Raw genomic sequence first — 576,716 nt, forward strand, 5'->3', positions numbered from 1 at the left:
CTGCCAGTCAAAACCACTGTTTGCAGAAAGGGGAAGATATTTTAATAGTAAATGATTGGGTTAATGACAAGTCACAGGTGACTGATAAAACATGTCATATCAAACCTGGACAAAACCACAGAAACAAAGGGGCAACGGGTTTCACATCTCAGAAGCAGCACACCAGAAGGAAGCCTGGAGCTGCATGTAGCTCATGTGAATATATAGTGTGTTTTATTTGGCACAGCAATCTGGATATGCCCAAAACTCCAGAATACAGTCCTTAGATGTGAATGTCAGAAACTGACCCAAACTGACCATATGCGGAGGAAAATGTAATCCCTTGTACATGTCCACTTCTTTGCCAATTCAGTGAATTTAAGGTTTTAGCTATCACAGTAAGGCCAGCTAAAGGACAAAAGTAGGGCTCATTGGTTGAGAGCATTGGTTGGTCTCGAGGATCAGGTTCACATCCCACCACCCATGCGGTGGCTCACAACCATCTCCGATCCCTGAGGATTCTGATCCCCCTAAACATCTGCCACATTGGTGGTATGCACACACATTCACAAAACACGTGTAAATTTTTTTTAAAAAGTCAGGAATGGTCACACATACCTGCAATTCCAGCTATTAGGAAGTAGAGGCAGAGGAATTACAGAGTTCAAGGCCAGGTTTTGGCTTTGCAGAAAGCTTGAGGCCATCCTAGGCTGCATGGGGTCCTTCCTCAGAAAACAACAAAAGACCTTATTCTTGTAAACAAAGGCACATTCTATGTAGATCCCCAGAGTCTACAAAAGTCTTAGGCTAGGCAGCTTAAGCAGTTTAATGGGAAATGTCAATATTCAAGGTGTTTCTGAATGCTGACAAAAGTTCAATTTTTTAATATTCCAAATGTAAGAGCACCAGAATCCATGAGACAGGTACACATCTTACAAAGTATGTGAAAATATACATTGAACCCTATAGGACAACAAAAAATGACCTTGAGAAATGGAGATATACCATATTCATGGATTAGATATATAACTTTGGGGCTGGGGATATAGCTCAAAGCACGCTCAAGATTCTGAGTTTAATCTCCAGTACTAAACACCAGCGTATTCAGAAAAATAGTGTTAGGATTCCAAACATGTATAGATTCAAATCAGTTACATTCAAAATCTCAGTAAGACTTTTTTTTAAAGTGCCAATTCTAACGCTGAGGCAGAGAGAGACCTAAAGGACCCAGAAAGAAGAATGTTGCAGAAGAGCCCGAAAGAATCCTGGACAGACAGGCAGAGATCAAAATAACAAAAAGCAGGAAGAAAAGCTGGAGAGTTGTGTGCTCAGGTTAGAGAGCTCACCGCAGAAATCAGGAGCAAAGTAGACTCTTAGCTGCCTGCAAACGCACTCGGCTTTACTGCTCGGGTTTTCTTCAATGGTAAAAGGACAGTCTCCAAAACTCGGGTCCATAAGCTCTAAAAAATCTATAATTTACACACACATACATATGTGTATGACGCTGTGCAAATTTTAGCCCAATCGTGAACATATAAATTTTTAAAGATGTATTTATATGAGAGTCCTCTGTCTTCATGCACACCTGAAGAGGGCATCTGGTCCCATTACAGATGGTTGTGAGCCACCATGTGGTTGCTGGGAATTGAACTCAGGACCTCTGGTATCGCAGCCAGAGCTTTTAAGCACTAAGCCATCTCTCCAGCCCGTGAATGTGTATTTTAAACTTAGAAGAAAGCATGGGCTTGGGGATGTGGCTCAGTCGGCACAAGCGTGCCTAGCCTGCAGGAAGCCCTGGCTTTCATTCCCAGCATGGTGGCAACACCTATGTTCACAACACTCAGCAGGTAGAAGCAGGGGGATCAGAATTTCAAGGTCATCCTGGGCTACCTACTGAGTTAGAAGTCAGCCTGGGCTACATGAGACCCTGACTCCAAAGATTTTTTTAAGTGATCCTGTGTTGAATGTGGTTTCTTAGACATGACATCTGTGTATCTCAAGGGTGGCAAGGCAGGAGCTTGAGGAGAAACTACAGGGTCACATTCAGCTAGTTTTACACACACACACACACACACACACACACACACACACACACACACACACACACACCCTACTTACCTACCTCACTAGCTTGCTCCTAGACTCACACAAGGCTAGTCCGACAGCCCAGGCTCACCTGTGTAGGGATGTAACTGCCCACAGTGGGCTGGGCCTGGCTCCTTCTAGTAAGAACCAAGAAAATGCCCAACAGACATACATGCAGGCTAGTCTGATAGAGGCTATGCTTCAATTGAGGTTCCGTCTTCTCAGGTATGGCAGATTGACAAGGTTAGCCAACAACTTCCTTTGCAATATCCTTTATTAACCGGTAAATGGGCTTCCCACAAAGTGGGTCGTGTGAACCCAAGCATAAAACTAGTCAGTCAGAAGCTGAGACTAACAACTCTAAACATTGGGAAGATGGAGGCAGCTGTGAGGGCTGGCTGGGCTCTCACCCTGTGGAAGCTGATGCTATCCCTAGGCAGACAGTGCAGAACTAAATTGAAGGAGAAGCTTCCAGCTGTGCCCACTGCAGGCTACCACACACCTGATGTCAGCGTTGGCTTGTAGGGCGCATGCCTTCACCCCAACAGTTTGGAGGTTGGAGCCGGAGTTGTTACATGTTCAAAGTCAGTCTGGGCTACATGGCTAGTATCAGGCCAGCCAGGGTTAAGGCCCTGTCCTAAAAAGAAATAAAACAATGCCCACAAAAGGCAAATGACTATGCCAAAAGATGCTCTTCATCTTTTGATGAAGACCTACACAAGGCCTCTTAAAAAAAAAATAGCAGGGTGCTCACTGGTGATGGATGCTTCCAGAAAGCGCTTCCCCCTCCTCCACTGATCCCAATAGTCGGGGCCTGCCACCCACCAAGTTCTTCACAGCTTAAGGTTCAAGCCACACACAGGGCCAAGCCCAGATGTTTCTGTCTCAAAGACACCCTCGCATACTTCCTCTTGCTTCACATCGCAGGGCAAGGCATCAGAACCATTTTCTGAAGGGACTAGTGCAAGGGTCCAAGGCAAATGGACACCCTGAAGAAAGGGCTCAATTTGTTCTTAACCTGTTGTTGTTCATAAAGCAGACTTTATATAGCAGACTTTATAAAGCAGACTTTTTAAAGCAGACTTACACCGTGGAGCGGTGCAACGGGCTCCAACGGCTGCAGGTGGCGCCGGCCACAGTCACGGCCACTTGTGGAGTCCTGAAGTCCCTGGAGTCTGGGTGTACACGTAACGCTCTTACCTGCAGGGCTGGGACCCGCAGTCCAAGCCCCCGCATTCCAGACAGGTGGAGGCGGACTAGGACTGAGGAGGGGGCGGGGCCTCGTGGGGGCGGCAACCAGACACCAAGGCCCCGCCTCCCGGGAAGCCCTCTATTCTCGCCTTTCAGCGTCCCCTCCTCCCGGGACGCCCTTCCGGTGCCTTCCCTCCCCCTCCCTTCCCCTCCCCTCCCCATCACGAGAATTGCTTCAGGGACTGTAGTGGGGGACGGGGAGTGGGGTGGAGGATGGAGGATGGGGGAGAGGGCGAGGGAGGAGCCCAGAGCACTACGTCACGGTCAAGCCCAAACCTTAGTCCCAGAACCGCTCTGTGCTTTTCTCAGAGAAAGCTTGCAGCAAGACCAGAATTCCTACCAATTTCTTTTTTTTTCTTTTTCTTATTTTAAAGATTTATTTATTTATTTCATGTTTGTGAGTAAACTGTAGCTGTCTTCAGACACACCAGAAGAGGGCATCGGATCCCATTGCAGATGGCTGCGAGCCACCATGTGGTTGCTGGGAATTGAACTCAGGACCTCTGGAAGAGCAGTCAGTGCTCTTAACCTCTGAGCCATCTCTTTAGATCACCAAAGCCCCATTTTCTGAAAAAAATTATTAGGAGACTTTGGTATCTTTGTGAAAACATAGATGATAATACCCTTTCACCACAGTTCTGGTTAAGGAATTTGGCCTCGTGTGGCAACTTACTGGCAATTAAAACACAAGGCATTGGGGACGGGGTTTAGGGAAATAGCTCAGGGTCAGGGCCCAAATTTAGCTTTCCTGAGGTCCAGAAGGCCATCAACAGCACAAAAGAAAAAAAGTCCCCGGCCCCCCAACGTGTTATCACCTTGTGCATTTGCAAGTGTGGGGCTCTGAGAAAGAGTGAATGTTGGTGGAATATGTGAGCTGTTTGAAGACTCGGGGTTTCTGTTTTATTTTTGAAAAAATAATGGAGCAAGTCAGAATTTCCCGATGAGAAGTAAACACACGGAGATAGTGCTTAGCAAAAGATGACACGTGTCAGTGCTTCGTACAACTAGATTTAATAAGTTGTTATTACAGAAAAAAAAAGTCCAAACTACAAAGTTTAAGCAGTTAAGCGATAGCTTCGAGAGCTCCACGTTCAGTCACAGTAGCGAATCCGTACAAGCAGTATTAGTCCAAGCCCCAGGGCAGAAGCCGAGGAAGGGTTACCAGCAAGAACAATCCAAAGAACAGGTAGGAAAAGATACAGTACAGTTAAAATTAGTTGTTAGTTGGAAATCAAATACAGAGCTGTGAACATCTAAAAGTCACGTTCACTATTTCCACAGCGGAAATACAAATACCTAAGACTTTATACCCCCATAGCACTTTGTCCAGGAGCAGGCGTTCCCCTGTGCACGCACCCAAGCTCTTCGGGTCCCAGTGAACTACTGTAACCTCACAACGTCAGCATCCCTGGATCCACTTCTTGACCCATTTCGGGGTATAAAGTCAACAGTATCTCTTATAAAACACTCTGGTGGGAATGGAATACTATGGCAGCTGAGTTTGACAAGTTTGGTTATTATAAAAGAAAAGAGAAATGTTAGCAGACACAGCATAGAAACTAGTGAGAGAGGAGTGGTTCATACAGACAAGCCAGTTTTAACAGAAAGACACTTTTGCTATCACTAATCTGTGACTAACCTTTCACTCAAACCTTGCAAGCTGAGATGTCACAATACTCAAATATTCAGGTAGGAGCTTTACCCAGTTAAATGCCACTTTGTTGCTAATATAATAGATAAAATGAAAACTAGCAGTTATGTGCTAATTGCATAAATGCAGTTCACTGCATTAGCCCATGCCTTACTAACAAGCATCAAACACAAGATATAGGCAGAGACCTACGCAGAATCTATGCCACTAAACAATAAGCCCAGCTTCTTCTGTTCCTAATCATTTATTTGTAGTTAATGTAAAATTCCAACCAATAGGACCCGATTTGAGTTAAAATTTTACACCACGACTTGATCTAATCTATATATTATTTACAAAACTGAATACATAGAGCGAACCCAAGAGCCAACTCTGGACACACGCTAATCTGTTATTGATTAACCTCTCTCCACTTCAGCAGAACTAGAAGAGGCCACCAACAACCGGCAGAAATGCGCCATCTACCTAGAGCAAGTCCCTGGATGTTCTGTTTACACAACACCAGCTCTGGAATTGAGAGATGCCTCTGCCCAAGCTGCTTTCCCAGTGCACTCCAGGGGTCGGGGTTCCGGGGAGGCGGGAAGGGCGGTAGGGGCACTGGAGAAGCAGCAGCAGGAAGGCAGACAGGTCATGCACGGAGTAGCCCAATGTCACCCCAAGAAAAGGCAAACCAAGGGCGACATAGCAAAGAACAGATGGGGAGAGAAGGATGCAGCTAACACATAAACAGTGGTGACCCTGCTTCCCCAAGGCCTGCCGCCAGCCCCTCCTGGGGACATGTCAGATGAGGCATTCAAGTCATGCAACATACAAGGTGGGGTCTTCTCATACATGTCACCACTGTGCATGCGAGTGAAAGATCTGGGGAAAAGGCACAAGCTCATACACAGACAGCAGTTGGTGGTGGACGCACGCACACGCGCACACACACACACATGTTTTCGGGAAAGCACTGGACACTGCTGGTGAGCAAACTTCACACCCAGTGCTGCTCCAGGAGGGGTGACTTTGTTATCCGGCCACAGATTTGGCTGCATCTGGTGTTGTATAAACCCACTGTGACATCCTTAGAGACCTGTACTGTGACATCCCTAGTCTCACACTGAACACTGTAGTAAAGGAAAAGGCTTGTCGACATGTCGCACGTTCTGCTCATTCTGTCGTTTTATTATCCAATTGTCCGTTACAGTCCCAGTCGCTTTACAGAACCAACCGTTTCCACCGCTGACACTATTGTAAACCACATCGGCGAGTTATACAGAAAGCTCTGCGTTTCAAAAAACTAGACGCTTTAGTAACAATATTACAAAGGCTTTAGCTTCAAAAATAACCGAAAATGAAAAAAATAAACTTTTAAAGAATTAGCATCATAAAATTAATTTATTCCAAGTAAAAATACAAAATAATATTATGACGTTGACCAGATATGAAAGTCCCTCCCAGAAACAACTCTAGTAATGATTGAGAAAGCACTCCTTAAAGAAAATACGAAATAAAATGAAAAATATGTAAATATGTTTAATTTTTTTCTTAGCAAAAAATCTTTCTAAAAATAACAATGAAAATTTGTCTCAGTACAAAGGCTACGTCACTATTGAAAAAATACCAGCATGGGGGAAGGGCGCGTGAGCAGTAGAAAATGAGCTGAGTCACAATGTCTAAAGTCTGAATGAAAATAAGTCTGCAATAAAGATCTATGCCTTTTTTCTTTTCTTTTTTTTTCTATTTTTTATACAAACAGTACAAACAGTATTGCACGTAACAACAAAGAGTCGAGGTTAGTTACAGCCTTCAAAAAATCCACTAGTTCAAGTGTCCCATCGAGGAAAGGCCACAGCAGGACCTGTGTTACCCAGGGGCTTCCCAGTCAAGTTGCAGGGCAGAACACCTCTGTGTTTTTTTAAAAAATAATTTTTTGAAGGACCCTCTCTTTTAATATAACATTAAGAACTTGGGGGGGGGCACATTTATTTACAAAACAAAAGGGAACATGTTATAATTTAATAAACTAAAAAAGTTCTCTTTAAAAAAATACAAACAGAAGAACTCTTTCACAATCCTGGTCAGTCACACAATCAACACTTGATTATAAATATACAAATTAAGGGAAAGTAGTTTCCATCACCTAAGTCACAGCCCTCAGCACCAAGTGGAGTCTCTCTGACAGCCTGGTCTCTGTGACTGTGGCCTTCGCGTTACATACGCTGCGCAGTCTTCCGGCTCCTCTAGAGCTCAGGGTTATTTTAGTACATGAAAGAGGGGTGCTTCTTCCAAACATTTGCATCTCTCACATAATTAGGTAGATTTCTGTAGGTTAGATATGGTCTTTAATATTATAGTTATAAAGCTCTAACTTCTTCATTTTCAAAAAACACAAATAAGCATGAAAAAAATAAAGTTACCCATCTGTTAAATCATTTTCTTGCAGAATTAAATTAATATATATTTTCTGAATAAACTTACTTAGAAAATATCATTTTCTTTCCTATATTTCAAAATTGAGGTATTGCAAAAGAGCATGTCAGTCAGAAAGCATGCCTTTTTCCTTAAAAACAAACAAGCGAAAATCACCAGCCAGCCTTTGAAAACGTTCTAGAATATAAAAAGTAGTGCGTAACAAAAGTCCCATACAGATGAAAAGAAAAGTCAAACACAAACATAGAAAAGGGAACCAAACCAAACCAAACCACATCTGGGCTGCAGAAAGGCCATCATTACCAAAGGCCAGAGAAAACCCGGAAGGGAAGGGTTCTAATAGGCATCTTTTAATTCAGTAAAAAACTATTTTGTTTCTCCTTTTTTTTTTTTTTTTTTTTTGAAAACAAACTGTAGCTGGAGAGCCAGTATTCACAACTAAACACTGGGGAGGAAAAGAAGAACAAACTATAACAAAACCACGCAACACTAACTTCAGGACAGAACAGGGACATCACAGTACAAAGACACATTGACTTCAGTCTCCTCTGCAGGGCCACATCCAGTCAGATTGTCCCAGAATTCAAAACCAAGGAAGAAAGAATTAAAAGCTTTACAGACTCTTGCGATCACCATGCGTGTCTCCATTACTCTCTGCAGCCCAGGAGTGAGCCCTAAAAGAGCGTCCATGCTAGCGTGAGCAGGGCTTCACTCTAGTCAGCCTAAACAGGATACATCCAGGGAACTAAGTAGTTAACGCTCACAGAAGGCCCTGTCTGCTTTAGCATCACCCTCGAGTGGCCTCCTTAGCTCTGTGCCTCCGTGTCAGCCTGCCGGCGTGTTCTAGATACTGTGTGTTCTCAGTGTCTGTGAGCTGAGGTGAGCTCTTTGGCATTCTGGACGAAGTCTACAAGCACTCAGAGCTCATGTGTTAATAAACCACTGTGGATGGTCAGACATGATGTCTGACACAGAGGCGTGGACAGGTACGTTGGATCACAGTTAAGCACAGTCACTTCACTATATAAATAAATTGCACGATATGTAACAGAGCACCGCGGTACTTCACCTACCGCCCACGGGTTTGCTGCAAGAGCATCCTACACTAGGTTTTCTATTGGTTTACTAATGGCCGTCCTGTGCTGAGCCTCCCTGCACATCCACGCACCGAGGCATGCCTTCCTCCCAGATTACCAACTCTGTGCATGAAAAAGAAACCCTTTGTAAAGAATGAGTATTTTATAGCTTATATAGATTCTTGATTTGTGCATTGTGGAAGGTTTAGACTAGACATTGGATATAAAATTTATCGCATGCAGCAACCGCATTAAGTAAGCATGCAGTCAGGAACGGCGGCCTCCGATGGCGCTCTCTCTGGTCTCTCTGGTCTCCCTCCGGCAGCTGGCTCTATCCCGAAACCACAAAAGTGTGTTGTTGGGTTCTTGTTTTTGTTTTTAATTGATACCTTATCCTGAATAGAGTATTATGGTATCAACAATACCATTTTAATAGCAGCAAAAGCTATTGCAGCATAAATGTACATAACACTAAAAGATAACCCAAATCCTCAGCAAAACAAAATCGAACATGAAGGAAACGGAAACCCAACCTGTGAGGTATCCATACACGTCAAAGCCAGAGCAATGGCGGGCTTATTTCCACTAAGGGCTGGCCTCACTCTACTAACCCCACTACTGACTGCTGATCGTGAGGCGTTTGCTACAGCGGCCTCTCCGTACATGTGTGGCCTGGGGTAAGACTTGTCCTAGGGGGGACTCTCTAAGTCTTTGAAATAAGCATGTGCTCCAGTTCAAGACCAATCAGAGCAATGACAACACAACATCGAACACAGGGTCGCAGACGTCAACCTGACGGCTGCGGATGAGAATGGCAGTCTGCGTACTGTGGAGGTGACAGATCGGGTGTGAGAAATCAAGGTATCAGGCAGACAAGGTGTGAGTCAAAGTGCAATGGGTACCACACACACTCTGCGGTTCTGCGTTATACTGCACGCTGAGTTCAGGAAGATGACTGTAAATGATAATAATAATAGTAATAATAATAATAAAAAGACCCATTTCTTCTTTAAAAATCGAGAACGAATGCACAGATTTCCAGAACACCATGAGCCCTGAGGCAGTGCCCTCTCCTCCTCCTTGTGATCTACTGCAGTACTTGTGGCTGTGTCGGCCTGGGGCTCAGCTCCAGCGGAATGGGACCTGCCGAGGGCGGTCGCCTCCCTCCTTCACCAGTGGTTTGTGGAACTCACGGCCGGCTCGGGAGTGGATGCTGGCCCAGCAGTATTCACAGTAGTACTGCAGACAGGTGACGTTGGCACAGAAAAACGGGGCGAACTTCCCACCGCAGCGTGTGCCCTGACACTCGTCACACATCTGATCATCCAGCACGTACGGCTTCACCTCCACCTGGACCGGAAGATGAGACACAGGAAACAGGGTCAGCAGGGCCTTCTTAGCTCAGATGAGTCTGCTCATCCAAAGCTGTGTGGCATCACTCACAGCTCTGTGTGCTCGGCTGGATATCTGACGTGTAAATGGCACAGGCCACACTCGGCAGTGCCCCACAGAGGGGCCTATGAGGCTACATCTGACCTTGTACAGGACAGAATCTCAGTTCAGGACAAACAACATTCCAGGGAGAGAAACTGCTTCACACAAAGGCCACCAGCATGAAAAGGCATGCGTGTAAGTGACATTTGCTGGAGCCAAGCCTGCTGACGGGGAGATGGCAGGCTGCAGGGAGGCTTCCGGCATCCGTGGTGGTGACAAAGCTTTTGAAACAGTCCTGGTGCTATCCTGGACCCCATGGACTGCAGGGGTCCCGGGGACAAGGGGGCGGGGTCGTGCTGGGGCTTCAATGCAGAAGCACACTTCTTACAGGCTTTACCCTCACTCTCCCCATCACGGGGAACTAGAAGCTCCTCACAGCTCTTTAGGGAACATTTAATGGACCAAATGAAGCCACACTACATGACACGAGAGCCTTTCAAAACCGAAGAAGAAAATACCTGCTTCCTTGTACCTCTTTCCCAGAGCCTAGAAGAAAGACTGGCTTGTAAATTTCTTTATCTTGAACATCAGGAAGAATAAGCATGAAATCTAACCAAGTCCCTCCTGCACCCGTGCAGTCTTGCAAGATGGCTCAACTGTCTGACCACAGAGGCCTCTATGTGGGCATGAGTCAGGGAGCTCCCTGAGGGTGCGGGAGAGGGGAGGCAGGTACGGGGTTAGCACAGGGGCTGGAGATTACACTGTGCTCCTCTGTGGGCTAACTGCTTGCTGTGAGCTCCTGTCTACAGGTCTAGCTAACAAGACATGTTTACTTGGGGCCAGCACGAGAAAGTTCAGACCTTTGATCATCCAAGGGGAAATGTCTTTACTGCTGCCCATCCCATCCCATCCCATCCCATCCCATCCCATCCCATCCCATCCCATCCCATCCCCAGCAGAGGATTAAGTAGGGATTTAAAAGATCCCTTCTCCTCATCTCTGCATTAGGAATCAAGCCTCCCTGGGCTCACAGCCAGGCCACATCAGAAACCTGTTCCTCTCATCTGCATACCGGGAGGAAAACACCTTCCTACATTATGGATTCCCTAGGGAGGCAGTGAAGTGGATCGCAGGGGCACTGCTCCCACACAGCAGGCACGGCTGCAGCTCCTATGGCTTCCTGAGGCCAGGCCATCACTCTGCCTGGATGTGCTTAGCATCTGTGTCCACGTCTCCACCGTGTCCTCTGTTTTCTCTGGTTTGGTTCTCTCATGGATAAATGTCATCTTATTAGTCCATCACACAGGTCTTCTCCTTGGTCAAATGGCTCTGTACTGCCCACCAGGCTGAGTCTGGCTACCTCAGCCGGTCATTTCCTGTCTCCAGGGGCCAAAGCTGGAGCCAGTCTGTAGTTCGCAGGGCTCCCTTCTCTAGTGACTTCCCTAGCAGGCTCTAACTTACATAGCCAAGAGTGGCTTCAGACTCAAGATCACCATAGCTTACTTAGCCTCCTCCCACGCAGGTCTTCTCTGCCTTTGCCCAGCTTAAAAGCCACCTTGCACCTGCTTCCAGTACGCTGAAGCCTCACACCCAACGACACCAACCACTATTTTCTTTTCTCTCTCTTGCATAAAATCAACAACGTGTGTGTGTGTGTGTGTGTGTGTGTGTGTGTGTGTGTGTGTGTGTGTGTGCTGTATGCACTCTTGTGTGTTCAGATGCACTGCCCATGAGTATACAGGAAAGCTGGAGGAGAAGGTGGGGTGTTCTGTTCCCCACTTCATTCCCTTGAGACAGGTCTCTCCCTGAACCTGGGCCCCACAGGCAGTCAGTGAACCCAGTGAAACTCCTGTTCTCCCCACTGCGCCCAGTGCTAGGATACAGGATATTCCTGCAGGGATCCAAACTAAGGTCCCACACTTGCGCATCAAACACTTCTTACTGTGACATCTCCCCCAGCCAACCCTTTTTCCATGTTTTTGTGGTGGCTTGAACGAGAATGGCTTCCATGAGCTCGTATATTTGAATGCTTAGTTTTGGAACTAAACTGTTTCAGAAGGACTGGGAGGTCTGTCTTTGTGAGGAGCCATCTCCTGTTAGAGGAGGTGTGTCACTGCAATGAGTTTTGAGGGTTTTAAAAGCCCGGTCTCTCCCTGACGGCTGCTTGCAGATCAGGATGTAAAGCTCTCAGCTACTGCCCTAGTGCCATGCCTGTCTACTTGCCGCCATGACGATCATGGACTGACCCTCTAAACTGTAAGCCAGCCCCCAGTTCAACGCTTGCTTTTGTAAGAGTTGCTTGGTCACGGTGTCTCCTCACAGCAACAGAGCAGTGACTACAGCAACAGCACTGGTTTGGATTTTTTCAGACAAGACCTCACTATGTAGTGCTGGCTGGTCTAGAACTTGCTACATAGTACAGGTTGGCCTCAAAGTCTCAGCCTCAGAATGCTGGGATTAAAGGTGTGAACCACCATGTCTGAAATCAAAAATTTTAAAGTGTACAAAGTGTTCTACTGAATGTGAAGCCTTGACACCACATGACGACATTACCTAAGGTTACAAAGTGCTCCTGAGAGCTCAACTGGAAATCCAGTACATACCTTCTACATGTTTGTCTGTTCTGGACAGTCTACAGAAATGTGTTACATATGTGAGATATGTTTCATCTGGCTTTACTATGTTTTGAGCTTTTCTGCATGCACAGGGCTCTGACTCCCACCTGAGCACCACCACATCCCCACTGTACTGTGGAGGAACACTCACTTTTTTTAATGACTACGTTGTTTTATGAGCACTGCACGTTTTACCTGACTCCCACATTCTGTTCGATCATCTGCTGGGGACATGGGCTGTCTCTCCCTCTAACGTGCTGGGGTTGGTACTGCTTGGAGAACGCAGGCTGGGCCTTGTGAAAGCAGCTGTTTCCTGTTTGTGAGGGTGGATGCTTAGGGAAGGAGGCAGGCAGGCAGATAGCGTTTGATTTTAACTTAAAAAAGACTTATGTGTGTTATTTATAGATGTCTATGCATGTGTGTTTGTATGTGTACAGACTTCTGGGTAAAGCTGGGAACTAGCAGTCTCAGCAATTCTCCTGTCCCGGCCCTCCTTGGAGGTAGAATTAGGGGCACCTGTGCGGAAGTGTATTACGCAGGTGCTGGGATTCCAACCGGTCCTCACGCTGTGCGGCACGTGCTCTGAACTGCTGCTGAGCCACCTCTCCATTCAGGGTTTGGTTTCTGAGGAGCTCTCATGTTCTTTTCCACAGCAGCTATAAACTATTTTGTATTCTGATGCACAAAGTAGCAGGGCGCCGATGTCTACACCTGTGCCCATGATTGAGGCCCCATCTTTTCCATCTGCTAATGATTTAATTCTAAGGTAAGTGTGTGATCCATCCCTCTCAGTGCTCTTGGGACTGTGCAGGGCAAACCCCAAGCGCGGCCATGTACCTGTCCTCTATCCAGATCTGTTGTTGAGTTGGAGACTTCGTTATATAATCTGGATTCAGTCTGGACAATGCCTGCTCTATCCTGTACGTTGCCTTTTCAGTTTTTGGACAGTGTTCTTTGATACAGAAAAGTAGGTCAGCTGCACACAGCTCAGCTGAAAAGACAACACGATGTGACTGGAATGGCTTTCCAGCTACTCAACTGGCTTCCAGCTGAGCTTGGCAGAAGCCGCCTTTGTGAGAGTTTTGCAGGATCGAGTCTGATCTTTGGATCTTTGTGAAGATCTTCACACTGGGCACCAGTGATCCTTATTACAGCCACAGTAGCTCTCCCTAAGCTATACTGCAGGACAGGCCTTTCCCTTGATCTTGACTTAAGAGTTAAGAGGTCTTGACTTAAACATTGTGCTGGGCCAGGCATGGTCTCGTGGCATGAAGCTCTTGTCAGGTCAGGTAATACACAGCACAATGCAGTCTTTACTTTTCTGTCACCCCTTCAAACTGCTATCATTTCGAACACCTTCCAACTGCACTTGTAAGTTTGTGAATATTGTCATTTTTTAATTTTTACTTAATTAATGCCAGTCAGTAGGAGTCTAAATAGAGCATCTGCTTTTGGACAATACTCAAGTCTGAGAGGCCTTTCCTGAAGACATCTCCAAGCTTCTTCCACATCGGTGAGTGGAGCTGACTCCAAAGCCTCTCAGAGCACCTGTACGGAAGGCATTGATCTGAGGGTTTGCACAAAGATATGTCATGGAGACACTGTCCATGAAGGACACTGATCTTCAGATTGTCCCATGCCACTACAGGATCGTGGTTATTTTGTACAAAGTGGATTCATCCATGTGACTAGTGTTTATAGGCTCACTGACACATTGCTAATTACCAGCCAACATCACTATACAATGGAGGATAAGACACAACTCCTTCCTAAAATAGTGTTTGAGGCTACACTGGTGGCTCAGTCATTAAGATGACTGTCGGGGTTGAGGATTTAGCTCAGTGGTAGAGCGCTTGCCTAGCAAGCGCAAGGCCCTGGGTTCGGTCCTCAGCTCCGGAAAAAAAAAAAAAAAAAAAAAAGATGACTGTCACACAAGCATGAGAGGCTGAGTGTAGGTCCAGCACCCACGTAAGGGCCAGGCAGCAGTCATGTCCACAGGGAAGATGGGACAGGAGGCTCTTTAGAGCTGCTGCCTGCTAGTCTAGCCAGTGAGGCAGAGGGCTAGTGAGACACTTTCAAAAAAATAAGGTGGAGAGTAACTGACACCCCAACATCAACCTCTGGCCTATACACACACACGCACACGCACACACACATGAACATGTACACCCAAACAAAATAAAAAATAGTAAATTGAATCAGGTGGTGGTGATGAGCGCCTTTAGTCCCAGCACTTGGGAGGCAGAGGCAGGTGGATCTGACTTAGAGGCCAGCCTGGTCTACAGAGTGAGCTCAAGGACAGCCAGGGATACACAGAGGAACCCTGTCTGGAAAGCCAAAAACAAACAAACAAGCACAGTAAATTGAATCAATAACATAAAATAAAAGTTTCCTAAAGGCATTCCCAAACTTGCTGTGGTTTCTGCCATACCTCAACACCATCTGACTAACCAGATTAGCGCTACTTTTCTTGATAAAGAAATACAAGAGAAAAAAAGCTGTCAGTCACCTAAATCCCTTAGTTTTAGGGCATCAGTTCAGCCACGACACTGAGGACATCAGCCTGGTAGGAACTGAGCTACAGGTGTGCACTACCAAAGAGCCCAGATGCCCAAGGTCTAGGCAGAGCCAACCACACAAGCGAGTTGGCCCTCCATTTCCAGAAGGCTCAAGGGCACAGGACGTGAGAAGGACATATAGAAACAGTCAGATACACAGCCACATGGGGTGACTAGGCCCAAGAGTAATGTTCTCCTACAGGTAAGAAGAACGGAGGTGGGCTTTGAATAGGCAAAGACTGCAGGAAGCTAGTTAAGAATTGTATAGGGGAGGGGTTAGGCGGTTTATGGACAGGAAACTGGGAAAGGGAATAACATTTGAAATGTAAATAAGAAATACCCAATTTTTTAAAAAAGAGGAAAAAAAGAAAAAAAAGATTAGTAAACAGGAAAAAAAAAGAATTATATGGACCAAAAGAATGTCAGCTATCACAAAGTGATCTCAATGCTTGTTTTGTCTCTAACAATCAAAATACTGACCTCCCAAATTAAGTAGACAGATTAGGTAACTCTTAGAGGCAGAAACAAGTCTCTAGCAAAAGCATGAACAGGTGCGATGTCTCTCTCCCTGGGCTGGAAGCTTTGTAGCTTGAGACAAGGCACTGGTCCTGTCAGCTGCGGCGAGGCTGATGTTCTAAAAGCAACCAAAACTGTATGCCCTTGACGAGAGCTATCACTCAAATAGGCCAACCAGGTACCTGGCCATCCTGGGGCAAGTCAGTGCTTCCAGGTGGCTGGCAGGAAGCCACTTAAAAGCACAGATTACAGATGGTGAAGTGCAAGTGGACAAGCTGGGAAAAGAGGCCAAATGAGGCCATGAAACTGAACAGAAACCAATGTAATGCTGCCCCTGGTCAGAATCATGTTGGCAGGACTTGGAAAAAGGAGGAAGCCAACAAAAGGAGAAACTGAACCAACCATGAGATTTGCCAAAGATCTTAAGGAGGAGAGTGGGCTGGGGTGGGAGGTTAGCTCAGAGGCGGAGGCTTACTCCACAAGCCTGAGGACTTGAGGTGGGCGCCAACCACTCACATACAAGCCAGGCTGTGAGCCCAGTGTCCCCAGATACAGGTGGGTGGGGCAGGGCTCTCTGGCCAGCCAGTCCAGTAGAGACAGTGAGCTCTACGTTCAGTAAAGGATTTGTCTCAGAAAACAAAACAAAGCAACCCCCCCCCCCCAAAAAAAAACAACCCGTGTTAGAGACAGGTAGAGGAAGACACCTGAAGAAGGCCTCTGCCCCTGACACGGGAGTACACCACAGAGAGGAGGGGAGGAAGTCAACGATGTGGAGTCACAGCTATGGAAGGCCACAGAAAGCTACTCAGAGCCTCCCTCAGGTCCGAGAGGACACTGAGAGACAACAGCACCTCTGTGCTTAAACACATCAAATACAGATTCGGCAAGAGAACCTGGGTCCTCTCAAATGAAAAGCACAGCTCTGAAGTGGGGTCCTCCACCTTCGCCTGGCCTTGTAACCACCCTGTGGGGCGAGGTGCTGGATACTAGAGTCAGGGGTGTTTGCCATCTAGGGGCTCAGAGGCCAGGGAAAGAAATGAAGGACCCGGGCACTGCTGCACACTCACTGCAAACACAAATCTGAACCAGACGAAGAGAAAACTAGCTACACTCCTGGTTGGAGCCACGGACTCTCTTCATTCTGGGAATCCTACTTGGAAAGGACATTGTCAGCGGGACCAGACTCCCGGGAGATCCTACATGGTGCTACCAAAAGGATGGCAGCTCTGGGAAGAGACAGCTACAGCATGGCTCGAGATGGCTCCAGCACTTCCAGGACTGAAAGTACAAACTTTAAGAGGTAGGCGGATCTCTATGAGTTTGAAGCCAGCCTCACCAGCCCAGGATATACTGTGAGTCTCACAGACTTCTCACAGTAATGTAAACAAGCTTTAATATGTAAAGACAAACACAGTAGTATAGACGTAAGCTAAGGAGAGCTCAGAGCAATGCCAGATACAACTCAACATATCATAGGCAGGACATACATTAAAAGGATTGTGAATATGGGAGGAAATCAAGGTGAACAGCCCTAAAGTGAGATGCTAGAATACATTCTCTGGCCAATAGAAGGAATCCTGAGTTCACCATCTAAAATCAAGCTCTGGAGGTGGCTCTGTAGCACGGGCACCTGATGCCCTGGCAGAGGACCTGAATTCTGTCCTCTTCTGGTCTCCATGGGTTCCTCGTTCATGTGCCCACACCCATGTACAGATATACACTCAGACATATAACTTAAAGTAAAATGAAAGAAGTTCCTGAGGTCTGAACAAACTTAACATCTCAATAACCAATTCCGACAGTGGCCATTTAAGCAGTACAGCTAGGACCTTTAGTGCCGTGACAGGACCCATTTAGAATGGGGCAGGTCAAGTCACCTCCATCAGAGCCACACATGGAATTTCCGAGGTAGAGACTGGTGGGGGTTGGAGGCCTATAGGGAGGAGGGGCAGGTAGAAACACATCGGAGTCGTTAAATGCACTATGTGTGGGTTTGACACCTTAAGTTTAATGTAGTTGGAAAGTGTTCAAAAGTTAAAAATTAAGGAACTGGCCACTGGCCTTAATATAATTAGGGTATTCCATGATCAGGCCATGAAAGGCCCCTGGATCACTTAGTATGTCATTTCCTATCACCTGGAACAACATGTCTTCTGGGAAAAAAACATAAACAAAAACATTTAATGGGAGTTAAACACAATGGGGGTTTTAACACAATGCACTCAAAACTTGGCTTGAATCAGAGACTTAATCCAGACCTAAAAATCACACAGCCTTATTAATACTCCCACTGGTTACCACGTCCACCCAGTGCTACTGCAGGGGCCCTGCTAGTAAGCTGGCCAGGAATAGCTAAAAATACCACTGTTTCAACTGTCTGTGAGCTGAAATCCCACAGTCTAAAAAGTGGATGGCAGACGCCTAAGCAATGAAAGGGATGATGTGCAAACAGATTCTTGCTAGCCACAAGAATCACCGACAGCCTTCTCGGTTCAGCAAATTCACTGTTACTAACTTTGGAGATGCCTGGGAGAGACTGAAAAAGTCCACATGCGGAATGGTTTGGATTTTATTTTCTTTTGCTTTATAAAGGATAATTCTTACCATTTTTCACAATCTCAGGTACTAGAAGTGAAAGGTTTAAAATGATCCTGATGTCATCTCCACAGCTCAAAATGCATGATCACACAGCAGGGACCAATACCTCCTCTATGCTTTATGGGGTGTGGAGATCTGTGAGGTCTTTGGCCTGAAGATCGTCACCCCTTTAAAAACAGTACATTTGAAAAATTCACTGTGTAATGGGCCACATCTGTGGGGTTGACTGTCTCCTCCCACCACGGGGTGCCAGGGATGGACTCAGGGCATCAGGCCTGGAGGTGGTCATTTCAGGAGACATAAGAGAGAGCCCAGCTAGCAAAGCCCCGCACAGCATCTGGGCTGCTCCTGCCTGGCTTCTTCACGCTGCCTGGGAATGTCCTGCCTGGCTTCTCCACGCTGCCTGGGAATGTCCTGCCTGGCTTCTCCATGCTGCCTGGGAATGGGACTGCCTGGCTTCTCCACGCTGCCTGGGAATGGGACTGCCTGGCTTCTCCACGCTGCCTGGGAATGGGACTGCGGGGTGAAAATAAATCAGCCAAAACCGTACCACGAGGATGACAGTGACCAAGACATTGGGTTCAAGTCCGTGAGCCAGATGATTGGCACAGTGTAGGCAGAGCACTCTGGCTGAGCTGACTCAGGCCTGTTTCCTTTACCCTAGTGGGCCTTTATACCAGCTCTTCCAAGCACTCACCAACGGATAGACAGCTGGCTGACACCACCCACCTCTAAGTGTGGAGACCCTGTGCGTTGTGCTAAAGCAAACGCCTAGGAGAATGACCATGGTCTTTTTCTGACTGTCACCCCGTAAGCCACTCTACACTCAAATATGAGCTGAAGAAAGAGATTGTTTTGATGCCGCACCTCACTGTGCTGGTCTCAAAGTTGTGACTCTTTTGCCTCAGCCTCCTGAGTGGCTGGAATTATAAGGCCTGTGCTACTATGTACAGCAAGAAGAACATATTAATCCTGATTAAAACAGGGTATTCACATTAAAAACGACCACAAGCCCTGAGACCTGGAGAGACAAGGGAGAAACCAAAGTTCACAACTCGCAAAGAGAGCCTTGACAGAAAGGCCCCACACCATTCCAAAATCTCACTTGATTACACAAAGAAGTTCCCTTTAAAAAGACTTTCTAGGGGGCTGGCAAGATGGCTCAGCAGTTAAAAACACGGACTGCTCTTCCAGAGGTCCTGAGTTCAATTCCCAGCAACCACATAACCACATGGTAGCTCACAACCATCTGTAATGAGATCTGATGCCCTCTTCTGGTGTGTCTGAGGACAGCTACAATGAACTCATATATATATATATATATAATATTTATATGTAGTAAATATTATCTATAATATATAAATCTTAAAAAAAAAATCTTTCTAATCAATGGCTGTGTGAGCCTCAGTGTTTCCAAAGGAGCCCAGGCTGCACCAGGTCCTGGGTTTGGGGTGCTGATTCCTCCCCAGTTAGGTACAGGTGCAGCGATAGCCAGGAAGCTTTTAAACCAGAGCAGAAGGGACAGGTCCCAGCAGTGAGACAGGAGCACAGACTGTCACAGGTCCCAGCAGAAATCATCTGAAACAAGTCATCCAAACCCTCAGACCTCTTGCTAGTGCGTCATTTTATATATTTGGCCAGGGACAAACTGTAATGTCAACACTGCACTTAGTATGGCGACTGGGTCATCTTAATCTTCGAGAAGCTAAAAATACACTGCCTCTTCGCTCCCGGCAAAGCCAGGCTCAGTACGTTTCCAGTAAAGATTAAAGGCATGAACTACTTATGGTGCTTGTGAAAGAAAGAGGCAAGCGACAGCATCGCACGAAAAGAAAGGGGGTCGTTCTAAAGGAGCACGGAAGCATGCAGTGCGAGGGCTTAGCTGTTACAATGCTCTTCAAACCAAAGTATTTTTAAAAAGTTCCCCAATTTGGTTAATTGAAACTCAGTGTCTCTAGCCCTCGATACTAAGCTAAAATAGTAAAGAAAACATTATTTGTCAATGGTACTTTAAATTGTACTTTCTTAAAGAAGATGTCTTAGGGGTTGGGGCTGTAGCTCAGTTGGTAAGGGTACGTGAACAGCACACAGAGAGTTCTGGGTGTCGTCCCGCACACAAACTGGGTACAGCGACACATGCCTGTAATCCCAACACCAGGGAGAAGGAGCAGAAAGGATCAGAAGCTCAAGATCAGCCTTGGCTACAACCAAGTGTGAGGCTGGCCTGGGACAGATGGGGTAGATGGGGTTCTCCAGGTCTCACAGAGAACGCAGACAGAGGGACTTGTTGGGATGAGAGTGAATGAGAGAGGGTAGCCATAGTAACATGTAATACATTACATACATGTGGGCCAGAGATAGCTCAGTGATTACCTATGTGCACTGCGCTTCTAGAGGGCAAGTTCTATGTCCAGCACCCACATAGGACAGTTCACATCATACCCAGGTATGAAATCATCCAGGAATAAATTAATTAAAAATAATATGGAGCCAGTTTAGATGCCTTAGAAAAAAGCACCGGATAATCTCAAGTAACCAAAGAAAAAAGGTAAGTTTTAGGACGTAGCTCCATGGAGAAACTCATGCCTGGCATTGAAGAGGCCCTGTGCCCAGTGCCCAGCAAAAACAAGTCATATCTGAAGGGCTATCAACTACACCTTCAATGTCCTGTCATCACAGACGCCCAGGACACCCTGGCCTCACCCAAATCGTCTGTAGCTGGAAAGGCTGGGGCAGGTGAAACACTTGGAAGGGAGGGAGGAAGGAAAGGATTGAGAAGGGAAATAATCAACTGTGTATGAAACTGTGTTCTTTTTTCATGTAATCTGAACATGAAAGAAGAAAAAGTTGAAAACAGTATTTTCCTACATTATTCTCCATACACAATGTATCTTAGAAGATCCTATGCTAAAAAAAATTGTGGCTATTATTGAAATGTCACAATGAAATCATTATATGTTATATGCTAATTAAAAATTTAATTTATGGGTTGGGGATTTAGCTCAGTGGTAGAGCGCTTGCCTAGCGAGCGCAAGGCCCTGGGTTCGATCCCCAGCTCCAAAAAAAAAAAAAAAATTTTTAATTTATAATGGGGAATATCTGTGTGAAAACTTGCCTCTTTCTTAGCTGTTTACAATGAGGTTAACATGTAAAAGATTCTAAAATGTTCTGGATAAACTATACACTAACTACTTTAAGCAGGCACTTTCAATTTCTTTTGTTCTTTTTTTTTTTTTTTTTTTCTTTTTTTCGGAGCTGAGGACCGAATGAGCTAAATCCCCAACCCCTTCAATTTCTTTTGATGCTTAGATTTTTAAACAAAAGATTTTACTTTATTTCTTTTCTTTTTGTAAATGTATTTACAAATGTATTCTTTTCTTTTAAAATGTATTTATTTACTTATTTGATATTTTATTTATTTACATTTCAAATGTTGTCCCCTTTCCGGTTTCCCCTCCAAAATTCCCCTATCCTATCCCCTCTTCTCCCTGCTTCTATGAGGGTGCTCCCCCACTGACTCCCACCTCACCACCCTGACATTCCCTTACACCAGGGCATTGAGCCTTCACAGGATCAAGGGCCTCTCCTCCCACTGATGCCAGATAAGGCCATCCTCTGCTATATATGCAACTAGAGCCATGGGTCCCCCCATGTGTACTCTTTGGTTGGTGGTTTAGTCCCTAGGAGCTCTGGGCAGTCTGGTTGGTTGATATTGTTGTTCTTCCTATGGGGTTGCAAAACCCTTCAGCTCCTTTAGTCTTTCCCCTAACTTCACCATTGGGGTTCCCACGCTCAGTCCAATGGCTGGCTGCGAGCATTTGCCTCTGTATTTGTCATGCTCTGGCAGAGCTTCTCAGGAGACAGCTATATCAGGCTCCTATCAGCAAGCACTTCTTGGCATCAGTGATAGTGTCGGGGTTTGATGTCTGTATATGGAATGGTTCCCCAGGTAGGGCAGTCTCTGGATGGCCTTTCCTTCAGTCTCTGCTCCGCACTCTGTCCCTGTATTTCCTTGAGACAGGAGCCATTCTGGGTTAAAAATTTGGAGGTGAGTGGGTAGCCATTCCTCAACCAGGGGCCTTGTGTAACCCCTGGATATGGTCTCTACAGGTTCTGTCTCCCCATTCATTGTTGGGTATTTCAGGTAATGTCATCCCGTTAGGTCCTGGGAGCCTCTTGCTTTCCTGGCATCTGGGACTTTCAGTTCAATTTCCTTACCCTCTCTTCCCATACCTGATCCTGCTCCCCCCTTTCTCCTTCCCCTCCTGTCTTCCTCCCAAGTCCCTCCCACCCTCTACCTCCTGTGAGTATTGTGTCCCCTGTATTAAGAAGGACTAAAGCATCCACACTTTGCAAATCCATAGACTCATGCATGTTTCATGGAACACACTTTAGGAAATGGTAGATTAGGAAAGCTAATCATAGTGACATCCTGAGTAGGACCGACCTGCCTTCCCAGAATCCTCCTGCTTAAAAACTGAAAATCAACAAATTTGTACCTCACCTGAAATTTGTGATTCTCTTTATTATGCAAAATTCTAATTATAGCCTTTAATGAACAACTCCCAGGTGCTCTCTGATACCAACCGTAGCAGCCCCTCTACACAGGGTTTCTCTCTATAGCCTGGCTGTCCTGAAACCTGCTTGGTAGACTAGGATAGCCTCAAACTCAAAAGATTCTCCTGTCTCTGCCTCTCAAGGGCTGGGATTAAAGGGCTACCTACCACCGCCCAGCTTTTTATTTTTTTAAAGAATGTCTCAGTATGTCAAACTCACTACATAGCCCAGGCTGCTTTTAAACTCCTGACTTTCCTGCATTAGTCTCCCCAGGATCATATGAACCTAATCAGTGGTTTTCAACCTGTGGGTTGTGACCCTTTTGACAAATTTCTACTCCAGAAATATTTATGGTTCATAACAGTTATGAAGTAGCAATAAAAATTATTTTACAGTTGGGGATGGGGTCAGCACAACATTAAGAACTGTATTAAAGGGCTGCAGCACTAGAAGGGTGAGAACCGCTGTGCTGGACAAACACACAACTTCCTAAGGAATCTATGGGCCTTCTGTTTTGTTTTTGTCTTCTCTGTTTTACTTTTTCAAGACAGGGTCACAGGTAGCTCTGGCTGTCCTGGAACTCACCTGGTCGACCAGACTGGCCTTGCACTCAAGAGATCCACCTGGTTCTACCTGCAAAGTGCTGGGACTAAAAGTGTGCACCACTACCGCCTGGTGGGACCCATGACTTTTAGAGTTAGGTTTGAGCCTTTAAGATTTATGGACAACGTGAGTTTGAAGAGTCTTTGGGTCCTAAAGGGCAAGGGAGGTGGCTCTGTGGGAGTTCCCCATCCCTAGCACTGCACAAAAGGAACAAGCAAATGACCAACAGAACACTAGACCTGAGACAAGCAGGGTGGCCAAGCGGCCTCCTAAGCTGAAGCAGCTCTGCCTGACTGGCTAGGTACCTTAAGGAACTTTCTGGACATCTAGTCTTCCCTGGTGAAGGTCAGGCCTATCGTTAAGTCCAGATTTAATACATTATTAAGTGTCAAAGAACACTTTCTGATACTTTTAAGTAGCAAAATCTAATTTTTTATTACTCAAGTGAGAATCTTAATTAAGCAGAAAAGAGAAGCTGAGGAAGGGGTGTGTGGTGGACAGACAGACATGCCAAGGGTCAGAAGAGGGGGATTTCTCATTTGGACTATCTCCCAATCAGCACCAATCATTAGATCCCTCACTGACGCATGCTCAGGGGTCCACTGCACGCACACTCAGAGAAAACCGCAGCTACTCTAAAGACAGTCCCTGCCCCCGTGGGCTGTAGCCTTCAGTAGAGTAAGTGGACTTTAAGCAAAGTATGATTTCCTTACCCTGCTACTCAGTGTCACAAAGGTGAGGATATGATGATTGTGGGGAACTATGAACGCCAATGAGCAAATGATTACTAAAATTACAATGATGGTGAGGTCTGAAGAAAAGGTATTAGCCAGATAATTGGAGGTTTGATCCTGAGAAAAGGAGAACAAGGCCAGCTATGGCTGTCAGGATAAGGAAGGTGGCAAAGAAAGGCAAGTGTGTAGTATATGAAGGGTCAAGGACAGGTTAAGGTTTCTTGTCTTTGTTTGTTTTAACCTTCATCCAAAAGGCAGCAGAATGTAACCAAATGGTTTAAATAGAGAAGAGATTTAAATTATGAGCTCATTAGAATACTCCAATTGCTTTAAATGAGCCACAAGAGGTGGCCAATGACTGTAACCCCAGCACCTAGTAGTCTGAGGCTAGAAGACTGTAAGCTTGTGGCCATCCTGGGAGGTCCAGTCTCAAAGCAAAATGAAAACAAAAATAGAAGAATGATTTAGATAGACTATGAAGAAGAAACGCTATTCAGTGAGACACAGCCCATTCACTCTAATTATTCTATACACAATCAAGTTCTTTTCCTGCACTAGAAACTCCCTGTACATATGTGTCAGAGTCGAGAAGACCAAGGCATGGATCTGTATGGACTACCAGTCACGCCCACTAGTCCTGCTAGTCACCTGCTAGTCCTCTTGTGGCTAGACATGCCACAGCAGTAATCACTGTCATGACGATGTAGCAACTCCTTTAACACAGGATGCCAAGACACATCCACCACAGGGCTCAGTAGTGCCTGGACTACTTTGTTCCTGACTCTGAAGAGCACAATTAACTAAGCAGGGTCCTCCCCTGATGAGCAAGTGAATCCAGGGGATACAGGAAGTGTGTGCCTGCTCCCAGTGTACCTGACACACAGCTGATCCTCTTGCCACACACACAAGGTTGGATGTGAAAATACCTCTGTAGTCTGAAACCCATCTTGGCGACAGGTGCATAGTGGTACAAATAAACTAAAAATATTTGAATTCCATTCTTCAGTAGATATGAATGTCATAAAACAGCTAAATAAAACTGTTATGAACCACCTATCCTCAGAGATCGTAAGATTAAAGGCTGACTGATAGGAAAGCAGTGTGAAGGTGACAGGATTGACTGTTTCAGTGAGTATCAATACTGACATGTTTTACAGAAATACACCAGTCAGTAATTCTCTTGAGATGGCTGGGAAAATAAATCTACCAAGGTAATGTTTCTCCATAAATTACTCCATCTAGAATATTAATCCTAGCAACATAACAATAAACAAATATATATTGTCCAGAGATGTCTTTGCTGGAAAGAATGTCGGAGACACAGGCTGTATCTTTACATTATGCACACATTCTTCTAATGCACCTTCACTGATGGGAGCAGACCCCACGCGCAGACTCTCAGGTGCCACACTTAATGAACTGTGACGCTGAGGGCCAAGCACAGCTGCTCTGTGGCTGGCCTCCACCATTCTTCTCAGGGAGCAAGCAGTGCAAGGGGTAAAGGCTGCCAACAGAAGGGGAGTGGCCCTAATGTGCCATGGTCCCACTTGATCTACATTCATACAGCAAAGGAAGTCATGGAGGCTGATGCTATTTAAAACAGCCAGGGCTCAAAGGCAACTCCAGGGCTCATAGAGGAAGGGAGGACAGAGCAGCACCTTCAAATCTGCAGGAGCAACACAAATGGATTCTGGGTAGTGGTAGCCACAGGATCATGACTTTTAGCACAAGCTTTAGAAGCTTTATTATGAGATTATTGCTAAAACCCTGGAAGGATTATTCAGGAAAGATGTTCAGAAGTCTCCACACTGTTTAAGGAAAAGACAGTGGAGTCTTTATATGGTGGAAGCTCTCTAGAAAGCGCAAATTTAAAGTTTGGTAGAAAGATGAGTAGAAATAAAAGTATGGGGGCTGGAGAGATGGCTCGGCTGTCAAGAGCACCTGACCGACTGCTCTTCCAGAGGTCCTGAGTTCAGTTCCCAGCAACCACATGGTGGCTCACAACCATCTGTAAAGAGATCTGATGCCCTCTTCTGGTGTGTCTGAAGACAGCTACAGTGTACTCATATATAATAATAAATAAATAAATCTTTAAAAAAAAAGTATGAATGAGCATAAAACAGCTGAAGTGTTCTAAGCTATCAGGCTCACAATGTCAGAGACAGGCAGTGTGGCTGTGTTCAATGCAAGGACAGACAGGGACATAATGAAGTGGGGGGATTTTAATGTCTACAGGTCAACAATGGGGAAAGAAGTCCAACTCAACAAGAATCCAGGCCCCCACTTCTCCCAGTGAAGGAAATGGTCTTCATAAGGGTCAGGATGGATGGGGCTCCAAGAGAAGGAAGAGCCACGCAGGGACTCAGCCACTCTCAATGATTCCCAAAGCTCCCCCTTAGATGACTACTGGAGACTGACTACCCCCTTCTCACTTACCATCCTCAGAGGGGAATGAAGAAAGCTACTATCATACTGATGAGAATCTAATGTTATTGCCCAGATTCACCAGTGGTAGGTGGGATTACTCTATCTGAAAGTAAATGTCTCAGATGTCCAAATGAACAGGCATAAGCAGGCAGGTCCCCAGAAACAGTAGCAGTAGTTAAGAGAACCTCCAAAGAGCACCATGTGTGAACTATTGAAAACCTCAGACTTGAACCAAGCAATAGGTCCACCCTGGGGTGCGTCAGAGACGCTGTGCCTCTCTCTGTGCAGCCTAGGCTTGTGTGAGAATTACTGTTAGGAAAAAGGAAGCTTGGGTACTTAAAAAAACCAGGAAAGTTGAATCTTTATTTTTCTGAGTCTTCATGAACTCAGAATGTCTCAAAACTCTCAAAACAAAACAAAACATCCACTCCCACTTATTCTCAAGGAGTCCATAGAATATTTATTCTAATTTGGTCAGATACATGTGCTAACAAGACAGACCTCTTGGCATGGTTAAGATGTGCCAACTGGTGCAGTAATGCAGGACTGTTAGGAGAGTAAACAGTACTTTCTGGTTGAATCTAAGGCCCACTCCATAAAATGGAATTCATAACCTGTGGCTGAATATTCTGCTAAACAGACATAGCTATAACTTGTCCTTCAAGTCTTATCTTTATACCCACTGAGAACTGTATCTGCCAGTCCTCATCAGAGAAGCTTCCTCTGCAGTGGATGGCAATTAACACAGAGGCCCACATCTGTCCAGCATGCAGACACCAAGAGACTATGTAGTGCTCAGCTCTAAATGGACATCTGGATCATACTCCCAAACCCCAAAGCTCAGAGGTCATCACAGAAGAGGGGCAGAAAGATTGTGCCAGAGGTGGCGGTATCTGTAGTGAGACAGTATGTACTGGGCACGTAGGCCATCGCACACGTAAACTCACAGTAGCTGTGACTTATGTGCACAAGAGCCACAGATCAAGCCAGCCAAAATCCCAACATGACGGGGAGGAGCCTGTGAAGCCCCACCCCAGGCAGAGCAACCAGGGACAACTGCTGGCTGCTGTGGCAGTGAGAGCCACATGGTCTCTGACAGGCTATACATGCTGCAGAAGACGGATCATGCACACAGCCAGCACTGAGTGAATGCAGTGGGTTGAAAAGCAGAGCACATGAAGTTAGGGGGGAAAAGGTTTGGAAGGGAGTAGGGGAGGAATTGGAGAGGTGGCAGTGGAAGGTGACTTTGATAAAAGCATCATTATAATGCTCGTAAGTTAAAATGTATTGGGTAGGGCTGGAGAGATGGCTCAGTGGTTAAGAGCACCCGACTGCTCTTCCAGAGGTCATGAGTTCAATTCCCAGCAACCACATGGTGGCTCACAACCATCTGTAATGGGATCTGATGCCCTCTTCTGGTGTATCTGAAGACAGCTACAGTGTACTTATATATAATAAATGAATAAATCTTTTAAAAAAATGTATTGTGTAACAATATAGCTGTAACATTTAAAATCTAAATTCACATAAAATTAATCTGTTCAGCTACTTTCTCTTAAGTCTCGTTTAAAGGCACTGGCACAGCTTGGAAGCTCTTAACTGTTAATGTAGATTAGCCCGAAGATGAACAGAGTCACAGAGCATGAACTGCGTAAGAATCTCACAAATTATTCAAAATTAAAAGTTCTTTGATAAAAATTATAAAAATTAACAAAGAAACCACTACCACCTACTCTCAAGGAACCATAGAATATTTATTCTAAGCACTGGCTTTTGTAATTTGATTAGAACACATGTTAACAAAACATAACTTTGCTGAATATGAAAAGTACGTCGCCAAGGGAAATTTCCACTGCTACACAAAATCAGTCAAAGAAGACTGCAGAGGGTGTGTAAAGCCCCACAGTAGGACACTACTTCACTCATTCCAGTCTAGTCCGTGCCTCAAGGATCACCGCCGTCGAGAGGCACGGACAAGCACTGCATACTCACATGGCGGAAAGTCCACACATGGCGTTTGCTCTCCTCTGTGTATTTTAAACAGGTATACTCCTTCTATCCTCCCAACCCTCCCAACAGTGGAGAACTGTCCGCCAAGCCAGCAGAGCACACTGACTCCCTCAAACTCCCCATGCTCTCTCTCTCTTTAGATCAAAGGAATTTCACTCAGTCCCTCGATCCCAAGCAGGTGACAACAGTGAGTGAAATGGCAAGCGATATAAGCCGCATGTGTGTACACATGCATGTGTGTTTACATGCATGTGTGTCCTGAGTAGTAACATTAGGTGAAGCTAGAAAGAAGGTGTGATGTTACAATTTAAAAAAAATTGTAGGTTCAAAATTTTATATACACTTCTACACATGTCAATTCAAGTTTATTTTCAGAGCACTGACTGCGTCCAACAGGTGACTGCTCTCAGTCTTTCTAAGACATTGCTACTGCTTTGGTTCACTAAGTTTTGCAGATTTATTTCCATCACCCTGGGGAGAAAAAGAAGCAAGGTGGGAGGTTCATCCATACCTAAAACACTAAGGATCTTCTCTTCTTCAGACAACCTCTATGGACTCATAGTCAATGCCACTCAAGGCACAGCTGCTCTCTTATGATCACACAATACTGTCTTGCCCAGGACTGCACAAAACAAACTTCGTTTCCTCCCCATAGCTATTCCGTCCTGAGTGGTTGCTTACCCGTTTGTCAATGTCGTTGTGTTGAAGCTGTACAAAGCGCGCGCTGATGGCTGCAATGTAGCTCTGCTGATTGGAGAACGCAACACGCCCAGCACCTTTCGGGTACTTCAGCTCTGGGTCTGTATCAATGCCAGCATAGCAAACACCACCGTACAAACGGTCCATTATCATTGCCAGTTCAACTGTAAGAAAATAAACACGTCTACGTATAACTCTTTGGAGCTACTCACCCAGGAAAAGGGGGATCATGCAGTCTAACTACAAAAAGAAAACCCAGGTGAAGGCTTATAAAGAATATCCACTTTAGTCTTTCAACTCCAACAGAAGAGCTACTCACTGGATATTAATAAGATAGAAACAATTTACATGTATACACACAGGGGTTAGGCAGTCATAACTAAAGCAACAGTATTAAAGGAGCACTCTACTACTCTGGCCTAACGGCTAAAGGAACTCTTTAGCCTACTGACCTGGACCTGGGAGGGTAAAGCAATCAGGGTGGCCTAACAAGTTATGGAGAAACAACTACTCACGGAGCCTGAGACTGAGCACAACTTCTAATGCCTCACTGCCTCGTTAGAGCTGCAGAATCAAGTCCTTATTCTACCTAGAGACAATGTGTCTATGAATGCAAATTCCCGCATTGATAAAAATGACAAGAGAGTAGATTCTATCCCAACTGAGAGATGGTCACAGCATCTCATACTGAACTCTAAATACTAACAGTAGTTAATAAGAATAGCAAGGTTGAGCCAGGAAGCTGTCTGGAAGCTGTTAAAAACACACGTGCTACAATCTTGTTAGAGGTCGAAGCTAATAGTCCAGTCTGTGGTGGACTGCAGTTTCCCATGTTTCTTGCCTTAATTTGGGTATATTTACAAAATGCTTATAGAGAAGTTACTTTGGAATTGAAACATTCCAAAGGTCTGATATTAAAAAATTACACCCACTGTCAATCAGGGTGCCCCCAAGAGACGTGTGGCACTTACCTGTGCTGCCAACTGCCTGAAGGAAACTTTACTTGAAAGCCACCGTCTCTGGCTAGGGCCACTCCTTTCAGGCCACAGTCTAAATCCAAAGACTCAGGCCTACCCCTCAGAAGTGACCTAAACTCATTTTCCTTCAAAACCCACATATGGCATTTGAAAAGGAGAAAACAGGGAAAAACAGACAATGACCAGAGCCAATGCTGCAAACACCACCACATTCTAATGGTGGGGTTGGGCAAGGGTTCTGAAGGCCCAATGGTGTGTTAGGACACACCTGAGGTCTTCGAACAGATCTAAAGTGAGTTCATTTTAGCATAATGAGGTTGCAAAGGCAGTAAGAGAAACTGTCATCATGTCAGAAAGGTTGTCCTTGTACTTCAAGTTTCTTTTTATACCTAACTGCCTAACGTTGATTTTTTTCCCTAAATGTCCACCTTTTTTTTTTTTTTAAAAAAAAAAAGGAACTGACTTATAACAAAGCAGCAAGTCTCAAGTGAGAAAACGAACTATCACCAGCTAGCCCAAGAGTAAGTGGTATGGAAGGCCAAGCAGCAGACAGCCATCCCAACTGTCCCATTATTGTCAGTTACTGAGGCCCAACAGCTGGGGGCACCGCTGGTCAAGCCAAGTGGAATGTGGTGCAGCTTCCAGACAGTACCTCAAATACCATTCGCTTGCACAAGGCAACAAGAACTGCACTGTACCCTGATATCAGAGGTCAGTGTTCCTCACGCCTCAGCCTCTGAGGCCCTAACCTTCTCCCACGTGCACGATGTTCTTCTGAACACAAAGCAGGCTATTGAAGGGAGCATTGTAAATCACATTCATTAATGAATTTCTCTTGGTGAAGTAAGTAATATCAAGGCCCAGGAAATTAGATACTAGTTTTCCAAAGGCCAGGTTTGCTCTGGAATAGGAAAGAGAGAAAATACTCCAATAGCTGGACAAAGAAAGCTAGAAAGGAGTCAACAGCACCGTCTTCCACACTAGGGACTCAGAACAGTACCTGAATTACGAAGGGGGCTCTGCTTAAAGAGGAGTTAGTGTTTCCGCAGGAGTTTCTACACCACAGCAGTCTCCAAAGGAGTTTATGGCTCCTGACCCCAGGAGGCTCTTTTCATAAGCATAAGCATTCCATTACTCTGTGCATCTTTCAGCTGAAAATCACCCTCATGTGCCAAAGACTAGATCATGGCTGACATTAGTGGTAGTTAACTCTTTCTGATAAGAAAGCAGGGGTTCTCACCCAATTATGTTTTTAAAAAACATTATATAGAAATAATTTCCATTCATGAGCTATATGTCATTCCTGTATGTATGTGCATGTGTGAGCATGACAGAGGTTAACCTTGGGTGCCCTTCTTCTGGGGTTGTCCACGCTGGTTTTGTTACAGTGGTTTCTAAAGCTTGCAGATCTTCCTACCGCTGCCTCCTCACTGCCTGCCGAGACTGTGAGCACCCATTACTGTGCTCGGTTATCACTGGCTTATGTGGGTTCTGGGGATCAAAATCTTGCTTATGGATTGAGCTCTCTCCTGAGTTCTACAGTATTTTCTTGGCCATCAAAATGTCTCCAGATATTTGAGCAATAATGTTTTACTGAAGTGGGAGGCAATTTGTTAAAAGGCTAAAAAATAAAATAAAATAAAATAAAATAAAAATAAACAAACCCCAAGTGGCTAATAGGAAGAGTTTTGGTTTTCTCTCGAGTAAACTGACAAATTTTTATTTAATTCATGGTTTTATTTGGGGGTGATAGTGGTGGTAAAAAACTCTTTTTGTTGTTCTCATGTAGCCCAGGCTGGCTTCGAACTCTGTGTAGCTAAGGACGACCTTAAATCCCCTAACCTCCTACCTCTACCTCTTAAGTGCTACGATCACAAGCATGTGCCACCACACCTGGCTTTAGTGGTCCTGAGGTCTGAACTCAGGGCGCGTGCACGCTAGGCAAGCCGTCTACCAACTGAGTCACACCTTCAGCCCTCCAGGTCTATGTTTTCACTAAGGAAAGTCTAAGTTATGATCATCCAAGTCTTCCTGAACTCATACTAGGCTTAAAAACTAGAGACGTCCCTTAAATACCAACCAGGGTTTCCAGTATTAAAAAGGTAGTCACCTTTTCAATAAGTAATCCCTTTTCAATAATTTTAATACTAAAAGACAGCAGACAAAGAAACTTAACCCATCCTGTACTGGATAGGTGAATAACAAAAGCAGAGTAAATGTCTACTAAGTTCTATAAATCTTCATTCTCCGAGTTTCCCGTTTTTAGTATTTATTTTTATCTGTATGTGTTCAAGTGTCTGCCGAGACTGGAAGAAGGTGCTGAAAGCTTGGATCTGGGATTAATAGGCATCACATCATTGTGGGAGCCACGCAATGTGGGTGCTGGGACTTGAACTCTGGTCCTCGTGATTGAACAGCAAGTGCTCTTAAGGGCTGAACCATCATCCCTCCAGCTCCAGGTTTTGTTTTTCTTTTCTTTTCTTTTTTTTAAAACAGAGGATGTAAGTTTACCAGCAAATGTTGCAACATACAACTACTTTAGAGACTATGATTAGAAGTGTCTCTGCAGTGAGTATCGTTAGTGAGTACAGGAGAGTCCTGCCCCTTTCTTCTGATGAGAGGAAAACAAGGATGAAAGACAGGCTGCCATTCTTACTTTCTAGAAGGGAGAGGGAAAAATCAGGAAAAACAGTAATTGTCTAGACAACTAAATCTTCATGGATTCCTTCATCTATGTCTGCACGGATGAACCTTAACCTTGCCGTGAAATCTGCTTCTTCAGTCAAGGGTATGTCCTATTGAGTAAGCCTATGAGAGTGAATCCTTATCTGAATCCCCTTCAGTGGAGAGTGGCTAGGATAACTCCCAGGGCACAGTAGGAAACATTAACCCGAGGAAGACAATGGCTCAAGAACTGGGCATACAGACGAAGGCGTGTGGAGTGCACATGAGTTCATGTAGGCCACAGGGAAGAGTCTACAAGGAAGGAGTGCCTCAAAACCCCCCGGGGACCCTCCCAGTGTCCTCAGAGTCCGCCATGTCACCACGAGAGTGAGAAGTCAGCAGGATTCATAGATGTGGGCAAGGGCGCACTGCATTTTAGACCACATGCTCATACCACTGCATGGTCAGCTCCCACAGCAGCTCCCACGCTGGCTCATACACCGAGCTTCACTGTGTCACGCACCAGAGAATGAAGCAGGATAACGTAGCTGTGGGAAGCACACAGTATTCTCACGAGTTCTGTCTTGTGCTGATTACACTTCTGGATCTGAACCGGATATGGTTCCCAGAACCAGCTCCTGAGTCTTTAGGTCATCAGAAAGAAGTCTTGATGATTCTCCCCCTCTACCTCAGGGTTCTGCTCCTCTTGTTTAGCTGCTTTCAAAGCCGGCCTGAAGGCAGTGTCTAAGACTGGGACACTGAGAACCAAGCAGGGCAGCAAAGGAATGAGGTCCCCATGAATCTAGAAGTTCACCTTTTCTCTTTGGAAATAAACTTAAAATGGGCAGGAACGAGGCATAAAGTGCCTCAGGATGATAAGGCAGACCTGGCTTCTGAAGGAAAGGAGGATGAATGTTTTAGGCTTCCCACAATCTTTACGCTGGTTCACAAGGGGTCAAAAAGAAAGCATGTTCACAGACTTCTATTCTGTCAGATGAGCCCGGACACATTTTTAAATGGATGACATTGAAGCACTAAGTCAGAAATGGAACCTTTCTTTAGATTCATTAAATCGAACTGGACACCCTCCCAGATCTCCACTGGATAAAACAGTTTTCATCACCAGAGAGCCTGGAGCTGAAGCACAGAGACCAGAAGAACTTGCCACTCTACTCGAACAATGCCTCCTCCTTTCTAAAACCCAAAGTCAACTGCTTACAACCTCTCAAGGTCATCATAAACACCAATCACGAGTGAGCCAGCTCCAAGCACACGGCTGAGAGCACAGTGGAACCTGACTGCATCGCTTTGCTTCCTCTCCGCTCTATAAACATCAACTCACCCCAGCCTATCTTTGGCTTTATGCTGGCTCAGTCTGTTGAGGATGGGGCAATGTTTGACAGGATCCATGGGCAAAGGTTTGTTTGGGAAGAAGGGGGTGGAAGGCACACCAGCATTACAAAGTCCTGAGCTATACGGGCACTTCAAACCTGGAGTTTATTTGGGTCACTTCAGACTGAACTTAGGACTGGATGAGAAAGTATCTACTGCTAGGAAACTCGATATTAAGCAATTCTGGCCATCTACCACCTCACGGAACAGAAAGGGATATGGTTACAACATTTCCTATTCACAGGTCAGAATGCAATCCCCAGTTCATGTGAACTACCAGAATGCTTGTGCAAAATGTCTGAAATAAACGATCCTGAGGAATACTGAGAAGTGTATTCTCTCCAGCTTTTATCTGGACATAAAAGCCATCATAGGGCAATAGGGTTAGGGAGAAGGCAAAGAAGGAAACTTTAGGATCTGCCATGGACTATTAGCAGGGTGAAAAAGAAAGGAAGAAAGAGCAGAGAAGGAGGAATAGAGAAACAATGACAGGCTCTAGGAGCTCAAGACAGCAGATGCCCTGCAAGGCCAAGGCTGAGCATTGCTGGAAGGAAGTCATCACATGAAGAACATGGTTTGGAAGAAGAGATTCCAAAGCTTAGTTACTTAAGTGATCCTCAAATCAGACACCTAAATCAAGAAGATGGAATGAAAGAAACACACATGCAAATGAAGCAGAGAGCACGGGGTGGGGGTGGGGGTGGGGGTGGGGGTGAGGGTGGGGGAGCAGTCAGATGGTTTTGTGGTCCCTTCACAGCCGCCAGCCTGATGTTGATTTGCAGCCTGACTGAAGAGGTGTGTGTGTATCTTGGAGAGGTCCTAATGCCATAGGGCTTTTCCTGTACAGGCATTCAGGAAAAGATGCTGCTCCTGTCGCTTGGTTGTCTCTGTAGCCAACAGAAAAGCAAACTGCTGTGTTCTTTTGTAGACACTCTAAAGAATATGCAAGCTTTAGCCACATGGGGGCAGGATGAATCTACTCACAGCTTTTTTTCCCCCTCAAGGTGAATGGGGTGAAAGTAGGAGCCATCCAGACCTAAGGAACACCAGATTTGGGGCAAATCAGTCTTAGCTTGTGGCTGCTGCTCATAGGAGTAACAGAAGGGGGTAAGATATGACAGCGATGTGCGCTGTCCGACCTCTGAGGGATGAGAAATCTCATCCAGATATGCTCTTCACTGGATTTCTTCATGCTCAGGTTTCTATAGGCCTGTGATTTTCCCTATCAACCTGAATTTTGATCTGGGTATGCTGGTTCATATCTAGCAGGAGGATGAGGAGTTTGATGACAGAGTCACCAGAGTGAGACTCTGTCTCAAAAAAAAAAAAAAAAAAAAAAGATTTGTCAGAAAGTAGGAATATTTAATTTGATGTGTACCCCAAGCCCATTCAGGAGAGAACTTGCTTCTTTAGAGGCATTTTTTGTTAGAATGGATACAGGCTAAATTTAGAAAACCCAAATTAAATTTAGTGATCATAGTTCCTATCCTACAATGTCAAAAGTAAAGTAAAAACCTCAAAGAAGCTACAGGAATAATGTAAGTGGTAACATTCCAGCCGCTCTGACGTGCTAAAGGACAATTTTTGGCCAAGGATAAAGTGAAGTTTATCTCAACAGCCAAAGCCTAACCTGTTGAGTGCGGCCCAGGGAAGAACTTTGCAGAGAAAGCACTTGGACTTGGAGGTGCTCAGGGTCGGGGCACTGAATGCTTTTGCAGAGGACCTGGCTTTGCTTTCCCAGCACCCATATCACATGACTCAACCACCAGTGACTCCAGCTCTGCCCTCTGACCCACACAGGCTCCTGTATGCGTGTGCTAAACAATGAAAAATGACGAAATCTTTTTTAAAAATGTCCTATATTTAAAGTCCAAATTTCAAAATGTTAAAGAATAGATATAATTCAGTCTTCAACTGTCAGTATGACTCTGCACTCTGCTCTGAAAACTTTGGTTTCCTATATAAAATTTCCTTTTAACACAGCACTGAGCTATTCGCTGAGCCCAGTAGGGCACGCCCTTGCTTATTTATTAAACGGTGGACTTCCTAGCTACCAGCCGCCCTCCAGAAGTGCTGGCAAGTGTGCTGCAAGCCACACGTCCAGAAGACCTGTGACCTTATCTACCAAAACAAACCAATTTTAAAACAAAAGTAGCTAAAAAGAAAAGAAATCCAAGACTTATTAGGGATATTCTCTAGGCAAAGAACACAAATCTTATTTCTATTAGATAACTAAATAGAATTCTTTTTTTAAATATCTGTTTTCTTTCTGTCTTTCTTGAGACAGGATCTTATGTAATGCAGGTTTGCTTCAACTCACTACACAGCTAAGGATAACAGTGAACTCTTGATCCCCCTGCCTTCTTCCAAACACAAGGACTAGATGAGCCGCCAAGCCCAGCTCCATAACCTAGTGTGTGTCACTTTTGCCTGACTCTAGAACTTGGGGCATCTTGCTGATGTTGAACACTGGGTACAATGTAGCTTATAAACTGCGCTTCTAGTGATTTAAAGACAAGACCTGACTAGTTAAAAGCAAGTTGTATTATTTTATGATTGTGGGACATTGTTTTTAGACAGGATCTTACTGAGACAAGCCTCAAGGGACCCACCTTCTTCTGCTTAGAGTCCCAGATGTGCACCCCCATGTCCAGTTGCAGGACTTTTAAAGATTCCCACGTGGAAAGAGTGCAGGGGTCAAACCTTAACAACTTCCACTGCAGTGCAGTTAGCTGCAGTGTACAGCGGTGCCTACCCAACTGTAACGTCCATGAGCAGGATGATCCCAGTGAGAGTTCCTCTCCTTTTCCAGCCTCCCACAGTGACAGACACAAGTGTTGAGTGTCCCACAGCCCCACTCACATCGCCTGTTCCTGCACATATCTAACTCAGAACCAAAAGTCTGTTTCAGTCTCATTGTTCCCAGTGAGGTGGCCCTTCCTAGACTTTATCAAATGGTGTTGGCTAAGGAGGAGGGCTTTCTGGCTTTGCTTTCTTTATTTTGGTAGTTTTTCATTAGAAGAAAAGGTGGACCCAGAAATCTCTGACTTTTAGAAATAATGTAAAATTACTATAATCACAATATTTTAAAAGTTCTTCAGAATAGAATTATGATCTTATCCCATTGCTTTTTTTTTTTTTTTTTTTTTTTTTGACTCAGGGCCTAACTAGGTTACTCAAAATCTGCTTGCTTCACCCTCTCAGTGCTACAGTTACCAGTGTGAGCCATTAAATTTAGGACGATATCTTTATAGAGTTATAAAGTTTGTTTGTTTCTAATGTGTAGGCTGGAGTTAGAATTCAAATAACATTGAGAATCCTTCAGAATTTTCTGTGTAGCCCAGGCTGGCTTTGCATTCACTCAGTAAGTGTTAGCTCAGGCAAGATTCAGATTTAAGAAGCATCTCGTGTCAGACTCCAGAGTGCTGGGCTGACAGACGTGCGTCACTGTTCCTGACTTGTCTCCAGGTTTAAACACTGAAGCATCAGTTCAATACCACCTCACAGTTCTAGTTCACGAAGACTCAGCTTACCCTCAGTAGCACAAATGCTTTATCCTTGGAAACAAAATGACAGCAGCAACAACAGAGGTTGGGCCAGGTGCTACAGGCTGCAATCTCAGCCACCTGAAATGCTGAGGCAGAAGGATTCCAAGGCCTGCCTGCTCCACACAGTGAGTCCCAGGCCAGCCTGGCAACTTTGTGAGACTGTCAGGATATATGCAGAAGGTGGGCTGAGGATATGAATACTTGTCTAGTTGTGTGGAGTCCTGGGTTCAATCCCCAGTATTGCACCAAAACCTGCACAAAACAAGAGCTTCTCCAAAACCACATCAAAGAATGCCTTAACAGATGATTCACTTCTGGAACTCATGAGAACCAATCAGACCCGCCCGCCTTGCTGGAGAGGCTCAGAAGTACATTTGATTGCCATGTACAATCCCCAGCCGTGGCGTGGCCTCAGATCGCCCAGATACACGGGCAGACTTGTGACAGGGTGACTGTCATCTGTGACAACGCTAACTGGCATGAGCGTGCACACTGCCAGGTATCATTATTTTAAACTTGTGGGTAAAAAGGAAAGAACTAAGTAGACCTCACCCTTTCCACAGAACGGTTTAATGAAATTGACTCCCACATAAGAATATACAGCATTTTGGGGGAAACTCTTAATTGTAAAGACGTCGCTCAGTGAAATGCCATGGCAGACTTCCCAGTGGAGACTGTGGATGGCTGACTGGAAAGCCAGAGAGCTAAGGCATGGGGACTCAGCGCTTTTGGTGTGTTTCTATTTCCACTCACCAGCTCGAAGGGGTCGTGGAACTCCCCCAACAAAGATAGTTTTTCTGGGGTCCAAAGGCTGAGAGCCATCCATTACAAAGTCACTGTCACTTAGGTTCCACGGTCGGATTTGCACCTGAAAAAAAGGCGTTTACTTGGTCCTTACTTCATTTCCATCAACCCCAAATGAGAATAAGATGACTCAAGACACACCCACTGTTTGCACATTTTTAGAACATCCAAGTCCCAAACAAAATCAAGTTAATCACTTAACACGGTCTGCATGAAGTGCCATTGAGTCTTGGGGAAGCCACTCAATGCTCCAGACACAAATGAACCCTGCGCAGACCACCCGTGTCATTAAAGGCAGTCTTCAGCAGATCCTGAGGTTTGGATCCAGTTCATCTGAGCACATCACAGACTCTTGACAACCATTTTTAACTTTTTGTAATGAATCCAGCTAGAAGGAACAGAAACATTAAGAGGATTTTCTAAGGATTATCCATTTGCCTGGACTTCCAATTCTCATCACCACCCCAAGTTAAAATATTTACCTCTCAAAGAATATGACATAACACAGATTAACACTCAAGTTAGCAAACAATTACAGAGATAGCCAACACTGACACTTAGAGAATAGTGCCTAATTTAATTATTAAACTGACTTTTCTACACAAGGTTGATTAAATAAAGGCAAATGTTGTGTGTATGAGCGCACATGCAAGAGACAAGACGGACACACACACTCACACACAGAGTGAGAGGAGAGGAGAGAGACAGAGATGGAGGGGAGGAGAGCTGTTGCTGCAGAAGTTGTCAGTGCTTAGGCAGTGGGTGTTGTGGCGAGCATCTTTAACTGCTGTGCCATCTCACCAACCCATAAAAGTTCAAAGAATATGAAAAGAAACCATTACAGCTTATTTTCTTTTCTAAAATTCTTAAAAATTTTCTTATTCAAGTGTGAATGGTTGTGTGTGTATGTGTGATGTGTGTGTATACATGCAAAGGCGTGCATACCAGATGAGTGTATTAGTCAGAGGACACCTTTTGGAGTCAGTTCTCTCCTTCCCGCTCTTCTGTGAGTTCTGAGGCTAGACCTCAGGACAGAAGGCTTGCATTCTGCATTGTCAGGCAGCAAGTATCTTTACCTACTGACCACTACACTGCCTGCCCACAGTATTTCTTTTTACTTAGCTTCTTATGCTCACAGTTTATACTATTTATCATACACTGAGAAATGAAGCATCTTATCAGCTTACCCTTAAAGCAAATTCCTTTTAATCATGACTGATTACAAAGAACAGTTTAAAACAAGCAAAGCAGAAGTAATGCTACCCTTTCTCCCTAAAAGGTAAGGGTGACACTGTCCCCAGTGGGTTAGTCAGCAAGTGGGTGGCCACTGGAGACGGGCGGGAGAAGCCACCTGGTGTTTGCCATGAAGGAATTAATGCCTATCCTCTGTCCCTCCCTCTCAGGTTAAGATGGGATACAATATAGGTGAATTTCCATATTTTAATACTCACAGAATTCATTTCTGGTCTCAATGGCTGAGCTTGGCAAGCCTGGCACTCCTGCCTTGCCAAACTCTTCTGTCTGCCCCCAGATGTTCTAAAACTGGAACTGCTCCTTATTAACAATTCACACAGTCCTTCACAGGGCTGGGTTTACCTTACCCCAGGCTAGGCTTTTTTCCCTTTTATTATACTTTCTCTTATTAGAAAGCAAAAAGCCACACAACCTTCCATTCTTCCAATTCTCATCACCACCCCAAGTTAGACTCTGAAAACATAAGCCCGCTAGGCATTCTGTTAGCTACAGATGTGATCCACCTTTACTGTCCAAGAAAGTCCAGTGTCATTTCTGTAAGATGTGCTCAACTGGGCGAAGTGACTGCTTCCTTGAGATTTCCCACAAAGGTTGTCTCATGCTTTCATGAGGGTGCGTCACTAACTTTTAATTATAAACACAATACTTCCCCGACCCTGGAGGGAAGTGGTTCTTGTGCCACTGCCTCTGGTGCCTCCTGCACAGAAGCCCCCTTCTGGCCTGACTTCTGACAAAGCTCTTAGGCAGCTTACAGACTCACACACTGTTGGCTGACTTTGGTCATGGTCGCTATCCCTCCAACCCTCTTGGTATTCACCTTTGGCCTCCATGTATTGCTCAGGGTGGTCTCAAAAGCTCCTGAGCTCAATCATCCCCCAGGTTCCAATTCCTATCCAGCTAAGACTAGTGTTGTGCACTCCTGAATCCAAATGGTAACACATCTCTTCGTTTCAAAATGAAAGTCTCATGACTTTTCCATATAAAGCTATTTGTTTTCATCTTATAAACATTACAGGAAACACATTACACCTTCTATAACAGCTGTATGCTTCAGCTGGTCAAAGGAACACTGCAGAAGACCTAGAAACGTCCTGACGACCGCTGTCCTTACCACAGTCTTCCTTCTACCACTACTTGCTCCGCCCTCTACTTGATCGTCTCACACACAACTCCATCCCTTTGCTCTATTCTTGGCTTTACAGCTTAGGTAAGCTCACAGGAAGAAGGCTCAGGACGCAGTGCTGATCAACCCTATTCACCAAACCCACACTTCCCAGCTGCTGCCAGGAAAACAGCTGCTCAGAACTGGCACCCTGCAGAGCTAAAGAAAAGTTGACATAGGCCAGCATCAGCACATTCTGCATTAGCAGAGTAGTGTGGGAATGGACTGAGGCTTTCCCTCTCAAAATGGCTGCTCTCTGAAATACAAGCTCCTTCCACACAACTCGTACCTCCCTGAGAGTGGCAATGCTCAACAAGCATTTACAAGAGAAAACACAAAACTTACTTTCCCTTAGTTTCTTTTTTGAATTATGCATTCCAGTGAAGGCTCTCCTGAGGACCATGAAATCTATGTTTGGCTGAACTATGTGTCTTCTAAATTCTTATCCTCTGAGTCAGTAATCTGTTTTACACAAAGCTTGCTGGTATAAACATTTATGTATGCCACAGTAACTTTGAAGGAATGCAGCACTAGTAAGATGAAGTTATTGGTGAAAGTGTGAGTTCCCCCTTCTGACGTCTCCCTGTGTCTCCTACAGAAGGCAAGTCCTTGGGGTTGCTATGTCAGACACTGCTACTTGGGGAAAGCTGTTGACTATCTTTTGGAGTTTCAGGGCATTCATTGATGTACTTTATCAAAAACTCGAAGGAAGTTTACAGGCAAGAAATCTGTTCAACATTGCTAAACACAGCATATCCCAAGTTATTTCTATGCAATTTTTAAACATAACACCTACTAATGTTCACATCTGGACATCACCGTCCTATGCCAAAGTACTTTCTGAGTGATGAACTGTTATTATTTTGAAAAGGTTACGTCCACAGAAATTAACTTTAAGTAGTTAAGAGTAAATTTAATATTAGTAAATTAGTTAATATATTTAAATATTAGACAGATGTCCAAAGAACATCTTTTATTATTAAAAGTTTTGCAGACTGACCCTCATTAAATATATGTCATCAAATCAGTTTGGTTAAGTAGGGATCGAAATTAAAGACTAAAATGTTATTTACTTAAAACTAAAGGTGATTAATAGAATTAAGGGCAAGCCAACTACTACAGAAAACACTAAGAAATGTAACATGGATCACTAGTTTAGACTGAGGCATATGATAAAAACCACTAGCTAAAAAGAGTTCAATGAAAATTAACAAAAACTCCCAAATTAAAATGTCAATGTATTTTTTTGTACTTTTTTGTTCTACCTTTTTTTTTTTTTTTTTTTTTTGGTTCTTTTTTTTTTCCGGAGCTGGGGACTGAACCCAGGGCCTTGCGCTTCCTAGGCAAGCGCTCTACCACTGAGCTAAATCCCCAGCCCCCTTTTGTTCTACCTTTAATCACAGAATAAAAGAAAACACAACGGCCTTGCATACTGGCACCGGCCTTTAACCCCAGCCCTGGGGTGGGGTGGGGGTGGGGAGGAAAAAAACAGAAAAGGGCTTCAGGTTTTCTGTGTTGGGGTGTGTGTGTGTGCGTGTGTGTGTTGGTTCTTGCTTTAGACTTCATCCTCCTGGTACCACTGTAGGTTACAAACGCCCATCACACAAATCCTGCTGCAAGGCATCTTGTTCCCTCTGTTTTTCCCAAAGGAACTCAAAAGTCAGCACTGCAGTTCCGTGGTCAGCTCAGGTACCAGAGCTGACACCTCCTCCCCGCCGTCTGGCTGTTACTTCTCTCCTACAAGGCTCAGAGCTGAGACACTGTCAACTCTAACTCCCTTTCTGATTTCCTGGTTTTTTGCACCCCTCCCCCACCCCCATTTCCTTTAAGCTCCTATTCTTCAAGAAAAGACTATTTCTCCTCCTAATCCTACAATCCTTTTATTTTACACGAAACAGGACAATAGTGCAGAGCCATCAGGAATGCTCTCCACGGCAAGGGGCAGCATCCCAGTACATCCTCACAGCCAGGATGAGTCAGCAAACCAAGTGCCTTGACATATAGCTGTGCCGGGTCAGTTGAAGTGATGTACTCCGACCCATGTCGGCCGTCAGCAATTCTATTTTAAGTACCACAGCCCTCACCAAATCACTAAAGTGTGACAGCAGAAGCAGAAAGAGTTTAGTTTCTAGAGAATCTTTGCCTCTTCCATGGTCTAAGGGCTCTTTTTATCATTAAACACAGAAACTAACAGCCAGAGTAGCAGTATTTGGGGAGTAAACTTTTCAAAGCACACACATATTTGGTATTTCATTTTGAGCTAATTTTCATTTCTCAAAGAGTAATAAACAAATCAGCCAATTTTCAGGAGTAGATGCTATCTATTGTTCTCAAGTGTTCTTCTCTACCAATGTCGACAACCTGGGCATCTCTCTCGAGAAGTAGAAAGAATAGCACCTGAGAGATGATCAGTCCTTGGCTTTGGTAGGACTTTGTATCCTACACAGCTCTGGAGCCATGGGCCGAAAGATCTAAGCCTCTAACCCAGCTGTCCTCAATCTATGGGTTGCAACCCCTTTAGGGGTGGAATGACCCCTTTCACAGGGGTCATCTAAGATCATCGGAAAACACAGATATTTACATTATGATTCATAACATTAGAAAGATCACAGTTATGAAGTAGCAAACATGAGGAACTGTATTAAAGGGTTGCAGCATTAGAAAGGCTGAGAACTATTGGTCTAACCGATCCTCAAACAAAAAAGGGCCCCAGGGAACTTCATCAAAAGAGCCAAAATTCTTTCTAGACAGGTAGCAAAAATTAATACTAGAAAATTCTATCTTGTGCTTCCAGAATGCTCCAGGTGCCCCACTGAGCTTAGTCCAGGCACAGTAAGGTAAGCCCTACAACTAAGCTAAGCTGTAATGCCTATTCCATGCAAGGCTGCTCAGTCCCTCAGGGGCCTTCAACCACTAACGAAGCATGGCATTTTGTGTACTCTTTCATAGGGATGCTTAGCAAAGAGAGAGAGAGAGAGAGAGAGAGAGAGAGAGAGAGAGAATGAACAAATGATGTATAGCCATGCACTACTGTTGAGTTAGTAAAGCCACTATTAATTAAATGCTACAAGCAAACACTTTCCTGTAAAGAAAGGCTTTCCAAAAAAAAAAAAAAAAAAGCTTTTCTGACTGAGTCATGACATCTGCTGCACAGTCTTCTCTGTCTATGGCTCCCAATCTCAAATACGCCCTACGACATCTCTCTCAGAGTACCTGTGGCCCCTTAGTTCACTTTCCTGTCACACACCTATTTCCCACTGCTACAGCTAGGGTCCTTTGAGACTGTGGGGCCCAGTATAGCGTCCAGCCTTAATGAACTCTATGTGCAGACTTGAGAAAGAATGGGCACTCTTTCCTATGCATCCCCTTTTCAAGAGAGTCTCACTGTGCAACCCAGTCTGTTCTCAACCTCAAGACCTTCTTGGTCTGGCCTCCCAAGGACTGGGATTACAGGCAAGCACCACCACACCCATGCTACTCATTCAACTTCCCAGGACATGGGAATACACTGCATTGGTTACCAGTGGTTACTCTAATCATAGGTAATTACATAATCAGAATGACTTTGTGCTCATCATCACCAAATGTCACTTAGAAAACATGACAGCTGATGGGATTTTGAAACTACTAGTGAAAGAATAAAAAATGCAGCTAAAAAGTCAGAAGTTTAAAAAAGCCCTAAATACCTCAAATTCCAGACCCTGCACTCTACCTGTAAGTAAAAGGTCACATTTCTTGAGCCTGCTCTCCCAGGAACTAGAAAAAAGGACTTAAAAGTCCTTAGAGAACAATCTTGAGAAACAGGAAGCTCCTCCTTGTGATTTTTCACTGGTATTCTCGACACTTTCCAATGACGCCATCCCAGCCCCCTTGGGTTGTGGTTTCTCCCTTTAAATACCCTTTCTCCCAGCCTCTCAGGGTCAAACTCCACTGCCCCTGCGTGGGATATGAGTCTCGATCCCAGTGCACTGGTTCCTATCAATAAACCTCATGTTTATTACAGCAAGGATGGTCTTGCATGAGTTCTTGGGGGGTCGCATCATCCCGAGACTTGAGTGAGGGTCTCTCCGCTCCGGGGGTCTTTCACTAGCCTTTTCACAACTGAGTGCATTTCTGAGCTATATTTCTTTTGTTCCCCAAGATGGCACAAACTTTACTACGAATTCATTTTTTGGGTTAAAATGATGAAACCCTTTAAAAAATATTCACCTGAGTGTTTTCTTGGCGGTGTTTTCACCACTGTGTGCATACAGATGGTGCAGAGGGCAGAAGAAGGCATTGGATGCCCTGGAACTGAAGTTACAGACGGTTGTGAGTTACCATGGTAGTGCTAGGAATTGAACCCTGACCCTCTGCAAGAGCAGCCAGGCCTCTTAACTACTGAGCCATCTCTCCAGCTCCTGCGTGACTTTTTAAAAGCATATGAATTCCTTTCAAACTAATACCCATTAAGAGAAAGTAAGAGAAAATATGTCCTATGTATTTTCTATAATCACATTTAACCTTACTATAATCACATGTAATAAAAATCACTTAACCCTGTGGGACCAATAATCTAACAACCATGAAAACTAAGTCAACTCAAGACTGAAATCCAGGCTTTCTGACTCCACGTTAACTATATTGCAAACCTGTGAGGTTTCCTGTCCTCTAGGCCATTGGCTAGAGCCACAACTTCCTGGTGGGTTGAAAATGTATTTCTTCTAGTAAGCAACCACTTTCTTCTCTCCAAACTCAATTCTGCCTATCCTCTATACATTAGAAATGACCAGTAGTGGCTGAAGGTTCAGTCATAGAGGACTCGCCTAGAATGGCCATGGTCCTCCATGCATGTGCCAGCACCACCAGAAAGTAAAAAGAAATGGCTAATAGATTATTCCTTGATCTGCTGACAAAACACAGTTTCTCTCTCTCTGCCCCCTGCCCCTGATTTAGCAATGGAATTAGCTCTGTTATTTGGCTATTTTAAATTCCAGATTCACACCTCAAAACAATTTTGTACCCAAGCAAAACAATTTGATCTAATGTGTCTATGCACGTGTATTTACAGCTCCATGGTACTAAGAAGGGACTGTTGTTAATAGTATATATAGAGAAGCTCACACATACACATTTGGGTTGAGGGTCTGGACGAACAATGGCTCAGTGGTTAAGAGTATTTGCTGCACTGGCAGAGTTTGGCTGAGTCTGATTCCCAGAACCCACAGCAGACAGCCAGCAATTGCCTACAGCACCAGGATATATAATGTCCTCTTTTGACCTTAAGAGGGCACTACTTATGTGCATAAACCTACTCACAGATAGCATACATAGACATAGTTAAAAATAAAAACAAAATAAAATAAAATAAAGCACAATTAGGTTACTGAGTTTTTCCTGGGAGGAAGCCTATTGCTTGATAGAGTTTCCGATAACTAATTTCACAGGGGTCTATACAAGTGCCATGTCCAAAGCAGGGCTATAAAATGCAGGGTTAGAGAATATTGTATATTATTATACAATTGTTTTGCATATTGGAAGATGTTTCTACAGCCTGAATAAAATCAATGTTTCTCAGATATTTTGGGGATAAAGAACTTTTAATTAAAGGAAAAACTTAATATGAAATGCACAGGTGCAGTCAATGGTGAGACTTTCAAGATGGTTGTGGACTGGACATGTGTTCTTTAGACCACACTTAGGTAAACACTGAATGCAGTCCCTGAAGGAAGGAAAGCATTGGCTGTCTGGTTCACTGGCCTGTGTGGCACCCTGGCTACACAGAACTGCCACTTTGCCTTCATGGAGCAGGCACCGAACATCCAAAGACTCAAGCTCCGAGAAGCTCTGGATTCACTTGCAAGTTCACAGACTAAGTAAAACAGGAATTCCTTCTTTGGAGAAACTCTTGGAAGAAGGTGCCCAAATCACGATCAAGATTAAGAATCAAAAGAACAAATAAGGAAACGGAGGTAAGAACTGTTAGTGACTTTCTGGGTGGGAGGTGACAATATAGCCAAGGATTCTAAGATGGGTCTACACACCCAGATTTAACTGAGCCAAAGCCAAAGCTGGGGCGCAGCGGGCAGTGCAGGGAGAGTGGCCTGGTCTGAGTAGATATGCACGAGCAGAAGACGAACAGTCAATCCAATGCCCCACAACAGCTTTTACTTACTTTTCCCAGTTTCATTTTCTGGAAAGATTTTGCTTGTTCATTTGTTTGTTTTGATAGCTGCTTTAGTAGGTATAATTTGTTATAGACAGTAAAATAATCAGCGAGAAAGGTTTTGAAGTAAGGGTAGGAATTTGACCTTGTGACAGAAACAAAAAATATTTCGGTTTGATTAAAGTATGAGGGTACAGGGGAGGGAGACAGCTCAGTCATTAAAGGAGTTGCTGTACAGTAGAGAGGGCTGGGGCTCAGATCGCTAGAATCCAGGGTGGCATGTCGGTTTGCCTATAATCCCAGCCTCAAAAAGTGGATGGTGGAGCCCTGTGAAAGGGACCAGCAAGACCAGCCTTGTTGTTGGGCACCGGATCTGACTGAGACACTCTGCTTCAAAGATTAGGTTGGAGAGCAATGAAGAAAGATTTTCAATATTTATCTCATACCTCCTTATGTGCATATTTGCAAACAAACACACACATATCAAAACATTCTACATACATGCATGCACTCCACACATACACATGAAAGAAAAGGGAAGGTAAATAAACAGATATGAAGGTCAGAAAGAAAGCAAAAAAGGCCGGGGGGAAAAACTGAAGCTAGACTGGAGCGCTCTCAACTCTTAGACAAACACTCTGGACTGTTTCCATAACTGAGGAAGAATGACTGAAAGTGCTAGAAATTCCACTGACAGGCACATAAGTAGGCCAGGAGAGACCAGAATGGCATACTAGACAAAATTAGGAACTGAAACAGGGGCCAGCCATATAGACACTTAGCCGCCAACTCCGGATGACCTGAGTTTCATTCCCAGGACTGAGGACTGACACGGTGGGAGGAGAGAGCCAACGCCAGGGTTGTTCTCTGACCCTCACACGCATTCACACACATCAACTAAAACACAGTTTTAAAAAAAGAACTGAAGCAGTAGTAGCATCTAACTCCTGCTTCTCTGTCTCTATCATCCTTTCCACTGAATTTTGTTTTTCAATGTATAAGTGAGTGGCCATGTTACCTGAGCAATAATCCAAAAACCTAACCTACATAAGCACACATCAGCTTGGTAATACAGTTTAGAGTCTTCTCAAGGCGTTTCCTGCCTCACTCTATTCTAGAAGCGAGAATGACTATCAGGCAAGGTCGTGCATGTCTTTAGTCCCAGTACTTGGAAGGCAGAGGCAGACAGACCTTTTGACTTTGGTGTCAGGTTGATCTAAAATTCAATTCCAAGTCAGCCGGAGTTCCATGTGCCCAGTCTCAACAAAACAGAACAAGACTCATTACCATCTCCTTGCCTTCCTGCCCTCTGTCTTCCATCTATTCTGTGGGGCTCGTCCAGGACACCTGCTCTAGAGTTTGTTTAGAGAGAGACTGCTGTTCATGGCATCCCCCTGCCTCCCTGGAAGCACAGACATTACTGTCATCTGAGATGCCTGGGACTGAGGAACTGTGGAGCACCTCGTTCTGTAGGAAGGAAAGAGTTACAGATCTTGAACCCACAGCAGCTCCTGCTGTTGCCAATCTCTCCTTCCTTCCTATGGGACTAGAGTCAAAATAATCAGGCAACCAACACAGTTCTTTCTGATACAAAGCTACACAGACAATCCACATAGAAGGATTGAATGGAAGGAAATCACCGAATAAAACCACCTACTTAATAATATACCCTAAAGTCCATCAGTTTGGGATTTGATTGACTTAAAACAAGCATGATCCTGCACAAGATAGTTTAGAGCAGACTTTACTGTCGGACTCTGCGCTGGGAAAACAATGTAAATAATTTAATTCACTTAACCAGAAGAGGGGTTTGATTTGAGAAATAGGAGAAAGGGTAGGAAAATCTTCAAGGTAACTTTGGAATCTGATATATTTCCATCCATGTTTTTATTCTGATAGAGTGAGAAAGAATTCAACGTCACAGTCAGGGCACTAGCATCCTGGAGAGTAGAACATGAAAGCTAGTCAGCCTCAGACTCGGAGCAGGGGAGCCATAGATGGAAAAGCCTGCAGAATGAGTGCCTTTTTCCAAGGCCCTTCATGAGTCTGGAAGGCTAATTCCAGCTGTTGCTCTCTTTGGGACATCCATCGTATGAGCTGGTACAGATGAGCTGCTAGCGAGGGGTGTGTAACTGAAGCTGGGAGTGGTGGATGGAAAGCTAGCGCCCAGAAAGAAGCTGCAAAACTAGAGACAAAAGCTCTGGAATCTACCATGGGATGTATTCATTCAAAGTAGGGTTTTTCTTTCTGAGGTTTATCCCAACTATTAATGCTGGAAATCCTGGGTTGGTGGGATCAAATAAACACGTTTTTGATAGTCACTATCAGGATTTATCTGCAGCACAACTCCTCCTCTAGCTCAGATAAGGCAAACTGATCAGGTAGAAATGTGAAGTAACAATTGAAAGCTAGTTTCTTATAATCATTTCCAGTAGAGAGGATTATACTAATTATCTTCAAAGCCCTTAATATCTGGAGTAACACATAAACTTAGAGTGCAAATGCTAAGAAGCAATGGTGGTATCTTCATATCACATATGTTTGCAACGATCAGTTTGCTCCCCTCTCAAGATACATCTTGTCCAGGTGAAGGCCTGCCCTACCAGACATCTCCTCCCCTTCCCCTACAGAGCCAGTGACATGGAGCTCCTGAGCCCTGAGATCATCTCGTCTCATCTCTGTTCTCTAGTGTGGGCATAATTACGTCATCGTGTTCCTCTAACCCTTTGCCTTTTTACATATAAAATGTGTTTGCATCCTCACTGACAGTGAGTGGCCGCTCTCCCATTACCTTCCTAGTTCACTCTCACTGCCTTCTCACTGAATGCCAGGGGCACCTCTGCAGATTGACTGTTAAAGACAGGTCGTTGCTATATTTGGTAGGGAGTTTCTAATCTCACACAACTCTAAAGGCCTCAATTTTAGGTTTGATCGGTACTCAGCTGATGTATTACATGCCCTCCTCTCAGTACGCCTGCATGTCCTCCACACCATGCACGTGCCTTTTAAATAAAGCTCAAATTCCCTACCTTCCCCACTACTGTCTCCCTCCCTGCACAGCCACAGCATTCAATATGTTATCAAAATTTGGCAATGGACCCAGAACTTAACAATTACAATGATGCCTTCGTAATGTCTAAAATCCTTGTTTCTTTTTCTGTATTAACCTTTCTGCCATGACGAGGGAGGCCCAACACCTCTGATGAATGTGTGCAGTGGCTGCTCCAGGCCTTGGGCAGAGCCTTAGCCCCTTGTCCACTCATCCACATCACTACTTTACTGACTCCCACCCTGAGGACTGAGCCTTTACACACAAACTCATCCCGCCTCACCCTGCCAACTCCCCAGGGATCCTCCCACTGCCACGTCAATTACATTCCTTTCTTCTGCTTTGAACACCGTGTTGACCCTTCTCTACTCACTACAATAGCTCAGAAGTCACAGGCTCTTAGCCACAAACTCTGGACATGCACACATTTGTTTATAGTTTCAGCACCATGCTCTCTGCCCCGCCCTTCTCCTGCCCCGCTGAAACTGTCCATTTAGAGTGTGACCTACTGGCCCACCCATCAGGTAGCCGTGGATACAACCCAGCACAGAGCATACATTCACGGATGTTAAAAAGTAAACTCCTCCTGTCCTTGATCTGAAATAATGACAGAAAAGAGCTGCCAGAACCACTAAGAGTATTGTTTACCTCAACTCATAGTTTCTAAATAGCAGTTAGCTTACCAAGCGTTAAGTGGATGTCAAGAACTCATGTATTTGCCTGTGGTCTCAAAAGTGAAACATGAAATTTGAGTACTTTTTAGCTAACTTCTCATCACCAGCAAACAGTTCCAGCTCGACAGGGCAAGATCAACCCAGGTACTAGGCTCCTAATTACTGCACTTCCACGATAAGGAGAAGAACAGTCAGTCAACCGCACAGCACTGTGGGAAAGCAGCTGCTGGCTACAGATCACTTACCGGTTTATCCTTGATGGTGGGGCTGGACACACACAAGTACAGTTTCCCATCCTCCTCTAGGCAGGCGTCTATCAACGCTTGCACCGAGCTCTCCTCCTGGAACAGCAGGAAGGCGTAGCCTTGGGGAGAAAGAAACACAAAGGCAGGAAAGGTCAGTGCTTCACCCCAAAGCTGTAGTGAGACATCACCTGTAGCATGTATGGGGCTCGACCTGTACTCGCAGTGCTCAGGGGGCTGAGGCAGGATGGTTGCCATGTGTGCTAACCTGAGCTACATAAGGAGTTGCAGACTAGTCTGGACTATAGTTAAGAAGCCCATTGCTTCATGGTTAGTAAAGTCTTACTAATCCTGGATATGCAAGTGGGGCAAAGGGACCTGAGACCCTGTTTTGCCAGGCACTGTTCTTGGTGCATACAGACAATTATCTTGCTTAATTAAATCACGTGCTACTGGGATAGCTGGTTTCTTGTTTTTTTTTTTTTTTTTTAAAGATTTATTTATTTATTATATATAAGTACACTGTAGCTGTCTTCAGATACACCAGAAGAGGGCATCGGATCTCTTTACAGATGGTTGTGAGCCACCATGTGGTTGCTGGGAATTGAACTCATGACCTCTGAAAGAGCAGTCGGGTGCTCTTAACCGGAGCCATCTCTCCAGCCCGATAGCTGGTTTCTTTAACATCACTTCGTTTAATTTTCAGAACTACTCAAGGGAGCAAGTTCAGACACCTCTGTGGTCTCCCACAATAGGTCTCAACATTAAGGTAGACTCTGATTGGTGCAAACTACAAATAGTATCCAGGAAATAAGCATCATTTCCATCCGGCAAGCAACAGTCTTGATTTGTACGCAGCGAGGATAAGCTCTAAAAATATTGTGCTAAGTGAAAGGGGCCAGACGCAAAACAGCATGATCAGAAGAGGCCAATCAAGACAAAACACAGATTAATGGCTACCCATAACTAGAGGGGGCAGGGCTGTGGGTGGGGTGGTAGGAATCAATCCTGGTGACTGATGGTTGTACAAGCCTGTGAACATATGGAGAACTACTGAATAACACATATTAAAGTGATGAACTGTACACTATGTGAATTATACTTCCCCAAAGCTGCTTTTTAAACAGCCCAACAGGCTGCTGTGTATGTGCACAATACTGGTGCTGCTTCCCCAAGGAATATTCTGAGAGAATCTACAAATTCATTTTTTTCTCTTAAATCTTTTAAAGATATATTTTGTTATTATTCACTCTTTGTAAACTCCATATTGTACACAATGTGTTTTAATTGTATCCACTTCCCACTACATCTTCCAACTCCCTCAGGATCCTTCTCAACACCTCCCCACCGACTTATGTCTTTCTCTCCCTCTCTTTTCTTCTTTTCTCTGCTCCTTCTTCCTGCTTCCTTTTCCTCCTGCTCCTTCTCCTCTCGCTTCCCTTCTTCCTCATCCTCTTCTTTTTTAAACAACCTACCCTATCCTGTCCACATGTGTATGGGTGTGAGGCCATCTACTGACATATTGACAAACTACCAATGGCTATAATCCCAAAGAAAAACTCATTCCCCACCCCCAATGGCCATCAACCACTAATAGTGCCCCAGCTATTAGCGTGCTGGGATTCTGACTGGCTGAGTTGTAGGCAGGTAAACAAATTTATGGTGAGTTCATGAGTGCAATGACCATGTCAAACCCCAAAGGCAGCAGTCACAGCACTCTTCTCCATCCTCTGGCTTTTATATTCCTTCGGCCTTGTCTTCCTGGACAGATGTTCTCTGAGCCCTGGGGTGTGGCTGGGAGAGGATTTTGATATAGATGTGCTGTACCTTCACTTGGACCAGCAAACATCAGTACTGATTCAAGGATTTCCACGGGCACAGCCAGTGGTGGTGGGGTTGCTTTGTCTTTGTTTTTTTTTTTTTTTTTTTTTTTTGAGAGAGAGAGAGAGAGAGAGAGAGAGAGAGAGAGAGAGAGAGAGAGAAGAGAGAAAGATTTCCTTGTTGAGACAGGGTCCAGCTATACTCAGCTAGCCTAGAACTGGTTGTATAACCTTGACTAGCCTCAAACTTGATGTCTTCCCGTTTCAGCCTCAGAAGAGCTGGCCCAACAAGCATGGACTTTGACATCTTGCTGCAACATAGTTTTAAACTGACATGTAATAACTGTATAAACTGTGGTACCACATGATAAGCTGATGTATAAATACAATATAGTGACCCAATTACTTAGTGCCTCTCCTCTTAAACATTTTTATTGCATTGTGTGGGGAGATCCAAACACTTCTTTTTCAGGTCCTGTTTCTTTTTACAGGAGAATTATCTTCATGATCCTCATGTCTACTGATCATTGGAATGACAAAAAACTCTAGATTAGGAGCCCGGAGGCCAGGATCTGGGTGCAAGCCCTTTACTAACTTAACATTCACTAGCTGCGTGATAATGACTGCTAACAGTTAGTGAGCATTTATGGTACACCAGGCTCTGACGTAAAGCCTCGTGCTTGTGTGCTTATGTGCTTATGTGCGCATTCCACCCTCCTGGCCTACAAAGCAGGTCGTACATTTAATTCTTTTTCACAGTTCAGGGATTGTAGGGAATGATTAAGTGGCTAGTTTGAGGTCATAAGTGGTGGAAACATGAACTCTAACAGTAAACATTTGAATCTCCTCAGGTCTTGTTTTCTGTAAAATGAAGAATACATTTGTCCTTCTACCTTACAGTAATATTAGTATGTTGGATAATATATGTAAAAATGCTTTGTAAATGAAACTATCACACTATCACACAAGAGCTGACTTTCTGTTTCATGCACTTTATGTTTTATTTTTTATTATTCTTTAATCTTTTTTTTTTATTATTCTTTAATCTTTTTTTTTTTTTTGGTTCTTTTTTTTTTTTTTTTTTTTTTCGGAGCTGGGGACCGAACCCAGGGCCTTGCGCTTCCTAGGCAAGCGCTCTACCACTGAGCTAAATCCCCAACTCCTAATCTTTTTTAATAGTCCAGTCATTATCCCCCTCTCGGTCTGCCCTATGACTGTTCCTCATGGATGGGTAGAATTAACATAGTAAAAATGGCCATCCTACCAAAAGCAATCTACAGATTCAATGCAATGCCCATCAAAATTCTAACACAATTCCTCAAAGACATGGAAAGAGCAATTCTCAAATTCATCTGGAAAAAAAAAAAAACACAGAATAGCGAAAACAATCTTAACACTAAAAGAACTTCTGGGGGAACACCATTCCTGACCTGAAGCTCTATTACAGAGGAACAGTGATTAAAAAAAACTGCATGGTATTGGTACAGAGACAGACAGGTTGATCAAAGGAATAGAATTGAAGATCCAGAAATAAAACCACACACTTACGCACAATTGATCTTTGACAAAGAAGCCAAAAATATACAATGAAAAAAAGAAAGCATCTTCAATAAATGGTGCTGGTCTAACTGGCTGTGTAGAAAATGAAAATAGGCCCATATTTATCACCTTGTGCAAAGTCTAAGTGGATCAAGGACCTCAACATATAACCAGATACACTCAATCTAATAATAGAAGAGAAAGTGGGAAAGAGCCTCCAACTCACTGGCATTGGGGGTGGGAGAGTCCTAAACAGAACTCCAATGGCTCATCCTCTAAGATCAAGAATTGATAAATAGGCTCTTGCCTCCAGCCTAGCAAGATGCCCAAAGGAAAGAGGGCCAAGGGGAAGGTGGTGGCCTTAGCCCCCGCCGTGATCAAGAAACAGGAGGCCAAAAAGGTGGTCAATCCTTTGGTTGAGAAGAGGCCTAAGAACTTCAGCATTGGGCAGGACATTTAGCCCCAAAGAGATCTAACACTGCTACATCAGGCTGCAGCAGCAAAGAGCCATCCTCTATAAGCGGCTCAAGGTACCTCCTGCCATCAACCAGTTCACCCAGGTCCTGGACAGGCAAACAGCGACTCAGCTGCTTAAGCTTGCCCACAAGTACAGTCCAGAGACAAAGCAGGAGAAGAAGCAGAGGCTGCTGGCCCGCACTGAGAAGAAAGCTGCTGGCAACAGGGACATCCCAACTGAGAGACCACCTGCCCTCCAAGCAGGGGTCAATACAGTCACCACCTTGGTGGTGATTGCCCATGCTGTAGACCCCATTGAGCTGGTGGTTTTCCTGCCTGCCCTGTGTCGAAAGATGGGGGTGCCCTACTGGATCATCAAGGGAAAGGCCAGGCTGGGGCGCCTGGTCCACAGGAAGACGTGCACCACTGTTGCCTTCACACAGGTGAACTCGGAAGACAAGGGTGCTCTGGCTAAGCTGGTGGAAGCTATTAGGACCAATTATAATGACAGATATGATGAGATCCGCTGCCACTGGGGAGGCAACGTCCTGGGTCCTAAGTCTGTGGCTCGCATTGCCAAGCTGGAAAAGGCAAAGGCTAAAGAACTCACCACTAAGCTGGGTTAAATGTATACTTAAGTTTTCTGTACATAAATATAATTAACAAAATTTAAAAAAAGAATTGATAAATGGGACCTCATGAAACTGAAAGGCTTCTTTCTGTAAGGCAAAGAACATAGTCAAGAAGACAAATCTGAAATCTATAGATTGGAAAAAAAAAATCTGTACTAACCCCACATTTGGTAGAGGGCTAATATCCAAAATATATAAAGAACTCAAGAAGCTAACATCCAAGAAACCAAACAACCCAATAAAAAAGTGGGATCTACAGCTAAATAGAGAATTCATAACAGAAGAATCTTGAATGGCTGAGAAGCACTTAAAGAAATGTTCATCATATTTTTATGACTTTGTATTACACATGGGTATGTGTGTCCGCATGTGAGTAGTGCACACGAGTGCAGTGCCTGAGAAGGCCAGCGGTGCTGGATTCCCTGATGTGAGAGTTACAGGTGGTTGTGAGTCTCCTAATGTAGTCTGTGAATTGAACTTGGGTCTTCTGGAAGAACAATAAGTATATCATTGAACCTTAATTACTGAACCTCCACTCCAGCCCCAATTTCAATGTATGATGTGTGTAAAATTAAAGTTGAATTGTTGTATATGACTTCATAAAAGCTTAACTCATGTGAATGATATGTTTGCCTTTCTACCTTGCATTTACAAAGTATTTGGTGAATAAATGGAAATAATCTAGATATGGAAGTAAACCTTCATTAAAATTACTCAATAAGGCTGAATAGTACCAAACATTAAACTGGCTGGATATCTGCTTTCAATAGCCTTAGCCATGTCTACCAAGAGAGAACTGACAGATGTAGTTTTCTTTGCTAGTTTTAATATACACCCCTTAATAAAAGCCAATTATACCTATAAATAATGTTCCTGTGATCATAAGTTTGATGGCAGACTCTATTAGTTTGAAAGACATATAATGTTTTCTTTGTTTTGTTTTGGCCAAAACTCTCTCCTTTAGCTCTTGTACTCTGAGTCTGTAACAGACACACATTCATAAAAAGCCTCCAGTTTCAGAAATTCCTCAGCACAGAGTCAGTCTGAAGGAAGAGAGGTAGGCTCTGGAGGAACTTGTGACCACTGCTACTGTCATGACCCAGGGTTATGTACAGAATAGTTAAAATGAAATTCCTCACTTCCTACTGGTACCAAATATGTTAGAAGTGCTGCGTTGGAACATGGAAGGATTTTTAGATAACCATGAATTGGCAGTGTGATTTTCTTAAGGATCAGGAATAGGAAGGTATATGGGCACAATTCCATTTTATTTGGCTAAGTTTTTGAAGGGTAAATTTAATTAACAGGACTTTTTTCTTTTATTGCCTGAGAACATATTAAAAATTACCTCTAAAATATTCTTGGTTGGTTTTCAAATACAAAGCTTCCCGAGACCCTGAGATTCCACCTCACACCAGTCAGAATGACTAAGATAAAAAAAAACTCAGCCGACAGCAGATGCTGGGGAGGATGTAGAGAAAAAGAGGAACACTCCTCCATTGTTGGTGGGATTGCAAATTGGTACAACCATTCTGGAAATCAGTCTGGAGGTTCCTCAGAAAATTGGACATTGAACTGCCTGAGGACCCAGCTATACCTCCCTTGGGCATATACCGAAAAGATGCCCCAACATATAAAAAAGACACGTGCTCCACTATGTTCATAGCAGTCTTATTTATAATAGTCAGAAGCTGGAAAGAACCCAGATGTCCCTCAACAGAGGAATGGATACAGAAAATGTGGTACATCTACACAATGGAGTACAACTCAGCTATTAAAAACAATGACTTCATGAAATTCTTAGGCAAATGGATGGAACTAGAAAATATCATCCTGAGTGAGGCAACCCAATCACAAAGGAACACACATGGTATGCACTCACTGATAAGTGGATATTATCCAAAAGCTTGGATTACCCAAGATACAATTCATAGACCACATGAAGTTCAAGAAGAAGGACGACAAAAGTGCAGATGCTTCAGTCCTTCTTAGAAGGGGGAACAAAATATTCATAGGAGGGAATACAGAAACAAAGTTTGGAGCAGAGACTGCCCCACCCAGGGATGCAGCCCATATACATACAGCCACCAAACCCAGACAATATTGCTGATGCCAAGAAGTGCATGCAGACAGAAGCCTGATATAGCTGTCTACTGAGAGGCTCTGTCAGAGCATGACAAATACAGAGGCAGATGCCTGTAGCCAACCACTGAACTGAGAACAGGGTCCCCATTGGAGGAGTTAGAGAAAGGATTGAAGGAGCTGAAGGGGTTTGCAACCCCATAAGAACAACAATACCGAACAACCAGAACCACCATCCAAAGAGTACACATGGACAGACCCATGACTCCAGCTGCATATGTAGCAGAGGACGGCCTTGTGGAGCATCAATGGGAGGAGAGGTTCTTGGTACTGTGAAGGCTCAATGTCAGTATAGGGGCGGAGAGGCAGGAAAGGGTAGGTGGGGGAATACCCTCATAGAAGCAGGGGAAGGGGTCAAAGGATAGGGGTTTATGGATAGGAAACTGGAAAAGGGGATAACATTTGAAGTGCAAATAAAAAAATAAAAAAATAAAGCTTCCTGATATTATATTATAATTTTAAGTATTTAATCCCCTATATAAATAGTAATTGTTACCAAGCATACTACCATCAGTACCAGGCCTTGGATGTTAGGAACTTGGTTGAGAAGCACTACCCATTGACTCATCTCACCCCACAGGTTCCATGGGATAAACTTGGTGGTCATTATCTTGTCCATGGGTTCAAAGCTAGGGGCTGAATTTGGAGTTAAGACCTAAGCCGGATCTGTAGCTCTCACTGCTACCTATTAGCTATCAACACTGTTTCATGTCAAAAGGAGATAAAATTAATTTCAATAGCACTAAGAACATGCCTCTAACTTTTTTTTAACCTGAGAATGACTTTTAGATGATACTTGGCACCAAATAATGACAGGCAACACGTTCTTGAGTTCTACCATGTAGAAACTTTGACTGAGCCACACTGGATGCAACCCAAGCCAAGTTTCCTAGTGCTCCCTCCCTCTCTGCAGGCAGAACTGCTGCTTTAAGGCTAGTGGCCACTGCATACGTTACTAAGAACTCCTTCTGTTTGTTCATAGACAATGCCTTCAAGGAGATGTAAGGGACAACTATTTCGTCTCTTCCTCTAAGAATTGACTCAAATGGTGCTTGAGCGGAAGACCGAGGAAATAACATAAATTCGCTATGTCTCTAAGAAATATGAAGCTAGAAGATGCTATCTTTGGATATGTTCTGAGTCTGCACAAAGGCTAGATTTGCTGTTTGGAGAACAGAACTCCAGCTGTGTTGAGACTTCCTGTCCCAGGAGGACATCAGTAACACCCTCACAACAGACACTTCCTTCGACCCATTTTTGTAGTGGTTTTTGTGGCTTTCTGGCCAGATGTCACATACAAAGGCCATGAGGACATTCAACAGCTGATCCCTTTCCTGCCATTAGTAGGTCTGGACATGGCCATCTTCTGGGTCTCTTTCTTCAATTCAGGACCGCAGACTCCTTAGGGAGGCCACGTCTCTGTAGCTTTAGTCTCTGCAGGGGGTATGGACTACTCACTTTCAGCCTAGACTGCTTCTTTGGCCTGCCTCAGACTCTGGTTCTTGTACTGGGAGTATCAGACAGCCTACAAGAGCTGGTGGACCTCAGCAACTAACTGGCCATGGGTGCCAGGAAAACTTCCTGAATCCAAGCAATCATGTCATCTGACCCGCTGCCTTGGCCTGTACTTGCCTTTAAAACGTTTTTGGTGATTTACTTGTTTTAAGTAATAGCCACAAATGAGAAAAAATTTCCAGTATGTGGGGCTGTGTCGTGGTTTGTATTTATAAAATGGTGACCAATCAACATACAGGCTTCTGATCCAGTCAGAGCAGCCCCAGAAAGACATGCCCAAGTCTTGGATAGGCAGGGAACTCTCTCTCGCCTCACAAAACCCAAGCTCTCAACCACCAATACCCTTCCTAAAGAGATCTGAAGGGCACCTCCAGTCTGAGCTGCCTGGGTTCACTTTTGTTTTTTTTTTAAATGACACCAGCAGTCTATTTCAAACATTCTCTCTGACCTTGAATTTCAGGTCAGAGGATTTACCTGGTTTGCCTCAGGAGGTTTGTCTTTGGATTCATTTCAAGAGAACCAAAAATATCTAGGAGGTGCAAAGCATGACAGTGGGCACTGGCTCTACAGCGATGAGGGAAACCAGGATGTGTATCTTCTGTAATGAGGATGTAAACAATGACTGTTTTCATGGACGGTGTGGTCATATGTGTATGTACGGGAATGTCCTAAGAATACGAGTAAGAAGAGTGCAGCAGATCTGTCCAATCCAGAGAATTTACAGAGCAGAAGCCAGGTCTAGCTGGAAAGGACTATTTTTTTTTTCCAAGAAGCAAGGCCATTTCAAGTTCGGGAAAGAGAGCAGGCCGAGGCACAGACAGGCTGAGTTCAGGCTCATGTGTAAAGGGGCAAGTGAGTTCTGAGTTAGAACACGAGGTTGGAGTGAGTGAGTCACACCAGCAACCCCCTGCCTGCTGCCTAGAGCACGGAAGACCTACACTTGTTTATTTTCCTGTTGGACTAGAAAACCTTAGCTATGAAATGGCTTGAATTCTTATGCTTCCTAGCCACAGGAACTTACCCATTAGCATACACTGAGGTCATGGGGTAGGTAGAGAGCTCTCACCTACAGACAGTCTATTAGGGAATGGAGAGGCAGCTCAGTGGTTAAGAGCACTTGTTTCTCTTCCAGGCCAGGGTTCTGTTTCCAGCACTAGGGTGGCTCACAATCACCAGCAACTCCAGCTCCGAGGGATTCTATGACCCTCACAGGCACACACATGTGACATACACACACATACAAATTAAAAAAAATACATTAAAGTCCTTAAAAAAATAGGAGACTGCATTAAAAATCCAGAGAATCAGCTTTTTAAACATATTTTTGAAAATTGACCTTCACAGAGAGAAGACAGATTATTTTCAGTAAGCAAGAGATGACAGAGATATCAGAAGCACACTCTGAGGACAGAGGCACAGGCGAAAACAAGGAGAGGACTCTATCAAGAAGACACAGCCCTGCTCCAGTGCAGATGTGGCCCTGCAAACGCACTTGCTCACCTCCTGGGTTCCTAAACAGGCCCCTTGGAGTCAGAGTATATTTGCTACCTGGAACTGAAATACACATTGGTTCCAGGGCATTTTCTGCCTCTTATTACACCAATGACTGTTTCTTATGGGCTGGCTGTGGGTGAGTAGGGATGAGAGCAGTTGGGAATGAACAAGAAAGCAAGGTGACTGAGAAGCACCCCCGAAATGGAGATTGGCAGAGCACTTTCTGCAGTTTGGGGCAGTGACTGGGAGAGTTAGGCATTAAAGCAGTTTATGTAACTACACATTCTCTTCATAAAGAGGGCCTTGTGAAGTCTGCCAGTCTGTCCTTCAAGTCACTGTCAGTTCTAATAAGCACCTGGCCAACGAAAACTGAGACCAGACTGGGAGTTTACAAGGAACTGACCAAACCAGTTGGGTGATCTTATTACTACGTATTACATTCTTGGGGAGGGCATACAATTTAACACCGACAAGACTTGTGCTGGTGCTTGTGTGCTGTCTTATCTAATCTGAAAAACCCAACGAGAGGCACTGCCTCAGATGAGTGCATCGGGTGCCGGAATTAAATCACTCGATGCCGAATGTCAAATAGTAACTGTAGCACCTCTTCCCGAGACCCGATGCCTGATATCTGTCACATAGCTGCTGCTTTTCCTTCACCCCCAGACAACTGCCAGCTGGGCTTTCTGCAGACACATCCCTCAGTCAGGTCCTCAGGTCTAAGCTCTGACACTAAATTCTTTGCTCCTCCAACTTGAATGTGCTCAGGTTAGTTCTTGACTTGGCTGACAATACATTTTCTCTCTATAACAGTTCCCCTCAAGAGTATGGGCACCCATTCTATTTAGAAGACAACCCAGGTTCACTGTTAGCATTCAATAATTTTTACTGTTCCTCATAGCTGTTTCCCCTCCTCCTCCTCTTCTCCCCACCCCGGTGTGGGTGAATGGGTGTAAGTGTGCATGCCTCTGTGTGTGTGTGTGTGTGTGTGTGTGTGTGTGTGTGTGTGTGCATTTGTGCAAGCCACAGGTCAACTTTGGGTGGCCTCTTTCTGGCCTGAAGCATGATGGTTGGGCTAAACGGGTTGCCTACCAAGCCCTAGAGACTCTTGTCTCCTCGCCTCTCGTTCTGGGATAAGAGGCACATGCCACCACACCTGGCCTTTTACATGGTGGTTTCTGTGGACAGGTATCGGGTCCTCATGCTTGCATGACAAACACTTTAGTGACTGAGCCACTCCCCCAGCCCCGGGTTCCCATTTCCAATCGTTTTACTTAATATACTCTTTCTTGGTCATACTTTCAGCCTTGATCCTACCAAAGCCCTGTCAGTAAGTCCAGACCGAAACTGAAACATCCTCTCTCCTTCACCTGCCAAATTTGCATTTCATTTCAGTTTCTGAAAGGCGCTGTCTTCCAAACTGAGTGCCCACGAGGAGTGCTTACAGCTTCTCTGGATTAAGCACCTGCCCTTTCCTAGCCCCTCTGCCCCAGCACAGCATGTACCAACACGACCTCGTACACTGTCTCTATTTCTGTGGTTGCTCAAGCTCTGTCCTGTGGCTTGCATGCCCCAAACGCTCTTCTCCTTCCTGTACAGCTCCCCAGCGTAAGTGGTTCACAAACACCAAGTTCACAGTTTGACTTTAGTACAGTGCTGAGAAGACAGGTGTTTAATAAGACAGCCTGAGTGGCAATGAACTACGCTCCGTCTGTCTAAGCAGGACAAGGTAAAAAAACAAACAAACAAACAAACAAACAAACACCCACCCCATTACAGTACAGTGCAGTTTCCATGTTTTCACAAGAAAGCTGCTCCCTGGAATGAAAACTGCAAGTATATAAAATATTAAAGTATTTTCATAATTCACCAGTGTTATAGTACTGTCAGCCAAGACCTACATTTCTGAAAGGAAAATAAAGAATATTACTCAAAGTATTTATTATAGAGTGTGAAAGATTAAATACAGGCTAAATTCACTAGGCTTCCTGACTGATCAGCTTACATAACCCAGAAGGTGGAAAAACTTGGAATCTGAGACTAGAACAACACTGACTTATTTCCATTCAAATTATCTACAAGGGGAAAAAAATGACATTTGCAAACCTGTCTTTCCAAAGTCAGATTTTAGAGCAACTGAAGGAAATGAAATAGGTGCTACAGTCCAGCCCGTTATAGCTACTCAATGACCTATGTCTGTCCCTTTCTTGTCCCTCAAACAGTATCACCTTAGCTGGCTAGGTCTAAGTGGATCTGAATCCACGTGGCCTGCCGTATGCCAGGCTCACAAATCATGCTGGTATTACATAAACCATCACAACTGCATGGCTTAGTCACAAGGTCAGCAGGCAAGCCAGCCTGCGTAGCATAGAAAACTCCAGGAGTGCACTCAAACAGCTGCTCAGAAGCGTATGCTTTTGGTGCTCGAGAGATGGCTCTGTACTAAAGAGCACTGGCTGACGTTTCCAGAGGACCTAGGTTTGATTCTAAGTACCCACATGGCAGCTGTCAACTGTCTGGCCTCTTGGGGCACCAGGACATACATAATACATGGACATAAAAACACAGAAATGCATACAGGCGAAATAACCACACACATAAAAAAGAATAAAAATACTTAAAAAAATGTGCATGCTTTCCTGAGAGCGGAAGGGAGTCTTCACACCTGAGTATTATAACACTCTGCTGTATTATACTGAGTGCCCATGTCGGCTTCTATGCTATGCACTGGATCCGTGCCCCAGACTGACAAAGCCCGAGTAAGCTGTGGGTTATGGCCGCCTCCATTGCTGGCATCTCAGATTCTGGAGGGTTTCAGAGGCACAGCCATCTTCTGCCCAATGTCTGAGGTTGGTGGTTGCCCTTGTGCTTGCCCAGAAGCCTCTGCCAACAATGGCGTGGCGCAGCTGCTCTCTATGGCTAGATTGTGTGTGTGGTCCACAGGTTCCATCACCCCAGGAGGTTAGATTACAGCAGTACTAGGAGCAGCTGCTTGGTGCAGAAAGGAGAGGAAGTCCAGGGTGGGGAGACATTTTTATAGCTTCAGAGGCAGCAACTTTGAAGAAGAGACATTCTCCAGGAGACACTAAGAGAGGTTATATTAAATACCTACCACTACATTTGTTGGGCCAAGTTATCTTCCTAGATGCTCAAGGAAGTACGACCAAGCTTTTCCTTTATTAAGCAGTCAAGAAATCCAGGACTCTACCTTGGGGATAACTTGTGTTATAGCCAAGTCTTAGAACACAAACTGGACTAAACAGGTTTCCTCTCTGGAGCTCAGCTAGAAACATGAGAACACTTGAGCTGACTCGCAGCAGAAGACTGCAGTGGGAATCAGCTCCCAGTGTTCACATCTGAGCTGCCCGACCCCTACTATGGCGTCCACGCCACCTGCTCACATCAAAGCCCCTCTTCCTATCTCTAGTCACAGCCCCGCCCTGAGCTGAGCTAGCACCTCAGTGTCTGTGACCCGTCCATCCAAAGGACCCAACGCTAAGGAGTCCATCCAGAACATACATGGTGAGGCAGCACCAAGGAGGCAGAATCCTCTAGGTAAGCTGTGGACAGAAGACAAACTCACACAACCCAGACCTACTCCCAGCTTAAGGCAGCTCTTCCAAAGACTCCGGCTTAGGTGAGAACAACAGAGGAAAGGGTTCTAAAGCCCAAGCAAGCCTTCCCTTCTAAGCAGAATGAATTAAAAATCCACTTCCTCTATTTACTGGGTAAAATCATACCAACTATCGATGTTCCAGGTTCAAGTCATCTGGTAAAAACTTTTCACACTAGTGAGAAGACATTTCTCTTCTTTCTGTTTCATCCTTAAATGTAGACTAAAATGGTCTTTAAGGAACTTCCCAGTTCTAGAATGTGGTGGACTTCTACTCTCTGAGCAATGAAATTGTTCATCCGTCACAAAGCTGCAGCTCATTTATTTAAAAATATCTGAGGCCAGCGTGCCAGGGCTGGGCGGTGCTCGGTACAGGGTGGTGAACGAAACAGAAGAGTCACCCAGCTCTTCCCTTCCAGATTGGAAAACAGAGGACAGATAACGTCAAGAAAAGCAAACTGAGGTACGGCAGAAATATGAGGGAAGCAGAGGGTAGAGGGGCAGCTACTTTGGATACAGAAGTTAGACAGATTGTTGTTGTCTAGGTGACATCTAAGCAGAGGCCTGGAGGAAGAAAGGGAGCATCCTATTCAGAAACCTGGGTGAAGAGTTTCAGACAAAAAGAAGAACCATTGCTCTAAGAGTTTTCTTCCGTCCTGTTCAAATGACAGCAGGGCTGGGCACCGTGGTGTAGATCTACAACATAAGCACTCAAAGGCACGAGAACTTCAAGGTCACCCTACGCTCCCCTATGAGACTCTGCTAAGATAGGCAGTGATGGTGGGAAGCAACCAAGACTCAGCCAATCAGGGCAGTGATGGTGGGAAGGCAACCAAGACTCAGCCAATCAGGTTGGATCGAAGAAAGATGGAACCATTTCAGTCCCATGATTCATACCAATGTGGCCCTGGCTTCTGCCGAGGTCCATTATTTGCTGAACAAAGAAACAAAAAGGTGAGTTCACAGCTGCAATGTGCCATTTGTCTGACTTGGAACTAAAGAGAAAACTTGGTGCAGATGTCCACATTAGCATAAACTTCACAAAGAGATTGCTTTGGGAAACCATGTGACATCAAATCCGGAGTCGTTAAGATTTTCATCCTAGTTAAGAGGTTCTAATTTAGCCTAAAGGAAACAACTTGAAAGAAAAGGACTCAGACAAGAACACATGAACATAGGTATTATTACTAATGGGCTAAATTGCCAGCAAGCAAATAAATTAGGGTATGGAATCCATGAAGCAGTCAACGAAAGTCATTAGATGCTTGTGGGGAGATGAGATTAAAGTGTGAGCACAGACTGCTCTCGGCAGTCTCGGCAGCTCTGGTCCCTTCCCTGCGTACAGACAGATAGGTGTGCGGGACTAAAGCCTACAAGGAAACAAAGTCTGCTGAGGACGCACCATCATTCTTGCTGCTCATAAAGTAACACTCGCTCAACGAAGTTTTGTTCTGGTTCTATTGCTCTGTCCACTTATTGGGTATTTATTTATAATGCCAGGTATCTGACACGAAGGCCATATTCATCTTTATTTCACGATCTGAGTAACTATTGCTATAAACTTTACTAATCTGTTCTTCATTTTCCTCTCCCTTCTCAAAAAAGATGACTCGAGACACAATGCTCCCAATGGTCTGACTGTAAACCAAGTACTCATTAGGAATCTCTTCTCAGATTAGATATGAGGACAGATCAAACTCTACATCATATCACCAACACACCAACCTGATTCTCCCTCTGATCAACAATGCCAATCAGCATACCATTTAGTGGAAGGAATTTCAACACACCCTGCCATTGAACCTACTGCCTCCATGACCATCACCACCATTGCCATCACACAACCAGTGATCCTTCCCCATTCCTGTCATATCTCACTGCTGCTGTCCTAGGTCTTCATACCTTAACCCAGAAAACCACTCCTCCGCTCAGACAAACAATCCTTCAGTGATATCTTGGTACTATGCAAAATATCCCATCTGCAGGAAGGCATGTGTGTGGTTTGAATATGCTTGGCTCAAGGTAAATGGCACTGTTAGAAGGTGTGTTCTTGTTAGAATAGGTGTGGCCTTGATGGAGGAAGTGTCTGTGTCGGTGGGCTTCGAGGGCTCTTACTGCACAGGCTCTGCCCAGTGTGGAAAAGACACCCTCCTCCTGGCTGTCTGTGGAGACAGTCTCTCCTGTTGGAAGAAGTGTGTCACTATGGAGGTGGTCTTTGAGGGCCTATGCTCATTCTCCGCCCAATGTGGAAGATAGTCCCCTTGTGGCTGCCTAAAAAGATAATCCTCTCATGACTGCCTTCAGATCAAGATGTAGAACCCTCAGCTCCTCCAGCACCATGTCTGCCTGCAGGCTGCCATGCTTCCTACCACAATGATGATGAACCTCTGGCCCTATAAGCCAGCCCCAGTTAAATGTCGTCCTTTATAAAAGTTATCTTGGTGATGGTGTCCCTTCACAGCAATGAAAGTTAACTAAGACAGCATAACCATTATCCTCATTTTGGATGAAATTTAGGAAGATTAATAATTTTCCATCAAGGTATGGAACAGGAATTCTCTCAGGTGGTCTATAGTTCGTATTTGTGAACACAAGTTACTCAGCTTATATAAGATCAAGGCTCTGACTTCACTCAGCCTTAAAGACTATCTTGAACATGTCCATCTCTGTGACATTCTTATTTTTTTTAAAAGACTAATTTGTTTTATGTATGTGAGTACACTGTCGCTGTCTTCAGACACACCAGAAGAGGGCACTGGATCCCATTACAGATCCACCATGTGGTTGCTGGGCACTGAACTGAGGACCTCTGCAAGAGCAGTCGGTGTCTTCTCTCCAGCTCGATATTCTTATTTCTAAATGAGACTAACACAACTCAGTTATGAACTAGAGACTGACAACTATGGACTCACAGCTAGGTACACTGGCACAAGCCTGTAATCCAAGTACCTAAAGAGTTCAAGGTCAACCTCGGGCACATACAAAGCTCAAGGCCAGAATGGGCTACATGAGACTTTGTCTCAAACACTCCCCTCCCCCAACAGGGGGGAGATGCGGGAGATGTGGCTCTCTGGTAGAGTCTTTTCTAGCACTCGTGAAGTCCCAGATGGCATCATCAGCATGGCATTAGTAATGCCCAGCACGTGGGAGGCATAGCAAGGAGAACCAGAAGTTCAAGGTCGGCTACACAGCACACTTTAAGTCCATGCTAGCACCATGAGATCCTGTCTGGTGGGGGGAAGAAGGAAAGCCTTTGACTTTAAAGGGCAGGCTGTTTTAGCTCAAATCCCAGTTCTAACTATGGCCTTTGACAAATTACTCTCGTCTGAACTTATTTCTGCTTCTATAAGATGGGAATAATATGGTGGCATGGTGGTTTGAATGAAAATGCCCCCCACAAGCTCATATGATTGAATTCTTGGTACCCATTTAATGGAACTGTTTGGAAAGGATTAAAAGGTTTGGCCCTGTTAAAGTAGGTGTGGCCTTGAGGCTTTGAGGTTTTAGAAACCCACCTCAGGCCCAGTCTCTCTCTGCCTGTCGCTTGCAGATCAGATATAAGCTCTCAGCTACTATTCCAGTGCCACACCTGCCGTCCTACCTCCATGCTCCCTGCCATGATGGTCATGGACTAACCCTTTGAAAGTGTAAGCTAGCCCACAATTAAATGCTTTCTTCTATAAGTTGCCTTGGCCACGGTATCTCCTCACAGCAATAGAACAGTAAATAAGTAGGTGCCTACCTTGAAAAATTGGGATGATTAAATCAGATTAAGAATAAAAAATACTGCCTTATTGCCTGGCTCACCATAAACAGCCAACCTAAATGAAAATAAAACTGATCACACTGTGCCCTGGCATTTTCTGTCTTTTCTTTTTACACATCCCACAGCAATCTCTTCTGAATGTCAAGAATAATTTTGCTCCCTTGATATGGATTACAGATTGGTTCATAGTTTAAAAGAAATATTATCATTTATAATATCATGTTATAATCACAGAATTTACTCCTTTGAATCCCCATTACAGCACCATGAAATAGGTACTATTTTATTCTTTCTTTGTTGGTGATACAACTAAGACACAGAAAGGTTATATAACCAACCTAGGGCCATACAATAAAGGAAAGCCCCATAAATCTAGTGCCAGGATTCATACTTTTTTACTATTCAAAGTTTCATATTTGTATCTTTGAGTACCTTTGAGAAAGTGCAGCCATTTAAAATCAGGAATGGTGTCTTCTCTAGACCTAACACAGACTCCTCCAGAGACTCCGGACACAAATATCTATGCCCTATGTTTCGTTTGCACCAGGGTCTGTCCCTTACCACTCTCTCCTTCCCTCCCACCCTCCCTCTGCCCTCCCCTCTTTCTGCTGTAATACAGGGTGGTTGTGGTACAGGCCTCCCACACTAGGCAAGGGCCATGTGCCTCAGTTTCACCCCAGCCCTTTTCATCTACTTTATTTTGAGACAGAATCAAACCTGAATTTGCAATCCTCTTCCTACAGGCTCCCCAGTATCTATGACTTCAGACCTGTGTCACCAAGCTTGGCTCAACAGGGAGCTCCAGGCCAGCCACGGCTGCGTACTGCCTGTCTCCTAACCCAAACCCACCAACCAAAACCACAAAGAAAAGTGTTGGTAATTTTACTGGCACTGTTAAAAAAAAAAAAAAGCCAACCCATTAAATATCACTGAAAAGTAAGTGATAAATGGGTGGAGCAGTTTCAAAGAGTTCAAAGTACTTAAAAGAAAAAACAAAGTGGGCTTCTGATGGAGTGCTTGCCAGAATCCATGGAACCCTGCCTGGGCTTGACCCCAGACTAAGTTCAGTGACTCATGTCTATAGTTGAGGTCATCCTCAGCTACAGAGTAAGTACAAGTCCAGCCTGGGCTACTTCAGACTATCTAAAAGTCATTCATATATAAGAAGTTTTCACAAAAAAAACCCCAAATACCTAAAAGGTATCAGGAAAATTATTTGTCTAACAAAATAAGAAAATTAATGTGACAGAAAAGAAGGTTAAAAATAACCCCAAAAGTGTTTTTAGCCATAAAATTGGCAACAACTGAAAAGGAGTAACTTCCCTAGACTCTCAGCAAGACTGAGGTTTATAAACCAAGTACTAAGAATGGGAACAGGAATTTACCCTCGGAGGTAAAGACAGAACTGTAAGTCACTGCCATTGCCCAGGCCCTGCACAGAAGGCCCTGGTTACATCCTCAGCACCTTTCCCCTTGCAAGGAAAACTCAGAAAGGAAAAAAAAGGATAAAACATAATACTAACTGAAGCATAATTTATGAGCGAAAATAGCTCTAACATCCACGGACTTGAATAAACTATACTCATTAATGGCAATGTTAAATCTGCCACAGAAAGATGCTCACACTGTTAGGAAAATACATAATAAAGCAGCGCACACTTATGCAATGCACATATGTAAAACTTCATACAAATCTACATATTATAAGGAGGACATTTAGTAAAATGAGTATTTCTCACAGATGCACACTTAGGATGATTATTTGAATGTGACCATATAGATATAATTAATTTCCTTTCTATTTTTCCAGTGATCATTTGACAACTTTATACAAGAATGGTTTTCATAATCTTGGTATGGCTGCTTTTGTAACTATCACTCTGGGACACACCTTTCATGTGTGTCATTTTATAAAGTGTGTATCATGTTCCACAGTGTGATAAACACATCGCTCACTGATAAAATGCTGGCTCACAGTGTGTCCCACCACACCTGACCTAAAAACATCTTTAGTATACAACTTTACATAGCATAGCTCATGTGTCACAAGGCAGGGAACACATTCTTCCACTGAAATAATCAGTATAATGATTTTCATCTCTTCTGACGAAATAAGCTTAATTTCAAAATGTAAAATGTTCTGAGCCAGATATTGCAGTGTGCCTGTAACTGTAGCATTTGAGAGGCTGAGGTAAAAGCTCGCTGAGTATTCCACCAGCCTGGAATACAAAGTGAAGAAGGCCCGTCCTAAAAAATTAACAGAAGATTAAAAGCAACGAGTAACCCTGGAGTGGCTAACTTCTTTTCGTGGGTTATAGATGGCTAAGTGAGCAAACAAACTAATGAACTGGGCATAGCGGGAAGCCAGTGGTTTCCCTAGCATAAGCTCAAGTTTGAATCCTGCACAGGGCACAAGATAAGGATGCTGAATTCCTCTTTTTAAGACGAGGAATGTTACACAGAAAATGTATCACAAGTCATTTTCCAAAATGAATGGCACCCCTGAAACACAGGCTGCAGAACATAACAGGACAGAGAAACCTGTTCTCTTTAATCCTGAGTACTCTATGATAGATCTCTCAGAACACAACCAAACCAAGCACCAGCACGGACGGTCCCTGGATTCTGCAGCAACGACAAACTCTGAGCAAGAAGACGATATATTTGTCAGAACGTAGCGGAGAACCTCTCTCGAGTCAAGAGAAGCAGGATGCTGTGAAGGCTCTTTTGCTGGGGAGTTCTCTACCTCCCAATAGGCCGAGCCACTTAGCATTCAGCTGCAGATGCTGGGCAGACTGCACAAAATCATTCTTTAGCCACTAGCTTCCTCAAGCCCAGGATTGTGAGATGTATTTGAAAATAAAAAATAGAAAAGCACACAGCTATCGGGATACACATGAAACTAACCTTTACATCTTACCATTGCTGGCATCCCTCAAGCCTAGGAAACTGTAAACTTAGCAAAAATCTCTTCTCTAACAAATTCAAAGTGAAAACCTCACTGTTAACAAAATCAAGGTCACTCCTGGGGAAGTGTCTCCAAGTGAAACTCATACATGACAACAATCATTGTAATTTTACTTAGGGCAACAGGGCCAATGGCTGTGTCAAGACTCGTAAACTGTCTAGCGTCTGAGAGACAGAGGGACGTCCATTACCTTTAGGAGGGAAGTACGACTTGCTCTCCGCTTTATGAGGCCAGTCCACCACAAGAGGTCCAAACCTGCGAAAGCTGGCAGTGATCTCATCTACAAAACAAAGAAGGGATTTATTAAAAGGGGGGAACCTGCAATCATGGGAAACATAAAAGATATCTTTTCATTAAAATATGTCTTAAGGGATGCTCCCCCACCCCCCGCCTTTTGCATTTATTTTCTTTTGAGAGCTTTTCTAAAGTCTCTCAGATGTAAAACCTGCAGAGTAGAGTACCACTGCTAGGAGCATATTTGGTTATGAGTTAATCACGAAAAGTATGATTTTAATTCGAATTCCCTACCTTTTACTGCCAGTAAACTTAATAGGAAACTTGGAAGAAAAACTCTAGTTCTAGCTAAGGTGATCTTTATGTCAAGGAGAGCAGATTTCCAAAATGGAGAATGTTATTGTATTTTTAGGAAAAAAAAAGGTAAAGATGCAGAAGATGTTTCAAATATAATTTCACTAAAATTATATTTGACAGAAGGGATGGCTCAGTGCATAATGGGCCTCGCCATGAAGCCTAACAACCTGAGCTCAATCCCTGGGACTCACATGGGAGGCAAGAAACTCTCATAATTTGTCCTCTGCCCTCCATGGGCTGTGGCATATGCATATCACCCCAACTTAATAAATGTAAACTGAAAAGTATACATGTATGATCTCATCCACATGGAGTCCACCAGTACGGAATCTCTAGGATTGTTTTTGAAACGAGCGATTCTATTGGTAAGGAACACAGCTCTGTTTGGTGACTGAAAGGAAAGTCAACTGTCTCTCTTGTGTATCCAGACTGCCCTCTTCACTAAGACAGATACAAAGGCTGTAGCTCAATTACTTTATCTTCTTTTGGCTGGAAAGAGAAGTTTGTGACCTTGTAACTCCTTCAGTGTAGGTTGTCATTCCTTTAGCAATGGTAAGAAATTTACCTTAATGAAAATCTTACTGACACAATATTAACACAGATATGAGGACAGAGGAAATGAAGCTCTGGCCACCTACAACTTTAATGTGGAGTCTAAAATAGCACATCCAAAGCCTATGAGAACTACAATAGTTCCTTAGCTTTGTCATAGTTCAACTTCATTACACATTCAACATGTGTTTACTGATGCTGGCTTGGAGAAGAGTCAGGGTCTGCTGACACAATGCACAAAAGTCTAGCTCTTGTAAAGTTGTTAATGAATGCATATGGTACCTTCATCGATGTCAGGAGGAAGACCTCCAACAAACACTTTTCTAGAGTAGCGTTCCACTCGTTCCCCATTTTGACATCGAGTGGGAGAACTTAAGCCAGATGATAAGGCCTGATCACCATGGCTGTCATCCAAGAAGGCGTCTTCAAAGGGAAAGAGAGAAGATCGACCTGAAACAAAGTAGCAGTTTCTATAATCAGAATGGCTTTTCTAAAGAACAATGCTGTATCAGAAGCCCATTGTACAACTGAAGCGTATAGAACACAATGTATCCTGAGGCATGGCTTTTCCAATTGAAAACTTAACTGAAGATCACCAAGTACGACCAGGTTTATTTATACTCACAGTCCCCATTGCAGTTACTAAGCATATGTCCTCTAACAAAGAGACACTCTCACCAGACCTCATGCCTAGCTGAAGAGCTGCAGGCAGGTGATGGCTGCATGGGGAGGGAAGATCGTTTTTCTTTGGGGTGTGTCCATTGGTAGGTAAAGGACCCACACCTAATGTAGGTAGCACTACATGGATTCTGACTTATTGAAAGGAAAAGCCCACATAAAACTGGGAGGTCCATGTGTTGGGGGTCTGGAGAAGGATGGAAAGGATTAAAACAATTTTATAAATATATGAAATCTCAAAGAATAAATAAAAATATTATGCTAGTTAGATTATACCCAGTGGGGGTGGTGGTACATGCCTTTACTCCCAGCACTTGGGAGGCAGAGGCAGATGGAGCTCCGTGAGTTTGAGCTACACACAAAGAAACCCTGTGTCATAAAACCAAACAAGGAGAATGTACCCATAAGTTATTTTTTTTCCTTTCTTAAGCCATTTTTGAAAGTACATAGGACAAGCAAAATAAATACTGCGTCATGATCTTTATCTGCTTTTGACAGCGACCTCAGGGTTTTAGTTGTAAAGGTTTGCCCTGATGACAGAAGGTAATTCTGTCTCTTCTAATAGCAGAGCCAAGATAGTTTTCCTGGCATCAAAGGGACGCCAATTTGAAAATAAGCACGGGTAACAATATTGGACAGGGTATGTAAGTGAAAACACTAAATCAAGATGTAGTAATATACTGTGGGTGTGGCTATGACATATTAGCACTATTACTCTAGACTGCATTTTAAATCTCTTTCACACACACAAAACGCAGATCATGGTGGAGCATGGATTTAAATACCAGTACTTTGGAACCCAGAAGCAAGAGGATTTCTGTGAGTTCAAGGCCATCCTGGTCTACAGAGTGAATTTCTCTTGAAGGCTATAGTGATGCCATCTCTCAGAAAAACAAACAAATGAAAAACAACAGCAACAACAGAATCCATAAAGAGTCATGTTCTCTTTTGTTTTTGTTTTTGAGATAAGATCTTTCTGTGTAGCCCTGGCTACTGTGGAACTCATTATGTAGACCAGGCTGGCTCCAAACTCGATGAGATCTGACTGCTTCTGCCCCTACTTGCTAGGATTAGAGGTGTGTGCTATCATGACTAGAAATTATTTTTAATTTGGCAATTATTTTCAATGTGGCTCAAATTACAAAATAATTTTTCTTGTTTTGAGTCTGTGAGTTCCTGGTAAAACTTGCCACCAGTTTCTACTGTCTGAGGGAAGAGGGGGAGGAGGGGCGGGGAAGGGGGGGAGAGAGAATAGATAAGGAAAAGGAGGAGGGAAGAGGAAGAGGAAGGGCAGCAGAAGAAGGGAGAGGAGGAAGGAGAAGGGGGAAAGGAAGAAAAACAAAGGAGGAAAGACGAAAGCCCATCTCTCAGATAAACCTACCCACTTTTACGGAAACAAGCACACAAAGTACCCTCCCGTCTACTCGATCGTCTTTATTTCCCTGAAACCCAGGTTTTGTGACACTATAGGCATCATTCAAGAACAATATAAATAGCCTTAGAAAAATGGCAAACATTTCTTTTGCCAAAAAGTAAAAACACTGCTAATATAACCGTGTCATATTACAACCAACTCAGTGGTGTAAGCCAGGTACTGTTCTGAAGCGTGGAGTCAGTAAAGGCCAGGGGTGGGGTCAGGAGACACTGAAGAGTTCCTATTCATTCTTTACAGCATGGCTACTCAGACAAAGTTTGTCCTTTACAGCACAGGCTTGAACAACAGTAAACTCTCACCCCTCCATGGTTGGTTGATCACAGGAAGTAAAAGAAACAGATCTGCAACAACTGTAGGCAAAATGAGCTTCCCACAGACATTTTCGGACAGCAGCCAGTTACATCTGCCATGCAGTCACACTCGGATCAAATCAGCAGTTCCCCAGAGCATCCATTCCTACCTCTCAATCCCAATTCAAGAAACTGAGATGTGCAAAAGACAAAGGCTGGTAGAGAAGAGGCACAAATGAAAGGTGTGCCAGGCTCCACCTTGTGAAAAAGCAAATGCTGCTTTGCAAGGAGGAAGCATTAACTTGCTCCCAGCACTATCCAGAACGAAGATAACAGAAGTCTTTAACATACAACACTCAGTGGGAAACACCAAGGGAAATATTTATCCCCTTTCCAAGAGCGGCAAAGGACTTCCTGACAAAGGAATATGAGGGGACAGGCAAGTAAGTACAGGCTGGTAACTGAAACTGCAGGTAATGAGAAAGGTCAAGCGACAGTGTGTTCCTCCTGTGGTTTGTAGGAGGGCAATTTTCAACAAAATTTTGTGGAGTGGGAGTTTGAGTAAAATAACTAAAAACCATCACATAAAATCCTGATCTTCCACTTAAATCTGCTTCTCTCTAGAATTCCTTAAATGTCAATATAAACACCACCTGAGAGAGCCTCAGTGGATAAAATAGATACCATAAAATATGGGAACCAAGGTCAGAGCCCCAGCCTGGTGGACATGGTTGCTACCTGTAATCCTAACCTCAGGATGCAGAGACAAGGGATCACTAGAGCAAGCTGGCCAGCTAGGAAGCTCTGGGCTCAAGTGAGAGATCCTGCCTAAATATGGGTAGTTCAAGGTGGAGAATAATCAAGGGAGACAGGTAACATCAACCTCTGACTTCCATGAACCTGCATACATGTACATATACCCATACACATGTGTGCTCTCACACTGCACAATACATATACAGCAAAAAACAAAGGCCTTTTATACACACCCAAACCAATCCAGAAATTTAGTATATAGCCTTCATAATTCATTCTCTCCCGTCCCCCCATCACAAATTTATTTCTCACTAAATTCTACTGACTCAAGCTTCAAAATACTATTTTACTATAAGTCCTGTGACCACTAGTCCTAATGCCCTAATCCAAACCACTATCTCACTTCTTGACTCAGTCTGAGTAGCTACATAAATCCCTTTTCTCACTGATTTCTACCTAGAATCCAATCCTAGCTTTCTTAAGAGAGAGAAGAAGGAAGGAAGGAAGGAAGGAAAGAAGGAAGAAAGGAAGGGAGGGAGGGAGGAAAGGAGGGAGGAAGGGAGGAAGGAAGGAAGGAGGAAAGAAGGAAGGAAGGGAGGGAGGGAGGGAGGAAGGGAGGGAGGGAGGGAGGGAGGAAGGGAGGGAGGAAGGAAGGAGGAAAGAAGGAAGGAAGGGAGGGAGGGAGGGAGGGAGGAAGGAAGGGAGGGAGGGAGGAGGGAAGGAAGGAGGGAAGGGAGGGAGGGAGGAAGGAAGGGAGGAAGGAAGGAAGGGAGGGAGGAAGGAAGGAAGGAAAGAAGGAAGGAAGGGAGGGAGGGAGGAAGGAGGAAAGAAGGAAGGGAGGGAGGGAGGGAGGAAAGAAGGAAGGGAGGGAAAGAAGGAAGGAAGGAAGGGAGGGAGGGAGGAAGGCAGGGAGGAAGGGAGGGAGGGAGGAAGGAAGGGAGGAAGGAAGGAAGGAAGGGAGGGAGGAAGGGAGGAAGGAAGGAAGGAGGAAAGAAGGAAGGGAGGGAGGGAAGGAGGGAGGGAAGGGAGGGAGGAAGGGAGGGAGGGAGGGAGGAAGGGAGGAAGGGAGGGAGGGAGTGAGGGAGGGGAAGGAAGGAGGGAAGGGAGGGAGGAAGGAAGGAAGGAAGGGAGGGAGGGAGGGAGGGAGGGAGGGAGGGAGGAGGGAAGGAAGGAAGGAGGGAAGGGAGGGAGGGAGGGAGGGAGGAAGGAAGGAAGGAAGGAAGGAAGGAAGGAAGGAAGGGAGGGAGGGAGGAGGGAAGGAAGGAGAGAAGCTGAACAACATCAGTCTGAACATGTAACTGTACCCTACATTCTGGACTTCAAAAGCTTTCGGTGACCTTCCACTGCCTTTGGATCAAGTACAAAAACATCACTACAAACTACAAAGTCCCTGCTCACTTCTTCCCTAAAGCAGCTGCTGCTCCTTGCTCAGCAACCTCTCTAATCAGAGTCCTGTGGGTTTCCTGATTACTCTTGCCACAGGTGCCAAGGACACAGTGTTCCTGTAACCTCTAAGCAATCCTTGCTCCAATCATCACTGATTCTTTTATCTGTATGAGTGTTTTGCCTGCATGTGTGTGTGTGTACATTATACTTATGCCCTGGATCCCACAGAGGACAGATATTGCATCAGATCCCCTGGAACTATACTTACAGATGGTTGTGAGCTACTAGGCAGACACTGGGAATCAAACCCAGGTCCTCCCAACAGCAGCGAGTGCTTTTAACTTTTGAGCAATCTCTCCTACCCCACTGTTAATCCCTAATTCTTGAGGTCTCAGCAGCAAAGTCATTTTCTTGTATGGAGCTGTACTGAACCTTTAGATCAGGCGCCCTCCAATCCATGAGAGCATCCTGTGCTTCTCTCTTCAAACATGTTCCCAGTTAACACCATAGCATTGCCTGGGTTTTATTGAGTATTATGCCTCCCCACCCCACTACATTATAATTTCCATTAGGATATAGGTCAAATTAATCTTAACCAGTGCATCTTCTACCTTAGAGTACATTAGAGGGACCTAAAGCATGTTAAACAGGAGGCTGCACCTAAGGAGACAAAGCAGAGGGTGCAGAGTTGACCATGGTGCTTCACCCTTCATCCCAGCCCCTGGGAGCACGAGGAAGGAGGATCATGAGTTTAAGGCTAGCTTGGGGTATGTTAGTAAATTCCAGGCAAGCCTGGACTACAGCATAAGACTATCTCCAAAACAAACAAAAGAATATAGCATGTACAAAGACATGCATTCCTCTGAGCATATCCACTGAGTATGACACAGGAGTCTGAACATGAGAAATGTGACATCCCCTAGGACAGGGCCCCTAGGTGGGGCCTTGACTCCCACTGCTTCCACCTGCACAAGCATTATGTCCCATATTTTGTATTACAGAAACCAATCTTCCCCTTTTAAATCTAATACTGCTCTTTTTTTTTTCTTTTTCTTTTTTCATTTAAAGACAGGGTCGCATATATTCTGGGCTGGCCTCAAACTCTATGTAATTGAGGATGGATCTTAAACTTTAAAAAAAATCATTCATTCATTCATTCACTCACTCACTCATTCATTTATTGTCTGTCATACACACCAGAAGAGCACATCTCATTATAGATGGCTGTGAGCCGCCATGTAGTTGCTGGGAATTGAACTCAGGACCTCTGGAAGAACAGTCAGTGTACTGAGCCATCTCTCCAGCCTTGATCTTAAACTTTTAAGTTTATTTTTAATATGCGTGGGTGTTTTGCCTGCATATATGTCTGTACACCATGTGAATAACTGATACTCTCAGAACCCAAAAACGGTTGTCAAATCTCCCGGGAACCAGAGTTACAGATGGCTGTGAGTATCCTGTGGATAATGGGAATCTCACCTAAGTTCCCTGGACCAGGGAGCCATCTCTCTAGCTTTGACCTTGAACTTCTTTCTGCTCCTTTTGTCTCTACCTCCCAAGGGCTAGGATTCACTACCACATTCGCTTTTTTGTCGTCTTGGGGACGGCGCCCAACTCTCCATGTATGTTAGGCAAACACTCTACCAGCCGAGCTACATCCTCATAAAACATGTTACACACAGTGCTTTTACATGTGTGTCCTGGAAACTATTACACTCTCATCAACTCCATTTTTTAACTTTAAAAAAACTGATCTATTTATTTATTTTGTCTTGCCAGAATCGCTTCTCTAAGCTACCTCTGACTATGTTATGTCCCAAATCCTACAAAAGCTTCTGTCATCTCTACTGGGAACTTGAACCCAAGGAGTAGGGGGATGGGTTGAGATTATGAATAAACCAGTGATTATCCAGATGGCAACGAGGAAGTCTTCAACCAGAGCAGTGAAAAACTCACGGATACTTGAGACATTCTTGAACAAATAAAACCTTGTTTCTCATGACCAACATAACCACAGCTTCCCCAGAGGAAAATAAAAGCAAGAGTTGTAAAACTCTGGACAGTTTCCAAAATCAGTCATGGGGAGTTTAGACACTTCCTAAGACTTCAAAACAATGCCTTTGTCTTAGTAGTGGTGTTTAGAGTGCTCTAGGCCTGAGCAATGAAGGCAGCCTTGGGAATGAAACTGCAACTCGTGAGCACATGGATGATGTTTCTAACTGCAAGTAGGAACTAAGAATATGGGCTCCAGAACCTGACCCTCAGATCCACTAATCTGAATGTGGAGGTTAGGCTTCAAAATCTGCATCACCCAACACCACCCCCAAATCCCAGTGGTTCCTCTGCTAAAGTTTAAGAACCACCAAAACCATATTATCTCTGTCTGCAGCTCAGGGCCACTGAAGAGATCTGTATGAAATGCATGAACCTTAGAGACATCCGAGTTAAGGAAGGTGTATCCTCGTGACTGGAATATGAGATCTCCAGTCAGCTTTACCGTGACATGGCTCCTGGTGCCTGATGGTGAGAAAACTGCTGCGGGAAGTACTTGAAAGACACAACTTGTGGGGATGAGGGAGGGTTAAAGGAAAGGTTCAGTGGCAGAGCACTTAGTCTGCATAAGGTCCCCAGATTCAAGACCCAGCAGAAAAAAAAAGATTGCCAGTTTACATAGAGAGCTGCTCCTGGACAGCCAGGACTATGAGAGAGAGAGAGAGAGAGAGAGAGAGAGAGAGAGAGAGAGAGAGAGAGAGAGAGAGAGAGAGAGAGAACGAACACGCAAGCTAGAGTGGTTCCGTGCTCTGACAGCCATGTGCTTCCCTCTGCTCTAGTCATAAGCTCCTGAAGGGCTGTTTACTTATTTATGTTATAATGTATATGTCTGAGTGTCGTTAGCCATGCGTGTGCAGGATCCCAGAAGAGGATGCTAGATCCCCCTAGTGCTGGAGTCACACAGCTGGTTGTGGGTGCTGAGAACAGAACTGCAGGCCTTTGGCTCTCAATGCTGTTTTGTTATTGTGAGGGGTGATTCTGAACAGGCCAGCGATGCTCTCACTGCTGCAGATTCTCACCAGGGTACGTTAGTGCAGTGGTGATCTGAGCAGTCCACTGAACCCTTGGAGGCTATTATCCATGTAGTCATTTGGTTGGCATAGATCCATGCTCAAAACAAACTGTCCCAGATGGGCTGCCTGGCACACGCCTGACATCTCAGCACTCGGGAGGCTGAGGAGGAAGATCTCACGGCTGAGGCTGCCCCGGCCTGCCGAGTACATCCGAACCTACCCAGGGCGGCAAGACCCTTCCTTAAGTGTGCGCAATAGTGACTGCGTCTGGGATGTGCTGGGAATGGACTGTATGAGATACTGTCTCAAAAAAGGGCTATTCTTAGGGCAACTACTAAATGTTAGTTCCCGGACGTGTAATTAGTAACTGAATCTTAAGAACTGCATGCGAGCTTTGCTGCAGTCCTGCCTCACTACCTAGCAGCCCTCGGAAATATTCCTGTTCTTTACGAGAAACATTCCCCAACACCAAAATGATTTAAACAATCCATACTATATCCTAAAAGACGTATACGCCTATGTAAAGACAGTATGAATTTGAATTAGAACCTCGTGGTACTTCCATAGAAAATCTATATTCAATATTCCAACAGAAGAAACAGAGAAGGCTTCTTGATGGTTCTAACTTGGCCACATGGGTTTCCATCTGCTCCTGGCACATACTCTTAGCTACTGTCCAGAATATACTGTCTGATCCATAAGTCGATGAATAATATTTGAGTGGCAATGACCTGAAGCTAAACGGCCTGCAGAAGTGAAGTGTCAGATGACCTGCACGTCTTCAAGACTGTCCTCGCCAGAAAGCTCCTTCCCACCACAAATGATGGGAAACCAGAGTAGTGGCCACGCTGTGCTTCTAAACACATTCGACCAGCTCTGCTGAAGCCCTTGCTAGGACCGCAGCTGTCCAGGGCAGTTCTGGTCCAACACTTCCACTCTCAGATCCTTTTGGCTCTTGCAAGCAGCTCAGAAATCAGCTTAGGAATTTAACAAAAATGGATGATGAGAAATAGCTTTCTAAAACTAAAACAGTATCTCCACAAAAACTGAAACTGAATAATAGCTTAATCTCCAGTCTTCAGCTTTGGAGGGGACAGATCACCCATCTGGGTTCTACTTCATAATGAAGTAAGTAAGAGACACCAGACTCCCTTGTTGAGCACACATTCTGTTTGCTTGTTTGGTTTTGCTACTTTGTTTTCACACAGGCCTCACTGTGTAGCCCAGGGTGGCCTCACACTCTTGAGCTCCTGTCTAAGCATCTCAGCATCAGGGCGGGGATGGCAAGCCCATGCCACCATGCCTTGCACAGAACTCTTACACAATAAAAACAAATTTAACTTTATATTAAAAAGTGGTAGTCTCAGTCATCATAGGCTTACAAAGCAAATTCTTATTAAAATTTTTTGAGGCAGTGTCTTATTATGTAGCCCTTGCTGGCCTGAAATGGACTATATAGACCAACAAGGCTGTCCTCAAACTCACAGCGATCAGCCCGCCTCTGCGTCTGCTTCCTGCATGTTAGGGTTAAAGATGTGTGCCAACACATCCAGTTACCAGTAAACTCTCAATATCTACTGCAAAGTCTTTCTTCTCACTGCCATTTCAAGTCGTGGCATTAACATTCACCCATAGCTTCTGCCAGAACCCAAACATTACCAAGGTCACCTTCTGCTACATTCAATTCATCCGCACAAAGCCATTCTTCTAATTCCACTGTGTCCTCTCTCTAGGATACATCACTGTCTGTCAATGTCTCTATGACCTCATTCCCATTATACTACCCTAAGTTCCACCATTTCTTAGTACCTTGACATTTTTTAACTAGGCAATCTAGTTAGAAAATCCATTCCTCTTCAAGCGCAGAGCAGTGTTTTTGAAACATAAATTTCATCACTAGGCCCTGCAATGATCTCCTTCCGTACTTGTTGACCAAGCTCAAAATCTCTACAAGAAGTAAAAGGCCAGTAAAAGCAGATTCCCTTCCTCCCTCCAAACTTCTCCTAACACTCCTCAGTTTCAACCATTTCCTTGCCTCAAGTCTTCTTATATTTTTAGATGTGAGCCTAGTCTTCAACAGCTGAGCCAGTTCTCCAACAACCCCCATCCACTTTAAAGATTATTTTATGTATATGAGTATGCTGTCTTCATGAGCACCAGAAGAGGACAATGGATCTCAGGACTGATGGTTGTGAGTCACCATGCTGGGAACTGAACTCAGAAACTCGGAAGTGCTCTTAACCTCTGAGCTATCTCTCTAGCCTATCTCAAGTTTTCTTAAAGATAATAGTCTTACTGAAATATAATTCACATGTCATATACTTCATACATTTAACCAATTAGAAGTTACATTCTATCTTCCTTCAACCACTCAGTTCCAGGCATCACTATTCTTTGAGTCTCAGTAGATGTGCATCTGCAATTTCAGTGGAATGCCGTGCAATTTCAGTGGAATGCCGTGTGACTGACATCCTTTCCCGGCACAGAATATGTTCCAGATTTGTAGATATTGTATTGTGTATTTCTACTTTGCATCAAACCTTTTATACAAGCCATTTCTCCCACCTTCTCCTTTTAAAGGATGCATCTACTTTTATGAACAAATGTTTTACATGATTGTATGTATGGGCAATGAATGCACGGCTGGTATCTGCAGAGGCCAGAGGAGAAGTCACTAAACTATTCCATAGTTTTAGAAGTTTGAAAGTTTCCGTAACTAAAAGCCATACATGGTGGTATATGCCTGCAATCCTAATACTCTAGGTAAGACACTGGAGACTGGGGAATCCTAAGTTCAAAGCCAGCCTAGAATAGATAGTGAGACCCTATCTCAACAAACAAAAAGCCTCAGATATCTCATCCTTTGTGCTTCACTTTAAATATCATCTGACCTCTCCATCGCTGAGATAGGCCATTTCCCATTCTTTCCTTCCTTGTATTTAAAACCAGATGGAGAGAGGAGAGGGTGGAAGAGTTAAAGTTTCCTGTGGCTCCGGCTGACCTACATTCACTCTGTAGCCAAAGGCTGGCCATAAACTCCTAATCTGCCCCTACCTGCCAAGTCCTATAGTTACAAGCCCACAGGACCATGGTTAGTCTTTCTAAAACAATTACTTTCATTACTGTGTTCTGTAAGCTCATGGGTGATGGGACGCATGTGAAAGTTGGTGACAAGTCAGTGTGGCAGGTTCCTTTTATATCTCAATATGGGGTCTGGAAATTGAACCCAGGTCACCAGACTTATTCAGCAAGCGTCTTTACCCATTGGGTCATCTTACTAGTCCCTGGATTTTATCAAATGGATAAAAATATTTCTCTTTTTAATATTTGTCTCATTTATTTACTGTCTCTGTCCCATCTAGAGCAAATTCCAAGCAAAGTGAGAGACCATGTCTGGAGTAAAAGATGCAAACATTTAATGACCACAATTAAGAGAGGGCACAGGACTCCATTTTCATTCTTCCTCTGCTTCCTCCCACACCGATTTCTCACAACAGTGAAAAGCAAGTGACCCTCCTTCTTTAAAAGGGGAACAAGAATACCCTTGGCAGGGAATAGAGAAGCAAAGATTAAAACAGACACAGAAGGAACACCCATTCAGAGCCTGCCCCACATGTGGCCCATACATATACAGCCACCCAATTAGACAAGATGGATGAGGCAAAGAAGTGCAGACCGACAGGAGCCGGATGTAGATCGCTCCTGAGAGACACAGCCAGAATACAGCAAACACAGAGGCGAATGCCAGCAGCAAACCACTGAACTGAGAATAGGTCCCCTGTTGAAGGAATCAGAGAAAGAACTGGAAGAGCTTGAAGGGGCTCGAGACCCCATATGAACAACAATGCCAAGCAACCAGAGCTTCCAGGGACTAAGCCACTACCTAAAGACTATACATGGACTGACCCTGGACTCTGACTTCATAGGTAGCAGTGAATATCCTAGTAAGAGCACCAGTGGAAGGGGAAGCCCTAGGTCCTGCTAAGACTGAACACCCAGTGAACTAGATTGTTGGGGGGAGGGTGGCGAGGGGGGGAGGATTGGGGAGGGGAACACCCATAAAGAAGGGGAGGAGGGAGAGGGATGTTTGCCCAGAAACCGGGAAAGGGAATTAACACTCGAAATGTATATAAGAAATACTCAAGTTAAAAAAAAAAAAAAAAAAGAAAAGAAAAGCAAGTGACCAAACCACTCTCCTTCTCTTTCCTGTTTGTCTCCTCTCCCTCTCTTTCCTAGTATTTTCCATCACTACACCGACCAATAGCATTCAAGAGATTTTTTCATAAAATTATATTCTTCAACCCATGTCTGGTTCACTCCAGAACCATTATGTGTGTCTTTCAATAATTAAGCTCACGGAGCTCAGTGTGCATTGGCATACTGCCAGGCTTGAACCATGGTCTCACCAGCATGGCAGCAACCCCTCTCATAGCTGGCTTGCCACAGAGAGATACCCTCAACTTTAGAATGCACATTTGTTTTTATTAAATCTTAGAACTTCTTGCTGGAGAGATGGCTGAGTGGTTAAAAGCACTTCCAAAGGTCCTGACTTCAATTCCCAGCAACCACATAGTGACTCACAACCATCTGTAATGGGAGTCTCATACCCTCTTTGGCATATAAGTGTACAAATAGATAAAGAGAACATGCTTGCACTTGCACACACACACACACACACACACACACACACACACACACAATCTTTAAAGGGCTGGAGAGATGGCTCAGCAATTAAGGGCACTGACTATTCTTCCAGAGGTCCTGAGTTCAATTCCCAGCAACCACTTGGTGGCTCACAAGCATCTGTAATGTGATCAGATGCCTTCTTCTGGTGTGTCTGAAGACAGTGACAGTGTACTCATATAAATAAAATAAATAAATAAATCTTAAAAAAAAGAACCTCTTAATTAATTAGGTCATCCATTAGAGTACATGTGTTTATGGCCTAAATATGTATAATAGTAACTCCAACCTTTCTTCACATTTGCTCACTTAATACTGTTCAAATAGAAACTTATGGATTTTCCTTGCTGCTATATAACTAAAAAATTCTGTTAAATATCAAGAACACTGGTGTAGAGCTGGAGTTACAGTTCAATGGTAGAACACATAGTTATCATGCATAACAACTTGGGTTCAGCTAAACACAACAGTGTACAGACAGACAGACAGACAGACACACACACACACACACACACACACACACACGTACCACGGGCACGGTTAAGCATCTTGTAGACAGATATCTTCATGAGCTCCCAAGAACTCATGCTCATGTGAAATCTAAAATCACAATACATAGTAAATGTGTAAGCAGCAAGCGTGGTAGCATCTACCTGCAAGCTCAGCTCTGGGGAGACTAAAAGTAGAAGCACTGTTACGCGTGTGAGGAACCATGCACAGTGCATACCGGCTACAGGGGTGACACAGAGAGAACCTAGTAAAAGGGAGGAGGAGGAGGAGAAAGAAGGTAGGAAGCAGAAGAGGGGACTCATGAAAGCAAAGATCTTACACGGCACAGCTAACAGACTGGTTTCCAACAGAGTTGAACACGCATTAAACTTGTTAGAGGAAGAATATTCCTGAAGGATATATAATGTAATTAATAAAAGTGGGCAGTAATAAAAAGACTGACTCTTATTTCCAGTATTCTTAGTCGCTCACAGAGTTCTCCACCCCGCCGGTCCCCTCGTGCTGAGGATTAGAGTCAGGACCTCAGCCATGACAGCGAAGGCTCTACCACTGAGCTGCAGCCCCACCTAACCCTTCCGTCCACTGTTTTCCTCCACCCCCTTCCTCATCCAGCTCCGACATATCTGTGCCCAGAGACTTGCCTCCTGATTCAAAAGCCATTTATCACAACAGCATGGGCCATCTCACCACCAGGTTTTCCTCAAGATGGCTTCATGCAAACTCAGGACATGACAGTCTCGCCGCTACCCTCTCCCCTTAGCTGAAAAACACACACTGGGTGCACTGCTTCCAGCTCTTTGTCCGGTATCCAAAGAGCTCCTGAAATGCTCCCTACTCCAGAGTTATTAGAAGATTCCCCTGGCATAGTTTTTGTTTACCAAACTCAAATCTTTCATGTATATTCCATTCCTAAAGAGTTCACTAACATGCATATATGACACAGAGGTTATGAGGTACAGTAAGGCTCTATTCTTTTCTACTGTGTTTGAGTTCATGTATTATATGTGGGTGTGATACGTGTGGGTGAGGAGCATGCAGTGGACAGCTCTGAGTCAGCCATCCACTGTTGCGAGTTCTTGAGAGCAAACTCATGTGTCAGGTGTGTACAACATGTACTTAACCTGCTCTCAACTGTCCCACTTGCCCCTCAAGTTCTAGTCTTAATTCTAAGTAGGACGATGTAGTTAACATACATCAATCAGTCTACTTTTTAGATATTTTTTGTGAGCAGTCTAGACACTAACTTGATCCTTACAACATGAATGAACAGCATTACAAGCCTGTCAGTTCATCAGAATTACATGATATAGGGCTGGGACACACACACACACACACACACACACGCACGCACGCACGCACGCACGCACGCACGCACGCACGCACGCACGCACGCACGCACGCACGCACGCACGCACGCACGCGCGCGCAGGCAAAGACCCATACACATAACAAATTTTAAAAAGTGAAGTCATTTAAAAAGAAAGAAAAAGGCTTGGATTTGGCTCACACTGATGACTATGATTTAGAAGAAAGGAGGAGTGGTCAGTCAGTGCTTGGTAACAATCAGAGGGCAGCAAAGCACACAGACTGATCAGAGAAAGACAGAGAGAAGAGAGGCTGCAGCTGATCGGAGATGGAGCACGGGAACCCTCAATGGGGAACAGACTGACATGGCACAAAGACAGCTGACATGAGAGCCACCGAGAGAGAGGCAAGCTGAGAGACCAGAGGCAAGCCTCGGCAGGCGACTGAGCAGTGCGTGAGGAAGGGCAGTCCTCACCTCTCCCTCCATGGAGAAACGTTCTAGTCCCCACCCCTCCTACATTTTCTACCAACATGAAACAAGCATGGCACAGAAAGGTATTAATAGTTACTGCTAGGATTTTACTCTTTGAAATTAAAAGTAAAAAAGGCAAAGCCAGAAATGCAGCTTAGTGATAAGTCATTGCCTGGTGTATTTTATGAGGCATTGGCTTTGTGCTCCAACATCCAAATAAAAAAATGAATAGGAATGGCTATAAAATTGTGGTATCTAATCCTATGGATTAAAAGCAATCAAGTTCCTCTGGCCTTCACCCCAAGTGCTGGGACTGCTGGGGTGCACCCCACACCCGCTCTCACTCTGTGCTGGGAGCAGAGCCCGGGGCTCCAGGAATGCCAGGCAAACATTCTATTAACTGAGCTGCTCCCCCACTCCAGGACTGCAGTTTCCCATCTGAAGGTGCTCATGTGAACATACAAGGTCTTTGTCATACATGTTGTAAGAAGTGCCTGAGATTAAAAGACTATGCTGAAAAATCAATATTTTTCTCGGAATAATATTTTTACATCTAGGCGATTTCATCTTTATATGGTAAGATGGAGGCCAGTTTTCAAGTTCCTAAGCCAAAGAAGATAGGGCTCGCCGGGTGTGGGGGCGAGGCCAACTCACGGAAACCAGCTAGGAGCCTTTCTCATTCCATGGCCACGGTGAAACTTAGCATGTAACTTATTACAAAGGAAGCACTTTAAGTTCAGAGGAAATTCCCAAAAATATGTATCCATTTCACATGACTTATGTCACAAAATCACGGGCTAAGTTACATTGCTATTTCAATGTTGTTTTGTGCTCTGAAAAGGTATGATCTTCATGCTAGTTGGGTTGATTCACTGTAACTAAATTACTTATCCCTGCACAATATTTATATTTTAACCTCTATTTCTTGTTTGTGACAATAAAAATTTTAAGGTGTGATTTACTGTATAGAGAACATGGCTGCATTCATTGTAGAGTTCAGTAAACTGTCCTACTTGTCCTACCTTTAGGACAAATTCTGGGAGAAGAGAAACGTAATCAGTGTACCTAGGTAGTAAGGTCTACAATGATGTCAAGATAGGAGATCTATTAAAGGTCTTTACCTTTATGATTAAGGCACATAAAAATATTTACAATCTACTGTTTATTGCACTATTATTTTAAATGCAAGTGACCGGGGGTGTACTGCTTTGCCTGAAGACCTTTTTGACAAAACAACAAAAACAGAACAACGACAACAAAAAACTCATTATCCATCATTTGTAAGTCTTCTGGTTCTAAAGGAAAGCAGTTATGTTCTACAGATAAAATTTATGTAAATAAAAGTTATTTTATACCAAAAACCAAATTCAAAGATATACTTCCCCAAAGTAAAAGTGATTATTTGTTTGTTTTGTTTTTTGTTTTTTTTGGAGCTGGGGACCGAACCCAGGGCCTTGCGCTTGTTAGGCAAGCACTCTACCACTGAGCCAAATCCCCAACCCCTGTAAAAGTGATTATAAATTAATGTTTCATCACACATACATTAAATTTAGCCAATATGCACTTATCCAGTAATATTTACTAGGTAATAATAAAATACTATCAATTTAATATCCTCTTTATTCTTTCTTTATGACAAGCAAAGTCAAAAATATTCTAATCAAAGGTAAACATTAGCAAATATGAGACAAGAAGACAGATTCTAATTTTGGCTCTAGATTTAACTGAGGTCACACAGCAAGCCAGCACCATCTTCCCCAGCTTTTACATTTGTGGAATGCTTCACAGACATGTGCACCTTTTCTTAAAGCTTCAACTTCTGAGATTATGAAGTTGGACACGATTGGGTCTATTACTTCATAATTTGCAGATGAGGAAACCAGAGTCACAGATTTTGACTACAACCCAGGTGTTTGCTCTAAATTCCAACTTTCCCGTCTGCTAGGTTTCCTCTTGCTACTTCTTCAAACCATTCGTAGTTACAGATGTGGAAATGCTCAGGGGCTTATAGCATTACACAAATGAAAGCTATATTATCTTAGTTTAGGTTTTACAGGGACTAAAGCAATTTTTGTGGTACCTCTTTAAAGAAAAACGCACACACATACACACACACAAATCATAGGTGAAGACCTTGGAAGGGGCCTAAACTGTAAGCTTCCCCTAACTTTAGGAGACGCTTGCTTTTGGATGCAATGACAACAAAAAAATTCACCAGACAACTTAGTAAAATCAAAAATCATCCCCCAAACTTAGCCTCTACCCTCTAAATCATATGAAAAAAATACAGAAATACAGGGCCAAAAATCCCACATATACTTGGCCTTTATTTTCCCATGTTCATCCACAAAACTCCAAACAACAAAAACTTCTAGATAAAGCTGTCTTTGCTGTATCTTTGTTATATTAAAAAACAAATTACTGCTGGGGATTTAGCTCAGTGGTAGAGCGCTTACCTAGGAAGCGCAAGGCCCTGGGTTCGGTCCCCAGCTCCGAAAAAAAGAACAACAACAAAAAAAAAAAAAACAAAAAAAAACAAAAAAAAAAAAACAAATTACTGATAAACAGAAAAATCATTATAATAAAATAATCTTTTCTAAAATAGTTAAGCTAGAACATCAGACCATACATTAATTACTGTCTTATACAGACAAGCATAAACACACACATACTCATACTTACTCACAGTTTGGCAAGCAAAAGATCTCATTTAAAAAAAAAAATTACCTCGTCTCCGCCCATAGCTCCTGGCTGCATGTAAACACAGAAAAAAACCATGGGTATTTGTATCAAAATGGTGAATTCAGAAATTAAAAAAAGATGTTCACACAAACGTTTTCTAAGTATTCTTGACATTGTTAATCTGGAGACACTGTTCAACTTCACTGCTAACACACTGGGGGAAATCCTTCATGAAGCATTAAGCACTGTCAGAGCAAGTCACCTGGCTGTGGCAGCCGCTCCAAGGGTGCTGAGTTTGCCCGGTTTTGTAAGAGATTATATTGGGAATACTGGGGCCTGCTAGCTGTATCAGTCACAGATAAGAGCTCCTTAAAAATAATTTGTAAATCTTCTTTTGAACTTTATGTTACCATCAGGCATTACTCAGGAAAAATATTATTCCAAAGATGTAAAAGTTGTGGCCTATGATGGGCATTCCAAGCTTCTACCTTCACGCATGCATGCTTCACCAATGCCCTGAAAGTGTACATATGTGCACCTGCATGTGCACATACATAGAGAATCATGTGTCTTCCTTAACTGCTCACCACTTTATTTGCTTAGGCAAGGTCTCCTGTTGAACCAAGAGCTTGCTGAGTGAGCTTACCCTGGGGATCTACCCACTGTTGTGCTGGGATTACAAGCATGCATGCTAACCTAAATTCTAGAAACCTAAAACTCCAGTCCTCTCCCACTTAGCTGGGCAAGTGCTTGAACCCAGTGAGCCATATCCCAGCCTAGTTTCTGTAAAATTCCTAGCGAACTTTCTCTTACTCTCTGCATTGCTCTCTATGTCACATCATAGATCATATCATATCATATCACATCATATCATATCATATCATATCATATCATATCATATCATATCATATATCATATCATAGAAGGGAGAAAACACTAAGTTTTATATCTGTAAAATGAAAAGCAGCCAAGGTCACAGCTCTGGCTCTCACAAGGTGGTCTGCAATAACAGAACTCAGAAGGCTGGCTTCTTCACTGCTTAGCTCCATGTTTAGCAGCTGGACTGTGGCTTTCTCTATCGCCACTTATCAACAGTGACACTTCGGAATAAAGATTTTGAAATCGGACCTCCAGTTATATAAAAACAAATGAGAACTGAAATCTACTTTTTGAAGCATAAAATACCATGAACTTCATTTACCCTGAAAAGGTTCATAATTTGTAGAGAATGAGAAGGGGAAAGCACACACTCCTTGAAGACTCCAGATTTTTCAACATCATCAAAACTACTCACCAGGTCTTTCTGCTTGGCCACCTCGCTATGACCCCCACACCTTTGTCCTCTCTCCTTTCCCCCACTCAGAGATGAGAAGGGTTACCTCATTCAGGTTTTATCTCTGCCCTCCCTCATATTTCCCCAACCCTACTACAACCCACAGCAAACACTTCTTGTCTCCTCTCCAAGAAGAGGACTTCACTTCTCGTTAGTTGGAATGTGGAACTTATTTCTCCAAGTCAGGTGTCTTAAGTTATAGCTGGCTTCCTAGCAGGACCCCACAATAGCTTGCTTCACCCACAACAAGAGGGACAAACTAGTGCCGATGGGTTAACTAACATTCTGAATGAGGCAGAGTAAATCTGACACTCCGATGGGTTAACTAACATTCTGAATGAGGCAGAGTAAATCTGACAGTCCGATGGGTTAACTAACTAACATTCTGAATGAGGCAGAGTAAATCTGACTGACACTCTATCCCTGTCCCTTCGTCTCTTCTCTCCCATTCCCAGTGATGTCATATTGCCTGACAAATCACTAAAAAAATCTTTACTGAGAGAAAAATAAAAAAAGTATTCTGTGTTTCAAATTTATTCAGTGTTCTCAACAAAAATCCACCACCATCGTCTCTTATTTGGAGGCAGAAATACCATGAAAAAATATCTGATTAGAATTCAAAAGTACCAGCGACCACTGGTTCTTAGCAGTTCAGCTACAGACAAACGCCTGGTAACACAAACTGAATAGATCCAGACAGGCCTCAGGGGACTTGGAGAGGGAAAGAGGTGCAAAAGGCCTCCATGGGGCCTTGAATTAAAGTTTTTATTAAAGTCCATGATGTTTACAGATTCTTCTCATTTTCCACTTCTGAATAATGGGCTTCTGAAGGAAGGACAGTGCTGGTTTTGTCCTGATACTGTTTGTATTTTGATGCTAATTTTGCTTCCTTAAGAGGGGCTAGACCTTCTCCCCATTTTAACTGGTCAAATGAAGGCTGAGCCTGTGATTGGGCAGCGGAAGGGAAAGGTGGGGCTGGAGGTTTTGGAGAGGGGTGGGAGAGGGAGTCTGAGGAAGAGGAGGTAGAAAGAAGATGGAGCACAACCACATGGCCTGGAGAAGCCACAAGTAGCTAGAGATTTCGTTAACTGGGGAATAGAGTAGTGCAGTGGTAGACCTGCCCAATCTAGGCGTGCAGCTTATGAACAGTGCAACAGAGTTGTGTGTTACTTGCACGGCCATATTGGGGTTGGAGATTTACGGAATAGACATGAAATTTAAGAAGCAATCTGAGACACTTAAATTTATTTCTGACCCTCACTGAGGAATTTAAACGTCCCATCCCGGACCTAACCAGTATTTTATCTGCAATACCTATGGTATTATTTGAATAGAAGCTAAAAATGAATGTTCATTGTACGTTTCATACTTATTAATATGATTTAGTGTAACATCCACGTTTACAGCTTTTCTCTGTTGCTTTGTTTTTTATTTTGCTTTTGTTGAGACAGGGTCTTGGTATACAGCTGCGGCTGGCCTGGAACTCACAGAGACCTGCCTGCCTCTACCTCAGAGGTAGGTAGGTGTGTGTGTGTGTGTGTGTGTGTGTGTGTGTGTGTGTGTGTGTGTGTATCTGTGTCTCAATTACTAGGTTTCCAACATAAAAGCTGTAGGTGATACTGTTATGGTACCACACCAAGAGTTTTGAATTGGGAGGGGAGATAGCTCAGCTGGTCCAGTGTTTGCTGTTCAAGCATGAGGCCATGTTTGAATTCCTAACAGCCACATAAAAAGCTGAATATGACCACACACGCCTATAATCAAAGCACAAGGGAGGCCAACTAGCCTAGCCAAATTAGTGCGCTATCGGTTCAGCAAGAGACCCTGTCACAAAAAAGAAAGGTAGAGTCTGAGAGAGGAACACACCTGACGCCGGTGACCTACTGACGTCGATGGCCTCTGCCTGCCATCCACCTATGTGTGCCTTCATGAACACTTGAGCATGCATACACACAAGACTGGATACCAAGTTGTCCTGAACAAGCGCAGCCTCTTAGCAGAGTATACAGTCAACAGGGAGAACAGTGTCATGCTAGATAGTCTCAGAACACAGGCCAGACTGACAGCAACTTGAAATCTGATGAACTTGTTTACATAAGGACTATTTGTGAACAGTTCAGTTAGTCAATGCTCCCATTAGAGAACGGTAATGAATTCTGAAGAACATGGAAATAAAAAATAGTGCTTTCCTCTAGATATAAATACAACTTTAAGGAAGAATTCTGAATATAAAATCTTCAAATGAAAGACAGGAGAAATAAGGTGATATTATAATCTTTAAAAAATGGAAAAACAAAAACTTTACATCAGCCAACACAAAATGAACTACATTAAAAAACAACAAGGAAGGGGGTTGGGGATTTGGCTCAGTGGTAGAGCGCTTGCCTAGCAAGCACAAGGCCCTGGGTTCGGTCCCCAGCTCCAGAAAAAAAATATTAAAAAAAAAAAAAAGAAGAAGACAAAGGGAGATTCTGTCTGCAGATGCTTCTAAAGGAGCAAGGGTTAACATACCCGTCCTTCCTTCCACTTACTACTGGGACCAATAAAGTTACTGTACCACTTTAAAACAAAAGTGCCTCACTGGACCTCACCGTGTTTGTTTAATCACAGCCTCAGAAGGCAGAGGTAGACAGATCTCTGTGTGTTCAAGGCCAGCCTGGTCTATACAGTGAGTTTCAGGACAGCAAGGGCTATATATAAGTGAGACATTGTCTCAAAAACAGAACAGAACAGGAGTGTGGCTCGAATCAGATGTTTGGGCTCCCCTGATTTACACAGCAGATCCCAGGTCAGCCAGGGTGGCCTCTGCCCTCACATGCTGAGATTACAGGTGTGCACCTCACGCACATGGCATGACGAATTTAATCCTTTTTCATGCACCATCTGTGAATATATTAATACAGTAAGATGCAACTTTTTCTTCTATTTACTCCAAGAACTTATTTTTTAAAGTAGTGTCAAGTACCCATATGATTTGGTGCATGCCAAGCAAACACTGGACTACACCCCCATCGCTGATTTATTTTTATTAAATCTTTGTGTGAGTACACATTTGTACCGTGCATGTGACTTTGTGTGGATCTGGAAGACAACCTTGGGTGTCACTGCTTAAGTACTGTACACTTGGCCTAGAACTAGACAACTGGCTGGCCAGTGATACACAAGGGTCCTCCTGCCTTAGCTTCCCCACAGCCAGTACAAACTCATGCTACCACAGCCAGATTATTTACGTGGGTTCTGGGGATCAAACATAGTTCAGGCCTTGCAAGACAAGCACTTTACCAATAAGCTAGCCCTAATTGTTTTCAAAATTTTTATTCTGGGTTTTATATACAGAAATGGGTCTCACTGTGACATTTTCAAACATGTATACCCCATGCTACCATGTTCTTGTTTGTCCCACACTGTCCCTCTTGTTGGTCTCCTTCCTACCACCAAATAGTGTCACCTTCTGCTTTTATGACATATGTGGTTTATTCTCTCTTGTCCCCCCCCCCCTTTACACATCTTTGCCTCTTATAGTCTCCCCTCTTCTTCGGTGGTGTGGTGGTATGTGTATGTGTGTACGCGTGTGTGCATGTGTTGATTCTGCATGAGAAAATGTTTTTCTAGGATGGGCTTATTTTACCTAACATAATGATTCACTCATCTCCCACGTGTCATAATTTCACTTGTCTTCATAAATGAAATTTCATCTTATATATGTACCACATTTTAAAAACACAGGATCTTACTATGCATCCTTGATTGTCCTGCAACATTCTATTACAAACTCGAGAGCTCTGCCTGTCTCTGCAGTGCTGGGATTAAGGGAATGTGTTATAATGCCCATGTTCCACATTTTCTCATCTACTGATGGACACTTGGGCTGGCAGCAATAAACATGGATGAGTCTCTATCTCTGTGGAATCCTGACTTACAGTCCTGAGTGTATACCCAGGAGTGTCACTGCTAGATGACATATACAGGAGTTCTGGGTTTTAGAACCCTCCATACTGAGTGCCATAGTGGCCACACAGATTAGCTTCCCATCAGCCATGTACAAGGGCTTCTCACATCTTTGTATCTGTCCTTTGCTTGAGACAGGGTTTCTCACTCTGTAGCCCAGGCTGACCTCAAACTCCTTCCTCTGTGCCTCTCAAGCAGCAGGGCCACATATGTGAGTTACCACACCGGGCTATTTTCATTTGTTTTCTTGATGATAGCCACTTTGACTGGGGTGAGATAAAATCAAGGCAGTTATAGTTTGCATTCACTTTACGGCTAAGTTTGTTGAACACTTTTCCAGGTATTTATTGGTCATCTGCAATTCTGCCTCTGAGCTGAGGCATGTCCATTCAATTCATCACCTCTATCTATTGTTTGCATGAGGGGTTTTTTCTTTCTTTCAATCTCTGTTCAAATTCTAGATATTAATCCCCTGCTGGATGTACAGCTGGCAAAGGTTTTTTCCCCCCTATTCCATAGGCTGTCTCTTCACTCTGTTAGTGGTTTCTTTGGCTTTGTAAAGCTTTCTAATTTCAAACAATCCCACCTGTTAACTCTTGGAATTATTTCCTAGTCTGTGGGAGTTTGCAGAAAGGTGGTGCCGCTCCTATGTGTTCCTAGGCAGTTTCGGAGTGATCCATGGTGAACATATATGGGTTTGGTTTGCTTTAGTTTTCTGTTTATTGTAGACTGAGGTATAAGGGTCTTGTTACATTTTTTCACATGTGCAGGCCCCGTTTCCCCAGAGCCATGTCTTGAAGATACTGTCTTTTTTCTCATATATACATACATACATACATACATATATGTAGATATGTGTGCGTGTGCGTGTGCGTGTGCGTGTGCGTGTGTGTGTGTGTGTGTGTATCTCCTTGACTCCTTTGTCAAAGATGAGGTAGCTATATCCATATGTGGTTTGCTTGGTTTAAGACTAGGTCTCATGTGGATCAAGCTCATATTAAACTCCCAATCCTCCTGCCTCCACCTACAAAGTGCTGGGATGACAGGTGAACACCATTATGTCTGACTTCCTATTTGTTCCCGTGTTTACGCCAGCAGTAGTGCAGGCTACCCTCAGCTCATGACAGGGACTTATACAGTAGTAGCAGTCCAGGTCACCTTCAAACTGGTGGCAATCCTTTTGCCATAAGCTCCTGGGTTCTGAGATTACAAATATGCCTCAGGCTTGGCCCGAGTCTCCTATTCTATTGGTCTACCTACAAACTGTTTCTGAGGCTGTACCACGTGTTTTCCTTAGTCTAGCTGTGTAATACGGTTTGGAATGGGATATTATGGAACCTACAGCATTGCTCCTTCTCCTATTCACGGCTAACTTTTGTGCTGAGAGGAATTTCAGGATTTTTTTCCCCTTGTTCTGGGAAGAATGCCATTGGAATTCCAGTGATGACATCATTGAGTCTGTAGATCCTTTTTGGTAATACAGCCATTTTCACAATATTAAGGCTGCCAATCCATGTAAAACTGCCTCAGTGCTTTTTACATTATTATTTCCGGGCAATGGTGTCACGCTGTACAGGTGGGAGTGAGAGGACAACATGTGGAGTGGTTCTCTCCATGCATTTCCATGTGTCCTGGGGATGGACTGAGGTCACCAGGCTTGCACAGTGAAAGCCTTTCCACAAAGAATGATTTCACCAGCCTCAGCTTCTTTCACGTTTTAAAGTTTTCATTTTAGAAGTCTTTCTGTTCTTCGGTTAGGTTTATTGCACTATTTTAGGTTTGTTTTAGTATTTTGTTTTTGTTTTTTCAGACAGTCTCACTGTGTAGCCCTGGAACTTGCTATGTAAACTAGAGTGGTCTGGAAGTGAGATCCTCCTGTGTCTCCTTCCTGAGTGCTGGGATTAAAGGTGTGTTCTTCCACACCCTACCCTACATGTTGATTTCATCTAACCGGACTTACCAGCTCAAGTTTCCTGAGGAGTTTTTAGGATCTTTGAATACTATCATCATCATCACCATCACCATCATCATCATTATATAGGGTTTTCTGTGTACCCCTGGCTTTCCTGGAACTCATTCTATAGACCAGATTGGCCTAGAACTCAAGAAATCTACCTACTCTTGCCTCCTAAATGCTGAAAACTTAAAGGCATTCACCACTAAGCCTGGTTCCTAAACTTTAATTCCTATTAACATTCTTTTAAAAATTACTTATTTTACATGTATGATGAGTGCTTTGCCTCCATGTATGTATGTATGGATTTCTTGCATTAATTAATTGTAATAGCCTATAAACTAATAAATATATCTGTTATGCTGTTTAAATACATATCAAAGTTACCATAGGGAAAATTGCTAGTTGACTACTTTCCTTCTAATCCTGTCTCAAACAAACACACAAAAAGCAAAACCCCCTTGTGTGCTAGGTATGACAAAACAAGCCTGAGATCCCGGCCTCTGGAAGGCACTGGCAGAAGGAGGAAGAACTCAAGGTCGTCCTCAGCTAGATGCTCAGCAATTCCTAGGACAGCCTGGGGACCTCAAAAACAAACCCTTGCAAACAATTTTCTGAAACGGGGCCTCATGTAGCCATATCTAGACTCAAACTTCCTATCAGTGGAGAAACCTAGAACTTCTGACCCTCCTATGACCTTCCTGACCCTCATGATGTCTAGGATAATGGACAATCAAACCCAGGACATCCTGTATGCTAGGCACCCACTCCACCGACTGAGCTATATCTTCAAACCAGCAATCAATGTGTGTTTAATTGGCAATTAAATTTTTAAAGGATTTATTATTTATTTTACTTGTGTGCATGTGTGTATGCACACATGTTTGGGTGCCCTCAAATGTTGGAGGCCTCAGATCCTCCTGGAGATAGGGTTACAACCAGCTGTGAGCTACCTACAAGGAGGGTACTGGGAATAAAACGTGGGCCCCTTGAAAACAAGAACAATATGTGTTCTTAACTGCTAAGCCATCTCTCTCCAGCTTCCACCAGTTAGTTGGTTTTTTGAGACAAGGTCTCACTGTCATGCTCTGATTGTCCTGGAACTCATTATGTAGACTAGGCTAGCCTCAAACTCGGATTGCCCTGCCTCTCCCTCCAGATAGCTAGGAAGAAAGTATGCAACACATTAAGTTACAATCAGTGGACTGGGAATGTAGCTGGTGGTAGAATGCTTGCCTAGCATGCATGAGGTCCTGTGTTCAATCTTTGCTCACTTGCACGTGCACACACTCTTTTATTCATACATCTCATGTTGTCTTTTAGCTTCTACCAGAAGGTATAACCAGTTAGTCATGGAAAAATTCCACATAAAAACTTAAGGTTAAGACCAAAACCTTCCCATTCCCTTTATCAGGTTATAAACACCCAAAGCACACGATGGTGAGGTTTGTTCCCAAATGTTCCTCTTGCTTCCTCAATGTGATAGTAGCTGGAAAGATACTTTTAGTCCAGTGATTCTCAAACCAAGCAAACGACAGTAAAGAAGGGAGAGTTCTCCATAAATAATGGGCACAGCAGGTAGAGGTAGAAATAGCGCATCTTTATCTACTACATTCACACTTTATTATGAATTACTTGAGTATTTTAAACTCCTTTTCCATTTCTCTGATTCTAATCCATCTTTTTTAGGAAGACCTTTCCATCTCTTTATAAACTTCAAGAATAATAGCAATGATTGACAAGCACAGTACTAGTATTACTGAGATACTTTATAAGGAGACTTCCATTGAGTCAAATAGTTTTAAGGTTGAAGTGTGCTGAAGAAAACAGGATAGTCTATCGATGATTTATGCCCCAGGAACTGTATCTGACTGATCCAGCATTGAACTGGCCTGAGAATTTGCAAACTACAGAGAAAGGCACTCAAATATTTAGTGTGTGGCCCACTGTAGTAGCACAACTTTTGTCCCACCATTAGGTGGAGGCAAGAGAATCAAGGGTTGTAGACCAGGGTGGGACCTTGCTCAAAGAGACAAAAACAAAAGCCGGAGTGTTTCAACAAGCAGTCTTCTCCAGACCACTGTACCAAAAACTTTATGAGATCTCTTCAAACTTTATATAAATCTTCACTTTCTGATTACTTGTGCCAATCAATACTTGCTAATTCTACAATTATGAACTCCCCCAAATGTAGTAAATTATAGAGAGAGGAGTAGACAAACACACAGAGACTGATATGTTAAGGAGCCAACAGCACCAGTGCTGGACCCTCCCTCTGGTCAGTGTCCCATGTCTCCTACCTCCTGCAAGGCTTCTCTCACTAGAAACAAGGATTCCTTCATGGAAGAAGGTTACCAAAAATAACTTATTTGGGAGTTTGCGAATAGCTCCAGCCACAGGAAGAAGCTCCTCATTTGCCTGGCCTGACTCCTAGCCTGAATAAAACCTACTTTCCACTTGGCTGAAACATACACAGTAAGGAGAAACACCAGTATTAAAATTACAGCCCACAAAGGGCAAGATTATGCAGTATTTGTCTTTCTGTGACTTATTTCATTTACATGTTTTCTAGGTCATCCATAATGTTGCTGATGACAAGATTTCATTTATATTATTTATTGTGTGTGTATATGTGTATATATTGCACACATGCATGCCAAGGTAATTATGTGTGGGTCATTGGACAATCTGAGGAACTGGTTCACTTCCCACCATGTAGATCCACGGACTGAACCAGGGACTGCCAGAATTGGCAATGAGTGACGACCTGCTGAGTCAGCTCACTGGCCCTGGTATCTCATTATTTTTTTTTTGGCTGAGTAGTACTCTCACCATCCTTTTATAGATACCTGGCTACTGTGGCCAGTGCTTTAACTATCATGGGCATGCAGGTATAATTTCCTTTGGAATTATACCTTTAATTGCAGGGTCATATGACAGTTCTATTTTTTATTTTTTAAAAAGAATGCCCATACTAGAACTGTGTTATTAATGGCTGTCCTAATCAATGTTGACCATTGGCAGGATTGGGAGTGTGTGTGGGGGGTACTTTTCTCCACACTGCCCAACACTCACTGTGTTTTGGTAAGAGTCACTCCAACAGAAATGACGTGCTGCCTCCTGTGGTTTGGATGCACAATTCCTGAGTGTTAAGCAATAATGAGCTTTGGGCTTTGTCTTGTTTTTAATTCCTATTGGCTATTACGTGCATGTCTTCTTTTGAAAAATGTTGAATAAGAACTTTCATACATCTTAACCAATTTCTGCATATGTGTTCATGTGTGTAGAAACTACAGGTTGACTCAGGTGTCTTCCTCAGTTGCTCTCCACCTTATTTTTAAAGGCAGGGTCACTCACTAAACCTGGAGCTCACCAATCAGGCTAGAGTGGTTGGCTAGCAAGCTTCAGAAATCCTCCAGTTCTTGTCCCCCAGGCCTGGGATTAAAGGCACATATTGCTGTGCTGAATTTTTTATGTGGTATAGGTCTTCGTGCCTACATGGAAGCAGTTTACTAACTGAGGCATCTTTCCAGCCCTGATTTGTTGTGTGTGTGTGTGTGTGTGTGTGTGTGTGTGTGTTCACACTCATGCATGCTCGTGTACTGGGGAACACAGGGCAACCTTAGATGTTGTTCCTACACTGGTACCTCCACACTCTTTCTTGAGACAGGGTCTGTCACGGCCTTCGTGCAGCTCACCAATTAAACAAGTCTAGCTAGCAAGGAAGCGCCACTTCTGTCCCACTTCCCTGGCTCTGGGATTACAAGTGCATGCTATCATACAGGGATTTGTGTGGATGGTGGAGATTAAGCTCAGGTTCTCAGGCCTGTGTGGTAAGAGTTTTACCAACTGAGCCATCTTCCCAGACCCTAGTATCTCTGTGTCTGCTCCCTTAGCTCCGGGTATCTCTGTTCCTCCTCCCACTGGCACAGGATGACCTTGAATTTGCTCTGTAATCCAGGCTGTCTTGAGTTCATGATCCTCCTTCCTCAGTCTCTTGAGTCTCTGGGATTACAGGCTTCTGCCATCAGCCCTAGCAATAATCAGATTTTTGAACACTTTCATCACAAAGAAATGGTGAACATGTGGTCTGATGAATATGCTAAGTATCCTGAATTTTTATACACTGTATACCAGTATCAAAGCATCACAGGTAATGTCTATCATATATATTATATCCATGAAAAAAAAAGTATGCATTGTTCTTTTCTTGTCTTCAGTGTTAGCACGGTTGAATTTCTTTGTGCAATGCACAGGCGTGCGCACACACTTTTCTCTTCTGCAGCACTGGGAATCAAACCAGAGCTCTGCTCCTGACAGGGTCCTGACGTACTGCTATGCGTCAGCCGAAGTCTTAAAACACGTTTGGGTTGTTCTTCACTGAGTTAGAACTGCATCGAGAGGTCTTTGAAATGTCTACAGATTAAGCTCTGAATTTTTAAGTTAATTAATTACAGGTGTGGGGAAGTCTGCAAACAGAAAGTCTAGGATACACTGTTTACATAAGTGGAGAAAGTTATTGGGAAGTCCACAAGGAACAATAAGGAACCAGCTGGTTCCTACATCTTTACTATGAGGAAGGAAATCAGTTCCTGTTACTTGAGGAATTCCATATTCACAAGGAATCTCTTCTAAAACCCATTAAGATCACAAGGCAACTTCAAACTTATTTATAATGTTCAATATCAAGCTATGAAAACCAGGCTAGCCATTCTATTTTTCAGAAGAGAGAGAGAGAGAGAGAGAATATATAAGGGTCTTATAGTAATAAAAGAAAAGGAATTTCTATATTTCTATATAGGTACTAAATTTGTATGCTTATGCAAAAATTGTGTGTGTGTGTGTGTGTGTCTGTGTGTGTGTGTGTGTGTTAATTAAGTATTGAAAGCAAAAAGAAACACCTTCAACCTGGAGGCAGGAAGCTCTGTTCCTAGTTCCAACTTGTCACCTTGGTTAAGTCCTACACTGCTCCTTGAATGCCACTGTTCATCCATCTGTAAAAACTTAGCCACACACAGGTGCTACTTCGTTAACACTTCTTAAGAGAAGGCCACACCCATGCTTTCAGTCTCTGCTTTTAACCCCTGTGACAGATCCCTTATTAAAATACCTTTATTAGACCCCAACTTGGTAGCATAAAAAAGAAAATCTCTCAAGCCACTTACAATGTTGTTTTAGAGCATCCAAACCTATTTCAAATGTACTTTAAACAACATATATTTCTCGTATTACTATTTAATTATCTATTACTTACAATGTATTCACATTACATCTGTATTTTAACTCCTAAATCTGCTCAGATTTAGAAAGAACAGCAATGGATATCTTGTCTGCAAAATTTTCAAAATCTCAAAGAGTCTCAGAAAAATCCTTTCACTATCATATTACCCTTTGAAATTATTTTCTGCTTGGTGTGGTGGTTTATGTCTTTAATCCTAATACTCAAAAAGAAAGCAGGGCAGGTGGATCTCTGTGAATTCCCAAGCCAGATGGGGCTACATAGCAAAATCCTGTCTTAAAATGAAATTATTTTCTTTGGTGGGTATGATGTTCAACAACCACAATCCCTCTACTCAGGAGGTGAAAGCAGGAGAATTATCAAGTTTAAGGCCCACCTCAGCTTCATAGCAAATTCAAGACCAGATTAAACTATATGAAACCCTCTTTCAAAAAAAAAAACAAAAAAAAAAAAAAAACGAACAAAACAAAAGCAAATCAAAAACCAAAACCAAAGCAGGGCTGGAGATGAGGTTCACTCCCTAAACTGCTAGCCCTACAAGCATAAGGGCCTGAGTGTAGTCCCCAGCACCCATGTAAAAGTCAGCACAGCAGCACATGTCTGTTACCTTACCGAGACTCTGGGGCCAGGGAGTGGGGGACAGGAAGAGGAATAACTGTGAAGCTCTCGAGCCAGCCAACCCAGAGGGATTGATTGGTGATCTCCATGTTCCATGAAAAACCCTACCTCAAAAATGGCGAGGAGACTGATAAAGAAACCATACAAATGCACACGATCCATAAATGCACGAAACATACTTCCTTAGAGCCTGGTCATCCAAACCTGTAATTCTACCACTGAGGAGGCTGACTCAAATTTGGGGCCAGCCTGGGCTACACAGTAAGTTCCAGGCCAGCCAAAGTATATAGCGAAACCCTGTCTTAACATATATCACTCACAGTAAGCAAAAATAACAATGTGCTCGTCAACTTTTAAAAACTTCCATTAAGAACTCTAGCAAAGCTGGCTTTCCTCCTACTCTGGCACAAACACATCACATGCTCAACTCCCTCTGTCACTTCCTCTCAGCTGAACCTCCCCACGGAGCTCAGACTCAGCAAAGAAGAGAAGGAGGGAGAAGAGACAAGGCAGCCACACAGGAGTCTGCCTAACACACACACACACACACACACACACACACACACACACACACACACACACCAACAACCTTCATGCTTTCTCTTTTAACTTAACAAATGCACTGTCAGCACTCAGTTCTAATGCAAATACAGAAAGGTATTCCAAAATATGTCAAGACAGCAGTTAAGAAGGGACTGCAGAGGACAGCCTTGGCTAACATTCCAAGGGGCCCAGTGGCTGGGCTATGTATAAGATGTTCCCAGTGAATGACTTGGAACCTCCTCAAGTGTCCCTTCTGGTGTTTCTGTGGTGCTGTGGTTTTGTCATTTACAGTGCCGAGGGGACTTCCAGCTTCTTACGCATCACCCTCCCCAGCTCCCACTCCCCTTTAAGATGCTAACATTAAGAGTTCAAACTGTCCAGGTTTTCCTCTAGAAGTCATCATTTCTAACTGCCTTGGGCATTCTGATGAGGAGGGGTGTGAGATGATAAAGGATCATCTTTCTGTCAGCTTCCTAACCTCTTACTTCAAACAGTAATGGCAACTTGGAAGATATCAGAATGAAATGACAATGGAAACTTTTAAATGACAGGCATACTAGCACATGCCTATAACCTAGCCCTCCAGAGGCTAAGGCAGCAAGACCAATGGCTGGGAGTTCAAACTCAGCCTGAGCTACTTCTTGAGACTCCATCTCAAAACAAAACAAACAAACAAACAAACAACAACAACAGAACGGGCACAGTGGCTCAAAAGCAGGAAGATCACGCAAATTCAAGGCTGCCTCATTTTTTATTTATTTTATTTTGGAACACTAACATACAAATCAAGAGAGAACGTTAGCAGGCAGCTAAACTGAGGCAAGAAGCAAAAGCAAAGCATGAAAGCTTGCTCTACCAGTCGCTGGGCTGTGATCGCCGTTTTCCTCATCATTGTCTCTATTTTACAGGTGAAGAAATCAGAGACAAAGAGGAGTTAAGACCAAGGCCCTAATGCTATGAAGCTTGTAAGAGGGGACGTGAGATGGGCTGACCCCAAACATGGCCACCACAGCTGCCTTAGCCACTGAGCTTTCAGATGCTTGGCCGGCAGCCCCTGAAGTAAACGACTCTACCCGCTTGCGGCACACTCCTCTCTGTGTGCTCATCAAGCAGCCACCTGACCTCTGCCAGTTTCCCACAGCTTGTTTTCAACTGGGAAAGGGATTAAAGTCCAAAGAATAAACTGCATACCCTGGGCAGTGATGCCTTTTAAGCCGATACTGAGCCTCCTGGCTTTAAACATGAATGTGACCTTAAATTGTTGACTTGGACCAGTTATAGAGGCACTATTCTGAGAGGAAAAATGACCAAGTCAGACACAATCCTATGGAAGGCCATGACTGTTACAACTGCATACTCAAAGTACAGAAAAGCACAGATCTGCCTGATACAAATATTACTACACAGGCAGCCAGAGCTCCCTCAGAGGCCTCCCTCCTTTCCTGGCAGGGAAAAAGATGTACTGTGCAAACTTACAGTGTCTTTTGAAGTAAGAATAAAGAAGACGGTTCAGTGGGTAATTATTAAAGCAGCAAGGGAACATACTGCCCACGCTAGAGGAAGGACGTACTCGGTGTTCGTGGTAAGAGGAAGTGCAGTTCACATGCTTCCTCCACACTTCCTCTTAACAGTGCCGCTGCAGCCCAGCTCACTTTCAACTTGTTATCCTCCTGCCTCAGCCTCCAAGTCCTGGGAGTACAGATGTGTGCCACCGACAAATCACTTCTCCTATGGTTTCTTAGCCGCTCCCCTTCCCTTCCCCTTTTATTTATTTTATTTTATTTTATTTTATTTTATTTTATTTTATTTTATTTTATTTTATTTGGTTTTATGAGACAGGGTTTCTCTGTGTATCCCTGTGTATCCCTTGCTCTGTAAACCAGACCAGCCTGGAACTCACAGAGATCCAACTGTCTCTGCCTCCCAAGTGCTGGGATTAAAGACAAGTTTTAGTGATCTCTAATTTGAACTCAATCATACTGAAAGGAAAAAATTGGGATGACAAATGATAGGAAAAAACCTTTGTGTTGCTGGGCATAGGAAACACAGTTGCAATGCCAGCCCTGGGGATCTGGGGCAGCAGTGTTGACAGTTACAAATTGGGACCAGTGAGCCTGAGGCTGGCCCAAACCATCAGACACTCTCAAAGAAACCAAGTTCAAATTGAGGTGGAAGTGGGCAGGACAGAGATTATGAAGCTGTGAATGGGGGCACCTGGGTGAAATCCCAGCATTTGGGAGGTGGAACTGGGAGAAACTCAACTCCCAAGCCAATCTGGTCTCTAAATAAACAAACACCATCGACACAAACATGACTGCCCATGTCAGATACATGCCACTAGAGGAGTTGTGCTCAACAATACATCTGAAATGTTATAACTGCCAAAGTACCAAAGGATGCAAATACTTCATGCGATACAGTCATCATGACCCTGAACTGAGAACTGACTGTAAGTAACGCATATGAGTGGGCCTGATTGTTTCTAATTGTGTTTTAAGGAGCCACCTGATGTATCAGCCTTAGGGAATGCCTGGGGAGCATGGAGGCTGGTGTACTCTTCCATAACATTCCAACTATCTGCATAGCTCCTCAATGCGTCACACAGACATGGCGAGATGGCCTTCTGACCTCCACACCTCTGCGATGACATGCAAACACTCCTCACCCCTCCACACGTTATCATATACAATAAAAAACTATTGTGAGTATTAATCAGCTTTCTTTCTCTAAGAGATGAAAATGATGCTAAAAAGAAGATTCAAGCAAGCCACATTTATACAGAGTATAAATCTCATGAGATGGAAATCTTTTCAAAAGAAAATGTCTTTTAGTATTGTTTTCTACACAGAAATTAGCAAACCGTGTCCTCTGCCTCTTGCAGAGAACAATTCACATCAGGTCAAATTAGGTCATTTCTCAGATACTCAGAAACTGCTTCAAGAAAACAGTACTAACACACTATTCTTTCATAATCAATTCCGATCATCTGACGAAGTCTCCTCATAGTTATGACTGACACATTCTACACACACGCACACAAATGAAGCATAACGTAATCTCAGTTAGGGAATAAGAAGTGTATATTTTGGAATCTATTATTATCCTCAAGTCTCTCCAAACAGGAAACATGCATAGCACGGACCAGGGCTTGTCACCAAGCAGTTCCAGTGATTCCCATGTGCTTAGGGTGTGTGTCAGATCCAAGGAAATGTGTGAGTTATTTTAGATGTGTATTTTAAATATGTATATATTTTAGAGAATGCAAAACTTGTCTTAATAAATCTAATTGTCTTAATAAATCTAGTGGTATTTCAAAACCCTTACTCAAGAAGGGGCAACAAACGGCACTACAATTACTCAGTATGTCCCCCATGTGGACCTGGAATTGGCCTGCACATCTGAGAGGATAAGAGATCACAAGTTGGTATCACTCACTTGACCAAAGAGAAAACAGCAACTCTGAGAGTCAACAGCTTGCCCAGTGCCTTTGTTTTTGGCAACAAGGTGTGGAGACCACACTGTTCTCTGCTCTAAGTTATTCTACACTGAGACAAGTTTTCAGGATATGACTTGCCCTTGGCAACTTTCATTTCACAAGGATCATTGGGCTCCATTTTGAATATTAAAACAAAAGCAGGGCGTTCTGCAGCTTTTTGTACACAAGGATGCCATGTCCATCCAGCACCGCCCATGAGGCACAGACTGATAACTTATTCCCCCCAAAGCAAAAATGATACCACCTATAAACTGATAAAGATGACTGGGGACATCAGAGCATACAGATATATTGACATGGGATCAGAGAAACCAACCAGGTCCAAGACTTTATGGACCATACCAGAACAAAGAGTAAAACTCCCTCACCTGGATCCCATAAGGAGGAGGACACCTAACAGTGTGATGGCACTGGCCTGTTATCTGACCACACAACTGTGCTCCAAGGGACCCATAGGCCGAGAATTCCTGGCTGTCCCTGGGTCTTCAGTTCAGCTATAACCCCAATGGTGATGCAGCAGACTATACCTGTGGCCCTTCCATCATCTGCCCGTTGGCTCCTCTCCTATGCCTTGCTTCTCGGACCTCTATGGATTGATACCTCACCTTTGCAGCCCTGCTCAACCCAGAGACCTTGTGGTTTGGCTCTGTGTAGTCCAGAGCTCTCCAGCTGAGTCCTTTCTTCTGTCTCTAGCTACCTAAAGGACTGTCTGTCTGTCTGTATTTGCCCTCTTCCTCTGCCTCCAGGAAGGACTGTTTTAACTCCTGGACTCTGCTATAGCCTCATTAACCCTTTTCTAACCTACGAATATACATGTTTATAGAGACAGTTACTGTGCTGTGTGCAATGTGTGATATGAAATGTTCAGGCATAGTTCTTACACCACAGTCTCACATAGTCTAAGTCGGCCCCAGGATCTCTACACAGTGAGTGTAGCCTTGAACTCCTGACCTTCTGCCTGTATGCACTGAAATTACAGCCATGTCACCACCCTTGACTCACGGAAGCACTGAGCAACACAGCAACATTCTGGGTAACTTTTTTGTGGTTCTAGAATGTAACCCCATAAGTATACTGACAAAACCACTTTTGACCAGCAAAGTTGCTGACATCCATAATATACAAATTCCATCAGAAGCCCTGAATGTCTACCTTGAAACATCTATGGACTATTTACCACAGTGAGAAAATTATGAGTTAAGTATAAATTAGCTAATTTATTCACTCAGGTTTTCTGGCCGCCCTCTCCCTACAGCTACCCTCCTTTTATTACTTTACCTGGTGGTATAGAGAGGAGCTGGCAAATATCTCCTGTTACTAATATGAAATTATTTACACACACAGGCAGTAGGCCGGGTTTGGTTCACCGGGTTGCATTCTGCCACGGTGGGTTCAGAGCAGCGAGTTTTCCAGCTTTTGCTTACTCAGAATCACTTGACCGCTAAGTCAAACAAATCCATCCTGAGACTTTCCCACTCAGTAGGTCTGTAGGAGCCCCTGAGATCGTACGGTTTTAATAAGTTCCCAAGGAATGCTGATGCTGCTGGTGCAGAAATCCTACTTATACGGCACAGCAGTCTCAGTGAAAGGGGAGATGGTGAAAATCTAATTGAGCAGAAACTACATGTTGCGAGCCTGACTGATACTTTTATAGAGTATTTCTTACGAGGACTTACTGTTAAGGGCCATAATGTTATCTGTTCCTGGATGATGGAAGTTTATTCCCATGCGTCCTAGAAAATAAAGCAATTTTATTTTAAGCACAAAGAAAACACTGTTCCATGTAATTATTTCAAATATACTGCAAAATATAAACAATACAAAACACTACAGATTAATCTATAGCAATGCTATCAAGGCCAAAGCATTTACAACAACTTGTAAATCAATTCATCAAACACAGACATGAAACGTCTTAAAACAAAATCTCAACACAAAATACAACCAAACCAAAAGAAGCTTCCAGTATAGTCTGAAATTTGTACATCTCCAATATTGAAATTTAAACAAGTCAAGTTCAGGGCTTAGCATTTGATGTATACAATCAAGACATTTAGAGAAGTATTAAACATGAAGTTTAGAGAGAATTAAAAAAATTCAGTTTCATAATGGCTCAAAAAATGCAACATAATTACCCGAAGAGCAAAGTGAAGAAAGATGGTAAAATGTATACAAGTGAGCAAGGGAAAGCCTGACATAAAAGTCCTGAATTCTCCTGTCACCCCAACACTGCTTCTGCTGCAGGGGTTTGGTCTGTATGGTGGGTTGTTCTTTTTTTTCCTTTTATCACCATGTGGCTGTAGCTGATCTAGAGCTTGCCTCATACACCAGGCTAGCCTCTAACTCACAGAGATCCACCTGTCTTTGCCTTCCACAAGCACTGGGAGTAAAAGCATGCACGATCACTAACTACTCTTGTGACAAATGTGACTTTTCATCTTTATGAATAATATGGGAATTGAAACTTCTGACCACATCGGTTGGTTTCCTATCTTGTACACCTGAGGTTAAGAAGCTGGAAAACTGAACAAAAGCAAAGAGACAGCAGAGGTCTGTGCCCTGCACACCCTACAGTGTTTATTCAGTAGTCCTTTACAAAGACTGAACCCCTCCCTGATCTGTAAGATCGTAAACAGAATGGTCCACTGGGGTAAAGAGTGAAAGACGAGTGGGGTGGGGTGGCTAGAGTGAGAGGCAGACGCACAGAAGGAAAGGCTCAGAGGTACGGATGGAAAGGTGCAGCAGTACAGAGTGACAGATGCCAGGCATTTGCTGTTTCTTTTCATTATCAGAGACAAAATGGATGTACCAAAAAGATTAAACTCAGAGAGTCTTGTGTATGAAGAAAATGTACTATGCAAGGTTGCTTGACCAATTCCTTCAACAAAATAGGTATCAGTGAAACTAGGTGTGATGGGTCACTCCTGTAAGCTAAGAACTTGGGAGACAAGATGAATCCTGGGACCAAGACCAGTCTATAGTTACTGAGTAATACCCTGTTTCAAAACACAAACAGCCAAAAAGATACTAAAATAATAACTAGGGCATAATTTCTATGTATTCAACTCTGCAAAGTTTTCATATACAGTTACTTCGAGAGTTACTTTTAAACATGTATTCTACCATTGAGATATTCCTGCAGCTCTAAAAATATGTTCATTCTATTTTATAGCCACTGCTTTAAAATGTCAATCATAGTTAGGGAAGGATAATATATATAAAGCTAAAGATAAAGGTTTCAGGTTTTTTGTTTTGTTTTGTTTTGTTGTTTTATTTTACAACAGATACGGTTTCATATATGATTGTCAAAGGGCCAGTTTTGACTTGGTATTAAACTGTTACTGGGGACTGGAGGCAAACATCACACTGCCAAGCTCAATACCAGGGGAAAACAAAATAAAAAAACAAAAAACAAAGTTCACATTCAACTTCACCACTTTTATTGGTGTGTGTGTGTGTGTGTGTGTGTGTGTGTGTGTGTGTGTGTGTGTGTGCTACAAGCTAATTACTAGGAGTTTAAAAAGTATCCCACGGTTGAAGACACATTTACTATAACTCTATTTGTAGTTGTCCCACATGACTTCCTACGGTTTTCTAGTTCCTACATCAGAGTCTCTGACAGTTATCGTCTGTATCACACACAGTGCTTTCTCCTACCACCACCTTGATCAAAAACCACTTACAAGCATTTACCACAACAACACCCTCGACTCATCAGAGAACTAACTGGCATCAGTTAATCAATGTTCTTTACACCAAAAACTAAAAGTGCTATCTTCTAATTCTGCTCCATCATATTCTAGGATATTAACCACAATAGCCAGTTGCTGAGAAGTCTACGTAAGATCTTATCCAGATGTCAAGCTCACCGTCCACTAGAACTTAAGGAGAAACAGAGAGTCCCTTTACTTAGATGACAGCACGTACCAACAGCCCCAGCACACAGGAGATGGGGCAAAAGACAAATCATAAGCTCAAGGCCAGACTGAGCTGCATAGTGAAGCCATCTCAGAAAACAAACAAAAAAAAACCGAACAACATGAAAAAGTCAGAGATGGTGCTGCACAGGAGAAATCTGTGAATTCTAGACCAGTCAGGGTTACACTGAGACCCTGTTTAAACAAAACATGAAAAGTAGGACCTCTTCAGTCTTTAACCAGTGAATATTCAGAGGACAGTATGGGTCCTTAAAAGGCACCAAATGGTCCTTAGTAGTACTACAATAAAAGGGGCTTGTCAAGGACATCAAATAAACTCAATATTAGTCGATCTTCATTCAGTTTAATTCCTGTAGACGAGAATTTTGAGCTTTACTAACACTGCATCAAATAACCTTTCTGTTTTCTGGAATGCTGCCCTTTTAGCCTCAGAGTTTGAGCTACACACCCTTTGGGCTCTTTCTTGAGGAGTTAGAAAATCTCACCTTGAAAAGATGTTTTCCTTTGTCCTCACTGGATATTTGCAACTCTGTCTTTCTTTTTTTTTTTTTTTTTTGGTTCTTTTTTTCGGAGCTGGGGACCGAACCCAGGGCCTTACGCTTCCTAGGTAAGTGCTCTACCACTGAGCTAAATCCCCAGCCCACAACTCTGTCTTTCTTAAGAAGCAGAGCACGAGGCTCAGACAGTGTCTTGCAGGTGGAAGGCATCACTACTTGCAAGAGAAGCCCAGTAGATTTTACCTCTCCTGGACTTCTCCCTAATTTTTTTCAGTGAGTTTTGGATAGACAGGAACATAAATCTTGTGAAGAGCTCTGTGCCAATGTCAGATCCCTAGAATCAATAACCTAAATATGATTAAGTTTCCTGCTAAAGAGAATGGGATTTTTTTTTTTTTTGGTAAAGTTACATATGACTTTTTTAGTTTATCTCTTCTTTATCTTAAGCTATAGTGTTTAGAATACAAAATGTAATATATTTTCTTTTTTTTTTTTTGTTCTTTTTTTTTTCAGAGCTGGGGACCAAACCCAGGGCCTTGTACCCCTGTAATATATTTTCACTGAATAAAAATTAGAATATGTGAAAAATAAGATCACGAAAGAAAACCACAGTCAGCTTTTATGTGTATCTTTTAGTATGGAGAACACGCACAAAGCATATAATCATTTCACAGTCTTTTCTTAGTGCAATGTACTGCTAAACTTCAATACTTTTTAAAGGATTTTGGAAGAGAAAATGTGCAATGGGCAGAAAAAGGCCCGATGCTAAATTCAGATGAGGCCATTTCTTTTTGCTTCCTTTTGTCCAACAAATGCTGCTGTTGAATCAGCTGTGAAAACAGAACCAAGTGTGTGACATCTGGTGATTTTGTTACTGCAGTCTGGTGCTGTCTGTGACATTCTGTCACCTGTCTGTGAGTTTGCTATTTTTAAAGTGTTCTTGTCAGCTAGCTATCTTTTAAGTATAAGGTTTCAAAAGCTGGAGGGCATCCTTGGTCTTACTCAGTTAAATGACGATGTGGAAATAAATCTGACACTGCCCCACTTTGCCCACATCTTAGGACATAACAGACAAGAGTCAGGATGGAGACAGAGGGTGGAGAATGGAGTTACATTTGTTTATTTAGAATGGAAAAAAAAATCACATCTTTATAAATTCAATTTATTCATATTTTAAAATCTACCTTACTTCAGAGCCCAACTAAACCCATACTTTTATGGGTTCAAAATTAAAAGCTGAAAATTTTATTAATTCTTAATTACTACTATAAAGTCAATTCTTCAGCACACTAACACATCTTTCTCTAATCAGACACTACCCTAAAAAAAGTACTTCAATAGCTACAAAGAGGATGTCAGTGCTTCAAGAAAACATTCTACTGGATTTTGCTTATTTTCTCTATAAAATTAGAAATACACTTCCAGAGAAAAAGTATCATAAGGCATAAAAATATGATATTAAAAAAAAACACCCCAAAAAATCCAGTAAAGCTAGGTGTGGTTTCGAAGGCTGAGGCAGGAGTTTTAGACAGGTTGGCTCCACAGCCAGACCATGTCTCAGAACAACAGAACAGGGGACGGAGTGGGTGCTGGCACTGGTGAGATGGGTCAGCAAGTAAATACACCACTAAGCCCAGTGACCTCAGTTCGGTACCTGAGACTCCGTAGAAACAGATTCCTACAAGTTCTGTTGTGAACTCTTAAAAAACAGGTAAGTTATTTTTTTAAAACTAAATTTCTTTTTTAAGGTGATGGCAAAATCTGGTACTATACCATAGTACTATAGATCTGTTCCAAACAGTCAATAAGCAAACCCAGGAGCTCAGAACTGAAGTCAGTGGACAATTTGTGTTGTGTTGTTTTATCTCCTGAAGGGGCAGGCTACACTGTTCCAGTCACAGCACTACTAGAAACCGGGGATGCGGACGTGTGCTGTCATCAGATTGCTCAGAACTGGAGAACGTTGTAAAGGACAAATTGACATAGGCTAAAAGAAGTTGACATTGAAATAAAACTAAGTAATGATTCAAGCTACTAAATAAACAGAATGTTTTCTTCTGGAGGAAAGAAGAAAATTTCTTTTCTAAAACAAGGGAAGCAAAAAATCCCAAAGGGAACCAATTTTGTGTTAAGTCTCTGTCATGAACCATTTCAACACAATGAATACAGAAAAGTGTATCTATAACAGAAAAGGAATTCTGTCAATGTAAATGTGCCAAGGCACTATTACCAGAAATGAGCTATTTTTTCCTCAGACTTTTTCGGTATACCTTTGAAAAGCAGGCCCTCAGCCTGGGTTCTCAACCAACACCTGTTCTTTTCATTTTTCAAATCTCAGTTCCATGAATGACAAAGGAAGAGAAAATTTAAATACTAGAAACAGTTCATCAGGCACCATCCCAGTGAGCAGCCGGGAACTCTGATGCAGGCGTGAGGGTGTATGGGGTGAAGGAAGCCCATCCCTTCCTCTTGTTACCAGCTGCCTGCTCTAGAGTACTTTCCCAGCCAGAGGATGGGGTCTTGTTTTCTAGCAATCAGCTACTCCATCCAAAACACATAGCTTACTTATTCTAGTAGGGAAGGTGACAGATCCATTAAGCCTAATGACCACAGGCTTCCAAGTCAGAAGACAGTCTCATACAAAGACAGTACAGCGATGAATCTGAATGAAATGAGGGGAGTAAAACCCTTACCCCACTACTCTACCTCTGCCAATCCAAGGATTTCTGTAGTTAGAAACACAGTGAATAGTGGTATCACACACCTTTATCCCCTTCTTAGAACCCTCCGTCTCATCAGATTGAGGCTTCTCTCATACCAAGGGTATATAAAAGGCAAAACACAGGCCTTATGCTGTCTCTCTGCTACAGCCAGACTGAATTAGCCCAGTGACTGTGACAGAACACACTATTTTCCTTTCCTTTTTCCTGCAGGTTGTGTATGCTGGGCTTCAAACCAAGGGCTTGTGCACACAGAGCACGTGCTCTACCATTCATCTATACACACTTATATGCACAGAAGGTAATGCTCTGTGACGCATCAGGCTGACCCAGTGTGGGTACAAACACAACCAGGAAAGTTGAGGTGTAATTTACTGAAACCGAAGTCTTTTTTCCAGAACTTCCTGTTCTCTCACACTAGGCCTTAAAAGAATGATTGAAGCAGAGCGGTAGTGGTGCACATCTTTAATCCCAGACAGAGGCAGACAGATCTCTGAGTTTAAGCTAGCCTGGTCTACAGAGAAAGTTCCAGGACAGCCATATCTTCACAGAGAAACCCTGCCTGGAAAAACAAATAATAGAGCATACTGACATCTTCTACATGTCGTGCTGTGAATATACACCATGTCCATTTTAAGTTTATCATGAAGTAATTCATGTCATATTTGACTGCTTCGTACCTAGTTGGTGGAACTATTTTGGAAAAGATTGGTCTCCCTACTCCCTCCCTTCTCTGTCTTCTTTCCTCCCTGTCTCTCTTAACCTCTGCCTCAAACTTGAGGTTTAGTCTCAGCTACTGCTCTAGCTCTACCTGCCTGCCATGGTGGCCATGGTCTCATGCTCTGAACCTGTAGGTCCCCAATGAAATACTTTTTAATATGTTGCCTTGGTCATGACGCCTCTTACAGCAATTCAGCAGTAACTAAGACAACTATGCTATTCAGATGTAGAGTTTTAAAAGGTCAAGTAATGGGTATTTTTCTTTCTCCTATATGTGGCTTTTGAAAAATGATGGTTTATCCTTCAATAATCACTACTTATCTAAGGAAAATAAAAACAACTATTTGCAGCCAATGTTTAGCTGTAGTCTGGTCAAGAAATAAATCTGTCCTGGCACGGCTTAATTTATTACAGAGGTTGCGCAATAAGCACTCCATGCTCCACACAGAAAATCACACAATACCTGCAAAGCTCCTTGTGCTAGGGAACTCATCTTCCCATCTATTTTATATGGTGTTTTATTTTAATTACAAGGCTCTAAGGAGGCTAATATATCCAGTTCACTAGCCAACTGGGGGCAGAAAAAGAACTCAAATCCAGTTTGGACCAATTGCAATGTTAGAAAGGCTGTGTTTTGAAACTTCATCTCCTATATAGAAAATGTAGAACACCTGGGATCCTCTTAATAAAGACTTCTAGATACCTTTGCTATTTCTAGATACTAAGTCTACAGTAGGCTTTTACCTTTCTTTTTTGTCCTAGTATGTGTTGTTTGAATTTTGTTTATATAGTTAAGCAAGAATGTGGGGGTTTTCCTATAGAAGAAAAGAAAACTGAGTTCTAAGAAAAATAACACCAGTGTAAACAACCGCCCCAAAATCCAACTCTGTGCTTGCGCTTTGAGACCCCTCCCCAGTACACATATCCACAAATAATGTTCCACATGCAAGAGGGAAAAGATGACGACCAGGACTCTAAGGGTGCACAGGCAAAGCGTTCCCCAGAAGTCACACAGCAGCACCCAAGGGTCATTATCTCCTGACGTTCTATGCATTCTGATGCTTCTATCTGTGGACCCCTGGGCCATCACAGTGAACGTCCCTCAGGCAACTCACGGCAGTATTACATAGGATAAAGAAAAGCTGGAAGGTCTAAATTCTATCTAAGCTGGAAGGTCTAAGTTCTATCAATAATTACAAAAATCAGAGAGAAACATGGATATTTATTACTATGGAAAATAGAAATAGAAAATAAAAACCCATGACTACACATCATGATCTTTCTTGTGCTTTTAGTTAATTGTGTCTGTGTGCATGTTCATGTGTGCAAATACATATGTGTGCACATGAGGATTCACACTTGTGAGACTCAACAAGGGGACAACCTTGGGTGTCCTTCCTTAGGAACTGTACACATGTTTTTGGTGAGGTTTTGGTTTTTTAGTTTTTAAGATGTGGTCTCTCGTGGCCTTAAACTTACCAAGCAGACCAGGCCCCTGGACCAGTGAGTCGCAGGGATCTGCCTCTCCGCTCAGTGCTAGGACTGTGGGCACCCGTTAGCATGCCCAGCTGCTTTCCTGGCTTCTGGAGACAGAACTCGGGCCATCATGGTACAAGACAAGTACTAAGACTGAGCTCTTTCTCCAGCCTGGCTTCTTATTCTGTTCATTTTCTTAACCTTTAAAGCTAAAAGTACCTTAAGCATTTTCCTTTCTCCTCTTTCTCTGTTGTTGTTCTTGGTGGTTTTTTGAGACAAGCCTTGAGCTCAAGCCAGACTGGCCTTGAGCTTGTATCATTCTCCTGCCTCTGCTACACAAATGCTGAAATAATGATGTGCGCCACCATGCCCAGTGTCAAAATATTTTCTTAAAGGTGCAAGTGATGTCACTGACCACAGGGACATAGTGATGTCATTGACCTCAGGGACATAGTGATATCACTGACCTCAGGGAAGTAGTCTGTTTATAGAATATCAAGCAGTAGAATATGAAAACTTGGGAAGATGAATCCATAAGGTACATACTCAAGGTCTCCCAACTCCTGGGACCATAACACATGCATGGTGAAGCAGACTATTACCTCATAACTGCTAGTAATGAAAAGTCTACAGAGATAGTAAGCCTGTAATTTTAAAAGGCCATTGTGAATGGGAATAGCATTTACGTTACTCTACAATACGGTTACTACCCTCTTTCCTTGGGCCAGCGCTATGCTTAGGTGACACAAGTAGCTTCTGCTTTACTAGTATACCATTCTAAAATATTATGTAGAGACTGTAATCCAATCCTTTCCTAATTTTTTACCTAGCACTCAGGAGGATGGGACAGGAGGATTGTCCTGAGTTCCAAGATCAGCCTGGGATATATAATATGTTACAGGACAGCCTGAACTGCACAGTAAGATCCTGTATCAAAAAGAAAAGAAAGAAAAGAAAAGCAGAGCAGATGGACCAGAAGAGGGACCAGAAGCCGGGAGGTCTACACAGAGCAGAGGTTAAATGTGAGGATGATCAGAAGGCTCTCAAGCTAGAGGGAAATGACAAGTGTAACCTGGAAACAGTCTAAAAACAAAACAATCTGTGAATATTATTATTTTTACATCATTCACACCTCCAAGTGTAGCATGCTTCAAATTATCGTGGACCTGATCTTCAGCTAAAGAAAGATGTGGTAAGTGACTAAAAGAACAGCAACTTTCCTCTTCTTTCGCTCAGGGCCTTAAGAATCTAGCTTTCTCAAGATGCTTTCTGTCCTCGTGGCCTCCTGTGACTGCCTCTATCCACTGGGAAATAAACAGAGCAGGACCTCAAATGATGAGAAGGATTCCTGCCAAGGACACCAACATCAAAGGTTCGGTTGGTCACGTCCTCGATCGCAGCCCAGAGGCTGCCAGAGAGGAGAAAATCCTCACAATTCCAGAAGATGAGGAGGTCACACAAGATGGGCATCCCTGTGGCAAACTACTCAGTTTTTACTTAAGGTCCTAACTCAAAATGGAGTGGATAGTTCCACATCAGGAACTTGCATTACAGCATTTAAGATACTGTAGGGTCTCTAAAACAATAAATAATCTATAAAAAACTATCTGTAATTATAAGTTTACATGAGCTCTAAAATTAGGGAGTCCTACTAATTAATGTTGATCTTGGAATGTTCTACCTCCTACTGAACTCAAAACATGCATATACCTTAGGCCATCACCTTGTACTTTAGCCCCGCCTCGGCAAAGGGCCACTGTCACACATGGGTTGTGATACGATGCTCCTATAGCAAGAAGGGCTAGAACGTAGCAAAAGGGAAGCATCACATGAAACTTTCTCAAGTTTTACAGACTGATTTACTGAATATCGCACTTTTTTGAGGTGTACCTGTACTTAAATGAATTCTACAGATTCAGCGAATGATTCCAAATGTACAAAGCCCAGAAAATTTGGCTTCTGGTTTCATGCTATAACCATGACCTCAGCTACCCAACACAGACTCTTGCAGATAAACAAATAAAGGTAATCAACTATGATTACCACAGGTAGCTGAACCCAGGTTAAAAAAAAAAAAATTAAATACATTCCACAATGCTTTACAGAAGCAAAACAAACAAACGAAAACAAATAAAAACAAAAAAATCACAATTATTAAAAAGCTGATTTTTGCTTACAACACCAAGCAAGAATGGACATATGAATATTCCTAACCTGCAAAATGATTCCTCCACATTATATCAGCGAAACTCATTGGTGGGCCACTGGGAGGGTAGTGTTTACCTTTCAGAGGCTCATGATCAGTCCTGATCATATCCATTAAGGAGTTCTCCAAGGAGTGCAAGTTAAAAGTGTCATAGGGCCTACTCCGGTCCTAAAAACAAAAACACAGAACAAGACAGTACATAAAATTACTTCATAAAATCAACATATTTGTTCTGCTTCACGCTGTAGATTGGCAAATTGAATGAAAGTTATAGGCAATTCAAAAAGCACATTCACCTTTTATTAGGAATAATGTCTTAGCACCAAAATGTTCAAAAGGAGTGTCTACAGTTAGAGTGCATGCTTTTCCTACTAGTCTACTGTGCTCCTTTCCTTCAGACTGACGGTCTCTCAAATTAAATGGGTCAAATGTCTTAGCTTAGCCTCCTACCATCCACCCACTGTCCCAGTGAACACAGACTGCCTACATTCCTAGAGAACCATGGCTGAGGACTTAGGGCAAAACCAGAATCACCTTTCTGAGTAAAACACAACAGTTATTATTGAATGAAGAGGCTGAGGCTGCAGGACCAGCAGCTTGCATCTAGGTAGCAAGTTTCCGTCCTGTCTGAGTTATAGACAGACACAGGCACCGTCTCACAATAACAAAAGCAAAACCATGGCAATGGTTTCAATGTAATTATAGTAAGTCACCTTAATATTTATGACTAGTAAATTCCATACATGGATAGTTTTATTTTTAAAACAAAATGTGGAGAGAAAAATAAGCTTAAGATGGCTGAAAGTAGAGAATTTACCCCCACAAATTGCCCTCTGACCTCCGCATGTATTCTATGGTATTCACTTGGGGGGGGCGCGTACACACACACACACACACACACACACACACACACACATAAATAAATAAATAAATAAATAAATAAATAAATAAATAATTTTAAAGCGAGAAATAAAAATTCACGGTAAAGAGGAGATTAAATGACAACAATAAGAACTGTTTGTTCTGAGTTGGAGAGATGGCTCAGTGGTTAACAGCACTGGCTGCTCTTCCAGAGGCCCTGAGTTCAATTCCCAGCACCCACGTTAGGTAGCTCACAACCGTCTGTAACAGATTCTGGTGTGTCTGAAGACAGCTACAGTGTCATATACATTAAATAAATAAAATCTGTTTAGGCTGTGTGACAGAGTGTGGTAAGACTAGGCTGTTATGAGGCTGCAGCAAGAGGCTAGCCTGGGTTACACAGCAGGAGGTTAGCTTGGGTTATACAGAAGACTCTGACCCTCCTTCCCTCCAATTCCCCTGAAAGAAAAGGTTGGCTCATGACATTCAAGATTCTTTCTGTCCAAAGCAGTCAGTTCTGTTTGTTTGTTTTGTTTTATTTTTTTAAAATCCTTAATATGGTATTTCAAGGTAGGTAAAAATATAGCTGTTGTATGTTTTTACATACAATTAAAAAAGTGAATTCAAGAAACATTAGAACTCAAAACCAATACCCTAAGGAATATAACATTATGTCTCATGAAGTTGTCCAAATCCACACAGGTTGTAAGCAGTGACTTCTATGGAAGCATCATATTCCATGCAATTACTGATGGCCCAGAGGTAGTGAGTTCCTACTAGAGAGGATATAAATGATTAGGTGACTTCCTAGCAGGGAAATCTAAATTGAAATGAACCTCAAATCAGTCAAACTGTCAAAATCACATGAGGTCCTGGTAAAATACAAGTTCCTGGGCTGAGGAGGTAAAAGGTTGGCAAAGTACTTCCCTGGCAAGCCTGAGGAAGGACTTGAGATCTCCCAGACCCTCATAAAAGTACAGGCTGTGGTGGCATGTGCTGGAAGACAGAGAAAGACAGGAGGGTCCCTGGGGCTCCTTGGCTAGCCAGGCCACCCTGCTCAGAGCGTGCGAGGTGAAAAGATCAGTGGATGGCCCCTGAGGACCAACACCCAGAGTTAAACTCTAGACACTACATACTCTCTCTCTCCCTCTGTCTCTGCCTCTGTCCCCCTCTCTCCCTCTCTTCCGTCCCTCTCTCCTTTACTCCAGCTCAAACATGCTTAGTAATATTTTACAAGAAAAGCCAGCAAGATGGTCAGTGGATAAAGGTGTTTGCTTCTGAGCCCAACGCTCTGGAAATGGTGGAGATGTTAAAGTATGTGTCCCACAAGCTGGGGACTTTGGTTTGGATCCATCACTCAAATAGAAAACTCAGCACAACGTACTTATTGTTATGAAATATAACGTGGAGAGGGGGTATCCTTGGAGGCTTGAGCCAAGGTGTGGCAGATGATGACTTAAGCAATTGCTAGGTCCTTGGGAGGCAGGTCAGCAGAGTCTCCTGTACGCTAACACCTATAATCACAGCACTTAGCAGGCTGACACAGGCAAATGGCACTCGCTAGGCAATCGGTCTAGCTGAATCAGGTTCAGGTGAGAATCTGTCTCAAAAAGTATGGTGGAGACTGATGGACAAAGATACCTGACATCAACCTCTGGCTTGCAAGCACATGTGCACACACACATACAAGAATGCACAACAGCTACCTATATGTTGTATACAACAACAGTGGAAGGAACACAAACTGTGTGTGATGTCACATCCCAGTACTGGGCATAGGTTTAACATCTATAAGACTAGAGTACCCAATCTTCTCTTTTCCCTGTTGTTTCTTCCCACGTGCCTCCCCCAGGGGAGGAGCCCTTCTAGAACAAAGGTATGCTCTTCTCAGAAGCCCATTTTATACAGAATTCAGTCTGTTCTATTGAACGAACTTATGACTGAAAGTCCTCACTATTGAAATGTTTGCTTAGGGGAAAGGGCAACAACACTTGGCATTTGCACCATTGGACAGGGATTCTTGAGGCCACCTCAAGCTGATCTAGCTGGCATGGCACTATCACCTACTGTACCCTACACATCTGTTTCTGGGGCCCTGAGCTTAACCTATCTAGAGCTGACCAGTGCCACTGTCTTCACATCCTGTTTCACAAGCAGCAGGCCTTGAGCTGCTCCACCCACTGTTGTTTGTGCTGTCTTTGGGGCCTGTTGGCCAGTCCCTTTAGCCTACATGTAGTTAGCAATGCTTAACCAAAGAACCCGGTCAGACACAACAGAAAAGAAAAAAACCCAAAACCTTTGCAAAAATGTTTAAAAGAAATTATATATAAAGAAAAATAATCCACGATTCATGGATCTCAGACATTACAAATGGTAACACAGACTTGGGGTCCAGGCCAAATTAAGCTTTGAGTGTGAGACCCTTTCAAAAAAGGTGGGGAGGCAATGGCAAAATGGTTCAGCAGTATTAAGTTCTGAGTAGCAACCCTGACGTCCTCAGTTCAATCCTGGGACCTCTGGAGAGACCGACTTTTAAAAACTGTCTTCTGACCTTTCCTTGTGCACTGTGGCACGAGTACAACCGCACTCAACAACACACAACAGCACAATCCATAAACCGATCAGATATGCTTTTCATTTTTGTTTCCCCACAGAGGAGAAAAGGAAACCATTTTCTGTTCGCCTTCAACAAGCAGCTCCCCAGAAGACTGAAAACACCTCTAAGCAGCACAGCTCATCGTTGGAGTTCTCTAAGCATGACGGAAGACAATGGGATGCTTGTGTATGACAGTCTTCTCTCCCCCATGCATAAGCCCCATCTCTCCCCTGCCTCACTTAATAGTAATACATTTATCAAGTATTTTAAACGGCCTCCCTACTCAAGGAGGCAAAGGTGAGGTGCGTCTGCAGTGCAGCACTCCTGGGAGGCTAGGGCAGCAGGGATAGAGGATGTGAGTACAGCCTGGGCTAAGTAGACAGTCTCCAGGAAGAAGACATGTTTGTCCCCTTCTTGTGAACTAAGCAAGTCAGTCCTGGACAGATGAAGTCAGTAGTGAAAAGGGACAGTGGTAGTACCAGGGTCCAAAGTCAATCAAATCCATGTGACCTCTTCTTATCGTCTCCCATACAACAACCTGCCTCACTTGCCCTTGGTCAATTACCCTCATTCAAATGACAACCAATTAACCCCAAGAAGAGGTTGATAGCTCTCCAGCCCATCCATGGCTCTGCCTCTCAGTCCTACTTCATTTATTCCCTGCCTTTCTGGCTTTTCTATACTTGGGTATTTCCTTTCCCAAAAACACAAAGTAGAAGACAAAAGAGCCAAGAGTTACTGGGAACCAAATGATGGAAAATAACCAGGGCAGGCCAGCAAGATGGGTCAGTGGGTAATAAAGGTTTAGGCTAAGCCTAATGACCTGAGCCTGATCCCAGGACACACATGGTGAAAAGAAAGAAATAAGTTCTTTGACCTCCACTGGTAGGCGCTCTCTCTCTCTCTCTCTCTCTCTCTCTCTCTCTCTCTGCTCTCTCATAAAGATACACACACACACACACACACACACACACACACACACACACTCCCTAAAAATAAAACTATAAAATAACCATTGTACCTTGTAATATGCTAGGTACTGACCTAGATGTCTTCAATTCTCCGCCACCCTTGGATAGGTATCACCCCACATCCCAGAGAGAAAAACTGAGGTGGGCAGAGTAACTATTCAAAGTTAGGCTGCGAACCTACCAGTCAGATGTATAATTGGCAAAGTTTTTCCCCATTTAGTAAGCTGCCTCCTTGCTTGAATGATGATATTCTTGCTATATAAAAGTCCTTTTAGTTTCATGAGGTCCCATTAATTAGTTGTTAATCGAGGTCATGTTCAGAAAGTCCTTTCCTATGCTAATGAGCGCAGGCCTATTCTCTTCTGTCAGGCTCAGGGTAACTAGTGTTAGATTGAGGTTCTTGATCTACTTGGACTTGTGTTTTGTGTGTGGTGATAGACATGAATCCATTTTGTTTTTCTACATACACGTATCCAGCACCATTTGTTGAAAACGCTGTTTTCTCTGGTGTGCATTTTCAGATTCTTTGTCCAAAAGCAGATGTTCATTTGTGTTTGGACTCATGTCTGGGTTTTAATTCTAGTTCATCAATTAATGTTGTCTGTTTTTATGCAATACCACACCATTTCTTACTTAGTTTGTTTTGAGATAGAGGCCTCACTACACGGCCTTAAAGTTAAGCATTTGACTTCTGTTCCTTCTTTGCTGTTATCCTAATCTGTCGGGTGATTTCTAGTCTTAGGGCCACTCTGACATTTCAGTCTCAGACAGTCCCTGATCAGCACGGCAGGTACAATTGGAACTTTGATTTCAGAAACCCTGAGCAGTCCCAGTTTGACATGCTGAGAGATGAAAGTTATGTGAAAGCAGACAGGAAGGGAGGCTGACTCGGGGCAAAGGAAGGGGTCACTGAAGTAGGGACTAGGGTCTAGCTCTACATGGCCAAGGCCCAGAGCCTCAGTAGTCGGTGGACTGGAGGGAAAGTGGGGCTAGGCATTAAACTGCCTCTGAGAATCCAAACTGGAGCTCTTTCTTTCCAAGTTCTGGTCTTTCAAGACGGCCTGACAGATAAGCCAGGGAGGCCTTACACTTGGATTTTCCTTCGCTTCCCTGGTGCTAGGATCACACAGATGCACAACACCTGACACGGTCTAGCTTTTTTAAAGTGGATACTTACTCTATGACTTAATCGATGAATTTATTCTTCTCAAAACACACACATACACAAAATACTAAAGTCTCCAGTCCTCCCTTCTCTTTCAAATCACTATAAATATTTGGCATGTATTTTTTGCAAATGTTTAAAGACACAAAGTTGGCCCTTCCAAGTGATCATGGACTTGGTGTCTATAAGCTGTGAAGCAGAGTATAAATGCTGGAACAAAGGTCAGCTGTATGGTAACACATGTCGACTCTTTACCTCCCCATGTCTCAGCAACATAACAGCTATTTACACAGTGGGTGCAGTAATCCAGAGCTGATTCAAAGTCCCAGGCACGGGGATGAGTAAGCAGGTAAAGGAGCTTGACCCAGCTGGACAGACAGCCTGAGTCTGAGCCCCTGAACTCACACGGTCAGGAGAGAACTGACTCCCACAAGTTATCCTCTCCCCTCAACGAGCACCCCAACAACAACACTAAGGAAATAAAAAATATTTTAAGACATTGAAGTGTCAGTAGGAGATGTACAGGTCATATACCGATGCACCATTTTATGAATATAAATTTGGTTACCTGCACGAGGGGCCCTGAAACCAACCCACCAGACACTGAGAATTGTATTTCTACCTCTCTGTTCTGGATTACTTTCTCCAAACATGAAGACACACGTATCACGTGGTTTGCTTTCTTTGGCTAATACTATACTTCAGAGACAGTCCCCTTTTAACAGGTTGGTTATAAATAGTCTCACCTTCCCCCTCTTCTATCCAGTCATAAATGCATCTTTCCTACAAAGTAATCAAGTCATCATTTCAGTGTACAATCTATGAAACTGTTTCTGGTTTGGGGGTTTCATTCCTTGTCCCTAATTTTCTCAACATTGCCATGTGATCTTTAACTTCACCACTTCTCTGCTGCTCTAACTTGGCACACCTGTCCCTAGACCCATGGTTTCTATTAATAACATCACATCACGAATGTTAAGGGTTTATGGACCTTCCCAGCCCTGAGCAAAAACCAAAGTGGCAATAAATACTTATGAGCCCAGCATAAAGTAACTTTGACCACAGATGCAACTAAGAATACTACAGGAAACAGACCTGACACACAGAGCAGGCTATTAAGTAGAACCAGCAAACAATTACATAGGTAGTAACATAAAAGTTCTATGGATTGCAAAGTGTAGGGATTTATCCTTCTAAACCAACTACTACCACAGTCTGTTCACACATGACCCTCACAGTAAAGCCTCTTCTAAATAAAGGGACCCTACCTAACCTTGTAGGGAAGGGGAAAAGACTTACCCAATACAGTTTCCTTTTTCCTTAAGTGTGGAGCCCCTCAGTCAATAACTTGTTTTAACCATCTCCACGGAGACTGTTCTATCTGTAGCTAGACAAGGTGAGCCCATACCCTCCCCATTACTTACTGGAAAACAACTGTTCTTTCTATCTAACCTGACACCTTTATAAACTGGACATTTTTCTTCCTGTTCTGCTGGGAGTTGGGTGTGAGTGGAGGGAGTCTAGCTGTGAATTTGTATTTTCTTTTTTGTTTGCTTTGTTTTGTTTTCTGAAACAAGGTTTCTCTTGTGGCTCTGGCTGGAACACTTTTATAGACCAGGATAGCCTCCAACTCAAAGATCCACCTGCCTTAAATCTGGCTTGAATATACTTTAAAACTTTTTTTTTTTTTTTTTGGTTCTTTTTTTCGGAGCTGGGGACCGAACCCAGGGCCTTGCGCTTCCTAGGTAAGCGCTCTACCACTGAGCTAAATCCCCAGCCCCAACTTTTATTTTTTTAAAGTCTTTGGTGTAACACTTTTTTCAACAATCCTCAATATAGCCTTGAATAAGATTAAGGCCTACACAGAAATTATTAGCTCCATCTTTTTCTTCTCGACGATGACTAATTCCAATTACCCTAACCTTTTACCACATTGTATTTTTCTTGCTGTGCTAACAGCAAACCAAGCTTAACTGAAGTTCTGAAATGGTTTGGTAAAAATCAAGGAGGCTGGGCTGTAACACAGAGTGCATGCATAGCGCACACACAGCCCCAGGCTTGACCCCCAGCACTCACTGCACAAATGGGAAAGCTTGCACGGGCCCATAACTCCAGCACTTGGGAAGTAGGGGCAGGATAGGAGTGTAAGGTCACCCTCCACTATTGCAGAGTTCCCAGCCAGGCAGGGCATTAAGATCTTGTCTCAAAAACAACAAACAAACCAGGAAAACAGAAGACAGCAGTCGTGGGCTGGGGATTTAGCTCAGTGGTAGAGCCCTTACCTAGGAAGCGCAAGGCCCTGGGTTCGGTCCCCAGCTCCGAAAAAAAGAACCAAAAAAAAAAAAGACAGCAGTCTTTTCCAGTTTGAACCTGCTCAGCTGCATGAGCAAGAACCAGCCTGAGGCCTAGGCTCTCCTTGCCTGTCCAGTTCTAATTTCCCTCACGAAGCTCTTAACACTGGGCTTTAGCAAAGCAGGTAAGAGAGAGGCTCCGTTTATCTGCTGTGGGGAAATTGGCTCTTTGAATCCCTTACTCATCTGAAATGGCTTTACATATTGAGGCCAGATTCTGCAAGGAAAGTTCTTGAGAAATCAAATGTACAAAAACGTGTAAACGCCTGCTGTTGCTGACTGTGGTAAATGGTTCGCACTGAGGCAGTCATGCATACTTTTGTCACATGATTACAACATCACACAGGTATGGCTCATAGATACAGTATTGTTCTGCGTGTATGAGGCCCTTGGTTCAATGTCCAATACTACAAAACAGACAGAAAGGGGGAAAAGAAAAGGATAAAGCCAGGCATATTCTTGTAAAGCCAGGCACGTGCCTGTAATCTCAGCACTTGAGAGGCTGGAACAGGCTGAGGTCAAGGTCAGTCTGTGCTGCACAGTGCACCCATGCGAACCAGAGCTACAGAGAGAGCCTGCAGAAGGGAGAGAGGGAAGAGGAAAGTCAGACTACATTTGGCAGTGTACTAAATAAAAGGCAGAAATCAAACCTAAGGGGGATAAAAAAGGGGGCCAGCAGTGACTACAATATAGAACAGACATTAAATCTACTTCCTTTCCTGGTTTACTGTATGTATGTATGTATGTATGTATGTATGTATGTATGTATGTATGTATGTGACTTTTGAAAGTGATTGGCTATGACATTCCAAACCATTGTTCTTAATCAGAAGACTATCATCCTGAGCAGTTCACTAATAGTGTAAGGGAAGCTTGGTCCTCACGGTCAAAGCCTATCCTATGATGACATTATGCAAAAGTGCATGAAGCTCTTCATCGTCTTCCTTTTCACTGCTTATAAATGTCAGCCCTTCTACAACATGGAGCAAATCCAGGTTCAGTCAAACATTCCCTCCCCACCCCAATCCACCCCAACATTCTGACTATACTGAATCTTTCTTTTTCTTCTTTTTCTTTTTTTAGATACATAGTTTCCTTAGGTTGCCCCTGTGGTCTCCCACTGTTGGTCTCCAGCAATCCCCCTCCCTTGACTCCTGAGTAGCCGCTGCGCCCAGCCCCTGTCTTCCTCCCCTACCCTCTGTCTCTGTAGAGAGGATCTCACTGCGCAGCCCTGGCTGGCCCGACCACTGGGTCTGAGGACTCACAGAGCTCCTCGTTATTGTTTCCACACCCAGCACGGCTTCTGCTTCCCTTACACACTTGCTACCCTCAATACACAAACGCCGAGTCGCACGCATGGAAGTGAAGACGCACTTCCTTCTCTGAATCCTAGCAGAGCACAGCACACAGCGAGTATTTAATAATTACTTGTATAATAATTACGAGGATGTAATAATTACTTGCTGTGTCTAACTATTCACTCTGGTTATTTTATTTTTGCAAGATTTTTCACTTTAAAAAATAGGCACATACTAGAAGAGCTAAAAGGGGGGGGCTCCAAAAAGCTCTTGACATTTTCAAATGCTGGCTGATGTGCACAAGAGCCAGACTCTCATAAACTGCTGGTGGATGCAAAGTGGCATGGGCATTTGAGTGGCAGTTGGGCAATTTCTTCCAAAAATAAACATACACGGAGCATTCCAACCCACAGTCGACTCCTAGTTGCTCTAGATAAAGAACAACATATGTGCACACAAAAACTTGTACATGGATGCTAACATCATCATTAGGAAACTTTTCTAAAAATCGGAAACTACCTGAATGTCTATCAGGGGTAGCACAAAATGAGGTATACCTGGGACTGAATATTACCAGGAAAAACAAATGAAGCTCTTGATACCTGCCCCATGCAAAACAATGTATGTCAAGGAAGCCATTCTCAAAGAATCGTTACACTGTTTCATTTTTATGAAATGATCAGAGTAGGAAATTATCCATATAGATACAAAGAAGACTGATAGCTGGTTAGGGTTGAGGTTATCAGAGGAAAAGGCAAATTGACAGCAATGGATACAGAGCAGCTTCTGGAGATGATAAAATATTCTAGAATTAAATAATGGTCCAGATAGTTTTATAATTACACCACAACCTATTGTTTTCGACATTTTAAAGGGCTGGATTTCATGTTGTATTAATTATACTTTGATCAAATTACATTTAAAAAAGTCACACAAGCTAGCCACATGTACTGGTACACACCTGTAATCCAAGCACTCAAAAGCTAAAGCAGAGAGGCAGTGGGTTGGAGGTCAGCCTAGGCTAATAGTAAAATCTTACCATTACAAAGTGAAAAAGAGTGCAGTGACCCATGCCTGTAATCCTAGTGCCTCCGAGGTAGGCAATAGGATCAGGTCAGCCTGAATTACACAGTAGTCTGAGGCCAGCCTGGGCTATGTAAGATCTGTCCTCCAAACCAAAACAAATAACAATAAAACAGCTCTCTTTCTAGGGTTTTAACAGAAACTATGACACCAAGACACTACCTATAATCATCTATGTTAGGAATGGGACATCAGATCTAACTCTTTTGACCTATAATTTTGGAAAGACAAAGCCTTCATTAGTTGCTTCACTCAAAGGTTTTGAGAAACAGAACCTAAAACAGACAATAGTGAAATTCCAAAGTCCACACCCACTACCAGATAAATGACTGTTACCACCTTACAGGTGTGTCACATCTCTAAGGATACAGCATGTCTTTACTGTCCTTCAGGAACCTGTATGCATGACCATACAGCTACAAGTAGCATCTTCTTGTGCCTTCTACTGCTTCTGATTTTTTTTTTAATCTAAAAATTTGTTATATTGTGATATACTGTGTCCTTCGGTGACTCCCCTCAACCCATTTAAGACCAGGGAGTGCTTTGGTATGATCCAACATCTCCCTAGAAGCATCATGATACATTAAATTTACCATTTTCCTGTTCACTTCAATTATCTGACCTGAGGGCAAGTCGAGGAGATGTACAGCAGAATTCGCAGATTCACCAGAATCTGACAGGGGCCGCGACGTGAACGCTTCTGCTGTGGCCCCTGTTATCCTCTTGATCTTAGGTTTAGGACCTGTGCTGCTGCTTTGAGGCAAACAGAAGATAGAATGCAAAAACCCAGCTGGCAGTTTTCTAGGGTTCTCCCAGAGGCTACAGATATGAGTCTGCCCAATGTACAGATTGACATCTCTGAATACAGCTCTTCACTGTCACTTCCTGGCCACCTCTGGAAAAGTCCCCAGTGTGGATGAATGTATGTTTAATGTATAGAACCTGCTAATTACCAAATAAACAAACTCAAGATTGACAGACTAGGTCCAAGGAGTTAACTGAACATCACTTATTACTCACTTATATGAAGAAAACAAGCAAACAAAAATTTTACATCTCAAGTTTACTGTACAGATCTGATTACAAACAAAATGAGGACAGGTGAGATGGCTCACCAGATAAAGATGTATGCCTCCAGAGCCTGAACACCCGAGTTCCATCCTTGAGTGCGGATCCCTGAAGTTCTGCCAGCCACACAGACTAAGTCGTAGCCATGTACTGACCAGTGCCTTCCTCTACTGCATGGCTTACTTAATTGCATTATCTCAACATTTTTCAACCACTCTATGAGGTTAATGCTGCACATTCCCTTTTGTTTACAAATGGTATTAAATTCAGTCCTTAATACAAGTCAGGCATTCTCGAAGATGGCTTAGCTACACAGAGACTGCTGTTTAAACAAAGTGCAATATTCCGTTCTGTTTAAATATTCGCACGTTGAAGAGACATATTAGTCTGTAAACATACAGCAGTCACATCCATGAAGGTATTTGGGCTTTAGAGAGTTACAGAACTTACTTCTGGAGAAAGCTGCACCACTCTAGTAAAGTACTTCACAGATCATAAAGTAAAATATGAAAGACTTGGTCACAATTTCTAAAATGTCCGCATCACAGAATTCATGTGTTTGGAGACAGTCTCTTATAGGCTACTCTGATTTCTAAGGTGTTTGTACTAGAGAGTGACCTTGAACTTCTGGCCCTCTGGGCTCTATCTCCTAAGAACCCGGACTACTAGCATTTGCTACCACACCCTGCTTACAAAATATTTTTTAGAAGAAGAAATGTCTCTGTTTACTTTTGGATCTTATTGCTAACAAATTTAGCCAAGGGTTCTGAAGACTCTTTGTCCACGCCTTCTTTGCCTCACATGTGTTTGTTGGAAATCTTAATGAGCCAAGGATTAACGACGAAAACAAACGAGGCACAGTCTCTTTAACTGGGGGAAGCCCTGGCCAGCCATAGTTAACAGATAACAATACATAGCGAGATAAATGTGGTGACAGCTGCGGTGCTTGGGAATCATGGGAGCAACCGCAGGACAGGCCAGAGGCAAGGAGACTGCTCAGCTTCCTCAAGAAGCAAGAAAGGGCGGGGACTATTTAAAGCTGAAGGTTGAAAATAGGTAAGGTTTGTTTATAAATAACACTTGGTTTTATGTAATAGATACTTGGCAAATCCTTGAAACTATTAAGGATGTACTTTAGTGAGTCCTCCAGGATAGCAAAGGGTGACTTTTGGCGTGAATATGCAAATTCTACAGAATTACTCTCTTTACAGAATAACTCTCTTTACAGAATAACTAGCTCTCTTCAGTAGAATAATTCTGGAATTGCGGATATTCATGCCAAAACAGTGTTTAATCTTTGTGCAGCCTTAATTTTTTTACCCAGCACTCAGCTAGGGATACGAAAGGAATATATGTCCATATCTGTTACCTGTTGAGGTAGATACTGTCTCCTGCACACCAGGCTACAAAAAAATACAACTTCCTCCTATTAGCTCTTAGTTATAGAGGTAATCATGGCAGACTTTGAAATATAACCTGGATCATCTGACTTTTACCAAAGGCTTTTCTTGGACGTCATTTATCCCACTTCTTAAGTGTATCCAGAACCTTTCTCTTACTACTAAACCAGAAGCCCTCGAGTGCCACAGAGATGGTTCAGGCAGTGAGGTGTTCTGAGGAAGGGGAGGATCAGCTCCAGAGTTCCTCTGGGATTTCCCTACTTGTGCTGGAGCATACACGTCACCTCCATCACCTCCACTGGGCACACATGTCACCTCCACTGGGCACACATGCAATAACTTAAAAAAAAAAAAAGAAACAAAAACCCCTTGGCATTGAGGCTGGGAATGCAGCTCAGCGGCTGCAGTGCTGCCCTGATATTCACAATGCTTGGGTTCAACATACATGACCTGTTGTGTCCGCAGTCTTCAAATCTCAACACTCAAGAGGTGGAGGCAGGAGGATCAGAAACTCCAGGTCATGCTCTTCAACCTAGACTAGTGGTTGAGCCCCTGTGGGGGTCAAGCATATGAGATATCCTGCGTATCAGATATTTACACTATAATTCATAACTAGCAAAATTAGTTATGAAGTAGCAATGGAATAATTTTATGGTTGTCGTCACCACAACAGGAAGAACTGTACTGAAGGGTTACGGCATTAGGAAAGTCGAGAACCACTGACCTAGAGGATCTGAAAACAGTGTGGGCTGTAGGAGACCCAAGACTTAAATTTTCTCACCTCAAGCAAACAACAAAAAACCTACTGGGATAAAATATTAGCAGAACTGATTAATATTGGCTATGTACCCATTATTATTTGCACTTTGCACATCAACGGATGAACAGATAATGAAAATGTGGTACACATTTACACAACAGAATATTATTCATCTGTTAAGAAAAATAAAATTTGTAGTTAAGAGGGTAGAACTAGACAAAACAACTCATCCTGAATGAGTTAATCCAGACCCAAAAAGACAAATAGTTATGTTTTCTCTTTTATGTGACTGTTAGCTTTTAAGCTTTCAATATTGATATGAAAATCTGTATAACCATGGAGGTTAGGCACCTAGTAAGGGACTAGGAGAAAAAGAGGATCTCCCAAGGAAACTAGAATATATTGTTATGGAGATGGCGGGGGGGGGGGGGGACTAGAGTGAAGGACTACATGGGGAAAGGGATGAAGGAAGGGCAGGGAGGAAGTACAGGGAGGGACACTAACACAAAGGCCACCTGAGCGGTCATGTGGAAATCTGCTAATGTGGAAATTTCCCAAAATATAATGTATATTAAAAGGACTCTAAATGAAGTCACTAAGAACAAGGAAGACAGTGACCTAACCAGAGATCTAAGCACCAAGTGAGACCTCAGGAGCCAGGAATGGCTTACAACTTACTGAGCTTGTTGGACAAAGGGGCCCTGTGGAGACTCCTACACATCACAGCTGTTTCCAAGGCCACTGGCTTCTCTCTACGATCGCACGGTGAGGCTGTAATGCTGAAGACAACACCCATGGAGAAGTCAAGCTGGTGCCTAACTAACTAAAGGCTTCACCCTACTCACTAGCATGCTTGACACTGGAGAGTGCTTGGCATGACTCCAGGAAAATGGTAACCATCAACCCTTCTACACACCCTGTGGCCTACAAGGTTTATTTGATCTCTCCATATTACTCCATCTCCAAGACGCTTACACTTTATTTTAGGGAGGCAACAATATTAGTGGAAGAATTCCAATAACTCAAAAGAAAGGGAGAAGAGGGAAGGGAAAAGGGAAGGGAGAAGGGGGAAGGGGGAAGGGGAGGGGAAAAGACTTGCATGAGGGGGTACTGGGAGGAAAGCAAGGGCTGACATTGGGTTGTAAAGGGAATAAATTTAATAAAAATAAAAATTTTAAAAAGGAGGCAATATTACTGGAAAGAGAGTTTATGGAGAAGAGAATACAAAAATGTAAACATAGAGGGTCAAGGATTCAAGGCCACCCTAGACTATATAAGATTGTTTAAAAGCCATAATAGTAAGAATAAAAACCTCAAATGCCTAGGATTCTCTTTAGTTGTAACAAATGTGAATATATAAAATGTCTCTGTTGGGCTGGAGAGATGGCTCAGCGGCTAAGAGCACTGACTGCTCTTCCAGAGGTCCTGAGTTCAATTCCCAGCAACCACATGGTGGCTCACAACCATCTGTAATGGGATCCGATGCCCTCTTCTGGTGTGTCTGAAGACACTCATATATAATAAATCTTTTAAAAAATGCCTCTGTTAACAAAGAACAAAACAAATGACAACAAAAAACCGAGAAGACAAAACTAATAAAAGACATGTTTGCTACAGCCTATAATCCTAGCACTTAGAAAACCTAGTCAAGTCACATCCATGTGTGGATGCTGAGTACTTGCAACTTTTTGGATAAAGCAAACAGATGTGCTGCAGGTATAAAATGCACACTGGATTCCAAAGACTTAGTATGAAATATGTAAGATATCTTGTTAGTTTATATGGTCAATATATGTTGAAATAAGTTTATTGTTTATAATTTTTAAAGTTAAGTAAAATATATTATTAAAAACTTACACATGGGCTACAGAATAATACCCAGCCTTTTTCATCAACTTTTTTTTTTTCTGAAACAGGGTTTCATCCTGTAACTCTGCTACCTGGAACTTGTTATATGGTCCATAGTTGGTCTTGAATTTGTAGATATCCTCCTGCCTCTCTGCCTCTCTGCCTCTCTACCTCTCTGCCTCTCTGCCTCTGCCTCTGCTTCATGCATGTATTATTACACCAAATTCTTTTTTGCGTTTTATTGTTGCCTGGGCAATAAAAAATAACAATATAACCTATTCCAACCTATTGACTGGTTCCTCCAATTCAGGTGCTCTAAACCATGTTTGGGGACACACAGCCATATCTCAGCACTTAGGAAGTTGAGGCTGGGGATTGTCCAGAGTGTGAGACTAGCTTATATTACACGGCAGAATGCTTGTCTCAAAATAAATTACATCCTTGGCTAGCTAGGCTCAATCAGTCGTCCTGCCTCTGTCTGCTAGTAACCCTGGCTACACCCCACTGCACCACCTCTTTCATTTTAAATGATCCACTTGAATTTTTAAAAATTGTCTATGAGGCTTATGGTGTATTTCTTTGGGCAGTTACTTCAGACAAATACATTTAATAGTAACTTGAAATCCTGTATTCCTAAGTTAAATACACTAATTATTCTAGCAACAGGGTCAATTTATAAACTTAACCAACCCTTGCCCCAAATTTTGCTCATTGATGCCCTCCTGCACTAAAACTGTTCTTTGCCACAAAACTTTTCTTAAATATACAAACATTCCCACCTCCCAAGTCAAGGTTCTCCAAGCTTAAGAAACTCCTTCCTGGTCTTTACATGGAGCTCTGACAGAGTTGTACTTAAGAAGCACTAAAGCTTGGAGGAGAAGCTGGGTGGTGGTGGCACGTGCCCTTTATCCTAGCACTCGGGAAACAGAGACAGGCAGATCTGAGCTACACAGAGAAACCCTGTCTCGAAAAATAAAATACGAGACAGAGCTTTAAAAATCTAATGAAGAAAAACAATGAAATTCAGTTAATTGTGTGATTTACATATAGTTATGCTGTCCAGTGACTTACAGTATCTAAATAAAAGTCCACACTTATAGTAATAATCTATCTTATTTCAAATGAGCAAATCATATGTGCACTAAGATTCCTGGTATGACAGAGTACAAGTCTGTAAGTGAGATACAAAGAGTCAACTTTATTGAAACTTGAATCCCACAAGCAGGCTAGAAACATGGCACACGACTCAGTTGGACGGGAAGCAGCTGGAGTAAAATCTCATCTCTTGAGCTGATAACAATGTGGCAAGTTAGCAAAACCCCAGCATCCCCAGACAAAAAGAACCACACCTTTCCATTTGACTCTAAACAACAGCCACAAACAAAATCCAGAATTACAGAAATGAAGGCCGTCTTTATTTTTCATCTTTAAAGCTGTTGAGTTTGAATATGAAATGCTCTCTACAGGCTCCTGTGTTAAAGCCATGATCCACAGCTGATGACCTCACTCTTGGAGAGTCTAGAAATCTTAAAGACTTATTTACTTACTTTATATATAAGTACACTGTCAGTCTCCAGACACACCAGAAGAGGGCAGCAGATCTCATTACAGATGTTTGTGAGCCACCATGTGGTTGCTGGGATTTGAACTCAGGACCTCTGGAAGAGCAGTCAGTGCTCTTAACCACTGAACCATCTCTCTAGCCTGAGATTCTAAAAATTTTAGGAGATAAGGTCTCCTCGGAGGAAGACGATCCATGGAAGCAGGTTCTTCTCTTGCCCTGATCCCTTCCTATTTTCCTCTTTCTGCTTCCTTGACACAACAAGGTAAGTAAGTGACTTTACTCGCCATGCACTCTTGCCACCATGATTCCTGCCTCCCCACAGGCCCACAGCAACGCAGCAAATCAATCATGGACAAAAACATGGACTGAAATCCCTCTTTCCTCTTTTAAGTTGTTTTCACATATTTGTCACAACAAAAAGACTAACGTTTTAAATCAAACAAATACGCGCACGCGCACACACACACACACACACACACACACACACACACACCTATTACCAATGACTTGCTTTCAACCACTGAACACATATTACTCTCAAGCAACACAAATGCTTTTACTTATCCCAAAACGGTTATCCATCTCATCTGCTATGCTCTGGATATACCCTAAAATGCCCATATTCCAAATGAGTCCTCACTGTGATATATTAAGAGGTGGAACAACTTCTAAAATGACCAGTGGACTAGGAACAGGGCAAGGACCTGGGTAGGACTTTTTGTCTTCTCTTTTGCCATATGAGGACATAACATCACCCAATAGCCCTTACCAGACACCAAACCAAGCACCTTTATCAACTATGATGAGGTAAATGTATGTTCACATCACAGCCCAGTCTATGGTACTTCATTCCTACAGCACAAATGGGCTGATGTCACTAAAACTTACTGTAGACACCTCGTTTCCACATGCATTTCCTTTTACAGTAATTATTTCTTTGAGAAGTCATCGGGCTAGATCATTGATAATAAATACAGGGCAAATTATGCTGAACATACTGTATTTCTTCCTTTGATGGTTTAGAACAAACATCAAGTGTCTTAGGGGCATCATGAATATTATGATTATGCCACAGGAGATTAAAAGCTGGGTTTTGAACTTGCTTATGACACTCTGTAAAAGAAATTTCTCAATATAAATGCTTGATGTAAGCTTGTTTGCCTATAGCTCGCTTGAAGAAAGAAAAGACAGGAATATAAAATGAGCAATTGCTTAGCTTCTTAGCCCTATAAAATGGCTGACTTTTTGAATATTTAATTATTGTAACAAAAGCTGAAGCATCCTTTTACTTAGCTTTGTCCTCCTTGCTGAATCTTCTTCACTGTCTTCACTGTCCTTTGATCTGTACATATTCAATACATCCTCTATTATTTATGTCCCTGTAGCAGGATGTGCCACTGCAGCCCCTGGTCTGCTTCACCCCACTACACCCCACAATGAGAAGGAATGCACTCACTATAGGGAGTGCATTCACTAGAAAGACATTTTCTCCCTTTCCTCCTCACTTCAATTATTTTTTTCTGTTTCACATTTAACAGAATCTTAGCCTAAATTAGAATATCAAATATCTCATTATATTTTAAAAAGAAAATCTTATATTATACCTGCATGACTCACCTGTCTTAAAATAGTCACTCTAAAAGGGCATTTTATGTTCTGCATTGCTCCAGAGCTGATGGGTGAAACTGAACGCTCTACACTGGCAAACAGAACAGAGAAGGAAGCTCTAAAGCAGCCATTCCGTTATCTTCTAGGCACTATCTGTGGAGTGTTGAAGACCCAGGGTGAAAAAATAGTGAAACCAGTGCCCACTTCAAGCCCCAGACTTTTACTAATCCAGACCTTTGAAAGAATTTACTTTTTTAAAACTTTTAAAAAATCATCTAAGGTTTAACTTTGTAATCTAAAGTAGTAGCAGAAGTCCACTTCATTCCATTTACAATCAAAGCAAAGTTTAACAAACACTGTAAGACTTTTTTTGTCAGCATTGCTGAATAGTTCAAAATATTCAGGTTGTTGTTTGCAGTGTTAATAGCCAACCGTTTTAACTTGATTCGAACTGTTGATAAACTCATGACCTAGATTTAAATAAAAATGGTTTTAAAATTGGGTTCAGTGGCACATAACTAATTGTAGCTCCTGGGAGGTAGAAAGAAGCAGGAGGCTCAGGAGTCAGTCTTAGTTACACAGTGAGTTTGAGGCCAACCTTGGCTATGACAGACTCTAGGAATAAAAAGAATGAATAAAGGGGTTGGGGATTTAGCTCAGTGGTAGAGCGCTTGCCTACCGAGCGCAAGGCCCTGGGTTCGGTCCTCAGCTCTGAAAAAAAAAAAAAAAAAAAAAAAGAATGAATAAATACATTTCTTTTCATTCCCTGATAAGGTCCATCTTGAACAGGCAATGTAGTGCCTGATCAAGCATAACCTTGAGCTGTTTTATCAAAATTCCCCTAGTTGGGCAGAGTGGTACACACCTGCAACTCCAGTACTTGGGAAACAGAGGTAGAAATATTGGAAATTCAAAGTCATACTTAGTTACACAGAGAGTCTGAGACAGCCCGGAGTACGTGAGACCCTGCTATTCATAAATAAACACATAGATAGAAACAAAACTAGGACGTACATCAATGCAACAGAACTAAAGTCCGAAAGTCGAATCTCAATTTTGTTAAGGTTTTATTTATGATATTCGGATTAGCAATAACGCCGGTACACTGACCTCCCCGTGAGTTCATTCAACTTAAGCATGCCAAGTTTCACTTCTTCTATTCTCTATGATCTTCCCAGATGATTGGTAAGCAATTACTTACAGTTGTTTGCAATGCTAGGCTATAATCTACAAACAAGATGACCAATCAACTAACAAACTCTAAATTATCAGGGTATTAAAAGACCAGGCCAAAAAAAGTTCTTGACTTAGAGTGCTACTTATTTCTTCTCTTGGATGTAGTGTTTGAATCAGTGGCCCATGAAGCCATTTTACTAGCAAGGTTTCCCTTCTAATATATTAGGAAAACACAAAAGCATGAGCAATTAGATGACGAAGCACCTTCTCAAAGATTGCAAACATGACAGCCTGCCCTTCTGAAATTCCTCTACTCTAAAATCCAGCTGGTTTCTAAGACACGACCATTCGCATCTGCCGCTATTAAGCACTTTCACCTCTGGATTATTTTCCCAACTATTTAAACCCCAGAACCACTGTAGGTAATCCCCTCTTCATTCCCTGTGCATGAGTGGACCTCCTAGTTATTTCTCTAGGCCATTCCTGCCTTTCAACCAACTGACTTTTTACCTGAGTTTAGTTCCTGACAACCTATAATACCTCAGAGTAATCTTTCTGAATAAAAAATGTAATCATATCTGTCATCAACTCAAAAGCCTCACAGTGCGTATGCTTCTCACCTTAAGAATGTATCCATGAGATGGCTCAGTAGAAAAAGAAGCTTGTCTGATGACCTGGATTCAATCCCAGAACCCCACAAAGGTGCAGGGAAGAGAACGGACTCCACAAGGCTGTCCTCTGGCTTCCACACACGTACCATAGTGCACATGAACACACGCAAATGATAACGTCTACAGTCTGTCTTCAGTGTGAGTTTGCAGTGCAGATCACTGGTAGAGAATGCATGTGTAAGGCCCTGACTTAACCAGCACCACAAACACCGAAAGCGCAGACGCTGCGGTAACCTGTAAGCTGCCCTCCCTATTTTTCCTGCCGCATCACTCATTTGCCTCACTTTCATCCCAAGTCTTCTGCTCTGCTCAGCATGCCCTGTGCTCTTGCTTGTTGATGCCTGCTCCTCCGCTGCTTAACAAAGAACCTTTGGTGCCAGCTCCAATCCACTCTCTTGTCTACATAAAGTGCTGAGATGGCCGAAGCCATTTACGACATTGAGTTTAGCCATTAAAAACTACAGTTTGTAAAAAGCAAGACCTAGGAGTCCAAAAACTAAAATGTACTTGAAAATAATCTAAATCCACTAAATATAAAGACATTTATTTGGGCAACTGGAATTGATTCTTTTATGAAATAGTATGTAGTTATCAAACTCTTCATAAATTTAATGATATAAAGTTGTAAAAAGAATCTGAATAATGTGCACAAATTATCTCTATTATGCCAAGCTCATTATACATATACATAAAAAAGACAACTGAAGCCAGGCAGAGAAAGCAGAGTATATAGTGGACCCTGTCTCCAAAAAACAAAACAAAAAAAAAACAAAAATCAAAAAAAGGAAGGAAAGAAGAAAGGGTGGATGGATGGATGGATGGATGGATGGATGGATGGATGGATGGATGGATGGATGGGTGGGTGAGTGGATGGATAGATAGATAAACAGGTGGTCAGGCACACAGACAGATGGACAGACATGTGAGTGGGTGGATATAACGGGAAGTGGATGAATGGGGGGACAGGTGGATAACCAGACCAGCAAGATGGCTCAGTATGTAAAGGTGAACATTTTTAAACGTTGAAAATGCTTTAAACTATGAAGATTTTCTGCAAGTCTTCCAAGCACTACACAGAAATTTAATCATTGTTTTCCTTTGGTTCATGTATTTATTCTCTGGGGGCAAATCATACTCTATTTGAGGGACCATTATCTTCTATTTTAATACATGTCTAGGAGTAGAATAAGACCAGAACATGTTTCAGCTTCATCTCTAGTAACCACGCCCTCGTAAGCCAGGAAGTGTTTACAGAAGTTAAATTATTTTTCATTGCTAACTACATGTAAACTCATCAATAAATACATTATCGATTATCTACAACTGTGAAAAGCTAACAAGCAGAAAATACATATTTTTTTTTTTAAGGTTCTTTTTTTTCGGAGCTGGGGACCGAACCCAGGGCCTTGCGCTTCCTAGGTAAGCGCTCTACCACTGAGCTAAATCCCCAGCCCCAGAAAATACATATTTAAAGTCTCCCAGGTTACTGCCATGGTCTATGGGAGCACTGCAGTAAAAAGTCCCTTGCCCTTGTGCACCCCACATTCTAAGGTGGCAGAGAGCCCTCACATATAATAAAGTTAAAGTGAGACAAAATTGCTCACTTCAGAATGTTAAGTGCTATAAATGGTGTGGGCTGGCGGAATTGGAGAAAGTCTAACTAAAGGGACAAGGGCTCAGAAGACCAGGGCAAAGAGCTGAGGAAGAACAAGAGTTAGAAGGACTGAGTTTCCGTTCTTACTGCCGCACTACAAACCACGGCTCAGTGAGGATTATTATCCCCAACTCACAAGAACCTGTAAGGATTAAATAAGATGATGCCCAAGAGAAAAGCGAGGCCGGTGTTGGCCTCCTGCTCTACTGATTCTGTGCTAGCTGTTCCTGCCTGGAGAACAACAAAGTGATAAATCCACAAATGAGAGAATACAGGAAAGATGATTTTGAGCAAACATGCCAAAAAGTAGCCAATGTAAATCTTGCAGTAAACAGAAGTGCCACGACAGCTCACTCCCTTAGCCTTTTACTGGACTCTTTTAGGGAGCCACAAATGAAGCAGCTGCAGCAGCCTCCCCTACCTGCCCCTCCCCAGCCCTCCCACCCCAGTCCTCTGGCACCTAGCTTATAGTCCACGTTAAAGGAAGAAAAACACTTCCACACTGCAAAAGAGGCGCTTCTAGGCCCATCCAAGTTTTCTATATAGATACACTTTAGCTTTACTTGATTTGTCTGCATAAATGTGAAACTTCTTAAGTTTCAAGATATTCTTTCTAGACCTTTTTTTTTTTTGTATAATATGGAAAGTGTGTGGTTGTTGTTTTGATAATGATTTGAAGCCTAAAATCTAGAACTCCTGGATCGTGAGCAGGGGCTTAGACTGTCACCAAGATGCTTCTTCTAAAATACTCACTCTTCAGGCCCTAGTCCATAAGTAAAATTCAAAGTGCCCCCTTCCTGCACACAAGATCACAGAATGTACCCACTATCAAGAAACAAGGTTGGGGGGGCTGGAGAGATGGCTCAGCGGTTAAGAGCACCGACTGCTCTTCCCGAGGTCCTGAGTTCAAATCCCAGCAACCACATGGTGGCTCACAACCATCTGTAATGGGATCTGATGCCCTCTTCTGGTGTGTCTGAAGGCAGCTACAGTGTACTCATATACAATAAAATAAAATCTTAAAAAAAAAAAAAAAAGAAAGAAACAAGGTTGGGGATTTAGCTCAGTAGTAGAGCGCTTGCCTAGCAAGCACAAGGCCCTGGGTTCGGTCCTCAGCTCTGGAAAAAAAAAAAAAAAGAAACAAAAAAAAAGAAACAAAAAAGCCCTCACAAAGACAGTGAACTCACTGATGTCTTGATCAAACTTTCTACCCCAAGAACTATGAAAAATGAATTTCTACCATTTTTAAATTTAAAAATAGCCTAAATCCTTTGCTCATTATAACTTTGTCTCCCAGTCTGGCACACTAAAGAGGCTTTCTAGCTGAAAGGCCCTACTATCTCCTGCTTTTAGTCAAACTGTTAAACCAGAGTTTTCTCCTGTCTCAGAGTTTTACTGCAGTGAACAGACACCATGACCAGGGCAAGTCTTACAAAGGACAACATTTAATTCAGTCTGGCTTAGGTTCAGAGGTTCAGTCCATTCTCATCTAGGTGGGAGCATGGCAGCATCCAGGCAGGCATGGTGCAGGGGAAGCTGGGAGTTTACATCTTCATCTGAAGGCTACTAGCAGAAGACTGGCTTCCAGGCAGGTAGGATGAGGGTCTTAAAGCCCACACCCACAGTGACACACCTACTCCAACAAGGCTATGCCTAATAGTGCCATCCCTGGGACAAGGATATACAAGCCATCACATCTCCTCACGATTTTTAAATCAGTTTTGTTAATTACTACTGTGTTGGTAGCATGGTGAGATCTAGGGGAAGAGCACTCAGCACGGCCCACATGCGAATCCAGAGAGCAGCTTTATGGAGCCGATTCTCTCCTTCCACCTCTGTGTGTGTGGGTCCTTGGGACTGAACGCAGATCATCACGCTTTCGAAGCAAGCTCCCTTACCCACTCAGCCATCTCATCAGCTCTCTAAGTATTTCTTAGAGTTATTATGAGAGTCATCCTGACACTAGCTCTACTCAGTTCTATATTAGTAACATGACTTGGGAAATCAAGAATAAACCAGATCACCATGACAGAATAAATTAACTCCAAAAGAATAAAGTGATTGGGCTGAGTGAGGTGCTCAGTACTCAGTACTCAGTACTCAGTACTCAGTAGGCAGAGGCACTACACAGTAGAGACCTTATCTCAAAAAAGGAATCAACTCATTATCAATTAAGAGAAAAGGGAACATTCAGCTAAATGTGGTAGAGCACATCTGCAATCCCAGCATTCAGGAATCTAATGTAGGAGGTACCCTGTCCAATGACTACACAGCAATGCATACATAGCACACCATGTTTCCTCTCCTTTGTGTGTAGTAATTCTATGATCGTTCCAAATGATATAAAAAGCTCATTTGTGTTTCTCTCTTCTAAGATCTGCCCACAGAGATTCATGTCATAATACATATTATTTCTGAGAATTGTGTAACAGGAAAGAAAAATAGGCTTCACTGCAAGGACCTGAGTTATTATAGTATTTTAGCTCACTAGTTCTTTCCTATTTCGACCATTAGCACAGTTTCCCTCGAGGAGGTTTATAGGCACAAATAAAGAGCACTGAAGGAGCTAACTACAGTAGGGCGTGCCTATAAGCTATATGCATGCCTATATATACATGCGTGAATATAAGTAGTCATGAAGCTAGGGTAGAAGGAGTACTACAAGTTCAAAACAACCTGAGCCACACAGTTTTAAGTCATCCAGGACTACACTGTGAGATCATCTCAAACACCCACGTGCAAGAATGTGCGCATGCGTGTGACACACACACACACACACACACACACACACACACATACACGCGCGCGCGCGCACAAACAGAACAACCTACCTAGAAGACTACAAACAATACTTATGGGAAAATTATGGGTCTACCTCCCATTCCAAGTCCAATAACCTCCCCAGGAATGTCCCCTTGATTTAAGACTACATTACCTAAATTCTCAAGTTAGCCAACTTGTCAAGAGTCAAACTTTATCCTGAATTCTATCCCTTACAACTACACTGGCTCCTCGCCATCAGAAATATAGATATAGCCTCTAGAAAGTGTTGTAGGAACTTCCAGTTGGAGCATTGGTATCTCTAAACAAATATGAAAATCAACACTTGTAGTAGGCAAGTGTTGTGGTTTGCCCTGAAGTTATCTGTATTTTGATACTGATTCCACTGCCCCAAGGAGAGCTGCCTAGTCACGTACTCAGGGATCAGGTGACTTCACCAGAACCTCCCCCTTGAATGTGTAAAGTACAGGTGAGGGGCAGGCACAGGATAGAAGGAGGCCTATCATTGGAGGAGAAGGAAGGATGGGCGGGAGAGAAGTTTGAAGGAAGTTTGAAGTTTGAGAAGGAGACTGGACAGACAGGAAGAGGAGAGAGTGAGAAGCCATGGCAGGTGACGTTAAGATTCTGCTCTGTGTATTTACAGGTTGTTATCAATGTTCCTAAGGGATGGATGGTACCGGGCTTTGTATGTTTAAGTGGGCAATTATATCTTACCAATTGGGTCAAAGATTATTGTGTTGTGTGTTCTTTTATGTGAGGGTTTGAATGTAGCAAAGTGTGTGGCTGGGATGTGTTTCCACCAAGATATCTAGCAGATATCTTGGGACACCGTGGTGCAGACATAGCAGGTAAAAGACACCAATACTTTATTTTTTATATTTTTATAACAGGCAAGAAATTAAGTGTAAATATTTCCCTCATTATCAATTAAAATGTTTAGTTAGAACAAGTTACATCAAGCCGGTAAGTATTAAGCAGAAGCAAGTATTCACACATGTCATTATATTCCCTAGCCTTCAGAAGCATGACTAGGTTTTCAAAATACACATGTACTGGACTGGGGATATAAGCCCAGTTGGAAAGTGTTGGAAAGCCCACATATACTTACTTGCATACACACACACACACACACACACACACACACACACACACACACACACACACACACATACACACAGCACACACAGAGAGAGAATAGATCAAGCCTAAGGCTAAGAGAGATGACATGGCCTAGGCTATATGGTGAGTTCCAGGTCAGCCCAACCTATAGTATGAGTTTCATCTCTAAAAGTAGTATTACTCTGAACTATAAAACCAACAACCTTTCTCCTATTGAGCTTGAACTTGGACTACAATCTCAGAGGTATCCAGGAAATATAACTACTTGTATAATAACCAAAAGTACCTAATCTTAATAGCACTGTCACATTCTCTCATAAAGCAAACCACAACAGTCTTTCTCCTCTTTCACAGAGACAGAGGAATCACTGAATGAGTGATTTGTCCCTGATCACCACAGTGTCAAGGTCACCACAGGGTCAAGGTTCAATCAATGTTTTCCTCATTCCAAACTGCCAAAGGGAAGGGCCACATCAAATTCTGAGGCCAGATTGTTTAAATGTTGTATTTAAGGTACAGTTACACTAACTCACTGCAAAGTTGTAGTTTATACAAAAGATAACCACTTTTCCACATGCAATTTTGGAGTATACAATTTAAATCCCTAATGTTTCAGTAGCATAGCAAAGTCTAGTATTTCCTGCCTCAACCCTCTTTTCTGTATAATGAAGAGTTGAGTTTACGAGTGTGTGTGTGTGTGTGTGTGTGTGTGTGTGTGTGTGTGTGTGTGTGTGTGTGTTACGCGCTCCTGTGTAAGGGTAAGTCTGCACATACATGGCAGACTTTTTTAAATATGGCTCTTTTGTTTGTTTTGTTTGTTTTGAGGCAAGATTTTTCTGTGTGGCCCTGGCTGTCCTGGGATTCACTCTGTAGACCAAGCTGACCTCAAACTCAAGAGAGCTGCCTGCCTCTGCTGCCTCCGCTGCCTCCGCCTTCGCCTTCTGAGTGCTGGGATTAAAGGCGTGTGTTACCAGCCCAGCTTTCAGTCTGGCTTTAACAGTGGTGCTGGATACTGAGCTTTTCGTGCTCACATCTGAATGGCAAGCACGGTACCATGTCCTCTTCTCCTAGACCCTTTCACACAGAACAGAGATAACAGCCTCTGCTGTCAGATCATAACAGGCTCTGTAGCAGTCTGCGGTTGCTTACACCTGTAGTGTTGCATCAGAGCAGCAGTAAGAATTACAACTAGAGAACAACGCAGCAATGGCCAAGATTAAGGCTTGGGACCTGCACAGCAAGAAGGAGGAGGAGCTATTTTTTTTTTCTTTTTTTTTTCGGAGCTGGGGACCGAACCCAGGGCCTTGGGCTCGCTAGGCAAGCGCTCTTCCGCTGAGCTAAATCCCCAGCCCCTGGATGAGGAGCTATTGAAACGACTGGACGATCTGAAGGTGGAAATGTCCCAGCTTCGCATGACCAAAGTGACAGGCGGCGCCGCATCCAAGCTCTCCAAGATACAAGTTGTGTGCAAATCCATCGCCCGTGTCCTCACTGTCATTAATCAGACTCAAAAGGGAAGCCTCAGGAAATTCTACAAGGGAAAGAAGTACAAGCCCCTGGACCTGCGATCCAAGAAGACAAGAGCCATGCGCTGCTGGCTCACCACGCATGAAGAGAAGCTGAAGACCAAGAAGCAGCAGCGGAAGGAGCGGCTGTACCCACCGCGCACCGCGCAAGTACAAAGTCAAGGCCTGAGACGGCGACAATGACAATAAAGTGCAAAACTGTCAAAAAAAAAAAAGAATTACAACTAGAAAAGCAGGCTCAGTGACAGAGGCGGGAAGATAGGAAATTCTAGGCCATCCTCAGATATGTACAGTTTGACATCAGCCTGGGCTCCATGAGGCTGCATAACCAATCTCAACAACAAAGAAGTCAACTAGAGGAGAACTTTACTTTTAAATATCATTCACTCTATCCGTACTTTAAGACAAATATAAACTAGACAATTAACATTGCTTCCTGAAAAGACAGTTAATTTGGAAGCATTTGGGTCTCTATGTAGGTTTGTGGACATAAGTGCTAGTGCCAGCAGAGAGCAAAGGTGACAAGTCCCTGGAACTGGAGCTGGGTCTAGGTGGTCAGACGCCCTGTGACGCGGGTGCTCAGAACCCTACTCTGGTCCTCAGCCAGAGCCATCTCTCAGCCCCATTTTGTTTGTTTGTTGCCGTTACAGAATTTAAAAAGAAAACGACAAACAGATGTTCATTATGTAACAATTCTGAGTTAACATAAGTATTTTAAAGGTTTTGGGGGAGGAAGGTAGAACCCAGGCCTCACCTGCAAGGCGTGTAACCTCCATCAAGCTACATAACGGGTAATATGAACAATTTTTTGTCCCACAACTCATGTAAGGAATTTCTTGTTAACACTGACATTTAAATAGATACGAACTAAAAAAGATGGAATTTTCTATAATCACATCTAAGATGGGACAAGGCAAGAAAGAAAAAGATGTAGGACGGGAAATAATTTGAAATTTTTGGATGGGAAATAATTTGAAATTTTTTGAAAAATATATAAATTAGTAGGGAAAGCATTGGTGACTCCTGATTTAAAATGGTAATGTGGGCATCAGCAGGATAGTCTTCTACTTCTAGAATGTCTTAAAGAGCCTGGGTGGTGCCCTCGTTACTGCCCGCCCACTGCTCTCTTACAGTATACTCATTACACCAGTCTGTTTCCGGCAGGGCCCAGGCACATAGTCCTGCTGCCCTGAACTGTGCAGACCCGGCTGTCCTTGGTCTCAGAGACCTACCTATCTCAGCCGGGGACCAAAGGTCAGTGTCACCACACCTCAACAACTACTCCTTAAACAGTTGTACAGGTCAGACATGATGGCACACCTCTAATCCCACCAACCAGACCTATGTACAGAGTTCCAAACTAGCCAAGAGGGATAAAGCAAGATCCTGTCTTAGAAAGAAAGAAAGAAACAAACAAACAAAGAAAAATTAATTAATTTATACTATATAATACTAACAACTATTAATTGTAGTCCCTTCAAAAATGTCAAAGATTTGATTTCTGATGCAACTTTGAATAAAACATTCACTTTAGGAATAACATTTTTTCTGTTATAAAACTTGATCACATAATTAAAATTTTTTTGACTCTCCAGGGACCCTCATGTGGTGAAGTATAAATTCAGTCTAAGTGCCTTCATCTACACGGTACTGATACATAGCGGCAGTACAGAGGAGTAAGAGCAGCCATAAGGAGAGGTAGGGCTTAGGTTTTCTATTGTTTTGTTTTGCTTGAGGCAAGGTCTAACATAGCCCTGGCTGTCCTGGAACTCTCCGTAGAGACCAAGCTGGCCTCAAATTCACAGAGATCTATCTACCTGCTTCTGTGAGTGCTGTCATTAAAGATGTGCATCCCACTGGGCAGAGTGCCTGGTTTCAAATCCAAATTAGTAAATTACTATCTGTAAGATCTCGAGCCAACAATGCAATTGTACTGGCCCTGAATTTCCCAATCAACATAATGAGGGAAATAGTCTTCCGCCTCAAAGTGAGATGTGAAATGATTGACAGGGGTCCTGGCCCATAGGTAAGTAATGCATTATCAACTATATCATCAGGTCTAGAGGCTTTGATAACTGAGAAGTCTACCACATAGAAAAGAAGAAAATGGAATTATATGGACAAATACTATCACGTAGGAAAGAAGAATACATGGCATTAAATGGTAGTTGAGATATTTAGATAGTGTTTATGCACACATCCTATTATGACAACACAATCCTAAGCAAACAGAAAAGAACAACAACTAACACTACACAAAATTTTGGAGTTATTCAATAGATGGCACTAAATGAAAACACTGGCCATTTAAACTGTGATATGTTTACAAAGAGACGCTGAATATCATGACAGTAACAATTACTGTAACCCAATTCAAAATAATTATCATCATTTCCATTTTGTAGATGAAGAAATATTCACATAATTTGCTCACATAATTGTGAAGCAATCCAAGCCCTACTTCTGACCTAATCTACCCACCTGAACTTGGGCAAGTGACATACTAGAAACCTGATTTTCTACTCTGTAAAGTGAACAGTATGGTCAGAGATTAAATGCTTTCAAAAGTCCCTTCTAAACTTTCTTGGACCACAATGTTGTTCAAATCTAAATTTACCACATAGACAGACTACCTCGGTTCTAGCCCTTTCATACACGTAGGCTCTCCTGCTTTACGACACACAGTGGAACACAGTGAGTGCAGTTCCCTCACTGGAAGGTCCACTGTTCCTGAGCTCTGCTGACAAGACAAATCAAAAAGACGCACCAACCTAATAAAGACAACCTCAATAAAGCCAGGAGTAGTGGTACTTGCCTATAACCCCAGGGGAAATAGGAAAATTTTTAATTTGAAACTAGACCGTACTGAATGGCAAGACATTGTTCCTCTCCAACCTCACCACATACTCCTTATCCTCCCGCCCCCAACCCTGAAAGTGGTGGTACACATCTGTAATCCCAGAAACTGAGACACAGAGAGAAGAGCAATAGTTCAGCACCTACATTACAGGTGGGCATGGTGGCCCCTGCCTGCCATTATTGGTGATGGAGAAAGGCAGAAAAAGGCACATCCTGGGGCCCAGCTGGTCTAGCACAAATAGCGTCATGTTCAATGAAAGACCCCATCTCAACAATTAAAGTGACCAGCAAATAGAGGAAGACACCAAACATTAACTTCTGGCCTCCAAATCACAAGGTTGAATGAACTTGTGAATACACAAGTACACACACACACACACACACACACACACACACACACGCACACACACACACTTACGAATATACAAGTACACCCACACACATATACACACAAAAAATAAACGCTGAAGCCTCATTAAATAGTTCTATCACAAAATTCCTTTGAAGTCCAAAAAGAACCTGACTTACATGAATTCTGACAGTACCAGCACTGCAGGAAGTTACGGACACAGCGACAAAACAGCTCAAGTTCTATGACCCCAGTGAAGTCACTCACATCTCAGAACCTTGCTTATTTACTAAAATGAAACAGCTTTTAGAAACAAGTAATCCCTACGGCAGCAGCCACCTCAAGGCAGGAAAACCAATCAGGTTTATTAGAATAAGAACGCCCAAATGGTTTAGAAAGCCACACTGAAAAGGGTGATTGCTTTATAAAACAAAGCACCTAATAAGGTCACCGTGAGGTAGGAAATGTCAAGGGAAAGAGAGGGAAGTAGCACTGCAAACCAAATGATGAGCTCGAAGCCAGCATTCCGGAAGCTGAGACAGCATCCTGGTCAACCCTGGCTATAGTTTAAAGCCAGCATGGACTATTAAAAAACAAAAAACAAAACAAGACAAAACAAAACAAAAAAACCCTGTCTCAGAAATAGACACACTATATAAGATACTGAAAGTCTCTTTCGGCACAAGGAGCCTGTTAAAAAGAACAAAAATTAAAGAGCCATACCGGGTGGCTCACATTTTATAATCCAAGCACTCTAGGGGCTGAGGCGGAAGATGAAAAGTGAGATGAGAAATGAGATTCGGGATAGCCTGGACAACATAGTCCATCTCTATCTCAAAATAAAAAGTAAAAAATTAAAAATTGAAAATAAGAGTCAGGAGAGATGCCTCGGAGCTAAGAGTATGTACTATTCTTGCAGAGATCCTAAGTCTGATTTCCAGCACCTAAGAGTTAGGCCGCTGTCAACCACCTTCAACTACAGCTCCAGTGGATCCAACTTTAATTCCAGGCAGAGGCAGGTGGGCTCACAGGGTGATTTTCAGGACGGTCAGGGCTACACAGAGACACTCTGCCTGGAAAAGCCAAAACAAATACAGAGAGAGAGAGAGAGAGAGAGAGAGAGAGAGAGAGAGAGAGAGAGAGAGAGATCAGAAGGAAGGAAGGAAGATAAAAAATCTTTTAGAAAATCAGCATTCAATGAATTCAATCTCTCAGTTTAGGCCAGGTATAGTGATGCACCCCTGTAATCTAAGCCTCCAGGAGGAAGCAGCAGGAAGAGGGAGGTTCCAGGTCAACTCTGGCTAATGGCGAGGCTGTGTCCAAACAATGGCAAAACAAAAATCAGATAGGCATGGTGACACATGCCTTTAACCCATGGTGATACACACCTTTGATCCCAGATTTTGAAAGGCAGAAAAGACAGGAGGTTTTTGGTGGGCTCTAGGCCAGTCAGGGCTGTATAGTGAAACTGTTTCATAAAACAAAACATGAAGAGTTTTGTTCTCAATCTAAAGAAACAAAATACATCCAGTCCTAGAAAAAATATTTAAATAAATGCACAAACATAAAATTCTGCCCATTAAGAACTGAGACACTTTGCTTTTTAAACATATTTGGCATGGGGCTGGAGAAATGGCTCAGTGGTTAAGAGCACTGGCTGCTCTCCCAAAGAACTTGGTTTCAATGCCCAGCACCACCATGGTCCTCTGTTACTCCAGTCCTAGGGATCCGAAGCCCTCTCCTAGCTTCCAAAGGCATGGAAGGAGTACGCAGACATGCATACAGGTTAAACACATAGTTGGCATACTTATCCACACAAACCAAGTCGGCAAACTTAGCCAAAGCACAGTCAGGTTATTCTCTGGCTCCAGTCATACTCTGTTTTGTTGCTTTTGAGACAATACCTTACTCTGTAGCCCAGGGTGACCTCGGACTCATAGCAAGCCTTCTGTATCAGCCCCCTGGGTCCTGGTTTCAGGAATGAGCTACTACTCCTGAATCTAAAATGATTTTTATGAAACAGATTTTGCCAGGCTGTAGTGGGGAATGCCTTTAATCTCAGTACTTGGGAGGCAGAGGTAGGTCTCTCAGTTAGAGGACAGCCTGGTCTATAAACAAGTTCTAGTAAAGTTGGGGCTACATAGAGAAACCCTGTCTTGAAAAACAAACACACGGGGCTGGGGATTTAGCTCAGTGGTAGAGCGCTTACCTAGGAAGCGCAAGGCCCTGGGTTCGGTCCCCAGCTCCAAAAAAAAGAACCAAAAAAAAAAAAAAAAAAGAAAAACAAACACACAAATAAATCTTTGCCAGACATAATGGCACATGCCTTTAATCCCAGCACTTGGGATGTGGGAGGCAGAGGCAAGTAGATCTCTGTGAGTTCCACAGTAGCCTACTTAATGTACTGAGTTCAAGGACAGCCAGGAATATCTATGCAGAGAGACCCTGTTTCAGAAACAAAACAAAACGCAACAACAAAAACCAGATTTTTCACAGTGCTGGCCAAAGCATCCTCCTGTCTCAACCTCTTCTGACTGAATACAGGTGTGCACCACTCAGTCCAATTACTCTCAATGTTATTTAACCATAAAGGTCTAACTGGAGAGGTGCAGCAGGTAAGAGAGAGCACTTACTACTCTTCCAGAACCCAGGGTCAATCTCCAGCACCCGGTCTGAAGGTTATTGAACCTAACTCTAGCTTCAGGGAATCGGATGCCCTCTCCTGGGCTAGGCAGGCACCTGCACATACATGGCACATACTCTCATAGACGAATACATAAAAATAAAAATACATAATCTTAAAAAACTCTAAATAAGAAATAGAAATGAGACACAGGGTACACATAATTTTTCTTTCTTTGTTTAAAAAAAGAATTATTTACTTTATGTATATGAATATACTGTACCTTTCCTCAGACACCAGAAGAGGGCACCAGCTCCCATTACAGATGGTTGTGAGCCACCATGCAGTCGCTGGGAATTGAACCAAGGTCCTCTGGAAGAGCAGTCAGTGCTCTTAACCACTGAGCCATCTCTCCAGCCCAATATAATTATTCTTGAAGCCAACAAAATATGTTTAATTTTAACCAAATGACTCAATCATTTTTGCCCACTCAATAGTATTACCATCTATCACAACAACAACAAAAAAGTGCAAAGTTCAATTGTATTTTCCCTTAGAAGCATCATTGGCAAATGGTTTGTTGAGAAACACTAGCAATCCTCATATTAATACTACTCCATACCAAAGATTGGAGGAGACGGAGGGAGGGAGGGAAGGAGTGTGCGTGCGTGCATGCATGTGCACACACATGTCCATGTTTTCAGACATATGTAGAGGCTAGAGGTCAATGTCTGGTGTCTTCCTCTATGAAATCTCAGTTTTCTCAGGCATGTCCCTCTCACTGAGCCTAGAGCTCCCTGGCCAGAAAGTCTTGGGAGATGCTCTGCCCCATCTCCAGTGTACTAGGATTATAACCATGAGCCACAACACCCAGGGTTTTTTAATGTGGATGCTTCAGACCAAAATTCAAGAACACGTGTGCTTTCATAGCAAACACTTTACCAACAGAGCCATATCTCAGGCCCCTTCAAGATTAGTGAAATTTTGGATTGTATTCTTTCCAACCTCTTCCTCCCCTGGGCTTTCTTTTCCTTTCCTTTTTTTTTATTGGTTTGAGTTTTGTTTTGTTTTGTTTTGTTTTTGAAGACAGAGTAACCTTAGCTGTCCTGGATCTCTCTGTACATGATACTAGCCTCAAACTCAGAGACCCACCTGTCTCTGCCTTCAAAGTGCTGGGATTAAAGTGTGCATGGCTGTAAGGGGCAGCCCCTTTAAGGAGTGAATTGATAAAGATTGGCCATACTCCACAGCCAGATGTGGCATCTATCTCATAACTCTAATCCCACTTGCTGCAGGCAGGCAGAGGTGAGAGGACTGTTTGATTCAGGAATTCAACAGCAGCCTGGGCAATGTAGAAAGACTCCTCGTCTCAAAATAAACAAGGAAAAAACTGTATTCAGATGAATTTAACTTCTGAGAGTTCAAGAATTTAGACAGATGGCAAGATGGTTCCGAGAGTAAGAACCGGCAAACTTAAAAACCGGCAAAGTGGGGCTGGGGATTTAGCTCAGTGGTAGAGCGCTTACCTAGGAAGCGCAAGGCCCTGGGTTCGGTCCCCAGCTCCGAAAAAAAGAACCAAAAAAAAAAAAAAAAAAAAAAAAAAAAAAAAAAAAAAAAAAAAACCCGGCAAAGTTTGAGGCCAGAACCTACACCACATAAAGGTGAAGGAGAGAATGGACTCCATAAGGTTTTCCTGGGATCTCCAAACATGCACCAGGCATCCAAGCTCGCTCGCGCATGCATGCATGCATGCACGCACAGTCGCACGCACAGGCACATGCATATGCACATGCTCTTTTAACTTCTCTGAGTGGGTTTGGATAGAAAGCCTCAGAATAGAAAGAGAAACTGTCAAGGCAGAAGGCCCCTCTTTCCAAGTACCAACTACAGCAGAACCTATCCTGCTCACCTCCCTCCACCTACAGAACTAATCCCTGTCATGAAAATAAACTTCAGAATGGAAAGAAACAAGATATGAGAGTGGCAGCAGGGGTCTGTAACCCTAGGAGGTGCAGGCAAGAGGATCAGGAGTTCAAGGTCATCCTCAGCACACAGTACAATCTGAGACAAGTACATGAGAGCCTGTCCCAAAATCTAAAATTGTGTCTTAGTGTGCTCAGCATGAGCAGGAACCAGGCACTACCCAGAAAAAGCCCAAACACAAACAGCAAAACTCTCCTAAACACAAGTCAGGTCTCCTTGAACTGTTAAGAACAGACATTCTTGCTCTAGCCCAGACACCCTTTCAATAATCCCACCTCCCCCAACATCTGAAAGGTAAAGACCAGCAAGGCTTCACCTGTGCCAGATTGAGCCTTCGACCTCGGCAAACTGCCAGTCTATCATCTGTCAGCAGGGGCCAAAGGATTCCCTTTCTTTCCTTTTTGAGACAAGATCTTTTAAGAAACCCAGACTGAGCCGGAACTCCCAATCCCATAGGCCAGCCTTGGTGCTGAACTACAAGCTCTCACCACCACGCCCAGCCTTTCTCTTGTAAGAGAGCCTAGAAGCTTATGGACACATCACTTCAGCGGCACAGGGTAAGAGCCTATTAGGCAGCGAAGGCTCCCAATGAGCACATACACTCAGCACCCCTTTCTCATCCAAAACACCCAGGATCCTGTCTACTGCTGTGGCTACAGACTGCATGAGAAAGCAACAGAAGCAAGGACACTTTGTCCATTCAATCTTTTTGTCGGGAGCACTTCCTGGATTTTTCATTGGCATTTAATACCAAGGCACAAGACTCATTTTTCATTAAAGTTGCAAGACTTTCACTTTACCCAGTTTCAAATGGTGTAATTGATCTGCATTGTCTTAAATAACCCAACTGGTGAAGGACACTGCAGCTTTAAATATTTCAGTGCTAGTTAGCAAATAGACTGACTCCATTGCAATATGGCTCTGAAGGTCATGTCCTATTGTCTCTCTCTGCTGGAAAAAAAAGTCTCAATCCTTCTTTTAAGTAACATGGGAATAGTTCCCCTAAAATTTCTACTCTTTCCATTTCAGTCCCTTATAGTTTGCAGTGTTCATTGGAATCTCACACTGGTAATTTTCCTGGCAGGACAATATGCTGACGATTAGTGATTCCAATACCTTAGACATAAACACATGTGTTCACATTAGTTTAGCTGGGCATATGCAACTATTTGAAAGAGCACCACTCAAAGGCTGTTAACAAACCAGGGTGGTTTGGGCGTGGATGGCTTTCCGTAGGCACCTTGAGCCTAGGATTGCGTAACCTGAAAATGTGTAGCTACTTAAAATGATAGGAATCTCTGCCTACTCCTCCTGGGACTACTCCCGCACCTGACTATACACTTGCGGCTTAATTTGTCAAAGAAGGCCAAAATAAAAAGCACAAGCACAGTGAAGGAGGAAATGAACTGGAAAAAAAATGGCCTTTTCCCACCCTCAAGCAGTCACAATGTCCCCTCAACTTCGCCCCCACCCCTACCCAGATTGTTTGAAATAGTCCCGGTGAACCCGGAGGATTTAGGGGTGCTGCAATTTGCTGTCCCTTCTAAATAACAGCAGGTGGGCCGATTAAAATAACCAGGAAGAGGGAGAAGCATGAGGGAGGAAGGAGTGTGAAAGAGCACAGGGACTTTACCTGAAAAGGCAACAGATTGTTACCATTATCGGTCCGGAAAGCGTTATCCTCCATCCAAGACTTGGAGGTGAGCGGGGCTGCACGAGGGAACTTGGGTGGAGCGATCACATTGCTGGAGAAGGGCTTTTTGAGCGGCGAGATGGGGTTAAGCGGGGATGGTACCCCCACACCTACGCCCACGCCCACGCCGACCGCGCGGCGAGGGTCTCGGCCCGCCTGCAGGCCACCCCACGGGTTGGACGGAGCACTCCAGGCGGCGTTCACGCTTTGGTGCGTGTTCCAGCTGGACGAGGCCGAAGAGGCGGCGGCCGCTGCCGCAGCAGCCGCGGCGGCCGAGGATGAAGACGGCTTGCTGGTCATGATGGGCTGGTGGCCATAAGCGGCGGCGCTCCTCTGCGCATAGGGCGCCTGGCTGGGGCTGGCGGGAGAGCGGCGTTGCTGCGAGGGCTGCGCCTGCGGGGGCTGCGCAGGCTGCGGCGGCTGTGGCGCGGGCGGCGGCGGCTGCTGATGGTGCTGGGTCTGCGCCAGGCCGATCTGCGGCGAGAAGGTGCCTCCGAAGACCGGGTTGACGTGGTGCGGGAAGTTTTGGAAGAGCATGGTCCCGTTGACTGGGGTGATCCCCTGGAAGAAGCTGTCCTCCACCGCGTTCGTAGTGCCCGTTGACCAGGTGCTGCCGAAGGACGGCGACAGCGACGCTCCGGGTGCCGCGGGCTCCTGCGGCGGCGGCGGCTGCTGAGGGGGCTGATGGAAACTCAAGCCCGGCAGGAGCGGCGACTCCATCTGCATCTTGTCGGGGCCGTTGGGGGCTGGCGGAGCCGAGGCGGGGCTGAGGGCCGGCACTGCGCTACTGTCTTCAGGCTTGGGGGTCTCTGAGGAGAGGGGCGTGGACGGGGCTTCGGCTGCGCCGGGCTCGGGCTGGAGCTGTTGCTGCTGCTGCTGCTGCTGCTGCCGCTGCTGCTGCTGCTGCTGCTGCTGCTGCTGCTGCTGCTGCTGCTGCTGCTGCTGCTGCTGAGACTGGGGCTGGGTTTTGCTTTTGTCCATCAGTAAATCATCCTGCATGGTTTGCGCAGCTGAAACGGGAAGAAAGAGAGATGTGTTATTGTCAGTGTGATCATGAATGCCCCTCACTGAAGCGGGCGGGTGTTTTACTTGCGAAAATCCAGTGCCACCGCCACTAGCCAATTGCAATGCAAATCCATAATCTCGCATTTAGAAGAACGAGTCGGGCTTTGGGGGGAGGGGGCGCGTTGGAGGGCTCGAGCAAGGTCTCTAAAAATACTGTGAGAGCGTCTTCACCCTTTCTGACGTCTCGGTCCCTTTTCTGTGTTAGTGAGAGATGTGCTTATAAGACAGAAAGACAGCAATTTCGCCACGTCTCTATCCCCTTCACCGGAACTCAGAGCGTTCACCCTGCAATGAGAAACTGATTCTGGTTCCTGTTTTTTCCCAAGCACCACCCTCCCCCAGTTATTTGCATACGTCAATAAATAGTGCTGCGTCCTTCAGCAAGGTTAAAAAGACTTGGTACACGACCCTCTTTCCCCTTCCCCAGCTGGAGCACTTAAAAAACATTTTTTAAGCCGACTTAGCCCTCTTGATTAGCAAACTGCCTTCTTGCCTCGGATGATTGTTTCATTTGGCTGCAGCGAACCTCGAGAGACAAAATCTTTGGCATTTGTTGGAAGAACTCAGCTGCACAATCATTCTCTGGCCTCTCGGTAGCGGCAGCTACTCCATTTTGTTAGGAGACGTTTTAATATAAAAGAAACCTCAGTTTTTAGAAAGATGAAAATCGCCGGGCGTGGTGGCGCATGCTTGAAATCCTAGTACTCTGAGGGAGAGGCAGGAGGATCAAAAATTCAAGGTCAGCCTTAACTACTTAGCCAGTTCGAGTTCAGCCAGGTTTACAAGAAACCTGACTCAAAAAAAAAAAAAAAAAAAAAGTGAAAACCTACTGAAGTGTTTAGAAGTGTTTGCTTCTTATTACTCTAAGGATTGTGGTTTTCTACTTATTCTCCGATTTTCTCCTCTCCAGCTCTGCCACCCAAGTGATTTACTGGCTTCTTGGCATTTCAGGTCTCTACGGGAGCCTGAGAAATTCTCTGCAGAGTGGAGAAATGCTTCTGGTTGGATTTGAGGTCAGAGGGAGGAAGGTGGGGAGGGAGGAGGGGAGGGAGTCTGTGAGATGGAGAGGGGGCGGGACTTTAAAATGCATCTGAGATTTAAGTAGACAGTCAAGATAATTCTGGGGTTGCCAGATTTTCATTTTTGAATCCTCCTGCTGCTGCCTCAGTCACAAGACAGGCAAATTTAGAATCCATTCTTTTATCACTAGTATTAGCAATGAAAGACTATGGTTTGACGACCCTGAATTACCATATGCTAGCAACTGTTAAAAATAGAGGAGTACAAAGTCCCAAATTCTCATACATTGTAATTATAGTACATTACCCTCACTGCTTCATTTAGCCATATAAGGAGTGTATGGTATTTTCCACTTCACATAGAAGGGCTATATTCACCTCTGTCATACAACCTGTTTTCTTACTCAAGGATGAAAACAGTAATCACTCAAAACCAAGAGATTTCCATGCATGTAGTTATCACTGAATGAGCTTGTCTCAGAATATGTTTAATTACTTTAAATATCTGAATATTACAGGGCTGAGACGTTGCAAACAAATATTTTGAAATGTTAAAGGAGCTATGACCAAACATATAATTATTTTTAGATGATGATTCAGTACAATTGCAATAAAGTTATTAATATATTTAATATAGTTAATTAACTCATATACTGGAGAAGCATCTTCCTTGGGACATTTGTAAAGGGCATTCAGACACACACAACAGTTCTGCCTTTGGACTATTCAAAATAACAACTCTTAAAATGGAGGTGGTATCGCTCTTAACTATTACACAAAGGATAACAGACAAGAAGTTGGATTCACAGTTCTGTTTTATTAAAGCTATCATTAAAGTACTTAACAGATACCATCTTTCATTTCAAAGTTTTATATAGGAAGAGCACAGTGAGCTTAGGAAAACACTTCCCTTCTCTCAATCACTGTACTTTCTATTCCTCTCTTCCCTGCCTCTTCCCCTCCCCTAGAAAAAAACCCAGCCCAGTATAATAGAGCATGCACCAGGGACTGCCTGCTACTATCAGTAAAGCTTGCTTTGGATTGCTTTTATTTTCCTCAGTTCCCTCTATCTAAAACAATGGCTTTGATTAGTGTTATAAATAGAGCACAGAGAGCAGAGTGGACCTTGGAGTCAGACAGCATGAAGTTCCATCCCTGCCAAAGAGGGTGGTCACAGAGACATTTTCCTACTTCCTTCTGACAGTGCTGCAGTAGACCATTGTACTTCTGGAATTTCAGTGCTTTGATAAGCTAGAATTTTCTTTACAATAGCTTTATCATCATGGCTGAAATATGTACCGGATTATAACTTTAGTGTCACCCAGAGATTCTTATTGCTTGTATTCAACTCTTTTGTTAATGCCTTTAGCTTAAACTGCATTAAATCCCCAAGCCAAAAAGTAACCTAGACTCAGAATATTTTATAATGGCTTTAATTAATAGTAATACTATACTATTAAATTCTCAAAATGTTATAACAAAACACTCCATTTTTTTCAGAAAGGTCTTTTAAAATAATACAAATTTTACTTTCTGTATTAAATTCACTCGGTCAAGGTCAAGACCCACCTTTTAATAAATATGATCTCTTAAACAAAAGCCAAGTCAGTGATTAATGTAAAATTTACAAAGTCAATATGTAGCATCCTTAAATAACTGCCTGTATAATTTGATTTGGAGGGATTTTTGCTTATATATAGCAAAGTCTGAGAAATAGATTCCTGTTTCCCCTCCCCCACCGCACACAATAGACCGGCTTTTACATGCAATAACCCAATTTCAAGTAGTAAATTCATAGCAGCAGTTACCTTTAAGTGTCCAGTTTTTAAAGATCGATAAAATTGAAAAAAAATGAATAGTATTTATTTCTTCTTTCGGGTTGATTATGTGACCGCTCTGGAAAAGCACTTTGACAACTGTAAGAAGAGTGGGCATGCGCACACAGAGAACTGTGGGGGCTGAAGTCCTTCACAGGGTACTCTGCCGGGCTTCAGCACGTTCAGCCGGGAAAGGAGGAAGCCTCGTAAATACAGATTCCAAGGGGGAGAGTTTGTGCCCGGATTATATTAAACCCTCCTAACCAACCTAAATCAGGAGTTGTTGAAATAAAAGAAGGAAAAATAAACTGGATTGCCAACTTGATTTAGGAAGCAAAGCTAAAAGAGAAAGTAGATTGTAGGACTCAGAATAAATAGATCCAGCAGGGCTACCTTAAATGGTATTATGATGGTAATGGCTGGGTAGCCAGCAATGGGAACCCTACCAGAGAGAGAGAGATCAGGGTGTGGAGGAAAAGAATAGATGGAGAACTACTGGGGAAAGAAAACACTTAAAGCCCCCACCCCTGCTGCTTTGTGACACAGCAGACAGACAAGATTTCCCTATCAGGCTAACCTGGATCCTCCAGCATCACCCTCCTAAGAGCTGGGATTATAGATGTGTACTGCCACACCTGTCTAAAGAAAACACTTTTAATACATAATTTTTAAGCATACCTTAATACTAAATGTGCTACTGACCTTGAAGACAAAAATAGGTTTTAATCACAAATGCTGGATGCCTTATCTACCAGAACTGATTGAGCAGGGTCTCCCTATGTATATACCCCTGGCTGTCTGAGAACTGTGTAAATCAAGCAGGCTTCAAAATGGAACAATCTTCCTGCCTTTGCTTTCCTGGTGCTGGAATTAGAGGTTTGTGCCGCCACACCCAGTTCAGGTTTTCTTTGTATTTAAATTTTTGCTGGAAGAGCAAAGCCTACATTCATAATCCCAGCACTGGGATCCCAGGCTGAAGCAACAGAGGCCCAGGAGTTCTTACAGCCAGAGTTATTTTACACAAACTACAAAAGGGCTGAGGAGATAAGTCTTTGCCCTGAATGTATGAGAACCTGACTTAGATCCCAAGAACCCATGTTAAAAAACAAAACAAACAAAACAAAACCAAAAACTAGGCACAGCACCATGGCACCCTTACAAACCTAGAGCTGGGGAGGTGGGAACAGGTGGGTCCCTGGGTCTCTCTTGCTGGCCAGCCTAGTCTAATAGGCAAGTCCAGTCCAAATTGAGATAGAGTCTTTAAAAAAGTCTATGGCCGGGCTGGAGAGATGGCTCAGTGGTTAAGAGCACCCGACTGCTCTTCCAGAGGTCATGAGTTCAATTCCCAGCAACCACATGGTGGCTCACAACCATCTGTAAAGAGATCTGATGCCCCCTTCTGGTGTATCTGAAGACAGCTACAGTGTACTTATATATATAATAAATAAAATAAATCTTAAAAAAAAAAAGTCTATGGCCATGTCACCCTATCCTCAACCTATCTCTTTTCATCTCAGCAGGGCCTGGTTAGTACTTGGATGGGAGGCTGCTGAAGAGAACAAAGTACTGTAGGCTCTTGGCTTATTGTCTTTCTATTTTGGCCACAACCTAGGGTCACTCTAATGTGGCCCCACCTCTCTCTACCCCCAAAAATTAAATGTTGCTACCACACAGAAACTTTCATTTCTTTTTATTATTAAACTTGGTATATAATCTTCCCTATTTTTACCTAATGTTTCCAAGGCCTGATCATGCAACTTTTTAACATCAGCTGTCATTATGTATAGCTCCCGAAAGCAATAGTTCAAGAGCTAAGTTTGCTCATGTAGGCACAAGATAATATTTCTGTGGGGCCTGGTTTCATGTGGTTCATCCATGGGGTTCAGAGTAAATATCAGTTAATGTCTGTGCTGATTGAACTTAAAGTTGAAACTACTAAGCATCATTTACAACGGTCACACTTCTTGATTTCCCTTCCTAACTTGTAAATTAGAAGGAAAGTATTGTCAGGCACTACCAATTCCCATCTTTAGTAGTCACTGTTTCTAGTTATTTTGTTTCTTTGTTCTTCCTTCACTTTGTTTTTGAGTTTGTTGTTGTTGCTGCTGTTATTTTACTGAATAGTTTGGTTTGGTTTGGTTTGAGACAGGGTCTAACTGTGTAGCCTTGGCTGGTCTGATAATTCCTATGACCAGACTAGCCTCAATCTCAGAGAGATCCATCTGCCTCTACCTCTGCCTCTCAGTCCCTGAGATCAAAGGGGTGGGCATCATGCAGATTGATTTTGTTTTGAGACAAAGTTTGGCCTGGCCTGCAACTTGCCAGATAACCAAAGTTGACTTTGAACTTCAGGTCTTCCTCCCTTTTCCTCCCCGACTCATGTGCTGGGATTAAGGGAGTGCACTACCACATCTAGTTTATACAGTGCTGGGATGAACTCAGGGCTTCATGCATGCTATACAAGCATCTATCAATTAAACCACACCTCAAGCTCGCTGTCCAGTTATCTAAGAAGAAACCCTAATCATTTAGGCAGAAGTTAAGTGTAGTGGTGTCTGTCTGTTATCCCAACACATTAGAGGCTGACACAGGGTTCACACTAACTCCAGCCTTGACTACAAAGAGAGACTTTATTGTCTAGCCTACTACCTGTACCCCCAAATTTTTATCTACTTTTTAATCATTCAGATGCAAGCTTGAGAAAGTGTACTTGAACATTTATTAATCCAACTAACCTCAACTGCAGGTCGACTGGTAATTCACATCTACTGGCAATTCACATCTACTGGTAATTCACACCTACTGGTAATACACATCTATTGGTAATTCACATCTACTGGTAATTCACAGGCTGGAAGAAGACAACCTTGGTGAGTGACAGTGAGTGTTAGCCATACTTACTGGAAACTTACTGTACATAATAGTGAGTAATTAATCTTTGCTTTTTTCCCTAAAACGAACACTCAGACCTAAAAAGAAAATAACTCAGCAAGAATACCAAAGAATACATACCAAGCAAACATAGAAGGATCCTCAGGGAGAGCAAGGCTCTCTCTCTTTTCAAATATTGGTTTGGTATGTGTACATATGGTATTCATGTTTGCATGTGTAAGTACACATGTAAAGACCAGAAACTGACACTGGTTTTGTTGTTGTTTTTATTGTTCTCCACTTTATATTGAGGCATCTCTAGCCTCACACTGAACCTAGGGTAGTTGATCCTGCTGGTCTAACTAGCCTGCTTACTCCAAGAATCTATCTCAGTCTCCTAAGCTCTAGAACCAGAGGGAGACTGTCATGCCATCCCAGCAGGTACATGGCTTCTCGAGATACATGTGTAGCATATGCCATTCCCACTGATCCACCTTCCTAGCATCTCATTTTGTATTTAGCCAAAATAGTCAAATACATTTTTTGAGACAGGGTCTCTGTAGCCCAGGCTGGCCTTGAACCTCTGCCTCCCAGGCATGGAACAGCACACCCAGGTCTCATACACCTTTCTGGGCTGCTTTCCTCTCGACTTACTAGCATCACACTGCTTACAAATAAACATGGACAGTGTGCAAGGTTTTTCTTTCTTTTTAGATGGGGGTCTCACTATGTTGTTCAGGTTAGTCTCAAACATAGGGGGCTAAAGTAGTCCTCCTGCCTCAGCTTCTCAGGTAGCTAAGAATAGAATTGGCAGAATAACAGTAAACACAGGCTGCCTTCTGAGTATGAAAACAGAAATGCACCACCATTCCTAGTTCCATATATAAACAAATACCATATATAAACAGTAAATGGGTGGATTTTCAGATAAAGGATATATTTATAAGAACAGCCAAAATTCTAGTATAAACTACACTTCATTTAGAAGGATAATTACATTAGGTGTCTACCATAGCCATAAGCCTGTAATTCCCAACACCTGGGAGGTGGACCAGAGAGGACCAACCGTCCAAGGTCATCCTTAGCTACACATTAAGTTCCTAGTCAGCTTGGGCTACATGAGACACTGTTTCAAAAAACAACAAAAGAAAACTAAACAACAATAAATTTAAAAAAATATTGCAAAAATGTGGAAGGAGACCCAAGAAAAAGTGGCCAAAGAGCAGAAGGATCAAGAAAGGGTAATAAATAGGGGAGATATATATATATATGTCAAAGTATATATGTGTACTAAAATGGTACAATAAAGCCCATTGTTTCATGCAATCATGCAATGAATACATACTAATTTTTAAAGTATTAAAGACATTTAGAAACATAATCCAGAACAGAGGGTGTATTTCAGTGGTGCATTGTTTCCCTAGTATGTTCAAGGCCCTGGAATGGATTCCCATTACCAAATGAAAAAAGATAGAAAAGATGTAGAATATCTTCACAGCATTAAGGTAAACAAAAATTTACTTGTTTGGGTACAAGGGATTGACTCCATGGCTCACATACATTGAACACATATTCTAACCACTGAGCTACACCTCCAGCCCATCAGTTCTTTAAAACAATCATAAAAATGATAACCATAAATAAAATTAACAAGGTAGACTAATAAGAATATGTTTAGCTGGATGTGGTGGAGCACTACTTGAATCCCAGCACTCAGAAGGGAGAGGAAGGCAGATCTCTTAGTTGAAGGCTAGCCTTGTCTACAGAGGACAGCCAGTGCTATGCAGAGAAACTCTATCTGGGGGCGGGGAAAGAAAGAATATGTTTGCTGCTGGACCTACTGGCCTATGCTCACAGTCCCAGCAGTTTGGAGGCTAAAGCAAGAGGGATGAAATGCTGAGGGACCCTCAGAGAAGTTGTTAAATAGTTTGGAGTTGTAAAGTTGAGCAAAACACTGCATCGGGAGATGGACTGTGGTGAGCTCTGTGGATTCATCTAGGGGTACTGTACAAAGTAGGTGACATAATCCAATTCCTACATCTTCAGGGAACACATCTGTAGTCCCTCTCTTCTTAGTGAGGCAGAGCATCTTTTCACGTCCCTTTTGTCCGCTTGGATTCTTTTGTTGTTGAAGTTTCATCCCTACCCTTATTGATTTGTAAGAATCCTCTATATACGTGGATTAAAAGCCTTTGATTAGAATAGATAAATAGATAGACAGACAGACAGACAGCTTTTATATATATTCTTCCACTATGTGAGTTTTCACTCCAACACTAAAAAAGTGAACAGGTTCTGTTAGGGTGTGGCTTGTGCGTTCACCTGCCTGGAACTTGCTGTGTAACCGCATCGGTTGACCTATACTGTTTAATGGCCCTACCCTCAGTCTCATCACTCAGTGTTAAGAATCTCGACAGGATTCTGTCCTTCCTCTTCTCCCTACTGAAGGAGTCTAATTGGTCACTAAAACTTATTCATTCTGCCCCCTCAATTTCTGCTTGCATCCCTTCCTCTTTATTTTCAGACAATATAATCCTGTCCGTTAACTACCTACAGTAATATAATATATATGTCCTTCATACAGTGTCCTTTCAAATGTGGCTTCCACAGTAAATCTTGAATCATCATATACATGTGAGTTTTCCAGGGTATGGCCTTCATGAAACTCTATCCTTTTGATGAATGAATAAGCAATAAAATTCTACTTTTTTTCCCCAGCCATGCCAACCTTGGCAGTTCAGAACCACATGTCTGCCTTTATCCGGGAATATCCCTACCTCTGAATAATCTGCTTCTATTCACTTCTGCTCTCTGCACCTTATGTTGACATGCAGACAGAACTGCCCCAGTCCCTGTAGCACAGGTGTGCTTTGAGGAGACTATTCCATATGTTTTGCTTACATGTCTGTTCTTGGTAAACCAGCCACTGTAGAGATGCTGGACAGGAGCTTGTTGACCAATCAAAGAAAAAGGTATGTTTTCCCTCATGAAGACCGAGAGAATTTTTTTTCAATTTAGATGAAGAAAAACTCTACTATTAAATGTGTTTCAAAACTACTATGTTTAATGAGCATAACAAGATTTAGTATAACTAGTTTACCCTTTCTCCTGCTGCAGGATATCTATTTATAGGCTTTTACTATTTTCTAAATCAATTGTTTCCTTGAACCATATTTCTAAAGGAAGGCGTACTTATCTAAGAAGGAGAAAGGTAAAGTCTCGATACGTGCTGACAAATGCCTTACAGAAGGCTGCACCATTTTATACTTCCAGCAGAGAAGAGGCTCTGAAACATCACATAGGCAGGTATGGTGGACATGCGTGTAGTCCCAACACAGAGGTGAGGCAGAAGGACCAGGAGCTCAAAGGGCCACCTCAGCTACACAGTGAGTCTGAGGCTGCCTGAGGTACATAAGATCCAATCCCAAAAGTAAATAAATATGACAGAGAGGAGGGAGAAATTAGAAGTAAGTATAATCACACTTAGTATGAAAATTCCACAATAAAATCTATTGCTAACAAGAATAAAAATAAATAAATATTGTTGGTGGGATTACAAGCTGGTACAACCCCTGTGGAAACCAGTCTGGAGGTTCCTCAGAAAATTGGACATAGTACTACCTGAGGACCCAGCTATACCTCTCCTGGGCATATACCCAAAAGATGCTCCAACATACAACAGACACGTGCTCCACTATGTTCATAGCAGCCGTACTTAAAAAAAGCCAAAAGCTGGGAAGAACCCAGATGCCCTTCAACAGAGGAATGGATATAGAAAATGTGGTACATCTACACAATGGAGTACTACTCAGCTATAAAAACAATGATTTCATGAAATTCAGAGGCATATGGATGAAGCTAGAAAATGTCATCCTGAGTGAGGTAACTGGATCACAAAAACAAAACAAAACAAAACAAAAACACATGGTATGCACTCACTAATAAGCTGTTATTAGCCCAAAAGCTCAAATTACCCAAGATATAATCTACAGACCACAAGGAGGACAACCAGAGTGCAGGTGCTTCAGTCCTTCTTAGAAGGGGGAACAAAAATATTCACAGGAGGAGATACAGAGACAAAGTTTGGAGTAGAGACTGAAGGAAAGGCCATTCAGAGCCTGCCCCACCTGGATCCAGCCCATATACGTACAGCCACCAAACCCAGTCATTATGGGGGATGCCAAGAGGTACATGCTGACAGGAGCCTGATATAGCTGTCTCCTGAGAGGCTCTGCCAAAGCATGACACATACAGAGGCGAATGCTCACAGCCAACCATTGAACTGAGAATGGGGTCCCTACTGGAGGAGTTAGAGAAAGGATTGAAGGAGCTAAAGGGGTTTGCAACCCCATAAGAACAATAGTACCAACCAACCAGAGCTCCCAGGGACTAAACCACCACCCAAACAGTACACATGGAGGGACCCATGGCTCCAGCTGCATATGTAGCAGAGGATGGCCTTGTTGGGCACCAATGGGAGGAGAAGCCCTTGGTCCTGCCAAGGCTGGACCAGCCCCCCCAGTGTAGGGGAATGTCAGGGCAGGGAGGAGGGAAGGGGTGGGTGGATGGGTGGGGAAACACCCTCATAGAAGAAGGGGAAGGGGGAATGGGATAGGGGACTTATAGATAGGATATCGGGAAAGGGGATAACACTTGAAATGTAAATAAAAAATTAAATTAAAAAAAGAAAAATAAATAAATATAAAGATAGTGAAGGATTAGTATATAGAACAAAGAATAATATAGTCCTTGATCTGATACTAACCAAACAATGTAGGTTTTCTTCTGACATGGAAAATAAGATTAACTCACTTTAATTATACATGTATGTATATGTATACACATATATACATTAAGCAGGCTCTCAGTAGGCAGCTGGGGCTGGCCTAGAATTCACTACTTTAGACCCGTCTGGCCTTGAATTTAGAGATCCATCTGCTTCTGCCACCCAGAGCTGGGATTAAGTTGTGTACCACCATACCAGGGATTTCTTTTTTCTATTGTTATTTTAGTATTTTATGTGCATAGGTGTTTTGCCTATATGTATATCTGTGCACCCCAGAGGCCAGAAGAGGGCATTAGGTCCCCTAGAACTGCATAACAAACAGCTGTGGTTACAGACTGTTGTGAATCACCAGGTGAGCTCTGAGACTCAAAGCCAGGTCCTCCAGAAGAGCAGCCTCTCTCCTACCCCAACCCCTCTGTGTGTGTGTGGGGGGGGGCGGTTTCCATGAGGGGAGAGAGAGAGAGAGAGAGAGAGAGAGAGAGAGAGAGAGGTGTTCACATGAGAATGCAGCTATACACATGCCATGGCATATGGAGGTCCTTATTTCTGACCTTGTTTGAGGAAGAATCTCTTGTGTTTGCCACTGTATATAGCAGACTAGCTCCCACAAGCTTCTGGAGAGGTCTCCACCTCTTATTGTACACTATAGCACTGGGATTACAGATGCAAGTCACTGTTCACAGGCAAATACAACCAGGCTTGTATAAGAGTTCTACAGGTCTGAACTCAGACCCTCACACTTGAACTGCGAGTACTTTACCTACTGAGCTATCTAAATCATCTTTATTTTTAAATAGGTTCCCTGTGCCATTCTGGAGCCTTATACATGCCCTCCTATTATTCCCTGTGTTACTTATTTAAGTCTCAAAACTGCTCAAAAGATTAGATATTTTTACATAAACAGTTTACTCATTAAAATTTTGTGAGGAGGATAAAGGTACCTTTCAATGGTAGAGCACTCCCTTACGTGCTCACATGGAGTCAGGAAGGTGACTTAACAGATAAAGGCACTTACTACCTAGCCTGATGACCTAAGTTCAATCCCTGAAACTCACTTGATGGAAGGAGAGAACCAGCAATCATAACTTTTCCTCTGATCTACACACACATAAATAAATGTAAAAAATAAAGTATTAAGTGTGAACTTACATCAGAATCTAAGTTTTTACTCTTAAAAAATTGATATTTTTAGATTTTACTCAATGCAAGTTGAATCTCCCTCACCTCTCTCTCTTTCTGTTTTCTGTGTTTTGTTTTGTTTTGTTTTTTTTTAATTTCTTTGCTTCATTTGTTTTGTTTGCTTGAGACAAGTTTCACACAACTCAGGCTGGCCTCAAGCTCCCTAAGTCTTTAAATTCCTGATAGTCTTGCTTTTCTCTCTAAAGTGCTTAGGTTACAGGCAAAGGCCACCACACTTAACTTTTTAAACTTTTTTTATGTATGAGTGTTTCCCTGAGTGCCTGGTACCTGAGGATGCCAGAAGAGGGCACTAGATCTTCTGGAACCGGAGTTACAAATGGCTGTGGGCTGCCCAATATGGATGCTGGGACCTGAACCCTGGGCCTCTGCAACAGAGCAGTTGCCCTTAACTCTCCGCAGCCTGTTTTTTTCATTGTCTTACTTTCATCCCAGTAACTGAGTTACAATAACTGTGGAGTGTGTAGAGACTATAAAACCGCACAGTTATTTTAGAATATATATCATTAAGGCCAGGTACAATGGCTCGGTCCTGTAAGCCCAGCACTTGGGACACTGAGACAGGAGGATTGCTAGTCCTGCCCACTACAGGTGTGACATTGTCTCAGAAACCAGACAAATAGGCTGGAGAAATGGCCCAGAGGTTAAGAGTTCACATTGATCTTCAAGAGGACCTGGATTTATGTTCTTGACATATCTGCAGGCTCACGATCACTGTAACTCCAGCTCCAGGGGATCTGACACTCTTTTCTGTCCTTTGTGTCCTTTTCTGTCACACTCATCTACAGTCATACACACACTACATTTTTTTATAAAATCAGACTAACACATCCAGGCATAGTAGCACAAGCCTGCAATCCCAAGTCAGGAGGTAGAGGCAAAAGGATTAGGAAATCAACATCATTCTGACCTACCCAGTGAGTTGCAAGCCACCCTAGGCTACTAACGGCCTTGTTTCAAAACAAAAAACAGGCACATGTTTATAAGCCGACCACTTGGGAGGCAAATGCAGGAGGATTGAAATAAATCCTGCCCAATTCATGATTTTAATTATTCCAGAGGCTGGGTATATAGTTCAGTAAAGAGGTACCTGTCTAACAAGACTCCATGTTCAATTCCTAGCACTGCAATAAAAACCACTGTGCTCGGAGGGCAACTTAAAAGAGTTTGTTCTCTTTCCCAGGACCAAACTCAAGTTCAACAAACTTGGTGGCACATGCCTCAACCAACTAAGCTGCCTTGATAAAGTTCCCAATTACACACTAATTTTTGAGATAGAGTCTCTCTACATAATAGCCACTGGCTGGATTAGAATTAACTATGCATACCACACTAGCTTCTAATCTGTAGCAATCTTCCCACCTCTGTTTCCAAGTATTCACGACTAAGCCAAGCCAAGACTACGTGTTCCTTCACAAGACTTCAGGGAAGTAAATTCTGCACAGCTTTTAATTATTTGAGAGGCTGGGTCAAGCTCAGTAATGAGGTGTTTACCTACCAAACCAAAACCCATGTTCACTCCCTAGCTCTTTCTTTAAGACAGTTTCTCTGAGTAGCCTTTGGCTATCCTGGTACTCACTCTGTTTGAGACCAGGTTACCCTCAAACTCAAATCCACTTGCCTCTGCTTCCCAAATGCTGGGATTAAAGGTGTGTGCCAGGGGCTGGGGATTTAGCTCAGTGGTAGAGCGCTTACCTAGGAAGCGCAAGGCCCTGGGTTCGGTCCCCAGCTCCGAAAAAAAGAACCAAAAAAAAAAAAAAAAAAAAAAAAAGGTGTGTGCCAGCACCCCCTGGCTAAAACTCTTTTATGTTTCAACATTTCATCTGAAATGTTGTTCAAAAGTTGCTTCACAAACCAGGTGTACTATAATCTCAAAACTCAAGCAAGAAGTTAAACCAGAACAATCTTTAATTTAAGGATAGCCTGGGCTATCTAGTAAGACCTCTCTAAAACAAACAAGAGCTGGGAATTAGCTCAAGGGTAGTGGTGTTTGTCTAGTATGAGTAAGACCTGAGTTCTACCCCAGCAAAGAAAAAAGAAGTTGTAGTCATAAAATTGACACCAAGAAGAACCCTCAAGGGACAGGCTTTAGAGGAATTAATTATATTAGCTTTTATAACTTCAGCTTCCATTCCAAAAGCTGAAGCTGTGACTTTAATGTCACTTTAAGGGTTTTCTCCATCTATCTACTCCACAGTTACATAGAAAAGTCTTATCATTCTGTCTATAGGATGTGATCAAACACTTACCCTAGAATTCAGGGCTCTATCTAGTCCCAACCTGTTTTCAGGTAGCATCATCCCTACTCCTCTGTGCAAGCTAGTCCACTGAGAACCATGAGCCTCTCTGGGGTTACAAGAGTGTGCCACTATACCCTGCTCTTGTTGGTTTAATGTGGTAATCTCCAGATCTACCCATGTTCCTGAAAATGATATCATTTCATCCTTTAAAACTATACAGGTAATATATTTCTTTTATCCAATCATCTGTTGAAGGACATCTAACACAGCCTTTTCTCCAGACAGGGACTTACTAGATAGCTCAAGCTGGCCTTGAACTCATTCACATTTACCTAGGCTGTTCTTAACACTATGGTCTTCCTGCCTCGGCCTTCCAAGTAACTGGGATGGTGTACCTGTCCAACCTGGCCAGGTTTTGCAGTTAATAGTTATGGAGCATACATTATGTGCTAGACACAATGCTAGCAGCTCTCCACATATTTAATTTTTTGTTGGTTTTGAAATAAAAATGCTTTTTTTGAGTGCTTGCCTAGCAAACGCAAGGCCCTGGGTTCGGTCCCCAGCTCTGAAAAAAAGAAAAAGGAAAAAAAAATGCTTTTTTGAGGGTTTTGTTTTGTTTTGTTTTTTAAGATTTATTCATTTATTATATATAAGTACACTGTAGCTGTCTTCAGATACACCAGAAGAGGGCATCGGATCCCATTACAGATGGTTGCAAGCCACCATGTGGTTGCTGAGAATTGAACTCAGGACCTCTGGAAGAGCAGTCGGTGCTCTTAACCGCTGAGCCATCTCTCCAGCCCGCTTTTTTTGTTTTTTACTTTATTTTTTAGACAGGGTTTGACCATGTAGTTCAAACTGGCTGGAACTGCCTATGTAGCCCAAGCTAGGCTTAAACTCCTGATCCTCCTTTCTCAGCCTTCTGAATGTCTCTCTGGATTACAGAGAGTCTCTCGGTGGGATGTCCTTAAAAAAAAGCATGACGATCTCCCAGAAGATGGCTCATCAAAGCCCAGTGCAGTGGCACATCCTGACAATTCCAGCACTAGAGGTGGAAGCAGGAGGATCCTAAGTTCAAGGTCATCCTCTGTTCTATGGTGAGCTCAAGGCCAACTGGGGCCTCGGAAGACCTTGTCTAAAAGTAAAAAAACAACTGATGCAACAGACTGAGAGAAAAGGGTAGTTGACCGGAGGCAATGAAGCAAGCTGTTTGTGACCATCTCTGCATTAGCAGTCAGCAATTGAGTTCTACACAATCTGATGAGTCATAGAAATCACCTCAAAAAGGACAGGGTCTGTGTATCTGTCCTGGTAACTCTGGGATCCTTTCATCTGATGCCAAGTAGTGTCTGTATAGTATTAGTGCCTTTCTTACATGGGGAATTAGACTTTACCAAACTCCTTCACTTTTACAATCTGACGTGATGCTAATAGCTTATGCAGTAACTAGACAGGACAGAGCCCTCACTTCCCTTTCACAGGTTGTATACCTGTGCTTACCCCTCAGCACCAGAAAGTGAGCAGTAGAGACTGAAATCCAGCCCATACTCTTCTATGCAAGGACAGGAACCTTATTGTAGAGCTGCACCCTGAAGGGGCAATCTAAAACAGGATGCATGAATACATATGAGAGTTCCCTACAATGGGAAAGTGGGGGGTAAGCTCAGAAGGGTAGAAATCACAGTTCCTACACGGGACATCTGGACTTTCCCTAGGGTGTTGAGAGACCCTGGGTTTGATCTCCATCATACAGAAGGAGATAGATCAAGAAGAGATGGTAATTCAATTCTCTTAATTGACCTGTGAGTTTGTTTTTGAGACAGGGTCTCAATATATAGAGCAGGCTAGCCTTGAATTCACTCATAGAGGTCTACCCATCTCAGCCTCCCGAATGCTGGGCTTAAAGGTGTATGCCACCTATCAACTTTGTTTAGTTACTCACACTATAACTCACGCAGCAGCTGCATTTATTGTAGGCCATCTTTGTCTAGTATTGAAGATTGGCTTCTTTAGGTTTTTGCTTTAACCAACCACATGAACCAAAATCCAGATGTGTTTTTACATTTTGTTTATTTGTTTGAGACAGTATTACACTAAATGATCCCAAAAGGCCTCAAAATCACAAGTCTCCTACCTCAGTCTCCTGAGGGCTAGGATTACAGGCAAGTGCCACTGTGCCTGACTCTGACTGATATTTTCTTGGAGGTATCCGAGAAACAAACATGTGTGGCAACTACCTCTGCTACCATTTTGGAAAAAATAGGATACCTGCCAAAATGCTAACCAGAAAATGACGTCATCACAGTAGTAGGGGATCAACTTAATATTGTAAGAGCTGACATGTGGGAAGGGCATGAGATTATCAAATTTCATTCTCATCAGGTATAGTGGCACATGACTGCAATAACAGCTCACACAAAAGGATCAGGAACTTAAGGACAGTCTTGGCTCTCCGGAGTGAGTGTGAGACAAGTCTGAGATAAACAAGACCCTGTCTCAAAAAAAAAAAAAAAGTATATCTCCATCTTAATGTATATGCATAGTTATTCCCACTACCACTTGCCTGGACCTGCATAGTAACAGTAACCAGGCAGCTCTCTGTTACTACCTGATACACTGGCCTCTTGCAGAGAAAGCAATATCCTGGTCTTCCTAAAAACAACAAAATCTCTCTAGGAGCAGTGGTGAACCCTGTATTCCCAAATACTAAGAGACTAGTGTAAAAGGATTACTTGAGCCCAGGAATTTGAGGCCAGCCCAGGTTGGCCTTGAGCTTACTCTGTAGACTAGGTGAGCCTTGAACTTGGTGCTCCTCTTGCCTGAGCTCCCCAAATGACTTTGATGACCAGACTGTGTGATCAGGCCACTAACAGATTATAACTTTGGGAAGCAAAGGTGCCTGAACTTATACACAGACAATATGCCTAACAGATCCATGTTCTCAGTTTCTTAGAATATTCCTCTAAGAATAAAATGGTGACAGTTTTAACAGCTGTTGTATCTAATTTCCAAAATTATGTTAGTGTGTATAAACGCAATTTTAACAAACTAAAGCAGTAAGGGTCAATGTTTACAGTCTAAAGTTAATACTGGAAAGAGCTGAACTCCCTAGAAATTCTATACTGAGAATAGAGTCTTAGCGCTTTCTCTTGGTCAGTCCACTAGTGGAGAAATAGGATCTTACTATCCACATACTTTTTTTTTTTGAGATCTATTATGTAGTCCTGACTGGCCTTAAACTCCCAGAGATTCACCTGCCTCTGCCTCCCATTTATTGAATTAAAGACATGTACCACCACATCTGGCTCCAGAAACTTCTTATACTGCTTCTTCCTACAGACTGTATTTCCTACTTCTGGAACAGAAGACAGTAAGGAATGCTTCAACTACCACAGGATGTAGATATTTTTAATAGTTTCTTTTTCTTTTTCATTTATTAGCTTTAAACTTTTGTATATAGAGAATTACTTCAACATCTGTTAATGATGCTTATAATAGCTAACATCATATGCTACGTAAGAATTTATGCCTTAGGGCAGTGGTTTTCAACCTGTAGGTTTCAACCCTCTTGGCAAACCTCTATCTTCAAAATTATGATTCATAACAGTAAAAAAATTACAGTTATAAAGTAGCATTGAAAATAATTTTGGGGGGTCCCCACAACATGAGGAACTGTCCAAATGGGCTGCAGCACTAGGAAGGTGGAGGATCACTGTCTTAGGGAGTTAATTTTCACATTACCTTAAATAATAAAAGTTATCATTCTTTTACTTGAGTTTTCATTTCTTTCTTTCTGTTTTATTGTGTGTGGGCAGGGGGGGAGTAGAGGAAGGGAAGGAAGGAGATGATAAGGTAAGAAGGGAAGGAGGGAGAGAGAGAGCTAGGAAGTTCTCTCCCTCCAGTACCTGAGTCCTGGGCATTGAACTCAGATCAAGTTTAGCAGTCAGTGACTTTAACTGTTGAGTCATCCCTGTTTGTTCTGTTTTAAGGAAACTCGGACGTAGGAATGATAGATAAAGGCTGAAGAGATGCCCAACAGTTAAGGTTACTTGCTGTTCTTCAGAGGACCTGAGTCTCTCCATAACACCCCTATAAAAAGTGAAGCATGATGGGACATGTTCATAACCCCACTGCTGGGGAAGGGAGATCGGAGGATTCCTGGGCCTGCTGGCCTAGCCTAATTAGTGAATCCTATGTCCTGGTGAGGGATCCTACCTCACAACCTCCTGGAACTCCAGCTCCAGAGGACCCTATACCTCAGGCCTGCTCTGGCACCCACATACATATGTCAACACACACACACACACACACACACACACACACACACACACAAATTATTAAATAAAAATCAAAAGGGGCTGAGGACATAGCACAATAGTATAGTACTTTTCTAGCATATACAAGAGTTAAATATATTTTAAGTTTATTTATTAAAATATTTTGAGTATTTTTGGTTTCGTTTGGTTTTTTGAGGTGGGGGGTCTCATGTAGCCCAGGTTAGCCTCAAACTAACTATATAATTGAGACAGTCCTGAATCCCTGATCCTCCTACTATTCCAGTGATTGGCAACAGCAAGCACCCTCCCCTCTAAACTGTCCTACCAGCCCACCCCCATCATTTTATTTCATATTTATATTTCATATATTTCATTCATTATATTTCATATTTATATCATATATATGCATATATATATATATATACAATTCATATATATCAGCAGCATCCTCCCTAGATTTGGAGATTACGTATGTGTGTCAAACACAATCAACTTGAAGAACTTCCCTTTAGGACTGGATATTCCTAACTCAGGTACTTTTCCTGCTGCAGTTAGGACTGGACATTTCCTCCAAAGGGCCTTGCTGTCTTTATTGGAAACAGCACCAACCATATCTCCACTGTTCTGAGGTGCCCTGCCTAAAGCACTCTGAGCAGAGAGACAGAGAATAACCAGGGGCCTTAAGTTCTTACAACATTCTACAGCTTCTCTAGCCTGAATCACCCAACTGAGCAAAAACAGACAGCCCCAAAGGCTCGTGAACCACATGCTCAGGTTTAGTCACAGTTATTGACTGGCCAATTTCTGTGTTAGTTACTTCTGCATCACTGTGACCAAAATAACCTAACAGAAACCACTTCATGGATGAAAGGTTTATTTTGGCTCATGTTTTCATCAGTTTAAGTCAATCACAGCAAGGACGGCATTACAGAGCTCACAGCAAGCATGTGGCAGAAATGCCTCACATAGTATTGGACAGGAAGTAGAGGCCACAGCCAGAACAGGGGCAGGGATCATCTCCATTGGACCATTTACCCCTAGAGACCTACTTCCACCAGGCAGGATCCACCTCTTAAAAGCAAAATAGCATCATGAGTACCATCATGAGTCCATTTTAAAGAAACTTACATGGAGACTAAGAAGGTGTATTCTATATTGGTGGAGTGGAATATTTTACGGACATCTATAAGGACTTTTGGGTCAATGGTGTTATTTAACGATGATATTTCTGGGTTTTTTGTTTTTGTTTCTTTGTTTTTGTTTTGTTTGCTGGAAGACATGTCCGTTGAGGAAAGTAGAGTATTAAAACCACCTGCAATTACAATGTTGGAGTTAATCTATGGCTTAGTCTCTAGCAATGTTGGTTTTATGGAGTTAAGTACTCCCAAATTTGTATGTTTATATGTAATGTGTGTATATCTGGAGCTGTAATCTCCTCCTGGCCTGGCTCTCTCTCTGCTAGGTTGTGTCACTGCTGTTGCCAACCCAACTCCACCAAACTGGACTGCTGTCATGGCGCTTGCACACACACACACACACACACACACACACACACACACACGCACACACTCTTGGATGAACGCTTTCCTATTACTGGATGTTTAATTTCTTAGTTTTCAGATGTTATTCACTGCTTTTGTTAAGCTGGTTCCTTTGTGTTTTATTTCACTTTCCACCTTGGTTGTACGGACATTTGACCTGTGAGTGTGTGAGTATGGATGCATGCCTACGAAGGACACATATGGAGATCAGAGTTAACTCTCTCCTTGTCCCCTGGCATCTAAGCATTGGGAAGGAAAGCCTCCAATGTCACTGTTCTCACGTAGCCCAACTAATGTTGAACTTAGTATACAGCTGAGGCTAACTTTGAACTTCTAATTCTCCTGCCTCAACTCCCCAGTGCTATGATTAGTAGAGCCCACCACCATACCTAGGATTTATGTTGATAGGGATTAATCCTAGGGCACTGTGTATGTTTGGAAAATATTTTACAAATTGAGTTATATTCCCAACCTTATTTTGTTCCTTTTGATGTCTTTATAAATGAAACTTCTTTTCCTTACTTTTATTCCTGTATTGGTCACTGCTAATGTACAAATATACAATAGATCTTCCATTTTGATCTTATAACCTTTAGTCTTGTTAAACTTACATTTTGGTTCTAATATTTGTTTTGTGCAATTCCTTGAATTTTTTTCATTTAAGTTTTCAAGGTGTTCTGTTTGGGGTCTGAGAGAGGGTCTGACTATATACACCAAGCCAGCCTAGAACTCACAGAATACCTGTCTGTGCTTCCTCAGCCCCACCATGGCAAGGCCTCATTAAAGATGTTTAATACAGTTTAAACACAAAGGCAAAGGGAAAGGTTCTCAGAAAGACAGGCAGACCCACAGGACAGGCATGCGTTCCCCTCACAGCGAGCAGCAGAGAAACACACCCCACAGCACAGGATGCATTCCCCTCACAGCAAGGAGCAGAAAGACACACTCAGAATCAGCTCTTTTGAGTTTTTAAGCATAAAATCATTTCATCAGCAAATAAAATAGTTTTTCTTCTTCCTTTTCAATACGGATGCTGCATTAGTCTGTTTGTCTGTTGCTGTGATAAAATACTGACCAAAGGGGTTGGGGATTTAGCTCAGTGGTAGAGTGCTTGCCTAGGAAGCACAAGGCCCTGGGTTCGGTCCCCAGCTCCGAAAAAAAGAACCAAAAAAAAAAAAAAAAAAAAAAAAAAAAAAAAATACTAACCAAAGACAACTTGGAGAGAGGAGGGCTTACTTGGCTGCCGCGTCCCAGTCACAGCCATCATCATCTTAAGAGAAGAGTTGGGAATCATGGAAGAGAGCGGCTTACTGACTTGCTTTGCTCTGAATCTCCAAAAGCCAGACCCCCGTCACCTGCACCTCTCTCCACATTCCTATCTTCCAAGTTCTCATAACAGCTCATTAAGTTCTGAGAATTCAATGGCCTTTTCCAGCCCAAAGCTTCAGAGGCTCCCACAATCTTCCCAAAAAAACAAGATAGTCAGCAACAGCCCAATTTCTGTTCTAGTTTGCATCTGTCACTGTGATTAAACAGCATGACCAAAAGCATCCTGGGGAGGTGTCATAGTTGGGGTTTCCATTGCCGTAAAGAGACACCATGACCAAGGACAACATTTAACTGGGGCTGGCTTACTGGTTCTGAGGGTCAGTCCATTATCACCATGGCAGGAAGCATGGCAGCATGCAGGCAGGCGTAGTGCTAGAGAAGGAGCTGATAGTTCTACATCTTGTCCCAAAGGGAACCAGGAGAAGACTGAATCTCTCAGGCAGTTAGGAGGAGGGTCTCATTGCCCAGCCCTACAGTGACATACGTCCTCCAACAAGGCCACACCTACTTCAACAAGGCCACACCTACTAATAGTGTAATTTCCTAGGTCAAGCATATTCAAACCATCACAGAAGGAAAGTATTTATTTCTCTTTACATGTTATAATCCATCATCAAAGGATGTTATGATGGTTTGAATATGCTCAGGGCAGGGAGTGGCACAATTAGAAGGTGTAGCCCTGTTGGAGTAGGTGTGTCACTGTGGGTGTGGGTTATAAGACTCTCATCCTAGCTGCCTGGAAGTCAGTATTCTACTAGCAGCCTTGGGATGAAGATGTAGAGCTCTCAGTTCTGCCTGCACCGTGCCTGCCTGCATGCTGCCATGCTCCCACCTTGACGATACTGAACTGAACCTCTGAACCTGTATGCCAGCCCCATTTAAATGTTGTTTTTATATTTGCCTTGGTCATAGTGTCTGTTCACAGCAGTAAAACCCTAACTAAGACAGAAATCAAAGCATGAATTCAAATAAAAACTCAGGAGTCAGGAACTGAAACAGAGACAAGGGCATGAGGGGAAGGATTATGGGAGGGGGCAGTGAGCAGGATGTAAAGTAAATAAGCAACAAAAAAATCCGAAATGTTGCTTGATTTTTCTAATTTTTCAGCAAATTATCCCCAAATCCTGGGTAGCATGAGGCTGCAGTGTGCATTTTTTTTGTAAACACTATCTTCTCCCTCTAACAGTCTAATTTTACTTCTCCATGGCACCTCCTGTTTCAAGTTCACTGGCATCGTTAGCCCTTCCAACAGAGGCTCTCACTGTCTCTGAATGGGGCACTCAATGTTGGTGAGAGTATAAGATTAACAGTAAAAGAAAACCCAGGTCTGAGATGAGAGTCTACTGGTTCAAGTACTAGGCTCAATGCCCAGGATCAAAACCCAGAACAAACCAAGAAAAACTCCTAGATTCTAAGGATTCTAACGGTTTCAGATGAAAGAAGGCAAATCAAAAGCCACTTTAATCCATATGATATACAGGCTACTGAAAAAAGAACATCCTTTTATTGCTCACTATCATTTGAGAGATTTATTTTTTGAAACAGAGTGTTGTTATGCAGCCCAGGCTGCCCCCTGAGTGCTAGAATTATAAGGCCTGGCCCACCACTTCTGGCTAGCCTTCTGAAACCTCTGTGTTCACTAGCAATCTACCTGCTTCTATCCCCCTTGCCTTGAGAGGAGGGGGAGTCAGTGCACACCACTGCCACTGGCTAACATGCTGTAGACGCAGGAATGGATATGCATCATACCCATCATAGACTGACAACAGACTATGAATATTAAAGTGCAAAGACTAACAAAACAGATTGTTTTGGTTCTAATGTTTAATGCACGCACTCTGTGGTAACTATATGACCATTAATGCTGTCCGAGCCCAATGCTTTGAACGATGCTCATGTGCAGGGAATGTTTATCTGCAGTTGCTGACGCCATTGGTGTAAATGTTAATGCAATGGAAAATGCACATATTCTCTGGAAAAGGTTTGGGGAAATTCCAGGTCTACAAGACCACATTTTGGGTGGCGCTATGGAGCACATGGCTGTTTGAAAAAGGAAATTATTTTCCATATACATTTTCTCATAAAGTTGACAATCCAGCCTATAATGGAACCACAAGAGACTGATACTCAGAGCTCAAGGCCAGGCTGGCTACACAGTGAGTTCCAGGCCAGCCTAGACTACAGAGTAAAACTTGTCTAAACAGTCTAAATAATTGGACGGTGTCTCATACCTTTAATTCCAGCACATGGGAGACAAAGGCAGGCAAATCTCTTGGGTTGGAGGCGAGCCTGGTTTACTGAGTTCTAGAACAGTCAAGGCAGAGAAACCGTATCTTGAAAGAAAACACACACACACACCCCAAAACAAAATCAAAATAGCTAAATAAAATGGACATTCCAGGGCTAAGCTACAGAAGGGAAAATATACTAAAATGCCCAAAATTCTTTCCTTTCCATATTGGCTAGTTTGATGTCAACTTGCCACAGTCACTATGCCGTAGAGTCATAAGAGAGAAGGGAATCTCAATTGAGAAAAATGCCTTCACAAGATCCAGCTGTAAGGAATCTTCTTAATGGCTGATTGATGGGGGAGAGCCCAGCCTATTGTAGGTAGTGTTATCCCTGGGCTGTGGTCTTGTGTTCTATAAAAAAGCGAGCAGGCTGGCAAACCATGAGGTACAAGCCAGGAAGCATCACTGCTCCATGGCCTCTGTATTAGCCCCTGCTTCCAGGTTCCTGCCCTTACTGCTTTGGATGATCAACTGATACATGCAACGGTGAATCTTCAAGAACTAGTAGTGAGCAAACCAAACATGATGGCACATGCTTAATTACCTCAGTCTAGGGAGGAGAGACAAAGTATCATAAATTTGAGGCCAGCCTGGACTAGAACAAGACCTTATTAGAAAGAAAGAGGGTAGTCCTACGTAGTGACACATGCTTTTAGTCCCAGCACTCAGATGACAGAGGTAGGTGGGTCTTTGTGCATTTGAGGCCAGCCTGGTCTACAGAGTGAGTACCAGGTCAGCTAGAGCTACAGAGAGAAACCCTGTCTCAAAAAACAAACAAAAGAACAAACAAAATAAAGACAACAGTCCAGGGTAGACAGTTTAATTCCACTAAAGGACACACTGATCAAAATTTCCAGGACAAACCTCTAGCTATAAACTAACCCAATTTCCTACACAGTACGTCTCTTTCTCATGTCAGGCATAGCCCACCCATTTGAGTTTCCATCTCTCCTAAGGGCAAAATTCCTAACAGGAGCATGTGGAACCCTATATTACCGGTCACTTGAACTTTAGGGATCAAAGTGACTTTAAAATCTTTGTTTCGATGTCTTTTATTCATCAAAGACCTTTCCTCATGGGGCATTTACACATGTTCTTCAGCCTGAGTACTCTTTCCTCTCTTTTCCAGTTAATGGCTGCTCTTCTTCTGTCCTTGGTATTCCAGACAGTTCCTCAGAAAAGCTTGCCCTGGCCTCCCTGTCAAACCCTTAATTATAATTCCTTGTAAGTGCTCAATTCCAAGTCACTGTTTACGATGGTTCTCCCACCAATCAGTAGACTTCACAAAGGCAGGCTGTACTTGGTTTTACTTCCCATTGTACTCCCATTGCTGAGTTACGTCAAGGCCCTTTCATCATTTCATACATTGTCAGACAAATATTTTCCCACTTATGCAACAGAAACCTACAACTTGAATCAGAGAGATTAAATCCTGTCTTTACATCTTTACACCCAAATCCAGACTCGATCTCCTCTGTCTCTTCAGTGTCATAAGGTAGTGCCATATCCCAAGATATTCTCTTAACATGGCAACCCACCTGGGTCTTCTATAAACTTGTGAGTCCCTTTGTATTTCTATGCTAAGCTGGTGACTTTCCATACACTGCCACATTATCATTCCATCATGGTTTATGTCTGCGTACCTTTTCATTTAGTAAGCACAAACATTTTCTGGGCTCCTAAAGGGTAATTACAGTTTAATTTGCTATTCTAGTGCCCATTTACATTATGAATTCTCTAAGCACATCTGCTGAAGGAATTAACTAAGAACTTCCCATAGCCTGAAATGAGGGCTCAGCCCACAGCTTATGACCAACCTTGGCAATTGACAGTTCCTTGGAGGATGCCTGAAGATGTCAGATTATTTCTCTGAAAAACCATCATTACCCCTTTGGCAGACAGTTCAAAACAAGTATGACAGAAGAACAGCAAATCATTCATTATTTCACATTTCTGGATATATTTAGAATAGTTCCTAACCAAGTATTTTTAAATATAGAATATTAATATATTCTATAACTCTTAAGGATAATCAACATTGTCAACTTTTATTCTTCTCACCTGAGGTATAGAAAATCTTCTTACATTTTCAGTAAATTAATGTCTGCTAAAATTATAGCAATAGACAAAAAACAATGTCTATGGTCATGCTGGTTACTCCCTTGGCTAACTACCATTCACCACAGACTATTTGTGTATGAAATATATGTATATTGTTTTTGATGGTGGTATTTGACAGCACTTATTGTGGTGGTCAGAGGACAGAGTTCTTTCTGTCTGCCATGTGGGTCCCAGGGACTCAACTCAGGTGGCCGGGCTCAGTATGCACTCAGACAAGTTTTAATTTTCTAATTCAGTTTTTGGAGATAGATTCTCCCATTAGCAGGGCCTTGAACTTCTGACCTTGCTGTCTCTATCTAGTGAAAGGAGTCTTACAATGAAAAGTGTGTACGATCTGTTTTTAAGTAATGGTAACGATCAAATTTTTCTTACTTATTATGTAGCCAAGAAGAATTTGAATTCATGACAATTCTCCTGCCTCAGTCTCCCAAGAACTGAGAGCACAGGAGTATGCTACTATGCCTAGCTCAAGCTTCTAAAGAAACACAAGCTTACTTTCTTCAAAATCTAAGAGTAGGGCTCTGCAGTGGTTAAGGGTGTGTGGACACTGCTCTTGAAGAGAGCCTGAGTCCAATTCCTGTATCCACAGCAGGCAGCTCACAACCACCTGTCACTCCGACTACAGGGAGTCTAACGCCCTCTTCTGCCCTCCAGAGACACTGGAACTCATAGGTGCATACCCACACTCAGATACACAAGCATAAACACAATTAAAAAGTGATGTCTTTCTCTTTAAAAGACTGACTTAAAAACAAATTCAAAGAGTAAATTATAATTCCAAATGTCTTGAGTCTCACCAAAAAGAAGCAAGTCATAGGAAGCAAAGTTGGCAAACAATATTGAAATTCAGTCTACATGTGTGACCTACTTCAAACGCAAGAATTTATAAACTCTATTAATTGTGACTTTGACCTATACTAATCCAAAAACGAAGTCCTTACATTTCTTCCCTTTTCAGTTATATTTATTGCTTCTTTTTTTTTTTTATTTTAAGATTGAGCGTTTGTTTCTCTGTTTTGAGACAGGTTTCGCTCTGTAGCTCAGGCTGGCCTTGAACTCATAAGCAATCCTCCTGCCTCATTTCCTTGAGTGCTCAGATTACAGATGTGAGCCACAAGATCCAGCTTTATGGGCTGGAGAGATGGCTCAGTGGTTAAGAGCATTGCCTGCTCTTCCAGAGGTCCTGAGTTCAATTCCCAGCAACCACATGGTGGCTCACAACCATCTGTAATGAGATCTGATACCCTCTTCTGGTATGTCTGAAGACAGCTACAGTGTGTTCATATACATAAAATAAATAAATAAATCTTTTTAAAAAATCCAGCTTTGGGGCTGGAGAGATGGCTCAGCGGTTAAGAGCACCCGACTGCTCTTCCAGAGGTCATGAGTTCAATTCCCAGCAACCACATGGTGGCTCACAACCATCTGTAAAGAGATCCGATGCCCTCTTCCGGTGTATCTGAAGACAGCTACAGTGTACTTATATATAATAAATAAATAAATCTTAAAAAAAAAAAATCCAGCTTTATATATTAGTCTCTAAGTGACTTCTTCTATTTTTCTTTTATAAATCCTTTATTTACTGGGGAGAGAGATTGCTTATGTTCCACAGTAGAATATAGGTCAGAGGGCTTTCAGCAACCTGTTCTCTCCTTCCACCATGAAGGCTGGAGTTGGGGAGGATGAACAGGCTCCATGACATGCAGTGTTACCCACTGAGCTGTCTGTTAGTTTAAATGTCTATCATTCTCCTTCCCTCTCTTTTTCTTACTGTGGCTAAGGAACAAAATCCAAGGCCTTGGGCATGTTGAGCAAATGCCTTATTACTGGTATATACCCACAATCCCTCCAGACAAAAGTTATTCTCTACTAATAAGGGTTTAAAAAAAAAGACAGGAAATTGACTTTTCATAAAAATATAAATATAAAGTCATTTTTTGAAAGAGGGCTAATGTAGATGGGACTGGTTATCACAGAACTATATCATACTTTAGGGTAAAATACACATTCTAAAGTAGTCTAGATGGGTCATCCCTGTAGATCTCTGAACTTGGGAGTCTCTGGCAAAAGGACTGCCACCAGTTAAAGGACACTGTGGCCTATGTAGACCAGCCTAGACTACAGGGTAAAACCCAATATTTAAAAAGGAGGAGGGAGCAGGCATGGTGGACCACACCTATTCAGGAAGTAAGGGAAGAGGGTTTTGGCAAGATGGAATCTGACTGATTAGTCATCTAGTTCCAGGCCAGACTGTGCTATGTCAGATCCCCCATTAAAAAATCTGATAAATGGGAATGCCCATTAGTATAAATCCCAAAGCTAGATGGATTCTGTCTATATCCAGCATGGTTAACTGCTTAAAAGAGAAATATACACTAGAAGAAGGCTTCCATAGCACACAAAGCAAAAAGTAAGTGAAATGTTAGCCACCCTGCTAACCTACTCATTTTCCTTCCAAAGGTAGGCGGCCTATTTCTCTTCCCATGAGAAGGAATATTAACTATAGCATCCTAAAATATTTCATAAAACCAGGCTTCTAGGAGCTCTGATGTAAAGTACTTATTATCCAAGCATGAAAACCCAAGTTCCAGCCCCTAGTAACACATAAATGCCAGGTATACCTGTGGCATCTGCAATCCTAGCACCAGGGAGGGCAAGGAGAGGCAGATTCCTGGGTTCTTTGAGAAACCCAGTCTGGAGAGCAATAGGTGTATGCCCACCAAAAATAATAAAAATAGCCTTGTGTGTTGGTACAAGCCTTTAATCCCAGGAGACAGAGGGAGGCAAATTTCTGTGAGTTCAAGCTCAGCCTAGGGTACCTAGTGAATTCCAGGGATGCATGGTGAGACTGTGTCTCAAAATAAAAAGACAAACAAAAATGTATATTTCAGAAATTGGAGGCCAAATAAATGTATTTTATTTATTAATCCTGACCATGTACAAAAATAGATTTACACAGATAAGAGCTGGTTTAAAAAAAAAACAACAAACCTACATTAAGCAAGAATTTTGAAAACATGTTGGTTCTGGGTGTGGTGGGCCATACATATATAATTCCAGATCTGGGGAGCTCTAGACAGGAGGATCTGGAAGTTGAGTCATCCTTGTGCTGCAGATATACAGTCCGTGCCAAAGAAAAACTAAAACAAGCAAAAGCAGGTTTGACGGTTACTGTTTTGAGATAGGGTCTCTCTCTGTAACCTGGACTAATTATGAATTTGTGAAGAACCTCCCAGATCTGCTGGCCATGTTTATGCGGTTTTTTTGTTTGTTCTTTTGAGACAGATGCGAACTCACTAGTAGTAGAAGATGACCTTGAACTCCTAATCCTCCTGCTCCCTCCTCTCCAGTGCTGGGGTCACAGGATTAGACGCCTACCATATCCTGGCTTTTTTTTTTTTTAAAGACTGTAGTCTAGGCTACTCGAATTCATTATACAGACCAGGTGGCTTCGAACTCCAGGTAATCTTTCTGTCTCAGTTTCCCAAGTCTGGGATTACAGGCCTGAGAAACCATTCCAGGCTCAAATATTCCACATTTTCATTTAAAGAAACAGCAAACGCTTTGCAGCAAAAAAAAAAAAAAAAAAATGTAGGCATAACCAAAGGAAAACTCCCAAACATCCCACCAATCACAGCGCTAAACAACGCCACAGGTCGTCCAAATTACGCATTTGTTTAAGTCAACAGCTCTTTCCTCCCTCCAAAGCCATCCCTTCCGGCGTCAGAGGAGACAGAGGGATGATTTGTGACTTCTCCCTTTTTGATCCCTCACCCCGGATCCACCTGCTTAGAAGTGTCAAGGAGACTAGAAATGGTTAACGGTGACCAGCTGCTGAAAGAAACAAACACTCCTGACAACCCACAGCTGAGCAAGCGAGGGCTGTGTTTATTCACCAGCGCGTCTCCTTTGGAGGCTGCCCGCAAGCCCTCGAAGGCTGGGCGACCGCACCTCCGAGAAGATTCCTGGACAGGCAAAGTGGTCCTCGCGTCCCACCCCCAACCCCCCACGTCTCCCCACCCGGACACACACAGAGGCGCCGGTGGGAACAGTCGAGTCACCCACCCGCCCCTCCAGAGCAGCCCCGCACTATGCCACCCTTCCCTCCCCGAAAATGGGTTCTGACGCGGCGGAGGCTGACCCAAGAGCCCGGCCTCGCGCCGCCGCGGCCCGGCGTGCTTGACCCGGCCCAGAAACTGGCCCTCCACGCCGCCACCCCTCACCTGGCTCTGTCCCACCTGAGCGCGAGAGCTGAGGGGGCAAGACGCGGAGAAGGGGCGCTGACCTTGTTGCTACTGACAGCGGAGCGCCACATGCTGCCGCTTCCCGGGCAGCGGCCCGAAGGACATTTTTTTTCCCCCTGGAGGAAGGAAACGGGAGGGCGCCGGCCCGGCGGCGGCGGGCGCGGCGGCGGGGGTCCCGGCGGGCTGTGCAGCCTCTAGCGGGGACGGTCCGAGGACTACATCTCCCAGGCTGCTCCGAGCCGCCCCTGCGTCGTGACCCCGGCGCGCACGGAGGCGGTGACTCTTACCTCACAGAGGTAGCTCCTCCGCCGGCAGTAGCTCGGCGCCCCGGCGGTCCATGGACCGGAACCCTGGGCGGACCGGCAGGAACCCGGGCCGCGACCGCCGCCTCCCGGCCCCAGGCTCCTCCTCCTCGCTCCCCGCCGCCCTCTGCGGTCGCCCGCGGGCTGCGCATCGCCGCCGCGGGCCTCTGGGAGCCGCGCCGGGAGGCTGTGTGGCGGGGCCGAGGCCGCCGCGGGACTGAGGCCTACTCCGCCGCCTCTCAGTGCTATTGTCCCGGGGCCTGGCCCTGAGCGGAGCTGCGGGCGAGGGCCGAGCTCGCCGGCTCCGCAGAAGATGCCGGACCAAGCCCTTCAACAGATGCTGGACAGGTAGGAGCAGCGTGGGGCCGGGAACTGCCGGCCTTAGTCCTGGGCCTGCCCATGCTGGCCTCGAGGCCCCGAGAGCAGGGATCCTGGCGTCCGCCGAGAGTTCCACCGCACGGAGGCCAGGAGAAGGGCTCTGAGTTTGGAGATGACACTGGAGGGAAGAGCGGGCGATCGTCCTGGGTCGTAGACTTAGAAACTTAGTTAAAGGAGAGCGGTCTTCTTTAGCCGAAAGTCTGTTTTTGAGGTGAAGAAGCACTATTGTTAACCATAGAATTAGTTTCTATTTCTTCCCTCTTCCCCCAACTAAGTTATAAAGGGTTTAGCAGCAATGCCACTGGGAAGAACCCAACTATCATTCTGGAGAATAGTCCCTTGAATACTTTCACAATGCAAGGGTAGGCATTCTTTTTTAAAAGCCTGGGTTGTTTCATTTCTCCTTCCAACCCCCACCCCATCCTATCCCCACCCCCAAACCGTAAGGTCAGAATATCCACAAGGGAGCCTTAACGGTCGGTCACACTAGAGTAGAGGTTATGGAAAACAGCCACATGCATGCAACATTGAACACGTAGCACACTTGACGATCGTTGAGTTCCCAGAAACGTTATGGCTTGTACTGGGACCAGTTGCCCATTCCTGGGGTCTCCAGCCAGTAAAACTCTTTCAAACAATCTTCTGCACTGCCCTCTGCCGTTTAAATTCCAGCCAGGGAGATTTTGGAGACTAAATTAAATCCACCTTTTCACCAATGCTGCTTGCTGTTCTGATCAATTGTTCAAACTAATTCATAATGTTTGTGGTTGCTTGCAACTCTAAATACACTAACTGGCCACCCAGTTCAGCAGTTAGCTCTCTGTGCAGTTAAGATCCAACTTTGTAACTTGTTAAAAAAAAAAAAAGGGTGGGGGGCTTCTCTTGAGGTTATAGCCATTAACTACTAGGGCTGGGAGAGGGAATCAAAGATCCATCAGGGAAAGCAAGAAGTTACTCCTCATATTTTATTCTAAATCCTAGATCAGGATTTTCCTAAATCCTTGGTACTTAGCAGGTATTCTTCTAGAACTAATGAACATGTTAGTTTCTGCAGTTGTCTAGGAGTGTAGTCTCTTCTCAGGTTTTCCTTTCATTATGATTTATCATACTTGACTAGGTGTGTCATACTACATATGCCCAGAGAGATTAGTGCCTGCCACATCGATCCCAGTTAAATGAAACTCCATTCTGATACTGCATAGTGAATTATTTGCTCTGATGACATTCCACTTTCACTTTTATGTGGTGACACTTAGAAAAATTCTTATGTCCAGATGTTGTCTTAGCTTTTCATATATTCTTTGGAGGTTTTCATAAAAGCCAGTGAGTGCTGATGAAGCATTTACAGAAACTTGGGAATTCTGGCAGTTCTTTTTAGAAATGTATGTAACTTCTTGTGGTCACTTTCCAGTCCATCACCCTAGTTCATCCCCATCCTCTGCTGAGGCTTTTCTTCCCAAGTCCTTTCTCATTCTGTGTCCCATCACCCCCTCGTTGCTCTGTGTGTCTGTGTCTGTACCACTAAATTTAATTAGGATTGCTTGCATAAGCATGGGTCCAGGTTATTTACGGGAGCATGGGCAAGTTATCAGTGAGCACACCACTAAATTTACTCCCTCCTCCTCTAGCAGCCGTTGTTTGAAGTTCAAGGTAGGGCATGGGGCTTTGAGCCCCTCCTCTCTCTGATGCAATGCTGTGTAGATCTTATGTAGATAACCACAGCTACAGTAGAAGCGTGAGCACAAGGCCAGAAGACCAAATGCATAGCACTGCTCATCTCATGACTCTTACATTCTTTCTGCCCCCCCCCTTGCAAATTTTTTTTAAAAAGCTTGAAGTTTTTTTATTATAAAATACTGAGGAAAACAAACCTATGTGTATGCATATATATGAGGAAGATGACTATCCCTACCTCCACCATATTCCGTTTATGCAGTGCTGGGAATTGAACCCAGGGCTTTATGCATGCTAGGTAAGCACTGGACCACTGAACCACATTCCCATCCCTTACTCAACACTGATTATTCTGATATACGTAGCCTTACTTACATGTTCACTGCTCAAAATAAAAACCTTAAGAGAACATAGAAAGTTTAAAACATTATGCCTACATTTTGTTGCCAGGAAATATATCCAGTTTGACAAATAGACAAATAAACTTAGAAAATTACCTGTCATATATATTTATGCTAATATCTCAGCTACCCTATTTGCTAATACACTTAGCAATTGTAATTTTATGCAGAAATGTTAGTCATTCTGTGAATTACTAAATTCACACTAAATGTGATTTACTTTAATTTTACCTGTAAAGTGGTTAAAGTGGTAAGTTTTACAATTTGGATATTTTACTATGGTTACTTTTTTTAAATGAAGCAGAGTTGAAGATTTTATTAAAGATACTTTAATACTGGCTTCAGCATGAGGATTAAGAACAAAGAGGTGGTGCTCAAGGAAAGAAAGTATATTTGAGAACATGTATGTGGGTTTCTCAGAGTCCTAGAGACTAAGTCATATCCAAGTATGGGTAAGTGTTCCTACAAGGGAGAGTCACCCGTAGTTTTTTATTGTTTTATTTTTCAGTTTACTTTGTATATGTGGAGGTTAGAGGTTGGCTTTCTTCTTTCAAAATGTATGTCCCAGACACCAAGTTCAGAGGGTCAGGCTTTGCAGCAGGTTCTTTACCCACTGGAACATTTTGCCACTTTTCCCCCTGTTTTCATTGTAGGTTTTTACTTGAGGTCATATTGAAGTCCAAGGTTTTCTACAAGGGCTGGGAATACATCTATCTGTAGTACCTGACTATACAGTCAGGCTTTCCCACTGTGTATATGAAACCAGTTGTTGTAATAGACACCAGTTATCTGGTAAAAGCACAGTAAGTAACAAGCTTTAATTACACTTACATAAACTTCAGTGGAGGAAAGGGTGTTCTCTGTGAGTATCAACATTTGTGCAGAGGGCTGGGGATGTGACTCAGTTGGTAGAGTGTTTGCCAAACATACACAAAGCCCAAGTTCATGCCCAGTGTGAAGAGTGGTGGAGGCAAGCGGTTTAGAACTTTAGTTATCCTCAGTTGCATAGAGTATCTGTGCTAACCTAGACCTCATAAGACCTTGTCTGGGGAAAAAAGTAACCAAAAAAAAAAAAAAAGGAATTGCGAATTCAGTATAATTATGCAAGAAAAATGAGACTTGTTGAAGTCCCTTTAAAAGTGTTGAGTACCAGACTTAGTTTGGATTAAAGGTTTGGTGTGTGCCTTTAATCCTAGTGCCCAGGAGGCAGAGCTAGGTCTCATCTACGTAATGAGATGCTTCCTCAGGAAAAAGATGCTTAGCGGTGGAGTTGTAGAGACTGCATCTTGCCGCTCAGGGTTGCCTCCAACTTCTTGGGCTTGTCTCAACTTCTCAAGTTGCTGAACTGCAAATGTGTCACTGTATTCAACCAGAAAAATGTGCTTAAATTAGCTACTTCATAGAGTTATTTAATTAGAATAGCCATTCTGACACTGTGAGGCTTATATTGGGTTTTACACTTTCACTATTGAATACTTTGTATATACACTTGTCTATCACCAAAAACTTGTGGGAAAAAAATTCATGACAAAACTAGAAAACAAAGTCCATTATCTGCATTCAGTCCTTCCTCATCCCTAATATTTACCCGTCCTTGTCCTCTGTATCTTTACCCACATTTCTTTACTTACATACAGATACTTGGCTTGTGGTAAAGATACCAGGAAAGTGGGGTTGGTTTCACTGGGTGCTACAGCTTCAGTTTATGGGACTTCTCTATTACTTTATACAATAATTTTTCCTTCCCCGAGATTTTACTTCTTTCAATTACTTAGAGTCAGCACCATGTATGGTAGACTAGGACCCAGCTATGAGGGAAGGTCCTTTTGCCTACCTAGTTTTGTTGCATGAATTTTACTTGTAGGATCTTTATACTATAGTTGTAAAAATAGATTTATTTAATTTCTTTATTCATTGTATTACTATTTTGGGGGGGGTTCTTGGTTTGATTTTTTTTTTTAATCTATTTTTGTTTGGAGGCTTTTTTTGTTTTGCTTTGTCTTTTGAGGAGTTTTTTTGTTTGTTTCTGTTCTGTGGTTGGGATTTTTGTTTTTGTTTGTTTGTTTAGGGATGGGTTCAGGAACAGTTTCTCTGTGTAGCATTGGATGTACTGAAACTTACCCTGTGGACCAAGCTGGCCTGTCTCTGCCTCCTGAGTTCTGGGATTAAAGGCCTGTGCTGTGCCATCACTGCCTGCTAAAAGAGAATTATTTTAATATAAACATTAAAGTAATTCTACCTGTGATAGTGGAAAAAAATCTAAATTTGGAAATCCAAACAACCAATCTATTCCCAATAGAGTTTTATCTATTTTTCTGAACTTTTTTTTTTTAATCCATCTTTCTAGTAATTTTCTCTGACTAGTGAACTAGAGTACAAAAATAGTTTCAAGTATCTTTTAAGACCTCTTGAACTTAGAAAAATCCAAATTTGGAAAGATCCAAACTTATCATATTGTCATGCTAAAGTCATTTATCCCTATGTCCTTTTTTCATCCCTTCTTCCCAGTGGTGGTATTGAACCAAGGGCCCTGTGAATTTGCCCATTATACCAATAATTTACACCACTCTACTCTCGTCCTATGAAATAGTATTACTGTGTGGTTTAGACTTGTCTGAATTCAGAGGTCTCTTTTGCCTCCGAAGTGCTGGCTTCACAGATGGGAGTAAGCCACTACACTCAACTCTTGTACTTCTTAAAGCTGTTACTATGGAATGGAGCCGACAGTATATACCTATAATCCCGGCTAGATAATTGAGGCAGGAGGATTAAGAATTCAAGGCTAGCATAGGCCATGTGAGGCACTGTCTCAAAAGAAACCACAATAGACAGAAAAGAAAATTGTAATGTCCTTTTTCTTCCTATAGCCATACTTTACCATTAAGAGAAAGGGGTGGGCTTTTTAAAAATTGTTTGGTTTCCTCAGTTGAAAATTGAATGGTCTGAGAATATGACTCAGAACATTCTGCCTAGTATGTTTGTAATCCTGGCTTGAGAGCATAGAGGAACTACATATGAAAACACTAACATTTGTTTTTCTAAGTTCAAGAGGTTTTAGTAAACAACAGATACTTGAGACTGTTTCTATACACTAGTTCACTAGTCAGGAGAAATTACTAGAAAGATGGATAAAAACAAAGTTCAGAAAATAGATTCTGTAGTTGAAGATAAAAAAACAAAACAGAAGAAAAGTTCTCCTGGGAATAGATTGGTTGTTTGGCTCTTTATTCTATACAGGAATTCTACAAATACTACATTATTAGTTTCATCCCATTAGCTAAGAGCTTCATGTGCAAGAGGCTGGAACCCTAAAGGTAAAACATTTCTTTCTTAATTTACAGAAGTTGCTGGGTGTGTTTTGCCACCGATGAAGACGATAGAACAGCTGAATGGGTGAGACCATGCAGGTGCAGAGGATCTACTAAGTGGGTTCACCAGGCTTGTCTACAACGCTGGGTAGATGAGAAGCAACGAGGAAACAGCACAGCCAGAGTGGCCTGCCCTCAGTGCAATGCCGAGTACTTAATAGTGTTTCCAAAGCTGGGTAAGAGCTGATTTAAGAACAAAACAGACATGTTCACTATTGTGTGGGTGTGGGTGTGGGTGTGTCCGTAATTAAAAGACAAGATCTCACTCTATATCCCTGGAATTCATGATAGCCCTCCTGCCTCATCCTTCCCAGTTGCTATTCTGAGCAACAACACCCAGCTCGTTGGTTGGTTGGTAGGTTGGTAGGTTGGTTGGTTTTTTGTTTGTTTTTTTTTTTTTGTTTGTTTGTTTTTTTTTTTTTTTTTTTTTTTTTTTTTTTTGGTTCTTTTTTTTCGGAGCTGGGGACCGAACCCAGGGCCTTGTGCTTCCTAGGTAAGCGCTCTACCACTGAGCTAAATCCCCAGCCCCGGTTGGTTGGTTTTTTTGTGTGTAAGTGTTATGCCTACATGAATGTATGGGCTGTGTGCATGCCTAGTACCAAAGGAGGCCAAAATAGGGCATTGGATCCCCTGAAGCTTGGGTGTGGTGGTGGTGAGCCACCCTGTGAGTGCTGGGAACTCCTTCTCGCTCCTCTGCAGGAGCACTCAGTGCTCTTTAATCTCCAGCTCTTCTCATTCATTTTTAAATGAGTTTTTATCTTTGCTTTTTGTGAATTTCTTTATTTTCCTCTCTAAATGTCAAACACTTATTTTGCCAACAGTTTACAGTATCTTCAATAAGTCCCTAGATTTGCCTGTTTGTCAGTATATTAACTATTTTTATTGGAAAAAAAGGACTTTTATGACTAACTATGGATATAACCGAAAAAGAGAGCTGACTTAGGGCTGGGGATACAGCTTCGTCAGTAAAGTGTTTGCCTGGCAAGCATGGGAACCTGAGTTTGGTTCTCATAGCACATGTACCTTAGTTCTGGAGAAGCAGAAGCAGGCTGATCCTGGGACACACTGCCCAGCTAGTCTGTGCTAGTCGATCGGGCCAATGAGAGACCCTGTCTCAAAGGAGATAGATGGACTTTCTGAGGATTACACCTAAGAATGCATATACATTAAAAAGGGGGTGAGGAGTAGACATAAGGAGTATCTTTCTTTGGAGACAGTTTAAGAGAAAAGCAGCAGTCCGTATTCTAACATTCCTTAATTCTTTTAATAAACAAAACTATAAAAATTAAAGTTTTGCTTTGGGTATTGACCATGCTAGGCACTGAACTCTAGGTCTTTCCCTATTTAGGCAAGTGTTCTTGCTTTACCATTGAGCCAATAGAGTTAAGTTCATTTTGAGAATTCAGCTTATATTGTTATCTTTCAGGAAAACTACCCCTTTTCCTGAGCATTACTGGACATGAAAATAACCAGAAGTCTTTGAGAATGGGACTAACCTGGAAAAAAGTATATCACCCTGTTTATTTATAGCCATGTGTTTTTGAGCTAGTGGCATCTTCATTTGGAATATATGCCTTGCTGTTCTTAAAAAACATTTTTAATATTAACCTTACCAGTAACGAAGAGGTATGGAGGAGACCCAGCTTGGTTTATGGGGCAGTCAAAAGGAAAGAGAGATTTGCCAGCAAGTAGGTGTCATAGAAAAAACAGAAATTAAAACATACTCTAGAAGTGTAGATAATGAAATGCTTTTCTAATGCAAGATGAGGCAGATATAGAAAATGTTTGCTTGTTTTCATGGGTAAAAGGAAAGAATTTTGCATAAAAGGCAAGTAGTATAGTGAAGAAAATAGTGTTCTCAGACTTTTGGGATTTGTGGACCGCATGAGAAATATTCATACACATCACTAATTTTAATAAACATTTTTTTAAAAAATGAGCTGGCTGGTACATCTCTGTAATCCCAGCATTTGGAAGAGGAGAAAAGAGGACATAGAGTTGAAGGCCACCTTAGACTACATAGGATGTTCAAGAATAGCCTGAGCTATTCAGTGAGACTGCCACAGAGGAGAAAAATAGCCTAAAGGGTTTTCTTTTTTCTTGTCTTTTTTTTTTTTTAAGATTTAGATATTTATCTTAGTATGTGCGCTATCGCTGTCCTCACACACACCAGAAGAGGGCATCAGATCCCATTACAGATGGTTGTGAGCCATCATGTAGGTGCTCAGAATTGAACTCAGGACCTCTGGAAGAGCAATCAGTGCTCTTAACCACTGAGCCATCTCTCCAGCCCTAGGTGTTTTCATTTTAAGTGCAAAACAATATTTTCAAACATCATAAATAATCAAGAAACAAGCAGGTAGATATCTATGAATTTAAAGCCAGCCTGGTCTACAAGTGAGTTCCAGGACAGCCATAGCTATGTAATGAGACATGCTTAAAAAAGAAGGAAAAAGAACTTAAAATAGGTGGGTGGAAAGATGGGTCAGTGGTCAGGTGTGCTGGCTGCTCATGGCTGAGGAGAACCTGAGTTTGAGTCTTAGAACCTGTGTTGGACAACTCACTTCTAACTTGAGCTCCTGAGGACTTTCTCGGGCACACACATAAATAAATAATAAATCTTTAAAAGTCATTCAGCCTTAGGATGGATGGAAGTACAAGATTTACAGGTTTGTGGCACCACACCCAGCTCTACCTGAATCTCAATCACTGCTGTAGCAAAGTTATGTTTGCAGTGTCTTGAGACAAAACTGGTTACTCCTTTCTGAGTAACCTGATGTTTCCTAAAAGTTTCTGTTTGATTTTCTTTGCCACTTAAATTTGAAATGCAAAAACTTAAATTTACCTAGAATATTAGGATAGTTTCTGTCTTTGTAAAAAAATCTTTGTGGGGTTGGGGATTTAGCACAGTAGTAGAGCGCTTGCCTAGCAAGCGCAAGGCCCTGAGTTCGGTCCCCAGCTCCGAAAAAAAGAAAAAAGAAAAAAAAATCTTTGTTATGTAAGAGAATTCACATTAAGCTTCTTTTTAACTACAGGCTTTTCTAGTACCCTTTAAACTGTTAGATTTCTAAAAATTGATGTTGATTCAAACCTTCAGTTGCCATCCATGGTGTAAATGGATGTACTTTTGAAAGGTTCAGGCCCACCAAGCCATTGAAAATTCATTTGTGGACTGGGGAGCTGGGAGTGTAGTTGGCATGCATGGAATCCTGGGTTTAATCATCAATGAGTGCTGAGTGCTAATCCGACATTGCTAAATACTGAAACCTTTGTACCCTTAGTTAACTGGTTTGAGCACTTATTCATGCTTTCTCTTTCCTATTAGGATACGAGTTTTCAAGGGCCAGGATTTTTGTCTCCTCCAACACTCCATAGCTCTTTGTGTTGTAATCTGGTGCTGTTTTCTTAAAATTATGATCCCACCCCCACCCCCTGGTCATGAGGCAGCTGCACTGAGTTTCCGGATTAGCACACTGGATTAGGGATTATCATTCAGAGGAGTTCAATGGTTTTTTTTTTTTTTTTTTTTTTTTTTTTAACGAAATACTTTCCTTAGATAATCTTTTGTTCATAGAAATATCTCCTCTGGCTAGCATTTTATCATGATGGTATGTTTGTCTAATACTAAATATTTATTTCTTCCTTCCAAATATTAAAATTAATCTTGGGGGGTTGGGGATTTAGCTCAGTGGTAGAGCGCTTGCTAGAGCGCAAGGCCCTGGGTTTGGTCCCCAGCTCTGTTAAAAAAAGGAAAAAAAAAAATTAATCTTGGACTGGTCTGTCTGGAGTAATGAAAGATGTGGGTGAAATAAAATTAAGATAAAAACCAAGACAAGAATTTTATCAGGAAAAATCTAGAATTAAGTAACTCAGCCCATTCCTTAATTTTACCAGGCATGTGTTTTACATATAATCCAAGAGATAGTCACAAAATTTCCAAAAGAAACTGAAAGGATTTGGAGATTTTGTACCATTCCCCCCACCCAAAAAAAAATTATTTTTATATATATATATATATATATATGACCAGATAATTCATCAGGGAAGTTGGGCATATTTTCTGTAGCCTATCAGAAAAACAATTCAGACATCTAGGCTGTCGTTCGTGGTCTAATAAATAAAAATGGTGGTGGCCTGCCTTTTAGGAATTCTTTTCATCCAAGTACATAGGAGTTATTTCACAGAACTGCCAAAAGATAGTTTAATTTACTACATACATTCCTTAAGAGAGGATTCAGTTAAACAAATACTTGAGAATTGAAAGAATTTGGGATAGATCAGTAAATAAATCAGATCTTTTCCCTTTTTGAGTCTGTGTTTTAATACAGGAATAAGATCTCTTCTGTAAATTCCCATATAAATGTTTTAGACTCTGCATCTGGCCATTTTTCAGTAAATGCTTTAGGAAAAAAAGAAATACCACAACGAAGGAAGTATGGTATGGTAGGAATTGGCAAAGGGAACTTTATTGCAGTAAAGAAGGAATCAGCAAAGGAAACTGAAAAGTGAGTGGTAATGTATGTTCTGGAAAGGGAAGAACCAACCATATGTCAGAAAGAAAATATGTCATGTGTAGCTGATAGTATAAGTAAATGGTACAGAGATTAGGCCACAGTTTAGATATGTGGAAGTTGTCAGTGATACCAAGGAATAGCTTGATTGGAGTAGGTTCATGGAAAAATTAGACAATTATTTCAAGTATTTTACTCAGAGGAAGCAAGGAAAGGGAGTAGTAGGACAGGAGGTATCAAAAGGTTTTAGGAGGCTGGTGACTTTAGTCCCAGCATGGGCAGGCAATGCAGGCCAACCTTTGTTCAAGGACAGTGTGAGCTACACAGTAAGATCCTGTCTCTAAGTAAAGACTTTAAGGGGGCTGCTGAAAATATTCAGCAGATAAGGCCACTTGCCCCCACTTCCTTGGATCCAGATGGTGGAGGGAGAGAACCAGCTCCTCGAGGTGTCTGTCCTCTGTCTTCCTTGAAGCACCTACCCAAGCCCCAGATATTGTAGTAACTTTTTTTAAAGATAAATGAAATAATATCATGTTTGTCTGGTGAAAATAAGCCATGGAGTAAGGGGTGGTGGAGGAGAATGAGGGGACCAGCTGCAGCACTGACCTGGGTTACTGATGAGATAGATGTGCTTCACGGGTGAGTGATTAGGATTCGGGATGTTGATAATGGAGCTGTGCAGAGGACGAACTTTGTAGATCTTGTAGTCCATAACAAAATTCAAAATCAGCTTTTATTACATGCTCGTGATTTCTAGCTTCCAATGCCACCATCTGGAATAATAAGATGAAATTTGTTGTGCCTTCTGAGGAAGTGATAAACTTAGCTGTCTTAAGTAGATTGACAAAACAATAAAATGCTGTTAGAGGTTATAAAGTTCGTAAACACTAAATTAGGCTTACTTTATCTCATTGGCTCCCAAAGATAGGTTTGTGGTTTTTTTTTGTTTGGTTTTTGGTTTTTCAGATTTTTTAATTTAGTTTTTACTTATTAACTTTACCTGCTCACAGGCCCCCACCCCCACTCCAAATACCTTATTGTTTTAAATGTTCTTTTTAGTTAAAGCTTGCAAGTGATGAGTAGCTACATTGGAACCAGAAGGCCTTCAGCATCTCCCCTCATGCTCTCTTCACAGTGTCACCTCTCTGTTTACAGTGGCTGCTGTAGAAGGCAGTGGGGAGTTTTTGTCAGGGGCTTTATAGGATACATTTTTTTCCCTTGGATGTTTAGTTATTCTGTCATCAAATTACTATGCTAGTTTCTTTGTACAACGATGGTAAATGCTTTTGTTTATAGCATTCTTTAGATTGAAGGCACCAAGAAAGCAAGTGATAAATCGCTTACATTTCTAAGAAAATATCTAAAATAACAGTTTATGTATAAAGGTATTCAACAAATACAGTAACTTAGCCAACAAATTACATATACCTCTGGTTAAAGGCAGATTTTCAGTTCCTTGGTTTTATTTTGAGCAAATATAAAATGCTTCTACTTCTCTGGAAAATTTTAGAGTCAAATTAAATTGAACTTAATGGCAAGTAAAATACCTCCCAAAATACTAATCATTTCGTTTAGAATTGGCACATGAAGCTGCTGAAATAATATAAATACTGGCATCATAATCATTTTTAAAAGTTAAAAAATAATTTTCAACTAAATATAGTATATTTTAAATCAAGTAAAATAAATTGGTTTGTCCAGCTATAAGAAAATAGCCATGGAGCTAAGAGACGCCCTGTGTACAGTACTTGCTGTTCTTGCAGAGGACTGGCTTGGGTCCAGTTAGCAGCACTTACATGGAGGTCATAACCACATGTAATTCGTGTCAGGGGACCCAACACACACACACACACACACACACACACACAAACACACGACTAAAAATGATCTAAAAAATACCCATTGTTTAACAACTAACCTGAGATAATCTAACTTCATACAAATCTTTTAGCTATAGAAAATATTGAAGTAATTCTAAAACCCTACCTTATGTTGAAACTTTTCTCTCTTTACATTGTAGGTCCAGTTGTTTATGTCTTGGATCTTGCAGATAGACTGATCTCAAAAGCTTGCCCCTTTGCTGCAGCAGGAATAATGGTTGGATCTATCTACTGGACAGCTGTGACTTATGGAGCAGTGACAGTGATGCAGGTTCACCATTCTACTCTATTCAGTGACACTACTTTTGATGTGAAGGTCTATTATATATTTGCTAGGCATTTTAAAATGTATTGTTTTAAATAATGATGCTATCATGATTAAAGAATAAGGACTTAGGGGTTGGGGATTTAGCTCAGTGGTAGAGCGCTTGCCTAGGAAGCGCAAGGCCCTGGGTTCGGTCCCCAGCTCCGAAAAAAAAAAAAAAAAAAAAAAAGAACCAAGAATAAGGACTTATATAAAAAGGAGACTAGAGCCAACAAGATGGCTTAGCGGGTAGAGATGCTTGCCACACAGCCTAAGGACCTAAGTTCAATCCCCCAACACTCACATGATAGAAAGGGAAAGAATTAACTCCCAAAAGAAATTGTCTGAACTTACACATGAGCTATAGCATGTCCCACCCCTGATAGCATGTGCACAGTAAATACAGTGTTACACAAAGTCAGCTAGTGGAAAGGTCTCCTCCTGTCCTTCATTTGCCTGCCCCCGACCCCATCACTTCTCAGATAGCCACTAGAGCTAATTTCATATTAAACTGCACTCTGTTTCATGATGAATCTTGATCTTTTCACATACCTATAGAGATCTGCAAGCATTCTGTATATATAATTATAGCAGGTTATTAACCATTCTGCTTTTTGGTTAGGTCTCAGTATTTGGCTTCGAAGAATGTGTACATAAATGAAATAATAGAGAACAGTTACATAATTGTGTATATAAATATGAATCAAATGTTCCATAAACATGACTCAGTAAAGGGAATTTATAGTTGCTGTTATAGCTGTTAATCTGGTACTTGAAATTTTAAGTAATTTGGATTCATAATGTGGAAGTATTAATATAAGTAAGAAAACACAAGTTACAAATATTTATTTTGTATAACTGTTTAGAAATCACCTTTGCCTCTACTGCTTTACTTGAAACATTTATTCTAGGAACAAGTGATTAGCTAGATCTAAGGGTAGCTTGAAAATCACAAGCAAGACAGGAATATATATATATATATCCTGTACTTAGCATTGTACTGGATATTCCATCATCCCATACAACACATTTATTTATTTTTTATTTCTATGAAGCATTATTTATTTATTTTATATATGTGAGTACACTATCACTGTCATCAGAAGAGGGCATTGAATCCCATTACAGATGGTTGTGCACCACTATGTGGTTGCAGGAATTGAACCCAGAACCTCTGAAAAAACCATCAGTGCTCTTAACCTGTAAGCCATCTCTCCGGCCCTCTCTACATCATTAAAGGCAGTTATCTGAGCATTTGGTAGGGAGTATATCCTAATCAGTATTTAGAATTTTGTTTATGTTTTTTGGTGCGTGTGTGTGTGTGTGTGTGTGTGTGTGTGTGTGTAAAGTGCATACTAGTTTATGGCAAGTCCACAGTCAGCATTAATAACACAGGGATGGACAAGACAATCATGTAGCCAGGCTTGCTTCCGGTTTGATTTGTAGCCAAGAACTTCATAATTTTCTGCCTCCACCTTACCAAGTCCTAAGGTTATAGTGATGGCTGATGGTGATTGTGGACCTGGCAGGAACTAGCCATTAGAATACAAATCTCTGGACATTTCTGTGAGGGATTCTCTAGACTAGCTTAGGTGAGATGGGAACCTTCAATGTAGGGCCACACCAATCCGTGAGGTGGAATTCTGGACTGTGTAAAAAGAAGACAAGGAGCTGACTAGCTGACTCATTTTCTCTGCCTCCTGCCTGTGGCCTGCCTTGCACTCAGCTGCCTCAGACTCCAGTCAGCTTGCCTTCCCACTATGCTGAGCTGTATTCTCAACCTGTGAATGCACCAAGTGAGCTGCATACATATCTTTCCTTGGGATCTGCCACCTGTCAGGGACTTAACCTTTCCACTCTTCAGTTTGCTCTGTGGTAACAGCTCTGGAGTTGGTCAGCGCCAGCCAGATCACTGTCCTTTCCCATGAATTGTCAGTACTTCTTCCCGGCTCCAGTTTTGGTTATGGGATTTGGATGAGATTTTTTTCACTTACTTTTTGTGTTAAGTGTTTGTTTGCTTTGAGACAGTCTCACTATATAATCCTAGCTAGTCTCAAACTCAACGTAGATAGGTTTGTATACCACTGCCTTCCAAGTGCTGGGTTGGGGAGCTTTTTGTGTTTTGAATGAAGGTCCCACTATTATGTAGTCCTAGCTGTTCTAGAACTTCCTGTGTAGTTCCTATCTATGGACTGGCCTCCAACTCAGATCCCCTGCCTTTGCCGCCTTCAAATCAGATCAAGTGCTGGTATAAAAAAAAATATGCTACCAGCCCCGCCCAGCCTTCTCATTTTTTGAACAGTGTCTTTTTATGTAAACTCCTTATCCTCCTACCTTATCCTCTCAAGTGCTAAGGTTATAGCTTTGGGGCAACACTTGACAAAATTCTAATTTTAAAAAAGTATATGAAATAACAGGTTTCATTATGACATTTTCATGCATATATGTCATATTTTGTTCTTAGCCCACTTCTCTGCTACTTTTCCCCTCCCCTCTTGCCTGTCTTGCTGAATCTCTTCTTCCCTCCAAGGAGACCTCTCCTAGTTTCCTATCAAATGGATGTTCTACTGACCTCCTACCACTACCTTCTACCTCTTTAAAGACCTTCTCACAGTCCCCTTTTTAATTCCATAACAAAATACACCCAACACACACACAAATTTACATCTAGATTCTGCCTAGGATAGGAAACATGGCTGTTTTGTTTTATATGTCTGCTTTATTTTGTCTAACATAACAATTGCCATTTTTTTTTTATAAATATCATGGGGGCGTTGTTTATGTGCACCACACTTTATCCATATATGTGTTCATGGACCTCAGGGTCTTTCGGCTATATAACCGAGAGTAATGTAGTTGGGTTAGATGATGCTGTATTTAGTTTTTGAACGACTTGCACACTGACTTTTCTGGCCAGGCTTTATTGTCTTCTTAAAGTTAGTCATTCTGACTGGGATAGGATAGAATCCCAGAGCAGTTTTGATTTGATGTCTAATGTTGAACACCTTTTTAAATATTAATATGTATTGGACATTTGTATTTCTTCATTTGAGAACTATTTTGGTTCATTAGCCCATTTGGGGATTAACCATTCACAATAGCTTTTAAAAAATAGACTAAAAATAAACATAACTTTGGGTCATTAAAGAAAATAAGGCTCTAGAGTATAGATGGTTCAGTGATGCTACTCCTTCAGAGGACCTGGGTTAAATCACCAGCATCTATCTGGTATCTCACAGCTGTCTGTAATCCCAATACCACCTTCTTCAGGCATCAGCCATACACGTAGTGCACAGACACATCTCAGCAAACACCATACACATAAATTAAGAATATATATATTGGAAGATAGGAAGACCTCCTTTATTCATGGATTGGCAAGATTGATATATAAGTGTCTGTGTTATCAAAATCAAACTATAGACTCAACATACTCTGCATCAAAGTCCCAGTGTCGTCACAGAACTAAAGAAGGCAATCCTGAAATTCATAAGCACTAAAAGACCCACAATAGCCAAAACAATGCTAGGCAGAAAGAGCAATGCCAGATATATCACTGTACCTGGTCTCAGCCAGAGGTAGTATTGGGTCACACCTTTAATCCCCACATTCTGAGAGTTCCAAGCCAGGAAGAGTAGACCTTATCTCCCAAACAAGCAAAATTGATCTCAAACTTACTATAGAGCCATAGTAACAGTACTAGGATACTGGCACAAAAAACAGATATGTAGACCAGTGGAACAGAATAAAGAACATAGAAGCTTATACACACAGCTATATCCACCTAATTTCAACAGTAAATGTCAGAAACATGCATTGGTTTAGATGTGATGCCCAGTGTCTCTAACCCCACTGTTTAAGCAGAAGCAGGAAGATCTAGAGTTTAAGGTCAACCCCAGAAACATAGTGAGTTTGAGACAGCTAGCTCAGGACATACTATGTCTCAAAATGAAAGCATACATTAAGGAGAAAAGTCCAGCTTTTCAAAGAATAGTGTGGAGAAAACAGGGCATCCACTTGAAGGAGAGTGGAACAAAATCTAAATCTGTCACTCCATTCAAAAACCAATTCAGAGTGGATGAAGGGCCTTAGAAAGACATAGGGAAGAATTCCTCCAGAAGGACTCCAGAATCACAGGAATTGGAATTATATTAAATTAAAACACTCGTAACAGCAGAGGAAACAATCACCACAGTGAAGAAGAAATGAGGCTCAGACCAGAGACTCATAACCAGTATATATAGAGAACTGTGAAAAACAAATTTCATTTGCATTTTTAAATTTTAAAAAATGTGTATGCATTTTGTATAGGCCTATTTCTTTGTAGAAGTCAGGTGACAACTATTGGGAGCCAGTTCTCCTGTCACCTTGTAGAATCCTATGTTCAAGCCTAAGCTCTCTGCAAGTCCCTCTACCCACTGAGCATCCTCCCACCCTCTGTATGCATTTTTATTGAAAAGACAGAATATTATTAACTTACCCAACACTGGAATAAGTACCTTTTAAGTATTGATGCATTTAACTTTAAAAAACAATGTGCCATAAATAATTTTATTCTTGGTTTACTGATTTAGGGGATTTGTTGTGTCTTGTGTCACATAGCAAAGATACAACATTAGGCCCTGCCTCTAGTGTGAAAATAATCTCCAAAAACATTGAAATTTTTTTTTTTTTAACAACTAAGTAGTAGGTAGCTAGGAATTACTAGGTATGTGCCATTATACTTAGGCCTTACACATGCAAAGCACACACTGTGACTGCTGAACTACACCCTCAGCTACTGTCTGTAGTTTAGGCCAGCATTTGAAGGCTGGTTCTACTCCTTCCTTGTCTCTGCTTACCTAAAAGAAAGCAAAACACAAGCATCTAGAGGACAGATGGGATTGAAACTTCTCTCAGTCCCAGAGCTCACTGACAAATTGCTTAAGAGAAATGGAAGTAAAGGACAAATCTCCTACCCTGTATGCTGGTGCATGCCTTTGTTAAGAAAAATACAGTCTAGGTCCTTTTTTTTTTCCTCACCACAAATTCAGATAGAGTGGGCTCCAGCCTCTCAGGTTTCTTGTCTCAACTCTTACAGTGCTAAATATACTCAGTGCACACATTGATTCTATTGATAAGAATCTTGCCCTTGCTAGTTTTTGATCAGTGCCCATTCCCTTGATGGTCTATAGTATCACCCTTCTTGCAGATTCACCTGTTATGTAGTCAGAGAAACACCTCTGTGTTTCTTAAACAGTCTAGAGAACATACAATGGGAGCCTTTCCTCTTTCTCTTTGTGTTTGTCATTGTGGCCAGTTACTGGAAGATGGCTGCCGCACTGAAAAGCAGTGTGTGCCTTTAATCCCAGGAGTTGGAAGGCAAAAGCAGGTGGATCTCTTTGAATTTGGGGCCATTCTGATCTATATGGTAGGTTCCAGACCATCCAGAGCTACACAAAGAGACCCTGTCTCAAAAAATTAAATAGCAACAAAACTCAAATGTCTTTCAAACTCTCTTGAGACATACTCAGTGCATTTTGTACAAAAAATGAAATAGCTTGCAGATTTTATCCACCACTCGCCTTAGATGGTGGTTTCTTATTTTATTTGAGACAGAGTCTCACTGTGTAACCTTGGCTGACACAGAGCTATAGACCAGGCTGGTCTCACAGTCACGGAGATCTACCTGCCTCAGTGTTCTGAGTACTGACACTAAAGGCATGTGCTATGGGTGAACTTCCTTTTCCTTTTTATTTTATTTTTTATGTTTGAGGTTTGTTTTTATATATATATATGTGCACATACCAACTATATACAGTACCCAAAGAGGCCAGACAGCTTGTCAGACCCTTGGGAACTAGAGTTACAGGTGGTTGTGAGTTGCCATTGGGAGCTAGAACTTGAACCCAGTTTTACTGCAAGAGCAGCTAGTGTTCTTACCCACTGAGCCATCTCTCTAGCACCAGTATTACTTTTTATAAATAAAAACTAATAGCTTTTGTTTCTGCATTTCGAAACTAAATGTGTCTTTAAAAATGAACGGAATATATGCCACTTAAATATGTACCACTGCTTTAGATAAGAAAATAACTATAGCAAATACTGTCTGCTTCCCCCCCCAGGTTGTAGGCCATAAAGAAGGGCTGGATGTTATGGAGCGAGCTGACCCTTTATTTCTTTTGATTGGACTTCCTACTATTCCTGTCATGCTGATACTAGGCAAAATGATTCGCTGGGAGGACTATGTGCTTAGACTATGGCGCAAATACTCAAATAAACTACAAATTTTGAACAGTATATTTCCAGGTAAGGTCCTGAGTTGTGGCTATATAAAGTTCATGTTGAATTGATGTTTAGAAGAACCATCACATGATTTTTTTAAAAATGTTTAAAGCTTTTTTTTCTAGCTATTCCTAAGATTTAGTTCTAACATAATGTTTTTCCCCCTCTAGGGATTGGTTGTCCTGTTCCTCGAATTCCAGCTGAAGCTAATCCTTTAGCAGATCATGTCTCTGCTACTAGAATTTTGTGTGGAGCCCTTGTCTTTCCTACTATTGCGACAATAGTTGGTAAACTGATGTTCAGTAGCGTTAACTCAAATTTACAGAGGACAATCTTGGTAAGATGGATTTAATAATACTTGTTTCAGGCAGTGTACAGATGAGAGTGAACTGTATTTGTTTTTAAAGTGAGAGATGTTCTGTAGGGGCTCTGTGCCTGCTCCCTCCATCAACCCCACTGTCAACTTAGCTTAAGGGAGATAAAAAAAACAGGTCCTACTGCCAGTCTAGCTTCCTGAACACTCTCTGTGGGTGCCTTCTCTTCTGGGCTACGCTCTGGCTTCAATCCCCAGTACCAGCATCATAAATAAACAAATGAGATGAACCTGACTCCTCCTGTTTCCTGTCATCCTATTTGCCCTCCTTGGTCACAGTCCACATAGTGTCCTGGCATTCTTCCCTTCTCTCAGCATGTAGAACTTGGTGGGAAGAAAACTACTCAAGGAGGCTCGTCCTCTGCTACTTGAAGTCTACTCGTTCCCAACTTCTACCCTCATAGAAGAGAATGTTTCACTTGCAGTTATCAGGATTTATTTGGCTTCAAAACCTGTCTTTTGTGGTCGATGTAAAATTCTTTTTCTTGTTTCTCTAATCCTGCATTATAAAAAAAAATTAATTTCCCTTTTTATTTTAGGGCGGAATTGCTTTTGTTGCCATAAAAGGAGCATTTAAGGTTTACTTCAAACAGCAGCAATATTTACGTCAGGCACACCGCAAAATCCTAAATTATCCAGAGCAAGAAGAAGCATAAAACTGACTTCTGGTTGTTCTGAGGCCTCTCATCCTGACGAGTCTGTTGTGTTCTGATTCCATCACTAATGCGCTAGTGGAGACTGGTGATAAGCTACTGCTCCTATATTCTAAGAGATACAATAAAGCACGCAGGGCGGGGGAAAGCCTCTCAGTAATCACGGAACCTAAGGACATGAGTCAGCTCTGTAATTTGTATGTACTACTTTTACGGCAGTCGGCTAAACCATTATTTTAGCATGGTAAATCTGGGTTTGTTCATATTTTTCCAGACAAGAATGTAAAGATAAAACTGTACAAATATTAAAAGTGGACATGTTGTTTCATTCTGATGCCTCTTTTGTATATACTCATGCTCAGTGTTTTCTTAGGAACAGCAACTCGATGAAGGAACTGTGAGGACTTTCTCACTGGTGTAATTTGACTACATGCTACACAGGAGCCTCTGTTAACATGAGGAAATGTAAACTAGTTCTGAATAAATAACAAGCCCAAAAATGTCTGTCAGCATTGAAATGATTATCTGAACAAAAGAGATTTTGTTGCCTTTTCCTTAACCCACGTGACATCTCAGATGTGTAGGGTCAGTTTCCAGGGCTTCCAGATCACTTTTTCACTATTAAATTTATTTATGCAATATTGACATCTCATAGTTCATAGTGTGATTTTGACTCATGTAGTCATGTGTGTGTGTCTGTGTGTGTCTCCGTGGGGGTTAGGGAGGGTCAGAAAGAAGGTAGGAGGGAGGGAAGCAGAGGATAGTGATAGGGAAATGAGGTGGAAGGCCCTTGAATCACTTAGTGTGTGTTTTAATTTGTATTTCTAGAAATTAGAACTGCCAGTTCACAGTTTAACCAGAGAACAACTTGCAAAAATATAATAAAATTATTGGGTTTTTGATGATTAATTATTCAGATAATTGTTTGTTAATTGACTCCCATTTACCTAGCCACTGTGCAGGGTGCTATGGGATGTAGTGGTGAACGGCAGACTTGCTCTTAGAGCTTGCAGTCTAATCCTAATAGAACAAGCAGTGATTGAACCAAAGTAGGTGTTGATGGTGCTGTGCGTAGCAGTCGGTATCAGAGGTAATTATGAAAACAAGTCTTTAAGGAGTATTGATCAAGGCAATTGATTTCCACTTTACTTGTTTATAGGATAGCCAATACTAATGTTTTTAGGGTATTTTGTTTTTGAATCAGGGTCTCTAACATAGGCTAACCTCAAACTTCTATGTCTCTGAAGATGACTTTGAACTCGTGATCCAGTTACAGGTGAGCACCGTAACGCCTGCTTTTTTTAACTTGATGCTGTGGATTGAACCCAGGGCCTTATGCACGATAGGTCTACACTACCAATTGAACTACATCACCAGCCCTCCTTTTAGATTTTAATTGTCGTATTAAGGGAGCAATCTCCTTAATAGTCATTGTTTAACTAGTTTTATATTCATTGTTCAAAAGTAATTATTTAGGTCATGTTCGATAGTGACCATATAATGTTCAGCAATCTGAATGTTCTTTTCACTTATTTTTATTGATTAAAATGAAAATGTTTAAAGTTCGAAAAATAATGCTGTTCACAGTATATGATGCATGAATAATGTTCCCCTTACTGAGAAATGGATACTTCTCTTTAGAAGTGTAACAAATATAGATTGAGCTGTATTAGGTTGTAAATAATAAATATTTTAGTAAAGACTGGTATCTTTCTCTGAGTTGCTTATCTCAGCTTTGTGTTTTGGTGTCTGTGGGAATGACTGTTGAACACCCAGAGTTGCAATTATCTAGGGTATAAGGGACAGTTTGACTGAGTTAACCTTAACACTGCTGTTGTTCTGAAGAGAAAACTTGAATTCTGATTATATATAAAAATAATTTAGATATACAGCTGTAATTATGAAATATATTGGCTTCTATAATTGCCAGTGTGAAAAGATGTATTGACATTTCCAGGATAGTCTTGTTATATTGAACAGCATTTACAGTTATGCAAGCATTCGGTTCCCTGTGTACTACTTTAATGTCCAAGACGAGGAGTAGATGGTGATTGGCGTCAAGATCTATGAAGGCCGAGGAAATGATTCTTTTTTTTTTTTTTAAAGATTTATTATATATAAGTACACTGTGGCTGTCTTCAGACACACCAGAAGAGGGCATCAGATCCCATTACAGATGGTTGTGAACCACCATGTGGTGCTGGGAATTGAACTCAGGACCTCTGGACGAGCAGTCAGTGCTCTTAACCCCTGAGCCATCTCTCCAGCCCCAAGGAAATGATTCTTATTCTTTGGGGCAGGAGGCCGAGGTTTATAGAGCCTGTGGGGAGGGAACCACGGGTACCTGCAGTCCAGAGTGAACACTAGCCCTACATTCGATAGTTTTCAGTCTAAAGAAAACACCACATGCTGGTCCTCCCTGGAAGGTGGCCTCCCAACTACAAACCAACAAAAGGCATGGGCAGACTTAAAGCTGGATGGGTTGTGTTGCGCTCCTAATTCAGGTTTCAATCACTGTAGTGTATAACCTTGGCCAGGTGGCTGCTCATCCACAGCTATGTTCATCTCTAAAAGGCAAGTGACACTTGGACAGTTTCTAGGAGCCGTTGAGAAACGGCAGGTACCGTAGGCCTCAGTAAGGAGTGGTCGTCTGTTTTCTGGGACAGGACAGTAATAAAGGATAGGGCCCTACAGGACAAACAGGGCCGACTTAGGAATATGTGAGTATACTGTTCTCCAATTTATTTTCATATTTTTTTGTTATTTCTAGAAATGTCACATTTAAACCTTTTTTAATAACATTCAGTAGTTAGTAAATTCTATTGTAGAAGTTTACCATCTAAGTGGCTGAAAATGTTCATTACTTATAAAATGATTGACGAATATATAATAAAGTGGCTTCATTAGTCACTGCCTGCTACTTCTGTATTTTTTTCCTAATTTCTTGTCTTTAATATAGAAAACTCAATATTGGCTGAATTAGGTTCAATAAAGAATTTTTATGCTCTCTAAGTGTATTTTGTCTGTTGAACCAACCCTAAAATTAATTCTTTGTGCCTATTTCACTATTTTGAAGTTCTGGTTACCAAGATTCTCATGAGACTTACTATAAAATTAAGGTTTTGCTATTTTTTTAAGTTTTAGGTATTATTTTTAATTAAGTGTATCTCTGTGTAGGTATGGGCACATTGAGTGCAATTGCCTGTAGAGTCCAGAAGGGCACCAAATTCCCTGTGGCTCACAGGTGATTGTAAGCCACCAGACCTGGGTCCTCTGCAAGAGCAGTTAGCACTTTTTTCCTCTTTATTTGCTTTACATCCTGATAACAGCCCCACTTCTCCCCTACTTCCCCCCTCACATAACTCTTCCCTTGTCCCCCTTCCCATCTCCAAGAAGGGGGAGCTCCTCCCCTCCAGATACCAACCCATCCTGGCTCCTCAAGTCACTTGCAAGACTAACTAGGCACATCTCCCACTGAAGCCAGACAAGATATCCCACTTAGGGAAACAGGATCCATAGGCAGGCATCAGTGTAAGCCCCCACTCCAGTTGTTGGGAGACTCCCATGGAAACCAAACCACATCTGTTACATGCATCTGAGGCAGAGAGGCTAGGTCCAGTCCATGTATGCATTTTGGTTGGTGGATCAGTCTCTGGGAGTCCTCATCAGTAAGCACGCTTAATCCCTGAACCACTCTCCCATTTTACTCATCTTATGTGTGTTAATGTATGTACTGTGGCTTGTATGAGGTCAGAGGATAACTCTTCAGAGTCAGTTCTTTCCTTCCACCATGTGGATCTTGGGGATTAAACTCAGGACATCAAATGTATGGAAGCCATCTCACCAGCCCTGTGGTTTTAAACTACAACTTGCTTGCCTAGGGTGCAGGAAGTTAGCTCAAAACCAGGTGTGGTAGGTAACACATGCCTGTAGTCCTAGCACTCAGAAGTAGAGACAGGAGGGTCAGTTCAAGGTCATCCTTGGCTACATAGTTTGTAGCCAATTTTGTAGGCTATGTAAAACTGTGTGTGTGTGTGCGCGCGCGTGTGTGCGTTTAATTTCAAACCTCTGGAACTTACTATAGAAGACCTGCTTCCTCTGAAAGACAGGATCTTTAAAAATAATAGGGAGGGGGGCGAGGCTGTTGAAAGTTTTATGTAGCACCAGGTTGACACCAAACTTGCTATGGAGCCAAGGCTGACCTTGAATCTTCATGTCCAACTCTACCTCCAAAAGGCTGTGATTGTGGGCCGTGTGCCACCAAAACAAGCTTGAAATTCTAGTACAAAACATTTTTGATGTAGGGGCTGGAGAGAAGTCTCTGAAGTTAAGAGTACTTGTTGCTCTTACAGAGGAACAAGGTTGCATTCCCAGCACCTACATAGAACTCCAGTTTTAGGTCTGATTCCTTCGGGCTTCTGCAGCTACCAGGTATGCAAGTGATTCAAAGACACGCAGGTAGGGAAAACAAAAATCTGAACAATTTTAAGGTTTCTAAGGCAGATTAGAATGGACCAAATTGAATAAGTCAAGGCACTTGCATTTTAATAATTCTGTTGTCCCAAGTCGATTCATTGCCCGTGTTTGATATACAAACTAGAAACAGTTCAGTGGCCTTGGGTGTCTGCTCCAGCTGCTAAGGGGAACTCCCTCCTAGACCTCGGTTTCCTCATGGATAAAATGAAGTCTGTGTATTTCCCGGGTTATTGTGAAGGTTAAGTGAAGTGGCTTTTTACAGCCGAGTTTGCTACTCGGGTGAGTCTGTACAAATAGGTACGTAGTGGAAGTTTGTCCATAAACTTAGCTTGGACGGCTGCTTCCCAGCTGCCTGCCTTCCTAACCACAGAAGGGGCGAGCTTGCATCTGATACTTAGCGTAGTCCTATGGACCAGCAACAGGCTAGACTCATTCTGTTCCTTCTTATAAAGCAATAACTATCCAAAGCAGTAAGGTGTTTGTGGACCATGCCCCAGGTACTGTCCTGGAGTGAACTGGAGGATAAGCCTGCCTTGAGTAAGAGGTGTAACTTGATCTACTTGATCTACTGATACCACAAGTCTCTTAAAGGTGCTTTTATTTTTTTTTTTTTAAGTTTTATTTGCTATTCAATTCTAGCACTAGAATTTCTGCTTCTGGAAGGGGGTACATAAACATCCTGTGAAAATGGAGAAAGCATGCCTTTCATGATCAAAACATTCCTCAGTGCTAGTTCTTTGTGTCTCCAATGGGGCAAGGAGGCAGTGTGCTGATATGAAGGCCAGCAGCCAACATCAGGTGTCTTTCCCAACTTTTCCGCATTAATGTTTTCAGCCTCTCAATTGGTCAGCTAGACTGGCTGGCCAGAAAATCCTAGACCCACTGGGGTTAGGGCCACACATGGATTCAGGAGGTGTGAACTCAGCTTCCTCAAGCTTTCAGAGCAAGCACACTGCCACTGGCACTTTCTCCCCAGGCCCAGCATCCTTACTTCCTCTTGTGTCCTGGTTTGTTTTAATTTTTTTTTTTTATTGAAAATAGACTTTTTCATATAGTATATTCTTTTTTTTTTCTCTTTTTTTTTTTTCTTTTTTCTTTTTTTTGGAGATGGGGACCGAACCCAGGGCCTTGTGCTTGCTAGGCAAGCGCTCTACCACTGAGCTAAATCCCCAACACCCCCCCCCTTTTTTTTAAATTTTTAATCTTTCCTTTACACTCCAGTCATTATCCCCTTCCCAGTCCGCCCTCTGACTGTTCCTCATCCCATTCCTCCTCCCTCATCTCCAAGAGGATGTCCATGTCCCCACACACACTCCACCAGACCTCCCCATTCTCTGGGGCCCCAAGTCTCTTGAGGATTAGGTGTGTCTTCTCCCACAAGGCCAGACCAGGCCGTCCTCTGCAGTATATGTGTCAAGGGCCTCAGACCAGCTAGTGTACGCGGCCAGATACAAGGCTTGATTGAGAAGCACCTTCTATGTGCCCAGGGGTATTCAGAATTATTCTCCCACTCGCAGAAACCCAGCCTGGGGTGTTTTTTTGTTGTTGTTTTTTGTTTGATTTTTGTTTTATTGTATGTGTATTAGTGTTTCCTGTGCCTGTACAAGTGTGTCACATACCCTGGAACTGGAGTTACAGTTATAAGCCGTACCATGTGGGCAGGCCCTGGAAATTGAACCCAAGTCCTCTGAAAGAGCAGCTGGTGCTCCTAACCACTGAGCCATCTCCTGCTCCTGTTTATTTTTCTCATGATGTAGCTGGCTGCTGTAGACCTGGCCCTCACAGAGATCACATGGTCTGTGTCCTGAGTGCTGGGAATAAAACTCCATGTCAAACTATGGGGGGTTGGGGAGCGTGGATTCAGTTTTATGGGGTTTATATTTATTTTGTTTTTGTTATTTTGAGACCGGGCCTTTTCTCATTACTATGAGAAAAGTACCTCACTAAACCAATTCAAGAGGGAAGGCTTGTTTTGGTCCACTGTGTGAGGGTGTCCAGACCTTCATGTTCTAGAACACTGCTGTCTATGGCAGCTAAGGAACTGGAGAAGTGGGTGTGGGGAGGGGGAGGCACTGGCTGTGGCCTCTGCTCCTCACAGCTTTGACGTGGGAAGCAGAAGGCTGGAAGCAGGGCCCAGGAAGCGTGGAGAGGATGAAAGGAAGGAATCTGCTCCAGCCCTCAAAGGCTGGCCCCCAGTGGCCTACATCTGCCAGCTAGGCTACATGTCTCAAAGGCTCCAAAACCTCCAAAAATAGTGCCACCAGCTGGGGATCAAGGGTTCGAGAGTGTGAACCTGTGAGGTTCAGATTCAAGCCTTAACAGGAGAATGTGCTCATTATGACACTCCCGGTATCCTGCCCTGCCCTGATGAAAGCTATGCTTACCACTGCAGCCTAAATGGCTATTCTGAAGCCTGCGTTCATCTTTGTCAAAACTCTATCATTATATGCTCCTCAAGAACAAAGCACACAAGCCTTCAAGACAGAAGAGAGACGGTTTCAACTGGTTTTCACCAAGAGGACTCAGATACAGACCAACACACGGAGTGGAGTGTGTCTTCGGTTGACTTCCGAACTCTTCACTGATTCAACATTTGGCATACATGGTTTAACCCTGTGTAGAAGGATGCCAGGGTGGTGAGGCGGTGGTGGGTGGGTGGGTGGGGGAGCACCCTCAGAGAAGCAGGTTAAAGGGGGATGGGATGGGGGTTTGCAGAGGGGAAACCGGGAAAGGGGATAACATTTGAAATGTAAATAAATAAAATACCTGACTTAAAAAAATAAATTCATGATGCAAAAAAAATATTTTAAGGTTTTTATTTTATTTTTAAATGTCACTGTCATTTTAAATGAATGTAGGTGGCTGTGGAGGCCAGAGGTGTCAGATCCCCTAGAGATGAAGTTCTAGGCAGCTGTGAACTACCTGATGTGGATGCTGGGAACTGAACTTAGGTTTGGGTCTTCAAGAGCAGTAGATGCTCTTAACCACAGAGCCATCTCTCCAGCTTCCTCGGACTCAGGTCCACTGGCAGAACCTTGTGGTTTCTTCTGGATCAAACTGATTTGTGAATGGTGTTTGAGAGTGGATCAAGCTACTGCTGCTGATTTGTGTGACCTGAACTGCTGATATCCTGACAACGAAGACTGGAATCACCCCAGAGAACTATTTCTAAACAGGTCCACATCCCCCTCTGCCCTGTTAACCTTTCCTACTACCTCTGGTGAGTGGTGGATTAGAGGGGAGGTTAAAGCATGTAAGAACCCTTATTAAAGTAGGCCTTGAAAAATCAAAGTCTGCAAGGGAAAAGACAAAAACTTTCCATTATGAAAATTGATTCTTCAATCTGGATCACCACCTAAGATCCTTGAAGGATTGAGTCCTTCAGACTGAAAAGTAAATCCATCCATAAGGCCACAGGAAAAATAAAACATTTTTTAAAAAACTGGCAGGAGGGGCTGGGGATTTAGCTCAGTGGTAGAGCGCTTACCTAGGAAGCGCAAGGCCCTGGGTTCGGTCCCCAGCTCCGAAAAAAAAAGAACCAAAAAAAAAAAAAATAACTCTGACTATTAATGATATAAATTCCCTCCGTGAAAAGACAGGGATAGATTAGATTTAAAAAAAAAAAAAAGCAGGCACCATCTGTTTGCTGCCTCTGAGAAAGGGCGGCTTATCACAAAAGAGATGTTACTGTAGACTGAAAGACTGGGGAAATGTACTCTAAGCAAATGGACCCAGGAAGCAAGCAGGTGTTGCTATCCTAATATCTGTCAAAATAGACCAGTCCAGACCCCCTGGAGAAGAGGTAGAGGCTAACTTTATACAGATGAAGTGAGCAGCTCGCCCAGAGGACTTTACAGTTCTAAATAAGTATGCTCCAAACACAGGGGCACTCAGTTTCACGAGACGAGTACGACTAGTTGTGAAGTCACCAGCACGGTATAGCCAAACCTACTTTGCTGGCTAATTTAAACATACATTTTCCCCAACATAATATCTTTATTACTTGGAAATTTAATGCAATAAATTTACCTCAATCATACTGGCTTCCCATTCCCCCCAGGTTCACCCTCTCATCCTGGTGCTCTCCTTCACACCCCAAGAGAAGAATACACCAGCTCTCATCTGTGTTGCCCATATGCTGGTTGAGCAAGGTCAAACTCCCAGTGGTCAGCTCCTTACATATATAATACGGAGTCCTCCCCGTGCCTGCCCCAGAACTCGTCAACTGTAAGGAGCTACACGTCAGTGTCTTTATCACATCTTTTAAGAACTCTCTTCTATAGCTTCCTGTTCTGAACTGGTTCTTTGGGGAGAGGCACAGGTAGAGGAGAGCAGTTGTCACAGAAGCCTTCGATGTTTCTCATTCTCACTCATGAGTCTGCAGTCATCGATACCAAAAAATACAGAACATTCCATGAATTTCATGACATCCTTGTGTAGGGGCCACGCTAATCTTTGTATCATTCCAATTTTAGTATATTTTCTGCCTAAGATATATAGATAGATATAGATATAGTCGTTTGAATGGAAACTAATGGGCAATGCCATTCTCTGAAGACATGGATTATGCAATGAAATTCTCAGTTCCATGCACAGAATACCTCCCTAGGAGTTATTAGCTAGGGATACCCCAAAGGTCTCCAAGGCAACACAGGCTACGGCCGTTCCTCTCGGTTCCTCACCATAACTGTTGCTAAGACGCTATGGCTGACTACACGATTTGTCATAGTGCTGGAGGGCACCATGCAAGCCTCTGGTGAGACAATAAAGGACTTCCTGAGTGCTGGACCCTGCATGCTGCAACACTGACTTAGCAAGCAAAGTGGCCTACTGCCTCAGTAGTGACACAACTCAGAGGGGTCACCAACCACTTTCTGACCAGCTTTGAAGCCTGTTTCCACCAAGGGAACTCATGCCTGGTGCTGTAAACCTGGTCAGAATCTCGTCTGGGAAGTCAGTCCCTAGGGCTAGCCTAACACTGCTGTTTTGCTAAGTGGTCATGTAGACTGTGCTACCAAACAGACATAAGAACTGACAAGGTGGGTTGGGGATTTAGCTCAGTGGTAGAGCGCTTGCCTAGCAAGCACAAGGCCCTGGGTTCGGTCCCCAGCTCCGAAAAAAAAAAAAAAGAAAGAAAGAAAAAAGGAAGAACTGACAAGGTTCAATGAGCTCAGACCCCAGGAATCTCAGAGACCCGAGACTGGTAGGAACGGAGCTGCTCCCTACTCCCTACCTGTCTATGTACCCGCTCTGGAACATGTAACCATGACACCCACGGAGAGGACCATGGGCAGACCATAAAGTAACACCTAGAGCCCTCTATGCTAATGAGATACCTTTAGCCAACGAGTTTCCCTTTCTGAGTATTCCTTCCCCACAAAAAATATATAATCCCTGGGTCGTCCCAAATAAAGTGTATATATTTATATTCTCCATCAAATAAGTCAGTATGAACAAGCAAGGGTCATCTCAGAGAGCGGCTTCATTAAGAATCACTGTGGGAGGGCTGGAGAGATGGCTCAGCGGTTAAGAGCACTGACTGCTCTTCCAGAGGTCATGAGTTCAATTCCCAGCAACCACATGGTGGCTCACAACCATCTGTAATGGGATCTGATGCCCTCTTCTGGCCTGCAGTCACATATGCAGGCAGAATGCTATACATAAAAATAAATGAATAAATCTTTAAAAATTAAAAGTCTCTCCCTTGTGGGCCCCAATAAATGAAAATAAAAATAAGTGAAATGCTTTAAAAAAAAAAAAAAAGAATCACTGTGGGGAAGGAAGGTCTTCGTCTAAAGAGCCACGCCTACCTAGGAAGTCTTTCTTCCCTCCAGCCCCTCTGGTACACTCAGCCCTGGCTCCCAATCAGACGGTATTCCGCTTGTTTCTGTTCTGGGTTTTACCTTCCTTCTCTGCCTAAAGGGCAGATGCCCCAAGGAGAAAGACAGACCCCAGATTCCTGACTCGGTCTCCTTGCGGTTCGCTGGTGGTGGGAATCACTGTGGATTCCCTGTTTAGGACTTGGCCCTACCCCCTCCTTGCATCTTGCCAGAGGCCCCGCCCCTTCCTAGCATCTTGCCAACGGTGGAGAGGCAGGATGCAGGACAACAGTCATGTTGTGAAACTGCCTTCTAAATATTTATGTCTTTATCCATAGGTTAGTGCTACTCTCAATCCTGGCCAGAAAAGTTTTATTTTACCACGAGTAGCAGTTAATACAGACTCGTAAGTGGTCAACGTGCTGATAATAAGTAACTGATTGTGCGCTAGTTATTCCTAAACAGTATATCTATAGTAAACCTCACCATAGGGCTCAGAGAACATTCTGGAAGAGGAGACAAAAGAGTGAAGGAGCCAGAGGATAGGGAAGAGTGCTGTGAAATACTGTTTAGATACAATCTGACCATTACACTCATGAATTCAAAGCAGCTATGGCATCTACCCAGTATCCTGAGCGAATGCGTCACGAGACCATACCCCTAGCTGAGAAAATATCGGCAGTTTTCAGCTGTTGGGAAAGAGAGAAGTTTTCCTTGTGGATGTGTGTTTCAGGATATTTGATCACACTGTGAGCACCAAGATTGTGATATTTAATGGGGGAAAAAAAACATTTTTAGTTGTGGTGTGGTACAGCCTTAGCACACGCCATTAGTCCAAGAGCTTTCTGCTTGAATATTGTAAACAAGGTTAAATAAAGAAAGCCATAGGTCGAGAGATGGAGCAAGCAACAAACTGACAAGGAGCGAACATAGGATTATTTAAAAAAAAAAAAAAAATCCTAGTAAGGAGTCAGGAGGACGGATAGCGAGACGCACAGGAAGTAGAAGGGAGGGACATTCAGTTTGAAGGAAGTTGTTTGAGATGGTGCGAGAGAGGGGTGTTCCTGGTAGGACATAGGTCAGCTGGGTGCTTTCTCTGCCTCTCTAAACCGGCAGACTTTCACCCCAGCATCTGACTCCCAAGTCTTCATTGGAAAAATCGAACAATTGAGATTTTGTTATAAAAAAAAAAAACCAAACAAACAGATGGGACCTAGGTTGCCTCTGCTCAAGTGGATGGCCCTTCGTGTGCATTCTGTCAGCACTAATTGGACTCACTGAATTATAAAAGACAAGGATTACAAAATAGGAGTGGGGAGAAGAGGAGAAGATGAAGTAAGGAAGACCTGTGGGTTTATCTGGGATGTATTAGGGGAAGGGGGTGGATATGATAAAAAAATACACTGTATGTATATATGTGTGTATGTATGCATACATATATATGAAATTATCAAAGAATAAATAAAAAGGTTTTAAAATTACTCTCTTAGCTGTAAGACTTTCCCCCTCTGTGATCCTGGGAATCGAGTCTAGGGATGGCTTTCACGGTTTGGTGTGCTGACTAGTTTTATGTCAACACCAGTTAGAACTATTTGGGAAGGGAGAACTTCAACTAAGATAACGTTCCCACCAGGTCGGGCTGTACGGGAGCGTATGGGATATTTTCTTAATTAATAATTGATGGGTGGGGGGCATCTCCCTTTGGGTGCCACGCCAGAGCTGGTGTTTCTGGCTGCTTTTGGGAAAGCAGGTTGAGCAAGGCGTGGGTAAGCACTCCTGCATCGGGTCCTGCCTCCAGGTTCCTGCCCTGCTGGAGTTCCTGTTTCCACCTTCCTAGATGATGAACTACAGCTATAAGAGGAAATAAACCCCTTCCCCCACAACTTTATGTCTTCTTTGTTGTTGTTTTTGTTTGTTTTGTTTTTGTCATGTTTTATCACAGCAGTAGAAACCCAAAGACATTTGGGATCTGAGGCACGGAGACCACGTCATTTAGACTTTCTGCCTTACAACATCAGAAACCAAGACAGGCTTATTTAGCCGATGTTAAGGCAGGGACATGGCAGCCTCCTGGGCTGACTGGAGAGTTTGGACCAGAAATAGCAGGATCAGGAGGTGAAGACAAGAAACCAGTCTAAGAGCAGGCAAGTCTAGCCTCGGTCTTGTCAGAGTTTTCAATACACTATACAAGTCCCAGTTAGGGGAGGAATAATGTAATTGTCAAGTGCCTGAGGAGAAAAACAGTCCGGCAGCCCTGGAGTGTAAGAATTGCTGAACTTTGTGCCCCACCCTGGGCTTACTGGATTGAGAACTGTGCACACTATCAGTTCAAAACACATGAGCACCACCCCCGTCATCATTTTCCCCATGGGAGGAGCTGATAAAACGTCAACCCTGAGTGCTGCCTGGCCCAGGCCAGTCTTTGCCAGTCTTCCTCTCATATCCACCCTTATGCTAAAAAACAGTCATTTCCTGCGGGCACTAGGACAGCCCCACCCCTACCCCCAGTCAGTTGGAATTTTTTTTAGGGTCTGAGGACATCTGGAAGCCTTGAGAGAAGCTTTGCTGTAAAAACCCTTGATTCTTTTTAACTGCTGAAGGTTAGAAACCCCTTTTTTCTTTCTCTCTTATGTAACGTTTTGGACAATGGTGGTATGTTAAGCCAGCAGCTGCTTTTTGTCCTTTGTCCCAGTGTGCCACTCTCATAGGGACAAGCTATTTAGTTTTCCTGCTATACTGAGGGGAAGATGAACATGAAAGTTCTGTATCTGGAACCCAGACAGGGATGAAGAAACCTGCCTTTGACAGTGTAATGACTCTGAAATGGGGGGGGGGGGGGGGAGGGACACAAACTCAGGAGTGGCCAAGAATAGAACTTTTCCTTTTTCAACTGGCTGTGCCTTGGCCAAGGCCTTTCTCAGGAAGGCTTACTGTGGAAATTCCCTGCTCCTCCTGGAAGTCCCCCACCCTTACCCACGTGGACAGAGGCTCTGAGTGCAGAGGCCAGTGGGTTGCTATCCTTGGTCCTGAACCGTCCTTCTTAGTTGGAGCAACAGTTCACTTTCTCACTGAAAATCGGAAGCAACAGAGAAACATAACGAAAGAACTCATTGCAAAGTCTGGCCCCCAAGACAGTCTGCCACAGTGAGTCACTGGACTTCTTAATATCCCAGAGCTCAGGCCTAAGGGTTTGGCTCAGTTGATAAAAGGCTTTCTGTGCAAGCTCAAGGACCTGAGTTTGAATCCCCAGAACCCATGTGAAATTCAAGGTGTGGTGTATGTCCTTGTAATTCCCGTGCTGCAGAGGTGGAGACAGAGAATCTCTAGTACTAGATGGACAGACAACCTAGCCAAGTCTGTGAGCTTCCATTTCACTGAGAGAGACTGTCTCAGAAAAGAAAGTGGAGAACAATGGAAAGCACGAGACATCAACCTCTGGCCTCCAGGTACATGGCACACACACCTGTACACATGTGCACACAAACACACATGCATGCACACATACCACACACACACACACATACATACATACATACATACATACATACATACATAACACACACAAAATAATTCATTAGTTATTCACAAAACAAAATAAAAGCTGGGTGGTGGCGACCGTGCCTTTAATCCCAGCACTTGGGAGGCCGAGGCAGGAAGACCTCTGACCACAAGACCAGCATGGTCTACAGAGTGAGTTCCAGGACAGCCAGAGCTACACAGAGAAAACCTGTTTTGATGATGATGGTGATGATGGTGGTGGTGGTGGTGATGATGATGATGATGATGATGATGATGGTTGGATTTATTAATTAACTTGAAAACCCAAGAAGTTCAGATGTATCTCACCACTGGCCCTTGGCTCACAGCAATCCTTCTGTGATGGCGGGTTTCTGTTTGTAGTCCATGCAGTGGTTGTCTGCTGATCTTCTCTCATTGATTTTGTGTTTTGCCCCTGTTAGCATTCATTCTAAAAATGCCTCCCTGGTTCTTAGGAAAGTCACCTCTTTCCACCCTCAGATTCAGGTAGGAGGTTGGTGAGGAGAAAAAAGTATTCTAGGTGATTAGGGAGGTATATACCCATAATCCAAGGACTAGGTCCTGAGACAAGAGGATCTCAAGTTCAAGGCCAGCCTGGGCTACATAGTGAGGCCTGTCTCAAAGCGATAATAATATAAAGTAATTCTGATTTGGGGGTTATTTTCAAAGCTCCGAAGCCCACTTTGCTGAAGGCAACAGCAATTTGACTGGGCCTGGGAGCCGAGTGTGACCAGAGAGCGGTGTGCGGAGGTGCTCTAGATTGTCACCTACCAGTTCTCAGACTTTCTCCATTTTCTATCTCATGAAAATGTTGCTACTCCAACCCTGCTCCCAACTGCTTTAATTTCTGCAATGTGGCCAATCTTACTGGAGCTTCGTTTCGGACATTCGCTGTGTCTGTGCTCTCTGAGGAGTTGGAATAGTGCCATCCGGGCATCCACACACTGAGCTCAAGGTCAGCTTCTGCCTGTGGCCGAGCGCTATATATACACTATACCTACATTCCCAGGTGTATTGGAATCGTAACAATTACAGTGAAGAAACTGTCTTTAGGACTGAAGGGGACAACGCCCACAGTGTAACCCCAAACCATTTATGAGCGGGAGGTACCTTTGGGAACAGAGAAACATAAGGAGTAGCTGGAGAGGGCCTTGCACTTCATCTGGACAACACATCAAAGCTGCGCCTAGTGATGGGAACACGGGTGAGCCCACCCGAGGGTGAGAGTGTGGGAGAGCTGGCCCCACCACTCATCTACCATGGAGTGGTGTAGATGCAGGGGTGATGCCCTCCCTTCCCCCTCCACCTGCAGCAGCTGGGAGGGCGGGCCCTGAGTCATGAGAGCGGGGAACTGGCCCTGCCCCTCACCAGCTGCAGCACATGGGAGAGTGGTTCCTGCACCTTGACTGAACAGCACAGTAGGGCTGGCCCTGGTTGAGGGGGCACAGGTGAGCCATCTGTGGGGGTGAGAGTGAAGGAGAGTTGGCCTAGCCACTCAACAGACTGCTACCCTTGGGGGAGTAGACCCCACCCCCACCTTGACTGGGCAGCATAATGGGTCCGGCTCTGGAAGAGTGGGTATGGTCGAGCCAGCTGAGGGTGACATTGAGTGGTCTAGCCTGAACAGTGCTGGAGAGCTTCCCAAGTAGTGTGTGTGTGTGTGTGTGTGTGTGTGTGTGTGTGTGTGTGTACAATAGTAATGCCTTTTAATGTTGTTGTTGTTTAACCCAAGAAGGAAGTTTGGATGGGTAACTTGGTGTTCAAGACAAGCCCTGGTGAGGAGGACAAGCATTGAGAGGACTTAATCCATCTAGGGATCCACTTGGTTTGGCTCATGCACACAACCCTCTCCCAATAATGCCCTCGAGATTCTCGACACATGAACCTGGCACACACACCCCGCTTAGAGCGACGCATCTAGCGACCGAGACCGCCGCTCACCTCAGGTTCCACATGAGTCTGCTTTAAGCAACGGAAACGGGTTACTTCCCTTAGCAATCCCTCAATGACAGCATGTTTCTACCCAAACACATCATCCCGCAACACCTTGGGGAACTATGGGACTAATGCATACTGGACTACATTTAGGCACTTGTACCATGAGGGAAAATGACCACCGGAACCCTGACCCTTACCAAACAAGCTTCTGAACCGCATGAAAAGAAGCCCCAAACAGTAACGGGGCGTTTGAGCCCTTTCTCTCAGGTATTTCTCAGCATCCACTGGGCCGTGCTCACGTGAAGTGTAGTTTCCTTTGTGAATAAAGTTTCCTCAATACTTTTGCAAGTCCGTGAGGGTCTTTGTTTCAATTCCTTGGTTAAGAGGCCAAGAATCCGGGAACACCTAACCTGACCACCAGTAACACTGGGTCAAAACGGGGTGCCTGGCTCTACCTGTAAGGGCTCAGCTCCCTGTCACATCAGCACCAGGGATGGCAGGGAGCACCAAGTCCCATTGGTGCAACACTGATATTCTATAGGCAAAAGGCTCTGCTGATTCTAGCCAGCAGGATCTTTAATGGACTTAAAGTGCTTTTCTCAAGATACTTACTAGTTGCCAAAGGAGCCAGGCATAGGGGGGGCTCCTAACTGTAATCACACAAGATGAAAGCCCCGAGGCAGGGGGATCACAAGTTACAGGCCAGCCTGACCTATACAGAGAGCGTTGCAAGGTAGCCTGGGGGTGTAGTGAGACCCTATCTCAGAAACAAACAAAACAAAAACTGCAAAGAGGGAAAACTCTGCCAGATGCCACTTAAATAACTAAAAACGTGAGTCACATGGTACCTGCGTCATATGCCTGCTGAGATGACATGGTGAAGGAGGCCCAGCGTCGTGACTGTGGCATTTTGAAAAAGATCTATTTATGTGTATATGTATGTCTGTGTGTGTGTGCAGTGTGTGTGTGTGGGGGGGGTTGTGTGTCCAAGGGGACCAGAAGAGGGTGTAGGATCCCTGGAGCTGGAGTAGCAGGCAGTTTTGAGCTGTGAGGTGTGCATGGGTTTGGGAATCTGAGCAGCTGGTGCTTTTAATCACCGAGCCTGCTCTCCAGCCCCCTGTGGTTTCTTTTTGCAAATGTACAACCTGAATTTAATTATGAAGAAACATCATACAAAACCAAACTGAGAGACACTCTGTAAATTACAGGATGGTGCTCATTAGAAGTGTCAAGGTCATAAAGACCAAGGAGAGGGGGGAAAAAAGGAACTCTCCTAGACCAGAGAACATGAAGGGAACATAAAAGGTAAATTGATGTTGGATTTGATCCTGAGCCAACCCCCAGCATCAGTGAGATGATTGGAAGCGTTTGAACAAGATCGATGGTTACTTAATAGCGTTGCATCAGCACCGGCTTCCTGCTTGGAGTGTTCTTTGGCTCTGTCATGTTAACATGTGGGGAAGGTCACACAGGACACGTCCATACTGTTTGTGCAGGGCAATCTTTAAGCCTGATATTTCAAAATTCCAACCTAGGGGCTGGGGATTTAGCTCAGTGGTTAGAGCGCTTACCTAGGAAGCGCAAGGCCCTGGGTTCGGTCCCCAGCTCCGAAAAAAAAAAAAAAGAACCAAAATTCCAACCTACAAGAAAGTAATTCGTTGATACCGAAATGATAGGATGCGGGGCAGGGGTGGCGCACACCTTTAATCCCTGCTCTTGGCAAGCAGAGGCAGGTGGGTCTATGCTCTAAGCTAGCCTGATCTACATAGTGAACTCTAGGCCAGCCTGATCTACATAGTGAACTATAGGTCAGCCAGGGTCACACAGAGAAAACCTACCTTGAAAAACCAGTCAGACAAACAAGCAGACAAACAAAACCACACTACCAACGGCAGATTTCTAAGATGATATAATATTTAAATAAGACAATGAAAACTTACATGCAGTCTTGCGTTGCCTTTCGTGTAAGGTGATACCCACGGGCTTGGAGTCACATGAAAAACATGAAGACATGCAAGGGAATTGAACTGACTGTGCTCGAGTAAGGCACCAGCAACCTGCCACTGGGATCCTTAGCTCTTCGGGCTGGAGGGATGGCTCAGTGGTTAGAGCACCGACTGCTCTTCCAGAGGTCCTGAGTTCAAATCCCAGCAACCACACGGTGGCTCACAACCATCTGTAATGGTATCTGATGCCCTATTCTGGTGTGTCTGAAGACAGCCACAGTGTACTTATATATAGTAAATAAATAAATCTTAAAAAAAAAACACTTCTCCAACGTCTTTTGTGATATTTGATATGTTTAAGGGTTTTATTTGTTTGTTTGATTGATTGTTTGAGACAGGACCTTACTAGGCTGGCCTGGCTCATAGAGATCTACCTGCCTCTGCCTCCTGAGTGCTGGGAGTACAGGTGTAAGCTGGGCTTGAGAGGTGTGTGTGTGTGTGTGTGTGTGTGTGTGTGTGTGTGTGTGTGTGTGTGTAAAATAACACGCATGTATCTCTAAAGCACCACCTAACAGCTGGGCATCCTGGTGTGTGTCAAGGGGCTGAGATGGGAGGGAATGGAGCTGGAGGTCCGCCTGGGCCGCACGCTGAGACCTTGCCTCAAAAAACCCCAAATGGTTGAGGTAGCACGTGCCTGTAATCCCAGGTCTTGCAGAGACAGAAGAATATATCCAGTTGGGGGTCAGTCTGGTCTACATAGCAAATTCCAGGCTGGGCAGAGGACTATATAGCAAGAAAAAAAACAACCCCAAACCCCACAAAAACGAACAAACAAACAAAGCTCACCCAATCAATAAGCTACCCAAATCTGTCTTTCAACATCCCGATCGATCCACTTCATCAATGTTCCCTGAAGCAGAGGTGCCCTTCCCAGCCGTCCTCTCCTCAGCCTCAGAAGACAAGCCACTGTGGTTACACATCTTCCCTTAGATTCATTTTCACGGGAAATGAAAAACAAGAGATAAAGAAAGAGGGCGAAAGGACTGATGATCTGAAGTCAAACCCTACCACCTGCCGTGGGAAGGAGGACTCTGTTCTTGAGACTGACCTCTGACCTTCACTTGCACAGTGCATTCTATACCAATACGCGTTAATAACGAGGTAATAAATACACTCAGACAGTTTTCTTTAAAAAAGACTAAGAAAGAGAAGTACAAAGGCCAAAAATATTGACTGATAATATTTTTTAAAAGATTTTTTAAAATTTTATGGGTATGGGTACCTTTTGACTACATGTATGTCTGTACACCATGTGTACAGTGCCCATGGTAGCCAGAAGGGGGCGTCAGATCCCCTGGAATTGGAGTTACAGATGGTCGTGAGTCTCTATGTGGTTGCTGGGAACCAAACCTGGGTCTTCTGGAAGAGCAGCCAGTGCCTTTAACTGCTGGACCATCTCTCCAGCCCCTAATTCAATTCTTTAAGTCACTGTCTGATTCCTACACAAGATCCACAAATGCTTGGGAGAACACAAATGAGAAAAGTCTGTTTGTTCACAGAGACAGTCTCCCTGGGTAACCTGGCTGGCCTGGAGTTCAACATGTCATGTAGACTAGGCTGGCCCAGAACTCACAGCAGTCTCCTTTCCTTTGTCTCCCAAGTGCTGGGATTAAAGTTATACACCACAACACCTGGTAAGATTTTTATTTTTAAAGTAAGTTCTCTCTGGTCCTAGACGATGTACTAGGTGGGTTAGACTTTTGGTTTCATCTTGGCTCCTACATCTGCCTTGCTAATTCTTAGCCTGCCACACTCCCCTCTCTCAACAGGATCTTACTCTACAGCACAAGATGGCCAGGAACTTACAACCTGTCCCAGGTTGTCCTTAAATTCACAGCACCTTGTCTCGGGCCATGAGTGTTTAATGATACGACCCGTACTCTGACCTGTTTGTTCTTTTGATCAGTCCTCGAGTTCTTAGAAGTGATCGTGCTGGCCTTCTTTACTACTATTTGGATACAGCGTTTCCTCGACTTTGTCCTCTATCCCTGATGCTCTGTCTCCTGCTCAGTGGGGTCCACCTGTGATGTTTTCCATTGTGGTGTTTGAGTCTTGATTTTCTTCTTCTCTTTTTCAGAGTATCACTTTCTTGCCCATCTCACTCCCATGTTGTGAATAAAAAATACAGCAAACCTGTAGCTAGCATTAAACCAGTGGGGAAAACAGAAAGAATTTTATTTAAATCACAGCAAAGCAAGGGTACTTATTCTCTACCATGTGCATGCATGTAGGTATATATGCACATGCATATGGTATGTATGCATGTGTATATGTTATGTGAATATGTGTTTTTTTTTTTTTGAGATAGTGTTTCTTTGTGGAGCCTAGCTGTCCTGGAGCTTACTCTGAGGACTAGGCTGGCCTCGAACTCACAAAGACCTGCTTTCCTCTGCCTTCAGAGTGCTGGGATCAAAGGTGTGAACCACCACCACCTGGCTATGGGCTGCTTGTTTATGTGTGTAAGTTCAGATGTGAGTATGATATGGTGGATGTGTGGTGTAGTGTGGTATGGTGTGGAGGTCAGAGGTCAACAGGGGTTGTGTGTGTGTGTGTGTGTGTGTGTGTGTGTGTGTGTGTGTGTCCTCACCTTGTTTCAGGCAGTCTTGTTGTTGTTGCTGCTGCTGCTGCTGCTACATATATCAGGCTAGTTAGCCCTGAAGCTTCTATCTCTGCCTGCCATCTCCCTGTAGGAATACTGGGGCTTCTGATAGAACATGGAGTAACTTAAAAAAAACCCAGCTGAATCACCAAAAAGTCCTACCCCATCACGAGTGATAACTTGTACAGCTTTTGTACTAAGGAGTCACTTTTGATGGCCTTGTACCTCCCCGATAGCCTAGAAACTCCCTAGACCAGGACAGCTGGGAGGCAGCTATTTCGAGTTTTGTTATATAACCTAAGCTGGCCTGGAACTGGCAGCAATCCTCCTGCCTCAGTCTCTTGAGTGCTTGGATTACAAATGTGTGGTACCAACCCTTGGGTTATTTTATGTTTAGCCTGCCTTCCGAAGAACACGGTTTTGTCTTAGCATGGTGGTTAGCCATTGATCTGGGCAGGGCTTGTGTTCAAACAAAACTTTTACTCGCTGCTGACTGCATAGGTGGGCACGGCTCTCACAGTTCAGGCAGCTGTCAGGTTAGCCGTGGCTTTTACACTCCTCTGAGCCAGCCCCAGGCCTCCTGCACAAGCACTCATTTCCTTTTCAGGCAGAAACACGCGCGGAGAGTATCTAGACCACCATTATCTTCCTGTTTAGTTTCTAGCGGAGTATTCCCCTTCCCTCCGGAGCCACAGCCTGGGGCCAGCACAGCTATGGGTTTCTACCTTCGTTTTCTACTTAGTTTGCTGCTTTTACAGTCTGTGCTAGCAAGCCCAGACTCTCCACTCCATTCCAAATCACTCGCTCCCTCTTGCCACCAAGTTGGCTTTCTCGTCTTGTCCCAGCAGAAGGGTGAACACTGTCAAGCCAAGTACAGTGGCAGGATGCTCAAGGAAGGCCGCAGATGCACACTGGTCTCACCCCAACCGTCAGACTTCTCTTTGAGTAAACGCCACTTATTTTGTGATTTACTTCTGCTTTATCTTCAGAGCCCTGAAGTGGCTGGGTTTTCTATTCTAAGGAAATCAGAGCTTAAAAACTGGGTGGAGGAGGCTCAGTAAACACATTCGCTGCTTACTCAAGAGGACTGGGGTTAGAATCCAATCACTTGTGGGAGCTGGCTCACAAATACCTGTAACTTCAGCTCTCCGGAACCCGATTCCTCCTTCTGACCTCCTTCCGACACTCAGGTGTGTGCCCTTGCAAACACACACACACTCAAAGATAAAATTAGTTAAAAGCTAAGTGAAGAATTCTGGTCTCGCGTATAAAAAGTTTTGAAAATCAGCAATCCATCATAACTGTGTGGAAAAAGCTGAGCAAACCAGAACATCGAGGGTCGGGGGATGAACCTGATTAACCCCAGCACTTGGGGAGGGGGTGGCTGAAGGATGCGTGTTCAAGGTCATCCTTGACTACATAGCAAATGTGAGACCACCCTTCTCTTTACACATCTGGGCAGAGAAACGAGGCTCTGGTGTGAACCACTGTGTCCAGAACTGGAGAGACTGGCAGGTTCAGAAGCACGTCTTAGGGAAGCTCTTAGGAACGACAGTGCCAAGTCACCATGGTTTTCTGCTTCCTCCTGTTCCCCCTGTTCCTCTTGTCCCCCCCCTCCCGTTCTTCTTGTTCCTGCTGCTCCTCTTGCTCTTCCTGATCCTCCTCCCCCTGCTTCTCTCCCTCCACCTGCTCCTCCTGCTCCTCCTCCTCCTCCTCCCCCTGCTTCTCTCCCTCCCCCTGCTCCTCCTGCTCCTCCTGCTCCTCTTCTTCTTGAGATGAGGTCTTTCTACATAGCCCTGGCTGTACTGGAACTCACTATGTAGACTAGGCTGGTGGTGAACTCACAGAGATCTGCCTGCCTTTGCGTCCCAAGTGCTGGGATTAAAAACATGTGCCACCCGACCTGTGCTCCCCAAATTCTTATGTTGAAACCCTAACTCTCAATGTGATGGGCTTCTGGCTTTGTGGCTTTGTGACTCTGCTCTGTGCCAAGGACATAGGGGGACAGAGGCTAGTGCAAAGAAGAAGTGGGTCCTCATCAAATACTGAACCCTAATTTCAGCTCCCTCTTTCTCAGAGTCCACAAAGTCTATGATATTTTCGTTGCCACAAATTCAATTGACTAAAATATCTACAGAGGATCAGGTCTGGGTATGTGAGAAAAATCCCACAACACAGTTGTTTCTCCTTCTACTCTCTAAAAGGATTGATTTATTGATCACACACACACACACACACACACACACACACACACACACACACACACACAGACAGCAATATGAGGGGTTCAGAAGCTTTGCTTTCGAAAAAAAAAGCTAAAGACAGAAAAAAATGAAATCTCATATTTAATTTCATGTTCCAATTTGCAATTCATAATATTATTCCATTAGGGGCCATCATTCAAAATGTCTTAAGTCTGAGAATGAATCATTATTTAACTACATGCCGAAGCTATACTTCAGAATGACTCATTTATATCATAATGTTCACCGAATGAGAATGTGGGTCACCACCGTGTCTCCTGGGCCTGCTTTTCATGGCAGCTCTCACAGCCAGTGTGCCAAGAGTTGGTGCTCAACGTTCCCAGTGAGATCATAGGCCTAGCCCAAGCATATTTATAGCATTGGGACATAGAGGTCTTTTCCTCCAACCCCTTGATTTCCAGATAAGAAGGTGGAGGCCTGAAGATGTAAAGACAAAGCTACAGACAGACCCAGTGGCTTTAATCACCTTTAATCCCGGCACCTGGAAGGCAGAGGCAGGTCGATCTCTGAGCCTGAAGCCACCCCGATCTACAGCATGAGACCCGACTTCAAATAAAACAAAGTCAAGCTATAGAGTTCATTTTGTGCTTAGAAGTCATCTCTCCCACCTTCCTCGTCAGTGGAAGTCCTTCACTGTACCATCACCCCGCCAGGGGGATGATGTAGTCGTATAAGCATTCTCCCACTGAGACCAGAAAGCTGTGTCGTCTCCCCACCAAACCACTAGGAAAGCAGAGGAAAAGATCTGTCAAAGGCCTCTCTTCCTCTCGGGTTGAGGAAGACACAGTCATGAAGACATGGAATTCAGGCCCTCTTTATCTCTGCTCCCAATTCTCTGTAAATGGGTGCCTGACGTCTCTTGTCTGTTGCTGGATATCCGGTGCTACAAAATCTGTTCCTTGTGTGGATTCCAGTTTTATTTAGGTGGCTGTGTCCAGTCCTTTCAAACTTAGGGAGTGGCCATCACTGCCTCACAACAACCATGTTGCAGTTAACAATCGGCCCCAGCCGCATGTATTCCTAGGCACCATGACATTGAAACTCTGCCTGCTGAACCACATAGGAAATCTGCCGTGTAACAGCAGCTCCCTCTAATGCCTCCTCAATTGACAGTTTCTCAATGCCGTCCTGCCCACCGCAGCTGAAAAGCACTGTATTCAATAAATCCCACTTCTGCTGTTTTCCGTCTTGGTGGGCTCTATCACTGTTTGCATCAACAGCCTGTCACCATGGGACCCGATAACCTCCTTGGTCTACAATGACTCACTTGTCTTATGATCCCCTATTTTCTGTTCTGATCACTTTATAATATTTGGAGGGGGGCATTGACAGCTACAACTTAGCATGCAAAACACTGATTTAGGGTGTCCATTCATGGAAGAAACCATCTATAGCATCCAGGGCATGCTGGCATCAGCCTGACTTGCCAACGATGTGCGATATCTTCCTTAAGCAATCTTCCCCAGAGCGTCTGAAACGTCTGTCCAGGAGGAGACGGAATAGCATTGTGTTGCTGTGTTAGGGGCCAAGCACTGCTGAGGAAAGATACCTCAGACTCAAAAAGTACACAGAAGCGAAGAGTGTTTATTCAGGTGGATTTCCCACATGTGGGAGTGGAGTCCCCTGGTGGACTAGCAGGCCCAGCTTTTATTGTCAGTTAGGGGAATTCCAGGAGATGCCGCGTGCCCTTTACCTTGATTGGTTAGTTTTATCTCTAGGGGTCTGACTGATTCTCACTTGGTTAGGCTCTGGAGATTTTCCAGGGCATTTGCTTACTCATTCTAGCTACCTATCTCTCAGGCCAGGTCAAATGACCAGGTGTCCACAGGTTGGCTGCTCAAGGCTGTGCTTGGCTGACCACAGGGCTCCTGGATCTGGGTTCTCATTTCTGGGAAACAGAAACTTAGCCCTAGCCTCCCAAACTGCCAGTTTTCAGTCTCTGATGGAGTCAGCCTGACTCTGACTAACTCAGTCCTCTCAGATGTTTTGGCTTGATTTTGGTTTTTTGTTTTTTGGGGTTTTTTTTTTTTTGTTTGTTTGTTTGCTTGTTTTTGCAACAGGTTTCTCTGTGTGGTGTTGGATGTCCTGGAACTCACTCTGTAGATCAGGCTAGCCTTGAACTCAAGAGATCCAATTCCCTCTGCCTCCAGAGTCCTGGGATTAAAGGCTTGTGCTACCACGGCCCGGCTTAGAACAGTTTTGTTGTCACCTTGTGACTCAGAGGGTGGCCTGTCCAATCAGTATGGACATAAGTATAGATTCCTATGCTTTCTGATAGATGATATCATGTGGGGGAAGTGGTCACTATTCACATAGGTATAACTAATACTGCTACACATCAGACTGTTACACATGTCTAGTCCATGTGAGTCCTGTTCAAACCAGCACTTTTCATCCAAAAACTTACCCTTCTCTATCTATCACCCTTTCATTTCTACACTCTCCCGATTGAATTGCATCTATTCTTAGGGCTTTACATGCAGAAGCATAGTGTGTGGGGAGTTACAAACCAAGGAGTCCTAGAAATGTATTTGGAGCCATTTTACCATTATGCATACATAGTCTTGCTGGGGATCAGAGGCACAGGCCCTCTTACATCCTTTTAAATTATTGTTAATGTTAGTGTGTGTGTGTGTGTGTGTGTGTGCGCGCGCGCGCGCGCGCGCGCGTGCGCGCGCGCCTGGGGGCACCTGTGTGTGGGAGTCAGAAGGAAGCTAGTGGGAGTTGGTTTTCTCCTTCTGTCCCGTGGGTCTCAGGGATCAAACTCGGATCTTTAGGCTTGGCAGCAGGTGTCTTTGGCCAATGAACCACCTCGATGGCCTTGTTTTCATTTTTTTTTTTCATTTGTTTTTATAAGGCAGTGTCTTCCTATGTAGCCCAGGCTGGCTTTGAACTTGTGGCGATCCTCCTGCCTCAGTCCCCCAAATGCTGGATTACAAGTGTATGCCACCATGTCCAGCTGTTGCCATTCTTCATCTTGAAGAGGCAAAAGCTCACCACTCCTGTGTTGCGTGCAGTTTCTACTACCCGGGTTTAAGCTCGGGGCAGACCACACTACCAGCCACTGCCCTGGTTCCCTTGGATCCGAGGATTAAAGAACACACACAGATGCACACACACACACACACACACACACACACACACACACACACACACACACACACACACAAGCTCACTTTTAACCTGCCTTACAGCTCTTACAGCTCTGTGGCTGGGCTCTTCTAAGACTCCCATGGCTAGCGTGCCCTTCCCTTTGCTCCTTGCTCAACACTCTAAATCTTCCCTCAACTTAGTTGCCCAGTTACCTTCTCCTTGCTCGGCACCCTAAATCTACCCTTGGCTTAGTTGTGTCTGCCTGCTGTCACAGGCCCAGTCAGGGAAGCACCCAATAGCCATCTCACCCCTCCAAAGTTTGGTGCATCCTCTTTCCTCTTCCTACATCTCCTAGTCTGCCTGCGGGAACCTGGAAGTCCCGCCTGTTCCACTCAGTCATTGGCTGCTGGTGTTTTTATTGATCGATGAAGAACCAATTGGAGACCAGGACCTTTAGCGTTCCAATGCAGATTACCAATCAAAGCATCAGAGCCACCTCCTACACTCCTGTTGGCGGTAAGTTTTTCATTGTGATGGTGAAATAGTCTTGTGCACTTGAACACTTCATCTCCAACTGATGGTGCCACCGGGGAGATTTAGATTTAGGAAGAGTGGCCTTACTGGAGGAAATATGTCAGGGGAGCGGGGAGGAGGGGGCTTAAGAGCTTAAATATTCCTGCCACTTTAGCCACTACAAATTCACTCTGCTCTTAGCCACCAAGATGCCCTGCGGCCATGCTTCCCGCCTTGATGGTAGTGGCTTCTTTTTGTCCCTCTGGAACCATAAATCCAAGTAAACCCTTCTGAAAGTTGCCCTGGTCATGGGCCTTTATTATAGTAATTGAAAAGGAACCAATATCCGATCATTAGTTTACACTTCCCAATTTCTTCCAAACTGAGGCGAAAAGGTAAATTGTTTAGAGTCCTTTTTGGGGGAACCCATCGGGCTGTCTCCTATCAATCCAACCAATTTCTTAGGGTGTTGCTTTAAGGGTTTTCATCTTCAACCATATGCAGTCTCTGTTTTGATGCCTTTTTAAACAAACTATTGTTTTAAAACTTATAATTGTGTGTGTATAGGGCTATGCATGTGCATGTGTGTACATGTGTGATCACATAATGTGTGTGTGTACACGTGTGGAGGCCAGAGGTTAGCATCAACTGTCTTTATTAACTTTTTTTCTTTTTTTTTTTTTTCGGAGCTGGGGACCGAACCCAGGGCCTTGCGCTTGCTAGGCAAGCGCTCTACCCCTGAGCTAAATCCCCAACCCTATTAACTTCTTTTTATTTTATTTTATTTTTTTTTTTTTTTGGTTCTTTTTTTCGGAGCTGGGGACCGAACCCAGGGCCTTGCGCTTCCTAGGTAAGCGCTCTACCACTGAGCTAAATCCCCAACCCCTTTAACTTCTAACTGTATGTGTATGATGTGTGTGGTTGTCCATGTACCATGCAGCTGTGTATAGCTGAGGACAGTTTCATGGAATCTGTTCCCTCCTTCCACTTGTAAGTGCGCTTCAGGATTTAACTCAGGTCATCAAGCTTGTGTGCCAAGTCCTTTAACAACTAAGCCATCTTGCTGGTGTTTGACCTTTATTTTTGAGGCACGGTCTCAATGAGCCTGGAGCTCATTGGTTCAGGCAGACTGGTTGGCTAGCAAGCTGCCCCCATCCTGCAGCACACCAATCTTGTCTCCACCTCCCAGCACTAACATCACAGCAGCTACCGCTGCACCCAGCTTTTTATGTAGTGATGGGGATTCAAAGTTGGGTCCTCATAGTTGCATGGTAAGCGTGCTACTCACTCTCTCCTTGCCTCCCTATTCTTTCATTTCTTAACCATTTACAAATTTCCATCCTGCAGGGATGGATCTCTTGACACTACCTTTTCTTTTCCTCCTTTGCCATTCTCCACAAATGCTCTGTGTGCCCCCCACCCTGTCTCCCAACCCCCTCACCAGGGACGGCTCTGAGGTCACTAGTGTGTGGCCCTGAGAGCCCAAGCTTGTCTCACACTCCCCAGTCTTTGTTTAGCTGGTAACAAGGGATAGGAGTTTACTTCTTTTAGCTGTTTTGTGTTTATGGATTGAACAGGCCTTGGGAAGTTGGGTTCATCCTTTTTAAGTTCTACAGCTTTTGCCTCTGGTGACATATCATTGCTGTTCAGGGATCAAAGACTTGTCCGTGTTTCCCTTTTTCTCTCCTATAAGGAACACAGTGGAAATTGTAGACTTGGGGAGCCTGGGGCTTTTTGCTTTTCCAGAGCAGAGGATTAAACTCAGAGCCGTGTATTTGCTAGACAGGTGCTCTATCACTTAGTCACGTCCCCAGTATCAGGGACACAAGTCTTGCTTGTCTCTATACTATCTGGGGATAGCCAGGTTTAGAGAGTAGAGTCTTCTAGACTAAGTCTGTCATTTGTAAGACAGTTAAAGGGAAATGATTATAATTATATAAAGCTAGGGAGCAATATCATGTGACTGCTCTCATTATGTAAGAGCCAGGTTTGCCTTGTTTCTTCAGTACAGAGGACTGAACTCAGAGCCTCTAAGAGAGCACTGCACCAATGAGTGATGTATCCCCACTTCGGAACTGCCCTCACTTCTGACCCAATTACCAATTTAAAGGGGTTTCTAGAAACACCTTAGGGGGTCCATAATGCACTCTAAGTAATCACAGAGCCTTTGGGAAGCTGTTTTGGGCAGTAGCCTTTTATTTCAGGGCAAGTATACAGGTCAAAATTAACCAAAGCAACAACCACAAGACTGACTGTGCGAGCGAGCATCCAGATGTGGCGCTTTTCTCGTGCTCGGAACAGCATGCCCTCCCAACAGAGATAATGACCATAAGTATTGTCAACTAGAGGCCATTACTTGAGCGTCAGCCTTCAGAGGGCGTTTTGTTTTGTTTGGCTTAAGACTTAGTATCTGAATGATAGTCTGAGTCCATCTAGACTCAGCCCCAACCCCACCTCATTAAGGTTGGCTGATGTCACCTGGTCTAGGAGCCTACCATGCAGGAGTCACCATCAGCATAAACACCAGGACTGAGGGAATAAGAAGTCATTAAGGCGGGATGAGGTAGATCATGCCCCTACTCACAGCATTTGAGAAAGGTGGAGCAGAAAGATTAGGATTTAAGGATGGCTTGGTCTTTGTAGTTTGGCCTCATGTTAAGGGAGTAAGAGGAGGAGGAGGAGATGCATTATCAAAAAAAAAAAAAAAGGAAAGATGAAGACAGCAGATAAAAATAGCAGCTATACTGAGTATATGGAGAGAGGGAGTAAAACAGACCCATATTCTAATTCTTACAGTAATCATGCAAAGTTGGATATTTCCTAGTACAGAGTTATGGGAGACACAATGACACGTACCCACACCACGTTGTCGCTGTAAAGGCAGCAGAAGGATCAGGATTTCAGGGCCAGCCTGTGCTACAGGAGACCCTGTCTCAAAATACAGTGGTAGAGTTGGCCATGGGGACTCACACCTATAATCCCAGCATGCAGTAGGCTGTAGGAGGAGTATGGAAGTCTGAGGCCAGCCTTAGTTACAGAGTAAGATCCTGTCTCCAAAACACTTTTTTTTAATTGAAAAAGAAGGGATGGACAGAGTACATGAGGTGTGCTACGAGTCTTGTGAGGACATATAGCTAGATCTGGGAGCCAAAAGTTAGGGGAAGAACGATGTGGACGTCTGAGAAGGGCTGTCCCCAGCAGTAAAAGGAGCCAGTACAGAATTCAGGATGGGAAAGTACCTGTCGTATTCAAGTGACAAGAAGTTGGTTCACTAGGGGTGAGCTAGCAGATTGAAGATTAACATCAGAATTCAGAGAACGGAGGAAATGTACACAGGACCATAGCCAGTGAAGCATTCACAGCCGACAGAAGCAGGCTAGAAATGTCAACGGGGAAATTAATGGAGGACGCGAGGAGGAAAGGGAGCCCCTCGCCCCGTCGTCTGCAAGTTTCACAAACAAGATTAGGAACCACATAACACCTTGACCTCCTTGTCACCAGCGTATAGTAAGGATTCCTCTGACTCTCATTTAGTTGAGACGAGGTTTCATAAAGAGTAGGATAGCCTCCAACATGATATGTAGCCGAGGACATCCTGAAACTCCTGCTCCTCCTGCCTCCACCTGATGTGTGCCGCTGTGCCCAATTTGACTGACGGTTTATCAGCTGGCAAAACTGTGTAGTGCTCTGTGAAGTAATGTTCCCAGAAAAAAACAAAACAAAGCCCACACCTTCTCAAAGGCTTCTCAGAGCTGACTGGTTGGTGAAGAGTTTTGTGACTGTCCAAAGTTAAATGTGGAAGATCCAGAGTCAAACTATCCTTGGCTCTCTTGACTTTCCTCACAGACATACACTGGTATCTATTCCGGAACCTTGTGGCTGTCAGGCCAAACCTCCGGACTTTGGGACCTTAGCAGACCACTAGTTTCCACCAATCTCAAGGCCAAAATATCCATGACAGCATCTGAAGCCTATAGCAGAGGTCACCCTGCCTTTCTATACCCACCTACTACTGGACATTCCTACCAGTAGATTTGAAAAAAAAATGCCTTGCTTCATGACTTGACTTTCATAAACCTTAACACAACCATTTTCACATTGGAGCGTGTGGTTTCAAGCAACCTGGGTCCCTGTTCCCGAGACCTAGCCACTCATGTCTGGCTCAGAATAAGCTATCTCTTGTTCCATTTGAGTTATGTTTTATGTTGACGGCATTATAAACCACCTTGAAAACCCAATTTCAAAGTCAACTCCTTAGATAATAACTCTAACTATACCAAAACATTTCCACTGGATCTTTTAAATTCTTTCAACAGTGCAACTTTGGAGGCCACCAAGGTGTGTGTGTGTGTGTGTGTGTGTGTGTGTGTGTGTGAGAGAGAGAGAGAGAGAGAGAGAGAGAGAGAGAGAGAGAGAGGTGGCACTGTTAAGACAGTCCCAGTGACTCTTTCTTTAGAAGTCTCCACCCATTCAGGGAGTATGTTACTGTCCTCTTCTTCCACCTTTCTCTTTCCCTCTCTCTTAATGTCCATACTGGCATCTATATTAATGTCTTTTTCTTAATAAGCTCCAGCTTTGGTTCATATTGACCAATACTGTCAACAGTCTGACTTCATCTCACAGAAATGGTGGTCTCAGCTGCTTGGGAGGCTGAGGCAGGAGAGTTGCAAGTTCAAGGCCTGTCTGGGCTAAAATGATTCCTCCTTTCACCCGAATGGAGCATGGCTACACATACCAAACGCTCCCTGGCTCAGCTGAAGACAACTGCGGGCGGCCACACTGTGCTGTGTCTCCTGCTCCGGACAGAAATGCACATAAAAAAGGAAAGCCACTTGGCTGAGATATAAGTGCTCGATATGAACTGGTGCTTCTCCAAAGAGAGAACGGCCCCTGAGCAACTGTTCAAGGCCACTGGGCACCAAGAAATGCAAGTTGCAAGGTTAAGCACTACGTCAGCCCCGCAGAAAGGCGAAGGCCTTAAACTCAGGCAACACCAAACATCAGACCAGACCCAGGATACATACAGATGGCTGTGGCCATCGGCCCAAGCCACTTCCTTTTGTACTGAAACTAAAATAGTCATAACCCACATGCCGCCATTTTCTCTCCTAAATGAACATCTCCAACAAGGATGCCTTTTTTATGGTTGCCCCCACCCCCCAAGTATGCATAAGAGTGTTTAGAACTGTGATTAACATTCAGAAACTGAGAATGACTTTAAATGGCCAATAAACAGATGCATGGGCACACAATTGACATTTAGAATAATAAACGACATATAGGCCTCACCGACAAAAAAGAAAAGATACAAAATATTCAATTTGTGACTCTACATACCTAATGTTAAAAAACGGGTTAAACTAACCAAGTGCTGTGAGACAAGAGAGCCCACTGCAGAAAAAGAGGCTGGGAAGAAGGATCTTGGGACACCACGTTATAGTGCCACACTGGACGCATGTGCGAGTTAAATTAGGTGAGTCCAACTGGTGAAGAGTCACCAGACTATGCACTGACACTTGGTACTTACCGGCGTCAGTATTAAACTTCAATAAAAGGGATGGGGAAAGTACCTGCCGGCCCTGACAACGAGTCAGGACTTGGATGCGCTGTCCCACCTTGAGTGAGAGACAGGGATAAAACACACTGTCGAGTCAAAAAAGCGGGGGTGGGGGTAGGGCGTGGGGGTGGGGTGGAAGATAGGGTTCTCAATTCACAGATGCCATGTCTTCTGACTCGAGTTACTTTTTTTTTTTTTTAAGACACAAGGTCTTAAACTATGTGGCCTAGACGAGCCAGGAGCATCCCAGATTCCAGCGATCCTCCTGCCTCAGCCTCCCGAGTGGCTGAGTCTACAGAGTTTGCTTCCTTGGCACCCAGCTTCATTTAAAAATGCTGAGACCGACCCAGGAGGTTCCAAAGTTCTTCGAAAGAGAGAACCTACTCTAGAAAAACCCCGGGCAGACGGAAACCATCTCCTCTGTGCTTAGTCCTAAAGTAACTTGCTGTGTTGTTGTTTGTCCCGATGCCGGTTAAATCAAGGCATCGCTCTGAAACCATTAATCGAGGTTGCTCTAATACAGCTCTGAAAAAGCCAAACACCGTGTGAGGCCTGTGCAGACTAGAAATGAGAAGGCCATTGAAGAATCTTATAGGTTATTTCTAATAAGTAAGTATTGGTAATCAGAACCCACATAAAAACAAAAGCTCTTTGGGACCCTGTATAATTTTCTTAAAGCAAAGGGGCTATTTGACAATTCTATTCTCAGCCTTGCCTTGTAAGTGACCTTATATGAAGCCGTCGTTTTACAATCCCAAACACCTACGAGTCCTGGCTGGGTCTGGTTTATTTCTCCTTACAGCTCTCCCTAGTTTTAATCTTTTAAACTTTCGCTTTTTTCTTTTAATCACTTTTTCCTTTGAAAATTATTTAATTTTTTTTGTCCAGCAGTGTGTTCTACATCCATCATAAAGTTAAATTCATCAGGTGAACTTCCACTTGAGGTTAACTTGAAACAAGTGTACACCTTTCTCAAACTGAAGCTGACCCCACCCCGACCCCGGACCATGACTGAGGCCCAGCAGGAGGGCTGACAAACTGCACGGTCCCTTAGCCATATCTGCTCGAGGGAGACCCACACAGGCAGTTATGCTTCTGAAGGATCCTCAACAAAGATAACCCGGCTTGGAAGCATGTCTCTGCCATCCAGAGAACATCCTGTGAGGTAAGGCTACGTGAAGAGTCCGATAATCCCAACAGAGTGGAATATTCCAAGTGATACATTGGAAAAACAGCCTTGTTGTGAATCCTGCTAGTGGGGGTTGGGGATTTAGCTCAGTGGTAGGGCGCTTGCCTAGCAAGCACAAGGCCCTGGGTTCGGTCCTCAGCTCCAAAAAAAAAAAAAAGACAAAATGAAACTTGCTAGTGGAAGAGAGGTATTTGGGTACCTGGTGCCTCGTGGCAGTGGGAGAGAAAACAGAGGCCTGAAGCAAATTCCAACAGTACTGTCTAATAGTGGGAGCTACTATCAGAAGCGCATTGTCCTTCAAGGCAGACAAACCCTCAGAGGCTGGCGTGAACATCAAGATTGCAAACTGTGACTTCAACAGCAAATTCCGTCTTTTACAACAAGCAGAACACTTTCTGGGGCAGCCTGACATTCTCCTCGTGGAGACACACAGAAGTCTGGGGCTTAACATGCGTCGGCAAGTGGATTCCCGCCTTTCGACCTACAGAGATTCAGGGTAATGACAGAGAGGTGCTGAGCGGGAGAGACAACATTTGTCCTGTGTGGCTATGGTGAGAAGAATACTTTCAAAGAGCAACTCATTCATTCTCAGTCCCAGTGAGAGACCAGCTTTGGACAGCACTGTGATGGGCCCATTAATAATGTGGGTCATCAAAGTTAGGAACTTATGTGGGGGTCACATCCTGTCTTCAAGGTTACAGACAGGACTTCCTAACGGGCAGGAAATCCAATAAGACAACGGCCTCCTATGTCTTCTCCCTAGTTCTGTTTAACTCTGAGCTAGCTGCTCGAAAGGGATGGCCTTCAGATGATCCCACCGACAACAGCGCACCCTTCCGGTACCATAGGGTATGGCTTAGGCCATCGGAGAACCTCAAGGGGCGTGTTTTCAGCAGCCCGCCCTTTCATTGACCTATCATTGCTTCACTTAGAATCCTCCGAGGAACAACGTGGATCCTGAGGACAAGGAGATACAGCAGAGGGCTGTAGCAGAAGCTCCTACCAGTTCCAACCCACCCCATAGGAATAAGACGCCTACCCCCTCCCATCGTCTCCCAAAACCACCCTTCCCCCAAACACGCGTTACAGTAATAATTCCCAGGCAGCCTTGACTAAAAAAGGACGTCCATGCAGGATGGCAGGCTCTGGGCTGTTCCGTGGAGCATAATAGCCTAGGGGTCTACCTGCCCGGCACAGCTACAGCCTTCCCTGTGGTCTCTCCCTCCACCCAGACAGCACAGGTGACGGAGCTCCAGATAAACTGCTTTCCACTCGGTATGTCCGAAAGGAAATCCATCCCCATTGGGAAACATGGACCTGTACTGGCTCAAGGTTCTGCCTAAGGACCTGGCTATTAACCTCATTGTCTGTGAACTGGCCAAGACCACGAGGAGACCAACCCTAGCGTCTTTAGCAAGTTCAGGTTCCACAGCACAGGAAGAAATTGCAGCTTCAAGGGCTCCAAAAAGAATCTGAATGACTTTGAAGACAACCTCGAAGTAAAGATGCTCACTCCTGGAGAAGTCAGGCGCTCACTGCATTTTGCATAGAGAGGACACAGTTTTCCAAGGTCCAGGTGGGCTTTTTGTTGGCAGACGTTTGATGGCCCCGGCAGGGCAAGCTCCAAGCTGCCTCACCGCGGTATCTCAGGAATCCTTCAGTCTGAATCTTCATGGCCTTGAGGAGTGAGCATCTCCAGGCTAAGCATCCTGCCCACGCTCTTGTTTTCCCTCACCTGCTGGGCTCAGCTTTCAAGCACTTGATCCATCCGCTTCTGTGGGAAAGAGAGGAGATTCTGTAAAGTAACCCAGCAGGAGAGAGCAAGAAAGGAGCAAGCCACAAGGAATTCAGAGTTTGGGTCTTTCTCCAGGCCGGAGTCCCTAGCCATTTGCCTGGCCAGGATTGAGGTGGGCGGGGGAAGCAGGAAGATCTGCTAAAGGACTCTTCTACATGTTCTGAGTAGCTCTGAGCTCTCTACCCTTCCACTCTGAGCATCTGAAGGCCAAGGCCCCCTTTCCCCGGAACTCTCTGGGGAATGGAGATGGCCTCCACCCCTTGGGCCAGGCTGTCTCTCAGCTTTCTGCATTCTGGGAGAGCCATCATCTAAAGCACTGGCTACCCATTACTTCTCTTTGCTAGTTAGCATTAAGCACCAGCGAGTCCACAAAATGCCTTGTCCCCCACACCCTCAACCTCATCTCTGGGCTCCTTGTCTTCTCTTTCTGATACTGTCGAGCATCCAAGGCCTGGAAGGCCAATGGGTAAAGCAATTCCCAGGTTGTCAATCTCAAGGCTGTTGTGCGAATTAGTCAATGTATTTCTCTGCTCTGGCTGAGACCGTCAAAGGCTCCCCAAGTCAACGATATTTGGGGAGGGGTCTAGGAGGAAAAGACTGAGCATCCATCCTGAATACAGATTCTTTTAGGAATCAAATGCACAGTATATTTTGGGAGCCCATCAAACACACGGATTTCCCTACTTTGAAACTGGGACCAGTGAAATGTTCTATGAGTATAAAATTTCAGATACATTTCCTTCCATAGTTTTTATTTATGTTATCAGAGAGACATTATAAAAAAAACTTCCAGGGGTTGGGGATTTAGCTCAGTGGTAGAGCGATTGCTTAGGAAGCGCAAGGCCCTGGGTTCGGTCCCCAGCTCCGAAAAAAAAGAACCAAAAAAAAAAAAAAAACTTCCGCTGGAGAGATGGCTCAGCGGTTAAAAGCACTGACTGCTCTTCCAGAGGTCCTGAGTTCAAATCCCAGCAACCACATGGTTGCTTACAACCATCTGTAATGAGCTCTGATCTGTGTCTAAGACAGCTACAGTGTACTCATATACACTAAATAAATAAAAAGAAAAATATTTTTTAAAAAGGGGGGGGGGCTGGAGAAATGGCTCAGCAGTTAAGAGCACTGACTGCTCTTCCAGAGGTTCTGGGTTCAATCCCCAGCAACCACATGGTGGCTCACAACCATCTGTAATGGGATCTGATGCCCTCTTCTGGTGTGTCTGAATTTACAGTGTACTCATATACATAAAATAAATAAATATATCTTTATAAGAAAAACTTCCTGAAAGAACTACTAAGTGACACTTATCCAGATGGCTGCTTAAATATTGCCAGCTAATATTATTTTGTTGTTGCTGGGGTTTTTGTTTTGTTTTGTTTTGGTTTTGTTTTTGAGGCGGTATCTTGTTATGTAGCCCAGGCTATCCTGGAACTCACTATGTAAGCCAGGCTGGCTTTGAATTCACCTGCCTCTGCCTCCTAGTATGGAGATTAAAGGTGTGACTCGGCCAAATAACTTATTTTTGAAACAGAGCCTTGTGTAACCAAGTCTGGTCTGAGACTCGCTTTGTAGCTCAAACTACCCTGGAACTCCTGAGCCTCCTCCCTCTACCTCTCAAGTGTGCACTTGGCTGTCATTTGTATGAGTCAAAGTTTGTGACAGAGAGATATGAGTAGGTAGGTATGGGGTGGGTGAAGAGGAGAGCATTCAAATCATAACAACATAATCAGATGACCTTCATCAAGCCGTGACTGGGAACATTAGCACAGACAGAACCCATAACATGTTCAGTATTTAAACAAACAAATCCCCATTGGGTTTCTTTTAGCTTGAAAACAGTTTGTCACTAGGGAACCTGAGAGAAACAGTTATTTGGGGTTAGTAGAGTTTTTGTTACATTGAGGTACAAACCATTATTTGAGGCAAACTGTACCTAGCAGGGCACTGTGGTACACACAGCTAATCCCAGCTAATCCAGAAGATTGCTTGAGTCCAAGGCTTTCCTGAGCTTTCATCTCAAAACTCTGACTTAAAAAAAATATTTAAGAGCCAGGCATGATAGCATATCCCTTTAATCCCAGCACTCAGGAGACAGAAGCAGGTAGATCTCTGAGTTCAAGGCTGGTCTACAGAGTGAGTTCCAGGACAGCCAAGGCTACATAGAGAAACCTTGTCAAAGAAGAAGAAGAAGAAGAAGAAGAAGAAGAAGAAGAAGAAGAAGAAGAAGAAGAAGAAGAAGAAGAAGAGGAGGAGGAGGAGGAGGAGGAGGAGGAGGAGGAGGAGGAGGGGAGGAGGAGAAAGAGGAGGAGGGGGGAGGAGGAGGAGGAGGAAGAGGAAGAAGAGGAAGAAGAGGAGGAGGAAGAGGAGGAAGAGGAGGAAGAGGAGGAGGAGGAGGAGGGGAAGAGGAAGAGGAGGAGGGGAGAAGGAAGAGGAGGAGGGGAGGGGGAGGAAGAGGAGGAAGAGGAAGAAGAGGAGGAAGAGAAGGGGGAGGGGGAGGAGGAAGGGGGAAAGAGGAGGGGGGAGGAGAGAAAAGAAAGACCCAAAAATTTAACTGAAAAAAAAAAAAAAGATACTAAAGCTAGTACTTAAAAAGGCAAGAGAATCATGACATTAAGGTCAGTCTTTTTGGCTACACACTGAGGAGCCATAGACCAGCCTCGGCTACATGGCAAGACCTTGTCTCAGAAATGAACAAAACCAAAGGCTGGGTTTTAGGCTTGTTTCAGTAGTCAGGACCTGAGGCTGGGTCCCTAACACCCTGTAAAAAGCTAGATATAACCACAGGAGGCTGAGGCAGGAGGACCTTGGCCTAGCCAAAAGGCAAGTTTCGTGAGATAGCCCAATCTTCAAAGCTAGGGTGGAGGGGAGTTACACAAAATACCAAATATGAACATTTGGCTTTCACATATATGTACATGCCTGTAGGGAAACACACACAAGCAGGGCTGGAGAACTGGCCTTAACTCTCTTAACTTGTCCTAGAACTCTCTCTGTAGGCCAAGCTAGCCTTGAACCCACAGAGATTTCTCTGCCTCTGTTGGGATTAAAGGTGTGTGCCACTGCTCATCTGAGTATGTGAGGCCAGGGCCGATGCCCTTTTACCTTCAATTCATCAGAACTGAGTGTTGCCTAAGGGTGCCAGGACACCAGATTAAATAGTGAATTAAATGTGCTAAGAGGATGGAGATGTTTCCCATTAGTCATCAGAGAATGAATGCGGACATTTACCTCCTCTTGCCAATTCAAACCTCACTATCAGAAGAGCAGAGATTAATTTTAAAGGTCAAACTCACAATAAGTGGGCCCTGCAAGGAGAAACAGCAGCACAAAGTTTGGAAGCAAGAATCTGATATCTGTTAGCTTCTTAGCAAACATGAGAAAACCCAAATGAGTGGGCAGGACTTGTGCCTCATTCTGTAATCCTGTGGAGGCTGAGGCAGGAGGATCACCTTGACTTCGAGACCAGTCTGGACTACACAACAAGCTACTGCAGAGAAAGCCTGGAGATATGGCTTAGGCTTAAGAAAACAGACACAGACACACACAAACTCTTATCTATACACTCATTCATACACACTCATATATACACATATACAGTTACATACATACACACATACATTCATTCACTCACACATATACACAGTTATATACACATACTTATAACACACATATACATTCATACACTCACATATACACATATTCACACAATTTACTCATATAATCACTTATACACACACTCATACACATTTATACACACAATTTAAATATATTTATGAAATTGAGAGAGAGATTAAGTCAGCAAGATGTACGTGTGACTCCTTCATCTGCTGAGTTCTTAAAGCTCTGATCAGCAGGATAGGGAGAGAGTTCAGTCAGTAAATAGAAAACTCAAGTTTGATCCCCAGAACACACATAAAAATCGGGCCTGATAGCACACACATGTAACCCCAGTGCTGGCGAGGCAAAGGCAGGAGACAGTCCCTAGGCTTTGGTGGCCAGCCAGCTTGTCCTTAGCTGTGAGCTCTGTCTCAAGAGCAAGACAGACAGCTCCTGGAAAACCTGGATACCCAAGGACGACTACAGGGACTCACTGTAAGTGATTTACAATGATTCCGGTTGAAATGCTCACTGCACTGGCAGACCATTGGAGGTTTACTCTCCCAAGTGGACACTCAGCAAAGCTCTGGACTTCAGGGTCTCAGTCACCCCTGCAGGCAGCGAAGGCTGTTCGGAAAATAAGAGATTCCTAGTGAGTGCTTAGGTGGGAGGAGCCACGCTCCCTTCCCCCAAACCCTTGACTGCTTAGCACCCTGGAGGGTAGCAGGTAATTTGGGTGTGGCTTTCAGGTTCCCCTTACTGTTTCTGATTTCTGGTAGAAGTTCAAATTGCAATTTCTTTCAGGGTGGCTGGCGGTTTGGTAACGTATCAGAATCCTTAACTGTGGTGGTTAGGCGCGAGGACCTACGGCTTCGTGGCTGTCCCGGGCTTCTCTGACCTCAGCTCCAGCTCCCGGAGACTCCAAGCTCACCCAGAGTTTGCCAGAACTGCAGGAGGTGTTGGGTCACTGCGAGATGTTGGTGCAAAGCAAAACTCTGTTGAAAACTACCCAACAAGGCAAAATAAAAAGGTATTTGATGCTATGACCAAAGTGCAAAGCGGTATTGCCAAGCATCAAGAGTTTTGAAAAATAGCTAACAGCGGTTTTGCGCGATTTGTGACTAAACTGAAGGAGGGCATTGTTTCCGACTAGACTCTTGTTAGTTCCTGGCTGTTGTTCTGTGGATCCACCAACTCTTGTTTGTAAATCAGCCTCAGAGCCTGAAGATGTCCGTCTGCCTCCCAGAAGATGGGAGACTTCAGGGATAGGACTCAAAGGGAGCAAACTCCAAGCTTCCAGCCACAGGGCCAGCTGGTGCAAGGAAAACAACCAGGGGCGAAGAGGAGACAGACACAAAACAATTGAAGTCTATTATCCAAAAAGACCTAACTCATTAATATGATCAAGTTGAACAGCAGGGAGTCAAAATATCCCAGAGAACAGAAAACCATTTAACGAAAACACAAAAAGATCAATCCATTAGCGCTGGAAACTCCGGCACTCACCTGACAGTAATTGACCTATCAGACAGAAAATGCACAGGCCAAGTGGAACCTAGCCCGTGTCATTAGTCACCCGGATCTGTTGACGTTTGAAGAACACTCATCCGACAAGTATGGGTGAACATTATTCTCAAATTCAGATAAAATATTGACTGAGGTTACATTGCAGACTGAAAACCACACTTTAACAAGCTTAAAAACAGAACAGGCCTCTCGCATCACAGCACTCGCGCGACGTGAGTTCGAAGCCAGCTTCAGCTATTAGCAAGACCCAATCTGGAAGCAAAGGGACACAGGTTCTTGGAGTTGAGTGAAATTAAACCAGGAACAGCAGAAACATAGCCGGGAAACCTGTAAATATTTGACAGTTGCACACTCTATTTCTAAAACGGTGATCCATGCTGTTAGTCCCAAATACTTACCAGCAGAGATAGGATTTTTTTTTTTTAAGTTCACAAAGTCCAAGATCATACCATCTTAAAACTGCAAAATCAAAAGAAACAACAAAACCAGAAACAAACCGAAACCAACATTTTTCTAAATGTCACATAAGTCAAAGAAGTTTCAAGAGAAACCTGAACATTTTGAACAATGAAAATATGGTTTATTCAAATGTATGATACAACAAAAACAGAGTTGGGGTGGGGGCGGGGCAGATCTGCAACACTGAATAGCTCAGGAAGAAAACAGAAGCTTCTGCTCTTCCACAGGTCCTGAGTTCAATTCCCAGCCATCTGTAATATTTATTTATTTATTTTATGTGTAAGTACACTATAGCTGCCTTCAGACACACCAGAAGAGGGCATCAGATCTCATTACAGATGGTTGTGAGCCACCATGTGGTTGCTGGGATTTGAACTCAGGACCTCTGGAAGAGCAGTCGGTGCTCTTAACCACTGAGCCATCTCTCCAGCCCCCCAGCCATCTGTAATGGGATCTGATGCCCTCTTCTGGTGTGCATGAAGACAGCTACAGTGGACTCATATACATAAACTAAATAAATCTTAAAAAACAAAAACAAAAACCAGAAGCCTGGCCGGTGTAGGTGCCTGATGTCCTGGCATACACTTAGGGCGGGGAGAGGGGAGGAGAAGCAGGAAGAGCAGGGGAGAGGGCTGAGGATGAAGTTCACTTAGTCCTCCTTAGCGTGCACAGAGCCACTAGGGGTTTATCCCCACTGTAATACAAATTGGACATGGTGGTACAGGGCTGTTATCTCAGAATTTAGGTGACAGAGGTAGGAGGATCTGAAGTTCAAGGTCAGAGTTCATATCTCATCATCTCCATAGCTCATTTGAGACTAGCCTGGGCTACATAAAAATCCTACAACAAAATCAGCCAAAATAGAAGCCCAAGGCAAGCAAAAGAAAAACATAAAGCAAACCTTGATGACATGGAAGACTGGAAAGTGAGAGAAACCGGGTTTTCCGAAAGGACACAGAAATGTTTTCAGCGTGGTGGGGGGGGTAGGTGAGGGTGTGTGTATGAGTATGTGTGTGAGAGCGTGTGAGGGTGTGTGTGTGTGTGTGTGAGAGGGTGTGTGTGAGTATGTGTATATGTGTGTATGAGGGTGTGTGAGAGGGTGTGTGTACATGAGTATGTGTGTATGTGTATATGAGTGTGTGTGTGTGTGTGTGTGTGTGTGAGAGAGAGAGAGAGAGAGAGAGAGAGAGAGAGTATAAGGGTATGTGTGTGTGAGGGTAAAAGGGTATGTGTCTATGAGGGTATAAGGGTATATGTGTGAGGGTGTGTCTGAGGTTGTGTATGTATGTATGTGTGAGACTGTGTATATGTGAGGGTGTGTGTGTGTGGTGTGTGTGTGGGTGTATGTGTGTGTGTATGTATGTGTGTTAGTGTGTGTGTGTGAGAGTGAGGTGGTGGTGAGGGTGTGTGTATGTGAGTGTGTATGTGTGAGTGTATATGAGGGTGTGTGTGTGTGTATGTGTGAGGGTGTATGTGTGAGGGTGTATGTGTGAGGGTGTATGTGTGAGGGTGTGTGTGTGTGTGTGATGTGTATGTAGAGGTCATAGGGTAAGACGCAGGAATCCATTTGTTCCTTCCACCATGATGGTCCTGGGGATCAAACAGAGGAACACAAACAATTGTATAGGTGTGGTGCCTCCCACTGGTGATTCCAACCCTCAGGGGAGTGAGGAAGGACTACTGTGAGTTCAAAGCCAGCCTAGGTTCTAGACTAGGACTCTATCACAGATGAAAGACAAGAGGAGAGAAGGAAGGGGACAACCAGTTCCTTGCCACCCACCAAACCCCACTGAAAGACAAGTCACTGGGTAATCACACACCCAACAGCCTTCCAAGAGAGAAGACGTCGAGTTTTGTGGGTGACGTCTAACAAATAGTCATGGACGGAATAGACATAATCCGTGAGCCTGCCACTGTTGGTGACATCTCTGATTTGCGATGCTTGTATCAATGCCTGATCCAAACAGTATCACTGTGGGAGTTTGAATAGCTCGAATAGTACAGGCCCTGGAGACTCGAGTGTTTGAATGCTTGACCCGTACAGAGAGGCATTATTAGGACGTGTGACATTGTTGGTGGAAGTGTGCCACGACTTTGAGGTCTCCTATGCTCAAGCTACTTCTAGACACAGTCTCCTCCTGCTGCTTCCGGATCAAGAAACACTGCCAGAAAGGCCAGAAGTTCAAGGTTGACTTTGGTTACAAAGTGAGTTCTAGGTCAGCTGCCCTGCATGAGATCCTGCCTCAAAAAGGGATTTTACACTATGGAAACCAGTATGGAGACTTTTCAAACAACTAAAATTAGAACTACCCTGTGACATATATATATATACATATATACATATATATACATATATACATATATATATACATATATATATATATGTATATATGATGCCCATATACCCAGAGGAGTCTATATTCTGCTCCACAGATACTTGGACACTCTTGTCCATTGCTGCTTTACTCCCAGGCCCAAGTAAATGGAGTCAGAGTAGACATCCATCAACAGATTAGTGGATAACAAGAATTTAATATGGACACACAAGGGAATTTTATTCAACTATAAAGAAAACTGGAGCTATAAAAACTTTAGGGAAGTAGATGGAACTGGAAAATATGGTTTTTTTTTATTTGGTTTGGAGGGTGTTCATGTCGAGGTCATTTCTCCTACCATACAGGCCTTGGAGATCAAACTTGGTAGTCAGGCTTGTCAGCCAAGCATTTACATCCACTGCCTTGTCTAGTTCCTGATTTTAGTGGGATTGCTTCAAGTTTCTCTCCATTTAGTTTAATGTTAGCAACTGGTGTGCTGTATATGGCTTTTACTATGTTTAGGTATGGGCCTTGAATTCCTATTCTTTCCAGGACTTTTATCATGAAGGGGTGTTGAATTTTGTCAAATGCTTTCTCAGCATCTAATGAAATGATCATGTGGTTTTGTTCTTTCAGTTTGTTTATATAATGGATCACGTTGATGGTTTTCCATATATTAAACCATCCCTGCATGCCTGGGATGAAGCCTACTTGATCATGGTGGATGATTGTTTTGATGTGCTCTTGGACTCGGTTTGCCAGAATTTTATTGAGTATTTTTGCGTCGATCATCATAAGGGAAATTGGTCTGAAGTTCTCTTTCTTTGTTGGGTCTTTGTGTGGTTTAGGTATAAGAGTAATTGTGGCTTCATAGAAGGAATTCGGTAGGGCTCCATCTGTTTCAGTTTTGTGGAATAGTTTGGATAGTATTGGTATGAGGTCTTCTATGAAGGTCTGATAGAATTCTGCACTAAACCCGTCTGGACCTGGGCTCTTTTTGGTTGGGAGACCTTTAATGACTGCTTCTATTTCGTTAGGAGTTATGGGTTGTTTAAATGGTTTATCAGTTCCTGATTTAACTTCGGTACCTGGTATCTGTCTAGGAAATTGTCCATTTCCTCCAGATTTTCAAGTTTTGTTGAATATAGGCTTCTGCAGTAAGATCTGATGATTTTTTGAATTTCCTCTGATTCTGTAGTTATGTCTCCATTTTCATTTCTGATTTTGTTAATTTGTAAACACTCTCTGTGTCCTCTTGTTAGTCTGGCTAAGGGTTTATCTATCTTGTTGATTTTCTCAAAGAACCAACTTTTGGTTCTGTTGATTCTTTCTATGGTCCTTTTTGTTTCTACTTGGTTGATTTCAGCTCTGAGTTTATTTCCTGCCTTCTACTCCTCCTGGGTGTATTTGCTTCTTTTTGTTCTAGAGCTTTTAGGTGTGCTGTCAAGCTGCTGACATATGCTCTCTCCTGTGTCTTTCTGCAGGCACTCAGAGTTATGAGTTTTCCTCTTAGCACAGCTTTCATTGTGTCCCATAAATTTGGGTATGTTGTACCTTCATTTTCATTAAATTCTAAGAAGTCTTTAATTTCTTTCTTTATTTCTTCCTTGACCAGGTTATCATTGAGTAGAGCATTGTTCAACTTCCATGAATATGTGGGCGTTCTTTCCTTATTGTTATTGAGACCAGCTTTAGGCCGTGGTGGTCTGATAGGACTCATGGGATTATTTCTATCTTTCTTTTTTTCCTTTTTCTTTTTTTCTTTTTTTTTTTTTTCGGAGCTGGGGACTGAACCCGGGGCCTTGCGCTTGCTAGGCAAGTGCTCTACCACTGAGCTAAATCCCCAACCCCTATTTCTATCTTTCTGTATCTGTTGAGGCCTGTTTTTTGAACAATTATATGGTCAATTTTGGAGAAAGTACCATGAGGTGGTGAGAAGAATGTATATCCTTTTGTTTTAGGATAGAATGTTCTATAAATATCTGTTAAGTCCATTTGGTTCATGACTTCTCTTAGTCTGTCTATGTCTCTGTTTAATTTCTGTTTCCATGATCTGTCCATTGGTGAGAGTGGGGTGTTGAAATCTCCTACTATTATTGTGTGAGGTGCAATGTGTGTTTGAGCCTTAGTAAGGTTTCTTTTATGTATGTAGGTGCCCTTGTATTTGGGGCATAGATATTTAGGATTGAGAGTTCATCTTGGTGGATTTTTCCTTTGATGAATATGAAGTGTCCTTCCTTATCTTTTTTGATGACTTTTAGTTGAAAATCGATTTTATTCGCTATTAGAATGGCTACTCCAGCTTGCTTCTTCCCACCATTTGCTTGGAAAGTTGTTTTCCAGCCTTTCACTCTGAGATCTTTGTCTCTGAGTGTTTCGTGTAGGCAGCAGAATGCAGGGTCCTCATTGTGTATCCAGTTTGTTAATTTATGTCTTTTTATTGGGGAGTTGAGACCATTGATGTTGAGAGATATTAATAGTAATTATAAATAATAGTGATTATTGCTTCCTGTTATATTCATATTTGGATGTGAGATTATGTTTGTGTGCTTTTTCTTCTCTTTGTTTTGTTGCCAAGACAATTAGTTTCTTGCTTTTTCTAGGGTGTAGCTTGCCTCCTTATGTTGAGCTTTACCATTTATTATCCTTTTTAGCGCTGGATTTGTAGAAAGATATTGTGTAAATTTGATTTTGTCATGGAATATCTTGGTTTCTCCATCTATGTTAATTGAGAGTTTTGCAGGATACAGTAACCTGGGATGGCATTTGTATTCTCTTAGGGTTTGTATGACATCTCTCCAGGATCTTCTGGCTTTCATAGTCTCTGGCAAGAAGTCTGGTGTGATTCTGATAGGTTTGCCTTTATATGTTACTTGACCTTTTCCCCTTACTCCTTTTAATATTCTTTATTTTGTGCATTTGGTGTTTGACTATTATGTAACGGGAGGAGTTTCTTTTCTGGTCCAATCTATTTGGAGTTCTGTAGGCTTCTTGTATGTTTATGGGCATCTCTTTCTTTAGGTTAGGGAAGTTTTCTTCTATGATTTTGTTGAAGATATTTACTGGTCCTTTTTTTTTTTTTTTTTTTTTTTTTTGGTTCTTTTTTTCGGAGCTGGGGACCGAACCCAGGGCCTTGCGCTTCCTAGGTAAGCACTCTACCACTGAGCTAAATCCCCAGCCCCTTTACTGGTCCTTTGAGCTGGGAGTCTTCACTCTCTTCTATACCTATTATCCTTAGGTTTGATCTTCTCATTGAGTCCTGGATTTCCTATATGTTTCGGACCAGTAGCTTTTTCTGTTTTACATTATCTTTGACAGTTGTGTTGATGATTTCTATGGAATTTTCTGCTCCTGAGATTCTCTCTTCTATCTCTTGTATTCTGTTGGTGATGCTTGTATCTACGGCTCCTTGTTTCTTCCCTTGGTTTTCTATATCCAGGGTTGATTCCCTGTGTTCTTTCTTTCTTTTTTTTTTTTTTTTTAAAGATTTATTCATTTACTATATATAAGTACACTGTAGCTGTCTTCAGATACACCAGAAGAGGGCATCAGATCTCTTTATAGATGGTTGTGAGCCACCATGTGGTTGCTGGGAATTGAACTCATGACCTCTGGAAGAGCAGTCGGGAGCTCTTAACCACTGAGCCATCTCTCCAGCCCCTCTGTGTTCTTTCTTTATCGCTTCTATTTCCATTTTTAATTCCTTCAACTGTTTGATTGTGTTTTCCTGGAATTCTTTCAGGGATTTTTGTGATTCCTCTCTATAGGCCTCTACTTGTTTATTTATGTTTTCCTGCGTTTCTCTAAGGGAGTTCTTCATGTCTTTCTTGAAGTCCTCCAGCATCATGATCAAATATGATTTTAAATCTAGATCTTGCTTTTCTGGTGTGTTTGGATATTCAGTGTTTGCTTTGGTGGGAGAATTGGGATCCGATGATGCCATGTAGTCTTGGTTTCTGTTGCTTGGGTTCCTGCGCTTGCCTCGCCATCAGATTATCTCTGGTGTTACTTTGTTCTGCTATTTCTGACAGTGGCTAGATCGTCCTATAGGCCTGTGTGTCAGGAGTGCTGTAGACCTGTTTTCCTGTTTTCTTTCAGTCAGTTATGGGAACAGAGTGTTCTGCTTTCGGGCGTGTAGTCTTTCCTGTCTACTGGTCTTCAGCGTTCCTGTGGGCCTGTGTCCTGAGTCCACCAGGCAGGTCGCTTGGAGCAGAAAAGTTGGTCTTACCTGTGGTCCCGAGGCTCAAGTTTGCTCGTGGGGGGTTTCTTTTGAGCTCTCTGTGAGGGCGGCAACCAGGAGGGCCTGCGCCGCCTTTTCCGGGAGCCCCGGTGCACAGGGGTCCCAGATGGCGTTAGGTGTTTTCCTCTGGAGTCAGAAATGTGGGCCTAGTCAGGGTTTCTATTCCTGCACAAGCATCATGACCAAGAAGCAATTGGGGAGGAGGAAAGGGTTTATTCAGCCTACACGCCCACATTGCTGTTCATCACTGAAGGAAGTCAGGACTAGGACTCAAGCAGGTTAGGAAGCAAGAACTGATGCAGAGGCCATGGAGGGATGTTACTTAACCAGCTTGCTTCCCCTGGCTTGCTCAACTTGCTTTCTTATAGAACCCAAGACCACCAGCCCAGGGACGGCACCACCCATAATGGGCTGGGTCCTCTCTCCTTGATCATTAGTTGAGAAAATGCCTTACGGCTGGATCCCATGGAGGCTTTTCCTCAACTGAGGCTCCTATATGATAACTCCAGCTTGTGTCAAGTTGACACACAGAACCAGCCAGTACAACAGCCGTACATCACAACCCCAGACTAGGCTGGTCTCAGAGGAAAGCCCCACAGTCCTCCACTGTTTGGTTTGTTGCTGCCTGTGTGTTGCCTCACAGTAATGACCTCTGAGCCTTGGCTTGGTTCCCACGTGGAAGAAATCACAGGCTGCGTTACTTAGAATAAAGGAACAGCCTAGGCTTGTTCGTTTGTTTTGCATCGCTTTGCTTAAAACATTCACTCTATAATCAACGGGATATCGAGCTATGTTTCAGCCCCCGGGACCTACATGGTAGAAAGTGAGAACCAGTTCCCACAAGTTGTTCTCTGACCTCCACTCACGGATATTTCCTCCCCAATACCAACAAATATAGTTTAAAAAAATGAATAGCCAGATGTAGCGGTGCACACCTTTAATCCCAGCGCTTGGGAGGGAAGGGCAGGCAGGTATCTGCACAGTCGAGGCCAATCTGCTCTTTACATGTGAGTTCCAGGCCAGCCAGGGCTATATAATGAGATCCTGTTTCAAAATAAATACCTATTTTTTTTTTCTTTTTTTCGGAGCTGGGGACCGAACCCAGGGCCTTGCGCTTGCTAGGCAAGCGCTCTACCACTGAGCTAAATCCCCAACCCCATAAATACCTATTTTTGCATACACACACCCAACACAAATTTCTACCCTAAAGCTAACCCACTAGTTGTGGCATTAACATTTGATAATACACTTAATTGGAAATCAAGGTCTATAGGACAGAAACTCAACTTTTCACCCCCAAAAGAAACAGAATAAAATGGGTAACCTGAGGTTTACAGCAACAGTTTAAGTAAACACAGAGGAGAAAGAGGAAGATGAGTGGAGGCGTCAGGGGCGAAGATGAGTTAAGTGACATTTGCGCTGGTAGACAGTCTGCACAGTAGTAAACACTGTCCCGATCATCTGTGCATGTGTCTGGGGACACCAGAGACCTCAGAGGCAGTCACAGGAGCAGGGACCCAGGTGAGAAGGTCAATTCTGTCACGGTTGGATGGTGTGGTGTCTGTGTGTGTGTGTGTGTGTTCACCCTTTAGGCCACTCCTCCCCTGATCACCTCGTTGGCCTAGCATAAACCTAAAACTCTGGTTTCCCTCAGGAAAGGAATATGCAGTTTCTTTCCATCTCATAGCTTACGGGGTAATGCACCGTGTAGTCCTGGCTACTTTCGGAAGCCGTGCCCCTGCCTTGAGGAGGTGCTGTAGGCATGCGCAAGTCCAACCCTCGATAGCTTCGTCTCTCCTGGTTTGGGCTCTGTGCTCCAACACACTCCCCACATGCCCTACACAGCAGTCTTAACATGTTAATGTCAGTGATGGATTGCCTAGGAATACATTTACCTGCAACCGGAAGCCTGTTCAACCGTTACTCCTAAGTCTCAAAAACAAGTTCATGCCTCTGTAACCCCCACCGACATAGACATTGCTCAGAATGGTCACCAGGAAGGGACCCCTGAACCTTTTTGCCATCCTTAGTAGTGGCCTTTGTCCTCACACGTCATCACAGGGACAGGGATGGCTGCTGAACCGCAGTAGGATGAGGCAAGGGACAGGAGGGAGGGGCATGGGGAAAGCTCCTGAGTGGAGGATTGTGTGTGGCTTTTACAGACATCTCTGACCATCTCCACTTACCTACATGGGGACAAAGGAATACAAAGATGAAGTTACCAAAGAGCTCGGAGAGGGAGCGGGGATGGTTGTCTTAGCGAAGCATGGGGGTAAAATATCACATGCTAGGTCTACAACATGAGCAAGAGCCTAGGTTCAGGAGAAAGAGGAGGGCAGGGGATGGGAGGAGAAGCTACACATTGGTCCCAGTTTTGAAGTGAAATTTTCTGGTGTGGTTTTTGTCAGCTAAGTAAGGAAAATGATGAAAAATATCTGTAGATACAATGTCATGTAATTAGATGAATAAGATACATTTGTAGCCACAAATTAGTTTTAAAATCAGTTCCTGGCATTTTCTCCAATGATGACAAAATTCTTTGGGAGGCAAGCAATAGGACCAAGAATTCCACCTACCTTTTTTTTTTTTTTCTTTTTCTTTTTTTTTCGGAGCTGGGGACCGAACCCAGGGCCTTGTGCTCGCTAGGCAAGCGCTCTTCCACTGAGCTAAATCCCCAACCCCTCCTACCTTCTTTTTTAGACAGGGTCTAGCTGTGTAACCCCAGCTAAGTCTTGCAATCCTCCTGTCTCAACCTCCCGAATTCTGGGATTACAGGTGTGCACGCTTAGCTCTTGCCACATTTTTGCTGATTTCTGTATTACATAAATGGGAGTTGGCTTTGAAATCAGGTTTTGTGTGGACCGCTCTCACTGAGAAGTGTTTTGTCTCCGCCTGGTGGACAGAGTTGGCTTTGCACTGTCAGTACCACCTTTCCCCAGACCAAATGGCTAGAATAGGATGAGTATCATCACAACAAAATAAAGGCATGGTGGCACAGGCCTTTAATCCCAGAACTTCGGAGGCAGAGACAGGCAAATCTGTTCGAGTTTAAGGCTGGCCTAGAATAAACAGTAAGGCCCTGTCTTTAAAAAAAAAAAAAAAAAAGGTTGGCAAGATGGAAGATGGTTCAGCCACTTGGCACTAAGTCCAAAGGATCTGTGCTCATTTCAAGACCTACACGGTAGAGAGAGAGCCACCTGCTTATTATCCTGCCCTTCACATTGGTGGTATGGCATGGGCACCCCCACACACACACCTCAATATACTCACACACAATTTTAAAGCCTTTTTTCTTTTCTTTTTTTTTTTTTTTTAAGCCAAGAGTAGTATGGCTTAACTGGCCATCGAGCCCCAAGACAATAAAGGCTGCTGACACCAGAAGACCTTGACACACGTGTGCACTCCCACGAACACACACACACATTTAAAAATATTAAAGTAAAGAAAATAAAAATAACGTTCCATAATTGATCAGAGATGCTCTCATGATTGGAATAGACGCCAGCGTCTTCCTCGAGCCTCCATGAAGCGGTGTGTTACATACCCGTATGCACTCACTTGTGCCACAGAGCTTCAGGGTGCACTCCTCGAGTTTTTGTTTTCTTTTTTTTTTGGTTCTTTTTTTCGGAGCTGGGGACCGAACCCAGGGCCGTGTTTTTGTTTTCTTAAAGACAGAGTCTTCCTACATAGCCACGGTGACCCCTGGAACTCATGTCTCTGATCCCCCAGTGTCGGGATCAGAGGTGTGCACGGCCAGACCTAGTCAGGGACAAACTTTTAAGACTTGTCTTTCTCACCTCAGATGCATACCGACTTCTCAAGACATCTGTGTGAACTTTAAAAGTGTATGCCAACCATTAAGGACCTCAAATAAGTGAGCCTAAACTCTTATTTTGGAACATACTTCTTAGCCACAGGCCTATAATCTGAGCACTAGAGATGTGGAGGGAAGGGTTAGGAAGACAGCCTGGATTTCAGGTCAGACCTCATAAGCAAGCATATCTCATCTCATCCCCACCACTTTAGAGAAGGGTCTCACCGTGTAGTCCTGGCTAGTTAGGAATTCCCTACGTAGACCAGGCTGGCCTCAAACTGTCTTTACTGCTGTTGGGCCAGCACACCCAACTTCATTTGCTTTTAAACAACTTGAGTCTTGCTTTGCTTCCCTTGTTAGGAGCCATTTCCTAAGCTCCATGCTCTCCCTGCATGCACAGCCACAGGCCTTCTCTGCTCTCCCACAACCTGGTTACGAACTCACTGTGTCTGGTTGCAATTTTAGCATTTAACTTTTCCATGTCCTTACTCCTCACACTTTGACTTATTCAAGCATTAAGTTCTGTTTTACACACGCGCGCACACACACACACACACACACGCACGCGCACACACGCGCACACACACAGTATTAACGTTGACCTCTCTTTTGTCATGCTTTCCTTACACCTTGTTAATAATTCTGAAGATTCCTTATGATTTTTTTTGTGTGTGCACATGACCATGTTGCCCACAAACAACTTTTCATTTCTCCCAGTGCTGATACCCTGCTGCACTGTCTAGGACCTCAGACACAAGACTGACTAGAGAAGGCGACCTCCTGAGGAGAAGTGTCAGCACCCCATCATTAAGTAGTAGCTGTATCTACCCCCTAGTGGGGCAGAGGGGGGGGGGCCCGCATTTGAAGACTTCATCATCAAACATTCTTATTAACCTGAAATATTATACGCTGTTTTTCTCTTCACTTTGTTACTATGATAAATAATACTAATTGAGTTGAGAAGGGCTCCCCCTCTGTATCTACTGAAATACTGATGTTAAATCGGTGTTAAATTTCTTTATTGAGCATGGGAGGAGAGTTTTAGCTATGAATTCACTTGAGTCAGTGACATTGCTTAGCAAGACTCTGGTCTCCAACCCAGAGGCTCCCCTTTTACACGTCATCCAGAAGGGCATGAACAAGCTGCTTGTTAACCGCGGTTACTGGGCACCAGCGAGTGCACCCATGCGTCTGCGCACGCACACCCAAGTCCGCTGCTTCCTCTAACAGACTATCCTGCCAAGGGCGGATGCTGACAGGGAAGCTGGAGTATTTCACTGAAACTGTAAAGTAATACAACACGGGAGTGCAGAGTCCCAGGTCAGATTTATTGTAAACAGGATAACCCAAGGACCCCGCCACACTGGCAGAGTCACATGCTCTTACATTGACTGATTAAAGACTTTTAAGTCTCTGGCAACTCATGACTTTTTCACAAATCTCACTTGCGAAGCTCGAGTGCACGCAGTCTCTGGGTGGTATGTTACTGTTCGTGGACCACAACCTGGACCCACTGAGATGAACCGGTTGGATGCCAAGTGACACACAGGAGCTCTGGAACACACCGAACACCACGTGCAGGTTCATGGAAGGCAACATGGGATTGTTTCCAATCTCTTCAGGTGCCTTTTCTCATACAGAAGACAAACTTTTAACTGTACCCATTTTTTTTAAAGAGCTAGGTTACTCAACGGCATGTGGGTCATTACAGGAAAGGTAGCAGACCGTAGTTCGCTTTCACAATGATGGATTCGAACACTCAGGACTAGGTCTAGATTCATCTTGTATAGATTTTGCAGGTCAATGAAAAGCTGCATAGTTACACTGGGCGGGGTGGCGCACGCCTAATCCCGGCACTTGAGAGGTGGAGGCAGGAGGATCAAGGAGTTCAAAGTCAACCTTGGCTGCTTGGCTGAAGCTCAGAGGAGAAGGCAGTGTTGACTCATGTCTTCTGATGGACACAGACAGGCTTTTCACCGGGAGACTCTTAGAACACATGGATAAAAGACGGTCGCAGCACCACGGGGAGAGCGGCTTCCACAGTCGCCCAAGTTCACCGTATTTGGAAAATGTGAAACTTAAGCTGTGAGAAGCCGAGATTCTACAGCAGAAAATCCTGGCAAATCAAGTAATACGGGGCAGTAAAATGTCACTTGGAAACGCCATTCTGTACTTTGCCTGAGCTGGTGGACAAACAGGAGCACTTTCTGTTACTATTGCCTGTGTGTGGGAGCATAGCCACGCTTGTTCTTGAAGAAGTTTTAATAATAGCAAATACTTTAAAACAGCTGTTAAATCTACAGTAACATTTTCACCTAAAATAGTATCTTGTGAAAAAAATATTTTTTAAAAGTCCACTCCAGTCATCATCTGTATGTTTATATTCATATATTCAAAAAATAACACTTAAGGCAAGATGAGACCGGAAGCAGTGGGGAGTTTAGAGTCTTACGGAGACTGGCTGTTTAAGAACGCCACAGTTTTGTATCTCCAAGGAGGTGGCTTTGTATTTGCTGCCTTTTGAGTCCCTAAAGGGGCAAATGTTTTAGTTCACACACGGATCACAACTTCACCCTAGGAGTTACGGGGAGTCACAACAGCTGATGTCAGCACAGCATGTCTCACACGCTGTACAGCAGTATGTGTCTGCTGATGGAACCCAGCAGACCAACTACGAGAAACAGAAATGTCAACAGAATTCGATGAGAGAGAACCCACAGGAATCCTGAGAAATTCCGAACTTGATTCAAGGTTAATCTGCATTTCTAGCACTGTAAATTGGGTATTCTGGGTTTTCTAGCATTTGACTAAGAAGGTTAAAAAACATACCCAAGTTTTATAAAAACATTAAAACCATGCCTTAGTTAATCAGCAGGTTCACTAGTAAAGGAACGCGGAACCGCTTTGTGCACTATCTGCCCACCGCGATGCTCTGCTGGTTCACAGGAACCATCGACAGAAGCAGATCTGAGCTTGATCGCGTCTTAAAAAGGTAATCCTTTCTAAGTGTTCTGAAGCCTTTAAGAAAAAAAAGCTCTTATTTTTTTTTCAGACAAGTGACTATTTTACAGAATAAGGAAGAAAGATTGTACTGAGATATCTTTCTTCAGATTAAGCAGTTAATATAAGGAAATTTCTTTTAGGAATAAAAAGAAAAACATTAAAATATTTAAGAGATTTTAAAAATATTCTACATCTATAAGACTTTATAATTTTATTACTTTGGGTTTTTAACATTCTACATAATAATGCCTGATAACTCTTTTCTGTTTGTCTCTCTAATTGCAAGCCAGAAACTACTCAAAGCTGAGACTGCTTTCCTGGCCCCGGAAGGCACAGGGGCGCAGCTGCTTCTTCAGAGTTTTGCCGCCATGAAGTTAATGTGTGGCTTCACAAGGGGGAACAGCGGCAGGCCGCGCTTGAATTCAGTCATGTTATGAATCACCTCAGGCTGAAAAGAAAAAAAGGTTTTTTAGTGTGCTATGTTTAGAAATTAGACTGAGCAGGGTATTGACTCTTTGGGAAAGGCAGGATGGGGTGCAATACAGTAAGGGTCATGGACTAAGTCTGCTCTGGAGAGACCACGGCACTCTTGGCCTTCCCTGGGCGTCCATGGGCTGGCTAACACCCAGGAAAGCCTGGCGACGCTGCCCATCTCCTCACCTTTCAGAAATGCTAGTCTTTCAAGATTAGTAAATACAGAGATACTACAGAAAGGGCCACACACTGCCACTCTAGTGTCTGAGTCTGGGGAAGACATGGCTGGAGAGGACTCAGTGCACAGTTACACAGTTCACACCAGAGGCGAAGCCAGGGCTGGAGGAGCGCACCCTCATGCCTCGCACTTGTGAGGCTGAGGCAGGAGGATTAGGAGTTTAAAGCAGCTCTAGCTATACAGGGGGTTTGAGGCCAGCCTGAAGCACATGTCTGTGAAACAAAGGCAAAGGCAGCCTTGGCAGAGGCCGAGTGGCAGACACTCGAGGAGACCTCAAATAGTCCCAACACCAGTGACCTGGACCTCCAGGTTCTCGCTCACTCTGACCGCAAACTCCTTTAAGTATGAAGGCCTCAGGCATCGCCTAAGGTTTCTTACTTGTGGCAAGGGTGGCGCTTCGGAAAGGTTTATATCATTCTGAGAGGGGAACTCTCCAACCACAGGACCTGTAAGAAAACAGAGTCTCTACTCTTTATTTATTCACACTTACAACAAGAGCAATTTTCAAAGAAAAATCTAAGCAAGACTTAGTCCTTGTACAAACACCTCTGTACCAGGCCTGTCACATACTTTGCAGGTCCTGAGTGCCTGTCCCAAGCACTGCTCAAGGGAGTGGCCGTGAGGCCATACACCCTTGGCCTGAGCAGAGTTACCTCTCTGGTCTGCCTGGGCTAGATCTGAGGCTCTGCCTTTCTGAAAAGCGAGAGGACCATGTAGATGACATTCCTCCCATGCCACCCGCAGGTGGTTCCCCGCAGCTGCTTTTGGACATGGTGCCCAGATTGGCATAGCCACCACAGCTCCTCCAGTACTCCACTCCCCTGCCCCCAAACCTGTCAACAGAACAGACCCTGCCTCAGGTCCTTTTGTTTAGATCTTCACTTTCTGGTGTTCTGTAAGGTGAGTGACTATCGTAAGAGTCAGCCATCATATGGTTCAATATCAGATTAAAACACAGAGTTTTTAAAGTCACTATCCAATACTTACAAGAATCCATTTCCCTGGCAAGAACGTGGACGGATACTTTATGTCTCCTTGGTGCGTCCACAGCCAACATTTCCTAAGCACAAGAAAGCCAAGGTCAGTGTCTTGAACAGCTTAGAAACCTAAAATGAAGTTCTCTCTGGGGCACTGAAGAATCAGTTGCCATAGTTAGATGTGAATAGACGCCTTCTTTTCTCTCCTCTCACATGATTTTACTCTAAAAGATTCAAGAAGGCAAGCAAGACTTACTTTTGGTGCTTGGAATCAAACCCAGAACCTTACACATGCCAGGCAAATTTTCTACCACTGGGCTATACCCACCCCTAGCACTACCAAAGTTACTCCCATTTTATAGATGAGGAAACTTAAGTCCAAGGTAATGAAGTGATTTGCTTAAACCCATAGTGAGAACTGGCTATACAGACAGACAACATCCTCTCTGTCTTCCGTGTGGGGTCAGCTTTATGGTAGGCACCTTTACCTGTTGAGCCACCTCATGTCTAGGCCACCTAGTGATAACGTGCCATTCTTTCTTTCTACACCTCCCTCCCTCCCTCCCTCCCTCCCTCCCTCCCTCCCTCTCTGCCTTCCTCCCTCCCTTCCCTCTTTCCTTCTCAGACAGATTATTGCCATGCAGCTCAGGGAGGCCTTGAACTTGAAATCCTTCCACAGCCTACGCAGTGCTAAGATCATATGCCTGCGCCACAATACCTGGCTCCTCTAGTGGCCCTCACTCAGGACAATCACGACCCTCGCTCCCCTAAGACTTTCTCGAGTTCTGTACTAGAAGTTTGTGGGCGGATAAGCTGTGGCTTTCTCACCTAGCGCAGGGACAGTACACTGATACTTAGTGAGTCCCGCCTTGTATACAGCAGTTTCCTGCATGAGCTCACATCTTTCTCAGTGAGTTGTCCTGATGCCGGCTTTAATGATGTGGACTCCAGGAGAGAAACACTGTGCCTCAGTCAACGGCACTCAAGCGTTCTTAGCCTCTCAGGTTCTTCGGAGGGATTTCCTTGCTTACAGCGGCAAGGCCAACACTGTAAGCCTCATGCGCAGAGCAGGCCTGGTGCGCGGAGCAGGGGAGGGAAAGTTTCTCCTGACCTTCCCTAAAGCTGGACCTTTCTTGTTTTTGACAATGGGATAACCGTTGTGATGAAGCTTCCTCTGAAGCCTTAGCTGATGCAACATCTTCTCAGGGGAAAAAGATTACGGGACAAACCAAGTCCACTCAACAGCTGTGGACAGATTGTGATTATCATAAAACTGGTCCAGGTATCTAAAAGGAAACCGTGCAGTGTACGGAGTGAGTGCCCAACAGCGCCTAGGAGGGACTCCCAAGTAACTCATCTGAGAACTTCGTTCTTACTCTAGTAAGTTTGCTTCCAATGTTTGCTTTGTAAAACCTCCCAAAAGGTTGCTTGTAAAGATCTTTAAGAAACAGGGTCTCGGGGCTGGGGATTTAGCTCAGTGGTAGAGCGCTTACCTAGGAAGCGCAAGGCCCTGGGTTCTGTCCCCAGCTCCGAAAAAAAGAACCAAAAAAAAAAAAGAAACAGGGTCTCAGCCTGGAGTAGTGTCACATGTCTTTGATTCCAGCACTCAAGAGGCAGGCTGTGACTTCAAGTTCCAGGACATGTAGAGCTACATACAGAGTGAAACCCTCTCTTCATCCTACTCCCCAACCCCGCAAAAAGGACAGAGTCTCACTGTGTAGCCTTGGCTAGCCCAGAACTCACTATGTAGACTAGGTGAGCCTTGAACTCACAGAGATTCATCCACTTGCCCTTCTTACTAAAGGTGTGTGCCACAACACCCAGCATCAAAAGTCTATTCTTGACCCCTTGTCACCCCCTCTCCTCAACCTGAAGCGTTTCAGTTTTACATTTCCTTACCAGCCTTGTTTGTTTGTTTATAGAAATAAACTATTCCACCTTTTGGTAAAACAGAACTCAGAGAAACTTTTACAATTCTTTGTAAAAAAAAAAAAAAAAGGCTCCAGAATGAGAATTTAAATAAGAATGCTTTGCCAATTGAGATAAAGCAAACACAGGCTACAGAACTTAAAACGGTAATATACTCCATGACTGCACAAGCGTACACAATCATGAAGCCCTTCTTCCAGGGGTGTCTGCCAGTGCCTTGCGGAACTCCAGGGGGAGGGCAGTTAGAGCAATGACTCTTCTACACTTAGCCCTGTTGGTATAAATGTGCTTGGTTTTTTAAAACCTTTTTTTAAAATAAAGATTTATTTGCTTTATGTAAGTGTACTGTACACACTGTTGCTGTCTTCAGACACACCAGAAGAGGGTGCTAGATTCCATTACAGATGGTTTTGAGCCGCCATGTGGTTGCTGGGATTTGAACTCAGGACGTATAGAAGAGCAGTCAGTGCTCTTGGTCACTGAGCCTCTCTCCAGCCCAAATGTGCTCATTTTTAAATCCAAGAGTGAGTGATTTCCATAATCACTATTGTCACAAACTCAGTACGTAGGCATTTCTTATCCAGAGAAAAGGCATTGTTTCATTCCTTCTGGGGGCATTATTGGAGGTTACACTGGGGTGTGGTCTTTTGTGAACAGCTGTGACAAGTAATACTTGAGGATGACAATCTCAGAACCCAGACAGGACTGAATGTGATCACTCTCAGTTGTAAGCAACTGAGAACAAACACTTGTACTCACAAAGTGAAGCAGCCTGCAGGTTGTAAATAAACACAGCTAAAATGTATTTTATAACATCTGGAAGGAAAATACATTCCGACTGTCAAAAAGCCTGAGACTATCTATTTAATAAATGTCACAGAGTGGCAATCACATACTTCCTTCAATAAGCCTCTTATTTTACAGAGCAGGAAACTGAGGCTTCAAAGCTTGGGTGACTTGGGTGAAGTCACAGATCAACTAGTTTGGGGCGGGGTTGTGTGAGTTCCCGGTCTGTGTCAGACCCTGCATGCTCCTGCAGCTGCCCTGCAGATCTTCACGATGGACCCAGGCCAACCTGAGACAGCACATCAGGCAATGCCCAGGCTGATGGTGAACACATCCCACACCCAACTCCGCCCTCACCACCCTGTTGTGGCTCTTCAAGTAGACAGAGTGCACTTGGGGTGAAATATCATGTTAAAAATGTGCTTTTTATATATCCATATAAAAAAGGCTATCGTTGAAAAGGACAAGGATAGTTAAGTGCAATGAGAGAAAGAGACTTTCCTTCACCAAGGCAACAGAAGTAACGAGTCCAGCCATCCACTTCTACCCTCAAAGTGGCTCAAACATACACATGTGAACCAGGCATGCTACACACAGCTATTTCCACAACATTTAAGACACAGAGGCAAAAAAATTGCTATTAGTTCAAGGCTAGTTTGGGCTACAGAATGAGTCCCTTGCCTTAAAAAACCAATAGCGTAGTGCTTAGAAGTATTCAATGCTCTTACAGAGGGTCTGAGTTCAGCTCTCAACACCAACACCAGGCCGTTCACAACTGCCTGTGACTCTAATCCAGAGGATCCAGTGTTCTCTTAGGGCCTCCATAGGTACCTTCACTCACAAGCAAATACCTTCTCAACAGAATAAAAAGCGAATCTTTTTGTTTGCTTTGAGACACAGTCTCCTTTTGTGTGTGTGAGGCTCAGATGAGTGCCACCACAGCCAGCTAACATACAGGCCCTCATGCTTGCACAGTGGTCAGGACCGTAAGCTTCCTGTCCAGCTCTGCAGTCTGTCTCCCTGTCTATCGTTAAGGTGATGTGAACTTCACTAACTTTTCTGCAGACACAGGAAATAGCAGCTCTGTGGATGTGTAGATGAGGGGACCATGGCACAGTAACTGTGTTCTGTATAATCAATTTCCGCTACGAAACAGCCAAGTCAGGGCTGTTCTAGTTTCCTGACTCTTCTCTTGCCACAGGATCCTGGTGATGAAGCAAAAGGGTGTGGAAACCCTAGTGCCCCAGACATGTGAGTAGGGAGTCTCACCGCTCGTGTGACCATCCTAAAGAGAATGGCAAGTGCTGACTTCACTGTGGGCATCCACAACAGAGCCCCGGAAAAATGGCACTGTAGATCTGTAGATATCTGTTCCCCAAAAGACGGAAGCATGGGGAGAGAGAGAGAGAGGGAGAGAGGGAGAGAGAGAGAGCGCGCATAGTTCTCTCCCTGTATCAGATAGATCAGAATCACAAACAATCCAGGCTAAGTAGATAAAAAATAGGGAGCAGCTCTGCAGTGCTAAGGTAATCACAGACTATTATTTTTCCTTGTTTTACAATCAAGCACAAAAATATTTTATGTAAATTTTATGTAAATTAGAAGTCCCAACAAATTCAAAGAATGTGTAACACTTTAAGCACAATTCCTCTGTGGCATAAACTTTGAAATTCTTCATTTGACAGGCTATGTTAGCTGGCTAGTTTTATGTCAACTTGACACAAGCTAGAGTCATCTGAGAGGAGGAAACCTCAGCAGAGAAAATGCCTCTAAAGATCAGGCTGTGGGCAAACCAGTAAGGCACTTTCTTAATTAGTGCTTGATGGGGAAGGCCCAGGCTATTATGGGTGGGGCCATCCCTGGGGCTTGTGGTGGTCATGGGTTCTATAAGGAAGCAGGCTGAGAAAGATGTGAGGAGCAAGCCGGTAAGCAGCCCTCTCCCCCACAAACCCCCATGGCCTCTGATCAGCTCCTGCTTCAAGGCACCTGCCCTGTCTGAGTTCCTGTCCCCCTTCCTTCAGCGATGAACAGTGATTTGGAAGCGTCAGCCAAATAAACCCTTTCCTCCCGGCTTGCTCTGCTCATGATCTCACTGCAGTGATGACAACCCTGACTAGGACGTGACTAGGACGTGACTTTATTTAACCTCTCCTCGCATCATTATGGAGGGAGAGACTTGGAACAGTGTTCTCTTAGAGCTGTGCTGGAGGCCCTCGGGCAGGGCCTCTCTGCGACACTTCCCGGGAAGCACAGACACAGCAAACTCAGAAGCTGACTGTGTACTGTGTTCCCTTTGCCACCCCTGCCCCCACTAAAAAGCTCAGCAATGTTTTTACTGAGCTCGGCAGAAGCCGAATCAAGAGGAGCTTGCAAAGGGAGGTTTGGAAACCACAAGAGCTGCTGTAGTCCCTGTCACACAGAGGGGACTGAGTCTAACAGCAACAGGCCAAATCCTTAATTCTACAAAAACACCTTCAGAAATCCAGTCCGGGCAGTTCAAAGCAGCAGTGCACAGTGTAGCCAGTTCACTGTCAACCAAACTTGAGGAGCCAACACGGCTATGGTGGGAAAGGAACCTGCTGCCAAGTCTGGCGGCAAGGGACCCACACGGTGGGAGAGGAACTAGTGCAAGTTGCCTGACCTTGACATGCAGTAAATACATACATACTAGTCAGAAAATAGAACAGTCTGGATAACAGAGCCACTGACCTTGTAGAATTTGATGATATCATCCTTGCTGAGTGTCTTTAAATATGCAACCTCTATGTTATCTGAAAAGACAACCAAGCAGTAATTCATAAGTATTCTCTACCGTAAACGGTCCAAAGTACTGCACTGAAAAAAAATGCACCTCGCTCTGAGCCCTAGAGCACCTACGAGTTTAAGGACTTTCCCGTCCGTGTGCCTGTGTGAAAGCCACAGCGCAGCTTTTGGTTGGGTTTCTCTCCCCGTGTTGGTTCCAGGGATCAAACTCAGGTTTTTGGGCTGAGCAGCAGGTGGTACTTGACTGATGCTCTTCTCTCCTGCCCATGAACCCATGTTTTAAAGCCACCAACTGCTACCTAAGCAGGCAGAAGGCAGATTCCAGGTAAAGTCACAGCACATGCTACAGTAGCTAAGACAGCCTGGGAACCAGTTTGCTTCATGCACAGTGGGATGTTGGATCAGGACCAGTTAACTGACAGGGGACCCGACTGCTAACCACAGGGAAGGCAGAGCACGCTGGTGCACACCTCTAATCCCAGCACTTGGGATGCCAAGGCAGGCAGAACTCAGCGCTCTAGGAGTCTGAGGCCAGCCCAGTCCTACACAGCAAGCTCAGGATCAGCCAAAGATATGTAGTGAGACCTTGGCTTAATAAAACAAAACAAAACGGGGGTTGGGGATTTAGCTCAGTGGTAGAGCGCTTGCCTAGGAAGCGCAAGGCCCTGGGTTCGGTCCCCAGCTCTGAAAAAAAGAACCAAAAAAAACAAAACAAAACAAAACAAAAAAAAAAACAAAACCAAAAACAAACAAACAAAAAAAACCCAAAAACAAAAGCCACAGGCAGGAAAAATGAGTCCACATGGCCTCGGCTGGTCAAGATCTTCAGTGTGGTGATGCCAGAAAAGGAATAAACCAATCTCCTGATTTCTACTGTGGCTTGGCTTTGTTGCTTACTCTCTTCTGGCATGAAATGGGGAAGAATCGTAGGCAGGAGACTTCAGGACACACAGCCCCTCTACGTCTGAAGTGGAGGAGAGCTTGGAGATTCTGAATTGTTCAGGGACAGCACCTCCTTATGGAAGTTTAATCTACTTTCCTCCCAAGTCATGTATGTAAAATAGATGTTCAAGTATCAGTGCTCACGGGCTACACAGACATGACAGACACAGTGAAACACGTGGAACAGATCTAATTTGGGAGGAGACAGTTTCTAGCAGGAAATTGTTAAATAATCCATTTTAAAAAACAACATTTTTAAAGAAGTGTCCCAAAATGAATTACCACGTGTAATGCGTCTGGTGCCCTCAGACCTTACAGTGACTTTCCGCCGGAGCTGTTTACATACCTCTGTCATAATTGTACTGCTGGGAGATGATCTCCCCCCAGTACTTCGCGCACTCTGCAGAGAGTTTCTTTGGTTTGTCGAGTCGGCGAATCGCTAACGCCTGAATGTGTTTTTGGAAAGCCTCCTCTGTCATGTCCTCTATGGCCTTTTCCATGGTGATCAAGAAGGCTTCCACTCTGCTTTCCAGGTAGTGAGGTGGTTTTTCTGACTGGATGATGAATCGCAAGCCCTGGATGCCGTTGGCCCGACGAGGTCCACTGAAGACAATATAGCCTGAAGAGCACACACACAGCCCGTCAGGACCTCTGCACGGGACTCAGACCACTTAGCCTTTCAGAGCAAGTAAGACCTACTTCAGCTCACTCGCGCCTGAAGATATAACCACTTAAAGCAATGTCCTCTTCCTAAGGACTGAGCAGAAAGGCTCCCTGAAGAAAACTTGAGGGTGACTTTTTTTCTTAAAAACAAAACAACCCATAATCCCCTTCATCCTTCAAACCCCATGACTTCCCTGACTCTGATGCTTACTATGCGCAAGTTATTCCCACTCCTCCAAACTGCGGAGCTCACTCTGGTGCCCTAGCCAAGTCCTCGGCCCTGGCTTTCCCATCTAAGCCCCCATACAGCCATCTCTACGAAGCAGTGGCTGGATAATCTGGTCCGGGACCAGCTCTGGGCAACCCAGCCCTCCAGGACAAGCTAACTGAAGGTCACAGATGTACCAACATCTTCTGTGCTGAGACAGTGCCCCTCCCCCAACACATTCTCTCTCTCCAATCTCCGTATTTTGCAGACTCACGTTATTTTATTTTGTTCTTTCTAGTTCAAAGCCACTCTAGCTGCATCTTCCTGCTCAAGTTCAACCTACAACATCAAAAGCACCGTGGGCAAGTTCTAGCTGAAGACAGAGACTCCAGTGGCCAGAACGAGAGAGGCCCATGTAGATTTTTTCCTTTGAGTTCTGAGACTATCAGAGGTGGGTGGAAGGATGCTACCTTACGGAGAGCCACACTGGGGTCCTGAAGGCCTGTGCATGGGCAGAGTGTGGGGGAGCTGCCCACATGAAGCAAACAGTGCTAGCACTCACTCTCAGAACAGGGCAGGGTGTGAGATCTGGGCACAGGCCTCCAGTTACAGTAGCTGGTGTCCAAGGCATCTCCAACTCGTGGCAGCCAACAGAGGCATATTTGCTATGGACCACAAAGACAGGACTACTGATCAGGTCATTGAGCAAGGGGAGGCTTGCAGTGTGTTGCACCAGCTGTTACCACAGGATATCAAAGTAGCATCAGGCCCTCTTGGTTCACAGTAAATTGCATGCCCCTGACGGCTTTCAGCATCTAACACTTGCCCTGGTGCATGTGCACTGAAAGTGTTTAGTCAGTCTCTTCATTAGTCAACAGGTCCATTCTCTGGTGTATGGACATGCTCCTCTAGTTGGGAACCTGCAGCAAACCCGGGTACAGCAGTTTCTGGACAAGGGCAACGTCCTTGTCCACACTGGTAGTCTTTCCTGTCTTGTGTATATCACTAGGCCTTGACGATGCCGGTAGCAGTGTCTGCAGTCATAGAAAGTCACCTTCCCCAAATGGAATTCCAATGTATAACTGGTGGCAGGCTCAGCATGTGCCACTAGGAACCCACTGTGGCCCAGGAGTAGCAGAATGTGCGGTGAGCCAGGGCCTCACAGCATGTGCAGGTCCAGGACACTCTTATCTGTCAGTCACTAGGTCAGGCTCTAGACACAGGCCTGAGAGTGTGTGGACATGTGGAGGATCCACTTTAGTTACCAACGTTTGAGGCAGAACAGGCCACAGAGAGTGAAGCAGACTGTGCACCTCAGACAGCAGCAACCACTGGGGGTCACGCCCCGCCGTGTGCTCACAGAGTGCCAGTTGCCTTTCCTTCACAGGTAACATTCCCAACCCTTCTCTCCACTGAGCTCCTGGCTTTTCCCTTCATCAGCTCTGTACGGATCTACGGAAGACACTCTGGGCCCCGGGGTCTCTGGGCAAGTTACAGTCCTCAGGAGCTGTGCTATTTGAACACTCTTACAGGAACACTGAATAATTGTTACTCTTTCACAGGTCAGCCATTGTGACTTGAGCTCTTTTGGGAGGAACTATCCATGATTTGTCCATTCTCCAAGCTCAGCGCCCAGCATAGGGAATGCTTTAAAATGACAGAGTATGTGGAGAGACACACCCGTATCCTTTCAAATCCTTTCTTCCCAGCCATTATGGGAACTTTTGTTCTTGTTGTTTGTTTTCTTTGAGATGGGCCTCATGCTGCCCAGAATGGTCTAGAACTGTCTAAGTAGCTGAGGATGGCGCTTCCGCCTTCCAAGTGTGAACTTTTTTCCTCATTGACCAAAAGTGCTAGGCTCTCCAGGACTTCCAACCAAGTGCAAACGCAAACACTTCGTGTCTCTCCTGCACTGGGATTCAGGGACACGTGAGAGGAAGCACTGCCCTCAGATGTTCAAGGCTTGTAAAGCTAAGCTCCCCCGCAGGACTACCTGCAGGCCTACCCCTAGCATTCTTTCTTCCCTACCTTTTATAGCATGAAATAGAAACTCAGTATCATCTCATTCTGAATTGCTTTAACAGTAGGGCTAAGGACATAGTTCAGTGGCAGAGGACTTGCCGAACATGTAAAAAGAGGAGATGGAGTCCAAATTCCTCACCATAAAAAGAAAGGAAAAAGGATGAGGAAAAGGAGGAAGAGAAGGAAGAAGAGGAAGGAAGAACAGCAGCTCTTGTATCTGCAGGACGTTAACAGCTCATCTTTCAGAAGCAGCTCCATATACACAAGGCTTTCACAGTTTCCCTGCAAACAAGGCTCTCACATCTAAATGTAGCGGGCTTGGTACACAGTGCCATGTGACTGTGCAAGTGGGGAATGTCCATTACAGTCTCTGGTATCCTGCAATCCCCATTTCCTTCTCACCAAGCTGCTCCTTGGTACGCAGAGTGTTGAAGCAAGGCTCAGAGATAATCTGGCAGAAGAGCTCCAGGAACATGTTCTCCGAGGTGCTCTGCATGTCTGTCTGGTAGTAAATCTCAATGCCACAGTTATTGTGGACTTCGTTCCTCCGCTGGTAAACAAACCATCCTCCTGAGAAGTTTCAGAAAGAGAGCAGGCTCAAAATTATCTGTGGTTTTAATAAAGTCAGATTACATTTACTTAACTTTATGTCTTTGTCTTAGTGGTTTTGAGACAAAGTCTTGCCATGTAGCTGAGGCTGGCCTTGAACTTGCTGTCATATAACCGTTTGTGCTGGTATTCATCAATTTGATGCACGTTCAGACATTCTGGGGAGGAGGAGTTTCAGTTCAGGAACTTCCTCCATCAGACCAATCTGAGGACATGTAAGTGGGGCATTTTCTTGGTAGGTAATTTATTTATGGGAGAAAGAGTGCAGCCCACTCCAGCCCACTGTGGGTGGTGCCACACCTGGGTAGGTAGGCCTGGGCTGTGTAAGGAAAGTAGCCAAGAAGGGGCTTGGTGCCTGCCTTTACTCCCAGCACAGCACAGCTGATCTTTATGAGTTTGAGGCCAGAGTGTGGTTTACCTAGGGAGTTCCAGGCCAGCCAAGGTTACAATGTGACAACTTGTCTTAAATAAAACCTCCCAGAAAAGTGGCTGGGTAAGCCATGAGAAGTAAGCCAGTTAGCAGTGTCCTTTCTCGGGGTTTCTGCTTCAGGCTCCTGCCTTGAGTTCCTGTCTTGGCTTCCCCTGATGGTGGACTGTACCCTGTGAGATGATAAATCCTTTCCTCCCCAGGAAGGCTTTGGTCAGTGTTTTACCATAGCAACAGAAGACAATTAACACAGCTGGGTCTGCCATGGAATCCTCTCGCCGCTGTCTCACGAGTGCTGAGACTACATGCATGCTCAACCACACTGTGTCTGCCCGCTCCACAGACAAGTTTTCTTTCCTTAAACTTTCATCTTCTAGTTTTTCACACATATCCCAAAATACTTTCTCCTTCACAGTGCATAAGACTTAGCTGTTCAGCTGTAAATGCCTTCCAGTAGAGAATCAAGCGAAGGCATCCACATCTGATCAGCTGGCTACATCAGAGTAATTTTCTAACACCTTCATTTTGAGACTGGGAATGTAAGCTGTGCTATTTCTGAGGTTGTGACAATTTGACGGAACAATCAGGAAGCAAAAGGCAGGGTCCTAAGAGAGGGAAAGAAGGAAGAGGCATGAAAACTTCACTTTGACACTCTCTTTCCAGACTGGCTCCCTTCACATGAAGGTGAATGCTGCAGGTGCTTCTTCCTTTTGGTTTGCGCACACACACACACACACACACACACACACACACACACACACACACACACACGCACACGCGCACATGCACACACACACGCACGCACGCACACACGCACGCACACACGCACGCACACGCGCACGCACACGCACACGCACGCACACGCGCACACGCACACACGCACGCACACGCACGCACACACGCACACACGCGCGCGCACACACACACGCACACACACACGCACACACACGCACACACACACGCACACACACACGCACACACGCGCGCACACACACACACACACACACACACACACACACACACACGCACACACACACACCCATCGACTGCCTTTAAACAGGTTCCACCTCAGAGCTGCATGCTCAGCCCAAAGGGATGGTTCTCGGTCAGCAGATCCTCACTCTTCCTCTCTGCCATGCCCGCAGTGGCTGAGGAACAGGCTAGAAGCAGCACCGGATAACCTTTATCTGCTTTGTGATGACCGGCCATGCATAACAGCACAACCTGCTGTGTTCCACAGAGGTGGCGTGAAGTAATAACATAGCTGGGTTGCTTTTGTAGCCACTTAAAGCAAGCCCCTGCCTTTAAAGGAGTGCGTAATCTCATAAAACAGTGATGCCCTTTAATCCTCACGAGAGCCAAAGTGCTGAGAGCTCTGATGTTTCAGAAAAACTCACAAGTAGTTATTCCAGCTGAGGATATCAGAAAACATTCAGAGGATGTTACAGCCTGGGCCAAGTCTTGGGGATTAAATTGGGACCTTGCACATTCTGGACAAATGCTCTACCACTGAGCCACATCCCTATCCCTACAGAGCTTGGTCCCCAGCCTTGGGCACTATCAGAAGGTGGCAAAAGCTTTAGTACGTGTGGGACCCGGTGGAAGGAAGTCTTTGGGAACATCTGCTTGAGAGGGACACTGGGACCCTGGCCACGCCCCTTCTCTTTACTGCCAGGTTGTCTTGTGGTGAGGGACTCCTTCACCATATGCTCTTATATACTACTTTGTTATAAGTACAAGAGCGGTGCTGGAGAGATGCTCAGTGGTTAAGAGCACTGACTGCTCTTCCAGAGGTCCTGAGTTCAATTCCCAGCAACCAAATCCTCTTACAACCATCTGTAATGAGATCTGATGCCCTCTTCTGGTGTGTCTGAAGATAGCTACAGTGTACTCATATACGTAAAATAAATAAATCTTTAAAAAATAATAAGTACAAGAGCAAACAGCGACATACCCATGATCTGAAACTTTCAAAACTGTGACTCAAAATTAATTGCTTCCACCTCTTATACTGGGTATTTTGTCATAGCTGTCTGACAGCCCAGGGGAGAGAACAGAGCATAGACAAAGGCCCTGTGACACAGGGAAGGGGACATGGGCACTGCATGCACAGGGAACACCAACAGTGACGAATGGCCTGAAGTGTCAATGCCCTCATTCTGTCTACTATGTCCCCACTATATTTTGCACACTGAAACCATGCTCATTGAGTTTCTGCATCAAAAGAAGCTATGTCAATATAACTATGATCTAATATTATAAATCTCAACATATAAAAGTTTTTCCTTATGCTGGCCCCTTGTAAAAACATAAGGAATATGCTGTTATCTGCATTTGTGAGACAGTCACATATTCCAGGCTAGCTTCTAACTCATTATCATGGTATCTCATCCACCTCCACCTCCTAGTGCTGAGAATACAAACATGTACCACGATCACCTCTATTCTGTAGTAGGTGAGCCCTTACCAGTTAAACCACAACTCTAGCCCAGCTTTCTTTTGTTCGCTTAGACAAAATTCTCACTGTGTAGCCCTGATTAGCCTGCAAGCTACTATGTAGGCCAGCCTTCCCTTGAACTCAGAGTGATCCAATTGACTCTGCCTCTCAAGTGCTAGGATTAATAGGGTGCACGACTATGCCCTTCCGGGCATGTTGTGTATGACGTGTGTATGTATGCACGCACGCATGCACGCATGTGTATCTGTGCTCGAGAATGCAGGTAGCTATGGAGGATACAGGGCATCAGATGCCCTGTAACTGGAGTGAGTTAAAGGTTGTTTTAAGTCCCCAACATGGATGCTGGAAACAGAAGTCATGTCCTCTTCAGGAACAGTGCATGACCTCACCCACTGAGCGCCTCTCCAGGCCTCACAGTTCATCTCTCATTAGCTGCATGAGAGTTTTATTCTCTGACTCCTCTATATGCAAGGACCAGTCAATTCCAATGTCAGTCTCCTCAAAAGTACTGCCTGCCTTTAATTTCATGTACATGGCTCACCAACCAAGGAACTTTCTGGCAAAACCACCTACTTGTAATCAATCATATTTCTATAAATGAGGCTTCCTGTAGATCTCCGACATGAAACTATATGTTATTTACAAGCATATTCAATTCATTGTAATATACCACATTATTATACAGCTCATTTCAACTTACGGTCGGGGAGCTGAACTTCTCTGTACCGGACTAGCTGACTTGGAAGGAGAGGTTTGGTGTGAGCATGCTCAATAAGGGTGTCTTCTACCATCTGCATAACTCCTAAGGCAGCCTGGAGGGAAGGAAATACCATAGTGCATTATAAAAAAACACAAGTACATCCTGTCTGTGTGAAAAGCAAAACAGCATACTGGATAGCCCATTACAGTAACAAAAATATATGATCATAAAAACATTTTAAGGGGGCTGGAGAGATGGCTCAGTGGTTAAGAGCACTGACTGCTCTTCCAGAGGTCCTGAGTTCAAATCCCAGCAACCACATGGTGGCTCACAACCATCTGTAATAGGATCCGATGCCCTCTTCTGGTGTGTCTGAAGACAGCAACAGTGTACTTATATACATAAAATAAATAAAATATTTAAAAAAAAACATTTTAAATGTTAAATTCATTTAATCCTATTCAAATGGATTAAAACTGAGTTTGTAAACTAATATGGTAGTGGTGAAAAGAAACAGACATCCAAGCAACCTTCCACACAGTCCTGATACAGGGAGTAAAAGGCCTTTCTACAGACGGAAAGGTACGGGAAGGAACAGTTAGCTCACATCGGTGACCTTGACCACGGACGCAGAACAGAGAAGATGAACGTAAGTGTGGTCGTGAACTAAGCTACCATGGGCAAGCATCTGACCTTGGCCATATTGTTTGAGACCGAGTACCGAGTGACAGAGTCCGGGCCCTTGAGGCAGACTGTCATGGAAATGTTGTAGTGTTCTTTGTATGCTATAAACTAGGCTTGTGATTTGCGGAGCAGAGAAAACACATTTTCATAAGATTACATATCCAGTATGCAGTGTCGGGGCTTGAATGAGGTCCTGATTCTGCAGTCTGTGAGCCTACAGTAGGGACAATCAGTTCCATTTCTTCTCTGACGGTGTAGGTCAGGCAACAGCAGCAGAGACAGCCTTAGTTAACTATCCTAACTCTAAGATAGATTTCCACAGAGAAAGCTGAGGCAATTCTGACACAGAATAGAGGAAGTAATTTCTGTGGCAATCCAGAGAAGCCTGCTAAAACTCCATCTCGCACCTGCTTTGTTATGTTGCCATGGAGAAGGGCTTCAATATGCAGCCGGGACAGCAGCTGAGGTATGAAGGCCTTAAGACGGGGGAGGGTCACATCTGAAAAAGAGTAAGAAATAGGAGGATTGGCAAAAAAAAAAAAAAAAAAAAAAAAGGTAAAAACAAACTAAGCTTTGCATCTGAAATAATTTCAGACATAGAAGACTTGCAAAATTACTAGTGTTCCCTTATACCCTACACCCAGTTTTGTCTAATATTATCATCTTTCAATAACCTTAATATGGTTACCAAAACCTGAGCAATCAATACTGATAGGCACTGTTTCGTTCAAGGTTCTACAGATCAAACCCAAGGCCTTGTACACACTAGGCAAGCACCCTACCACTCAGCTGCATTCCCGGCTGATACACACTGTGAACCAGAATACAGGCCTTATTTGGATTTTTAAAAGATTTTTTTGGTTTTTTTTTTTTTGAAACAGGGTTTCACTGTATAGCCCTGGCTGGCCTAGAACTTGCTAAGTAGACCAGGTAGTCCACGAACTATAAGGTGTGTCCTATCAATCTTGGTCTTGGATTTCATTTTTACACTAATGTCCTTTCTCTGTCCAGGATCTAATCTATGGTCCTATATTGCAATTACCTGTCCCACACCCTTACCGCCTCTCACTGGAGACAAGCTCCTCAGAACTCCTTTATTTATCTAGGGTCTTCTCAAGGTCATATTACATGTATGTACTAGCAGGGAGATGCACTACGGAGGCATGTGCATCAAATGTGTGCACAGGATATGTTACGACAAACTGCTTGGCTAAGGTGGTGTCTGCCGGGTGTTTTCATTATAAATGTACTGCTGAACCCTGGGGAATAACAGAGTGACTTGTATGTGTTCCACAAGCAACTTGGAAGTGCCCATCAGCAAAGACTATCACAGCCAAATTTCCCATTATAATTAATAAATACCTGTTTTGGGGAAAACGTTGAGACTCTATAAATATAGATTTCCTTCCAAATATTAAATTAAAAATTTATTTCATTAACCATTCCTTCATTCATCCATCTAGTGTGTGTGGTGGTCCAGAGTGGGGAGTAGCCGCTCATGTATGTGGTGGTGTTGAATGTACCGGGTGGGTTGGAGAGGGGTGGGGGACAAAGGACAATGTACAGGAGTCAGTTCTCTCCTCCAACATGGGAATCCAACTCAAGCCATCAGGCTTGGTGGCAAGCACGTTTATCCTTCGAGTAATCTCACTGACTAGAGTTTCCTTAAATTTTTTCTAATTTTAGCATCTGTAGGTGGGCACTGCCACTGTAGGTGGCAATTGTTATTACTGTAGCCCGAAAGTAATTTTCCTACTTCTCCCATTCCTTTCCCATGTATTAGTCCTTCTTTAGGAACTAATTAAGTTTATTAATTAAACACCTATGATAAGTCAGGCAATTTACAGATATTATCTTTCAATCTAAAAGCATGTGCACCTGTCTTAATTTTAAAGGTTATACATACACACGTACCCGGAGTCTTATCTAAGTCTAAGGTCTTTTTACAGTCACTGGTGTATAAGTTACTGCGAAACTGGAACGTGGTCCACTTCACTGTGCTGCCTTGGGAATCCCTTCTCTAACGCTCACCTGCTCCATCTCCATCGAAGTGATCTTTCTACTTGTGCTTCTCTACCCTGAAAGGGCCCCTGATGCAGAAATCCTTCCCACTGACCACTGCTTACTGTACACTGACAATGGAATGACTAGAATCAGGGTGGAGAGTTAAGTAGGAGAGACTCACCATCGAGGGCTTCTTTTAACTCATCTTTGGTCCAGGCCACTTCAGTCATCAGCAGACGGAGGTAGTACATGGCGTGCTGGTGAGGCTGCTCAGCCCGGAAATTATTAAGAGATCGCATGTACTAGGGAAGGGAAACACAGGGTCATTAACCTTCAAAGTCGACTCAGAAAATCAGCCAACTCCTTTTATGTAAGCGATGGCTAACTGGAATGCAGGCTCCTTCCTCCTCTATACGGTTAAGAATAACACCTACCCTTCTCTAGGTCTTAAAGTAAATGACATGTGTTTTATTGCCCAGGCCACATCTTTACCTCTAACCTACATCTACCTTCGCTATGGGACATCCTGCACGCCTCAGAAAGTAGTCCCCAGTCTACAATCATCAAAGCCTCCATAAGCAAGTAACATGGGTAGTAGCTACTGGATGCTCAACCGAAAATTCTTCCAGTAGGCAGTCCTCTGTCTGAGATGAAGATCGGGATAAAAACTATAAAAAGTCTCTCTCTGGAGTTTCCCTCAGAGCCTGAACTGCAGCTATAGTATGTTTTGAAGCTGACAGTCAGGTATACAACTAGTGGGTTCGGCTTTCTGAGTAGAATACAGGATTTAGCAAAGACGACGTGGCATAAATGCACCAGGATCAGGAATGCTTTTTTTATCCTCTCTCCATTATTACTAATGTCTATAATATGACAATATGGGGACCAGAGAGATAGCTCAGTGGTTAAAACACTGCCTGCTTTTCCCAAGGACCAGGGTTTAATTCCCAGCACCGACAGGGACGCTCACAACTGTCTGTAACTCCAGTTCAGGGATCTAATACCCTCATATAGACATGTATGCAGGCAAAGCACAAATGCACATGAAATAAAAATAAATTACTTTTTAAAAATATGGCATTATAACTATATCAATGGAAATTATAAAAGTATCGGACTTACCGCCTCTTTGATAATTTCAAATCTTTTTTTATCAATCTCAAAAGTAGCCATTTTCTCGGTGATCTTCTTTAGCAAAATTGGCTGTTTGTCATTGTAACCTTTCACTGAGAGCTATGGAAAGAGGTCAAGGTATTACAAAAAACTCTTAAGATGGCTTCATCTTAAGTCTGATTTTTAAAAACACCTTGAAAAAATCCTAATACTAGTATATTAAGTAGAAAATAAAACAAGGAACTCAATAATTTAACACTAATCATCTCCATTTGAAATCACATCTTTTCCCAAATAAAGTCAACAGTAGGTAAACGCCCCATATGCCTAACTATAGTGGCACCTACCGTATCGGAACATTCGTGTTCGCACACTACCAAACTTAATTACAGATGCGTTTTAAGTTTTGTCTCTTTTTTGCTGTTGGAGACTGAACTACAGGGCCATGCTAAGTATGTTTCACCATGGAGCAATACTCAAAGCCTTAAATTTTGTCTTAAGAAAGACTGTTTAATAAAGAGTTTAGCTAATACTTTTATGGATATAGTAAAGAGGCAAAAATACCAAGAGACTGTTACCTAGACAGTTACTGGACACATTCCAAAACTGTTTAGAAATATTTAAATAACCAGCTCTGACTGGAAGTAACTGGGAGGCGAGGCAGCTCCATGTCTGAAGCCAGTCTGGCTTACTCAGCCAGTTGCAGGCTAGTCACACAGCGAGACCCCATCTCAACTTCCTGCCTCCCCTAAGAGAACAAACCATCATCATCTTTGGAAATATCAGGCAGCCCTAATTTTATTCCATAGCCTAATGCTGCCGTCATTCTGAGTTATCCAACAAGGAACCACAATCCTGACTACCTGCTTATTTTATGAGTTCTGCTGATGCTCTAAAATGCCAATGGCATATAAACTTGTAGAGGAAATATACTGTATATCCTATGAGGATTTTGCCTGACAACCATTTACTTTAACAGCCTCGACCTCACATCCTGAAAGCACAGAAGAGGAAAGGCTGTGATTACATCTCCATGTGCAGCACCTGGAGCAACACAGGATACGCTTCGAGGAGAGAGAACTACCCCGTGAGGAGCACTACCCTGGGAGGAGAGAGAACTACCCTGCGAGGAGCACTATCCTGCGAGGTTCCTGACAGGCAGGAACCGCAGCTGGAACCAAGGTCCCAGGCCACAGAAAGCCTGCTGTGATTTTGATCTTTGAGTCTTAGTGGAATCTGAGAATGGTTAGACCAAAGCTATTCTTACACGTAAAACAACAGCTACCTGAAAAATAATTCTGATAAAAAGATAAAGGACACAGGGGGTTGGGGATTTGGCTCAGTGGTAGAGCGCTTGCCTAGCAAGCGCAAGGCCCTGGGTTCGGTCCCCAGCTCCGGAAAAAAAAAAAAAAAAAAAAGATAAAGGACACAAGTGGAAAACAAATGCACTCTTAGAACGTTGTGTAAGCTTTGGGACATGCTCTCATGTCAGTCTTACTGAACATGTGCTCCCCAGGCCCGGAGAGATGAACAGGTGCCATTAGGTGGATGTTATTTCGGAACTGAGATATTATCAAGGGTAGGACGTACGTATAACACATGTAAAACAGTTAATGAAACATGCCACAAAGTAAACTGCCAGGTGGATCTGAACATGGGACCTTTCTGTTACTATCCACAGAAACAAAAGACGCTGAGGTATTAGCAAAATTCAAGCACCGCAATAATAACAAATAACTTTTACTTCTAAGGTGAAAAGGACTCAAATACATGGGAAGAAAAGCATGCTCTTAAGATTAGTATGGTTAACATCTCAAAGAAAGCATGCACATACATGTAGCACAGATACATGTGCGCAAGATGCACTGAGTTTTCCCAACCGTTTATTAGTAGGCTAATACTATTTTGAATCCTTCAGTCATTTAAAAGGTGCAAGGAAGAAAACCATCAGCCTTCCTGTGAGAGATGCAGACGTTAACAGTCCTCCCAAGCGCTACTGAAAGCATCACCAGTGTGCTGCCCTTTCTCCGGTCTGCGTTTACTTACAAGTATTGCATTCATCCCTGAGGCAATGGCATAGCTCAAACCTGACAGGCGTGCTGCATATGTATACTCTTTTAAATCATCCTTCAATAACCTGAGAAACAGGTAAGTCATGGTGCAATGCAGAGGATCAGCATAAATGTAGCGACTAACAGAAAGAGAAACAGAAGAGATGCTTTGATACCTCGGGCGTGGCATGACAACGGAGAGACATGACGGAAGAGTATGGATATGCAGCCTCGCGATCTGACTCTAAGAGGGTAGGCCAGCCTCAGGTGTTACAGAGAGGACTCCATTCTGTTTTTCTGAAGCTCAAGATTTCAGATACAGAATGGGTGAGAGCTAAACCTAGATCAGGCACAGTTTTGATTGAGGAGGAAAATATGACATTCCAATGAAAGATGTTTAAAAAAAAAAGAATCAAGGAAACTCTGCATACTATGAATGGTACACAGTTGAATGTTAGAAGAAAAGCTAACTTAAAAATTAAATGAAGAGAAAATATAAGCAATAAAGATTTTTTTGAAAAGAAATTAAACTCATACCCACAATTTAAAATGCTTCCATCAAATCGATATAAGCTGCTGCAGAGTGGAAGGCTCTCAGGCATGGGTACTTACATACATCCCATAGATGGTGTTTTGGAGATCATAGCTCAGGCCTGCTAGCTCTGCTGCATATGCATACTCGTTGAGTGAGTCTTTGAGGAGTTCAAGGTACAAATAGGCCATGTTACAGTGCAAGGGGTCCACATAAGCAAACGGGCTGGAAGGAAGCGTCGACATGAGAGAGCTGGTTTATTACTTCCCACTGTGCTGTGGCCTTTGAGACGGGGAAGAAACTCAGTAATAGTTTATATCATTTCCAAGGACACGGCTGAATTCTGGAATCTGGTTTTTTTCTTTTTTTCTTTTTTTGGTCACAAGGAGAAAAAGGTCTAAGAGAGAGGACATCAGAAATATCTACGTGTGTGCACTCGTGTCAGTGAAGTGGTCTCAAGTGGTGTAGGACTGACAAGTTAGAGGAGAGGCAGGAGAGAGTTTGGAACGGTAAACTGCAGGCAGGGCCGGCCTTCAGCTGCCGGGAGAGGCCTGACGACGGGCCAGGGTGACCCAGCCTCTGCACGTGCGCTCTCTTGGAGTACAGAAATATGGGACTGGGAAACCTGTGCGGGCTAACTGTGTGGCCTTAAAGAGAAAGGCTTAAGAGAACTGCAGAAGTATTAGCTTATCCCTAACCAATAAAGTCAGAACATACTGTAATATTAATAAAGTTCATCATATAACTGCAGATAGAGTTAGAAAAAACACAACAGGAGAATATTTAGATGAGAGCGTATGAAAAGAGGAGAAATAAATAACGGCGGAATGGAAGCAGGCGCCAACCGCCATCTCTCAGACGGAAGCTGCTTCCCCGTGTGCCTGAGGTGGCAGCAGCAGAGCTTGGGATTCACACAAAAGTTAAGCAACCCACTTAGTTGACTAAATAACACTGCTTACCTTTATCAGCACCAAGGAAAGAGCCATGGATTCAACAACATATGCCATGCTACAGTGCTTCTCTCTAGACCCCGAGAGCAAGTAAGGAGTGACTGAGGCCAAATCCCTGAGTACTCAGGGTTGGGAGTTAACTGGGAGAAACCAGCAATAGGCTTAAGTCTGCTATACCAGGCGGCGACAGGGTTATAATGAAAGTAGTGAATAATGATGGACAGGGAACAAAAATTACTCCATTAGATAATAGTTAATCAGGCCACGGTGATAGCAGGGCCAGCTGGGCCTGTCCCTAAAGCAAGCCGGGGACAAGCCTTCGGGAGATCTGGCAGGCAGACAGGAGGGCTTTCCTGACTACTGCTCCAGAGCCGAGGAATGTGCTTTATTCTATTTCCAGAACGTTGCTACACAGCGCTACACTACCACCACGTGGGGAGGAAAGCCAACTGCTTCATCCAATCTAATAATAAAGCAGACACCAGAAAAATGCTGAGGACTTACAAAGGTAAAACCAAAGAGAAAAATTTAATGGATGTGGCCATTAATTCTTTTATATTATATATATATATATAATATATAATATATATTATATATATGCATTACATATATATCATCTATTACATGACACACAGATAACATTCATAGGTCAGCTTGTGGTAGGTAGTTGGTTTTCTCCTCCCATGTGTGTTCCAGAGACTGAACTCAGTTTGTCACTCTTGGGCCAACTGTACCTGCTGAGCCATCTCTCTGATCTTGGTTGAATTTTCTTACAGTATTGTAGGCAATGACAAATCTCCTTCAGGCATTGGGCTGCTCTAAACTTAAGGTGTTGTTCATACACACAGACACAGACACAGAGACAGGGACAGAGACAGACAGACAGACAGACAGACACACACACACACACACACACACACACACAGAGAGAGAGAGAGAGAGAGAGAGAGAGAGAGAGAGAGAGAGCGAGCACTAGTGCCCATCAAAACAAAAGTAAGACCATGACGATGTCCTCTCTTTGGCAACTAGAGCTGTCAGGTGGAGGAGCACTGAGATCAGAGCTTCAATGTCATAAGACTCAAGCTGAGAAGAGAATTACAAGTGTCCTAGAATACCAGGTCATACAACTGTGTACTAGGGCACTGGAGTAGGCCTAAAACTTAACTTTTATGATTCCACTGGAATATGTAAATCCTGGCTCAAATACAGTGTAATCAGATACTAGACAGATACATCTGGTTCATAGGGTATAAAAAACTGTGACTTGAATATACAGAATTAACCCTATTTCTCAAAGGCAGAAGGGCACACACAACAAAGGTGTAATTTTTTCCTTTTTTTCTTTTTCTTTTCTTTTCTTTTTTTGAGTTTTTGAAGACAGGGTTTCTCCATGTAGTCCCAGATATCCTAGAACTTGATTTCTAGACCAGGTGGGCCTCGAACTCCGAGATCCACCTGCCTCAGACTCCCGAGTGCTGGCATTAAAGGCTTGCATCACCATGGGCTACTTACAATCTCTACTCAAATGTATGTATGATAAGGTCAACAGTGATTCTCTAGGATAAAATAGTTCAGGGATGGAGGTAAGTCTGTGTGAAGCAGACATTTTCAGTTTCAGAAACTGTGCTGAGCGGATCAGAGGAAAAATGATACAGAGTTTCTCAAAAGGTACTGTGAGGAAATTACGTATTTCAGTCAAGTCACAGCAACCAAAGGGAAAATGGAGACAAGCAGCTTAGAATATTAAGCTATCCCCTGATGGGTGTGGCAGCTCACCCCTGGAACCTTAGCACTCAGGAGCCTAAGGCAGGAGGGTCAGCTTGAATCTGAGACCACTATGGGGACTTCATGCTGAGTTCCGGGTCTGGCTAGGGTGAGATTTTTGTCTCAGAAAGCCAAACCCAAGGGGCAGGTGAGGCCAGGAAGGCTTGCTGCTCTCCAGAGGACCCAAGTCCAGCTCCCATAGCCATGCCAGATGCTCACAATCACATATAACTGCAGGTCCAGAGGATCCAGCACCTCTCTGGGCTCCAAGTACCTACATGTACATGTATATGTGCATATACAGACATATACACATCCACAGAAATAAATCAGGACATTTTTAAAAACACCAAACCAGGGGCTGGGGATTTAGCTCAGTGGTAGAGCGCTTGCCTAGGAAGCGCAAGGCCCTGGGTTCGGTCCCCAGCTCTGAAAAAAAGAACCAAAAAAAAAAAAAAAAAAAAAAAAAAAAAAAAAAAAAAAAAAACAAAACCACCAAACCAACCAGGCAAACAGAGAATTCACTCCCACTACCCAAGAAATTATAAATAAGACTAGAAAATATGTACATCTAATAGTATGGAGCGCTATGCATACACCTATAATCTTAGCATATTTACTTGTGAAAATGATTAACTCCATATTCGGTTATTTTCCTTTCCAATACATTTAAAGTTATCTCTTTAATTCATGTCTTGACATTTGAACAATGGAAAACTCAAAGAAGTTTTTTTACCATATTGAACATTGTTACATGATAAATCCATTTTTTAAAGAGCACTGAAATTTAGAAATATAACATTACAGCATGAGCCCAGTGTGGTACTGTCTGTCTGTAACCCCAACACTAGGGGTGAGGCAGGAGAACAGCCTGCCTGTGTGTCCGCTTATATTATTTGAAAGTATCCTAAAATCTAGCAGTTTAAAACCACTGACATTTGACCATGAAATGTACACACTCCGAAGACAGGGAATGTGAGCACTCAGGTGGGTTAAGTTAAGTGAGGTTATAGTCAGGTGGGTTAAGTTAAGTGAGGTTATAGTCAGGTGGGTAAGTTAAGTGAGGTTATAGTCAGGTGGGTTAAGTTAAGTGAGGTTATAGTCAGGTGGGTAAGTTAAGTGAGGTTATAGTCAGGTGGGTTAAGTTAAGTGAGGTTATAGTCAGGTGGGTAAGTTAAGTGAGGTTATAGTCAGGTGGGTAAGTTAAGTGAGGTTATAGTCAGGTGGGTAAGTTAAGTGAGGTTATAGTCAGGTGGGTAAGTTAAGTGAGGTTAGAGTCAAGGTGCTCTCTGGGCTTCGCTCCTCTGAAGGGTTAACTAGAGCTTGAAGATTCTTCCCCAAGTTCAATTTTGTAATTGTTAGAAGGCTCTGTACATGGACCTCTCTAAAAGGCAAATGTCATCACATGAGGAAACCCTATCTCCCTCTTTACCCTCTGTGTATAAACACACTCATGTTTTTACATACATATACACGTGTTTATTTATTACACTTGTAAACATTCCTGGGCACACACACAAACACACACATACACATATGCATACAGGCACATCTCTGGCAAGTTTCAGGAATTGAAAAAAAAAATGAACCAAGAAAACATTCCAATTGTTCTTCTCTCCTTAATGAAGCTTCTGGATAAATCTATAAGTCCTTCAGATTCCCAAGTTCTGCCGGCTAAGAAGCCTCTCCTACTAAGAGGTAGCATGAATCGCTTTAGTTAAAGGGTATTATTTATACTCATTAATGCAAGGAAGAAGGAACCTTGGTTCTCAGCAATTCTTTGCAGCCTTTTCTTGGCTAGGAGAAATTTAATTCTCATTATTTCAAGATATAGATGCTTAAGAACAGAAAACTCAACAAAAATATAACTGTTGATTTTTTTAAAAGTTGTTTGGCTAGATTCAATTACATACCTGAAAAATTCAAAGTTGAGACAAGCTTTCGGCAAGAAAAATTTATCATCTTGTTTGAACCACAGCTTACTCATGGCTGTATCCTGGGACAGAGAAAAGTTTGGTTAGGAAGGCAGAGATACATTCCATAAAAGTATCCGCCCAAAGCACTCTTCGAGTTGAGGGGCAAAGCACATCGTTCTGAAGGTTGCTGCCCCATGACCCAGCGAGCAGAGCAGGGAGAAGACTGACAGCTCTGTGACTGAGCAGTCAGCCCTCCTCCCCTTGGATAGGGAGATGAGAGCATGGTGGGGGAGACAGATGGGAGACAAGAGTACCAACTGCTCTGACATCATCTTTCTGGACACTGGGAGCCCTTTCGGATCAGTGTGTCAGCCAGACTCTAGGGCAGCAGTTCTCTATGCTCAACCTATGGGTTGTGAGCCCTTTGTGTGTGGGGTGTCAGACATCAGAAGTTTATATTATGATTCATAACAGCAGCAATATTAAAGTTATGAAGTAGAAATGAAGTAATTTACAGTTGGGGTCACCAACTATAACAAAGGGATGCAGCATCAGAAGGGTGAGAACACTGCTCTACGGTGATCCACAACCCTCGCTAGCTGGAATTCACACCCTTGTATAGTCTGGCTCTCGTCACCTAGTGTGCCTAACTAACAAAAATGACGGACGGACTCAACAGCATTCTGTCCCTGACGTTTAATTCTAAGGCTCCGGTTCCCACCTTAGTCACTCACTTTCTCCTTTCAGTCAGTCATCTGGGGACAGCCAGCTGCCATGTCAAACAGCTAGCTCTATGGAGGTGGGAGGTCTACATGTTGAAGATCAAGGCCTGCTACCCACAAACTTGTATCTGGGAAAGAATTCTCCAGCCCTAGTTCAGCCTTCCAAAGAGCAAAGCCACACACAGCACCTGACTAGAACCCCAACCCTCAGAAAGTTTATCTTTGTGGTTTTGAAGCTGGTAAGTTTTAGAATAATTTCTTATGCTGGAGTAGAAAACATACAAAGATGAACAGTTTAATAAAACCTTAACTTATTTCACTCATTCTATACCAAGAATGCTATCAAATGTTTATTTTAAACTTTGAAATTCTGCTAGGAGATGTAGTTGATGTAATGTGTACACCAAGTTACTCAGACAAAACATTTAAAAACAGCCCAGCCGGGCATGGGGCACACCTGCAGTGCCAGCATTTGGAAATGTGGGGAGGACGGATAAGGCTAGACTCAGCTACACTGAGCTAGCCTGAGCTCCATAGCAAGGCCCTGTCTAAAAATACAAGGACTAGCACATAGCTTATCGGTAGAGCTCTTGCCCAGAGAGGCAGTCAGTAAACAGTTCCCCCTTTGCTTAACACAACAAATCATCAACATCACCTTAAAAGGAAAACAGACGTCTCACTAATAACGGAGTTGCTTAAGATAAATGAAATTCTGTGTTACTAAACAATCGTATTAGGTCATCTGAAGAGAAAAACAACCAAAGGGAGGGAGCATCTATAGTCTTGAGGTTTTTTTTTTTTTTTCCGGAGCTGGGACTGAACCCAGGGCCTTGTGCTTGCTAGGCAAGCGCTCTACCACTGAGCTAAATCCCTAACCCCCTATAGTCTTGAGTTTTAGTTTGTAAGTGTAGAACCGAGACTATGTTGCAACTTTTCTACAAATTTTGTTGCAACTTTTTTGCAACTTTATCCAAGGTGTGAAATAACAACATGAAGAAAGGAACATTCTGAAAACAAAATGGGAGCCCTCTCATTCACTCTCCCCCTACTTGTAACTCCAGGAGCTCAGAGTGCCACTGTTAGCATCAGGATCTTCATATTTAGAGCAGTGCGTCCAACAGCCTCCCTCCGTCAGACCGGTTTCTTCCAGGCTTCAGACTGGCTCCCCTCACCCTGACCTTGCTCCAGGTGGCACAAATCCACTTCTTATCAGGTCTTCAATGGATATGGAGAAGAGCCTATCAACTGACTTGATTAGAGCCCTGACTTTATTTCTCTGTAGCAAAGCAATCATCTAGATGGTATGTTGTTCAGTTTTGGTTGTGGTTTTTTGTTTGTTTGTTTGTTTTTTTACTGTTGCATTTTTAACTTCATGTTATTTCTTGTATTCTTTTACTACATTTCCATCATCTCTTAGGATGTAACAAATCCTAAATTAATAAATTTCCAAATATAAGAAATTATCTTTATTTCTCCATGTAATAGGTCTGGCCTTTGTTTTTAAAACCACTGATTCTGTGGTATGGTAGTGATCGTGTTCCTACAGAACAAGAGATTCAGGAGCTGAAGCAAGAGGATCCCTTGACCCTCCAGAGTTGGGTAACACAAGAAGATACCACCACTGCCAGCCCACGTGTATAAACAAAAAACCAACCAATCACAGACCTAATACATTACCTTAATAAGAGCAGGGTATGGTGTTGCATCTTTTTCTAATGCCAAAATCTCAAAATTTGTAGGAATGAATTCATTCTTTGTTGGAAGTTTAAATTTCCCATTCAGGTCAGCATTTTGCCATTTCTAAATGAATAATAAAATACAGACACATGAAAGCAATTAGTAATATAACTGGAGTTAAGAATACCGTCTTTGGACTGAGGGTATAACTTGATTGGATCTACAGCAAAGCAATGGCAAATGTTACCTGAACACAGTGGCTCACACCTGTAATCCTAGTGATTGGGAAACTGAGGCAGGAGGATCCCCAGTTAGACATCAGCCTGGCTGACTTCTTGGCCAGACAGGGCTAGATAATGAGAACCCCTCTCAAAACTACAAATGAATGAAGTAAGAAGGAAGGAAGGAAGGAAGGAAGGAAGGAAGGAAGGAAGGAAGGAAGGAAAAACAAAACAAACAAAACTGGTGCCTTTGCTCACTATGTCAGGAACATTCTCCCATAGTATGTAAAGGTGCCACAGCCAGAATCTACTGATGGATTCTCATGCAACCTGAGTTTATCTTTCTGGCACTAACAGATTTTACACTCATCTATACATTTTTTTCTTTCTGCAACTTCTAATCAGCTGCTTAAAGAAAAATCTGAGGGGGGCAACATTTGGAATGTAAATAAATAAAATAATTTAATAAAAAAATAAAAATAGGGGGTTGGGGATTTAGCTCAGTGGTAGAGCGCTTGCCAGGTTCGGTCCTCAGCTCCAAAAATAAATAAATAAATAAATAAATAAATAAATAAATAAATAAATAAATAAATAATAAATCTGGACCGTATCCATTCTAGCTCTTTAAAAACTAATCAACTGGGAGCTGGAGAGATGGCTCGGTGGTTAAGAGCACTGCTCTTCCAGAGGTCCTGAGTTCAATTCCCAGCAACCACATGGTGGCTCACAACCATCTGTAATGGGATCTGATGCCCTCTTCTGGTGTGTCTGAAGACAGCTACAATGTACTCACATATATACAATAAATAGATCTTAGAAAAAACTAATCAAGTACACAGGTATATTTAAATGACACTTTCAGTTATGCCTCCATGTATGACCTGAAGTCCAGGCTAGCCGGACTTCTTTCACTTCTGTACTCTTAATTTTTCCACTTACTTTTTTGTATGCAGCTACACACCCATGGTGCTTGTGTGGAAGGCGGAGGACAGCCTGTGGGAATCAGTTCTCTCCTACCACCTACCATGTGGGTTCCAGGGATTGAACCTGTGCTATCAGTCTTGACAGCAGGTGCCTTAACCACCAAGAACTCTCACCAACCCACCACACTCAAGACATGCAAACTGTTAGGTGAGCCAGTAACTCAAGACGAGGGCAAAACTAGACCAGACTGACACATGAAATGGTTCCAGCCACTAAGCGGGACAGAACTCAGGCCTGTGACTGTCGAACCCTAATTTATACACTGTTTATTGGGCTGTTAAAGGCTCAGGGTCACAAATAAAAGATGTTTTATTATTAAAAACCCAAAGAGGGCAAGCTTTTTTTTTTGGTTCTTTTTTTTCCGGAGCTGGGGACCAAACCCAGGGCCTTGCGCTTCCTAGGCAAGCACTCTACCACTGAGCTAAATCCCCAACCCCGGGGGCAAGCTTTGTAGATGCTGGAATTCGATTTCCACATCAATCCTTGCAGTCTTTTGGCATGGGGAAAGTAGAGAGTTGAGCAAAGATTTTCACCTGCAGCTTAAGTCTCCAGGAAGGCAGAGCTGAGGCTAAGCCTTCTCCCTGCTGTACTTCCAGATAAACTTAAAAAGAATTCTATAGGGCAAGGCTGTTACGGTCTCGATTTGGTAAACAGGAGGCTTTATGGTCACGATTTAACAAACAGGGGCATGGGGGAGTATCTCTTTATTTCCAGATTATTTCAGACCCAGCACTGACTGGAGAAAGATGAGTTTTCCTCAGTTTAAGAATATGGACTTAGTTACACCCTGAAGGCAGCACAATGTCGGAGATCCCTGAAGTATCAGTGATATATTTTTTTCTTAGATTATTTCTCTTCTTTATGTTTTTAAGACCAGAGACTTGGCTCATCGGGCACTGGCTACACCAGCCTGGACACCTGTCATCCATCCCTAGAACCCATGTGGAGACAGAAGGAGAGAAAAGACTACACGAAGTTGTCCTAGGATCTCCACAAACATACTATGTACACAGAATTTAAAATTTATTTTATCGGGGTTGGGGATTTAGTTCAGTGGTAGAGCGCTTGCCTAGCAAGCGCAAGGCTCTGGGTTCGGTCCCCAGCCCCAAAAAGAAAAAAAAAATTTATTTTATTATGTCATCCTTGAAAAAGAAAGTTTGGGCTGGAGAGATGGCTCAGAATACTGGCTGGTCTTCTAGAGGACTCAGGTTCAATTCCCAGCAACTACATGGTGGCTCACAACTGCCTGTAACTCCAGTTACAGGGGTTCTGATGCCCTCATACAGACATACATGCAGACAAAACACCAATGCATATCAAATAAAAATTAAATTAAAAAAAGAGAAAGGTTCATTACTTGTAATGTTTTCTTTTGAGTAATCCACAGTCAACAAGGCAACCCAGAAAAAGATTTTATGAAGCTAAGCAAAGCCTCGACCACTGATGAATGTGGTAAAATGCACTCAACACAGCTGCTCGGAAATAAATCACAACTCTCTTCTGTTGACAACAAGAGCAACCAACCAGACAATGAGGGCAAAATATGCTTCCCGAAAGTAAGCCCGTGTGCATGCCAGCATGGAGTGCAGCAGCGCTGCCAGCTCCCTGGCCCTGCTTCCTCGCCTCTTGCCTTCCTGGCGCTGTGCAACTCTGTTCACAGCACTGCAGTGCTTGGATCCTAAAGTTGGGAGTCTATTTTGTAGCGCTGGTGGTTTACTAGACACACAGGAAAGTGCCAGAGCGTACCATCACTTCATGAAAAACCCTGCCTTCTGGCTCTCTAGCTCCTCCCTCACTCTTCCCAGGACGATGTGGACGTGGTGGACCAGCACTCTCTGCACCCTGGGGCTTAGCCTAGGATCAAGGGAGCCCTTGTTCTCATGGTTCCCACCTCATGCTGAATCGCAGGTGACTTAGTCCTACCTGAATGACGTCCTCTGGGATAGCTTCTTGCTTGTACTGGGTTCCATACCACTGCTCTGTGCGGTCAGTTTTCCCTTCAAATGATTTAGAAACTATTGCCACCCTAGAGACAGATGGAGAACACAAATAGAAACAAGGCTGTAAACCTATGATACCTATATCATATGTACAGACTTTGGCCAATGAAAATGTAAACAAAGTTCAAGAATGCATTGAACCAGGTCCTAACTTGCTTTCTGTTGCTGTGATAAACCAAAAGCATGCTGGGAAAGAAAGGCTGCATTCTATCTTCTGCTCAGTGCTTCACTGAGGGATGTCAGGGCAGGAACGGAATCAGAACCATGGAGAAATGCTGCTCACACACTGGCCCCTCATGGCCCCCTCTGCTTGCTTTTCAATCACAACTAACCACTGCTTACTGGTCCAACACCCTACACCCACATCAACATCAGGCAAGAAACCAGCCCTCTGACTTGAATATAACCCCATCTGATAAAGGCATTTTCTCTATTGAAGTTCCCCCTTTTCAGATGACCCTAGCTTGTGTCAAGTTGACAAAAAACCACCTGGGACCTCTTAAAAGCCAATCAACTGTCAGCACGTGCACAGGCTTCTGAGCACGGTCCCATTATCCTCTATTCACAGCCCACTGATTTTAGTGCAAAACAGGGCAGCTATAGGAGAGATTTTGTCTAGGCATGCTATTCCCTAATTTAAAAGAACAGCTAGGGAAAAAATAGAACAAGTATGGGGATATGGTGCTTGTTGTGATCCCAGCTGAGTTGGAGGCTAGCCTTATATACATAGCTAGACTCTAACAGCAACAAAATCAAAGCTATTAAGAATGATCCAGGGGTTGGGGATTTAGCTCAGCGGTAGAGTGCTTGCCTAGCGAGCGCAAGGCCCTGGGTTCGGTCCCCAGCTCCGAAAAAAAAGAAAAAAAAAAAAAAAAAAAGAAATGATCCTTACAGAAGTGTGTTCCTTCCCAGGATAGCTCAAGCTTAGCGTTTAACAGCTAAGAATGTAGGTCCATCTAATGATCACACAGACTTCAAATGTGGGCTGGAGGCACACCTCAGTGTGGAATCCACGACTAGCAGATGTGAGGCTATGGATTCAATCCTTAGCACAGAATTAAAACATCGAGGCTGTTCCTTCCCTGGCAAACCCAAAGCAACCTTTGCTAACTTGTCATGTGTCTGTTCGATGACCAACATACCCTGCCCCCCCAACTCCAAAGACAGGGCTTCTCTGTGTAGCTCTGGCTGTCCTGGAACTCACTCTGTAGACCAGGCTGGTCTTGAAATCAGAGATCCACTTGCCTCTGCCTCCTGAGTACTGGGATTAAAGGCTTGTGCCACCATCACCTGGCTCTGTTCTGTGTTCTTTTCCTACCAGAAACTAACACCAAATTTATCTACATCATGCACACTGGTCTTCCTGATGCTGAGGGAGAAGGAACAAGGAGAAACTCCTATCTTGGCCTATTAAGATCTATCTTTGATGAGACACCAGAAATTTCCTAGAAGAGACTTCAAATGGGGGTAGTCAAGAAGCATGATGTTTTGAATGAGAAAGTCCTCTCTAGTCTTGGGCATGTGCATACACAATCCCTGGTTGGCAGCCCTGTTTGGGCGAGGTGTAGGAAGTGTGGTCTTGCTGGAGGACGTATTTCACTAGGGCTGGGTTTAGAAACATTCAGGACTAATGCTGCTTCTAGTTTGCTCCCACGCCCACCCCCTACATTTGTGGTTCATGCTGTGAGCTCACCACTTCCCCCCACCACGCTTGCTGCCATGCTTGCCTGCCATGATGGTCTGCACTGGAAGAGTAAGCCAAACACACTCTCCCTTCTGTAGGTTTCCTTGGCCATGGCGTTTTAGCACAGCACGAGAAAGTGACTAATGCAAGGAGGCAGAGTGCAGGCAGAATGCCCAAAGACAGACCATGTAAGAGTCACTGGGCTGAGGAGACAGGGCAATAGCGGGGCCCTTGTCTACCATGAAAGATGCAGTGGGTCTGATGTCGGCACCATGGGGAGGAGGAGAGAGGAGCAAATCCCTGTAAGCTCGCCTTACCTGCCTCGCACCTACCTAAACTGCAACCACTACATCCCTCAGCACACTCAGCCCACTGAGTCCAACTCGACAACTAGGTCTACGTCAGCACTTACTCCAGCAGTCCTCTCAGGTATCTGGTTGGAGCCTCTGAATGCTGCCCTCACAGCTGAATGCCTAGTGCTGCCGTCAACACACCCATCTGCTCAATCCTATTCACCGTCAGAATCTCCATTTCTCTTTCCATTTTCACGTATCAAGTGTATGTGTGGGTTGTGGTGGGGGTGGGGGTGGTGATGCATGCATGTGGCAGTCTGAGGAGAGGTGGTGATTCATGAGTGTGACAGTCCAAGGTGACACTGCAAATTGTCCTCAATGCTCCTCCACTTTATTCACTAAGGCAGATCACTCAAGCAAACCCAGAGCTCGTCAATTCCGCTAGTCTCCCTAGCTAGATTGCCTAAGGATTCCCTGGCTATTCCTCCCAAGCCTGGAATTACAAGTGGGCCTCCAAGGCCACCTGTGACTTACATGATTCTAGCAAGCACTTTAACCGTTAAGCCATTTTTCTAGCTCAGAACCATGATTTCCACTCCACACTCCTTATTGGACTTTCAAAACAGCTACTTGTCTGAATTACCTTCTATTTTTAATTCATTCTGCAGAACAAATGTACTTGCCTTTATCAACCGTCTTTGAGGCAGGCACTAATCAGTTCAATTCACCTATTTGCCAATCTGGACTGGTCTACCTTCATTTGATCACGATCAATTCCAGAAAACAAGCTAAATAAGAAGGAAGGAATTCCACAAAAACATGAGAGAAGAGTTAGCGCTTAAGAGATCAAAGAGCTGTTAGGATGTCCACAAGGAAATGGTGTATGCTGACAGTTCTTGTTCCCTCAAGGCCATAAGGAAGCTCAGCAGGGAGAAGCATGTGCTGCACAAGTCAGGCAGCCTGAATTTCATCCGTGGAACCCATGTAAAAGTAAGGAGAACTGACTCCATCAAGTTGTCCTCTGACCTCCACAAGCACTCTATGGTAAGCACATGCCCACCCCCCAGTGGTGGACTGGAGAAAAGGAGGATTAGGTGGGAAGGGAGAAGGGAGATGGAATGGAGGGAGAGAAAGAAGGGGAAGACAGCTGGAATTCAAGAGCATTAAAGGGCAGTATGGAAACAGTACAGTGGAAACTTCCTATAGACAGGAAAGCAATCCCAATGAAGTCTCTAAATAATGAGGGAGACAGACACCTCCTGACTGTCTCTTGTTATTAAACGAAGCTCCCAGTGCCAGAACTGGGTTTCATTGAATTGAATTGTCCGAAAGTGTTCCATGGAAATTCCCAAACAACCCAGGCTGTGGCAACGACAATAGGTTGCTCTCCATTCCTGAAGACAACACCCACACAACTCTGGAGGTAGAGCTGGTGCCTACACAGAACCTTTGCCCCAATATTCTAGTGTCGATGACATGGAAAGGCACTCTGCTGGCTACCGAAAGAGAAAAGTAAACACCAACCCAACTACAAAACCTTTGCTCTACAATCTGTCCTACCTGTAAAATATGCTAGGGCAAAGGTGTCACAAACCTTGCGGGAGTAACCAACCCATGTCTGATTTGATTTAAGGCCCACTCCATGAGACGGAACCCATTCCTGACATTGCTTGGGTGGCCAAGAACCAAAGTCTAGATAGTCCAGAGACCTGGGGCAAAACTAAATACTACTACTGGTCTTTAAAGGAAAACGTAACAATAGAACAAGTCTAATGCATCAGTGCCTTATTCAGCCATCATCAGAGATGCGTCCTCCTGAGGCAGACGGGAACAAATGCAGAATACTTCAGCCAGACTCCTGAATGTGTGAACGAGAGTCTCTGATTCTAGTGCCTTCTCTTCGACTCTTTCGTTTCGTTTGTCTGTTATCTTGTTTTATCCAACTTTGACATGATGGTTTTTGTTTTATCTTATTGTATTTCATTTTATTATGTTGGGTTGTCATCTCCTAAATGCCTGTTCTTTTCCAATAAGAGAGAGAGAGAGAATGGATCCAGATGAGAGAGGAGGTGGGGAAGAACTGGAAGAAGAGGGAGGGAAACTGTATTAAGTTATATGGTATGAGAAAAGGATCTATGTTTAGTAAGTGTGAGGGGTGGGGGCCCTAACTACATACATTAAAGGACATTATGGTTTCTAGGGAGTGACTTCTTGTGAGACTTTTGTAATTGATGCCTGAGAGAAAAAGAAGACAACAACAGAAGACTAGAAAGCGGCCTCCCGGCCGGGCAACTGTGTCAAATCCAGTTACTCTAAAGACATGAGTCCAGCCTGGAAAGTGGAAACTTGGATGTGGCAGATACACTGCCTCTCGTTCTTTGAAGTCTTGCCAAAGTCTCGGTGAAGATCTAAATTAGCAGTTTAGCCTCTGCAGGCTTCGGTTTCATTATTTTTCCTCCAAAGGAGATTCACTTGGGTTAACTTACTTCTCCAACTAGTGGACTTCTACAATTTCATAAACAGTTAGGTTTCTGTTTCTGGGGCTGGGATTGAACCCAGGGCCTCGTACGCCTCATATACGCTAAGTACACGCACCCTGCTACACCCTCAACCTCGCAATCTAGATTTTTAAAAGATAAATGTCAAACAAATAAAAATTGTATTGACGAAATAAAATCAAAGAATCACAACAGAAGACAAGTGCTGAGGAGACCCCGGATCATGACAAGTGTTGGAATGTGTGTCTGTCTGTCTGTGTGCTGCATCTTCTTAACCACAGAACCCTGCCTCCAGTCCGCAGATGTGTTTCTTAAACTAAGAAGGAATCAAGCAAGAAAAGAAAAATAAGCTGAAAGCTAGAGGAAAAGTCAGTCAACTTTTTTTTTTTTCTTTTTTTTCGGAGCTGGGGACCAAACCCAGGGCCTTACGCTTGCTAGGCAAGCGCTCTACCACTGAGCTAAATCCCCAACCCATCAGTCAACTTTTCTTGAACGCTTACCATACCAGCTTGAATTCTGCAAAGATAAACACAGTTCCTATCTAGAGGAAATAAATGCATACTTAATAGAATGCATGGCTTAAAGCAAACTGTGCTAAGCTAATTCCGTGTTAAGAGACTATTTCTCTCTTACTAATAAACTATCTTTGGAAAACACCCTGGACCTGTACATTGCAGATGAACCAAAAACAGAAGAAAGCTTAAGCCCAAGATAGGAGGTCAGACATAATCCCAGCCCCAGGCACAGACCATGTGTTCTCTGCATACAAGGAAATAGCAAACACAACAGCCACAGCTCTCTGTCTCTTGGAAAAGCCTGGAGGATATGGAAAGAGGCAGGGCACTAGAGATGGGCAAATACTCATGTTTTTAAAGAAAAAGGAACGGGACCTGAACACTATAAACCAGTAGATTAAGCACAGACTACTCAGAATTCTACAGCCAATGCTTAAGCTATGAAATAGACAAGAAGACAGGCCCTGAGTGGATTCATCATGAATAACAAGTCCCAATTAATAGAATTATTTACAACTTAAACTAGGAGCACAGCAAAGACACTTTTTGCTGCACAGTGACAGAGTATGACACAGACACCAACTGCTCAAGCATAAGGTGAGGATGAACTAGAGACAGGCGGAACCCATTGACCAGCAAACAGTATCAACACTCAAAAGAAACTTCTCTACCTTAACATTGACAAGCTCCCTCTCATCCAAGGAATTTAGACCGGGATGGAGATTATTTAGGTAGTACAGAGTAAGAGCAGCACACTGAGGGGCCACATTAAATAACCTCTCATGTTCTTTCCACTCTGAGCATTTCCTTCCCCAGGTGCAATATTTAACTTGTCTCAGCGGGATTTTTAAAAGTGAAATGTACCTTTGAGCAACATAGTTCCTGCCTGGCAACTAGCAAGATTATCCTAGGCTGTTCTGTACTTCCTTAATGACCTGGTGCAGTTACAGTGACAGTAATCAGAGAAGTCTTAAAGTCTAATTGCACAAGATAGCAAATTTAGGAACATGCAATTTAATCACAAGTAAAGGCTCCAATACATGCACTCCCAAAAACGCTGGTACTGACTTTAAGCAGCAATATAAGCTATGAGTTTTTTCAGGTCTCTCTCTCCTGTGTCAGTGTGCAGTGTGTGTGTGTGTGTGTGTGTGTGTGTGTGTGTGTGTGTGTGTGTGTGTGTGAACATGCCATGTATGTGGTGGGTACTGCTACATTGTGCATGTATGGCCAGAAGACTTTAAGCAGCAATATAAGCTATGAGTTTTTTCAGGTCTCTCTCTCTCTCTCTCCTGTGTCAGTGTGTGTGTGTGTGTGTGTGTGTGTGTGAACATGCCATGTATGTGGTGGGTACTGCTACATTGTGCATGTATGGCCAGAAGAACTTTGGGAGCCACCTGAATGTGGGTTCCAGGGTTGAAATTGGATTGCCAGGCGTGCACGGAGAGCACGTTTACTTGCTGATACATTGTGGGGCCCTGCTCTATACCCCATGCTGACCTCAAACTCACTATATACCCCAGGCTAACCTCAAACTTGCCACCATATCCTGATGTTCTGTAGTTTCTGTGTGGAGGTCTTATTTACTTTGGGTTAAATGCCTAAGTATTTTACGGTTTTGTTGTTTTTAATAAATACTTTAACATTTTCTGTGTTACTATGCACAGAGATGCAGTGGAGTTTAGGAGTCTGACCTCACAGCCTACACCTCCTGCGACATCAGTGACAGCATCTGATTCATGAAGACTCTACCTCATCCCTGTCTAGGAACGAGCAACTTCAGTTGCATTAGTATTTAATTGTCAACTTTAGATTCGGAAAAAAAGGAAAGTTACTGACTTTTCCATTCTTCAGTATTTACATGAATTATCTGCCGCTGAAGGCATATGGGTAACTAGCTCGTATATCTTAGCTTCTTTAACAACAAGATTTTGAGTAAGATTTTTCCATATCACAATCAGATGTTGAATAGTTGAGGATTAGACAACAGCCATGGCCTTAGAACAGGAGCCAGGCAAGAGCACACACATGACCTCAGCGCCCAGATGAAGGCAGGAGGCCGGCGTAGGAGCCATGATTATCCTCATTTACACAGTGAGTTGCTGGCCAGCCTGGACCATGGGAGGGAGGCTGTCTCAAACACAGTCTGGTATGGTTGTACATGCCTGTAATTCTGGTTCTTAGGAGGGAGAGGTGAGAGGAACCATGCAGCTTTGAAGCCAGTCTGATTTACACAGCATTTATAAGCCAGTCAAGGCTATAAAATGACACACACACACACACACACACACACACACACACACACACCCTTCAAAATACAGAACTCAGGCTAGAGAGATGGTGCAGTGGTTAAGGAAACTTGGATTTCTTCTGGGGAACTTAAGCTCAGCTCACAGCACCCACACTGGGTGACTGAAAATGGCCTGTAACTTAAGCTACAGGAGATCCAATTCCCTCTGACTTCCAAGGCTACCCTCACACATGTGGCACACACGACACAAAGACACAAATAAATTAAATCAAAATAGATCTTAAAAACAAAGAAACTGGGCTAGAGAGATAGGTCAAATGTTAAAAGCACTGACTCCTCTTCCAGAGGTCCTGAGTTCAATTCCCAGCAACCACATGGTGGCTCACAACCATCTGTAATGGAATCCGATGCCCTCTTCTGGTGTGTCTGAAGACAGCGACAGTGTGCTCATATACATAAAATAAATAATTCTTTTAAAAAAAGAAACAACACAAGATAGACTATAATATGTTATGATTGTATACACAAAAACATTTAATCTCTGTATGATCTTATAACTTATTTTCACTGGGAAAAATTTCTAAACTTTGACCCTTAATGTATTTTTTTGAGAAAAAACCCTAAGGCATTGTATTAACACTTAACATGATCTGATAATAATCACACTAATCTGAACATTTTCTCCATTTCATCACTAGAGGACACCCCGCCTGTGTGTACATGGCTGTCTGACCCCTCGCCTGGTGGGAGGGAGACTCTTGCACTTCCCTGCTATGAGAGGCTAAGAGCATAGGGAAGCGGAGTCTGAATCGGCTTGGTTTTTCTTTTATTTATTTCTACCACTGGACTTTAAGGAGAAGGGAGGAGGGAGTATGGCTACAGCTGAGACTGACCGTGGACTGAGGGCGGATGGCTGAAGCTGGCTGTTGTCATTATACCACATTCTACCCGTGCAATCAACTTGCTTGTTTGTTTGTGGTATTTTGAGAGGTTTCATATGACCCAGGTTAGCCTCAAACTCACTATGTAATTGAGGCCGGCCTTGAATGTTTGCTTGCCAAGTGCTGGATTTATGGGTGAGCACCATCAGGACAGGCTTGCAATCATACCTGACTTAAAAAGTTCACAGGCCTGTCTTGGTGGTGCACACTTTTAGTCCCGCACTCTGAAAACAGAGACAGGTATATTTTTGTGAGATTAAGGCCAGCCTGATCTACATAGTGACTACCAGACCACCCAAGGCTACACAGTGAGATCCTGTCTCAAAAGTAAGTAAATACATAGAAATAAAAGTGTTTTATTCACAATTATAAATTTTTAGCCTCTAACCATGAGAAAAATTCAGTAACAGTAAAACCTGCAGATGACTCACCGGACATTTTCTGGTCTGAGTTTATCAAGAACCATGTCTATCAAGTCGGGTCTAAATTCTTCCAGTAAATATTCAGCTGTGAGCACTCCATTTAGGGGATAATACTTTGAAAAAGTAAAGTATAAATGATTAATATTTGAAGACTATCACAGACCTTATTAACATAAGCAGATATATAATATAATACAATATACCACATTTATTATTTTATATGCCCCTTGTTAGCAAGGTTCTGTCCCCTACCACACCTTTCTCTTTGGCATGTAGGGGACTAAACCAGGGCCCTGTGCATACTAGGCAGACCTTCCTCAAGTCTTCCAGGGCCGACCTGCCCCATCATTAAGTCTCATGCGTGATGATTCTGCTAAGTACACTGCCAATCTTCATACATACTTACGTTACTGAAACTAAGATAAGTTGTTCTGGGTGGGGTGGAGATGTAGGATCTTATTCTGTAGCCCAGGCTGGCCTGGAACTCAAAATCCTACCTCAGCCCTCTCCAAGCCTGAGCCACCACATCTGGCTCTCATACTTCCTTTGAAGAAAAACTACAGCCTATCTGGTTAAACACTGACACTTGCTATGAAGAAAATTGATAATGAAATACTGACACCTAGAGGATTTTTAATATACAGTTCACAAGCTTTTATAAACTATTCTCTCAAATTTCTAGGAATAAAAACCAGACATTTACAAAGCTGTAGAAAGAAAGGGATTGTATTCTGGCTCCTGGACAAACTATTACAGAAGCTTCTGTCGTTGCTTTAGTAATTTCTGAAATTCAGAGATGGACTGGTTCATTATGAAACCTTGGACAGCTTTTCTAGATATGCTTCATGTACTGGGGGCAAAAGGTAGAAAGACACAGCTCTCTGGGAATATGCATTGTAAGTGGCACAATAAAAAAAAATGATGTCGGGCTGGGGATTTAGCTCAGTGGTAGAGCGCTTACCTAGGAAGCGCAAGGCCCTGGGTTCGGTCCCCAGCTCCGAAAAAAAGAACCAAAAAAAAAAAAAAAATGATGTCATATTAATAATAGGTACTGTGAAGGAAATAAGAGAAGCTGAGGCAGGGGCATTGTTTCCATTTGGGAGGCCAGGGAAGATCTTCTTGAAAGCCATCTATGATAAGGAGATGCAAACGTCAGAGACGTATTTCACATACAGTCAACAGCGAGTGCAAAATGCACAGCCAATCTGATGGTACAAGCCTGTCACAACAGCCGCTCAGGACGCTGAGGCCGGAGGACTGTAGTTCAAGGCCTTCCAGAGCTACAAAGTGAGCTCAAGACCTAAGCAACTCAGTTAGAGTGTTTTAAGACAGCAGTACAGCCCACCAACCCTGTAAGAGGCCATGGCGTCAACTGCTACTGCTACAGTATAGAAGGGAGGGTGCTATGATTAATGTGTGGAAACTAGTCAGAAGACTATTACAGCTAGAGCGTGAACATGGGACTAGAAAGGGAGGCTGCAGAGTGGCTAGGAATGTGGCCAGCCCGCATAAGGCCTTGTAGTTGATAAAATAAATAATTTTAAGGTGTATGCCTTTAAAAAATATCACTTAAGTGAGAAAAATAAGGTACTGTGGAGAATAGAGGAAGGAGACTGTGACGGTACCAAGAGTAAAAAGAGCTCAAACTAAAGCTGCAAAATGGGACATGGGGAAACAGATGATATAAAATGTCTACAGAGGGAGCACTGGACAGATGCTGGAGAACTGAAAGCGCGGCCAATAAGCAAAGCACCCACTGTGGTGTTGTGAGTGAAAATGGCCACCCACACAGGCCCATAGAAAGTAGCACTATTAGGAGGTGTGGCCTGGTGAGGAAGTGAGTCAATGGGGGTGGGCTCTGAGGTTTCAAATGTTCAAATGGACTAAACCTCTGAACTGTAAGCTACCCCAATTAAACGATTTCTTTCATAAGAGTTGCCGTGGTCACAGCAATAAAGCTATAACTAAGATAGCCCCTCTGATGAAAATACTACAGAAAGTAATTTTTAGGATAAGGAGCAGTAACATTCTAAATTTATCTCATTATCAAAGGTTTCCCAGTGCTAAAATACCTGAAGTTTTGTGAGTCCCAATTTGTAACATTTGTGTAGCACTGAAAGTTACATGGAGGATCTGAAAGATTCTGCACACCAGGACAGGTGACAGGAAAATCAACTTACGTGCAATTTCCCTGCAATCTTAGATGTGTAGCCTCGTGGCCTCTCTTTATCTTTAAACCTGAAAGCGACAGCGTTCAAGTCCTAGAGCAGAAAGGTAACCATAGATGTAAGCCAATTGTTCAGAAATAGATTTTTAGTGTTTCGTTTGAACTATAGACTTTGTACTCCAATTTTACCATCACTACACTTAGGAAAACTGGCAGTAGTTGATTTAGGAATGTATAAGACATGGAAAAACATAAACTTATCAACATGGGCTTAAAATAAGTAAACAATTCTAAACAAAAATAAACAGGCAATCTGAGAGGTGCCATGCCTGGGCATGAGGGCACACGTTTGGAATTCTAGCACTTCAGGAGGTTGAAGCAGGAGGATTAGACGTTCAAGCTGGCCTGGATGGCGCAGCAAAAATTATGGTTTTTGGGTTTGTTTTTTTTTTTTTAAAGGTTCTACTACCTACCACTAGTCAAGGAGTCAGAAAACTGTGAAACCCAAAACTTCCAGTATGACGACTTAAGGGCCTGTTGCTGCCACGTTAGAAATCACTGTCATAATTTCCACAGGTATATACATTACATTTTTGCCAAGTGTAATAGGCTGTTCCTTGGGCTGGGACCTAATGTGCACTAAGTCTACCGCGGGATCTACAGCACCAGTGGAAAAGAGCTACCTGATCCAAAATACATCTCAGAATTTTGATATCTCTTTATATTTAAAGTATTTCTTTAATCCATTTTAAAAGAAGCTTTTAAAAGTTTTAAACAGAGCCAGGCTGTGGTGTCTCATGCCTTTAATCTCAACACTCTGGAGGCAGAGACATGTGGATCTCTGAGTTCAAGGCCTGCCTGGTCTACAAAGCTAGATCCAGGACAGCCAGGACTGCACAGAGAAACCCTGCCTTAAAAAAAAAAACAAAACACAAATAATAATAATAAATAAAAATAATAAAGTTGGAAAGACAAATACTTCTGGTTCATATATTTAACAAAAAAAAAAAAAAAAAAAAAAAAAAAAAAAAAAGCCAGCTATGATGATCTAAGCCTTTAATACCAGCACCAGAGAAGAAGAGGCAAGGGGGGAGCCTGTGGATTCGAGGCCAGTCAAGTTTGTATGGTGAGATGTAAACTGTCTCAGAAAAGGGGTGGGGGTGGGGCTTTCTATGCATATAATAAAATCACTTTGAAGAATATAATTATTATACATGAAACGATTTATTGTTTCTTTTACACTTTTATCACCAGATCTAAAGTGAACAGATTCTATGCAGCTTTGGGTAGAGAGTGACAAAGCCCTGAAAGGTGCTAGCTTTCGTCCTCAAGAGGAAACACGGTACCTCAGCCCTACCTCAGGCCCCAGCTAACAAATCCACAGCAACACTTAAGCCTGAATGAATACAACTGTGCACTGCAACACTCTAGGCTTTAATTAGGGAAACAGAGGTTTAACTGGGCCTTACGGTAGTTTACATAGGTTTGTGGAAAATAGATGCCTTAAGAAAAATTTTGGTGAAACAAAAGTACCTTGCACTCTTGGAAAACCCATTCTTGAGGTCCTTCAGCACGTAGCTTCTGAATGTATTGAAACATGTGCAAAATTATATCTTCAACATGTACTGGAAAAAAGGGGCACACTTAAAAACCATTCAGTCCTTGAATCCTTCAAGCACGGGCTCACTCCTAAGATAAGTCAGGTTAAATGGAGATAGTCCCTTTTAGAACACGGAGAGTCCTCATCTCCCTGAGCCTGGTTGTAATGTCCCACACACAGCCCTCTGGACTCAGGGACATTTGACAGAACAGACATTGGGGCAGTAAATGAAAAGCCACACACACATTTTACCAATATAACATAAAGCCGATTGTTAAGAGAAAAGGGTTATGACAAGCAAAGGTCAGGCTCCACATGAGAACTACAATGGATAAAGCATGTGAATTAGAGTGTTACAGTTTTTTTCTACCACATGAGAAATTAAAAATAAATCAAATTAATACTTACATAACCCTTCTTCAGTTAAGTCCACATTAATGATAAAAAACATAAAACCTCGGGCTCCTTCCTTCTGTCCCCCAACCAGGGTGTTTACCCAGCCTGCAACATTCAAAGAAAAGGACAATGTAATTAAATATGTACATGAAGTGCTCTACCGCACACACACATAAGTAAAAACTGTGTTTATTACTATGTGTGCATGGAGTATGTGTGTGGTACACACACGTCAGAACAAGGGTAGAGATCAAAGACAACTCTGCAGAGTCAGTTCTATGCTTCTAACTCTACAAACCTGGGTCATTCAGCTCTGATGGGACATTATTTAAAGGTTCACACAGGTCCTGAGAGAGCTTTGGAAATCATCTCCTGCCTAGATTCTAAACCTTTCTGATCTAATGGATTGAAGTAGATAAATCACAACATGTAAAGATATGACTAGGGGGGAAAAAATCCATCATGAGCTTTTCTTTATTGTTTTGAGGCAGTTTCAGTGTGTGGCCTAGCCTGGTCTTGACCGATGGATGTAGCCCAAGCTGGCCTTGAACCAGTGATCTTTCTGACTGAGAAAAGTGGGATTGCAGGGATATGCACTGAATGCAATGGGGTTTTTACTCTTTTTTAAAAAAGATAGATTTATTTATGTATTTATTTATGTTTGTATTTATTTATTTATTTAATGTATATGGGTACACTGTCACTCTCTTCAGACACATCAGAAGACGGCATCGAATCCCATTACAGATGGTGGAGAGCTACCATGTGGTTGCTGGGAACTGAATTTAGGACCTCTAGAAGGGCAGTCAGTGCTCTTAACCACAGCCATGTCTCCAGCTGGCTTTTAGCTTTTTGGCCTCTTCATCATTTACAGCTGAGTACATGGCTCAAGAGTAGAGCACTTGCCCAGCATGCACAAAGGTCTGGGTTCAATTCCAACATGTCTGATGGTAACTTTCAAAGTAGCTCACAATCACTGATCAATAAATACTCCAGGGTAAAACAGAGTTGTGAAAAGGAGCCGAAAACAAAAAGCAGAGCACACGCTGATGAAGACCACCTTACTCAAGACCCCAACAGTGCCTTCCAAAACCCTTCCTTCCTAGATGACCTGAGGGACCCGGGAAAACACAAGGGTTGCGGGGTTACCACACTCAGAAGGTGCCGCCCAAAGACACTTACCCTTTGACTTGAGCTCTGACAACAGGCTTCCAGGACCTTCATGCCCGATCAGATGACCGAGATAATGACCGGGATTGGATTTGTAGTACTGTTGAAGGTCTGGTATGGGAAATGTCACATAAAGATTCCTAATATCCTTAATGGGTACTATTTTATAAAGTTGCTGGGGAGAAAAAAAAGGACAAATCACAGAATACTGGTTAAAATAACTTTTACTGGGTGAAATACTAATAATGAAGAGTACTGATTCTGGTCAATCAGACTGCAAAGAAATGACCACAAACAGGGAAAGGAATCGGGTTCTCACTCAGGGCACTTTTTATTTGGGCTAAGTGATGTGGGCTTGGTGCCCTAGATCCTGAGACTGCCTTGGATACTTGCCTTCTGGCACTCGTAACACTTTTAATAGCCTGCCAAGGTCACAGCTACCAAACTATTCTTAGCATGCAGAGACCAAAACTTACTGCTGTATTTTCATTGATACACATTCCTAACACATATAAAATTGATTACATTGTTATGACGATTATGTTCACAATGAAAAATAACAGAAATGTGTGCACTTACTTTAAGATGTTCTTCTTGGAAAGGGTGCTCAGGAAATTCAGGCAAAGGGACATTTTTATTCTCTACTTCAGAAAATAACTTCACCACCAGATTAGTCAGGTCATCTAAAGATTCTACAAGAAACAAAGATAGAAAGCAGAATTTAATCAACCAGAACTTGAAGTACAGACAGAAATTAAGGCCTTAGGACCTTCTGAAATGTCTTATGGCTTTAAAAGAAAAGACTGAAAAAAAGAAAAGAAAAAATCCCTGTATCCGGTAAAGGTGAAGCAGTCAGAGCCTGCCAGTGCCTACACTGCGTCAGAGGCTCCTGCACAACCCTGAGAACTATGTCACTCACAGTCCCTTCTGCTGCAGAGACAGTCTTCATAATGTATTTCCTCACACATATATTATCCACATAGACTTCTGGCAACAAATTCAAATCAAATAGCAAAGACAGCAGAACACTAGCTGTGTTCCTGGCTGCCTTGGAACCTACTTTGTAGACCAGGCTGGCCTGGAGTCACAGAGATCCACCCACCTGTCTCCTAAATGCTGGGAAGAAAGATGAACACCACCATAACCAGCTACTTAGCTGCCTTTAGAACCGTTTGCACAGCTAGGCAAAAGGCAGACCACGATTAATTGTTATATGACAAGTGGACTCAAAAATGATAAAATGCATTTGATGCAAGAGATGTCAGATGGCCAGACATGGAGGCATATACATATAATCCCACTGGCAGCCAACTTTGGAGGTTTCTGAGTTCTAGACCAGTCTGGGTTATTTATTATAAGTATTATAAGAAAAAGTATCAGAAGACATCTTTATGCATACGGTGATGGAGCACGGTGAGTTGCCAACTGCTTTGTCAACATCAAGTATTAGGGACAGTAAAGTCCTTCTACCAAGTGTGCTGGGACCCTCCAGTATTTCTGCCATTAAAGCATAAAACCACAGTGGGGCTTCTCTTTCTCTTAACATCTACTCACAAACACTTTGTCTGCATGTATGTGTGGTACCACATGCATGCCTGGTGCCCACAAAAGTCAGTAAAGATCCCTTGGAGCTGGAGTTATGGGTACCTGTGAGCTACTGTAGGGGTGCTGGGAACCCACCTCAGGTCCCCTGCAAGAGAAATAAGTGCTCTTAAGCACTGAGCCACCTCTCCAGACGCACAATGGAACTTTTTAAAGGTAAGGCATCTGAGGATACTGCTCTGCCTCACCTCCCAGAGCCCAGGGAACTGAGTCTAGTCTCTTCTACCTCTGTGACGTTCCTACTTGGCAACATTACATCATTACTTATTTGCTGAATGTTTGGATGGTATTTGCTGCTACAAACAGAGGAACAGCTACAGCGAAGCCAGAAAACAATGTTTTTGTCCCTTTGTAACAGAGACCCTTCCATACAGCTAATCTTCCTCTTGTCCCCAAAGGAAAAATGAATCATCTGTTGATCCTAGATCAGTGGTAGTTCCTTCTCACATCTCTCCCAGATCTCTCAACTCTACTGAGCTCAGTGCAGGAGCCAGCTGGGTTGGAAGTGACGTGTCCTGATCAGGAAAATGGAACATTACTCTATCACCGCCACGAAATCGAGAACACTGAGGTGCTTATGCTTCATTTAGCTAAAGCCATTAGTGTTTATCAAAACAGATGGACAGAAATCATGCGCTTTTTCTAAGATACAGAACAGTTTTTATGATCCTGGTTTCCAGGACTGAGTTCCTGTATACCTAGCAATAGTGAATATTTAGCCTACATATCTTTAGTAAGCAGTATCATGGTTTAGGTTACATTTATTAGTTACATTTACTTACATGTGAGTGGGCCTGCACACAGAGGCCAGAAGAAAATCTCCCAAGCTCTCTTCGTCACTTTACAAATTCAAAGTCAGATGTTTAGTAAAGTAAAAAACTCACTAGTTCACAGCCCTGCCTAAGAAGGCAGTGTATTTGGCCTTCCAGGTCAGGCTGTTGGACTCTATGCACTTTTAGTATCTGTTATTCCATTTTGTCTTGTAGCCAACCCAAACTTAATTTTAGGCCAGGCTCTCATTCATAATCTCAATGGCTGGGAGGCAGGGGCAGGAGGATTACCGCAAACCTGAAGCCAGGCTGCTCAATGCAGTGTGACCCTGCCTCACACAACAATTTCTGAAGGAAATTGCCTTCAGAAGGACTAGGGCAACTGAAAGCCCCATCTACCACCAGCGACACAGAACAGCAGCAACATCCAGAGGCAGCACTGCGCCAAGCAAGGCGAAGAGAAAACCCAACAGATTGACAGGAACGTGCGCTCACCGAACTACGCCTCCGCTCGGGATCCCCGCCCCCACCCCCCGGTCTCCTGTCGTGTGTTCATTTCCTGTGCAGATTCTGGACTGCTGTAAGGTCAGTCTGGCGCTCTTCGCCAGGTGCCCTTCCCTTCTCTTATATATTTAGAAAACGCACTCGTAATCTACATATTCTTCAGGTCTCCACTTAAAGCCCTCTAAACTTCTTTTTTTTTTTTTCTTTTTTTTTCTTTTTTTTTTCTTTTTTTTTCGGAGCTGGGGACCGAACCCAGGGCCTTGCAAAGCGCTCTACCACTGAGCTAAATTCCCAACCCCTCTGAACTTCTTTTTTGAAGACAGTTCGTTTAAAGTAAAATTCCCATCTGTTGATCATTTTCAAAACTATGAGCAGATAAACACCGTACCCATATCCTTCTAATACGTTGTAAATAGTCAAAATGGACCAAAACGAAACCACCCAATGATAGTTTAGTTCTTACCTCGACCTAAAACACAAATCGCCATCAGATTGGACGAATAATACGTAGAGTGAAATTTCAAGAGTTCTTCCCTTACATCGATGCCTTCTTGGTTGGGTCGAGTCTCTAGAGTATATTTGTTTCCTAAAAATGATTGAAAAGGTATTTCTTAGAAAAGGCAAAGTCTGTGAACTTTATATAGTTTCGTTATTACTGACATTGCTATAAGATGAACTAAAGAAACTAACATAAACATTAGCCAACTATGTTTGAACATGAACTGAATAAACAGGGCGGGTAATATTTACAGTGAAAACAGATTATTAATTTTATGTGTTTGTTTGTTTGTTTGTTTGAAGTAGAATATCTATGTAGCTTTGGCTGCCCTGGAATAAAATATGTAGACCAAGCTGGCCTTGAACTCAGGTCTGCCTACCTTTGTCTCTGAGTGCTGGGGTTAAAAGCACACCACTGACTATATTCAAATAGAACTTTCCATAAAAACCTAAAAATGGTATATGAAAGCTTTGCTTCTGGGCTAGCCATGGTAGCACACGCTTACAATCCTACCAGTTAGGAGGCTGAGGCAGACGAACTGCAGAGTCAGTTTACACAGTGAGTTTCAGGTCCACCTGGGTTAAACTGTTAGACTTTGTCTCAAACAACAGCATGCAAGTAAAAAACTGAAAAAAAGTCTAGAGGATATAGGTATTATGACCATTTTTAGACAAAATGAGATCCACTGGCTTCCACTCACACTCACGCTGGTTCTCAATTCCCTGTGCATCCTATAATTAACTGAACAGATTCACTAGGGAATCTTTGGGGAATTTACCAAGTTCCGTGTGGAAAGAAAAGAACAAATTTACTATTCTGAGAAGAAATATTAAATTTGTAATGTGAATTCTCATGGGTTTCATCTAAATTGGGAAAAATAGGATGCAGTGCTATTTTTGTACCTCTGAAGTGGTGTGCGTGGGGTATGCTGGTGGAAGCTCTCTTAGGAGAGTTAAGGTAAACTACATGTCAAAACCAGTGATGGTCTGAAATGAGACCTTGGATTAGGGACTGCTGCTGCAGGGAGGTGCAGGGAGGAATCCTGGCATACGCATACATCACGCAAAGTATTCCAGACGGTAAGAAATAAATACTATAGCTAGAAAGTAGTGAAAAAACACTGAACAAATGATCCTGTCGACCTTCTCCTACTGAAACATCCACATCTAGAGAGCAATGTGAATAGAGCCAAGAGGACAATTACAAACTCCATCTCCAGACCGCACTGTCCTAAGTCAGTGCTAATTTAGATGGGTCATTTGTACCAAATTAAAATGCCACTGCTCGGATCATGAATCCCACCTGGCTCTGCCAATACTAAAGCAAGCCCTAGCTCTGGACTACGGTCATCTTGTATCCTAGGTCTTCTGGGAGAAGGCCCTGCCTTGGCTGGCCTTTGGGGCAATGAGGAATTCTTGTCCTTGGGACTGGAGAGTCCCCAGACCCACATGGTGGCTCACAACTATCTAAAGCTCCAGTCTCAGGAGATCTGATACCTTTTTCTGAACTTGTTGGGTACTAGGCACACATATAGTATACGTATTATGCAGATAAAACACTTATACACACAAAATAAAATAAATAAGTAAAAAATTTAAGTCCTTTCATCTTGGTATTCTAATAAACCTGAATGATACTACAGTTTTTTATGCATATAAATTTTCCTAGAAAACTTAAAAGGGCAATTCCATCATAAATGGCTGAGTATACACACAAGTGTAAGATCTGTATTATTAAAAGAGGGCTTCAGGAGAAATCTCCCAAGGGCCATCACCAGGCACCTGTGCACTTGACTGATTCAGTTCTTTTTTAGTAAAATTTCTAGCTTTCCATAGCTATCCATGCCCGAAAGGAAAGCAGAGGTGAAAATGCAACTCAGCGCTGGATTACTCATTCAACAGGCATGAAGTTCTCTACCCAGCTTCATAAAAACAGAAAAATACACAAGCAAACAAACAAACAAATATTTTAGCAGGGCAGTAGTGGCATACACCTTTAATCACAGCACTTAGGAGGCAGAGGCAGGAGGATTTCTGAATTTGAAGCCAGCCTCGTTTATAAAAGAGAATTCTAAAACAGCCAGGGCTACACAGAGAAACTCTATCTTGAAAAAAACAAAACAAAAGGATATATATAGTATATATTATATACATACATATTGTGTATATAATATGTATTTTATATAAAAATGTAAATATAAATGGAAAAGCTTAGGAAATAGTAAGGATTAAGTCAGTTAAAAATATATGGAGTATTTATCCACAAGTGTACTGTGGTACTCAAAAAACAAGTTAGTTACCTCTGAAGGATGGCGGAAACCAACACGCCATTCTGAAAATTGGCAAGCGAACAGCAGGAATCCAGCATCTGCCCTGCTGTCACGCAGCAGTCGAGCTGCTGGCCCACGCCCACCATATACAGGAAAGGGAGATTTTTCTACTCACTGCAGGCAAGCTCATCAGCAGGGAGTAACAGAACTAAGACAAGGAGTAGGGAGGGTGACACTGAGGGTCAATATTTACTGTTTCACAGACAGACAAAGAAACACCACACGCCCAGTGGAAGAACATCCCTACCATAAAGCTGTCATGTTGAAAGTCAAGGGCAGGAAGCCGACCAGCCCAGCAGGAGCTCTGACTGGCCCAGTTGGCAGGAGCTGTGGCTGCAGTAGGCACTGTTTGAGGCTACAGATCACGGCTGGCACACCACTGAACATTTCCACTGAACTTTGTAAAGAATTCAGCTAGAGCACTGAGTGGCCAATCATCCTACGGATAACCCGTACTCCATCCACACATCACGCCCTACCTCTGTCTGTGACAGGGTTCCATGTGGACAGGTACCTTAAACTCTCTACGTAGCTGAGGACAGCCTTGTTTGAACTCCTGATCAAACCTCCACCTCCCAAATGCAGCAATGACAGGGCAGAGCATCACATGCTACCACAGGTTTTGATGTTTCCTTGCTACATAGGACACTTGATTCTAAGTGGCTTTTGGAAAGTGGCTTTGATCCAAATATCTGTGACAGCGGGGGAAGGACAGACTTTCAGCTACAGCAGCCTGAGGGGACTTGGACATCTGCCAGTCAGGGCATACATTTGGTGTTTCTTTGTCTCACTGGCTCAATAAATGGTTTTACAATGAGTGGAACACACTAGAACTCCAGTTCATGCTATATTCAGGGTGGAAGCTTTGCAACTAGATTTATATTTTTATAAATCTAATCAGATTTGGGGCAGAAGAAATGGCTCTGGAATTAAGAACCCAAGTTCTGATCTTAGCACCCACATCAGGCGACTCATTACTGCCTCTAATTCCAGTTTCAGAGGACCTGATACCTTCTTCTGGCTTCCAAAAGCACTCACACATATGGTGTACATAGAACACACAGATAAACACATAAATGATGATCAAAATGATCAATCTACATAAACATTATGTTTAAATTAATTATTCCACCGAGCATGGTGGCACATGTCTTCAGTTCCAGCACTTAGGAGGCGGAGGCTAGTGTACCTCTGTGAGTTCAAGGCCAGACGGGTGTACACAGTGAGTTCCAGGACAGCCAGGACTGTGTAGGGAAACATTCACTATGTCAAAACAAAAAAAATTAAAAGCTTAAAAAAAATTAATGATCCCTTTTAGAGTACTGATTTCTTTGTATTCTAATCTCTGTACTCAATATCCAGTAACAGCACCACACCTGCAACTGTGTGTGAACACCAGAGAGAAGAGTTAGGGTCAAAATGGATAAAGACCTAACTAAGACTTCTAGAAGACAACACAGGGGAAATGTCTTGCTATTGGCCATGGTAATGACTTTGATACATATCACAGATTCAAGCTGCATAAACAAAATAAGTGGGACTACATGAAATTAACAAACCTTTCCATAGAAGATCAAAGGCAACCAACAAAACGAAAAGACCACCCACGGCTAGTAAAAGATGTGCACAGTGCACATATGACAGAGAGCAACCGACATTTGCACAGAACTCTCACAACTCCAAGGCAGAGCGCAAGGAGCCTGATCAAATTATGGTCAGGGGAGGACAGACACAGCGGGGTATGCCTGTGACCTCAGCCTGGACTGCACAGTGAGTCTAAGGCCAGCGTAGACTACACGAACAACACACAACTGCAGTCACAGCACTCAGGAGGCTGAAAGACTCAAAACACCAAACAAAAAAATAGGTCAATAAATACACAAAACACTCTAGGAAAACATCACTAAATGTAGCCAGTAAGGCGGGAGGAAGAAGAAAAAAGAGATGATGATCTTGGAAAATTGTGCCTGACTTGACATCTGGGAAATCCTGGGTTTGCCTAGCTTCCTCACCTAAACTTTAACCCTGCTAGTGCAGACAATACCCTTCACACACTGAGAAATAAAAAAATAACTCGCTAACTGACAGACGAAGTAACCATGGCCCCATTTATAATCTCGGAACTTGTTGCATAAGATTACATAACAATTTAGAATAAACAACAATTAAGACATCCTCACCCACAGCAGAAGCACAGCCCCACCCATGGTCCTCCCACCCAGGGTCTTCCCAACTGTTCCTGTCCACCTAAGTGTCAAACAGGTCGTCCACTCTTTGACTTCTGCTTCATCTCCTTCCCAGGAGACTACACCCAGTTGCTCTCAGTCTCTAAGGGGTTACAACTGGAGCAATTAGTCACTTGAGAATAACCACAACTACACTTTGTCCTTTCCTGCTCCCAGACTGCCTGTTAAAATACTCAACTGCTCTCACTTTACTTTTGATGGACAGGGAAAACAAGAACCCACAATCAAATACCAAGCCAAACACAGAAGAACAAAAGCTTCCAATTTAAGAAGCTATAGAACTAAAGCCAAAGGTACATATGGAAAAAAGAAGAAAACCCATATGGATACCTATCAGGGATTCAGATTTAAAAAGAAATAATATGGTGGTCAGTTCTGCAATCCTACGACTTGGGAGGTCAGGGCGTGATAAAGCCAGCTGAGATACAAAAGTCCCTTTCTAAAAGGAAAGAAGGAAGGAAGGAAGGAAAAGGAAAGGAAAGAAAAGAAAAGAAAGGCTTGAAGAAGGGAGAGACTGAGGAAGGGAGGAAGGGAGATTTCTGTAAGAATACAATTAGGAAGCCACTATGCTGACCTCTCTAACTATAACTTCTACAATTCTATAATCAAGTCAATTTCTCTGGACCTATTGTATGTCTAGGAAGCAGTGTCTAAACTCAAAGACATTAATTTAGAAAATAAACAAATGTATAAGTATACTACACAATATATTATCATTGTTCTATATTTTATATTAACTAAGTATTTTAAAAGCACAATAACCTTTCTGGGTAACTGCTCGTAATTCCAGCACTAGGGAAGCTAAAGCACAAGGATTTGAAGTTTGAGGCTAGCTTGGGTTACAGGGCAAGATCCAGTTTCAAGGACAAAGAGCCAGTGTGCAGCTTAGTCGAGAATGTCTACACAGCACATCTGAAGTCTCAGAGAGTAACCGTGCACAGCTCCTAACTGTTCCACTCCCAAAACACGCAGACTCATACTTGAATGGATAAAAGCTGGGAAACAAATTATGAAAACACCGTGCAGGGAACCCATGAGACTCAAGGAGATCAAGGAACGCCACAGCTGACTGACGCATGAAGCTGACAAACCTGTCCCGAATTTGCTGAAGGGGTGCTTGGGATTCCCTGTAGCCTTTTCCAGCTGGAAGAGTCTCCAGGCATCATTCATCACATTCTTTTCATGCTCTGAATCGACAGCGTTCACCTCTCTGTCCTTACAACTTGCATCAAACAAGGGGCACAGGAAAAACTGGGCAAACCTAAAAACATAAAACAGAATTACGAACTTGAGAACTGAGACTTTAAAACAACAGCTTTTAAATGTTTTTGAAACCTTTTAGTTGATATGAATTACATAAGATCTGAAGAAATTAGGGTTGAGGATTTAGCTCAGTGATAGATTCACTTGCTAGAATGCATAAGACCAAAGGGGAAAAAATTAGGGCAGGGTGTGGTGATACACACCTTTAATCCCAGCAATCAGGAGGCAGATACTGAGTTAGAGGCCAGCCTGGACTACACAATCAATTCTCGGAAGCCAGGGACATAATGAGACCTTGTCTCACTTTAATGGGGGTTGGGAGGAGTACCATTGTTCTGAGAAAAGAAATAAAAAAGAACTTCTATTGTTAAACAATAGAAGATAAGTACAGTATTGGGCATATGTAAATGCAGAGGCATTGATCGCTCCAGAGATACTAAAATTAGTGAAAATATCAATATATTAACATCAAAAGGTCAAAAGTGACCTTAAGAGACGGCTGTTGTCTACTTAAGATTAGCAGTTTGGGGGATTGGAAAGATGGTTCAGTGGTTAAGAGCACCAACTGCTCTTCCAGAGGTCCTGAGTTCAATTCCCAGCAACCACATAATGGCTCACAACCATCTATAATGGGATCCAATGCCCTCTTGTGGTGTGTCTAAAGACAGCTACAGCGTACTCACATGTATAAAATAAATAAATCTTTAAAAAAAAAAAGTCTATGAAACTTAGGTTTCCTCAAAAGAGGAAAAAGCAGTAGACAAATCTTTGTCAAATCTTGAGTGTGTAGTCAGTGAAATGGCTGAACAAGTAAAAGTACTTGCCATGTAAGCCTAACAATCTAAGTTTGATATCAGCAGCAACAGTAAGAAGAGAAAGCCAGACCTAAGTTGTCTTCTCGCCTCTGTACATCATCAAGACCTGTGCACTGTGGTGGTTGGCAGAGGCTTGGCCCAGGGAATGGCACTATTAGGAGGTGGAATACGTGTGTCACTGTGGGCATGGGCTTAAGACCCTCACCCTGGAAGCCAGTATTCTGCTAGCAGCCTTCAGATGAAGATGTAGAACTCAGCTCCTCCTGCACCATGCCTACCTGGATGCTGCCACACTCCTACCTTAAGGATAATGGACTGAACCTCTGCATCTGTAAGCCAGCCACAATTAAATGTTGGCCTTTATAAGACTTGCCTTGGTCATGGTGTCTGCTCACGGCAGTAAAACCCTAACTAAGACATATATACTCTACCCTCAACCTACACACTGACACACGCTCACATACACATAAGATCATATACATCATAAACATTACAGTCAGAAAGTCCTATCCACACATACATCTACATACTAACACACACCCTTATACACATAATACACATCACACATCTCTCATACAGATATTACACACACACACACACACACACACACACACACACACACACCCCACATCCCTCTCATATACAATTTTTTAAAAATAATTTTAAAAATCTTAAATGTACAGCCCGCAGTGGAACTCATTAAAACTCAGGCACCTCAGGACAAACAAATTAGGTGACTTGAATTTTAAAAGGTGTGATTTGAATTTTAGGAAAACTTTAATTAGTAGAAAGAAGCAGTGCAATGAAAAAGCCCAAGTGTGTCACAGCAGTCTGACTAAGTCATGATTACGAGCTCTTATGAAATACTAAACAGCCTATGAATTTTTAATAAGCATCAATTCAACAAATAACATGGTATGTAACTCTAGGCAACTAATATACCTTTCTGATTCCACAGGACCACTCATCCAGAGGTCCTGGTTCACATAATGACTCACAACCAACAACTGTAGTCCCATGGGATCTGATGCCCCCTTCTGGTGTACATACATACACATCAAAGGTGCCTGTCACCAAGTCTGATGGCCTGACTTCAATCTCCAGGATCCACATAGCAGAAGGAGATAAGGGACTCTCACAAGCTGTCCTCTGACTTCTATGTGCATCCTGTGGCATGAGCATGACCCCCATGTAAACACAAAGTACACCCAAGTAATTTAAAATTTTTTAAATAAAAGAAATTGTACTGTCCTGACCGAGCCTGGTCCATAAAATACTTTCAAGATACCCTTAAAGTTGAAACAGCAGGAGAGAGAGTGTATCTGAGCAGGGGAGGTAGCCCAGTGAATTAAGCGCTTTCCAGTGTAAGGTGAAGTCTTGAATTGGGATCCCCAGAACCTACATGAATCCAGAGAGTAGCACCAGGAGTCTGTAATCCCAGCACTCCTCAGGAGATGGCAGGCAGCCGGCCAGCCTTGTGTGGTCTGTGGTAGCAAATGACAAATGCATCACGTGTGTGTCTGGTACCAGAAGAGAGGAGAAGAGGGCATCAGAAGCCCTGGAACTGAAGTTATAGATTGTTATGAGCTCCCAAGTGGGTGGTGGGAACCAAATCCAGATCTTCACAAAAAGCAAGTGCTCTTGTAGCTGAGCCATCCCTCCAGGCTGCCACAGGTTCTTTACCACGTGTGAAAGATGTGCGTCCAGTTAGAATGAGAGGGCGAGTGAGGATTTTACACGTCAATATAATATTTTATAGGCCTGAAGGCCAGTTTACAGTTGTGTCATTACTTTCTTTCTACCATGAAGTAAATATGTGACATCTCTCATTACGTTTTCTGCTTTATAAAACACAGTGCGGGTGGGGAGGTGTACTGATTAAAATAACCATACGCGTGTGTGTATATTTATTTAATTTTATTGTTGTTGTTAATATATTATATTATTATTTTGGTTTTTCGAGACAGAGTTTCTGTGTAGCCCTGGCTGTCCTGGAACTCACTCTGTAGAGCGGGCTGGCCTCAAACTCAGAGATCTGCCTGCCTCTGCCTCCTGAGTGCTGGCATTAAAGGTGTGCACTACCACTGAGCACATATGAATGATTTAAAGACAGGGTCTCAGGTGTAGTCCTGGTTGACTGGGAACTCACAGGGCTCTATCTATCCACCTCTGCCTACAGAGTGTGGGGGTTAGAGGCATTCACCACCATGCCTGCCTGAAAAACATCTTTTCTTTAAAAAAAAAAAAAAAAAACCTGCTTTATTTGATTATCTTGGGCAGGGTGGAGGGGAGGGGAAAGCACATGGAGGCCAGAGGACTACTTGCAGGGGTCATTTTTCTCCTTCTTTTACGTGGATCCTACAGCAAACTCAGGTCAACAAGCTTGGTGGCAAGGGCCTGCCCCCAGCTGACCACCAGACCTACAATATCTTTGTTAAACTATAAAACAGTGGCGTCATCTTCATAAAACAATAATTACTATGTTTATTAATGTGCATAACTGTACAAAGTTCAGTAATTTGCAAGGTATTCATTATTACCTGTCCAGGGCTCCTTCCAAGTGTTCATGGGAAACATCGAAATAATAATTGGTGTGTTCTCCGCTGGTAAATGCATTTGAACTCCCAGCATGTTCACTGAGAAACTGGCTGTATTCATTTTCCTTAGGATATTTCTTTGTTCCCAAAAACAGCATATGCTCACAAAAATGGCTTAAGCCAGGAATATTTGGAGGGTCTGACAGTGACCCTGAAAGAGAAAACACACAGAGACTTAACCATTTCTCAATGTTACAGGCTAGTAAATGAAGATGAATTATAAGTGGTTTGAAACTTTTTTTTTTTAATTCTTTTTTTCCGGAGCTGGGGACCGAACCCAGGGCCTTGCGAACCCAGGGCCTTGCGCTTCCTAGGCAAGGGCTCTACCACTGAGCCAAATCCCCAACCCCTAGTTTGAAACTCTTAACATGACAATACACAGAAGGAGTTAAGTGAGGGTGCTCTGAAATACCATTATTTAGAAAGTAAACAAGAAGACCAAGACTCTAATTCCCACCTGGACATCACTTTGGGGACAACATGGGCCAATGGTGTGATGTCCCTGGGGAGCCTGGTCTGAGGAGTTACAAAGGCTTCTCATTTCTAATTTTCTATTTGCTGCTGTTTTGAGGTACAGTCCTTCCATGCACCCCATGCTGGTCTTCAACTTGCAGTAAGCCTCCTGCCTTCAGCTCCCAGTTGCTAATGTGCCATTACACCCAGCAAAGCTGTGCCATTTAAAGCAGAATATTTTACTTCTTTTGCCTTGGTTATATCTTTTATATATTCCTATCTTTGTCCTTTGAATACAAATTAGATATTTGCAGTCTGGTCTACACAGTGAGTTCTGGGACAGCCAGGGCTACACAACAGAGACCTTGTTGGAAAAACAAAACAAAGCAAAACAAAAAACAAAGAAAAAAACAAATTAAATATTTGCAAAACACTCATTAAGGTAAGCAGTAGCTGGGTTGGTGAGGTGGCTCAGTGGTTAAGAGCACTGACTGTTCTTCCAAAGGTCCTGAGTTCAAATCCCAGCAACCACATGGTGGCTCACAGCCATCTGTGATGGGTTCTGACGACCTCTTTTGGTGTGTCTGAAGATAGCCACAGTGTATTTATAATAAATAAATTTTTTTAAAAAATAAATGAAAATAAAGGTAAGCAGTAGTTATTTGCTCAATATTACCTTATTTCCTCAATACTAAGATGTCACTAAATTAAAGCTTTTATTTAAAAAAACTATTAAAAACAAGTATTTTCCATTTAGCATATATATATGTGTAGGAGATAATAGGGCTGAAGTGATATCACACACAGAAGAAATGTGTACTCAAGGATCTATAAAATAACAAGGTAAGCATACCAGAGAAATAAGACCTGGCTTAAAGGATGGAATGAAGTTCTTCGCTGCTACATCACCCAAGCTGGAAGCCTAACAGGACTCTATTAGCTGTGTTCCAGGCCAACCTGGGTGAACAGTGAGACCCTGCATTAGCACACCACAAGCAGGCATGGTGACGTAAGTCTATCATCCCAGCATTTGAGAAGCAGGAGGATCATGTCAAATTTGAGGCCAACATGGGCAACACAGTGAATTTCAGGTTGCTTGGGCTTCAGAGTAAGACCCTGTCTCAAAACCAAAACAAACAGCAAAACTAATAAAAATAGTAAGAAAAACCAAATCTGTCATAACTATTGGGTTCTTACACTCACAGCACCATCTATCAAACACTACTGCCAGGGGATGGCCCACAAGACTAAACTGTACCTATGTGCACGTCGAGTGCTGCTGATGACTTGTCCGTGGTGGGATCACTGATGAGAAGCACTTTGATACCATTGGCCAGTTCTAGTCCACGATATTCCCGTTTGTCTTCAGGAGACTTGACAATATGGTCTTCTATTCTCTGGATGGCCGGATTATTCATTGTGCTGTAAATTTGTTTTGGGAATCTGGAAAGAAAAGATATTTGTTATAAAGCAACTGCTCAAAAAAGAAAGGAAGGGAAGGGAGGAGAGGGGAGGGAGGGAGGGATAGAGGGAGGGATAGAGGGAGGGAGGGAGGGTGATAAATGGATGAATAAAGGAAGAAATAGAGTTGGTGGCACATCCCAGCCCTTGGGAGGCAGAGGCTGATCTCAGAGTTTGAGGCCAGCCTGGTCTACAGAGTGAGCTCCAGAACCGCCAGAGCTACACAGAGAAACCCTGTTTCAAAAAAACAAACCAAGAAGGGGAAGGGGGAGGGGAAGAAGGGGAAGGAAGAAAAGGAAGCAAGCAAGCATCAAGGTAATTAATATAACATCATCCAAAACAGAAAACAAAGCAAACACCTACCTGGCTGCAGAAGCTGCAGCCCCTGCTGGGGAGGGCTGACCTGGCTCACACACAGCTAAGCTTGCTTTCCCACTGAGCCCCGAAGGAAATGCTTTCTAGGCTACTTACAGGGTGCAGCCATTCCTCCCCTCCCCTCACCTCTCTCAGAGGAGCGTTAACAGTACTTTTGTATTGAGATGAGCACTTCAGTGGGGACTTGATACAGGGTGATCTGGTCAGTGTGCTCCTGCCTCGGGGTCTTTAATTACCAGTAACTGCTTTCATACAGACTCCCTGCTAGAGAGTACGGTAAGAAGTTGTGTAAGAATCTACTGAATCAGCCAAATTGCTCAATCTGATGGATCCCATGATAAGGCTGATCAGGAACACACATATGCTCAGATATGTGGAATAGCCCTCCACGAAGAACAATGCCCTGAAATATTTCAAAACAAGACAAACAAGCTGCATTATGAAAGCAACAAAAGCCAGGACATGAAATCAGTGGAAAGCCGGGAAGATGCTAAAGCGCTGCTGGAACAGGCGGGATCTAGACACCTTACCAAAGGACTTCCTCGGCCTGGTCTTCCCTTTCTTCCTCAGGGAGGCTGGAGGCAGTGACAGAAAAGAGAAGCACTGGCAAATGGGGCCCTACAGGGAGCTTCTTGGGTTTGGTACAATGAAGGGACTCCAGATTTGGGTTCTGTGTAGTTTGGTTTCTGTTTTGTTCATTTGTTTGCTTGTTTTTAAGTCAGATAGATATTACCTTTGTCAAACTAGGAACTGATTAACAGACAAAACATTAAACCTCAAATATTGGCTAGTTCCATTCGAAACAGGTAAAGCCAAAACACATCTGGAACCACGGAGAAGAAATGAACCTAACCTGGCTTCTTACCTAGAAGACAAAAGTAGACCTTTAATAAAGCTGACAGCAGGACTTCTGGCATACTTCAGAGGTAAAACACTGGCCTAGCATGCACAAGGCCCTGGGCTAGATAATCCACACTATGACAATAAAAAACAAATAACTGACCAATAGCCAGACCGAAAGATAAACCATAGGGAACATAAGTAGGCGTGCAATTATTTAGGTAAAATAGTGTGTTAAAACCTTAGGACATGGGTTTGCGAGATGACTCAGTGGCTACACCCTTGCCACGTAAGCATGAGAACTGGAGTTCAGATCCTCAGCACCCACAGAAATGCCAGGGTGATGGGGTGGCTCTCCTGTAATTCTATCCTCCAAAGGTGGAGCTGGAGAGGCCCAACTCAGGCTGGCTAGCAAGACTAGTCACATGGGAAACTGGGTTTGCCAGAGAAACCTCCTCGTTCCATCAGATAAAGTAGAAGAACAATCAAGGGTCAGTCTTGGGCTTCCATACACACATACACATGTGCAACCCCCACACATACATGTGCCCATATGTGCAAAGCATGCATACACACATGCACACTACACATACATGTGAAAATAGGAAGGGAGAGCGCCTTAGGCACTAAGAGAAAAGTCTAACCTAATTTTTTAACAGAATGCATTCCTCTCTGAAATTTTATATATATATATATATATATATATATATATATATATATATATATATATATAAAAGCTGGTAAACCAAAGAGATTTGCTATTAACACATTCTCATATATCTTCTTTTCAGAAATGATATTTAGATTTCGTTTGGCTGGGTTTTGTTTTGTTTCTATAAGATAGGTTCTCTTTACACAGACAAAGCTATTCTTTTTGGTATTCTGTCTAAGCTCCACCCCCACAGCTACCTGGGAACAGCCCGGTGCTCCGCCCCACAGTCGCCTAGCAACAGCCAGCTGTGCCTGACCCTAACAATCCTCAAATTCACTATCCTTTTGTCTTGGTTGCCTAAGAACTAAGATTATAATTATGCATCACCATGCCTGACTGATACTTGGGATTTTAAAGATCAATACTATAAGTAATATTAAATGTATTGTGCTGATTTTAAAGCTCACACAATGTAGAACCGTGGTTAAGAGCATCTAGACTCAGGTTTCATTCCCAGAACCCATCAAGTGGCTCACAAACACCTGTAACTCAAGCGCTGTGTCCTCTTCTGGCCTCCACAGCACCAGGCACACTGTGGGGCACACACACCATGCAGACAAAGCATACACATAAAACAAGAAGCTTCAGCCACATCATGATTTCTACAAGCAATGCTAAAATGGCATTGCTCTGGTTCAGAATGCAAATATTTTCTTTTAAAAAAAAAAACAAAAAACAAAAAACTAAAGGCTGGAGAGACAGCTCAGCACTTAGGAGCGCTGACTATTCTTCCAGAAGGTCAGGAGTTCAATTCCCAGCACCCACACAGTAGCTCACAACTGATGATTATAATTCTAGTACCAGGGGATCCAATGCCTTCTTCTGGCCTTTGCAGAGACCAGGCATGTATGTGCTGCACAGACATGCATATGCACAGACAAAACACCCATATGGATAGATAAAATAAATGGTTTAATGTAAAATACAAAACTTAGAGCAGGGAGATGCCTTGGTCTATAAAATGCCTACCATACAGGCATGAGGAACTGAGTTCAGATCCCTGAGATAAATGTAAAAGCTGGGTGCTGCAGCCCACTCTAACCCCAGTACTGGGGGTGCAGAGACAAGCTGGTACCTGGAGCTCAAACAGTAACCATTATTTTGGATAAAACATTGTATTAACACCTCAAGACAAGGGTCGAGGGGATTCAACACTGGCTATATAAGCTTGAGGGCCTGAGTTCAGATCTTCTGAGCCCAAGACAATGCAGGTAGGCAAGGGAACACTGCTCTACTTCCAGGCTCTAAGGTAGAGTCAGCGGATCTCCAAAGCAAGCTAGCTAGCAAGACTAATCAGACAGGAATTCTAGGTTTGACTGAGAGACCTTTCCTCCATGAATAAGTTGGGATGGAGCAGGAGCTCGATGGTTCAGGAGGGTGCTTGCCACCAAACCGATCTAAGCTCAACCCCTGGAATCCAAGGAGCATACCAACCTCTGCAAGCTGCCCTCTGATTCTACATGTCCACCATAGCTCACACTTATCCTCTCAGATATGCACAAATAAAACAAATAAAGTAAGGTAGGCATTGACTAAAGAATACACACTACGACCGCCGGAACCTGAAGGGACCGACCAGATAAACAGTTCTCTGCTCCCAAATCCCGTGGGAGGGAGAGCTAAACCTTCAGAGAGGCAGACACGCCTGGGAAACCAGAAGAGACTGCACTCTGCACACATTACTGATTCCAGAGGAAAACACCAAACGACATCTGGAACCCTGCTGCACGGAAGCTCCCGAAAAGGGCGCACATCTTCCTGGTGGCTGCCGCTGCGGAGAGCTCATAAGCAACACCCCACGAGCAAATTTGAGCCTCTGGACCACAGGTAAGACCAACTTTCTGCTGCAAGCGACCTGCCTGGTGAACTCAAGACACAGGCCCACAGGAACAGCTGAAGACCTGTAGATAGGAAAAACTACACGCCCGAAAGCAGAACACTCTGTCCCCATAACTGGCTGAAAGAAAACAGGAAAATAGGTCTACAGCACTCCTGACACACAGGCTTATAAGACAGTCTAGCCACTGTCAGAAATAGCAGAACAGGGGTTGGGGATTTGGCTCAGAGGTAGAGCGCTTGCCTAGCAACCGCAAGGCCCTGGGTTCGGTCCCCAGCTCCGGAAAAAAAAAAAAAAAAAAAAGAAATAGCAGATCAAAGTAACACTAGAGATAATCTGATGGCGAGAGGCAAGCGCAGGAACCCAAGCAACAAAACCAAGATTACATGGCATCATCGGAGCCCAATTCTCCCACCAAAGCAAACACGGAATATCCAAACACACCAGAAAAGCAAGATCTAGTTTCAAAATCATATTTGATCATGATGCTGGAGTACTTCAAGAAAGACGTGAAGAACTCCCTTAGACAACAAGTAGAAGCCTACAGAGAGGAATCGTAAAAATCCCTAAAAGAATTCCAGGAAAACATAAATAAACAAGTAGAAGCCCATAGAGAGGAGTCACAAAAATCCCTGAAAGAATTCCAGGAAAACACAATCAAACAGTTGAAGGAATTAAAAATGGAAATAGAAGCAATCAAGAAAGAACACATGGAAACAACCCTGGATATAGAAAACCAAAAGAAGAGACAAGGAGCTGTAGATACGAGCTTCACCAACAGAATACAAGACATGGAAGAGAGAATCTCAGGAGCAGAAGATTCCATAGAAATCATCGAATCAACTGTAAAAGATAATGTAAAGCGGAAAAAGCTACTGGTCCAAAACATACAGGAAATCCAGGACTCAATGAGAAGATCAAACCTAAGGATAATAGGTATAGAAGAGAGTGAGACTCCCAGCTCAAAGGACCAGTAAATATCTTCAACAAAATCATAGAAGAAAACTTCCCTTACCTAAAGAAAGAGATACCCATAAGCATACAAGAAGCCTACAGAACCCCAAATAGATTGGACCAGAAAAGAAACTCCTCCCGTCACATAATAGTCAAAACACCAAACACACAAAATAAAGAAAGAATATTAAAAGCAGTAACAGAAAAAGGTCAAGTAACATATAAAGGCAGACCTATCAGAATCACACCAGACTTTTCTCCAGAAACTATGAAGGCCAGAAGATCCTAGACAGATGTCATACAGACCCTAAGAGGACACAAATGCCAGCCCAGGTTACTGTATCCTGCAAAACTCTCAATTAACATAGATGGAGAAACCAAGATATTCCATGACAAAACCAAATTTACACAATATCTTTCTACAAATCCAGCACTACAAAGGATAATAAAGGGTAAAGCCCAACATAAGGAGGCAAGCTATACCCTAGAAGAAGCAAGAAACTAATCGTCTTGGCAACAAAACAAAGAGAAGAAAAGCACACAAACATAACCTCATATCCAAATATGAATATAACAGGAAGCAATAATCACTATTCCTTAATATCTCTCAACATCAATGGCCTCAACTCCCCAATAAAAAGACATAGATTAACAAACTGGATACGCAATGAGGACCCTGCATTCTGCTGCCTACAGGAAACACACCTCAGAGACAAAGACAGACACTACCTCAGAGTGAAAGGCTGGAAAACAACTTTCCAAGCAAATGGTGGGAAGAAGCAAGCTGGAGTAGCCATTCTAATATCAAATAAAATCAATTTTCAACTAAAAGTCATCAAAAAAGATAAGGAAAGACACTTCATATTCATCAGAGGAAAAATCCACCAAGATGAACTCTCAATCCTAAATATCTATGCCCCAAATACAAGGGCACCTACATACGTAAAAGAAACCTTACTAAATCTCAAAGCACACATTGCACCTCACACAATAATAGTAGGAGATTTCAACACCCCACTCTCATCAATGGACAGATCATGGAAACAGAAATTAAACAGAGACGTAGACAGACTAAGAGAAGTCATGAGCCAAATGGACTTAACAGATATTTATAGAACATTCTATCCTAAAGCAAAAGGATATACCTTCTTCTCAGCTCCTCATGGTACTTTCTCCAAAATTGACCATATAATTGGTCAAAAAACGGGCCTCAACAGGTACAGAAAGATAGAAATAATCCCATGCGTGCTATCAGACCACCACGGCCTAAAACTGGTCTTCAATAACAATAAGGGAAGAATGCCCACATATACGTGGAAGTTGAACAATGCTCTACTCAATGATAACCTGGTCAAGGAAGAAATAAAAAAAGAAATTAAAGACTTTTTAGAATTTAATGAAAATGAAGGTACAACATACCCAAACTTATGGGACACAATGAAAACTGTGCTAAGAGGAAAACTCATAGCGCTGAGTGCCTGCAGAAAGAAACAGGAAAGAGCATATGTCAGCAGCTTGACAGCACACCTAAAAGCTCTACAACAAAAAGAAGCAAATACACCCAGGAGGAGTAGAAGGCAGGAAATAATCAAACTCAGAGCTGAAATCAACCAAGTAGAAACAAAAAGGACCATAGAAAGAATCAACAGAACCAAAAGTTGGTTCTTTGAGAAAATCAACAAGATAGATAAACCCTTAGCCAGACTAACGAGAGGACACAGAGAGTGTGTCCAAATTAACAAAATTAGAAATGAAAAGGGAGACATAACTACAGATTCAGAGGAAATTCAAAAAATCATCAGATCTTACTATAAAAATCTATATTCAACAAAACTTGAAAATCTTCAGGAAATGGACAATTTCCTAGACAGATACCAGGTACCGAAGTTAAATCAGGAACAGATAAACCAGTTAAACAACCCCATAACTCCTAAGGAAATAGAAGCAGTCATTAAAGGTCTCCCAACCAAAAAGAGCCCAGGTCCAGACGGGTTTAGTGCAGAATTCTATCAAACATTCATAGAAGACCTCATACCAATATTATCCAAACTATTCCACAAAATTGAAACAGATGGAGCACTACCGAATTCCTTCTATGAGGCCACAATTACTCTTATACCTAAACCACACAAAGACCCAACAAAGAAAGAGAACTTCAGACCAATTTCCCTTATGAATATCGACGCAAAAATACTCAATAAAATTCTGGCAAACCGAATCCAAGAGCACATCAAAACAATCATCCACCATGATCAAGTAGGCTTCATCCCAGGCGTGCAGGGATGGTTTAATATACGGAAAACCATCAACGTGATCCATTATATAAACAAACTGAAAGAACAAAACCACATGATCATTTCATTAGATGCTGAGAAAGCATTTGACAAAATTCAACACCCCTTCATGATAAAAGTCCTGGAAAGAATAGGAATTCAAGGCCCATACCTAAACATAGTAAAAGCCATACAGCACACCAGTTGCTAACATTAAACTAAATGGAGAGAAACTTGAAGCAATCCCACTAAAATCAAGGACTAGACAAGGCTGCCCACTCTCTCCCTACTTATTCAATATAGTTCTTGAAGTTCTAGCCAGAGCAATCAGACAACAAAAGGAGGTCAAGGGGATACAGATCGGAAAAGAAGAAGTCAAAATATCACTATTTGCAGATGATATGATAGTATATTTAAGTGATCCCAAAAGTTCCACCAGAGAACTACTAAAGCTGATAAACAACTTCAGCAAAGTGCCTGGGTATAAAATTAACTCAAATAAATCAGTAGCCTTCCTCTACACAAAAGAGAAACAAGCCGAGAAAGAAATTAGGGAAACGACACCCTTCATTATAGATCCAAATAATATAAAGTACCTCGGTGTGACTTTAACCAAGCAAGTAAAAGATCTGTACAATAAGAACTTCAAGACTCTGAAGAAAGAAATTGAAGAAGTCCTCAGAAGATGGAAAGATCTCCCATGCTCATGGATTGGCAGGATTAATATAGTAAAAATGGCCATTCTACCAAAAGTGATCTACAGAATCAATGCAATCCCCATCAAAATACCAATCCAATTCTTCAAAGAGTTAGACAGAACAATTTGCAAATTCATCTGGAATAACAAAAAACCCAGGATAGCTAAAACTATCCTCAACAATAAAAGGACTTCAGGGGGAATCACTATCCCTGAACTCAAGCAGTATTACAGAGCAATAGTGATAAAAAGTGCATGGTATTGGTACAGAGACAGACAGATAGACCAATGGAACAGAATTGAAGACCCAGAAGTGAACCCACACACCTATGGGCACTTGATTTTTGACAAAGGAGCCAAAACCATCAAATGGAAAAAAGATAGCATTTTCAGCAAATGGTGCTGGTTCAACTGGAGGTCAGCATGTAGAAGAATGCAGATCGATCCATGCTTATCACCCTGTACAAAGCTTAAGTCCAAGTGGATAAAGGACCTCCACATAAAACCACATACACTCAAACTAATAGAAGAAAAACTAGGGAAGCATCTGGAACACATGGGCACTGGAAAAAATTTCCTGAACAAAACACCAATGGCTTATGCCCTAAGATCAAGAATCGACAAATGGGATCTCATAAAACTGCAAAGGCAAAGGACACTGTGGTTAGGACAAAACGGCAACCAACAGATTGGGAAAAGATCTTTACCAATCCTACAACAGATAGAGGCCTTATATCCAAAATATACAAAGAACTCAAGAAGTTAGACCGCAGGGAGACAAATAACCCTATTAAAAAATGGGGTTCAGGGGTTGGGGATTTAGCTCAGTGGTAGAGTGCTTGCCTAGGAAGCACAAGGCCCTCGGTTCGGTCCCCAGCTCCGAAAAAAAGAACCAAAAAAAATGGGGTTCAGGGGGTTGGGGATTTAGCTCAGTGGTAGAGCACTTGCCTAGCAAGCGCAAGGCCCTGGGTTCGGTCCCCAGCTCCGGAAAAAAAATGGGGTTCAGAGCTAAACAAAGAATTCACAGCTGAGGAATGCCGAATGGCTGAGAAACACCTAAAGACATGTTCAACATCTTTAGTCATAAGGGAAATGCAAATCAAAACAACCCTGAGATTTCACCTCACACCAGTGAGAATGGCTAAGATCAAAAACTCAGGTGACAGCAGATGCTGGTGAGGATGCGGAGAAAGAGGAACACTCCTCCATTGTTGGTGGGATTGCAGACTGGTACAACCATTCTGGAAATCAGTCTGGAGGTTCCTCAGAAAATTGGACCCTGAACTGCCTGAGGATCCAGCTATACCTCTCTTGGGCATATACCCAAAAGATGCCCCAACATATAAAAAAGACACGTGCTCCACTATGTTCATCGAAGCCTTATTTATAATAGCCAGAAGCTGGAAAGAACCCAGATGCCCTTCAACAGAGGAATGGATACAGAAAATGTGGTACATCTACACAATGGAATATTACTCAGCTATCAAAAACAATGACTTTATGAAATTCGTAGGCAAATGGTTGGAACTGGAAAATATCATTCTGAGTGAGGTAACCCAATCACAGAAAAACACACATGGTATGCACTCATTGATAAGTGGCTATTAGCCCAAATGCTTGAATTACCCTAGATGCCTAGAACAAATGAAACTCAAGAGGGATGATCAAAATGTGAATGCTTCACTCCTTCTTTAAAAGGGGAACAAGAATACCCTTGGCAGGGAATAGAGAGGCAAAGATTAAAACAGACACAGAAGGAACACCCATTCAGAGCCTGCCCCACATGTGGCCCATGCATATACAGCCATCCAATTAGACAAGATGGATGAAGCAAAGAAGTGCAGGCAGACAGGAGCCGGATGTAGATGTCTCTCGAGAGACACAGCCAGAATACAGCAAATACAGAGGCGAATGCCAGCAGCAAACCACTGAACTGAGAACGGGACCCCGCTGAAGGAATCAGAGAAAGAACTCAAAGAGCTTGAAGGAGCTCGAGACCCCTTATGAACAACAATGCCAAGCAACCAGAGCTTCCAGGGACTAAGCCACTACCTAAAGACTATACATGGACTGACCCTGGACTCTGACCCCATAGGTAGCAATGAATATTCTAGTAAGAGCACCAGTGGAAGGGGAAGCCCTGGGTCCTGCTAAGACTGAACCCCAAGTGAACGTGATTGGGGGGAGGGCGGCAATGGGGGGAGGATGGGGAAGGGAACACCCATAAAGAAGGGGAGGGGGAGGGATTAGGGGGATGTTTGCCCGGAGACCGGGAAAGGGAATAACACTCGAAATGTAAATAAGAAGCACTCAAGTTAATAAAAAAAAATACACCCCCCCCAAAAAAAAAGAATACACACTACATCAACCTCTAGTTCCAACACACGCGCACACATACACACGCACGCACACACACATGCACACACACACGGAGGGTGGGGGGGGAGATAATTTGGAAGTGAGACACCTGTTTGGGGAATGGCGTTGTACTGTGTGCTTTAACATGGTTTCCTATAACCCAGGTTGGCCTCTTACTAGAATATGTAGCTAATGATGACACTAAATTCCTGATCCTTGGTGCTCCCAAGTGCTGGGATTCCAAGCAGCACCAATACGTTCCACTATGCCCCAACGAAATACCATTACTAACGACTATTTCCTATGTCAGTAGCCATAATGCAAGAATTCATAAGAAAGATAAAATATCTGAACACAAAACACAGCTCAGAATAACAAAGATGGCGAGTTTAAGACCCAAATGAGGGCACATGGATGTTTCAGGTAACAAGTCCAGATAACTTAATTCTCAAAAGACAATTTTGCTTAAAAGTAGCAAATGCCTTTAGTACATTGTTTCAAAAACTTTGAGTTCAATAAAGAATCACGGTTTAGAAATGTTACTTTCCAGGCAGGAGTAGTAGTATACACCTACAATTTCAAAACTGAGGCCAAGGTTCAAAAGATCTGCAGTGGTTAGATACCAAGACCTTCCCCACCCCTCACTGCACATACACTATGCCCTAAGAACCCCTCCTCTATGCCTCTCAGACCCCTCCCCACTCCCCACTCATCTCAAAAAGCCTAAAGATTTCAACTGTTACCAGCACAGCTAAGCATAGGTTAGGTGTCCTCCACCCTAAGTGCCAGGATTCGGTACCCAGCACGGGGTCGGGGTGGAGGGAACTGAGTTCCAATCTAGTGGCAGAAAGACTGTATATCAAAAAAAGGAGAAAAGATATATAATAGGGGAGAGACTACTCTAACTAGATATCATATGCTAGCTACCAAATAACTGTCCCCCAAAGAAAAAGGGGGTGGGTGGGTGGAAGAAATAGAGATGGAAGAATGGAAGGGAAACAGGCATGGCCGTGCATTCCTTTAATCCTAGCACTTGGGAAACAGGCATGCAGATCTCTGTGACTTTGAGACTAGTCTGGTCTACATACAGAGTTCTGGGCTAGCCTGGGCTACATAGTAAGACACTGTTGCAAAACAAAACAAATAAGCAGTGCACCACACAGTGTGCCTCACCCTCCCAGCAAGGTTTCACCACAGCAGAGGGCAGGCTGCTAATGATGCCTCTATTTAGGTGGAAGCTAAACCTGAAGGGTTTGTTACTGCCACTACCATCATTTACATGCAGCTTCTGCTCTTAACTTGCCCACGGTGTTCTCTTTAGGAGATGTAAGGATTACCAGTGATCTGAAATATGGTGTCCAGACTTCCCTCTAAGGTCCAGTAGAAAGACTAGATCTAGCTCTCTTTAATACTACACACTGCTTCGTTCTCTGGGGGCTTAAAAAAAACACTAGAAGAGGTGAGGGAAGCATTTAAGCCTGTAAGCCCAGCTTTCAGGCTGTGGACACAGACCATTCTCAATACATAAGGAGCTCTGTTTGGAATCCAAGGCCAACCTGCATGGCGTCCTGCCTCAAAAAATTAAATCAGACACCACCTCATTATAGAAAGACTCAATCCAACCATGAGCAACATATATGGCACTCCTTGCAGGTTTTCAGTTTCCCTGTCCACATTTAAATTTTGTAGAAAAATAAATGTTTAGATTGTGCCAGGCACTTGTAATCCTAATAACCAGGAGGCCAAAGCAGGATGAACGAGTCAGAGGGCAGCCTGGGTAACGTAGCAAGATCCTAGTTCAACCTCCACACGGTAAAACAGAAAGCAGGAAGCAGGGACACAGAATTCCAGGAGACTGACAGTTTCAGGCCCAGCAAACAGGACTTTTAAGAGACTGGACTCCATCACAGACATGTAAGCCCTTGGACACTGAAGTTGTACCTGAGTTGTAGCCCTTGTGCAGCTGAGAAAAAAAAGGGACAAACTTACTCTCCAGTTACACATTAAAACCAATGCAACTTCTTTTAGACATTTGCACACAGAATCAAGAGTAGCTAAAAATGCCCCAACTAGCAATGCTGCATATCAAATACAGTGGCTTTCTGATGAAATAAAAAAGAAAAAGAGAGAGAGAGAGAGAGAGAGAGAGAGAGAGAGAGAGAGAAAGGAAGAAACCAAATCAGCATGCTCAAAAAGACTCATTCCACAGCTTACTATCAACCCTCTCCACAGAGGTCTCTTACCTGCTAGAGAACTGGGGAGACAACTGAGAATGCCTCCTGATGGACTCATCAACAGACTGCCTGTCTGTGTACTTATATTTATACTTGGGAGGTCACATGTCTCTCTGTCTCAGCTTCCTCATTAACATAAGCCCAGTCTTCAACAAGGGCGCATCCCAGTGTTTACATGAGGAGCAAGTGCTAACTCACATGCTTCCCCAGACATTGATTTGGTATTTTTAACTTGTCAAAGTCAAAATTGTAGGAGCAATAAAATTTCTGTCAACTTCAGGAATATTAATATGTTGGAAACTTCCTGTCATCACCCAAAAAAACTGAGGCATGTTTAGAAATTACATAGTTTTGTGCTTTTCTTCAGAATTTAAAACAACTATATCACAAAAGAGCCAACCACATTACACAGTCCTTTTGAGAGCAGGCTGTGCTGGCTTCTGCTGGGAGACTGTCTAGATGTAAATATCAGGATTCACCACAGACCTACTCACCACATTCTACACTGTAACAAGATCTCCAAGTAAGCTGGTCTTCTACCTTACCCTAGAAGCTGAAAGCTCAGGGTTGGCAAATCGGTACCCAACATCATTTCATAAAAACTTGCCACTTACAACCCTGCTGAGTTGGGCCTCAGCCCACCCACCCCCATATCCAACCAACATTTCACGAAGGCCCAGACCCCGTCTGGCACCAAATGGCTGTACATCCACCCACTACAAAGATATGGACACCAGAGCCTTTGCTCTGCAGGACACAGACCAGGCAGACAGGAAAATCAGACATCACTTTTAAGTTGATGACAAAGTCGTCCTTACAATGAAGTAAGGAAAGAGCAGTACCTAGCCCAGTTTAGGAGAAGAGAGAGAAGCAGACACTCAGAATGGAAAGAAAAAGGAAGAAGGAAGCCAGATCTCTTACTAGAAAAAAGCAGGTGACCACAGCCAGAACCCCCAGAATCTCGGTGTTCATCACACTGCAGTGCACCTGGAACCCCCACCTGAGAGTCACCGGCTGGAGACGGAGCTCCGTATTCATGTGCCAGGCTCGGTTCCATTCCCAGCACACCCAAAACACAACGCAATTATGAAGTAAAACATGTGAAGGCCTGGATTTCATGTTTTCCAAAACACTTCTCTCTCTCTCTCTCTCTCTCTCTCTCTCTCTCTCTCTCTCTCTCTCTCTCTCTCTGTGTGTGTGTGTGTGTGTGTGTGTGTGTAAGTGAGAAGACAGACAACTTGAGAGAGTCAGTTCAGGCCTTTGGGATTGGTGGTAAGTCCCTTTACCTGCCGAGTCATTTTGCTGGCCCAAGAATATGTGGTTTGGGGAGTGGATGGGTGTGTTCCACAGAAGGACACTTGAGATTTATAATGCTGGAAACAGACAGATTTATGGCATATTAAGTTTCTCCTATCTCTTAAACTGAATGTGATTTTCCTGCTTCTAAAATGTTACTATGTAAATAATCTTTTATTCGGATGACCTTTATAGTCTTTCTTGTGCATCATTAAGTGTCCCAGTCTGTTTAATAATAGATTGTGAAAGTTTGCTTTACTTCTTGCTCTCTTCCCATCCCAGTTGCACTCCACAAGATTTGAGTTAAAACCAGTTTAGAAATAATGACCTGTAAACTTGAACAGGTAAGTGGTCATGCTAATAGTTACCTCTATAAACCAAAACCTCCCTCTGTGGAATGCACCCATCCACTGGAAAAATCATAAATGAAAACCGTATCTTACAACACTCCTGCATGTGGGGGAGGGTACAGGGCTAAGCACTCAGAATCAGAAACACAGCACACAACACCCTGCTCCCCACAGGAAGCATGGGGAGGCCTAAGACGCCTCAACATACTAACTGCATTAAGACCACCTCAGTTCCTGGACCTCAAAAAAAAAAAAAATAGCCACATGTGTGAGGGGACCATCTGCCACGACTCTTCAGTCTAAGGGGCAGGTTCTCCTCTGTAAGACGCCAGCCCATAAAAGCAGGGCTAGACCAAGATCCCGTGGGCTAAGTCACTCTTACCACAATCGGAAACTTTGCCGTGTTCCAGGTGGAAGCTTAGCTGTTCTCGCTCTATGCTCTGGCCCTCTGGGGAGAGTTAATGATCAACACCTGAAACTTCAATGAATTAAGAGTGGCTGTGATTTAGATGAACCCTCTAGCAAAAGTACTTTGAAGATCAGTTCTTCATTGTAAATAGCTGTTAGTTCCCAGTGTGAGACATTTAATTCACGTTTCAGGAACTTTATAAAGCTTAAGCAAGGAGGGGGCTGAAGAGGTGGCTCAGCGGTTAAGAGCACTTGACTATTCTGAGGTCCTGAGTTCAATTCTCAGAAATTACATGGTGGCTCAGAACCATATGTAGTGGGATCTGATTCCCTCTTCTGGTGTGCATGAAGACAAAACCTCACATACATAAAATACATGGATGAGTTATGTCTTTAAAGAAAAAAGGTTTAGGCAAATGAACTAAACTTCTCCTCATGCCTCTTGCAGTTACTCTAACCCTGGAGTTTTCAACAGATGTAGTTACAGGCTGGGCAAGTGTCTTCATAAGGACCTTCTGCACAGCTTCAGGTTACTACAAAATATGAGGTGGACAGCACTGTACAAACCTGATCCCGACCATCACTCCCATCTTATTAATGTCCTTATTATGTACAGAGCTCGCTTAATCTTTCCATCTCCTCATGCAGTGGTTCATGGCTACTGGGAAGGTCACCTTCCTCAACTCCAAGAAATAAAACCTGGTGATTAAGTGAGTTGCCCAACTGCAGTCAGTCAGGGAGCTGACTTGTGGCAAAGCAGGAATTACAGAGAAAGAGGAAGCGTGGGAAGGGGAGAGGCTGAAGGTGTACCTAAGCAAACAGACATGGCTTTCCTCAGCTCTCAGTTTCCACCCTCAGTCCCCTTTTCAGGTACAAATAATAAAATCTGGTGAATGCAAACAGCTGCTCTACGGGAGGTTTGCAGTATTCCCTCCTTCTCCAGGTAAAACAAAGGCAAGCAATGCAAGGGTGTGCCAAGTTGGCCACAAAAGTCCCTGAAATGTTCTCACAACCCTGCCCCATCAGAAAGGAGAATGTGGGCTGGGGATGTGGCCCAGTTGGTAGAATGCCTGCCTGGATAAAGCCCTAGGTTCAAACCCAGCACCAAATAACCTGGCCTGCAACTAAAAACACCCAGGAGGTGGCCATGGGAGGACCAGATCATCTTCTGCTATACAGTGAGTCCCAGGCAAACCTGGGATACATGAGACCCTATCTCATAAAAGAAAAATGCAACAGACACACGGGCTGCACCAATATATAAATCTTTCTCTCTCCTAGTTTCAACTCTGACATAGTTTTCTTTTATTTCCATGGTGGATCTATGAATTCAGCTTCTGTGTACTAAAGCAGGAAGAACCATTTTTTACATTCCAAAAGAATCCAACCTGAGTTATTTCTCTGAGGCAGTGGCTGTGAAAGTTGACCATTAATGCAGTAGGAACTTAGTGTGACTAGTCACTGAGTACACTGATGACAGTGTCCCACTTAGGAAAAAGAATTATTATTTTTAAATTCGCTTTTGGGAGTTCTTTTTTTAAACCTGAAAACTTTCCTTTTTCTTCTGTTTAAAGCTATTTAAAACCATTCTATTATAGTTGTTTAATATGTAAGTTGTATTGCTATACATAAAGAATAATTTCTTAAAAATAGGAAATGTGTAGCAGAGAGACTGCAAAGAACCATTAGCTCTTGTATGAAAATAATTACTGTAGTAGACATAATAGGTTTATATGTGACTTGTTTTTTAAAAGCATGCATGAAACCATGCAAACAGGAAAAAAAATAATCATAACCTTTGGCAAATAAATAAGTATTTAACTATATGAAACCAATTGTGGTTTTTAACAGCAGGTCAGCAGGGGCTGGACAGCTGGCTCAGCGGTTAAGAGGGCACACACTGCCCTTGCAGAGGACCTGTCTTCAGGTCCCAACACTAATGCTGGATGGCTCCTGACCACCTGGAACTCCAGTTCCAAGGGATCCCATGCCTCCTTCTGGCCTCCAAGTGCACTGTACACCCGAGCACAAACCCAGACACACACACACTCACACACACACACACACACACACACACACACACACACAAAATGAAAGTTTTAAAAAGCATTTCTTTCATCTGAAAAAGAACATTTACAAAAACAAGAGCAACGATCTCATGTGAAACAGAAATATTGCAGTGTCCTCAGCCCCACAGCACGATACCAGTTCTATTCAACCCTGTTCTGGTAATTCTAAACAGTCAAAGTAAAGCAAGAAACAAAACAAACAAACAAACAAACAAAAAAGTATAGTAAAGAAGAAAAAAATTAGCAAATAACAGGACTGTGCTAATAGGAAAATACCAAGAATCTAATGATAACTTCCATCCGCAGAGAATATAGTGGATCATGACAAACTGACATAGCTTCAACTAGAAAAGGTCACGATAAATCACAAAATCGCACTTCTACATATGTTGAAGAGCTGTGGAAGCACTAAAGACCAAAATTGGAATTCCAGAGACACAGCCTCTGGACTGAGTCCATCTCCACACTTCTCCAGAAGTGTCTGCCAATTCTAGTGCAGATTCTGCTTGTCCCACACAGGGGAGCTCTACTACTAAAGGGGTAATATACGGTGACGAAATGAGGTGGATGTGGCAGGTTAATGCTGCAAGGAGCTCCAAGCTAGTTCTTCCCACAGACTCTCTAAAGTTCCACTGCATAACTAGCTACCAGGATGGATCGAAGAAAATGACAGCAAATATCAGAGAAGACACATAGGGCACCAGAACTCATACACTGCTACAGGAGCACAAACCCATACAGTCATCTCAAAATACGGTTGCAAAAAGCATGGAGGTTCACTCCTATAATTCAGCCCTCCAGAGTACGGGGACAGGAGGATTGCCACCAAGTTCAAGACAGGCGTGGCCTAGAGTGAGACACTGGCTGAAGAAGAAGGGAAGAGAGGAGAGGGGAGGGGAGGAGAGGGGAAGGAAAAACAACCAAACACTGTCACTAAATAATAATGTTGACACTGTGACCTAACAATTCACTGTTAAGATGGACATAGAATCTTATTAGAGTATATTATTATAGGAACACTATATATAATGCCTAGTGACTAAAAAGAGAAATACTGAGGTTCAATCACACAAATGAATAACACATACCAAGGACAAACCAAAACACAGCAGTGAGGTTGGCCTCATGATGTGAAGTCGAGGGAAGAGGCTGGATTCAGGAATGAGTGCTGTACAACTGCATGTGTATCGGGGACAAAAACACACCAAGCTATTTGCTCAGCGGGAAGGCCACTGCCTTGGGAAGGCACAGCAATTAAAAGGAACACAAGGAAGTCTTCCTGCTCACGTGCTGGTTACACAGGTATGTTCAGTTTACAGAACAACATCATGCTACACACATATTACATTTCAATCAAAAGTCCTTTTGAAAACATCATAAACACAGTAAAATTTAAAAATCAATTATTAGTATAAATACCAGTCATCAAAGGTTATTCTGAAAACCTTACCAATATTCTAATCCAAGAAGGCTAAGACATAATAGCCTAATGACTGTGACAATGACTCTAACCCTTTCTGTGGGTCCTGTGACAACTACTTCTGTTGATGCTATGGAACACAAAAGAAAGGAAACACAACTGAGCTTGGTCTGGTGGCACAGGCCTGGAACCTCAGCAGTAAAGGCTGACACAGGAGGATCTTGATGAGCGCGAGGAGCTAGGCATAGTGGTGCATAACTTTTTACTCGCTCCGGAGGCAGAGGCAGGTGGATTTCCTTGAGCCTGAAGCCAGCCTGATCTACACAGAACAGCCACAGTTCCAGGACAGCCGGTCTAAATAATGAGACCCTAGTCAAACAGCAAGTAACAATTTTTAAAAGGCAAAAAGGCCTGTATAAGACACAGCACAGACACCGAAGGAAAAGAAGCAAAACTAAATATCTGAACTCACTGTCATTCACATTTCAAAAGCTAGCTTTTAGTAATTACTTAAACTCTAAGTAAAGATTTAAAAATAAGGTGGGTAGGATATAGCTCAGTTGTATTTGTTTGGTATGTGCAAAGCCCTAGGTTTAATTACTAGTACCACAAAAAGCAAACAAACAAAAGGCCTTGATATTCTCTAAAAAACAATTAAGTGGCAAGCACTAAATGCAGCAAAAGTAAAAGCCAAACCACCATCATCATCACTGAATGAGACGGTCCTTTGAACCTGGTGATCATCAATCCGGCTGGATGGCTGACCGGTGAGCTCCAGGGATCACTACCTCCACAGTCTTGTCAGTGCTGGCCTAAGAGACAGGGGCTACCCAGTTACTCGGGTGCAAGGTCCCCACACCTGCCACAGAGCAATCCCTTTACTGACGAAGCCATATTTCCAGCCTCTCAAATGATAACATTTTTAATAAATTTTCTCAAATCTTTCAACCAGTAGAGGCTAGAGGGATGGCTCAGCTGTTAAAGAGTGCTTGCTGCTGTTCCAGGGGACCAAGGTTCAGTTCTCAGAACCCACACGGTAACTTATAACTGTCTATAATTCCAGTTCCACGGTACCTGACACCCTCTCCTGCTTCTGTAGGCACAGACACTCTTGCAGTGCACATACACACACACAGCAGGCAAAATACTCATACACATAAAGTTAATATTTTCCAACCTTTGTATCAGACAATCAGGATTTGAATTATGAATATTCAGGGAGGCAGTGGTGGCACATGCCTTTAAAGCCTAGTACTCGGGAGGCAGAGGCAGGTAGATGTCTGAGTTCAAGGCCACCCTGATCTACATAAGTGAGTTCCAAGACAGCCAGGGCTGCACAGAGAAACCCTGTTCAAAAACAAAGAAAAAAATTACACAAATACTTTACTTTCAAAAGAATATCATATAAAGTTCTATTTCTTCAAGTTCACACTTAATGTGTATACATGGATTATCTTTCTTACAGATCTTCTGTGAACCCAAAACAGCAAAGGCAGGTAAAAGACTGATTCATCACGGTTTCTAAAGATAAATCCAGACCAGTTATTGACCTGTAACTAATTCTCTCAGGACAGGCCTCCAAGGAAAGCAAATCATAAATACCCATATTTCTGTACAGAGGATATATCTTGAAGGCTCTTTTGTATAACACATACACCCTTGTTGTAAAACAATGGTTTAAAAAACAATCTTAAAAAAAAAGAAAAGAAAAATCCACTGATCACCTTTAGCCTGTTTTAGTAGTTATATTTCATCATTAACAAATGATCGCTTAGTTCCTCAGATCTGGGTGGGATACTACAGACTCTTGGAATTGGACTTTTCTCACCTCATCAAGAATCAAGTAAAATGCTCACTTGGGTTATTAAATCAGCAGGGACACCCTGCATCAGACGTGGGCAGTTTTATAGGTCTTCTCCAGTAAAATACATTTAAGTAAACGCCATTAGGCCTGGCACACAGAAGGCATGTACAAGTGGCAGCCTTACTATTAGAACCATCTTTGTTGCCGTGGTCCCTTAAGGGTGAGATGACAACAGACTGCCTCAGTAACCACTGTGTTATCACTGGCATTCTGCCTGCAGGCTCGTGCAAATTCCAACTGCATACTGTCATCTCCAGAGGTCGAAAACATCAGGCAGACTATCAGGAAAGCAGGTAACTAGCCATTCCTGTGTAACTGCTGTGGGTGGGGCAATACTTTATAATCAGTAGTCCTCGTCAGTTGACAACTTCACCTCCTCCCAGGGGACATCTGCCAATGTTTGGAGATATTTTTGACTGTCACAAATGACGAGTGCTGAGGCCAGGGGGGCTGCTAGGCACCCTGTGGTGCACATGACAGCTCCCACAGTAAGGGATTAACCTGGCTCAAAATGTCAACCAGACCGAGGGTGAAAGAGTATCCTTCCCAGCTCTGCTTTTTTGTCCTCAAAAATAAGGAATGAGAACCATCACAACCAATTCCATAAGTTTAAGACCAGGAGACAGTCTCATCAAAATGAAGAAACTATCATAAACTCCAATCTACCTACCTACCTACATCTAAACAGAAAAGGCTTAAATGAGAAGGAAGAAAGCTGACCATGAAGGAAAGGGAAGATCTATAGAAACTTGTCTTGGAATGCACAGTCTAGGACATGAGTAAGGGTGGACCTTAAAAAGGAGCACAGACCCCGTGGGAGCATGTACCGACTGACCCTACGGGATGCCACTCAGTTAGGGCCTTGCAGTGAACCAACAGACAGATCCTGGGAAATGAGTCCTCGGAGAAGTTATTCGGCTACAGTCACACAGGCATTAAATGGGGGATTAGGAACCAAATCCAAATCTTTACACACAGAGCCATGCTCTTAACCGCTTCACTATTTTAACATACCTACAGACTACACAGTTCTAGAAGGATGGTTACTTATAGGTAACAGGAGAGCAAGCCACCTCTGCTTCTTTGCGTATATTCTTTGCCAAGTCAAGCTTACTGGACTGGAAGGCACTATTCTCTGTTCACTGAATTTATAGGCTCCAAACCAAACTTGTTCTTGCCCCTCCCCGCCTTTGACTGTCCATCTCACAGCAAAGCTAATTAACAGAGAAAAGAAGCAAGATACAAATGTTTTCAGCTTCCCATCCCTTTCTTCTTCACTCTGCTCCCTGGATTACATAGATAACACGCAGAGTTAGGACTGTCCTGAGCTCTATTTTCAACTGTAAGGGTGTTTAAAATAAGGAACTTGAGCCTTATAATATCTGTACCCCTGGGGGGGGCAAGGACAGCACCCTCAATAGGAGAGACCAAGGCCACTCCTGCCACATCCTGTGGAGCTGCTCCTCAGGCTCTTGTCACTCCACACCACTGGTGAGTGATTGGCCCGTTTACTCATAACCTTTGAACTTGGCACACATCTGCAGTGTTCTTGCAGGCCCTCCCTGGTTACACCTCTGCACTTGACTCAGGACTTGTCTCTCCTACTGGGCTGCCAAGGAAGATGGTGTTGTCCTTGTCCTACCACGGGACACAGATATTATAGCTCAAGTTCCTTATTTTTTTTTTTTTTATTTGTAGACACTGATCTGTGTTCTGCCCACCACAAGGGCCCGAGGCTCTGATTCTTTCCTCCCTGAACAGCAAAGTGTGTCTGTAGCACCAAGAATTTCTTTCTAATTTTGGTTTCTCCACTAAAAACAGCCATGGCTCCTTGAAGAAATGGTTGACACCAATGACTAGAATAAGTACTAATAAACCTGGAACTCCTTAGGGACCAAAAGACGATAAAGTGCTAACAGAATGATTAGACATTCAAAGGACAGAAGCTAGCATTCAGACTGCCAATGCCCATATTTGGAACAATTTGAGTGTTGGACTAATAAGGTCATTCAGTACACAGCCAGTCTGGCTCTAGCCAGGGCTACATAAGCCCGTCTCAGAAAACAAAACTGCCCAGGCAGAAACCTCTATGGGGATCTGGAGACATCTCAGTTGATAAAATGTTTGTCATGCAAGCACGAGAGCCTAGGCTCAGATCCCAAGCGTCCACCTGACAAAAACTGGACATGGTAGTACCTACACTGGAGAGGCAGAGGAGAATTCCTGGAGCTGCCCAGCTAATCTTGGGGGTAGTGTGTGCTCTTCAAGTCAGTGAGAGACCCCATTTCAAACAGTAAGATAAAGAGCCATAGAGGAAGACATGTTGACCTCCAGCCTGCACACTATAAACACACACACACATGAACATGTGCACACACACATGATCATAAATCAAGAGCAGGGGCTTGATTCATGAAGGTGTAGTAGATAAAGTGCCTACTGTGTAAGCACAAGGGCATGAGTCCAAACAGCACCCACATCAAAGCCAGGGATGGTAGTGCTCATCTACTGCTGGGGTATAGGGTAAGGGGTGATTACAGGCGGATCCCTGAAGCTCGCTGGCCAGCCAGCTCCACATTAAAAGTAAGTTGGTGAGCAATTAAACAACATCACCTTTGGCATCCACACAGGAGGTCAGGCAGGACACATCACTCACACACACACACACACACACACACCCCTCACACAGGGCCAGTCCCAGCTACATATTGAGACTGTGTCTCAAAGATAAAACAATAAATAAAACAAATTAATAGTTTATTAAAAAAAACAATGTATTAAGTAGTTTTAAAGTAGTTTCCCAAAAGATAACAAAAGGAAAAAATAATTATATAAGAAAGAAGGCAAGGATGAACTGTGAAATTGATCAAAGTCAGTAAGGAGACCAGTAAACGCCAGATACCTTTGCTAGCACACAGTGAGAACACTGGCATCAGGCCTGGGGCAGACTCTCAGAAGCTGGAAAAACTACATGAAATCACCAGGAGAAATATGTAAACCCAAACTGGGAACATTCTACGAGGTGTGTGAGCTCGAGTCAAGGTTTTAAAAGGTAAACTAAGACTGTGGGGACTTTATTGTCTAAGACTAAAAGGATCCATAACAAAAGACAACACAAACTCTGAGCTGAACATCTTCATTTAAGGTTTCTAAGAAAAGATCCAACGGTGGCAACTGGAAAATCAGAGGAAGACCTGAGGTTTGAGTGGCAGCAGCACACCAGTGTTAACTTTCTTTTTCTTCCTTCCCTCTCTTTTGCTTTTTGATATATATATATCTCAAATATATATAGCTACAATGTGATATTTTCACATATGCATACACTATGGAATGATTCAATGAATTAACATATCATTACCTCATATTTTTATCATTTTGTGGCAAAAGCATTTGAATTTTACTTTCTTAGCAATTTTGAAACATATGTCACCATTGGGAAAACTTATTTCTTGGCTGGGCCACAGCTCAGTGGCATAGCACTTGACCCTGGGCTCACCCCTGCCACAGTGAAAACAGTAGTCCTTAAAAGCCTTGGTCTTTCTCACAGTCCATCTCTGATTCTTCCTTTCTTCTACTCAACAGCATGAATTTACAGGTCCAGCTTTCCCCCCAAAGCCTTGTGTGGCCCGGAGCATCATATCCTAGAACCCGGCTGTTGACCAAGCCCAAAGTTTACAGTCCTATACAAATTACACAGCCTTGTAAATGTCACCTGTTGCCTTTCATCCTCCTTCCTCTGTGGAATACACTTACTCAGAACACCATGGGAGTCTTCCACTGATCCCTAAGAAAAGCCACCTGCCTCTGCATAGGAGAACTTGAAGAAGTCAATGATCAGATCAAGAGCCAAGGTCAAAACCTCAATCCCTCTGACCCAACTGTGTGCTCAGTTACTTCAGAGACAAAAATATCTTGGCATCCCACTAAGCAACTTTCCAACATCCTGAAGTTTTGCCACAAACAAGTCAGGCCGTGGTTCTGGAACCAGATAAACCCTAGAGGTAGCAGAAAAGCAGCTGATCGATGAGACAACTATGTGACTGAGGGGCCAGCACGATAGCTCCGTCTCAACTCTTCCAATGACCAAGAGCCTGGTGAGTGAGCACTCCTGGAAGGATACATCCCAGCATTGGGGTGGCTGAGTCAGGAAGACTTCAGGCTTGAAAGTTGGCCGAGGCTACACAGTAAGTATAAGCAGAACTACACAGGAAGACTCTGACTCATTAAAAATAAACAAAATAAAAATCTTGTGATTCAAAGCACCTGGAATTGAAACAACCCAGGACCATAGACAGACAGATTTAGATACTAAATGGATGCCCACACATGCCAAGCCCTGGGCTAGGTACTGGGGATAGCCCAAACGTGACCCTTGCTCCTTCTGAGCTCCTGCCCCAAAAAGAAATGTCCTAAAACCAGGTATCCTATAAGCTGAGCAGATCAGGCCCAGTGCTCACTACTGGACCCTGGTAGTACTCCTTAAAAATACCTAACACCTTGGAAGCTGGAATATACAACAGCATAGAGAAAAATGGCAGAATGCAGAAATTGCTAGAAAGGCCTCACTCACTACCTCTCCCTCTAGTTTGTTTCGGGACATAGTCTCATGTAGGCCAGGCCAGCCTACCCTCAAACTCCTGACCCTCCTTCTCTGCCTCCCGGTGAGTGTCACCAAGCCCATCACCCTTTCTCAATTATGTCAGTGTGAAATACTGAGGTCCTTACTTCTTCCCTCGCATCTACTCCCCCAAGGTTTCCCATTCTTTTTCTCAGGCTTTTCTTCTCCACTAACTTCTTCCTTTAACACCTACAGACTCCCTTACCCTTCTTGTTTTTGCTCAAGCCTGCTCATTCCCAATATCTGATTTTTCCACACAGTATCTCATTTTTTGTTCTTCAGAATGACTGTGTCAGATCCCAGGAAACCTGCCTTCTATCCTTTACTGTTTGCTGATGACCAACAAAATGGTCTTTTATCTTTCCTCAATATCCCGTTTCTCATCAAGCCCGTGTGACCGAGCACATCTACCATCCAACCTCTATCATCTTCCGCCTGAAATGGACATTTTTGGTTTCTTTGCAAACTCAGTTGTGTCGTGTGATACTTTTCTGGATGTGGTCTGATGAGAGAATGTTTTGCTGACACAGACACTTGAGAGGACGTGAGTGAGGTTTTGAAAGAGTATAAGTGAACGCCACTCTTGCATCACTTGGCTGACCCCACTTCTCCTGGTAATCCTGCTGCTTCTTGTCGCTTCCACACACTAGTGCTGATATGATGGAGCCTCACAGCTTCTTCTGTATCGAACTGCTGCTACTGATCCGTGTTTGGTGTTTTGGGCTGGACTGCTGATATCCTGACAACGAAGACTGGTCTTGTCCCTAAAGAACTACTTCTAGCAGGTCCTCATCGACCTTGTCCTGTTACCCATCTTTCTCTCCTACCTTTGGTTGGAGGGCTAGAAAGAAGGGTGAAGGGTTTAAGAGCGAAGTAGGTTTTAAAACACCTAAGCGTACATCTGTCCTCTGAACTCCCAAGCTCTCCACATCCATTTCCTCTTTATTCCTAAACAGCAGCACTCCTCAAGGATGTACCCTCTACATCTCTCCATAAATATTTTCTGTACAACCACACTGGACATCCATACTCTCACCTCTACACCCACTGTGAGAAACCACCTTCGACATTCTTGCCAAAGGCCAGTCATATTTCAATGGTTCTAGCCAGTCTCCCCACCTATCGACTGCTTCCGACTCAGACCACTATGTATGTCCTTTCCAAAACAACCTCACCATCTGACTTCCCATCTCCACCAAAGATGCCAAGCTACCTTCAGGGAAGTGACGTAATGACAGCTAAGCCCTGAGGCACCTACATGAGCCCAGCTGAATTCTTAACTGGCCGAGCCACCTACTATGTATCAATCTAATCCAATCCTTTGAGCACCAACCTCTTTACAGAGAAAAGGAGGACTAACAGCACTACTCTCCTGCAGAACTCTAGGGGCCACTAAACAACATGTGCAAGTGTATAATGTACAAACGGCACTCAATAAATATTAACCACTAAACCTTCAAGATTAACAGTACCAAGAACAGCTAGGATCTTACAGTTGGGCCTACTTCACCCACGTCAGAGGTCGTTCTTAGTTTAGGGTCTTCTACACCCATGTCTGACCTTCAAGCAGTGGGAATTAAAGAAACTTCAGCAGTTCTTAGTACTCACTAACCTAACTTTGACCTTTTAGTCGACTCCTTCCCCTACTACCTATGTATGAACTGGACCTCCATTTTATTTCCCTTCCTAGGTGATTAAGGACTGTCTAGTCCTGTCCAGTATCCTGAGAAGCCCCGTGCCATCCATCTTTCTGAAGGCAAAAGCCAGTTGCCTACAAGGCTGTGCCACTGTGCCCCACTGCAGTACCTGACCAACCTGTTCTCTTGTTGGCATGCCTTAAGAAAAACAGCTACTTGCCAGACAGGACCAACATCTCACCTAGATGGCCTTCTTCCCAGCCTGCAGCTCAATCTCTGTGTCTTCTCTACTCTGAGCCCCTCCTAGTCTAGCCTCACACCGCACTTATCTTAAAGTCATTAATTCTAAGACCTTGGGCTCCACCCTTCCATGCCTAACCAGTCATTATAGGCCGCAGGATCTTCTCTCACACATCATCTAATGGGTCTCTTTATCCTTGTCTTTTAGACTTACGTGTGTTTGTGTCTCAATGTCTATGCAGCCTACGACTCCTGGACTCATGCCCCATCTATCAAAGCAGCTGGGACTACAGGTGTGCACCCCTGCGTCCAGCTAGCTCCATCCGTGTTTATCTATCCCTGAGCCTGTCCTGCCCAGTAGCAGGACTCAAATCATGACCTCATACGTGACAGGCCAGTCCACCACTAAGATATGTCCCTAGCCTCTATTTGCATTACTTTGATGTCTACTTAAATTTCAAATTGAGTTTCTAAAAACCAGTGAGATTAATCATCTAAAACATAACATTCGTATGTCATGTCATCACTGAAAAGTATATGGAGCTTTCTACTTCCTAGGGGATAAAAATCTTACTGCCTATTAATGATATTACGAGTTTTCCTGCTTCTTTTAGTCTTTGCTAATCCCACGTTGTCTACCTCTAAGTCTACCAACTATACCCCATTCACCAAACTTTATGGTTCAAATCCTATGTTCTCAGTAAAACCATCCCTTGTCTCACAGGTAGAAGAGTGCTATCAGCAGAGCACCACAATGTGAATAAGCAAAAGAGTCAGGCAAGTGACTATGACCAGGAAAGATGATTTTGTAAACAGATCAGAGAGGATGGGGGCAGGACAGACTCCATAGGGTCTTCTTGGGCATTGTAGAGACTATGTCTCAACTGAAGAATTTTTGTAATTAAGAGATGAAGTAACTTAGATTTCAAAAGATGATGCTATAGTGGGTGACAAGACTTGTGTAGAGAGACAGGTTCAGACACAATGAGACCAGTGAAGAGGCTATTCTATTAGTCTGAGTGACGCAAAATAAAGTAGGCGAGGGCAGCAGAAGGAAGTGATCAGAATTAGGATGAGCACGCTGAGTGGATGAAGGATTTAAGAAAGAAGTCAAGGATGAGTGAGTTATTAGCTTAAACAAATGGAGAAGAAAAGGGATGGCACAACAATAGAGAACATACCTGGCTTTAAAGGTCCTGGAATCAACCTCCAGTAGTATAAGAAAACAACCAAAAAAAATTATTAAAAAAAAATACAAGATCAGGGCTGGGGCAACAGCTGTGTGGATAAAGTGCTTGCCATGCAAACATGAGGACCTCCTGAGTTCAAATTCTACCAGGAAGATGGAAGACAGAATCAGGAGAATCCCAGGAAGAGCATGAGCTAGCCTGGAGTACACAGTGGCAGACAACAAACAAGACCCTGCCTCAAACACAGTAAAAGGCAAAGACAGGCCTCAAGCTGTTCTCTGACCTCCACATATTCACTGTGGCATATGCGCATGTTAGAGCAAAGCAGTGAAAGAACAGACTTTGTGGGAAGAGGTTAGGATTGGGAGACAGAACTGGGATATAGGGCTGGAGAGATGGCTCAGCGGCTAAGAGCACTGACTGCCCTTCCAGAGTTCCTGAGTTCAATTCCCAGCAACCACATGGTGGCTCACAACCATCGGTAATATACATTAAATAAATATTTAAAAAAAAGAGGGGTTGGGGATTTAGCTCAGTGGTAGAGTGGTTCGGTCCCCAGTTCCGGAAAAAAAAAAAAGAAAAGAAAAGAAATGGGGTGTAGGGGAGAAGACAGAGATGGGGTATACGGGAGAAGACAGATGGGGTGAAGGAGAGAAAACAGATGAGATGCAGGGGGAGAGGATAGGGCTGGTGGTATAGGGCAGTTGCCTAGCATATACAAAGCACTTGTTCAATTGTTACAGTGACAAAAGTTATCAAGATAGGGGTTGGGGATTTAGCTCAGTGGTAGAGCGCTTGCCTAGGAAGCGCAAGGCCCTGGGTTCGGTCCCCAGCTCCGGGGAAAAAAAAAAAAAAGGTAGTTTTTGGACACATTAAGTTTAAAATACATATGGGGGGCTAGAGAGATGGCTCAGCAGTTAAAGAGTACTAGCTACTCTTCCAGAAGACCTGGATTCAATTCCCAGTACCCACATGGCAGCTAACAATTATTTGTAATTCCAGTCCCGAGATTTGTAACCCTTTTCTGGACATGTGGGTCCCAGTCATGCACACATGTACATAGTGGGCAGACATACATGCAGGTAAAACACCTATACATATAAAAATAAAATTACACACACACACACACACACACACACACACACACACACACAGAAAATGTTGAGTGGGAAGTTTATTACCTAAATCTGAAATTCAGAAGACTGATCTTAGTAGCAACAGGCTTAGCTCATAGAATGTCTGAATTAAGGACAGATGAGCATCAGTAATGTCCTACACAGAATCCATGTAGCCAGATGTCATGATATGCTGCCCAGGTGACTGGGGAACTGAACTGTTCATTTAGTTAACTTAAAAAGATGCATGTCGCTCCACAAAGCTGTCCTCTGACACCCTGACATACATGTATTATGTACTTCCTCCCACACACATCACATACATCATATATTAAATGACGAACAGGTTATATACAATAAACAACTGGTTTAGGTATAACTAGAGAATGGAGATGTAGCTCAATTGGTAACACGCTGGCCTATGTGTAAAGTCCTGGAATCAATCCCCAACACTACATAAACCAAGCATGATGGCTCCTGCTTGTGGAATAAACCTGTAATCTTAGTAGATGGAAGATCAGAAGTTCGAAATCAGCCTCAACTACACAGAGAGTTTCAGGACAGCTTGGAATACATGAGACCCTGTCTCAAACAAACAACAAAAAACCCACAGCAGTGTCTGAACTTGCAATAGACATGTGTTTGAAACCTATAATCCTGGGAGAAAGGAGGACACCTGCCAATCTGAAGTCAACCTGTGCTACCTGGCAAAACACTAACTCCAAAAAGAGGAGGAGGAGGAGGAGGATGAGGAGGAGGAGGAGGAGGAGGAAGAGGAAGAGGAGGAAGAGGAAGAGGAGGAGGAGGAGGGGGAGGAAAAAGAGGGGGAGGAAGAGGATGAGGAAGAAGAAGAGGAAGAAGAGGAGGAAGAGGAGGAAGAGGAGGAGGGGGGAGGAGGAGGAAAAGAAGGAAGGGGAAAAGAGAAGAGGAAGAAAAAGAAAAAAAAGTAGTTTGGACCAGAGTTGGCCATAATAATAAATTCTAGCACTGTAATTCTAGCACTCTGGTGTCTGAGGCAGGAGGATCTCAACTTCAATGCCAGCCCTTGTGCCACATAGCCGGGGGGATTTTATTCTGAGTTAGTGCAGAACTGCTGATGGTATCTAAAGAACACAGTGGCTCAGGGAAAGTGGCACAGGAAGGGATTAATCTGACAACAAGGATCAGTTTATAGGGAGTCAGAGTGTGACCTAAAAAACAAGTCTACACTGAAGACTGCACACTGACTTATTGGAACGAGCAGTCTGGGGACTTGGAATGTTGAAGACAGAAAGCCAAACTACCTTGTAGTCCCCTTAGCAGCCATCCATCACCACACGTATGTCTGTCTGATTAACACGTGATGACTATCAGTAAACCTTTGGCATATATCAGTACCACTCGCTTCCATTAACCCAAAAGCTCAGATAGCGTCACAGCCTCTATCTATGAAGATGTCTCCAATTTGCTGTAACCCTGCCTGATAGCTCGATGTACTTGTTAATTGCACTGATGTGTGCCTTTCTTTTGTTCTGTGAGTGTAAAAGTTCATGTAGACCAGGGCCAATGGTTTATACCTACAACCTAGCACTTGGGAGGCTGAGGAAGGCCACCGTGAATCTGAGATTGGCCTGAGCTGCTCAGTGAGCTGGTCAGAATGAGGTATTGAATTAGATAATCACTCAACAAATAAAAAAAAGTTAACCCACTCTTTGTATCATACAAAAAAAATTTAAAAAAAATAGAAACACTTTTAAAAGGCAAAGAAGGCGAGAAGCAGTTCTTTGGAGACGAGTTAAAGCTTCTATTTTAGTTTATTTATTTAGACACAGGTCTCACTTATATCTCAGACAGCCCTCTAACTCCTGATCTTCTTGCCTCTGCCTCTCAAGTACAGACATATGCTACCACACCACACAGCTCTGTAACTCCAGCTCCAAGGAAACCCGACATCCTTTTCTAGCCTCTAAAGACACTACACTCACATGTGTACACACACACACACACACACACACACACACACACACACACACACACACAATTAAAAATAAAAATACTAGGCATGGTGTCAGCATTTGGGAGCCAGGAGCAGGAGGATGTCTATAAATTCAAGGCCAGCCTGGTCTAAGTAGTGAGTTCCAGAACAGCTAAAGCTGCATAGTGAGACCCTGTCTCAGAAATAGACAAGCAAACTAACTAGCAAATACTGAGATTAAGGTAAAAATCATCTTTAAAAAAAAATGAAGAGTTTAGCCAGGCATTGGTAATGCATGCCTTTTATCCCAGAGACAGAGGTAGAGCAAGAAGATGTCTGAGTTCAAGGCCAGTCTGGTCTACAGTGTCAATTCTAGAACAGCCAATGCTACATAGAAAAACCCTGCCTTGAAACCAAACAAAAACAAAAGAAGGGGGTAGCTTTGTGGGATTGGCTGGCTAGCTCAGATGGGGAAGGTGCTTGATACAATAGCCTGAGGACCTGAGTTTGATTTCTGGACCTACATAAGGGTGAAAGGAGAAAATTAACTCTACACAGTTGCCCTCTGACTTCTAAACAGAAATACAACCACACATATGTAAACATTTAAAAAGGATTTTATCAGGTTGGAGAGATGGCTCAGCAGTTAAAAGCACCAACTGCTCTTCCAGAGGTCCTGGGTCCAATTCCCAGCAACCACATGGTGGCTCATACCCATCTGTAATGGGATCTGGTGCCCTCTGCTGGTGTGTCTGAAGACAGTGACAGAGTACTCACATACGACAAATAAAAAAAATCTTAAAAAAAGAAAAAAAAAGAATTTTATGAGTTCCACTTTGAAAGAAAGGTAAACAGATATGATTTTAAGGGGAACAAAACCAAATACTTTTCTAAATAAATTAAAAGGAACAAAGGACAAAAGTAGAGATGTTTAATAAAATATCAGAGGCAAAGGAATACAACTCTCCATTATTTATGACTGAAAGCTCCTGAGGGACATGATTTAAGACCGATGATCTCTGCCATCCTTACACTGCTAGGCATACCGGGCAATCAAAACAATATAGATGCTCGATTAAGGAACTCGAATAGTGGTCAAACAAACAAAAAGCAGTAAGGCCAGACAGAAGGCAAGCCAAGTAAAGGCCATAGTCAAGGTTCCAGGGCCCAATACTCCTAGGAAACCTACCACTACGGAGATAAAGCGTTCTAGCCTTGGCGGCAGAGCTGGACGACAGGAGACAGGTGGATTCTCCGGGTACGTATCTAGGACTCTAAACTACAAACCGTGAGACATAGAGGAAAGCCGCACTGATAAAACTCATACGGACGACTCCCACTCGTGCCCTACAGTGGTAGACTGGTGTACACCCTAATTTCTGAGGCAGATGAGCCGGACATAGCTTTCTCTTTTACAGGCTGATGCTGAGGATACCCAAGGATACCCTGTCCTTTTTAAGATCAAAACCTCTGGAAGAGCACTCAGGGCTCTTCACACCCCCACCCCCCCAGTCATCTCCTCAGCCGGTTACCTTGTCCATTTACATTACTAAAAGGCATTTGTTCAGTTAAAACTGGTTTAACACCCCCCCCCAATCATTTCCTAAGACTTTGTGCGTTAGAGGCAAGCACTTTACCACTGACTGAGCTACACCCCAGCCCTAAAAGGCCTGACCAGCTAATAGTCTCAGTCACTGCAGAGGGGTACACTACTGTCGCCTAAGCATGATGTGGAGTAGAGAAACAGAAGAGCCAACAGCAAAGCTGACTAAGGCTCTGCTGTCTGCCCCAAGAGCTTGCCAAGGACAGGGGATTACTAGGTTCCCCAATACTTAAGATAATTCTATCCCCAATGTCCACTGTAGCTGTACAGAGAACTACTTTTTATTTACTCATTTTTATTTGTTTAAAATGTTCAAGTTTACATTAACTATCTATTTTCTGTGTGGATATGTACGCGCATGTGTGTACCACGACGCTTGTGCAGAGGTCAGAGGACAACTCACAGAAGTTGGTTTTCTCCCACCATGTGGGTTCCAGAGATCAAACTCATATTGTCAGGCTTGGCAACTGGCGCCTTTACCCACTGAGCCATCTGACTGGACTACTCTTAAATGAATTATCTTACACATCTCCCTGTTAAGAGGTTATCCCAGGAAACGAATGCTCAAACACTGGCCTAGGCATTGTACCACAGTGGGTTGTAACAAGCACTCACCTGTTCTCCCAGGTGACTAACTCTGTTAAAGCATTACTTTTACTATATACAGTAAGACTAACTTCCTTAAGGTCTGAATGTGAGGCTAAAAAGATGGCTCAGTAGTTAAGAGCACTGGCTGCTCTTGCAGAGGACCCAGGTTCAATTCCCAGCACATGATCTTTTGAAACTCCAGCTCCAGGGGATCTGACACCCTCTTCTGACCATCAGTACTAGACTGCACATACATACATGCAGGCAAAATACTCACCCACATACAATATAACATTTTTTAAATGGAATAAAACAAAGATGGGGATATACGGTAGCGTCAAACATTAACTGTTCCTTTCCTAAAACTATGCTCTGACCCCTTTGATTAGCCCTGACTTTGCCATAGCTTTCGTCAGTCACTCTTATATATAGCTTTTCTGGACGGTTGACTTCATTCATTAAGTTCTGAGCCTTCTGAACTTCCTTCTCTGAGAGCCTTATCTTGAAGCCTGATTCAATAGCAGTAGGAGAAAACCTGTCAGTAAAATGCTCAGAGGGTGTGTGTGCCCATCATTAATCTCCCGTTTGAGAGGCAGAGGCAGGAAAAACATAGCCTGGGCTCCAAGAGGCCTTGTCTCAAGAATAAATAAATTGAGGGCTGGCAAGAGTTAAGAGTACTTGCTGCTTTTCCAAAGGACCTGAGCTCAGTTCCCAGGACCAGTGCCTAGCAGCTCACAAACCACCTGCTATAGCTCCAGAGGATTTGACCCCTCTTCTGACCTCCACCAGCACAGCAGTTGTGTGCACAAGCCCACATACACTTACACACACACACACACACAGACAGACTGAGAGAGAGACAGACTGAGAGAGAGACAGACAGACAGAGAGACTGAGAGAGAGCCTGGAAAAATGGCCCAGCCGTTAAGAGTGCTTCCTGCTCTTACAGAGGACCTAAGTCTGATTCCCAACACCACATGGTCAACTTACAACCGTCCCTAACTCCAGTTCCATGGGATCTGGCCTTTGTGGGTATACATGCAGGCAAAATACTCATGCACGTAAAATAAAAATAAACCTTAAATTTTAAGAAATAAAAATAAACGTTCAAAAATAGTTAGGACCTAATCAAGTAGAGACTAAAATAAGCAAAGTGTGCATAAAATCATTGAATAATGTGAACCATCTGTGTGTCTGACTTTCTTGGAGGCCACAGGAGGGCATCTCCTGGATCCCCTGGAACTGGAGTTATGGATGGTTGTGAAGCACTCTTTGAGTGCTGGGAATAGAACTTAGATCCTCTGAAAGAGCAACGAGTGCTCTTAACCTCTGAGCCGTCTCTCCAGCCTCAGGCCAGTCTGGTCTTCATAGCGTGGTCTTGTCTCAAAGAACAAAATAAGAATTAACTAGTTTCCAGGGACTAAGCCACTACCTAAAGACTATACATGGACTGACCCTGGACTCTGACCTCATAGGTAGCAATGAATAGCCTAGTAAGGGCACCAGTGGGAGGGGAAGCCCTTGGTCCTGCCAAGACTGAACCCCCAGTGAACGTGATTGTTGGGGGGAGGGCGGCAAGGGGGGAGGGTGGAGAGGGGAACACCCATAAAGAAGGGGAGGGGGAGGGATTAGGGGGATGTTTGCCCGGAAATCAGGAAAGGGAATAACATTCGAAATGTAAATAAGAAATACTCAAGTTAATTAAAAAAAAAAAAAAGAATTAACTAGTTAATGGGAGGAGGAGGAGGTAGGACATACAAACCACCTGGCTCTATTAAACTTAAAACAGATGCCCCTCGGCATGAGAGCATGTCTGTAACCCCAAAAGAACCAAGATCACCACAAATTTGAGGCAAGCCTGGTTTATGTGAAAGTTCCAAGTTCCATGACAGTGAGGGTCATGTGGGTCTCACAACCACAAACAAGGCCGGGAAGGAGCTCATCTGTTAAAGCAAACCCGACTCCGGTTCCTTCGTTCTCTAGCACAGCATAAACCACGTATGGTATAGTACATGCCTGTAATTCCAGAACCTGGGGATGGAAGTAGGAGGATCAGGAATTCTGTTACCCTCTGAAGGGTAGGGATTCAAGGCTACCTTGGACTACATGAGGTCCTGTCTTAAAAAAATAATCTGGGGGGCTGGGGATTTAGCTCAGCGGTAGAGGGCTTGCCTAGCAAGCACAAGGCCCTGGGTTCGGTCCCCAGCTCCGAAAAAAGAACCAAAAAAAAAAAAAAAAAAAAAAAAGGGAGGGAAAACAAGTTCCATAAACTCCTTATTGCTGCTGATCCCTCTGAATAACTCTGCTACCTTCACAGTCCAAGCAGTAAAGACTAAGCCCAGCAGGCAAGTTTCTCTGCTTCCGGTCTCTCCTCCCTTCCTTCCTATACAGATCTTTACATCCAATCTCCAAACCTCCCAGTTTCTTTTGATCACAACCCCCTCCTCAAGTCACAGTTTTTTTTTTTTATAAGTACACTGTAGTGTACTTTAGACAGGTACCTTTAGAAGAAGGTATCATACCTCATTACAGATGACTGTAAGCCACCATGTGGTTGCTGGGATTTGAACTCAGGACCTCTGGAAGAACAGTCAATGCTCTTAACCACTGAGCCATCTCTCCAGCCCAAGTCACAGGTTTTTGTTTGTTTGTTTTTTGAGGAGGGCAAGGAGCATTGTGGATTGAACCTAGGGCTTCACACACAGTAAGAGAAGCAAGACCTCTACTACTAGGCTATAGAACCAGCCCTGTTTTATTTATTTATTTTTTTAATTTCAAGGTCCTTTTAAAAGATGTATTTATTTTTATGTATGGGTACTGTACCTATGCAAACTGCCACTCTCTTCGGAGACACCAGAAGAGGGCATCAGATCTCATTGCAAATGGTTGTGAGCCACCATGTGGTTGCTAGGAATTGAATCCGGGACCTCTGGAAGAGCGGTCAGTGTTCTTAACCGCTGAGCCATCTCTCCAGCCCTTAGTTTTGATTTTTAAAGAGAATCTCCCTAGGCTGTGCAGGCTGACCTAGAACTCCCTCTGCAGGCCTTGAATTGCAATCCTCTTGCCTCAGCCTCCCAAGTAACTTGAGATTACTTGCCTGTGCAACACCAGGCCTGCTTCCGATTGAAAGGTATTCATGAGACCCTCCGGAATATGTATTATTATTCAAAGATTCTGGGGACAGGAGATCTTAACTACAATTCAAGGCCCACCATTATACAGCATTTGTGCCTTCTTAATTCCCCCAGGGAAATTCCCTAAAGCTTCAAGTAATCTGTTCACTGTCTCCCAACAAACTATCAGCACACCTGGCCTGCATTACGTCCACACAGGCCTAGATTCCAGGACCTCGGCCATTCCGCCAAAGATCAGTCCAGATCTCCTGACCCACCTCTGCCCCTCACTGCCCATCCTGCCCACTGTCAAGCTCCTCTCTTGTCAAATGGTTCCAGCCAAATCAACATTGCTTAGAAGGCATATCACATAGGGACAAAAGCCCAAACACAGTGTGCTTCATACAGCGGGTCCTAAATACTAGTAAAATCAAGGGGGGCTTTCAAATAATGATCTAAGTAGACCAAGATAATGCTGCCTAGCTCTCTTGACTCACGGACCGAAAATGTGTTGTATACAGAGCAGAGCAGAGCAAAGGGAGCAAAGCTACTAACTGCGAGAGCATGCATTCTAAACTTGGTTTTGCCATAATCTCTGCAACTGTAGGAGAAATCACTAAAATCTCTCTAAGCCTGTGTTGTTTTAGGTGTGAAACACGGCAGATGCCGTGCGGGATTCCAAGGTATCTTTCGGCTCCCCAGTCCCCGTCTTCTCACTCCCGACGAGGCAGGCAAACTTTTACAGTTCCCAACGCTCACCGCCCTAGTCCAGCAAACTTGGTCCCCGCGGAGACAGAGCTGCGGGGTGAGAAGCGGTCTCTCACGACTCACTGGATCCCCTCACCTCATGGCACCGGGGCCCGCCTCAGGTGGCGGGCTGCTCACGGCAAACAGCCGGAGTGCGCAGCTCCCTGAGCGGCCGGGCTGCCTCTGGCGGCCCCGCGCTCCGCTGCACTTGTGGCGTTCTCCTAGCTATCCGTGGACACCGTCTCCGTCCGCCCTCCCCGCCAGGCCCAACCCTCCCCGGTCCCCCGGGGCGGCCTCGGCGCGAACGTCCACGCACCCGGCGGGCCGGACTGGCAGCGTGAGGGGCGGCGGCGGCGCTAAGTGCTGAATCACCACTTTGCAGCAGCACAGCACAACCACGGTGACCCGCGGGCCGCGTGGGCCTGGACGCTCGGGACGCTTACCCACACAGTCGCTTCACGGGAGGCGGGCGAGCGCCGAGGATGGAGTGCAAGGTGCTGGGCAGCGCGGGGTGCAGCAGCCACACGAGCCCGTTCCGCATACCCCGGCGCAGCCGCTGCGATCTCGGCGAACGCTTCCTTTTGGCGCTGGGAGCCGGCCCTGCGCATTGCGCATGCCCAGTCCGCCGTACCGCGCCGCCTCTAGGGAGAGGGGGAACGATCTCCGCTCCGGGTTTTACGTGGAGCCGGGCGGGAGGGGACGGCCGCAGCCTTGGCTCGGGCTAGCTGGCAGGTGGGTCGTCGTTTAAGCACCGGAGCCTCGGAGGCCCGGCAGCCAGTCCTTCCTAGGCCAGCAGTGTCCTAGCCGGGGTCCAACCCGGCGCGCCGCTGAGGCCGAGGGTTTCCTGGCCTCGGCGTGGTGTGGGGCACAAAGCGGTAGGTCCCCAGGCAGGATCGCGGCCCAGCAGGTGTTGGAGCCAAGTCCTCCCTGGGGGCTGCCCTACGGAAACGTATCCGCTGCGGGCGCTAGGCCCGCGGGCTACCCCTAGAGCGCGGAAGGAACGTGGACTGCGGAAGCAAGAGACGCGTGGGGACCCGTCGGGTTGGGGGAGTAAGGACATTTCAGATCTCGGGCGAATGCTCGAGCCAGGGCAGGCCTCAGCTAAGCAAGGCGTCTGTAGACTTTCAAATCCAGAGCTGGGAACTTGTTTTTGAGACGGGGTCCCATGTTGCTAAACAGGCCTCTACTATGTGACTGAAGATGACCTTGACTTCCCAAGTGCTTGGGATTATGGCTGTGCTTCCCGCACTAGAGCGGGAAACCACTGCTACCTAGTACTGCTACTTATACTGCCAGTGGACCTAGGTTGTCACTTGTGGACCGGCTCTCACTGTGCAGCCCTGGTTGGCCTGGAACTCGCTATGTAAACTAGGCTGGCCTCTAAAGGTCATTACTTTTTAAAGACATGACTTTCCTCCCTGGTGACTTCTCAGTACTTTGCATCCACAGTTAGCCTAAAAGTGGTTATGAATCAGAATTTCCGTTACATTTTACACGGGTCAGGATGGGGTGTCTTTGAGAAGTAGTTTAGGGTGATTTTCAAACTTAACTACTTTTAGGTGTCTGATGTATCAAATCAAAGCCAAGCACGGGACTCTGACTCCTATTATTGCTACAAATGAAAATTCAGTAGAAGTTGGTGCTCTTTGAGAAAGCCTGTGCTATGAAAGACTGTGTGTGGAGGACTGGAGATACAGATGGGCAAAAAATTTTACCAAGACCAGAGTGGACAACCAGAACATTTATTGAAATACATTGCAGAGGCAGGGACTATAACTAGCATGCACAGAGCCCTAGGCTGGATCCCTAACACTGAGGTAAGCCTTGTGGGTTAGTACCTGCCTATAATCCAGACACTTGGAAGGCAGAGATGAGAAGATAAAAGTTCAAGGAAATCCTTGGCACTTTACTGAGTTTGAGCCAAATATACGAGACCCTGTCAGCAAAAGAAGAGGAGGAAAGAGGATGTTCTTCGTGGGCCAGCAAGATGGTTCTGTGGGTAAAGGAGCTGGCTGTGCCAGCCTGCTGACCCGAGTTGAATCCTAGGGCCGGTATAAAGGTGAAAGGAGATAACTGATTCCACGAAGTTGCCCTTTGACCTCCATACACGTTCTGTGGCACAGCGGACACACACACACATGCACACAATGTGTTTCGGAAGGGAAGAAAATCCACTGCAAAGACCCAGAGCTCCCAGAGTCACTACGAATCTCTGGTAGTCAAGCTTAATGATACTCTGAGTCTGCTCCTTGATGTATAGAACTGATACAGAGGTGTCATGACATCTTGAGACAAATTGCAGCTAGGGGTTATTGTGGTTATCTCTTCTGAGGTAACAGTCCTGCTATGGAGCCAGCAGCCTTGCTGTGAACCTGTTCTGCCCTGAGGCAATAGGAGCCTTGTTCTGAGGCTAATAGCTCAGGGCAATCCTCGGTCCCAGATTAGTGTCCACATTCCCTCCCAGCTCTACAGAGTTAAATAGACCGCAGACAAGGCGTGATGAAGATTCATCTTCCGAAGTTTCTGCTTCAGAACTGAATGGAGCACTGCAGACCCTGTCATGAAAGGATCATGAGAATGCAGGGCATCTCAAGAAGCATTTGGAGAGGGCTGGAGAAATGGCTCAGCGGTTAAGAGCTCCGACCGCTCTTCCAGAGGTTCTGAGTTCAATTCCCAGCAACCACATGGTGGTTCACAACCATTTGTAATGAGATCTGGTATGTCTGAAGACAGCTACAGTGTACTCGTATACAATAAATAAATAAATAAATAAATAAATAAATAAATAAAAGCATTTGGAGAAAGGAGGAAGTACCTAAGAGACTGGAGTTTGGATGACATCAGATCAAAAGATCCTCAGTGGTGGCAGGCTAGCATTAATGTCCTTAGTAATAGTTGATGTCCCACAAAATCAAGAGAAAAGCACACTTGGTTGTAGATGGAACTAGTTAGATTTATTTATACATTTATCTCCTCTCTCTCTCTCTCTCTCTCTCTCTCTCTCTCTCTCTCTCTCTCTCTCTCTCTCTCTCTCTCTCTCTGTGTGTGTGTGTGTGTGTAGAACAGGTGGAGGTCAGAAGATAACTCGAGAGAGTCATTCTCCCTCCACCCTGCAGGTCCTGGCAATAGAATTCAGGTCATCAATTTTGCCAGCAAACAACCTCACCTGAAGACGCACCTCACAGGCCTATAGTTACTTAAGTTTATCAGACTGCCAGTGGTCTCTTTCATTGTTCAGTATTTAACTTTAGTATTAGTTAAAGGCCAAAAAGAATCATTAAGAGGTTTAGTGATGTTTTAACTTTGTTGTCTCAGCCTAAGTTTACAGAAGCAACATAAAAAGTAGCAACATACTTACTGTTCAGCCTATGGCTTCCGTCCAGAAGTACCAGTGTTGGAATCCCATAAAAAGAAACTCTGAAGCTGGTGTGGTAGCAGGCTTTAACCTTTAACCCCAGAACTCCTGAGGGAGGCAGAGACAGGGAGATCTCTGAGTTCAAGGCCAGCCTGGGTCCACTGCGTTCAGGATGGGCAAAGCTACACAGAGAACCCTGCTGCCCGCACCCCCAGAAAAGCAAGAAAATTTGACTGTATAAAGTGCTCTGTAGGACTGCCAATAACAGTCCATTCCATCCTTTCTGAACAAAGGACTGAGCCCTACACCTGCTTTTTGTCAGACTTGGTAGCTGCCCTATGGGCTGTTCACCTGTGTTTGACTGTAGAGTAGGTAGCACGGGGAAATCCTGAATATTGGCCAGAGTTATCACCTAGGTCTTTTGTGACTAGGGCTAGCCACCTCTCCAGTATCAAGTCACTTTGCTGATCAGATAGGACAGCTAGTCAGTCCTGTTTATGGCTGGGGAGGAGGGTGGAAGGGACAACACAGCAGGGAAGTCAGGACTATTCGAATACTTAAAATCTTAGCCAGGAAAGCTGTGAACACTAGAAGAAAAAGTATCCTAAGTCAGGCTCCATGGATTGCAGCAAAGTCACTCTCCCTTAGGAGATTTTAAGGTTTTGCCCAACAAGGGCAAAGGAGAAACTTTTCTGAGGGAGAGAGGTTCCTTTGAGGAAGGAGCACAAAAGAACAAGAGTAGTCCTCCAGTGTAACACCTTCACCATGTTAGCTCTCCTGTAGGGTGGACTGAGGAATGTTAAGGCCGAGAAATAAGGACAGCGGGTATCACAGAATGGTTTTAGGGAGATAGCTAAGTAGTGTAACCGTGGCTGTTAGGATGAGAAGAAACCCCAGAGCCAGTGTAGGGCAGCAGTACTGTTGGGGTAAAGGAATAAAGATGAGATTCATATTTCAGGGTAACCCAAGTCTAGGAATAGTTCTCCAAAGCCCAGGCATGGCGGTGCACATCTTTAATCCCAGCACTCAGAGATAGAGGCAGGTGAGCCCTGAGTTCAAGGCCAGCCTGGTCTACACAGAGTTACAAGTCAGCCAAGGCTCTCTTGGGAGAACCTGTCACGAAATTGATTAGTTAGCCTGAGGAGATGGCTAAAGTGCTTGTTGAAAAAACGTTAGGAACTGAATTTAGATCCCCAGCATGCAAGTAAAAAGCCAGCCAGGCGGGGTGGCCCATGCCTGGAGGCCCTAGGACTTGCAGGGGTGGGAGTGGGAGAGGGGGAGGGTACATACCTGGGCTCACTGGCCAGCCAAGTTAAAGGCAGTGAGGCTAAAGGATAGGTCTCTGGAACTGGCTGTCCAGCTAGCTAGCCTAGGCAGAACAACACTCTCCATGCTCAGTCAGTAATCTTGTCTTAAAACAGAACCGGGGTTGGGGATTTAGCTCAGTGGTAGAGCGCTTGCCTAGTAAGCGCAAGGCCCTGGGTTCGGTCCTCAGCTGGGGGGGGGGGGGGGGGACACAGAACCATAACTGGGGAAGACACACACTGGTCATAACCTCTGCTCTTCCTATGTGTACATTTCCCTGGACGGACAGACACAGGCTGAGTTCTCTTAAGTGAATCGAGTCCTGTACCATCCTGAGAGAAGAGGAAGAGAAATCTTGTAAAATTGCATCATAGAACTCAGACTCCAGACCAGGTAGGTCCGGAGCTTTATGAAGGTGCATGTTTTGACTTAGGACTTGTCCCAAGAAGAGACAGAGATCTTAAAGTGACTCACCATAACAGTCTGCTTGGACTTCTGTGGGTAGGACAGTTTTGTTTTGTTTTTTTGGTTCTTTTTTTTTTTCGGAGCTGGGGACCGAACCCAGGGCCTTGTGCTTCCTAGGTAAGCGCTCTACCACTGAGCTAAATCCCCAGCCCCTGGGTAGGACAGTTTTAACCCTGGGCAGAGGAACCCACCGTGACAGGGCCTGTGACTGGATCACAGCTGGAGATAGGGAGGCCTGTGTAGACGAAGGGCCTACTGTAGACCTTCAAAGGGGCTAAGATTGAGCTGGGCAGGGTAACACAGGATCAAGAGGGTGATGTAGCAAATTCAAGGTCAACCTGGGCTACACAGACCCCATCTCAAAAAAGTAAAAAAAAAAAAAGGGGGTGGGGGGCGGGTGATTGGAGAGATGGTTCAGTGGTTAACAAATGGGGAGGGGGTTGATTCAGTCTCTATTCCAGGCCATTGACTCTCTTGCTTCTCTACTTGGACTGTCTGATTGGGCCTCTGTGGGAGGGGATGTGTAGACCTGCTGGGACTAGATGCCCCAGGGTGGGGTGGTTCCCAAGGGGAGGGGACAATGGTGGGGGGGATTTGTAAGGGCGGGGCTAGGATGTGAAGTGAATAAGAAACTAAATAATAATAAGAAAGAATGTTTAGTTCTCTGGCCGAGGACCTCGGTTGCTTCCACTCCAGCGTAAGATTCCCTTCCACCCTTAAAGATTTTGTTCTGCATATTTGATCTGAGTCTAACCTCTGGGATCTCCATGGTCTCTCCAATCAAACAGAAGGGTGGCTTCTAAAGTTGAGAGCCCTTTAGAGAGGCCTTGTCCCCTGGATCCTGGCTGGCTAGAAGATTAAGGACCAAAATATTGATTGTCTGTTTAGCTCCGTTATCCTCCTCTGATTAAGTATGCAAAGTTTCCTTCCTGTGCGCCCAATAGTTAGACAGGGTTACCAGTCCTAAAAAGGGTGGGACGGACTTTAGTTTTAGCTTTTTTGAAACAGCTTGACAAAAACCTGCATTTTTAGATAAATCCTGATTTTGTTAACATTTTTCCAAGTAGCTAAAAGCCTGACAAACTTAGCAGACAGCTAAGACAGAAGGTTGTTGTCCTTAAAGCAGTGTTTTCAAATGTTACCAACTGAGAGCCTTGACATTTTAAACAGGACTCGGTAAATAATAAATGCCCTGACCTCAACCTTAGGCATTTTAATTACCACTAATCAACATACTTATATCATTTTAAAGCTTATCTTTTTTGTATCTTACTCAGATCTTTTGTGATGCACTTATGGTTTCTGGTTTTGTCATTTCACATTAGAATGTTTTTTTCTTCTTATTTACTTATATATTTGTGTATGTGTGTGTGTGTGTGTGTGTGTGTGAGAGAGAGAGTGTGTCTGTCCCGTGTGTGTGTGTGTGTGTGTGTGAGGGTGTGTCTGTCCCACGTGTGTGTGTGTGTGTATGTGTGTCTGTGTGTGTATGTGTATGTGTGTGTTTGTGTGTGTATGTATGTATGTGTGTATGTATATGTGTGTGGAAGTGTGTGTACATGTAGGCACATATTTGCCATAGCACTCATCTTGAAGACAGTACAACTTGAAGGAATCAGTCACTCCTCCTCCTAGGTGGGCTGTAAGAATCCTACTCCACTCTTGTCCTTAGGCTTAGTAATAAACACTTTACCCTATGGCCCACCCCAACAACATTTATCTGTCTGTCTGTCTGTTTATCTATTATCTATCTATCTATCTATCTATCTATCTATCTATCTATCTATCTATGAGAACAAGTCTCATATAGGCCAGACTAACCTTGAATCCTTGTAGCCACGAACGACCTTGAACTCTTGGTCTTCTTCCTATTTCCCAAATGCTAGGAGCACAGGAGTGCTGGTGCGCACCCAACCTAAACAAAATCTTACTTTGCCATACACCAAGCATTTGTTCTCCGAAAGTATTTTCAATATTCCTTGCAAAGGATATATTCTCGTACTTATATAATTTTCTATTTTTTCCTATTTACTGGTTTCTTTTTACTTTTCCTTCCTAAATGTCATGAGACAAAGTAACACCAAAAACGTTTACTAGTTCGTCAAAAGACAGTTGGGCCTGTTTCATTTGTGACATAATGTAGCAGCCTACTGTTACATTAAACCACGGTGCTTGTTTGCTACAGGTCATAAGCAGACGACTACCATTGCTACTTGCATGCTTTCTTCCTTCTTCCTGTGTTCGGTTGTGTTTAAGGTGCTCTGTTTGTGAGTATGTCTGTGGTGTCTGCAGAGGGCGTTGGATCCCCAGGAGCTGCCATGTGGGTGCTGGGAATCAAACTCTGGGTTCTCTGGAAGAGCTCATCACTGCTGAGGCTGCTCTCTGCCTCCACCACTCAGACTTTTTTTTTCTTTCTTTTTTTCAGAGCTGGGGACTGAACCCAGGGCCTTATGCTTGCTAGGCAAGCGCTCTACCACTGAGCTAAATCCCCAACCCCCAGACTTTTTTTTTTAAGTCTCTTGGTTTTGGGTTTGTTTGTTTGTTTGTTACCTTTTCTTTTCTCACCAGAGTTTGAAGAGTATAGTGTGCCAACATTTTGGTAAGAACTAGCCGAGTTAGCAAATGACCTTGCACAGTGAGTTGTCTCAGTATAGCAAAGGCAGAGGGAAATAAAACAGAGAGTAAAGAAGCTTTCTACATCAGCCCTATAATTGTAGTTTAGGATATAAAAGAAGCTGATTCTCTTCCCCACCCTCAAGAACTGGGAAATAGTAAATAGTTTTTTCTAGAATCCAGTGATGACAGGCTGAACCCAGAGCATTTGTATTTGGAACAGGTAAGATGTGGGGAAAGAATGTCTACCAGGATGGTGTTAAGGTTTCCCACTAGTCACCTCACAAAGGGGATATCTATTCTTTGAGGAAATAGTTACCTGAGTTCCTTATATGAAGTTCCTGGGTTAGTATTTGAGGGAGAAAATCCGATGAACAAGCCAGAGATCTCTTCAAGTAAAGAGGAAGAGATAGAGAAGTTAGACAAAAGATATAATTTTTGTTGGGTAGTGGACCTTTAATCCCAGTCCTTGGGAGGTAGAGTTTGAGGACAGGCTGGTTTACACGGCGAGTTCTAGGACAGCTAGGGCTACACAGAGAAATCTTGTCTCGAAAAAAACCCAAACATGTGTGCGTCTGGAAGAGTAGTCAATGCTCTTAACCGCTGAGCCATCTCTCCAGAGATTGGAGGATTTTAAAGTCACACTTAGTACAGTTTTTGAGACTACTTCCCAGAAATGAGTCAGAAGTAATAGAGAGCTTAAGATTTTTTGTGGTCTGTACCAGAGATACAGTATTGGCTCAAAAGACATCCCCAGTGAGTAGCAGACCCTCCTCCCAGTGGAGAGTGAGACCTGTTCTCACTGTACTGATTCAGCTGAGGCATGCTCTAAATCAGGCATCCCCCAAGGACAGAGGAACTTACAGAAGTAAAGCCTTGTTCCAGACCCAAACCAGTCTAGCTGGTAAAGCCACAGTGATCTTGAAGGGAGACTCACACCAAATCTGACCACTGACTAGTTACGACGGCAGTGAGAAACTGACCTTCCCAGAGAAAGCAAAACATATGGCGACCTGTCGTTTCTCAGATCAGGAACGTGTGAGAAGAGGAGCACAGAGGGTAGCTAACACCGTCAGCCATAGGCTATGCTCCCTCCTGCTCCAGAGAGTGGCGACAGAACATGTTGGAATTCAAACCAGAGAGAGAGAGAGAGGACAAGGAAGAGAGAGTTCTGCCAATATATCTGGATTTGCCCTGGGCAAGTTGTAGTGACAATCGTGCCACAAGACAAAAGTGAAAAGGTCCCAGGAGAAAGGCAAGATGGCCGTGCTGCACCCTTATGAACTAACCGTAGTGAGCTGTCTTCTTTCCCATTCCCTTAAGGTTCAACAAAAGGGACCTTGACCAGGAACTTCTCAGTCCATAACCCACAGAGCAATGGTAGACTGTGGTCTTTGGGACACTCTGTCAATGTAGTCCTAGGCAGAGGCCATCAGTCATCTCCAAACTGCTCAGCCACAGTATTAAGTTGGCACAGGAGTAAGAAGTGACCAAGAGAGGCTTCCCTGGATGGGCCACCAGAATGCTAAGACATTAGATTAAATCAAAGACAAAAATTTATCAGGAACAAACTAATCAAAGAGAAGATCTACTGCAATATAGGACACAGACAGAGCTTCCCTAATCCTGGGGGAGGGATTTTAGTTAAAAGGAAAGTTGCTAGGTTTGGTCACAGGAAACATCTGTATGGAACTTGTCTGGATGGCAGATATCTTCTGCTGAGTAATAACTTTGTAGTGTAATTTACTTCTGTGGACAACAGTGTAGCTTCACAAGGGATCAGATTCCAACTGGTCTGGGCCTACTTATCAACTTGTGGAATTTTCTACACTAGGATGAGGACACCCTAAGACAGATGGTTTCTGGGACTTATATGCTCAACTTTTCCAGATAAGATAAGGGCTCTGCCCTGAGGTAACAAGTCCCTGTTCTGATCTCAGCCTTCCCCGTGGCAGTGAGGCGCCTCCTTGTCAAGCTAGACTAGCTCAGCACAGCCTCCTGTCCCAGAACAGCATTCACACTCACGGATCTTTCTCACGACTAAAGGCTAGCGGGTAAAAATATCTGCAAACCTCTTGGTAGTAACTATATGTGTGTGGTTTTAAAACCCTTTAAAATTTTTAAATTCTTATTGTGTGCGTGCCAGGGTGCATGTGTGGACAGCACAATGCTCAACTCCATGTCTATGTGAGTTTGGTTGTTGTGTACAGATCATCAAGTGCTTTTACCCATCTTACCCAAAGTCACCAGCGCTAACGCCCTCCCTGCATGGGGGCTTGTACAAACAAGGGGCCCTGAAGTCTAAACCTGACTGGCATCGTGATAAACTCCATTATCTGGTGGAGATGGATGCTCTGTATATGAAAGTTCAATATTAACAGGGTTAATAAAGGTTATCCACAGAAAGAAACCAACACCTTTTAAAGCTCTACTGTGGCTCTGCCGTGTGCGTATGCCTTTCATTATCCTTACTTTGCTCTCTGTCCAAAGGGGCATTCCACACCAGAGCTGAAGAGCTGTGTCAAGGGAGATTCAATAACTTGCCAACAGTTGGCTGTAGTTTTAGCCCAGGGTGGGACTGATGCCCAAAGTTATCCTTAGCTATCCTTAGTGAGTTTGAGGCTAGCCTGAACTACATGAGACCTTGCTGTCCAGGAACTTGAGTATGTTGGGACCTTTCTTAGCTCAGTTGCAAATTCATTCAGGGTCCTAAGGTGTTGAACAGTTAACAGTTATAAAAAGGGCAACCTGAGACAGTGGCTCCAAGATCTTTATCTTATACCAATGACGACTAAAGACACAGACCCTTAAGGAAGTACAAAAATAAGTGAGTTTTCTAAAGATTTACAGAAAAGTGAGAAATTGAAATTTCCAAGTATGTGAGAGAGGCCCCAGAGAAGAAAAAGCCACGACCTTTCTCTGTCTAGGGCCCCCATGGGCTATGGCAGAACCTGGGTAAAGGCTGAAGGGACTGCTACAAGGTTAGCGAGTCCTCCGGGCAATCATGGGCCACACTGATGGAGAACCCACACATTCTATGCAAGTCCCCTGACCCAACCAGGGAGAAGTTCATGTCCTGTTCATGCACTGCCCTCCAGTAAGCCGTGACTGAGCCGACTTCAGCTCCGTCAGTCACTAACGCTGTGTGGTCACTTAGCCAGTGTTACTACCGTTCACCCAACAGGTATCTGGCTTACTCTGAGTTATATTAGGCTCCCTTCATTTCTCATGGCTACAGAAAATGGCTGTTGTTAGCAAACTCCTTATTCCCAGGATGCTCTGGGGTCCCTTTCCTGAAATAGGCTATCTTAGAAGCTCTCCTTACTTTTTTTTTTTTTTTTTTTTTTTTTTTTTTGTTCTTTTCGGAGCTGGGGACCGAACCCAGGGCCTTGCGCTTCCTAGGCAAGCGCTCTACCACTGAGCCAAATCCCCAACCCAGAAGTTCTCCTTACTTAATCGTTACAATTGGCTGCATTAGAAGGAGAAAATACATGAAAAGTTTCGTGTTTCCCATGTGTTCTTTAAAGGTGTGGAGCCTGCCAACACTGGCCCTGTCCCGCCACTTCTCTGTTTAGCTTAGTGACCTCATACTAACTAGGAGCCCTCTTATAGATCCTCTTCAGTATTCCAGACTTTGCCAGTTTAACCTTTATGCCTCCTTTTAACTCCAGCATCTGTTCTCACTGTTACACACGGGAGGAACGCGCAGCTTTCACCGTGGGCCTTTTCCCTACTACCTACAGACAGCTGGCTTCTACATCCCTCCAACAAGCAACAAAAAATTTTAGTTTGAACATAGACTTTCCTACCTCCAAACCCCACGATTCCTGCATCTGCTCATGGATTGATTGGAAAGGCATTGATTATTTGTGTTCTTAGTGCCAAATAGGAGGATGATACAGCAGTGAATCAAACAAAGACAGGTTTCTGTTTTTTCTTCTCATTGACCTCCTAGCTATACCGGGAAACAGACAATAGTCCAATAAATGAATACATTATATGAAGAATAAAGAAAGCAAGGGAAAGGGCTGGAGAGATGGCTCAGCGGTTAAGAGCGTCCGACCGCTCTTCCAGAGGTCATGAGTTCAATTCCCAGCAACCACATGGTGGCTCACAACCATCTGTAAAGAGATCTGATGCCCTCTTCTGGTGTATCTGAAGACAGCTACAGTGTACTTATATATAATAAATAAATAAATCTTTAAAAAAAAAAATTTAAAAAAAAAAAAAGAAAGCAAGGGAAAACAGTTGGAGGCTAATTTAAAATGGGATGATCTGGAAAGATCTTTCTGAAAAGGGGAAATATGAGCAGAACCCAGAATAGGAATATTTTAAAAAGGAAATGGAGGGGCTGGGGATTTAGCTCAGTGGTAGAGTGCTTACCTAGGAAGCGCAAGGCCCTGGGTTCGGTCCCCAGCTCCGAAAAAAAGAACCAAAAAAAAAAAAAAAAAAAAAAGGAAATGGAAGGAAGGACTTGGTTCTGTACACCTGTTAACCCTACACACAGGAGGCTTCAAGGTCAGCTAGGAAACTAGGCGATGTCCTGAGGCAGTGAATAGTTATTCTGCACGTGCCACACCCTCCCAAGAGCTCTGGTTACACGCATGAAAGACACACATGCACATGCACACGTGTGCCAGCTAATTTTGATATGCCTTGACTAGCTCAATGGCTGGGCACTTCAGAGAATCTGGAGTTTGAAGTCATCTTCAGCCAAAAAGATGGAGGCCAGCTTGTGCTACATAAGACCCTGACTGAGAACAAACAAGCCAAAACCCAGAACAAAACCAGAAAACAACCAACAATAACATCAACAATAAGAAAGTGGACAAAGAGAAGATGGTTCCCACTTGTACAAGCACCTACACATCTACCTCAAGAGAAAAGGACATTAATGCCCTGAAAGTGTTCCTTGCCCCAAATGGAAACAGTACATGTTTCTTACAAGTGCCCTCTTGTATTTATGTAAATTATTTACCATCTCAATTATTCTCAATTATTTCCAGGTTGTCTGTGCTAAAAGCCCTGTCTACCAGCCCATTTAGAATAGAGTTCCCCTCTGGAGCCAGGAGTTCCTAATGAACTGGTTAGACCAGAGAAGAAAGAAGCAGGCCGGTCCCCAGCTCCGAAAAAAAGAACCAAAAAAAAAAAGAAAGAAAGAAGCAGGCAAGCTGGCAAAGACTAACGGGGGGATTGTAGATCAGCACTTACTTCCTAATTGGTAAACTTCAGAAAACGAATGTCTTTAGAGTTTGGGGGATGTAGTTCAGTTGTTGCACACCAATCCAGTACCCCCAAGACCCCGGGCACAATCTACATCACCGTCTAAAAAAGTTTTAGCTAATCTAATGTATAGAGAGAGACTGCATTTACACAGGCAAACATGAACGCTCACACACTGGGGTTATAGCTCAGGGGCAGAGTGCTTTACTAGCTTGTGAAAGACCTTGGGTCCAATCCCCAATACTAAAAAAACAAACAAACAAACAAACAAACAAACAAACGAACCAAAGGAAAATCAAATCTCCTGTATTTTAAATATACTGAGTCCAAATGCTAATTAACTAAAGACAAATAAATAATGAACCAACCCCCATACTTTCTTTTAGATAAGTTCTTGCTAAGTAGCCCAGGCTCACTCATGTGCTCCAAACTCATAATCCTCCTTTGGCTTTCTGAGTGCTGAATTACAGGGCCTAGAACACCCGGCCAGAGTTAGTTTTAATTATCCAACAATTTTTTTTTTTTTTTTTTTTTTTTTTACTGAATAAAAGTCAATAGACAGGAAAGTCACAAAGACCAGACTGAAAGGGCTTGAATGGAAAGACATAATCCCCAAGAGAGGGAATACCCAATGTCCTGGTATTTTTTGAGACAGGGTCTCATGAAGGCCGGGATGGCCTCAAACTCACTATGTACTGAGCATGCACTTGGTTTCTTTCCTGCTGCCTCCACCTTTGAGTGCTGGGATCACACATGTGTGTGGCCATGCCTGGTTTCTGCAGTGCTGGGGATCAAAACCAGAGTCTGCACATGGAGGCAAGCTCTGCCTATAGAACTATATCTCCAGCCCTATAGAGTCTTCTATATATGTCATATATATGCATATATTTACTATCTATATATATATACATATATAGGCTCTTTTATTGTGTATATTCAGCAAACATATTTAACATATGAATATACTAAAAATATAAACAAATATATTTAATATATATTCATGTGCTTGATTGTTATGTGGTATAATATATATGTATATTAAAAGATACAATTTCATCATAAAGCGTTTTAGCCCCAACTTCCTAGGTTAGTTGCCTATGGCTGCCACAACAAATAAACACCACAAAATTGGTGGCTTTAAGTGACAGAAATTTATTCTTTCTTAGAGATCAGACGTTCAAAACTGCTGGATGGTGGTGGCACATGCCTTTAATTCAGCCAAAGATAGCCAGTTGGTCCACGTAGTGAGTTCCGAGACAGCCAGAGCCACACAGAGAAAACAAAAAGAAGCAGCAAAAATGAAGGTGTCGGGCTGGAGAGATGGCTCAGCGGTTAAGAGCACCCGACTGCTCTTCCAGAGGTCATGAGTTCAATTCCCAGCAACCACATGGTGGCTCACAACCATCTGTAAAGAGATCTGATGCCCTCTTCTGGTGTATCTGAAGACAGCTACAGTGTACTTAAATATAATAAATGAATAAATAAAAAAAAAAATGAAGGTGTCTGCAGATGCAGGGCCGCACTTCCTGCAGTGTCTGGGGAGAACCTTGTCTTGTCTTTTGCAGTCCCTGCAGTAGCCAGTACGCTCGATGATACCAGTCCAGGCCCATCTGACTGCACATCGCTGTCTCCTCTGTGTCTTCTCCCCTTCAATCTCTTACAAGAGCATTTATCATTGGACTTAGAGTACAACTGATTATTCCAAAGTCATATCCGACACGGGCCACCAAGCCTGGCTGAGACCTGACCTCTTTGACAAATCCCCATTCGAAGAAGAGACGGAGGAGCCGTGGGTTAAAAGAGGGCTCGGAGGGCTGGAGAGATGGCTCAGCGGTTAGAGCACTGACTTCTCTTCCAGAGGTCCTGAGTTCAAATCCCAGCAACCACATGGTGGCTCACAACCATCTGTAATGGGATCTGATGCCTCCTTCTGGTGTGTCTGAAGACAGCTACAGTGTACTTACATATAATAAGTAAATAAATAAATCTTAAAAAAAAAAAAAAAGAGGGCTCGGAACCAGTAAGTCACAAGTGTCTTATAAACAGTTACGTGAAAACGTAAGGCAATAAAAACACCCATGCTGGGGCTGGAGAGACGGCTCGGCGGTTAAGAGCACCCACTGCTCTTCCAGAGGTCCTGAGTTCAAATCCCAGCAACCACATGGTGGCTCACAACCATCTGTAATGGGATCCGATGCCCTCTTCTGGTGTGTCTGAAGACAGCTACAGTGTACTTATATATAATAATAAATGAATAAATCTAAAAAAAAAAGAAAACAAAAAACAAAAACAAACACCCATGTTAACGTTTTCTGTTTTGTTTCCTTGGAGACAGTGGCTGACCTAGAACTTGCTATGTAGACCGGGCTGGCCTTGAATTCACAGAGATATGCTTGCCTTTGCCTTCCTATTTAAAAGAAAGTGATTGCACTACGTGGTCTTAGGTTTGTGATTTTCTTGTCTTAGCCTCTTGAGTGCTAGGATTGCACTATGCGCCCCCACCCCAAGTGTGTGTATATATATATATATTTTTTTTTTTTTTTGAGCTATGACCTCATGTACCCTAGGCTGGTTTTGAATTCACTGTGTACTTTAGAACGATGTGTCCAGCTTTTGAAGCCACTCTTGTAAAGGAACCTGGGTTCTGCTCCTTTGCTTGATTTTCGAGATTGTATTTCAGTTACTTTTCACTCTTCCCCTTCCTCCCACATTCTCCTCCCACCTCTCCTTCCAATTCATGGCCTCCTTTTCATCAACCGTTATTGAGTACATGTATGTATTTGCACATACATATGTTCCTAAATATAACCTGTTGAGTCCATACAGTGATACTTGAATGTATGCTTCCAGGGCTGACCATTTAGCACTGGACAACCAATTGGGATTCTCTTCCCTGGGGGGACCATCTCTCCTGCTCCCAGTTTTATTCGGTTGTCTGTAATTCTCTTTGTAGGGTTGAGACCTCGTAGGCTTTTCTCCATGCAGTTTGACATGTTTGTTGGTGTCTTCCTTGTTTAGCTTACATTTGGGCTGTTGTGTTGGTAAGACTTTACAGGTATAGCTTCTGATGTCCCCAGGAGATAAAAATCTCACAGTAAAGCCTCTGGCCTTTTGGCTCTTACAATCTTGCCACCCTGTCTTCCACAGTCTCACCTGAGCTTTTGATGCAGGAGTTGTATTTGAAGGGTGAGGACCACACTTATCAGGCAGAACCTAGAGGAGGGCATTCAAAGTCAGGGTATGGAGTGGGATGGTGGAGGTGACACAAAAGGTCCTTTCTCTCTCTCTCTCTCTCTCTCTCTCTCTCTGTGTGTGTGTGTGTGTGTGTGTGTGTGTGTGTGTGTGTGTGTGTGTGTCTGCACACGTTATTCTGGATGACTGGAAGATACTATGAAGCCCAGGTTGACCTCAAACTCAATGAATAATTCTCCTGCTTTCAGCTTCCCAAGTGCTAGGAGTACCGATATGAGCCATTGTGCAGAGCTTCTTGAAAATGAAACATTTATACCAAGCATTACTAACAGTAAGCATTGTCACGCTATAATAGTTAAGACAATATGAGGTCAGTGTGAAGACAAACAGCCATGAAATGTTGAGCAGTACCCACTAAAACTGTGCTTTAATCTAGTTATCTATAAGCTAGCCCATAATTTCAATTTTAGGTATAAATAGCCCAACAGAAAAGAGAGCAAACGAGCATAAAAATACATGTATTGTAATGTTCATAATAATAGTGAGATTAGTTATGGTCCCTAACTGGAAACCATCTAAATGCTCAGTTAACAGTAAAATACATAAAACCTAAACTCTGCCATAGGCATGGAATCCTGCACAGTAACAAAACTATACAAATATGAAGGGAGGAAGCAGGAGGCTTAGTCACTCAAGGCAATCCTTGGCTAGGTAGCAAGTTCTAGACCAGCCTGGACTACATGGCCCTAAAAACAAACAAAAAGAGTAAAGATTAAAAATTCAACTTATGGCCTGGAGAGGTGGCTCAGCGGTTAAGAGCACTGACTGCTCTTCTAGAAGGTCCAGGAGTTCAAGTCCCAGTAACTACATGGGGGCTCACACGATCTGATGCCCTCTTCTTGTGTATCCGAAGACATGGACAGTGTGTCCATATGCATAAAAGAAGTACATTTTAAGGGGCTGGGGATTTAGCTCAGTGGTAGAGCGCTTACCTAGGAAGCGCAAGGCCCTGGGTTCGGTCCCCAGCTCCGAAAAAAAAAAAAAAAAAAAAAGTACATTTTAAAGGATTTATTTATTATGTATATGAATACAGAGCTGTCTTCAGTCACACCTGAAGAGGGCATCAATTTCCATTACAGATGGCTGTGAGCCACCATGTGGCTACTGGGAATTGAACTCAGGACCTCTGGAAGAGCAATCAGTGCTCTTAACCACTGAGCCATCTCTCCAGCCCCTTTAATCTTTTTTTTTTTTCTTTCTTTTTTTTTTTTTTCCGGAGCTGGGGACCGAACCCAGGGCCTTGCGCTTGCTAGGCAAGCGCTCTACCACTGAACTAAATCCCCAACCCTTAATTCTTTTTTTTTTTTTTAAGATTTATTCATTTTTATATATAAGTACACTGTAGCTGTCTTCAGATACACCAGAAGAGGGCATCAGATCTCTTTACAGATGGTTGTGAGCCACCATGTGGTTGCTGGGAATTGAACTCATGACCTCTGGAAGAGCAGTCGGGTGCTCTTAACCGCTGAGCCATCTCTCCAGCCCTTAATTCTTTTTAAAGACAGGATCTCATGTACTTTGGAACCTTGAACTCACTCTGTTGTCAAGAATAACTTGAACTTCTAATCATCCTGCCTCTACCTCCCTAGTGGGATTATGGGTATACACCACCATGCCTGATTTTATGTGGTGATGTTACCCAGAGCTCTGTGTAAACTAGATAAGCACTTGATCAACTGAGCTGCATCCCTGCACTATGTAAGCATTTTAAAACTATGTTTTAAAACAAGGTTGTGATAAACTGCTTTCCTCGTAGTTTACAAGGGCAGACGTACACATTGTATGTTCTCTTCTGCACTCATCTCCACAGACGTAAGAGAACCTAACATGGTCCTAGCAGCTACAAAACACACACTTAAAATTAAGGATGGCACCCTCAGCTGTTCACTGAAGGAGAGTGTAGGCATTGCACAAGAGCCTGAGAAGATCTTAGAGCTGAGGCTTAGGGGCAGGAATGCTTAATTTATGTTAATCCAAGATGCAAAACCACTCCATTGTAATGTTACTGACTTTAAATGTACATACAGACAACTTGAAAAATTATATCAAGATATAATAGTGGTGTGTGCTGGGAAGTGGAAATCCAATGAGTAAGAGACACAGAAGCAAGAACTCAGCAAATGCGTAGAGTATTTAATGAATTATTCAAAAGCATTTCTGAGAACTGAAGGAAGTGAGTTGCCAGGCTGAAAGGATTCTGGGTGTTTGGTCCAATAGATGAAGGTAGATTTGCATATAAACTCATGACTGTAAAATCTCGAATTCAGCCACTAAATGAAGCTTAGCTTTGAATAGGCAAAATAGCGACTTAAAAAAAGTACTAATATTGAGTATGATGGACAGAGAGTGTAAAGGAAGGTAACCATTATCACGTCTATAAGTCGATAAATAACATTTAAAACTGATGAACAAAATGTAATAGTGTGCAGGAATTCCTTAAAAAGCTGGTAATAGACCAATATTAAAATTTTTTTCAGCCAGGCATTGGTGGTACATACCTTTAGTGGTTGGGAGGCAGAGGCAGGTGGATCTCTAATTTTGGTCTACAGAGTGAGTTCAAGGGCAGCCAGGGCTACACAGAGAAACCCTGTCTCACAAAAGATAAAAACAAACAAACAATTTTTTTTTCAAATACTTGAAAGCGATTGCTTCTGAGAGGTGTTTGGAGGCATAGAGGCAGGGAAAATTGCTATTATAAACATTCTAGAACTATTCAAGTTGTTTTGACTTGACTACATTTTATAAGAAAAACAAAAATTTGAGGCTGGAGAAATGGCTTACTGGGTAAAGTGCTTGCTGCTTAAGAACAAGGACCTGAGTTAACACCAGCACCCAGTAAAAGTCACCTGTGTTGTGACACCCCAGGAAAGCACTGGGGCTACAGAAACTAGAGACTCCCTGGAGTATAATGGCCAGCCAGTCTAGCTGAAATGGCATGTCCCATGTCCACCAAGACTTTGTCTGATAAGGTGGATGACATTTCATTTCTTTGTAAAGAAAATGAATTTATGAAATTGCAGAAAAATAGGATAGGAAAAGTGGGTCATTCAAAGAAGTGACCCAAACACAGAAACCTCCTATTTCCTGCCTCAGCTCACTGGCCATAAGTTTTTTTTATTGACTGTGCTGTTTATAAGGGATTCTCTCTATAATCTCCATTAGCATTTATGTTTCAGTCCAGACAATAATACAGCCTGTTTGCATGGATTGGTCTACGGTAAGAAGTAAACAGAGATATTTTGAAAGTCAATAAATACGCACTGAGCAAACATATAAATTAGATGGGACAAACAGTAGTTAACAGCCTGGAATTCGAGGTCAGAAGTAACTGAGCATTTCCCCTGATGGTTAATAACTGTAGGCTACAGACACTGTGCTTACTTGGCTTGTGAGTTAACAACTGTGAAACAGTAGCTCCTATTCCAGACAGTTATCCTGAAGAGTTAGGTGACATGCACAAAGTCTGTAGTGTAGCGAGCCCTCACAACTGGTAACCATATCCATTATTGGGGGCTCTTGGTGGGCATGATGTGCTCATCTGTGATCTCAGCCCTAAGCACGGTGGGGTGAAGCATGAACATCTCCGTGGGTTTGACTGGTTGGTGCTCCATAGCAAGACATTTAAACTTCTTGTACTTTTATTGTTTTTCTGCTTGTTTTATAACAGGGTTTTGTTCCAGGCTAGTCCAAAACCAGCAATTCTACTGCCTTCCCCTCGAAAGTACTAGAATCATAGGTGGGTACCAATATACTCAGCCTTTAGAACTTTTTTTCTTTTTTTAGTGCCAGGGATCAAAAGCAGGGTCTCAAGCATACCGACCCAATGCTGTGCTACTGAGCCTGTATTTTACATTTTTAGTTATTTTCTTGAATTCCTTTCAACAATCGAAAAGATTTTACAGAGATACTGTTTTGATATTTGTGGTGACTTTTTTTTCCTTTTCTTTCTTTTTTTAAACATTATCTGCTAGGCACTTAATCCTCTAATAATCCTAACAATAAAACAGGAAACCTGAAAAAAATTTAAATTTCACATACACACACACACACACACACACACACACACACACACACACACACACACGTTTAAAACCTGGGACTTCCTATTAATGGTACAGTACCTGCCTGGCATACATAAAGCCTTAGGTTGGCTCCTCAGTGCTTCCTAATGCTTTCCCAGGAGATTGATGCTGGTACAGGGACAGGCTGAAGTTCTGCTGTCCAGAGCTGTCCCCCAGGAAAAGGTATCATCCCGCAGTTTTGATAATTTATCTTACAGCTCGACCTATATAAAAATGCTTCTGGGCTTCACTTTCCAATCAGAGAGGCGAGAACTTTTCCTCTTTTCAGTTCTGGCTCAGGCTGTAAATAAATGAATTTCTTTGCATCAACTCCTGTTTGCAGGACTGTGTGTGTGTGTGTGTGTGTATCTAGCAAGCAGCAGACCTGATAAATCAGATAACATAATTTTCATTATCTCCATTTTACTACAAGGAAACCCAAACTATGAGATGTTAAATGGTTTCCTTCAGGCACCAAGGATATATTTACTTTCCCTATAAATGTATGTAAATGTCTGTTCAAGATAACTGGGAAACCAGCGAGGGGTGTAGATGGTAGAGTGCTGGTCTAGCATAAAGAAGTCATGGGTTTGATACCCAGTCCAGTATAAATGGGAATGGTGGCAAACGCTGTAACCTCAGCACTGGGGAGGTCGATGCAGGGTGATCAAAGTCATCCTCAGCTAGTGAGCTTGAGGCTATCCTGAGCTACATAAAACCCTGTCTCAAAAAAAAAAAAAAAAAAAAACCCAAACAATATGAAGCAGGACCCAGATGAAATTTACATATTAAGAAGCAAATAGCAAGTTCCTTTAGAGAGGGGTGGTCAAGTTTTGTTTTTCCCACGGTTTCTTATAGCCTAGCCTGGCTTGAACTTGCTAGACATCCAAGGCTAACCCAGACTCTAAGACTGAGATTACAAGCTTGTCCAACCAACCCAGCTAAAAATCGGTTTTTTAGAACCAGAAACTGGCAGAAAGATGAGAACAAGAAAAACATCCAAAATGTCAAAGGACTAGAGTTCCATCAAGGCAGCTGGTACACCAAATACAAGGGGAGATACAGAACAGTGGAAACAACACCTTCAAATAGTGGTCCTCAGCCTTCGTGGATCTCCGTTGAACGACCCTTTCACAGGGGCCACCTAAGCCCATCGGAAAACACAGGGATGGTAAGGCCTTTTGCATCCAATCCCAGTAAGATTGAAGACCATGGGTTGGAGAGATGGGTAAGGGCATTTAAGAGCACTTCTTGTTTTTCTAGAGGACCTGAGTTCAGTTCCTAGCATCCACTGCAGGTGGTTCACAACTGCCTTTAACTCCAGCTCCAGGGGATTCAATACCATCTTCTGGTGTCCAAGGGCACCACCACACACTTGGAGGGCAGGCAGACAGACAGACACACACACAAATAAAAAATAATTTTAAGCCAAACCTCTCAAAAAAAAAAAAAAAAAAAAAGCAACAAAACCAGCCAGGAGCCAGGAGTGGTAGCTCGTTCTTTTAATATTAGTACTCAGAAGGCTGGAAGATGACTGAGGATTCTCACAGGGCTATCCTTGTGTTCAGAAAGATATCCTGTTTAAAGAAACAAACAAACGAATACAAAAGAAAATGATGGACATAGTATAGTTTGATACTAAACCTCTTGTAGTCCACTGGGGCCTCGAACTGGAAATGTATAAGAATGATCTTGAACTCCTGATCCTTTTGCCTCTGTCCCCAAATGTTTGTGGTTTGCTTTTCAAAGGGTATTGGTTGAGTGAATGCAGTAGCAGGGAGGAGGAGAAGGGTAGAAGTGGGAAATCAAGGGAAGTCGTTCAGGGACGAGAAGCAAAGCCTTGGAGTAAGGTAGTTGTAGAGGAAGGTTCTGGTTAAAAACCAGTGTTGAAGTGAGAAAGGTTTGGGTGGAGGTAAGGGTAAAAAGAAATCTGGTATGCTCCCTTTTGTGGGACATTTTGAGATGGCGGTGAAGTCTCTGGAGCTAGTTTTTCTTTTGTTGTTGTTTGTTTTGTTTTTGAAGATAGGGTTTCTCTGTGGGACAATACCTGGCTGTCCCGGATTCTCTTTTTATGTAGATCAGGGTGGCCTTGAACTCTGAGAGATTCACTAACCTCTGCCACTTTGGCCGGCCTCCGCGGGTATTTACAGCTGGCTATGCTTAACCCAGAGGCCCAGGGATCTGGACTGGCGAGGTCGTAAGCTTCTTCCCGGCACCCGCTAGTGACATCAGAGGCTAAACCGCTTTAAGATCCCGTGAAATAGAAAAGCAGCTCCGGGAACCCACTGAGGTAGAGGAATCAGCCTTACTTTTTCCCCGGCCCCCATCTACACCTTTAGCAGTCCTCTAGTTCCTCACCTCTGAGGAAAGCGAGAGGCCTCTGAGGGCTGATGGCGGGCAGGGCCGAGCGAGCATGGAGACGTAGCCGTCTCAGGCCCCAGAAGCCTGCCAGCGGCAGCACAGAGTACAACGGACAACTTGCACCAGCCTGCACCACCAGCCACGCCCCGCCGTGACCCACGTTGACGACACGGGGTCCCATGATGCCTTGCGCGCCGCTCTGCCATTGGCCCCGCAAGTCGTCTTCCTTTTTTAAATTGAGGCGCCGAATCGTTGCTAGTTTCTGAGCAGAGGAGGTTTGTCCTCTCCGGCTCTTGCGGGGCGGTGGCCACGGCCAAAAGGTCTGCGTGGACCTCGGGGACGCGGAGCTGCAAGTCTTGGTCCTTCTTCCCTGGTCAGCACCGGGCGAGAAGAGGCGGCGCCCGGTTCTTACTGTGTCGGAGTCACCGCCAGGCCGGCAGGTTTTGGCTCGACCGTCATGGCGTCCCAGCCGAGTTCTTCTTCGAAGAAGAAAGAGGAAAAGGGCAAGAACATTCAGGTGGTGGTGAGATGCAGGTAAGGAAAGGCTGGTACGAGTTCTGAGGCGGAGGCTTCGCAGTTGGGCTCCTTCCTGTGCCGTTCCGGAGAGGCGCCGATTTGTTTACCTTTTCTGAAGGAATCTAAATCATCGGTTTCTGGGCTCCTCCGTGTTTTGTTCGGTAAAAAAGCTACCACGTTCAGGTCTAAATTAGGGTTTGTTTCGGAGCGGAAAGGATGTTGGTGTTAGTTATAGAGTTAAGCGGCACAAAGAATTTGATGGTTGCTCTTCGCTGAAAAGTGCGTTCCCATCTAAAAGCCAACGTCGCCGAAAATTTATCTGTCATTGCCCTTTGCTACACCGTGCGAGTTGTCAGTTCGGGAATAAAGCTTCAGATCTACTTTGTATGTAGTTTGGCGCTTGCCTTGGGGCTATTTCCACCTCAAAAAGAGTAATGGTTCTTTATTGTAGATGGCAACGGCCTATTCATCTCTATTAACCAAGTAGAAATTACTGAGTTTAAGTTAAGGTAAGTTGTAAAGTGGGTGTATGAACCTCACAAGCTAACGAAGGTACATGTCTGTGGTGCAGCATATTTCTTTTTTTTTAATCTGCGTTTGTTCACAAACCAAAAGCCAGAATTGTGAGTAGAGGAAGGATGTGGGGGTTCAGCACTCCCTGACTGACAAACAAATAACTTACCCAAATTTTTTAATTTTTTGAATTCTTGTAGTATTACCGAGGCTGGTCTGGAACTATATGTTAGTGTACTTTGCTGTCTCAGCCTCTGTCTGGGTCGTTTAGTTGAGATTGCTGGGTGACAAGTGTATGCCACTCCACATGTCATTTTGGTGGTTGTTTGTTTGTTTGTTTTGCTGAGACTGGTCTCAAACTCAGACTCGTTCCCTGTCTTAGTTCTGAGTTCTGGAGTTATAAGCAATTGGAGTTTGAATTACCAGACCCAAGTTTTTAAACTAGGTGTCAGAGAGAGGGGTGTGGCAGCAACCTCCAGTCTAATCGAAGATACTTAATTGCTGCACTGTGGAGCTGTAATTTAGCGACTTAATTTGGAACTTTCTTTTTAATCAACAGGAAATTAAATGCACTTAAGAATTTAGCAAAAAAAGAATTTAGCCAGGCTGTGGTGGGACATACCTCTAATCCCAGCATTGAGGAGGCAGAGGCAGGTGGATTGCTGAGTTCGAGGCCAGCCTGCTTTACAGATCGAGTTCCAAGACAGCCAGGGCTATGAAGAGAAACTCTTCATAGATTTATTTTTAATAATGTGTATGTGTGTCGGCATTTGCATACCTATGTGAGTGCCTATGTCGAACAGGAAGAAAGCATCACCTCTAGAAGCTAGAGTTACAGGTGGTTGTGAGCCAGCACCAGGTGTGGGGACTACAAACAGAACTCCTCCAGCCCTCTAGAGGAACAAGAAGTGTTCTTAATCTAAGCTAGCTCTTACACAACAAATGCACTTTTTTAAAACAATTATTTTGTAATAATAATTACTATTATTATACAATATTATCTTTTCTGTGTGCTATTATTTCTTTTGTTACTTACAAAATATTTGAGTCATAAGAAGTTATAAAGAAGACTAATGGTGGGTTGGGGATTTAGCTCAGTGATAGAGCGCCCTGGGTTCGGTCCCCAGCTCCGGGTGGGGGTGGGGGGGAAGAACACTAATGGTGGGGTTGTGGTGGTACATACAGGTCTCTAATCCCAGCAATAGGGAGGCAGAAGCATCATTGTAACATATGCTTTTGTTTATCACTCAAATTAAGAAATAAAACATCTCTGACCATACTGTCCTACATTTCAAGGCTTGCCTTAAGAGATTTTTTTTTTTTTTTTTTTTTACCAGTGAAAAACGTCTACATGTGTCTGTTAATAGTTTTGTCATAGTTTTCTTTTTCTTGTCTGGTTAGTCTTTATCAAGGAGTGTTCCCTGTGCCAGTCTCATTAAGTTTAATAAGCTGCATATGAGACTTTCTTAGGCTGTGGTATGTTAGATCTTCTTTTGTCTTGTGCGTTTGGTGGCAGGGTCTCAGGCTTTCTGTCTAGTCCCTGACTCATCTGCACCCAGACTTGAAGTCAGTGCAGTCAGTGCTCCTGTGGCCGCTTACTCAGTTATGATGCTACATGTGTGTGAGCCACATGCCTGTTTCTGATGCTGTTGCCTATGCCTTTGGTGTCTTATCCAAGGAATCATTGCTAAAGCCAACGTTGCCAGGTGTGTTTTCTTTGTTTCTCTAAGTTTTACAGTGTTAGATCTTAGGTGCAAGTTTTTGGTTCACTCTGTGTATGCTAGGTGAACATTCAGCTTCAATGTGTAGGATACCCAGTTTTTCATGTTACAAAACTAAAGACTAAAATCATTCTTCTAAAATCACTTGCCTGTATAGGAGAGGGTTTATTTATGAGCACTCAGTTCCACTAGTCTATGTCATGTCTGTCTGTGCCGGTCCTGTACAGTTTTGACTGCTTATGCTTTTAAAATTTTAAAATCAAGAAGTGTGAGTCCTGGGTTGGAGAGATGGCTCAGTGGTTAAAAACACTGACTGCTCTTCCAGAGGTCCTGAGTTCAAATCCCAGCAATTATATGGTGGCTCACAACCATCAGATGCCCTCTTCTGGTGTGTCTGAAGACAGTGACAGTGTATCCACATACATAAAATAAATCTTTAAAAAAATTAAAAAAAGGGCTGGAGAGATGGCTCAGCGGTTAAGAGCACTGACTGCTCTTCCAGAGGTCCTGAGTTCAATTCCCAGCAACCACATGGTGGCTCACAACCATCTGTAATGAGATCTGATGCCCTCTTCTGGTGTGTCTGAGACAGCTACAGTGTACTTACATATAAATAAGTAAATAAATAAATAAATATTTGAAAATCACTTTAAAAAAAATTAAAAAAAAAGTGTGAGTCCTGAAGGGTTTTTTTTTTTTTTTTTTTTTTTTTTTTTGGTACTTTTGACAGACCCAGGCTGTTCTCTTGCATGTTGATTTTCCTGCCTTAGCTTCACAAGTGATGGGATTTTACCATAACTGGCTTCAGTAATGTTTTGTAATTTTCATGTTTCAAATCTTTTATACTGTCTGACTAAATTAATGTATTAGTTTAATTCTTGATGTTATTTTAAATTGAATTACTTTTGTAACTTTCTAGATTGTTTCTCCATAGGATATGTTTCTGATTTTTACATGTTAATTTTAAATCTTATTATATGTGTATATGATGTGTATGTAAGTGCCAGCATTCATGTGCCACAGGGTGTGGTGTGTGTGTGTGTGTGTGTGTGTGTGTGTGTGTGTGTGTGTATAGACCGGGAGACAAATTTAGGAAGTCTGTTCTTGTCCTCAGATTTGACCCAGAGAATGCTTTTACCACCTTACCCTGCTCACCTGCTCTGACTGTATCTCAATACTTTGTTGAATTTATTATTTAAAATTTTTTTTTAAAGATTTATTTATTTATTACATATAAGTACACTTTGGCTGTATTCAGACATACCATAACAGGCATCAGATCCCATTACAGATAGTTGTGAACCATCATGTGGTTGCTGGGATTTGAACTTAGAACCTCTGGAAAAACAGTCAGCTCTTAACCACTGAGCCATCTCTCCAGCCTATATTTAAAGTTTTTAATGCAAGGATTAATTTTCACTTATGTGTTATGTGTCTATATGAATGTATATCATGTATGTGCCTCTTTGCGGAAGGCAGAGCTAGAATTGTGTATAGTAGTATTTTGGTGGTCATGTGGGGATTGCCACACCTCCTTTTGCTTCCAGTTATCTCCAGGGGTTTTTTGTTTTTTTAAAAATATTTTTATTTATTTATTATATATAAGTACACTGTAGCTGTCTTCAGATACACCAGAAGAGGGCATCAGATCTCATTACAGATGGTTGTGAGCCACCATGTGGCTGCTGAGATTTGAACTCATGACCTTGGGAAGAGCAGTTGGTGCTCTTGACCACTGAGCCATATCTCTAGCCCCTGTCTCCAGGGTTTTTTACACCACTTTATCCTGTTTAGCTCTCAAATACAAGACACAGAGACTTGGTATTTTTTTTACTAATAAGCTGTTGGAACTGTACTGGCAGGTTCTGAGCTATTCAACCAGACTAGTCTGTTGATACCCAGATAAATGCCTCATTACTTGCTATCTGAGTCTTGCTCTGGCTTGCTCTGCTCCATGTCCTCATGGCAAATCCTCTTGGTGTTCCCACATAGTCTCTTTATACTGTCCTCCTCCTTCTCCTCCTCCTCCTCCTCCTCCTCCTCCTCCTCCTCCTCCTCCTTCTCCTCCTTCTCCTCCTCCTCCTCCTTCTCCTCCTCCTCCTCCTCCTCTGCTTCCTCCTCCTCCTTTTCTTCTTCCTTCTCTTCTTCCCTTCCCTTCCTCCCTCCCTGGGATCCCATGCCCCGTTTCTACTGCCCTCTTCTGCTCCACCATAGGCTGATCAGCTCTTTATTAACAAATCAGAGATGATGGAAAACAATTTTTACGTAATGTTGAAACCGTAGGTAGTTGACCACACTATTGTACTGTAACCAGATGTCCAGGCACCAAAAGAAATCAGCATCTGAATATACAGTATACAAGACCAACCCTGACAGTTGTGAACCACTAGACTTGGGTGTTGGCAAATGAACTTGAGTCCTTGGGAAGAACATTAAGCGCTATTGGCCTCTGACCTATCCTGACTGCTCCTACTTTTTTTTTTTTTTTAAATTACATGTGTAGTGGGTTTGACCTAATGCTGCTTGCATTATGATATTAATTTGGGTCCTCAGACCCTGCCCCCAGTTGGTAAAGATGCCATCAGCCAATGGCTGGATAGGGCAGACAGACCCAGGACTTTTAGGATTCCAGGGCTTGGGACTGAGAGAAGGGAGAGGAGAGCCTGAGAAGAGAATGGACAGGGAGGCAAAGCAAGCTTGTGAAGGAGCCACGAGAGTGCCGCCCAGTTGGGCAGGCCTGTGGGTCCAGAGCAGCCAAGGTCGAATATCGAATTTAGTCAGTACTAGCTCAGGATTATTGGAAGGAGGTTAGGAAGTGGATGTTAGAAGAGGCCCAACTGTTGAGCTGTTTATGGCATATCAAAATATAAAGGCTGTGTGTGTGTGTGTGTGTGTGTGTGTGTGTGTGTGTGTGTGTGTGTCTTTAATTTGGGAACATAAAATATGGGGGCGGGTAGCAGGATAGGGCCTCCGGTATTTATAAAAAAATATTGCTACATACATATTTTCTATGCTTTTAAGACTGCATCTACTAAGTAAGTCAGGGTCCTGCCAGTTTTTGTTGTCTCCCTGGAAAACTTTTCTGCCAAAATATCTACATCTGACTCCTTCACATTTTACATTCTGCTTAAATATCACTTCATCAAGAAGCATTTCATAATCACACCAAAGTAGTATACTTATCTATCTTATTAATTCCTATGCCCTTTTACTTTGCTCTTTTATTTCTAATTTATTAGTAGCTAATATATTTTTTTTCTTTTTTCTATTTTTCAGAGCTGGGGACCGAACCCAGGGCCTTGTGCTTGCTAGGCAAGCGCTCTACCACTGAGCTAAATCCCCAGCCCTAGTAGCTAATATATTTATTTGGTAATTTCTCTTCAAGAATGTTAGAAGTTCCCTGAGAAGGATTTAATGATGTTCTGTTTATTTTTCCTTTGAGACAGGATCTGATGAACCCAGGTGGCCTTATTCTTACTCGAGTAACTTATTTTTCTGCCTCCTCTTCTGAGTTCTGGAGTTACCAGTGCGCACCCCTGTGTTTACGAGGTGCTGAGGATGGAGTCCATGCCTGCCTGTGTGCATCTTAGGCAGGCAAGCTTTCTTATCAACTGAGCTACAGCTGCAGCAACCCTTTTTAAAAAGATTTTCATTTTTCATTGTGTGTGTAAATAAGTGTGTAGGAGTTTGGTGTCCCTGGAGTTCAGAAGACACTCGGATCCCCAGGAACTGGAGCTGCAGGGGATTGGGTACAGTGTGGGCTCTTCACTGCTGTCTTTCTAGCTCACAATTTGTTTTTTGAATTTTGTTTTGTTCACTAGTTTATCTCTGCTATCATATAGTTAGTACATGATGAATATTTATGGAATGATACAGGATTTTTTAAAAAAAATTTAGAAATCTTTGGTCTCCCTCTCTTACCATTTTGGTTTGAAATTTTATACATCTGTATTGAGGCCCAAACTGGTGGAGTTAGGAATCAGCAAGAACCTTGCAATTTCTAGTTAGAGAAATTGGGTTAGGAAAACAATAGCTTGGAGGTACTCTTTCCAGTACACTGACAGTCTCTAAAATACCTCTTGACAGCTATATGTGATCTGTATAGATTTATTACTCTGTCCTAACAATTTGAATGTCGATCATTCAGGAGCTTAATCTCATGTTCATGCTAGAAAGTTAACAGATACTAGAAATAGTAGAACAAAGCTTTAGTCACTGGAAAGTAAATCCACTATACTTGATACTTTAGCTTGCCTCAATATATGTTGGTTTTAACTTGGATTTTAGTGGACTCTTAATAATGTTGTATATTCCTCCATGTAATATGCATTGCTCTTGGCTTCAGTATGGTGGCAAAATGATAGCATTACTAGTACCCAGAAATTAAATTTCCCAAGATCACAAATTTGCTCTTCTGACCACTCAGTAATGTGCTAGTGAATGGGGTATGGAAAGAGAAGTTGAGATATGCATCTTAAATAAATAACACCCTGGTTGTCTAGCAATGAGAGAAAGATTTTCTTTTTTTTTCTTTTTTTTTTTTTTTTCTTTTTTTCGGAGCTGGGGACCGAACTCAGGGCCTTGCGCTTACTAGGCAAGCGCTCTACCACTGAGCTAAATCCCCAACCCTGAGAAAGATTTTCTATTTAGACCTTCCTTACATAATGTGCATACTCAGTGGGATAAATAACTCACCTTTGGCTCAAATATGTATTAAGTATGTGAGTATTTTATGAATTCTATTCTGTGGGTTGTATTTCTTGATAGGAATTAATAGGGGCCTTATTTGAGGTTTGTGGGGAAGAAGAGTGCTGTGAGTATGAGTTCCTGAGTTTTGTTCTGAGACAAGTGCATGCCAGCCATACTGCCAACTGAGCTTCATCCTTAGCTCAAGAAATAACCTGTTTCTCTCTTTCCCTCAATTTTAAAAAACATTTATTGGTTGATTGGGTGGGTGGGTGGTTGGTTGGGAGGGAGTATACTCAGGCCAGAGCACAACTTGTGGGAGTAGATTCCTTCTTTTCACCATATGGGTTCTGGGGCTTGAACTCAAGGTTTTAGGCTTGATGGCAGACATGGAGTGAGCCATCTCACTCTCCCACTCGATCCTTCTCTCCCTTTAAAAATGGGTCTGGTGTGAATGCATGCATAGGCCTGGAGTTGACCTTGGCTCTCTTGTTAGGTGGCCCAGGATCTCTCACAGAACCCAGGGAGGCAGGGGAGGCAGAGAGAGACAGAGGCAGAAGCAGAAGGATCTTTGTGAGTTTGAAGTCAGCCCTGTGAGTTGCTGGACAGCCTGGGCTACAAAGAGACCCTTTCTCAAAATAGATAAATCAAGTAGGAATGGAATTCTGAAAAAAGAGACGTTCTTACATCTTAAATTATGTTGGCCTCTCTTCTAAAACAGTTAGAATGGGAGCTGAAGATGGGGCTCATTGTGAAGTGTGCTTGCCTGCCTTGCATGAAGCCCTGGGTTTGCTCTCTACTGCCTCATAAAATTAGTACTTGATGGGTAGATACAAGAAGATCAGGAGGGCAGTTGGGATTTAGCTCAGTGGTAGAGCGCTTGCCTAGCAAACGTAAGGCTCTGGGTTCAGTCCCCAGCTCCGGGGGAGATCAGGAGTGCAAAGCCAGCCACTGCTACATAGAGAGTTTGAAGCCTGCCTGGGTTACATGAGACCTGCATCAAAAAGAGAAGACGGCAGAGGGACAAAGAAGGAAGGAATTGGTAGAATTATGTTTTACCTGTCTTTGAAAATTAATTTATTTCTGGGGAACAGAGGCCTTTATGAGTCTACTGTCTGCTTTATTTCCTCTTTATTTAATTCCTATGAATAATTTTATATTGCATACTTTTTCTTGATTAGTGTACTTAGGGGAAGTGTTACTACTTAACTTTACTGAACGTTTCTAATCCTGTGTTTCTTTTACAGACCATTTAATTTGGCAGAGCGGAAAGCTAACGCCCACTCTGTAGTAGAATGTGATCACGCACGGAAGGAAGTCAGTGTACGAACTGCAGGGCTGACTGACAAGACCTCAAGGAAAACATACACGTTTGACATGGTACTTACTTTCTTCTCTTTGATTAGTCACCAATGGAAAGTGTTCCGTGGAAAACGGCATGCTTCTGAGCTTTGCCCTCAAATTGGATGAGCTCATTTCTAGTGGGCAAATTATTAACATGAATCATGTGTTTTCAGAGCTTTTTTCTTTCTTTTAAAAATAGGTGTTTGGAGCATCTACAAAACAAATTGATGTTTACCGAAGTGTTGTTTGTCCAATTCTAGATGAAGTTATTATGGGCTATAATTGTACCATCTTCGCGTAAGCAAAACAACTTTTCAAGTTTAGAAGGTTTAGATATGTGCATTTGTTTTTGACTTTTTAATGGTTTTTTTGAAATCTTTCACAGATATGGCCAGACTGGCACTGGAAAAACTTTTACAATGGAAGGTGAAAGGTCACCTAATGAAGTATATACCTGGGAGGAGGTATTTATTGTTTTATAATGTTCATTTATCTCAGTTGTGGCAAAAATTTAGCCAACAAAAATTCGTTTATGGACCTCTGTTGAAATGCAGAAGATTAGAAAACCATGTCAACCACGAACCTAAGTTCTTTATTGTACTAAAGTGCAATAAGTAATAGTTTAGTAAAATTACTGTCATGTCAGAAATATATGGTCTTACTGGGAGAGAGAAGACCAACACATACAGTACAGTTAAGTAATAAAAAGGGAGGGTCTTCTTAGACTTCAGTCTCTCCCCTACCACTCTGCTTTATCTGTAGGGAAATGATTAATATTTCAAGACCTGTAGCAGGTACCAAAGATAGTAAACAATATATACGCTATGTCTTTTCTTACATATGTACCTATGATAACATCTAATTTATAAATTAAGTATAATAAAATTTTATCAACAATAACAATAATATAACACAAGAATTATAGCAAAGTACTATAGTATATTATTCAAATATGGTTTCTCTGTATTTTAAATTTTTATTATAATTTTACTTTATCACTTAAATGAAATACTTTACATTTTTCTCTTTGGTATCCTCAAATTGCCAGAATCACTGCTATTGTGCTTTAGTTTAAAAATTATTATGATTGGACTGGAGAGATGGCTCAGTGATTAAGAGCACTGACTTCTCTTCCAGTTCCTTAGTTCAGTTCCCAACAACCACATGGTGGCTCACAACCATCTGTAATGGGATCTGATGCCTCCTTCTGGTGTGTCTGAAGACAGCTACAGTGTAATTATATATAATAAATACATATTTTTAAAAATATTATTATTCTTGTTGTTGATGATATTTTTGAGACAAAGTCTTATACTGTAAACTCAGGCTGGCCTGGAACTTACCGTATATTGCCCTTGGACTTGTAATATTTCTTGTATCTCAACCTCCATAATACTGGGATAACTTGAAATGAAGTTACTCAAATATTTAATGCTGCCCTTTCAGAATAATGGATATTCTAGTCAACAGTGCTACCAAGTGGCTAATAATTAGGAAGCATAGACAGTATAGTCAGTCAAAGTGATTCATGTCCCTGGCAGGATGGTGTGTAAAAAAATTAAATCTGTTTTCTTCCTAGCTCCTGCTCCTGCTCAGAGAATGACAACTCTGAGACTAATTATTTATTATTAAATGCCTAGGCCATAAGCTTCTTTGGTTCATCCCTGACTAGCTCATAGCTTACTTAACCCATTCACACTATTCAGTGTCTTCTACATAATTAGTTACCTCTCCTTCAGTCCTGGCCCATTTCTTCATGGACTCTCTTCAGCATCTTCTTCATAGTCTCACAGGAATCTCTCCCTCATCTCTTCCTGCCTTTCCATTCATCCTCTCAGTATTTTCCAGAATGTTCTCTCTTCCTGCTAGTGTCCCATCTTCTGTTTCCTGCCTCACCTCATTGGACATAGGCATTTTTATTGACAGGTCTGATGTTCATAAGAAATCTATAATGGTTTATTATTTCATCATGCTACTTAGAATGATGCCCAATTTTTAAATTTAAAAATTTAACACTGTTTTTCTGTACTTTCCATTTAATGTTTTAGATTGTGGTTGACTATACCTTAGACTGATATGACTTGACTTTTCTGACATTGGATTAGTTAGGTTTTAGTTTTTAATTTACCTTACTGTAGTTGTCTCTCAGTATCCATGGGGGGTGGTTGATTCTAGTACACACAAAAATACACATACCAATGTATGAGGATGCTCAGAGTCTTTTTATCAGATGTTACATGTTTGTGCATAAGTTAAATACATACTTTCAGATAGCTTAAATCATCCATAGGTTACTTGCAATACTTAATACAATGTGAGTACTATGTAAGTAATTGTTATATTCTTTTTATTTGGGGAGGGGCAGAGTTGTTTGTTCTCAGACAGGCCATAGTAGCTCAGGCTGACCTTAAGCTTGTTTTCTGGCTGAGCAGACCTTGAACTGACCTTTTTCTCCCTAAGTTCAGGATTGTTGGCATGCATCTGCCCCACCCAGCTTTGCTATGTATGAGTCCTCTGTCTGCATGTACACCTACATGCCAGAAGAGGGCATCAGATGCCATTACAGATGATTGGGAGCCACCATGTGGTTGCTGGGAATTGAACTCAGGACCTCTGGAAGAGCAGACAGTGCTCTTAACCACTGAGCCATCTCTCCAGTCCGCAACGAGGAATTAAGTTCCCAGATGTGGCCCACCACTGGTTCTTTGTGATTGGTAGAATGCAGAAGAACTGCATGGGAAGGGTAAACTGGTTCATACTGGAATCTACTATAAGCCAAGGATGGTGGCTGAATTAGAGAATTGCAAATTAGAGGCCAGGCTAGGCTATATAGTAAACCTTAAATAAACTAGACTTAGGTATGATGGTGTGCATCTGTCATTCCAAATACCCTGGAGACTGAGGCAAAAGTATTTCAAATGTGGGGCCAAACTGGGCAATTTAAGGGAGATTCCTGTCTCTGAGAAGAAAAACAGGGTGGGAGGTATAGGAGAGGTAGGCACCTGCAGGCGTGTGTTAAGACCTCACGCTCCGTCCTTAGTGTTGTACACATACTAATAAACTCGTAAGGAGGTCTTCGTCATATTTTAACAGTTTAGTAAATGACACTTGAGTTTATTTTAATTCTTAATACTATAATTTCAGGATCCTCTGGCTGGTATAATTCCACGTACTCTTCATCAGATTTTTGAGAAACTTACTGATAATGGCACTGAGTTTTCAGTGAAAGTATCCCTATTGGAAATCTATAATGAGGAGCTTTTTGATCTTCTGAGTCCGTCTTCTGATGTTTCTGAAAGGCTGCAGATGTTTGATGATCCCCGGAACAAGGTAACTCAGGGTTTGAGAAGGAAAGTTTCCAAATTTTACTGTAGAGTCTTTTAAAAGTCAGCGTACTTTTTCTATATAAAGTAATAGATGTTGTTTGATATTTGATCAGAGAGGAGTGATAATCAAAGGCTTAGAGGAAATCACAGTACACAACAAAGATGAAGTCTACCAAATCTTAGAGAAGGGGGCAGCCAAAAGGACAACTGCAGCAACCTTGATGAATGCTTACTCCAGGTGAGAAGCCACCGTGCGTGCTTTTTGCTCCACTGTTTTCCTTTTGCTAAGACTTTGGAGGCATCACGTTAGGATGGGTCAGGGAATTGGGTCACAGGGATTTGTGCTGTAAGCGGAGGGAGTCCTTGGTACTTGGCATCAGATTCATAAAGAGGCTGTTGATATTGGAAGATCAGAAAACAAAGATAAGGTAAATAAGTGCAGAAGTATTAATGTGCTAAAGACATTCTTCTGCAAGTGATCGTATGCTGGGGGTGGTGTGGTGGTTCACATGTGGAGATGAACCAGGTATGTGTAACTAGGCCAGCTTGGGCTGTACAGTCAAAGCACAGTCTTTCTTATTAATCTCTAACCTTTCTGTTGACTCAGAAACCAAACCAAAGCAAGGTGTGGTGGCACACATCTTTAGTGGTGGCACTTAGAAGGTGACAGCAGGGGGTTGGGGATTTAGCTCAGCGGTAGAGCGCTTGCCTAGGAAGCGCAAGGCCCTGGGTTCTGTCCCCAGCTCTGGGGGGTGGGGGGGGAACCAAAAAAAAAAAAAAAAAAAAAAAAAAGAAGGTGATGGCAGGTGGAAGTCCAGGCCACCCAAGGCTACAGAATAAGAGGTCTCAAAACCAACAAAGCACAGACCAAAGGAATTGAACGAAACTGTGTCTTGCAGGTTAAGTTTTAGGATGAAATGTGTAGAGCCCACACTGCCGTTCAAAGGCGGCCTCTCGGCCCCCATATGGTTTTAATAAAAGGACAATGACATGTTAATTTTCATTCTTTTGTGGAATTTGACTTTTTTTTATTCTGGAAATTAAATCCATGTTATATGTTAGGCAAGTACTTGATCACTGAGCTATAGAAATTGAGATCAAATCTTTGTTTTAAAAAGATTTTACGGGGCTGGGGATTTAGCTCAGTGGCAGAGCCCTTACCTAGGAAGCGCAAGGCCCTGGGTTCGGTCTCCGAAAAAAAGAACCAAAAAAAAAAGATTTTACTTAGGAGTCAGCCCACAGATGGTCACCAACCCTCACATTCATGAAAAGGGAGAAGGGAACAAATTTCTCTATTCTGTTTATCACCATGCCTGATTATTTTTTTATATATATAAAACAAAGATCATTTTTTATGAATAAAAAAATTAGCTCAGCTTTCCCAAGGCAGCTTGATATTTATGTTAATTGGGTTAATCCCACAATCTTGAAGTAGAAACCTGTGGTAGGGCTGGCTGATGATATGGCCTCTTAAGGTGCTTGTCCTGCAAGCCTGGCCATCTGAGTTTGAGCCCTAGAACCCACTCATCTAACGGCAGAAGGAAAGAACCAAATTCCATGTGGAATGTGCCCTACCTCATACCCAATCCACACATAATAATACTTTCAACATTAAATCAGTAGATAGTAATAGAAAAACATAAGATAAATACAACTCAGCTCCTTGTACCCTTTTTTGTAATTTAAATAACTTATAAAATAAGAATTTTTAAAAGTACAAAGAAAATAATACAAAATTACCATGTTTGCCACTGCTAATGACATTCATAAACGCATTGATGTTCTGGTTTGGAGCTCTCTGCTCTGAAACATTCTTCTTTTCAGATATTTGCCTGAAAATTCTTTGTATCTGTGTGTGTTGAAGGGGATAGAACCCAGGAACTGCAAAAGTTCTAGGGCAGTTTTGATAGCTTCCTTGATAGGGTCAGTATCGTAGCTAGCAGGTAGAATTTTGTCTTTCCAACTTCTGTTTTCTGATTGATGTCTTGACCCTCCCTGGTGCATTCAGAGCTTCCTTTCCTGTTTTCAGTATTAGATGGGGAACAAATAATGTTTCTGTTGTAATGAGTAGACAACTTGATCTTGTTTTCTAGTCGTTCACACTCAGTTTTTTCTGTCACGATACACATGAAAGAAACGACAATTGATGGAGAAGAGCTTGTTAAAATTGGCAAGTTGAATTTGGTAAGCATCCTGCCTTGATGCCACTGTGCTATTCATGATTACTTCCTGGAGAAGCTTGCAATTCTCAATAGTTATTTTCATAGTTACTTCACCAGTTAGCTTTGGAGTGGGAGAAGGAATTTGTTGTGGAAAATTTATTTTGCTAGTGATTTAGAACATTGAATATAATAAAATATATAAAAGAATACAAATCTTTGAATTCAAATACAATAGATTGACATTTTTTCTTTTTAAATTAAAGGTTGATCTTGCAGGAAGTGAAAATATTGGGCGTTCTGGAGCTGTTGACAAGAGGGCCCGGGAAGCTGGAAATATCAACCAGTCCCTGCTGACTCTGGGGAGAGTTATCACTGCTCTTGTGGAAAGAACACCTCATATTCCTTATCGAGAATCTAAACTAACAAGAATCCTGCAAGATTCTCTTGGGGGGCGTACAAGGACATCTATAATTGCAACCATTTCCCCTGCGTCTCTCAATCTTGAGGTAAGCCCTTTGAGAGAAAGCAGCGAGTGTGGGAAGAACTATAAGCCTTTCTTAGCTGTCATATTTTTAGAGTTCATTTACTGGCTTTATCCCATACTATAATATAGAACAATCTGGTATGATAAAAAGCTAGTTATGACTTCCAAAGTGGTCTTTTTCCTTTCTTTCTTCTTTTTTTCTTTTTCTTTCTTTCTCTCTTTCTTTTTTTTTTTTTTTCTAATTTTTTTATTAGATATATTTCTTTACTTACATTTCAAATGGTATTCCTTTTCCCAATTTCCTGTCCATAAGCCCACATCCCCACCCCCTCCCTCATACAGTGTTCCCTCTCCACCTCCCTTACCCACCCCCCCAACATTCCCCTGCACTGGGGGTCCAACCTTGGCAGGAACAAGGGTTTCCCATTCCACTGGTGCCCCAACAAGGCTATTCTCTGCTACATGTGCAGTTGGAGCCCTGGGTCAGTCCATGTATAGTCTTTGGTTAGTGGTTTAGTCCATGGAAGCTCTGTTTGGTTGGCATTGTTGTTCTTATGGGGTTGCAAGCCCCTTCAGCTCTTTCAATTTTTCCTCTAATTTCCCTAAACAGGGTCCTGTTCTCAGTTCAGTAATTTTTTTTTTTATTTATTTTTTTTTATTAACTTGAGTATTTCTTATATACATTTCAAGTGTTATTCCCTTTCCCGGTTTCCGGGCAAAATCCCCCTCCCCCCTCCCCTTCCTTATGGGTGTTCCCCTCCCAACCCTCCCCCCATTGCCGCCCTCCCCCCATAGTCTAGTTCACTGGGGGTTCAGTCTTAGCAGGACCCAGGGCTTCCCCTTCCACTGGTGCTCTTACTAGGATATTCATTGCTACCTATGGGGTCAGAGTCCAGGGTCAGTCCATATATAGTCTTTAGGTAGTGGCTTAGTCCCTGGAAGCTCTGGTTGCTTGACATTGTTGTACTTTTGGGGTCTCGAGCCCCTTCAAGCTCTTCCAGTTCTTTCTCTGATTCCTTCAACGGGGGACCTATTCTCAGCTCAGTGGTTTGCTGCTGGCATTCGCCTCTGTATTTGCTGTATTCTGGCTGTGTCTCTCAGGAGCGATCTACATCCGGCTCCTGTCGGTCTGCACTTCTTTGCTTCATCCATCTTGTCCAATTGGGTGGCTGTATATGTATGGGCCACCTGTGGGGCAGGCTCTGAATGGGTGTTCCTTCAGTCTCTGTTTTAATCTTTGCCTCTCCCTTCCCAGCCAAGGGTATTCTTTTTCCTCATTTAAAGAAGGAGTGAAGCATTCACATTTTGATCATCCGTCTTGAGTTTCGTTTGTTCTAGGGATCTAGGGTAATTCAAGCATTTGGGCTAATAGCCACTTATCAATGAGTGCATACCATGTATGTCTTTCTGTGATTGGGTTAGCTCACTCAGGATGATATTTTCCAGTTCCAACCATTTGCCTACGAATTTCATAGACTCGTTGTTTTTGATAGCTGAGTAATATTCCATTGTGTAGATGTACCACATTTTCTGTATCCATTCCTCTGTTGAAGGGCATCTCGGTTCTTTCCATTTTCTGGCTATTATAAATAAGGCTGCGATGAACATAGTGGAGCACGTGTCTCTTTTATATGTTGAGGCATCTTTTGGGTATATGCCCAAGAGAGGTATAGCTGGATCCTCAGGCAGTTCAATGTCCAATTTTCTGAGGAACCTCCAGACTGATTTCCAGAATGGTTTTACCAGTCTGCAATCCCACCAACAATGGAGGAGTGTTCCTCTTTCTCCACATCCTCGCCAGCATCTGCTGTCACCTGAGTTTTTGATCTTAGCCATTCTCACTGGTGTGAGGTGAAATCTCAGGGTTGTTTTGATTTGCATTTCCCTTATGACTAAAGATGTTGAACATTTCTTTAGGTGTTTCTCAGCCATTCGGCATTCCTCAGCTGTGAATTCTTTGTTTAGCTCTGAACCCCATTTTTTAATAGGGTTATTTGTTTCCCTGCGGTCTAACTTCTTGAGTTCTTTGTATATTTTGGATATAAGGCCTCTATCTGTTGTAGGATTGGTAAAGATCTTTTCCCAATCTGTTGGTTGCCGTTTTGTCCTAACCACCGTGTCCTTTGCCTTACAGAAGCTTTGCAGTTTTATGAGATCCCATTTGTCGATTCTTGATCTTAGAGCATAAGCCATTGGTGTTTTGTTCAGGAAATTTTTTCCAGTGCCCATGTGTTCCAGATGCTTCCCTAGTTTTTCTTCTATTAGTTTGAGTGTGTCTGGTTTGATGTGGAGGTCCTTGATCCACTTGGACTTAAGCTTTGTACAGGGTGATAAGCATGGATTGATCTGCATTCTTCTACATGTTGCCCTCCAGTTGAACCAGCACCATTTGCTGAAAATGCTATCTTTTTTCCATTGGATGGTTTTGGCTCCTTTGTCAAAAATCAAGTGACCATAGGTGTGTGGGTTCATTTCTGGGTCTTCAATTCTATTCCATTGGTCTATCTGTCTGTCTCTGTACCAATACCATGCAGTTTTTATCACTATTGCTCTGTAATACTGCTTGAGTTCAGGGATAGTGATTCCCCCTGAAGTCCTTTTATTGTTGAGGATAGCTTTAGCTATCCTGGGTTTTTTGTTATTCCAGATGAATTTGCAAATTGTTCTGTCTAACTCTTTGAAGAATTGGATTGGTATTTTGATGGGGATTGCATTGAATCTGTAGATTGCTTTTGGTAAAATGGCCATTTTTACTATATTAATCCTGCCAATCCATGAGCATGGGAGATCTTTCCATCTTCTGAGGTCTTCTTCAATTTCTTTCCTCAGTGTCTTGAAGTTCTTATTGTACAGATCTTTTACTTGCTTGGTTAAAGTCACACCGAGGTACTTTATATTATTTGGGTCTATTATGAAGGGTGTCGTTTCCCTAATTTCTTTCTCGGCTTGTTTCTCTTTTGTATAGAGGAAGGCAACTGATTTATTTGAGTTAATTTTATACCCAGCCACTTTGCTGAAGTTGTTTATCAGCTTTAGTAGTTCTCTGGTGGAACTTTTGGGATCACTTAAATATACTATCATGTCATCTGCAAATAGTGATATTTTGACTTCTTCTTTTCCGATCTGTATCCCCTTGATCTCCTTTTGTTGTCTGATTGCTCTGGCTAGAACTTCAAGAACTATATTGAATAAGTAGGGAGAGAGTGGGCAGCCTTGTCTAGTCCCTGATTTTAGTGGGATTGCTTCGAGTTTCTCTCCATTTAGTTTAATGTTAGCAACTGGTTTGCTGTATATGGCTTTTACTATGTTTAGGTATGGGCCTTGAATTCCTATTCTTTCCAGGACTTTTATCATGAAGGGGTGTTGAATTTTGTCAAATGCTTTCTCAGCATCTAATGAAATGATCATGTGGTTTTGTTCTTTCAGTTTGTTTATATGATGGATCACGTTGATGGTTTTCCGTATATTAAACCATCCCTGCATGCCTGGGATGAAGCCTACTTGATCATGGTGGATAATTGTTTTGATGTGCTCTTGAATTCGGTTTGCCAGAATTTTAATTGAGTATTTTTGCGTCGATATTCATAAGGGAAATTGGTCTGAAGTTCTCTTTCTTTGTTGTGTCTTTGTGTGGTTTAGGTATAAGAGTAATTGTGGCTTCGTAGAAGGAATTCGGTAGTGCTCCATCTGTTTCAATTTTGTGGAATAGTTTGGATAATATTGGTATGAGGTCTTCTATGAAGGTTTGATAGAATTCTGCACTAAACCCGTCTGGACCTGGGCTCTTTTTGGTTGGAAGACCTTTAATGACTGCTTCTATTTCCTTAGGAGTTATGGGGTTGTTTAACTGGTTTATCTGTTCCTGATTTAACTTCGATACCTGGTATCTGTCTAGGAAATTGTCCATTTCCTGAAGATTTTCAAATTTTGTTGAATATAGGTTTTTATAGTAAGATCTGATGATTTTTTGAATTTCCTCTGAATCTGTAGTTATGTCTCCCTTTTCATTTCTAATTTTGTTAATTTGGACGCACTCTCTGTGTCCTCTCGTTAGTCTGGCTAAGGGTTTATCTATCTTGTTGATTTTCTCAAAGAACCAACTTTTGGTTCTGTTGATTCTTTCTATGGTCCTTTTTGTTTCTACTTGGTTGATTTCAGCTCTGAGTTTGATTATTTCCTGCCTTCTACTCCTCCTGGGTGTATTTGCTTCTTTTTGTTCTAGAGCTTTTAGGTGTGCTGTCAAGCTGCTGACATATGCTCTTTCCTGTTTCTTTCTGCAGGCACTCAGCGCTATGAGTTTTCCTCTTAGCACAGCTTTCATTGTGTCCCATAAGTTTGGGTATGTTGTATCTTCATTTTCATTAAATTCTAAAAAGTTTTTAATTTCTTTCTTTATTTCTTCCTTGACCAGGTTATCATTGAGTAGAGCATTGTTCAATTTCCACGTATATGTGGGCATTCTTCCCTTATTGTTATTGAAGACCAGTTTTAGGCCGTGGTGGTCCGATAGCATGCATGGGATTATCTCTATCTTTCTGTACCTGTTGAGGCCCGTTTTTTGACCAATTATATGGTCAATTTTGGAGAAAGTACCATGAGGAGCTGAGAAGAAGGTATATCCTTTTGCTTTAGGATAGAATGTTCTATAAATATCCGTTAAGTCCATTTGGCTCATGACTTCTCTTAGTCTGTCGACATCACTGTTTAATTTCTGTTTCCATGATCTGTCCATTGATGAGAGTGGGGTGTTAAAGTCTCCCACTATTATTGTGTGAGGTGCAATGTGTGTTTTGAGCTTTAGTAAGGTTTCTTTTACGTATGTAGGTGCCCTTGTATTTGGGGCATAGATATTTAGGATTGAGAGTTCATCTTGGTGGATTTTTCCTTTGATGAATATGAAGTGTCCTTCCTTATCTTTTTTGATGACTTTTAGTTGGAAATTGATTTTATTTGATATTAGAATGGCTACTCCAGCTTGCTTCTTCTGACCATTTGCTTGGAAAGTTGTTTTCCAGCCTTTCACTCTGAGGTAGTGTCTGTCTTTGTCTCTGAGGTGTGTTTCCTGTAGGCAGCAGAATGCAGGGTCCTCATTGCGTATCCAGTTTGTTAATCTATGTCTTTTTATTGGGGAGTTGAGGCCATTGATGTTGAGAGATATTAAGGAATAGTGATTATTGCTTCCCTTTATATTCATATTTGGATGTGAGGTTATGTTTGTGTGCTTTCATTCTCTTTGTTTTGTTGCCAAGACGATTAGTTTCTTGCTTCTTCTAGGGTATAGCTTGCCTCCTTATGTTGGGCTTTACCATTTATTATCCTTTGTAGTGCTGGATTTGTAGAAAGATATTGTGTAAATTTGGTTTTGTCATGGAATATCTTGGTTTCTCCATCAATGTTAATTGAGAGTTTTGCTGGATACAGTAACCTGGGCTGGCATTTGTGTTCTCTTAGGGTCTGTATGACATCAGTCCAGGATCTTCTGGCCTTCATAGTTTCTGGCGAGAAGTCTGGTGTGATTCTGATAGGTCTCCCTTTATGTGTTACTTGACCTTTTTCCCTTACTGCTTTTAATATTCTTTCTTTATTTTGTGCGTTTGGTGTTTTGACAATTATGTGACGGGAGGTGTTTCTTTTCTGGTCCAATCTATTTGGAGTTCTGTAGGCTTCTTGTATGTCTATGGGTATCTCTTTTTTTAGGTTAGGGAAGTTTTCTTCTATGATTTTGTTGAAGATATTTACTGGTCCTTTGAGCTGGGAGTCTTCACTCTCTTCTATACCTATTATCCTTAGGTTTGATCTTCTCATTGAGTCCTGGATTTCCTGTATGTTTTGGACCAGTAGCTTTTTCCGCTTTACATTATCTTTGACAGTTGAGTCAATGATTTCTATGGAATCTTCTGCTCCTGAGATTCTCTCTTCCATCTCTTGAATTCTGTTGGTGAGGCTTGTATCTACAGCTCCTTGTCTCTTCTTTTGGTTTTCTATATCCAGGGTTGTTTCCATGTGTTCTTTCTTGATTGCTTCTATTTCCATTTTTAATTCCTTCAACTGTTTGATTGTGTTTTCCTGGAATTCTTTCAGGGATTTTTGCGATTCCTCTCTGTAGGCTTTTACTTGTTTATTAATGTTTTCCTGTGCTTCCCTAAGTGTGTTCATGTCTTTCTTGAAGTCCTCCAGCATCATGATCAAATATGATTTTGTAACTAGATCTTGCTTTTCTGGTGTGTTTGGATATTCCATGTTTGTTTTGGTGGGAGAATTGGGCTCCGATGATGGCATGTAGTCTTGGTTTCTGTTGCTTGGGTTCCTGCGCTTGCCTCTCGCCATCAGATTATCTCTAGTGTTACTTTGTTCTGCTATTTCTGACAGTGGCTAGACTGTCCTATAAGCCTGTGTGACAGGAGTGCTGTAGACCTGTTTTCCTCTCTTTCAGTCAGTTATGGGGACAGAGTGTTCTGCTTTCTGGCGTGTAGTTTTTCCTCTCTACAGGTCTTCAGCTGTTCCTGTGGGCCTGTGTCTTGAGTTCACCAGGCAGCTCTTGCAGCAGAAAATTTGGTCTTACCTGTGGTCCCGAGGCTCAGGTTCGCTCGTGGGGTGCTCCCCACGGGCTCTCTGCAGCGGCAGCAACCAGGAAGACCTGTGCCGCCCCTTCCGGGAACTTCAGTGCACCAGGGTTCCAGATGGTCTTTGGCTTTTTCCTCTGGCGTCCGAGATGTGTGTGCAGGGAGCAGTCACTTCTGGTTTCCCAGGCTTGTCTGCCTCTCTGAAGGTTTAGCTCTCCCTCCCACGGGATTTGGGTGCAGAGAACTGTTTATCCGGTCTGTTTCTTTCAGGTTCCGGCGGTGTCTCAGGCACAGGGGTCCTGCCGCTCCTGGGCCCTTCCCCACGGGAGCCCAGAGGCCTTATACAGTTTCCTCTTGGGCCAGGGATGTGGGCAGGGGTGAGCAGAGTTGGTGGTCTCTTCCGCTCTGCAGCCTCAGGAGTGCCCACCTGACCAGGCGGTTGGGTCTCTCTCTCACCGGGTCTGGGAGCAGAGAGCTGCTGCGGGCCAGGATCCGCGGGTGTGGGACTTCCGGTAAACACAGAACGTGCCGGGTCCTAGAGAAATTCTGCTTTCCTGTGTCCCAAGCTCACCAGGCAGCTTTCTTGCAGCAGAAAATTTGGTCTTACCTGTGGTCCCGAGGCTCAGGTTCGCTCGTGGGGTGCTCCTCTTTCTCTCTTTCTTTCTTTTTTTTTTTTTTCTTAGTTTTCTTTTGAAATAGGATTTATTATGTCTTTCAGGCCAACCAATAACTCATGATCTTGCCTCAGCTTCCAGAATGTTGTAATGGCATATGCTGCCAAACTAGTTCATAATTTTAAATTTATTTATGTATTTTTTTAATGTAAGAAGGCTCTGTCTGCATGTACACTTACATGTCAGAAGAGAGCATCAGGTCCCTTATGAGATACCATGTGGTGCTGGGAATTGAACTCAGGGCTTTTGAAAGAGCTGCTCTTAACCTCTGAGCCACTTAATTCTTTTTTATGTGTACATAATTAGTTCTATGAAGATAAGTATTGTGTAACACTGTTGCTGAACTCTCATGAACCAAGGTCTAGTCACCTCAGATAGAGAACAAACACATGCCAGACCAGAGTAAAGACATCACCAGAACTCACCTTGGTGAACTAATGTGTTTTATTGGGGTTATTTACAGTAATATGGGTGAGAGATTACTTATATGATCAGATTATTCAGAGTCATCTGCATCACCAAAAGCCTCCCCACCTTCAGTGTGCCTTTGCTCATGACAGCTTAACTTGCATAACAGCTCAGCAGGCTGACAAACATCTCTTCTAGTTGCATGGGCTGGTGTTTGCCTTTTCCAGGCAGCCCAGCAGTAACTCTGCTGGACTGAGAGTGTCTTTCTGGGAGGGGCCCACTGTGTCTAATCCAGGGACTTTCTGGTCTGAGGGTGTGTCTCAGCTGTCTTTACTACTTGTAATATACTTAGGCAGGGAGGGGCCTGGTGCATCTGTTTCAAGGACTTCTGAAACTTATATTTTTTTAAATCACCTGAGCATCCCTGCAATATGGAATGTAAAACTATCCTTTAGAACATCATCCTTAATGAATTTACTTCCAAGATGGAAGGTTTTATCTTTCAGGAAATTGTTATATAATAGGACATTTTGTTTATTCACAGCTGGTGGAATTCATTGAATTTAAAACTGGCGTAGGAGGCTTGAGCAGATGACTCTGTCGGTAAAGTGCTTGTCATACAAACATGAGGAGACTCAAATTCAGATCCCCAGTTTTCACTTCAAATCTAAGTTTGGTGATGCAGTTCTGGAGGCATTGAGAGGAGGAGACATTTGGATCTTTGGAGCTCACTGGCCAGCCAGTCTAGCTAGATTGACATGCTCCATTGTCATTGAGAGGCACCACCTCAAAGTGTAAGGTGGACAGTGGTAAAGACCTTGTCCCAATGGCTTTCACACTCATGCACACATGCAACACTCACAAGGATGAAATAGTTGATAAATAGATCCTACATTAAACACAGAACTTATGATTGTAAGTCATGTGGTGCATTTTAAATAACAGTATCTTTATTCTCATGCTCATGCCCTCAGTAATTATTAACCTTTCCTTTTCATAACAGGAAACTCTGAGTACATTGGAATATGCTCACAGAGCAAAGAACATAATGAATAAGCCTGAAGTTAATCAGAAACTCACCAAAAAGGCACTTATTAAGGTAATTATGATCTTGTTTGGTTGGTTGGTTTTGACTTTTTGACAGGGTTTCTCTGTGTAGCCTTGGCTGTCCTGGAACTTGTTCTGTAAACCAGGCTGGCCTCAAACTCAGAGATCCATTTACCTCTGTCTCCCTAGTGCTGGGGGTTAGATGCATGTACCACCACTGCCTGACAGTAATTATGAATTTTTAATGGAGTAATGTAACCATGTTTGGCATGTCTGTAATAGGAATAGCAACAGATCACTGTTTTTGTTCATTTTGTTTTGTTTTTGGCTTTTTTTTTTTTTTTTTTTAAACGGCATTTTTCTGTGTAGCCCTGGCTGTTCTAGAACTTATTTTGTAGACCAGGCTGGCCTGGAACTCAGAGATCCACCTATTTCTGCCTCTTGAGTGCTGGGATTAAAGGCCGATGCCACTACACCAGGCTAGGAATAACAACAGATCACTGGTAATGACATAAAGTTTTGCCTGAAATGTTAGAGTGTTTTCCTACCACTGATGTGTTGATATTCCTAACTTTATAATTCAGTTGACACCCTGGGTAGCATTTGTGTTTACAATTATAATTTCTGTTTGCTTTATTGAGGGGAAGTTTACACACCATGACATTTACCTCTTGTTAGCACTTATTTCAGTCGTTTTTAAATTTTTTTTTATTTATTCATTTATTATATATATAAGTACACTGTAGCTGTCTTCAGATACACCAGAAGAGGGCATCAGATCTCTTTACAGATGGTTGTGAGCCACCATGTGGTTGCTGGGAATTGAACTCATGACCTCTGGAAGAGCAGTCGGGTGCTCTTAACCGCTGAGCCATCTCTCCAGCCCTCAGTCGTTTTTAAAATACATTAATGAACTTGACCAATATCTATACAGATCCACTTTTAGAAAAATATTAACATGTAGTTTCCCTTTTCTGTAATGAAGTGGCCACTGATATGTCTCCTCACTCCCACTCTGTTTTGTTCTTGAGCAGAATTGTAGTTTGTAGCCCAGGCTGACCGGGCATCTGTTTGCTTGTGCTTCTGTGCAGCATCTTTTGTGCTGGGATTATAGGCAGGAACCACCATGCCTGGCCTACTGTACATTTCCCTAATGACCAATGATGTTGAACAACTTTTTGTACTTGTGTACTTGCTATTCATACGTCCTTTTTTTGTTGTTTGTTTTCTTAAGATTTATTTACTTAATGTATATAAGTACACTGTAGCTGTCTTCAGACACACCCAACCCCATTACAGATGGTTGTGAGCCACCATGTGGTTCCTGGGAATTGAACTCAGAACCTCGGGAAGAGCAGTCGGTGCTCTTAACCGCTGAGCCATCTCTCCAGCCCCTGTTGTTTGTTTTCTTTTTCAAGACAAGAGTTTTTCTGTGTAGCCCTCCTTATCCTAGAACTCATTCCTGTAAACCAGGTTGGTCTTAAACTCAGAGATCAGCCTGCCTCTGCCTCCTGAATGATTGGATTAAAGGTGTGTGCGACCACTGTCTGGCTCAGATATCCCTTTTGGTGACATGTTTGTTCATGTCTTCAGCACTATTTTCCAATGGGTTGTTTGTTTTTTGTTTATATTTATTTATTATATATGAGTACACTATAGCTGTCTTCAGACACAACAGAAGAAGACATCAGATCTCATTACAGATGGTTGTAAGCCACCATGTGGTTGCTGAAATTTGAACTCAGGACCTCGGGAAGAGCAGTTGGTGCTCTTAACCACTGAACCATCTCTCCAGCCCCAATCATTTCTTCTTTTATTGAGACATTTTAGAGATATTTTTAAAGAATTTTTTTTTAAATGTTTACCGGTGTTTTGCCTGTGTGTGTGTGTGTGTGTGTGTGTACCACGTGTATGCTGTTCCAGTAGAAGCAAGAAGAGAGGGAGTCCGCTTCCTTGGAACTAGAGTCAGTTATAGATGTCTGTGAGCCACAGTGTGGGTGCCTAGGCTCTCTGCAGGAGCAGTGAGGCATCTTCACTGCAGAGCCAGCTTTCCAGCCTTTAGAGTTCTAACGTATTTTAGTTCCTTTGTTGCATATAAGGTTTCTGAATATTTGTGGTTTGCAAACATGGTTTCCAACTTTGTTGACCGGCTTTTTACCTTCATACAGGCTTTTGCAGAGCGAAAGCTTTTAATTTTTATGGTGTTTAGTATATTAAACTCTCCAGATTTATGTGGGCCTATTTTTGGACTCTGTTCTATCCCATTCATTTATTTATCTCTTCTTCCACAAATACTTACTTCTTAGTTGTAATAGCTGTAGTTGTGTGGTAATTCTCAAAGGTTGTCCTGGTTAGTTTTTGCCAGCATGATACAAGCTATAGTGTTTTAGGAACAGGGATTCTCTGTTGATTTTATGCCCGAGCCAAACTGGCTCAGAGGCAAGCTTGTGGGGTTTTTTCAGTTAGTGATTGATGCAGGAGGGCTGAGCTCACTATGGGCGGTGCCACCCCTGGCAGATGATCCTGGGGCAAATTAGAAAGCAGGTAGAGCAAGCCAGGAGGAACACAGCCAGGAAGCAGCACTCCTCCATGTCCTCTGCTTGAGTCCTGCCTCCCGGTTTCTGCCCTGCCTTTCCTCAGTTACGGACTGTAAGATTGAGTAAATACTTCCCTCCCCAAGTTTTGTTTGGTCATGGTGTTTTTATCACAGCAGTAGAGATCTTGATTATTCAAAGGTGGATAGGAGTTTATAGTGAAAACATTTATTTTATTAAGGTCATTGAAAGACTATTTCTAAACAAATTAACATTAATTTAAAACTATAGTTATAGCTGGGGTGGAGATCTCCAGATGTGATCTCAGCATTTCAATGGTTGAGACTGAAGATTGCCAAGGACAGCCTGGGTTATGGAGGGAAATCCTTTTTTTTTTTTTTTTAAAAGTATGATTATAACATTTTATGCTTGAAAATCATAAAGGACTAACATGTTTTATTTAATGCATATGCTCTCCACACTGAATGATAGAATAAAAACCAACTAAGGTGATCCCTATCTCTAACATCCTTCTTGCGCAGGAGTATACAGAAGAGATAGAGCGTTTGAAGCGAGATCTTGCAGCAGCTCGTGAGAAAAATGGAGTGTACATCTCTGAAGAAAGTTTCAGGTAAGACTTCAGTTATAGAGTTGGTTTCTAAGGTATTTTTGGTTTTTGGTTTTTTGGTTTTTCAAGACAGCATTTTTCTGTGTAGCCTTACCTGTTCTCAATCAGTAGACCAGGCTAGCCCTGAACTCAGAGATTCATTTGCCTCTGTCTCCAGAGTTCTGGGATTAAAATTCTACACTACTACTGCCTGGGTGGATTTTTTTTTTTTTTTTAAGCATTTTACTTTAAGCCTACTGATAGTTTTCCTGCATGTATGTCTGTGTAGCCCATTTCAGGCAGTGCCATGGGGGCCAGAAGAGGTAGGTATCCTGGAGATGGAGTTAGAAGCCCTGTGAGCTGCAATGTGGTGCTGGGAATTGAACCCAGTTCCCCAGACAGAGCTCTCCCCTGCTGAACCATCTCCCCATTCCCTTATTTTTGTTTTTGGAAGTATTTTTACTGTGTATCTCCCAGACTGGCCTGAAGCTTTCTGAATCCTACGTCAGCCTCACAGTTACTGGAGTGCCAACACACCCATTTCTAAAACCATACTTTTAGATAACAATAGTTTGAAGTAAAAGATACTTATGCAGCAATAAGGGAATAATGTCTACTGTCCATAAGTGCTTCTTTTGGTTTGACACTAAAATGTAGTCCTGAGGCAGTGTGACAGCTGTGTGGTGCAGAGACTCATGACCGGAGTTGGGTGTCTGCAGCCCACTTCATGGAAGGAAAGACTCTGCTTTCACAAGTTGTCCTTCGGCCTCCACATGTGCACCATAGTATTTGTGCAGCCCCGTGTGCGTATGTGTGCATGCACAAGCTCTCTCTCATTTTAACTGGCATGTTCTAGGAGGCAGAAATAGAAGAACTGAGTTTGATGCCAGCCAGGGCCACATAGCAAGATTGGTCTCAAAACCAAAAACTATGGTTGGTGAGATGGGTCATCAGGTAAAGGTGCTTGCTACCAAGCCTGAGGACATGAGTTCAATTTTTAGAACCCGCATGATGGAGGGAATCAACTCCAAAAGTTGTCGTCTGACTTCCATAGGTATGCTGTACTACATGCACTATCATTTTCTCTTCTTCCATGACCCCTGTCCTCTGACAGCTTTACACTTGAGCTAAACCACCAACCAGTCAGTCATTCCTGAAATTTCCCAACACTCAAGGAGTCAGCATACCACTTTAAGTGGGTCTGGAAGGCCCGTGGGTTTTGTGGTTAAAAGCGCTACTTGAGCCAGGTGTAGTGTTGAGTATCTTTAGTCTCAGCACTCAGGAGGTAAGGGCAGACCTCTGAGTTTAAGGCCAGCCTATCTTAAGAAGAGCAAAAGCATTCATCACACTTTATTTTACTTTTTTTTTTTTTTTGAGACCGGGTTTCTTTGTGTATCCCTTGCTGTTCTGGAACTCGCTTTGTAGGCCAGGCTGGCTTCAAACTCAGAGGTCTGTCTGCCTCAGCCTACTAAGCCCTGAGACTAAAGGCATGTGCTAGTATGCCTGTCTTTATGTGCAATTATTTTTGATGAATTTTCTTTCTGTCGTCAGATGTTTAATTTGTAAAAGCTCTCCCGCATCTTTCCTGACCTGTAGAGAAGTGGTATCCGAATTCTGTATAAATAGATTGTCCTCAAACATTATTAGTATCATTAAAGTTTTATCTTCTCTTCATGGTCCTTTTTACTTTTTTGGTGGTTTCTAACATTTGTGCTTGTTTTCTCACGTGTTCAGTGAGTGTTAGCTGGTGTCTTAGTTTTGTGTGGAGTGAAGCTTACAGTCCTGTGGGATGACTGGAATTACGCTTGGACTTCCATCATCACGTGGTTACCTTGGTTAAATTTTTTTGTGGGGCAAAGGCCGAGCCCTTCAGTCCTTCTGGGAAGACTCACCCAGCTGTCTGGTTAGAGTTTACTCTGACTGCCTTTATAGAATAGAATGGTTTTAAGAATGGCTCCTCAAGGTGAGCAGTGAGAGAGAAGCTGAAGGTCTCATGCAGTTAGCAGACTCCTGTCTCTCAGGAGGGAGGTTTGTTGGACGCACTTTACACAACATTCTTTTTTTTTTTTTTCTTTTTTTCGGAGCTGGGGACTGAACCCAGGGCCATGCGCTTGCCAGGCAAGCGCTCTACCACTGAGCCAAATCCCCAACCCTTTACACAACATTCTTAACACTAATTTGAGCAGATGGAAGGTGAAACCCATGTCATTCAAGTCTACGAAATGAAATGGGCCTGTGAAGATTTGCAAAAGATAGCATTTGTTTGTGTTTGAAAATGAAAATCTAAGGTAATAAAATGCCTTTGAGAAATTTGTCGTGAGAAAAAAAAGATTCTTTTTTTTTTTTTTAAAGATTTATTCATTTATTATGTGTATGTGAGTACACTGTCTCTGTCTTCAGACACACCAGAAGAGGGCATCAGATCCCATTACAGATGGTTGTGAGCCACCATGTGGTTGCTGGGAATTGAGCTCAGGACCTCTGGAAGAGCAGTCGGTGCACTTAACCACTGAGCCATCTCTCCAGTCCCCGAAAAAAAAGATTCTTAAAACCTGACCTTTCCCTTTGCATTTTGCCTTTTTAGTATTTTTTTGTTCTTGTTAATTCCATCAGTCTATGAATAAAGATTCCTAAAGCTTAAAAGTTTTCCTAATACACCCTGTCTCAAAAGGAAAAAAAGAAAAAGAAATGAGAAAACAAATGAGTTTTCCTGATATAATCCATGCATAATTCACATGACTTGAAAGACACTTAGTTCCTGAGTGAGCCTGAAAGATTCTACTGGTGTTTAGGTCTGAGAACAAGATGGGACCTGTAACTTGGGTCTTCTCCACTGCTCCCTGCTGCTACAGTTCCTGTGCACATTTGCTAAGATGTCATGGTGTAGAATTCCCAGAGAAATCCCTTTAAAATGCAGCCAGGACTTTCTAGCACTTACAGTGTATTAAGATCTGAATTAAGCTCACTAGATTCCAGGCCACTTGGCTTTTCTTCTTGCATTATAAACCAAGTCACAGTTATATTAAATGTTCTACAAATCTCACCCAGGACCTTTTGTTAATCTTGAGCATGGGATGCTGGGTGATCTCACCCACATACAGATGGCAAGTGTGAGCGCTTGAGCCGAGTGATTCCTCATCTACTATATTGCTTCAGGTGAATCTTGTAGCCGTTTCCCCTTCCTTCCTTCCTTCCTTCCTTCCTTCCTTCCTTCCTTCCTTCCTTCCTTCCTTCCTTCTTTCCTTTTTTCCTTCCTTCCTTCCTTCCCTCCTTCCCTTATTCCTTCCTTATGGCATTTATTTTTCTTCTTGTAGTAAATAATCATATTGTGCTATATTTGTGGTTGAAAAAAATAAAACAGCATTGCCACTAAAAAACTTCAGTTTTTTTTTTTTTTTCTTTTTTCTTTTTTTCGGAGCTGGGGACCGAACCCAGGGCCTTGTGCTCGCTAGGCAAGCGCTCTACCGCTGAGCTAAATCCCCAACCCCAAAACTTCAGTTTTATTATTGTAATTACAGCACTGTTTAATTCAACATTTTTTTTTAAATGTATTAGCAGATCCTTCTGATTTTTCCTCATGTTTTCTCCACTAAAACAGAAACATTAAGGGTTCCCATAGTATATAGTTAACAAAGATTACAAAAGATTGTGGTCTCTATTTAAGAATTCATGTTCCATGCACCAAAAATTTAGACTGCTTTCATGGATTTGATTCTGTCATGTGCACCCCTGGGCCAAGTCCAGTCTGACACCTGTGAGAATCTCCTGCACTTAGATGAAGTGGCTTCACCTGGGTGGGGCAGATGGGACTGAGAGGGTAGGGAGTGGTGGCACACACCTTTAATCTCAGTGCTTGGGAGGCAGAGGTATTCAGATCTCTGAGTTCCAGAACAGCCAGGACAAGGCTAAGCAGAGAAACCTGTCTTGAAAAACAACAATAAAAAGAATGTAGTTATAAGAATGCACAAAATCTTTAATACCAGAAGCAAACAAATGCACCTTAGTGTGTTCCAACCAGCAAACATCTCTAAGGTGTACAGTCCTGTTTTTATTTTATTTGGGATGCAAAGGCAGGGACAGCTATCCATCCTTTCAGCAAGATATCAGGGCATCATCCTGTTGAGTCTACTGGTACCTTGAAGGGACATTGGCCTTAGCACATACAGTTTTTGTTGTTTCATTACAGCACCATTTAAATGCACCTTTGATCAGATCTGAATTGATTAATATTGGAGAAAGCACAAAGGTTAGGTATGCAAAACAGTTCTCCACTTCTGCATCATAGCAGACCTTAGCTAGGCATCTGTTAGGGTTCTCATTGCTGTGGGTGGAGAGTATTGTTGGCGTCTAGTGGATACAAGTCAGTGATTGTTATTGAATATTCTAAAAAGTGCAGGATAGCCCTCAACAAGAACTGTCTGGTGTAAGGCACCTGAACTGCTGAAGCTGAGAGATTCTGCCCAGAGAAGAATCTCACAAGGCCTACTACCAGTATAACAGTGGTAGTTGTACACCTAGTCTTATATAACTCTGTGTGTGTGTGTGTGTGTGTGTGTGTGTGTGTGTGTGTGTGTGTGTGTGTGTGTGTCATCCCCTGTAGATACTGAGGATCGATACTGCTCTGTATACGTACTTTGAATCAGTCCTTTAGGTGGTTTTGGTCATTTATCCCACCTATTTCTTACGATGCTTTGTGTCTTTAAGCCTTAAGCACTTAAAACACTGGATGCGTCTTTATATTACCTGTCACTGTCACTGGTCTCAGCCACTTAGGTTATAGCCTTCCCACCTCTACTTTGTTAACCTCCCTTCTCTGTCATTTTTCTGTCTTCTCAACATAGAGTTCTATTGTATATGTATTTTATGGTGCTAGGGACCAAATCCAGAGTCTCTTGTGTACTGAAAAGCGCCCTGTCACTGAGTTACTTCCTGGCTCCTTAGCAGATCAGTACACGCATGCCTATCCTTCATAGATAAAATTCTCAGTTTCAGGGTAGAGCTCAAATAAGGAATGTTCCATTTATAAAACAGGGAGTGGGCTGGAGAGATGGCCTAGGCGTTAAGAGCACTGGTTGCTGTTCCAGGTGCCCCTGGTTTAATTCCCAGCACTGGCATGGTGGCTCACACTGACTGTAACTCCAGTTGCAGCGGGATCCTCAAGGGCAGCAGGCATGCAAATGGTACACAGACATAAATGTAGGCAAAACACTCACATGTAAACTAAACATAAGTAAGTCTTCCCCCAAGAGAGGCTACACCTGCTCATTGCCATTTGGTACTTATCATTGCAGGGTGAGGAGTGTGGAGATGAGTTTGTGTAGCCGCCATGACTTTGTTCTATTATGTTGTATTTTGCAATTAGACTAAAATTTTGTCGGATTTAAAACAAAGCATTAACTGTTAAATTCGTATTAAACTTTTAGAGCCATGAATGGAAAAGTAACTGTTCAGGAGGAACAAATTGCTGAGTTGGCTGAAAAAATTGGTGTCCTTGAGGAGGAGCTCAGTAAGGTAGGCATTCTGGGAGACACGCAAGGCCACCTGAAAAGGAGCTGCTAAAAGAAGTTTAGAATGTGTAGGGACTTCTCTCTCTTTTTTTTCTTCAGAATTTTTTTATTATGTTCAGGTAAGTTGTATTATATTTTTACCTTTGTTAGTAATGAAAAACCTTCTATTTTGACACTTGATACAACTTTAGGAGAAATCAAGTCAGGCATATGCTTAATGACTGGGTTATATTTTTGAGAAATGTGTTATAAGTGATTTCACTTTTTTGTAAACACTATGAGTTTACTTGTACAAACCTCCAAAACCTGCTATAATACTAGAATTCATGATATACCGAGCTTTTATTTTGAGACAATTCTCAGTAATTTAGGTTAGACTCAAACATGTGCCTTTAGTCACTACTTAACCAGAAGCAGATGATCTTTATGAGTTAGAGGCCAGCCTACTCCTCGTAGTGAGTTCCAGGCTATCCTGGGCAACATAGACCCTGTCTCAGAAGAGCAACAAAACTTACTATGGAGCCAAGGATGACCTTGAACTTGTGAATCCCCCATCTCTACCTGGATTGTGGCAGCACTTTACCATGCCTGATTTTGTGCAGGGCTGGGGATGGGACCTAGGCCTTTGCATATGCTAGATAAGATTCTGCCAGTTGAACTTTCTCCCCAGTTCCAAGGTAAGGATTTCAGAAATTGGGAGCTGTGGGACACTTAGACAAGCAGCCAGACCCTTTCTATGCCACGTCATGGTGCACCTCTGCTATGGCAGTCCACTGCAGTCCACTGCAGTCTACTGCAGTCCTGGGAGGAACCTGAAGAGTCAATACGGCTGTGTCAGACCTGCTACATACGTTGAATAGCTTTATAGGAGCAGACTAGATAGCATTAACAATGTTCTAGTCAGTCTGACAGACTATTACACTTTTTACATTTGAATAATTTTTATTCCCAGTGTTATTAACTAGCCAAGTGTTTCACCAGCCAGAGCATTTTTTTTTCTGATTCTTAAAGAATTCTTTAATGTATTACATGTAGGCTGCAGAGTTATTTACGGATAGTGAAAAGGAACTTAATCAGTGTAAATCTGACCTGCAAACCAAGACACAGGAACTTGAAACCACTCAGAAACATTTGCAAGAAACAAAATTACAACTTGTTAAAGAGGAGTATGTCTCTTCAGCTTTGGAAAGAACTGAGAAGAAGCTTCATGAAACGGCCAGCAAGGTTTGTCCTTTGTATTGAGAACATTGAAGAGTAGGTAGAGGTATCCTTGCTTAAATTTTGATTATAAGATTTTAATTTACTTATTTCCAATGTTATATCCACTTATGAAACAATAGTTTATTATTTGACCCATCTATTGTATGAAACTATTACATATTTTAAGTTATATTTTTGAGGAGACAGTAAAACAAAAGAAAACCATTTATGAACAAACATAATTACTAGAATAAATGTGCAGTGTCAGTTTTCTTTGCACACATGGTTGGCTTGAAGAGAGGGGTTTGGTGGGGACTAAACATTCCCGAGAACCTGGATTCATTAGCATAAGATACAGTGTCTACAGTTTTGTGTCTAGTTCTCATCAGGGACAGATCCTTATGGAACACAAGCACATTTGTTACTGTTTTTATGTTATCTTTTTTGTTTTGTTTGTTTTTAAACATGCAGTTGCTTAACACAGTTAAAGAAACCACCAGGGACGTATCTGGTCTGCATTCTAAACTGGACCGGAAGAGAGCAATCGATGCGCACAACGCTGAGGCTCAGGAGAGCTTTGGCAGGAGCCTCAGCAGTCTGTTTAATAATATGGAAGAGTTGATCAGGGACGGCAGTGAGAAACAGAAGGCCATGCTGGACGTTCACAAAGCACTGTTCGGTACGTTCAGGCACTTCTGTGGCTGCGTGTACATACATGAGGGTCCAGAGAACAACCTTGGATGTTATTTCTTAGGGACCATCTACTTTTTCTTGGAAAAAAAAAAGTCATTTTCTTTTTTGGGTTTGTTGTTGTTTTGTTTTTTGAGACAGGGCTTCTCTGTACAGTCCTAGCTGGCCTGGAAGTTGCTCTGTAGACCAGGCTGACTTCAAACTCACAGCAATCACAGAGCCTTTGCCTCTGCCTCCTGACTGCTGGGATTAAAAGCATGTGCCACCACTACCAGCAAATTATTTTATTTTTAGTTACATGTATGTGTGAATGTCTGCATGTGGGTTTGTGTATGTGTGTGCGTGTATCCGTGGAGGCTAAAGGTGTTGCATTTCCTCAGTTGGAGTACCTTCCACCACCTGATATGGTGCTGGGAGTCGGACTTACCTCTGTAAGTACTCTTAACCATGGAGTCATATTTCTAGTCCTCCACCTTTTTTCTTTTGAAACAAGATCTTTCATTGGCTAAGTAGACTAGGTTGGCTGCCTCAGAGAGACCCAGACTAGCTCACTGGCTTGCACTTATGTTCTCTCCTCTCTCAACCTTCTCTCCTTCCCTCTTCCTCCCCCCTTCTTCCCAATCTCTCCTCCTCCTTCCTACCACTAGTCCAGCTGGTCTCTAACCAAGGATCCTTCTGTCTCTGCTTCTTAAAATTACAAGAAGAGTGTCACGAAACCCAGCTTCTCTGGTCTTTTTTGTTTTGAGGCTGGCCTCAAAGTTGGTGTGTAGCAAAGGATGATTTGAAGATCTAATCCTCCTGTCTCTCATGTCTCTCCAACTTGAATTCTGGGATTTTAGGCCTTGTTCTATCGTACCTGGTTCTATGTGATGCAGAGATGGACCTAGGGCTTTGTGCATCTTACGTGCTCTGGCAGCTGAGCTCAGGTCCCAGCCCATTCTAGTCTTCCTTTATGTGTTTCCTGGGTGTCAATTTCACAATTCTAATTTTTTAGTTTTCTTACTATCTTTTTTTTAAAGATTTATTTATTTTATGCACATGCGTACACTATATCTGTCTTCAGACACACCAGAAAAAGGCGTTGGATCCCATTACAGATGGTTGTGAGCCACCATGTGGTTGCCGGGAATTGAACTCAGGACCTCTGGAAGAGCAGTCGGTGCTCTTAACCTCTGAGCCATCTCTCCAGCCCTTTTTTGTTCTTACTATCTTATCTTTCTTTTTTTCCTTTTGTTGGCTATTTTTTAATTTACATTTTAAATGTTATCCCCTATTATCTATCTTTCTATCTTGAGACGGGATCTCACTAAGTTGACCAAATTGAACCTAAACTCACTGTGTAGCACAAACTAGCTTTTAATTTAGGATCCTCCTGGCTCAGCTTGATTGCTGAGGTTTACAGATACGACCTAGTATGTCTCAAACAGCTTAATACTATTTTAAACAAGCAGAAACCCAGCAACTCAGATGACAGGGTCACTGGCACTTGTCCCATTGAACACGTCAGCTGTTTAGGTAAGCGATAAATATTTTTGCTTTCTTTACAATAAATTTTAGAGGTTTTATTTTTTTAGACTTTTTTTTATATAATAAGATTTATCAAATTAGCATATCATCATTAGAAATAAATTTCCCTTTATAACTGAGCCTGACTCATTTCTTCTAGGTATTACTATTTAATTTCTTGGATCCTTCCCATTAAAAACCATTGTTTTTAATTTGTAAATTGTGGTGGAGAGAGTACCCATAGCACCTATATCACAGCTCACAACTATAATTCCAGTTCCAGGGCCTCTGACGCCCTCTTCTTGCATCTTTGAGAGCACAGAAGTAATATTTTTTTTAGGTTGTAATTTTCTTGTGTGTGTGTGTGTGTGTGTGTGTGTGTGTGTGTGTGTGTGTTAATGTTTCATTTTGAGATAAAGTCTCATGGAACAGCTTAACCTCCAGTTTACTATGTAACTGAGGGTAACCTTGAATTACCTTGAACTGTGTATAGCTTAACCTGATACTTCTGTCTCCACATTAAAGTGCTGGGTTTATAAGTGTGTTTCACAATAATTAAATGTAGTTCTTTTTTTTTTTTTTTTTTTTTTTTTTTTTGGTTCTTTTTTTTCAGAGCTGGGGACTGAACCCAGGGCCTTGCGCTTCCTAGGCAAGCGCTCTACCACTGAGCCAAATCCCCAACCCCTAGTTCTTTCTTTTTAATAAACTCCTGTCTACTATAAACTTTTAGATACTCATTTTAGAATATTCTGCTTCTTAAATCTGGTGGCTCCTGGGAAGCTGAAACATAGGTTGACTGGAGTTAAGATCATCTCAAATGGAGAAAAATATACTCTAGTTTTAAAGTTATTCTAAGATATACTTAAGTATGATATACTTTTAATATCTAAGGGCTTAATTTTTCTTGGTTTTCTTTAGTGCAGTTATTATAAATTCTACAATGGATTGATTTTGACTTATTAAAAGTGGTCGTAACTGTATATAAATATATTTATGCCAAAGTTCATCTCCCTTCTCTCTCTTTTTTTGTAGGTAACCTGATGTCTTCTAGTGTCTCTGCATTAGACACTATTTCCACGACAGCACTTGAATCTCTCATGTCTATTCCAGAAAACGTGTTAGCTCGTGTTTCTCAGATTTCTGATATGATATTGGAAGAGCAGTCGTTAGCAGCCCAGAGTAAAACTGTGCTGCAAGGATCGATTGTTAGTAAATCTCTTAATGTTTTTACAGAACAGTGGTCATCAGAAACCCTGTAAATTGCACTTTTAGCTTCAGCTTTGCTCGACACACAGAGAGGACGTTTGTTTGAGCTTTGCTGGACACAGAGAAAGGACTTTTGTTTTTGTCACTCCTCCCCCCACCCAATACCCTAATAGAAGAACTGGTTTCCAAGAGGATGTGACTAAACTTTGAAACTGTTTCCACTCATTTGGTGTAGCTGAGAGTGGGGATACTCAAGCCATTGTAGTTCACATGTCTGTAGTTTTAGCAACCGTGAAAGATGAAGGCCGGCCAGTCGGTGGCGACACACAACTTTCCGGTTTTGAGAAAAAGATAAAAGAAAGATGGAGGCAAAAGATCAGGAATTTAAAGCCACCCTTGGTTTTTAGTGAATTTAAAGCTACCTGAGGACCTGTCACAAACAACAGTACCAGTTCTTTTTTTTTTTTTTTTAAAGATTTATTTTATTTATATGTGAGTACACTGTAGTTGGTCTTCATACACTTCCGATGGTTGTGAGCCACCATGTGGTTGCTGGGAATTGAACTCAGGACCTCTGGAAGAGCAGTTGGTGCTCTTAACCACTGAGCCATCTCTCCAGCCCCCAACAGTACCAGTTCTTAATGAGTCTTCTGGTCACTAAAGAATAGCTCCAGTGGATTCAGGGGACTTGAGATCTGTTATTTGGCTAAGAAATTGGTAGGTTCCCCTCCTCACCAGGGCTGGAGTTACCCGGGTGGCCAGCTTGTTTTAATTTAGCATAAATGACCCAACATAAGTAACTCATTTCTTTTTTTTTTTTTTTTTTTTAAATTAGTGAGGGATGGGTTGAGTGAGAGTACATGCTACAATGCGTGTGAGATTGGGACATTTTTCATAGTCCTTGCCCTGCAGATTCTGGTGATCAAATGCAGACCGTCAGGCATGCACAGTGAGTGCTTTACTCATTGAGTTGTCTTTCTGGCTCATGGACAGCTAATTTGAAAACTTAAATAATATGTGGTGGTTATAGCAATGCGAGATCAAATGCAATAGTAATTCAGGAACAAGTAGAATCTGAAACTCAGAATGTAATTCTTTGCATTAGATTTACATGACTAAACCCCTCTAGGCCTAACTTTTAAAAAATGTATCTCTATACAGCAATACTGCTAAGCATTATGGGAAACACCAGTAATTTCAGCCCTTGGGTGGCTGAAGCAAGGGGAATCACAAATTCGAATCCAGCATAGGCTATGTAGAGATTGTGAGTCCAGCCTAGGTTATGAGGACCTGTCTCAACCAAAAGCAAAAATGCACTCATCTGATTATATCTAGTTTGTCTTTGTTCTAAAAAGTTAATGTTTTCTGAATATGTGTACATGTGCATGTGTGTGTCATAGCTTGCACGAGGAGGTTAGAAGGCAGTGTGGGAAAGTCGGCTCTCTTTGATCATCTGGATTCCAGGACCAAATGTCAGGCTTAGCAACAGATAACCCCCCTATCTGTTGTAATATCTCACCAGCTCATTTATCTGTAGTCTGTAACTGTATTGTCTAAGAAGTTCTTGGTCATATTGCTTATTTCCTTTGTATAGACTCTTTTCTTCTTTTTGAGGTTTATACTCTTAACAATTTTTATTTTCATTTTCATTTTTATTTTTGTGTGTGTGAGTATATTGTCTGTGCACTATGTGCATACAGTGTCTTCTAAGGCTAGAAGATGACATAGGATCTTCTAGTGGAGTTATGGCTGGTTGTGAGCTGCCATGTGGGTGCTGGGAATCAAACCTAGGTCCTCTAGAACAGCCAGTGCCTTAACCATTAAGCCATCATTTTAATCCCAACAATATTTATTTCACAGTTTCTAAGTAAATACTACAAGTATTAACTGGCCCTTTACCTGGATTCAGTGCTTCTGTGATAATAGGTTTCTTCAGTTGCCCAAATTTAACGAAGCTACTATCATTCTGTCACTAACTTCAGAACTTGATTCATTTGTTTGTTGATATCTTTACACATAGTAAGTGGAAAATACTGCTTGAAGTCAGATGTGGTTGTGTATACCTTTTATCCCAGCACCTGGGAGGCAGAGGCGGGTGGATCTCTGAGTTTGAGACAAGCCTGTTTTATATGGCCAAGTTCCTGGCCAACCAGGACTACATAGCAAGACTCTCTCAAACAAAACAACTAAACAGCCGGGTGGGGCTGGGGAACATGACAGGGACTGGAAGGACAAACCTCTGCTTGAATCAAAGGAAGAGGTGACCACTGTTCTCACAGAATTCATTGAAATTGCTATGCTTCTCCCCCCAAAAAAGGTCATAATAGCCTTTTCTTTACTTTCTCTATCTGTCTTCCTTCTTTCTTTCTGCGTGTACATGTGTGTATGTACGCACAGGTGGATAAGGAGTCCAGAAAAAAACCTCAGGTATCGGGCTGGAGAGATGGCTCAGTGATTGAAAGCACTGACTGCTCTTCCAGAGGTCCTGAGTTCAATTCCCAGCAACCACATGGTGGCTCACAACCATCTGTAATGAGATCTGCTGCCCTCTTCTGGTGTGTCTGAAGACAGCTACAGTGTACTCACATACATAAAATAAATAAATAAATCCTTAAGAACAAAACAAAACAAAACAAAATCTCTCCTAAGGTGGGTTTTTGGGGTTTTTTTGTTTTTTGTTTTTTGTTTTTTTTTTTAGATTTGATATGTTATTTTGTGTGTGTGGTGTGTGAGTGACCATGGAGGTCAGAGGACAACTTTGTAGAATCCGTTATCTCTTTCAACCTTTACCTGGATTCTAGAGATTGATTTTGGGTGACAGGCTTTCCATGTAAGCTCTTTAATGCTCTGTCCCAGGGATCTGCCTGGCTCTGCTGTCCCTGCCTGCTGGGTTTCAAGTATGTGCAACACTCAGCTTTCTTCTTTGATTTGGTAATATGGGTTCTGGGGATTAAACTCAGATTCTGAAACTTATGCCTCAAACACTAACTTATCAGTGCAGTCTATTAACTTATTTCTGCTTAGATTTTGTATTTATTCTGTTGCCCTTTCCCTAGTGGAAGGATCTTTTACATTATATTCTCAATTTCACATGTTCCTCTGTAAGAACCAAAGTTCTGATACAATAGGCTCTTAGGTCACAGGATCTTCACAGTTAAATACTTCTGCCCTAAAGGTGTACTACTCCCTCCTCGGGTGTTTTTTTTGTTTTTTTTTGTTTTTTTTTTGTTTTTTTTTTTTGTTTTTTTTTTTGGTTCTTTTTTTCGGAGCTGGGGACCGAACCCAGGGCCTTGTGCTTCCTAGGTAAGCGCTCTACCACTGAGCTAAATCCCCAGCCCCTCCTCGGGTGTTTTGAGCGGTGTCTAACCATCTGCTTCACTCAGGTTGCCTAGAACTCATTAGTCCAGGCTGGTTTACATCTCATGTATAATCACCCTGCTTTTGCCTCTTGGGTTTTAGAGGCCTGAGCATTAATGCTTGGCTCCAAAGCCTATGGTTTTTTGTTTTGTTTTGTTTTGTTTTTTTTTAATGTGTATCTGGAGGTGGGAGGGTATATACAAGTGAGTATGGGTACCTGTGGAGTCCGGAAGCCAATCTTGGATTCCCTGGAGCTGGACCCACCTAATATGGGTTCTGGAAACTGAACTCTGGTCCTCTACAAAAGCAGCACATGCTCTTAACCACTGAGCCATCCTTCCAGCCCCCTAAGACCCACTCTTAATAAATTTTTTTTTTTTGGCTTAGTTCTTTTGATCAGTAACCTAGAGCTGTTTAAAATTCATTATGTTAAAATGTACATGTAGATTTTGTTTTTTTAATTATGCTGGGGAATCAATCTGGATTGCTGGAATCTTAACACTTCACTATTAGTTTTCTCCTCTTCTGAACTCTCCATTAGATTGTTAAAATTTGACTAAAAGGCAGGCATCATGGTAGATGCCTGTGATCCTGAGAGTGTGGAGGTCAGGAAGTCAGGGAGGTCAGGAGCATCCTCAGCTACACAGTGAGTTTCAGGTCAGCCTGTGCTGCAAGATACACAAAATACAACACTATACACACAACAAGATACATAAATACAAAAGAGAAAAATTAGCATTTACTAGGTACTTAGTGAACATTGCTTAGTTACTGGAGTCAGGCAGAATATAAACTCAGAGTATACAACCATGTCTCTAGGTTACAAAGACTGTCAATTCAGAATTTTGAATGTGGGTGTTTGGTTGCTAAATATCCGAGATATATTTGATAAGATAATGCAAATGAATACATTCTTAAGCAAATATTTGTTTTAAAAACCAGGATGAACTTGTGACCAACCTTTTCACGTCCCTGAAGACCATCATAGCTCCTGGTGTGGTGTCCATCTTAAACATAAATAGGCAACTACAGCATATTTTCAGGGCTTCGGTGACAATGGCTGAAAAGGTATACATGTTATCTTCTTAATACCTCAGATTTGATAGGTTACCTAAAAAGAAACTAATATATTTTTCCCTCAAAGGTAGAAGATCAAAAAAGAGAAATAGACAGTTTTCTCAGCATATTGTGTAACAATTTACATGAACTCCGAGAAAACACTGTTTCTTCCTTGGTTGAATCACAAAAGCTTTGTGGAAACCTAACTGAAGACCTGAAGACAATAAAGGAAACCCATTCACAGGTATCTCTTAACTGCCATTTCTTTTTTTTTTTTTTTTTTGGTTCTTTTTTTTCGGAGCTGGGGACCGAACCCAGGGCCTTGCACTTCCTAGGTAAGCGCTCTACCACTGAGCTAAATCCCCAGCCCCCTTAACTGCCATTTCTAATGCCCCTTAACAGATTTAATAATCTATCTCACAAATGCTGAGGTCACCACAGTTACTGTTTTTTTTTTCTGATGGTAATTTATGTAAAATAATTGAGAATAATTCTTTGGAGGCAGTCTTTTGTTTTGGAAACAGGGTTTCTTTGTGTAGTCCTGGCTGTCCAGGAACTGGAACTCTCTGTGTAGCTGAGGCTAGCCCTTGAATACACAGAGCTACCTCCACCTGCCTCTGCATCTGAGATCATGGGACTAAAGGTGTGCACGGCCACCGTCTGGCTTGAAAGTACTACTTTAGATCAGATAATCTTGGAGAATTTGCTGCATCTGGAACTTGGTGCTTTACCACACAAGATGGTCCTTTCCTCCTAACAAGATAAATAGAATGGAAAGAATGTCTTTAGAGGAAGGCTGCAGCAGCAGTTATGGTGAGAGTGCTGCAGGGTTCTCCTGTCTCTCCTGTGACCTGCATGCTACTCTGTCATCACTGGCTCTCACCTTGACCTCCTGCACTCTTTGATTGCCAGTGTGCTCAGTGCACCGTCTGCGGGCCTCAGTGATGACGGACAGCTGAAGTTTGCGTTATTTGAGCTAAGGCTACATGATGAGACCTCTTCTCCAAAAAGCAAAGCAGATAGAATTTTTTTGTTAATATTTTACTCTTTTTTTAAAAGTCCTAAAATGTTCTTTTCCTCTATGTGTGAGAGGCGAAGTTAAAAATGTTTTGTCGGGGGGGGGGGGGCTGGGGGGGCTGGGGATTTAGCTCAGTGGTAGAGCGCTTACCTAGGAAGCGCAAGGCCCTGGGTTCGGTCCCCAGCTCCGAAAAAAAGAACCAAAAAAAAAAAAAATGTTTTGTCGGGGTTGGGGATTTAGCTCAGTGGTAGAGCGCAAGGCCCTGGGTTCGGTCCTCAGCTCCAGAAAAAAAAGAAAAAGAAAAAAAAATGTTTTGTCAAGAATTTATAGTTCAGCTGAGTGTATTCAAAAATACAAATGGTAAATTCTCATCTATATGACTCTGTTACCATTCATATACAGAAAACAAACATTTAAATATTATCGTTTTAAGTCTTTCTCTTCTCAATGTTTCTTACAGGAACTTTGCCAGTTAAGCAGTAGTTGGGCAGAGAGATTCTGTGCTTTGGAGAAGAAGTATGCAAACATCCAGAAACCACTGAACAGTATTCAAGAAAACACAGAGCGGTAAGAAAATGTTAACTTCTTTTAAAGTCTTCTGTAAGCCTGGGATATTCAAAGGGATGATATTCAAAAGGAATATCGTACAAACAATTCTTGTTTGCTTATAAGTAAATATGGGACTTTTTGTGTATATATGTATGTGAGTGTATTCTTTCCTCCCCACCCCCATTCTTGAGATAGGACCTCACTGTATATTTCAGCATAGCCTTGACTTCAAAGCAATTCTGCCTTAGCTTCCCAAGTGCTAAAATCACAGGCTCAGGGCTTTTAATTGCTTTTTGAGACATTTTTGTGATGACTCCTATAAAATGTTTGCCAGAGATTTCCAGGTATTCTTGCTGGCATCTGTTGATTGCCTTTCTAATCCAACTTGTGGTTTTCCTGGTCCTCTGAATAATCGCTTGCCAGAGAACTGTAGGGTAGGTTCTGGTGGTTGGTTTGTGAGAGTTTTACTCTGTAGCTCACATTGCCCTGGACTTTGACTGACCTTGCACTCACGGTTATTCTTCTATTTTTCTGTAGGAAGTCTACTGATATAATCAATAAAACAACAGTTCACAGTAAGAAAATTCTTGCAGACTCTGATGGATTATTACAAGAACTCAGACACTTTAACGAAGAAGGTACACAGTTGGTTGAAGACTCTGTAGGACACTGTGGTTCACTCAGCAGCAACCTGGAGACTGTATCCCAAGAGATCACACAGAGGTGTGGGACCCTGAACACAAGCACAGTTCATTTTTCTGATCAGTGGGCATCCTGCTTAAGCAAGAGGAAGGAAGAGCTTCAGAACTTAATGGAGGTAATATGTCTATACCTGAACTAACTTTGGAGAGAACAGCTATAATCAGAAGTAAAAATATTCTTGACTTAGAATTGATTTTAAAATACAGAAGCTGGGCATAGTGGTACACACATTTAATGCTAGCTAGCACAGAAGGAAAGGCAAGTAGGGATGTGTGAGTTCCAGGATAGCCAGGGCTACACAGTGCGACCCTATCTCATAAAAACAAACAAAACACCAGAAACCCCAAAACATTATATAGTCTTTTAAGATATAATGAATAGGGCTAGAGAGATGGCTCAGTGGTTAAGAGCACCGACTGCTCTTCCTGAGGTCCTGAGTTCAATTCCCAGCAATCACATGGTGGCTCACAACCATCTATAATGAGATCTGATGCCCTCTTCTGGTGTGTCTGAAGACAGCTACAGTGTACTCATACAATAAATAAATCTTTAAAAAAAAAAAGATATAATGAATAACTTACTTAAGCTTTTAAGTATAATATTTGCCATGTTTATATATGATCTTGTTTCATGTTTTAGCATGATTTTTAGGTCTCAAATCTAATTTACTATTTCTTCCAATTTCTGTTTTATATTCTTTGTTTTTACTGGTCAGTCTCTTTGCAGAAGGGTAGGTACTCTTACGTTAAAAGTTTCATTTTATTTGATATGTTTTTTAAAGTTGTATCTTATTTGGGGTGTCTGTGTGTGTGTGTGTGTGTGTGTGTGTGTGTGTGTGTGTGTGTGTGTGTGTGTGTGTGTGTGTAGGTGTAGGCAAGAATACATTTGGAGGACAGAATGTTGATCTCCTGGAGTTGGGAGTTACAGGCAGTTATGAGCCCCCTGACACAGGTGCTGGAAACCTAGAGTCCTGGATAAACAGCAAGTGCTCTTAACCTACTAATCCATCTCTTTAGCCTATTATTATTATGATTATCATCATTATCATTATTATTGTGTTTGTGTGCATAATGTGTGGACTTGTATGCCATTGTAAAACTTGCACTTTTATATAGGTTTCAGAAATCAAACTGAGGCATAGAAGCTGGACAGAGGGGCACACACACTTGGGAGGCAGAGGCCAGGGAGATTCAGAGTTTGATGAGTCCAGTTAGTGCCATATAGTCTTAAGACTCTGTCTCATAAATAATATAAACAAACAAAAGCTTGGCATAAAGATATATTTGACCAAATCCAGAACTTGAGACGTGGGAAAAGGCTTAGTTTCTTGTGTCCATAGTCTCTCCCCAGCTCCTCTCCCCTCTTTCCCTTTCCCCTCCCCTCTTCTCCTGGCTTTGGACCCATTACCTTTCCTATGGTAGCTTTAAAATCATCCCCCTGCCTCTTCTTCCCTGTGCTGTGATTAAACGTGTATGCCCTCTTGCACATCTTAAAACCTGGTTTCTTAAAAAAGCAAAGGTTTTCACGTTAAACAAACAAACAAACAAACGAAAATCAAAGAATAAGTTACAGAGCAAAAAAAATACTTTTAATAAAGACAGTCTTCAGTCTGGAGTCTGTCTGTCTGCCTGCCCATCTATCTTTCAGAAACAGAGAGTTTGTGTATGTGTGTGTGTGCATATATGGCTGTCCTGGAACTAGGTCAGCCATAGGTCAGGTTGTCCTTGAACTCAATGAGATCAGTCTGCTTTTGCTTCCTAAGTGCTGGGGTTAAAGGTGTGTGCCACCACTGCCAGGCTGTCTGTCTGATTTTTAAGTTAGCCTTTCCTTACATCTGTTATTGGAGTGATGTTAAGGATGGGTAGCCAGAGATGGCTTAGCAGGTCAGAGTGCTTCAGGTCCCGCACCTATACTGTGCAGTGAATATAGGAGCTAGTTGCTTTGTTTTTAAAACTTGCTAAGTTTTTAAAACTTGTATTCTGGGAAGTTTTGAGGTAGTAAAACATGGTATGTGTGCTAAAAGTGCTTACAAATTTTGTAATGAAAGCTTGTTTTGTCCTTTACAGTTTGTAAATGGATGTTGTGAAGCTTCAAGTTCAGAGATCACTGAAAAAATAAGAGGACACAGAGCAGCTATTGAGAGCCAGCACAGCTCCTTTGTTGTTCAGATAACTTCTGATGAAGAAAAATTTAAAGCTGGAAGCCTAGAGCTTGATAAAACTATAAAAACTGGTTTAACAAAGCTTAATTGCTTTCTGCAACAGGATCTGAAACTAGATATCCCAACAGGTATGCTATTTTTACTTTTTAAAGTTTATTTTACTCATGCGTGGGTAGATATGTGCACTTACATGCAGTACCTTTCGAGGCCAGGTGAAGGGATCCCTCTGGAGCTGGAAGTTGAGGTAGGAATGAGTGTGAATGCTGGGAACTGAACTGTGGTCCTCTGGAAGAGTAATGTATCCTCCTCTCCAATCCCCAATGGGTTTTTTTCCCATTAATTTTTTTCACTTTACGTTAAGATTTATTTATATGCATGTATGCCTGCAAACAAATTTGTTGAAGTTTTGAAATTGAATTTAACTGTATACAGTGTTAAATACTCTTTGAAACTGAGCCTGCCTTTGCCCGCAGAAATTTACCATCTCTCTGTAATAACATTTAAATAGGAAAATTTAGAATACCAAAATAATTCTAATCCAGTCTTAGCTGTCCTCCTGGTATATTTTTTAGAAATTTGGGCACAATAGAATAATAGTTCATAAACAGACAACTGGCTTTGTTAAGAATAGACATTTTTAAAGCCTGGTATAGCTTAAAAGCACGCATATAAACAAGTTAGACATTTGAATGTTTATGACGTTTTCTAATACATTTCCCTCAGGAGGCTGAGAAAAGAAAATTGTCACTTGTAGACTATCCTGGGCTACAAAGCAAGACTCTGATGAAAGAGAAAAAATAAAATCTTGGGTGTGGGGTGTGGTGGCAACACTTTGTACCAATACTCAGAGGAGTAGGTAGGGTGATCAGGAGCTCAAGGTCATCTTTAGCTGCAGAGTAAACTTGATGCTCTCCTGGGCTATAAGAGCTCCTGTCTCAAAGAGCCAAACTGAAACTAAAAAGCGTTAAAAACAAAGTTGACTGACTAGTCAGCAGTGTGTTTAAAAGGATGTTTTAATACCAAAAGTACTAGATGAGTATTAAAGCTAATTCTTTTTTTCTTAAGATTTTATTTATTTTGTGTGTGTATTACAATATATATGAATATATATATATGAATATATATATGAATGATGAGTACACTGTAGCTGTCTTCAACACACCAGAGGAGGACATCAGATCCCATTATAGATGGTTGTGAGCTACCATATGGTGGCTGGGAATTCAACTTAGGACCTCTGGAAGAGCAGCCAGTGCTCTTAACTGCTGAGCCATCTCTCTAGCCCATAAAAGCTAATTCTTGTTTAATGCAAAGTAAAGTTCACTGCATTGTACAGTTTTTTCCACGCCCCCTCTTATTTAAATGACTGGCATCATTTAAAAATCACCAGTTTTAGAGATCAGAAATGGCAAAGATGGATAAATTACCATGATCGCTAAGCTGTTACACATATTAATAACTGATCCCTCATTGCCTTGTAAAATCATTATAAAGTCATTGAATCATACACTGTTTGAATGATTTTTGTGGCATATAAATTACATCTCAAAGCTTCCTTTTAAAGAAGTAATTGTAAAGAGTTTGTACTAAAGAATATTGATTTATTTAGTTTCTTCAGTCTTTCAGATTTATCATTAGCTATCAATGAAAATGAAATGCTATGTGAAAAGTTAAAAAAAAAGAACTGCATGAGAGCCAGGCACTGCACCAAATTTATAATGACATGACAACTCCTTTCAAAGCTGGTACAACTTTTAATTCCATTTCTCAGAATACCCAAAGTCTTTCATAAGCCTAATACATCTTTTGTATACTTTCTTAGAAAAGAAAACTTCACATTTTGGAGGTAGGATAACTTTTGAGAATTTTAAGACCTATTAAAGATCCATTACTACATAACAAAATATTCCTAGCTTCAACCGGTATGTGCTTGGCAGGTAAAAAAGCTATATGAAAATCACTGTTTGGTTTTGGAAGACAAATTACTTGAAAGTATTCATTTTAACATAATATTAAAACCTATTTCATACTTAATTTCTCCCTTCTTTTCTAATGTCTGCTATAAAGGTATGACACCAGAGAGGAAAAATTATTTATATCCATCAACACTTGTGAGAACTGAACCACGGGAGCAACTCCTTGATCAGCTGCAAAAGAAACAGCCCAAGCCACTGATGATGCTAAATTGCTCAGAAAGCAGCAAAGAGACCAGTCAGGTAAATGTAATACGTAAGTTTAGCGCTTTTCCACACACTGTTACTTATTATTGCATGTATGGGGGCACATGTGTGCATGGGAGTGTGCATTTAGTATGTGTGCGTGTGAGTGGGTGCCTTTTTAATTGCTCTTCACTGTGTACACTGAAGTAGAGTCTCTCACTTGAATCCAGAGCTGCCAGTTACCAGCTCTCCCAAGTGCTGGGTTACGGGTGGGCTGCCACAAGATATTTAGGTAGGTGCTAGGGATCCAAAATCTGATCCTTACATTTGAACAACAAATGTTCACCCCTGTGAACTCTTGATGTGGTCAATTGCATGGCATGAATATTACTTTCTACTCTTCAGTCCCAAGCTGCTTTCTGTGAGAGTTGCTGACTTTCTTTTAATCTGATTAATTTTGAATTAATTGGACTAGTAAATAGTAATAAGAAAAAGCCAGTATTTAAGCTGTGATTGCATACCAGACATTGTTCCAGGTTTTTTCATGTATGTGAACTTAACCCTTTCAATAACCCGGTGGGATGGCTGCCACATCTTTAAAATGATCAAGCTAAGAATTCTTTTGTCTCAGATTACAGAGATGAACCTGCAGTTAGAAGGGAGGCAGTCAGGCCTTCAATTTGTGCTCTGTAGTTAATAGCAATAGAAAAGGTAATAGTATAGAAAAGCTAAGAAATTTGAGAACAAGTACGAGCCAGTACATTCATTATAGTTTGTAATTTTTCTAATAATTATCAAAGTTTAACTTTCATGTAATGCCTCTGCCTGTACCTCCAGAGAGCTAGGGTTGGCAAGCGTGCCCCACCAGGTCCTGCCCTGTGTGATGATCCAGCCACTCATCGCCTTCTTATTTTAGGACATGGAGGAGGACAGGGAGGTTCTGGAGCAGAGTACTGAAGAACTCGTAAGTCAAGAGCCGTGTGTACATACCAGTGCGGATTGCTCTTCCAGTGGAGGTGTTCCATTTTTTCAGGTACTTGATAATGTTTTCCACTCAGATTTTACTATTTAGTATAAAGGGACCGTGCCTAACCTAGCCAGTAGCCAGGCATGATGATATACACCAGAAATCCCCACACTTGTGAAGCTGAGGCAGGAGCTAGCTTAGGCTAACAAAGCAAGACCTGTCTTTCAAAAATAAAGCAGTAAGAAAACACAATTTCTTGGTGTAGAACAACAATAAAATAAGTCATTCTTTTCTAATGACTTGTTAATTTTTCTTTAAATTGTGTACATACTGTGATTGAAGGAATCGTCTATAGAATACATAAAGGTAAATTTTGATGTCATCTATAAGTATAGAAAGTAATCTTTAGGCTGGGGATTTAGCTCAGTGGTAGAGTGCTTACCTAGGAAGCACAAGGCCTTGGGTTCGGTCCCCAGCTCTGAAAAAAAAAGAACCAAAAAAAAAAAAAAAAAAGAAAGTAATCTTTAGTAATTTTTGTCTCATTTCTGCCTCTTATATTTCTTTTATTTGTACTTTACCAAGTGGGTCCTGGTGTGCGTCTCTGTCCGTCACACACTGAGACTATAAATTGTATTAGTGATTTACCCTGCCCACCCTGTGGCTCTCCTCATTCATTACTCCCCTGAGTTTCCCAAGCTTCCTGCTGCTCTGATGCTGTACACTTAAATGATCTGACAGATTCTATGCCCACTACCTTGGTTATCCTTTTTTTTTTTTTTTTTTTTTTTCCTTTTTCTTTTTTTTGAAGCTGGGGACCGAACCCAGGGCCTTGCGTTTGCTAGGCAAGCACTCTACCACTGAGCTAAATCCCCAACCCCCTTGGTTATCCTTTTAAGCAGTCACACTCAGTAGAACAGGCTAGCCTAGAATTTGGCAATCCTCCTGCCTTAGGTATTGCAGATGTGACATCATTCCCTTTTAACATAGTTAGGAACAGCCCATTCAAAAGTGCCTGGTGCCAAAGGAGGCATCTCAGACCTGTGATCATAGCCCTGTAGAAGCAGAAACAGTTTGTTCTCTGTAAGTTCAAGGCCAGTCTGTCTTCAGAGTGATTCCAGGCCAGCCAGGGCCGCACAGTGAACCCTATCTCAAAACAAAAGCGTTCCCTATATTTTGAAGATAAGAGCCTAGATTAAAGTAAAGATTTTCTATGCAAGATACATAATGTATGCTTTTACAGTTGGGATGCTGATATGTGTGTGTATATATATTTTATGCACATATATTTACATGTCTTATATATATATGCATGCATACTTACATGTGTGTTTATGTATGTATTATGTATCTATTTTTAATAGACTTTCTTGGGTCCTTTTCTGGAGGTGTAAATGTTCTCTCTTCATCCCAGGTTTAAACTGCTACATTTTTACAGATCTCCTTGGATCCTTTATGTGCCTCAGGGCAGTTTCACCCCCATATTCTTTTAACCCTTTACTTGTTATTGGCCTGGCACAGCCAGTCATTCTTCACCATCACTGTCACTCACACTGGTGGCCCAATTCTTTATTATTGTTTGTGGCTTTCCTGCTTTTGGTGCTGGGGTTAGAGTTCAGGGCCTTCCTTATTCGTGTTGAGTGACTGAGTTAGATCTCTAGAGTCTAAACTTTAGAGTTGGTTTGCTAGTTGTCCCAGCATTGATAATTCAGTATGCAGGATTTTCTTCCCCAAGGGGGAGGCTTTTCCTTCTTTTTTCTTTTGGTTTTTTGAGGCAGGATTTTGTGTAGCTCTGGCTGTCCTGGAACTTGCTCTGTAGACCAGGCTAGTCTTCAACTGAGAGATGTAGAGTGTGAAACACATTTCAGTAGAAGGTAAGTCTTTCTTGGTGGTGACAGCTCTTCCTTCTCTAAGCAGCACTGCTGACATTTAATCTGGCTAACTTACTGTGGTCAGCTTCCTTGCAGGTCCATCACTTTCTCCATGGCCACCTAAATGGCTCAGGACATTGGCCTGTGACCACTAGGGGGCAGAGTCACATGCTGTTGAGAAGGGAAATTTTTAATTATGTTTTAGAAATAATGCAAAAAAGTAATATTTCTTGCCAGGTGGTGGTAGTACATGCCTTTAATCCCAGTACTCGGGAGGCAGAGGCTGGCGTATCTCTGTGAGTTTCAGGCCAGCCTGGTCTACAGAGTGAGTTTCAAGGCCAGCTAGAGCTACTGCACATAGAGAAACCCTGTCTCCAAACAAAAACCAAACAAACAAAAAAGAAAAGCTGCTTTCTGCTTTCATTACTGGTAAAATAAAGAAGGCCTTACTTTTTTTTAAGGGTGGCTCAAATTTATGTTGAACCTTTGTGTTTTGTGATTTTCTAATTTAAACTGTAATGCCTGTAATGCATAGAACTCTGACAATAAAATGTTACAATGTCTAGTAAGTGTTCCATTACCGTGACTTCATTTCCCCCTTTAAACCCACAGCATAAAAAGCCACATGGAAAAGACAAAGAAAACAGAGGCCTTAACCCCGTGGAGAAGGGTAAAGTGGAGGAGGCCTCGGAGCACTCCATCTCCAAGAGCAGACTGCCGCTGCGCGCCTCCATCAACCTCTGCTGATCTGAGGGTTAGGGGTTGCCTTCAGAATACAGCCTGAAACTCCAGTCTGAAGCTATGTACAGATGACAGTGGGACAGACTATATGAGGGCCCCACAGTAAATGTAGTTGAATTGAACGTCCTTCTTTATAATCCCTGTAGTTCAAGTATGTAGTAAGTTGGGTTCCATTTGGGATTTACACTGAATATGTATGTGTGTTTCTAGCTTTTTATATGAAGAAGCTCTTCTGTAACAAGTAAGTATTTTTCTTGTATATAATTAAATACCAAATATATGGAAATGGTTATTCCAGGCTTAGACTTGTATTGGCGAATACTATCTCCTTTGCAGTCCGGCTAAGGCTGAGTTCAGTGTGTGTTTCCCTACCTCTGACCAGCCTTTTCTATTTGTCTTCAGCTCACTTCTCCCTTTTCCTGTCACTTAACCCTTTGTAGGCCCACAGAAAGGTTTCCTTATTATGAGAAGTCCAGGGTTTTACCTAGAAATCTTATGTTTCACTGATTACCTCTACAATCATTGTCAAAAATAAACTGACCCTGGAAGTCCCTTCCTTCTGTGCTCTTCGTTTGTTCTCCCCTCATATGCATGCATCTCATGCCTTCCTGAGGTCTGACACCTGGCACCAGCCTCCCTGCACTGTCAGCTGCTGCTGCAGGAGACCTGTCTAGAGCTCTAACTCATTCTTTGAGGCCACAAGCTAAGGCCTGTATCTCTTAGAAATAACAAGACTTTTTTCAGACTACCAATTATGACTATAACTTCTGTTTTGTTTATCTTTTAAAACTTTATTCTTTGTATATAATAAAAATGTATATATACATTCTTTCTGTTGAAATATTAACCCTTACTCTTTCTATCTGACAACTCTATTTCTGGAAGTTGGTCCATCTCAAGATGAACCAGAGCACCTACCTAAAAGACATGTAAGCAGAGAGTAAATGGGTCACATCAGGTTCAGTGTATATGGTTCAGAGTGATGTGGCTATATTTTTGTCACTGTCTCACTATGTAGCTCAGGCTTACTGTGCAGACTTACTGTGCAGTAGGACAGTCCTTTGTCATCCTTCCAAGGCCTGGGTTCCAGGCATCATCACTATGCCTGGCTCTAGAGAGATGACTTTGTAACCACGAACGAACCGTTAATAGAAAATTAGAAAAGATGCTACTTTAAGAAATTGATTTTCTTGTGCCATTTCTCCAGCTCACTGTAGAAATAGAAATGTTATTTTAATAAAAATAATGGATAAATTTCCCTGCAAACAGATGTCAACCTAATCTGTGGGTATTCTCTAATATGCTTTTGGTAAATCTCTAATCAGTAATTGGTAATTGTTTTTAAATTTTTTTAATTAAATTATTTTAATTTTTGTTCTGCCTGCCTGTATATTTGTGCACTACTTTCCGTGCTTGGTGTGCTTGGAGGCCAAAGAGGGCATACGTTCCCCTGAAACTGAAGTTAGGACCATTGTGGGCCACCATGTGTGCAACTGAGCTCTTAATCTCCCCCCGAGCCATCTCTCCAGTCCTGAAATTTGTTTCCTTTACTTGTTTGCTCATAATTTCTTTTTTAGCAGTGGTGTTTATAGTGGCGAAACTCCTAAAACAGGCTTCTACATAGGTCCTACCAAGGAAGACAGCAGGCTTCCAGTGCATATGCAAATGGGGAGAAGACCCACCCTGCACAACCTGAAGTACATCATATGTCATCCTGCCTCAGTCATTGTTCTTTGCGAATGGCACTGCGGCTGCCTGACGAGCTACTAAATAGCAAAAGTAATACCCAGAGCTATAACTTAGCCTACAAATCTTCATGTGCAGTATCAGGCAATCAACCAAGCATGATATCAGCAAGAATGGGAGTGTTGCCTGGCATAGTGGCAAAGATTCATAATTGTGGAACCTAGTAGGCTGAGGCAGGAAGATCATAAGTTTAAGACTAGCCTGGGCTACATAATAGAAACCTGTCAAAAACAAGCAGTGAAAATAACAACCTGTCAAAATAACGAAAACCTTAGTGAATAATTTCAAGGACTTAGAAAAATCAAATGAAAGATTTAGCATGTTGCCCGTTTGTCTGAACTCTGGAAACAGTCAAAAGTTTAGTCACCAAGCATGTGCTGAATCAGAAGGACAAACCAAAGCAATAGTTTACTTGGCCTCTTCCCATTCCCTATCTTGAAGCATCTACAACAGGTGTGAGGTTGCAGTCATAAGGCGAAAGCTGATGGCTCTACTGGTAACATGGCCATAGTACAGCATGAGGGTTTGAGTCTGGATCCCTAGCACCCACACGAAAGCTAAACAGGGCCTTAGTGGGTCCCTAGAACTGACTGGCCAACACAAACATGAAAGAAAATGGGGTCCTGGTGATTTCAGTTCCTAAGGAGTAGAGAAGCTTCATTCTCAAAAACTTGCCTGAAGTAACCTGAAGGACAGACAGATGCTGTTGGATTAACTCAAAAGTGGAAAGTGGGAAACAGTTCTCACAAGGTACCACACGGATGAACAGCCACCTGGAGCAGTTAGGTAGAGAAAGATGCTATCTAGCCTGAGGGCCAGCCATGGGGAAGATTCAGAAAGTTAGGAACATGCCCAAAATGAGTGGCACACACAGGCTGCTAGACGACGGCTTCTGGCTGCTGGCTGGTCTGTAGGCTTGGGTGGAAAAAGTGGAGATGAGGGTGTTAAATAGCTCAAGGAGTCATTGAAAGTGACCCAGCACAGCCACTCTGCCAAAATGGGATTTTCTTGATTTTAACATTTAGATGTCTGGTCTTCAAGGAAACTTCATTAAAGATTTTCTTTTATGTGTATATGCTTGGACAATGTGCTTTTTCCTGCAGGTGTCCTCAGACACCAGGAAGTGTTATAGTTACTTATTTTATACATATGAGTACACTATAGCTGTAGCTGTCTTCAGACACACCAGAAGAAGGCATCGGATCCCATCACAGAGGGTTGTGAGCCACCATGTGGTTGCTGGGAATTGAACTCAGGACCTCTGGAAGAGCAGTCAGTGCTCTTAACCACTGAGCCATAATCTCTCCAGCCCAGAGCTGGAGATTTATCCCTGGAATTCTGTCCTTGGAGCTGTGGTTGTGAGGCCAACATCCTGGGACCTGAACTCAGGTTCTCTCGTAAGAGTAGTAGCAAGTGTTCCTAAGCTGACTCAGCACTGCAGCTCCTTCTAGAAACCTGTGTTGAGACAGTTTAGAAGTCACTGTCCCCGCAGCCTCCGTGAGTAACGGACACAAAGCCTGAGTGGAGAATTCGGTTTCTGGTTGGTACATTAGGATATTCAAACCATTCAGCTTGAAAACGTAAAAAGCAGCCTGAAAGGTGGGAAGAAATAAGTACCATCCATTCACAGGAGAAAGACGCAGAAACTGAGGAAGCTTTTCCTAAAGGTGTTGTCACAATTTTAAGCAAAAAGCAAACTAGTAATGCTTGGGGCTCATGGACATACATACTGCAGTGTTTAAGCCAGGTTCCAGGTTCGGCATGCCTATCCCCAGACATTTCTCACTCACGGTAACAATGTTGGAATTTTAAGCTTGAGATACTGTGTAGGTTTTGTTCATTTGTTGTTTTTTGAAAAAAATTCTGTAATATACTTATTCTGAACTTGTGTGTGAAGTGGGAACATGTGCCCATAGGATGCACATGGGAGGTCAGGGGACCACTTCCTGTGGCCTGTTCCCTCCTTCCAACTTTATGTGGGTTCCCAGGATTGAGTGGGTCCTTAGGTTTGTACTGATGGGTAGCAAGTGCCCTTACCCACTGAACTGCTCCCACCCTCAAAGAGACAGTCTCATATATCCCAGTCGGGCTTCGAACTTACCACACAGCCAAAGGTAAGCTTCAACGTCTTGTCATCCTGCCTCTACTTCCCAATTACTAGGATCACAGGTGGGTGTTACTACGTGTGCTGCATAGTACATTATATTGGTTATCGTTATCCTATTCTGGAATGTCCCAAGCTCAAGACAGCCTGGAGTTTAGTACTAGACAAAAATTGAAAACTAACTTAGTTATTCTCAAAGAGCCAAAGGAATACAGGAAACTCCCGAAGTTGAGAATACATAGGTGAGAATATATAAATGCGTATAGGTGAAACCACTATGAAAGGAGCTGAAAAGCACTTGGTTCTGCTGCTCAGTGGGAGCAAGGAGTGGGATGATGGGTGAAGCTCAGAGTATTCTCCCAGGTTATCCAATATAATCATCAAACATTCAGATATTTGCAAAGCTAGCCCCAGGACAGCAGCGAGGGGTACATTTAAGCAAAAATACTCAAAACACTTCAGATGTGTTAAAACTTCTCAATCTGTACAACTAATAAGTTTATTGAACTCCAGACAAGATAAACTCATAAGGCAAAACCACTGCAAGACCAAGGTTTTGTAGGCTATTAATACATTGCTATTAATCTAGGAAAACAAGTGTTTTTAACTGCTGAGCCATGGTGTGTGTGTGTGTGTGTGTGTGTGTGTGTGTGTGTGTGTGTGTGTGTGCGTGCGCGCGCGCTGCACATACTGTGAAGTGGGTAGAGGTTGGAGGACAACTTCTCATGAATTGTTCTCTCTGTGGTGACAGTCCTAGTAATCTAACCAAGGTCATTCACTTGCTGGCCACACCCTGGGTATTCTAATGAGCTCACCTTCCAGATTCCTTCACTTTCAATCTTCCATTGATCGTATCTCCTGGATTCTTACCAGTTCAAAGTATTGCCAACTTTTGTCCTGCCTTCCAGGTAGATTTCTCAATGAAAAGATCCAAAAAGATAAGATTTGAAAACCTGTTAGATCTAATCTAATCTTACTCGGAATCTTTTGCTTGGAAGGGAGTTTAAAGTCTTACTACTAATGCCTTGGCTTGGAAAACCAGCCAAGAGGCTAGTGGTTGTTTGAGACGGTTTCATGTAGCCCAGGCTGGTTTCTCTGTGGACAAGGATTACCTTGAATTTTTTTTCCCTCCCCTACCTTGAATTTTTAATCCTCTTGCCTTTACCTCATAAATGCTGGGATTACAGGCCAGTGCCACAATGCCAAGTTCATTTGGGGATTGAACCAGGACTCCATACATGCTAGGCAAGCACTCTACTGAGCTACGTCCCCAGCCTGAGGCAAGAGGATTGGTTTTGCTGGCACATCAGTGGTGGGCCACATCTCAGACACTTTCTCTTTAATTTCTCATTGAGGCTGGAGAGAGGGCTCAGCAGTTAAGAGCACTGACTGCTCTTCCAGACGTCCTGAGTTCAAATCTCAGCAACCACATGGTGGCTCACAACCACCTGTAATGGGATCTGATACCCTCTTCTAGTGTGTCTGAAGACAGTGACAGTGTGTTCATATAAATAAAAATAAGTAAATCTTTAAAAAAAATACTATTACTTCCTCATTGAATCACAGGTTAGGTGATTCCATAAATCAGAATTTAAAAAACAAAAAGCAAAACAATAACAACAACAAAAATATGTGTGGTTTGCCTGCCCATGCGCCTGTGCAACATGTTCATGTAGTGTCCTCAGAAGTTAGAAGACAATGTTCGGTCCCTGGAACTGGGGTTTGTGAGCCACTGTGTGGGTGCTGGGAATCAAACTCAGGCCCTCAGCAAAAGCAGCCAGTGCTCCTAACCTCTGACCCATCCCTCCAGTCCCCATAAGCTTCCTCTTTAGTAACTGATTTAAAAAAAAAATCAGTGCCAGTACTATATGTGCTGATAAGTGCTAACAATCTTTCCTTGAATTCCTATGAAGACCAATAATGAGGCTATCTCATATTTTTTGCACAAAACATATAACTTAAAAAATAAAACTAGGTGGGCTGGGGAGATGGCTCAGCGGTTAGGAGCACTGACTGTTCTTCCACAGGTCCTGAGTTCAATTCCCAGTGACCACATGGTGGCTCACAACCATCTGTAATGGGATCTGATGCCCTCTTCTGGTATGTCTGAAGACAGCGACAATGTACTTATACATAATAAATGTTTTTTAAAAAAATAAAATAAAATTAGGAGCTGGCAGGCAGCAGTGCAAGTGGGAGGCAAAGCAAGAAGGTCTCTGAGTTCAAAGCCAGCCTGGTCTACAGAGCAAGTTCCAAGACATCCAGGGCTACACAGAGAAAACCTGTCTCTTCCAGAAATCCCAGCATCCACATAGTGGCTCACAAACACCTGTAAGTCCAGCTCCAGGGAATATGCTGCCCTCTTCTGGCCTCCACAGGCAGTGCACATACATGGTATGTAGACATACATGCCTTCAAAACATACATATAAATAAATATTAAAATATATACTAGATATTGTATTGAGCATAGTAGTGCATGCCTTTAATCATAGCACTTGGGAGGTAGAGACAAATGGATCTCTTTGAGTTTGAAGCCAAGCCAGCCAGGGCTACATAGTGAGAATCTGTCTGAAAAACAAAACAGCCTGGAGAGATGGCTTAGTGGTTAAGAGCACTTGTTGCTCTTGCAGAGGACCTGGGTTCAATTCCCAGCACCCTCATGGCAGCTCACAACTATAACTCCAGTTCCAGAGGATCCGATGCCTCTTTGGCCTAAAAAAATTGGGAGAACCAATTTGGGATTAGTGGGTATCGCTGGCAGTGGCAGAAGTTGTAAAATTCCCATGACAAGAACCATTTATTTCATGCTTACTATATGCCAGAAATTTACATGTAAACAATGTATTTAACCTTCACTTATTTGGGGCTGATCTGATGCTATGTATTCAAATGCTAAATTCTATACCCAAGAGGAGTAAATTTACACACACACACACACACACACACACACACACACACCAGCTTTTGTTGTTAAAACCTTGCCCCTCAAGTTAATTGATCAATAAAAGGCTAAAACCTGTGATTGGGGAGTAGAGTGAGAAAGGCAGGACTTGAGGATGGAGTGAGGGGTCTCAAGAGAGAGCAGGAGAGGAGAACAGAAGAGACAAGAAGAGAGAAGCCGCCATGAGCGGACCATGAGCGTGTAACAAGCAAGTAACAAGGAACATATGGCTGGGATATAAGTTAGAACAGCTCCCAAACCTGCCCAAACTAGGCTTACAGTTTGTAAATAAAATACCAGGATTGTGTGTCTTTTATACGGGGTAACTAGAATATAATATTTACATTTACAACAACACCAAATCCTGAAAAAGGCATTAATCTAATCCCACTGCTACATTTAAGGAAATGGGAGGCTAGAGACGCTAAGAAAGCTCTGGGTGTAGCTCAGTGGTGGAGTGTGGGAGTGTGGGTCTGGTCACCAGCATCCCAAAACAACAAAACTCACGAGCCAGCAAGATGAATTGGTGGGTAAAGGCACTTTGCTACAAAAGCCCAATGACCTTAGACTGATCCCCTACCCATCTAAAGATTCAAAAATATCTATTAATCTCCTACTGTATGTCAGATTGTTTAGCAACTGGATTCAAATTTCAAAAGGTGAAAACTGGGGGCTTCATAATGCCACTTCCTGTTTCACCCTCTCGTGTTGTCCCTACTGTTGTCCATGTCCTTCCTCCATCGTTTCCTGTTCATTTCTGAGACCTATAATTTCAGCTAAGAATTTTGCTTTTAGGTCCAATCTGCATGTGAGTAGTATTTTCCCAATTCTCCTGATAGTCCCAGAATCTGTTAATGAGCTAGTTTGAAATAATTTCACATGGCAGGTCCATTTCATAGCTGGGAGAAATGCAATCTCGGAAAGTCAAACATTGCTTGACGGCTGTGCAGTCCCTCCAGATCCAGCAGGTAGAGTGGGTGAGCTCACTGCTGCTGCATTCCGATGCCTCCTGGCTTTCTAGATGGCTTCCACAGCTCTCCCAGATCCCCACCCTTCACAGCTCCTCAGTGTTCCCCCACCTCCTTGAATTTTCTGTGTCTCTGTATTTCTCTGTCTCTCTGTCTCTTTCTGTGTGTCTATCTGTCTGTCTCACACACATACAGAGTCCTGTGACTTCCTTACAGTCTTTCAACATCGGTTGTCTTTCTCTTTTCTCAGAATAGAATCCTTTGAACCAAGGATGGGGCCAGTCATTCCCGATAGTCTCCCAAATGACTTCATGAAATCTTAAATAAAAAAAAAAGAAAAAAAAAAGACCAGAATCTAGACTGTTTTTTTTCTTTCGGACATTTTGTTCCTTAGCAATCAAGTCCATCTTTCTGGGGGTTGAGGGTGGAGTCCAGTGGGGCAGGTTGGTGCGCTGATTAGAAGAACCCATGATTCAGACAGCAAGAGTCCCGCTTCGTCATTTCTGCTACCTTCTCGATGATTGTCACCTAGGAGTCTGGTGTTTCGCCCTTAGACTTAGATTATCTGTTACGATATCACTTCTGCTGTTGTAAAGCTTGCTGAAACTCTAGGTCACACATGTAAGGCTTCCAAATGACACCCTTTCCTCATTAAAAGATGTGAAATACTACTTTAGTGAGATAATTTACATACTGTACAACTCACCCCTTAGTTTCCCCTTGGGCTGGGGAGATAGCTCAGTGGTTAAGGCATTTGCTGAGCAAGCACCTGTTTTGGGTTCCCAGGGCCCCAATCAATGCTGGGTGGACATGGTGGCTTATTTGTAATTCCTAAGAGAGACCCTTGTCTCTAGGGCAAGACTAGCCATATTGGGGAGATCTTGGATTGATTGGGAGATTCTGCATCAACATATACACACATACACACATACATTTGATTCTTTCAGAGATGGTTTCTCTGTGCAGCTCTGCCTGTCTTGGACCTCCCGCTGTAGACCAGGTTGGCCTCAAACCATAGGTCCCCCTACCTCTGCCTCCTGAGTTTAATCTCTTCCTGGGCATGCCCCACGATGCCTGGCTAGATAATACTGTTTAGATATACCCACATTGGATTGTTCATTTTGGATATTGTGTTTCTATTGTTTAGCAAGTATGAATAATTGCTAAAAACCAAGTTTTTGTGTGAACATACATTATTACTTCTTGAGTCTAAACCTAAGGGTAGAACTCTAGTAGCCCACTGGAACCAACCTTCTTCTGGTATTATGGTAACAGTAACTGTGTTTAACCATGCTGAGAATGAGACTCTTTTCCCATTTCAGTTTGCATTGCTGCTCCTCCCCGTTCCCCCAGTTATAAAGATTCCAAACACTACCTCCCCACCAACCTGTGTTTTTACATCTCATAACTGTCCTGCACAAAGTGATGTCTTACTGTGGTTTTGATTTGCATTTATCTCCCTGATGATTAGTGCTGTCGACATCTCTTTATGCGCTTACTGGCTAGCTTTATCTAATTTTCAGGGGGGGAAACGCCTACTCAGATCTTGTATCCATTTAAAAAACTCGGTGAGCTTATTATCCAGTCCATCACCTTTTACACTGTACAAATACTATAAACTACATAGTCTGTGGGCAGTAAAACCCACCCGTGCTGCAGTGCTGTGCAGTGTGTGTGTGGCAGCTTAGAAAACGTGGAAAGGGAACTTGGGTGAATCTGCCGCAGCACATGTTCATCCCCTCTGTTCTTTCAGGCTTTGATACCATCCACGTCACGGACTAGACATCTGTATTTGATATATTAGTTTAAAAAAAACCCTAAAACTCTTCTTAGCTCTTGTCAACTGTTAAATAAGATAAAAAATAATTTTACAGGCTGGAGAGATGGCTCAGCGGTTAAGAGCACTGACTGCTCTTCTAGAGGTCCTGAGTTCAATTCCTAGCAACCACATGGTGGCTCACAACCATCTGTAATAAGATCTGGTGCCCTCGTCTGTCATATATATATATATGCAGAACACTGTGTATGTAATAAATAAATAGATCTAAAAAATTAAAAAAAAATAATTTTACAAGAGACTTAATGACTCATTCCAACAATTGAAGGAAATGCACCTTTCAACGTAAACGCACACAGAACCAAGCTGCGATATAGCAGAATCCACTGATGTGTTTGAGCACAGCTAATCCGAAAATTTAACTCTACGTACACTTAATTCTCAAAAACAAGTTGCAGGCGTTTACCTAAGTTCTCAGTTGGTAAGTGAGAGGCCAGAGCTACTTTTTCCCCCTGCAAAATTCGTCCTCTTGCACAGTAACAATGACTAAAATAAATGGCACCAAATTTTTGGCGAGTCTTGTTTAATTCGGCATATAATTAAAATCTCATGTAGCCTTATTGGCTTTAGTATCCAGCAGAGAGAAAATATTGAAACTCCAAGAGATTTTGAATTAAATAGCTACAGCAGTTTTGTTTTATTAGTTCTGACTGTGTGAAAAAAAAATCATAAGGACAACTTTGGAAAAACTGACTTCTTTTAGAGCCCCAAATGACTTTTAAAACAATAAAACAAACTATAAAGCCTACACAAGTGATATTAAAATTATGTAGTTCAAGAAATGTGACATTCACAAATGTGGTTGTAATTTTTTTTTAACTACAGCAAAGTGGACGTGGATCTATTGGGTTTTGAAAAGTCAGTGTTATATAGTTTAGCAGAATTAAGTGCTTCAATTTGCTGGTGAGGATTATGTAGCTGAGTTGGAATGTCAGGACCAATACCTCTAAGGTCTCCACCCACTTTCCAGGGTCTGTGGCTGCAGCAGAGAAAGGATGGACGCACCTCAATGGGCGATGAATTACCAATCCTGCGTTAGTGGTTATTTCCCCAGCATCTCGATACTTACTTTTGGAAGGTTTACAGATATCCATATTTTTTTGGTAGTTACATCAAGCACAGAATAAACGAGGATCATAAACCCATACGTTCCCTAGAAGGAGAATAAAGGGGTTTGGGTAAGGACACTAAGTGACCGCAGTCATCATTTGGTGATTCCGAAAGGGGGGAAGAAGAGTACAAAAGATCAAACAGAAGGTTGGGGAAATATTTTATGAGGAAGAACAGTTTCCTGCTAGTTCAACGAGGTCCCAGATTTTTGGGTATTCAAATGCCACCCTTTGAAGACACATTTGAACTTCAAATAGTAACAGTCCTTATTTACTTGGTCTGCAGAGCCTTTCTGGAACCTAAACCACACTGAATTCTCCATCAGGGCAGGTGATGAGAGTGGTAAGTGTGGGGGTCAGCAGTGGGGGTCACCTGTGGAGACCCGGTGGCTTAAGAACCCTCTACCATTGGGGTTGGGGATTTAGCTCAGTGGTAGAGCGCTTGCCTAGCAAGCGCAAGGCCCTGGGTTCGGTCCCCAGCTCCGGGGAAAAAAAAGAAAAAGAAAAAAAAAAAAAAAAAAAAAAAGAACCCTCTACCACAGTCTCCAAAGACAAGGCACTAGTGAAACTGTATAGAGACCTAAAGAATAATTAATGACCCAAAAAGCTTTTAAAGTTGAGTGATACCAGGTGCGGTGGCTCATACCCGTAATCCTTATTATTTGAGACATTGAGGCAGGTAGTTCTCGAGTTCAAGTTCACCCTGGATAACTTAGCAAGACCCTGCTTCAAGACAAAAGAGGGGAGGCTGGTATTGTGGCTCCGTTGATCGTTTTTTTGTTGTTGTTGGGTTTTGCTTAATATGCATGAAGCCCTGGGTTTGATTCGTAGTGCTACATAAACCAGAAGGAGCATTTATGTGCCTGTAAGCCCAGCACACTAGGAAGTGTAGGAAGAAGGATGGATGTTCGAGGTCATCCTTGGCTACATACTGGAGTTGGAGACCAGCCTGGGCTACTACATAAAGTAGAATTACATTGAGGGAGGCAAAGTATAGAGCATTTGTCTAGCATGTGTGAGGCTCTGGCATCAACCCCCTGTAATAAATACCCAACTAACAAAAGAGTCCATGTAAGTGAATCCTGCATGTGGGTTATGTCCACAGAGGTTAGAAGACAGTGTTGGATTACTGAAGTTACAGGCACTTGTGAGCGTCCGCACGTGGGAGCTGGGAACTGAACTCGGATCTTCTGGGAGAGCAGCATATGCTCTTAAACAACAAGCTGTTTTTTCTCTCCAGCACAATGCTTATCTGTTTTTTAATAATTTATTTGTGTGTGTGTGTGTGTGTGTGTGTGTGTGTGTGTGTGTGTGTCTGCTTGAATTTATGAGCACTATGTGTACGCAGTGCCCTCAGAGGCCAGCAGAGAGCATCTGGGATAGAACCCGGGTCCTCTGCAAGTAGCTCTTACCTACCAAGCCATCTCTCCTGTCACTATTACGCTTGTTCTGCATGTGCAAGGGCCCCAGCCGGAGCCGTGTGCTCAGAGAGACACCATGTCTCACGATCAAACTCACTGGACTTGGAGGCAAGCGCCTGTGTCTGTTGAGCCATCTCTGACCCAGCGCGTTAATTATTTTAATATACGAAACTGGACTTCTTCTTTTCCAGTTTTTAATACTGGAAACTTAGAAATCTACCATGCAGTTAAAACTATAGCACGACAGAGACCTGCATGTTCTTCCCCTAACTAATATTTTGTAGTGTTTGGTTTATCCCTTTCTTCATGTATACTTATACATGTATTTACAGTTGTACACATATGAGTAACCATGTACACGTGTATAGGGACCTACTCGAAGGCTGCAGGTACCATAACCCACACCTTTAAAATGCTTCAATTTGCATTTTAGTAGTGGGTTTCCAATATTCATCTCCCAAGACCAAAATTACACCTAACATAGTACCAGTGAAATATTCCCATCTATGTACAATTCATATTTATTCTGATTTTTGCCCCAAACTCAATGAGTTGTGTTAATTCTGTAAGAACTTGCCAGAATCCTCATCTCTTCAACATTTCACTCAACACCTGTGTGCCTAATGAGTCTTTCCTGAACCAATAAAACTTCCTACCTTAGAAAGTAACTATTTATTACTGTGTTTGGTGCGTGTTTGGGGGCACTCCAGCCATGGTGCTACAGTGGAAGTCTCTCTGTCTCTTTCCCTCCCCCAGGCCCCCAGTAGGAAGCCTGAGTCCTTGTGTTTGCAGCATTAGAGAGACTATCTCCCAGGGGCTGAGCCACCTCACTGGCCTCAAATGTTTTATATTTTTCTGGCATTCCTCCGGCTTTCCCACCCACCACTCCTTTATTTCACTTGAGTTCACTGAGTGCCAAGATAGTACCATTTACTTCGTGTTTTCTAAGCTTCGCTACTGTGTATGATGTGCCATGGACTTCTTCTTTTCCAGTTTTTAATACTGGAAACTTTGAAAGCTACCATGCAGATAAAACTATAGCACGACAGGAACCTGCATGTTCTTCCCAACTAATATTTTGTACTGTGGAATCCCTTCTCCCTTCCATCATGTCTTCCGTGGATCGAAGCTCAGGTTACCGAGCTAGCACCTCAACGAGGATGTATTTTTGAAAGCTTAAATAACCGGGAGTTTGCCCACTTCTTGGAGCCCCTTCAAGCAAGATGTTTTTGCCCTCACCAGAAACCTCACAAGGTTTAGTTCTCCAGCTATTCAGTTTACTGTCTTTCCAGCCCTGCCCCCTCTTCTTCATGGCGGGTGCGGTGTGAAATTAATCGTGTTTTCCTCCTATGGTTCACATAGAAGAGTGGACACACGGATATATATCCTTATTAGGCCCCAAGGTTTTAATTCAAATAACAACGCTTGGCACTCATTTGGTTTGTCTGTGCTAGTGGCTTTTGCCTGTCATTATTCTGAAAGATGTCCGTGACTCCATCCCCAAGCAGTTAGGAACCTTTATGTCAAGTCCCAAACGGGTCAGGTGAGAAAGCCCAGGGCAGTAAACTGACCTGAGACTGCACTCAAGCACTCCTCTGACTTGGCCTCATCTTAGGCTCCTTGACACCTACTTATCTTTCAAACATCATTTCCTTTGAGAAGACTTTTCCTTTCTCAAAGTGACTCTCTCCTTTATCCGAAATGAAGGGCCGGAGTTCCTTAAGGTTTCCGACCCTAACACATGATTTCTCCCTAGTATGTAGGTTACTGTGTTCGTTTCCGGCTTCCACTAGGGCAGAGACCGCCTCTCTCATTTGCTAATGACGCACAGTAGGTGCTCAAGTAAATAATGCGCGAAGTGAAATCCTGGTCCTCTGGCTACCAGTTTTCTCTTTCACCTTCAGTCCCATTGCAGATGAAGATATAATTCCAAAAGATAAAACTTAATATCTCAATTGAAAAAACAAAAATGTCAGAGTTTTTCTATTAATAGAAGACCTTAGCTGAAACTGCCCAACTCGAGGTGTGGTCACCACAGGAGGGCGTCAATCAAGAAAATGCCCCTTTGGCCCAGAGGCGAGCAAGCCGCAGAGTCGAGGACACACTGAGCAGCGAGCCACGGCTTTGAATAGAAAACACGTGTAAAACCTCAGAGCCCGGCTGCGTGCAGCTGCGTCCTTCAGGGCCGGGGGACAGAGGTCCAGGAGCCTCCCACACCCCATTGGATCGAAGAACACTGCATAGCCTCGGTCCTGCACCAGACGCTGTCTTAAAACCGGTCTGGAGCAGATTCTGTTAGCATCTAGGGAGGTGGTCGAGTTAGGGGGGTCCCCAAATAGAGTCTGGAGCACCTGCAGTCTCGCTGTCAGTACCCGTCTGGGACGCAGACAGCGGCTAGGGTCTTCTCCTTGGAGCTCCGAGCTGCGGAGGCCCCCCCGTTCGAGACAGTGCCACCGTTACCCCAAGCGCAGCCTCCTGGGAGATGTCCCAGGCGCCCGAAGGTGCCGTCCTGCCCGCGGCTCCCTGATCCGCAAAGTCCCATCGCTTCTCCAGGTGCCAGAGGCCTCCCGAGTGTCGGCAGTGGCGCCATCCCGCTGGGATCCGCGCCTCCAGTGCATACCATGTGTTCTCTTCGACGGTCGCAGTCGCACACTAGGTGCCTGGAGCCTCTGGGAGCGCGGGCGGCGGAGGAGCCCCGGGGCGGAGGGTCCCTAGAGCTCCGCGGCCCGTGCGTCTCGGGGGCGGGAGCTGGGCCGGCGGGGGCGGGTCAGGGCGGGGGCGGAGGCGAGTCCGAGGCCCGCGCCATTGGCCGCAGGGCCTGGCGGCAGGAAGGGACCGAGTGCGGCCCCACCCCGCGGCGGCCAGAGCCTATCGCCGGGAGCGCAGAGCGCAAATAAATGTAGCGCGGCCGCGCGGGCGGGCAGCTCTCTCCGAGGGGCTGCGGAGCAGCCATGCAGTTCCCGCACCCGGGGCCCGCGGCTGCGCCCGCCGTCGGAGTCCCGCTGTACGCGCCCACGCCGCTGCTGCAGCCCGCTCACCCGACGCCTTTCTACATCGACGACATCCTGGGTCGCGGGCCCGCCGCTCCCACGCCCACTCCCACGCTGCCGTCCCCCAACTCCTCCTTCACCAGCCTCGTGTCCTCCTACCGGACCCCGGTGTACGAGCCCACGCCGGTCCACCCCGCCTTCTCGCATCACCCCGCCGCCGCGCTGGCCGCTGCCTATGGCCCCGGTGGCTTCGGAGGCCCTCTGTACCCGTTCCCGCGGACGGTGAACGACTACACGCACGCCCTACTCCGCCACGACCCCCTGGGTAAGGCGGCCGGGGTTGAGCGAGGGCGTCCGTGAGGAAGGCGCTCCCGGCGGGAGGCGACGGGGGCGGACGGGAGGCGCAGTCGAAAGTTGCGGTGAGCGCTCTGGCGGGCGCGCGCGGGGACAGAAGGCGCGGGGCCCCGGTGGCGCGCAGCCGGTGCTGGGACCGCTCGGCGACTCAGATTGCTTTTCTTGCACCTTGCAGACATCGGGGCAAGCGTAGTCGGGAGAGACCTGGGGCTCTCGGGAAAGTGGTGGAGGGCGGCCCTGGCCACTCGTGTGGGCCCCGGGAGGGGTTCCCTTAGGGAGCAGCACTGGGAAGAGGACGTCGGGACGCCCGGAGCCTGGCCCCTGCAGGGCAGGGAGAGCTGCCGGCCCGGGCGGTTCCTGGGCTGGGCTTGGTTCAACAAGCTTGTGCAGTGAAGGAGCCTGACCCTTTCCGTTCATACAGGAAATCTTGAGTTCTCGATAGGAGTAAATCTGGTTTCTGAAGCTGTTAAGTGTTTTCCTGGCTGCATGAAGCAGACCCTTCCCCCGGAGTAGTGCACGCTGCTGATTATTTTATCGACATCCTCAATACAGACAAATTCAGGAAACACTCGACGTCTGATAGCCAGGATCCGTTTTTCAGATATTGTTCATTTCCTCTGTGTGGGATGTGACTATATGGCAGCTAAAATAACCAGTTGCTTCCTCTCTGGCTCCCCCCGCCCCCCATCTTTGGAGGCTGTTTTGCACCAAGTCTGAAGCCTGACGCAAGCAAAATCTCGAAAAAACAATGCCAGCTTTCAAAATGTTTAGGTGTAGGCCTGCGGACAGAGAGACGGACGGACGGACAGACAAACGTACCATCATCACTCTGGAGTAGGAAGGTGCAGATCCCAAACAGATAGGACTCTACACATTGACTACATGGGATTTTTGAGGCTTGTCCCCACAATATTCCTAAAAAATAGATAAGCAACGGTGACTGGGTTCAGGGCCTCAGTCCCTCGTAGCCAGCGAGCGGGCTCTAGAGTGAATAAGAACCGGGCTCGCTAAAGTTTAAACTCAACAGTTTGGCAGCTTAACCGGGGACTCCGAGACAATTAATATTTTAATGAATTGGCATTTTAGTGTCCGCATTATTAAGAGCAGCCTCCAGCGCTCCTCTCTTCTCACCGCTACAGGGATTTGGGGTGTGGGTATTTTTGTTTGTTTGTTTTTGTACGTAAATTTTGTATTTAAAAATGTCAGCATGTAGAGTGTGTGTGACCACCCCCAACTCTGTACCCTCTGGGGCAGGACCGGTCCCGGGCAAACGGTTTCACGTAGCTCGCCCTGGTTTCCTTGGGTTTCTGCTAGGCCTGAGCAGAAGGAAGCAAAGCTTTTTTTTTTTTTTTTTTTTGAGACAGACCAACAGGAAACACATTGACGGAAATGTTGCCATAGCCCATGGGGTGGCTTTAACTGGCCGCCCCCGCAGGCTGAGTGTGAAATCAGAGGAGGCCGGGGCGCGCTCGAGCCACATCGGAGGCCCCACTCGAGGCCTAACACCGGCGCCCTCCGAGCGCTTCTGTGCAGCCAGGCCCTGGGAAGTGTAACAACCCTGCTCCTCTCCTAAATGCACACAGTGCGTCTTTTGCAAATGTTAGTGCATACAGAAGAGTCCGTTCGGTTAAATAAGATAAGGTTTAAGCCCGGCAGGGGTTCTTTGGGGGTTGAAAAGATTTGTTTGCATTTAGCCACAGGTGTGTTGGGCGGCTAGTGCGTGTCTTGAGTATCCAGAGGTGATCTGTGAGGCAGAAGAGTTTAGCTGACTGTGCGCATTGGTGGAGAGTAGTGTGGAAAGGATCCGTATTTTAATGTCCGCTTTCTTGCCTCCCCATTGTGTCACTGGGGACCATGTAGGTCGGGGAACCGTACAGAGGGACCTAGGGCCTTGGTTCACCACAGCTTTTCTGGCCCACAGGCAAGCCCTTGCTCTGGAACCCCTTCCTACAGCGACCTCTGCACAAAAGGAAAGGCGGTCAAGTGAGGTTTTCCAACGACCAGACCATCGAGCTGGAGAAGAAGTTCGAGACTCAGAAATACCTCTCCCCACCTGAGAGAAAGCGTCTGGCCAAGATGTTGCAGCTCAGCGAGAGACAGGTCAGACGCTCCCCCACACCCTCACTCCCCACCCCCAAACACACCAGCTAGCGAGAAAGTCATTAAAGTCATTGCGCTGTGGGCGCCGCAGTATACCACAACCCAGCTGCACGGCCCCATAGCCCAGGTCCCTTCTTCCTAGGTCCCTCAGGATTTGGGACTTTCTTGCAAATCTGCTTTCTTTTCTGTAGGTCAAAACCTGGTTTCAGAATCGCAGAGCTAAATGGAGACGACTGAAGCAGGTATGGACGTGGCTCTGTTTCTATGGAAATAAATGTTTGTGTCGGTGTTATCTAAATGCGGAGGCCTGTTACGGGTTGTATGCAAAAGTCATTTGAGAGACTATTTAACCTCTTCACCTTGATTAAAAAAGCAAATACTCCTGCTGAAATCCAGGATGAGTCGCTCAGGTGTCACTAATGCTAAAAGCACCTAATGCAGTTCCTATATCCATTATGCCAGGGTTTCACACACCGGCCAGCAAACCGCCCGGCTAATTGTTTTATAAACCCCATATGTTGTTTATCTCATTAACGCAGGAAAGATAAAGTAATTGACAGTAAATGACTTAAGTAGTTATCTTTGGGAGAAAATTGTTTCTTTTATTTACACACCCATAATAAAACCAGGCAGGACTCAAGGGTAAATATAAAGACACAAACACTGTTAAGCCCTGTTTGCACTTTTTAAGAAAGAAGACTTAAATATCAAAAGAGTTTTCAAAGTTATTACCCATCCTGGGCCAGCTCTTAAAAAAACGAATATGAAACGCAGGAAGAAATGCCCTCACCCGATTGGAAAGTAACTTAAACTTCCTGATAATCTTTCGATGACCTTGTTAAGAAATAGGGAATAGAGAGGAAAGGCCAAGTCCCCCTCCAGAGCAGCCCTATTGACTTAGAGCTAAAGATTTGCTCTTGCTGTCCCAGTCTGGACATTTCCAGAGTCACCTGACAACTGCTGAATGGTTCACCTGGCAGTGCTTTAAATAACAGAATACTTTGAAACAAAATAACTTGGTAATGGGGAGGTTTTAATGTGAATTGTAAACTATTGCTCCTACTTTTAAATTTTTCTTAAAAAAAAAAATGCTGTCCCAAAAGAACATTTTGAAACAACAAAATAGCTTCCTGTAGCTTCACTGTTCTTAAATATTTGAGGATTCCCTCTCTCTAACCTTGTACATCTTTTGCAAACTTGGTGACTAGAGAATGATAGGGTTTCTGTGTAATACTTACATCCAGATCAGACATCTACATGCCTTAAAAGCCACTGGCTGGACTTGGCTTGAAGTAGTTTCCCAAGGACTTTTAAAATAGTGCTTTCTGTGTAATATGGAAAAACATTCCTTCCAGGAAATCTTGCCTAGATTTTAAGCAAATTGCAAACTCTTTTATCAGTATTAGTTTGGTTCTGTGATTTTTTTTTTTTTTTGTGACCGCAATCTTGTAATTTGGTACATATTTATTTTGTATGTATGTTCTGGTAAATTTACTAAAGAAAACAAATGGAAAGGGATTCAATCTAATAATTTTTCAGACTTTTAATGTAGTCTATGTTGTTCCTCTTCTCCTTGTCTTTTTCCTCCTCCTCCTCCTCCTTTTCCTCCTCCTCCTTCTATTCCTCTTTTTCCTCCTCCTCTTCTTTTTTAGGGGATTAGTTACTTCCCACTAATGATCGTTCTTTTAAATGCTAGAAAGACCCTGTTGGGGCCGATAGTTAAAGAACAAGAACCACTGTCTCAATGGAACTGAGGGTTTTTTGGTTTGGTTGGTTGTTTCATTTTTTTTGTTTTTGTTTTTGTTTTTGTTTTTCTTTTTTTTCTCTCTTTCCTAAACTCCTGTAAATCTTGAACTCCTTGGTCTGTGATAAGTGTATAATCTTTCTCTGGTGTGACTTCTTCTTCTTCCCTTTTCTTTCAAGTGGGGAAACAAATCGCAAGTGTAGGTTCTTCGGTAAAAAGGTTTTAACAAAAATAGTTGCTAGTGAGCTAAACTTTGTAGGCATGCTAAAGGCTGAATTAAAAACTCAGCTTCGATGGTTCTGTCTGGGCTCTCACCATCTGCATCTCCATCCTCATCATCCAGGAGAATCCTCAAAGCAATAAAAAGGATGAGTTGGACAGTTTGGACACTTCCTGTGACCAGGGCCAAGACTTGCCCAGTGAACAGAATAAAGGTGCCTCTTTGGACAGTTCTCAGTGTTCACCCTCCCCAGCCTCTCCGGAAGACCCTGAATCAGAGATCTCAGAGGATTCCGACCAGGAAGTGGACATCGAGGGTGATAAAGGCTATTTTAATGCTGGATGACAGTCATCGGCCGTGACCATGTTCAGAGACTGGACTTTAGAATACCGTTCTGCTACAGACAAACTGGGAAATTCTGAGAGAAAGAAGTACCATTCTTCTAGCGTTTTGAAAATATTTGGCACGGCGTGCATTGAAACCATACTTTTGGTTTAGCGTACGTTTTCCGTACCGGTGTTAAGTTGTTTTGATAAAGTGGCTAAATGTGACTTCGTTTTTAAAAAGTGAATTCTTTCTATTTGTGAGAAGTAATTTGAACTTTTGCCTGAAGCTTAAACTATAACTTTAAAGGTTTTGGGCGGCTGTTCTCGAATGACTTTTCCCAAATGTGTAGCTGTTCCCTCGACTTCAGAGGTGCACTTAGAAAGGGGGCCAGCATTTGGGGATCCATGGAATGCTTTCAAAGAGCACACTTGGTTTTTACGTGACACCTTACATTGCTGCCTTAACTCCAAAGCCGGTTCAGAGCACTTGGCCCCTGGTGTCTGTTCTCATAAGCAAGATAGTTGATAAGATTCTTACAATCTTGTTTTGCTCGGCCAGTGCCTCTGACCCTGGTATTAAGGGATGACGCAGTCTCTACAGGCAGGGAAACTGACTCACTTGTGACTGATCTCACATGAACTAGAAATAGCAGGACAATTAAATGTAAGTAGATTGTAGATAGTGTGTTTTATAGAAACCGTGTCTATAGCATGTGTATAGAATTATTCGTTGTAAAAAAAACCCTGCAAAAATGTTTGATTTTTTTTTTAATTTAATGAATTAACTTTCATATACATTCGTCATCAGATGAATGACCCTGTTGGAATTCTCATTCTTTGGTTAAAAATACCTAAACCTGACACCTGAAGAACCTTGGTGCGTGTGAATGTGTGCTCGCCATACAGAATGGGGGATTAGGACCTTACAAGAGGTGGGGTGCCTGCCTCCTAGAATATAAATTTGATCCTTCTTCGCTGGCGTGTGTGTGTGTGTGTCTGTGTGTGTGTGTGTCTGTGTGTGTGTGTGTGTCTGTGTGTGTGTGTGTATGTGTGTATGTGTGTGTGTGTGTGTTGGAGACCGAGCAGGGTGGGTTGGAGCTGCCACGGAGCACCATCGATTGGTGTGTGCAGCCACCGTCCTTGACCAGTGTGAGTCAACAGTGTGTCACACTCACCTCAGCGGGAGCCTGGCTGCTGTGCTCTTGGGGCAATGCAGGGATTGGAGTGGCAGGGGGTGGAGGGGGGAACTGGGGGGTTCATCAGGTTCCAATTGTTACTTTAGAAGATCTGGAAACGTTAAAGCTCATGGCCAGAGAGACTTTGAGGGCTGCTGCCCTGAGGTCCTGGCAGTAGGAGAGATAGATGCCTGTGGGACCAGCACTCTGCCTCATACTCTGAACTTGGGTTTGCCGTCCTTTACTCCTACCACTACTGGGTTGGCGCAGGAAGCGTTGGGAGTGTCAGGAATTTGATGGCTGAGAAGAGGGAGGTAGGGTCCAGGAAGGGTGCTTGTGGGAAAAGGGGGGAAGAATGCTGATAAAAAGGTGGATGTGGGTCAGGGCTCTGACAAGTGGTATTAATCTGCATCCAGCTACCTGTCTGGCAGAGGTCTGACAGCCCTCCCACAGAGACCTGAGGAGAGGTCCAGAAAATTCTTTTAGCCTTGGCCTGCATGAAGCTCTTTAGTTGTACAGTAAAGCAACTGTAGTGACAGAATCTGTCCAAAGAACGCTGGACACACATGGACATTCAATAGGTGAAGACAGGCCCTCCCATCCTGCCTCCTTAGAAGGCCCTGGAACTGCAGGTGAACTAGGTTCCCAGAAAAGAACTAGGCACTGATTCTTAGGCAAAGAGGCAAGGGTAGGGGTTGGGGATTTAGCTCAGTGGCAGAGCACTTGCCTAGCAAGCGCAAAGCCCTGGGTTCGGTCCCCAGCTCCGGAAAAAAAGAAAAAAAAGAATAAAAAAAAAAGAGGCAAGGGTAGCCTTGGAGGTTTGAAGATCTAGTTTGGAATTTTAGTTCTTGGTCTCAGAACTCCAAGAGAATGGTCTAATTGACCTACACGACCCTTTCTAGCTCCCCCAGTCCCAGCTCCGTTCATGTTCTACGTTGTCCCCTCTTCTTATGTGTTAGGGTTAGAGCCCAAAGGAGCCTTCCGTCCAGTGGGAGAGTTTTGCTTCCAATCAGCCGCAGGCTCCAAGCTCCAGACCTGCCTAGCAGGTTACATCAAGGTTTCAAAGGCCATGGTCTGAAAGTCTGTATCCCAGGTTTTGGAGAATGAGACATTCGTGTGGAATTAAACCGATCCTGGAGTCTCTGTGTTTTCATTACTGGAGATAACCTCTGGGTGATGTTGACTGTACAGGAGCTGTATCAGGACTATTAGGCACAGGCACAGCAGCATGAGTATTGATTGACATTAGAAAAACTAAGGGCTGAAATCTTGTTTTAAAGTGGACAGCTTGCTGAAAAGGTGCTGCTTCCCCGGTTGGAAGCCAGCCAAGGTTCGCTTCAGGTTGCACTGAATCTAAACATCAAGGTCCTTAAGGCTGGAGAGTGTGTTGGTTGGAAGAGGTGCTCTCAGGACCCAGGTTAGCACTGGGTTTTATAAAGTTACAGTCTGCCAGGGGATATTTACAAATTCTTCCTACAATCCAGACATTTTTCATTTGTTTGCCCTTTGGCTGTTTCATGGTGAAGCGGCAGTTATGACCTTTACAGCACAGCTCCTGTCTTGTTTTTTAATTCTTTTTATCGGGAGATTCAACTTGAAAAACGGTTATCATTTAGCAGAAAGGCAAACAGAGAAGCACACTTTTGTAAGCAAAACGTTAATGATTGGAAGAATTGTCCTAATTTCACCATGACAGTGTGTGATTAATCCCCTGGGTCATGTACTTATACTTAAAGTTATTCAGTCCGTTGCTCTTTGATATCCAGAATCCTACCTGACTTAATAGGGTATTGATTATGCTGGATGATGTACTTTGACTCCTTACACAACATCACTTTTAAGGATGACTAGTCTGTTGCGTACTGTTTTATTTAGAGAACTATTGCGTAAGGTTTCTCTTTTCTTTTTATGGTTTTTCTCAGGGTGAAAGCTGATAAGACGCCTTGTGGGAAAAGAGGAAACCATCACTGATAGTGAAAGTACCTATTCTCTTTCAACAGTTCTGACAAGCTCTTTCGTTTGTGGTTTTATCACCGTGAATACGCTGCTTGGTTAAAATGTGGACAGAGCAAGGATTCAAGAGGATTTCTTGGGTTTAGGGGGAAGTGCCCTTATCTAGGGATGGAAGCTACCCAGATTCCCATTCTAGCCAAACTGCCTTGTGGAAAATGATTTCTCTTTCAAATCCAGTGATTTGTGATCCTGCGAGTCTGTGGCTAGAGGAGATATATGTCTCTCATAGGACAGAATATGGGACATTAGCCACCCTGGATGCCACCATTGTGGTATGGATAGGAGTTTGTTGTGTTGTGATCCAAATAACCACACGCCATTCTGACATATCTCTCATTTTCTTGGGTTTCCTTTTTTTGAAACTCTAGTTGGATTCTATACGTGGCTAGTGTGAGTTTGTTCTCTGACTGTGTGTTTGTTTGTTGGCATTGTAAATCTAAATATGAAGTGCATGGCAGATTCCTTATCAGAACTTCAAGGTCTGCAGAACAGCAGCTTCTGAGATGTGTGTAGTAACTTGATTAGAGATAGGCAAGCAGAAGTCCTAGGTCCCTCCCTAGCTGCCTGGGGACCTGAATTCTTGCCTCCAGCCCTGTGGATACCACACGTGAGAGGAGGCTTATGTACTTCCAGCCTAGTGAATGCCACTGCCGGAAAGTCCAGGATTCTCAGCGGCAGCCTGGAATCTTCTGAAGCTACACACACACAAATCTCTCCAGACTGAGCCGGCTGTGGGAAGGAGAGCCTGGAACTGGCGTTTCCCCCCTGCAGAGAGAGGATCATGACTTTGGAGCATCCGTTGGTCACTGTGAGGTTTTCTAGGCTGCAGACAGTTTTCCTGTATGGCCTTTGTCTTTCCTTTTCTTTTCTAGGAGAAGGTGGAGGTCCTGGATAGTTTAGGTTGATTTTTTTTTTCCAGGTTAAAGCCTGTGGGGGCTGATTTCCATTACAGAAAGTTTATTTCCCGTGGATTTTCTAATCCTTCCTTGGAATTCCCTTTTAATTTGAAAGGGAAGATCGCCATTACAAAAAAGAAAAAAATAAAAGCTTAACCTATGCAAACACAGAAGAGTTAACACAGTAAAGGGTCCCCTCCCTGTGTTCATAAATACTTACTAGGAGAGGGCCTGTTGGGTTTGTCTTAATCTTTTTGTTTGTTTCTTGAGACAGGGCTTCTCTGTGTAGCCCTGGCTGTTCTGGAACTCACTCTGTAGACCAGGCTGGCCTTGAACTCAGAGATTCATTCTCCTGCCCAAGTGCCAGGATTAAAGGCACAAGCTATCACTTCCAGCTTGTCTCAAGGTTTATACTTTTCTTTTCTAGCGTACCCATGTCCTGCCATCTTTCCTCATGCGTCTTGTTTGTCCTTACCCATTCTCCCATAGCCAGCACGCTTTATGCTCATTTAGTCTATCTTCTGGTTAAGAACAGAAAATGAGCAATCCCAGCTCTTCAGATGTCAGTGTCTCCTTGAAATTTGTAGGAATATTCAGCTTTCAGCTGAGGCAAGAATCCTGGAATGAAGGCGGGAGACTTGGCTTCCAACCATGTGGCTACAGGGGCTTCAGTGGATTGAGGAAACAAGATGAGTGCTACAGGAACACAAGCAGAAGGTCAATGGTAGCAGAATGGATAGGGTGTAAGACACTTGGTACCCCTGGGACACATATGGATGCTTCGGAGAAACCACGCAGAGTCAGCCAGGGCTCCTAATTTGAAGAAAGGAAATGGGATGCTGGGATTCCCAGGAACTCAGGTCTGGAGGTGGAAGAGGCGGGGATTAGTTTTGACTTTACTTCTCAAAGGTTTGTGGATTTCAGAATTTTGGGTAAGGGATTGTAGACCCATGTTCTCCTCTGCCAGCTAGAGTTCTGGCTTTGGCTTTCTGTGTTTGAATCCTTAGTTCTGCCTGGAGCACCCATCTGCTGGATGATGTCACGGCCTCCCCTGGCCATCCTGAGTATAGCTACACAATCCTTTTCCCTATCCTTCTCCCTCTCCCAAATGAAAAGTAGGAGGAAGGTTAGAGATAAACCTCATTGGTACATGAGGCCCTAGATTCAGTACCAACAAACATAGTGTGTATGTGTGTGTGTGTGTGTGTGTGTGTGTAAAATGTGTGTGTCTCTCTGTGTGTATATGTGTGTCTTTATGTGTGTTTGCATGTCTATGTGTGCATGTCTGTGTGTGTGTATATGTGTGGCTGTATGTGTGTTTGCATGTCTGTGTGTGTATGTGTGTGTGTATGTGTGTGTGTGTGTAAAATGTGTGTGTCTCTCTGTGTGTATATGTGTGTCTTTATGTGTGTTTGCATGTCTATGTGTGCATGTCTGTGTGTGTATATGTGTGTCTGTATGTGTGTTTGCATGTCTCTGTGTGTGTGTGTGTGTGTGTGTGTGTGTGTGTGTGTGTAACCCTGGCTGGCTACAGAGATGAGGCTGGGCTAGAAGCTGACCTTCCTGTGCTTTCTGGGAGTTAGGAGTGTGAGCTACCATGCCTGGCTCAGGGTAATTTTTTTTTTACTGAGTTATTTGTCCTATGTCTCTTCACTGATGTTCACTGTGAGTCCAGGTTTTTATGTTTTATTCAGTGTTGTACTTTTCTAGCTTGAAACAGCACTGGGAGCTAGCTGTAGGTTCAACAAATAAATGAACATATCAGGTATGCATTTTATATTAAGTATTATGTAAGGTGTCTATTATTATTATTATAACTATTACTATCATCATCATCATCATTATTATTATTATTATTATTATTATTATTATTATTGATGGAGTTTCTCTGTATAGTCCTGGCTCTCCTGGAACTCACTATGTAGACGAGGCTGGCCATAAATTCATAGTTATCCACCTGCCTCTGCCTCTGCCTCTCAAATGCTGGGATGAAAGGCACTAGCCACCAAAAACCTGACCTAAATATTGTGTAACATCTTTTCATGTTCTATCCCCGTGAAACACCAAGGTCGTTTCTGTTATCAGCGTCACTGGTAAAGAAACAGTCAGAGAAATGAATCTACGAGTGTCATTTACTTAGACACTGAAATGGAACTCCACGTAATCTGCTGAGCCTTAGAAAAGGGTTTGTTTTTTGCTCATCTGTTTCTTTTCCTCCCCCTCCCTCCCCCTCCCTCCCCCCAACCCCTGCACACACACACACACACACACACACACACACACACACACACACACACCCAGTCTGAGACTTGATCACACTGTAGCCCAGGATGACCTTGAACTGCTGGTCCACCTGCCTTCACCTGCACCTGCTGGCATTACTGGTGTGACCCACGGTCGTGGCTCCATTTGTTTGTAGGACAAGCGTATTGGGATGGGATTTGCTGCTGTTGTGCATTAGTTTAGTCATTTGCCTTAATGTGCATCCGGAATTAAAGTGTGGGGGGGGGGGTTGGGGATTTAGCTCAGTGGTAGAGCGCTTGCCTGGGAAGCGCAAGGCCCTGGGTTCAGTCCCCAGCTCTGAAAAAAAGAACCAAAAAAAAAAAAAAAAAGTGTGGGAGGGGAAGTTTCCGTGGATGTAGCATATTCTTCTACCTGGTAAGTAAGCCCAAAGGAGCACTGTTTCCTTGTTTTCTGGCAGGAAATGAGGATAAATACATGGTCTCACTTTAATTTTTTCTTAGAATGAAAGTTCTAAGTTAGCATACAGGGAAATGGGTTTTATCATGGGGGTCTTCACGGCTTCGGGTCCTAGTTTGCATTCATTAATTCTCTCCCAGTTCCACTGTGTACCCTCCTGGCTCTGGCAGCCCCCTTCCTCTTTAAGTCAGTCTCCCTTTTTATCCCATGTACCCTGCTTTACTCTCTGTATTCCCCACCTCTGAAAGATCCGGTCCTCTCATCCTCTCGGGGTTGGGGATTTAGCTCAGTGGTAGAGAGCGCTTGCCTAGCAAGCGCGAGGCCCTGGGTTCGGTCCCCAGCTCCTAAAAAAAGAAAAGAAAAAAAAGATCCGGTCCTCTCCCTGTACTACCTACTCCTAATTTTGTCACACACCCTTTCCCCCCTCTGGAACACGGTCTCTGTTAGATAGTTCTGGCTGTTCTAGAACTCTGTGTAGTCCAAGTTGGCCTCAAACTCACAGAGATCCACCTGCCTCGGCCTCCCTAGTCCTACTGCATACTTTTAGGACTAGATTCCATGCATTTTTCTGAGTTGGGCTCGTTTTGCTATAGCATAACACTTTCCAGTTGTGTCCATCTCCTTGCAAATTCATGATTTTTCTCTTTCTATACAGCTGTGTGGAAGTCCATTGATACAACGATGTATCTTTCAAAGCATTCAAAACCTGTCTGCACCTGGTCTGTGTTCGCTCATGTTTTGAGCTGTCTAGTGTATTTATTTTGGGTCATCCATTGATGTCTATTTTGCAAAGAGCTCTAAAAAGTGGCTCCCTCGTCGCCAGCATCCGGCATTGCATTTGCCTTAATTAAATATTGCATTTGGCTTAATTAAACTTTTAATGACTGTCATACAACAGGATGAAACTGAAAGCTGTGTCTTTCCGGAAAGATGAGAGAGATTTTCCTCCTCCCTTCTCAAGCCCTGCCTCCTCATGACATTTCCTGCTCCATGGCCACAGGAAACACTTCTAGATAGACCAAGGAACACAGCAGTCACTCATGGGTCCTGATGCTGGAGAGAGTCGCGGGCATTTGAATGGGTGGGGGGAGGACACAGCAGCCCGTGTAGAAGCCGAAAATAAACACCGAAGAGCCTTCCCCATTTTTACAGCATATGTTTTAAGAGGAAGTGCTTCTGTGGTTTTTATTGGCTGTCTTTCTTTTCCAACTTGGCCATTTCATTCAAGGTCTGATTCATGCCTCTCAATTTCAACCAAGAGTTTTATTGAAAGTGTGTCCGTTCATAAAGAAGAAAGGAGGAGGAGGAGGAGGAGGAGGAGGAGGAGGAGGAGGAGGAGGAAGAAGAGGAGGAGGAGGAAGAGGAGGAGGAGGAGGAGGAGGAGGAAGAGGAGGAGGAGGAAGAGGAGGAGGAGGAGGAGGAGGAGGAGGAGGAGGAGGAGGAGGAGAAGAAGAAGAAGAAGAAGAAGAAGAAGAAGAGAAAGAAAGGAAGGAAGGAAGGAAGAAAGAAAGAAAGAAAGAAAGAAGAGGGGGAAAAGAGGAAAAAGAAGGGGGAGGAAAGAAAGAAAGAAAAGGAGGAAGAAGAGGAGGAGGAGGAGGAGAAGAAGAAGAAGAAGAAGAGAGAGAAAGAAAGAAAGAAGAGGGGGAAAAGAGGAAAAAGAAGGGGGAGGAAAGAAAGAAAGAAAGAAAAGGAGGAGGAAGAGGAGGAGGAGGAGGAGGAGGAGAAGAAGAAGAAGAAGAAGAAGAGAGAGAAAGAAAGAAAGAAAGAAGGGGGAAAAGAGGAAAAAGAAGGGGGAGGAAAGAAAGAAAGAAAAGGAGGAGGAAGAGGAGGAGGAGGAGGAAGAAGGAGAAGAACAGGGAGAACAAGGAGAAGGAGGAGAAGGAGAACAAGAAGAACAAGAAGAAGAAGAGGAAGAGGAGGAGGAGGAGGAAGAAGAAAGACACAGTTTGGGGCAGCCTATTGTTACTATTTTGCCAGCATCACCGTTGGGTGAGTGGAAGCAGGAAACCCAGATGTTTTCACTGATTGCTGAAAGTATTTCACAAATTGCAAGGAATAGACCATGCTTGTACAAAGTTTCCATATTCCTTAGCTTCGAGTGGAATCCTATGACACACTTTCCATTAATTGTAAATTAGACCAAGTTAATTCAATTAATGTTTAAAAAATGCCCCCTGAGTATAGGTTCAGCTGTCGGGAGGAAGTGGTTTCTTAGACACCTGCTTTCCATAATGACTGGATGTAGGTGATGTAGGTGGAGGTGAACGGGATGGTTGTGGTGCTGTGTGGTGGTAATTAGTTAGTTAAATGAAGGTACAATTGTTAGCTTCGCCAAGCAGTTACTTGATCTCATTAAGGTCTTTAAAGACACCGGGTCGCCATTTCGCCGGAAGCAGCTGTCTGTGTTTAGATATTATTTCAGGCACTAGGGAATACACAGTGCTTTCCATGACCAGGGAATTTAAGCCTACAATTTCTCGATATACATTATTCATTATTAACCCATCCCGTCTGAATGTGGAGTACTAAAATACATTTTTACCTGCATAGAGTTTTATTGTTCAAAATTTTATTTGAAGCACCATGTTTACAAGTTATATAATTTTTTTAATGAGTAAAACTTTAGTTAATGTTTTTATTTGATTTTGGTCAAGGTCACTGATCCAGGCTGCTCACTAGCTTCGTCTGTAGCTGGGTATGATTTTCCTTCCTCTGCCTCCCCAGTGTTGGGATGACACATGTGCAATACCAATACCACACCAGGTTTACGAGGTGTTGGAGACTGAACCCAGGGCCTCATGCATGCTAGGCAAGATGCCTACCCCTACTATAGCCTGTCCCTCCTGCTGTGTGAAATAGTTTATCTAAGCGTAAAAACTCCACCACAGAATTCATAAATTGCACTTTTCACATTTTTAAGCCATATTTATTTTTTATTTAATGCTTTTATTAGCATATATCAATTATACATTATAATGGTTTCATGCTGACATACATGTACATGACGTGTTTGATCATATTGAACCCCCATTACCCTCTCTTGATTTTCTCCCACTCTAGTTCACCCCTTTCCTTTACCTTGCTAGTCCTTCCTGTCCTTGTTTTTATCCCCCATGACCAATGAGTTTCCTGTGGGTCACTTACAGAAATATGGCTGAGGGGTTAGATACAAAAGTATGGGCACCTTACGTGTGTGTGTGTGTGTGTGTGTGAGAGAGAGAGAGAGAGAGAGAGAGAGAGAGAGAGAGAGAGAGAGAGAGAAAGAGAGAGAGAGAGAGCACCTTTCCTTCTTCCCATCAATAACTAGTTGGTACTAAGCCTCAGGGGAGGCCGCAGCCCCTCAAGCCCCTCCCCTTCCCATAACAGGGTGTTGATAGGCTCAGCTTGTAGATCTTGTGCAGGCAATCACAGCTTCAAACTAAAACCCACCAAGCACTCCCTTTCCATCCTGTATTGGCTTCAGCCCCTGGTATATCCCTCCTGCCCAGACCCCTGCTCACTCTGGCCTCGAACATTTAAGGTTCATCACATTGTATGTAGCATATAAGTAGGCAGTATGCTTTTATTACTTTTGATGGTTTGGCAATATTCCATCCTGTGCATACATAAACTTTGCTGATCCATTCTGGAATTGATAGACCTTTAAGTTGTTTCTGGTTGTTAGCCACTATGAATAGTGATGCTATGGACATACGTGAACAGGCATTTTTTTTAATGATATGTTTTCAGTTATTTTGGATACACATCGAGGACATGGTATTACTAGGCCATATAATAAATCTATGTATTTTGCAGGGGTGGGGTGGGGGGATCTTCCTAATTGTTTTCTGTTGTGGCTGTAGTACTTCACATTCCCACCAGCAATGTGCAAGGATTTCGACTTCTCTATCTCCTCCTTTCCTTTGGGGTATAGCCATCCTTGGTATGAAGTGGTATTTCACTGTGATTTTGACTTGTATTTCCCTGAACATCTTTCTTCTGCTCCCTTGTCCATTGCACAGCCATAGAAAAAGGCCTAGTCAAGTTCTCTCCCCACTTAAAAATTGAGAGTGTAGTTGTTGTTGTTGACCCGTAAGAGATTTTCTTCTGCATATTTATTATTAAGACAGGGTCTCACGGCGGTAGCCCTGGCTAGCCTAGAACTTGTTATGTAGACTAGGCTGGCCTTGAACTCAAAGAGATCTGCCTTCCTCTGCCTTTGCCTCCTGAGGGCTGAGATTAAAGGTGTGTCATACCACTACCACATCTGGATATATAATATAGATCCTGTAATTGTAATCTCATACTTCAGGTACTGTATCCATTCATATATGTATTTGCAAAAGGTTTCTCCCAATCTGTAGGATTAAAAAATTCCTTCTTATGCAGAAAAAACGTTTAGTTTGGCAGAGTCCACTTAGCCTACTTTTATTTTGTTGCCCATGCGTCTCATTTTACATCTAATTAATGCTTTATTGCCAAAATTCTGCCACAAGAACACCGATGTTTTCTCTTAAAGTAGTTTTGAAATGATAAGGATAGAACTGTGTCAAATACCATGCTGGTTTGGAAGAGGATCTTCCAAACGATATTAACCGTTGTAAAGAAATGTATTGAGTTAAATTATTTGGCGGTCCAGGTGTCCTCAGAACTCCATTATCTCCATTCAGCTCCTCCTTCCAAACATCAAGGGGGTCTCCCTCCATAATTGTCACCTTAGACGCTTCAGGAGAGAAAAGTGTCTCCAGACTCATTTGCACCGCCTCGGTGTACATGCTCATCCAGCCCTGGTCTGAACTGAACTGAAAGCGTTTTGTCCCTAACCTGGGATGCATCAGAGTCCATCCCTGGGCGCAGCCTCCACCTCCCAGTCAGGGCAGACAAGCATTAACTTATCTTCATAGAGATCTTGGAGGACGAGTCAGGAACATCTCTGTTTTCACACCTTGGCAAATGCTTGCTGCGAGCTATACCGCCTGGAGGAGGAATGTCTCAGGGACACCATCCACCTTCAGTCTTTCTCATGGGCACCGAGCAGAGCCTATGGTGCTTTGAGTAAGATGCCCCCCACAGGTATCTGGCATTTAAATACTTGGTCCCCGGTTAGAGTATTTGGAAAATATCAGGCAATAGGGCCTTGTTCGAGGGGGTATGTCACTAGGTTGCTGATCAAGATTTGCGGTCTCCTGCCAGGTTGTTCCTCCATTTTGGAAGCTAATCCTTGGAACTTTTTGTTTGTTTGTTTGTAACTCTGGGTGTCCTGGAACTCATATTCAGAGACACATACCTGCCCCTGTCCCTGGGCTCAAAGGTGTTCACAACCACACCCAGCTACACTCAGAAATCTTAAACCTAATTAAAAGCTTTCTTTACCAGTTGCCTTGGTCAGGTTTTATGGCAGGAATGGAGAAGTAACTAAGAAGCCATGTGTGGTGTCACTTGCCCTTGATTCCAGCACTTGGGAGGCAGCGGCAGGCCGATCTCTGTGATGAGTTGGAGGTCAGTTTGGTCCACATGGTGAGTCCCAGGACCCCTTGGGTGTATCGTGAAATGTAATATGTCGAGGGGGTGTCTGGCGAGCCCTTGCCAAGGTGAAATCACGACATGCAACAGATCTGGTATAAAGGGGGTTTATTTGGGAGAAGGCAGGGGAGAGTGAGGGCCTGGAGAAAGGGTAGAGACAGACAGAAGCAGAGCCATGAGGGAAGAGAAGGGGGGACAGAAAAGGACAGAAAAGAGGTGGAGAGATCAGCCGGAAAACGTGGGAACAGCAAGAGAGCTGGGGTGGTGAGCAGTGTAGCAGTGGCTGTAACAGGTAATGGCGGCCGGTGATGACATGAGCAGTTGCCAGGTTCCTGGGAGGAGCCTAGTAGAATGGCCAGTAAGCTAATAGTCTGGATGCCTGTAAAAAATCTGGGTATTCATGGCTCCAGCTGCATGTGTGGCAGAGGATGGCCTTGATGGGCACCAATGGGAAGAGAAGGCCTTGGTCCTGCCAAGCCTCGACCCTCCCAGTGTAGAGGAATGTCAGGGCAGGGAGGTGGGAAGGGATGGGTGGTTGGGGAGGGGGAAAGAGGTGGGTGGATGGGTGGGGGAACACCCTCATAGAAGAAGGGAGAGAGGGGATGGGATAGGGGATTTATGGATGGGAAACTGGGAAAGGGGATAACATTTAAAATATAAATAAAAAATATCCCCCCTCCAAAAATATCTGAGTATTTCTTTTTGTTGTTTTTGGTTTTGTTTTGTTTTTGTTTGTTTGGTTTTTTTTTTTCTTTTTTCTTTTTTTTTTTTTTTTTTCGGAGCTGGGGACCGAACCCAGGGCCTTGCGCTTCCTAGGTAAGCGCTCTACCACTGAGCTAAATCCTCAGCCCCTTGTTTTTTCTTTTGAGACAGGAATTTCCTCTACAGACCAGGCTGGCCTCAGATTTAGAGAACTGCTTGTCTGCTTCCAGAGTGCTGGGTGTGCACCACAGCACCTTCTGGATTCTTTAAATTTTATTTTAATTGTGTGTGCATGAGTATTTTGCCTGCAGGTATATATGTGTATCACATGCCAGTGGAGGCCAGTAGAGGATACTGAATTTCCAAGAACTTGAGTTGCAGACGGCTGTGAGCTGTCACGTAAATTCTGAGACTCGAACCCAGGTCTTCTGCAAGACATAAGTGCAGTTAACTGTTGAGCCGTCACTTCTGCCCCCAAAGCTGTGTGTTTCTAATCTAGTTTTTATTATTTCTTTATTTTTGTGTGGTGTTTGCATGTGTACATTTTACCTGGGTACAAATGTGTGCATGGAGGCTAGAAGTTGATATCAGGGGCCTTCCTCTAGGACATTGTTATTTTAGGGACAGGGTTTCTTACTGAACTAGGGGCTCACTGGCTAGGCAAGACTAGGTGCCCAGCACACTCCTGGGATCCTCTTGTCCCTGTCTCCCCAGTGCTAGGATCACAGGAACGAGGCACTGTGCTTGGCTTTTATGTGTGTGCTGGGGATTCAAACTCACGTCCTCATGCTTGCACTTTCCTGACTGAGCCATTTCCTCGGCCTCTTTACGGTGATTCTTCTCAGTGTTTGCCCAAAGAGAAACAGTTACTGTGTACTGTCTGTCCTTGGAAGGGTTTGCTATGGTGTGGAATTCAGTTCCCTTGATTCCTTGGCAGCTCAACTCAGCTAGGCTAACGAAATGTGATTTTGTACCTTGCTAATGAGGAAGCAACATTCTGGCATGACTTTCAACAGTCTGAATGGAAGGTGAGCCTCAAGTCTCAAGCTTAAAAAAGTTTCCATAGAAACTGAAAAACACACTTGTCTAAGTCAATAATATATATATATATATATGTATACATATATATATATTATTGACACATATATATATATGAATGACTGTGTCTTAGTATAAGTTAGGAGTGCTTGGATGACTAAAATACAAATATGAAGCTTTATGTCAAAATAAAATGTCTACTAGTCTCTAGAACATCCCACTGGCTCTCTGCTCTGATATGTCCTTCCTGTCTGTCTAAAATTGATAATAAATCTCTTCCTGGTCACTGAAGTTACAAATGACATTGATGTTGTGGGTGGGGTCAGTCATTTAGGTGATGCTGTTATATTGAACAGCAGGGCTGGATGGAACCTTTTTTATGACCCGCCTCGTGGTTGGAAGCTATTCCTAGGCTTCTTATTAAAGGCCTTTAGCTTTTGGGCCGTGGTCTGTCCTATGACTTTTAAGAGTGGGACTTTGGGTACCTGCTCTCGGTGCCCCAGTGGCATTGTCACTTCTTGAAACAGCCTGGTAGTTATTTACAGCAATGTTCCTGTCAGTTATCCACAACAGTGTTCCTGTCAGTTATCCATAAAAACGGTCAGAACAGCTTCCTGGGATTAGCAAACTAATGCTCCAAGCTGTGCAAATCTTTGGCACACATTGATTGATCAGGCTTGCAAAAACATGCCTCGTGTGTCAGTGAGTGAACAGGTGTTTGAAAAGTCCTCTTCAGAGACAGGGTTCGTGGGTAAGGGTTGTAACTCAGCAGACACAGTAGGTCTAGGTTCCATCTCCGGCAGTGTCTAACTGGTCCTGTAATTCTAGCACTTGGGAAGTGAAATCAAGATGGTCAGAAGAAAAAGGGCAGGATTTGTACCCCTTAAATATCTCCACAAATATCTTTCTGTTAGTACACAGGACTGGGACTGAGGACCATGGACTCCAGGCATGTGGTTAAATCCAGAGCTTGCCAATATCTGGTCCTGGGCTGTCTTAAGTAATTTCTCTTCCAATGATCTTATGTAACAGGTCATCAGTAAATGTCCCTGAACTTTGTCAGCTCAGCTCTTACTCAAGAAAACGAAATGTCCCGCTTTTCTTTTTCAATTTTTAGAATGTAGACAACCAGCCAGGGGCGTTAGCACATGCTTGTACTTGCGGGGTGGAGGCAAACCTGTTCAATCAGTGTGTGCCCAAGACTTGGAGAGCTAGTTTGCTAATTCCACGAAGCTGTTCTGGTCATCGTTGTTGATGACGTTGGAATCTGAGGGCATTCTTGGCTACCCTATCTCAGAAACAAACCAGCAAGTCGCTAAGAAAACAAAGTTGTCAACAAGTATGAAAAACTACAGACTTCCGGAAAATAATAGCTAGTATTCATCTGGCATTCTCTACACACCAGACGCTGGCCCAAACCTCTGTACACTCCTGCCATTGGACTTTGAAAATAATCTAATTTATTTTATATGTGTGAGTGGGCCTTAGGGTTTTATTGCTGTGAAGAGACAGCATGACCAAGCTAACTCTTATAAAGGCAAATATTTACTTGGTGATGGCTTACAGTTTCAGAGGTTCAGTCTATTGTCATCACGGTGGGAAGCATGGCAGTGTGCAAGCAGATTTGGTGCTGGAGGAGCCAAGAGTTCTACATCTTGATCTGAAGGCAGTCAGAATGAAATTATCTCCCACAGGCAGCCAGGAAGAAGAGGGTATTTTCCACACTAGGGGGAACTTGAGCATAGGACTTCAAGACCCAACCCCATAGTGGTACACTTCCTGCAACAAAGTAACATTTCTAATAGTGCCACTTGCCATAGGCAAAGCATATTCAAACCACCACAGTGTTTGCCTATAAGCGTTGTCCGTGTACCATATGGATGCAGTGCCAGTGGAGGCCAGAAGAGGGCACTGGATCCCCTGGAACTAGAGTTACAGAAGGTTGTGCACTGACATAAGGGTGCTGGGAATGGAATTCCAGTCCTCCAGAGGAGCAGCCAGTGCTCTTAACTGCTGAGTCATCTCTCCAGCTCCTCTGAACGTCCAGAAAACCTTTTGAAGTAATTACTATTGCACGTATCACAGTGAGAAATCGGAACCTCAGAGAGGCCCCGTTGCTCTCCTGAGCTCATGCAGGGAGCCCTCAAGCCAGACAGGTTTACTGCAAGACTGACTGCTGTGACTGTGGTATACATTATCCTTCTATCAGCAGGGTGGAGATGCTGAAAAGTATCTGCTTTAGAAAGATACCAGCGGAGTTGGGGATTTAGCTCAGTGGTAGACCGCTTGCCTAGCAAGCACAAGAATCCTCTTAAATGTCAGATACTGCACATCTGAGGAGAGAAGAGAGAGGCAGTCCCCAGATGCCGGCAGCAGGAATAGGAGTGTGTTAAATCTGAGGCCTGTCCCCAGCAGGTTATACAGCTCACCTTTGGGTCTCGGTTCCCAAGGTGGGAGTCATTACATGGCTCTCTCAAGGCCGTGGTGAGGATAATGCTTTCTTATTATTGCTGTCGTTATTGTTTTATTTTACAGAGACGATGTTCTGCTATGTAGCCGGCCAGACCTCTTTATGTCCGGGCTGGCCTGCAGCCCACAGGGCTAATGCATCTGAAGAGAATCAAGGAGGGGCTGGCTGGTACGCTCTGGGGCTTCCTGAGAGTCATTTCTGGGGCCGCCATCCAGCACCTGTCTGGGACGTCTGAGAAGGTGGCCTTGCCAGCGCTGCACTTCAGGCGAATGATTAAAAGGGGCTGAGCCACTTCAGCTCCCAGGACAGGTTGTAAAGGAAATGAGCTCTGGGGGCGGACTTCAGTGGTGTGACAAGGGGCTACTGTAATCGAACAAATGGGTTGTTTATCAAGCTTTCTATCTGCCTCTAACAAAACCATGTGAAATGAAGCATTAAATCCCCAGTGTTTTTTTAAAAAAAAAATGACAAACACTGGGTAATTTACTGGAGTAGAACACATTGAGCCAAATGTTTAGTTTTGCTTTAAATCTATATCTAGCATTTTCATTAAAAGGGGTAAAATGTAGACTTTATTGATGTTTCAGTGCCCATTTCAGATTAATGCTTAACGTTGAAAACTGGGCATGAAATCGCAAATGTATCTGCAAACACACCCAAAGGGGAAGCTAAGTGCTGTGTGCTCACTCCCAGCCAACCTCGCCGGTACTGCAGAGTGTTATTGCAGGGCCGGTTAGCTGCACTTACATCAGCTGGGCTGGGTAATATCCCTGATTGCTTAGTTAAATATCCTCCTAGATAGAGGGAAAGCATGCAGCGAATGAGGGGACCGATCATTTTTGTGTAATGAACAATTAAGTCATAATAATACGTCTTGATTCTTGATTGATATTCCGGGGGGGGGGGCAGTTAGATTAGCATCCTCTTGAAAAACGGACCCTAAAACTAAAATGAAGCTCGTTCCCATTATGAGGGAAGAACTTTTGTTTTTTCACAACCTTAAATCTTAGCCAACGGGTTCTTTTTTGTCTGGGATATTCAAGTGGCCGAAGGAGTTCTATTGTGTATCTAAACAGGGGTTTAGAACAATAAACCTCAAATAATGTGTAACTGGGAAATGTTACATCTGGACATCAGGAAGCAGGCTGCGGCCTTTTCTATGGGATGGGTCGGATTCCTCGGGTTCAAATCCCAGCTCTGGTGTGTACTGGTGGTTTCTGATTAGCAGATCTACATGGCATTGGAGCAAAAAAGGGGGGGCTAGTTCCTCAAAAGAAGAAAAGTGGGGTCCCAAGAGGAAAAAAAAATTAAAAGGGATGCCAGGGGGGTTGGGGATTTAGCTCAGTGGTAGAGCGCTTGCCTAGCAAGCGCAAGGCTCTGGGTTCGGTCCCCAGCTCCGAGAAAAAGAAAAAAGAAAAAAGAAAAGAAAAAAAAAAGGGATGCCAGGAGCAGTAAACTTGTGAGTCAACACTGTGTCACTCAGGCTAAGCTCCTCACTGTCTCTTTAAACCTGAACCTTCTTATAGATAAAGAAAGGTCAAAATGTGGATACTGTTACTTCTTTTCCAAAATGTAAGCATGAAGCCACTTGTGGACCTCAGTTCTCCTCTGACAGGATGGACAAGTTGCCCCTCTGTGCTGTCTTTGCCAGCCTGCTGTGCCCCGAGTCTCCTGGCCAGCAGGGAAGTCTGTTCAGTCCTATGGTTCAAGGTGTTACCGCCATGGTGCTCACCCTCCTGAATGCCGTGACCCTTTAGTACAGTTCTTCAAGCCGTGGTGACTTCAACCATAAAACTGTCTCTGTTGCTACTCTGTGACTAGCTTGGCTACTGTTATGAGTCAGTAATGGAAACACCTGTGTTTTCAGGCGGCCTTTAGGTGACCCACAGGTTGAGAACCACTGTGCGATTGACTTCCTGAGCCAGGGCTCACTTGATGCCCGTCATCGAGAAAGTGTGATGGGCACAAAGAGAACTGTGTGTCCTCGGGGAAAGAGGGATGGTTGTCAGTGGCTGTTTCCCTCGGCTGCCACTTGTCTGGCTTCTGCTCGCTTCTGACAGCCCTCCTTCTGAAGAAGAATCTGAGTGGCAGGAGGGTACCAAAGCCTGGGTTTTCTTTTTCTTTCTCCCTCCTTCCTTTAATCCTTCCCTCCTTCCTTCCCCCTTCCCTATCTCTTCCTTCTCTCCTTCAGTCCCGTAATTCCCCTCCCTGTCCTAGAGGCCAAACTCAAGGCCTTTCAAATGCTAGGCAAGCGGGCGCCTCAAACGCAGAGCCACATCACCAGCTCCTCGAGCTCGACTGTTCTTAAACTGTCTGGCTTCTTTTGTTTGCTAATTTTGAGCCATGTAGATGAAACCGGCTTTGAAGCCATGTAGATGAAACTGGCTTTGAACACCCGATGTAGTCTAGGGTGACTGTCTTGTTAGAGTTTCAATTGCTGTGAAGAGACGCCGTGACCAAGGCAACCCTTATAAATGAGAGCTGGCTTACAGGTTCAGAGGTCTGGTCCCTTATCCTCGTGGCAGGAAGCATGGCAGCGTGCAGGCAGACCTGGTGCTGGAGGAGGGGCTGACTGAGAGTTCTACATCTCCATCCTAAGGCGGCCAGGAAAGGACTATCTTCTATAGGTAGCCACGGAGGGGACTCTCCTCTTCTACTTTGGGCAGAGCTTGAGCATGGGACCTCAAAGCTCACTTCCACAGTGACAACCCTTCCTCCAACAGGGCCTCACCTACTCCAACAAGGTCACACACCCTCTTACAGTGTGACCAACAAGGTGCCACTCCCCGTGGGTCAAGAGTATTCAAACCATCACGGAGGTTTGGTCCGTTATTGGGCAGCAGCGCGGCAGCATGCTGGCAGATCTGGTGCTGGAGAGGTAGCTGAGAATTCTACATCTGGATTGGCAGGCAGCAAGGGAGAGAGACACTGGACCTGGCTTGAGCCTCTGAAACCTCAAAGCTCACCTGCCACACCCCTGTGACACATTTCCTCCAGGGCCACACCCACTTCAACAAGGCTTAGTCTCCAGATAGTGCCACTCCCTAGGAGACTGTAAGGGCCGGTTTACATTCAAATCACCACAGTACTCATAGCAATAGCCCTGCAATAGTGCTGTGGCAGCTAAAGAACCAGTGTCTAGCTGGGGATTTAGCTCAGTGGTAGAGCGCTTACCTAGGAAACGCAAGGCCCTGGGTTCAGTCCCCAGCTCCGGAAAAAAAAAAAAAAAAAAAAAAAAAAAAAGAACCGGTGTCTATGAAGCCTTTAATAGAGGGCCTAGCATTATCACTGACCAAATAAATGTTAGTTATTGCATTTACTTATAACATGTGATGAATTCGTAAAAGGTCACAAAGGTTCTTTGATTAACTCATTGCAAGACTTATTTAAGAAGTGTGTGTGTGTGTGTGTGTGTGTGTGTGTGTGTATGTCAGGAAGAGGGTCTCCAGCTCTCTGGCACTGGAGTGACAGGTAGTTGTGAGCCATTCTCTTGCCCTCAAAGAGATCTTATGAGAGGGGCCCAGTCAGTCTTGCTCTAGCTTTAGAAAAGATCAGGAATAAAAGAAAAAAGGAAGTCCAGCTTTGGGAGGGGCCTGAGGCTTCTGCAAGGTGGAATGAGGGGCAGGCCAGCGGCAGCAGGGGTAGCTGCTGTGGAATAGAGCCCTGAGCGGCAGTCAGTGGAGGTGGTGTCAGTGTGTCTCTGTGCACACCACATTTTCAGTTTGCGTCCGTTGTCTTGCTTGGTCTGTCCTATCACTACTGAGCTAGAATAGTCGGAATATATTCCTCACTGTTCTGGAGGCAGGAGCCTAAAACCAAGGAGCTGATGCATCCAGCGCTGGGTGAGGCCTCCCTCTGATACATGACTGTTTTTGTACTGTGCCCTCAGGTATAGGCAATAGAGAGAGGCCAGAAGTAAGGTCCTATGGGGGCATAGACACATTACTTCCACTTCTTGGAACTCCACTTTCAAGACACAATCGCCTTCCAACACCTTGCAACAGCACATTTAAGTCAGAATCTCAACATGGGGACAATGTTCAGTGGGATAGACCCAAGCAATATCCAAGATCTTGTTCACTAGATGCCCCGTTAGGCCCCAAGGGCCACACCGCTAACACTGTTTACAAAGGGGAGATGGCCCAGTGCCTGTAGTATACATCTAGGTTCAGTCCTCAGCACCTACGTCTGGTGGTTTGAATGAGAGTGTCCCTACAGTACTGGGTACTTGAATCCTTGCTTCCCCAGTTGGTTTGAGAGAGTTAGGAGGTTTGATGGAGGAAGTGTGTCACTGGGGTGGTGGTGGTCTGGACTCTGTAAGAAAGCAGGCTGAGAAAGCCAGAGGGAGTTGGCCAGTAAGCAGCACCCTTCCGTGTCTCTGTATCGGCTTCTGCCTCTAGACTGCTGTTCTGCTTGAGTTCCTGTCCTGACTTGCTTTGGTGATGAACAGCGATGTGAAAAGTGTACGCTGAAGAAACCCTTTCCTTTCAACTTGCTTTTTGGACATCATGTTTTGTCACAGCAATAGAAACCCTAAGACAGACACTGTCTTTCTAAAAACAAGGTAGAGATATCAGAGGGTGACAAGTGACACTGACCTCTGGGCTCCAGAGATGGGCACACCACCTGCACCTACACATGTACACTCACCCCAAAACAAAACAAAATCTCAGTTCCCACCCTCCCCCCCAAACAGAGTTGGATCATGAAATGGGGTTCAAAATGTTAATAGTAGCCAGTCTGGAGGGATGCCTCAGTTAATAAAGAGCTCGCTTTGCAATTCAGGACCTTGTATTTGATTCCCAGCACCCACATAAATGAGTGAGCATGGAGACTTGCACTTCTAATCCCAGGTTTCCCAAAATTGAACTCAGTGGTCAGGCTGGGTGTCTCCCAGCTGAACCATCTCACTGGTCCTAAAATTCTTGAGAAAGGCTCTCAACTACGTAATTCTGGCTGGCCAGGAACTCACTGCATAGACTAGACTGGCCTGAAGCACACAGCGCTCAGCTTGCCTCTGCCTCATGAGTTCAGGGATTAAAGGCCTGCACCACCAAGTCCAGCATAAGTTCTGTTCTTAAACTATCAGCCTTGCTACACATCAATGGCTCTTAAAGATGTTGCCTAGCTATTGCTTCTCCGAAACCCCTGATTTGTGGTAGTTGACTTTCTGGTATGCCGTTTGTGTTTGCCCGAGCGAGTCATCTCAGCCCTGCATCAGCTACCAAAGTCAAGTAGTTCTTTGTGAGAGGGACTACCTCGTAATCCTACCTGCCCCCTCCCCCTCCCTCCCCCTCCCCCACCCCAGTGCTCTTGGCTTCATGGAAAGGCTTTTCCATTTCCTGACATAGCTGACGTGAGCAGAGACGCAGCTTCTGAGAAGGGATATTACTTTACGTCCTCAAAGGGGCCCGAGTCCGGGGTTATACACTTACATGGAAGATTCAGTTCCTCTGAGCAGCCTCCCTTGCTTGAACTCAGAGATTCTTGAAAGCTAGGCTCCTCCTCTTAGAAAAAGACATCCAAGAGAGTCGTATGGTGAAGGAAGGCAAACACTCGCTTAACCAAATTTATCAGTTTACCACAGCGTAGTAGTGTTGTGTTACCAGGGTCAACAGGCAGCAGCCACGTTCCTCTGTTGTTTGATTGGCGAGATGCATTCACCAAGAGCCAAGAAAGCCCTTTGGTATCTTGATAAACTTTTTATTGTTTTCGTGTTGCTTCGGGTATGTGGGTGTGGATTTGGGAGGAGGCACTGCTGAAGCTCTTCTCATGGACTCTTCCTAGATGACTGCCCACTTGAGTGGAAAGTGTTGACTTATCTAAAGGGCATTGGTGAGGAGCCGTCTGGGCCTGGGATTTAATTGTGACGTCACACAGCCGCCGGCTTACATAGCTGCTGCTGTCCTTCGTTCTGCTTCCTTCCCCCTTTGAGAGACTTGAAGGCATCAGGCGAGTGAACAGGAGCCCTGAAAGTGATGGCGGGCAGAGGACATACCGCGGTGAATTGAGTCTGAGAATGTTGCTTGTCGTAAGGAACGAAAGTATCTAAAAACACTGCAAAGCCCTTCAGCAGACAGTCACCATTTCAGGACTTCCCAACCCAGTGACGTTTGCGGCTGGACAGCCCTGTTGTAGGGGGCTGTCCTGTGCAGGTAAGACGTTGATGCTCTGCCCAGAAGCCTCTTTCCCCATCTGCAAGCATGATAAAGATCTTTACATGTTGTAACATGTTCCCTGGGAACAAAGCCTCCAGTTGAGAATCATGTTCTAGATGTACAATTGTGAATCTCAAATAACCAAGCATAGCTCTCTCTCCAGCTTTGTCTATGACGTCATTTAAGATGACTGAACTCTGACCTCCTTCAGGGGCCATGGACGGCTCTGTCATCTGACTTTCTGCAATAAGATCTTTTGTTTGCGCCGTCCCATCCTTAGTTTCTCTTTCCTCTTCCTTCTCCCCTTCCTTATTCTATATACAGAACGCTATTCTGAGCAACCACTCAAGGATAGCTTAACAGTCAACATGGAATTCTTCTTCCCTGACCTCTGTGACACCTTGGATGAAATCCAGACACAATTTTTCTAATCATCCCCAAATAAAATGAATGCTTTCGTTTCTTATCTGGGATCCGGGGCTAGCCTTGAACTCAAGTCATCCTCGAACTCCTGGGCTCAAGTCATCCTCACGACTGCAACTCTTGAGTACTGGGACTAAAAACACATGCCATGACATCCACAGATTAAGGATGTTTTCAGCTGAAACAGAAGTCTAGGTTTGAGAAACTCGAGTGCTGAGAGGCCCCAGGAAGGAATGGCAGAGTCACAGATGCTAACAGTAGCTCAGGTGCACGGTGCATTCTCCATCAGTGCCGTGGGCACAGTTCCATCCAGTTCACACTGCCAATACCCAGAGGTTTAATGAAGTGATTCATCCAAGTCTCCAGAGCTGAAGAGGCAGCACGAAGGGTTAGGGTTAGACCAAGGCATCATGACTCTTGGGTGTACTTCAACACCACCACCATCCCTACACATCACACGCACACACACACACACACACACACACACACACACACACACACACACACCATTTAGTTGTCGTCCGTAAGGAGTGAAGGGTCACTAAGTGAGACCTGAGTGCGAGGGGAGAGGCGGCTTTTCAGGAGTTCTCAGAATGCATTGGCTGAGTTCTGAGGCTCCAGCTTGCAGTGTCTGGCCCTATGCAAATCACCAAGTGAATGTGGTCCCATTTTTGTTTCCATCTGTCTTAGCGAAACTGCCTCTGCTTAGCGGGGTGGAGTATTGCTTTCCCAGTTTAGAAAGTTAATTTACCGAGGGCAGCTGAAGTGAAGAATATGGTTCGAGAGGGTGACCGAACTAGCAGGTGTTAGGGGCAGAAGGTGGGGGCGCAGAACGGAGGGCTGGAGAGTTGAGAGAAAGTTGAACTTTTGAATCATTTGGGAACATGGCAGGGGAAGAGGAGGAGGGGTGGGGGACAAAAACCTCTGTAGCCCCTACACCTTAGCTTTTCTAAGTTCTGTTTGAGGCTCATAATGTATTTTCAATAGACAACCAAAAAACCATAGTTTCTAGTTTCTTGGTGAAACACACACGCATGCCACAAAACAAAACAAAACAACAAAAAAACCCACACAGACTTGAAAAGGGCCATGGCATCCTTCACCACTTGCAAAAGTAAGCGTGTGTCAGAAATAAAGAGAAATGGGGAAGGACGAAAATATAACCCACAGCCCCACCACCAGCGAGTCTGTTGAGTTCTTATGCACCCTATTCTTGCAGGCCACAGAGATAATCTTCACCTAAGTTGCCATCCAATAATTGTGTTGAATACGATGAGAAAGAGGAAGGAGGGAAGCCATCGAGCAGGTCACCAAGAGCAGAGTAACCTCCGTACCGGCTGCTGTCTAGAAGTCCATGAAGCGAAATGTTACTTCCTGAAGATGGAACTCCCACAAGATCCCTTCTTCAGAGGCTGCACCCACCCTCAGCCTGGAGCAATGCCCCCATAAGTCCTTGGAAAGCCCTGCATCCACCCTCTAGGAAGCAGTCATCCTCGCAGGCCCAGACACATTCCTGAACATTTGGTCATAGGCAGTGCCTCAAGGGCCATGGTCTTAACAGACTTTCAAAACTCCAGCATTCTCTGGAATCCATCCTTCTCGGGCCTTCTGGAAGGCCATGTTCCTAAAGGCAGAAGGGGGATAAAGTCCAGTGATCACCAGGGAACATTGGATTAGGCTGATCCTCCATAGAACTCTATATAACTCAATGGTGACTGTGTGTGTGTGTGTGTGTGTGTGTGTGTGCTTGTGTGTGTATGTGTGCTTGTGTGTGTATGTGTGCTTGTGTGTGTATGTGTGCTTGTGTGTGCTTGTGTGTGTATGTGTGTGTATGTGTGCTTGTGTGTGTATGTGTGTGTATGTGTGCTTGTGTATGTGTGCTTGTGTGTGTATGTGTGCTTGTGTATGTGTGCTTGTGTGTGCACGTGTGTATATGTGTGTATGTGTGTGTGTTTGTGTATATGTGTGTGTATGTGTGTGTGTATGTGTGTGTATGTGTGTGTTTGTGTGTATGTGTGTGTGTTTGTGTGTATGTGTGTGTATGTGTGTGTGTGCATGTGTGTGTATGTGTGTGTGTTTGTGTGTATGTGTGTGTATGTGTGTGTGTGTTTGTGTGTATGTGTATGTGTGTGTATACATATACATGAATATATACTTGTAACATGTGGCTTAAATTTTTTTTTTGGCATTGACAGAAGGAATTGTTATTCTCTTACAATGAATTAATTTTTATTTCAATAGAAAAATCTATCACAGAACCCCCAAAATGCCCAAGAAAGTGAAGGTCGTAGGAAGAGCGTTCCCTGGCTCCTCTGTAGGCAAGAGCAAGTGGTTGTGGGAGGCAGATTGCCTTGCTTGAAAAAAAGCCTGAGAACTTGGCATCCAACAGCCCATTAGTCCCCTAAGGACTTTACCTGCTGCGTCAAATGGCTCACCACATCTGGGTCTCCTCTCTGGCTGGCTGAAAGAGCCTCCTTGAGATGCAGCAGCTACTCCTGGCTTAGGGCCACCAGGCTGCTATTCAGCCTCCCACGCTGGCCAGTAAACTCAGGGCAGAAGAGAAGAGACTCTAGTAAGAAGTCACCCATGCCACCAGCAGGGTGTAGTACTGTCTTCACCTTGGAGAACCAGAGGCTGGCACATGCACGAGGTATGTACTCTGGCTGGCTGGTGGTGCTCCTCTGCCTGCTGAGTCTGAACCGGGGCTCCCTGCTGCATCCTTAAGGGAAGGCCAGAGGTAAATACGTGGAGGAGCCAAGCACCACTGCTGCCTTCCGTCTGGATAGCTTGGAGGAGGAAGGCACTCTGGCTAAGCTGGTTGAAGCTCTTTGAACTGATACACTAGCTGTGGTGTGATGCCTCATGACTGTTACCCCAGCATTTGAGAAGCTGAGGCTGAATTGTCATGATTCCAAGGGCAGTCTCAGTGATAGAGTGAGACCCTGTGAAAGAAACCAAGCAATTCTGAAGAACAAATTTAGTAACAGATACAGCGAAATCTGCTGCAGGGTGAGTGTGCCTAAGATCTGTGCCTTGCACTGCCTGGTGGGAAAGGAATCAGGGTAAAGGATATACTTTGGGTTAAATGTATGTGGTTGAACTATCCACATTAATGTGTGCAAGAATAATCAAAATTATTCTTTACGACCAAGCACACAGCATGAAAATTAAGCCTCTCTCTAACCTTATCTAGTTTTCCAGTTCCCACACCTGGAGGCCCCTACTATATTGATTTCGTGTGTATCCTTGTAAAGAAATCCATTCATATACAAACATACCCCTTCAGTCTGCTCTCTGTGATCAAAGAGCTCTCTGATGGGCACCTGGGCCTGCCTGCCATCATTCTCCTTTGAGACTTTTCAGCAGATTGAGAACAAACAGGATCCCCAAGGTGCTTCCTCTCCCCCAACTCACCACCCGCCTGTGTGTGTGTGTGTGTGTGTGTGTGTGTGTGTGTGTGTGTGTGTGTAGTGGGGGACTGGGTCTCATATAGCTGAGGCCTCAAACTCACTGAGGATAGTCTTGAACTTCTGATCTTCTTGTGTGCATTTCCCCAAGTGTGGGGTTTACAGGCATGAACCTGAAGTGCTGAGGACTGAACTCAGGGCTTTTTGTGTGCTAGGCAAGCACAGACAACTGAGCTACATCCCCAGACCCCCTAGGCCTCTGTCTCTTTAGTCACCAGCTACCCAAGATGCTCTCTGTCCTTCCTTTCTGTAATTTATTCAGACCTTTGATTTCTTTTTTTAAATATTTATTTGTTATATATAAGTACACTGTAGCTGTTGTGAGCCACCATGTGGTTGCTGGGATTTGAACTCATGACCTCTGGAAGAGCAGTCAGTGCTTTTAGCCACTGAGCCACCTCTCCAGCTCCAGGCTTTGATTTCATGTCAGTTCTTCAGAGGAGCTGTCTCTGAATGTCCTTTTTTAAATAATACCATCAAAGCCTTCCTTTGAAGTTTTCTATGCAAATTATAGTGTTTGCATATCATTGCATATGCATTTGTGTGACTATTTAATCTAGTTGGACTAGAAGCCCTGAGGGTGGGGAATCCAGCATCCCATGCACTAGTAACACTCAAAGTCCTGGGCTACAGGATTTGAGAAATGTCTTTTTTCATATTATTTTCTTTAAAAAACAAAACTGTTACTTATTTTGTGTATAGAGTAGGGGGAACATGCACACCACAGGGTACATGTAAAGGTCAGAGGACAAGTTTTGGAGTCAGTTCTCCCACTGTGGGAATCGTCAGGCTCCGTGGCAAGCGCCTTAACCAGCTGAGTGCTCTCACCAGCATAGATAAATATTTCTTGAGAACGATCAAGACGTGACTGGTAGAGTTGAAAAGAATTGTGGCGCTCTTCCTTTCTCACTTGAAAATTTTACAAAAGTTTTAGGTGTGCCCAAAAGTTGAAAGAACACCACAATAAACTTCTCTGTGTACGTCACCTGGAATTAGGAGCTGTCACGGTTTTACCACATTTTCATGATCTTTCCTTCTTTCATTAAACAATTTCCTAGCCTTCTGAAAGCACAGAAACAAAACAAAAACAAACAAACAAACAAACAAAGAAAAGGAAAAGAAAACAAAAAGAAAAAGAAAACAAAACAAAACAAAAAAAGCACAGAAACATTAGTTACCATTTCTTGAGTGTTTGCTATGTGTTGGACATTGTGCTAAATTCTTTGCCCTCGTATTGCCATCTTACTTTCTCAGTAACTCTGCCAGGTGGCATTTTCAGCCCTATATTAGTGAAAAACAAAAAACAAAAAACGAAACCACACCTTAAGTCAGTTTATTTTATGTCCCTAGCTCCGGTGGGTATCTGATATACAATACTCATTCTTTAAAGAAAGACTAATTTTTATTTATGTGTGTAAGTGAGTTTATGTGCACCCTGTACATGCAGATACTCTTGGAGACCAAAGGGAGTTAGATCTCTGGAACCAGAGTTCCGGGCATTGTGAGCACTGGGAACTGAACCTTGGTCCTCTACAAGAACAGTGTGTTCTCTTCACCACTGAGGCATCCCTCAAAGCCCATGCTCTCAATGATAAAACATTACTCGTGGTCATTTTTTTACATTTAAGGCCAGCCTGGGTTACAGGAGACCCATCTTTTTTTTTTTTTTTTTTTTTTTTTTTTTTCTCCTGGGGCTGGGGACCGAACCCAGGACCTTGCGCCTCCTAGGCAAGCGCTCTACCACTGAGCCAAATCCCCAACCCCACTCGTGGTCATTTTAATCAAACTTTCTTTCTACTGCCTTTTCTCCTGCACAGCTCTATGGGTTTCAAAGAAAAATTGAAGCACTATTTTGGTCTAAGCTACAAAGAAAAGGATATTATGATTGTGGAGAGGAAGCAGTGATTGACACTATTATTCCTTTATTTAAAAAAAATCTATTCTTAGACCTTTAATCCCAGTGCCTGGAAGGCAGAAGCAGGTAGAACTCTGAGTTTGAGGCCATCCTGGTTACAGAGGGAGTTCAAGCACGCCCAGGGCTACATGAGACCTGTCTCAAAAAACAAAAAACAAACCAAAACAAACACAAATCAATTCAGTGTGCTGGCAGTATGGCTCAGATGGTAAAAAGGCTTGCTGCCAAGTGCAACAAGCTGAGTTCAATGCCCAGGGGCCACACGGAGGAAAGAGAGAATTTATTCCTGTAAATCGTTTCGTAATCTCCCGAATATACACTGTGTCAAGTGAATCCCCCGCCTCCCCAAACAAATACACAGGCCGACAAATAAATGTAATAATTTAAAAACCAATTCGACAATAATTATTGAAACCTTTATTAAGCTTCACCGAGATCTAGGAAATAACTGTGAGCCAAAGCCATACTGTCCTGCTCTCGTGGATCAAAGATGAGCCCCGTTGAAGCCATCTTGCTTAAATATACTCTCTTCAGCTGACGTTGTGGATTTAGAGAAAACTCACCTGAGCTCATCTAGCCTAAATCTTACTCACTAATTGCGGGGCCCCTTCCTGGATGCCAGGGCGAGGAGGAGAGGGCTCCTTCTAGCTTTCGAGCTTCCAGCTTCCAGCTGCTAACCCACCACGCCCTAGGTAGGTGGGCTACGAAGGCGGAGCTCCCGGAGCCTTGAGGTTTTGCTGACACTGAGAATGGAAAGACCCGGCGCAGCATAGGAAACATGCATGAGGGTTCAAGACACAAGCTTGACAACGGTGCACAGGAGACTTCCTGCCGGTCCCCAACAGAAAGGATTGGGAATTGGTGACAGTTTCCAGCTGGCTTATTTCTTAGACTTCATTTCTAGAGTTCTGTTTAGTCAACTTAAACGACGAAGAAAACAATACCACCTGCGTAGACCTCAAAGAATAAACCCAGAAGGTTTCCGTACAAAACACACTCACTGTTTCAATTTTGCATACGGAGTATTAATAGCTTCCCCTTGGCGAGCACACATTTGTGCAGGCGTTGTCCTGGGCTTTTTGAACATGCTGATTTGTTCTGTTCTCTTCACGGCCCTATAAAGCAGGCGCATTTAACTCACTTTTATGCAGAGGGACACTGGCAGTTGGGCTATCCAAGGGCATATAACAAATGGTAAAAGTAGGCCTTGAACACTTGCCCGTTCATATAACCACCATTATGCATGTCTGTTTTAGGTGGAAAGATGTGTTCAGTCAGGTATGTCTCCTAACCCACGGCCTAAGGGTCGGGCTAAAATATTTCCAAGTCTGGTGTGGTAAAATGTACTTGCAGTCTCAATACTAGAAATAGGGTCCTGAGGCTCCTGAGTTTGAATTCAAGGTCAGGTTGTGCCAGATACGGACGCCCTGTCTCAAAGGAAGTGAGGTGGGGGTGGGGTGGGGCTGGGAATGTAATTCACTGGTAGAGCGTTTGTCTAGCTTGCACCAGTTCCCGAGTTTGACCCTAGCTCTGAGAACAACCTTTCTCAGTCTCCTCTTACATATCGAGAATCTTCTTTTCTTACTCAGTAACTTGTGATTTGCACTCCTCTCCTCAAGGCCGTCCATAAGAAGGGACACTAATCAGAGAGTACTGAGGCAAGAAGGGGAGGCAGGGGGAATCATGGGATTTTGGAGAATCAAAGATCCTCACTGTAACAAGGTGGACAATAGCCTTCTGTAGAAAGCCGAGGTGGGAGTCGGTGGCTCTGGGTTCTGGGTTGGATCTTCTACATTCCGCAGAGGCCCATATGCTAATGACTTGACTAACTGGCTTCTGGCACCAGTGGGAAGTGGTGGGATCTCCAGGAGGTGAGGCCTCACTGTAGGAAGTTAGGTCATTAGGGGTGTGTCCCTTGGAGGAGTCGCTGGAACCCCAATCCCTCCTTTTTACTATTTTATGGACAACATGAAGTGAACAAAATTCCCCTGCCACATGCTTCTGACCTCCTCAGCATAACACTGGAATCTCTGAAACTGGAATCAAAATAATCTTCTCCTTGTAACAGAACACACTCTACCAGGCGATGGCCACAGTCCGAAGATCTCAAGGATTGCCAGGACTTACTTTTCAACTTAGGGTCAAGTAAAATAAAGGCTTTTTTTTCCCCAAGTTTTTTTTTTTTTTTTTAAATGGGTTTGTAACTCTTATTTCACCTTTTAATAGGAGAAGCCTATATGCACCCCTAAATTGCACTGAACTCATAGCAATAAAACCCATATTTGTTTTGGACCTGGCCATTTACTATTTTAAGCACTTTATAGATGTTCTTTCTTTTAATTTCGAAATCAGCCGGTGAGGAAGGTCCTGTCCTTACTGACTTTTTACAGGGAACAAGTCAGAGGCTTGCAAAAGGTACAAAGTGACAGTTAGAGTCTACAGAGCTAAGGAGCAAATGAGAGGTAGAGTTAGCAATGCCCTATTGCAGGCTGGCATGTTTTAGAATATTAGAATTTTAAACACATGGCACCCCCCCCCCAACACACACACACAGCCAGGCACACACAACTGTGAGACACTAGATACATTATTGATTTATTTGACTCTAGTCACCATTTCATTATGTACAACAAGAGGCATATGTGAAGATATCGGAACCAGAAGGAAGCAGGTGTGCTAATTCACCTCTCCCTCTGGCCCTCCAAATCCAATTCCACAGTCTCACCCCCCCCCCCCCCCCCCCCGCTCTGTAGAGGACCACCTGCTGTGACCCCCTCCGACCACCTGCTGTGATCGCCCCCCCTCGGCCTTCTTTGCCCCCAGCTCCAGCTGATTACACAGATCTCTTCCAGTCTTCCTCCCACTCATCCTGTTATCCCAGCCCCCCGCACCAGCAGGTTTTCCCTGGAAACCCACCCGCCTAGCCTGTAGTGCAATGAAGCAGGTAAGTTAGCTTCAGATCGATCATCACTCTCCATCCGCTCCTTCACATCCCATCCCCAATCTCCTCCCCAGCACCGCTGTATCAGACCACGTGTTGTCTCTCCTTATTCTCTGTCCCCATTCCCAGGGAACGAAGAAGATCCTGCTGGAACGCCCTGCTTTCCTCCCTCCTGTGGACCTCCGTAGCTGCCTTCTGCCCATTCCCACTCAGAAGTATCAGCTCCCAAGACTTAGAAACACATTTTACCCAGAATTCCCAGTGGTCACACCTATCAGGAAAATGTCTTACCAAGTAATACATAGCTTTCACACCCTCCTAAGAACCGGAGAGGGCAACAGAAACCAAGAAACAAAACACCTACCCAACAAAGACAAGACCAGATATCAGCACCTAGAGTTATAGTCTCCCCAAACTTAGATGCCTGTATACTAATGTAAAACACAATAACAGCCAGGATATGTCTCCACCAGAACCCAGTAACCCTACCACAGCAGGCCCTGAGTATTGCAGCACAATTGAAACATAAGACAAAGACCTTAAAATAGTCTTTATGAATATGATAGATGTCTTTAAGAGGAAATTAATAAACTCCTTAAAGCTGTGGATAAACACACACACACACACACACACACACACACACACACACAAAGCAGGAAGTGAATAAAAAAGTTGAAGATCTGAAAGTGAAAATAGAATCAATAAAGAAAACCCAAACTGAGTAAAATCTGGAAATGAAAATTTTAGGAACTTGAACAGGAACCTCAGAGACAGGCCTCACCAACAGAGTACTGTTGATGGAAGAGAGAATCTTAGGCACTAAAGAGAGGATAGAAGAAACAGATAGCTCCGTCAAAGAAAATGTTGAATCTTAAAAATAAAAATCCTGCAAAAAAAAAAAAAATCCAGGAAATCTGGGTAATTATGAAAAGGCCAAAACTAAAATAACAGAAATACAGGAAGGAGAAGAAATCCAGGTCAAAGGCAAAGAAAATATTTTCAACAAAATCACAGAAGAAAATTTCCCTAACCTAAAGAAGGAGAGACCTATCAAAATACAAGAAGTACATAGAACACCAAATAGTCTGGAAAAGAAAAGAATTCCCCTCAGCACATAATAGTCAAAACTCCAAATTGCACAGAACAAAGATAATATTAAAATATGCAAGGGAAAAGAAGACCAAATAACAAAAAGGCAAACCTATTAGAATTACATCTGTCTTCTCAGTGGAGACTCTAAAGCCGGAGGGGTCTGGGGAGATGTTCTACAGACTGCAAGAGACCTCACATGCCAGCCTGGACTACTATATCCAACAAAACTTTCGATCCCAAAGAGGGAGAAAATAAGATATTCATGCTAAACCCAAATGTAAGCATGTTTTACAAACCCAGCCCTACAGAAGACAATAGGAAAACAATGAACAGCCCCCTCCAACCTAAAGGGGTTAATCACACCCAAAAAAACCCATGAGGAATTAAAAATCCCAGACCAGCAAGTCAAAAGAGAACACACACACACACACACACACACACACACACACACACACACACTGCCACAACAAAATCACAGGAATCAACAAACACTGTTCATCGATATCTCTCAACATCAGTGGTCTCAATTCCCCAATAAAAAGACACAAGCTAACAGAATGGGTGTGAAAACAGCATCCATTCGGCTGCTGCATAAAGAAACACATCTTTAAAAAAAAGATTTATTTATTATGTTCAGTACTGCATATATGCCTGTATGCCATAAAAGGGTACCAAGATCCCACGACAGATGGTTGTGAGCCACCATGTGGTTGCTGGAAATTGAACTCAGGACCTCTGGAAGAGCAATCAGTGCTTTTAACCACTGAGCCATTTCTCCAGCCCACAAGAAACACATCTTAACATCAAGGATAACATCACCTCAGGGTAAAAGGATAGAAAAAGATATTCCAGACAAACGGACCTAAGAAACAAGCTGGTGTGGCCATTTTAATATCTGACAAAAAAAGACTTTAACCAAAAGCTACTTAGAAGAGATAGGGAAGGCCACTACATATTCATCAAGGAAAAAAAATCAATCAAAATAACATTCCAATAATATCTACTTACAAACGCAAGGGAACCCAAGCTCATAAAAGAAATACTACTACAGCTTAAATCACACATTGACTCTCACATACCAATAGTGGAAGACCTTCATCAATACACAGGTCATCTAAACTAAAACTAAACTAATAGATATTTCCAGAATATCTCACAGAAACACAAATATGTATGTATGTGTGTATATATATATATATATATACATATATATATATATATATATATATATATATATCTTCTCTGTACTTTATGGAACTTTCTCCAAAATCGACCACACATTTGAAAATAAAGCAAATCTCAGCTGGACATTGGTGGTACATGACTTTAATCCCAGCACTCAGGAGGCAGAGACAGGTAGAGCTCTGTGAGTTTGAGGCCAGCCTGGTTTACAGGGTGAGTTCCAGGACAGCCAGGGCTGCGCACAGACACCCTGTCTCAAAAACCAACCAACCAACCAACCAAACAACAACAACAACAAAAACCAAGACAAAAAACCAAATGCACATCTCAACAGACGCGAAAGCACTGAAACAATATTCTGGGTCCTATCTGACCACCACAGAGTAAAACTGGATGTCAACAACAGCACAAGTCTTACAAACTCATGGGACATGAACAATTCACTACAGAATGAAAAATGGGTCAAGTTAGAAAGGAAATGAATACTTGAACGAAAGGGAAAACAACCCGCAGGGATTGTCTTTCTTTCTACAGTGTAATCATTCTTCCAGTTTTGCTGTGGTGAACCTTATGGGGCAGCCCTGCTTGAACAACACTAATCCCCTTGATGTTTACAATAACAACCTTCTTGTGGATTCACATTCATGTGACCAAAGGAAGATTTAAGAAGAAAGGAAGAAATAAATAAGATTTATTTATTTTATGTATATGAGTACACTGTAGCTGTCTTCAGACACACCAGAAGAGGGCATCGGATTCCATTACAGATGGTTGTGAGTCACCATGTGGTTGCTGGGAATTGAACTCAGGACCTCTATGTAGAGCAGTCAGTGCTCCTAACCACTGAGCCGTCTCTCCAGCCCCAATTCCTCTCCTTTTTCCTTCTGTACTCCTTAATTTAGTGAGTCATTGGATAATTCTGGCAGAAAGAAAGCCATAGCACACATTGAGACCTGAGCATACCTGTGAAGAAAGACTTTTCTATCACTTAGCGCTTTGTGATCAAGTTTACGTCACACTGATACAATAGGGAGTTATCCATATCATACGCGCAATGAAACTAAAGCTCAAGATAGTGAAATAATTTTACAGAGGCCACACACGGTAAATCACAGAGGTCACACAGTAAACCACAGAGGAGAAAAGTCAGTTCCAGGCCTTTTCATTCCAAACAGGCTGTGAACATCACTACCTAATTTCTGTACCATATAGAGACATTTGCAAGGTATAACATCTGATGTCACGGCAGAGCCTCCCAGAACCATGCATTATGGAGCAAAGATCAACTTGGGGAGTGTGCATGGAGGGAAGCCTCGGGGAGACATCCGTGGGAGCGGAGTAGGGTGATCAGCATTGGGTAGAGGCATAGACAACATGGAGGGGAAATTTTAGCCATTCAGCTGGCGTATGCTCTGTGATAAAAAACAAAGCTACCAGGCATCTGAGAGTCAGACCATTTATTTGCATGGCTTGACTTTGCACTTGGTCAGTTAGTTTCAAAAATCAAACAGAACAATAGCAACAACAGAGAAACCCATCCATTTTGCAACAAAGGAACTGCCCTGGTAGTTGATGGACTCTTTCTTGGGCAATGTTTTGGTCTTATTCAGGAGATCAGTGCATTCAAGGCTAGGAAAACCTAGCCTTTTGTCTTCAGTTAACTTACATGTTAATTATACTTGCTCTACTGTCCCCTGGAAATCACACTGTTGCCCCAGACAGAAACAACTGAAGGAAGGAAACACTTGTTTTGGCTTATGTTTTAAGAGGATTTTGGTGCATTGGCATGGGGAGAGGAGGGCACGGTGGGGTAGTTCATTTCGTGGCAGTGGGAGTGTGTGGATGAGGTTGTTCACATCACAGAGGACCAGGAAGCAAGCAGAGCATGCATCAGGAAATAGGGGCTGGCTGTGGCCTCCAAAGACCCAGATCTAATTATCTTCTTCCACTGCTAGGCCCCCTTCTCCTAACAGTTACACATTTTCCTGCAATAGCTCCGTGGGCTAGGAAATAAGTGTTCAAAGCATGAAGAGAGTGGGGGACATTTTAGATTCAATCCTAACAACTGCTAACAATAGAAAGTGGTTTAGTTTTCCAGACCATACTATCTTTATTTATAAAGGGCTTATGTGTTCTACAAAGGACTGTCTTGGAAAATTTACACCCCACCCCCACCCCCTGTCTTGGCAAGGCGGAGAAGAACGCAGGCCTCCACTGGAATTCCTGGCACGGAGGGGTTGGCCACTAAATGTTTGATGAACTGAGTTAATCAAGCCAATGCCACCAGCTGAAAACTAGTTCCTCCTGGGAAGGCATGTCCTGTTTTCTATCGTCTTCGCTTCATCCTTCATCAGCCCTGTGTGTGTTAGCGAATGTATCATTTCCTCACTGAGAAAACCTCTCCCCTCAGAAATGATTTCACCTTTTTTTTTTTTTTTTAAGAGGGTGTGGTGCTTGGAACTCAACCAAAAACTTTTCACACGTGCCAGGGAAACACTCTACCAGTGAGCTCTGCCCTAGTTCATTCCTAGTACTCTTAATTGAAAATAGTTACTGTTATCATTTTTATAGGGGTGTGTGTGTGTGTGTGTGTGTGTGTGTGTGTGTGTGTGCGCGCGCGCGCGGATAGGAGGATAAGTTTGTGAAGTCACTCCTCTTCTTGCACCTTTATGGGAGTTCCAGGGTTGGAACTCAGGTCTTCAGGTTTGCACCCCGAGGGCTATATTTAACATCTTACTAGAGCTATTCTTTTGCATTACGAACTCTTGTATTGCTTTCTGACTTCCTAGCTCACAGCAGAGTTGACTGATGGAGCGTTTCACTTGTTCTCTTCCTAGCCAAACAAATGTCTGTATGAAGGATGGCAGGGAAACTACACACTCAAGGAGAACCTCCAGGGAGCAGGTCTTAAACTCACTCCCAAGCGTCCTATCAGTTACCTTCCTGAAAGGGGATCCTTAAGACAAAGATGGTAACAGGAACAACATTTCAAGGCAGAAAGGCTCTTCCACGTTTGATTTAAATAGATAGAAATAAGTTACAGATACACCAACCACCATTTGTTTGATGGAATACTTGCATTTTTTACTCACTTGGCTTAGAAACATACACACACACACACACACACACACACACACACACACACCACACATAGACAGACACATAGACAGACACATAGACAGACACACAGACACACACACACTTACACACGCTCACACACACTTATACACACACTCACATACACACTCACACATACACTCACACACATAGACACACACACTCACACACACACACTTACACACACACAGACACACACACACTCACACAGAGACAGACAGACACACACACACACACACACTCACAGAGCCTGCATCTCTGAGGTAAAAAGAAAAATCCAAGTTTGAGAAGTAGTCATTCCCTTGTAGGCTTCTGAGATTTGCCAGAGCTTTGGAATTGAGCTGGTGTACATGCCTGAAGTAGCAGTGTAGCAGACCCTAGCAACTGACCTTCCTTGCTCACTACCAGAGCTCCGGCCGGCCATGCTCAAGGTTGCACACACCCTTTTCAGAGCAAGCATCTCTCCGAACCTCTTAAATCTGGAATGTTCACAGTCCAGGTCTGGTCGGTGAGAGATAAGTAGAAGTTTCCTGCATGGGGCGCTTCCAGGAAAGCCATTGTTTTCTTAACAAAACGAAGAGTGCAATTGGCACACGTGTTCTGTCCTTTACACTTCCGCTTCTTCCTGCCTGGAAATGTGGGCCCTGTGAGTGGGGGTAGCCCCCAGCTGTGGAGGAAGAAAGTCAGGCACCAAGAGTGACCAGGGAAAGAAGCTGCAAGGGAGTGTGAGGCCTCTTCCTTAGACGGCTACCTCAGTCCGATTTGAAGACTTCAGTCACAGAGAAAAACTAAAACCCCACTGGATGAAACCCATGGGTCAGTCAATGTATTCCTTTTTTTTTTTTTTTATTTCTTTTTTTTTTTTCCGGAGCTGGGGACCGAACCCAGGGCCTTGTGCTCACTAGGCAAGCGCTCTACCACTGAGCTAAATCCCCAACCCCAGTCAATGTATTCCTAACCCATGCACGTAGAGGAGACAGGAGGACCTGAAGACTGTAGGATCAAGAAAAGCAGCATGTCTTTGCAGGTATTGGGAGCTGGATACGCCGTGCCACAAACACCACGAGGCTTTGGACCATCTAGATTTTGTTAGCAGTTCTTTAATTATTTCCCTCCTCCCCTGCCATTTCCCTTTCACTTTCCTCCTCGCTTGTTTTCTTCTTCCTTGTATAATTCCAACTTTTTGTTGAGCAGCTCTTTATGGTATCCATATGCGGTAACCGAATAGCCAATCTTTCTGCCCTCAAATGATTATATATTCCTTAGTGTGCTGGACAGTTTTACGTCAACTTGACACAAGCTAGAGTCTTCAGAGAGGAGGGGCCTCAGTGAAGAACATTCCCTTGTAAGATCAGGTTGTAGGCACACCTGTGGGGCATTTTCTTATTCAGTTATTAATGGGGGAGGGCTCAGCTAGCGGTTCTGGGTTCTATAAGGAAGCAGACTGAACAGCAAGCCATGCAGAGCAAGCCAGTAAGCAGTACGACTCTAGGACCTCTGCATCAGTTCTTGCCTCCAGGTGCCTCCCCTGTTTGACGTCCTATCATCCTGACTTCCTTTGATGATGCACAGTGATGTGGAAGTGTGAGCCCAATCAACCCTTTCTTCCCCAAACTGCTTTGGCCATGGTGTCTTATCACAGCAATGGAAGCCCTAATTGGGACACTTGCGTACTTATGGAACCAGGCCAGTGGCAGGGGGCACAGAGAGGTCGCTGATACTGGTGGACAGGGACAGGTCTGCGGAGGTTATTTTGCATCTGGAGCCGAGGTCCGATCTGAGTCTAGAAGGGTATATGGGAATTTGTTTGGCTAAGGCGGTGGATTGAGTGAGAGGCAGACACGGCAAGTGTGGGGCATCAATGCTGTAGAGCTCAGCACTTCTAGGGAACCCGAAGCCGTCCCCTGTGACTGAAACACGGAGAGTAAAGAATTAGCAAGGAATTGTTCTGGTGAGGCAGACAGGCTCAGTTTGTGTTAGCTATGTGCCTTTATACCCTAAAAACAACGGGAAGCCATGGGAAGTAACTCAAGATTCCAAACCTGATCACATTTGAGATGAAGAATCCAGAAGCCAAGCCTTCTAACCATAGTTTATATCGATTGAAGGGTGTGTGTGTGTGTGTGTGTGTGTGTGTGTGTGTGTGTGTGTGTATGAGAGGAGAGAGAGAGAGAGAGAGAGAGAGAGAGAGAGAGAGAAGCCCTGTGTGATATGGAAACCCATTTAAGGCTATCCTTGTTGTGATGCAAGAATAAAACAAGTTGGACGAGTGGAGGAACAGGCTTTCAAGTGGACAGAATAACTTGGGCAAAAAGATTTGGAGGCCGAAGTTGCATGAGGGGGCCTCAGGATTTTGAGTTTATCCAAATGGATGTAAAGAGGGCTGTGATGGAAAAGCACATGCAGTTGGACGGAGGAGGGTTGCTCCTCAGAATGGGGAAAGGCAGGGAAGGCAGGAGGTGACTGCAGAGAAGACTCCTTAGGTTTCACAAGTGGAGTGCACAGGACAGGGCATGCGCTGCAGGCAGGAGACCACAGAGGAGGCTGTGGTGGTCATTGGAGATTGGTTGCATTCGCAGGCTGGAGCCGCCCAGCTAATTAGCGTAAGTAAAAAGGAGGCACATTCAACTTTGTGGTATGCAACCTTCCCGTCCATTTGGTCCATATAAAACACAGCCATTAGGCTGTCTCTGAGCCTCTCTCTTACCTGGAGTGCGCCCCGCCCCCAATTTCTTACTTTTGCTTCTAGCACACCAGCTCATTCCATAAGGCTCCTAGTTTCTGCTTGCCATTGGCCAAGATTTGTGGAAGGTTTGAGCTGCTATGTGTGGTAGTAGGAATGAGGATGGCCCTCACAGGCTTGTGTATTTGAATAACTGGTCCCCTGGTTGGTAGAACTCTTTGGGAAGGATTAGAGGGTGTGGCCTTGTTGGAGGAGGTGTGTTGCTGAGGTGGACTTGTGCCATTCCTATGCCTCTGCCTACTATTTGTAGATCAAGATGTAAGCTCTCAGCTGTTCCCACCTCTATGCTCTACCGCTATGGAACTCTGATCTTTTAAACTAGAAGCTCCAGACAAAACACTTTCTTTTATAAGTTGCCTTGGTCGTGATGGTTTATCACAGCAACATAAAAATAATTAAGACACCATGGAACCCACTGACCTGAATACACTGGATTTTGTAGCTCCAGAGTCCATCACCATGGGGCAGCCTCTTTGCTCATCATAACAGAAAGCCACTCCATTTTTTTGGTGACAAAGTAACTCCAAATTAATTTTCTAGTCACAACCAATACAGTCTACACAACAAATCTCACCCACTTTGTGTTGGCAGGAAGTCCTAACTTTTTACATTGTGATATTAGAATCAAGTTGACCAGGTCATAAATACTGCAAGGCTTTAAACCATGTAGACTTTGTTGGTGGCCATGTAATTATTCTAATTTTCTGCTATTTCCCTGTCTCTTTCCTTGATCCTCTCCCTTCCTTGCTTTATTCTTCCTTCCTTTCGATATTTTCTGGGTGGCATGGTTTCACTCACGTTTTTTTCTACATTTGTCCAGTGATGGGTTATTATCTGTCACCAGAATGAGGACAAGGACTGCATTTATCTCATCTCTCAGTGTGCTTATTCCTGTCTAATAAATTACCTCAGAATTCAGTGGGTTAGAACAACACCAGATGACTCAAGCCAAAGAAGCAGATGACCCATCTATGCCTTTGCTCAGCGGGCGTTAGAGAAACTTCCTCCTACAGCAGATGGGAACAAATACAGAAACTCACAGGCAGCCATTATACAGAGAGTGAGAGACCTGGGACACTCAGTTCTAAGTGGGATGTCTCCATAAAATCCCTCTCCTCAGGACTCAGGGAATCCCTTAAAGAGGTGAAAAGAGTATAAGAGCCAGAGGGGATAGAGGACCAAGAAAACTAGGCCCTCTAAGTCAATATGAGCAAAACTCTTACAAACTCACAGAGACCTCATGAGGTAGCACGCACAGGGCCTGCGTGGGTCTACACCAGGTCCTCTGTGTGTATCACGGCTTCCAGCTCAGTGTTGTTTTTAAAGGGATTCCTGAGTGTGAGAATGAGTGGGTCTGTTTCTTGTGCCTTCTCTTGGGCTCTTTTCCTTCTGTTTGTTTGTTTTGTCCAATTCCAGTGTGTTAGCTTTTATCTTATTATATTTTATTCTATGAAGCAAAACCCAGACACTTGCAATCTTCTTTTTCTTTTTTCTTTTTTCTTTTTTTTTTTTTTTTCAGAGCTGGGGACCGAACCCAGGGCCTTGTGCTTGCTAGGCAAGCGCTCTACCACTGAGCTAAATCCCCAACCCCAAACCCAGACACTTAATAACCTCTATAGGGTGGGAATTTGGAAGTTGGCCTGGGTGATTGTGCCTTTGGGGTCTGTCATGCAGTCAGTCAAGATGTTGGCTGAGGGTGCCAGCATCTTAAGGACTTCCAAGATGGCACATTTTCATGCTGTTGGATTACCACATGGGCATGACCTTGAGTATCCCCACAATATGGTAACTGGTTTCCTTAGAGTAAATGATCGATCCATTACTGAGAAAGGAGGAAGATGGATTCCTTGCCTTTTATGGCCTATTCTCAGAAGTCAAACATGGCCCTTGCTACATCTGCTTGTCAGGAGTGAGTCATTATGTCTGGCCAACATTGAAAGGAAGGGGAGTTAGGCTCCATTGTTTGAAGAAATGATTGTAAAATACGTTTAAAGTGTTTTTAGAAACTACAAGTGTTCTAACCTCACTCAGCACAGTGCCTGTCAGCTACTGAATGTTAATTAGTAGTTTGTGAAATAATACCAGTCTCTCTTAGATTTGAGTACTAGCAATGGGACAGTGGCCCAAAGGCAGACAGTTACAGTAAGGAATTGGCATTTGAGCTGTACTGCCTTTCTCACAGGTCCCACCAGGAAACGGCTTGGCCGTCTTAAGTTGTTTGGCCAGGCACAGATGTGAAATGCTGTTCTTTTTTTCAGGTCTTTTTTTTTTTTTTTAAAGCTTTTGGTTTCATTTCTTTTCTTTTCTTTTCTCTTTTTTTGCCTTTTTAAAAAAAAGATTTGTTTATTTTATATATATGAGTACAGTGTCGCTGTCTTCAAACACACCAGAAGATTCCATTACAGATAGATGGTTGTGAGCCACCAGTTCCTGGGAATTGAACTCAGGACCTCTGGAAGAGCAGTCAGTGCTCTTAACCGCTGAGCCATCTCTCCAGCCTTTCTTCAGGTCTTTATATAAGCTTGATAGAAGAGCTCAGAGAACTCACAGGGTCTTGAGAATAGACGTAGCTAATGAATTAGTATTCTGCCTCCATATTTATAGCACAAATCTCTAATTATTATATAGAGGCACAGTTAATTTACATATCTGCTTTACATCTCCCTGAGGACTTGTGATCTCTTGATCAAACAGAGCCAGGTTAGAGGATGGCATGCGGGGAAATGGAAGAACAGGCTGCTCTAGAGACCCTCTCCTCTCTTTTCCTTCTTTTGGATTCTCTTTGGCATCTTCCCCTCTGGCTTTTCTCAGCTGGTCATGGTGGCCCACATCTGTAGTCCAAGGACTTGGGAGTAGAGGCGGAAGAAGTGTCACAGTTTAAGGTCACCCTCAGCTACGTGAAGCCCTTTCTCAAAGGGCAAGCAACCTTAGTCTTCCGGGAGTCATTTGCTCTCGTCATGCAGACGTTGCACCGAGCCAAGTGTGATGACATGCACCCATAGCCCCAACTACATAGGCTCAAGTGGAAGGATGACTTGAGATCAGGAGTTCAAGGTCAACCTGTACAACCGATCGAGACTATGCCTAAGGAAGTAGGAAGGACAGGCTAGTACACAGCACAGTAACCCCACTCTAACTCCATTTCAACTCCTCTTACCTTCCACAGAGTTTTGCAAAATTCATCTTCCTATCTGTCTGGTTTCCACTTTTACTCTTACAGCCCATTTTTCTCAAGGCCGCCAATGACTCTTGCCTTACCAGAACCATTTTTTTCTTTGTCTCAGAGCCTCTGACTTGTCTGCTGTGACCTTTGAATTTTTTTTTTTTTTTCTGATTTGATGTAGTCACATTTTTCTGGCTTTCTCCAGCTGCTGTAACCAGAGGTCAGAAGAGGAAGGTCAGGGGTTGGGGATTTAGCTCAGTGGTAGAGCGCTTGCCTAGTAAGCTGTTCGATCCCCACCTGGGGGGGAAGGGTGGGGAAGAAGAGGGAGGTCAATGGGACAGCGTGCTAGGTTCCTTGGCCTATAAAAACATCGACCGCCGGGATCTCGGCTTCCAACCTCCAGGGCTGCTCTCCCTGAGCTCACGCCTCTGTTCCAATTTTCTGTTTTTAAGGACACCAGTCAGAGTGAATTCTTATAAAGAGTTCTTTCCTAGAGCTTCATCTTAGTCGATTGATGTCTGTGTTTTTCCGTTTCCCAAGTAAGTCCACGAGCTATCAAGCAACCGTTATCAAGCAACCTTCCAGACTTCACTTTCCCTTCGTCCCGCCCTGGTCTTTGCTGAGAAAATTCATCCTTTATATCACCTTACAGCTGAGGATACTCAAAGGCTTTTGGTCGTGGGATTTTGGAGGGACCGATCCAGTAACCTAGTTGATAGTATTCAGATGTTTTTAGACCCCTTTAAATTTATGAGGATCAAACTGGATTTATCTTTTCCTCAGAACTATTGTTTCTCATGAGTTTTCCAGTCCCAAAACAGCTCCATGATCCATTTGGCTAAAGGGGTCTAGCTTACCACTACCTTCCCCTCTTCTTCCTTCCTCCTCCTCCCTCCTCCTCCTCTTCCTCTTCTCTCCCACTTCTGTTAATTACGCTGCTTCAATAGTCACCACATAGCTCTTTCTCTTGTTTTCTCTGCCGTCACTTTGCACATTGATTTTTCCATCTCTTTAAACTCAAATTTCTTCTGACTATTACTGTCATTATCATCTTATACAGCATTTCACAATGTAGCCCAAGCTGGACTCAAGCTCAACCACCTCCCTGCCTCAGCCTCCTGGGGAGCTAGAATTATTATGACTAATAACGATAATAACTAGTCTATATTGTGGATTTAGTGAGCAGCATGTCCTTACAGCATGTCCTTTTTGCTTTTGCCCTTCTCAATACATCGCGCTGGCGTGAATGTATAGGCCCCCTCGTCCTACTTTGAGTGTGACAGGACAGTGACAGAGAACGGCCCCGGCCATCACTCCCCACCTTGCCGCTTTGAGACAAGGACACTTATTGAATCAGAAACTTGGAGCTCCAGCTTTATCCTGGACAGCCAGTGTGGCCCTGAGATCTGCCTATCTTGCCCCCGCCCCGCAGTGGTAAACACAAAGCCACAGCCCCGCCCTGCTTTTTATGTGGGCATGGAGATTGAAACTCAGATCCTTACGTGAGGATTTGAACGTAGATTTTTTTATGTGAGGATTCGAACTCTGATCCTTGTGTTTTCACAGAAAGAGCTCTTACCTACTGAGCTATCTCTCCAGCTTCCCCCGCCCCCTTCTTTTCAACCCCTCCCAACCCCATTTTGAGACAGGGTCTCGTGTTGCCTTCTAACTTGAATGACCTTGAACTTTTGATCTATCCGATCTATCTATGCTGACGAACAAGCTCAGGACATTTTTCCCGCATGCTGGGCGAGCGCACTACCAATGGAACGGCACCCCCGGACCATTATTTCTTTTCTTCTAAGTTTTCTCAGTCCACTGAGCATTTAACACAGTCACATCTCAAGTGTTCAACAGCCACATGTGGCAAATGATAAGAAGGTGGCAAAGACGTTGGCCATTGTTAAAACCCGGATAGATGAGCCTGACTCGCGTCACGCATAACAACTTGTCCCTTGCCCGTTATCCTTTTTCTTTTCTTTTCTTGTTTTCTTTTTTTGAGGCAAAGTTCAGTGCCCTTTAGAGAGAAGGTACTTCACCAAGGTTTGTTGTTCCAATGGAGTTATTTTCATTCCGTTGAACGTTTTATGTAGATAATGACTAAAATACTTCCCTTTAGCCAGGAATCATTTTGTTAAGTCATGAGACAGAAAACAATTCATACATTTTACTTTGTTTCTCTGAAATGAGAGATGCTTTAAGAATTTGTTTTCATAAGGTTTGCCAAAATTTTTATCTCACACAATAGCTCTCTTCCCCCCTTCCTTTTGGAAGATTGATGGGTGGATGAAACTTGAAACAAAAGAGCCGACAGTGGTTGGAATGACAGCAAAACAGTGTGATTTGAAGAAAAGGCTTCAGGGAAGTGACACTACAGAAACACTTGAATTCTAGTTGTAGAAGGGGCTCCTCTTCAAAGGATGCTGGGATTTATGTTAATTAAGAGTGGGAGGAGTCTGGGAAGACTGACAGTCCTGCAGATGGTCACAGGCTGTATTAGATGTGAAAAACCCTTTCAACAAATATAATTTAGTTTGAACGTGGAAGCACTAACGTGTTAGAAATATCTGGGGGCTGGGGATTTAGCTCAGTGGTAGAGCGCTTACCTAGGAAGCGCAAGGCCCTGGGTTCGGTCCCCAGCTCCGAAAAAATGAACCAAAAAAAAAAAAAAAAAAAAAAAAAAAAAAAAAAAAAAAGAAATATCTGCAGAAGGCCAGCTGGGAAAACCCCTCAGAACACTGTATTCAGCTGAATTTGCTCTTAAGAGCAGGCGGCCGGGTTGTTCACCATGGCCACAGAGAGATCTCGGATACAGACTTCCCAATGCCTGCGTCAAGAGTTCTCTTTTGCTAGAAGCAGAACCAGCGTTCATCAAACACTGGCTGATCGTTGAGTGATGGGTTAAACACTTTTCATAAATTTCGACAACTTAAAAAAAAAATCCTCCAAAATAGAAAAGGTTTAGAGGGAAAAGACATGAACTCTAACAAATTTTCTGCCCGCCTTTCCTTCCCTTTCTCAAATAGAAGTGGCTACACAAGACAGTCTCCCACTTCAGAGTCTAAGTAGGCAAAGGGCTCTCGGTGGTTTCTGCTGGTCTGTGTGTGTGTGTGTGTGTGTGTGTGTGTGTGTGTGTGTGTGTGTGTGTGTGTTTTATTTTCCCTTTTCTTTTTTTCGGAGCTGGGGACCGAACCCAGGGCCTTGCGCTTGCTAGGCAAGCGCTCTACCACTGAGCTAAATCCCCAACCCCTGGGCTGTGTTTTGAAAGTTAAATACGCGTCAATTCACAACAAAAACTCAATGCATTGTAGGTAGTTATGATTGGAAAGCACCTCCCCAGCCTGCCTTCCTTAGTGGGCTTTTTTTTTCTTTTGTTCATTAACTATTTCTCTTTTCTTTTCTTTTTTATTCTCTCTCTCACCCTCTCTCATCTCATTTCCTTCCTTCCTTCCTTCCTTCCTTCCTTCCTTTCTTCCTTCCTTCCTTCCTTCTTTCCTTCTTTCCATTCCCCCCACCCCCTTTCTGTTTTAGAAAGTGTGGTGTTAAAGGCAACTTCTGTTGAGACTCCAAACGTTTTGACTTGGGAACCAAGTGAGGGCCTGGGCATCATCTACAGCCGTGGTTCTAAACCTGTGGGTTTTAACCCTTTTGTGGGTTAAATGACCCTTTCACGGGGGTCCCATATCAGAGATCTTGCATATCAGATATTTACATTACTATTCAAAACAGTAGCAAAATCATGGTTCTGAAGTAGCAACAACAAAACTTGGGGGAGGCGGGTGGGTCACCACAGCATGAGGAACTGGACTGAAGAAGGGTTGCAGCGTTAGGAAGGTTGAGAACCACTGCTCTAAAGGGAAGTAGAGGCCCAGAGTGGTAAAGGATTGTGCCTGCGGTCAACTGAAGAAACTTCGGAGATCAGAAAGCTGCTCAAGGGGTCTGTGGAGATGGATCAGTATTGCCGTGCAAGCAAGAGAACCCGAGGTCAATTCCTAGAATCACATAACCAAGCTTGGTATGGTAGTGCATGCTGGGGAAGCAAAGGCAGGAGAATCTCTCTGGAATTGGGTGGCCAGCCAGCCTAATTATCAAGTTCTAGGCCAAGGGAAAGACTTTCAAAAAACAGGGTAGACAACACCTACGAAATGACAGCTGAGGCTGACCTCTGGCTTCCACATACGCATATGCATATGTGTGCACACGCATCCGACACACAGGAGCAAAGCAAGCGGAGCAGCAATGCTAGTGTATGACGGCGTCTGTTTTGTTCATTCTTAAAGTCTTTAACCTCCCTCGAAAGTGATCAGGGGCCATTGGCAACAGTCTCGGAACGAAAAGAAAACCTCTATTCACACTCCGCACTTCAGAGGCCCTTGAGGTGAGAGGTACAGATTGCCTAAGGGCCTCCTCACACAGGCTATGTTCTCAGAGCTACAGGGACTATCTTGACTTTGGAATATTAGCAATCTGCAGAGAAAGTTCAACATGGCAGTGCTTGTACCTGGATTTGCAGGATCTCAGGCCTTCTGGGAAAAGCCAGGGAGGCTTTCAACATTGCCACGATCCTCCAGCACAGTGACTTCAACAGAGGAATCTCAAACGGTATAATGTGGAAGCTTCAATGAAGGTGGCCTCAGCAGGAGACTGGGGAGAGGAAGGATCAGACCAGGGCCCCATCTGGAAGCCTCCGTGAGAGGGCCTGGGAGGCAGGGATGGACCAGAGCCCCCTTAGCAGCCTGCACAGACTGTCGGCTCTAAGCCTGACCTCAGAAGCAGCACTGATGTCTGTTCTTTAGAGACAGCTATTTGACGGAGGACACTACTTGGAATTGGGGCAGCCTGCTTTCAGGCTCACCATCGCTTCCCTTGTAAAATGGGAGAGGATGGGCTCCCATGATACCAAACCCCTTCCTAGATGCAAGGATGCTATAACTCCCGAATTAAAATCATAAAATGATGTGTGATTGAAATGCTTGATTTTTTTTTAATACCCCTAATTTTTGTCCCTGTCCTACTTAGAGGTTTAGTCAAACAGACTCAACTTAGTGGAAAACCTTGATGCCTCAAATTCCTGGAGGAATTTGATTTCGAAATGAAGGATGTGAAAGCTGCTGCTTGCTTTCAGAGATTCAATACCAAGAAGCCGGGAGAGCAGAATACTGTGGCTCAAGAGGTTGGCAGAGTTAGTGGGATGTCGAACAGGGAAGGTGGCTCAATGGAAAAGCATCTGCCACAAAGTGCGAATACTGGAGTTTGGGTCCCCAGCACACATGTAAATGCTGGCAGTGTGATAGCCTGTCTGTTGCCCTGACACCCAGCAGGTATAGACAGGGAGCAAGCTGGCTAGCCACGTGAGTGGAATTGACAAGCTCTGGACTCAAGTGAGAAACCAGACCTCAGCGTACAACACGGAGAGTGATCAGGGAAGACACTTGGTGTCAGTTTCTGACCTCTACATACATGTGCATGCATTTGTGGAAGTACATTGGAACACACACACACACACACACACACACACAAAGTCAAACATACATGCATGCAGGCACACACCACACGCATTAAAAAGGGAGGGGGAGAATTATCGGAATGTTCACCAGATCTTAAGGCTAAACCCCAGCTCCTACATGTGGTCTACAAGTCCTGTGAGTAGTTCTGGCTTCTCCTTACTTTCCAGCCTGGTGATATCCCTCTGTCTCTTCATTCATTTGATCCCTCAAAAGCAGAGACTTTCCCAAATCAGAGCCTGCCTGTCTGTCAGAGTTTGTCCCCGGGAGCTCTTTGCTTCTTTCCTAGTTTGCCTAGATGATCCAGCCCTGAGCCTTGCATCATGGCTTAGGTCTCTGCTGGCTCCCTCATCAAAAGTAGATCACTCTGGGGGTTGGGGATTTAGCTCAGTGGTAGAGCCCTTGCCTAGGAAGCGCAAGGCCCTGGGTTCGGTCCCCAGCTCCAGGGAAAAAAAAAAGAACCAAAAAAAAAAAAAAAAAAAAAGTAGATCACTCTGTCCTTTTTCAGAGACCGAATAGTGGTTGAGTTATATGTTTATTTGTGAATTTACCTTAATGTTTGTCTCCCTAGGTATGCTGGAAAATTCTAAGTTGTTGGATTTTTTTTCTTCTTCTGTGTTAACCACTATTTCCTGGCACATAGTGGGAATTCAGTGAGGATTTGCTGTGTAGGGGTAGAGGAAGGTACTTAGCTGACAAGTTGAGTTTGATCTCCAGCACCCAAATTAAAGAACCAGATCTAGTGGCTTGTTTGTAATATCAGCAATGGGGAGAGAAAGAGTCAGGCAGATCCCTGCCGGGAGTCGATGGCCACTGCTAGACATTGCTTCAAAAAACAAGGTAGATGAAATCAAAAGGACACCTGAGGTTGACCTCTGGTGTTCACACTCGTGCACACATACATGCCCATGGACACGGATACACATGTATGCACAGATACGGCACACTCGGGAAAAAGTACTAGTACTGAAATAAAATGAAATTAAAAAAAAAAAAGTAAACATTAGCCAGGAGGGAATGAACGGATGTGTTAGGAGAAGAGCCCAGTGCATTCTACACTTACTGGTTGCTTCGTTGTTTTTGAGACCTGGTCCTGCCCTGTGTCCCAGGCTGGCTTTGAATTCAGACCCTCTTGCTTTTCCCTCCAGAGAACTGGGGTTCTAGATGTTAACCAGCACACCTGGCTTTTACTGGTTGTTTATATATGACACAACCTACACAAATACTCGGTGAAATCGCCCCTTTGACCCCAGTTCGGCATTGTGGAAACAGCTATCAGTCTCTGGGTAAGTTGGCATTAATTCCAACAGGTGTTTATTTAGACCGAATGGGCCTCTTTAGTGGCTCAATTAAGAACACCACCTTGCCAGTTACTGCAGCCTCGGTCCCGTCCTTCTGAATTCTTGCTACATCTCAGTGAAGTTTATGGAGCCAGGAAGTGACCTGAGATTTGGGGCTTTGATATCATGTAGGAGAGAAATCTTGAGTGACTTTGCCTACGGATAAGTTCAAATTAAGTCATACATGCAATTATCACAGGGTCACCGGGCTGTAATCTGTTTTGTTTAGATGTTGCTGGGACCAAATGAAAAAATGATAATAATAGTTCCGTTTGAATTCTGTAGCAATCAGGCCTCTCCTCTCCTCTCCTCTCCTCTCCTCTCCTCTCCTCTCCTCTCCTCTCCTCTCCTCTCCTCTCCTCTCCTCTCCTCTCCTCTCCTCTCCTCTCCTCTCCTAATCTCTCCTCTCCTAATCTCTCCTCTCCTCATCTCTCCTCTCCTCATCTCTCCCTATCTCCCTCTCTCCCTCCCTCCCTCTCTCCCTCTCCCTCTCTCCTCTCCTCTTCTCTCCTCTCCTCTCCTCTCCTCTCCTCTCCTCTCCTCTCCTCTCCTCATCTCTCCCTCTCTCCCTCCCTCCCTCTCTCCCTCTCCCTCTCCTCTCCTCTCCTCTCCTCTCCTTTCCTCTTCTCTCCTCATCTCTCCTCTCCTCATCTCTCCCTCTCTCCCTCCCTCCCTCTCTCCCTCTCCCTCTCCTCTCCTCTCCTCCCCACCCCTCCCCTCCCCTCCCCTCCCCTCCCCTCTCTTCCTCTCTCTCTCTCTCCTCTCTCTCCCCTCTCCCCGTCCAGGCCATGGAGTGTTATCTCAGGCGGCTTGGTGCAGGAAGTTGTGTTTATCACTTCCTCTCAGTTGCAGTTTGTCCAGGACTTAACTGCATGCTATCAGATTACATCAAAACGTAGGCCTTTGTGTGTTTAACTCATCAAAGGCATCGTGGACCCTCAGGATTTGCTATCACTTCGCTGCATACGCAGCCATGTAGCCAAACAGAGCCTATCTAAACAGGACGTGCCCTTTCTGGCCATGCAGTGGCTCTCTGCAGGCTCTCTGCTTGCAGCAAAGCTTGGGGCTCAGGTGTCTGCCCCGTTTCACTTCTTGTTTTTATATTTGTCTCCTTTTAGAATTGCTGTCATTTGCCTGATTGTGTTCAAGGAAGGAAAACCCAAAATACTTCTTACCAGGAGAGGAGGCGAGATCACTGCCATCCTCAGTGTCAGTAGGCTGGCTAGGCCTGGACTTAAGGTTAGGGCTCTTGGTTCTCGCTGCGGAGAATCAAATCAGTGAAAACCACCAAGAGTCGGGAAGCCTGTCACTCTGATTTGAATCCTGGCTCCTCTATGGCTGTCACCGACCCAGTTCTCTGGGCTTTCCTTTTCCTAGCTGAAAAGTGGAGGTAATTATAACACCCATCTCATAGCTTATTTATTTTTTATTTATGTGTGTGTGTAGCCAGGGTCTTGTACGGCTGAGGCTGGCCTGCACTGAGGATGACCCTGAATGTTTCTCACTGGGATTATTTACGTAGATTTTAGTTAAGAGAGAGTCTCACTGTGTAGCTCAGGCTGGCTTAACACTCAATATGTACGTTCAAGTCCAGACTAGCCTCGAACTCAGAATCTTCCTATTCCCAAGTTCCCAAGTGACAGGACAACAGTCATGCAACCAACACATCCAACGTCCTAGCCCCCTGACACAGAATAAATCACATACATCTGAGAACATGTGAATAGCACCCACGGAAAATGCTTCCTCACAGGGCTATGAGCATTCTAAAGACCTAGGATGTGGTGTTCCAGGCCCCACAGAGTGACAAGACTATCAGACAAGAGCTCTGGTCCCAGGCTGGATACACTTCTACCTCTCAGGACTCATTACTAGTTTCTTTCTTGCTTTCTTTCTCTCTCTCTTTCTTTCTTTCTCTCTCTCTTTCTTTCTTTCTCTCTCTCTCTCTCTCTCTCTCTCTTTTTCTTTCTGCTTTTTTGTTTTTGTTTGTTTACTTTGTTTTGTTTTGTTTTTTGAGACACAGTCTCACTTGGCAGCCAGCTGGCCAGTGCTATGCAGATGGAGCTGCTGGTAATCCTCCTGCCTCAGTCTCCTCAGTGCTGGGATTAGAAGTGGGAGGCACCATGCCTGGGGTTATTTTCTTTAGTAGAGTTCCCTCTTCCCTCTGTAGGATGGCTGCCAGATGCTGCCTCTATTGGCAGCCACAACCAATGCAGCTGTGAAGTAATACTTCTGCCCCAGCCTGGTTCCACCTGTTGACCAAGGTTTTTTTTTTTAAGTTCTGTTCAGCCAACTCTCTCTCTCTCTCTCTCTCTCTCTCTCTCTCTCTCTCTCTCTCTCTCTCTCTCTCTCTCAATGCTTTGCCTAAAAAGGAGTTCTCACCCAACCCCGCTGCAATGGGAAATGGCTGACTGCCCTGGAACTTCCGGACACAGAGCACTTTCGGGGGATGGAAATGGTGGCACAAGCTTTACACTTCAGGGGTTTGAGGGTTCCGCCTGGCAGCGAACAAGTAACATGAAGAAGCTCCTTTCCCAAAAGCAGATGTCAAAGGAAGAACTCGATTCTACCAAAGATCCTCTAGCCGGTGTCATTGGCTATGGCAGTCTTAACAGATACTTGCATGGAGGAAGTGTGACAATTTTCACAGGCCTTTGACCGGGAAGAAATTGAAGTTACATCTAAAAACCTGTATGCTTTAGGAAGGTAATTTCTACCTTTTCAAAAATCTGAACCCATCTAAAATAGGATATTTAAACAAGCCTCATGCCTAACTGCTTCCCTTTCTTCTTTCAGTTGTTTTGGTTGGTGTTTGTTTGTTTTTTGGAGGCACGGTCTTACGCTACAGCCCAGGGCTGGCTTAGAACTCACTATGTTACCCAAACTGGCCTTAAACCCTTGATAGATTTCCTTCCTCAGCCTCCTGAATAGTCAGATTGCAAGGTAAGCCAACACACCTGGCTTTTATTTTGTTTTTATGAGAGTGTAGGCACATCTGTATACACAAGGTCAAAGGCATGGGGGCGTACATGTATCTGTCTGTGTGCATATCTGCACATGCATATACATGCACATGTGGAGGCCAGGACAGAACTGAAGCTTACCTTTTTGCCTTATTTATTTATTTATTTATTTATTTATTTATTTATTTAACAAGATCTTTTAATTCCTTTCTTTCTTTTTTTTTTTTTTTAAGATTTATTTATTTATTTTATGTATGTGAGTACAGTGTTGCTGACTTCAGACACACCAGAAGAGGGCACCGGATCCCGTTACAGATGGTTGTGAGCCACCATGTGGTTGCTGGGATTTGAACTCAGGACCTCTGGAAGAGCAGTCAGTGCTCTTAACCGCTGAGCCATCTCTCCAGCCCCTTAATTCCTTTCTTAAAAAAGATTGCCTTTAGTTCCAGCACTTTGGAGACAGAGGCGGGTGGATCCCTGAGTTCAAGGCCAGCCTGGTCTACAAAGTTAGTTCCAGGACAGCCACAGCCAGGGCTACACAGAGAAGTCTGTCTCAGAAAACCAAAAAAAAAAAAAAAAAAAAAAAAAAAAAAAAAAAAAATTTCTTTACTTGTATCGGTAATCTGTCTGCTCATATATATGTATATATTTATGTATGTGTGTGCAGTGTGTGTGTAGTGGAGGGTGCTGGACCCCCTGGAACTGGAATTAAGAGGTGGTTGTGAGCCACACAGCAGGGGCTTGCGATGAACTCTGGTCTTCAGTCTCTGGCAGCAAGGCCTTTATGCCATGAGCCATCTCCCCAGCCCAGGGTCCTACCTCACTGCAGTGGCTACTCACTGCTGGTTTACATTCTTCATGGCTTCCTCTCAGGATGTGGGGATATCTTCTCTGTTGGGAGGACCACTTCAGAGCCATCAATCACCTCCGCTTAGTGCTAGCTGGCTCTGTGTGCCCGGTCTCTTCCACTTGGTTTTGTATCTCGGCTTGGTTCCCTGGGGTGGTCTCTTCAGTCATTGTTTTCATCTTTGCTCATGACTGCTGAACCTCAGCTTCTCCATAGTGGCTACAGGGTGGGTCTCATCCCACTCTCAGACACCACCGAGCATGTATTCCCAGTGTCTGTGCAGAACTGAGTGCCCCCTTGTTTGGAAAAAGACTTGGAACGTTTGCCTGGAGCCCTCTTACAGGAGTTGTAAACGCTGAGTGCAGAGATCAGCATTTCCCGTAGACCGATATTAAAAGTCTTCTTTTCTAATTACAAAAGTAATAAATGTGTTTTAGTAACACAGATGCCTGCCTAAGCACAGACGTGTAGAAATTTTAAAATTTATGTTGCAGAAGTGGCACAGCGGTAGAGAGCTTTGCCAGCGTGTACAAGACCCTGGGTTTGGTTCTCAGCACAAGAAAGAAAGGAAAGGAAGGAGGGAGGGAGAAAGGATAAAATTCAAGGCTTTTATACTGACATCAAACGGTAGTTATTACATACTGTTCCAATGACGTCAAAACATCTTACTGGTTTTTTTTTAAAAAGCTAAAATAAAGCCAGGCCCTGGTGGCTCTCACCTTTAATGCCTTTAATACTCAGATGGCAGAGGCAGGGAGATCTCTGTGAGTTGGAGGCCAGTGTGGTCTACAGAACGAGTTCCAGGACAGCCAGGGCTACATGGAAAAACCCTGTCTTGAAAAACAAAACAAGGTCTGGAGAGATGGCTCAGTGGTTAAGAGCCATTAACCGCTCTTCTAGGGATTCTGAGTTCAAATCCCAGCAAGCACATGGTGGCTCAGAACCAACTGTAATGAGCTCTGATGCCCTCTTCTGGTGTGTCTGAAGACAGCTACAGTGTACTTATATATAATAAATAAATCTTTCAAAAGAAGAAAGAAAAACAAAACAAATAAACAAAAAGCTAAGACAACTGTTTCACATACTCTTCTGAAACCCGCATGTTTTCCTTAGTGGTCTGTCTAGGACAGACGAGTTAGTACAGACGTATTTATCCCACTGCTTTTGTGTTCCTCCTGTTTACAGACATTCCGGGGAATAATGTGCTGTAAATTATCTACCTAGTTTGCTGCGTTAGACTTTAGATTATTTCAGTTTGAGAGGTTTTTTTTTGGGCGGGGGAGAGGGTGTTTTGGCCTAACAAACAGCACAGTATTGTATATCCCTGTGCAAACATCATTTTGCTCGTGTGTTAGAATTTCTGCAGAATTGCCACTGTTGTCCCAGGATGGCCAGGGCTACATACGCAGAGAAACCCTATCTTGAAAACAACAACGGGCTGGAGAGATGGCTCAGTGGTTAGGAGCACTGACTGCTCTTCCAGAGGTCCTGAGTTCAAATCCCAGCAACCACATGGTGGCTCACAACCATCTGTAATGAGATCTGATGCCCTCTCCTGGTGTGTCTGAAGACAGCTACAGTGTACTTATAAATAAATAAATCTTTAAAAAAAAAAAAGAAAACAACAACAACAAAAAGCAAACAAAACCAAAATAAAGTATGTACATTTTACATTTGAATAAGCATCGCTAAATTGGGTGCCTGTGTGGCATTTTGCCAACCACCCCAAAGTCCCACAGGTCTTATTTCCCCAAACGCCTATCAGCATTGGTCTGATCCAATTTTATGGAGTTTCGTTTCATCTGTGTTTCTTTTGCTGGTAGTAAAGCTGAGTGTCTTTCAAAATTGAGGGCCAGGGAGATTGCTCAGGGGGTAAAAATGCTTGCCAGGCAAACCTGAGGGCCTGAGTTCAATTCCTGGATCACAGCTAACAGGCCAGATTCAGTGCCTCACATCTGGAATCCTAGCATTCCTATACTGAGATAAGAGGTGGAGATAGGAGGATCCCCAGAAGCTCACGTATGCAGTGCAGCAGCAGAAACAAGAGAGACGCTGCTCAAAAAGAAGGTGAAAGTCTCTTGAGAATAATTGTTCTCTGAGCTCCACGTTTGCACCACAGCAGGCAAATGCTTGTGCCCCTAAAGCTCCCAACATCAAACTAATAAATAGTAGGAAATTTTTTTTTTCTTACTCTCATACAGGTGTAGCTGTCACCTCTCATCAAAGAAACTCCTCTTTGCAGGAAACAGGTCTCTACAGAAAGTCACACCTGGTTAGAACAGAGAAAACAAATAAGTCTTGGGTGGCCAGCTCTAGTGGATACATTTACAACTCAACTCCTAAACCTAGAGTTTAGGGAACATTACAGGAGTGATGACAAAAAAAAAAAAAAAAAAAAAGTTCTAAGAGCCAGAGGGCCAGGATGCTGTGAGATCTCAATCTCTTAGAAACACTAGGGATACTTTACCCTTGATAGCGCAACAATATGGTTGTTTAAACCAGAGCTGAACAAGAACACCAATAGATAAGTTAATGTCAGAGGGAAATCTCACCATGGCCCACCCTTAGACAAAGAACTACAAGCAACTAAGGGCCAGTGGGAGTGGGAGGATTAATTTTTGCCAGGGATGAACCCCTGACAGCTGGAGATGTAGCTCAGTGGTAGGGTGTTTGGCTGACATGTACAAACCCCTAGCTTAAAATCCAGCACTAAGACAGAGAGGGAGAGGGAAAGGGGGGAGGAGGGAAGGGGAGGGGGGAGGGATGGGGTGGGAGGGTGTGGGGGGAGAGGGGGAGAGGGAGAGAGGAAGCTAATTGAAGACCAGGCTTTCTTTCTTCTGGGTTCGGGATAAACATGTCCTTTTTGAATCTCTGACCATCTTAAGTTTTCCTTTTCAGACTCACCCTCCGGACCCTTAGCCTCACCGACTTTATGTCTGTGAATTGGTCCTCTGACTCTGCCAAGTGACTGGCCACTAGCTAGCAATCCGGTGTCCTTTCTCATCCCCTGTCCCCTCTTGATTCTTTTTCTCAGTTACTTGGACACTTGCTTTGCTTAAATATTCTATTATACCTCCCTTATTCTTTGCAATTAATCTTTATTTCCCATTTATCCAGTTTTAGGGCTACTTACCTTTTTTTCCCCTATCTCCTTTGCCATAGCAGAAAGAGCTATTAACTCTACAATAACCTTTAGAATTCCTTTATGGAAATGGGGGTTCTGAGGTCCTTTAAATGCCCTGGGACTTCGTTTAGTGCATGCTAACTAGTGCATGTTGAAAGAACATAGTTTTCATAGCTATTTTTTTTTCTTTTCTTTCTTTTTTTTTTTTTTTCGGAGCTGGGGAATTTTCATAGCGATTAAAGATGGAGACCAGGGGTTGGGGATTCAGCTCAGTGGTAGAGCGCTTGCCTAGTAAGCACAAGGCCCTGGGTTTGGTCCTCAGCTCTGGGGGTGAGGGTTGGGGAGATGGAGGCCCGAGTACTGGGATAGGAACCAGCCAGGGAGAGCCACTCTCAAGAGGTGGGGTTAGCTGGATATTTGTTGTCCTTATCATGCTCCTGCTTGCTTTTGTGATTTTTTTTTTTTTTTTTTTTTTTTTTTTTGCTTTTTAGCGCAGGCTGACCTGAAACGCCTGGCTTTGCTCTCTCAGCTCCACCTCACAGTTCTGGGAATCCGCGGATGAGCCATCCTTTGGTCGTTGCTTTTGCTGTAGTATTGTATTGCTTGCATTTTTCATTCTCTTCCTTGAATCCTGTTTTGTCTTGTTTTGTTTTTGATAAGTGGAAGGAACATGGACTTTGGACTATAAATACACTCAGGTTTCAACAGTACCTTTCCAGGTACTGGTCATGAGTTCTTGGGCAAGTTACATTTTCCATTTTTCCTTCCAACAACTGAGTTTTAAAATATAAATCATACTTGTAAGGCACGGTGCTAGAGACACCCAGTAAGTTTCCTTATTATTTTATTTACACCTCTGACTTCCTTACGTTCTTTCTCTGGTCGCTTCCCACTTGTGATTGGGTTTGGATGAGTCCACAATCCACTTAGAGTTATTGAAAGCCACAGTTTCTTTCTTCTGCCTTCTCGATGTATCGTTATCAATGTGCTGCAGAACAATTAGCCTGTGCAATCTTAGGATGCATGTTAATTCATCGGAGGGGACTAACTGTGTCTAGCGTCATAACCGTTAGAACCTGGAGGTATAGTTGAAGCCAGTTGAACATGAAGTAGTGTTGCAAGGTTAAGCAATTCTGGTCAAACTCACAGCGGAGGATATGCAACTTTTTTTTTTTTTTTTTTTAAGATTTTATTTATTTCATGTAAGTGGATATACTGTAACTGTCAGACACACCAGAAGAGGGCATAGGATCCCATTACAGATGGTTGCGAGCCACCATGTGGTTGCTGGGAATTGAACTCAGGACCTCTGGAAGAGCAGTCGGTGCTTTTTTTTTTTTTTTTCTTTTTTAGGAGCTGGGGACCGAACCCATGGCCTTGCACTTGCTAGGCAAGCGCACTACCACTGAGCTAAGTCCCCAACCCCGCAGTCAGTGCTCTTAACCACTGTGCCATCCCTCCAGGCCCCAAACAGATAACTCTTAAGGCTTCCACATGGCATTAAAGTACTCTATATTTGTGTTTTCTCTCTCTGCCCGTGTGTGTGTGTGTGTGTGTGTGTGTGTGTGTGTGTGTGTGTGTACATGCAGGTGATGTTGACATTGGGTGTCTCCCTCTACTGCTTCTCCAACTTTATTTTTTAAAACCGATCTTTCATTGAGCCTGGAACTCGCCAATACAGCTAGACATAGCTCTTCCCAGGGATGTAGCTTCTGAAGTGCTGACTCTACAAGCACAAGCTTATATGCCAGGCTCTTTATGTGGGTACAGAGGACCTGATCACTTGTCCTCACACTAGTGCAGCAAATATCTGGTCGACTGAGCCGTTTCTCCAGCCCCAAACAGTTTTCGAAATGAGGCATAATTAATATAGCGTAAAATGGGGGCTGGGGATTTAGCTCAGTGGTAGAGCGCTTACCTAGGAAGCGCAAGGTCCTGGGTTCGGTCCCCAGCTCCGAAAAAAAGAACCAAAAAAAAAAATAATAATAACGTAAAATGACCTATTTTTAACTGTGCGGTCTGGTGGTACTTAGTAAATTCATAGTACAGAATAATCCTCCTTAGTCTCGACCGCTCCATGTGCATGCATGAAGCGTTTGCTTCCCGTCTCCCCTCACACCAGCTCCTGTCAATCACTAATCTAATTTCTATCTTATCGGGTGTGCTTTTCTGGATGCGTCATGAAAAGGAATTCTGCAATGTGTGTTCCTTTGGGTTTGGCTTCTTCCACTCAGTTTTTGGTAATCAATAAAAACTATTAACAGAATACAAGTATTACAGAGGAGCCAAATGAATAAAATAAAACATTCTGTAGCTCCACTGTTTGCAGTGTGTGACCCGTGTTGCTAATGCCACAACCTCCCATAGAAACACAATTTGTATACCTTCCTCTCCGCCCCCCAGCTTAATGTTCTGTTTAACACTCTGTATGCAACTGGCTTTGTTGATGCATGTTGGTTGCCTCCTCTTTAGTGGAAATGTAGGGCGTCATTACATGGTGGTAGTCTAGGTGGTTTGATAACCCTAGATAAAGATGGATATTCTTTTCTCTCTTCCCTCCCACTTATTTGCTAAGTAAAATAATTTGCTCCCTAACGTGCTGAGTGTTAGTTATTCTGAAATCCTGCTATTGGGGAAATTAATGGGAAAGGTTTGTATTTCTATAGGGTAGTGTTATGTAATAAGACTTTCCTCAGGAAAACATAACACACACACGCACACACACACACACACACACACACACACACACACACAAACCCTACTTACCTCAGATAGATATCCTACAACAGACCAAAGTACACATACCATCAAAGGCCAACTCATTGGTTCCCAAGTTGGTCTTTGGTGGTATCTGTACTTTGGTTTGTCATGGGCTCCTCTATGGAGCAGGGGTGGGGTGTGTGTGTGTGTGTGTGTGTGTATGTGTGTAAGGGGAGGGACTAGATGTGTATTTGTTGTGTCTTCCCAGGAAAAAGCCTGTCCTACAGGTTAAAGCTCAGTAAACCTTGAGGCTGTTCCTATTTTGAGATCCATTTGTTACTGGAATCAAAACCCAAATCAAGGCAGTGTTCAGGAATGCAAAGTAAGGAGCCCGAGACTGATAATTAGGAAGCCTAGACTCAATTTTCTCTTTCACCAAAGGCTGAGTCTGGGCCTTTGGAATGTGATTTACTTATGAACTTGAGTTTCCTCATTACTGAAATCAGGTCGACGGGGTGGGTGGTCAGTTGATATCATCGCCCGTGTTACCATGATGCTTCACAAGGACAGGCTCCACCAGAGCCTGCTGTGGTACGACCCCCCCCCCCCAGTCATATCTGATTGATGTTGAGGCAGTCACTCGTGACAAGTCAAGTCTGTCAAAATCTTTCTCTAGGACTTTTGAATGTGAACCACAGAGTGTATGAACAGTTCCTCTCTTGTGGTGGGAGACTGTGAGAAGTGAAACTTGGTAGCCATGGGTAACCGTGTTATCAGTGTAGTGAGGTACTAATGTGGATAGGACAAAGATTGGCTTCCCTGCCCTGTGGGGAAGTAGCCATACAAAAAGGAGCAACCTCTAAGCGTAATATTTGGATTGTATCCAGGAACAGAATCCAATGTGCTGGGGGGAAAGTGAAGCTTCCAGTCATTAGCTGGCATATTAGGCTAAGCATCATTCTGGGGCTGTCTGTGAAGGTGTTTATGGGTGAGACTAACGTTTGAATGCATACGTAAGCAGAGCAGCTGGCCCTCACCCAGTGGGAGTGGAAGGCCTGAAGAGAACCAAAGGGAAAGTTTGCTTTCATTGTCTGCATTAGAGCTGCAGTGCTGCCCCCAACCCCGCGTCCCCCCACCCCCTCCCCCGTTATTAGACCAGGAAGGCTCCATTGGCCCTGCCAGGTCTCAGGTGGCCAACCTTTCCAGGCTCCTGAGTATGCCATTGCTTCGCCCATCTCCTGTCTGTAAGTAAGGTTGGTACTCAAAGGCAGATGCAGAAGAGCCATGTATTTGAAGCTAGCCTGGGCTACACAGTGGGACCCTGCCAGCACTGTCAGTAGCAGCACTTAGCTTGTGCACAGCACTGGGTTCTGTCCCCAGGACTGCCAGTTGGACGAGGACTATGGGTGGCTTTGAATCTTATACACATGTTCTTTCCATGTTAAACTTCATTTTTCCTAGGCCAGCCTTTAGTATAAAGTACAATTTGGCTGTAATATGACACTGAAGGTTTTTTTTAAAAATTATATAGTTTAATATATAATTAGTATATAGTTTATGGTTCATAAAGAAGACTACATATCCTAAAGAACAGGTTTTTTTTCCTCCCTCCCCTCACTCCTACCAGAACTTTCCTTCCTCTATGAGTGAGCACAGTGGACTTCCATTGCCGTAGTTGTGATGGCTAATCGTGACTGTCAACCCGACACCCTTGGGAAGTGTGAGCCTCACTTGAAGAACAGATTCCATCGGCTTCGTGAGCACGTTTGTGAAGGGTTCTCTTGATTGATAACTGAAGAGGGCCCAGCTGGATGTGAGCGGTACCACGGCGGGGCTGGTGGTTCTGGGTGCTGTAAGAAGGTGGGCCTAGTATGTTCAGGGGGAGCAAGTCAGTGTTTCTCTCTGGTTTTTGTTTCAGTTGCTGCTCCAGGTTCCTGCTTCAGCTCCTGTCCTAGCTTCTCTCTGTGATGGAGTGGGACCTATAGGCCAGAGAGCCCCACCTCCACCCACTAACAGCTTTTGGTCATGATGCTGTGACAGCAAATGAGGAGAAAAACAAACTGGGGGGAGGGGGATTGGTACCTGGGATGTGAAGAACCTGACCATGTTGAGTTTTGGGGGATTGTGGGAGGAATTTTTGGAGCTTTGGACTGGAGAAGCCATTGAGTACTTAGAGCTCAATGGCTGTTTTGTGGGAGTTAGGAAGATGAGAATGTTGGGAGAGACACTGTTGATGGAAGCCTGTGAAGTTTCAGACAGAAGCAAAGACTCTATGGGCCATTTGCATGCTATATTTGAATTAAGAATCTTTAGAAGTGAAACTTCCACTCTCCGGAGACAATTAATGTTGGTTAGTTGAAGCTGAAAAAAAAAATCAGTGATTGATTAAAGACCAGTATCATTGAGGAGAAATCTTCTAGGATCTTATTTCTTCCATACCAGTCACAAAAGCTGTGTTCCAGTGGGGCTAAGCCTACACCCCACTTGTCAGTGGACTTGGTAATGTGTTTGACTGACCTGCATGTTGGCTTGGAATGGATGAAGGGTCACTGAGAGCAGCATGGTTTGACAGGGGCAGGGTCCCTAAAGAGAGGCCAGGAGGCTATTGGTGAACGTGCAGCCTCAGTAGTAGAGGAGACCAGCCTATTGGAGATGCCAGTACTGTGGGATAGCCATCAAGGACAAAGGCAGATGTGGTTTGGAGCCGGCCTGAGCCTACCCAACTAAGCTGTGTGCTTTGGTTCACAGAGCTGGAGAGGTGAGCTTACCCAAGATCTTTGAAGCTCAGAAGATTGTGAATCATATTTTGGATTCAAACTCAGAGATCTTCCTGCCTCAGGCTCCTGAGTGCTGGCATTAAAGGTGTGTACCACCACACCCAGCTGGGTTGTGTTTTATGTTGTGATATTAATATAAGACCTTGGCGGAGTTGGGGATTTAGCTCAGCGGTAGAGCGCTTGCCTAGCGGGTGCAAGGCCCTGGGTTCGGTCCCCAGCTCTGAAAAAAGGGGGAAAAAAAAAAAGACCCTGGGGACAAGGAAAAAGTTTTGGTTTAATATCGAAGTGTTTAGGTGTTCATGTACAGAGACAACAGGAGATCCCTTTCCTTTGAGCATCACATGTGGGACACACACACACACACACACACACACACACACACACACACACACACACACAATATCTCTTTAAAGACAACCCAGGAAAGGAGCATATTCACGAGGACCATGCACTGAACCTGGGTCCAACCCTTAAGACTACATTTGCCACTCTAAATTATAACAAAGATTTCCATGCTTAAAAGATAACTCATTTTCTGTGGCTTTGTAGGGAGAAGAACACACTATTTAAAGATAAGAATCGGGCCAGTGAGATGACTCAGTAGGTAAGGGGGCCTGCCCCCGAGTCTGGTGGTCTGAGCTCAGTCCCCTAGAATACATGTGATAGAAGGAGGGAGGCATCTTCACCAAGTTGTCCCCTGACCCCCCACGAGGATGCCATGGTAACAATGCTTCTCCCAAGCAGATAAATAAGTATAGAAAATAAAAATAAAAATAAAAATTAAGCTATGTGTGGTAGCATATTTGTATAATTCCTGCACTTGGGAGCTAGAGGCAGGAGGGCCAGGGCTTTAAGGTCATCCTTTGCTACAAGGTGAATTCAAGGCTAGCTGGGTCAAATGTTCAGACAAGATGGTTATGGTGGCACATGCCTTTAATATTAGCACTGGGGGATTAGATGCAAGTAGGTCTCTGTGACTTCCAGGTTAGCCTGGTCTACATAGCAAGTTCCAGGACTGCCGCCAGGGCTATATATTTACACCGTCTCAAGTGAACAAACAGATTTCCAATATATATATATATATATATATATATATATATATATATATATATATATATATATATATATATATATATGTCTGCCTGCCTGCCTGCCTCTATCTATCTATCTATCTATCTATCATCTATCTATCTATCTATCTATCTATCTATCTATCTATCTATCTATCTATCATCTATCTGCTGATGATCATGTGCTAGACATCATAGCCAGAGTCCAAGCCACTCCTTTGCCTTCTGTTGGTCCAACTCTGAACTTCTTTAATCTTTACCTAGGAACTTAAAAAAAAAAAAAGTTCTCAATTTGTTGCTATAATTTTAGCTAAGGCTGGCCTGAAATTTTCTTCCTTCCTTCCTTCCTTCCCTCCTTCCTTCCTTCCTTCCTTTCTTTCTTTCTAAAAAACAAATTAGCCATCAGGTTTTGTTATTTGGATTGTTCGCTTAAAGATTTATTTATTATATATAAGTACACTGTAGCTGTCTTCAGACACACCAGAAGAGGGCATCGGATCTCACTACAGATGGTTGTGAGCCACCGTGTGGTTGCTGGGATTTGAACTTAGGACCTCTGGAAGAGCAGTCAGTGCTCCTAACCATTGAGTCATCTCTCCAGTCCTAGCCTGAAATTTTCTATGCAGCATAGGCTGACCTTGAAATTTTGATCCTTCTGCTTCTGCCTCCTGAGTGCTGGAATTATAGGCATGCACTGCCACAGTCGCTTCCCTGGGATTCGTGCAGTTGCCTTCTGAGCCTTGACTCCTATTGGCTGCTCTGCTTGTAACTCTTCTGTGACACAGACCTGTACAGCTTGTTCCTCCTCCTCTAGCTCAAACCCTAATTTCTGGCAATGCATGTCAATGAAGAGAAGTGACTGGATGTGTTGGGAGAACAAGAGCAGATACGCATTGGGACTTCGCATTCAGGGGCTTCGTTTCTCCTGTTCCTGGCTGCTGTTTCTGTAAGGCTGGAGCACTGCAGTCCTCTGGCTGACGGAGGGAGGAGGTTCCCAAAAGAATTTCTGATGAGACCTGGGTCAGGTGGGGTACCCGTTGGCTCGAGCTCTTCCCTCTGGTTCTTTCCCTCTGACCTCTCCACAGCCTGGGCAGCGCCTTCCTTTCTTCCTGACCCCTCCCCCACTGGATCCCTTAAGTGCTACTGAACCTGTGACTGACCTCCCCTAGCTTTCCTCAGTTCCTTGATTTAATGGGAATCTTTAAATGGAGGAGCGGAGCCAAGAACAATGGCACTGAGCACCTGTTTCCTGACCTTTTAGAAAGCTCAAGGATGTGGGACAAGAAGTTTCACTACAATCTGACCTGCAGTGGGGTGCTGGGTAATCCACCTTCCCCGCCTGCCCCGGGTTCTTCCTAATGAGGTCCTGGACTCTGTTCTCCAGGATTTCAAAACTGGTTATACTAAATTCTGTCCATGATATTTTGTTGAGAACAAAAATGAAGCTTATTGGATTCTAACTTTTCTTTTGTGACAGGATTACCACATGGCTTTTAAAAATTGTCTTGAATTATTTGAAGGCATTCTGAGAGAATAAGTTTTATTAGTTATGATACTTACTGAATTAAAATTATCTAAAATTTTATAATAATGTCGACACTATCATTTATTAAGCAGCGGTAGGTGTTATGTCAAGAGTTCTTGCATTATCTAATGCCATAATTCTATTACACAGACCATATTAGTTAGCTCTTTTTTTTTTAGATTTATTTATTTATTATATATGAGTACACTGTAGCTGTCTTCAGGCACACCAGAAGAGGGCATCAGATCTCATTACAGACGGTTCTGAGCCACCATGTGGTTGCTGGGATTTGAACTCAGGACCTCTGGAAGAGCAGTCAGTGCTCTCAACCACTGAGCCATCTCTCCAGCCCCCATTAATTAGCTCTTATTGTATGACTGTTACCTTTCTAAACACTCCCTTCACACATACATACACACGCACAGTTTCATTTCATTTTCTCGACTCTATTGAGAAAACATTATTGTCCCAATTTTGCAGATAGAGGATCTGAAGCTTAGAGACGGGTGTTAGTCTACAGCAGAGTCTAAGGAAAACTACAAGCAGGGAGTCCTAATTAACAGAATTGATTTTCTCACATTTTTAGAGGCTCAAAGTCCAAAGCCAGGGACTCATCCACTCCTGACTTGGCGTCTGTCCCTGCTTTCTTGCTTCAAATGCCTTACTCTCTGCCAGGACAGCTCTCTGATGCCCCTTTTCCTTCTTATAGTTACATCAGTACAATCCAAGTACAGTTTGTATAGAGACGGGGTCTCATCATACAACCCCTGCTGGCCTGGAATGCATTATGTAGCCCAGGCTGGCCTCAAACTCTCAGGACGACAGGACCTCTGCCTCCTGGGATGCCTTTCCTGGGAGGAAAGGCAGGAGCCACAAAGCTCAATTACACATTCCTTTTAAATAAGTCTTTCTCTTTCTGTTTCAGATCTCCAGAAAGTTTCCTCTTGCTCAGCTGTTCTCCCTTGTTAAAATATGGAGCAAATGAAGCTAATTTTGCACCTGTAGACTTCTCCCAACATCTGGCTTCTGCATCTCCTATGTGGTCAGAATCCCTGGGAACCTGTGGTTTTTGGTTTTTTTTTTTTCCCCCCGGAGCTGGGGACCGAACCCGGGGCCTTGAAGCTTGCTAGGCAAGCCCTCTACCACTGAGCTAAATCCCCAACCCTGGGAACCTGTGTTTTAATAAGCACCCTTCACTCCAGTAATCACACTTGGTATCTCAGGGGAGTGCTCACTGGTCCAGTCTGCAGGTCTAAGTGAGCGTGCAGGTTAAGAATATCAAAGCTATGTGTTCTTCCATGGTTGTCCCCGACTCTGTCTTTGGAATTCTTGCTTCTCTGCCCCAGTTCCATGACTCACAACCAGTTACTACTACTATGTCCAGTTCTGGGGTTCCCTGCCCCATTTGTCTCAAGATGGACTGAAGCAAGCTCTCCTCAGCCCCGTGCAGCAGGGATACATAGTAATTATTTCTAGGGTTTGCTCCGCTGCTATGAATTGGCTTGCACCAAAATGATTGCACAGTGGAGGAGTCCCAGAGAAGCTGGTAAGTATGCTCTTAGTTGTGGAAGTTGGGTGATGCCCCCATTAAATTAATTAATTAATTAATTAATTAATAATATTAATTTATTTATCATTTAGTTTTCAGACAGGGAGTCTCTCTGTGTAGCCATGTCTGTCCTGAAACTCACTATGTAAACCAGGCTGGCCTTGAACTTAGAGATCCCCCTGCCTCCGCCTCTTGGGTGCTGGAATTAAAGTGTGTGCCACCACGCCAGCCTTAGTGACCTTAAATTCTTTCTTTTCTTTTCTTTTTTTCGGAGCTGGGGACCGAACCCAGGGCCTTGCGCTTGCTAGGCAAGCGCTCTACCACTGAGCCAAATCCCCAACCCCATGACCTTAAATTCTTAATGGGTTGGGAATGTTTGCTGTATATATACCAATGAGACCAAAGAGACGATGATTCGAAAGTGGATCTCACTTTAAAGGCGTGTGCCGTACAGAGAAATAATAAAATTAGTTGCAATAACGCCACAAATGAAGAGAGTTGAGTACTTTTTATAAGGACTTAAGTCCCCCCCAGAAGTCTCCATGTAGAGGGGGAGATGGGGAAGACTGTCTTTGTTGGAAACTTGTAGAAGTGTTGAAACTTTCAGGGTCCAGTGGAATCTGACCCCCTGACACGGAAGATGAAAGGCATTCTCTTAAATATAGAAGGAAAACTTAGCTTCTCCTGTTAGTCCTTCCTCCTGCGCTGTACTCGCTAAGGGCTCACTACTAGTTCAGTGGTTTTCAATCTTCCTAATGCTGCGACCCTTCAATACAGTTCCTCATGCTGTGGTAATCCCCAACCATAAAACTATTTTCTGTTGCTACTTCCTAAATGTTATTTTGCTACTATTATGAGTCATAATGTAAAGATTTGTGTTTTTCCCGACGGTCTAAGGTGACCCCTGTGCGACCCACACTGCTCTAGACTACTTCATTAGAGACCAACTTCGTTCTCGCACTAGTTCGTGTACACTGTAGGAGAAAAGTGGATACAGAGTGCTGGCGGTGCTTTCGCATTGGTCGGCAGAGCATTGGCAGCTGCTCTGGCGGCTTTAGAGAAAGCTCCAGCTCTTAGGCTAGTGCCACTGAACACAGGGCTCCTGAAGCCAAGTGCTATCTTGGCTTTCTCAGGTCTGGAGCCACTCTTCCCGGATGCAACTCTAGGGCGCCCTCTAGAGGTCGATGCGCTACTCTTGCTGCCTTGGGCTCTGCATTCAGCAGTGAAAAGCTGACAAGGAGTCTGCTGTATGTCGTGGGTGTAACCTGGACTTGCGAAACTAAATTTTAACTGTGTCACAAGGTTTGAAACAGGCCTTTCCTGAGTCGGTAGTGTACAAGGGAAATGCCTTGTAGATAGGGCTCACAATAGGGATATCCTCTCTGGAATACTCTGAGGCAGTAGTGCTTAGGAAAGGGCAGACAGAGCTTTGAGGTATTTTAAAAGAGAGATTAACACTTATTGTAGGGGTGCTAATCACTGAGCGAAATAATCAAGGGCCAAACTACAAGGTGTTAACAGAAAGATTAGAGAATTGGGGTGTGAATATTCAAAACTGGGGATGGGGAACTTGGGTACACAACAGGGAAAAAAAAACTACGAACATAAGAGACGGAACTGCTGGTGACCCTGAAGCAGGAGGAGTCATCATTAAATGCCGAATGCTGAATGCTGGCACAGTGCTTAGTTTGTATCAGGCACACAGTAAATAAATATTAGATTCTGTCACCTCCTCTGTTTATTAGTGCTCATTGTTTAGGATAATAAGAGGACCAGAGAGAGAAAAAAAAAGTGGGTTTTTTTTTTTTTTTAAAGAAAGTAGACGAGTCTGGCTCGATTATTTATTTATTATTTATTTAAAATTTGAGGAACAATTTACTTGTAGGAACTGATCACTCCTGAGCCAGGAGTATCTAGAACTTTTGCAATCAAGGACTGGTGTTGCTCAGACTTTTTTTTTTTTTTCACTTTCTTTTTTGGAACAAGTCAGAGCACCCAAATAACCTAGGATGGAGAACTTGAAAATGAAATCAGAACACAGGAGGAAATGGTTTGATATCCAAATCACCAGTGCTGTATGAGATGGTTTTCTAGGAAGCTGGTGTTTGCAGAGAACACAGTAAGAGAGCAGAGAGGAGGGCAGGCAAAGGGGGTGGGGGGGGGGAAGCTCCTGGAAGTGTGCGGAGTTCCGAGAACGAGGTGATAATTTTCAAAGAGTACAACAAAACGGACAGGAGTCCAAATCAGAGGTTTTTAAAAAAGAGTGAATACTGTATTCAGAATACTTAACATAGAGCGGGGGAAAAAGTCATTTAAATGTTGACAGTGGAGTGCTGGTCTTTCTCGGTGCTGAATTGGGGAAGAGGAGAGCAGGAACAATTGCTAGCCTTCCCTGGGTCTACTGAAGGGCAGGGAGGGACTATTGCTGACCTCTATTGGAGAAGCTTCTCTGGCCTGGATTGAAAACAGTACTAATCCATGGGAACAAACCCAAATATTTAGAAGCAGTCTGGGAATGTGTCCATTTAGTAAGACAACAGAAGAAGGTTCCCTCTAAGGCCTACGACCTTTCTGGACATGGGCTTTTGATTAAGTTTACAGTAGCAGGCCTGGATTCCCTTGTGTAGAGCAGGCCTCAAATCAATCCCCCCGTGGTTGGTTGTCTCTGTAACCTTCGTACCACTATTTTACTAGTAACATGGCCTGCCTGGAAGGTCTGTATTGTAGTATTCAGGGTACCACGGAGTGCTTTCCCCCACAGCAGTCCACATAGCAAGCTGTACGATGAAAACTAGTCAGCAGGGAAGAAGGTAGAAGCCTTTTTTGACCCCTGTGGTGTTTGAATATGCTTGACCCAGGGAGTGGCACTATTAGGAAGTGTGGCCTTGTTGGAGTAGTTGTGGACTTGGTGGAGGAAGTGTGTCATTGTGGGCATGGGCTTTAAGACCCTCCTCCTAACCATGTGAGAGCCAGTCTTCTAGCAGCCTTCAGATGAAGATGTAGAACTCTGAGTTCCTCCTGCACCATGCCTGCCTGGATGCCACCATGCTCCCACCTTGATATAATGGACTGGACTTCTGAACCTGTAAGCCAGCCCCAATTAAATATTGTCCTTCAAGAATTGCCTTGGGCTCGAAAGATGATGGCTCAGCGGTTAAGAGCACCGACTGCTCTTCCTGAGGTTCTGAGTTCAATTCCCAGCAACCACTTGGTGGCTCACAGCCATCTGTAATGGGATCCGATGCCCTCTTCTGGTGAGTCTGAAGACAGCTACAGTGTACTCATATAAATAAAAATTAATGAGAAATTAATAATAAAAAAAGACTTGCCTTGGTCATGGTGTCTGTTCACAGCAAGACCTAACCAAGACGCACACCTTGCCTTTGCTCTCCTTAGAAGTGGCTACTGCTACCATTGTAATGTTCCTAGATCTGGTTGCCTGCTTTTATATGTGTAAGACTATGCATATCTGGAAAGGCAACTTTGGTATTTCAAAACCAGTCAAGTAAGGGCTGGAGATGAGGCTCAGAGGGAGAGAGTTTACCTTACCTACTTAGGGTCTTGGGTTCTATTCCCAGAACAACAACAATAACAACAACAACAACAAAAACAGACCAATCACATATATTTCTTTCAATCTGCCTTTCTTGCTTTAATCTGCCGAATTATGACTTCATGGACAGATTTATCGACCTCGTTTTTTAGTACTGTCCTTAGCCTATTTGACCATCTCATTGATGAAGATTTAGCATGTTTTTAATTTAGGACCAATTATTGTGAGAAAGCAGCCTAAGAAAGTCCTTTTCTAATGATGGAAATTATATTATTTCCAGAAAGGGTATGGCATGCCTGTCAGAGTTTGGGAAATTCAACAAGTGGTTCAAACTGCCCACCTCTCTGATTTCCTCTGATCTACCCCAAAATCTCTAGCTGTTCTCAAAGTAAATTGTCACAGGTATTATTTGATAGGGAACACGTTGGCTTTTCATGGGGTGGAAGGGGAGTGGAGGTTGAATAGAAGAAGTTTCCCGTGGCTCAGGAGAGAGGTAAAAGAGCGAACATCACTGACATGGGGTGGAGCTGTATCTCCCCTTGTAGTGCTTGCTGCTTGCCTAACTCTTGAAGCCCTGGGTCTAGTCCCCCACACAAACTGGGCAGCACGGGAAGCAGAAGTAGGAGAACCTCAAGTTTAATGTCTGGTTACAGAGCGAGTTGGAGGCCAGCCTGGGCTACATGAGGATGAGATGAGAGAGGAAAATTAATAATATTAATAATCTTATCAAAATTTATAATTATATATTTGTATAATTTATATATTTTATAATTATACAACAATATAATTATATTACTATATAATTGATATTATTAATTATTCTTATTTCCAATAATTATGTAATTGAGATTATTATTATTATTATTAATTATTATTACTATTCCTGGTCAAACTCCATGCTGCAGAATTGCTCAACACTTCAGTCCTCCACAGGGGAAAGCTGACAGCTCATATCCACTGTATTTGTCCACTCTGGATCATTATACTAAAATTATATTATTTTAACTTAGGAAAAGGTTATTTTTTATCCATGATTCAGAGACTAGATATCGACATAGGACTGCCTGTTGCTGTTCTACCTCTGGAAGCCTACTTTTTTTTTTTTTAAAGATTTATTTATTATATATGAGCACACTGTCAATGTCCTCAGACACTCCAGAAGAGGGCATCAGATCCCATTACAGATGGTTGTGAGCCACTATATGGTTGCTGGGAATTGAACTCAGGACCTCTGGAAGAGCAGTCAGTGCTCTTAACCACTGAACCATCTCTCCAGTCCCCTGAAGCCTACATATTATAGTAGAAGCGTATGGTAGAATAAATTACCAGAGGAAGAGTGCCAGAGTCCCATAATTCCCTTTGGGGGCCCACCCCTTATGACCTGAGGACTCAGTACTAAGCCCCACCTCTTGCAGGCCCACAGCTTGCTCCAGTAGCTTTGCTCTGCTGCACTGTTTTCATTTGTGTTGCTGTCATAAAACACTCTGACCAAAAGTAACTAGGATGGCAAAGTGTTAATTTGACTTCTAGTTTCAGGTCACAGCGTACTATTGAGGGCTGTCAAGGCAGGAGCAAGAAGTGTTTGCTGTTTCACACAGCAAAACCCATGATCTGGAAACTCTCTCACATCCAAGTAAGTACAGCAGAAACCATGTAAGAATGGTGCTTGGGGCTGGAGGGATGGCTCAGTGGTTAGGAGCACTGACTGCTCTTCCAGAGGTCCTGAGTTCAAATCCCAGCAATCACGCGGTGGGTCAGAACTGTCTGTAATGAGATCTGCTGCCCTCTTCCGGTGTGTCTGAAGACAGATGCAGTGTACTTATATAATAAATAATAAATCTTACAAAGGTGCTCGGGTGATCTGCTCAGGCACTGGCTCAGCCAACTTCCTTATCCAGCCCAGAACCAACTTCCTAGGGAATGGTACTACCTACAGTGGGCTGGAACTTTCTGTATCAAATGACAATCAGGACAACCCCCTCACTCAACAGACTACTCAGAGCAGACCTGCAGTCGAGACTCTCAGGTCATGCTATATTAAGTTGACAGTTAAAGCTACCGGATACCTGGGCATCAAACTTTTGAAAACTTTGGGAGAATCCTACTCATATTTAGGCCACTGTCCCCACTGATGACAGTAACCAATAGTTCCAATACTTGTAAGGAAGATTTGTACTTTAAAATGTATTTTAAATTGATAATTCTCTATTCTCTCTGTCCATGCATTTAAGAATCATTTAATCCATTCGTTACCAGGGCCATTGAGATATCTCAGTGAGTAAAAGTGCTTGTTGTACAAGCTTAAAGACACAAGTCCAATTCCCACATCCTATGGTAGAGGAATTAAACTGATTTCTGACTTCCACATGAACACCACGGCACCTGCATGCCTGCACACACACACACACACACACACACACACACACACACACACACTCACACACACACTCACACACACACTCACTCACACACACACTCACACACACTCACTCACACACACACACACACTCACACACACACACTCACACACACAGAAAGAGAGAGAGAGAGAGAGAGAGAGAGAGAAAGACTGATAAATAAAAATAAATTTAATGACTATGTGCTGTAGGCCATACATGGGATTAGGCTTTGGGCATGTCAAGATGAATTCAAGCTTATGATGACTGAGGATTATTATAGAAGGTTTTATAAAAGTTCTTTTTGGCTATTGTGCAGGCTTGACAGTAGTCGTTAGGGTGATAATGAGAGAAAGCATTGTAAACAGGAGGCATTTCAGGGTCTATTTAATATAGCATTTACAGACAGTCTGAGTAAAATCGTACAGAAAAGGTCTGAGTTCACTTACAGGTGATAGGAAATCAAATGTGTGCCTTCCCTCAAACCTTATTCCTAAGGCTTTTTAGTTAAACAATTGGTCTTTATTTATTCATTTTTTACTTTTTCAGAGGTCTCATTCTGTCACCTAGGTTGGCCTCAAACTCACAATCCTCCTGCCTCAGCCTCCTGAGCGCTGGGATTGTAGGTGTGTACCATAGGCTTGGCACTGAGCCTAGAATTTTTTTTTTCCATCTCTGTTGCTTCTGTCCTGTGTGACCAGTCCAGGCCACAAGGATTTTTTCTCATATCACAGCGCAACTGCCTTTTATTTCAGCCCAACATTTAGGAAAACCATGTGCAGAATATATACTGTAACAAAGTAGGTGGTGTGGCATCATTGTATCCTCAGATAGTTTTTAACAGATTTCCCCTTCTTCCTCTCTTAATGTTGACCACACAAGCCTGGCACCTGCCCAGAATGCATTTTAAATCAGTGAGTCATTAGGCTGTGTTAAGAGGGCTAATCTTGTGTAAAGCTGCTCCCGCCAGCAGATCAGAAAGGCTTCCATGACCACAACTCATTTCAAGGAGAGAGTAAACATTTTAGCCAGGGCAGTGCCCTAATTCGGCCGATTTTCCTTTATGTCTGGATGCAGTGTACCAGCAATGAAGAGCAATTCAGAAGTCATAACCAAGAAGATCATTGTGCAGGGCCCTTAGGGTCCCCTGTAAATTTCTGCCGGTGACCTGAGAGCCACTGCTTGACCACGTAGCCAAATATTTGTATTAGGTGTCCCCATGTTTAACACACTAATTAGAAAGATGGCATTCTTTGACTCCCTCTCAAATCATTTGACTTCTAATCTCTTTCTAGAAACCGCTGCTGGATAAATGGGGCCAAAAGTGTGCTTTTAAAAGAGAGACTTTACTGTGTTGCAATAAATCCAGGGACTGGGGACATTAATGCACCTGAAGTGCTCTTAATGTGTCTATGGTGGGGACCATCCTTCAGGCCCTGTTGCAGAGAACTTTACCTCGAGGGTTATAAATCCTTTGATAAATGACCCTAATGGGAAAAGCGTCACCAAAGGAAACATGGACTCTAAATATAGGTAAATGCATTGGCCAGAATGGAGGCTTCAAGACAGGTGGGGAGGCCTTGAAGCTTTGAGGATAAACTCACAGCATTTATCTCTGGTGAGGAGACTGAACTGACTCTGAGGTATCCAGGGGAAAATAAGACACCAATGGGACCCCTCTCCCAGGCTCTAAAACAACGCATTTCTCTTTCTCTTTTCAGTTAATAATCCGGGATGTGGTACGGAGTGCAGGGAAAGAAAGCTCCAACCTACAGTGAGTTCTGAGGGCTGATGAGGGAGCTCAGTTTGTGAAGGGCTTTCACATCTTGCACGAAGCCGGGGTTTTGATCTCCAGCACCATGTAATGTGGCCACAGTGGCAGAAGCCTGTAATGCAAGCACATGGGGCAGAAAGATCAGGAGTTCAAGGTCAGCCTTGGCTATACATCGAGTTTGAGGCCAGCTTGGGCTACCCGAGACACTGCACAGTCTGAACCAAGTACAGTCTGAGGACTCCACTGTGGTAATACCAAGAAATCAAAATAAGGCAAACCCTTCCAGGGCTAAGCTAATTCCTACCAGGATCTTCGGTAGTGATGATGGGTGCAGGGGAGTGAGTGGGCTCAGAATCTGCACTTTAATTTTTTTAAAATATTGTCTATAATTTAAAAATATTTATTATAGCTCATTTCACTAAAAATATTATTTATTGTGTTTTAAAATAGTAACGGTAAGATTGTTACATGCTAACACAGATATCTTGGGAAAATAGTTATATTTTCCAAAACAACAATTTGTGAGAATAGTGTTATTTATATATTGTTTTCGAGTATCTTTAGTATTGGTCCTAACAGTCAACAGGTGGCTTCTCTTGTTAGCAGTGCATTAAACTTTTGGTGATAAGCTGTTTTGGCAGACAAATATAAAGCTAGAAAAAATGGATTTTTAAATCTGTCTGTCTGTCTGTCTATCTATCTATCTATCTATCTATCTATCTATCTATCTATCTATTTTTATGTGCATTGGTAGGTATTTTGCCTGTATGTATGTCTCTGTGAGGGTGTAGAATCCCCTGGAACTGGAGTTACAGACAGTTGTGAGCTGCCATGTGGTTGCTGGGAATTGAACCTAGATCCTCTGGAAGAACAGCCAGCACTCCTAACCATGGAGTCATTTCTCCAGCCCCAAGAATGTTGTTTTAATGGCATTTTCAGGCTCTTGTTGGGGGAGGGAACACTTTTAGCAAAACTGGGTAAGTAGCAGAAGCTTCAGATGGGGCAGTGGCATTGTGGGATCTGAAATCACATCGTTGGAATGATTTTATATGCCCCAGGGAAATGTAGCCACTTTCCTGAAATCCACAGTTTTAAGATTAGCTACTAGCTACTTTTTACAACACTTACATAGAGCAGGGCTGCTTAAAGCCTTTTCCAAGTGTCCAGTGGAAGGGATGCTCAGTATTGAGGCTTCCATGGACTTCCTGAAGTGACAGGAAGGGTCATCTTCTCCATTGTCTGCCTTTTTGCAACCTACCTTTTCATTTTTCTCCCATATTGCATCTCTGTCTCCAGTATCTTTTCTCCTTGGCTTTCATAAGTTGATGCTCTTCCTGTCCAATCCCTCACATTCGTTTCTGTTGCTGCATATTCTTTCCACTGGCCTTAATTGTGGCTCTTCCAGGGTTTGGACCTTGGACTAATTTCTTTATTTTTCTGCCTGGTTTTACCTGAAACACTGTCACAGTATCAACCTTCACCTTCATGCTGATAACCCCAGAATCCATATCTCTAGCCCTGACCTCTCGCCTAAGTTCCTGCCTCTTATCTCTGTCTGTCACTGCTGGAGAGTTCTGCCTGGATTTCCCACCACACACCCAGAGCTGGCTTCCCAGGCTCCTGCCTATGAGGAAGGTGTGTGTGTGTGTGTGTGTGTGTGTGTGTGTGTGTGCATGCGCGTACATACAAAAAAATAGATTACAGCAACACCAAAGCTTCATAGAGAATCCGTGCATGCCTTTGTGAGATGTGTCCTTTCTTACCGCTGCAAACAGCAATGCCACACTGTAACTACCTACTAGGTATCAGACACGTGTTACATCACAGCCTCAATGAATCCTCAAGGCAACATTGCCCTAGAGGAACTGCTTTACAGGACAGGAAACTAAGACATGAAACTACTACGTTGACAGACTGTGGACTTTCTATCCCAAAGCTCCTGTACCTTTCACTGTATTCAGGGCTACCAAGATACTTTTATTTACAGTTAAATTTCCTGAACGATGGGGGTTGGGGGGCATCAGCTAACTCTACGAGTCTTTGGTGTTTGGTGTGTCCTGTTTTTATAGACAAGGTTTGCCTATAAGGTGCTGACTAATGTGAAAGTTTTGGATTCAGCTGACCTGGGCTCTCTCCTACTCTGTGTTCAATGACGTGGGAGGAGGATTAGCCATCTGTAGCATGAAGACATGCACACCTTCCTCTTGGGAGTATTGGGAAGAACGAATGAAATACCATTTGTCAGGAATCAACCCTAGTAGTCAGATGTGGAACTGTACCCTTGTAACTCCAACACTCAGAGTAGAGGCAGGAGGATAAGGAGTTCAAGGTCAGCATCAGTGGGTAGTCTTGGGTACATGAGGCCCAGTTTCAAAACCAAAACCAGAAAACCCATCCTAATTGTTTGGGAAGAGGAAAGGACCTTTGGGAAGCAGAGGGTGAGCATGTGGGGGGCAGGGGGGCGCAACTGTCGAAATGCTTGGTATATGTATACAAAAATGGTATGATTCTGTATAACTAATACATAATAAAAAATTAAAATCTTCCCAAAATACCCATCCACTGATACGTGACTATACGGAACATGATATATCCATGGGATGGAATATTATTATCTGATGATAAAAGAGAATGCATTCTAATGCTACAATATGTATAAACCTTGATAATATGCCAAACAAAAGAAGCTGGACACAGGGAGCCATATTTTATTCCATTTCATAGCAAGTTTTCAGAGCAGGAATATCCAGTAAAATCAGAAAGTAGGAGAGTGGGACGGCTAATGGGGGCAGAGGTGATGGGCAGACTACTAAGGTACGTGGGCCACTGGCTGTACCGCTCTGTGTATCTGTCGAAGTCCACAGAAGCATGCACTGTAATTGGGTGAGGTACACAGAATATAAATTACGTCTTGGTAATATGGTTAAGGAGCAGACTGAATCTCAAATGTTCCACCCATCATCGATGTTTAACCAATTCTACTGATGACTTTGCCCCCCTTGCCTGGTTTGTGCAGTGGCATTAGACATTTGTTCCTTCCTAGGATGTCTGACTAAAGCCCAACTGGCCTCCTCTGCCTGCCCTTGTCAAACATGTGGTGGGCTTGCTTTGCGTTCTTTTGGGATGTTTGAAGATTTGGGGGCTGTCTGCCTCCTGCCTCTTATGCTTTGACCTCCGTTTGTGCCTCGATTGCCCAGAAGATGCTGCTGTCTAGGCAGGTGTGCAAATCCCCTCCCCTCCTCTCCTAATCCACGGACACTCAGGGAACATAGCACATAGATGTAAAAGCAAAACGGAGGCATGGCACAAGCCTGCTAAGTGTTTGTATGTATAGCTCTCACTTGGGTGCTGACAGAATTTACACTATTCTGTGGGAGACTATTGGTTGGGAAGTCTTCCAAAACTAATTGGCCTTTGAGGGTATAAGAACTTTTGGCTGATGAGGGGATGGGGAGGGGATAGGGATGGGATGTATTCCCAAAGGCTGGAAGTGGGTTTTCTTTATTCTTGCTCTGTGCATGAAGCATAGATCACATGCTAAACTCCGGGGTATTTTTTTTTTTTTTAAGCATTAAGATTAAGCCAGGTGTGGCGGTGTGTGCCTTTAATCCTAGCACTTGGGAAATAGAGGCAGGTAGGTCTCTGAGAGTTCCAGGCTTGCCTGGACTACTCATATTGAGTTCCAAGACAACCAGGGCTACCTTATGAAACCCTGCCTAAAACAAACAAACAAATAAACAAACAAACAAACAAAAACCTCCACAAGATTAAATCCAGCCCCACAGGAGTTTATAAGCTGTGGCAAGTTGAACACACAAAAATTCCTAGGAAGCCTTGTACATAATGAAACTTGGATGAAGGAGTTTGCAAAGGACCTCAGATAGCTGGTGTGGACTTGCAGGGGAATTTCCTGTCAGGAGGTGAGGCAGTAGGCGACAGGAAGTTTCAGAGGCCAGCGAGGTGCTTGGCTGATGGTTCTGGGCCCGGTGCAGCAGACCGAGATTGCCAGTGAGCAGAGACGCTTCCTGGTCATCGTTGTGAGTTTTGTATTGAAGAACATATGCTTTCTGTGAAAGCAACCAATGCCAAATGTGGGCATCCTCACCATTTCTCTCAGGCAAAACTGCCTGATTTCACATCAGTCTTGCTGCGTTCTCTTGAGCACTAGCCCTCTTTCTGTACTTCCTGTCAAAGAGCCCCCTTTTGCTTTGATTGTACTGCGAGACCGAGTAAGCCACGTTTCCTTGAATCCTGGCTGTGGAGGTCCAGGAGGAAGGAATACTTTCTCTGATTTGTCACTCGGAGAAGGAAGCTGGATGTTGGCTCCCCCACCCCCACCCCCACCAGCTGAGATTGCCAAAATCACAATCAATACAATAGAATGCTGACCCCATGGATCAAATACACGGATCAACTACTACCCCTACCAGTTTCTCACTTTGATCAAAGCACTTTAGAATATGGGCCTACGAGTTGGGATGTGGCGCTTGCTAAGCATGCAGGAGGATCTTGAGTTGATCTTCAGCACCGAAACAAAACAAACAAACAAACAAAAAAAATTCATATCTGAGTCTCTCACTATATCCCTACAGTGTCCCCAAAGCAGATATACATCCACAGAATTTGTCTATCTGTGTCTTGAAAGATTTAACATGTCTTCGATAAACCCCTTTGCAGGTGATTGAAAGGGCTGTGGATGTGTGGACAACATATTCAAATAGACTAGCGTATTTTTAACTGAGCGCTAGTCAGATAATTTCTTCTACAATCTACAGGCGCAAAAACCAGATTGTAGCCCCCCCCTCCCCACACAAACAAGGCAAGTTCATTGACTGAATTCTTACTCATTTATCGTCCTTTTCTGTACTGTATTAGTATCGTTAACTGGCCAGTCAACCATAAAAAAGTTTCGACTCTCAGCAAATCTTATCAGTCCCCAAATAATGGGATCCGTGTTTACAAGCTGCTGATTGTGCCCAGTCTGTGATAAAGACTACAGACAGTCAATAAACGCGGAGACATTTACATGGCCGGTAGGAGCCTAACTAAACTATCTAATCTTTGAGAAGACAGCCAACACAATGAACTCCAAACTTAATCCCTTCAAATACTAGAGAGACAGTTTAGTGCTTAAACTCAAACCACCCTGCACCGAAAAGACCCATTAAAGCCTTTCCCTTTAACTCCCAGAAAAGACTCCCGATTGCAGTCTGGTCTCTGAAGGCAGCTCTTTGTCATCCACATTCAATGATTTCTAGGACCTGGGCTTGCGAAGGGCAATGGCTATTTAAGTATTGTATGAATGCCCTTGACGGCATTTGACACTGTGAAACTTGACAAGAACATCTCTCTCTGTCATCCCACAGGAGCAAAACATTACTTTCTGGTTTAGTTTCTCTTGGCCAAGCAAGCTTCCATTTGTTAAGTTCTGGATATTATTACTTTATGTGGTGCTTGGAGATTCTTAAGGAGAGGCTGAGCTAAGGGGTTGGGGATTTAGCTCAGTGGTAGAGAGCTTGCCTAGCATGTGCAAGGCCCTGGGTTCGGTCCCCAGCTCCGAAAAAAACAAAAAAAAAAAAAAAACAAAAAAAAAAAAAAAACAAAGGAGAGGCTGAGCTAAGAGACTATCTATGAATTAACCCGATGGGCCATGTTACCTAACGAAGGAGCAAAGTTTAAAAACTCTGGGCAGGGGCTGGAGAGATGGCTCAGCGGTTAAGAGCACCCGACTGCTCTTCCAGACGTCCTGAGTTCAATTCCCAGCAACCACATGGTGGCTCACAACCATCTGTAAAGAGATCCGATGCCCTCTTCTGGTGTATGTGAAGACAGCTACAGTGTACTTATATATAATAAATGAATAAATCTTAAAAAAAAAAAAAAAAAAAAAAAACTCTGGGCAGATGTGTTGAAGAAGTCAGGTTGTGAATACCTGGGTAGAGAAACATATACTTAGATACTAAAAGAAAATTTGAGTTTTTTGTGCAGGGTTGGGGGGAAGGGAGGGAGGGAGAGAGGGGGAAGGGAGGGGGAGAGAGGGGGGAGAGAGGGAAGAGAGAGGAGAGAGGGAGGGAGGGAGAGAGAGAGGAGAGAGGAAGAGAGGGAAAGAGGGAGAGAGAGAGGAGAGAGGGAGGGAGGGAGAGAGAGGAGAGAGGGAGAGAGGGAGAGAGGGAGAGAGGGAGGAGAGAGGAAGGAGAGGAGAGGGGAGGGAGGGAGGAGAGAAGGAGAGAGAGGGAGGAGAATTAGGCATGTTTGGTACAAATGCTCTTTTGGTTCTTCAGAGCTCTGGGGGATGCCCATTACACAATGCTGTTGGCTGGAGAAGCCAGGCCTGGCCTCCTACTCACTGCTTCAGCTGAGATGCTTGGCTTTGTGCTCTCCCTCCACCCTGGTTAAAAAGCCTGACTAAAAAGGTTTGGGTTCAAAAAAAAAAAAAAAAAAGGTTTGGGTTCGCTCCATTCCCCATTCTGGGCATAGAGGTAATCAGGAAGGCTTAGCCTTGTTACCCGTTGAACTTCCAAGACACTGGGCCTGAGAGCAGAGCCGCACCGCGGGCTGCAGAGCACTGATATTCCATTCTCCACAGGTGATAAAGATATTTTGGTTGCCTTGGCACTTAGCCATGCCAGGAAACCTACCGGGATCTTGACTTTGTGGACTAAGAAATGGCAGGAAGTTTACCAATGTCCTGAGTCCAGGAACATGGCTTCAGGTCAGCAGTGGGAAGTCTTGGATGAAGGCTGACGTGCTTACTTTTGCATAAACTTTGAAGTCACACTGATAGGCTATCAGTAAGGGTTAGACTTGGTGTGGAGAGGGATGGTTTGGGGGACACTAACAGACTTTTCAACTTCAGAACCCCACATCCATTGACTCAGCTCTTGTGTTGCAGTTACCCTGATGCTCCTTTCCTAGCCTGAGTCACTCCCTTGGCCCTGTGGCCCTGTTCATTCTGTTGAACAGAGCCTTTGTTCAGGTGGACTTTCTCTACCCCATTCCCACAGCTGAACAAAGCTGGAACGTGGCACAGAGCCAAGCTGGCCTGTCTTGGTTCGATTTTTTTCTTTTGCTCTTTCCTCTGTGTCTGTGTCTGTCTCTGTCTCTCCTCTCTGTTACTGACAGAGTCTTATGTAGGTGAGGTCAGCTTCAAACTCTTGCCTCCAGCTCACAAACGCCGGGCTTCCAGGCAAGCACTACACGTCTGGCTTCAGTCTGGATCCCTTATCTCTATGGCCCTCCTGGCTGGTCAGCACTTGCTGTGTATATTTCTCTAGGCTCTTATTTGTTGTTCTGTTGGGAGGGGATTATTTTATACTTTTCTTTTCTTCTCATCCCACCTCATTGTCACAATGACCTTGCTTCCTGTCTACTGAGGAAATAAAGTCAGCAGAAGGAAACTTCCATGAGTTCCTACAACCTTATAGATCCACTGACCAACATTTGGGTTCATAGGTTTCTCTCTCTCTCTCTCTCTCTCTCTCTCTCTCTCTCTCTCTCTCTCTCTCTCTCTCCCTCCTCATTTTGTCTCCTTTTACTTCCCTCATCTACAGAAACTGCCCTTGTAAGACAGCCTTGCAATGGAGTTTTTCATCCTGAGGTAACCTGAGATTTGAAGCCACTGTTAGGACGGGAAGTGGAAGAATAGGTGTAGCCTGGTTGTCTGATGACTGTGGGGTCCCCACACAAGCCCTAGCCTGCATTAGACACATCTAGAGTTGTCTGTGAGTCTTCAATTAACAATAGAATTTGTATTGAATAGAAAATTCGGTATAAAAGTAATAAGACTAAACCCATAGGTGTTCCCTAAAAGTAAGCTTCATTACATTCAGGTTCTGAGGATGAAAACATTGTTACTACACTCAGTTTCATTTACTGGGATAACATCATCATCATCGTCATCGTCATCAGACACGTTTCTCTACAAAGACTTAGAGGGCCATTACCAACTCTACTACTAGAGCAAGAGAACCAGAAGGTTTTCTGAGGAATCAGAATTTGGCCAACGTGATGTTGACTTCATGTAAATGATGTACATGTTACATCATTTGGACTGTTAGACTTATTTTTAAAATTGTAGTATGCATGGGCGTTTGTGTGGAGGCGAGTGCAGGTGCTCACAGAAGACAGGACACTGGATCTCCTGGAGCTGGAAATAAGAGGCTCCTCTGAGCCACAGGACTGAACTCAAGGGTTCTCTACAAGGGCAGCATGTGCTCTTTGATGATAAGCCTTTTCTCAGCCCTGAGATACAGTCTTAAAGCTTAAGTTTCACTTCCACCTCCAAGGTTGTTAACTGTGAGGACGGTTCTAAAGAGAGACTAATTGTAAATGTGGGAGGTTAATTGCAAGACATGAAATTCAGGCCAGGACATGTGGACGTGGCTCGCCTTTAAGATGATTTCTGATTGGTGGAAAGAGCGTGACCCTTCAAGTGTTGCCACTACCACTAGTTTAAATAATATATATATTTATTACCTCTTTGAGAGTTTCATACAATGTATATTGATCATATTCACCCAGCTTCTTAACTCCTTCAAAATCCGCCATCTTGATATCTGTTTTTGTATGTATATATGTATATATTTGTTTATTTAATAATTTAATAACCTCTCACCTCAAACATGCGCTGTTCATACATCCTTCTGGCTGTGTGGCCATCCCCTGGAGTGTCACAATGGCTTTGGAAAGCCATTTAAACTCAGAGTTTGTTGATAAAATGAGAGTACCACGGAGGGTGGGAGTCAGGGCTGGCTGCTGAGAGGAAAGACGATGGAATGAGAACAGGCTTAGTTCACATTCTACAAACATTGGGGCATTTTCAAACGTGTTCGCTTTCTGCAAAGGTTACTGTCAAAATACCGCACTTCCTCCACGAGCCCCTGGATGCCTGAGCTCTAATTGTTTTAGGATGTGACCAACTTTTGTGGAGTTGAGCGCCTTGGCTTCATTATTCCCTGCAACGCTTCCTCCTTGCTCATTGATTTCCATGGCTACATGATGATTGCTTCCTGAGAAACAAAGGAACACATGTGTTCAGAAGCGAAAAGGAAGCATACGGATCACCTATTGAACCGCAGCCCCGTACAGCCCGGTATAAATGGAAACTTTTCTTTCTATTGTTGTGCGTTTGAAGTGAAAGAATTCACATCGGTCATTCTCTTAAGTTTTATTCTCCAACTGTTGTCTTTGGGAGGGGCCAGACTGTGTCAGGAACTCTAAACCAAACTTACTCCCACAAGTTCTGTTGGACAGGCTGTCTGCAACATCAACACTTCTGAGTAGAGGCTGATCTAGAGAAAGTGATAGCGGGTAATGGGAAACTTGAAGAGATAAAGGGTAGTGAAACCTAGTGTGGTTAGGGACGTCTGCAATCCCAGAATGCATAGTGCCGAAGCAAAAAAGACCATGATCAAAACCAGCCTGAGGTATTGTGAGAGTTATCAAAAACAAAACAAACAAACAAACAAAAACAAAAAAAACAAAGAAACAAAAAAACCAAAAACCCAAAAATCAAATCAGCTAAAATCAAGTACCCAGTCAACCAACCAACCAAAAGGCAAAAGCCTGGTGCAGGAAGAAATAACCCAGTATTTAAACTGATTGTATCTTATTTCATTAATTAGTGACATCAACGAACATTCACAAAGACTTCCTTGTATGAAGTCCTGTACTAAATGCTCTGAGAACAAAGGTGAAAACACCTAGAGATGAAAAAATTTAGCAGGCACACACCCTTAATCCCAGCACTGGGGTGACGGAAAAAGGCAGATATCTGTGAGTTTGTGGCCAGTCTAGAAGAAGAAGAAGAAGAAGAAGAAGAAGAAGAAGAAGAAGAAGAAGAAGAAGAAGAAGAAGAAGAAGAAGAAGAAGAAGAAGAAGAAGAAGAAGGGGAGGAGGAGGAGGAGGAGGAGGAAGGGGGAGGAGGAAGGGGGAGGAGGAGGAGGAGGAGGGGGAGGAGGGGAGGGGGAGGGGGAGGGGGAGGGGGAGGGGGAGGGGGAGGGAGAGGAGGAACTGCATCTACCAATGCCTACAGACACTCAGGTTGGAGCTGGAGACCAGAGCTTGGCAGAGACCAGAGTTTGGTAGAGACTGACTTGGAGAGGGAGAGTCTGGTGAGCATTCCATGTGGGGGATATTACCATTAGCAAGAGGATGTTCTGTGCATGGAGAGGACTTAAAAAAGAGAGGAGGGGTAGCTCAGCGTGGTGGTGCATACCTCTAATTCTGGCACTCCAGAGGCATAGGCAGGTGGATCTCTGTGAGTTCTAGTCTAACTTGGTCTACAAAGAGAGTTCCAAGACAACTAGGGCTGTTACATAGAGAAATCCTATATTAAAAAACCAAGGGAGAGGCATGGGGAAAGGGTGGGGAGAGGGGATTAGTGAGTTCAACTTTAATTATGGTAGGATGGGATAGTGGAAATATTACATAGTTTTCCAGAAATGAAGTTCAGAGCTTGAGTGGGTAGTGCAGTTGAGAAATCTAGATTTAGGACTTGCACGCAGGGAACATGAACACTCAGGAGTCTACAGTAAAGAGAAAAGAAAATTCAAGAAAGTATTTCTAAACAGCTACATTTATAAAACAAACTAACAAGATGTAACCAGAGAAGGAAACCAAGGAGAACCCAGGGAGCTACAACAAAAGCCAGGTGCAAACAGCAGCCATGTTTGCCAGGGCATGGTCCCTCAGTGCTTGTTGAGGGAGTGTCAAAGTAGAACAGGAAACACTAAAGGAACTGTTAATCAGACCCTTTTCCCCACTCATGTTTTCCCCCTGTAGAATTTGTGGCTCTTTTTCTAATGTTGTTCCTATCCTTTGTTCTCAAGAATAACTTCCAGAGTCTAGCAGAGAAAATGGGTGACCACCTCTGGATTGCATAATGAAAATTCCCATTTCATTATCCCCCGTGTTTATGCCCAGCCAACAATACTGGTGTCAGCTTTGGACGGAGAAGCGTCCTTTTGCAGCAGACAATAGTAACTGTGGAGTCTCACAACAATCAAAATATAGAGAAGAAATGACTGTCATACGCCTGGCCATACATGAGCCATCTATATCATTTCCTCCAAGGCTCAGGGGACATTCTGGAAGCTGGGGTGAAGAGAGTACAAGAGCCAGAGGAAATGTGGGGGCGGGGAGAGTGGTGGAACTCTGGGGATGACACGTCGCTTGCCCTCTGGAACTCACAAGCAGCTGAGATCACTGGCAGGAGATCTCCACAAGACTGGACCCATCCGCATCTTAGCACGGAGGAGGGAGAGGCTCCTGGGACATCCCGGACCCAGTGAGCATGCGTAATGCAATTAATGGCTGACTGCGGACGGAGGGACATTTTCTTCAGCGGTGTAGCCAGTGGTAAGGGATCTGTGTTGAAGTCCTGTAAGCAAATCCTTAGTCACACTTCTATAAATAACCACAACGAAATGGTTTGGGAATGCACGCACACACGCACATGCACACACGCACATGCACACACATGGAAGAAACACACGGAAGTAGAAGGGGCAGGGCTAGTTGAGAAGAAAGAGATTAGATTAGTGGGAATGGGAAGGAGGACAGCACTGGGTAATGGAGGGGTGGGCACAATCCAAACACGTTACACATATGTATGAAGATGACCAAACCCATTAGTATTATGCACAATCACTGAAAAGGATGGCTCTAAATTGTAATTGTCTTATGAGCCCAGAGAAGCAGGGTCCTATACAGTAGTTATGAGCAGAGTATTGGGCAGATCTGTGTTCAAATTCTGCTTCTGTGGTTTAGAGACGGAGCCTTCCAGTGTGTGTGTGTGTGTGTGTGTGTGTGTGTGTGTGTGTGTGTGTGTGTGTTGACTGCCACAGTGTGACAGGACCTCACCCCCTCTAGGTCAAGCTGAAACAGGAGAACGATGTCTACTGACCTGGAGCTTCTCAAGAGCTTGGAGCACAGTGGAATTTTCATTTTTTTAAATACATTTTTGTTACTTTGTGACAAAGTCTTGCTGAGTAGTACAGGCTGGTCTTGAACTTGTGGTGATCCTCCTGCCTTGGCCCTTGGAATACTGAGAATACAGGTATTTGCCTTTATAGCTCTAAAGTCTTAGTAAGTAGTTTTGTTTTTTAAAGATGAATGATTAAGTTTGAAAACTAGAGAACAGAACATAGGAAATAATTCGCCTGAGTTTTATACTTCTCTCATGTTCTTATGGTTCACTGATTTTTGTTAAAAAAAAAATCTGACCTAGGGTTTTAAAGAAACATCTTTGGTACTCATTTCAGAAAAACAAGGGAATAATGCTACTCACCGGAACAAAAATAAAAATGGTCCTTGGGGGTGAGAGATGGATCAGTTGGTAAAGTGAGACGCAAGCAGAGCCTGAGTTCGAATCCCCTGCCATTTATAAGCCGGGCTCAGAGATGTGCATCTAACATCCCAGCACTGGGGATGTGAGTATGGAGACAGGAGGGCTCCTGGAGGTCATTGGCCAACCAGTCTAACTGAATGGATGAACTCCAGGTTCAGTGAGAGACTTTTTCTCAACAAGTAAGGCCAGGAAGATGTCTCCTCAGGCAAGCCTGCTTGCTGCCAGGCCACAACACTGGAGTTTGATTCTGGTGCCCCTGTGCAGAAGGAGAAAACTTACTCCTGCAAGTTTTGTCCTTTGGTCTGCACACACACATCTGCGTACAGGTCTTCTGATACAGCTGGTCTCAATGGTACGCAGTGGTTACTCATTAAGCAGTAGTGTAGAACTGACTAGCACTTCTATGGTGTATTGCTTTTCCTGGCGCTGGTCCGAAGACTACAGTTTCATTAGTTTGCTGAGTCTCTCAACAGATTTATGGGACAGGAGCTTGTCTGGTATGTAGAAAAGGAAACTCCAGGCACAGAGAGACATCCTTAAATCCACATAGCCAATAAGTAGCAGGGGCAGGATTTGAACCCAGGCACTTCAACATCAAAGTCTCTAACATACAGAGACCAGTCACAATACACAGACCCTGTTTGTGTGTCTGTGCTCACTCACACATGCGTGCCTATGGCTGCTGTGTGTGTGTGTGTGTGTGTGTGTGTGTGTGTGTGTGTGTGTCTCAGACTGGTCTCAGACTTTCAGCCTCTTGGAAGCTGGGATTGCAGGTGTGTGCTGCCGTGCCTGCAAAAGCCTATTCAATGGCTGGCACCCAACTTTATCTCTTAACACTTTGCTCAGTGCCTAGATGGAAACCTGGATTGTGCCTGTGAAATGAACCTTTCTCAGTGGGTATCTCCTGGCCACTGGAAGTTGTGTGTGTGCTAAATCCAATGATAAAATAGAGCTTGAAACCATTCAAGGATCAGATTCACGTTCCATTTCCTCAGCCTCACGGACAGGTAACTTCACGACCTCGCCACAGCCCTTCATTCACAAGCTGGGGGAACTCAGTGCTTGTGGGCAAGGCCTGGGGAGCATCCAGGAACTCATTGACTGCCCAGACTCACTTGTCCTTCTGGAGAGTTTCCCAAGGGGCCATTGTGTAGACAGTCCACACTCTCGTAGGCCACACCAACTGTCTGACGTCAGAGGTAACCGAGAAACAGCTAATGAGATTTGAGAGTCTGGCATGGTGGCACATGATTGTGATCTCAGCACTTGGGAGGTGGAGGCAGGGGGATGAGGCCATCTATCATAATCATCAGCTACACAGCAGGTTTGAGGTCATCCTGAAGAAACCCTGTCACAGGGTTGGGGATTTAGCTCAGTGGTAGAGCGCTTGCCTAGCAAGCGCAAGGCCCTGGGTTCGGTCTCCAGCTCCGGAAAAAAAAAAAAAAAAAAAAAAGAAAAACAAAACAAACAAACAAACAAAAAAAAACCAAAAAGAAACCCTGTCACAAAAATGACATTAAAAACGAGGCAAAATGAAATATAAAGCAAAAAATAAATTCCCATGTAACCATTTAAATGATCTGGCCTGGGAGGGGTAAACTGAGGTAAAAACCTGCTGGTGTAGTGAGAGAACTTTTTATGTTTTCAACTATATACAGAATATCTATTCTACAACCACACTACTAGCTCTTTAGAAACCTCCTTCTCTCTGTGACATTCTACAGAGGTAGTCTCCCTTTCCCTTGAGTTCCTCCAAACCAGGGAGGGCTCCTGAGCTCTCTGTCCTAGAATACTGTTGTCCCTGTGTCCCTCCAGCTGCCTCTCCGTTATTCCTGCAAGCAGAAAAGAGAAAACTCCAATCTCTTACCCGGAAGTCCTTCCATAAAGGCCTGCAAGCCCCCAAAAGAAAATCCCAAGCTCTTATCTCCTCCCATAAAGGCTCTTCCAAGCCAAAAGAGAGAGGGCTCTATCAAAAGTCCAACTGCTTATAAAAAGAAGCCTAGCTCCACCCTTACACCACTGGCCGGCTGAACCATGTCCCTGTCCTGGCGGTGGCAGCTGTGGTGGCAGTGGTGTGCTCCAAGTTAAGTCAGTAGGGACAGAACTGTTTCACCTTTATGGTGGGGTAGCTTGAGGCCACCTAGCTGACTGTGCCTCAGGTCGTGGAGCGGAGACCACTAGGCTCTCCCAAGCAGCTTGCCCTGAACTAGGCAGGATCCTTCCATTTTAGCATCTTACCGAAGGAGGCTTTTAGAGGAGTACCCCAACTGCATCTCTACAGGACACACCTGACTGCATCTGACAAATGCATTATCGATTTAAGCTTTTATACTTTGCTAACAGATAGGTGTTCTGTGTGCAGTAACGAAAAATCCTGTAACATCCCCACACATGAAAAGCAGTGTGAGTCAAGCAGAAGGGGCTATAGTCTAAGGACTGGGAACATGGCTGCTCTCTTGAAGGAAACAGGAGTTCAAAATGGCAGTTTACAGTCACTGTAAGGAACGTTATGTTTTCGTATTGTATATTGTTATCGCATATAGCATATATAATATCTATCTCTCTATCTACCTACCTAAAGGTAGATATAAGTATAGACACCTGTGTGTTTAAAGTTCAGGGTGGGGTTGTAGTTAAATGGTTGCAAAAAAAAAAAAAAAAAAAAACTCCAAAAAAAATATTTCCCCACGTTATACTCTCTGAATGAGGATATTTCACAATTAAATAACTCATATTTAATTATAATCGGTATCACTTACGGAAGAAAAGAATTCCAAATACATAAAAATAAACCTGATGAAGCTTTGTCTTTTGATTAATGTTTTTTTTTTTCCCACCCAGCAGGAAAACATTTATTAACAAAAGTTTTCGAGAACAATAAGGCAACTGGAGGTTATTAATATGAAAATAGTGTTGATTGTTTTTTCTGAAGAAATCTCCCTGGGCAGCCCATTTCCTGAAAAATGACTCAGCAAAACCGCCAAGAAGAGCTGTTGGTGTTCAATGCAATTGTTGGGTCGGGGCTTCCTTCTTATCTATAAAGTCTCCTCTTGATTGATGACTTGGAGTTCTTTTCAGTAAGGGGCTTTGGATGGAAACGATTTCTAAATGTAAACACATGGCTTTGGTATTAGAAGGAAAACATTTCCGTTGGTTTAGTACTATTTCCTGATTGAGTGCTTGAAACTATTTTCGATGGAATTGTTTGGTTTCCAAAGATGGGAAAGAGAATGATTGTTTAGATTGAGTAGAAAGGAGGGGTGTTTCAGGGTCCTAGGCAACTGGCAGGTGTCCTGAGCTGTGGCCTCCCCGCAGACTCCCCGCAGAGGTCCCTCTGATCTTGTGGGAGGAAGGGAGTCTTTGACACGTTGTGTTATTATAGGTCCTGTTGCACGTCCTTAATCTCCCAGCTCTGCGGAGGAGCTCTAATGGAGACTAAATGATGCAGACAGCCATTGCTTAAAAGACTAGAAAGGTCTAATGTGGTTTCTAGTGATATTTCACTATTGCAAATGTAAACAATAGGACGAGTGGCCCACGGTGAGGCAGATCTGTATGTAATCCTAGCTTTGGGAGCCTGAGGCAGAAGGATTCTCCAAAATTTCAGGCTACTCTTGGCCACATAGCAAGTTCTGCCACTCTGAGATACAAGAGACTCGTTCTCAATATAAATAAGTACCAGCCTAGAGAGATGGCTCAGCCCGCAAGAGCACTTGCTGCTCTGGCGGAGGACCCTGATTTGATTCCCAGCACCCACATGGCTGCCAACAACGATCTGTAACTCCCTTCCCCGGGGAGCCTTCTTTTGACCTTCTCACACGCCAAGCACAGCAAGACATACATACAAGCAAAACAGTCGTATGCATAAAATAAACAAACGAATGAGCAAGATGAAATTTTATTAAGAACAGGAACTAGTTTCCGAAATACGCTGAGCCCGCCCCGGCTAAGCAGCTATTGGCTACTGGGAGAGTCAGTTTCCTTCAGGGTAGCCCTGAGTGGCTGCTCTGGCCCTAGAAGATGGCCTTATGCACATACTGTGGACTCAGAGAACATGAAATTAGGAGGGAATGGTGGAAGGGAGAATAGGGAAGAAATTTAAGGGTGGATTTGAGCAAAACACATTGTATCACTGGTTCTCAATCTGTGGGTCGCGACCTCTTGGGAAAACCACAGATATTTATATTATTATTCATAACAGTAGAAAAATTAGTTACGAAGTAGCAACAAAAACAATTTTATGAGGGTGTACTGTGGGATACACTGTGACACATTACAGCTTCCACAGTGAGATTTTTTTTTCTATTGCAGGACAGGTGGGGTGATAACAAAGGGGTGGGAGATGAGTAGGCTTGGGGTGCACGAGGTGAAATTCACACAAAAAAAAATCAAATGAAAAAAAAATCAAAAAGTGAAAATAAATTTATGGTTGAGTGTTACCACAACATGAAGAAACCATATTAAAGGGTTGCAGAATTAGAAAGGTTAAGAATCACTGTATCATATGCATGTATGAAATTCTCAAATAAAAAATTAAACTGTAGAAAGTGTTTTTAAAGTGCTGAAAGATGACCACTAGGTGGTGCTGTAACCCAGCTCTGTGACCACAGGTTTCATCTTGTCTCTATGTATTGATTAATTCAAAAGTGGAGGAGACCACCAAGTCCGGCTTGAAATTTTTCAATGAGAAGACCGTAAGATAAAGTGAAGCTGTGTAGAGATCGAGTATTTACTTGGTGACGCTATTTCTACTCTAGCAATTTCTCCACTGAGAATTCAGATTGAGGGAAAGATACTGTAGAAAAGATTTGAGCTGTCTTTTAAGAAGTTGTGTGTCCATGTACAAAGCTTAAGTCCATGTGGATCAAGAATCTCCACATCAAGCCAGATACACTCAAACTAATAGAAGAAAAAGTGGGGAAGAGTCTCAAACACATGGGCCCTGGGAAAAACTTCCTGAACAAAACACCAATATGGCTTATGCTTTAAGATCAAGAATCGACAAATGGGACCATAAAACTGCAAAGCTTCTGTAAGGCAAAGGACACTGTTGTTAGGACAAAATGGCAACCACCAGAGTGGGAAAAGATCTTTACCAATCCTACAACTGATAAAGGGCTAATATCCAAAATATACAAAAAACTCAAGAAGTTAGACTGCAGGGAGACAAATAACCCTATTAAAAATGGGGTACAGAGCTAAACAAAAAATTCTCAGCTGAGGATTATCAAATGGCCAAAAAGCACCTAAAGAAATATTCAACATCCCTAGTTATCAGGGAAATGCAAATCAAAACAACCCTGAGATTCCACCTCCCACCAGTCAGAATGGCTAAGATCAAAAAGTCAGGTGACAGCAGCTGCTGGCCAGGATGTGAAAAAAGAGGAACACTCCCCCATTGTTGGTGGGATTGCAAACTGGTACAACCACTCTGGAAATCAGTCTGGAGGTCCCTCAGAAAATTGGACCCAGCTATACCTCTCCTGGGCTTATACCCAAAAGATGCCCAACATATAACAAAGACACATGCTCCACTATGTTCATAGCAGCTTTATTTATAATAGCCAGAAGCTGGAAAGACCCAGATGCCCTTCAACAGAGGAATGGATTAAAAAAATGTGGTACATCTACACAATGAAATATTACTCAGCTATCAAAAACAATGACTTTATGAAATTCATAGGCAAATGGAATGAACTAGAAAATATCATCCTGAATGAGGTAAACCAATCACAGAAAAACACACTTGATATGCACTCATTGATAAGTGGACATTAGCCCAAAAGCTCAAATTACTCAAGATGCAATACACAGACCATAGGAAGCTCAAGAAGAAGGATGACCAAAATGCGGATGCTCCCACTCCTTAAAAGGGGAAAAATATTCATAAGAGGGGATATGGAAGCAAAATTTAGAGCAGTGACTGAAGGAATGGTCATCCAGATCCTGCCCCACATGTGGCCCATATAATATACAGCCACCAGAACTAGATAAGATTGATGAAGCTATAAAATGCATGCTGAGAGGAACCGAATATAGATCTCTCCTGAGAGACACATCCAGAGCATGTCCAATTCAGAGGTCAATGCCAGCAGCAAACCACCGAACTGAAAACAGGACCCCCTTGGGGGGAATTAGAGGAAGGATTGAAAGAGTTGAAGGAGCTTGCAACCCCGTAAGAACAACAATGCCAAACAACCAGAGCTTCCAGGGACTAAACCACTACCCAAAGACTATACATGGACTGACCCAGGGCTCCAACTGCATATGTAGCAGAGAATAGCCTTGTTGGGGCACCAGTAGAAAGGGAAACCCTTGGTCCTGCCAAAGTTGGACCCCCAGTGCAGAGGAATGTTGGGGAGGGTGGTAAGGAGGGTAGAATGGGGGGGGGGAAACACCCGTATGGGGGAGGGAGCGGGGATGGAGGTTTATGGACAGGAAACCAGGAAAGGGAATAACATTTGAAATGTAAGTAAAGAAAAATATCTAATAAAAAAAAGAAGTTTGAGGGGTTGGGGATTTAGTTCAGCGGTAGAGCGCTTGCCTAGCGAGCGCAAGGCCCTGGGTTCGGTCCCCAGCCCCGGAAAAAAAAAAAAAAAAAAGAAGTTTGTGTGTGTGTGTGTGTGTGTGTGTGTGTGTGTGTGTACGTATATGTGTGAGTACACACACACGTGTATGCACGAGTGCATGCCTGTTCATAAGAAGGCATATTAGATCTTCTGGGGCTGGGGCTATAGGTGGTTATGAACCACATGAGATGCATACTGGTAACCAAACTCTGGTCCCGGTCCTCTGTAAGAGCAGTAAGTTAAGTGTTCTTTGTTTCCTTGACAAGACAGGGTTTCTCTGTGTAACAGCCCTGGCTGTCCTGGAACTTGCTCTGTAGATCAGGTTGGGCTTGAACTCACAGAGATCCTCCTGCCTCTGAAGTGCTGAGATTAAAGGTGTTTGCCACCACTGCAGGTAAGTGCTCTTAGCCACCAACCCATCTATCTGGCCTTGAGTCTTTTAAAGAAACCCAGATTTGCACGGAAATAGACAAAAAAGAATAATCATAATTATCACTGATGGTTCGAATGTTACTGTCAGATTAGAAAAAAAAAATCTATTCAACTGAGGAGCAAGCAGCCCTTGTGTTCGTTTTGAGTCTGTCTGATTGACTCTTCCTACTCAGCCTTCCACCCAGCAACTGTTCACTGTGTGCCTGCTGCACTCCTAATATCCCTCGATGTGCTCTGAACCTGAAGAAGTACTAAACAGCCGACCAAGGAAGATGGCAATGAATTTCTCTGTAAAACAAGAGACTTTAACAGTCTTATAAGTAAGGGGCTAGAGAGATGGCTCAGTGGTTAAGAGCACTTTCTCCTATTCTAGAGGAATCCAAGTTGTTTCCAGCACCCATAGCTGGTGGCTCGCAGACCCCAGCACTTTCTAGTTCCAGGGAAATACAATGGGTGCCCTCTTCTGGCCTCCTCAGGCACTCCAACACACGGAGCACACACTCACACAGGCACAGAAATAAAAACAACTCACCTTCTAAAGAATGACGAGGAGTAGTGAGGTCAGCACTGACTCTCAGATGTCTAACCCTCTCCTGGATTCATTTCTAATTAGATGCTTGAAAGTTGAGTCACCCTCACACCTGTGAGAGGAAGGGGCTTTGCCGTTAGGCTACCCACATTATAGGTAAGAAGAGATGTTTGGGAAAGGAGAGCTAGGCAATGGAAACTGCATGTCTAAAGGCTCAGGGACACACAAAACCATAGCTTACTCCAAGGGGCAGGTGGGCTGAATGAGAATTTCCACAGAAATGCCATGTCTTCCGTGATTTTATGAACAGAAAAAAATCTGGGAAATTATGTCAGAAATTCAGGAGAAAAGTTTACAACAATCTTATCACTTAGATATTTCATTTATTTTAATCTATGTCTATGCAGTTTGGAGGTACTAAGGGATATTTTTGAAGTATTTTTTTAAAGGACTGTAGGCATATAACTCTTTGAGAAAACAGATCCACCGAACCATTACTCTCCTCTTGCAGTAAAATATTATATGCTGACGATTGAAAAATATGTAATGGCTCTGTGGGAACACACAGATTTATGCCATAGCTCTTTGCTTAAAGACCAGACTTCCAAATACCAAACCAAATAATGAACCATATCTCCTAAAAGTAATATAGTGCTCTGCAGGTTTTTAAAAACCCAGTTAATATCTTGAAAGATCTCCTAATGTTGAAATCATATCAGAACAATGCAGCTTTTAACTATTTTACGGTAGATAGCCTTTGTAAGACAAACCGTGGTATCACAATTAAATATTTATTAGTTATCCATTACTTACAAAACACCGTGCTTCTGTGTCAAGGTTATTTATTGAACAAATATTTATTGAGCATCTGACTTGTGCTAGTCACTCCACTGAGACAGCAAAGCATCAGGGCCCGGGTCTCCATGGCTACCCTTGTCTCAGGCGGGCATCCCCTTGGTTACCTCTGCAGGCACACTGGCTTCCCGGGACATGCTCTCTTGCACCTTAAGGATCCCTGTGTCCATCAGCTTCTTTGGGTGTAATTTGACTGTCATATCCCAAAGAAGGTACTCGGTAACCCGAAGGCCCGCCTGTCCTTTATGCACACTCTCTGTCTTGCTTGAGCTCTCCAGGCACTAAAACAACAAGCCCCTGACTTAACCAACTCTGAGTGTACGGCTCAGAGGGTTGAGTGGAGCTGATGTTTTGCAACAGACCTTCAGAAGGTTTTCCTTCAAACTTGAACCTCCATTAAACACCTTCCTGTACCCTGCCTGCCCGCCTCACCTCGGGCACCTGCTCTCTTGCCTTCTGGTTCTAGCATTTGACTTTGGGTGCCTCATCTAAGGGGGAAGGTACAGGATTTGTGACTATTGATTTTGTTTAGAATTATACCTCAAGGTGCTTCCTTTGGGAGGATGTATGTCCTTCCTAAGGCTGAATAATATTAATGCACTGCACGCTTATAGCACATGTTACCTAGGATTCATTCAGGCACCAATGGACATGCGATCTGCTCTTTCTGACGTTTTATTCCTTCCGTTTTCACCTTCCATTTCTCCTGTTCAGGAGAAACCATCTGAGTATGTGTTTTTCCTCTCTTCTCATCTGTTTGTCTCTTCGTTTATCTACCAGACAAATATTTGTCGACGGTCCTCTATTTGCCAGACATGTGTACAAGTGTGGTACCACAGATACATCATCAACAAACAGAGGAGAAACAAAACTTCGTCCTGGTGTATCTAACATTCCAAGGGAGAAGGCGGATGAGATAGTTGGGTGTCCAAAGCTGGAGAACCTTGGTGATGGAAAGAAAGCAGAGTCAGGGACGTTTATGTCCAGGAAAGATGTGAGCTTTGAAGGAATGAGCCAGCTGGACATCAGACAGAAGTTGGGAAGGAGCAGAAACCAAAGCCAAGGAGTGGGGCAAGTGGGACCCACATGAAAGCTAGGAAGCACCGGGGTAGGGGTGAAGGAGGGTAGAGGGTGAGGTAGAGGTGGAGGAAGGAGATGAGTTGGGCCAGGCAAGCAGCAGGGAGGTCTGTGATCATTCTGAAAGACACCATAGGCATTTCACTGAAAAACAGCATTTGAAAGAACATAGTTTCCGCTAATGAATTTGTCACATCTCTCTCTTTTTAAAAAGATTTATTTATGTACTATATATAAGTACATTGTAGCTGTCTTGAGAGACATCAGAAGAGGGCATCAGATTTCATTACAGATGGCTGTGAGCCACCATGTGGTTGCTGGGATTTGAGCTCAGGACCTCTGGAAGGGCAGTCAGTGCTCTTAACCACTGAACCATCTCTCCAGCCATCTGGAGTCCATCTCTCCATGTCACATCTCTCTTAAAGGATGATACGAAGAAAAACCTGCCATGTTGAATTTTGTCAACCCTAAAAATAAACTTAATGGGGCTATTGCATTCCTTCTCTGACCTCTGTACTGTTTGCCCTTGTGTTGTTGTTGCTGTTGATGATGATGACAATGACGATGATTAAGATAGATAGATAGATAGATAGATAGATAGATAGATAGATAAGGCTTCATGTACCCAGGCTGTCCTTCAACTCTTTACGTAACTCAAAATGAGCTTGAACTTCTGATCCTCCTGCCTCCACACCCCCTGAGAGCTGGGATTCATGGTGTGTGTCACCACACTTGGTTTATGCAGTGCTGGGAATTGAACTCTCAGAACAGGCACATGCTGAGTGTTATTTTTGTTAGGTAGAGTCTCACTCTGTAGCCCAGGTTCTGGAACTCATGTCAATCCTCCTGCCTCTCCTGTCTCTCCTGGCCAGGGAGGCCACAGGGGGCTCTCTGTTCTATGCCCAATATGACTACCATAGAATAATGGAGGGTTGGGTGTACAAGTTTCCTTGAAGCTTCCGGTCACGAGCTCTGCTGTGTGTCTCTGTTCATGCCATCCTGTCTGAAACACTCTGTCCCCTTTACTCAGTGAACAGTCTGCTTGTCTGCTTTGGCAGCTTTATTCTTTCTCCCTAGGCTGGCTAGGTCCCCTCCTCTGAGCTCCCACAGAAGCAGTTGAGGAAGTCTCTTTCATAGTACTGATTATGTTGTATAAAAAACAACGTGGCTTCCAGAAGGGACTGAAAGTTCTCAGGGGAAAAGGGTTTATTAATATGTAACTGTCCCCAAGTAGGTATTGATAGTAGAAATAATGAATGTTCTCAGGTTTTAGTTAGACTAAGGGACTTTCTATTTTTCCCTGTAAGTGTTAATGGGTTAGAGTTTTCTTTACTAGCCATTATTCATGGTTCTTAGGGGTGAGTTAAAATGTTTCTAAAATGATTTCTGAAGCCACTTTTGCCACTTACTAACTCAGTAGCCCAGGGCAAGTTACTCAGTTTCTCTTTTTTCATTGTTTTAAGTGTTCTAAAATGAAGTTAGTAATATCCTCCTGGGCCTAGGGAGATAGCTCAGCAGTTAAGAGCACTTGTTGCTTTTGCAGAGGACCAAGGTTTTCACAATCATTTGTAACTCCAGGTCTAGGAGGAATCCAATGCCCTCTTTTGACCCCTAAGGACACCAGATAAGGATGTCAGACATGCACGTGGTGCACTTCCATGCATGCAAAAGAAACACTTGTACACACAAAATAAATAAATCTAAAAACATTTTTTTAACAAAGAAAGATTGCACTATTAAAAAGCAAAACAAATCGGCCTGCTCTTGTGATTCGAGGGCGGGGCGGAAGATTCTCGGACACCTGGATGCCTCTAAGATGGGCAGATAAATGACGGAAAGATGGCAGAGAAAGAGAAGCAGAGCAGTGTACACACATTGCAGAGAGGCGGAACTGGAGTCTCGAGGTTGAAGAGGAACAGCCTGATGTGAGCAGCCAGCACTGCCGCCTGAGGCCATGTTGAGGTCCAGACCCGTGATGCCCCTGAGGACCACGCTTGTCCGTGGCCTTGCAGCAGTGAGCGTCTGTGTCGGTGTCTATGACCCATGTTACCACCAACGGCCATGCAGATGTCTCTGGTTTGGGCCGCCACCTGGGGCCACGTTGATTTTTAAGGGCTGTGCAGAGTTGGCCCCGCCCCTCACTAACCGTGGTACTCCCCCTCCCCCTAGCCTGGACAGCTCAGTAGAGCTGGCCCTGGTGATGTGGGTGAGGGAGAGCCTGCCAGAGGGAAGGCCTGAGGGCCGGAGAACTGGCCCCGCCCCTTTAGCGCTAAGGGCACTTGGGTGAGCTGCCCGTTGCCCCTAATGGGGCAGTGCAGGAGAGCTGTCCCTGAAGGTGTGTGAGGGAGGGAGAGCTGGTGGCTGCCCAACTCAGCTACCACCCGGATTCAGATCTAGGGGTCTGAGTTGATCCACACCACATCTACACCATCTATGAACCACTGGAGCATGGTTCTACATGGTCCTACAGAACTAAATCTGCAGGATCTCTATGGAACAGGGCAACAACCAGTATCTGTGAGGAGTACCGGTGAGAATCCAGTATTGACAGTGTAGCGCAGCTACGAGGGGCCTCAAAGCAAACCCATGACTCTCTCTATAATAGACATTTGCATGTAAAGCTGTTTGGGCAAAATGGTATATGGCGTGACACACCATGACACCCCATGACACGCCATGACACGCACAGCGCAGCTTCTACAGCAAGACTTTTTAAAAATTCTTTATTTTATTATTTTATATTTTATTTTTCTTTGGGGGAGCAGGTTACAAGGGCAGGGGGTGGATACGGAAAGATAGGGAAAGGAGTGGGGTTGGAGTGTATGATGTGAAATTAACAATAAAAAGTTAAAAAAAAAAAAAAAAAGCAGGGGTTGGGGATTTAGCTCAGTGGTAGAGCGCTTGCCTAGCAAGCGCAAGGCCCTGAGTTCAGTCCCCAGCTCCGAGAAAAAAAAAAAAAAAAAAAAAAAAAAGCAAAGCAGAAGAACCACCCTACAGTTTTAGGGACAGTGTGTTCAGATGGGCCCGTGTGTAATGGTGACGATTTGGATGGAGGACAATAAAAGCAGGGAGGGATGAGGGATGACAAACACCTGATGCGTCTGAAGATGAAAGGAGACAGAGAAGAAAGGAGGAGGTGGAGCGGTGAGCTCGACCAGCTTTCGAAAGGATACCGGTCAAGGGAGCTTGCTTGTTAGTCAGAGAGGATGCCAGGAGAGCAGGAGAGGGGCCGGGTGTGTGTTCATGGGATTAGAGGGTCAATCGCTGAGTTTTACGGGGAGGATATTTCAAAACGACAGGGCACATGCTGAGCAGAGCTCTGCTGTCCGAACAGCGTCTGGTGGGCAGGGTGTGACCGCATGTCAGAGGTGAGAGACAAATGACACGTTGTGACATACGAACAGCTGCTGTTAGCTGTAACATGACCCCACCGTTAAAGCTAGGCCAGCTACCCATACCCCAAACGTCTAGAACAGCTAAAAGTCATGCTAGATCCCCGACTCTAAAACCCCACCTGCTCTAGATTCTCTTGACCCTTTTCTTGCTTGATAGGCGCTCACCTCAGTGCTGAGCTCTGAGTTCTGCGTGCTGGCCAGCTGGGCCTAAAAACCCTCACCATGCCCTTCAGAAAGGATCTTGTTGCTTCTTATTGTTCCAGGGCTCTAAGAGCTCGTTCAGTTACGGCCCAAAGTACCCCAATTTCTGTCAAGTAGTGAATCATATGGCCAGATATTTGGTGTAGTTGAATACTATTGTGTATGGTATTGACTTTGTATTACATTTCATTTTTTTTCTTTTTTGGATTTTTTTTGAGACAGGTTTTCTTGGTAGACTTGGTTGTCCTGGAACTTGCTCTGTAGACCAGGCTGACCCCAAACTCAGAGATCTGCCTGCCTCTGCTTCTCAAGTGCTGGGACTAAAGACATGAGCCACTATCACCTGGCTTTGTATTTCATTTCTCAACTACCGCTAATATATGAATATATATTTGAAATTTACCTAGAAACCTTCCTGATTCATTCATTATTTGAACATCTATCTAGTTTTTTTAAAATACAGAAAACTATATGTTCTCCATATAATGTAATTTTTTTCCTTATCATTCCACATAGCTTGGCTCCTCGCCATATTACGCTGGGACGATTTTGAATAGAACTAGTAATTATTATTTTTTTCTGATCAGAGAAGCCAATGTTTGACATTTGCTCAGCAAACATATCGCCACAGGCTTTTGCATAGACTTTTATTTGTGAAATAGCTGAGTTTCTACTGCCTTTTATGAATTCATAAAAACACACAAAGGTCAGAATTACACAGAATGAAACTCAGACTCCACAGGACTGGGTGGAAGTGAATTCCGGGTGATATTTGCCAAATTTGGGTTCCCTTCTCGGGGGCCCTGTTTTCTTCCATCTGGGACACCCTTTGCTGTTCCCAGATGTCCCCAGATGTTCCCCGAAGACTGCAAACCATGGGTGCAGCCCCTGTGTCAGTGAAACTGTGACAGCTGGAGTCTAGTCCTGAGGGGACAAAGGGCCAATGGAGTTTTATTTGAAGAAGTTGTTTGTTTTGTCTTAAGATCTAGAGCTCTGAGGGCTCCTAGCAGACCAACAAGACAGAGGCTTAGTTACAGAGAAGGAAGGAAACTCCCAGCACAGCCTCAGGAACTGACATGGATCTAGAGTTCATACCCTGACCACAGGACCTCCTGGGTTTCCATCAGTACCAGGCTTCTTCCTAGGAAGCATCGAAGGTGGAGACAGAATCCTCCTCAGAATACAAGCCACACCCCTAGGTGTGGGCAGCCCCACTCGCAGACATAGATGGCCAGTGCAAAATGAGCTCAGTGATACTTCTGGAGATGTTTGTCTCATAACATTTTATCTGCTCACTGTTTATTTATATCTTATGGTTTCGATTTTGTGATTTTAGGGGATTCCTATGTGTGCATCTCTGCATCTGTCTGTGTTTCTTCTTTCTTCTGCTTTTTCTCTGGTTCATGTTCTGTCTGTCTCTCTGTCTCTGTCTCTGTCTCTGTCTGTCTCTCTGCCTCTCTCTTCTGCTTGTTTTGTCCCTGTCTGTTTTTTCCCCCCTGTTTGTTTTCTAATCAGAGAGAGAAAGAGAAGGTATGTGGATTTGTGTATTTGGGGCAAGTGGGTAGGTGGGGAGGAACTGGAAGGAGTTGGGGGAGGGGAACCATGATCAGAATATGTTGTATGAAGAAACCCATTATTTTGATAAAAATTAAGGTTATATTTAAAAAAAAAATACCGAGGCTGGAGAGAGCTCAGTGGCTGAGAGCAGGGTCTGCTCTTCTAAATGTCCTGAGTTCAGTTCCCAGCAACCACATGATGGCTTACAGCCAACTATAGTGGGACCCTCTTCTGGTGTGCAGACAAAGCACTCATATACATAAATACAGAAACATATAGACCTTTAAACAATCTTTAGAAAAAGAAAATGTAATAAATGGTTAAGGTCTGTAATAGTCATAAATGTGTGCGTGCATATGTGTGTGCATGCGCGCGCGTGTGTGTGTGTTGGAGGCAGAACATTCCAGCCCCACACCTTTTTTTAGTGGATGTCTTGGAATATGGCTGCTGAAAACTTCCCATTTTCTCCTTTTCCTTTCCTTATTTGGTGAATTTGCCATCAGCACATCACTAGCATAGGAGGTTGTTTTTCTGACTGACTTGTGGGAGGAGAGCTTCTATTGTTTTAGTGCAGCAGTGTGTGTGTGTGTGTGTGTGTGTGTGTGTGTGTGTGTGTGTGTGTACACTCGCAGGCACTGGCAGGAAGTGAACTCAAAGAAAGTTCTAAATAAAAGGAAGATGCGTTGGGGTTGGGGATTTAGCTTAGTGGTAGAGAGCTTGCCTAGGAAGCGCAAGGCCCTGGGTTCGGTCCCCAGCTCCAAAAAAAAAGAACCAAAAAAAAAAAAAAAAAAAAAAAAAAAAAAAAAGGAAGATGCGCTGGCCAAGCTGGTGGAAACGGGAAGCTGTTGCTTCCGTCTTCCATAGAGTGGGGGAAGAGGTAGAGGACATTCACTTTACAAGTGGGAGGAGTGAAGAGGATGGAGTCAGGGAGGAGGGATGGGAGGGAGCACTCCGGAGAAAGCGGTGAGCAGGCCAGCATCTTAGAAGACCATGACTGTTTGGGTGGGACTGGCTGCTCTGGAAGAGACTGGTGGAACTGGGCAGCAGGCCCAGGGTTGCCCCATAGTATAATTCAAGGCTGCTGTTACTTCGGTACAGTGGTTCCTTAAATAAACTCTTGACACACTGCTTTCCTGACTGCTCTACTTAAATCAGTAGGAGTTTGTATTAAGGACTTATGCCAATGTCCCCAAATCCCCTCTGGTGAATGTAGCAACATGTATCGATCCAGTGAAGGACATGTGACTGTTCATGTTTCTTGAGACTCTTCTGTAAGTTTGAAAATTTCAGATAAGTGTGTTTTAGACAAGGTCTTACTATGTTGCCAGGGTGGCCTCAAGCTTTTGCTTCTCCCCCTTCCATCACTCATCAAATGCTGGGACCCCGCCTCATGGCTGGCCAAAATGGAATTCTGACTACTTATGGGAGAAGAAACAGTTTTAAAACCGTATGGTGTTTAAGGTAGGATCTGTCCTTTCGGATATGTGTTTGTGGTTTTATCTCTGCATGTGTTCTTTGACATGCAATCCATTGTGTTCACGTATGATAAGAATGGCTTCTCATCGTATGCACTTTCAGGTTCTAATAAATTTAATTTGAAGTTGTCAGATGTTTGCACCACTTAGACCAACACTTCCCTACACAGCAAAATAAACTTCTAGTTTTCACATTCATTCATTCATTCATTCATTCATTCATTCATTCATTCATTCGCTAAGCATTCTTTAAGCGTCTGTTATATAGAGGGGGTGGAAAAATGTAACACCAGTTCATAAATCATCTTCCAAGTGTGGCGCAAGCTGAAAGTCTGGCATACGGATGCTGGCCGGTGAGGGAGGGCCTTCGTTTTCTCTTCAGTCTCTGGAAGGCATTATTACTTCATGCTATGGGCCAAGCAGTGTTAGGAACATCCCACTGTGTGGTGGGAGGAAACCAGGACTGAGCTGTTGGTGATAACAGGAAGAACACAGCATGAGTCTGCTCTTGCTGGCCACCACTCTATGACTGAGAACAGCAGTCATGTTTGCTCTTGTAGGCCCGGCTGTTCCAGTCTGTATGGGCAGCTTCCATTCAGCCTGTGATGGCCCATGACAGTGTATGTTGTTCCCCGTGGGTGTAGAAGGTGGGTGGGGATGGCTCTATTTCACGTATCTCTTAGAAATGTTTTTCTCAGATGACCAAAAAGATGCCAGAGGGCTAGTTGGGTGGTGGTGGTGGTGGCAGCAGCGGTGGCAACACATGAAGAGGCAGGCAGATCTCTGAGTTTAAGGCCAGCCTGGTCTACAGAGCTAGTTCCAGAACATCTAGGGCTACATAGAGAAACCCTGTCTCAAAACAAAAAAACAAAAAACAAACCATCAAACAAAAAACAAACAAACCAAAACCAAAAGCAAACAAATACCAAAACCTAGACAACCGAATAGAAAGATGCAAGAAGGACCGTGGGGCTGGAGAAGTGGCTCCGGGGAGCACACTTGCTGCTCTTCTGAAGGATTTAAGTTCCATTCCCTGCACCATCATGGAGGCTCATAGCCATTTCTAACTCCACTTTCAGGGGACCCAATGCCCTCTTCCGGCTTCCATGGGCACCAGGCATGTACGCGGTGCACAGGTAAACATGCAGATGAAAAGCCCTCATACACATTAAAATAAAATGATGTGAGGCCTCATAAGCCCCAAACTCAGAACTCAGTGTCTCTGTGGCTCTACTTCTTATGTCATTGGCCAGCAGAAGTCACCAGAGGTGGGACCAGTATCCACGGTGAGAGCATGACACTGCTGTACATGACGTCAGGAGTGATAATCTGGCACGATCTATGATAAATGCCTCGTGATTGGGCATTTGGGTTTGGGTAAGACTGGATCTGGAATTTGGTTTTGACATCATGGGTTGACTATTGTTTTAGTTAGTGTTTTTTATCGCTGGGATAGGACACCATGAACAAAAACAATGATGGCGGGACGTGTTTCAGCTTAAACTTAGGTCATACTCCATCACTGAAGGAAGACAGGGCCAGAGTGCAAGGTAGAAACCTGGAGGCATAAACTAAAGCAGAGGCCATGGAGGAGTGCTGGTTACTGGCTTGCTACCCATGGCTTGCTCAGCCTGTTTCTTATACAAACAGGACCACTTGCCCAGGGGTGGCCCTACCCACAGTGAGACCTCAATTAGTAGGTCCTCCCACACTAATCATTAATCAAGAAAATACTCAACAGATTTGCCCGTAGGCCAATCCTATGGAGGCATTTTCTCAATTGAGAGTCCGTCTTCCCAAATGACTCTAGCTTGTGTCAAGTTGATGTACAACTAACCGGGACAACTGTTACTTTTCAGGGGAAAGAACTTCAGTTTTGCATAGCAATCAAAAATATGACAATACTTAAAACTAATAGCTTTATATGAAAGAATGCTGCTCTCTATCTCTTTAAATACCTGCCATCTACAAGCCTGAGGCGAAACCCAGAGTTGAGGGAAGATCAAGGGCAAAGGGCTGTTTGGCCCTTCAGGCCTACGGTGGTTACACTGTCCATGGGCAGTTTTGAATATCTAGGACTCTTTCTTCCTTTCCGTGATAACCAGCCTCCTAAATCCTGGTATCGTTATGTTCTGTCTTTTCCTGATTAAAACGAATTCTGCAGAAAGGATCTGACCCACTCATATACAGGGGAATAAGCATTAGGAGGACCCTTCAAGGTAAGCATGCTCAGGAGTATCTGCGTCGGAACATGAGGGGAAAGAACGGATATTTCTAGAAGGGAGACAATTAACATATAGAGAGTAAAGTAGAGAACCAAGAAATTGACTACCCAGAGACCTCAAAATTCATACTTCCTAGGGCATCACATTCTTCCTAGACAAGTTGCCCCCTGGGGTTTGTCTGCCAGGGCAGAGTTATCATGACTAGCCAAGAACATATGTCAGCGTAAACATTATCACAAATAATATTACCTATTAGCATACATAGTATTAAAACACCTCATGCTTTATAATTAATTAAGTGTATATAATTAATTTTATGGCTAATGGCTCTGATTCCCTTCTCAGCGTTGCTGTCTGTGAGAAATAAGTAAGCGAAGAGACCAGGCAGCGGGCAGGAGCTCGCCAAATTGGGTCAAGGTTAATAATAAGTAAAATGTTGTAAGTAGAGACGAGACAGTAACAGCTGGGCAACATTCTTGGCGGCAGGGACACTGATGGCATGGGGACAGACAGTGAGCTTGCTTTTTGTTGCTCCTTTGGGTGACCAGAGCAGACATACGACACTCTCAGAGGAAACGCCATTCATTGTGTAAACCGTAATCATTCCCGCATAAAATCAAATGTCTACCGCTGGGAAGCCAGGGGTGTGCGGAACCATGTTGGAAGAAGACACAGAACAAGCCTATGAGAATGTTCTAGCTGAGATCCAGTCTTTTGAGCTGCCCATGGAAGCTACCTTAAGGTAGGATGCTTTTATGTTTTGTACTTTATACAGTTCATCTTCATTTCTCCTTTCCGTTTTAACTTTCATTTTTTGGTGACCGGAGACAATCTCACTTTGTAATTCAAGTTGGCCTCAAATTTACAGCTATCCTCTGCCTCAGTCTGCAGAGTGCTAGGATTTCAAACCTGCCTAACTTGGCTTTAAAAATTTGTAGATTTTTAGTGGCTCCTGAGATGATCTGTGTATACCTTTCCTTTCTTTTATTCTTTCGTCCTTTCTTTCTTCCTTCCTTCCTTCCTTTCTTTCTTTCTTTCTTTCTTTCTTTCTTTCTTTCTTTCTTCCTTCCTTCCTTCCTTCCTTCCTTCCTTCCCTCCCTCCCTCCTTCCTTCCTTCTTCCTTTCTTTTTTGTTTAAGGTCTCACCGTGTAATAGCTGACTGTCCTGGACCTTGCTTTGTAGATCAGGCTGTTCTGGAACTCACAAAGATCTGCCTGTCTCTCTCTCCCTAGTGCTGGGATTAAAGGTGTATGCCACTAAGCACAGCTTCTTGTATATTCTCTTAAAATAACAGAATAAAAATATTTTTGAAAAACAATTATAGTTTTCTACATACTATGGTATCAAAGTTTTCGTACTTCTCGAGGTAGTATAAGAACCAATCTACCTTTTCTCTGTATTGTGTTTGTCTCCTGATCCATGACCACAAAGATAAAAATGGAAGCCTCTTAAGCGATTGAACGTGACCCGATATTATCTCCTAATAGATATTTCATTTCCATTCAATTGTTTTCTGTAAAATATCTCAGTGAGGAAAGGAAAAAAAGACCAGAAAACTTGACATATTATTGGAACCAGTTTGCTTTTTGCATGGATGAGTTACAGAAGAACACAGTAGAAGGTTTGTTTTGTTATTGGTCTCTTGGGTGTCTGGTGGTCTCTTAGCTACACACTTTTTATTTCCATGTAAGACCTAAAGATAGCTTCTTTGGGAATGTGGGCATTCACTTGCACAGTTCAAGTCCAGGGTTAAGATGAAAAAAAAAAAAACCCAAATGTCTCTGTGTTAAAGGGGTTAGCTTTAAACATTTTATCATCTCTGTCTGCCTGTCTATGACACTTATCAGTGTGGGAACCAGATGCCAGTTGCTGCTTGTGATAGTGACAGTCAGTAAATATTTGTTGACAAATGTTTGGAGAGTAAATGGGAGGACACTTTTTAACGTCTTCTCTTTCATTCTCCAAAATAATCTATTGATTAGACTTGTGTACGTTTCTGTTGTTTGCTTATATTTTATTTTGCACTATGTAGTTTGAGTCTCTTTGAAAAGTTCAGGGCAGTGTTGGGCCCACAGACTGTGTCTTACTCCCTTGGGTTGGAAGTACTGGTTCTTGGATCATACTGTGTCCCGAACCGGCCAGTGCCTTCTGAAATGTGTGCCTTTGCTCGTGGCGGCACTAAGCACGTTCAGTTACTGTGGCCTCTGCTGCCAAAGCTACTCAGATTCATTGACCTCCAACCTCTGATCCTGTCCGTCTCCTCCCTAGTATCACAGTTCTGGGCCAAATCTGCAGACCATGTGCATCCTCGTGGGCCAAAAGAAAATAGGCAGATGAGAGAAAATGCCGTTATTTCAACGAAGGGAGAGAGCAAGTGTCATTGTGGGAACAAATGCCTATAATCTCTACATCCAGGGGCTAAGCCTAGAGGATGGAAAGTTCTAGGCCAATCTGGGCTACTTAGTGAGACCTCGTTTCAAACAGAACAACTGATGACGATGATGATGATGACGATGATGTTGATGATGATGACGATGACAATGAAGATGATGATGATGTTGATGATGATGTTGATGATGACAATGATGACGATGATGACGACGGTGATGGTGACAGTGATGATGATGATTATGATGATGATGAAGATGAAGATGACAATGATGGTGATGATGTTGATGATGATGGTGCTGTTGTTGATGGTGGTGATGTTTATGATGTTGATGTTGATGATGATGATGATGATGATGATGACAATGATGACGATGATGATGGTGATGGTGACAGTGATGATGATTATGATGTTGATGATGATGATGATGATGATGATGATGACAATGTTGATGATGTTGATGATGATGGTGCTGTTGTTGATGGTGGTGATGTTTATGATGTTGATGATGATGATGATGATGATGTGATGAAGAAGATAATGACAATGATGGTGATGATGTTGATGATGATGGTGCTGTTGTTGATGGTGGTGATGATGATGATGATATTCATCAAAAACTCGAAACAAGTGCAAAAAAATCCTCAAAAACCAAGTGAAGGAGGCAAAGCTACTTTAAAGTTACAAGCTCTAAGGGCAGAAAGGAAGAATTTAAATGGAAGTAGGTTGCCTGGAAGAGGCCCAAGAGTCTTTCCATGAGGTTCTGGAATGGACAGTGCGGGCAGGATTAGGATGCTGAGCTGTTGCCACTAGGGACCCGGACGCCTTCCCCGGGGGAAATGCCGGTGTGGTGTGTGAGAGTCAGGAATCACAGCTGACAATTCTCCCCACTTTCCCTACCATAGGAGGGAAGTCTCAGCAAACATCATAGACTGTACTCCAGTCTTCTCCCTGCCTACTTTATTTTTCAGGCAGGAATTTGGGGTGCTCTGTTCAAGAGCTGTGTAATGGTCAAGTCCTGGTGGGATTTGACTCTCTAGCAGGGCGAGTTCAGAGATCTTGGCGGCTTGTGGCTCACATGACTACTACCAAGTCCCTTAAGGATGACTCAAAGCAGGCAGAGTCCTAGCGTACTCCCTTCCCCCACCACAGCATGTGGGAGAGTGAGTCTGACCTATCCAGGGATTCATGAGGGGGTCCTTGACACCGGGAAGCGTGCAATGTAGGCAGAAATAATCAATGACTTGTAGTCCCTTGTACCCTGCCTGTATCACCCCTACCTCTTGACTTCAAACTGTTCTCAGATCAAGCGCCTTCCTTGCCTGCTGCCCTCATAGACCCTTGGGCTTGTACCTTTAGCTTTCGTTTTGGAATAATGGGCAGGAACCTCGGGGTTAATTTTCATTCCATGTGTGAAATATGGTACCATTGGCTGCTGTAGTTCGAAGGAGAGAGAGTTGAAGGAGAGAGCCTGGCTACTATGTTTTTTTCCCAGGATTTGAGTTACCTGGGAAACATCTACGAAAGCTGTTCAAATTGGGTTGGAGAATAAAATTCCGGGGTGGGAATTAGCCACTATTAGCCATTGTGGTGGTTAGTGGTTAGTTCAATTGTTAACTTGACACAATTGAGAATCACCTGGGAAGAGTGTGTCTCAGTAAAGGACTGTCTAGATCGGCATGTTCGGTGGCCCTGTCTGTCTGTGGGCGATTGTCTTGATTGCCTTAATCGATGTGGGATGCACCCAGACTAAAAGTATGTGGTTCTGTTCCCTGGTTTGGAGCCCTGGGATGTGTAAAAATAGAAAAGCGAGCTGAACCCTACGCATGCGTACATCCATTTCTCTTGGCTCTTGACTGTGGGCGTGGCTTGCTGCTTCCAGCTCCTGCCATATCCTATCTGATAGGATAGGCTGTAACTTGGAACGGTTAGCTAGACGAAGTCCTTTCTCCCAGGGTTGTTGGTGCTAAGGTATTTTTGTTAGTGCAACAGAAACAAAACTAAAAAACAAACAAACAAAAAACCAGCAACAACAGCAGCAGCCACAGGGAGAGTGACTAAACTGAAGAGAGATGGAGCGATAGAAAAAAAAAATCTGCTGCCACTCAGCCTTTGTCCAGCACAGAGCATCTCCAAGCATGGCATCCAGCTCACCGCCACGTGGGGCCTCTGATTCATTTTACTGTCCCTGTCCTTTTGTTCCGGGCACACGTCAGGTCCCTTGATTTTTATGCCTGTTTCTCTATTTGGCTTAGAACTTCCGGTTCTGTGCCAGCTTCTCCCTCAAGGGGACATGACCCCCTGCCCCAGGAGGCTTAATGGCTGTCCCCTAGAGGTTCAACCATGTGAAGTTTTAGCTATGTTAAGAAAACTTAGTACCTGTTTTTCTAAGCCTTAACAGTAGCATATCACTTGTGCCAATGGTTGCCTAAGTCCTCATCTTGAGAGTAATAAAAAAAAAAAAGATGAAGGCAGCTGTGGTTTTTAGAATAGGACAATCTGTTTGCAACATCTGTCTACCAACCATGTTCACACTAGAACTTCTTGACACCAGGCCTCATCCGCTAGACACACCCTGCACGGACTAGATGTTCCCTGGGGTTCCTTCGACCTCCTGTGGTCCTGCAGGTGTGTTCTTAGCTCTTTAGTACAAGCTCTGAAAATAGGTCTGAGCCAATTTGGTTCAGGAGTCAACTCAAGTTTTGTTGCTGGAATGGAGCCTTGTTGATAAGAAAGTCAGGGGGAGCCGGAGGGTGGAGGTGCAGGCATAGCCACAAAAGGGCCTGCAGAAGGCTGGGAAAAATAGGAGGAAAAGGGAATTGTACGGGATGACGTACCAGAAGAAATTTTTGTAATTGTTCTGTGATAACATAATTGTTTCGCGCTTGTATTCACAGACTCCCTTGGGCACGTTTCCAGAAGCTGACCGTGAAGTTTTACCAGTTTGAGAGCAAACAGGATATATTTCTTTGACTTTAATGTTTTTAGGAATAAAGATAACAAATATGATTTTAGAGAAGGAAAGAAGAGGTTTTTCTTTTAAGGCTTCAAGTTAAATATACTCCTAAGTCATAACATTAAAAAGTTAATTAATTAACGTCAACTTCGGAATGTTCTTGCTGCTTGTATTTTCAAAATTTAAGATTTCTACTTTATTATCAAGTATGTTGATGTAGGTTAAGATCTAGGTTTTAATCTGGACCATATAAACACTCACTGCTTGTATGATTTTGGCTTTAATTTCTGGAACTGAGGTGGAAAGTATAAGCAGCCTGTTGCAAGTGATTATCAAGTAGGGAGCTTATTAGTACAATGTCTGCTTGGCACATAGCAAATGCTTAGTTATATATGTGCGTGTGTGTGTGTGTGTGTGTAAAATAGATGGGTAACAAAATAACATATATACTTTATAAAGTATGGTAATATTCTAAATAAGTAAGTTAGAATCACAGTAAACAAAAACATCTTGAAACTCTGAGTAGTTGGGAACTATTAAACCATGAACATTGAAAAAATACATTTTAAAGATTCATTTATTTAATTTTTTATGTGCATGAATATTTTGTTTGCATGCATGCCTGTGCACCATGAACATCCCTAGAACCTGCAGAGGTCAGAAGAGGGCATCAGAGCCCCCGGAACTGGCCCTAGGGACAGTAGTTGTGAGCAGCTATGTAGGTGCTAGGAATGGAACACAAGACCAATGCTCTTAACCTCTGAGGGAGTAGAGACAGAGAAAGGGAGAGAGAGAGAGAGAGAGAGAGAGAGAGAGAGAGAGAGAGAGAGAGAGAGGGAGAGGCACCAGCCACGAGCATGTGGAGAGAGAGGGGGAGAGGGGCAAGAGGACAGAGCTAGCACAAGAAAGCAAGAGGGGGAGATTTTTTTTTCTTTTTCTTTCTTTTTTCGGAGCTGGGGACAGAACCCAGGGCCTTGCACTTGCTAGGCAAGCACTCTACCACTGAGCTAAATCCCCAACCCCGAGGGGGAGAATTTTTAAAAAGAATTCTTAAAAAAATTCAGTCACAAGGTAGGGTACCTTGAACACTGGCATCTTGATATTCTGAACTGACCTTGTGAAAATCTCTTTCTACAGCTCATTATCAGGTTCATAAAGTCACAGATGTATTTGGCTTCCTTGTGATTCTTAAGTTTGTGGTTTTTTAAGATTTATTTTCTTTTTTTTTTTTTTTTTTTTTTTTGGTTCTATTTTTCGGAGCTGGGGACCGAACCCAGGGCCTTGCGCTTCCTAGGCAAGCGCTCTACCACTGAGCTAAATCCCCAACCCTAAGATTTATTTTCATTTATTTATTTTTTTATTTACGTATTTATTTTTATATGAGTACACTATAGCCATCCACAGACACACCAGAAGAGGGCATCGGATCTCATTACAGATGGTTGTGAGCCACCATGTGGTTGCTGGGAATTGTACTCAGGACCTCTGGAAGAGCAGTCAGTGCTCTTAACCACTGAGCCATCTCTCCAGCCCTATTTTTAATTTTTAAATGTGTGTGTGTGTGTGTGTGTGTGTGTGCGCGCGTGCGTGCGCACGCGCACGTGTTTGCATATACTACATGAGTATGGGTACCCACAGAGGCCAAACGAAGGTACCGGGCACCAGAGAACTGGATTTAAAGGCAATTTGTGAGCTGCCCAATGTGGGTGCTGGGGAATTGTCTCAGTCCTTCTGGAAGAGCAAGCGCCCTTAGCCTTCTTTCAGCTCTGTAGTATCTTAAAAGCAGTTGTTGAGCTGGAGAGATGGCTCAGAGGTTAAGAGCACTGGCTGCTCTTCCAAAGGTCCCAGGTTTGATTCCCAGCACCCATGTTATCTGTAAGTCTAGTCTTATGGGATTTGACGCTGTCGTCTGGCCTCTACACGTAGCAAGCATGCACGTGGCACACAGACATACATGCAGACCAAGCACTCATACACAGTAAGAAAGAAAGAAGGAAAGAAAAGAAATTGTTTCGTTTACAGTGGCTCATCCTAGCACTCAGAGGCTTATAGTTATGAAAGTTGTATTTTGGTTGCATAACACTCAGGAGAGAGAGGTGTCCCTTTAAAAAATCATATTCATTAATATTTAACATTTAGGGCAACATTGTAACCTCATTTACTCTCTAATCGGGGTTGTATATTGTATTACAATTTATGGGGGGTAAAATGGAATCCAAGAAAACTGTTCAGAAAAAAAAACCCAAAAAACCCAGAGGTCAGGGATCTTGTTTGGTAGAGTTTGCCCAGCCTGTGTGAAGCCATGCGCTCTATTCTCATCACTGAGTAAGACTGGATGTGGTGACGGATGCCTGCATTCCAAGTGCTCTGCTTATGTCATGAGTTTAAGACCAACCTGGGGACAATGGGGCCTTCTCTCATAAACAAACAAACTAACAAACAAACCAACCCCAGGTTCAGCTCAGCAGGTGGAGACTTGTATGTGTGGCCCTAGAACTACAATACCTCAGTAAATAAATGAGCTTTAAGAAGGAAGGAGGGGGTGCTGGAAAGATGGCCCCGTGGTTAGGAGCATCGGCTGCTCTTACAGAAACCCCAGGTTCAGTGTTGACTACTGAGGTGGTGGCTCCTGACCATCTCGAAGTTCAGTTTCAGGGAATCTGATGCCCTCTTCTGGCCTCTTTGAGCAGCACTTATGCACTTGGTGAACTGACATACTTCAGAGGTTCAGGCCAAACACCTACATATGTAACATTTTAAAACGTTGTTTAAAAAAGAAGGGAGAGAGAAGAGGTGAGAGAAGGAGAAAGAGAGACAGAGAGGTAGGGAGAGAGAGCGAGGGGAGGGAGAGAGAGGGAGGCAGGGAGGGAGGGGGAGAGGGGGGAAGAGAGGGGAAGGGAGAGAGGGGGGGGGAGAGAGAGAGAGGGAGGGAGGAAGCGAGGGAGCAAGCAGAGGCTTACTGCTTTTTACTGCTTTTTTTAGTACCTTGGTAAAGTCCAGGCTCCTTGACTGGAATGATCTATAGCCCATCGCTGCTGTTGGGCTGGAGATGTGGCTCAGTGGTCAAGCACTTGTCCAGCATCGCAGAAACCACAAGGATAATAACAAAACCAACGCAATAAAAACAGCTGATGAATGAATCAAACTCGGGGCTGATTACTTTTGAACTCCTTTGAGAACTAGCTCCTATTTCACAAAAAAAAAAAAAAAAACTGATTTTATTTGGCCGCAACACCAAATTTCCTGCTATTGTCCTCCACAGTGGGGCCCTGAGCTTAATGGGACTTTAGGTTCCTGTGCAAGGGTTTACAACAGGGATCCACCCTGCCGCTGGCTTTGTTTTTTCTCTTGTACTTACAGGGCATGGTCACTTGGGGTCACCCTTGGGACTAGCTGTATGGAAACATCTAGAAGTGGGCCGGACCACTTCATTTGTTGGAGCCAGTAGGGTTTATGTTTTGTTACAGTTCTAGAATCACATATCTTTAAGAAGCAACTGAATAAGATTAGCACATTGTGTGTCTATTAAAGGGTTCTCCACAGCAGGAAGGATTGGGGTGGAGGGGTCAGAAATATACCAATCCTGGTAGAGTGAATTTTTTTTTTTTTTTTGGTTCTTTTTTTCAGAGTTGGGGACCGAACCCAGGGCCTTGCGCTTCCTAGGTAAGCGCTCTACCACTGAGCTAAATCCCCAGCCCCGCGAATTTTTACAGCATTGACGTTTACCCGGATGTAGCCGCATCGTTCGCCTAACAGACTGCAGGGGCATGCCAGCCCCTGTTTCGGCAGTGAGTGTTGACCCTGTGCCTGAGTTAGGAGCATTGCCTAGGAGTTGAGGTGCATGTCTCGATTTGTTGTTGACCACCACAGGACGTGCCTCACGGGATGGGCACAGACCCCAAGGGCAGGAAGAGATGTGTGCCTTCATGATACTAGATCCAGAGGGCCTGCTGAAGGGCTTCTGAGCCATGAGTTTAAAACGGAGACACATTCCATTTTCCTCCTCGGTGAGAGCAGGAAACCGATTTCACATGGTTTCCACCAGGTGAGCTTTCAGAAATGTCAAGGCTCCAGATCTGGGAGCCCTGATCGACACCCATGTTATTGTAGCAGTGGTTAGAAAAGGACAATTGTAACTTTCTTTGTAGTTTTATTTTATCAAGGGGGAAGTTAAGTCACGGTCCTATACAGTTTCCTGAAAAATACCTGGTAATTTTAGTCTCCAGTGCCAATGCTGATAGAACTCAAAACTGCACTTCATACTTAGATCATCTCCAATCCACACCATTCGGTCAGCTTGGGACCATTAGTGTGCCCAATCCACACCTGAACAAACTGAGGCTTAGATTAGCTAAGACCTCCCTGAAGTGGAACATCTAGTAAGAGGTGATGTGGAATTTGACCCCAAAGCAGTAAAGCCTCCAGACTAGGTCACCTGCTTTCTACATTCTTGTCCCAAAGGCTATGTTTTTTTAAGCCTGGCTATTTATTAGTCCTGAGACAAGTGGTTAGCGTGTAAGCTGTTGACTACAGATTTTCTGAGTCAGATGTGTACTCTCCGGGTTAGTTTCAAGCTGGACAGAGAATGGGTTCCTCCCCGACAGTCTTCCTGGTGTCTCTTCTTGATTTATCTTTCACCTCCCTGGGGAGAGACACTGGCAGTTAATATCCATCGCCCCAAAAAACCTCAGTGTGCATCCTAAATCTGCCTGTGCGCCCTCCCCTCCCAACTCCTTTTCCAGAGCAGTCTGATGAAACTGTTTACCTCACGGGCTGTCCCCCCTCTTTTTGAATTAAAATGGGCAGACAACACAATTATTTTTAGTTAAAAGAAAAGATAGTGGGTTGAGGATGTAGCTCAGAGGTATCGTTGCTAGACTACTCAGGTCTGTTGGCTGTAACTAGACTCTCAGACTCATTACTCACGGGAAAAAATAGGTAGGTGTGTGTAGTCCTAGGTTTGCTCTCCAATGCTGGGGAAAATGTTAAAGACACTGGAGCTGGTCTAGGAAGGAGGCTAGGGGTAAAGTGTTTACTGTGCAAGCTTAAGGGTCTAAGTTCAACCCTCACCCACAACAGATGTAACGCTGGGCCCAGTACTGTGACTCCGTAATCTCAGTGGTCCTGTTGTGAGATGGGAGGTAGAGGTAGGAGAAGCCCTGAAAGCTCACAAGCCTGGTGCACACAACAGTGAATGACAGAGAGCTGTCTCAAAGCAAGGCAGAAGATGAGAACCAGCACCCCAGGTCTCCTGTAACTTCTCTGTGTGTGCAGCTGCACTGATAGGACCTCTGTCTCTCTCTGTCTCTGTCTCTCTGTCTCTCTGTCTCTCTGTCTCTCTCTCTCTCACACACACACACACACACACACACAAGAAGGAACCAGGAGAGACCACACATCAGTAAGAAGAAACTGGGTTTATTATAGTTTGACCAGACCAGGGAGAAAACAAAGCCAACACTTCCTAATTTCTCTCTAGCTTTTCCCACGGCCGTCTTACAACTCACAGAAGAAGGGAAGCAAAGGTGTGGACATATATGGATACTTTTAGCTTCAAGACAGGTTTACGGGTCCTCTCTTGGTTGAAGGGTGGGAGGTGATGAGCTTTTCCACGGCCTCCATCTTCATCGTGGAGATTCTGTTAGACTCTAGAGTGTAGTAGACACTCCATGCTCAAGACCCTTAATAAGAACCAACCAATCAACCACCAACCAAAACAAAGCCAGGGACAGAAAAAGTGTGGTTGCAAACACATTTAGATTTAAATTCTTAGCCAAAAAAACCCACCCCAAACCAAAAAACCCTTTGGGTACTAACAGAACTATCAGAAAGCCACAGAGAGGAAATAACAAACGCTGCTCTCAAAGGAGAAGCGGTAAGTGGACTGACTTCCCTTTGTCCTGAATTGTGCAGAAGAATGCTCTGGGCAGGAGGCTGAAAGGGGCATCTTTAAGCAGCCCTGGCTTCCCAAGGGAAGCACTGGCTTTGGGCAGATGGTACGAAGATTGTGAAGATGAGGGGAAAGGTTTGTGTGGCCAATGCCTAGGAGAAGAGTGCCTTGGCAGGAGACAGCTGTTAGCTGTGAGCTGGTCAGTCTGGCCTGCCGCTACCCGGTTTATTCTACAGAGCCATGCATTCTAGTCTTGCTTACTTTCTGAGCTCTGCAATTTGCTGCAGAAGGAACTAGATTTTTACTTCTGTGTACGAGAGAACATTTGTCCTCATTGTTTTGTGACTCCATTTTTCAGGCTTCTTTTCCCTTCTCATGAGCTGAACCTGCGAGTGGAGAGCACTAACGCCGGATAGGGCTGCCTCGGGAGCTGGAGAAGCAGTCGGCAGAGGAAAGTCTAATTTATTTATTTATTTATTTATTTATTTATTTATTTATTTATTTATTTGGTTCTTTTTTTCGGAGCTGGGGACCGAACCCAGGGCCTTGCGCTTCCTAGGCAAGCGCTCTACCACTGAGCTAAATCCCCAACCCCTCTAATTTATTTTTAATAAAGACCCATCCGAATGAATAGCCATGAGATTTATATCCTCTGACAGAAGCCCATAAATACTGTTTCTCACATTGAACTCTTGATGGATATGGGTGGAAGAGACTTGCAGTTGACCTTCTACTCTGTGCCATGGGTTTCTAATCAAGGTAACTAAATACAGTAGCATTATGGTATATTTAATGTCAATGCACAAAAAGCCATTTTGAAGAAATTACAAATGGTTTTAGAGTTTAAGCTGGATGTGGTGACACATGTCTTTAGTACCAGGTCTCAGGAGGCAGAGGCAGGTGGATCTCTGAGTTTGAGGCCAACTTCACCTACAGAGTGAGTTCCAGGACAGCCAGAGCAACATAGAGAAGCCTTGTCTTAAAAAACAAACAACAAAATAAAGACAATAACACTTTCATAGTTTAAATTTCTAATTGGTACCAATCACAGGGTAGCTCTGTTCTACCCTTTGCTTAGACCTGTTTGGACTAGTTTCTAACTCATCCTAAATTCTTCAGTTACTTCAGAATAACTTCAGTGTTCTTTTTTTTTTAAAGATTTATTCATTTATTATATATAAGTACACTGTATCTATCTTCAGACACACCAGAAGAGGACATCAGATCCCATTACAGATGGTTGTGAGTCACCATGTGGTTGCTGGGAATTGAACTCAGGACCTCTGGAAGAGCAGTCGGTGCTCCTAACCTCTGAGCCATCTCTCCAGCCCTAACTTCCGTGTTCTTTGTTTTTTGTTTTTTTTTTTTAAATCCCTCTGTTTTCTCTGCTATGTTTAGAATTCTATGAGGAACTATAGCAGTTGCAAATAAAAAAAAAGAGATGTCTGAACTCGAGGACCTTAACCCATGTGATGATACTGTCAATCTGAGGAGACACACATATTTTTTTTTTGTTATTCATATTCTGAAAACACAGGAAGTGGGATTTCTCAGAGAAGGCCGGATTCTTTTGTACCAATGAGACAGTGGAAGAGGGGTGAGGCTTCCACCGTTTCGCTTTGACTAGTAATGGGATTGGTTCCTAGTGGAACCGGCAGTCCGATGTAATGGATTCTCTGGTTCTCCAGGCCAGCAGGACTGAAGTTTCTGGGAGTCAGGTATGCAAAGTAAGTAAAACTTGGCTGGAGAGATGGCTTAGCTGTTAAGAGCATCTGCTGCTCTAGCAGAAGACCTGGCTTTGGTTCTTTGCATTTACCTGGTGGGTAATAACAGACTGTAAGTCCAGTTGTGGACATCCTCTTCTGGCCTCAGAGAACTCTGTATGTAGTGTACATATAGGCAAAACTCTAGAACACATACAATAAATAAATATTTATTTAAAAAGGGGCTGGACATGCTGGGTCATACCTTTAATCCCAGCGTGTGTGAGGTGGAGGTAGTCTGACATCTGTGAGTTCAAGGCTAGCCTGGCCTATGTAGTGAGTTCTAGGCTACCAGAGCCACACAGTGAGAAAGCCACAGGCAAAGAATATGATAGCATTTACAATCTGGCAAAGCAAAGGAACAAATTCTTTCCTAGAGTCTGGAAAGAAATGCAGTTGTGCTGCCATGCTGACTATATAGCTTAGTGAGTGTTCTAAGAGATTACACTTGAGTCATTTTAAGCTCTGGCATTTGTGGTAATTTGTTATGGAGATAACAGAAATATAATATAGGATAGCAATACAAGATAGATACAGAAGCTATTAGCAGTTGCAGCTGGGGAAACTGAGATAGAAAAAGTATTGTTTGGGGCTGGAGAGATGGTTAAGAGCACTGTCTGCTCTTTCAGAGGTCCTGAGTTCAAATTTCCAATATCCACAAGGTGGCTCACAACCATCTGAAATGGGATCTGATGCCCTCTTCTAGGGTGTCTGAAGACAGCAATGGTGGACTCACATACACAAATCCTTTTTTTTTTTTTTAAAGTATTAAGTTTTGCCTAGTGTTGCACAATTGTGAAGTGGCACCAGTCAAGGAGGGTGGCTTGGGACACTTGTCTTCAGAGTACATGTTCTTAACGGTTTCTCAATATCATCACCCAGGATTCTCCCTGGGGAGGATGGGGGGGGGAGGAGGAGGAAAAGGGGGGAAGGGGAAGCTGGTAGTACAGGCCCAGGGAAGAGAGTGAGTCTGGCAGCTGGCTAGTGCAAAGCCTGCCTGACTCACAGGGAAGCTCATAGCTCCTGCATTAATGGAGAGCAGAAAATTAGTTGTCCCTCAGGCTAGGTTTGAACTCTTTTCTGACTAATCTTCCATCAGTGCTTTCATTATGACATACTTGTTTACACTGTGTCCTAGATACAGGTCGTTAAGCAAGAGTCTTTTTCTACATGTGTTCCTGTGCTCAAGCCACCTGCCATTTCCTTCTACCTCTCTTTTTCCCACTCTTTCCCCCCTAGAGTTCTATTCCCACCCCAGCTCAGCTACCACTCCCGGGGTCTTGGCTTCAAGAGCTTCAGCATGAAATCTAACATTGCCTGGGCCTCTTTTCTATATTGCCAGCAAGTGCCCTAGTCTCGTTCTCATTTTCGTCCTGATGTTTGATAGTTTATGTCCAATATGACTAACCTCAGTGAACTTGCATCCAGCAGGAGACACGATCTTTTCAGAACAGACGTGGTATAGAATTTTTGTTTGATCTTAAATCTTAACGACACACTCAGTTTTGATTTTCGTGAGAGTCTTTGCCTTTCTCTGACTATTTAAAGCCCATCAGGTGTAATAGAACAGCAATTCTATTACTGAGTGCGTGTGACTTGAGGGTCACCTCCATCATTGCTAGGGTACCTGCAGCGCGCAGCTGCACACACTGCATTAATAGATCTCTAGATAACTAGGGGTAGGTCGCGAGGAAAGATAGAGGTGGCGGTTGTCCCCCCCCACCCCGCCCCCTACACGGTCAGCGTTACCTCCCCAGGGGCGGGCCCCACCCACTGCGCCCCACCTCGCCAGGCCCCGCCCCTCCCCGCCCCGCAGCGCCGCGTCGCGCTTGCGCCACCTGCCGCTCGCTCCTGTGGGTCGCGCGGCGCCGCGCCCGGCCGGCGCCTCCGCTTCCAGCCAAGATGGCGGAGAGCGGCGAGGCTCTGGGTACGGTCCCGGAGCACGAGCGGATCTTGCAGGAGATCGAAAGCACGGACACCGCCTGCGTAGGGCCCACCCTTCGGTAAAGTTCTCATATGCCGGGGCTTTCGGGCCGCCCTGACCAGGGACTCCTTAGGAGCCGGGTGGGGCGTCCGCTGCCGGGTGCGCGCGCGTCGGCCCGACAGGTGGTGCGCGCGGGGGCGGGCGCTCGTGGGATGCGGGACCCGAAGGACCGGGGCACCTGTCACCGCGCCGCCTGTGGGTGTGGCTGTCAGTGTGTCTCTGACCTCGGGAGCCGCCCCAGCCTGGGGCTTTGATGCCCCGAGGCCCTGACCCCTCGGCGGAGGCTGTCTGCGCTTTGCTGGGGACGAAGGTCACCTGCAGGTGGCTGGAGTGACTGATCCTGGGTGCCAAGTTGCGCGCTGCTGGAAACCTCAGCGCACAGACTGCTCCGGGCATGGGAGAATTGAAATTGAGCGGGAGACACCAGCACCCTTCTCCCCCCGCTGCAGTAGCACCCTTCTCCCCGGGCGAGACGCGAGCGTGGGCTGACAGCTCGGGTTCATGCTGGGGTGACGATGCTCTTGGGACAGGAAGCCTTTACTTATTGACAAACGTTTTGTTGATTTTGTATTAAAATTTCAGCATATTTATAATGGATCTAAACCCACTCTCTTTAGGAATAATAGTACCAGGTAATGAATAGTCCACACCAGACGGAATACTTGCTGCCCCCATAGACAGGTACTGGTACAGAGCCATTAACCATTAACACTAGGTTAGACACTTGAAGGATTACGATTTTATCTTTCGCAGTTAGGATGAATGAACTTGTGGTTCATTAAGGGAATTTGAGACGGATTGTGCTTTGTCAGTAGTCTTTCTTCAGGATTCACTTCCTGGAAATGGAACTCTGTTTTCCATTTCCAACGTAAATGTAGATAAAAATGAAGTCAGTTCCACTTGTAAATTGACTTTACCCCAGGGAGCCAGATCATCTGGTGTATTTCTTGTTTCTTTCCCATAAACCTGTCACCGATGACTGCAAAAATCATTTAACCCCCTTGGCCTTGTTTCTGTATTTGTAGAACGGGGTCAGGGTAGGGGGTTATTTAGAACTTGAGAGACTTTGCCCGTTTATTCTCTACCTCTAAGCACTTAATAGGCAGGCTATATGTTTTTATTACAGAAAGTTCCTGCTATGATACGGAAAGGCTCCATTAGTATCTTTTAATTTTATTTTTATTTCTTTTGTTTTTGTTTTCGAGACAGGGTTTCTCTGTATAGCCCTGTCTGTCCTGGAACTCACCTTGTAGACCAGGCTGGCCCAAATTCAGAGGTTTACCCTCCTCTGCCTCCCAAGTGCTGGAATTAACGATGTGCACCACCAATGCCCAGCTCCTTTTGTTAATTTTCTTACATGAATCTCTTCATCAGATTTTACAGATACAGTAATAATAAAGGAATCAGACTCAAAGAAAACTTTGTGACATCTAGATCCCACTGAAGGGCCTCTCCTGTCTCATAGGACAGCCATTCCTTAATGTGTTCATGAAACAGTTTATTTGCTTCAGTACTGCATTTATTTGCCAGGGGTCAGGAAATGCACTTTTGTCTTCGGTAGTTGCCCAGTCAATGAAGGTGGAATAGAAAATGAATTATCAGGGTTGGGGATTTAGCTCAGTGGTAGGGCCCTGGGTTCGGGCCTCAGCTCCAAAAAAAAAAAAAAAAAAAAAAAAAAAAAAAAGAAAAGAAAATGAGTTATCTTGGTGTGTTACTTGTGGTCTTCAGGACACTGGAAATCAAGCCCTTTGTTGGACCTTAGGAATGACACATATCAGGACTGGCCATCACCTGATAGGAGTGGCATTTAGCAGAGGTCAGCAGTTTAAAAATTGTTCAGACTCTTTCTCTGAATTGCCTTGGCTGTCCTGGAACTCACCATGTAGATGAGGCTGGCCTTGAACTCATCAAGATCTACCTGCCTCTGCCACAGCTTGTGGAGATTAAAGGTCTGTGCTACCATTCTGGTCAAGTTTTAAATTATATATTGTCTAGTTTAAGTGGAAGGGTTTTTGTTGTTGTTGTTTTTTTACTTTGCTTTGCTTTTTGAGACAGAGTAACTATGTGTGTGTCCTGGTTTTATCCAGCTGGCTAAATGACGAGGCTGATCCTGAATCTTGCTGCCTGTTTCCCAGCTGCTGGGATTACAGGCTTGTACCACCACGCCTATCTTAGAGGGAGTTTAACATTTAAGTATTGGTTGAGTGTGGTGGGCTGTGATCCTAAGACTTGGGAGTCTGAGACTCTTACCTCAAATGAAAGGATACTGTGTCATCCGTTTCTTTGCTACATTGACTTACTTAGGACGGTTGGGCGAGGTGGCCAGACACCCTGAAGAACATTAGAGAGCAGTCAAGTGGCTGTACAGGTGCATAGTACATAAGGGATTGGATACTAGTGTTTCTTTAGAGTTTCTTTCTTGTATGATAACTAGATTATAGGCAGAGTTGTGATTCCTGCCGTAGCCTTCCTCTGTTCTCCTCAGCAGTGTGGCTGCACCTCACCTAGTGATCTGAGCAGGGCCCCAAAGAACAAAAGAGCTCTCTCTCGGAATTATTTTTATTTTATTTATGGGTATGAGTATTTTTCCTGCATGTATGTCTGCACTATTTGTGAGCCCGGTGCTGAGGATGTCTGATCTCCCGGAGCTGGTGTTACGGACTCCACGTTGCAAGGTGCCACGTGGGTCTTCTAGAAGAGCAGCCAGTGCTCTTAAGCTCTGAGCCCCCCTCCAGCTCCCTCCCGAGTTCTCTCTTCGTGTGCTGGAACATGGGTCTTTTTTTATCTTTGGATACTGGAACTTCTGGAGTCCTTCTGTACTCTGAGACTTATGTGGGAGCCCCTGTGGTTCCCCAGATTCCTGATTTCCACAGAATTGTATTCCTGGTTCTGGTTCTCCAGCTTGTACAGAGTCTGTCATGGCAGCTTCTACCTTCCAGAATAGAACAACTTAATTCTACACTAAGGTTTTTATCATCATCATCATCATCATCATCATCATCATCATCATCATTTCATTTTATCTCTCTCTTTCCTCCCCTCCCTCCCTCCCTCCTTCCCTTCTCCTTCTTTCCTTTTTCTTTTTCTTTGAAGATGAGGTCTCACTGTATTACAGAGAATGATCTCCAACTTCTTGGACTCAAGTAATTCTTCTGTCTCAGCCTCCTGAATGCTGGGATTATAGTGTGTGTTGCCATGTCCTAACATGGCTTTAATTTTTTAAAATTTAAATATAACATATATGTTTGTATGTGTATACCCCCCTCAATGTGTGTGTGAGAGTGTATATGAGTGTGTGTGTGTATGAGTGTGTGTGTATGAGAGAGTGTGTGTTTGTGTGTGTGAGTGTGTGTATGAGAGATTGTATGTATGTATGAGTGTGAGTGTGTGAGAATGTGCGTGTATGAGTGTGTGTGAGAACGTGTGTGTATGAGTGTGTGAGTATGTGTGTGAGAATGTGTGTGAGTATGTGTGTGAGAATGTGTGTGAGTATGTGTGTGAGTATGTGTGTGAGAATGTGTGTGAGTATGTGTGTGAGAATGTGTGTGTGTGTGTGTGTGTGTGACTATGTGTGTGTATGCACCTATGTGTGTGTATGCACAGGCACAGGCCATGGTGTGCATGTGGAAGTCACAGAATTTTTTGCATTCCACGTTATTTGGATTCCAGAGACTGAACTTAGGCTGACAGGCTTGCACAGCAAGTACTTTTATCTCCCGAGCCGTCTTGCCGGCCCTCACCTTCATTTTTTATGCAGTGATATTGATAACAGTAGTCCACGTAAACAAAAACCTTTTGGGCTTTTGTATAAGTTTTTGAAGCGTGAAAGAGAAAAAAACCGAGAATTACTTTTTAACTTCCTTTTTTCTTTTCTCTTCTCCTCTCACTTTGCTTCGGACTTCCTATGTAGCCCAGAACCAGCCTGGAGTTCACTATAGTTCTCCTCCATCAGCTTTCTGAAGGCTGAGATTCCAAAGATTGGCCACCAACTCTAGAAAACACTTTAAAAACGCAGTCATGTTCTCTGTCACTGTTTTTCCTAGTATGACTTTAACTACTGGTTATAATTTCAATTTTCAGTCAGTGACTATGTTTCACTTTGAAACCACCGGGGCGGTCCTACAACCAGACTGGTGAAGCCCGTGAACCCACAAGCTTCTGGAGTGACAAGCATCTTTTGCACAGGTTCATAAGGTGGAATGAACTGAAAGTGTAGTCACTTTCAGTAACTGTGGTAGATAAAGCCTCTGCAGGACATACGGAAAGGAGAGACAGAAGCGTTTGATTCAGCTGTGTTTGACAGTCAGTTTCCTGGTATTATGTTGCACTTAGCAATCAGATGATTAAAGGATTATTCATTATATATCTAGGTTTTAAAGTTACCCGAAGTCTGGTAATTATTAGACATGGTAAAAAGTGGCAGAAGAATGATTCAGTTTATTTGACTACAAACTTGGTGTCTTACTGAGGGTTTACTGCTGTGAACAGACACCATGACCAAGGCAACTCTTACAAGGACATTTAATTGGGGCTGGCTTACAGGTTCACAGGTTCAGTCCATTATCATCAAGGCGGGATCATGACAGCATCCAGGCAGGCATGGTGCAGTAGCTGAGAGCTCTACATCTTCATCTGAAGGCTGCCGGTGGAAGACTGGCTTCCGGGCAGCTAGGATGAGGCTCTTAAGCCCACACCCACAGTGATACACTTCCTCCAACAAGGCCACACCTCCAAATACTGCCACTCCCTGGGCTGAGCATATTCAAACCACCACACTCGCCTTTTTATGATCTTAAATATTATTAGAGTAATGCTAACATATTGGTCAGAAAGTATATACTTAGGAAAATCTTAGTTGAGTAAAATGATCATACCAAGAAGCAGCCATGGTTATAAATTAATTATCAAACTAGGGTTGTTTGCCAAAGCTCTACTGTCATGGAACCTTGAGCATTTAAATATTTCAGAGTTAATTTCTGTAGGGAGATTTTTTTCAGCTAGCACATGTAGTACAGTGAAAGTCCAATTTCCTTATTTTAATGGAATTTTGAATTGTCTGTTAAGTTACTAACTTTTTCTTTCTTTGAGGCAGTTGTAGTTCAGGCTAGTTCTGCACTCTGTAACACCTCCTGCCTCAGCCTGCTGAATGCCGAAACTGAAGGTGTGTACCCCCAGACTTGGCTGGCACTGAAGGTGTTCTCCCCCCACCCCGGGGTTGGGGGTTGCCTTCCCCTTGTTTTAATGCCCATTTTTATCAGTGAGCCAGCTGGAACAGTGCTTTAAATTGAGACTTCATAATATAAATTACGGATGCTCTCCAAAGACAGGTCACTTTACAGGCAGAATGATAGGTAAAACCTTTCTGATTATGAGTTTGTTTTAGTAACCTCAGTCAAGAGACATGAGAGTCACAGAGGTAGAAAAGCTTACTGGTCTGCGATTTAGAGAGCTAGATGGCCCAGGAAAGCGCTTGCTGGACAGGCGTGGGGACTAAGGTTAGATTAGAAGTTGTTGAAGGAAGACCCCTGGTGTGGCCCTCTGCCATCCACGCAGGTGCATGCGCATAGGCACAAGCTCAGCAATGTACATCTCACTGCCTCCCTCCCGGCAACACACACACACACACACACACACACACACACACACACACACACACACACGGAGCAAGCAAGACCAAAACAGCGTATTGATCTAGACACCACACCTAGGCCCTTGGTGGCTATAAAATCCTTAACTAGATTCCTGGAAGATGTCTGCTCTTTCCTAGAAATGACACAATTAGCCAATCCACTTTCCTCTCTTCTTTTACCCTTTGTCTCTCCCGACTCCAGCACACCGAGAAACTGATTTTCAAGTCTGTTTCCCACGTGTCTCATTCTTGCACAAGTTAAAACAACTTGACAGAGGAATTCCCCAAGTGGCTTGTTTTCCAAAGTACCGAGAACAAAACCCTAAGTTCCCCTAGGTCTTGTAACTCAGCAAGGCTTGTGAATGTGGAAATAACAGGGCCCAATCACATTCTGCTTTAAAAGGTAAGTACAGATGAGATAAAAAGAAAAAAATAATCTCTTCTGTTCCTCAGTTGTAGGTTGGTCTTGTTACTGGTTCCATAAGTTTGAGAGGGGAAAAAGGTATGTTTGATGGAAACAAAACAAAAACAAACAAACAAAAAACCTGTTAATAGTTTCAGAGCTTTCCAGAAATTTCTGTGTATGACTGTGTTTAACGCACCACTCATGTATTCATTTCCTCCTGTGGAGCAGGCCTCAGAGCCAAGCAGGGTGTCCTCCATAACACTGGGCCAGTACCACACCATTAGGAGCCACTAGCCTCTCTGGAAAGTTGGCATTGTAGTTTGTGGGGTTCATATCTAGTAGAGTCCATTGGTGTCTCATCTTCCTTATCTGTTTAGCATCTTCTGGTACTCTGAAAGCTACCTGTCAGAACGGAAGCTTTTAGCTCAGTCCTAGCTTACAGTCTACATAGCTTGCACCCAAGGTGTCTTCAGCCACAGGTCTTAATGTCTAGTTCTGGTGGGTAATCAAGAGAAATGGAGAGATGGCTCAACGGTTAAGAGCACTGCCTGCTCTTCCAGGGGTCCTGAGTTCAATTCCCAGTGACCACATGGTAGCTCACAACCATCTGTAATGGGATCTGATGCCCTCTTCTGGTGTGTCTGAAAATAGCTACAATAGCTACAGTGTACTCCTATACATAAAATAAATAATTGCTAGAGAGAGAGAGAGAGAGAGAGAGAGAGAGAGAGAGAGAGAGAGAGAGAGATGGAAGGTAGCTTGTGTTCTGAGGGCCTCTGGGGCCTCCTTTACCATACAAAGAGGGACCCTGTTATCTGATACTGGAGTTTCTGTTTGATAAACAGTGGCTTCTAGGAGCA

The 576,716-nt window shown here is 43.5% G+C and overlaps 7 protein-coding genes, 4 long non-coding RNA genes and 1 pseudogene across 39 annotated transcripts in view; 5 read left to right on the top strand and 7 right to left on the bottom strand.

Moving 5' to 3' along the window:
* Positions 1-4,307: 4,307 nt before the first annotated feature.
* On the bottom strand, positions 4,308-186,383 carry Cpeb3 (cytoplasmic polyadenylation element binding protein 3). 15 transcript variants are annotated; one of them, XM_017590350.3, is made up of 11 exons: positions 186,250-186,383; positions 155,105-156,174; positions 118,166-118,325; positions 108,277-108,333; positions 89,515-89,538; positions 72,490-72,657; positions 71,255-71,344; positions 51,123-51,241; positions 38,543-38,657; positions 29,191-29,372; positions 4,308-9,807 (listed from the first exon to the last, which is right to left on the bottom strand). In XM_017590350.3, exons 2-11 carry the CDS (start codon positions 156,161-156,163, stop codon positions 9,580-9,582), a joined length of 2,202 nt encoding a protein of 733 aa, XP_017445839.1. In that variant the 5' UTR covers positions 156,164-156,174; positions 186,250-186,383; the 3' UTR covers positions 4,308-9,579. The 15 variants fall into 15 exon arrangements, with proteins under 15 accessions (XP_017445839.1, NP_001406754.1, NP_001406753.1 ...); NM_001419825.1 differs by lacking the exon at positions 186,250-186,383 and adding an exon at positions 186,004-186,179; NM_001419824.1 differs by lacking the exon at positions 186,250-186,383 and adding an exon at positions 185,942-186,179.
* Positions 124,088-145,840, top strand: LOC134485286 (large ribosomal subunit protein uL29-like). Its single transcript, XM_063281054.1, has 2 exons — positions 124,088-124,099; positions 145,370-145,840. The coding sequence occupies exons 1-2, from the start codon at positions 124,088-124,090 to the stop codon at positions 145,838-145,840; spliced, it is 483 nt and encodes a 160-aa protein (XP_063137124.1).
* On the top strand, positions 186,292-207,778 carry Marchf5 (membrane associated ring-CH-type finger 5). Of its 3 annotated transcripts, none has more exons than NM_001106372.2 (6): positions 186,292-186,612; positions 192,059-192,261; positions 198,617-198,747; positions 204,885-205,068; positions 205,215-205,381; positions 205,957-206,398. In NM_001106372.2, the coding sequence occupies exons 1-6, from the start codon at positions 186,578-186,580 to the stop codon at positions 206,071-206,073; spliced, it is 837 nt and encodes a 278-aa protein (NP_001099842.1). In that variant the 5' UTR covers positions 186,292-186,577; the 3' UTR covers positions 206,074-206,398. The 3 variants fall into 3 exon arrangements, with proteins under 3 accessions (NP_001099842.1, XP_008758589.1, XP_038965166.1); XM_008760367.3 differs by having other exon boundaries at positions 186,478-186,612; positions 198,617-198,792; positions 205,957-207,778; XM_039109238.2 differs by lacking the exons at positions 186,292-186,612; positions 198,617-198,747 and having other exon boundaries at positions 192,124-192,261; positions 205,957-207,778.
* Positions 207,779-214,942: 7,164 nt separating this feature from the next.
* On the bottom strand, positions 214,943-215,041 carry LOC120100185 (U6 spliceosomal RNA; annotated as a pseudogene).
* Positions 215,042-234,499: 19,458 nt separating this feature from the next.
* Positions 234,500-246,751, bottom strand: LOC102549247 (uncharacterized). Its single transcript, NR_185100.1, is given in 3 exon segments — positions 234,500-240,835; positions 244,945-245,077; positions 245,211-246,751. It is a non-coding gene; the product is annotated as an uncharacterized LOC102549247 (long non-coding RNA).
* Positions 246,752-258,112: 11,361 nt separating this feature from the next.
* Positions 258,113-359,543, bottom strand: Ide (insulin degrading enzyme). 10 transcript variants are annotated; one of them, XM_006231313.5, is made up of 25 exons: positions 357,031-359,543; positions 319,893-320,077; positions 318,125-318,332; positions 314,598-314,767; positions 308,896-309,018; positions 306,136-306,248; positions 305,569-305,731; positions 304,399-304,491; positions 303,924-304,015; positions 302,404-302,484; positions 300,233-300,336; positions 291,546-291,648; positions 288,418-288,540; positions 286,016-286,098; positions 280,852-280,996; positions 278,815-278,925; positions 277,874-277,994; positions 276,096-276,187; positions 275,005-275,116; positions 271,213-271,380; positions 268,264-268,536; positions 266,922-266,983; positions 261,508-261,580; positions 260,899-260,966; positions 258,113-260,256 (listed from the first exon to the last, which is right to left on the bottom strand). In XM_006231313.5, exons 1-25 carry the CDS (start codon positions 357,126-357,128, stop codon positions 260,161-260,163), a joined length of 3,060 nt encoding a protein of 1,019 aa, XP_006231375.1. In that variant the 5' UTR covers positions 357,129-359,543; the 3' UTR covers positions 258,113-260,160. The 10 variants fall into 10 exon arrangements, 9 of the variants coding, with proteins under 9 accessions (XP_006231375.1, XP_038958055.1, XP_038958052.1 ...); XM_039102127.2 differs by lacking the exons at positions 280,852-280,996; positions 357,031-359,543 and adding exons at positions 281,469-281,613; positions 356,685-356,907; XM_039102124.2 differs by lacking the exons at positions 280,852-280,996; positions 357,031-359,543 and adding exons at positions 281,469-281,613; positions 339,747-339,980.
* Kif11 (kinesin family member 11) lies at positions 337,534-431,868 on the top strand. 4 transcript variants are annotated; one of them, XM_063275808.1, is made up of 23 exons: positions 337,534-337,800; positions 343,365-343,966; positions 387,903-388,035; positions 388,199-388,296; positions 388,385-388,463; positions 391,144-391,329; positions 391,439-391,563; positions 393,419-393,509; positions 393,751-393,993; positions 402,620-402,715; positions 405,740-405,828; positions 411,228-411,315; positions 412,347-412,535; positions 412,983-413,190; positions 415,740-415,912; positions 420,213-420,338; positions 420,415-420,573; positions 421,808-421,914; positions 422,434-422,713; positions 424,665-424,887; positions 426,827-426,975; positions 427,835-427,951; positions 430,366-431,868. In XM_063275808.1, exons 3-23 carry the CDS (start codon positions 388,033-388,035, stop codon positions 430,498-430,500), a joined length of 2,964 nt encoding a protein of 987 aa, XP_063131878.1. In that variant the 5' UTR covers positions 337,534-337,800; positions 343,365-343,966; positions 387,903-388,032; the 3' UTR covers positions 430,501-431,868. The 4 variants fall into 4 exon arrangements, with proteins under 4 accessions (XP_063131878.1, XP_063131858.1, XP_063131906.1 ...); XM_063275788.1 differs by lacking the exon at positions 337,534-337,800 and adding an exon at positions 339,952-340,075; XM_063275836.1 differs by lacking the exon at positions 337,534-337,800 and having other exon boundaries at positions 340,339-343,966.
* LOC134483989 (uncharacterized) lies at positions 378,346-379,356 on the bottom strand. The gene is made up of 2 exons (XR_010061245.1): positions 378,972-379,356; positions 378,346-378,435 (listed from the first exon to the last, which is right to left on the bottom strand). It is a non-coding gene; the product is annotated as an uncharacterized LOC134483989 (long non-coding RNA).
* On the bottom strand, positions 391,084-393,171 carry LOC134483990 (uncharacterized). The gene is made up of 2 exons (XR_010061246.1): positions 393,066-393,171; positions 391,084-391,718 (listed from the first exon to the last, which is right to left on the bottom strand). It is a non-coding gene; the product is annotated as an uncharacterized LOC134483990 (long non-coding RNA).
* Positions 431,869-433,243: 1,375 nt separating the features above from the next.
* On the bottom strand, positions 433,244-445,483 carry LOC134483991 (uncharacterized). Its single transcript, XR_010061247.1, has 2 exons — positions 445,243-445,483; positions 433,244-441,245 (listed from the first exon to the last, which is right to left on the bottom strand). It is a non-coding gene; the product is annotated as an uncharacterized LOC134483991 (long non-coding RNA).
* A 79-nt stretch (positions 445,484-445,562) lies between these two features.
* Positions 445,563-451,150, top strand: Hhex (hematopoietically expressed homeobox). Its single transcript, NM_024385.2, has 4 exons — positions 445,563-445,937; positions 447,888-448,066; positions 448,258-448,308; positions 450,154-451,150. Exons 1-4 carry the CDS (start codon positions 445,574-445,576, stop codon positions 450,373-450,375), a joined length of 816 nt encoding a protein of 271 aa, NP_077361.1. The 5' UTR covers positions 445,563-445,573; the 3' UTR covers positions 450,376-451,150.
* A 118,551-nt stretch (positions 451,151-569,701) lies between these two features.
* The window catches only part of Exoc6 (exocyst complex component 6), a 143,180-nt gene continuing 136,165 nt past the window's right edge, over positions 569,702-576,716 (top strand). The window contains 1 exon segment of the mRNA NM_019277.2: positions 569,702-569,840. Within this exon segment, the coding sequence (NP_062150.2) occupies positions 569,740-569,840 (101 nt within the window). The 5' untranslated portion in view covers positions 569,702-569,739.

The sequence above is a fragment of the Rattus norvegicus genome, chromosome 1 (assembly GCF_036323735.1).
Source record: "Rattus norvegicus strain BN/NHsdMcwi chromosome 1, GRCr8, whole genome shotgun sequence".
NCBI classification, from domain to species: Eukaryota; Metazoa; Chordata; class Mammalia; order Rodentia; family Muridae; genus Rattus; species Rattus norvegicus.

Coding starts and splice junctions, on each gene's coding strand:
- Ide (XM_063282171.1), bottom strand. CDS start 357,128: ATGCGGAACGGGCTCGTGTGGCTGCTGCACCCCGCGCTGCCCAGCACC. Junction 268,537..271,212: donor GCGTACCAAGGAGCAGCTTG/GTGAGAAGGAAA, acceptor TGTGCTCTTCAG/GCTATATTGTCTTCAGTGGA. Junction 260,967..261,507: donor TGCCAGGGAAATGGATTCTT/GTAAGTATTGGA, acceptor GTTTTCTTACAG/GTCCTGTGGTTGGAGAGTTC.
- Marchf5 (XM_008760367.3), top strand. CDS start 186,578: ATGCCGGACCAAGCCCTTCAACAGATGCTGGACAG. Junction 186,613..192,058: donor CTTCAACAGATGCTGGACAG/GTAGGAGCAGCG, acceptor CTTAATTTACAG/AAGTTGCTGGGTGTGTTTTG. Junction 198,793..204,884: donor ACACTACTTTTGATGTGAAG/GTCTATTATATA, acceptor TTCCCCCCCCAG/GTTGTAGGCCATAAAGAAGG.
- Hhex (NM_024385.2), top strand. CDS start 445,574: ATGCAGTTCCCGCACCCGGGGCCCGCGGCTGCGCCCGCCGTCGGAGTC. Junction 445,938..447,887: donor ACTCCGCCACGACCCCCTGG/GTAAGGCGGCCG, acceptor TCTGGCCCACAG/GCAAGCCCTTGCTCTGGAAC. Junction 448,309..450,153: donor AATGGAGACGACTGAAGCAG/GTATGGACGTGG, acceptor CTCATCATCCAG/GAGAATCCTCAAAGCAATAA.
- Kif11 (NM_001169112.1), top strand. CDS start 379,677: ATGGCGTCCCAGCCGAGTTCTTCTTCGAAGAAGAAAGAGGAAAAGGGC. Junction 388,297..388,384: donor TATAATTGTACCATCTTCGC/GTAAGCAAAACA, acceptor AATCTTTCACAG/ATATGGCCAGACTGGCACTG. Junction 415,913..420,212: donor CTGTGCTGCAAGGATCGATT/GTTAGTAAATCT, acceptor TTTAAAAACCAG/GATGAACTTGTGACCAACCT.
- Cpeb3 (XM_017590344.3), bottom strand. CDS start 159,183: ATGCCCACTCTTCTTACAGTTGTCAAAGTGCTTTTCCAGAGCGGTCAC. Junction 72,658..89,514: donor GAGCTATGGGCGGAGACGAG/GTAATTTTTTTT, acceptor ACTTTGTTTCAG/GTCGATCTTCTCTCTTTCCC. Junction 71,345..72,489: donor TCCTCCTGACATCGATGAAG/GTACCATATGCA, acceptor TTTGTTTTGTAG/ATGAGATCACTGCCAGCTTT.